Below are 467025 nucleotides of genomic sequence, written 5' to 3' on the forward strand. Positions count from 1 at the left end.
ACGATCCACCCACGAAATTCTTAAAATGCGCCTGTAACACCACATCTCGAATGCCTCTAGTTTTCTCAAAGAAGCCTCGGAAAGTGTCCAGGCCTCTACTCCGTATAATAACGTAGAAAATACATAGCATCTGATGATAGAGATTTTGGTAGCAAGTGGTAAATCGTGGCTTCTGAAAAGAGACTTCATCATTATGAACGCTGATCTCGCTTTTCCTATGCGTTATTTTATTTCACTTAAGTGGTCCCACTGGCTGTTTATGTTGGTACAAGGTATGTGTAGCTGTCGACCCTGTCAATTAGTTGTTGGTTAACCAAAAGCTGTGTATTTAATATTTCGCGCTTACTGACTACCATGTACTTTTTTTTTCGTATTGAGATCAAGTCCGTATTCTCTACTTATATCTGATAAGCGCGACATTATTCTTTACAAACCATCTAGACTGTCTGCAAAAACTACAGCGTCGTCGGCATATCTAATGTTGTTCAGACGCACTCCATTGACTAATACGCCTTCCTGTAGTTTTCCCAGCGCTTGCTCGAAGATACATCCAGAGTATAATATATTGAACAACACCGGGGACAGGATGCATCCTTGCCTCACTCCTCTATCTATGGAGACTGTCTCTGTCAATTGGTCATCCACTTTAATATCGGCAGTTTGGTTGTAATACAAATTATATATGAATATACTTGACGTTGATCTGTGATAATGTTTTTGTTTGCAAAGTTTGAGTACTTCCAATATCAGGTTAGACAGTGTTGGGGAGACAGAGTCACCTTGTTTCACGCATTTGTTTACTTTGATCTCCTTAGACGTTGTTCCGTTGAAACTGATCTTTGCTGTGGTGTTCTTTACGCTTACTGTTAGCATACATCTTAACTTTTCTGCGATTCCAAGATTCTCTTACTCTTCCATCATTTTCGTCCGATTAATTGTGTATTGTTAGTTAACATATTATTAATAAACACTAGTTGATAGATCTTGCGGACACCCGATTATGCATATTATGATATAGCCGAGTTCTCTGACAGAGGTGTAACCAGAATGAGGGGGGGTTACAACTACTTGATGGTCTCTGGGGGGTATGGAATAGTAACGGTGTTAAGCGTATTGAGCTCAAAGTACATCCAAATGGGAGGGGTTGTAACCCCAACCCCCCCCCTGATGGTTAGGCCTAACTCAGTCCAAGTGTTTATGTATGTCATTGGATTGGATATAGTCACAAGTCACAAATCACCGAATACATCCTACACCATAGACAGAATAAGAATGTATTATACTAATACGGTATAAGCCGCTCTGTGAATAGGAAATAGAGGTGTAAGGCTAAATATCAAAGACGTCATTGGCCAATATTCACTTTGAGTGGCTGCCGTCTAGCCATCATTGTCTGTCACATGCCACTTGGTAAAACGAGATAGATGTAGTACCACCAATTGACTGCCCACGCGTTACACTATTTTGCTCATTATGCCTTATCTATTCTTATTTATGTCTATGCCCTACAACCAAGATTCATAGATAATCTTGTCATAATATATCAAATTATTAATACTGTGAAGCTTGTTACAAGCTTAATCTTGCCCTACACCTACACCGTAAAGCTTCTCACGGGGAGCTAAACTATAATATATATTATAATACTATAATATATATTATATAACTATAATATATATTATAGTTTAGCTCCCAGTGCGTGACAAGCTTTAGGTACTGTATACTCAATTATTATTTCTTCTTTTTTGTTACACTGACTATAGATTGGAAGCGCTTGGAAGTGAATAGACAACACATTTTAGATTTAAGCACCGTTTATTTTATTTGCTTACAATTATTTCACAAAAAGAGTGGCATAACAAAACACGAAATATAGACAGCAATAATATTTTTTAATAAATAAAAATAAATGAGTACGTTATTATAAAAGAGTAATAAATATTATTATTCACAGCCGGTGAATTTTTAACTTGTACCTGTATACTTTAGTTTTTAATTATATATAAAGAGACTGAAGGAAACGCTAAAATTGGCAACATTGCGGTATACTATAATCATTGTATTTTAATTTGGTAAAGATGTTCAAAATTTATCTACTCGCTCCGATAGTAACAGTTAGTATTTTATTAAAATCACTTTATCAATTTTCATCTTTTCTCGATTATTAGTTTTTATTGCATAGTATATAAATTATTGTAATCAGTAAATACCTAGTTCTACTAAATTTACAATCAAGATGCAGTGAAAATAAACAAACCAAGACACGTTAAATGCTACTATGAGCACTCCCGAATCATAATTTACAATGTATATACATTGTAAATCCCAAATTGTGATTTCCAAAGTTTATACATTGTAAATTATGATTCGGGAGTGCTCCTAGTAGCATTTAACGGGTCTTGGTTTGTTTAGTTCTACTGCATCTTGATTGTAAATTGAGTATAGAGAAAAAATAATCTTATTTGGTCCGGTTTTTTCTCCTCCGGATAACTATGTAGTTACCGGAATATTTAACCGGTTAATAGTTGCCAAACTCGTCCGATACGTTTAAAAGTGGGAGACAATAAGTAGAAATGTATAGGTTTTTATCGCTAAAGCTCCCACCTCCACTAGTTTCATTTCTTTCATCTCACAAGTTCCCAGGCAACCAACAGACGTCAACAACATCGAGGAAACGTCAGTTTTTGGTTGAATATACACACGTGGTTGAACATTACGTCATACCGACGTCTTTTGTAGGTGATTTTAAATACGTAAAATTAATGACGTTAAAATACGTTTAAAAGACGTTTTCATTTCAGACAGCCGAAGTCTGACGGCTGACGTCACGAAATTGGGAGAAACTTAAAAGTTACAAAACAAAGGTTATAGGTTATGTTTGTATCGTCGTTTCATTTCATATTTTGGATTCATTTGGATTTTGTTGGCTGTTTTTGTGTATTTTTTAAAACTTTAGTTTGTAATTTGTGAATTTTATAAATTTATCACAATGCAAAGTGATTATTTAAGGAAATTATTATTGGAAACTCCAAATGTTGGAGAAAAAGGTAGACCAAACAATTTTTATTTACTGTTCATTTTCCCTGATATTTATCAATAATGATGAATTTTGCAAGCAATAACATGATTTCTTTTATTGTTTTAGATATTCATTGAAGCTGAAAATAATTGGAGATTTAGATCCATATACAATTTAGTCAATCAGAATTGGATTTTACAGTAAAGTGCATATTCCACCAATTACTATTATAATGCTATTATAGATACATATTTATACATATTATCTGGTAGAGTCTCACAGTTACTACATTAAGCAGCAGATGAAAGCATACAAAAGCCTTCAGGCACATAAAAGCCTTCACAACTGGATTTGTTTTGAAAGGAGTAAAAATTGTTAATGATTTCTATATTATTGTTGGACAGGTATGTCTTTATTTTATTTATTCACCATTAAGAAATATATGGATAACAGTATTAGTGTCTTTTGGATAAATTGGTTTTAAATATTAGATTTATTTACGTTTATATATCTGTATGAAACCAGACATATTGTCGTCCTAATTTGTAAACTGTGTAACTCTATATTTCTCGGAAAATGAGGTATTACTGCAATTTATTTGAAAAAATCCCTACTCGTTTAAAAAAGGATGCACATGCATATTTTACCAGAAGAGTAAATAGTGACCTCTTCGTATACACCGTATCTCCCTTGCGACAAATTTAGTTTGAAAAATATGTAAATCCCCAGTTTGTCATACCACACGACTGACCTCACTGTTTAGAAAGTGATATTTTCAAGAAAAAGTTGGTGGTAAATAATATTAAATACTCATTAAACAATATAGATACAAATGTAAGATGATAGGTAAACTATCTATAAAATATTCCATTTTAGCATCCTTTTTTTTTTTAATGGGAGATACATAGTATTCACATTAGTCATATTAAGAGAAATAGTTTTTTGTGTCTCCTGTAAAATTTGGATAAATGGAGTTGCGCAGTTTACAGATTAGGTCGACGACATGTAGTTGCTATGATAGAAAAGAGAATAATAAACATTCATGATTGTTTGTTCTAAAATTATATTATATGTATGTCTGATTTTAAAATATTCTCAATCATTGTAAAGAACGCAAATACTCTAATAAAAATAAATTTTGGTAGTTGAAGCATTCCCACAAAGATAAAATATTTTTTTTAGGTGAAGCGTTCCCAAAAAGCTAATGCTAAACCACCATATGCTTGGGTGATAGCCAGTTCCAATGGCATAGCAAATGCACATTGTATGTGTCTGACCGGTAATAATAAAGTTTGCAGCAATCTTATTTGCAACTGAGTATGCCCACAGCAAGACAGAAGAAAAAGAACCCAATGCATGTACAGATGTTACAGCTATGTACATTCTCTGATGAAAAACTAATGAGTTTTGAAACTGTTCAGTCAGAGTGCTTGTTGCACTCTCTAAACGAACTGATAAGACGGCTTTGGTTTCATGTTGCAGCGATATGAAAATGGTTATTCATTTTTAATTATAATGTACTTCTTTATCATGAGTATTTATGTATTAGTCTTTTAAGTGTGTATTATCAGATATCACATGTAAATTCTTTTTATCATTTTAATTTGGTCATTACAGTCCCTTAATCAAAAAATATATTTTCAGGTGTCTGTTAGGGCCGGTTGTTCGAACGCTAATCAACAATGATCATTATCAAATATTTAATTACTGTCACCAACTGTCAATGTCAACTTTGATTTTGTTGCTGAAATCATAATTATTGATTAAAATTAGGAAATTACTTAATAAATTATGTTAATAATTGTTATGTTAATTGATTAACTAATTTCATAATTATAATCAATTATGTTTTCAACAACCCAATAAAAGTTGACATTGACAGTTGGTGACAGTAATTAAATATTTGATAGTGATCATTGTTGATTAGCGTTCGAACATAATGTGTTTTCCATCCTTTGCGTTATTTGGCGAACTGAAATATAAGACGGCTTTGACTTCGTGTTGCAACGAAATGAAAATGCTTATTCATTTTTATTTCTATTATTATATCTCCTCTCTGAGTATGTAGAGTCCATTTTTCGTTGGAATTTTTCCGCGCTGGACAGATGGGATGTGAATTGCAAGTTATAGAATTCCCTCATCTTCTTTTGCTCAAGCATCCGCTTAGCTTGTATTTTTAGAAGCCACGGAGGTGTAACCAAAAAAATGGTGCCAATAAGGTTTTTAATTTAATGTCATTTTATATTTTATTAAATTGAAAACTGACTTAAATTTGAAAACATTTAAAGGAATTCTATTTCTAGAAGCGCCACAACATACAACTGACTAGATGCTAATGATATATGTATTGTAGATCAATATAAGATAACCAAAACAAGGATGTGCTTTATCAACTGAGTATATTCATCTAGGGGACAGTTATAATATAGTCTTTATGAATGTATAATATATTAGATATTCTTTGGTATTTATTAACTGTGTCAATATAATACTAATTTCTTTAAATACATCACATCTATTAAATTAATAGAATAAACAAGCGTGTTGTATAAATAGTTTGCTTTTCTAATACTGTAAAGTTCAAAAATATTTGATAACTATAATAAAATACAATCGTCTCTATTTTCTATAAATACAAGGGTCATTCATAAAATAAGGTTCCCTATGCCGCTGAGAAAGAGTACGACGTACTAGGTACAAATCTGGCAACACTGTCTTACACATCAACTCTCTCTTTCTCCCTCACCCCACCAATTTCGCCTCGCTGCATTGCTCAGTGTAGGCCTTGCAGCCTTCGAAGATGGAGGTCACGGTCGCTTTTACCGTCGATGTGAAATTCATGCTGTGATACGTTTTTTAAATGCAAAATGGATTTCACCTATTTACATATATCGTCAATTTATGGGTAAAAGTGCATCTATCTATCTATCTAATTAGCCTTCTTCGGTCCATCTTTGGACATATTCATCCCCAATCATTTTCCATTCTTCTCTGTCTGTCGCTACAGTTATCCACCTAGAGCCCACGTGTTTCTTGATATTATCTGCTCATCTCATTTGGGGCCTTTTTCTGCTTCGTTTATAGTCCCACGGTCTCCAGTTTATAAGAATTTTCTTCCATCGGTCTTCTTTTTGTCTTATTTTGTGTCCGGCACATCTCCATTTCAATTTTGCAAGTTTTTGTCTAACATCCCTAACTTTGGTATTCTCTCTTATCCACTCGTTTCTCTTTTTATCCATTAGTTTTATGTGCAACATTTGCCTTTACATTGCTCTTTGCGTTTTTATGATTTTGTCCATGTTTGCTTTTGTAAACGTCCACGTTTGGGAACCATAAGTGAGAACAGGGAGTACGCATTGATTGTATACCTTGGTCTTAAGATGTTGTGGATATCTTTTGTTTTTAAGGATGTAGCTTAGTTTGACAAATACCGCCCATGACAGTCTAACTCGTCTTTTGATCACTGCTGTTTGGTTTTCCTTGTTAAGTTTTATAATTTGGCCCAGATATATTATAATCGTGAACTTGTTCTATTTCATTTTGTCCGATCCTCATTGTGATGTCCTCATCTGTATTTGTTATGATTTTGGTCTTGCTGTAATGCATATTCGTATCATATGCATATGATTCATTCAATTAGTATTCATATGGCGACAATATGAAGCGAAGAGACCAAGGAGAAGACCTCATATGCGCTGGAGCGACGACATCAAAAGAGCCGCAGGACCAATATGGAAACGCCTCACACACAACAGGTATGAATGGCGAGAAATGGAAGAGGCCCTTAATCGACACTTCGAAAAGAAAAAAGGCTATTAAAAAATCATATTAAGGCCTATATCTCCAGCTTCTATGTCCAGTTCTTTCATCATTTTAAACAATTCTTATTTTTTATCGGTTATCAATACGATGTCATCGGCGTACCTTAGATGGTTCAAGCGTTGTCCACAAGTTTTTATACCTTTTTCTTCCCATTATAATCTTTTAAAAATATCGTCCAGAGCCTGATTAAAAAGTTTCGGTGATATTGTGTCACCCTGTCTCACGCCTCTATTTATTTGTATTGACTGTGTTCCTTCGTATACTTTAATTGTTGTTTTGGCTTCCTTATATTGGCTATTACGTCTGTATATCTGTGTTCAATTCTGCTGTTAATCAAAGAACTTTTCACTGCCCAATGTTCGACACTGTCTATAAAGCCTTTTCGAAATCTATGAACGCTATATATAGGGGAATGTGGTATTCAGTTCAAAATTTCGCAGGGACTAAAACAGGGAGGTGGGCTGGCCCCAACATTGTTTAGCCTGGCACTGGAGTATGCGGTTAGGCAAATGCAAACTGGACGAGGAAACCTACTGACCAACCGAACTGTTCAACTGGCCGCTTATGCCAATGATATTAATATTATGAGTAGAACATCAACAGGAGCATAGGAAACATACGCAGAGTTAAAAACACAAACAAAAATGCTAGGTCTGGAAAACAAAAATAATGACTCAGACGAGAAGAAATATAAACACAGAAATATAAACACTACAAAACATAATACATGAAGATGAGATTGAAACGGTTGGAAAGTTTACATACTTGGGATTAAAAATATATGCCGACGGATCAGAAGACGGAGAAATACGGAAGAGAATAACGCAGGCGAACAGAGCTTACTTTGCCCTCTCCCATACATTTCGGTCTAAAAGTGTCCACCGAAATACAAAGATGAGAATCTATAAAACTTTAATTCGACCAATAACATGCTATGGCAGTGAAGCCTGGGTCCTGAAAGAAACATCCAAAAACAAACTAGACACATTCGAAAGGAAAGTACTGAGGAGAATACTAGGACCTGTGAGAGAAAACGGAATCTTCAGAAGTCGATACAACAACGAACTTTATCAACTTTATAAGGAAGCACCCCTGTCAGACTTCATTAGAATACAAAGATTGCAATTGGCCGGACATGTGATAAGAATGGGAGAGGATAGGCTACCAAAAAGAGCACTGAATACTAGAATGCAGTGAAAGAGACCTGTTGAAAATCCAAAAAAGCGCTGGGAAGACACAGTAAACAGCGACACACAAGCCCTTAAGGAGTCCATGTATGGAGAAGAGCAGCCACAGACAAGCAAGGGTGGAGGCAAAAAATATAGGAGGCCAAGGCTCAATTTGAACTGTAGTGCCGTAGTAGAAGAAGAACAACGTATTCAGTTGCTCGTTCTATAAGCATTCTCATACTTAATAAATGGTCACTTGTGCTAAATTCTAATAACAGCTTGTTCTTTAGACTGGTATCCGTCCAATTTTATCGTCAATCTACTGGTTAAAATTTTTGTTAGGAGTTTATACATTACATTGGAGAGTGTTATAGGACAGTAGTTTTTTTATATATGCTTTTTCACCTTTCTTGTGTAAGATAATGGTTACGGCTACCTTCCAGTTGTTTGGAATTCTTTTTTCTTTTAATATTTTGTTAAAAAGGGAATGGAGAGTATTCTTTACCACTTTTCCACCATATTTCAGCATCTCTGCAGTTATTTCGTCTTTTCCAGGCGATTGTTTTTCATTTCTTTTAATGCCTTCTTTATTTCTGATTTGCTTATTTCTGGCTGTAGCTCTGGGTTGACATTTTTTATTTTCGACTTAAGTTGGTTTTTAATTTCTTCTGATGGTCTTTTTTGTTTTATATAAGTCTGAGTAAAAATGGTGGATTATATTTACGATTACGTCTTTAATTTTTGTTTCTACTCCTTTACGTCTTTTATTTTGTTTATCTCAAATCTGCCTAGTTTCGTTCTTAAGCATTTCATATTCTTGGGTAAAAGTGCATATCTGTTCAAAATGTTCGCAAATGGTGTAGAAAATGGAGTGAAGGCCTAACGGAAATTCACGATGGATGACCAGATATGCAGTTTTACCGATATACTTCTATTAACTGATGATGAATGTCAATAGATAAAATCCATTTTGCATTTAAAAACGTATCACAGCATGAATTTCATATTGGAGGTAACAGCGACAGGGATCTCCATCTTCGAAGGCTGCTATAGACCCACACTGAGGAATGTAGCGAGGCGAAAGTGGTTGGATGAGAGAGACGGAGATTTGAGGTGTAAAGCAGTGTTGTCAGATTTCTCCCAGCACGTCACACACTTTCTCAGGGACGTAGGGAACCTTATTTTACGAATTACCCTCATACTTTTTAGGTTTAGTGCGTACGTATTATTTTTATACTTTTTGGCGTTTAAATTTTTAAATCTGCTTGACATTCTGCTAACGTTCTAGCAGATTTCTGGAGGGCCTCGATTTCTTCCTCATTTAAGTTCTGGTTGACAATGCTGACGATACCGGTTTCGCCCAACATAGCTGGAAGAGAGAGGTACACTTCGTCAGCTATACCGTGATGACCCTACAAAAAAAAACTCATTATTTATCGATCATAATTCAAGTAAAAAGAGATAAGTTAAAAATAAATTTTTGTCCAAGTCTACATTGATGTAAGGGACAAAAGTTTTGAAAAAAGACAGCCTGGAGGGTGTCCAGTACCTACAAATTTTTTTAGAGCAGTTTTGGCAACCTTATAGTTTTGAAGAAATGATGACATTTTTAATTGTCCTTAAAAAATAAACTACACTTTTATAATCGTTTCCTAGGCCTAAATACAGAGGTTTTGATTTATTTCGATTTTTCTAAAAATGTGTATCTAATATAGCAGGGGTGGCCAAGATCCTTGATAGTCTGAGCCACTTTTCATAAGTTGAAATTTTTCGCGAGCCGCAATTAAATACATATTCAAAAAGTATGTAAAGAAGGTATTTACAAATTTTTAACAGACATTTTATTTATTGAAAACAGAAATAAATTTACGAAATATTAAAACTTAATTACATATAGTTTTATTTTCGAGCTTGATCTTTGGGGTATTTGGGTCATATATTGGTAATAAAAAATTCACCTTATGAATTACATAAATGTTAATTTCAAACGAATTCAGAAAAAAATGAAGAGACGATTCAAAATATTTTAAGCCTTGAAATCTATTTTGAAGCTCAATCAGTACTCTGTAATCCAAATTACAATTATATCCGTAGCAAGAGTTATACAAATCTGTCTGGACTAGGTTGATTACTGACCTTTATTTCGCGCCACTCTTAATGTTCATTCGTGCAGTTTTTGATGTGTCATATCATTTTAAAAGACATTTTGAAACATATGGAACGATAATAATTTTTTTAAATATAATAACACAAAACTGAAAAGGGACTCGGGTACATTTATCGAGAGCCACAAGTAATCCTCCAAAGAGCCGCATGTGGCTCGCGAGCCGCAGTTTGGCCACCCCTGTAATATAGTTTAGTGATGTAACGAATATTCGTATTCGCATTCGCGAATATTCGCATATTTTTGCGTATTCGCATTCGCATCCGCATTCGCGAAGTTTGTGCGAATGTTTTGCGAATATGAATATCAGAAAAAAAATCATTTGAAGATAATATTAGGTTAATAAAATCAAAATCTATTCATTTCTCAACTTCTTTTTATTAAGAAAAGGTAAATTAACCTCGAATAATCACATTATCAGCTTTCACTTTATTTTATTATTTGGTATTATGTGATAAAGATTAAGATTCAGATTGATTTACACTAAATACCAATTAACTTTTCATTATAAATTTAGCAAACATTACAAAAATACAAACAAATTATTAAAAAACTTGACATTCGCATTCGCATCCGCATTCGCGAATGTCGGTAGCAGATATTCGCATTCGTATTCGCGAATGTTCAAAAAATGACATTCGCTACATCACTAATAATTTTACTTTCATTAAAGTTTTCATCGTGACCGAACGCAACTCGCTATACAAATTTTGCACTACGTGTGGCCTAACTAGTACAACAATACTTGGCAAATTTTTGCAAAATTTTGGAATTTGTTTAATTTGTAGAACAATTTTGTTTTTAATATAGATTTTAGTCCTGTACATATAGTAATCTCATGACTTTTGATATAAAATAATTAGGGAAGCAGGAATTCAAAACAGTTTCGGTTTTCCCATTGAGTTTCCTAAGACCCGTTTGACAATTCACGTCCCGGTATTTAGCAAAATATTGGATCTATTCCTTTTCTATCAAAATAATAATCTCTTTATTTCTTTAAAAAACATTTCTCTCATTCTGAAGCATGAATATTCTTCTTTCAATTTATTTCTGACAATTCACGCACCTCTTCTGCATACCTATACATTTCTTTGATCTACATTGATAACATATCAAGATATATTTCCATACATTTTATTTAAACCGATAACTGTACCTATTGATTTTAATATGTTGCACTCTCTTAGTTTTATGCTGATATCTGTTCTTCTATTAGGTATATCCTCCTAGAGAAGATACCGATTAGACCAGTGCATTTAGCGCTAAAAACACCGTAATAAATCGATTTTTAAATACAGCACCTAGAGATTTGCACATTTTTGCATTGTGTTGAATTGTGGAGTGTCAGGAAAAAATCTACTATACAGAAATGAGTGGAAATGCATATAGTTGCATTTTAAAGTGCATACAATGTAACCAAAAGTGCATAAGCATTTAAAAATAAGTACATTAAGGACCAAATTTTTGTTATTCAGGGGGTTTTTGGGGCCCACGAATACCTAATCAGAATCGACCCTCTAAGCACCTAATGCTCACGGTTATTGCGCTAAGGCACGTCATATGGAGTTTTCGGCACTCAGTTAATGCAAACAGATTACTCGGAGGTTTTTGGGATCGCTGAACACGAATACGTCATCAGAATCGGACCCCGGAGCATCTGGTACCCAGCATCATTGCTAGGGCACGTCATCTTCTGCAGTTTCGAGGGTTTTTGGCAATAAATTAATACAAAGAGAATACTAGGGGATTTTGGTGTTGCTGAACACGAATATGACATTATAACTAACCCTCGGAGCACCTAGTGACCAGGGTGATATCCACGTCCATTCCATCTTTCGGAATTTTGAGTTTTCGATTTTCGAAAGTCGGTTCTGATGGCGTATTCGTAAACAGCAACCCCAAAATCCCACGAGTAATCAATTTGCATCAATTTAGTGTCGGAAAGCCTCGAGATTCCAGAAGATCACGAACATATCAGTCACTCTGGGTACTACGTGCTCCGAGGTTCGGTTCTGATGTCATATTCGTGTTCAGCAACACCCAAAGGCTCCCCGAGTAATCCGTTTGTATCTATTTAGAGCTAAAAACCCTCGAAACTCCAGAAGTTGCCGTGCCTTAGCAGTGATCATGGGCACCAGGTGCTCCGCGGGCCGGTTCTGATAACGTATTCGTGTTCAGCGATCCCAAAAACATCCTAGTAATCTGTTTGCCGAAATAATTGAGTGTATAAAAAGAATAATTGAGTGCCGAAACCCTTTAAACTCCAGATGACGTGCCTTAGCAGTAACCCTGAGCACCAGTTGTTTCGGGAGTCAGTTCCAGTGGCGTACTGAGCATGGTTCCGCGAAACCAGGGCCCGGGCCCCGCAGGGGGGCCCGCTTTAACGCGCTTTTTGCTTCTTTTCTTTCTAATTTGATGGGGGCATTATGAACTACACAAGTACACACATAGGAAATGTATCTGCTTAATAGATTTTAATTTTTGTGTAGGTACTTATATATAAAAACGAAAAATTCCTATTCCTCAAATATTTGAAAACAAAATTTATTGAAATTCAGTGTACAATACTGTTGTAAGGTTCCTTACTAGTTTTACCTTCTTTCAACGTAAGTTTTTCAGCCGAGAAGGGGTGAAACACCCCTAGGGCAGAAGCGCACATGGGCACAATAGGTATCACTTTTTTTTGTTTGACATGTTAGCTATGTGTATGCCAAATATCATCTCAATCCGAACAGTTCTTTAAAATTTACAGCAAAAACCGTGAGTAAATGGACTATAAATTAGCTTGAGTTTTTATGATATATTTCATAATATAATTTATGATATAATGATTTTATTATGATTTATATTTAATGTTTTGGGAGAGGCCCGCATCCTAACTGGAACCAGGGCCCGCTGATCTATCAGTACGCTACTGGTCGGTTCTGATTACGGCTTTTCATTCACAGTCATTTGTTTCGAGCTTCTGTCAAATGTCGTATAATCTGTGTATATTAATATTATACACAGACTATACAACATATGACAGAAGCTCGAAACAAATGACAATCGATGAAAGCCCTGAACGATCACATCAATCACTTATTTTGTATTTGCTGTCTTTTTCTATAACAAACGTTTGTTATTTATAGAAAAAGACAACAAATACAAAATAAGTGATTGATGTGATCGTTCATGGGTATTCTTTCATTTTTCCGACTGTATTCGTGTGCATTGACCCCAAAAACTTAGTGAATAACAAAATATACGTATTTTGCTTATTCACTTTTGGATCCACTTTATGCACTCTAAAGTGCAATTTTGCATTTCCACCCATTTTTTATTTAAAATTTAATATATAAATTTTGAAAAACACACATTTTTGGTTCTCTTCTTGGCAATATCTATAATAATAATTAGAAACGTAGTTCTTCCAACTCTTTCCCTTATGGTAAGTTTTTCTAGTTTACACTTTATACAGGGTGTCCCAAAAGTAGTGGAACGGTCGAATATTTCGCGAACTAAACATCGGATCGAAAAACTGAAAAATACGTGTTCAATCATTTTCAAAAATCTATCCAATGACACCAAACACCAACCCCCACTACACCCCCTGGAGGTGGGGTGGAGGGTAACTTTAAAATCTCAAATGGAAACCCCTAGTTTTTCTTGCAGATTTGGATTAGTTACGTAAAAGTAGGCAACTTTTATTCAAGACATTTTTTCGAACTGTGGATAGATGGCGCTATAATTGAGAAAAACGATTTATCCTGATACCATAGGTAAATTTATAGAAACCTAATGAGAAACAAAAAAAAGGTTTTTAGTACTTTTCGAAAACCTATTGAATAACACTAAACGTGACCCTCCAACCCACCCCCTGGAGGTGGGGTGGGGGGTAACCTTAAAATCTTAAATAGCAACCCCCACTTTTTATTACAGATTCGGATTCGTCATGAAAAATTAAGCAACATTTATTCAAAACATTTTTTAGAATTGTTGATAGATGGCGCTTTAATTGGAAAAATACGATTAATAGGGAACTTGCATAAATTTTTAAATTCGAAAAAAATGTTATAAATCACAACACAACATAATTTAAAACATGTATCAAAGATAAAAAAGTTTTGTTTGTCTTTCGTTTGGCCCCTAAAGACGATTAAAAATTCAAATTAAAACAGGTGGCCAAAACGCTTCGTGACGTCACTTGGTTTTACATTTACATTTTTCCAATAAAGTAAACAGAATTTTAAATTAGACGTTATAAACGTCAGTAGAAAATACATTTATGTGACGTTACAAGTGTTTTTGATCGTTTGAACTATTCATAGAAAAATTCGTACTTTTACAAAATGGTTTTATTTTCAATAGTAAACCTTCGTTCCTTTCCTTCAAAAACAGTATAAAACTACAATTTTAACAAACTGGTATATATTATTACAATGACATACGATAAATGTCATTAGAATATAAATATTTTTGACTTATTCCACGACGATGAGCTTGCCAAATACCCAAGTAGGTGGAGGCCAATAAACTAAATAAGGAGAAGAAGAATATACCTAAATATAAGGTTGTGTCTAGGTATACGTTACCGTGTACGCAAATAAAAAAGTTAGAGTGTCAGTGATTTCTTATTTTTTATTTGTTTAGTGTTTGTTTTTAAATTAACTACGGAGTGTGGACAAATATTTAATTCTTTTAATGAGTTTAAGAACATTTTAAAACAGTACGAAAAAGATAAGAGACTATAAATTATTATATATTTTTTTTTAGTTATAAATGAAACAGTATGTATTACCGTAAAAGATTAAAATAAAAAGAAGACCTAAAGCTTTCACAATAATAATTAACTTGTTCTGAAGCTATTATCTTGTGGCATTTTTGTAATCAACTATTCTAAATGGGAATTAAGCCACAATTTAACCAAAAAATGATTTTATTAACGTTTCTACGTCTAAATCGGAAAAAAATTTTCTAATAATTTATTTAATCTGACTAATTTTTGTATTTTGACAATGACATCCGATTTGGACGTCGAAACGTTAATAAAATCATTTTTTTAGTTAAATTGTGGCTTATTTCCCATTTAGAATAGTTGATTATAATAGTTAACTTACGTATAAAAATTATTTTAACAATATTTTTTACGTGTTATGTCAACTAAATACATATATTTATTTTGCTAACCTAAATATATACTTTAATATATACATTGATTTATTACAATTAAGTTTGAAACATCTGAATAGTTCTGCTTCCCTTCCTTTAACAAATATTGTTCTATCAAACACACGCTAAACATATCAAAATAGCATGTACCAAAATATACAGTCACTGCGCACGCTACATAATAATGTCACTGGCTTGATGAAGTTTAATTCGCGTGTACATACCTAACTTTTTTATTTGCGTACACGTTAGCGTGTACCTAGACACAGCGAAATATAACCATAATAATAACTAATGTAAAACTATGTGACGTCACGGGTCGTTTGAACTATTTTATACCGCTGAAGATTTTAAATACGTATTTCTAAGTTATTACGAGTTTTTGAATCGTGAAATTTTGGAAATCTCATTTTTAAATAAAACTGAACATTATTATGTAATAAAAAAAAATTGTGCAAGTTCCCTATTAGCGCCATCTATCAGCAATTTTAAAAAATGTTTCGAATAAATGTTGCTTAGTTTTTCATGATGAATTCGAATCTGCAATAAAAAGTGGGGGTTGCTATTTAAGATTTTAAATTTACCCCCCCCCCTTTTCCAGGGGGTGGGTTGGAGGGTCCTTTTTGGTGTTAGTCGATAGGTTGTCGAAAAATATTAAAAACCTGTTTTTTTGGTTTCTTATTTGGAAGTGTATTTCTCGAGATATTAGACCGTTTCTATAATTTACCTATGGTATCAGGATAAATCGTTTTTCCCAATTATAGCGCCATCTATCCACAGTTCGAAAAAATATCTTGAATAAAAGTTGCTTACTTTTACGTAACGAATCCAAATCTGCAGGAAAAACTAGGGGTTTCCATTTGAGATTTTAAAGTTACCCCTCACCCCACCTCCAGGGGGTGTAGTGGGGGTTGGTGTTTGGTGTCATTGGATAGATTTTTGAAAATGATTGAACACGTATTTTTCAGTTTTTCGATCCAATGTTTAGTTTGCGAAATATTCGACCGTTCCACTACTTTTGGGACACCCTATATATTAATTACTACTAGATTCAAACATACTTGTAGCATACACTGCTCTACAAAAAAATTTTTCTCCCTGAAAAATGAAAAAAAAAAAGAAAAACTGCTCTACAAAAATGTTTGTTTTGTTTTTACAATAACAAAAAATTACTTCTTCTTTTTGTGTAGACATAACATCGTCTGTTTTTCAATGTGCCTCCAGTAACTTGTCGTTCCATCGTTTTCGTGGCCTTACCACTGATCGTCTTCCTATTGGGGAACCGTCTCTCGCTGTCCTAACTACCCTATTTGTTGTCATTCGGCTTACGTGGTCGTTCCATTCTACTCTTGTTGTTTACCCAGTTATTATTGTTATCCACCTTTCATCTCCGTCGTAATTCTGCACTTCTAACTCTACCACTGATCGTACTTTTCAACGCTTCTCATAATATGTCGTATCCCTAACAACACAAAACATTCCAGGAATGTACTATGAAAGTTCTATTAATGTTTGAATGTCCTGGACATTCAAGGAACATTCGGTGAACATCTGATTAAGTTATTCGTGGAATGTTACCACAAAACATTCTATGAACATCCTACCAATGTCCTATATTTTAAGAGAGGCCATTTACTATTCAATTTGCATTCATTTTCAAATTTGCCGCGCGTGTATATTATGTATTTAGGCAATCCAAACCACGTGACTTCTGGTTGGCATACAACAAAAAGTTACACAATTACAGGTTACAGAGGTTATATGTTTGTAATATCATTTCATTTCATTGTTTATCGTCGTATTTTGTCTATTTTGGATTCATTTGGATTTCGTTTGCTGTATTTTGTGAACTTTATAAACTTTATCACACTGCAAAGTGATTATTTAAGGAAATTATTATTGGAAACTCCAGATGTTTGGAGAAAGGTAGGGGAAACAATTTTTATTTACTGTTCATTTTTCTCTGATATTTATCAATATTGAGGAATTTTGCAAGCAATAACATTATTTCTTTTATTGTTTTAGATATTTATTGAAGCTGAAAATAATTGGGGATTTAGATCCATATACAATTCAGTCAGAACTGGATTTTACCATGAAGTGCATTCCACCAAATTACTATTATAGATATTTATCTGGTGGAGTCTCACAGTTACTACTCTAAACAGCAGATGAAAGCATACAAAAGCCTTCAGGCACATAAATATTTTACAGCTGGATTTGTTTTAAAGTTAGAAGTCACAATCAACAACTTCGTAAGTACCTACAAGAATATTGAGGAAATCCAGCTCCTCGATACTACTGGGCAAACTAGAAGATTGAAGAGGACAAAGACTTTTGAACTAGTTTGAGTGATATGTGATAGTGAAAAGCAGAACATAATGCTTGTGTGCCTGTGTATGTTAGAATAGTGCGGTTAGAAAAGCAGGCATAGTGCTTGTGTGCCTGTTAGATTAGATAAGAGACGCTATGGGGTAAGCTCTTCATCTTCATTTTAAGGAACAGTAGTAATTTAGGTTAAATTAAAATTGCTCATTGGTCAGAGTTATGACCAGATTGTAATTGTAATGTACAATTCAATACAATGAATCGTCATCGTAGTAATGATTATGGAAAAAAATATATGACAAGATTTTATGCAATAAAAATGTTTATATTTATCAAGGATGTATTATTTGGTACGGCCACATATACTTCTGGTATATTGTCGGTGAAGTGACAATACCTCCTATCTGCTTTTTTATGAATTTTGTGGGAGATGAATTGGGCCACCTCCTGTTTTCATATATTTTTTGACTTGTTTTGTAGTAAATTCAACTATCTATTTACTACAAAACAAGTCAAAACACGTATGAAAACAAGAGGTGACCTTAAAAAATGTTTTTCGTCTCCTGCAAAACTCATGAAAAAACATATAGGAGGTATTGTCACATCACTGACGATATATTTCAGAGAATGTCTAAAAAATATACTTTGAATGCCCTAAGAACATTCGTAGACATTCATGGAATGTTTCAAGACATTCATGGAATGTTTCAACAAGACATTCAGTCTAAAAAATATACTGTGAATGTTCAAAGAACATTCGTAGACATTCATGGAATGTTCCAACAAGACATTCAAGGAATGTTTAAAATGCTGACACAGCACTTTCCTGGGACTTTCCAGGGACGTTTGTGTGCTTTTAGGGACATTCCAGGAATGTTTTCAATGTCCTGTGTGTACCTTCTAGGAACATTCCTGGAATGTTTTGTGTTATTAGGGATAATCCGTGATATATATATCAATTAATATAATTCGTATATTAATATACTTACGACATATGCCAGAAGAGAGAAACAAATGAGAAGCGTTGAAAAGTACTTTTGGGGACACGTATTTCGTCGTCTTTACTACTCTGTTGTCATTCGCTTATGTGATCGTTCTATTCTACTCTTCTTTTTGTAACCCAGTGATTGATGTTCTCTACTTTGCATCTCCATATCGTATATTCGTATTCTAGTTCTTTTCCATAGTGTCTTATCATCGATTTTTCTAAGGATTTTCATCCTCATCTGACGTTTCTAGCATTTTTTTGTTCTATTTGTCAGGTCGTGTATTTGCCGCATATGTCATTATTGGTCTGATGACTGTAGTTTATGTCTTTCATTTATTTCCAGATATTTTTATTTCAACATATTGTTTTATTCAGACAACCTGCGTGTCTGTTGCTCTATTCACTAGAAAAAATAATTTGTTAAATTTTCTGGAGGTTATAATAAATTGAGGCAGCATAAGTTGTAAATTACCTTCACTTTGAGAGATTAGTATTGCGTGGTCTGTATAGCAGAAAGTTGTTTTTCTTTCATTTGGTATTTTTTTTCGTTCTTACTTTTTTTATTATTCCTCAGGGATTCCCCCTGCTCTATCCCATTGCCAGCTTCAAGTGGGTGAGTTAGTTCTTCTTCTACTTTTATTTTTATTGTGTGTTCTGGTAGATATTTTCGATCGTTTTAGTTATTCCTATAGGATGTCTTTACGTACAATTACTGTCAAATGCTTTCTTAAGGTCCATGATACATAAATAATATGCCGGTTTGTTGTATTCAATGATTGATGCGGCATTTGTCTCATTATAAATATGTCGGTGTAGGAATTTAGTGGGAGCGGTCATTTTCAAAATTAAAAGTGATAAAAAAGTAGTTACGAATGACAATGAGACAAGAAAGACTTATGAATTTGGCGCTAATTTCTATTGAAAATGAAATGTGTGAGGGCTTAGATACAGAATATGTGGCTAAAGATTTTGCGAACTTAAGGGCCAGAAAAGTTGAATTTTAGTACCTTAATATTCTGTTTTATTTATTGAAATATTTAATACCTATATTCTTTTTTAATTGAGTTTTGTTTCATGTGTGTATGTGTATTTTTGTTATGTAAGTATTACATATTTATAATTTTTTTGTGTTTTATGTATTTACTATTCTAAATGCCACAATACTATAAGCCACAATTTAACTTGAAAAATGATTTTATTGACGTTTAGGCTTCCACTTCGGAGGTCGTTATCTAAATACACAATATTAATAATGATAATGAATAAATACAGTTTTTTTAGTATAATTATTTATTTTGCTTTAAAAAAATACAATAAATATAAGTAAACTGCCGATTATAGTTAAAAGTTAAAATAAAATAGTTTTCCAAAAAGAATCATACAAAAATATAATTTATTACAATAAAAATCAGTCTAAATAATACATGACTTGGTAGATAATATAAATGAAATTACAAAAATAAACTAAAATAAATAAATTATATAGCTAATATAAAAGTTGTTAACCCCGAAACAATTGACAAAATAATAAAAAATACATAAATAAGATTTAAACATTTAAATCAAGGAAAACTTTTGTTTTCACTATTTACACAAAATTGATTATACAGGGTAGCGACAATTCAGGGAATCACGGTAATTTCATACTTTAACTAAGTACAGTCAAATTACTTTTACAAGATGGTCAAAATTGGAAACAGCTAAAATAGTGAGTGAATATTAGATAAAAGATATACAGGGTGATTCATTAAGAATGTCCAATCTCTTAGTTGTATAGATTCTAGACCTCAAAATATTAAGATTTAATCCAAATCACTTGAATAAAATGTGGCTCGTTACTAAGTTACAGGGTGTTTTATTTAAAAATGTGATAATTATTTTTACCCTGTACTTTAAAACTATTTGACATATCCTTTTCATACTTGGCAGAAAGTGTAGGTACTGCACACCCTAAGAAATTCTGATAAATAAACGTTTCTGGCTACTACTATAGGCGTACGACAGGGGGCATTGAATGGTTTACCCTTCCAAAATTCTACGCCACTGGCGGAATTTCTATTTTAGCACAATATTTCGATTCTCCAATACTTTCTATGTAAATAATAGACTTTTCATTCGTAACGATAAAGTCATTAGTTTTCGAGATATTTGAAATTGAAATTGAAACGGCACAGCTATTTGATTAATGTATTGTGCCCTTTCATTTTTAACTTCAAATATCTCGAAAACTAATGATTTTATCGTTACAAATGCCGAGTATATGAATTACATAGAAAGTACTGGAGAATCTAAAAATTATGCAATACATACTGTTATATGAGTCAGGAAAAATTGAATTACAAAATATTACGATATGACGTCACAAGCCTTCGCGTGCTTTTTAGATCGTTTAAAATTATTTAAATACACAGAAGATTTTAAATTTGTACTTCTAAGTTATTATGAGTTTTTGAGGCGTGAAATTTTGGAAATCTTATTTTTAAACGAAACTGAACATTATTATATAATAAAACAAAAATGTGCAAATTCTCTATTGAAATCATATTATACAGGGTGTCGCAATTAAATTAAATAAATTGAGAGTATTTCGTGTGAAACCGGAAGTAGAGTAGTAAAAAATATGTAGCGTCAGCCATACGCGTTAGATATGTTATTGTACTTGCATGCAAAGTTTCAAGATTCGGTCGCTGACCAGCGAATAGAACACACGTGTTTAGCTCGTATCTTAACTCGATTCTCGGGCAGATATAGCAATAAAACAATTGTGTTATACAAAAGTGCAGTGTAACTATAAACCAATATATGTAGGTACATAAATAAACAACCTAATTAGTTAACTAATTATACAGTGAAAAAATCGGAAAAAAGTAATTCCAACGATAAGGAATTAAATTCTTGTGTAAAGTGATAAAAACTTGTGTGATATCGAATATAAACAAAGCAGGTTTTTGCAGTAGGTGGAAACAAAACAATATTGTGAATGGTGTATTTCTACAGGAAAATAAAGCATATTAATAAACAGAATCAGCTGTAAGTAGAAAACTTTATTATAATATAATTAATTTTATTATAAACAGATAACCAGGGCCGGATTTTGATTTTGATTTTTACCTAGGAATAAAAGTGCTGGAAAATTAGTAACGGCTAGCGCGGGTGCAGGTGGGAATTTGAACTGTGAGTAGAGTTCTCCACGAAACTTCACCCGTGACGCATTGACTAATAACTCTAGCACGAAAAATAACTAGGAATTAAGAACAATGAGTTCAGATAGCGAATTAGATGATGAAATGAAAAGGAGAAGGGAAGAGGAGGAACATCCCAGCAAAAAATCAAAAATAACAGCTAGAACATCACAAAAAACAGATGAAGATAACATAAGTGGAATGGAACAAATGATGAAAATGATGAGGGAATTAGCAATGGATATAAAAGACATAAAAAAAGAACAATATAGATCTGGAGACGAAATCACACAACTAAAGAATGAAATTAAAGAACTGAAAGATCAACAAAGCGGCTACAAAGATGAAATAAAAAAGCTGCGAGAAACAAACGAAAAAGCTATAAAACAAATAGGTCAATTAGAAAAAGAAATTAGTATAGCAAATGAAAAAATAGAGAAATTGGAAAGAGAAAGAAAGAGAAAAAATGTAATAATACAAGGAATAAAAATTGATACAAATGATCAGAAAGTTTTACGAGGGGCTATGGAGAATTTTATGGAAAAAGAGCTACAAGTTTCAGTAGATGTAAATGGAGCAAGGAAAATAGGAGAAAATACTGTCATAGTGGAACTCAACAGCGTGAAAAACAAAATAGAAGTAATGAAAAATAAAAGTAAATTAAAAACCAAAAAGGACGAAAGAATCTATATTAATGATGATATGTCAAAAGAAGAAAGAATTATTCAGAAAGAAATTAGAAGCAAGGCTATGGTAGAGAGGCATAATGGAAAAAATGTAAAAATAGGATACCAGAAGCTAATCATTAATGGTGAAATATGGACATGGAATAACAACCAACAACAACTCATAAAAGAGAAAAATATACAACCAAAAAACTAGCAATACAACGAAAGCAGACTGAAATAACGGAGATGACATGGCAAAGTACAGGTACACGAAATAGACAAAATGTACAGATTATTAATGAAAAGCAGCCCATAAAAGAACATATATTAGTAGGAACATGGAATGTAAGAGGAACATACGAAGAAGGAAAACTGAAACACCTAGTAGATGAATGTAAAAAATATAAATTCGAAATAGTAGCACTACAAGAAACGAAACAACTAGGCCAAAACTCAATGGAAATAAATGACTATTTATTTTTCAATAGCGGAGGCGAAAATAGAATGTTAGGCACAGGATTTGTAGTAAACAAAAAGCTGAAAGATCTAATCGTTGACTTTAAACCAATTTCAGAGAGAATATGCATACAAAGAATAAGAGGAAAATACCAAAAAATAACATTTATAAACATACATGCACCGACTGAAGAGAAAAACATAGAGATAAAGGAAGACTTCTACAGTCAAATAGATACAGTATTCGAAAATATTCCCAAATACGATATAAAAATAGTACTAGGTGATGCTAATGCCAAAATAGGAAAAGAAGAAATATACACACCCACCATAGGAAAATATAGTCTGCATGAAACAACGAATGAAAATGGTCACCTCTTAATAGATTTTGCAAAAGAAAAAAACATGATCGTTATGAGCACGTACTTTCAACACAAAAGAATATATCAAGGAACATGGAGATCACCAGATGGAAAAACCATAAATCAAATAGATCATGTGCTCATCGAAAAAGACATGGAAAAATGTATAAAGAACATAAGAACATATAGAGGACCGGATGCAGACACAGATCACTTTATAGTCGGAATACAACTTAAACAGGTTATACCAGTTCTTAGAAATCAACAGAAAAAAAGGTACAAAGTAACTAAACCTATTAGACTACTGTCAGAAGAAGAACAAAGTAAATATGAAAAACTAGTCACTAGAGAACTGGAAAATATTGCAGAAAATGAAAACATCGAACAAAAATGGACGCAAATAAAAGTATGTATGACCAAAGCAGCGCAAGTCAGTAATAGAAATATAAAAGATGGATTCAAAGAATGGTTTGATGAAGAATGTAAAATAGAACTGGATGAAAGAAATAAGTTAAGACTCAAAATGATGCAAGTGAAAACACCAGAGATGGAGATACAATACAACGAACAAAGAAAACGAACTAAAAGAATCATAAGAGTAAAGAAAAGAAAGTACAACGAAGATAAATTGAAATGCATAGAAGAAAACTATAAAAATGGAGAAGTCAGGAACTTATATCAAGGAGTAAAAAATGAGAAAAAGGGGTTCCAAAGAAAACCTGTACACTACAAAAGCAAAAATGGAAGGAATTTAGTAAGCGACGAAGAAATACTGAGCAGATGGAGAGAATACTTCGAAGAGCTTCTAAATGAAATTCCCACAACAGAATATGCAGAAGAAGAAGAAGAAGGACCGAATGAAAATATTGATCAAGAAGAAATGCAGGAAAGACCGCCTAATGAAAAAGAAATAAAAGAAATAATAGAAAAACTAAAGAAAAACAAGAGCCCAGGTAAGGATGAAATAACAGCTGAAATGTTTAAATATGGAGGACCAGTACTAATTAAGCATTTGGAAAAGCTGATAAAAGAAATTTGGGAACAAGAACACATACCAAAAGAATGGACTGAAGCCACACTGTGTCCAATTCACAAAAAAGGCGACAAAAGTTTATGCCATAATTACAGGGGAGTAGCCCTACTAAACGTTGCATATAAAATACTTGCAGTACATATAAAAGACAAGATAACACAAAAGATAGATAATGACATAGGAGAATATCAATGTGGATTCAGAAGAGGACGCAGCACGGTGGATCAAATTTTCCTGCTGCGTGAGATACAAGCGGAAAGCTACGAATACGGAAAATCTACAATGGCCCTATTCATTGACTTTAAACAAGCTTTTGACAGAGTTAAGCGAAAAGAAATATACAAAGCACTATGTGAAATTGGAATTAGTAAAAAATTAATAAAGATGGTAAAAGTTACACTCAGAGAAACAGAGAACAGGGTTAAAATAAATGGAAAGGAAACAGATAAGTTTAGGGTCGGTGAAGGGGTACGACAAGGAGACCCACTGTCATCACTGTTGTTTAGTATCCTTCTTGAAATAGTCATCAGAGAAGCCGAAATTAACAGGACAGGACTTGTATACCAACGAAAACACCAATGCTTGGCATTCGCTGATGACATAGTAATGATAGCCAGAAGCAAACAAGAATTACAAGAAATACTAAAAAGACTAGAGGCGATAGGAAGAAAGAAAGGGATATACATAAACGAAGAAAAGACTAAATATATGGAATGGACAAAACGAGAATACACACAAGGACAATACCTGACAATAAACACAGAGGCAAAAATATATAAATTCGAGGAAGTAGAGAGATTCCAATATCTAGGAGCGACATTCACTAGGAGACCAAATATAAAAGAAGAAATCCAAGCGAGAATTATGGCTGGTAATCGTTGTATCTTTGCTCTAAACAACTTATTGAGAAATAAGAACATATCTAGAGGGGCTAAGATAAGAATATACAAGACAGTGATAAGACCTATAGTCTTGTATGCCAGTGAAACATGGACGATGAACAAATCCGAGCAAGTCATGCTTAAAGTATGGGAAAGAAAAGTCCTAAGAAAAATATTTGGCGGAAAGATATGGAATGGAATGTGGATAAGAAGACCAAATGTGGAATTGGAGAGGATGTATGGTGAACCAAACATAGTAGGGATCGTAAAATCACAAAGACTGAGATGGTTGGGACATATCCAAAGGATGCCAAACACGAGACTTCCCAAAAAAATACTAACGGGAGGAATAGGAGGAAAGAAGAAGAAAGGTAGACCGAAAACCAGATGGAAGAAAGATGTTGAAAAAGACATAGAAGAACTGAAAATCACAAATTGGAAAAATAAAGCAGCAAATAGGAGAGATTGGAAAGGAATAGTAAACCAAGCCATGGGCCTTCTAGGCCTGGAGAGCTAAACTATATATATGCAAAGTTTCATACTTTATCTCAACCCTGTATATAAAACCAATACAGTCAATTATCAATTAAACTAACGGCAATATTCGCAAATGGTAATAAATTATTTAGTCATACTAGATTCTAAAAATACTTTAAAATAAGCTTAAACTAAACAGTCTATCCTCAAATAATACTATACACTCAGTAAATAAATTAAAATTAAGTAGGATTGGAGATATATCACACATAGTGAGAAAGAGAAACCAACATTACAGTTTTAATCCACTTTGCACCTCTTCCATCACTGCCGCAGATTTCTGAAGAGCCTTTGTTTCTTCTTCTGTAAGAGGCTGTTGAATCACATGGCTAACACCGTTTGAATTCAGCATCACAGGTAAAGATAAATATACTTCGGATTTGATGTCATGGAATCCCTGCATAAAGATTTAGTGTTAATATTGGAAATAACCATTAAAAAAAAATAGCAATCAAAAACAAAATATGTATATAAAAAAATAGATTTGTGGTATCGCTAAAGCATATAATATTTCATCACTCTTATAAATCTCACACACTACGAATACTTACTTCCATTTATATGTAGATCGATAGAAGAAAACTTTTACTTTAGATATTATATAAAAATCGAAGAAAAGAAATATTGCAACGCCGTATTTCTTGACATCTCCCAGGCTTTTGATAGAGTAGGGCATCCTGGACTGATCATTAAATTAAAAATGACTCTATCGAGTAACTACTACCTAGATCATATGTTTCCAATAGAAGCTTCTCCGTTAGACATGGTAGCGCTGAATCCACCATTTGTATCGGGGGTCCCACAAGGCAGCGTTTTGGGTCTACTACTTTTACTGATTTTCACAGCGGATTTTCCAGAAACTCACATTACTACAATTGCATCATTTGCAGATGTATTACCTATCAACTAGCAAGAATCCAGTAGATGTCTTTCTCATCTTCAAACCTACCTAAACCTACTCGCAGAATGGTACAGTTAATGAAGAATTCAAATCAATGAAAGGAAGTCAGTACAAGTAATATTTACCACCATTTGTCCTCCGCTCACACTTAACAATACACACATCCACGTCAGCACAGAAGTGAAATACCTTGGATTGCACATCGACCAAAGGCTAACATGGAATGAACACATCCAAATGAAACACAGGCAGTTGGATCTCAAGTTCAGACAAATGTACTGGCTCCTTGCTAGGACATACAAATTGTCATTTAATAACAAATTACTCCTATACAAAACCATATTGAAACCAATTTGGATGTACGGTATCTATCTGTGGGGAAGTGCTAAATTAACTCACATCACAACCATTCACCGATTTCAATCGAAAGTCCTTAGATCAATTAGTGGCCAACCTGGTCTCAGTAATCTCAGTATTCTCACAATTCACAATGATCTGAATATTCCCTTTGTAAGAAATGAAATACAGCTGGCAGCGACCAGCCTTGAAAGTCAAATAAGGCATTTCGGAACATACCCCAATAACCTAAAATGCATACTTTGGGAGCTGTCAAGAAAATGTCATACAGTGGTAGAATACTGTCACGTTGGCAATGAAAAGGGATGCCAATTTTTCGATAAACTACTTATTTTTTGATACTTGCGAAAAACCGTCCAAGAACATGTTTTTTGTTGTTAAAAATGAATATATATTATTTATTCGCAAAGAACTCGAAAAGTATTAACTTAGTGAAAAAACTCTATAGAACGAAAGTTGCTTAAAATTAGTCATTCTATCCAATTCCTGACTTATTTTGAATGTATATTTTTTCACCCCCGAGAAGAGGTAGTCCCCTCCATTTTTGTAAAATGGAGGGGATTGTAGAATTGTAAACTTTTTCTTATACCGGTTGTCCACTTATATTTTCCCCCATTTTAACTGCCTATAACTTCTAAACGGCTTAAGATAGAAATATGCGGTTTTCGATGAAATGTTTTATTTTAGTAAAAGTTTTGTCTGAATGGATTGAATTTTTTATATCGCTTTCAAATACGAAAAGAAAATGGCGGATTTTTGAAAAAATCGTTGTTGACTTTTTTTTAATAGAACACCCAGTATGTTTTTCTGTAAATTGAAAGAAAGGTCATTCACCTATCCAGCGATATAAAGTTTTTCAAAATCGGTTGTCAAATCACTGAGTAATTAATTTTTAAAATTAGCGGTGCAACGTGGATATTACATACCTAAATAACATAACTAGTTAAGCAAAATGATATTATGTTATGTGATTTCCACATTACATCTTTCATTTTAAAAATTATTTGCTCAGTCATTTGACAACCGATTTTACAAAATTTAATATCGCTGGATAGGTAAATGACCGTTTTTTCAAGCTACAAAAAAATATACTGGGTGTTTCAATAAAAAAAGTCAACAACGTTTTTTTTAAATACGCCATTTTTTAATTAAAAGCGACATAAAAAATGGTTATTTACCTAAAAACTTGAAAAAAACGGTCATTTCCCTATCCAACGATATAAATTTTTTAAAAATCGGTAGTCAAATGACTGAGCAATTAATTTTTAAAATGAGAGATGCAATGTGGAAATCACATAACATAATATCAATTTGCTTAGTTATGTTATTTAGGTATTTAATATCCACGTTGCACCTCTCATTTTAAAAATTAATTACTCAGTGATTTGACAACCGATTTTAAAAAACTTTATATCGCTGGATAGGTGAATGACCTTTCTTTCAATTTACAAAAATATATACTGGGTGTTCCATTTAAAAAAAGTCAACAACGTTTCTTTCAAAAATCCGCCATTTTTCTTTTCGTATTTGAAAGCGATATAAAAAATTCAGTCCATTCAGATAAAACTTTTACTAAAATAAAACATTTCAGCGAAAACCGCATATTTCTATCTTGAGCCGTTTAGAAGTTATAGGCAGTTAAAATGGGGGAAAATATAAGTGGACACCCGGTATAATAATAGACAATTTCAACTACCATTCCCAAATTTTCATCCTTTCTTTATTTTTTTGGAGGTTTTCGTAAAGTTTTGTGTTCCTTGATCGGGCTATTAATGAATTTTACAACATCAGGTTCTCCAAAACTTCTATACTTCTTAAAGTTGCAACGCCTGCGCCACAAACCTTTTATCCCTCCATATATTATTTTTAGGATTTTTCGATCGGAACGTTTGAGCAGTTCTTGGTCATTATGTGTAAGCGACCAAGTTTATGGACCATATGTTATAGCACTGGTCCTATTAGTGTTTTATAGACAGTCAATTTAATTTTTCTAGGTAGTTTTGAGGCCGTCTATCTTTGTCTTCTTAAGCCATACTAACACTTATTGGCGAGCACTATTCTTCTTTTAATTTCTTCACTTTACATTAGGATTGGACAGACTTAAGTCTGTTCTAGCTTTTTTATCATGTTGTAGACGATGTCATCTTTGTTTTCTGTTTAGTTTAAATACAAATTTGATTCAAGGTCGGTCTCAATGGTAGGGGAGCCCAAGCGGGGATTATTGCAGTTACTCGAGCGCGTCAGATTATGACATGGGAAGAAACCTTGTACCCTGTAAATGTATCCCTACCATATATTGGATCTTGATAAAGGGGAGTTAGTTAAGGTGGGGCCGAAAAAAAATCTATCCTTAGAAAAACTCACAATCTTCAGACTAAGATAAGGTAAATTACAATAAGTATATGCAGAACAGTGTATATTTCAAAAATCTGACGGTTTGAGCGGGGCGCAAGGAAATGGGTGATTCACAAAGTTTCACAAGAAAAAAGCGAATATTTCGAGAAATAAACGTCAGATCGAAAAACTAAAAAATACGTGTTACAATTATTTTTAAAAATCTATCGAATGATACTAAACACGACCCCCACGGAGAGGGGTGGGGGTAAATTTTAAATTTTAAATAGGAAACCCGCGATATAAGTAACTTTTATTCGAGACATTTTTTCTAATTATGAATAGATGGAGCTATAATCGGAAAAACGATTCTTGGAAATGGAAAATTAAATTAAAAATGGAAAGTCCCCACTTAAATGGAAAACTTTAACTTTAAACTTAAACTTTTTTGGTCTTAGGACCTAATCTTCACGACCCAATAGGTCCCCATAACGCTCGAGTGACTGCACATTTAGCATACTTTCTTCCCCTACTACAAGCATTGACGCCGCCTTGAGACACAACTATTAATACGGACATAAGCGTTTGTTTCAAAACACGCAACTTTTAGTATTAAAAACATTTGAACACTAAATAATATACTTGGTGAAAATATATTTGTACATACAGACATTCACAGTTAAACATAAATTTTCTGAATTTTGATTTCTAAAACTTGATGCCTTTTTGAATTTCCGCCATGTGTGCAGCGGAGAATTTCAAAGAACAACGCTCATTACTTGCCAGTTGTTGTTTCACAACGTATTCAACACCATTGGCACCAAGTACAGTGGGTAGGGATAAAAATACTTCGCAATCCAGATCATGAAAACCCTAGGGGACAAAATACGTTAGTGCAGGTTCTTATATTACTTAAAATGGTAGCCAGAATATCTGAAATGATCCAAAATCTATCTTATTAGGCTAAGGTGAATAATTTTTAAGACAAAAAATAGTAACAGGATGGAACAAATTGTAAAAGGCATAGTATATAAGGTACGCCGGGTTAAGTCGAAAGATGGGAAAGTGGAACCAACGCATATTTTGCTAACTTAATTGTCCCGGACGGGCCCCAAATGGTGGACGGGACAAGTGTAACATATCGCACCCTCAGTGCAAGACTGCAGTAACTCAAAATTTTATGAAAATGAAGTAATCATGGAATTCGATTGTAAACATGCATATCTATCCCCTGTAAAACTTTAGTAACTTTCAAATGGGCTTAATGGGCTAAATATTACAACAACAACAGTTTAACTATTTTGCGTTTTTGAACATAAGTTCCGTGCAAAACTGTTGTAACTCTAATGTAACAGAGTTACAACAGTTTTGCACGGAACATTGCAACGGATTAGATAACAAGCAATGAAAAAAGTAAGATATTTGTTTTACTGTAAGATTTTAATATCTATATATGTGGTGTTTAATTTTAATATACAGCGCGTCTACGTAATCTATTAACGGCTGAGACAATAAACAAAGATTCTCGAGACCAATCTATTCATGTAAATTTTATGTCCTTTGTGTGATATTATATTTATTTGCCATACGATGTGTGCAATGTCGTTTGACCATTTATTTGTTAGACTGGATTAAAACCACATAAATTAAGACTAATTATTTACGACCAAAAAGTATTTTTTCTCATGAAAGGAAAAACTGTTATCTTAAAACAGTATTGACAATACTGAGAGGTCAAAAATATCTATTCTCAGAAAACTTGCCAAAGAACAGCCAAAAATTCAAATGGCCAAAAAAAAGATTTGGTATACTTATGCCATTCGGGTATGATACCAGAAGCCCACCATAGTTTTTATAAAAAATATTTTGGCACAAGATGATGTACGAGAAGAGGACAACAACTACGATAAAACCTGTCAGCAACGGGCACTAAAAATGAAAGAACTATTGGCCGATATAGAAAGGTGGCCGGTATTACCAGTTTTTGTAGTGTAGATATACATAATTGGTTTGGGGAATTTGTAAACTGGCCGTTCGTACAGGCGGCCGATGATGGCAGGTGGCCGGTAACACAGGTTTTACTGTAAAATTAAATGTGTCTACACTTTTTACAATTTTCTCCGTGCAAAACTGTTCTAACTTTGAAATTCTAATACTAAATGTGTAGTGATTAACAATTTTTCCGTGCAAAAGTGTTGTAACTTTGAAATTCCTAATTTTTTTGCATTAATATTATTTTATTTAAATTTCTATTTTTGGTTAATGTAATATAGGCTAAAAAGCATGCAAAATCATAATTAAATGTTAATTTTTCTTAAAACTTGTGTCTTATTTCACCGATATTAGCACGAAAATAAACAAAATCGTCTTTATCTCGAAACTTACCTATTTTGACTTACTGCAGTCTTGCACTGAGGGTGCGATATGTTAGGTTCCACTTGCCTCAGTTTGTAACTGATCATTTATTTTATTTATTTTAGACATGGTGCTTATATACTTAGCAAAAAGCCACTGCCCCAATACTCCAAACATACTCTAAAATCAGCTGTTAAAGGTGTGAAGAATCAAGAAATGACTGTATACAGAGCATCAATCATTTATAAGATTTCTAAAGCAACCTTATTTAAAAATGTTAAAGGTCAAAGATGTATCAAAAGAACAAACTATAGGTAGACCCACTGCTATACCTTACGAAGAAAGGTTTGGCCTCTCCAAGACAGAAGTATTGTTACCTACTTATAGCTCGTTATGTGAGCGATAATAAGATCGAAACTCCATGCATGGATGGTATACTAGCTGATGATTATTTCATGAGATTTAAAAGAACATTTAATCTGTCAGCAAAAGTCACAAATAGTTGGTTGCATTTTAACAAACTGAATAAAGAGCAATCTTGCTGCAATGTTTACCTTGCTCCAAAGTTTTCAAAACATCAGGAAATACCTCCAGTTTGTATACCCACTTAAAACATGGTGTACCTATTAACCAATTAAGCAAAATGAAACGAGAATACGAACAAGAGTGAAGGGTATGCATCGAAAAGCAGTGCAGTGGAAGATAAAACTGAGAATGGAGAGGTATGTAATATCGTAAACTGCTCCTATAATTTACTTATGGTGATTTAGACTAAATATATATTTTAAACTGTTAAAAGAATCTCCACTAGCTAAATATAGAAGTGCTAAATATTACAATGGCCGGCGCCCACTTATACGGAACAGCCCGCTACGGAACGGACCGCGACGATCGACATTTTAATATTTTCATGTATTCAAATGGCTCAGCGCCTCCTTTACGGAATGGTAGCACATCGCGCTGAGCCATTTGAATACACGCAAATGGCTCAAATGGTAGCGGGCTGTTCCGTATAAGTGGCGCCGGCCTTTATTTGCAATTTCAGTTTGGCCGATATAGCTTTAATCATATTAATATTTTTTTTTATTTTGGGACTAACAAGTTGCAATAAAAAATATTAAAAATGGTGTTCCGCCACTTCCTTGTAAACCATAGTTGTTTCTTCCCTTTTCTTGCCTTTGGTGATATCGAGTCTACCATCACTCCTTACATAACCTGACATACTTCTGCCACCAAGATCTACCTATACAGTACGTAAATCGTTCGGCTGGACATAGGGATTATACATTGAGAGAATTGTGGCAACTGCGGTAACCTGTGTTAGTTGAAACTTCTGTTCGAGTACGAGTTTTTGGTGCAATAGAGCTGTTAGAACGAATAGAATGAGTGAATTTTGAAGCAAGGCTGTTCATAAATAAATCGAAAACAAAGTTTATTATTAATGAGTTAATAACTTTACTTTAATTTTTAAAATATTTATTTTTAAAAACTAATTTCAAAACTAAACAATTTTCCCATTCCCTTAGGCCAAAAATATTTAGCTACTACATTGTAATATTTTGACGTTTATTTGTGTCAGAGTTGTCAATTTTGAGGTTAATGCCCCTTAACGCTAACAACCATATTGTCATCGAGAGAGCTTAGTTGCCACAATTGTCTCAATATAATACAATGTATGTATTTATGAATCTAAATATGTACAATGTATGTTCCCTATGTCCAGCTGAACGATTTACGTACTGTATATTCGCCACTGAAGCAAATATTAAATATTTGCCGTTTAAACTACATTCACGATCGAGACATGACCATAGTCGTGAAGTTATTAAGATTCGACTCATCACGAGTGTGGCTCTTGCTCGTAATTTACTAGACATGTCACCGCGGCTTTAGTTTAAGGTGAACTTCTATTCACCAAGGGAAAAATTCAAAACACATACATTTTACAGAGAAAACACACGAGCCATTTTAAAGTACCTGAAAATACCTCTAATTTGAATTTTCTTGGCATTTTGTGAAATCGTTGCATATTGATATTTTTAGATGGGATTAAACCTGGTTTAATAGTAAAATTAAGCTTTAATTGTCGAATGTACGTTTAACACGTAGTGAAAGCGAAATGTGCAATAAGGCGCGATATGTAATTGTACGTAGAGCGCGCGAGGTGTTGTTCGACTGAAGACTATATAAAGAGTGTATAATAGAGCGTTGAGGTAATCGTCCGTCATCGTACCTGAGAACAAATATTACTGCGAAGAACTGGCTATTTATATGGACTTTAGGCAAGGAGAGAACTGAACGATCTTGTACCTTCAAATGTAGTAAAAACGTTGTTTGGAATCGACTATTAAGAAACCTTTTAGTAACAATAGAAGGACAAAAGATGCGGGCGTGTGGTTTATGGCTTAGAGTTTGGTAAGCTTAAAGCTATAAAAATTCTACGATCGGCTATTAAAACCTTTTAGTGAGAATATAACATGCAGGTTTGTACATAAAGGGTCAATTTAAACCAAAAAGGTCTAATGTTTATCTGAAAGAGTCTTGAGGTAATAAATTTGAGAGATTTATTAGATAAAAGACTTGCATTTAGACATTAAAAGAAAATCGGACATTTTCGTGGTGAAGATACATTTACACAGAAATATAGTACTAATACAGATTACAGATGCGTATTTAATTAAGAAATATGTTTGTCGAGAAAGAAACATATAAGTACAGAACTGTATTAAGAAAGGATTATGTTTTATCGATATGGTATTTCAAGCAATTATGATTTAATCCCATCTACAAAAAATCAAGTATGAACAATTGTTTTAATCATTGATTGTAAATAAACTATCATCGACAATACTAAAATCGTGTTTGGCTAATATTTACTCACGCATGCCTTTCTATCACAGTCAAAAATGAAATTTAATAGGGAATTGCTTAGCCATACCTCGTGACAATTTTAATTTGGCGCATGTAAATGTATCTATATGTCTCTTACCTTAACCATGACAGATACTGCATGAACGTGATGAAGATTCTTTAAAATTGTATTGGCCAATGAGGCTGCACTAAGACCGATAGCCCAGTTGGTGTATCCTTTTAGTTTGATGATTTCGTATGCTGAATTGACTACTTGCGCATGGATCTTTTTCCATTCTTCTGGATCGTCATCTGTACCAACCTTGGATTGAACGTCTTTCAGACGCACTCCGGCAACGTTGACTCCAGACCAGACAGGAACTACAAACAAAAGAACTTAAACCAAACAAAAATATGATTTTGTGGTTGTTGTTAAAAGCTGTCTCCTTTAGATATACTGTAGATATTTATATTGTACAGATAGGCCTAGATGCCGGGTACCAAAAAAAAGTTTATTAACAGCAAGCTGAAAATTTGTTAATAGCTTAACGGTGTCTAGTCGGACAAGCTTTGATGTACGGAACAAGGGAAGTTTTAATTGTGGAATATGTTACAAGTTGGGAACGTCAGACTACGAAAACGTCCCATGTATTTTGTCGGACACAAATTCCAATTGATTAAACCCTTTCATTAAACTCTCATGCAAAAATCAGACTGGTTTGTATTTACCACCAATATAATTCAACAAGTTTACGTGTCAGAGTTGATATATGCCGATGACCTGGTAATTGTGGCAAAATCAGAAAAAGACTTACAAGTGAATGTGAATGTTTGGAATGAAGTCTTTAAGAAATTTGGGATGAAAATAAATATTGAAAAAACAGAAGCTTTAGTAATATCGAAAACTCAAGAAAATATAAATGTAAAGCTGAATAATGAGACCATTACACAAGTAGAGGACTTCAAGTATCTAGGATCAACAATGATTGGGCAGAAATAAACCGCAGGGTAATGAGTGCAACAAAATTATACTATGCACTAAATAAAAGTTTTATTAGGAAGAAAGAAGTAAGCCTGAAAACAAAAATGAAAGTATTTCAAACTGTATACGAGCCGGTGCTACTCTACGGTAGTGAAACGTGGACAGTAAACGACAAGATCCGTAGTAAAATTCAAGCATGCGAAATGCAATATTTACGTGCAGTATCCGGGGTGACCAGACGTGATCTAATAAAAATGAAGACATACGCGAAAGGTGCGGTGTTGGAAGGACCTTAGACAGACTTGTAACGAAACAGTTATCGTGGTTCGGACATATGGCGAGAATGAGTGAAGATAGAACTGTAAAGAGGGTATGGAAAGTGGCATCTGACAACAAACGACGAAGAGGCAGGCCAGCAAGAACGTGGAACGCAAATATTGGAAAGGCTTGCGTAAAAAGAAATATTGGGTGGAGAGAAGCAGAGAGACTAGCTCTACTGACCGAAACGCATGGAGACGTCTGATTTCTCCACTTACCTCGACACCGTAAGGCTAAGGCTACGGCTCCACGGGCGAGAAATTGACGCTAGCAGTAGCAGCAAAATGAACTTAAGGTTCCGCGGAACGGAATGGGAATGGCCGAACTGAACCGACTACGCACAAGTCCTGTAGTCGGTTCAGTTCGGCCATTCCCATTCCCTTCCGCGGAACCTTAAGTTCATTTTACTGCTACTGCTAGCGTCAATTTCCCGCCCGTGGAGCCGTAGCCTAAGGCTCCACGGGCGAGAAATTCACGCTAGCAGTAGCCGTAAAACGAACTTAAGGTTCCTCGGAACGGAATAGGAATAGCCGAACTGAACCGACTACGCACAAGTCCTGTAGTCGGTACAGTTCGGCTATTCCTATTCCGTTCTGCGGAACCCTAAGTTCGTTTTGCGGCTACTGCTAGCGTCAATTTCCAGCCCGTGGAGCCGTAGCCTAAGGTACAAGAGGACGGCTTAAGTAAGTAGTAATTCCTTTCATTCGACATGTTCTACGTGTCAGACTTTAGCAAGCTGAAAATTTGTTAATAGCTTAACGGTGTCTAGTCGGACAAGCTTTGATGTACGGGAACACTGGGACAAGGGAAGTTCTAATTGTGAAACATGTTACAAGTTGGGAACGTCAGACTACGAAAACGTCCCATGTATTTTGTCGAACAGAAATTCCAATTGATTAAACCCTTTCATTAAACTCTCACGCAAAATTCAGACTGTCATTCGACATGTTCTACGTGTCAGACTTTTTAAAGTGTCCAACATATTTGTCGGACATACATTTTTTCATATATTATATAAAGTTTGCTATTGAATAAACTTAAAAAACAACCTGGTAGTTTTCACAATCATAAACTGGTCAGGATGACACGTTCCAAAATTAAAACTTACCCTGTTCCAGTGTTCGCATACATCAAAGTTTGTCCGACTAGACACCGTTAAACTATTAACAAATTTTGAACTTCAACAATAATAATTGACTTATGCTCCTTCTCAAATATGCCCGAAACATTAATAAAAAAATTAAAATATTTAAAAATTTCGAAAAACATCGATTTTTTTCTACTTTCTTTGCTCATAACTTTAAATTTAAACATTTTGGAACATAGTCGTAGGAAAATAAAGATAATTGAATTTTCTATGAGAAACGACTGGTTAAAAATGTCTTAAATTATTACCCTTTCTGCAAAATAGCAATAAATACAAAATAAGGGGGCAAAATAAGCCTGTTTTTATTCAACGTTTTTCAACCACTTTGGTTGCACTTAGAACTTTCGTAATTCGCTTAGAAAATTCTTACAACATACTTAAATCGTTCACCAAATTTCATTAAATCAACCTGATAGATTTTGCAGAATAATTTTGCAATCTAAATTTTTTTTTAAAAGTTCAAATTTTTTAAAAATTTTCTAAAGAAAAAGTAGACCATTTAGAAGTTTGCTAATTTTTTTTACATATAAAGAGGTTCTCTACCTATCTAATACACTTTACAGAATTAAAATCGGATTATTTAAGCGGCCTCAGCACTGTTTTAAAGTTATAGACAATTTTTTGGCTTATAAACAAATACAGTGAGGACGTTTGAGTTGGCATAAATTCATTTTCTCGAGAATAGCCGTCTCTGGAGATAAATCCCGAAACAGGTCGATTTTTATTTTTAAATTCTATTTTTTTGGTATATATATCATACTAGTGACGTCATCCATCTGGGCGTGATGACGTAATCGATGATTTTTTTTAAATGAGAATAGGTGCCGTGTGATAGCTCAATCGAAAGGCTATTCAATTTTGTATTCACTAATATAAACATTAACATAATTATTTATACAGGGTTTGAATTAAAAAAAATTTTTAATTAAATTAATTCCAATATTTAGATTACGTCATCACACCCAGATGGATGAAGTCACCAGTATAATATTTATGCCAAAAAATTATAATTTAATAATAAAAATCGACCTGTTTCGGGATTTATCTCCAGAGTCGCCCATTGTCAAGAAAATGAATTTATTTCAACTCAAATGTCCTCACTGTATTTGTTTATAAGCCAAAACATTGCTTATAATTTTAAAACAGTGCTGAAGCCGCTTAAATAATCCGATTTTAATTCTGTTAAGAGAACCTCTTTATATGTAAAAAAATTAGCAAACTTCTAAATAGTCTACTTTTTGTTCAGAAAGTTTTTAAAAAATTTGAACTTTTTTAAAAAAATTTAGATTGCCAAATTATTATGCAAAATCTATTAGGTCGATTTTAATGAAATTTGGTGGACGGTTTAAGTATGTCGTAAGAATTTTCTAAGCGAATTATGAAGCTTCTAAGTGCAACCAAAGTGGTTGAAAAACATTGAATAAAAACAGTCTTTTTTGCCCCCTTATTTTCTATTTATTGCTATTTTGCAGAAAGGGTAATAATTTAAGACATTTTAAACCAATCGTATATTATACAAAATTCAATTATCTTTATTTTCTTTCCCCACGACTTTGTTTCAAAATGAATCGTTTTAAAGTTATAAGCATAAAAATAGAAAAAAAAATCGATAATTTTCGAAATTTTTAAATATTTAAATTTTTTTAATAATGTTCCGGGCATATTTGAGAAGGAGCATAGGCAGGGCCGTAACTACGATGTTGGGGGCCCCGGGGCAAATGTAATCTGGGGGCCCCCTACACCCAGCGCAAGGGGGGTCCGAAAAATATTTGAATTTAACCCCTTGAAAACGCATTTTCCCTCCTGTATGAACACCACGCTCTCTTCTTTCTTTTTTTTTCAGCATGTCCTGCAATAATTATAAAATTAGCAGCACTAATGAATACATCTTCATCTGTGTCTGACATTATGGACGAATCATCAACAAATGCGTTTGTTCGCTACAATGTAAATGGTCTTACTTTGTAGCGAAAGAATGACCAAGCGAGCTACCAAGCAAACGTAAATGCACTTTAAGGTGCCTTAAGCAACTGCAGTGTGACCCAAACACACTAAGTGAAGCTGGTCAGTGTACTGGTGAGACTGATCCTAATGTGCTCATTCTATCTTACCCTTACCCTTCTTTTCAAAATGTGGTACCATGGTTAGAACGCCCTCTAACGGGGAATAAGTGAAATGAATGTCGACTCGATTCAAGTTCACTGTTTAACCCAGATATGACAATATCAAAAGGCACCGCTAGGAAAATATTCCAATATGCGGTTCACAGAACCTGTATGAAACGACGAGTCTTTGTACTCTAATACAGAGTATGGCATTAGTAAAATTAGAAAATCTACGGTTTCGTTTTTATTTAAATCTGTCTCCTGCCATCCCCCGATAGTACTATTTCTAGATCTACCTGTTGTCAAGGAGGCTCTGCAGAAGACAAATTTACACCAAAACGTCCAAAAAAGGTTAGAACAGGAACAAGATTAGAAAGGAGGAGAACATTAATAACTGGGTAAGAAACAGAAGAATAGAATGGAATACGCACATAAGCCGAATGACAACAAATAGAGTAGTAAGGACAGCGAGAGACGGTTCCCCAATAGGATGGCGATCAGTTGGAAGACCACGAAAACCATGGAACGACAACTTACTGGAGGCACATTGAAAAAACAGACAGAGTACTCGAGTACTGTCTATATAAAAAGAAGAAAAAGGAGAAGAATACAATTTGAAATTATCTCAGTAAGGAGAGTAGAATAAGAAATAAACTACCGTTTCCAAAAATTTGGAAAAATAATCTGCACTTACCACTGGTGTCACCGTGTTCTCCAATAATCCATCCGTGAACACTGCTGGAGCTGCAGCCCAACCTTTCGGAAATTAAAAACCTAAATCTAGACGTATCTAGGTTGGTTCCGGAACCAAACACTTTGTGTTGTGGCAGTCCTGACAATTTCCATGCCACGTACGTCAAAATATCACACGGGTTGCTGACGATCATTAAAATCGTATCTGGGGAATACTTCACTAGAGGTGGGATGATATGTTTGAAGATGTCGGTGTTTCTTTGGACTAAATCTAGACGTGATTCACCTTCTTGTTGCCTGGCTCCAGCAGTGACGATGCAAATCTTTGATCCTGCTGAATCTTTGTAATCTAAAAAGAAACAAATATTCTGCAATCATTTTAACACTTAATTTATTTAGTTTTTATTTTAATTTATTTACACTTATTTTTAATTTATTTATATTATTGTTCTGAACCTATTTCCTTGTGGCATTTGTGTAATTTATTATTCTAAATGGGAAATAAGCCACCATTTAACTTAAAAATTATTTTATTTGTCATTTCGATGTCCGAGGTGGATGTGGAAACGTCATATAAAATCATTCTTTAAGTTAAATTGTAGCTTATTTCCCATTTAGAATAATTTTATTTATATTGTTTTAATTAAATTTTTTATTAATAATATAAATTTTATTTATATTATTTACTATTTACACTAAAATATAATTTATACAGGGTGTTTCATTAGGAAACGGAAATAATTTAATGGTGAATAGAGGTCACCAAGCCGGTTCTAGATATACATACTACATTTTTTGCTCTACCGACTTTTATAACCGAGTTACAGGGTGTTTTATCGATTTTACCCATTTCTTTCCTAAGCCATAACTTCAGAACCATTCTGTATATTTTTTTGATATTTGGTACACATATGTCTCATTCAAAACCCGAACGACCGACATACTAACCATAAGGAAAATCCAGGTCCGGATTAACAAAAAATTTTAAAGTAATTGTGACCTTAAAACAACACCCTGTATATTCAAATTTTGAAAATCTGTTTGCATATTTGAAAAGAGCACAAAAAAGTAAGTTTAATGGTTCGCTTCAATTTTTCGGCCAGACAATTTTATGACTTTAATTTTGAAATTATATTGAATTTTTTAAGAACTCGAACATTAAAAAGCAGATATTATTAACTTTTAGTTATAAATTAATAAAGATAATGACTAAATACTCATTTTAAAAATAATCAATACTTATTTACCACATTGGAACGACCCAATTAGTAATCACAAGAAACATCCAGGTCCGGATTAACCAAAAAAATATAAAGTAATTGTGCCCTTGAAACAACACCCTGTATATTGAAATTTTAAAAATTTGTTTGCGTATTTTAAAAGAGAATAAAAACTGCGGTAAAAGGTGCATGTCAAATTTTTGCGCAGATAATTTAATTACGGCAATTTTGAAATCGTATTGATTAATTCTGTCAAGGTGAAAGAAGCTGCCAGAAAAATTAAGAACAATGCCAATGTAATTAGGAAATGGATTCGAAATCTTTTAAAACGAGCAAGGAAATGCTTCGAACAAAATGGCGGACATTTTGAGCAGCTGTTATAGTTCAAATATCTTTAATTTATGTTAAATTGTTGAATTTTTTAAACGAATTTTTTTTTTATTAGATATAGCTGTTTTATTTTAATAATTTATTAAATCTTTAAATTATCCCAATTCCCGCAATTATAATTTTTTTGATGTGCATACAGCTACAAATCCAGAGAATTCATGAAGCCAGCGTAGTAAATAAGTATTAAGTATTTTTAAAATAGGTATTGATTCATTAACATTAAATTATTAAAAATTAATAACACCTGGTTTTTAATCTCAGAATTCTTTAAAAATTTAATATAATTTCAAAATTGATGTAATTAAATCAACGGCGCAAAAAATAAATATTAATCACAGTTTTTTATGCTCTTTTAAAATGCGCACACACATTTTCAAAATTTCAATATACAGGGTGTTTGTTCAAGGTCACAATTACTTTATATTTCTTTGTTAATCCGGACCTGGATTTTTCTTGTCATTAGTAATGAGGGCGTTCCAATGTGGTAAATAAGTATTGATTATTTTTAAAATGAGTATTTATTCACTAACTGTAATAATTTATAACTAAAAGTTAATAATATCTGCTTTTTAATGTCAGAGTTCTTAAAAAATTCAATATAATTTCAAAATTAAAGTCATAAAATTGTCTGGCCGAAAAATTTAAGTGAACTATTAAACTCATTTTTTTGTGCTCTTTTCAAATATGCAAACAGATTTTCAAAATTTGAATATATAGGGTGTTGTTTTTAGGTCACAATTACTTTATAATTTTTGTTAATCCGGACCTGGATTTTTCTTATGGTTAGTATGTCTGTCGTTTGGGTTTTGAATGAGATATATGTGTATCAAATACCATAAAAATATACAGGGTGGTTCTAAAGTTATGGCTTAGGAAAGAAATGGGCAAAATCGATAAAACACCCTGTAACTCGGTTATAAAAGTCGGTGGGCAAAAAATGTAGCATATCTAAAACCGGCTCGGTGACCTCTATTCACCGTTAAAGTATTTCCGTTTCCCAATGAAACACCCTTTATAATAAAAAGTTTATCTCTTGACGCTCTTATCTGACTTCTCGAGACAATTTATAAACTCCTGACTTAAAAGCAGCTTTAAAATCAACAGTGGGCTCAAACAGGGTAATGCGTTATTTCCACTACTGTTTAACCTTGTATTAGAGAAAGCCATGAGGTCTGCTAACATCCCAAGCTATTACTAGCGAGGTCCGGACAAATAACCCCGGACAAAAAAATTCCCACAAATTATCCCTGGACAAAAAATCCCCGGACAAATAATCCCTGGACAGAAAATCCCCACAAAAAATCCCGGACAAATAATCCCCACAAATTTTTTTTGACAAAATATCCCCACAAAAAATCCCGGTTTTCCAAAATCGTGGAAGATATGGGGAATGAGCTTAGGCTCCGTTCTCATGATAGGCGCTTAACACGCGTTTTGATAACGCGCGATTACAACTATGGGCCATTCCACGAACATACGCCTGTTTTGGATTACTTCGACAACGAATATTTTACTGTGCAAAAATAAGAAGAACGAAAGTAAATGGCGCTAATAATTATTCCAACAACAATGTAATTTGCAATTTACTTCCGTTTTTCTTATTTTGCACAGTAAAATATTCGTTGTCGAAGTAATCCAAAACAGGCGTATATTCGTGGTATAGGGTATAGTATACATACATTTTACTGAAGACCGTTCACATGCTAACGTGCGTTTTAGGTCATTAAAACGGACGTTGACATGTGAACGGTCTCAAGTAAAAAGTATGTAGTTGGAATCGCGCGTTATCAAAACGCGTGTTAAGCGCCTGTCATGAGAACAGGGCTTTAGCTCATTCCCCATATCTTTCATGATTTTTGAAAAAACTCTCACTCTTTTGTCATTGTTGTTCTGAAGCTATTTCCTTGTGGCATTTTTATAATCAACTATTTTCAATGGGAAATAAGCCACAATTTTACCAAAAAATTATTTTATTAACGTTTCGAAGCCCAAATCGGGTTTCGTTGTCAAAATACAAAATACTACTTTTGTTATGTAAAATTTGAAGTTTTCAGCATGGAATTGGAATTCGAAATTTGTTAAAATTTCGGAAAAATTTTTAGAAAACTATTCGGCAGAAAAAATATTATTTGGGGATTTTTTGTCCGGGATTTTTTGTGGGGATATTTTGTCCAAAAAAATTTGTGGGGATTATTTGTCCGGAATTTTTTATGGGGATTTTTTGTCCGGGGATTATTTGTCCCGGGATTTTTGTCCGGGAATTTTTTGTCCAGGGATAATTTGTGGGGATTTTTTGTCGGGGATTAGTTGTCCGGGGATTATTTGTCCTAGCTTCATTACTAGCATATGCATGATCTCGTTGGAGACTCCATCCTATCCATAAAAGACATTTTCAACAAGGTAGAAGGGGCAACAAGTGAAGTAGGACTGAAGATTAATGAAGAGAAGACGAAAGATATGTGTATAAATATAACGACGCGAAGAGTCAGGATAGTGTAACGAAGATGGTTATGCTGTTCCAGAATAGATATAAGCTTTGAAGGGTAGTTTAGTTAATTTTTGAAGTTTTATGGAAATAGACTAGCTGAAAATTTGAGAGACTTTATCAGTAGGGCTCAGGGGAGGATTAGGCCAATTTGCGTGCCCTAGTAAGACGGTACCTAATGAAATACTTGGACGTATATTACTCAGAACGTATGAGGGCGCCAGGGAAGGATTGAATGAATTCTTCGCCGAGTGACTTATATTGCTGCACCTAACTTATACTTTTAATAGATACTATAAAATGGTAGGATAATAAAACATATATTTATGTACAACCAAATTTAATCAAATATGCATACCTATACCCCTATATACAAATTTATACACTAGCTAATCAGTACCTGTCGTACTAGAAGAGTACGCTCCTATCGACAATGAGATTTACAGTAAAAAAAATAAAAACAAAAAAATTTAATTAATTATACCAAGACAGTTATTTGGAATCACAAGTTATCTACCTAAACAAAAATATTATATTGATATTGATCTGACCTAAAGTGATAAACCTGAGTACAATACCTGTTAACTGAAATAAATGTTATTAAATAGGAATTATAACCCTAGATATTGTATACAACACCTTAACATAATATAGCTTATAATTCCCGGACTATTTTAAAAGAATGATACGAACAGTAAAAGATAAAATTTGTTGAAAAAATTATTGAATATTATAAAGTTAATTGATTTTAGAAAAATGAATTTATATGATTATTAAGGTTATTTATAAGTTATTGGAAAAAAATATTAAAATTGCAAGAAATTATTTAAAAGAATTGAAAATGTACTGAAAAGAATTGAAAAATTGAAAATGAATGAAGAGAAGACGAGAAAGATATGTGTATAAATATAACGACGCGAAGAGTCAGGATAGGACAAAATGTGACGGTCAACACCTTTAATTTCGAAAGAGTACATTTTAAGTATCTGGGAGCCATAATCACAGCTGACAACGATGTTACTGAAGAAATAAAAGACAGAATTAAATCGGCAAATCGCTGCCTATTCGCACTGGATAAGATTATAAAATCAAAAAATCTTCAAGAAATTCAAAGATTCTTTCAACAAGAAGTTCAAAGATCAAAATCTGTAAATCTATAGTCAAACCAGTACTAATATATGGATGCGAAACGTGGACCATGACCAAAGCAAACGAAGAAAAGCTCAGACGTTTTGAACGAAAAATATTTAGAAAAACTTTCTCACCTCACCACGACATCACCACAAACCAATATAGAATCAGAACCAATATCGAATTAGAAGCATTCCAAAATGACGCCGATATTGTCCAAGAAATTAAATCACAGAGATTAAGATGGAGAGGCCACGTGCACAGACTTCATAACGAGAGACTTATAAACACTGGTATGTGAGGAGATTCCTACAGGCAAAAGACCACTCGAACGTCCCAGAATGCGATGGAGAGATAACATGCAAGCAGATCTCAGGAAAATGAACATTCCGTTTGACCCTAATTTGATGAAAGACCGAACAAATTGAAAAAAAATGTACAGTCAGCCAAGACCCACCCAAGATGGTAGCGCTACGTGATGATGATGATGACTTAAAAGCAAGGACCTTCTAGAACGGCTACCCGTTTGTGGAAGAAATAAAATTTCTAGATACAGGCATGGTGGCGTCTCTAATAAACACCTGCTTCTGGTAGAAATTTTTCGATCCTTTAGGTAGACCAGTGTTGTTTATTTGGAGTCTCATTAATAGACTTATCTAGTGGGTCATTGACAGGTAGCTAATCTAACAACTCTTATTGGCAAGGGAAAGATCGAGCAATTACGAGGTGTGGCAATTAAGTTGTGATAATCTAGTTATAACTGAGGAACTGAGCAACATTGCGTCATTCGTAAATAGATGTCTGCAAAAAAAGAAATTTCTTTTCAAAATTTCAATTTTTAAAGTTCATGGCATATTTGGTTTGTGCTTTATGCGTATCTTTCGAAAGGAAATTTTAGGGCCGTCATGAAAATGATTATCTCGCACTACACTACAAGCAACATGTTGTGACCTAATTTACCAAAATTATATGGACCACTTTTTAACAACAAAAATATTCTTCTCAGGTCAAAAGATTCAAAAAGATTTCAAAAATTAAATGAATTTTGAAATTTTTACCTTTGCTTGCAACAATTTTGGGATTTTTCAAAAACAAAGCTCCGTGTTGCAGATCCATTAATTCTCCTTTTAACTTGTCTTCCATTACATCCATTAGGACAACATCGTGGGTTATACCCTAAAAAAAAACAAAAAGATTAAAATTTGAAAGGTGTTTCATTAAATTCTTTTGGGAACCTTTTATATCAGGCAACCAGGCACATCAGCAATGCATTAACCTTTTGCTTTCTTATTTTGGCATGTTAGTTTAAAGAAAATTCAAAGACCAAAAATTGGGAAATACGATATTAATCAAGTGAAAAATAAAACAGTAAAAGAAAAGGTACAAAAACACCTAAAAGAAGAAACGTGGGTTCATACAGAAATAGATAGCACAGAGTTAGAACTAGAGAAGATACACAAAGTAAGTCAAGAAATATCAGAGAAATACTTGAAAGAAGTACTTAAGACCTAAAAGAACAAAGAAAAAAGAATGGATGTCAGAGGAGATTCTATGTATGATGGAAGACAGAAGAAAGGCCAAATATAATAAGAATGACTAAAACAAATAAATAATAACGAAATTAAAAGGGCTATTAAAATAGCAAAAGAAAATTGGTTAAGCTCGAAATGTACAGAGATAGAGTTATTACAACAAAAACATGATTCGTTTAACCTCCATAAAAAGATCAAAGAAGCTGCAGGCTTATATAAACACAAGAACACTGGATTTCTGACAGATAATCAGGGAAACATAGTATTGGAAATAGAACAAAAAAGCGATATTTGGATTAAATACGTGGAAAAAACTTTTCAAGATATACGAAGTAACACTAGCATCACAACAAACACCAATTGCGAATCTGGACCTCCACTTACAGTTAAAGAAGTAACGTATGCCATCAAAAGTACCAAAGATGGTAAAGCAGTAGGCCCTGATCATTTTCATTCCGAATTCTTAAAACTTATGGACTACGACGGCATAAAATGGTTGACAAATATATTTAACAATATATATGACACAGGCATGGTTCCCCAAAAATGGCTAGAATAAACTTTTATAAATCTTCCCAAAAAACCCAATGCGAGAAAGTGCGAAGACTATAGAATTATAAGCCTTATGAGCCATTTACTTAAAACATTTCTAAAGGTCATTCACAAACGAATATATACAAAGTGCGAGGAACAACAAGAACACAATTCGGATTTCGTGATGCTCTGGCACGTGGGAGGCCCTTTTTGCTGTGCAAGTGCTATTTCACGTATGCTTTATAGATTACCAGAAAGCATTTGACAGAGTAAAACATGACAAATTAATAAATCTAATGCAAGAAATTGGAATTGACAACAAATATCTAAGAATTATCAGAAGCATTTATTACACTCAAACGGCCAAAATTAAAATAGAAGGCCAGTTAACTGATAAAATTGCAATAGAACGAGGAGTACGACAGGGCTGGATTTTATCTCCACTACTATTCAATATTTACTCTGAATGGGTATTTAAGGAAGCTGTAGACGGTTGTGCGAAAAGAGTATTAATAAATGGTGAATGGTTGAATAACATTTAGATATGCAGATGACACCATAGTTTTTTCCGATAATCTGAATGATTTACAGATATTAACAAATCGTATAACAGAAGTTAGCAACAGATACTGACTAGCTCTTAACATAAAAAGACCAAATTTATTACAATTAGTAAAAAACCAATACTAAACGCTCAACTTACAATCAACCAACACAATATCGAAAGAGTTGAGCAATAATATACATATCTGGGTACGAATTTAAATAGCCAATGGGACCACTCAACAGAAATTAAACAGCGAATAATAAAAGCGAAAGCAGCATAGGTTAGAATGAGACCCATTTTCAACAGTGGAGACATATCATTAAAAACAAAATACCGTCTGTTGAAATGCTACATATTCACAGTTCTGCTCTACGGAATGGAAGCGTGGACACTAACTGTTGCATCTATGAATCGGCTCAAAGCTTTCGAAATATGGTGTTATAGGCGCATCTTACGTATATCCTGGGTTGACCTAATTACTAATGTGGAAGTCCTGCGTAGAATGGGGAATATCTAGGACATGTAATGAGAAATCAAGAACGTTACGGCCTTCTCCAACTGATTCTCCAAGGGAAGGTAAATGGTAAAAGAGGACCGGGAAGAAGACGCATTTCCTGGCTTCAAAATTTACGTAAGTGGTATAACACGATTACCACTGATCTGTTCCGCGCTGCGGTAAACAAAGTCAAGATAGCCATGATGATCACCAACATCCGGAACGGCTAGGCACTTTAAGAAGAAGAAGAATAAGAAGATTTTGGCATCAAATTGTTCTCATCCCTAGACTTCCTCCAATATACTCAATCTTAATTATATCCTTTTTTGTCACTCCATTCTTCCATCTAAGCATTCTAGTTTTCGCTATATTATTATAAACAACTAACGCTGTTTCTCCTTATTTTTAACTGCCCAGCGTTCAGTTCCGTACATATTTTATATTATCATAGAATTTTCCCCTTAGCTTCATTGGACTTTTTCTGTCACATAACAGACCTCTCGTCTTCTTCCATTATATCCATTCAACCCTAATTCTACTGTATGTATCTCCATAATTTTTTCTAATACTCTGTAATATCGATCCTAGGTATATACTTAAAACTGCTTTTTTCACAATAATTCCATCGTCTAAACCTAAAGACATCATCAGTTTATTTGTAGTATCTCCATAGGACTGGATCCCGCGTATGAAAAAAAAGTTTATTAATAGCAAGCTGAAAATTTGTTAATAGCTTAAGGGTGTCTAGTCGGCTAAACTTTGATATATGGGAACACTGTAACAGGGGCAGTTTTAATTGTGGAACAGGTTAAAAATTTGGAACGGTCAGCCCACGAAAACGGCACATTTATTTTGTCAGACAGAATAGACTTAACCTCTCCGAACAGGGATTAAACTCTCATGCAAAAATCAGACTGCTATTTATCACCTGTCATAATTCCTGTCATTTGACATATTATACATGTTCCACTCATTAAAACGCCCATTTGGTGATAAATAGCAGTCTGATTTTTGCATGAGAGTTTAATCTCTGTTCGGAGAGTTTAAGTCTGTTCTGTCGGACAAAATACATGTGCCGTTTTCGTGGTCTGACCGTTCCAAATTTTTAACCTGTTCCACAATTAAAACTTCCCCTGTTCCAGTGTTCCCATAATATATCAAAGTTTGTCCTCCGACTAGACACCCTTAAGCTATTAACAAATTTTCAGCTCGCTATTAATCAACTATTTTTTCATATGCGGGATCCAGACCTACCATCTCCATCTTTAAATGAGAATACCAAATACTCAAAAGCTTTTCAAAAGATTCCGGTTCCAGGATATAGACCAGTAAGGATCTGCGAAAAAACGTCTATTTTTGGATGTGAGAGGTGCCATTCGGATTTTTACTGATAAAGTTAGGTGACACCTTCAGTAATAATAATTGACTTATGCTCCTTCTCAAGTATGCCCGGAACATTAATAAAAAAATTAAAATATTTGAAAATTTCGAATAACATCGATTTTCTCTGCTTTCTTTGCTTATAACTTTAAAACGATTCGTTTTGGAACAAAGTCGTAGGGAAATAAAATAAAGATAATTGAATTTTGTATGATATACGACTGGTAAAAAATGTCTTAAGGATTACCTTTTCTGTAATATAGCAATAAATACAAATTAGGGGGGCAAAATAAGGTTTTTGTTATTCAATATTTTTTAACCACTTTGGTGGCACTTAGAACCTTTGTAATTCGCTTAGGAAATTCTTTGTAACATACTTAAATCGTGTACCAAATTTTATTAAAATCGACCTAATAAATTTTACATAATAAATTTGCAATCTAAATGTTTTTAAAAAAGTTCAAATTTTTTAAAATCTTTCTGAACAAAAAGTAGACCATTTAGAAGTTGGCTAATTTTTTTACATATAAAGAGGTACTCTACCTATCTAATACACTTTACAGAATTAAAATCGGATTATTTAAGGGGCCTCAGCAATGTTTTAAATTTATAAACAATTCTTTGGCTTATAAACAAATAGCTTTGTTTAATAATAAAAAAATTAATTTTTAGCAATGCAAATAATTAAAACCAGTATAATTTGACTTAAACTTTCAAATGCTGTCAGCAGAATTGCTATTTTATTTTTTAATCAAACGTTATTCGCGTTCAAAAATTGCAATTTCTCGATTTTTTGAAAGTTCCACCGCGTTTATCTCGAAAACTATGCATCCTACGGAAAAACTTTTAGGAACAATTTTTGCTTAGAATTACCCAAGAAATACAAAAAAATGTTTTATTTTGCGAAAAATCGATGTTATGTAATTCCTCAAGTTCTTTGTTTATAACAATCTTATCGACATCCGGATCAACTGTTACCGAAAAAATTCGTGTTCTACGGGTCAAAATACATAAAAAACTTGGGTAAGTCCATCTAAATAAAGGAGCCCGTAGCACCCGCTCCTGGCCACAGCACTAATTTGTTTATAAGCCAAAAAATTGTTTATAACTTTAAAACATTGCTGAGGCTGCTTAAATACTCCGATTTCAATTCTGTAAAGTGCATTAGATAGGTGGAGTACTTCTTTAAATGTAAAAAAATTTACAAATATTTGTATGTTTTAGTTTTTGTTGTGCAAGATTTTAAAAAAATTTAAATTTTTTAAAAAAAGTTTAGATTGCAAAATTATTATGCAAAATCTAGGAAGTCAATTTTAATGAAATTTGGTGTACGGTTTTAGCACATTACAAAAATTTTCTAAGCGAATTAGGAAGGTTCCAAGTGTAACCTAAGTGATGGAAAATCATTGAATAAAGACAGGCTTGTTTTGCCCCCTTATTTTATATTTATTGCTATTTTGAAGCAAGGGTGATAAATTAAGACATTTTTAACCAATCGCTTCTGATAGAAAATTTAATTATCTTTGTTTTATTCCTTTTCGACTTTGTTCTAAAATGAATAGTTATTAAGTTATAAGCAAAAAAAAGTAGAAAAAAAACGAAATTTTTTGAAATTTTTAAATATTTTATTTTTTTTATTAATGTTCCGGGAATATTTGAGAAGGAGCATAATTCAATTAATATTAACGAAGTTATCACTAAACTTTATCCGCAAAAATCTGAATACCACCTCTCACATCCACCTACAGATCCTTACTGGTCTAATAGGGAACTTTTTGATTATAGCAAAAGTAAGAAGACTTATCATAGTTAGCGCATATATTATAAGATAATTAGTACTCGAAGGGAAGATAGAGGGAGGGAAAGTAGAGGGTCTATGCCTAGGGCGTAAAAGATGTTATGGCTGCGCAATATTCGCAAATGGACAGGAAGCAACAACTATGAAATGCTTTGCAATGCTGCTAAAAACAGAATGATTTAATCCTGACTATCTAACATCCCACCTGACAAGACAATGTACAGGAGAGACCTACGCAGAATTTTATTTTTATAACCTAAGAACCGCTACATGGTCAAAGCATGTCAGAGTCAGAGCATACAAGTATGTAGGTAAAACAGTACATCTTCCAAAAAAAAATAACAAAAATCTATAATTCATTGGATAAAATCTATTGGAGGATTTTGCAACGAAAAAAGAATAGAAGTAAAAAAGGGATAGGACCCAAATACAGCTGAAGACAAATGGAAAAAAGTATGGCGTAGCCTCTATATATAAACCGGTATATAAATATAAATAAATAGTAATATAAAAATGCTTACCTGCATCAGCAAACTAACAACAGTAGCCATTCCTACTGCTCCTGTACCAACAACTGTGACCCTATTGGAAGTCTTCTCAATGGATTCCCCCACGGGGGTAAACAGACCATCTCTGACACTCATTTTGGTGCTGAAAATAAAAAACCACGATGAAAATTATATAGATAATAATTATCGGAAAAATTTGACTTTTAAATAAATAATTTGAAATAGAGTTTGACGTTTCGATGTTTATTCGACAACTCGACAGACGAGACGGTGTGGATGGTAGTACCGCAATATTGTAACTAATTTTATTCAAGTTTTGCTTTAAAAAATGAGGTCGTATAACTTTTACATCGGTACGTGGTTTAGTTAATTGTATTTCATTCGGTACCAAATACACTCACCGGCAAAATCAACCGCCCACCTTGAATGTCTTTCAATTTGCAGAAATTGTCAATATTGGACCACATTTTATGAAAAATACGGAGATACGGTGAAAACTATCTTTGATAAAATTATTGAAAATTAAAAAATAAACTGCGCGTCATAGAAAACGGGCACCCTAAAAAGTGGGTCATTTTTGATGTTGCGTATCTCCTTAACCTGTTGTCCTATTTAAGTGATTTTTTGAATATGTTATAGCCTTATTCTTTGTCAATATCCTTGTAATAATATTTTTGCTAAACAGGTAAATTTTCATTGTATACTGGGTGTACGAATCAAACTGTGTTTTTTTCTCAAAGTTCGCAACACCCTGTGGAATATTCTAGCCTTTATAAAATACTGAAATGAAATCCCGACTATAGCCTCAGGTTTTCTGAACATTCTGTGTTTTATTCATTCTCTTATGTTGGATAATACAAAAGTTACGTACTTTAACAACTAGTCATGTTCTTCATCAGTATAGGTTGTTTGTAAATAAGTGCGACAAACTTTAAAGGGTAATTCTGCATGAAAAATTAATGACCGTTTGCTTTATAAACTATGTCCGCAAATGCTTCGTTTACGAGATACGGGATGTTAATTTTTTTTACAAACTGACGATTTATTTTATTGCCCTAAAACCGGTTGAGATATGCAAATGAAATTTGGTAGGTTTTAAGAGATAATTATTGCGAATTTTTTGACTTGCAATTAAGAATTTTATCAAAAATTAATAACCATTTTCAATTTGGCTTGCAAATTTGGCCATTTTTCAAGTATGGCTTGCAAATTGTAGAAGCCTCGGAGGTGTAACCAGAGAAGGTTCCCATTGTTTTCATTCTGGTGGGATATGTTATATGCCATTAGAGTGAAAACTTAGTCTTAAGAATTTTATATTCACTATTGGCGTGCATATGGGTAATATGACCAATCATATTACCCGTATGCACGCCAATGGTGAATATGAAATTCTTAATTGTATGTCAAAAAATGTGCAATAACTACGTCTTAAACCCACCAAATTTAATTTGCATATCTCAACCGGTTTTAAAGCAATAAATAAATCGTCAGTTTGTAAGAAAAAATTCAACATCCCGTATCTCACAAACGAAGCATTTGCGGACATACGCTTATAAAGCAAACTGTCATAATTTTTTAATGCAGAATTACCCCTTTAAGTTTGTCGCACTTGTTTAAAAACACCCTGTACTGAAAAAGAGCATGGCTAATTGTTAAAGTACCTAACTTTTGTATTATCCAACATACGCGAATGAATCAAAAAACAAAATGTTGAGAAAACCTGACGCTATAGTTGAGTTTTAATTTCAGTATTTTATAAATGCTAGGATATTCCACAGGGTGTTGCGAACTTTGAGAAAAAAACACAGTTTGATTCGTACACCCGGTATAAAATGAAAATTTACCTGTTTAGCAAAAATATTATTACAGAGATATTGACAAAGAACAAAGCTATAACATATTCAAAAAATCACTTAAATTGGACAACAGGTTTAGGAGATACGCAACCTCAAAAATTACCCATTTTTTAGGGTGCCCGTTTTCTATGACGCGCAGTGTATGAAAAAAAAATTAAGAAACGCTTTTTTTTAGTTACGAGTGACTAAAATTAAAAATGCATATTATAAAAAAATCAACTAAAAAGCAAAAAATAAAAAAAATTCAAACTCAAAGGATTATTCGAAAAAAACTGTTAGACTATATATACAAAAATCTCACACATTCGTTAAAAAATTGAAAAAATCTAACACATTCGTTAAAGAAAAGCGTGGGGCGCGTCTTCATCAAATAAACGGTTTGAGGATAGATACTTTTTTACTTTTCGTGTCCCACGCTTTTCTTTAACGAATGTGTTAGATTTTTTCAATTTTTAGTGTTTCAATGTTTTATATCTAAAAAATCAATGTTTTTCGGTATAGGTACTCATTTACAATTCACTCAATTTGTTCCGCAGAAAAAATTTTTTCAAACCAAGTTCTTGGAAATTAGATAATCTACAATTTCACATTGAATTATTTTTTCGTATCTCTGATGCTAATCTTTCTATTCTGAAGAAAATGGCATTTTTTACCAAACTACAAAAATTCGTTATTCGCTTTTAGTTCCCGTTTTTTAAAAACTAATCATTATAAGCCAGTCAAACGTCTAGAATCTATTAATACTACATAAATAAAGAATAATGAATAAGGCCAATGACTAAAAACACCACTAACTTACATTACTATGCTTCAAATTGGATTTCTTTTTTTTTTCAAAAAAATATATTGATTTTTTAAACGTAACTTTTTAATTTTTTATTTTAGAAAGTTTGGTGATAAAGAATTTTATAGGTTTTTATGAGATCTATAAGGCTATTAATATTAAATTAAAATCCTCAGTCTCAAAAAGAGGTGACTTTGAAAGGGTTGGTAAAGGTGGTTTTTGCATGTTATTACAAGTTTTAATTATCAATAGCTCACTCAATTTTTGCCGTAGGAAAAATGTTTGCAAACTATGTTCTTGGGAATTAAATAGACTACATTTTCATATTTAAACATTCTTTCATATCTCTGATGCTAATCTTTCTATTCCGAAGAAAAGGGCATTTTTTACCAAACTACAAAAATTAATTATTCGCTTTTAACTCCATTTTATTAAAAACTAATATTTTAAGCCGGTCAAACTTCTAGAATCTATTATTAATACATAAATAAAGAAGGCCAAATAGGTTCAATGAATAATGTTAATTAGTCTGGTGATAAGGGGGTTGTTTCCGATAAATTTTTTGCTGAAAAAAAATACGGATTGACATTATTTTCATTATAAGTTACTTAATTTTTGAGCTAGAGACTTTTTTATGTCTAGAGATATATATTTTTAAATACTTTAAATTATTTTCAACGAGTTATCCTTGAAAAATGCATAGTTTTCCCGCCGTTTGACTTTGAATCTACAATATTTAGCATTTGACGAAGAAGAGCTAACATATAAAAAAGTATAGCTCGATTACTATTGGTTTTAAACAAAATTAAAAAAACCAGATTTGTTTATTTTTTCAAAAGGTACATTTTTTTAAGCAAAGTTGTTTTGATAAAACAAAAACTTTATGAGTTATTAGCAGAAAACTGATTAAAAATTGATTTTTTCGATATAAAACTAACACTTTCGATAGCGAATAAATGGAAAAGTATTGATTTTATCCAAAAAATGTATAGAAAGTTTTTTGCTTAGAATAAATGTTTTTAGCAACTTTTGCGGTCTAAATATAATAAAAAATTTCCACCCCCGAGATGGGGTTGCAACCACCCCCATGGTAAAAGCGCCTTTCGACATCATATAGACTTTGACCCCTGGACTATCCACTACTTATTCTCAAATTTTCAAGCAAATCGATCCATTCTGTAAAAATTGCGAGGTTTTGTTCTATTGTAAGCTTCATTACTTGGACAAAATAACTAAAAAATTTTGAAAAAATTTATAATAATAACTTATAATAATATTCACATCAGAGCAATATTACAGAGGGTTTTTAAACGAATAATTTTCATTACAAACAAAGCATGTTTTACGTGGTACCTCCAGTAGGTGTAATCCACAGACAACCTCCAGACGAGATAATGAGCATAATTAATATTTAAAAACTCATTTTCTTTGATGGTCTAGGTTTAGGTTCAGGATCTATAATCAGCATCGAATGTGAATGTTTGCGGAATAGCGAGAGTTAGAATTGGGGTCATTGTGGGTAATTTATCTTCTAATTTTTTCTTCGATTAATTTTGATACTTCCGTAATGCTCCTGCAGGTTTCACCAGAACAATTGGGGCACACTGCAGGGCATTTGAGGCCTGCTTTTTGGAGATCGCACATACTTCGACAGTTTCCCTTGCATCTGCAGAAAACTAATTACAAGGGATCCTGGATTGGTATCCAAGTGTTTCCATGATGTTATTAGCACAAATCTTCAGGGTCGCAGTGTTTATATTACAGTATATATCTACCAAATAGAGCGTACTATGGATTAAAGAAACTTTTAATATCAAACATAGTCACAAAAAAGGAACAAAAATATTGGTATACAGAACTCTAATCTAGCCCGTCCTCATTTACGTGTCAGAAACGTAGACGATAACAAAAAGATTGGGCAGTTTTGAACGTAAAATTCTCAGACATATTTATAAAGTTGTACAGGAAAAAGGATTATGGCGTAGACACTATAATTTTGGGCTTTACCGTCTTTATAATGAGCCTAGTATTGGTAGGTCTATCACAATAAACAGAAACATAAACAGAAGATGCAGGCCCAGAGCACTATTTAAGGACCAGGTGGAAGAGGACTTACGAGTATTGAGAGTACGACATTGGAAAACCATGGCAAAGCATAGGAAGGAATGGAAGCTGATTCTAGAACAGACCAAGACCCACCATGAGTTGTAGAGCCGATGATGATAATGATGATGAGGATGACATGGTACCTTTTCTCATACCATCCTCAGCGAATAACGCCAATGGAAAAGGTGCTGATTCGATTCGTATGCCAAATATTGTTTGATATTGCCAACTGTTTCTCCCGAAAGGCACATCAGTATATTTAGAAATTCAACTATATTTTTGGAAACAATGTATTATCCATATAAACCGGGAGATATTAACAGAAGTTCAACCACGATTTTCTAAGTCCTGCCCTTTGCAATACTGGAAGGTTAGAGAAGGTACTTACAATTTGTGAAAAAATCCACGGGTTTCCTGTGACATTTTTCTGTGAAAATTAGATTTTCCATGAATAAAAAAATTGGGAGTTGCGATGAATTTTTAAGTCCTGCCATATCCATAGAATAACAGGATACTATCTATTTTATGAAGAAAATTTTTTGGGCAGGACGGTCGCAAAAGTACTTAGGGAGTATACATATATACAAATATGTAATGAAAATAATGAAATTTTCATGATTTTCTAAGTCCTGCCAACTTAATAAATTAATTATATTTATTTCAAAATGACCAAAAAAAATATTGGCATGACGTCACCTAATGTTTAACTGCACTTGTTTCTTGGAAAATTTTGTATACAATTTTCACTCTGGTTCCGTGATTTTCTAAGTCATAAAATAAATTTTGTTACAAAATAAATAATTTCAGTATACATTATGCAAAATGGCAGGATGTTTAGTTACACCTTTTTTACTATATATAGTTAAAAAATTTGTAAGATAATTCGTGGAAAATTACACGATTTTCTAAGTCATGCCATTTCGCACATATCTCAAGAAGGTTAATATAAATCTATTTTCAAAGAGGCAGGATGGTTGTATAGTTATTTCGTATAAAAAAATTAAATTATCTGTCTGTAAAATTATTTCAGGGTGTTATACAAACATATTCATATCACCACATTTTTCTTGAGTCATACCATGTCGAGTATGCTTAAAAAACACTAATCTAAAACCGTTTACAACTTTACAAATGTCATCAGACCATCTGGTTGGCGGACGACCTCTACTTCGATATGCTTCGTCTAGAAGAAGCATATCGATGTCTTGTAATTAGTTTCTTTAAAATAGCTGCAGAACGCTTTTATTTGGAAAAACGAAAACTGGTACACTTATTTATCTTCCAGAGGTCAATTGTCAAATGTCAATTATCAATTGTCAATTTTTAGTACCGGTCATAGGGGTCCGTTTGGGTACGGAAACGGATATATTATCGAATAACTTATCTGTCTAACTTTTAAGCATCTCTGACACTGGATTATTGAATTCTGGGATAGTTTTGTACTAAAAGGTACTTTTGCTTTAACTCAGAAGAATACGCAATGCAGTGTTCTAGAAAAATCGATGTGAAAAATTTTTCGCTTTTTGGTTTTTTGAGTTTAAAAGAATTTAGAAAAATTCTATTTAGAAAAACGAAAACTGCTACGTTTATTTCTCTTCCAGAGATGAATCGATTTTATCAATTGTGAATTTCTAGTACTGGTCATAGGCCTCCGTCTATTTAAAAGTACGCCCACCAATAAAACGAGTGTGATTCATGTGCCTGAAACTTTTTTATCTTCGAGAGGCCCCACACCAAAGAAACATAAAACATGACACGTTTCATGAAAATAAAACACAGTTAAACAAATTGAAGTCCGCACACACAAGAAGCGAGTGTGATTCATGCACATAAAACATTTTTATCTTGGTGAAATCTGTTTCAGGAAAGAGATCGTGTTGTATTTTTCGGTTTCAGTTTCATTGTTTTGGACAGTTAATTACGTGCATAATATGAATTCCAACCAAGAATTTAATATTGCATTGGTTTCTGTTGTAAAGTAGAATGAAGAGTTGTACAATTATTATAACCTGGAGAGGTACTCGAATAGGTAATGATAAGAAAATATCAGTTTTCTTTAAACCAGGACCCACAATAAAACAATGTAGATGTTTGAATACTCAGTCTATAAAATTATTTAAATTTGGGAAGATGATTACTTAGTTCGTTTGCAACCAAATACGTACTATGATTATGATGTTGGGCAGTAATAAAAAGTTGCCGCAAGAGTAACAACCTCGTCATCATTACTTTCCATTGTTGGCTATACAAATTTTCATTTTGTTTCTTTGATTAGTATATAATATGAAACGGTTTCGTCCTTCACAATTCATTTTGTTTCATGTTTTATGTTTTATGTTTTACTTCACGTTTCTTTGATCTGCGGCCTCCCTTAGAAAGTAATAAAGGTTTGCCATGACAGCAACGACCTCGTCATAACTTTCCATTGTCGACTATACAAATTTTATTTTTGTTTCTTCGATTAGTATATCACATGAAATCAAATGTTTTTTCACAATTTATTTGTTTCTTATTTCAAGTTTCATGTTTCACGTCTCATCTTTCACGTTTTATGTTATTTTAATCTGCCTTAGGAAGCATTTTCAGATTAGTTGAATTGTGTTAAATTGCCGTAAAATTATTAAATTTATTAATTGCCTTTATTGCAATTATTAATTGCCTTAAAATCAATTTGTTGTTATTAATTTATTTTGTTGCATAGCAATTTTATCCCGCCTTCTTACTTGTTCGAACACAAAATACACACGCATGTAACAAGCGCTGAGTGGCCGCACTCAACTCGTTTTCCTAATATTGTAGGATTGTAGATATTATCCTGATATTGTTTCCTATATTTGATAGCAAAATTTACTAACACTAACAACACCAGAATAACGATTTTTAAATGCAGCATCTATCTACTTGCAACTTTTTGCATTGTGTTCAGGATAACATCAGGAAAAGGTGTATAATATAAAAATGGGTAGAAATTGCATTTTAGTGCATAACATGCATCCAAAAGTGCATAAACCTGTCAAAATCGGTGTATGAAGGGCAAAATTTTGTTATTTTTGAGGTTTATGGAGTTACGAATACGCAAGCAGAACCGACCTCTGAATCACCTAGTGCCCAGAGTTGCTGCTAAGGCACGCCATCTGGAGTTTCGTGGGATATCGGCAATAAATTTAAAAAAAACAGAATATTCGATGGTTTTTGGGATGGCCGAACACGAATATGACATTACAACCAACCCTCGGAGCACCTGGTGCAAAGGGTGACTGATCTCGAATTTAAGAGAGTTTTTGGAGGTCGATTCTGATGGCGTATTCATGTTCAGCAACCACAAAACTCTTCGAGAAATCTACTTGCATCACTTTAGTGTCTGAAAGCCTCGAAATTTAAGAATACGGAGTGTATATCAGTCACCCCGGGCACTAGGTAAAGATCTGTTCTAATGTGACATTCTTGTTCAGAAACCCCAAAAACCACCTGAGCAATCTGTCTGTATCAATTTACTGCCGAAATTAATATATAAATATGGTATAGAAAATGCTTAGCAAATAAAAAGGTACCATAAAATATCATTTTATTATAATACTAAAATACAGGGTGTCCCATTTAAGAAAACTCAAAAAATACTCATTCCGAGTTTCAAGTTTCAACCAACCCCGTATACTAAAATTAAACATTTTGGTATACTATTAATAACTGACAATAGTAGACTATATTAAAAATCGTTTAAACATAAATTAATAGAAGTTTGGATATCAAATCACTAACAATATGTATAGGGTGTGAATGTTCCTACAAAAAAAACGTAATTATATTTTAAACTACCTCGTATAATATTTCAAAACACTATATTTTATTAAAGAGAACATCGAGTAGAATCCAAAAATGTAAAAATATACAGGGTATTCCATTTAAAAAAACATAAATTTTTGTCACCCTGTGAAAACGGGTAGCCCTGTATATTAGAAAATACTGTTAAATTATAGTCCTATCTGTGGCACATGTTTTACCTAAATAACTTTTTTCGTATATCTTACGACAAACGAGTAATTGGACTAGCCCACACTAATGCCCCACCCTGTATACAAAATAACCATAAAACCATCCTGCCTCTTTGTATATAGACTTATATTAAGATTCTTGAAACATGTGCAAAATGGCATGACTTAGAAAATCATTGACTTTTTCACGAATTTTCTTACAAATCTAGGACTCCTGCCGTCTTACAAGAACTGTTTAACCTTCCTGCCGAGTACCGAAAAGGTATTGATTGTATTTGAGTATTATAACTTTTTAAAGGCAGGACTTGGAAAATCACGGAATCAGGGTGAGAATTTTCCGCAGAATTTTCCAAGGGACAAGTATACTTAAACATTAGGAGACGTCATGCCAATATTTTTTTGATCATTTTGAAATAAATATGTTTAGTTTATTAAGTTGGCAGGACTTAGAAAATCATGAAAATTTCATTATTTTCATTACATATTTGTATATATGTATACTCCCTAAGTACTTTTGCGACCGTCCTGCCCAAAAAATTTTCTTCATAAAATCGATAGTATCCTGTCTATCTACGGATATGGCAGGACTTAGAAATTCATCGCAAAACCCTATTTTTATTTTTTGGGAAAATCTAATTTTTACAGGAAAATGTCACAGGAAATTTGTGGATGTTTCCACAGATTATAATTACATCGTCTACCCTTCCAGTATTGCAAAAGGCAGGACTTAGAAAATCGTGGCTGAACTTCTGTATAATATCTCCCAGTCTAATATGTCCTATGTATAAAGAGGATGGGTACGTATGTTCGTCTGCAATGCTATTCAAATGGGGATTCATTTTTTTTTTTTCGAATCCTGAGAAAACTAATAAGTATTTTTGAAAAATTTAAACGCAGAATGAAAGATTACGTTATTGGCGAGGGCCAAAAGTCCCTGAGAACTTCTATAATGTTTATTTTAATAAGTTACAGGAGTGAAAAACTAAGACAAAATTTAGTGTGATATTTAATTTAAAATATCTCATTCAAAATAAACTTTTTATTTATTCTAAGGGACTTTCGGCCCTCGGTAATAGTATAGTCTTTCATTCTGCGTTTAAATTTTTCAAAAATATTTATTGGTTTTTTCAGGATTCGAAAAAAAATGAACACAATGTCGTGGTAATATTTTCCAAATCTATCTTTGTCTTACAACGCACTCAGCCGAATAGAATATTGTCAGAATAATATTGCCAGTCAAACAGTGACAATTTTAAATATTTGACATGGCATCGGGAATATTTTGAGTTGTTGATTAATAATATTAAATATATTATATTTATGTATTTGATAAATAATTGATTTAAGACGTGAACTTAATAAAAAGTTATTTATTGTGTATTATTTGTGGAAGATCCAAGCAGAGAAGACATCAGGATAATATATTCTGTGATCCAAGTATTTTGTTGTTAAAGATGTTCAAAATTGTAAGCGTTTCATAGTAACAATATATTATTAAAAAATCACTTTAACACTTTTCTTCTTTTCTCTATTGAGTATTAGTTTTTGTTGTACATATAAATGATTACAATCACTGAATACATAGTGAAAAAATTATCAGTAATAATTGCACAAGAGCTCTAAAATTCTATATTAATTTTAGAGATCGAGTGCAATTTGTTGCGATTATTTCATCAATAAAACTGTTAAAAACCAAAATTTTATTGTAATTTATTTATGTAAGTATAAATTAGTACAATTAAACACACAGTTGTTATAAATATTTTACGGTTGAAAGTCATCACTTTTATAATTTTTAAAACATTAATTGTCATTAATGTCACTGAATGTATTTTTTATAGCAACGAAAGGCATCTGACGTAATATACTTGACGACGGGAAATTATCAAAAATTATCAATTTAATTTAGATTTCTGTAGCTTTCTATTGGTCAGAATCTCCTATGAATGAAATAATGACATGTATTAACTGAATTAATAATTTGCAATTATAAAAATAACAGTTATCCAAGAACATTCAAAAGCCATCTCTTTAAGTTAACGATGACATTTTCAAGTAGAATGACATTCTAGTAATGTTTACATATCCATACCAGTGTGAATTTTACTACACGTAATTTGCCGTGTAAAGACAGAAAAAGTAGGGATACCCGTAAAATATTTGCGAATTATGTACCGATGGCCTTAGAGTATTAGTTTTAGTATAATGTAGATAAAGTTCAATAAAAGTTGTGGATTAAATGATTAGGCATATATTATTGCATATTAACCATAATATGCAATTTTAGTTAATACATAGATAAACATGGATAAACATGCGGATTAGATGATTAGGCAGATATATTGCATGTTAACTATAATATGCAATATCAGTTAAAACATAGATAAACATAGTAAGTACATTACTTATAATTGTACATATCTACAAATGCATTGACATTATCATGAAATATACTTTAATTAACGAGATATATAGACCAATTATATTATATATATATAATCGGTTCATAACGTTCTACGACGTCTTCTGATTCCCAATCGCCATTGTTCTCGATCGTAGCACATGTCTTCGTTCAAGCCTCTTTCTCTGATTTCCCTATGAATTTCTTCTATCCAGCTTTTCCTAGGTCTTCCTCTTTTCCGCCGTCCTTTTGGTGCCCATCGTAGCACTTGCTTGGGTAATCTGTCGTCTTCCATACGTTGTACGTGGCCAAACCATCTTAGTTGCTTTGTTTTTATATCGTCCATTATTGTATGCTTTACATTCATGATCTCCAATATTCTTGTATTTCTGATTTTATGTATTCTTGATATACCAGCAGCTCTTCTCCAGAAGTACATTGCAGTTGTTCTGAGCATATTTTCGGATTTTTCTTTAAGTGGCCAAACTTCGCTGCTATATGTTATAATGCTCTTAACAATGCTGTTATAGATGTTATGTTTATTTTCTTTGGAGATACTTTGGTCCCATAGGATTTTGTTCAATAATACGATAGCTTTCCTTCCTTGTGTGCACCTTTCTTGGATATTCCAATTATATACCAATTATATTATGTACCTAAGACAAACACAAGTGTATTTTCCAATTAGTATAGAGTATCTACTAAGTTGTCATGAAATGTAAATAATTAAATTACTCATTAACTACTTAAAAAAAACAAATATAGCCATTTAAATGAAATAGGTATAAATATAGAATTTTTAAAATATTCTAATTTGAGAACGATTTCCGGAGTGAAAATCGAAACGTCAAGCATTATTTAATTAAAAACGTAATTTTCATCGCACCAATAATTTGTGGCTCAATCCAATAAAAGCGGGAAGAAAATATAAGTTGGTAAGAAAAAAAGTAATTACATATAATGGAAATAACCTCCTCGAAAACATAAAAAAGCTTGGACTAAATGAATATCTTTATAAGACCATGCAGAAAGCTGTACTGACTCGCGACGGCCAGAAGTGTACGAAAATTTTTGGGAGATAAACCTGCATACCAAGTCACCTAGGGCTCGATAACATGGAACGAGTCCCACCAGAGCTCAATCCTTTTGATACCGTAGGTATCTGGGATGAGTCAATTTTCCCCTTAGAGGGAGTGTGAGCCGTACGGCTAAATCTAGATGGAAATAAATATTGAAATATTATTTTCGTTATATTTTTATATTGACTCTCAGTCTACCCTTTTTCATAGTTCATTGAGCAAACAAGTAAGCTATGAAAGTAAACTGTTACGTGGCAACCAGTGTGGCAACAAACTGGCCCCTAATCGTGACAACCCTCAAAAATTTGAACACAATCTATTTACAGAAACCGACCTAAAAGCCCAGTCAAATAAAATTTTAATACATGTAACGAATTTTGTATTACAGTTGTTGTTCCATGATATCTTTGTCCAAACGCCATGATTCATTTTCAAAACAAGTTAAATCAAAACATAAAGTAAAACGTACGTCGATATGTAATATCATTGATATGTACTGTCAATGTAATAATTAGGAAATGGCTATTATCCAGGTGGACGTAGCTTATAAAGATATTTTATTGAAGTGTTTACCTAATCTTTTTTCACTATTGAAGAGATTGATGGACTTAACATTAAACAGCTTGAGCGTCATACCGACTATTACTAGTATAAAGTTAAATATAGAACGGTAATAAATAAACTAGAAAAAAAAACAAAAAGTTAAACAGTAATCTCGAAAATAAATCAGTAAGTTCTTATTCGACAGAACTATAAGCCACACTTACATATCTGCCTGTTCAGCGTGGCAAAATTCCAACGAAACTTGGTCCGGCATACTCAGAAGTAAAACTAATAGAAAATAAGAGACATCTTATAATTCAATTCGTCCAGAAGGCGCCATAAACACCCTGGGGTCCAAGGGACCAATTTTCGTTGGAATTTTTCCACATTTTTCTGTGTAGGCAGGAAGTGAGATGCAAATAATAGATCTCCCCGGGCCTTCTTTGATTTCAGCATTGGGATGGTTTGTAAGTAATAGAAACCACGAAGATGTCACAGAAACTTGGCCTCAATAAAAGTATTATTTTTAATTTTATTAAACTAAAACTTTAAATTGTTAACTTTTAGTATTTGTGTATGTCATTTTAATCTTAATTTTGCTCTGGTTTTTGAATATATTTTTGCCAAAAAAGAAATATTTTTGACTTTCGAAAGTGACTGATTCGATAAGAAATTTAATTCTGAACAACTTTTCTGCAGACGTATAGGTACATAAAGTATAAAATGAGCTCCAAAGCACTGAGGGAAGAAAGATGAAAAAACCTGTAACAATGAAAATTTGCAATGTCAAGACACTTTCTAAACGAAGTAAATCTCAAAACCAATTGTAAATATAAAATATAGGAACATATTTAGACAAGGACAGGAAATCCTATAAGGACAATCCTATAACTCCTATATATATCACGTATAACAAAATGTTACCTGTTTAAAACACTGTTGAAAAGATAAACCACTTTTTGTATTTAGTTTATACCTACTGGTATTAGTTATCTAGAAATTACATTATTAATAATACCTGTCTCACATTTAACAAAATGATAAATAAATAAATAAATAAATGTCTGAAGCGTCACACAATTTTCCGACTATTAAAAAACCTGATAATAGAAACCAGCATAATAAGTAGACATCATAGGCGTCACTTCATTTTCCACTTCGATTGGATTATGTATTAAGATAATTAAAAAACATTTTGCATAGTGTGGTAATCCTACATAGTGTGGTAATTTATATAAAGAACAAAAAATAAATAAAATATACGAAATAGTAAGAAACTTTCCAAAAACTAATTGCAATAAATAACCAATAAATTGTAGAACAAAAAGGGAAATCGTGATATTATTGTAACAAAACCCAACATATTTTCGATACCTCTTGTATCGAACAGCTATTCAATTCAAGGCATTTGGTGAGAAGAAACAATTCCAGAAAAACGGAAAGAAGGAAAGAAGAGAAAAATAATTTTGTCTCCTTTTTATGGATTACCTAGCACAATCCACAATCCAAAAATTTACAGAATCCTTGCAAACATCATGCTAGAAAGAACCAAAAATCGTTAGGGATTATCAATGCGGATTTAGACCGGACCGCTCTACTATTGACCAGATATTCACAATAAAACAGATAATGGAAAAATGGTGGGAGTTTGATCGTGAGCTTCATCCGATGGTCATAGATTTTAAACAGGCGTTTGATAGAGTATGCAGGGTTAGACTGTGGACAGTGATACAGACACTAGTCTTTCCAAAGAAACTAATCAATTTGATACGGATGTGTATGGAACGGTTACGGTGTAAGATGAGAATTGGACAGCAATACTCAAGAGGCATTTGAAATAAACAATGGACTAAAACAGGGAGATGCACTTTCACCACGACTCTTCAACTTAGCTCTAGAATACATAACCAGAAGTGCAAGAGACGAAAAACTGACAACAGTATTTCATCTAGAAGAATTAAGCTTACTGTTGGCATTTGAAGACGTTATCGATCTGACAGGAAACACCAGATTAAGGATGAAGGAGACTTTCGCCAGGTTAGAGAACAAAGCAGAGAAGATGGGGCTCCTAATCAATGAAAACGAAACTAAATATGTGTATATGAGCCGCAATAACCGAAAGAGAGATAGAATCGGACACAACATCACAATCGATGACTTTAACTTTGAGCGCGTCCGAGAATTTAAGGACCTATCTTGGAAAAAAAATAATTGAAGACAATAACGGATCACAAGAAGTAAACAATAGGGTACAAGATGTCTTTATGTCCTCCAAAATCTTATAAAATCGAAATAACTAACAAGACATACAAAGATACAACTATACATATAAAATCATCATACGACACATAGTGATGTATGGAAGAGAAACGTGGACGATAACAAAGGCAAGCGAAGAGGGATTACGTGTTTGGGAAAGAAAAATCCTAATGAAGATATTTGTGCCTGTGCTTGATAAACCACATAAGGATAAGGACTAACAAAGAACTCGAAAAAATATATTGAGACGCTAACATAATAAAAGAAATAAAGTCAAGAAAACTCCAATGGACAAGGACACATCAGAAGGCATTCTGACTAAAAAATAGTAAAACTGGTATGGCAAGAAGACCATGTGGACGACCTCGACTCCGTTGGCGAGATAATATAACAGGAGACCTGAAAGCTATCGGCGTGGAGAACTGGATAGATTGCTCAAAACAGAGAAGAATGGAGGCATGTTATAAAGTTAGCTAAAGCCCACGAAGGGTTGTAACTCCACGGAGTAAATAAGTATGTGATATATGAATTCTTTATAACAACGTCGACAACGTTAGAATCATAAATTTTAAAATTTTTGTAGGTTTTAACAATAAATAACTAAGCGATAAAGCTGTGGCTACGTGGGCACATAAAAAGTAACAGGCATGTAATACTGCTATTTGAATGATGCAGTTAAAATGATAGTTGGAACTAAAGCAGATAAAACACATAATTTACCGGTTAAAGAATATTATAACTAACCACAAACAACGCCTAACCAACTTCTGCTTTGCAAAAATCAATTTGCTTTTGTCCGTGTGGTTACGTATTTTCCACAACAAATTTGGTTTTAGAGGTAAATGCATCACTGCTGATAATAGAACACTGATAACAGAATAAAAATATGCCAATGAAACATTTTGATTGACATAATATGTTGCATACCTAGGTATGTCAATAAAAGTCTCTAAGCAGCCAATCAACAAAGTCAACACATATGACAAAACAGATAGGCGCAAAATAAAAATTATTCATTTAATCTCATATATTTTTTTGTTGGTAGAACTTTGATAATATCGATTTATAGATAATACAACAACTATAATAATAATATCGCTGGTACCTATGATTAGTGTGATTCCTAATACATTTCCAGTGAAAATAATAACTCTTTGATAAGTGTTGGCGATACAATTTTTTTTATATGCGTGTCCGCGAAGATTATAACTCCCAAAATATTTATAACGAAAAGATTTAGTTTATACTAGATGCCGACGAAAAGAATTATTTCCCTTTCTGTTTCTGTTTCTGCCGACGAAAACAATTATTTCTGAGAACTGTTTATAATTATAATTTTCGTGGACCCACAAACAGAAATGATATTTTTTGCTGATACTCCTCAAAAAATAAATTTTTTCGCTAACACTTTATTAGGGATTATAATTTTCAGAATCATATAATAGAAAATAATATTTTTCGCGGCGTTCATTGAAAGTTTTACTCTTAACTGCATTTTTTGGAGTTATACTTTACGTAGGCGGCGGCGATATGTGGTACATATATATTATATACAGGATGGACGGACGAAAAGGAAATAGAACGGTTCTTAGACAGCAAACTTGCAATAAGCACGGTTCTTTGGGTACACGACAATTAGACCGAAAACATTAGACCGAAAGCAGTAGACAGAACTCATTAGACCGAAAAGCACTTTACCGAAACATCACTAGACCGAACAGCATTTAGACCGAAATGGTAAATAAATTTAAAAAGTTTGCAGTAAATTATGCTAAGATTTTGTATATCTGTCTTTTTATTTATTGTATTTTTTTGTATTCTTTTATATATAGACTGTACAGTACAGTCTGATACGAAATAATTTTCATCCGTTAAACAAATTAGTGAAGATAAAAATAAATTAAGGGTAGAGTGACGTTAACACCATTTTAACAGTTTATAATAACCATCCAAATAACATTTAGTTGTAATTACATTAGTATTATCTCTTTTACTGCGACAAGTAAAAATAACTGCTTTTCGGTCTTCTGCTGTTCGGTCTAGTGAGGTTTCGGTAAAGTGCTTTTCGGTCTAATGATTTCGGTCTACTGCTTTCGGTCTAATGATTTCGGTCTCTTTACAGTAAACCGTTCTTAGACATTTACTGAATGTCTAAGAACCGTGGGCAATCAGCCCTGTAATGTATCACCAAAGTTATTTAAAATACCTTTGCCGTTTTGCCGTTAATTTAAAATAACTCTGACAGATAACTGTCTCGATAGCTTTTAACGTTAATTCCGTGTGATGTATCGCTCACCGCTACGAGATGAGTTATTTCCCAGAAGTTAAAAAGGAAGTAAGAATTGTTTTGTCTAACAAAAAGAACCTTATGTAGAAACAGAACCAGTTGGAGCGAGAAAGATAATGATGAGAAGGTATTCCCACCGAACAGCTGTTCGGTGGTATATCATAAAAGGAGATAGAAAGAACAGTAAAGTCCCTGGATGTTTATAAATTTAAAAACCTCTCGATACGTCTTTTTTTATTTTTACTTACTGTTTTAATGTTATTATTACCTACAATTACTATTTATTAGAGTATATTGCTATAAAAAGAGTGGCGAGAAACAGGCTACAAGCGGCCTAGTGGCTACAAGCGGCCTACAAGGGAACACTGCACAGAACTGAAGGAGGCCTGTGTCCAGCACAGAGCCGGATTTAAGGGGGGCAGGCTGGGCAGCTGCCCACATTCCGGGGGGGGCCACACATTTAAAAAAATTGGCACATTATTCACATAGATTAATTTTTGTCAATCAATTAACTGTGATATTTCGTTACATGGAAGGTTTCTCTCCTGGTAAAAATGTATTTTTCCCAAATCACGATCATAAAGCAGAAGATATTTAATTCCCTAATGACATCAGATTAAAGGAGCATTACCCAAAATTTGAAACAGCAACAATTTGAAAATCGTAGTGATGCAAATGGTTTGTATGTATGTATGAATGAAATCTTAGAGAGGGCAAACAGCACAAGTCGTATTCTCTAAGATCCAAATATTGACCTTAATTCAGGAGTGGGGGTACTTAGGTAGATCACTTAAAGAATATACATATATTCGTTTACGGAATATTTCAGAGACTGAAATGATAACATCGGAGAAATGAAATTTAGAACTCAAAATTGTATCGCTATTACAGATCACTTTGTTTCCTCTTTAAGTCAGAGGGTCTCTGCATATGAATCCATTTATTCCAATTTTGTATTTTTACATTATTTGGAAAATTTAACTCCCAATGAAATTGAAGCTCACTCACTGAAGCTTCCCGACATTTTATAGCAAAGATTTAGATGAAACTCTAGGTGTTGAACTGGTACAATTCGTAGAATTTTTTAATTCATTTAAAAAAGAAATCGACTCATCAAATATACCTAAGTAAAGAACTTCAAATGTACCGACTGCTAATAACAGAAAAGAATGTGAATGATGCATTTCCAAACTGACATTTAGTTCTGATGCTAACTAATTGCAGTGGACAGAGACCATTCTCAAAATTTAAGTTAATTAAAATTCGATCTACGATGGGACAAGAGCGTTTGAATCATCTATCTATAATAAGCATTGAACACGATGTCTTAAAGCAACTAGATATGCCCGACACAATCAAAAAATTTTCAATTAAAAAATCTCGAAAAATACCCGGACTTCAACCATACATTTTACTATGTTTATTTTTAGTATTTTACTGTACTACCTTTTTTATTTTTTATTATTTAAAAAATATATATCTATAAAAGTAGATCAACATTTTTTTAATCCTAAAAGGGAAAACCCTGCAGTTGGCTGTATACCATCGTTATAACAACAATTTTTTTTTAATGGTAGGAGATAGGGCCCCACATCAATTCTGTCCAGGGGCCCCCACTGCTTTAAATACGGCTCTGGTCCAGTAGTGGACGCGATTGGCTGATTGATGATCCCGAAAGAAACGTTAAAACACATTAGGGTTATATGGTCGCTTTTTGAATTAATATTTTTTTAATACGTTTTTAGCCGGAAACTGGCGCACATTCTTGTCACAAGTCCAAATGAAACAGTTTTTACGGGACCATGAGCTTTAATTTTTAATTGTGACATATTGGTTTGCTGTTGGCTCCATCTATTAAAATATTTTTAAGGTTGCGATATTACAGTTTTCTGAGGACAAAGATGATGCATAATGCATTTTGTAGGTGAGATAAATGGAAAAACGAAATTTTTTGAGTTAATACACTTTTGAACGGGATGTGAGCTTATATCGTGGGATGTGAGATATTTAAATTATGGCATGCCACAATGAAATTGTTTCAGAACGTATTCTAATCATATATACCCTGTTTTTAAACCAGGAGAAGTAAACTCAAAGGACAGATTTACACCCAAAAATGTCATTAGATAAATCACCAGATTCGTCTTCTTTTTTGGTTGATCATGTCGGCCTTCGACGTTAATCCATTAATGTTATATTATACCGATACGTCGCTAAAGAATTATAAAAACAAATGTTTTTAGAACTAAAAAAATAAAATAAAAATTCCATTTTTATTCAGTTGCAATGCGAAGGCAAAACAATCTTACTTTTCAGTTAGAATACGGAGCGCAGTCCAGCCCTCCGAATCAACGATTTTCGACTCTTGTTGGAGTCTCATCGGAGAGAACGTAGGCCTGCTACTCCATGCTCCAATTGACCAACACCGAAAGTTTATCCCCCACACCGCAACTGACGTGAATGAACTAGGTGACTATAGCGTCATCTGGAAATTGAAAGATGAAGTAGTTTGCAATCCTAATAGCAATATTAATAATATTTAAAAATATTAAAATATTACTAAAAGATTTTTAAAGGGGAGGTACTGAGGTACAAGGAAACATAAAAGAGAAGAGAAAATTATATAAAAAGTGGCAAGAAACCAGATCGGACATAGATCTTCAAAACTATATGGTCGCCAAAAAGAAAGCGAAAGTAGCAGTAGCAAAAGCTAAAGCAGAAGCGTATTCAAACCTATACGATCAACTTGATACCAGGGAAGGCGAAACGAAGATATATAAAATAGCCAAACAGAGAGCAAAGAAAGCAAAAGATTTTAATCAGATTAGATGTATCCGAGATGAAAATAATAAAATACTAGTTCACGAAAGGGATGTCAAAAAGAGATGGAGAAAGTACTTTGACAGCTTATTAAATGAAGAATTTGACAGACAGCCTGTAGAGTCAACGGAGACAGTAGCAGCAATGTTCACCAAAATAACCAACGAGGAAGTGGCTCAAGCGCTTCAAAAAATAAAGAAAGGAAAAGCGGTAGGACCAGATGATATTCCTGGGGAAGTATGGAGAGCATTGGGAGAGACAGGAACAAGGTGGCTAGCAGGTCTATTTAATAGAATTATGGAAGTTGGACAAATGCCAGACGAATGGAGAAGCAGTATACTGGTACCTGTTTACAAAAACAAGGGAGATATACAACAATGTACAAACTACAGGGCTATAAAACTGCTTAGCCACACCATGAAAATATGGGAAAGAGTAATTGATAGACGGATACGTGAAGAAACCGAAATATCCGAGAATCAATTTGGCTTTATGCAGGGTAGATCAACAACAGATGCAATTTTCATTATAAGGCAGTTGATGGAAAAATACAGGAGTAAAGAAACAAACGCTCATATGGTATTCATTGATCTTGAGAAAGCATATGATAGAGTTCCTCGAGAGATTCTGTGGTGGGCACTCAATAAGAAAGGAGTCCCTGGTGAATATGTAAAGATTGTGAGGGATATGTATGAGGGAGTAACGACTAGTGTTAGGACAGGTGTGGGAGAGACTGATAAATTTCATGTGAAAGTAGGATTGCATCAAGGTTCTGTGCTTAGTCCGTATTTATTCTCATTAGTTTTGGACCAGATAACAGCGAAAATACAGGGTAACATTCCATGGTGCTTAATGTATGCTGATGATGTCGTGTTAGTAGGAAATAGTGAAAGAGACTTAGAACAAAAACTGGAACAGTGGAGACAAGCTCTGGAGGAAAAAGGTTTAAAACTTAGTAGGACAAAAACAGAGTATTTGGAATGTTCATTTAAAGATGGAGCTACTACAAATAAAATGGTATCTTTGGATGGTGAAATGATTGTAAAAAGCAATAGTTTTAAGTACCTAGGATCGGTATTACAGAGTAATGGAGAAATAGATGGAGATGCATGCAGTAGAATTAGGGCTGGATGGATGAAGTGGAAAGAAGCGAGTGGTGTGTTGTGTGACAGAAAAATTCCAATGAAGCTGAAGGGAAAATTCTATAAAACAGCCATAAGACCAGCTATGATGTACGGAACTGAATGTTGGGCAGTGAAAAAGAAAGAGGAACAGCGAATGCATGTGGCGGAAATGAGAATGCTTAGATGGATGAGTGGAGTGACAAAGAAGGATAAAATTAGAAATGAGTATATTAGGGGAAGTCTAGGTGTGGCACCAATTGATGCCAAAATGAGAGAGCATAGGTTAAGATGGTTTGGTCATGTTCAACGTCGAGACGTTAACCACCCAATACGAAGAATAGCTGAAGTGCAGATTCCTGGAAGGAGTAGGAGAGGAAGACCAAAGAAGAGCTGGGGGGAGACGATAAGGCAGGACATGTTGGTAAAGGGGATTAACATTGATATGGCCCAAGATAGAATTGTGTGGAGAAATGCAATTAGGGAAGCCGACCCCGCATAGGGATAAGGCAAAGAGAATGATGATGATGACTAAAAGATTTTTAAATTGAAAACTTATTGGTCCATTTTCTTGGTAACACCTCCATGGCTTCTAAAATTTGCAAGCCAGATGGATGCTGAAGCGAAGAAGACAAGAGGGAATTCAAAAACTTACAATTCACGACCCCGTCTGTTCAGCTGGTAAATTCCAACAGAAAATGGACCTAGTTACTCAAAGAAGTAACGACCAATATAAAAATAAAATAAAAATTTCATTTTTATTCAGTTGCAATGCGAAGGCAAAACAATCTTATTTTTCAATTAGAATACGGAGCGCAGTCCAACCCTCCGAATCGACGATTTTCGACTCTTGTAGGAGTCTCATCGGAGAGAACGTAGGCCTGCTACTCCATACTCGAATTGACCAACACCGAAAGTTTATCCCCCACACCGCAACTGACGTGAATGGACTAGGTGACTAGCGTCATCTGGCAATTAAAAGATGAAGTCTTTCTATTAGGATTAAAAACTACTTCAACTTTCAATTGTCAGATGACGCTAGTCATCTAGTCCATTCACGTCAGTTGCGGTGTGGGGGATAAACTCTCGGTGTTGGTCAATTGGAGTATGGAGTAGCAGGCCTACGTTCTCTCCGACGAGACTCCAACAAGAGTCGAAAATCGTCGATTCGGAGGGCTGGACTGCGCTCCGTATTCTAATTGAAAAATAAGATAGTTTTGCCTTCGCATTGCAACTGAATAAAAATGGAATTTTTATTTTATTTTTATATTGGTCGTTACTTCTTTGAGCAACTAGGTCCATTTTCTGTTGGAATTTAGCAGCTGAACAGACGGGGTCGTGAATTGTAAGTTTTTGAATTCCCTCTTGTATTCTTCGCTTCAGCATCCATCTGGCTTGCAAATTTTAGAAGCCATGGAGGTGTTACCAAGAAAATGGACCAATAAGTTTTCAATTTAAAAATCTTTTAGTAATATTTTAATATTTTTAAATATTATTAATATTGCTATTAGGATTGAAAATTACTTCATCTTTGTTTTTAGAACTCTTCATGCAGACTGATAATCATGAGAACACAAAAAATAGCCATTATAACTTAATTAACCTATCAATTTTAAATGCCAATAGTGTCAAAAATTCATAAATGTCAAAATTTCATAATTTAATGGAGTAAACTGCTTGCCTGCGGTTGGACCAATTACAAAAAAGCATTACAGTGCGGTAAATTTGAAGCACTCCTAGTTTAAAAACGAGGTTATAGTGATTATAAAACGATTTTTTTCTCGTTAGTAATGATGACTTTATCATTTTATATTATAATATTTAGTATTTTTTCTTTTTATCTCTGGTAAATTTGTTTGTTAAAAATTTCTATTAAAAAGCAACGTCATTCCGTCATTTCAAAATGATGCATAATCTGATAAACTTATTACACTATTATAGCAAGACTATCAAAGAACGGACGTTCAAACTTTTTTTAATAAACTTTTATATGAAAATCCCTTTACCTTTCAGATAATAAAATAAATACTGACTTAATTTTCTAGATAGACGCGTATTATACAACAGGAAATCAAAAAGGTCATCCATATCTTTATAAAATTAGTTATTTTACATAATTCAGCCTAGATTTAGGCCTCAGGACACAGTTATAAAACTCTGAGAGACAAAAAGCACCCTTAACCAAATTTCTTACTTTACGAAGTTGACACACTACGTAGAAATATCTACCTTGAATTACAGAAAATATGTATATGTACACTGTATTTATACACGTCACTTAACTACTTTGATTTGTGGATGTATCTTGGAACTCTTTACATGCTCAACTGATATTCTTTTGTGTTCACCAAAGAAGCTGTAACGGTATATCAAAAAAGTACACCGGTCTCAAAGCCCCAGGCTACTACAATATAGCGGCCGAATTTCTTAATTGCGGAGGGAAGACTTTACATAGACAATTACATAAACTAATAACACTGATTTAGAATGACCAGAAAATATCAACAAAATGGCACGAAAGTGTAATAATCCTTATTCATAAAAAAGAAGACAAAACCAAGTGCTCCAACGATAGAGGAATCTCCCTGCAAAAGCTTTATTTTTTACTTAAACCAAAGGATGGGAAACCAATAGAACTACATATTCATAACCTCTTCATATGACTTCCAAGAAGCGTACGATTACATTAAAAGGGATTAGTTGTGGAATGGGATAGCATTACTTTTGATTCCCAAAAGACTTATCCAGCAGTGGCGGCTCGTCAGAGGAGGCAAGGGAGGCTCAGCCTCCCCATAAATTTTTTACACACTCTCACTATTATACAACGTGTAAATTCCATATTATATCACTAATTATCCATCCATTAATATTATCACTAATTATCCATACGTACGGAGCATTAGCATTAGATCGCATGATCGCGTCTCAGCTTTATTACATATTATTGTAGGCAGGACCCTGGGTTACCCCGAGATGCATGAACGGAGCCGAGAAGCCCAGCAGTCTCCGTTGCTAATGCTCCGTGCAGCGCAGCAGGCGTTTAAGGAGACCCGGTCTCCTAACAGTGTCATCCACGGTGCCATCACACGCTGCCCGGAGATATACCAAGGGAGGCAGAGTAGCTTCTCGGCTCCGTTGCGTGGTTGCGTGCGTCTCGGGACAACGAATTTTACGGTCCTGACTAAAAATAATGAAAAAATCTAAAAGTGCGAATTTTGTTATGAAATTTGGTATGTGGGGTTATAATAATATTTGGAACAACTTGCTCAAATAACTTTTTCCGATATCTCTAACTCAAAACAAAATATCGGTAATTTATCGTGTTTTTGAATTCGCAGTAGGCCGCGTTTAGAATTAAAAAAATTCAGTTGAGTATCTTAAAAAATTTGAAGCTTCATTATGTATGGACTGCAAAACTTCAAATATGTATTTATTTTGATATGCATAGGTATCTATTTACAAATAGATGGAATTTTTAACAAATAAACGACACAAACTTTGGTATTAAACTTTTACAATTAGACTAACTATTTTTAAAATGATATATCATGAAATTATGAATTAGGATGATATTATGAAATGTAAATAAAAATTGGTCAAAAAATGGGGCCTTAAATTAAATTTTTTGGCGCATTTTTTTGTTAGTGCAAATTTGTCTAGATATTTTACAGTTAGGTATAGCCTCCCCTATTGTAAAAATCACGAGCCGCCACTGTTATCCAGCTGGTTAAAGTATGTGTAAATGGCGACAGATACACAGTACGGATAGATAATCAACTCTCAGTCGCTTGAAATAAACAGTGGCCTAAAACAAGGAAACACACTGTCATCTCTCCTCTTTTATAAAATCCTGGAAAAAGTAGTAATACAATTAGAACATAACTATTGACAGTAAATAGACCAAAATTTCTACTAGCATACGGAGATGACATTGACATTGTGGGAAACACCGCTATCCATTGACCCCAACTATTCTCCTTTTCATGAACATTTTTCAGTGCGTCACAAATTATAGAAAAAAAGGTAAGTCCGTGATAATACACATTTATGACATTTATTCTAACGTGACATTTTCGTTAAATCTGACAGTTGTCAAATTTTATTTTCAATTTGGAATAAAACCAAATTTATTGTGTCTATTGCATTTATAAAATGGTATTTTCTTTCATTTGTATAGTCTTATAAATTGTACAGATTATATTGATAATATTATTATTTTACTGAATAAATAATTATTTTTTGATTATGGCGCCATCTATCGACAACTAGAATAATCACAGAACTAGAATAATTACCAAAGTATTCACAGACGTGCGTTTTTTTCTGTCACATACAATTTAATGCGTTAGAGAGAAATCGAATAACTGTGACGCACTGAAAGATGATCATGAGAAAAAGAATATTATGGACGACGTTTAAGATGGAAGCAAGTTGTGCAGTTAGCGAAGACCCACCCCTGATTGGAATGCTAAGAGAAAAAGATCATGCTAACGACAGTTATCTACTTAGCCTTTTTCGGTCCATCTTTGGATATAGGCCTCCCCAATCCTTTTCCATTCTTGTCTGTCTGTTGCTACAGTCATCCATCTAAAGCCCACGTTCTTTTTGATATAATCTGACATCATCTGTTTATATTCTCACGATCTTTAATTTATAAGAACTTTGTTCCATCGGTCTTCTTTTTGTCTTATATTGTGCCTGGCAAATCTCTATTCCAATCTTGCAACTTGTCTGGCATCTCTCACTTTTGCTTTCTCTCTTATCCACTCGTTTCTCTTTTTATCCATTAGTCTTATGTTTAAAATTTTTGTCTTTTCATTGCTCTTTGTGTTTTGATGATGTTGTCCATGTTTGCTTTTGCAAAAGTTTACATTTGGGAATCAAAGTGAGAACAGGGAGTATGCATTGATTGTATACCTTGGTCTTAAGATATTGTGGATATCTTTTGTTTTTAAGGATGTAGCTTAGTTTTGGAAATGCCGCCCATGCCAGTCTAACTCGTCTTTTGATCTCTGCTGTTTGGTTTTTCTTATTAAGTTAAATAATTTGACCCAGATATATACGAGTATAATCGTGAACTTATTCTATTTCATCAAGAAAAACAAAAATAAGAATTTATAAGACTGTTATCAGACGTACAGTAACATACGCATGCGAAACATGGGTGCTCAAAAAGTCAGAAACAGACCTTTTAGAAAGATGGGAGAGAAAAATGCAAAGAGGTGTGAAAATAGAAGGTCAGTGGAGAAGAAGAACCAATAAAGAATTGGAAGAACTATATCAAGAGCCAACGATCACGACGACGATCAAAGCACAGAGAATACGATACTTGGGGCACATCGAGAGAATGGGAAGTAAACGAATGCCAAAAATGGTACTCTCACGAAGACCAATACAAAAGAGGAGGAAAGGCAGGCCAAGGAAGAGATGGAAGGACAGTGTGTATGAAGACTTGAAGAAAAGTAACATTGAGAGATGGAAAGAACTAGCATTGGACAGAAGGAGATGGAGGGAAGTGGTGAAGGAGTGTATTAAAAGACTGAAGTGTAATTAAATAAAATTTATAAGTTTTATAAGATATGTAAGTTATATTAAGTTATTTATTATATTACTTATGTAATCAGAAATGTAAACATTTCAGCCCTAGGCCTACAAGGCCTGTTTCGCTTAATAAATATAATAAATATTCTATTTCATCTTGTCCGATCCTCATTGTGATGTCCTCATCTGTGTTTGTTATGATTTTGGTCTTATGAAACCTACCTACTAAGATTCAAATAACAAAAATAAAACCTACTCTCACGAACAATCAGTGGCGGATCTAGGGAAAGGAAAAGGGGGAAATTAAGGGGAGACCCTAACAAGGTACGAAATTTAAAAAAAATTGTTGAAACATAAAAACATATTAGCTGACATGAAACTTAAACCACTGACAGACAAATTCAACCCAATAAACACATTCTATCTATCTATCTATCTAATCAGCCCTAAACATCCATCCTTGGATATAGGCCTCCTCTTCCTTCTTCCATGCCTCTCTATCTTGGGCAATTTGCATCCATTTTGACCCAGTGTGTTTCTTCAGGTCATCTGACCATCGCATCTGTGGCCTTTCCCTTTTTCGTTTGTGGTTCCATGGTCTCCAATGTATTACCATCTTAGTCCATCTTTCATCCTTCTGCCGTAGGGTGTGTCCGGCGAACTTCCATTTAAGCTTTGCTACTTGGGTAGAGACGTCTTTCACTTTTGTTTTGTTACGGATCCATTCGTTTCTTTTCCTGTCTGATAATTTAATGTTCAGCATTTGTCTTTCCATGGCTCTTTCTGTCTTTGCTATCTTTTCCATATTCTCTTTTGTAAACGTCCATGTCTGAGAGCCATATATTAAAAGAGGGAGTATACATTGATTGAAGATTTTTGTTTTTGGGTATTGCGGGTATTTTCTGTTCTTTAGAATATAAGACAGTTTTCCGAATGATGCCCAGGCCAACCTTATTCTTCTCTTTATTTCTTCGGTCTGATTTTCTTTATTTAATCTAATGATTTGTCCTAGATATATATATTCTTCTACTTGTTCTATTCTTGTTTGTGCCACTGTAATTACTAGTTCTTCTTGTTGATTGGTCATGGTTTTTGTTTTACTGTAATTCATCTTCAGTCCTATCTTTGTCGATTCTCTATCTAGTTCTTCCATCATTCTTTGTAATTCTTCACTTCTTTCTGCTATTAATACAATATCATCAGCATATCGTAAGTGATTCAGATATTGTCCATTTATGTTTATGCCCAAACCATCCCAGTGCAGTTGTTTGAACACATCTTCTAGCGCTTGGTTGAATAGCTTGGGCGAGATGGTATCTCCTTGTCCTAACACATTAGTTAGGAAAATTAAGGGAACTTAAGGCCATGGGTACATAACTCGCAAATATTTTACGGCTATCCCTACCTTTTCTTTCTTTACATGACAAATTACGTGTAGTAAAATTCACACTGGTATGGATATATAAATATTATTAGAATGTCATTCTACTTGACAATGTCATAACTAACTTAAAGAGATGGCTTTTGAATGTTCTTGGACAACTGTTATTTTTTGTATAATTGCAAATTATTAATTCAGCTAATAAATGTGATAATTTTTGCACTAACTATGTATTCAGTGATTGTAATAATTTATATGTACCTACAACAAAAACTAATACTCGATCGAGAAAAGAGGAAAAGTGTTAAAGTGATTTTTTAATAATATATTGTTACTATAGAACGCTTACAATTTTGAACATATTTAACAACAAAATACTTGGATCACAGAATATATCTTGATGTATTCTCTGCTTCTATCTTCTATAAATAATATACAATAAATAACTTTTTATAAAGTTCACGTCTTAAATCAATTATTTATCAAATACACTATATATCAATATTATTTAATCAACAACTCAAAATACTCCCGATTCATGTCAAATATTTAAAATTCTCACTGATTGTCAGTGTCTGACTGACAATATTCTATTCGACTGAGTGCGTTGTATGACAAAGATAGATTTGGAAAATATTACCACGGACATTGTGTTCATTTTTTTCGAATTCTGAAAAAACCAATAAATATTTTTGAAAAATCTAAACGCAGAATGAAAGACTGAATTATTACCGAGGGTCGAAAGTCCCTTAGAATAAATAGAAAATTTATTACGAATGAGATATTTGAAATTAAAAATAACACTAAATTTTCTCTTAGTTTTTCACCCTTGTAACATATTAAAATAAACATTATAGACGTCCTCAGGGACTTTCGGCCCTCGCTAATAACGTAATCTTTCATTCTGCGTTTAAATTTTTCAAAAATACTTATTAGTTTTCTCAGGATTCGAAAAAAATGAATCCCCATTTGAATAGCATTGCAGCCGAAAATACGTACCGATCCTCTTAATTCATATAAATTATTATTTATGTCTCTAATAATATTATTTATGTAGTTTGGGTGTACATATGTCTTTTGGTTGGTGTTTCATTAGAAGTTCACCCTCTAAGGCAAATTTCCCCTCCCAAAGTAAATGTCTAGATCCGCCACTGCTAACAATGGTATTTGTGTTTTCTCTTTCAAATAACAGGAATTAAAATCGTGCATCTTACATAAAAAATAAAACTTACTTCAAGGTATATATTTAGAAATTTATAGCAGTTTCACTCATGTTTCATGTATCAATTTGAAAAATATAAAAATACATGATTCTAATATTAGAGGTAGAGAGTCTAAAGTGGTGACTTAATAGCTAATTTTTTTTTATTAACTCGTGTATTGAGCTGTGTTACAAAAAACTCCAAATGATTATTATTTAATTGATGGATTCGACCGTTACTTGATGGAAGTTCATTTTATCTCACAATAAAACACTGAAAAACGTTTGTTTTCTATACTTCCACAAAATTTATTACAACTATGTTATTACTACAGCTGTTTCGGCAAAGTGCCTTTCTCAAGTGATATATTTTACAATGTGTTTGCCTTTTTTAAGTCTTTAACTGAAGAGGTTGAGGAGTGGGGAGCTGTTTGTCTCGAGTTGGTCATTCAGAATTATATCTGTATTTTTCAATTTATTAATTTCCATTGATTCTAAAAGTGATAGCTTAAGGCCTTTATTTTGAATATGTAGAATTTGAAACTCTTCGTTGAAAGAATGATTATGATCTAGAAGGTGAAGTGCGTATGTAGAAGTGTCTGTTTTTCTATTGTATTTTTGATTATTATTTTGTAGATATTATTGTATGTAGTATTTCTACATATTATTTATTGTAATCTATTGGACTGTAATATAAATTTCCATCTTACAAGTATATTTTTAATTACAATCAATTACAAACAACAACAAAAATGGATGAAAAAACATAGTTTAAATTTATAATAAAATGTACATATTCTACTTTCTTTATTTCACATCACAATGTGAATCTCATACCAATTAAAAAAAAAACTACATCGGTGACCATTTTATCAGAACTTCTCACCTGCGAGCAAGTGGCGGGACATCAATCTTCGTTTCCTCTGATGTAAACCATCAAGAAGAATTCCATCTAGACACCAGTCTTGAAGCTCTAGCAATATTCGCTTGGTGTCCACATAAAATCCTAATATGCAACTTATACATTTCTCCAAATTACAAACTATCTCCAACTAAAATCACAAATTTAATAAATCAGTTTCAGACTAGATTTATTCTAGTTGGTGACTTTAATTCTCATAGTCCTATGTGGCGTCTAAATACACATCTGCGCGTGGCAAGCTAATTGAAAAGGTGATAAATGATTTAAATGTAAATGTTCTATTTACACTTTTTAGCTACACATATTTTCATATCCAATCTGGTAACACATCCTCTACTGATCTAAGTATTTGTGACCCTGGGTCTGCATCTCTCCTCTCCTGGTATACATTGGACGACTTATAAAATAGCAACCACTACACAATCATTATCTCTAATGATACTTCTGAACCCATTGAAACTAAGACTAAATGGAAAATTTGTAAAGTGAACAGGAATCTTTTTAGCGAAAACCTCTGAAAGCCTGACAAAACTACTGGAACAAAATAAGCTCAAAACTTCTTGATATTCAACCCAGAATCCCTACCTTAAAAATACCAGCACTTTGTAAAAAGAACAAAGTTGTCATAAGAAGACTAAGAATTGGACATTGCCGTCATGCATGGTTACCTGATGAGTCAAAGCAATCCTCCTTGGTTCTGAAATACCCATGTCGCCGTCAAGCACATACTAGTTGAGTGCCAGCTATACACCAAGACTCGAAGACTACACAAAAAAAGAGCAAGTATTTACAAGAAAGTCGCTTGTTGAACGTTTTCATGTCCGATGCGGCATGCCGTAGTTTTTTACAATGTTGAAATGAATGAAAAATTGCTTTTTTGTTTAAATTTTAAATAAAATAAAATTATGAAAATACGAGTGATAGTATTTTGTAAGCAGATTCGTGAAGAAACCAAAAAAACCTAAAATAATGATGATTAAACCAATTGCAAACGATTGATAATTAGTTTATTAACCATTTTAAAATTTAATTCTTCTAATGCATTTTTTAAATATTTTTCCGTCTAATGCTAATGGTATTTCACTATCTAGCAAATATAAAGTATATCGTCAAAGTCTGTAGATTATTTTTTTGTAATCAAGCAATTAAATACAGAAAGTAGAAAAAAAATTACATTTTAATTAGTTGTAGACCAATATACTTATTGTATAGATAGACGGTTTTATAAAAAAATATTTATATTTATATAGCAAGTTAAGTAATAGTTATCTGCATAATATCTCCATTTAAAAGGTATTTAGCATGATCAAATAAAATAAAATCAAAATGTAATTCCGTACAAGTTGCAACAAATTTTATATCAAAATTTATTGGCAAAAAATGGTCCTAGAAAAACTTGTTTTAATTGTGAAAAATTGACAGGAACACGAATATATCGAAACAGCATTTCAAAATTTTTAATCCCCGCGACGTTATTAAAAAAATATAGATAAAAACAAAAAAATGAGAACTTATAAACAACCGCGTTTTTACAATTTAGGGGAGTGCATATAGATTTTCACTTCGGAAAAAATCAAACAAGATAGAACTTTTTGTAATTTCATTTAATAAACAACATATCAAAAAGTTCTACTCGAGAAGTGGGTGTTTCATTTTTTATTAAACAAATGAACTACGAAATTTGATGTTTTTTTAAATAACTCCGAAAATATAAATTTTAGAACAAAACTGACTTGACCATTGAAAAATTCAGAAAATTTTACAAAAAAACCTTATATAAAGAATTTTCTAAAATTAAATCTGCATCTTCTATAATTTTTTATTTATAACGCTAAAGGCATCCTTCTCACAAACATTGGCGCACTGTAAACGAGCGTACGGCGAAGTGCACGGTTGAGTTATTTTAATGTAATTCTTTAACTAATGGATCAAATGAAATTTTACAAATTGAACCTAAAAAAAGAATAATTAAGCTATCTTATGGTTATAATAAAAAGAAATAAAATGTATGGGCATAAGTACGGTGGGGGCGGAAAGTGAGCCTTACATGAATTTTGTTTAAAAATGATTTAAAAATGTGTAACTACTACAATTTTTCTTATAAATCCTCAATTTTGAACAACTTACCTTTCAAGCATCGTACTAAATGATGTTTTGTTCAAAAAAAATCTCAAAAATTTAATTCAAATGATATGACGTCTTAAAAAATATAATTTTTGAAATCTTCGTCGTTTTATAGAATTACCACCACTTTAAGACGGTATTACTCAAGTTTGAACATATCTATTACAGTTTTATAAGTGCTTTTTTAAAGCTAAGGATGCAATCTTTAAAATGCACTGAATTATTTTACTTTAGAAATGAAATAGACTATTTCTTTTTGAGAAAATTAAGAAAGATAACAAAAATGTAATACAAAAACCGAAAATTACCAGCTAAAAAAATGTTTATATAAAGTGATCAAAACTTTTTTCTGTAAAACTTACCTAAAATACATTTAATAATAAATTTCAACAATAATATATGTTCAGCAAAAAAAATTTTTTTTAGCTCTTATACAGTATGTCTGCGTAACTTGGAACCTATTGATAACTTTTTTATTATCAGTTTTACGAAAAAAAGTTATTATTTATAAAATACTCTGCATCGTATATAATCTAAGATGTAATCATCAAATATCAAATATAATAAATTTATGTACGAGGTATGTCAAAAAATATGAATTTCACTCAAGAGTAAAGTATCGATAAATTTCACAATATCGAAAATTGTTATTAAGAAAAGTTGTTTGGAATTAAAAATTTGTTTTAGTGTTCAATTACATCCTTCTAATTAAAATATTGTGAATAATAAAGGCACTTAGCTCTTAAGAAAAATTCATATTTTTTACATACCTCGTATAAAATTAAAAAAGTTTAATATCTGATGGTTGTATCTTAGATTTTAGACCAGAGAGAGCATTTTATGAAGAATAACTTTTTTTCATAAAAGTGATAATAAAATAGTTATCATAATTGTAATAAAATGATGATGAGTATCCGTAATTTGAGAAAAAATAGAAAATTTTTTTTCGATTAGAATAATGCAATTGTATATTTAAACATAGTTTTTAATTTCAAACAACTTTTCATAATAGCATTTTTTGATATTCTGAAATATAAAGGTACTTTACTCTTTAACGAAATTCATATTTTTGACATAACTCGTATAAAATTGATAAAATTTGATATCTGATGGTTGAGTTTTAGATTTGACTATCTAGAGCATTTTATAAAGAATAACTTTTCGTAAAATTGATAATAAAAATGTTTTCCATGTGGTTCCTAGCTACGCAGACATACTGTATAAGAGCTTCTGTATAAGAGTTTTCAAATTGCAATGTCATATTCGGATTCAGCATATTCAAAAACAAGATAGAAACATATTTGATCAAAGTAAAATGATGAATTTAACGATATTTTTAAAATTATTAATACAAAACAATTGTTATTGTTTAAACAATTAATAAACAATTAGTGGCCAATTCCGCGAGTAGAACTTTTTACTTTAACATGTATATAAACTAACAAAAAAAGTTTTAGAAAAATATAAGCTTGTTTGAATTTTTCCAAAACAATGCATGTTTTTGTTCTAATTGTACTCCCCTAATTGAAAAAATAGTAACATTTAACAGATTAAATATCTCATAAAATACTGAATATTTTTTAACCAATATTTTTTGCTTTATACTGGTATTAAGCTTATCCCTTCAACTTTGCAGATAAATACGTAAAATTCTTCAGAAAACATGAATTGCCGCAGGAGTTAAAAAAGTAAATTGTGTGCAAAAATTATCCATTTTCAATATTTAAACAATGATACTTTGTACCATTTCTAGAGAAGTATGGACAGACAAGTACAAATTAGCTAACAAGTTTCTTTTATAGAGTTGAGAACCTCTTTACAAAAATAAAGTTGTTTGATGGTGCACAAATTACATGGCCATAATTTTATGAAAATATGAAGAGTATTTTGTAAGCAGGTAGGTACGTGAAAAAATATCCGAAAAAAATGATAATTAAATCTAAGCTACAATCTAATAATAACATATTTTTTAATTATTTTTCGGTCTGATATACAGGGTGTAACAAAAATAGAGGTCATAAATTGAATCACATATTTTGGGACCCAAAATAGATTGATTGAACTTAACTTACCTTAGTACAAATGTGCCCATAAAAAAGTTACAGCCCTTTGAACTTATAAAATAAAAATCGATTTTTTTTCAATATCGAAAACTATAAAAGATGTTTTATTGAAAATGGACATGGGGCATTCTTATGGCAGGAAAGATATTGAAAATGAAGCCGCATCTCGATTAAAACTGGCTTATCGAAAAAGTACTAAGAGGCAAAAAAGTTTTAAAAACATTAAGTTTTAACCAACGATACCACAAAAAAAATTTAATTGGAACGTACACAAAAGTTTGGGTGTTTTTAAGGGAACAAAACCCCCATAAAAATTTTATGGGGTGCACAAATTTCACTATAATTTTTTTGTACGATGTTCCTGCCATAACATTGCCACATGTGCATTTTCAATAAAAAATCTCTTAGTTTTCGATATATCGGAAAAAATCGATTTTCATTTTGCAACTTCAAAGAGCTATAACTTTTTTTACGTGCACATTTGTACTAAGGTAAGTTAGGTTCAATCGATTTATTTTTCGTCCCAGAATATGTGATTTCATTTATGACCTGTATTTTTGTTACACCCTGTATTTACTGTCTACCAAGTATAGTTTCAAATTAGGTAGATATTTTTTGGTAATCAAGCAATACAGAAAATAGAAAAAATGCATAGGTATCAATTATTTGTAGTCCAGTAAAATTTATAGACCGTTTTGTAAAAAAAATTAACGCACCTGTAACAGTAATAAATGTATAAAGCGATTTAATAATTATCTGCATTATCCCTATTTAAAAGCAATTATTATCTTCAAATTAACTGTCTCGTTAGCAATAATACACGATTAAATTGATCAACCTTCTCTTTATCGCCAAAAAGTAAATATAAACGAAAGCTCAAAAACTTACCGGCGAACTGAAAAAACACGAGCACAACACTGGCAACGTTATCCCGCAAAAGCTTTGAACTTTTACTGGAATCAAGGTGACCTTAACTTCATTTAAAACATCGGTGGAACACCGCACGCATGCGCGCGAGTGCGTGTCTCGTGTCTCCACTTTCGCTTTCCATGAAATGCTGGAACTCCCTAGAGAAGCTGACTCACGCGACGCGCAAGATTGCGTAAAAGGGTTGTAAAAGAAAAGCGCCAAAATATTATGAAGTTGTCAAACACATCTGCTTTCCTAGATAATACGAAGCTTTATTTTCTTTGTCACTTTAACAATACATTTCATCGTAGGAGATTGCACAATATATCTTGCATTTACACGAATGTACCGTTGCATTTTATATGATGTCATGTTTGCTTTCAATGTGAAATAATACAGATACAGAATACGAGTACAAGGCGATGTGATCGTGCGTTTCGGCATGTACACCTTGTCCCCATCCTTCTTCCGTTCATTCACTTTTTAACGAACTTTTACGCATGTGCTCTTTGTAGTATATTATCTACAGGATGTAGTTATAAATGTGTGCATCCAAATATACAATTATTGTACGGTTAGAAAAATTGATTCTAATCATTTGTTATTGGTCGATATGTCTACAAAAAATTAGTTTATCTACTCTATGTTATATATGTATAAGTTTTTAGTTTGTGAAAACTGTCATTATAGATATAGGTCTGGATCCCGCGTATGAAAAAAAGTTGATTAATAGCATGCTGAAAATTTGTTAATAGATTAAGGGTGTCTAGTCGGACAAACTTTAATATATGGGAACACTGGAACAGGGGACGTTTTAACTGTGGAACAGGTTAAAAATTTGGAACGGTTAGACCACGAAATCGGCACATGTATTTTGTCCGACAGAACAGACTTAAACTCTCCGAACAGAGATTAAACTCTCATGCAAAAATCAGACTGCCTGTCATAATTCCTGTCATTTGACATATTCTACGTGTTCCACTCATTATAATTCCCATTTGGTGATAAATAGCAGCCTGATTTTTGCATGAGAGTTTAATGAAAGGGTAACAAATCAATTGGAAGTTCTGTCGGACAAAATACATCTGACGTTTTCGTGGTCTGACCGTTCCAAATTTTTAACCTGTTCCACGATTAAAACTTCCCCTGTTCCAGTGTTCCTATATATCAAAGTTTGTCCGACTAGACACGCTTAAGCTATTAACAAATTTTCAGCTTGCTATTAATCAACTTTTTTTCATACGCGGGATCCAGAAATATATAATAGCAGTGCGTGAAGGTTTTAAAGTGTGCGTGAAGTAACAATGTATTTTAAATGGGATTTACTTTTTCGCACACTTTCATATAATCAAATATCCTTAACTTTCGCGTTGTCATGGTGATGCCAAAATGAGCAATAAATTACAACAAAAGTTTTGACAGTTTTGTGGTTTGAAAGAAGTTAGAATTTTTAAATGTCAAAGTTCTAAAAATTGTAGAATAGAAATGAATTCCAGTGACGAAAAGTTACAGTTTTTAAAATTTTTTTATCGTAGATAAAATATTGTATGAAACTGTGCGTGAAGTACTTTTTGCGAACTTACGCGATGTATAGCACTCGCCCCGCTGTCGCAAAAAGCATACTTTACGAACTGTTTTATAAATAACTATTATGAACTCATAAAAAGACGCAAAAGGTGTTATAGGTTTATTCTGTTCCTGGATTTGCCAGTCTGTTGTAAATAAAACACTTTATTATTGCTTAAACGTTTTGGCTATTTGCCATTTTCAATAAGTACTTTAATTAATAATACCTACATAAACACTACAATATATCTAGGTATCCGCCCTCAATTTAAATCTGCACTTTTTGTGATAGAATGCTAAACCTTTACCTTGATATTTGACTTTTGAAAACATAGGTACTTAAAATATCTGCTAATGGTACATTTATAAAACAAAATCATTGTATTAAATTGTGGTAAATATTGGAGAGATCCTTCATGTCTGTCTTGTCATTTATACAATTTTGATTTTTCTTTATACGAATCATCTCCAATATATCGAACTAACAATATATTATTATACCTATATGAACTACAGGATGTAGTTATAATGACAATGTGTACAATGAAATATTTTACATCCAAATATACAATCATTTTACGATTAGTGAAATTGATTATACATACATAATCGTTTGTATAAAGGGGATATTATTACTGATGTGAAGGAGAGATTGTGTTACGGACCAATTACATCCAACAACTCTTTAATGATGAAAGAGGAGAACTATCATTAGAAATCACAGAGGATACCGGACCACCAATATTAAGAGAAGAAGTCATCTATGCCATTAATAACACGAAAGTGGGTAAAGCTACTGGATCAGATGATGTGCCTATCGAATTATTAAAACTTATTGATGAAGATGGTATTGATGTAATGGTTGAACTCTTTAATCAATCTAATATATCAGACTGTCACAATCCCCAGACAATGGCTGCAATCGACCTTTGTGGCAATTCCCAAAAAGTCAAGTGCAACAACCTGCTCGGATCACAGAACAATATCTTTAAGTCACACACTTAAAACATTTTTGAAAATAATACACAGGAGAATTGTTAAAACTCCCGAATATGAAGTCAGTGACACACAATTTGGCTTTACAAATGGTATGAGCACACGAGATGCTTTGTTCGGCTTGAATGTGCTGGCCCAGAGATGCATGGACATGAATCAGGATATGTACTTATGTTTTGTAGAGTTTGAAAAGGCATTTGATAAAGTTAAACATAAAAAGCTTGTAGATATATTAAAAAACAAAAATATTGACAGTCGTGATATGAAAATTATATCTAATATATATTGGAATCAAACTGCCAAGGTAAGAGTTGACAACCAGGACACCCAAGATATCAAAATACAGAGAAGAGTCCGTCAGGGTTACGTGCTGTCTCCACTACTTTTCAATGTATACAGTGAAGCGGTATTTCAAGAAGAGCTCTTAGATTCAATAGAAGGTATATCTATCAATGGAGAAGTTTTGAACAACTTACGTTTTGCAGACGATACAGTAATAATAACGGATAACAACAATGATTTACAGAACGTAATGCAACGCCTTAATGAACGCTGTCATGAGTACGGACTGAAGACGTATTTAAAGAAAACTACATGCATGATCATGACTAAATCAGCACACGCAAACATCCAACTAACTATTGAAGATACTGTAATTGAGAGTGTGGACAACTGCAAACACTTAGGAACATGGATAACATCAAATATAGACCAAACCAAAGAAATTAAGACACGTATTGAAATAGCACGTGCATCATTCATTAAACTTAAAAGGTTTGTTGTCGGGATATAAGGTTAGAACTAGGCCTAAGGATGCTTCGATGTTACGTGTTCTCTACTCTTCTTTATGGCTTGGAAGCGTGAACATTGAAACAATTCCATTTGAATAAATTTGCCGCCTTTGAATTTTGGTCGATGAGTGTGAGAGACGGAAGCTGATGCGTGATGACGAGCGACTGAGAATCGGGCAAAAGAAGGACATCGGGGAGAAGTCATGCCCTAACGGGCGATTCCACCCTGATGCCCTAGTATGAGAGGGGTGGGGTTTAGCTGGTCCCGGCCACATCGGAGTTACGGAGGGCAGGGAGGTCCGATTTAGGGCCAAACTGGTCGACGTGACACTGATGAGGTTTCAGCTCAGGAACCCAGCACTGTTGGAAATGTTTACCTCCGACGTCTGTTTGCAGATTCCCCACCTAGTGATGAAAAAAACAAAAAAAAAAGTACATCAGCAGTAAATACTGGTGGTAAGTTGAATTTATTTTATTGCTAATTACTTAATTTACGGAACTGTTTTGATAAATTTTGATAAATTTTTTGGCATCCCAAAAATAGTAAATATATAGATATAAGATGAAAATATCTGCGCCTATTTTTTTTTATTTATATTTTATATCCTTTTTGACCATGTCGTAAAACCGCCACAAAAAATTTAGGCAGCTGCCCGGATTCTGGCACTACCTTCCTAAAGTTATACGAGCCGCCACTGAAATCAACCGGAAATAATACTAACTATCAAAAGACGAAAACTTGAGTACTTGGGACATGTGATGAGAGGGCAAAAATATTCATTATTACAACTTATTATGCCAGGTAAAATCCGAGGAAAGCGAAATGTGGGAAGACGACGAACATCCTGGCTAAGAACTTACGGGAATAGTTCGAATGCAGTAGTACAGAGCTATTTAGAGCGGCAGTCAACAGGGTCCGCATTGCCATGATGATTTCCAACCTTCGATAGAAGATGGAACTTAAAGAAGAAGAATCGCTTGTCATTGGTGAATATAATTATGTAATCAAAAAAGACATAACGATATCTCTCTTTAAAATGAGTTATAGGGTGAAAAAATATTACTGGACACTATTTTTCAACTGGAATATTTGGGGGAAAGTCGATAGAAAAGGCGTACTTACCATTTCGTGGGCATCGAAATTTTTACTCGGAATAATCGGAATGGGATTAGACATTAATGCCAAAAGAACCAAATTCGTGATCATCTTCAGAAACAGGATGCATTTGAAATCTTCACCATAACACTGGATACCAAGTCCATTGAAAGAGTGAGCAAATTTAAATACCTAGGAACATGAGTTTTTGAAGACTGGGCATCGGACAGGGAAATCAACGGTTGCATTGAGTAAGCTCGACAAGCTTTCGTAAAATTCAGGAAGGTACTGACCTGTTCAGAGTTCGATCTTTAACTGAGACTAAGGTTTACTAAGTGCTACGTATGGTCGGTGCTGATATAGGGAGTAGAGGGCTGGACACTCAAAACGAGGGACATAAATAAATTAGAAGCCTTCAAAATGTGGCTTTATCGCCGTATCCTAAGGAAACCATGGACGACGAAAGTCACAAATGTAGATGTCCTTAAACCAAGAACGCCAACTTTTCGAAAACATCAAGAAAAGGAAAACGGCGTATCTGGGTCACATCATCCGAAATGATAAATACCAGTTCCTTCAACTTTATCGAGAGTAAAATTGAAGGCAAGAGAGGAATGGAAATGGAACGTAAGAAAATGTCCTGACTCCGAAATATAGGCAATGGACAGATATTAACGACATACAATCTCTGATACATATTGCAAGAAACAAAGAGTTAGGTAATGGAAAGAGCATAGGTTGAGATGGTGTGGTTATGTTCAACATCGAGACGTTAATTATCTAATAGGAAGAATAGCTGAAGTGCAGATTCCTGGAAGGAGTAGGAGAGGAAGACCAAAGAAGACCTGGGGGGAGACGATAAGGCAGGACATGTTGGTAAAGGGGATTAACATTGATGTGACCCAAGATAGAATGGTGTGGAGAAATGCAATTAGGGAAGCCGGCCCCGCATAAGGATAAGGCAAAGAGAATGATGTTGATGAAAAGTTAATGGAAACTGTGATCGTTACATCCACTAGTAGATTTGCATCTGAAGAAGAAGAAGTATTTAATTAGCTCAGCGCAAATCTCATTTGGACATACGCTTTTTAATTTTATTTGCATTTCTAATCGCTTGTTCTAATTCTGTCATTCTCGGTCCTTTGTGCTCTTGTGGTTTTTCTAGTATTTTACCTCTCTATCATCATCAAATAGTCTCGTTATCGTTATCGACAGATTGCAACGGATCTGCTCGTGGCATAAAAGTACCAAGATTAAGATTATCTTATGATTAGCAAACAAAATTTTTCACATGCTATAAATAATATTTCGAGAAAATATTTGCAAAATTGTTTAACAAACATATTTTATTGCAATTTGTGAGTCATAAGGATAAGAGTATCTACTTAAATTCCAGATAAATCTGGTCATCGTGTCTAGATACAGGCAAGATAGTACCGTCCATTTACGTTTTATCTGATGCTTTACCGTTATGTAAGGTCATATTCATTTAACAACCCATGGTTAAATCTTTTAAAGCAATAGAAGGTTCCACATTAGATAATAAATGTATAACTAACATATACTAATAAGTAACATAGAAATCAGCACACCAATTAAAATTGATTATATTTTGAAAATATTTCATACAATTTATTATACAGGGTGACAAAATAATCAGGCGATCACAATTTCAATATGATTAAAACAACTTACAGGGATAGGGATAACTCCATTCAATTTTGATTTTGATTAGATGGTGAATATCCTCTTAGGTTATTTTGTACCATTGAGAAGGACGCTCTAAAGAAGTCACCAATCCAGCATGTCCCACAAGTGTTCAATTGAGGATATATCTGAAGGCCGCGTCCCACCATCAAATAATTTGATCAAACTGGTTTGAGCAAACTGAAAGTGACAGTTAGTGACGTCACATCCTGAGTGTTCATTGTGGATAATAATGAAAAATTTTAATTTTAAATAAAGTACAAACAAGTTAGACAACTCAATACAAAAAATTTGATCAAACTAGACTGATAGTGAGAGCACAGATTTTTAGAATTTCAAAAAAACTGCAATTGTGACGTCACTTTGACGTACTTCCGGAGTTTGCTCAAACTGTTTGATCAAATTATTTGATGGTGAGACGCAGCCTTGAGAATCTCGGGAGCCAGGGCAAAAGAGTCTAAATTGACGTGCGTTATTCTGTTGAAAAATTAGATGTGGGAGCGTCTAAGGGTAAAAACAGAACAAGTGGGTCGCGGTGGAGGTGGTGGTCGCGATCGCGGTCGATGTCTACATCCATTACATTGTAATGTGAGCTCCACACTTTCGCCGAAGTCGATCAAGGTTCAAAAAGTACGAGAGTGTAGACGGCCACCTTGTGCAACTTTGCCTCACTTCGTTCTACTTCCATTCTCTGTCGGTCTGGCGCGTCCGAGTCAAAGGGATCTTTGTCGGTATCGCACCGCTCTTTGTCGGTATCGCACTTCCTCGCGAAGTAAAACGAGTGTGTAGAGAGGTACTTCGGACTTCGGTCAACTTTGACGAAGTAACTTCGCCGAGAGTGTGGAGCCCGCTTAAAACAAACACATTGTAGTGAATGGTAGAGAACAGAGCAGGTAAGTAGCGGTGAAGGTTTAGCACGATTTCGCGATGCCATCCAGGAGGTTTACATCGATGCTTTTGAAATTCAAATGAGTTTGTTTTTACATAGGTGCCTACTGCGATGCTTTCCTGTGATTGGTGCGTTCAAACCCAAGTTGTCATTCCCCTGTCCCCTGCCATTTCGTGCGCTACGGTAGTTACTCGAGTTGCTACCTACAATCTATTTTGCGTAGTCAGTTTATTTTTGAATTTCAAGTGCTAAATATGAAGAAGGATCTGATAGCAATTGTGCAGTTCTCTTTCGTATTGTGGGACAAGACTCTGATGCACTATTGGGTATATTACCCTATCAGTCACCACTTGGTGACAGCTGACATTTCATCACTATCATCACTTACTGATACAACATAGGAAAAGCACAATCTTTTTGTCTTTTAAGTTTCATCAGCTACTTCACTTAATAGTGGTTCTAGTTCGATTGAGCAGCGCAGGTAACCTCCTTGCTATGTGCTGTCGACATCATCGACCGCGACTTAACTAGTAGCATCCATCCCAACCTAAAGGTAGGGTAGGAGGTATGATACTAGTCGACAAAAGTAGGGTATGGTTAGTGATGTAAGTCGAGAATATTTCCAAGCGAATATTCGCGAACATTGGAAAGTTTCCGAGAATATTCACCTATAAAAAATGGAAATATTCTCCTGACCGCGAATATTCCCGGAAACTTTCAATGGAAAATTCTCGAGAATATTTCCGAGAATTTTCAAGAACGTTTCCGAGAACTTTCCATAATATTTCCGAGAACTTTTGAGAATATTTCCAAGAGCCTTTTGGACATAAGAGTCAGTGACATAATTTGAATTTACATTGAAGTAGTGATATTTAATTCACACGGCCGGCGAACCTATACCACTGCCAAGTGGAACATTGATTTGATCATTACTTTCATTATTTTTATACTAAAAATGCCTAAACTATATAAAATCACAATAAAGATGCACTAGAAATAAACAAACTAAGACACGTTGAATGTTAAGAGGAGTACTCCCGAATCATGATTTACAATGTATAAAATTTGCAAACCATGATTTGGGATTTACAATGTACATAAATATTGTAAATCATAATTTCCCAAATCATCAATTTCCCAACAATCTTCCAAATCATCAAAGTCCTCCTCGAACATTCAATGTGTCTTTGTTTGTTTATTTGTAGTGATTTTTTATTGTGATTGTAGTATAGGTATAATGCATGGGAGTATTTCAGAAGAAAAATAATAAATAAAAAGAAAAAATTCAAAACTATAATAAAGTTCTAATATCATTAAAACTTCTTTTAAAAACTAGATGATGTTCAATCCTTAATTGTATAAATAACATTATTGCGTCTAAAAGTGCTTTACCGATACTTACGGTCATAGAGGGAAAAAATTTAAAATTTTCACGGAATTTTAAACAGAACTAACTGTCTGGATGAAGAAATATTTTGGATAAAGTTGCAAAAAGTAGCAGTTGCTCTAACACCAATTGTGAAATGGATTAGGTACTTTATTGGAAGGCAATATGTTTAAAATATCCCACAGGTTGTCGAGGCATTTAAGAATACAGAAAATATTTTTACCGAGAATATTCCACTACTTCCAATCAGCAAGTCTGAGGAGAAGGAATGCTTATCTAAATTAAAAAAGAAATGGCAGTGAAGCCTTTGCACTATGCTGCAAACTTACTTGATTCTTTAACAGGACAAAGCCTCACTGGTGAAGAGCATATTAGCTATGCAGTGTATAGCTGCATTTTAATATTTTTTTAAATAAAATAACTTTTTTATTTTTAAATTATAATGACTAATAACAAATATTCAGAGTATTTTTTAATTAAGTTAAATAAATTTTTAGTAAGTATTTCTGGACATTTAATTTTACCAGATTTTTTCTGTAGTTAGTCGTAATACCACAACAATAAGTAAAGCTAACTACTGATTTGTATAATTTATTATATTAATTTGAATAAAAATGCAATATTTCCATAAGTTTCCGAAAATTTACAATATTCCCGGAAAGTTTCCGGGAACTTTCCGGGGTTTGAATCTTCCCGGAAATTTTACATCACTAGGTATGGTACTAGTCGATGAAAATTGTGGATTTCGTCTTTCAATACGTGGTCTTCTGAATTTGTCTCGGTCATCATGGATTCCTAAACAAAGTCGATATTCGTCACTAATGAGAACCCCATTCCATAGATTAATAGATTATTGTTCGTATCCCAATAATTGGTCTTCCATATTCTGCAAACCATTGATTTGCACTAGACCCGATAGTGTAGAAGCGGTCTCTTAGAGCCATCAACGTTAGGTGACTATTTTCATGGTTCATGGTCTTCAACTAATCCAGAATAGTTGTTTGGCACTGCATATTCTTGTCCAATCGCGAATGTGCTTGAGCCTTCGATTTTACCTTTCATGATAAGCTGAAGAATTCTTTGCCGGTATTCACTAAGAACATGCCCTAGGCCCTAGGTACGCCCAAAATACCGAAAAAATGTAAATAGCCCAGAATAAAGAACGAGCGAGACAAGAGGGGAGACATAAAATTACAACGTATTAAACATTCTAAAAAGATCCCTCGAGACCAGGGCCGCCCAGAGGGATGAGCTACGCCCGATACCTAAAAAGTAAGAGAGATCCCCAACAAAAAGTGAAGAGCAAAAGAAAAGGAGAAACGTTATGTTACAAAGATTGAATTTATTAAAAAAACAAGTTCGGATTTTGAAAATTTTTACAATAGAGGTGGTTTTCACAAAGCAATAAAATAATACCTAAAATTTAATTCCCTGAAATAGTACATTATATACCGCGGGACTGAAGTAGTACATTTAATCCTGAAGGTAAAGTTTATGGCCCGACCGCAGGGAGGGCCATAATTTACCTGAAGGATTAAATGTACTTCAGTCGCAAGGTATATACGATACTTTTCGTACTTCCGGTATGATTTTATTAATTATTTCAATAATTTCAATCAGTTTTTTCTCTCTTCAACTCATTTAATAAACTGTCTTTAAAATAAGTTACCATAGTAACATTGCGTTGTGACAGTTATAATTTAGAAACATTGTCATTACTAGTGTCATTGTAAAGAAACATTGTTATTGATAATTATTGGTATCATGAGTGAAGAAGGTGTATCTGATATTGATAAAAGAGCAGCCGAAGTAGGTGAAGAATTGTTACCACCGAAATCTAGAAAACTATACGAGCAGCAGTACGATGCTTTTAAAAAGTGGTGCCGCTTAAAAAATGTGAGACAACCTACTGAAAATGCGCTGTTAGTCTACTTCGATGATAAATCAAAAGCGGTTTGTGCCTCAACTCTCTGGGCACATTACTCAATGCTGAAATCGGTTATTAACATTAGAGAAGATATTGATATAAGTAAATTTCCAAAATTATTAGCTTTTTTGAAGAGAAGAAATGAGGGATTTAAGCCAAAGAAGTCAAGAATTCTCACGTCTGAGCAGGTAGATCAGTTCTTACGGGAGGCTCCGGATGATAAATATTTAATGCTTAAGGTAAATTTGGAAATTTGTTTATATTCAGAAATTTTAAGAAATCAATTTTTTTGTAGGTTGCACTTATTTTGGGCGTTGCGGGAGCTTGTCGTGGAAAAGAGTTGGTTGATTTAGAAATCGACGATGTGAGAGATTTGGGCGATTCCTTCCTAATTGCGATTAGAAACACCAAAAATAAAATTGACCGAAATTTTGTGATCAAAAATTCAGAAAACAGTGCCATCAGTTTTGTGGCGATATTTCGGAAATATGTGGCATTGCGAAAGACAGGGACAACTCATTCAAAATTTTTTGTTCAATACATCAACAAAGAATGTACTACGCGAGTAGTAGGAAAAAACATGTTTGGTACAATTCCACGGCAAATAGCAGCTTTCTTGAAATTAGAAAATGCGACGTCTTATACGGGACATTGTTTTAGACGCACATCTGCGTCTTTGTTAGCTGATTCGGGAGCAACAATAGACGTGCTGAAGAGACATGGAGGATGGAAATCCTCCAACGTGGCCGAGGGATATATTGAATCGTCTATTAAAAATAAACAAAAAATTTCAGATAAAATATTTGGTCAAGTCGCCGATTCGTCCACTATAGTTATGCCACAGTCCTCATTCTCGCTTCCTGTTTCCGCAGGATCTTCGAAACAAACACCAGTTCAATATGAAAAGGACCTATCTGTTACTCGTCAGTTACCTGCTGCATTAACCCAGGAAAGACTGGTCAATATGACGAACTGTCACAATATTAATTTGAATATTAACGTTAATTACCATTCTAATTAATTATATTTTTCAATAAAATATCCCTTAAATTCGTTTGTTTGTGATTTAATCGTTCCGGGAGTTTCGTCAATATTTAATCCCGGAGGGATTAAATGTGACACTTTAGTACCTGTCACAAGGGAGTGAAGTTGTCACTTTAGGCCCGGAAGTACGAAAACTTCTATAATGTTTATTTTAGTAAGTTACAGGGGTGAAAAATAAGAGAGAATTTAGTGTGATTTTTAATTTTAAATATCTCATTCAAAAGATACTTTTTGGTTATTCTAAGGGACTTTCGGCCCTCGGCAACAATGCAATATTTCTTTCTGCGTTTAAAATTTTCAAAAATAGATACTTAAATAGTTTTCTCAGGAATCGAAAAAAATTAATGCATTTAAATAGCATTGGACCAAGATTTTGCGCCTATTTATATAATTAAATATAATATTTATATAATTAAACACATTATGCATGATGTGGTGTAATGAGAGAGAATATTACACTTAATAATATCCAATATTGAACTGGGTCAAAATTGTGTAATATGGAATAAGAAAGAGTATCATTGTTTTGTAAATATTAAGTGCACTAATTCTTGAGCCACGGGTGCTGAATAAGCAGCCCGTGTGCCCGTGTGCCCGTGTATACTTACAATAACACACTTTGACTGTTCAAAATAATTGAATTAAAGATCAGAATAAACAAAGAAACTAAATTGAAAAAATTAAAAGGTACTACTTGCCTTGGGTTGGGAGACGAAATTTGCCTTAGGGGGGAACTTCCAATGAAATACCAATACCTACAAGAAAGACATAATATATAATAACTTATATACATTTAGTTCCCTTAATTTTCTAACTAGCGTGTTTATTGGATTGATTTTGTCTGTTTGTTGTTTAAGTTTCATGTCATCTAATATATTTTTATGTTTCAACAATTTTTTTCTTTAATTTTGGACCCTGTTAGGGGGGAAATTTTCCCTTTTCCCTCCCCGTAGATCCACCACTGCTACCGCCCTTACCTAAAAAAAGGTCAAAAAAAGAATTTTAAAGTCAAAAGGCAGATATCGAGCACTGAATTTAATTAAATCTTGCCCAAGTATACTTTCGCTCAGAAGAGCATCCTCAGGGGCATTTCGTCAATAAAAAGAAGGTATCCTCGAATGTCATTTAATTATTATAGATCATTTTGGTTGCAAACTTAAATTAACAACTAACTACACACTGAACAAGGGACAAACATATAAATTAAATTGCCAGTAGGTTCTACATTTTAAATATGGAGGCAGAACCTATTTAAAATGTAGAACATACTGTCAACTTAATTTATATGTTTGTCCCTTGTTCAGTGTGTAGTTAGTTGTTAATTTAAGTTTGCCACCAAAATGATCTATAATAATTAAATGACATTCGAGGATACCTTCTTTTTATTGACGAAATGCCCCTGAGGATGCTCTTCTGAGCGAAAGTATACTTGGGCAAGATTTAATTAAATTCAGTGCTCGATATCTGCCTTTTGACTTTAAAATTAATTTATTCGAGCATTCAACCATTTTCTAAAAAAAGAATGTGTGTGTACTTTGTACGCACGTAAGAAGTTATACTTCTATTATATGATTTCAACGAAATTATTATACTTTAAACAGTTTATTTATATTTTATTTAAATATTAAACTAATTTTAATACTTACTACTTTTCAAAAAATTTTATTAAAACAGTACCAAAAATTAAAAAAATAAAAGAATAAAACACACACAAACACATTGAAAAATACCACAAATGATTTCTGAACAATAATTGTCGGAAATTTTTTTAACTAATTACGTATTTTCTGAAAAAAAAATTATATTGCGCAGTTAGTATTGGAATTCATTCATCTTACACTTCAACACTTCTACCCACGGAGACACCTGCATCATGTGGGAAGATCGACGAACTAAACGGTTTAAACTTTTGACAGTTCTGAATTTAACCAAATTATTTTGATTTTTGTAGAATATTGAAATATTAAAATATTAAAGTACAACAAAACATAGAGTAAGAAAACAATATATTAGGTGAATATTGACAGAAATTTTGATGGTAATCAAATTATATAAATCAAAGCATTACATGCTATTTTGATAGGTTCATTTTAAATTTTCCAAATAGGTAGGTACCTATGTAATTTTTATTAGGATACTGAAACATTTACAATTATTACGTACCTGTCGCTTTTAAAAACTATTTAAAAAGTCAATACAATTATAAACTTGCTTTTTTCTCTGCCATCACAACAATAAAAACTAATACACACAACATTTGTTGATCCATAATCTCCAACAATTATTGACAGATGATTTTAACACCCAATACGATCCTGTATGGGAGCTCGCAAACCAAAACAATATCCCTACATCGCATAACATACATTGCGGAAAGATACGCACTGAGTGTCACATATGGTTTTCGGTGAACGAAATTCCACCGAAAGTCACCGAAGATTCACCGAGAACCAGATGTGACACTCAGTGCGTACCTTTTCGCAATGCATGCCACATGCGATGTAGGATATTGCTTCGGTATGCGAGCTCGCTAAAACGTTTGAGCGACTAAATATACTGTCATATATAACGATAATAATTGACTAATATACTGTCGGTGTGCGCATGCGCCAGGGAATGTAAAAATTCACCTTCGTCCCTAAAGAAGTACAACTTCAAAAATTAAAAAAAAAACGGGAAACCTTAGGTTTTTGGTCAATGTCGGGACCCGCTCATCTCATATCCACTGGCTCTACCACCCTCTCGACAGGCCTGCTCAAATTTTTTATAAATTTTATCCTAATAATTAACCTACGTACTAATTACTTCAAAATTTCAGCTAGGAGTTAAATTGTTACACTGGAATGTATAAGCATAATTTTTTTTTCTGAATATACCTACTCTGATTTATTTTTGAGTAACAGGTGGCCGTCTGGTATTTATACCGCAACATAAAACATGTGGCAGGTAGGTACGTGACCTTTGTCATGTGGGAGGTATTTTTATTATACATACATACTTTATAATTTGTACTCGTGATTCCAGTTATGCATTTTCTGGAAACGCTAAATATAAAATTAGTTCACGTATCAGACGTCAATAATTAACATACAAAAATTAGTAAAATTTGAAATTTACTCCAAATAAGTCAAGAAATAAAATTTGAAATTTGAGCTTTTTAAGTTGGAAAAATAAAGCATAATAGAGTGGCGAAATACTCAACAAGGGAAATCTAAAATTGCATTTCACGTCCTGTCATTCACCGTGATAATAATTTTAGCGAATTATTTCCTTTAATATCCGATTTCCTAATAATTTCCGATTACGGAGCAACTATCACGGTGAATGACAGAACGTGAAATGCAATTTTAGATTTCCCTTGTCGAGTATTTCGCCACTCTGTTATGCTTTATTTTTCCAACTTAAAAGCTCAGAGGGTAAATAATTTCGAATTTTATTTCCTGACTTATTTGACTTTCGATTCATAGATGGTACTAGTAGCATCTTTGGTAATTATTTTGATTATTTTATTCATAAGAGATTCTGACCAATAGAAAGCTACAGAAATAAAAATTAAAGTGATAATTGTTGATAATATACCGTCGTCAAGTATATTACGTCAGATGCCCTTCGTGGCTTCGAAAAAATACATTCAGTGAAATTAATGACAATTAATGTTTTAAAAATTATAAAAGTGATGACTTTCAACCGTCAAAGATTTATAACAACTGTGTATTTAATTGTACTAATTTGTACTTACATAAATAAATTACAATACAATTTTGGTTTTGAACAGTTTTATTCATGAAATAATCGAAGCAAATTTCACTCGAACTCTAAAATTATTATCGAATTTTTGCCCTCGTGACACTTTGACATAATTTCACTCCCCTTCGGGTCCTGAAATTCAAACTGTCAAAGTGTCACTCGGGAAAAATTCGATAATTTTAGAGCTCTTGCGCAATGACTACTGATTATTTCATTCATAGGAGATTCTGACCAATAGAAAGCTACAGAAATAAAAACTTAAGTGATTATTTTTTAATGATTTTAACTTCCGATCGTATAGTAAGATATTTGATCACGTATTTAATTCTGTCCAATCAGATTAAAATTATGCTGAGAATTATCTACTGTAGAAAATTACCGATAGAATTTTTTTAAGTAGATTGTTTCTGTTTAATGGCAACCAGTTTCCTAGTTTTGGCAACTGTCACATTTAAGAAAATATCCATAATATACAGTAATATATAGTAAAAATGCTTTATTTTTACTCACATTCGTTGTCATTGGGCAATAGCCACTCGAGCCCTGCGGGCTCTCGTGTCTATTGCCAGACAACAAATTTTCGAAAAACTGTCGCATTATTTTCAATTTATTCTCACTCTCTTGTGATACTATACCCGATAATTTTTGATAATATCCCGTCGTCAAGTAGGTATATTACGTCAGATGCCCTTCGTTGCTACGAAAAAATAAATTCAGTGACATTAATGACAATTAATGTTTTAAAAATTATAAAAGTGATGACTTTCAACCGTCAAATATTTATAACTATTGTGTGTTTAATTGTACTAATTTGTACTGACATAAATAAATTACAATAAAATTTTGGTTTTGAACAGTCTTATTGGATATTAGAATTTTAGAGCTCTTATGCAATTACTACTGATTATTTCATTCATAGGAGATTCTGACCAATAGAAAGCTATAGAAATAAAAATAAAACTGATAATTTTTGATAATTTCCCGTCGTCAAGTATATTACGTCAGATGCCTTTCGTTGCTATGAAAAGATACATTTAGTGACATTAATGACAATTAATGTTTTAAAAATTATAAAAGTGATGACTTTCAACCGTCAAATATTTATAACAACTGTGTGGCAATCTAAGTGGTTGAAAAACATTGAATAAGAAAATTTTAATAGGTACTATGTGGCATAAAGGCCCTTGATTCAAGAGTAATAAATCCAATCATTTTTAGCCAGTCGTATCTTATAGATCATTCAATTATCGCTATTTTATTCCAGTATGACTTTGCACCAAAATAAATCGTTTGAAAGTTATTTATCTTCTTCTTAACGTGCCCTATCAAGTCCCCTTGACGTTGGCGATTAACATGGAGAAACTGTCTCTGTCTCGAGCTATTCTAAATAGTTCTTTTGCTTTCTTTATTCCTGTCCACTCCCGGATATTCTTCAACCAAGAGGCCTGCTTTCTACCAATTCCTCTGCGTCCTTCGATTTTACCCATCATAATAAGTTGAAGAATATTATACCGGTCTCCCCTTACTACGTGTCCAAAATATCTTTCTATATTTGATGTTATCAAGCAGCTCGCGGCCAGTATTTGCTCTCTTAGGAATGCCACATTTGTCAGCACAGCCGTCCATGATATTTTCAGTGTACGTCTGTGCAGCCACATTTCAAAGGCCTCCAAACGATTAATGTTGGATATTTTTAATGTCCATGCTTCGACACCATACAAGAGGACTGACCAAATGTAACATTTAATCATGCGCTTTCGAAGTTGAAGTTGCAAGTTATCATTACAAAAGAATGACCTCATTTTTCAAAATGTCGTGCGGGCTATATCGATTCTACATTTTATCTCTTTATCACTTTATCTGGATCTAGTTGTTCAGTAATATGGCCACCAAGATATTTAAAACTGTCAACCATCAACATATAACCGTGAATCTTAATGGGCCAAATGGCTAAATACCATGTATTTTGTTTTTGAACAGTTTATGTTTAGGCCAAACTCTCTTCCCACTGTGTCAAAGGCATTTAAAAGGTGTTGTAATCCATTCATATCATCACTTAAAATAACTGTATCGTCTGCATATCTGATTGTATTTATCAGAATTCCATTAACTTTCACACTCCATTCCAAATTATGCAGCACTTCCTTAAATATTCTATCTGAATATAAATTGAATAACAGTGGGGACAGTATACAACCCTGTCTGACACCTCTTTGTATTTTGCATATTTCTGTTGATTTTCCATTTATGCAAGCTGTCGCTGTTTGACGCCAGTATAATTTTTCTATGATTCGTACATCTTGACTATCAACTCCTTTATCCTTTAATATTTTAATTAATTTGTGATGTACTCGATCAAAGGCCTTCTCATAGTCAATAAATACATCAAAGACGTCTTTCCTTTGATCTCGGCATTTCTGCAATAATACATTTAGTGTAAAGAGTGTTCCCAGTCCATTTCTGAAGCCAAATTGTGTTCCATCCTGGTCTTCTTCACATTAATCTCTGATTCTACTGTGGATGATACCTAGAAAGATTTTCAAAGTGTGGCTCATAAGGCTTATCATTCTATAACCGCTACAGTTTTTCGTACGTTGTTTTTTTAGTTATTTATAAGCAAGGAAATTTAAAAAAAAAACGAGATTATTTTTAAACATTTTAATTTTTTTATTAATATTCTCGGCCTATTTGAGAGAGGGAAAGTCAATTATTATCTATTACATATTATTGAAGTTGTCATACGACTTTTTCTGAAAAAATCATAATCTCTCATATCCTAATGTAGTTGTTTTTTCATAGATCCGCCCTGTATTTCAATTGTGTTCAATTGTATCTGAACCTGTACTTATCAACCGATTATGATTAGAATAAATATCAGAGTTTGGATAAGCTTTTACTGATTTCATACAGCTTCCTTATCTCTAATTTATCCTATCTGAATAGTCACTATGTGTTACAGGGATTTCCAGGGTTATTTTTGGTTTATTCGAAAAATATAAAGTAGATTGGTATAAAACAAAAAGAAAATATGGTTTACATTTGATTACAGTATACAGCCTCTACTATGTGCTTATACGTATTTCGGAATAACCGTTCCCTCATCGGAGCACCTGGGTAGCACTGGGATGCACTGAACTGCAATCAAATCCTTTCATCCTTTCGGGGTAATTATCAGTATAGAATAGAATAGATAGAATAGAAATATGCTTTATTGTCATGAAAAATTTAACAATTTTATAGACAAAGCTTACAAGAATCATAAATAAAAACAATAACAAATACAATTTACTAAAATTATACAAATCGTCAATATAAATAAAACATAATAAAGTCAAGTAAAAATCAGTAACAATCTATTGCAAAATTTAAAAAAAATTGCAAATTGCGTAATCTACCTTAAGAAATTTAATAAGTGATTTAATAAGTTATGCTGCTGCATATGACACTCAAATATAGATTAAGATTCTACTTATACATAAGAATACTGTAATTTCTTAGTTATTGGTTAAGAAACTCTGCTATTGAATAATATGGTCTTTCAGATAAAAAGGCTTTTGTCATTTTACGGAACTTGGGAAAAGATGTTGCAGATTTAAGTTGTAGAGGGAGATGGTTGTATAGTTTTTTTGCAGAATATAATATAGATTTCTTTACTAACTCACTGGACGGGATCGGTAAATAGATGTCAAAAGTAGAATTTCTGGTGGAATAGTCATGTCTAGGTCTTTCTGGAAAGACATGTAGATGTTTACGAATTAAGCAAACAGTTTCTAAAATATATAAAGAAGGTAATGTTAGAATTCTGTGATCTTTAAAGTAGCTTCTGCAATGTGTTGTTCTTCTGAGGCCAAACAGATATCTGATTGCTCTTTTTTTGCAATTTAAAAATAACATCGGATTGGGCAGCTGTACCAAAACCCCAAAAAGGCAGACCATATCGAAGATGGGACTCGAACAATGAAAAGTATGTTATTTTGGAAGAGGCTAAATCCATTTCCTTCGAGACAGATCTTATTGCAAAGCAAGCTGAGGATAGTTTCTTGCTTAACACATCGATATGAAGGGACCATTTAAGGTTGCTATCTAAAAAAATACCAAGAAACTTTACAGAATCAACGATACTGATCTGGCTGTTATGAAGAGGTAAGGGTTGAAGAGTTCCTTTATAGGGTAATGCGACTGTTTTATCTACGTTAAAAGAGAGTAAATTAGAATCTGACCAGGATTTTATTGTGAGTAGATCAGAAGTTATAGTAGCATGAAGAGTTGCGATATTTGAGTTGCTCCAAGTGATACTGGTATCGTCAGCAAAAAGAAAAACTTTTCCATCGATTTTTAAACTAGTGATGTCATTAATAAAGATAAGGAAAAGTAAAGGACCCAATACTGAACCTTGTGGTACCCCACATACAACATTTCTGAGACTAGAGTCTGTATCATTTGCTCTAACCAGTTGTTTCCTATTTTCCAAGTAAGATTGAAACCAGTTCAAAGAAATACCTCGAATTCCATAGAAATCTAGTTTTTTTATCAAAATGTCGTGATTTACACAATCAAAAGCTTTGGCATAATCACAAAAAACAGTGGAAGTGTGGAGATTATTGTTTAATGCTTGATAAACCTCATGTAGTACAGAAAACATGGCATCGGTGGTACATTTATTATTTAAAAAGCCGAACTGATTTTGTGATAAAATCTTGTTATCAACGAGAAAGGACATAAGTCGGGCTTTTATGAGTCTTTCAATAATTTTGGAGAGTACCGGTAGTAATGCAATAGGTCTATAATTGCAGGCAATAGATTTTTCACCACCCTTATGAAGAGGAATAATAATGGCCGTCTTTAGGCACTCTGGAAATTTACCTTTCTCAAAAGAATCATTTATTAGAGAGATGAGGACTCCCAACACATTGTCTGGGAGATTTGAGAAAATTTTTATGGATAGTCCATCGGTACTACAGGAAGATTTGCTTTTGATACTCTTGATTGTTTGGATCAGTTCAGATTTACCAATCGGTCTTATAAAGAATGAATTCGAAACCTTTCTTGAATTAGGGAGATAGGAAATGGGATCTTGTTGTGACACAATAGTTGATGTTATATTTTTACTCACATTAACAAAGTATTCATTTAGATTTTCTGGGTCTGGAAGGGAAAATGTTTGAGCTGTGTGAGTTTTACTTCGAAGATCGTTAATTATGGACCAAGTTTCTTTTGCAACACTTTTGGAGCTTCTGAGACGATTTTGATAATACAATTTTTTAGCCGATTTTATAAGTTTTAAATAGATTGCCCTGTACTTGGTGATATATTCAATAACAGAGACGTTGGTAGTAAATTTCTTGATATACAGTAGTGAACGCATGTTTTTGGCTGACATGCGGACACCTTTGGTAGTCCAGGGTTTGCGATGTTTTTGCTTAATTGTGATTAAAGGAAATGCTGTATGGAAGATACAGACCAGCTTATTCAAAAAATCACTGAAATTATGATCGACGTCCAAGGAAGGAAAGTGCCACTCAGAGGTTAAGCATAAATTTTGGAATTTACGAAAGTTCCGACCGGAAAAAATCGTGCCTAAACGTCGAGTTTTCGAGGAGGACTTGCTAAAGATGTTAAACTTCGTATAAACCGCTTCATGATCAGATAGTCCCGCATTAACAGTTGTAGCGCAGACATCAAGGGGTGAGAAATCTGAGACAATATAATCAATTATGGTAGATGAAGTCTTTGAAATCCTTGTAGGAGAATCAATGTGCATTGATAGACCATATGATTCAAATATGTTGACCAGGGATATTTGTGTAGCACAAGCAGCAGCATAATTAATGTTGAAGTCCCCGCATAAAATTTTTCTGCTTTTATGTGGCAGGTCATCTAACAAATTAAGCAGGTTCTGAAAAAATAGTTCCACGGAAGAGTCAGGTGATCTATAAATGCAAATAATATAAAGATTAAGGTTCTTACTGTAAACTAAGGAAAACTCAAAGAATGCTTTACTTAATAGAAAGTCATATTTTGTTACTAGAGAAAAATCATTATTTGTAGAAAGAATTAGGGTGCCTCCATGAGCTGAACTTGAACATGGTAACTTGGATGAGTAGTAATTGCACAAGAGCTCTAAAATTCTATATTAATTTTAGAGATGAGTGCAATTTGTTGCGATTATTTCATGAATAAAGCTGTTCAAAACCAAAATTTTATTGTAATTTATTTATGTAAGTACAAATTAGTACAATTAAACACGTGGACTACAGTTAAAGATTTTTTCGTGCCTTTAACTCTGTCTTATCGGGAACTTCGTCGTGAATAATGTTTTCAAGGCTATATGGCCGGTTTCACGTTTCACCAAGGACAAATAGTAGTTTAGGTATTCTATAAATAAAGTTATTCGACCAAAAACCGACATTTCTCCATTTTACTAACGTCAAATAAGACTTATTTTAGTTATTTATCAAATAAATATTCACTCTTCGATCAAACTGGCAAGTTAATCACGCTTTAAATATTGATAAGAAAGTAAATTCGTCAGTTTAACTTTAAATTATCAAAATTACCTATATTGAAACAAAATAAAAATATAAAGGTCTAATAAATTTTATTCGGCGAATAACTAAGTATATTACATTGATTTATTTGTTGTATATCATGTATACCACTGTACCTACTAAATGTACTAAATATATAAATAATCATAAAACTTCAATATTAATTAGGGATTCCAATGAACTGTCAGTGGTGGCCGGTGGATGGCTAAACTGACATGGCCATAGACATAGATAAGGGGGGTGGTCATCGCGTATCTAATGTTTACATTAAATATTGACAAATTTATAAAGAATATCCTGTTTGGTTTTGTTTTTTTGTTAATTGTGTAGCGAAATCTGTGAAATTGTGATAGCAAATTAAATATGAAGTGGTTTAATAATTGGATACGCCTATGGATGACAGTTTTGCCATCCAGCAGCCATATTATATCACGTGATTTGGAATGCCTAATTTGTACTGTTTATTTTGTCGCATACTGTAATTGGCTTTCATTTTATTTTAAGTTTTTTTATCAATTATGGCGTCTACCAGATGGCTGCTGCCATCTAGGAGATGCAATCTAAAATAGATAAGGAGGTAAAAATTACTATCCGATAAATTCATCCGATAAAAGTAGTAAAATTTAACCGTAAATTATTATTTATTATATAGATAACAACTAACAATATGACAATTTAAAATCAGGTTTACCTACAAATATAAATAAGTTTAATCAATTTTTAAAATAAAGAAATTCTCAGAGTGCTGCCATTTAGTTAAACCGCCGCGCCATCTAAATTTAATTATAAACCTAACGATGGTGCCAATTCTCTGTTGATGTTAGATATCACTTCGTTCCACATAATTTTATTGATAGCTGCTCTGAATAAATGTTTATGCTTTAGCTAGCTATCCTTCGTCTTCATCAAATTAATAATCACTTAATAATTATTTTCCACCGATGGACTGTCATGATGCCATCTAGCCAGTGTTATGAGTATTACATTTGTCAAACTGTCCACAGTTTAAGAAATAGAATTCTTCTTTTTAAATTTGATTCTCAACAAGTAGCGCTACTTGTAGATATGTTTGCAACTCAGGAAGGAATGTCCTTTGATCTCTAAAATTTCTGGTTTCCTGATATTTCGGAATCGCTGAAAACCACGAGACTATTTTTGCTGACATTGCTGACATTTTTTCTTCCTTTCTTCCTTTATCTTGATAGACCTATGAATGTATGGATGCTGTATTGATCGAATTTATACAGTTCCAGCAAAAAAATCTTTACAAAGTGAATAAAACGCATAAATCAATATAATTACCTATTATTTTAATTTTCCAAATTAATACTCACCTAGGGATAGGTAAAACGCATAGGTACTTCTTCTTCTTCAAATTCAAATCCACTAATGGATGTTAGCGATCACATTTTCCATTAACTCTCTCTGTTTCTTGCAATATGTATAGAGATTGTATATCGTTTCGTTAATCCTTGTCCATTGCCTTATGTTTCGGAGCAAGGACATTTTCTTGCGTCCTTTTCCTCTCTTGTCTTCAATTTTACACTGGATTATAAGTTAAAGGAACTGGTATTTTTCGTTTCGCATGATGTGACCAAAATACGCCGTTTTTCTTTTCTTGATGTTTTCGAAAAGCTGCTGGCGTTCTTGGTTGATTCTTTGAAGGACATCTACATTTGTGACTTTCGCCGTCCATGGTATCTTTAGGATACCTACGGCGATAAAGCCACATTTCGAAGGCTTCTAATCTGTTTATATCCCTCGTTTTGAGTGTCCAGCCCTCTATGCCATATAGCAGCACCGATCACACGTAGCATTTAGTAAACCTCAGTCTCAGTGTAAGGTCGAACTCTGAGCAGGTCAGTACCTTCCTGAATTTTACGAAAGCTTGTCGAGCTTGCTCAATGCGACATTTTACTTCCCTGTCCGATGCCCAGTCTTCAAAAAACCACGTTTCCAGGTATTTAAATTTGCTCACTCTTTCAATGGACTTAGTATTCAGTGTTATGGTGGAGTTTTCAAATGCATCCAAATTTCTGGAGATGATCATGCATTTGGTCTTTTTGGTATTAATCTCTAATCCCATTCGCTTACTGTATTCTCCGATTATAGTGACAAGTTGTTGAAGATCTGCTATGTTGTCACAAATTAAGACAGCATCATCAGCATATCGTATGTTATTGATCAATACTCCATTCACTTTGATTCCCATCTCTGCATCTTCCAAAGACTCTTAACCCTTTGACTGCGGGCACCTCATCCCGCTCGAGGCACTTTAGGTGGGCGGTTCACGCCCATTCATTACGAAAACATCTGATGACATTATATTTTATATTTTGTTTACGTTATATTTTGTCTATACGCAAATAATCGCTAACCGCAGCGAAGCGGTTAGCCCTGTCGCATATATGCGTTTCCCGCACATCTCGTGCACTACTGAAATTACGCAAATATGCGGTTCCCGCAGTCAAAGGGTTAATATATGGCTTCCGAATAAATGTTAAATAAAAGAGGGGAAAGCACACATCCCTGCCGAACACCCCTTCTTATATGTATGGGTTTGGATATAGAATTGTCTATTTTTAATTGCGCTGCCTGATACCAGTACAAGTTTTCAATGCGTCTTATGTCTTTTTGGTCTATATCAAGCTTCTTGAGGATCTGCATTAACTTTGTGATGTTGGACACGATCAAACGCTTTCTCGTAATCTAAAAAGCACAAGAATACGTCCTTCCTCTGATCGTAATAATTTTAAACCAACACCTGTGTTGCTACTATTGCTTCTCTTATTCCTAAACCTTGCCTAAACCCAAACTATGAGAATCACTTCTTATGTCCCATTCACATTTTTTGTATAATTTTTGATGTAGTATTTTTAAGAATATTTTTAAGGTGTGACTCATCAGGCTAATGACTAATGAGTCTGTGATCCTCACATCTTTTTGCATTGACTTTTTTGGGTAGGGGAATAAATGTAGAGAGCAACCACTGTTGAGGATAGCAACCAGTTTCATAAATAAAATTAAATATTTTATGTAGTACTGAAATTCCCCTTTCATGCAGTAGTTTGAGTATTTCTGAAGGGATTCCATCTGGTCCAGGTGCCTTATTGTTTTTTGAATATAATATTGCCTTTTCTATTTCCTCTTTAGTGATTGAAGGGCCAGTCAGCTGGTCGTCTGTATAAACTTCACTCATGTGTCTTTCGTCATGAAAGAGCTACTGGATATAGTTTTCCCATAAAAGAATTTTCCCTTTTTCACCTAGCACTATCCTGATTACCTATGGTAGTTGATCTTCGTTTTCTGTATATTCCAGCAGTCTCCTTAAGCTTTTTATGTAAATTCCGGTCGTCGTGCTGTCGTTGTAAATGTAGATCGATACATTGTTGCTTAAGCCATTCATTTTTTGCTATTCTTATCTTTGCTTTTATTAGCCTGTTAATGTTTTTATACATATTGCTGCCATCTGGGTCATTCTTGTGTCATCGTCGTTCATCCATTAGTAATAGTATTTCTTCTGTCATCCATTATTGGTTCTTGTTCTTTGGTTTGTACCCAAGTTGTTTTCATGATGTCATCTGTTGTTGAGTTTCAGGCTTGTTTTTGCATGAAAGAGCGATCTTTATGACGGCCACTAATAGTACATGGCCAGAAGGCACATCTGCTCCAGGATATGTGCAAGCTCTTTTGACAGTTGTGCTGAATCTACCATTGATGAGAATGAAGTCTATCTGATTTCTTATTATGTTGTGAGCTCTATCGGCTGGAGATTTCCAAGTATAAAGGAGACAGGAGTGGAGTTGGAACCATGTGTTGCTAACTCTCATGTTTTCTTCCTGACAATTGTATAAGTTGGTCAACCCTTTCGTTCCTTGTTCCATGACCATAAGGTCCAACTACGTCTTCAAAGCTGTCTTTCCCTATTTTGGAATTAAAATCTCCCATAATTATGTTAACATCATGTTTCTTTGTCAATTTAAACAATTCTTTGATTTCATTATAAAAGTTTTCCACATCTTTATCTTCTGCATCTGCAGTTGGTGCATAGACCTGTATGATGTTGAGATTATTTGGCTTCGCTTCAAGTTTTACCAAAGCTGTGCGGTCGGAATATGGTACAAACTCTGTGACAGCTCCCATCAATTTTTTACTTATCATAATCCGAACGCCTTTTCTATGATCGCGGTCAGCATTGCCTGAGTAAACGAATGTTCCGCTTTCTGTAGTGCATTTACCGGATCCAGGCCACCAGGTTTCTGAGATCCCCAGGATATCTAGATCGCATCTGCACATTTCTTGAGTTAGGTTAGCCAGCTTGCCGGCTTCAAATAAGCTGCGTGTATTCCAGGTGCCTATCTTTAATGTCTTTCTTAAGTTTGCTCGTACGTCTCTCCTACTACAGTAGCACAATTATTTACTTATTGTTATGAGTAAATAATAATACATAATGCATTCATCTGTGCCACGTGTACTTTGCTCATTGGATTGCTCCTTAACTTCACATTTAAAGTTATCCAAAAGAGAATCATTCAACTCATTATGCTCTATTTCTATTTTACATGTTTCCTCACTAATAATTTCTTGTTTGACTTCCATTTGATTTGATTTTGATTTCTATCAAACACGTAGTTTGTCTTGCTTTAAAATGCCGCCGCGCCGTCGTAAAACAACAAACAAACAACCAAACAAGAATCAAGTAAAAAGTAAAAGGAGTAAATGGTAAAAGGCAGTGCCGGATTAACCAATAGGCAAAGTAGGCAGTTGCCTAGCCTCGCAGGACCCAAAACAAAAAAATAATAATTAGAATTAAGCAACAAGACTTTGGTCTAAAGCAGTATTTCCCAAAGTGTGGGTCGCGACCCCCTGGGGGGTCGCAATGAGGTACTAGGGGGGTCGCCGGAAATTTCCAAAATAAGACAAAAACACTACTTTGTTAAATCATGTATTTTTATTTTAATAAAGCCGTAAATAAAAATTAACAATTAATTATCAAACGAAACATAAAACTAAATATTAAAAGTCCTTAAAGTAAAAGAAAAAAATAAAGTCAAATATTACAATGTTAATGAGACACATGCGCCTGTTTTTTTTGAAACTAGTCTTTCAAATCTAGGCTGTGTATTTGAGACACACACAATTATATCGTTTTCAAGTACGAGACGATTTCTCACTTTTGTTTTAATGGCAGTCATAGACGAGAAACTTAACTCACATAAATATGATGTTACAAATGGAACCAAACATTTTACAGCTTCATTCGCCAACTGAGGGTATTCCTGCATCTTTTTGGTCCAAAATGCGTTCGGGTTCTGGGAAAAAAATTGGAGCTTCAACATTCCATCACTTGATATTTCAATAAGTTGTTCTTTCATGTTTATTGGTATTTCAGCATGTTGAAAGGAATCGACTAAAAACGGATTCAGTATCCATCTGCAACCGTCGTCACTGTTTTGAATTTCTTCGGGGAAATAATCACAGAGCTGTTGTTTTAAATTAAGCAAAGTAACTTGCATGCCTGCATAAACTTGTTCAAAATTTGTAGCACTGTAACATACATTTTCTATAATTTCCTGAACGCACTGGAATGAATCGAGCTGCTTTTTGCCAAGTGAAGTTGACCATAAATCGATTTTTCTTATAAACCCCTTAATTTTATCTGTGGCTGTAATTATATTAATGTCGCGACCTTGCAAATTACTGTTCAAAATATTTAATTGTTCGAATATATCAGCAAGGAAACCTAGTTTCAAAAGCCAAATAGGATCGGAAAATTGATTTTCATATGGGGACTTCTCATCTTTCAAATACATTAAAAGCTCTGCTCTTAAGTCAAATACTCTTTTTAAGACGTTGCCCCTTGAAAGCCACCTTACTTCGGTGTGATAAAGAAGATTTTGAAATATAGCACCCATGTCTTCGCAGATTTTTCGAAAAATACGGGTCTGTAAAGCTTTTCCTTTAATGGAATTTAAAACTTTAATGATGGATTTCATAACACAGTCCATTTCAGGAGGTAAAGCTTTTGACGCCAGAGCTTCTCGATGTAAAAAAACAATGTCTCCATGTGGCATTAGGCATTATTTCTTGTAATCTGACGACAAGACCAGATTGATGTCCTGTCATAGCTTTAACGCCATCTGTGCATATAGCAATACATTTTCCCCAGTCAATAACATATTGACTTGTGCGTTTCACAAAACTGTCGAATAAACATTTTCCAGTGGTATTGGTCTCCAATGGGGAACAAAATAAAATATCTTCTTGAATGCCATTATTTGTATCATATCTTACAAACGTAATAAATTGGGCACAGTTAGATATATCCGTGGATTCGTCCATTTGAAGAGAGAAGTACGTGCATTTATTAAGATTTTCCACAACTTGCGCTTGAATATCTTCTGCCATATCACTAATTCTTCTTTGGATAGTATTATTTGACAGAGGTATTGTTTTTAACTTTGCAGACTCTTTTTCACCAATCATTATATGTACCATTTCAACAGCTGCTGGCAAAATCAGATTTTCAGCAATTGTGTGCGGATTACTAGTTTTGGCAACGCGATAAGCAACTTTATAACTTGCTAATAATGCTTTTTCGTTAGTAGTGGTTGCCAATTGAAAAGTATCTTGCTGTTTGTGAAGGACGTTCAGCTTTCTTTCAAATAATTCTACGGGTTTGTCTTTTTTATCTGGATGTTTGCTATTTAAATGTCGAAGTAACTTTGATGGCTTCATGCTTTCGTTTGACAATACTTCTCCACAAATAACAAATAATGGTAAAACCATATTTAAGATATTCATCACTGTAAAGTCTGTTTTTCTTTTTATTACTGCCACTTTCAGACGTAGATAGTTCTGCACTTCTTTTTAAAAACTTATCCATAATTTGTAATTTATCGTAGACGTAAATACGTAAACGGGAATACGTAAGTCGCAAAATATTTACTCATTACTTAATACCGCTGCATTCGCCACAACGTGCTGTTTCGAACTGAGGTCTCATTGGACATCGCCGCTTATATAAAGCCAAAACGAGGCTACAAGAACGTTCCAGAGTGCCATCTAGTAGCGAAGTAAGGAGTAGAGCCTTCGCGAATATCATGGAAAAGTATTGCGATGTAGACACAAAGATGTCGCGGTGTACAATGTGCAGTCGACTTTTTATTATTTATTTTTATTGTAAATGCTAGTCTGGCAGAAGTACTACTAGTGTACTAATGGGACAGATCGCAATTATTAAAATAATTGTTGACTTTTTTTAATGTATTTAGTTTGAATTTAAACAGTAAAGTAAAATAAAATTTGAGAAACCATCAGTTGTAAATTAGGCACGCTATTTTTGTCGCTATTTTGGTTTGGGTGATGAGTAGGGGGTCGTGAACAATTTTTTTAACAAAAAGGGGTCGCGCTTTAGATAAGTTTGGGAAACACTGGTCTAAAGGTTACAACGCTTTCAAATCTGCTCTTCATACTTTTGCTGAAGACACTAAGACACTCAGAAAGCTGAAAGCTGAAAGCTGAAATAGTTCATGAGGCTAAGTGTTTGTTGAAAGAAATGTCAAAAAAAAAGAAACACATAATTAATGAGTTTTGGGCAACAATTTTAGAACGTATCAACGCTGTCTGTAAATCATTACAGAGAGAAGAGATTGAACTTTAAACTGCAGTTCAACTTCTAAATTCACTTTTTTGGTTCTTAAAATTCCAAAGACAGAATTTTGCTTACTACGAGCAGAAGACCTGCGATCTACAATACTCTGAATACTCCGACGCGAGTAAACGAAAACGAGCAAGAAAACTACATTTTGATGATGCTAATTCCAATGAAGGTTTTCTACAGGGTGGGACAAAAGTTAAAGGCTGAAAAGTATCAACCAAAGTTCGATAATCTAATTACTGAGCTGAGTCGTCGGTTGACAGTGTAGGGTCAATACTCAGTATTTGGTCTCTTGTGTGTTTTTCCAAAATTGACTTATACTCAAATAAATGAGTGTGCTTCAAAACTACATGAAAACTATCCTGATTATGATAGTGAATTTGAACTTGAAAATGAACTAGAGCAGTTCAAATATTTTCTAGCTCAGCCTCAAGACTTGCAGGGAAAACAATTTATTCCTGCTTCACAGTCATTTTGGGTTATTTCACAACAGGAGAACGGACATAATCAAAAATGAAAATTATTGATTAAAAACGGAGAAAGCATGTGTGGGTTTCTTAAGGGGCCTTATAACTTGGGTTGCCTAGGGGCCTCAAGATTCTTAATCCGGGACTGGTAAAAGGCGCAAAAAGTAAACAAAAACAAGAGATAATAAAAAATGTCAAATGTCTCTAGTAAGCAGTGTTGCCTACCCCAGCAGGCCCAGCACCCACTAGAAATATATTGTGCTGCCATCTGCCATCTAGTTAAGTTAATTATAATGGTGACGGCAATCCTTCGAGTATGTTCGTCATGTTGGCTATCACAAGATCACTTCCTTCGTTCTTCGTTCCACATAACTTATTATCGACAGCTCCCCTGAATAAATGCACGGTCGTAATTCCCGTCTTCCCGAGTTTTTTATATTATAAATATAATTTTGAAAGTTGGGTAATTCCAGTGGTAATTCGAAGCCAATGGACTGCCATCTAGCCGAAGTTAATAATATTATATATTGTGCAAACTGTCGATAGTTTGAAAAATAGAGTTCTTCTTTTTAACTTTCATTCTTAACAAGTAGCGCTATTTGTAGAATTGTCTGTAACTCAGAAAGGAATGTTTGTATCTTTAAAATTTCTGGTTTCTTGATATTTCGGAATCGCTGAAAAGCGCGAGGAGATTTTTGCTGACATTGCTGACATTTTTCTTCCATTTTTCGTTCATGTTGATAAAGAAATTTGACAGATTTTATCAAAATTAATGTTCCTACACACATTTTTTGCTATAATTATTACATTATTTATAGATATTGAATCCATTGCGTTCTTTATGAATAAGAAAAATCAAATATGTATTATTTTTATGTAGGTACTTCCAGGGGCGTAACAGAGGCCCCCGCAGCGTGAAGCTTGCTGGGGGGCCCCAATCGGCCAGGGGCCCCATCTTGTCTTCTGATATTATGTAAAAATCTGTTATAGGTAAAGGTATATGATTTTACTTTGTGTGTTTAAATTTAAAAAGGTACATTTCTAAATAGGCGTATTCGGCAAGTGAATAATCTCATATCTAGAAACTTAATCCTTTCCGGTCTCACGAACTTTTATGGTGACGACAATAAACTATAATGCTTTGTATGTGACTATTGAAAGATTTGAGAATTACAATTGACTGAATTTTAGAACAATATGTCTAAATCTAGAAATGGGTTTTCTCTTTAATCTTTACCTACGTTTAGTATTTCGATACAATTATCCAGAGGCGTAACAGAGGCCCCCACAACATGAAGCTTACGGGTTGCCCCAATATGTCAAGGGCCCCATTCTGTCGTCTAATCGTTTAATTTGTCGTTATATTATTTGCATACATACGTTTTTAAGCAGTGCAGTATTGAAAATGAAGTTTATCCGAATTAATAAAATTGTAGATATATTCGCTGATAGTGCACGAAGAAAATTGGTCATCTCATAGAATAATACTATGTACTAATTTAGTAATTTTTGTTCTATTTTATTCTAGACCAATAAAGATGAAAAATGTAAGTCGTCATAAGCAATGCATGAATACACCAATAGCTCTTTAAATGACAGTATTGGAGTGAAATTATCAGCGTCACGTACTTGCTTGACAATTTGGATTTAGGTTCTAGTTACCCTCCACTTCAAAGTTGGACTTATGCCGTTGGTTGGTTTTACTTCTGGGGGGACACCCCTCGTTGGGGTGAAAAACATACGTTTAAAATAAGTCCGGAAATGTATAAATTGGCTAATTATAAGCAACTTTTGTTCTATAGAGTTTCTTTATCTATGTGAATACTTTTCAAGTCATTTGCGAATGAAAATGTTTATTTTTTAACAAAAAAACAATGTTTTCGGACGGGTTTTTCGCAAATAACTCAAAAATAAGTATTTATCGAACTAAATATTAGATGTCGAAAAAATACATGTAGCAAAAATGTAGCTTATAAGATACAAAAAAATGGTGTACTTATTCATGAAGTCTATCGACACAGTAAATATATGATCTGTAAGTTTGACCGGTTCGAATTTCTTATTTTTGAAAAAATTTGGTTTCATAGTACAAAAATTTTTTTATTTTTTAAAAATGCCTTTTTTTTCAAAATAACTTAAAAGGTAAATATTAGTGATACGAAAAATCTCAAATAGTAAAGAAATGTAGGTCTTGCTTTTATAAATATTTTGGCTTTATTGTGTTTTTCTGTAAGACAAAAATTGGTTAAGATATGGCTGTTTAAAATTTGCATATACTCTTGATTAGTGACTCGTTCAAGCCCTTTCAACTAGAACCCTTTTAAAAATAAGCACTTTGAACCAGTGAAACTCACAGGTCATATAAAAAAGTTAAGTAATTTGTAAGGCGATAATAATTAGTTTCATTTGGGGTGCTAAATAGGGGTAGATTTTCACAATTTTTTTACCAAAAATGGGATTAACTGTATTTTGAGGGTAACTGGCTTAGTTTTAACTCTAGAAAGTTGTGTAAAAAATAAAGCTTCTTTTAAACACTTTAAAAAAGTTCTAATGAGTTTCCCCGAAAAGTCTTTCATTTTTTGGTTATTTCACGTTGAAATATTAGATTTGGAATTTGACGAATAAGAAAAACTTTTTATGAGGTGACGATTAAGAAAAACTTTCCTGTTAGTGGGTCGATAGACTTAATTTTTGTTTCATTTTTTTATAAGCTAGATACATTTTTGCTAACAATATTCTGTTCGATCAAATACTTACTCTTTGAACTATTTGCGAAAAATCGCCTAAAAACGTGGTTTTTTTGTTGAACAATAAACATTTTCACTCATAAATAACTCGAAAAGTTTTGAGTTTTGAGTTGACCACTTCGGCGGTGACACTGAAAATTACACGGTATCGCCATATTTTACGTTCATTTACTGAACTGTAACACATATAGGTATTTATTACGCATTTTGTAATTTTTTAAAGGGGGCCCCATTTCAAATTCTGGGGGGGGGGGCGACGGAGTTTGTTACGCAACTTCACTTCTTTCATTATCTTTAAATTCTATTACAACTACAACCACTCATTGCAACTCTGTAGATTATCAGTTAGGTACTTCTTTACTATTTTTATTTTTGTCATTCACAATTAGGTAGCTACTCCCAAATATTTAATTGTTGAACTCTTTCAAAAGTGTAGTTTTCTATCTTCATTTCTTTCGTCCTGTTATCTTCTCTTCTAGAACAGAGTAGATATTTTGTTTTTCCTTTGTTAATTTCTACACCTCTTTTTCGTGCTTTCTTTGCCAGGATTGATTAGATACTGCCATGTACTGCTTACTGCTTATTTTAATATTTCCATGTCTCTTCCAACTATATCATCTTCATATACCTACAACTATTTGTGTAGGTATATGAAGAGTGGGCTATAATTCCTTTAATTAATTCCACTGGCCTTAATTGCTCCTTCTCCTTCTACTGCTATGTTGAATAGTGTGGTTGACAGGGAATCGCCTTGTCGCACTCATGTTTCTATTGCAATTGATTTTGTGCTACTTTCTTCTGTCGATACTTTAGCTCGAGATCTATCCATAGTCATTTTTGTTAATCTGATTAGCTTTACTGGCATATCTTGATTTTTCATTTCAATTAACACAATTTACTTCTTTCAATACAGTCAAAGGCTTGACTGAAGTCTACGAAGACGGTGTGGAGTTCTGTGTTGTGTTCGTGGCATTTTTTGATGTTTGTGTAATTATGTGGATCGTATCTGTAGTGGATCTGCCTGAATCCTAGCTGGTAGTCCCCAATTTTTTTCTCCGTGAATTGATTCTTCTCGGATGAGGGCTGTTAGCAGGGCCGCAACTACCATTGGGGCAACCGGGGCACTGCCCCGGGGCCCCCGGCCAAGGGGGCCCCAGAGAGGCCTCCTTTTGGTTGGCCGTGCATAGATTTTAACGAGGAAAATAAAAATATGTAATTTAAAAGCCAATATCAACGAAATATTTTGAAATGACACAAGTTTAAACAGACAGCAACTTAAAGTCTTAATTTTTCACTGGAGAAATTAGACTTTTTGACTAAAATGCAATTGGAACAAAGCAGGGGCCCTGAGGCCTGAGCTAAGCTGAGACCCCCGAGACCTTAACATAAAAATTTAAAGTATTAGTTAGGAAATTAGTTATTTCGGCGTAACAAAACCTAAAATGCCATTGGAAGAGGGGACCCAGGCTAAGCTGGGGCCCCCGAGACCTTTCGTAAAGATATAAATTGTTGCTGAGAAAATTAGATATTTTGGCGAAATAAAAATTAAAATGCAACCGGAATAGGGGCCGCAGGTCCCAGCCCAGCTACTTTGTCTTAACCAATTTTCCCAGACAACATCTTGGTTTGTGAAAGGAACCACATGGTACCACATTTTGAAAAGAAGGGTAAGGGTAAGATAGAATGAGCACATTAGGATCAGTCCCACCACTACACTGACCAGCTTCACTGACTGTGTTTGGCTCACATTGCAGTTGCTTAAGGCACCTTAATGTGCATGTAGTTCGCTTGGTTATTCATTCGCTATATAAAGTAATAAAATTAACCCTGCTAATTTTATAATTATTGCAAGACATGCTGAAAAAAAAAGAAAGAAGAGAGTGTGGTGTTCGCACAGGAGGGAAAATGGGTTTTCAAGGGGTTAAATATCAAACATTTTTCCGGACCCCCGTTGCGCTGGGGGGTAGGGGCCCCCAGATTACGTTTGCCCCGGGGCCCCCAACATCCTAGTTACGGCCCTGGCTGTTAGAATTTTATGTTATTCTCAAAACAGTTAAATTAACATCTAAAAAATCCATTTTTTTCCCTGAAAAAAAGTTGTTTTTTGAGTTGCGACACTTCTTCTAGACGGAGAGCTAGAGCCGAAAAATCATCGTCATAAGTAATATGGAGTTTTTCCTGTGAAATGTGTCCATTGTATATTGACAATTATGACCCCATTCAGGCTGACACTTCAGTGGATACAGGAAGTAGCAATAAGGGAATAAAGGGGAAAGTTAGTGCAGTCTTTAAAGGTTTTCACCTCCTATTTTGTTAAACCTCCATCGATTTGCATGAAAATTGGTGATTACTTAAGCATACCCCAAGAAATAAAAATGATTTGGTGCCAACTTGCACTTTAACCCTGGGGGTGGATACCACCCCTTCTCGGGGGTGAAAGCTATTTTATTAAAAATACGATAAGAAATCAATAGAGGGACAAATTATAAGTAAAATTTGTTATATCAAGTTATTAAAATAAGTCAATACTTTTGAGTTATTAAAGATCAAAGATTTGTCTATTTAAGAGCATATGCGTGAAGTTACGGATGATAAAAAGAACATATTAATTAATTGTATGTTAGTAAAATATTATTTTTATATTATTTCGATATTTAATTGAATTTTTTCTATCAATATAAACTGAATATGTCCAGAAACTGGGGGTGTCCAATAATGGGTACATTTGACATATTCGAATACACTTTTGCTAAATTTATAATATCGAAATAATATAAAAATAATATTTTAGTAACCTACAATTAATTAATATGTTCTTTTTATCATCCGTAACTTCACGCATATGCTCTTAAATAGACAAATCTTTGATCTTTAATAACTCAAAAGTATTGACTTATTTTAATAACTTGATATAACAAATTTTACTTATAATTTGTCCCTCTATCGATTTCTTATCGTATTTTTAATAAAATAGCTTTCACCCCCGAGAAGGGGTGGTATCCACCCCCAGGGTTAAAGTGCAAGTTGGCACCAAATCATTTTTATTTCTTGGGGTATGCTCTAAGTAATCACCAATTTTCATGCAAATCGGTGGAGGTTTAACAAAATAGGAGGTAAAAACCCTTAAAGACTACACTAACTTTCCCCGTTCATCTTTTATTGCTACTTCCTACTTCCTGTATCCACTGAGGTGTCAGCCTGAAAGGGGTCATATTTATCAATATACAATAGACACATTTCACATGCCAAACTCCATATTCTAGCTCTTAGACTATTCCGGATGAGCGTTTTTTCATCAGCGACCCCTCATATTATATCTTTTATAGTAGAACCTTCAAATAACTTATAAGATTTTTTCTTGAAATCGACGATTTTTTCACTGATAGACTGTCGTAAAAGACATGTGAATATGTTCTGTATTCATATTATCTAATAGTGTAATGACAAATGACAACTAACTGGGTCAGACTCTGACCGTCAGAGATATTAGAACCAAAATAATACGCACGAGTGAGATAAACGGTAACCTTTTGCACATACACATTTCTAGGAAATAATAAAAATTTATTTTGTTCGTTTAGCGTTTATTATTCTCTCAATATTCATAACTAGATGGAAAATGAAAGCAAATCATGACATATCATTAAGTAGAAACTTCGTTCTGAAAGTGCGTGATGCGTATTCGTTTAAACTACTAAATAATCATTCATAAATATGCTAGTAGTTAGATTGATGTTAATAAATCATATAAATTATGGTTTAAATGCGTTTTCATTAATTTATGACATAAGGAGTAGGAGTGGTCGTCCGGTGCGAGGTCCTTGTTTTAGGCTTCTGTAGCCTCTTCATGTCGGGAACTATTTAAAAAAAAAAGAGAGCGTGGCACTTCAGGAGTACCAACAGAAGTGGATACTTATTGTTACAAGACTTGACTTTTCTATGATCTTTTAGGCACTAATGTTTAATTTTAGTTGACTTTATTTATTTTTAATAACTTACATCTAAACAAATGAAAAACACTGAATTTATATCCTTTATTTTACAAACTACGATATCTAATTTATTTATTACACTAAATCTAATAATTTATCTAATTACAAATATACTGCGCCCGTTACATACCAAACTACACCGACGTTTTCAAATTCACAACTACACTCCTAATTCCAAAAATCCCTATTTATACATTATTATAATGTTCTAGAAATAAATAACATCTCGAATAATATTTACAAGTTTAAAGAATTTACTCCAAAAGTCGAAAAGAAGTAGAACATCATAAATCATAAAAAAAGGTTACTTGGTAAACAAATTCGGGTCTGTTAGGCCAGGAGCTGAAAACAGTCGGTGGGCTAATTATGTCACATTATTCTTAAAGATTCGATTATATTCTATTCGATTAAATCCGTTTCGATCGGTGATATTTTAGTCTAATTTTATTAGACTAAATTCATGATTGTAACAAAGAAGCTATTATACACCAATGTGTAATGACCAGACAAGAGAAATTAAGAGGCGAATAGAGATAGCGAGACAAACATTTGTCAAAATTAAAAAGTTCCTATGCAGCCGTGACATAAAAATAAAATTAAGAACGAGAATGTTAAGGTGCTATGTTTTCTCCGTTCTGCTGTACGGCATGGAAGCTTGGATACTGAAAAAGGTAAACATCAAAAACATTGAGGCATTCGAGATGTGGTGCTACAGGATAATGTGGAAAATACCATGGACAGAGAGAGTAACAAATCAAGATGATTTGCTGAAGATGGGGAAGGAATGCGAAGCCATAAAAACCATACAAACGAAAAAACTGGAATATCTAGGCCACACAATGAGAGGAAAAAGTACTCTTTACTAAGACTTATAATCCAAGGAAAAATCTCGGGAAAGAGAAATGTGGGACGTAGGAGGATTTCCTGGTTGCGAAATTTAAGGGAGTGGTGTGGGTGTAGTTCAATACAGTTGTTCAGAGCTGTAGCCAACAAAGTTAAGATTGCTGTGATGGTAGCCAACCTCCGATAGGAGACGCTACTGCAAGAAGAAGAAGTTATTTAATTTAAGTTAATTAATTTTAGTTAATTTAATTAATTTTATTTAGATTAATTAATTTTATTTAGTTTCATTAATTTTAATTTAATTTAATTTTGTTTAATCAACACCTATAGGGTTGAAACCACCATAAACCCATTGAATAATAGAAAATCCTGAATATGTATAATGTATATACTCTGGGCTAATTCGCAAAATTCATGGAAAAGTTATTTACCAGCAATTTTATTGCTGGAATCGAATTATAAGATCCTATATATTAATAATATAGGTATGCAAAGTCCGCAGATAGTGTGCTACTTTTTTTATAAACAAAATGGCGCCGACCAATCGTATTTTTTTCAATTATTGCTCGATAACTCCGAAGATTTTAACTTTACAACAAAAACACTCAAATAAAAATTCACCCCAATTTAATTGTACATAGAGGCATGTTTTTCCCGATTTGCTCTGACGAAAATTTTCCTCGGAAAATGTGGGTTTTCCCAACAAAATCTCGAGTTTTCAAATAAATTTTTTGGGCCAGTAATTATTTATCAATAATTATATAGTTTGGTGAAATAAAAGCGTTCTTGGTATAGATTATAAATTCAGAAGCCGGTGAAAATGAAACGAATATTTTAGCAACACTTCAATTGTTAATTAACAATTTACAGTCGCAATAACAACCAAAATAATCATGAGACATTGATCAAATTTAGAAAGATTATAAAGGTTTTTCATTTTTTTGCATAATCTTTAAATGTTTAAAAAAAATTGTTATAAACAAATTAACATTTCTCAGAAATTGTTTACTATATTCTAATTTTAAAAAATACTTAAAATGCGTATTTCATAGGTCTTGAAAATGAATGCTTTAAAAAAATTTTCCAACCATTTGCAAAAAAGTTATGAAACAGCAAAGTAAATATACGATTTTCCCGTTGTTTATAATTTGTTTTAATTGTTTCAAAGCTTAAAAGTGAGTCTATGGTACAATCTAATTACTCACAAAGAATGTCAAAAATTAGTGCCATGGTTATATTTTAATCAAAGATTAAAAATACTTTTTTTTGTAATTTTTAGCGCAAAAGTAGGCCTGATACAGAGTCGGAGCTAAAATGTTCACTCGAAGCGACTGACACGCAGCATACATAAAGGAATGAACAGACTGCTGCGATTTAATCGTTGCGTCGACGACAACATCGCAATGCGAAATTTTCGCGAGACGAATGGCCACGGCGGTTAACGAGAACCAACACATAGGTGCGATGATTTCTCGCAGCGACAACGTTAGTACTGCGTTATATTTTGTTATCGCAGTTGGTTGCGTTTTCTGTCATCGTCGTTGCGATTTTACAATGGTTCCAACAGAGAAATTAATAGAATTAGTTAAAAAATATCTAATACTTTATGATTTGTCACACGAGGACTATAAAAATATTAGAAAGAAGGATAAAATATGGGATGAAATTGGTCAAGAGATGAAAGAATGCCGTAAGTATTTTAGTTGTAAGTTTTTATTCACTTTAATAATTATATTAAATAATAATTTTTATACATTCACTTTAATTATTTTAATTTAGAGTTTTTATTCACATTTCAAATATTAAAATAGTTAACAAACTTTTCTCTAGTTGAAAATGCTAAATTGGTTGCACGCCTTGGGTCTCTTTCTATATTGATAAAAGCTCTACCTGAATTTTCTTCAGTTTCTGAAAACTCTCGTCCTTGTTGGTTTACTTTAGTGCGTAAAAAATTATGCAAAATGCAACAAGTTTCAACGATTGAAATTGTCGTTTCAACTTTTGTCTCAATTGGCCTAAAAAATACTCGCCATTTTTGAGCTAAAATGCCAAATGCATTTTCCACCACACGTCTAGCTCGACATAAACGAGTATTATAATTTTCTTTTCGTCTGTCACTTCTAGATTGCTTGTAGGGAAAAGGTCTCATTAAAAAAGATTTCAAAGCAAAGGCCTCATCTCCAATCAAAACATGTGGACAAGGAACATTCATTAAACCTGCTTCAAATCTCTGGCCCATGTTTGAATTTTCAAATATGCCTCCGTCGCTATTTTTTCCGTAGCCTCCTACATCAATGCATATAAATTTGTAATTAGCATCAACGATGGCCATCAGTACAATTGAGAATTTTTTCAAATAACAAAAATGGTTTGACCCGGTTTTTCCAGGGCATTTTATAGTTACATGTTTTCCGTCCAAACTGCCGATGCAGTTAGGAAATTGCCACATGTTTAGAAAATCTTCAGCTGATTTTTGCCATATTTCTGTTGTCGGTTCGGGAAGATAAATAGGCTGTAATCTTTTACGTATAGCTTCACATACTTCATTTATAATTGTAGAGACTGTTGAAAATCCAACACGATAACTGTGCCCTATTGTACTGAAGCTGTCGCCAGTTTCTAAAAACCTAAAACAGTATATTTTTTAGGTGAGGAACTAAAGAGAAGGTGGAGAAGTTTACGTGATTCTTATGTGCGATACTTAAGAGTAATCAAAACAAGAACTGGGCAAGGTGCACAAAATAAAACATGGCAATGGGCTGAAAGTATGAAAATGTTCCAACCTTTCTTGCTTTTTGCTAAAACCTCTTCAAATGTGCCGGAAGTTGTGACTAATGTAGAGTCTGCAACTGAGAAAGATGATGGTGTAGATGTTTCGCGTAATGAAGAGAGTGAAATTGGTGATATATCTGAGGTACCTTTACCTACAAAAAATAAAGAGTCTGCTACTTGCGCTGATGTAACCACCCCGATTGTAGAACCAGAACCAAAAAAACGAAAAGTCAGAAATGTACAAAATACGAAACCAACTTCAGTTGACTCTATTATTAGTTATTTTGAAAGCAGAAAAAAAAACAGAAAAAGACTCCACAAATTTATTGTTTCTATCATATGCAGGCTTGATAAAACAATTTTCTGGAAAACGTCAGGCCGAAACAAAATTACAAATTGCTGAAATAATTGCCAAGCAAGAGTTAATGCATTATGAAGAGCAGCAGCAGCAGTAGATAATTGAACTATACCAGAGTGCTCAACCATCAACTTCCAATAGTTACACCTCTGATTCGAACTTCTGTGAAACTCCACTTATTTCGCCAGACCAAGGAACCATTTCCCATGAAGATAATCCAGGTACCAGCAGTGCAGATTGCGAACAATCATTTCCGACTTCAGCAGGCACCTTTTTACGAGTTTATACTCCTTTGTAATGTTGATATATAAAAAAAATATTAAAATAAAAATACAATGAGTGATGATTTACCTCCAAGTAATGGCTAGTCTTTCTTCCGCTGAAATAGATTCACGAAAATTGATATCAAGCTTAGAAATATCTTCCCTTATTAAGTTTACAATTTCATCAAAATAAGCAATTTTCATTCTGAAGTATTTATAAAAACGTTTTTCGTCATTTCGAAGTTGTGGCACTACTAACGTATGAAATTCTCCTTTTTGATGTCTTTCCAAATTTATCTCATGAGTCCAAATTTTTCTTTTTCTATAAAAAATATAAATAGATATTAAAACTTGCACATTATATGAAAACAGATATTTGGTATAATATTTCCAGTTGCCTAGTGAGTACATAACAAGACAATCTTTAATTTTAATATATATTTAGATATTTTACCTTTGATCCTCCTCGTCTGCTAAAGCTACCAGCAAGATCAAATCTTCCTCCGATTCCGAAGAATCCATTCTAGACTATGTTGTTGTGATCGGTTCAACGTCATCAATGACAAAAAACACGTCGTCGTCACGACGAATAATCGCAGCAATGTGTTCATCACATGAAAAAACGATGTCGCTTATATTGCGAGAAAAATCGTGTCGTCGACGCACCGATTAAATCGCAGCAGTCTGTTCATTGCTTTATTTATTAAAAGTGTACGTCGCGCGGCCGATCGTCGCTCCGAGTGAAAATTTTAGCTACAGTACTGTATTAGTCTACTTTCGCGCGTGTAAATTACAAAAAAATATATTTATAATCTTTAATTAAAATATAGCCATTAAACTGATAATCGATATTTTTTGTAAATAATTAGCTTGTACTTTAAACTCACTTCTACGCTTTGAAAGAATTTAAAAAAATTATAAACACCGTAGTAATCGTATGTTTATTTTGCTGTTTCATAACTTTTTTGCAAATAGTTGCAAAAAAGTTTTAAATTACGTTTCTCCCTGTAGGGAAAGAATGGGTTTTCTATCGTTTCTTAAAGATCTTTGGAGCAGTGGCGTGCTGGAACTTTTCAAGCGGTCCGGTGATTTTATAGAAAAGCGGCCTCCCATCCTCATTTTACATATTATAAGGATGTTTTACTCGTTATTTATAAAATCAAATAAACAAAAATATAAATTATTTTTAAATCAAACAAAAAACTTTGAATTCAATGATTTTTTTTTTAATTTGCTATATTTTTTTATTTAAGAATACGCAATCTTACAAATAGTAAATGACATGTATGACAATATTGTATGTAGTAAGGCAGAAACCATAATTTCCTGAATAAATATAATATGAATTTGATGTAATTAAGACACAAGTAAAATAAAATTTTGAAAATTTTTCAGTTATGTGTTAAGTTGGAGTTTAGTAAATCGATTATACAAGAAAGTACAAATACAAGTACAGTGCAAATACTTTGATTTAACAATATTTAAAATGTTAATACAACACAATAATCTAAACATTATTTTATAATTTCCGCATTAAAGTAAATTTTTGAGCAAATTCGTAGATTATTTCATAATTTTTAAACTCATTCAAAGCTTCTTTTTTATATAGCCCTTAGCATAAATATTTCCAGGTGATCTTGTGTTAAAGTACTTCTTAACCGATTTTTTTATGTATTTCAACGTTGAAAAGCTTCTTTCGCAAGATACTTGTGTCACTGAAAAAGTTAATAAATGCTTATAATATACTATTTAAATTTGGATAAGTACACTGAAGCAAAACAGCGTAACAGTAAGCTATACAATCTTTACACTTTTTAGTGCCACATGGAATTTCACGGTATCAAAAACATTGTCACTTGTTACTTTATGTTCATTATCACTTAGATTAATAATATCATCCTTTATATTTTCTGTAGACTGAACATAGATATTCATCATTTCATCAATAACTCGATCTTCTATAATTTCAGTATTTTGCAAAATCCTATTTTTTAATTCAATCGATTTATCAGCCAAATCTACGAGTTCTTTTATAATTGCAGTGCCAAGTCCCAGATTTGGTAGGATAACAATGTCTGAATTTTTCAGTAAATGATTTAAATGCCGTTAAAGGTATACCATTTTTTATTGTATCAAAATTTCTAGGATGTAGAGTGATTATATCATCATAAAACGATTTGTCTTGATCAAATCGTTTTTTGATACTTCCAATAATTCGGTCAAAATTGTGCAAGACGTTTTTCCATTTTTTATTCTGCAGAGTAGGTACATACATCATACATGTTTGAAGAAAATTGGAAAACCATAATATACTTGTAGGCATGAAAATAAATATTAACTTGTATTTTACAATTAAAAAAATTTTTGATTTTTTTGAAATGTTTTTTAATAGATACTATTAACAAAATTAACATTCGATTAGAAATTAAAAAAATATTTTTTAGTTACATCTAAAATTTTTTGTGAACCTCTTTGACCGGCCTCAAGAGGCCGCGGCCTCTCGGTGATTGCACCGATTAATTTATATGGCCAGCATGCCACTGCTTTGGAGCCTTCATATTTCTGTATGTTGTTCTGAAGCTATTTTCTTGTGGCATTTTTTATAATCAATTACTTTTAATGGGAAATAAGCCACAATTTTACCAAAAAAATGATTTTATTAACCTTTCGACGCCCAAGTCAAGTGTCGTTGTCAAAATACAATACAAAAGTAATTGATTTCTTCATATTTCTTGCATATTTCGCGCCCTTCCTCCATTTCTTTTACGTAGTTTCCCCGCTTATGGCTTCTTTGTTCAATTAGTGCTTGTAAGCCTGTTTGACTTGTCCATTCAATCGATTTGCTCTATTTTTATCTTCCTGATTTCTTATTCTTCTGGCTCTCTTTTTGAATCTGTCCTTTTCTCATTTCATTCATCGTTTCTTGTATGCGTGAAAGGAGAGGAGAGTTCCTAGAAAATATTCGTGCTCTTTAACCAGACATGATACTGATACATTAAACACAATAACCTATGCCTCAATTTTAACATTTAAACAGATAATTAATTATAAAAAGGTTGTTTCACATTAACATAAATTTAGTCTAATTTAAATTCCTCTCAAGTATTCATCAGTAGTTACGTCAATGGGCCACAACGTAATAAATGAACTTGACGCGCTTTTTTAAGAAAAAAAATGATTTAGCGTTGTCAAGATAGTACACGAGAGATCAGAGTACATGTTAGAGACCAAGAACACGTTTTGTAGATAAATGTCACAAGTTATGATTTGTAGTTTGAAAGGGTTTTGCGATCTTGACTTTCACAAAATTGCTAAAACAGTCAACTAAAATTTTATTACTTTATTTCATTTCTACAATTGTTAATATTGCATGACAAAGTATTTATCTTACATGCCAATGGCCTTATTGTCGAGATATTTAAGCTAAGTAAAAAAAGTATTATCTATTATTTTATTTTGATTTTGAGTCCTCAGGCCCCGTATCTATTTCATGGAGATATACAGGGTGTTTCATTATTAATTGAAAATACTTGAACTGTAGATTCCTGGGCTCAAAATATTAAAACTTAAATCACTTCAGTAAAATGTGGTTCCTTATTGAGCTAAATGGTGTTTTATTTAAAAATTTAAAAAATATTTCTACCCAGTACTGTAAAACTATTTGACATATCCTCATCATACTTGGCAGAAAGTGTAGGTACATACTGTACATCCTACTAAATTCTGTTAAATAAACGTCTCTGGCTACTACCAGAGGTGTACGACAAAGGAAAGTGAATGGCAGATGCTTCCAAAATTCTACGCCACTGGCGGAATTGCTATTTTAGCGCAATCTTTAGATTCTTCAATACTGTCTATGTAAATAATATAGGTATTCTTCATTCGTACCAATAAAGTCATTATTTTTCGAGACTTTTGAAGTTAAAAATGAAGCAGCAAGCAGCACAGTTATTTTGATTACTGTATTAATTATGTCGGTGTCTTTGACACCGATGAATGAATAGATGCATTTAACATTTAAATAAAAATTGGGGTTCTAAAAACAATTTTGTTGTAATCTAAATAAAAGAACAATAAAATAAAAATGTATACCATTTTTATTCAGTTGCAATGCGAAGGCAAAACAATCTTACTTTTCAATTAGAATACGGAGCGCAGTCCAGTCCCTTGAATCGCGATTTTCGGCTCTTATTGGAGCCTTCATCGGAAGGAACGTAGGCACTGTTATGTGTCCATTGGAGAACAGTGCCTACGTTCCTTCCGATGAAGGCTCCAATAAGAGCCGAAAATCGCGATTCAAGGGACTGGACTGCACTCCGTATTCTAATTTAAAAGTAAGATTGTTTTGCCTTCGCATTGCAACTGAATAAAAATTTTTATTTTATAGTCGTATTACTCCGTAGAGTAACTAGGTGCATTTTTCCGTTGAAACTTTACCAGCTGCAGACGGGGGATGTGAATTGCATAGTGTAGAATTCCTTCCCTCTCGTCTTCACTGCAGCATCCATTTGACTTGCAAATTGTAGAAGTCTTGGAGGTGTCACCAGGAAAGTGTACCAATAAGTTTTCAATTTAAAAATCTTTTAGTAATATTTTTAATATTTTCAATATTAATAATTTACTATTAGGATTGAAAACTACTTCGTCAGAAGAACAATAATTTTAATAACACGAAGATATTACAAAAACAAATTTTAACTAACATTTAGCTTTTGTAACAAATGCTCAATGTGACGCCCATTTTCCTCAATAAGCTTCTTTCGTTAAACGATCTTCTAATTTTAGAAAATATGTTTGGGTAACTGGCAATAAAATTAGCAGAATTTATTATTTGTTGCCATAGTGTCGGCGATTATTTAATTTTGTGAGTTATTAAAAAAAGGGTGGCAACGTAGGATTGATTAAGAAAATATCGTGTTATTTTGCGGCTATAATCAACTCGAAAAATCGGAAGTTATAACGAAAAATAATTCGTCGAAATAGTGTTATAAGTGATAATAAACAATTGATTTAGTGAAAAGTCAAAAATATATAGAACTACTGCAGAATTAGAATAAATTACAGAAAATATACAGGTTATTGTTGACAACAGTAATTAAGTGATAACGAGGTTTACTGATAAAACACCAAAACAAAAACAGCTGATGGTAAGAACTTGGATTGCTTGAAAATACCGTTGTCAGATCTGTAAGTAAATACTTAAAAATAGTAATAGGTGTTAAGAAGTTGAATTAAATTAATTAGGGGAATTGTTTTAAAATATTGCATCGATAAAGGGCACAGCTTCGACGGGTTGACTGGTCTTAGAATTTACTATTTGTTGCCATAGTGTCGGCGATTATTTAATTCTTGTGAGTTATTACCAGTCATTTCATATGCCCCAGAAATAAAAATCTAAGGGATTACATTTAGTTGTTCTATGCGGCCACGGAACTTCACTACCTCCGCCAATTCAAGGATGAGGAAATTTCTTATCTAGATAGTTCCGTACTATTAAAGGACAATGAGGCAAAGTTCCATCCTGCATTAACCACATACCTCTTCTTTGATTAGTTGGCAATTTTTCTAGATCGTCAAAAAGCGTAGTTTATAGAAACTCTAAATACGACTTACCATTCAAATTTGCTGGTAATTCGCAAGGACCCAATAAATTATCACCAAATATATCGCACTATTCATTAATCTCAAATTCTCCTGAAGCTGTCTCCCTGCCTGATTTCCGTAGGTGTTGGTATGTTGGCCGTAGTGGTGTCGTTTGTTTTAATTTTTGTCGTGTTGTTATTGTTCCATAATGTTTTATGACTTCCATAATGTTGACCGGTATCCTTTTTTCTTCATGTTCTGTAATATATCGCTAATTCTGACTCTGTCAAATGCTTTTGTTAGATCTATAAAGCAAATATATGCGGGTTTGTTATATTCTATTGACTTCTCTAACTTAAATTTAAAATATTAATTTTAGAATTTTTATCCTTCTATACAGGGTGTTTCATTGAGAAACGGAAATACTTTCCTGGTGAACGGAGGTCACCGAGCCGGTTCTAGATATACTGCTTTTTTGCCATACCGACTTTTATAACCGAGTTACAGGGTGTTTTATCGATTTTGCCCATTTCATTTCTAAGTTATAACTTTAGAACCACCCTGTATATTTTTTTGATATTTGGTACACATATGTCTCATTCAAAACCCAAACGACCGACATAATAACCATAAGAAAAATCCAGGTCCGGATTAACAAAAAATTATAAAGTAATTGTGACCTTAAAATAACACCCTGTATATTCAAATTTTGAAAATCCGTTTGCATATTTGAAAAGAGCACAAAAAAATAAGTTTAATGGTTCGCTTCAATTTTTCGGCCAGACAATTTTATAACTTTAATTTTGAAATTATATTGAATTTTTTAAGAACTCTGACATTAAAAAGCAGATATTATTAACCTTTAGTTATAAATTATTAAAGTTAATGAATAAATACTCATTTTAAAAATAATCAATACTTATTTACCACATTGGAACGACCATCACTAATCACAAGAAAAATCCAGGTCTGGATTAACAAAAGAATATAAAGTAATTGTGACCTTGAAACAATACCCTGTATATTGAAATTTTGAAAATTTGTTTGCGTATATTAAAATAGCATAACAAACTGCGTTAAAAGGTGCATGTCAAATATTTGCGCAGATAATTTAATTACGGCAATTTTGAAATCATATTGATTAATTCTGTCAAGGTGACAAGAAGCTGCCAGAAAAATTAAGAACAATCACAATGTAATTAGAAAATCGATTAGAAATCTTTTAAAATGAGCAAGGAAATGGATCGAACAAAATGGCGGACATTTTGAGCAACTGTTATAGTTCAAATATTTTTGATTTATGTTAAATTGTTGAATTGTTTAAACGGATTTTTTTTATTAGATATAGCGTTTTTTTAAAGTATTTACTAAATCATTAAAATATCCCAATTCTCGCAATTCTAATTTTTAATGATGTGCATACAGCTACAAATCTGGAGAATCCATGAAGCCAGCGTAGTAAATAAGTATTAAGTAGTTTTAAAATAAGAGTATTGAATAATTAACATTAAATTATTAAAAGTTAATAATACCTGGTTTTTAATCTCAGACTTTTTTAAAATTTCAATATAATTTCAAAATTGATGTATGTAATTAAATCAACGGCGCAAAAAACTAAAATGAACCTTTAATCACAGTTTTTTATGCTCTTTTAAAATGCGCAGGCAAATTTTCAAAATTTCAATATATAGGGTGTTGGTTCAAAGTCACAATTACTTTATATTTTTTGTTAATCCGGACCTGGATTTTTCTTGTTATTAGTAATTGGGTCGTTTCAATGTGGTAAATAAGTATTGATTATTTTTAAAATGAGTATTCATTCATTAACTTTAATAATTTATAACTAAAACTTAATAATACCTGCTTTTTAATGTCAGAGTTCTTGAAAAATTCAATATAATTTCAAAATTAAAGTCATAAAATTGTCTGGCCGACAAATTGAAGCGAACCATTAAACTTATTTTTTGTGTTATTTTTAAATATGCAAACAGATTTTCCAAATTTGAATATACAGGGTGTTGTTTTAAGGTCACAATTACTTTATAATTTTTTGTTAATCCGGACCTGGATTTTTCTTATGGTTAGTATGTCGGTCGTTTTGGTTTTAAATGAGACATATGTGTACCAAATATCAAAAAAGTATACAGGGTGTGTCATGAGACTGAATAGCTCATAAATGTAAAGTCCTGTGATCATAGATCACTTGAAGTGATTGTTGACAGAGCGATGACACAGGACAAGGACACGAGGCCTCATGGCAGGGGTTAGGCTAGGTAACGATAATAGAGCAATGACTTTTAATTATAAAGTATAATTATTTAATAAAGTACTACAACAATTGATAAGACTTTAAACATTATTACATGGCGCAGTCTAGTGGAAAATAAACCAAAATCATGGAAGCGAGGTTACCAAATACATTGTCATTTGAAGGAAATGTGGCCGAAAATTTTAAAAGATTCAGACAAAGTTTTGAAATATATCTGATGGCCTCTGGAAAAAGTGGTAAAAGTGATGACGTTAAGGTAGCAATTTTACTCAATCTAATTGGAGAAGAAGGCATTGAAATCTATAACACTTTGGAATTAACGGAGGCCCAAAAAGGCAAGCTAGCAGATGTATTGGAAGCATTTGAGTCTTATGTCACGCCTAGAAAAAACGTGGTCTATGAAAGATATGTGTTTTACAACCGCATTCAAGAAGAAAGAGAGCCGTTTGACCACTTTTTAACAGATTTAAAAAACAAAGTAAAAAATTGTGAGTTTGGAGCAGAAGCATCTTCAATGGTAAGAGATAGAATAGTATTAGGCACTAATAGTAAGGATGCACAACAAAACATGTTAAAGACCATTAATTTAGATCTGGCTAAAGCTATTGAAATATGTAAAATGCATGAAATATCCCAAGCTCAAATAAAAGAAGTTCAGAACAGCTTGGAGAAGGTTAAAATTGAATCAATTGGGAGTAAAGCCAAGCCGGGGCAAAATTCAGTCCAAACATTCAGGAGTGCAAATTCTAGAGATGAATATAGCTGCAGAAACTGTGGGAGAGTCCATGGGCCAAGGAGGTGTCCAGCATATGGAAAAAAGTGCAGAAAGTGCGGTAAAAATAACCATTTCGATAAAGTGTGTTATCATAGCAGGTTAGTGAGAGAAGTACAAGTGGAAGAAAGTGAAAATAACGAGGTAGGTGATTTTATGATATCATCAATCACTGTTAATGAAATCAAGAATAAAAATAATAAAGACTGGATCGAAAATTTAAAAATTAGTAATGTTGATATACCTTTTAAAATAGATACAGGGGCACAGGTTAACATTTTGCCTAATGGTTTTGTTCAAAAAGTTTGCAAAATTAATGATTTAAAAGAAACTAAAGTCATACTTGAAACATATGGTGGTTTTAAGGTTGTTCCTATTGGTACAATAAAACTTGTCTGTAAATATAAAAATATTGATTATTTATTAGAATTTGTTGTAGTTAAAGATAGCCTTACACCAATTTTAGGGTTAAAATCATGCTTAGATTTAGATTTGATACGAAGAGTAGATAACATAGATTTAAACATAACAAAAAGTGCCTTTATTAAACAAAATAGTGATGTATTCATTGGATTAGGCAAATGTCCTCAAAAATGTAAACTAAAACTTAAAGATAATTGTGTTCCTGTAGCTAAACCACCACGAAGGGTCCCTTTAGCCATTAAAAAAAGATTAGAAAACACACTTTTAGATTTAGAAAAACGTGGCATCATATCTAAATGTGAGGGTCCTACTGAGTGGTTGAGCAATTTAGTTATCGTTGAAAAGCCTGATAAAACGTTAAGAATCTGTTTGGATCCTAAAGATTTAAACCAAGCGCTTGAAAAGGAATATTGCTTAATACCTACTATTGAAGAGATATGCAATAAGTTAAAAAACAAATGCTATTTTTCTGTTTTAGACTTTAAAGAGGGATTCTATCAAGTTCAGCTAGATGAGGAGTCCAGTAGAGTTTGTGCATTTGGAACTCCCTTTGGAATTTGGAAATTTGATAGACTTCCATTTGGACTAAATATTGCCCCCGAATTTTTTCAAAGAATTAACTTAGAGAATTTTGGTGATATTGAGGGCTGTCTTATATATTTTGATGATCTTTTGATATTTGCTGATAGTCTTAAAGAACATGATAGAATCCTTAATGAAGTATTGGAACGTGCTAGAAATATTGGGGTAAAATTTAATTCTAATAAGATACAATATAGAATGTCTGAAGTAAAATATTTGGGAAATACATTTGATAAAAATGGTATGAGACCTGACTTAGATAAAATAAAAGCTATTATTAATTTAAAAGAACCCAATAATAAAAAAGAGTTACAAAAAATATTGGGCATGATCAATTATCATCGCAGTTTTATACCAAACTTATCGGATGTATCAGCCCCAGAATTGTTAAAAAAGAATACACTTTGGGTGTGGACTAAAAGTCACACAGACGCATTAAATTTAATAAAAAAGTTAATTTGCTCACCACCAGTTCTTGCAAATTTTGATGAAAATAAGTCAATAATAATTCAAACAGATTCAAGTCAAAATGGCGTGGGATGTGTATTACTGCAGAATCATAAACCGGTATCTTTTGCTTCTAGGTCTTTAACTGATTGTGAAACTAGATTTAGCCAGATTGAAAAGGAACTAAATGCAATCCTATTTTCTTGTACTAAATTTCATAATTATATTTATGGTAGAGAAGTTAAGGTATTCACAGATCATAAGCCATTGATTTCGATAATGAAGAAAGGCATAGCTGAAGTAGATTCTCCTAGACTACAACGTATGAAGGTAAAATTATTAAAATATGACTTAACTGTGGAATATATGCCAGGCAAGGAAATGCTAATAGCTGATTTGTTATCTCGTAATTTTGTGAAGGAAAAGGTAGAGGATGATGCTTTTGTAACAGAAATAGTGCATACAATAAATATAACAGATGAAAGGAGAGAGGAATTTATAGCTGAAACTAAACAGGATAAAAAACTTCAATTGATCAAAGATTTTTGTGAAAAAGGGTGGCCGTCATGCTCTTCGAGGGTACCTTATGTAGTAAAAGATTATTTTAGTATTAGGCATGACATCTACATATTGAATGATTTGATATTTTATATGGAGAGAGTTATAGTTCCGGATTCTTTAAGGCCTAGGATGTTAAAGTTTCTTCATGAAACACACTTTGGGGTTACAAAGACACAGCAAAGAGCAAGGCCAGTGTTGTTCTGGCCAAATATGAATAAGGACATAGTGGATTTGGTTAGAAATTGTGTTGATTGTGAGAAATATCACAGAAGTAATGTTAAAGAGCCATTAATACTAAGAGAAATTCCAGAAGTTCCATTTCAAATGCTAGCGGCTGATATTTGTGAGTTCGGAGGAGCATCTTATTTAATTGTAATGGATTATCTCACAAAGTGGATTGAAATTGTTCTGTTGCCGTCCAAAACATCCCAGTCAATAATAAAATCATTTAAGACCATGTTTGCCACTCATGGGATTCCTTTGGAAGTTGTATCTGACAATATGCCTTTTGGCTCTAAGGAATGTAGAGAATTCTCTAGAGAATGGAATTTTAAATTTGTGACATCTAGCCCTAGATATCCTAGATCAAATGGGCAGGCGGAACGAGCTGTTCAGATAGCTAAAAATATTCTCAGAAAGTGTGGTGATCTTCAGTTAGCTTTATTAGAATATAGGAACACACCACTGTTAGGATCAGACAAGTCCCCAGCACAACTCTTGAATAGTCGTAGACTTAGAAGCAAACTTCCAGTCTTACATGAAAAATATTTACCAGAACAAGTAGACCTAACAAGTGAAAAGAATAAATTGGATGACAAAAGAAAATTGTACAAGCACTACTATGATAGAAATACAGCTGCAAGAGAAGAATTAAGTGAAGGCGATAACGTTGTTATAAGGGAAGATGGGCAATGGAAACCTGCTGTGGTCAGGCAATGTTTACAAGAGCCAAGATCATATGTTGTTGAGAAAGAAAATGGAACATTGGTAAGAAGAAATAAATATCACTTGAGACCATCTAGTAATACGCCTAAACATCACATTAAATTAGAAGATGATCTTGATGATAATCAGAGTAACAAACCTTCAACATCAATGGCCTGTGAGAGTGAAGTACCGAATCAGTTTCCTACCAGAGGTAAAAGAGTAATTAAACCCCCAACTCGATATAATGATTTCGAGATGTACTAGTTTTGTAATCACTTAATATTATTGTTAGTCGTAGGTAGTATTAGTATTTTATAATATTTTATTCTGAGTTTATTGTTGTAAGTTCTCTGCTTTATAGGAAGGGAAAGATGTCATGAGACTGAATAGCTCATAAATGTAAAGTCCTGTGATCATAGATCACTTGAAGTGATTGTTGACAGAGCGATGACACAGGACAAGGACACGAGGCCTCATGGCAGGGGTTAGGTTAGGTAACGATAATAGAGCAATGACTTTTAATTATAAAGTATAATTATTTAATAAAGTACTACAACAATTGATAAGACTTTAAACATTATTACAGGGTGGCTCTAAAGTTATGGCTTAGGAAAGAAATGGGCAAAATCGATAAAACACTCTGTAACTCGTTTATAAAAGTCGGTAGGGCAAAACATGTAGTATATCTAGAACCGGCTCGGTGACCTCTATTCATCGTTAAAATATTTCTGTTTCCCAATGAAACACCCTGTATTACTTACTAGAGGTACCTAATGGCTTTTTTAAATGGTTATTCTATTGAAAAGAACGACACCTTGCACCACAACGAGCGTAGTTATAATTTTGTACATATTTGAAATCACAATTAAAAATCTCTGTAATTCTAATTGAAATCGTTTTATCTCTTTCAATCGAAGGCTATCTTACCGGTGTTCTTTAAAGGATAGATCATATTCTTAGGAAATACAAAGCGATATAAATGTTAAATAGCTATCGAACAACTGTTACAGACAAACTGGAATATCCTTGATCATTTTTTCTAATTAAGGATGCAGGAGATTACGTTAGAATGATGCCGATGAGACGAAAGTCACGTTCACCATCCAAGGGATGACATTCAAGTGCACATTAACAAAAGGAAGAATTCTTGAACTTTCAAATGTTTCCTGTATTGAAACTCACAAGATTAATAATTGTGAGATGCAGTTGTATGTTTTCAATTTGTTAAAATGTAGTATCAAGGTAGATATTAATTTATTGCCTTCATATTATAAAGAAATCATCAATATCAAATATCAAAATCAAATCAATAAATCATATAAAATATTGAATGGGTTGCATATGTGAGTCCATATTAAATATAGTAATGAAACACAGACTTACTCACAATCATTTAATTATACTTTGACGACCGGTTTCGATCTCTACAATATACAGATCATCTTCAGGTCGGCGTTACAAGTAGTTAAATGCTACAATAAGAGAAAACTTGTGTTAGACCAGTGTCTGATTGAAGAGATGTTAATAGAAAGCCAAATTTAAAAATTTTTTATAAAATTTTTTGAAATAAAGGTTTGCAACTGTTGACATTTCAGAATATTGGTATATACAAAGTCAAACCTATGAGTAAAAATGCTCATAGGCATGTATGTGCAAATGGGTGCATACAGTTTGAATTTGTTGAGATTAAAATTTTTAACCATTAAAAAACAAAATAAACATAAACTGACTTAAATATGCTTCCAAATTCAAAGTAGTAATAATAAAAGAGATAGTAATATTGTTCTAATCTACTTACATGCCGTTACAAGGATTGCGTTGCAACTTAGTTGTTGTCATATTAGTACGTCCAAATTATGCTAATTGGTTTGTTGGGATAGTGATAGGGTAAACAGACATGTTACGTAGGTTAAAACACAGTAAGATTTCAAATTTGGAATTGATCCTGAAGGAAGATGCGTATGTGAAACGGGTGATGTTTTGTTCGAATGGAGAAAGACAATGCTCCAGGAGTTGCGTATTAATTGTAGCAAAGTATGAAATGTTATTCTAGGATCTTGTACAAATGTGATGGTCTAGGCTCGTAGATGTTATACGATGCGGGCAGAGGTCAAAGTATAGGACATGACAAATAGGAAATTGTTGTCATAAATTAATACAATTTAAGATATGTTGTTCTCAGTAAATTAACTGAGGGATGTCATAAGTATAATAATATCATAATATTATGAAGTAGTAAGTGCCATACACTATGAAACTATGGAGTGTATAGAAATAAAGGGAAACTAGTTAGTTAAATGAAAAAATTATTATCAAAACATCGGTTAAGAAACTGTAAATTGAAAAATTTCAAAAAGGTAAGAAATTGATAAAATTAAAGAATATTTTGTTTGAGCTATTGTATAATGGGATATGTACAAAGAAAAAGAAAGAAACGAAATCTTAATGGAAGGGTGTAGGCACTTACTTGAGAATAGTTATTAACTAAATAAATAAATTAACACATAACACATAGGGTTTAAAAGCACAAAGACATAACAATTATTGGTAAAAGGTTTTTTAAGGGAGGTAGCACTACATTTCCCCAATTACTATTTAACTTAGTTTTTACTTCCTAAATTGAAGTCTAGTTTTTGTGTTTTCAAGAGGGAATATTGACAGTGTAGACAGATGTAGGTTATCTGAAATGTCAAAACACTTCTTCTCAAATGTTGTACAGTAATTGTCTATTTTAATTAAATCTCTTAGTAACATAAAGTATACAGCATTTTCAAATTTTACAAAAAAGATAGTTGTTAATTTATAGCATTAATAACAAAATCTAAACTATATGTGTAACCACTATTGTGAAAAAATGTTGTAACAATAATAAAAGTACATGATTAAAAGATAACAGATGTATTATTCTACATTAGTATTCAAGTAGAGAAGAATTAAAGTAGAGAAGAAGTGTTGAGTTTAAGTGTAAGTAGGCAGTGCATAATCTAACGTACAAGCATATCACCTGTTGCATAATTGTAGATGAGTAAGATAAATTGATTAGCCTAGTCTATTTAAATTTAGTAAATGAAAACAGATATAAAACGTGAAAGTTATAACAAAGAAAAAGAAAAAGAAAAATAAAAGAAAGTTGGTTGGTAGTATTGTTAATATTGCAGTCGTGGCAATGCCACGTCAACGAGGTCAAAGGAAGCGGAATGTTTAATGACAGGTGTGTAGAGGGAGGTAGGGGGGGGTTTTAATTTAAAAGAGAACCTAAAGTTTGTTTAAATCCTATTTGTATTTAAGTATTGGTGCCAACCAACTTCCTCATGCGCCATAAATGGTAAGTTATAAATTTAAAGTATTTAATAGATTAAAAGGTTTTGATAACTTGTACAAAATGATCATGCACTTCCATATCGGAACTTATTAAATTTATAAAGCTATAATATAAAATGTGTAGTCTTAGTGAATTACAAATAATTTAGGGTGACATTTTTATATTGAGAAACACGTGTTTAATGTTTAAGAATATTGCACTGATCAGACTCCGTATTAAATGTTCAAACGGTCAGGCAACTATGAGATATTAACAGAATGAGCTCAAATGCCATACCAGCAAATTTTCTGACATTTTAAAAAAAGTTGTAGGTTACATTTTTATATCACCACGTGGAGAAGTGCAGATGGTAATTGATTGTCCAGTAATGAAGCTAAGATGGGAAAATTGGCTGTGTACTTAGCTACAAAATCATCAAATTCTACAGGAAACGAACAATGGAGAATGGATTTGAATAAAATTAAAATTAGCGGGATTTTGGAAATTAAGAGTGAGTAGTTGTTGTAACTTTTTAAAAAATTTTGTAAGAGTGTGTATAAGATTGTGAGTTGGAACTATGGAGTAGTTTGAATGAAAAGGCGGGTACGATAACTGCTGTTGGTGTATGTATATTGAAAGATAGATTTGAAATAAAATAAAATTTTTTAGATTTTGCAGGTTTGAACTTTTAATTAGATGTCGGGTTGTGTACTGTAGTAAGAGTGGGTTATTTTATAGTAAAACTGAATAAGCTGGTATAAATTCAAGCTCTAATTGGGCATTCAATGTATGTCTAGTAGGGTCCTTTAAAGATTTTAAAATCTCAAAATGTTCCAGGTTATTCAGGACGTGGCCCTTTTTGCAGATGTGAAGAATTTTGAAATCAATGTCAGGATTGAAATTATGGTTGGAGTTACGGATATGTTGGGAAAAATGAGATTGTCCAGATGTTGGGCGCTGTATGTATCTAAGATGTTCCTTCAATCTGGTGTCAAACGATCTAAAGGTTCTTCCGACGTAATATGACGAGCAGGTATGGCATTTAAGCTCATAAACTCCACAACACTCAGATCTATCACGACTGTCCTTGTTATTCAAGAAAACCAAACCTAAATTTGAATTAGTTCTAAAAGAAATATTACAGTAATCTTTAAAAATATGAGCTAATTTGTAAGAGAATTGACCTGTAAATGTTAATGATCTATATGGTTTTGGCTCCTGTTCGACTAGAATAGGCTGTGTATATACTCGATGTTCTAAAATTCTATTTGTTTTTTTGTGTAAAATTTTATTTACTAAGTCCACAGTATAACCATTATTAACTGCTATTTGTTGGATAATTTTTAATTCTTTGTTAAATGAAGTTGTAGTCAATGGGATAGAGACAAGCCTGTTGATGTAACTATAAAAAGCAGCCAGTTTATGTTGTATGGGGTGGTGTGAATCGGCAGGGATAACTGTACCTGTATGGGTTGGTTTTCTATAAATACCAAAGTCAATCGTTCCATTTCTGAGTGTCAATGTAAGATCTAAAAAGTTCAAACTCTTTGAGTCATTCTGAATCTCTAAAGTAAATTTAATAGTGTCATGTAAAGTATTGAGGAAATCTAAGAAATCGTGAAGAATGTCAATTGTGCCATTCCATATTATTAAAGTATCGTCAACATACCTAGCGTAAAATTTAATATAATCTGTAAATGGATTATTTTTCACTATTTTATTAGATTCCAAGTCATTTAGAAAAATATCAGCTAATATCGGTGAAAGAGGAGATCCCATAGCTAGTCCGTCCGGTTGCACATATGTGGTGTTGTTGAAATTAAAGAAATTCTGACTCAGACACAAATTCAAAAGCTCAGTATACTCAATAATTTGATTAGGATGGTAATTATTATTCCACAAGTCTAAAGCAACAATACTGATAACTTCTTGTGTTGGAATGTTAGTAAAGAGATTAGTTATGTCTAAGGAAATCAATAAATCTTCATTACTAAGATTAACTTCTGTAATTTTATTTGTCAAACTTAAGTTGTTAGAGACTACGTAATCGAATTTATTGTTGTAAAAGGTTTTAAGGAATTTGTTTAAGTGAGAAGCTAATGCATGAGTGGGAGAATCAGTAAAGGATACCACTGGTCTGATTGGTATGTTTTCAAAGACATCAGTCTTGTGTATTTTCATGAGACCATAGAGTCTGGGAACGTTTGCTTTAGATGGTAAAAGTTTCTTTTTAGTAGTATTATCAAAAACTTCAGTGATTTTATTGATGGCTGTTCTAACTTTAGTAGTGAAAGTATTAATATTGACAGATTTTGTTAGAAATTGGTTATCTAGTATAAAATTAGTGACTTTTTGATGGTAGTCTTGGGTGTGTAAGACAACTACAGTGCTGCCTTTATCTGCTTTAGTGACTGTAAGGTTATTTTCACTAATTTTCTTATCAATTGATTTAATGGTGTCCTTATATTCATTGAGAGGGTTTCTGTGATAGCCCTTTCTGTTGTTACAAATAGCCTCCTTTTCTTTTTTCAGTAATACTTTCAAACTGCTCCTAATTTCTTCTGTGTTTTCCAGTGGTATTGATTGTAAGATACTTTCACTCTCAACTCCGAGTAGTTCTAGATTTCTAAGTTGTTGTTTTTTAGAAGATTGGGGGGGATTGAATTTGAAACCTTTTTGGAGTAGAGACAGTTCATTATTTGAAAATACTACGTTAGAGTAATTTATGAAAGGGGTATAGAATGTATGTTGCTCAGAGCCATCGAAAATGTTGTCTGGGTCAGAAGATATAGATGTATTAATACTATGAGTTTGATCAGGAAGATCACTAAGACTAGTATTGGTAGTAACGTTTAATAATCGTTCAGAAGTATACAAATCAGAATTTGTAAAATTAGAAGGTGTTACAATATAAGAGCCATTACTGTTACTATCCACCACAAGTTGGTCATTGTTAAGTTGTGAAAACACAGATTGATTTGACAAAATAATATTGTTATTTACTCTATGTGTTATAAATTTAAGTTTCTTGATCTTATCATGAAGTTTCCTATATTGTCTACTCCTATGAAAATTAATAGTCCCATGTAAATCACGCATACATTCATCAAACTCGAGCGCTGTCATTCTTCTATGTAAGCTATTGTAGATTGTCTTCAGTTGCAAGTCAATGGTGTAGATATGTTGGTATAGTTTCCGAATCTCATCCCTAATGATGGATCTACCCAGAATTTTTACTTGTTTAGCCTTCGTTGCATTGAAGTTAAGTTCTCTTAGTCTACCTCTAGCATAACTAGGCAGCAGGTTGACTAAGAGAACTTAACTTCAATGCAACGAAGGCTAAACAAGTAAAAATTCTGGGTAGATCCATCATTAGGGATGAGATTCGGAAACTATACCAACATATCTACACCATTGACTTGCAACTGAAGACAATCTACAATAGCTTACATAGAAGAATGACAGCGCTCGAGTTTGATGAATGTATGCGTGATTTACATGGGACTATTAATTTTCATAGGAGTAGACAATATAGGAAACTTCATGATAAGATCAAGAAACTTAAATTTATAACACATAGAGTAAATAACAATATTATTTTGTCAAATCAATCTGTGTTTTCACAACTTAACAATGACCAACTTGTGGTGGATAGTAACAGTAATGGCTCTTATATTGTAACACCTTCTAATTTTACAAATTCTGATTTGTATACTTCTGAACGATTATTAAACGTTACTACCAATACTAGTCTTAGTGATCTTCCTGATCAAACTCATAGTATTAATACATCTATATCTTCTGACCCAGACAACATTTTCGATGGCTCTGAGCAACATACATTCTATACCCCTTTCATAAATTACTCTAACGTAGTATTTTCAAATAATGAACTGTCTCTACTCCAAAAAGGTTTCAAATTCAATCCCCCCCAATCTTCTAAAAAACAACAACTTAGAAATCTAGAACTACTCGGAGTTGAGAGTGAAAGTATCTTACAATCAATACCACTGGAAAACACAGAAGAAATTAGGAGCAGTTTGAAAGTATTACTGAAAAAAGAAAAGGAGGCTATTTGTAACAACAGAAAGGGCTATCACAGAAACCCTCTCAATGAATATAAGGACACCATTAAATCAATTGATAAGAAAATTAGTGAAAATAACCTTACAGTCACTAAAGCAGATAAAGGCAGCACTGTAGTTGTCTTACACACCCAAGACTACCATCAAAAAGTCACTAATTTTATACTAGATAACCAATTTCTAACAAAATCTGTCAATATTAATACTTTCACTACTAAAGTTAGAACAGCCATCAATAAAATCACTGAAGTTTTTGATAATACTACTAAAAAGAAACTTTTACCATCTAAAGCAAACGTTCCCAGACTCTATGGTCTCATGAAAATACACAAGACTGATGTCTTTGAAAACATACCAATCAGACCAGTGGTATCCTTTACTGATTCTCCCACTCATGCATTAGCTTCTCACTTAAACAAATTCCTTAAAACCTTTTACAACAATAAATTCGATTATGTAGTCTCTAACAACTTAAGTTTGACAAATAAAATTACAGAAGTTAATCTTAGTAATGAAGATTTATTGATTTCCTTAGACATAACTAATCTCTTTACTAACATTCCAACACAAGAAGTTATCAGTATTGTTGCTTTAGACTTGTGGAATAATAATTACCATCCTAATCAAATTATTGAGTATACTGAGCTTTTGAATTTGTGTCTGAGTCAGAATTTCTTTAATTTCAACAACACCACATATGTGCAACCGGACGGACTAGCTATGGGATCTCCTCTTTCACCGATATTAGCTGATATTTTTCTAAATGACTTGGAATCTAATAAAATAGTGAAAAATAATCCATTTACAGATTATATTAAATTTTACGCTAGGTATGTTGACGATACTTTAATAATATGGAATGGCACAATTGACATTCTTCACGATTTCTTAGATTTCCTCAATACTTTACATGACACTATTAAATTTACTTTAGAGATTCAGAATGACTCAAAGAGTTTGAACTTTTTAGATCTTACATTGACACTCAGAAATGGAACGATTGACTTTGGTATTTATAGAAAACCAACCCATACAGGTACAGTTATCCCTGCCGATTCACACCACCCCATACAACATAAACTGGCTGCTTTTTATAGTTACATCAACAGGCTTGTCTCTATCCCATTGACTACAACTTCATTTAACAAAGAATTAAAAATTATCCAACAAATAGCAGTTAATAATGGTTATACTGTGGACTTAGTAAATAAAATTTTACACAAAAAAACAAATAGAATTTTAGAACATCGAGTATATACACAGCCTATTCTAGTCGAACAGGAGCCAAAACCATATAGATCATTAACATTTACAGGTCAATTCTCTTACAAATTAGCTCATATTTTTAAAGATTACTGTAATATTTCTTTTAGAACTAATTCAAATTTAGGTTTGGTTTTCTTGAATAACAAGGACAGTCGTGATAGATCTGAGTGTTGTGGAGTTTATGAGCTTAAATGCCATACCTGCTCGTCATATTACGTCGGAAGAACCTTTAGATCGTTTGACACCAGATTGAAGGAACATCTTAGATACATACAGCGCCCAACATCTGGACAATCTCATTTTTCCCAACATATCCGTAACTCCAACCATAATTTCAATCCTGACATTGATTTCAAAATTCTTCACATCTGCAAAAAGGGCCACGTCCTGAATAACCTGGAACATTTTGAGATTTTAAAATCTTTAAAGGACCCTACTAGACATACATTGAATGCCCAATTAGAGCTTGAATTTATACCAGCTTATTCAGTTTTACTATAAAATAACCCACTCTTACTACAGTACACAACCCGACATCTAATTAAAAGTTCAAACCTGCAAAATCTAAAAAATTTTATTTTATTTCAAATCTATCTTTCAATATACATACACCAACAGCAGTTATCGTACCCGCCTTTTCATTCAAACTACTCCATAGTTCCAACTCACAATCTTATACACACTCTTACAAAATTTTTTAAAAAGTTACAACAACTACTCACTCTTAATTTCCAAAATCCCGCTAATTTTAATTTTATTCAAATCCATTCTCCATTGTTCGTTTCCTGTAGAATTTGATGATTTTGTAGCTAAGTACACAGCCAATTTTCCCATCTTAGCTTCATTACTGGACAATCAATTACCATCTGCACTTCTCCACGTGGTGATATAAAAATGTAACCTACAATTTTTTTAAAATGTCAGAAAATTTGCTGGTATGGCATTTGAGCTCATTCTGTTAATATCTCATAGTTGCCTGACCGTTTGAACATTTAATACGGAGTCTGATCAGTGCAATATTCTTAAACATTAAACACGTGTTTCTCAATATAAAAATGTCACCCTAAATTATTTGTAATTCACTAAGACTACACATTTTATATTATAGCTTTATAAATTTAATAAGTTCCGATATGGAAGTGCATGATCATTTTGTACAAGTTATCAAAACCTTTTAATCTATTAAATACTTTAAATTTATAACTTACCATTTATGGCGCATGAGGAAGTTGGTTGGCACCAATACTTAAATACAAATAGGATTTAAACAAACTTTAGGTTCTCTTTTAAATTAAAACCCCCCCCTACCTCCCTCTACACACCTGTCATTAAACATTCCGCTTCCTTTGACCTCGTTGACGTGGCATTGCCACGACTGCAATATTAACAATACTACCAACCAACTTTCTTTTATTTTTCTTTTTCTTTTTCTTTGTTATAACTTTCACGTTTTATATCTGTTTTCATTTACTAAATTTAAATAGACTAGGCTAATCAATTTATCTTACTCATCTACAATTATGCAACAGGTGATATGCTTGTACGTTAGATTATGCACTGCCTACTTACACTTAAACTCAACACTTCTTCTCTACTTTAATTCTTCTCTACTTGAATACTAATGTAGAATAATACATCTGTTATCTTTTAATCATGTACTTTTATTATTGTTACAACATTTTTTCACAATAGTGGTTACACATATAGTTTAGATTTTGTTATTAATGCTATAAATTAACAACTATCTTTTTTGTAAAATTTGAAAATGCTGTATACTTTATGTTACTAAGAGATTTAATTAAAATAGACAATTACTGTACAACATTTGAGAAGAAGTGTTTTGACATTTCAGATAACCTACATCTGTCTACACTGTCAATATTCCCTCTTGAAAACACAAAAACTAGACTTCAATTTAGGAAGTAAAAACTAAGTTAAATAGTAATTGGGGAAATGTAGTGCTACCTCCCTTAAAAAACCTTTTACCAATAATTGTTATGTCTTTGTGCTTTTAAACCCTATGTGTTATGTGTTAATTTATTTATTTAGTTAATAACTATTCTCAAGTAAGTGCCTACACCCTTCCATTAAGATTTCGTTTCTTTCTTTTTCTTTGTACATATCCCATTATACAATAGCTCAAACAAAATATTCTTTAATTTTATCAATTTCTTACCTTTTTGAAATTTTTCAATTTACAGTTTCTTAACCGATGTTTTGATAATAATTTTTTCATTTAACTAACTAGTTTCCCTTTATTTCTATACACTCCATAGTTTCATAGTGTATGGCACTTACTACTTCATAATATTATGATATTATTATACTTATGACATCCCTCAGTTAATTTACTGAGAACAACATATCTTAAATTGTATTAATTTATGACAACAATTTCCTATTTGTCATGTCCTATACTTTGACCTCTGCCCGCATCGTATAACATCTACGAGCCTAGACCATCACATTTGTACAAGATCCTAGAATAACATTTCATACTTTGCTACAATTAATACGCAACTCCTGGAGCATTGTCTTTCTCCATTCGAACAAAACATCACCCGTTTCACATACGCATCTTCCTTCAGGATCAATTCCAAATTTGAAATCTTACTGTGTTTTAACCTACGTAACATGTCTGTTTACCCTATCACTATCCCAACAAACCAATTAGCATAATTTGGACGTACTAATATGACAACAACTAAGTTGCAACGCAATCCTTGTAACGGCATGTAAGTAGATTAGAACAATATTACTATCTCTTTTATTATTACTACTTTGAATTTGGAAGCATATTTAAGTCAGTTTATGTTTATTTTGTTTTTTAATGGTTAAAAATTTTAATCTCAACAAATTCAAACTGTATGCACCCATTTGCACATACATGCCTATGAGCATTTTTACTCATAGGTTTGACTTTGTATATACCAATATTCTGAAATGTCAACAGTTGCAAACCTTTATTTCAAAAAATTTTATAAAAAATTTTTAAATTTGGCTTTCTATTAACATCTCTTCAATCAGACACTGGTCTAACACAAGTTTTCTCTTATTGTAGCATTTAACTACTTGTAACGCCGACCTGAAGATGATCTGTATATTGTAGAGATCGAAACCGGTCGTCAAAGTATAATTAAATGATTGTGAGTAAGTCTGTGTTTCATTACTATATTTAAATCATATAAAATAACACAAGACTATTTTTAATTTCCACGATTTTTATTTAACGATTATATCTTAGGCCGCACCTACATTGGATCCGTTTTTCTCCGATCAGATCAGATCAGATCCGATCCGATCCGACAGGCGGCACCTACATTGGATCCGTATTTCTCCGATCAGATCAGATCCGATATAGACCGATTTTCCGGCGAGGAAGCCTACATTGGTTCCGTTAACTTCCGACCACCGACCACCGACCACCGACCACCGACAATGAGTTCCAATGAAGATGTGTTAATGTGTTGGCTATTAGTTTGGTATGAAAATAAACATTAAAAAAACCAAAGTGATGTCAATCCGAAAAAACCAAAACGTAAGTAAGTAAGTAAGTAAGTAAGGTATGCTTTATTGTCAAAAAATTTTACCAATTTGTGGACAAAGCTTATACAAAATAAAAAAATACAATAAAAAACAAAAAATAATAAAAAACTACAAACAAAACAAAAACAGAAACAGACACCAAGTAAATGGCGTGAGTTATACTACTTAATATAATTTTATAGTTATTAAGTACACGTTAAAAAATTTAACATTTTGCAAACAATATGTATACAACGTCAGAGCAAGAAGAAGGCGAACGAGGAAAAGGGAAAAGGAAAGTAAATCAAAAGTTCTATGCCGCTGCAAATATGTATAAAAGTACTCGAAAGTAATAATCATGCAAGTCAATTTGCTGAATTCAAATCGTTTATCAAAAAGTCATTCACTGTATAAAAAGCTCTCTCCAGCAAATAAGCTTTCAAAGCCTTGCGAAAAGCGGGAAATGCTGCAATAGATTTGATGTTAGATGGCAGGTGATTGTACATTTTTCTCGAATTGTATAGTATAGAGCACTTAAACAGCTCAGACCGTGGGGTTGGCAGATAAAGATTATGCTCTACGTTTCTAAGGGGATAGTTGTGAGTGGGTCTCTCTGGACCTTCTGATGCATGTTTGCGGATTAAACAAACGGATTCAAAAACAAACAAAGAAGGAAGAGTTAATATTTTAAATTTTTTAAAGAATTCTTGGCAATGAACTCTGCTATTGAGTCTCAGGGAGTAACGAAGAGCTCTCTTTTGTAGTTTAAAAATACGCTCAAATTGAGTCGCACAACACGTACCCCAGAATGGAAGGGCGTACCGAAGATGAGACTCAAAAAGGGCATAATAAACGGTCCTAGATGTTGACAAATTCATTTCCGTAGCAACTGATCTTAGCGCAAAACAAGCAGAACTTAATTTTTTGTGTAAGGCATCAATGTGCAAGTTCCATTTTAGAGACTTATCCACAATAAGCCCTAAGAACTTCACCCATTCAACTACCTCTAGACTGTTGTTATTAAGTACTAAAGGTTGCATCATACTGTTGTAAGGTAGGACTTTGGTTTTTGAAACGTTAAATAACAGGAGATTCGAATCGCACCACGATTTAATGGTGACTAGGTCTGTAGCTATGGTATTGCGAAGATCCATAATATCCGTGTTACTCCAAGTAATACTAGTATCATCTGCAAAGAGACATATTTTACCTTTAATGTTCAGACTAGAGATGTCATTTATGTATATCAGAAACAATATAGGGCCTAGAACTGAACCCTGAGATACCCCACATTCTAATGGCATGCAAGAAGACGTCTTCGTGTCAACCCTTACAAACTGACTTCTTTTATTAAGATATGATTTAAGCCATTTAAGAGCCTTTCCCCTAAATCCATAGTGCTGTAATTTGTCAGTCAAGATGTTATGGTTAAACGTTACCTCCTCAACCTTGCACAATAAATGGGCACATTTTAGAACAAGTCAATAGATTTAAGTACTTGGGATGTTGGATCGATAGCAGCCTAAATTCTGATCTAGAAATAAGATCGAGAATAGAACAGGCCAGAAAATCTTTCGAAAAAATCAAAAACTGCTTTGTGATTCTCGAATAAATCTCGAAATTCGACTACGTTTATCCAAATGCTACGTCTGGTCGACTCTTCTCTATGCAGTTGAGACATGGACCCTTAAAACATCAACCGTAAATAAGTTGGAGGCCTTTGAAATGTGGATCTACCGGAGAATTCTCAAAATTTCGTGGACATCGCATACCTCAAACGAAGAAGTGCTGCATAGAATAGGCAAGGCAAGAGAACCTTTCAACGTAATGATAAGTTAGATAAACATCATACCTGGGCCACATACTGAGAAATAATAAGTACCAATATGCTCAACTTATAGTGAAAGAAAAGATCGAGGGAAGGAGTGGACTAGGAAGGAAAAGACTATCGTGGCTCAGAAATATCCGACAATGGACAGGGCTAAATTTTGAACAGCTAATAAGAATTAATAATACGCCGAAGACAGAGAAGAGTTTGCAATTGTAGTAGCCAACCTCCATTGAGGAGACGGCACTTTAAGAAGAAGAAGTTGGCTATTATTGGAAAACAACGTTTTTAAAAGACGTAGAAAAATACGTAGATGGATGCATAAATTTAATAAAGACAGATCTTCAGGAGAATTTAATATAAACAAAAATCTACGTAACTATCCTGATTTTAAGATCCTATTTTTTCGTCACAAGAATGTAAAATAATTCATGAGAAAAGAAAAAAAAACATTGATTTATTACAAACTAGCCTTGTGTTTTGTGTTGGCACGTATTAAAACATATTCTCGTATTAATAGATATAGTAACACATAATAGGTAGTATAATAATTATACTTCCGGTTTTATCACAAATTGAGCAGTAATAAACTTCGGTTCTCTTTGTAAGGTTTTATCCAAAGATTATTTTGGCAATTTCAAAGACACGTAATAGTACCCGTTAGAATTTTATAACCAAAGTGAAATTGACCATCCCAATAAAACTATTTACCTAGAGGGACAGAAAAGGAAACAATTATTGTGTGCTAGAGGTATTAAATTTTATACCTATAAATAAAGAGATTTGGTAAACCTTATATTCAAGACAAAATTATAAAATATCTATCTTGTAGAGACACATATTACAAAATTAAATATTAAGAGTTGGAAGCTATTTATTGTTGATTTATTTCATGAAATAGTTAAAACAAAAAATTAAATTACTTATAAATATGCAAAAACCGGAATGAAACCAAACACTTCTCGATGAAAATAGGAGAAGCTACTCCCGACGTCGGCCGATATCGGATCTGATCTGATCTGATCGGATCGGAGAAAAACGGATCCAATTTAGGCACCGCCATTTAATACTATGGGTTTATTTTTTAATCCGACGTCGGATCTGATCTGATCTGATCGGAACGGAGAAAAACGGATCCAATGTAGGTGCGGCCTAAGTCTATTTATCATAGAAGATAAATCAAGATGGAACACTAGATGCTGCTATAAAAGACAGAAATATACAGAGTAGAAAAGCCATATCCATGATAAACGGCATTCTGTGGGACCAAACAATATCTAAAGCAAACAAACAGCTCATATATACAATCCATATGTACTTAAAAGTTTAATCACAGATGGCAGTGAAGTTTGCCACTGAAACAAAGAACAGAGAAAATGTTACTATGTAGTAACAACAATAGACTTCTGGAGAACAGCAGCAGGCAAGTCAAGAAGACATCGGATACCAAATGAAAGAATACGAGAAATGATGGGAGTCACACATACAATAATTTGATGACATAAAAACCAAACAGCTAATGTGGTACGGCCATGTACAGAGAATGCCAGATGATAGGATCCCTTAACAGATCTTGGGGTGGACACCACAAGGGAGAAGTAAAAGAGGAAGGCCGAGATGAAGCTGGAGAAAGAGAATTGAAAAAGAATTAGAGGAAAGAGAAATCCGTGCAGGTCTGTGGTTAAACAGAGAAGAATGGCGGTTAGGAGTCGGAAGGCGTCGAAGAACTTTGTAAACCGATAATAGTAGTATTTTATCTTAGTCAACTTGATATGTTTGTTAAACTATCAACTTCTTTATAACAACAGTAATTTCCTACTAACACAACATTATCAGCATAAATTCATCTTTCTATTATTGAAAGCCCTTTTGTGTTGTGCTATACATTTGTTAAAGGTTCTGCCAGTTTGACAGATGTAAATTTTTGGATGGCCACCACGTGTAAGGTTATATACACCGCTCTGTAATTGTTTTTCTTTTGTCTCTTAGTGTTCTTAATATATTTGCTTAAGTTGAGTTGTTGTTTGCTCTGAAAGCTGGTGCTATTCCTTTCTTTTTATGTGTTTGACTATTTTCGTTGATATCTGGCCTGTAATGCCTGTATAATATGTAATGGACCAGAAGGTACTGAGTTTTTTCTCTGGTGGTGGGAAGACTAATTTCCACCAATGGACTTTTCAAACTTTTGCATGAGATCTCCCATTATTATCGTTACTTCATGTTTTTTTCGGGCGCTGCATAAGACTTGTAGATATCTATAGAACCGTGCAATCTCAATATCAGGTTTATCGGTTGTTGTAGCATGGAATTGTATAATATTGTTGCTGATTGAATTTCCTTGCAGTTTTGGAAGTAGCATAGAGTGATATAGTCCAGAAAGCCACTGCGCATCCGCTAGGAAAAATATTCTAATTCGGATTTTTTGCACAATCTTACTCAAAAAGGACTCCTTTTAACAAATTTGCATGTTGCCAGGACCAAAAGGTGGTCAAAAATTTTTTAAACGTTTTTTTTTGTTTTTTTCCTTAAATTATTTTTTTTGCATGGAAAAAAGTTTTTTTAGGTTTTTTGGATCATTCCAAACAGAAAAGGTCTTTAGTGACTTTTCTCTAAAAATGATAATTTTTGACATACAAGCGATTAAAAATTGAAAAATTGCGAAATCGGCCATATTTAACCCTCAAAAACTATGTGAAAAACTGAAAATTTGAATGTTGCCAAGGTAGGTAGATATTCTTTAAACATCGATTGATGAAATCCCGAAGAGTTTTTTGTAATACAATATTCAAAACTCCTTCGTTTTTTAATTGCTAATCAAGCGTGCTCGACACTATTTTCCACCGACAGTATGGTGCAAATGAAAGGAATAAATTCGTTATTTCGTAAACCGGCGACTTTAAGGAAAAATCCCGAAACAGGTCGATTTTTATTTTTAAGTTATGATATTGTGGCATATATGGTATACTAGTGACGTCATCCATCTGGACGTGATGACGTAATCGATGATTTTTTTAAATGAGGACAGGGGTCGTGTGCTAGCTCATTTGAAAGGTTCTTCAATTCTCTATTCAGTAATATAAACATTTACATAATTATTTATACAGGGTGTCCAAAAAATTTTTATTAAATTAAATTATTTGACAAAAAAAGAAGTAGAAGGACACCCTGTATAAATAATTATGTAAATGTTTACATTACTGAATAAAGAATTGAAGAACCTTTCAAATAAGCTACCACAGGACCCCTATTCTCATTTAAAAAAATCATCGATTACGTCATCACGCCCAGACGGATGACGTCACTAGTATACCATATATGCCACAATATCATAACTTAAAATAAAAATCGACCTGTTTCGGGACTTTTCCTTAAAGCCGCCGGTTTACGAAATAACGAATTTATTCCTTTCATTTGCACCATACTGTTCGGTGGAAAATAGTGTCGCACACGCTTGATTAGCAATTAAAAAACAAAGGAGTTTTGAATATTGTATTGCAAAAGACTCTTCGGGATTTCATCAATCGATGTTTAAAGAATATCTACCTACCTTGGCAATATTCAAATTTTCAGTTTTTCACATAGTTTTTGAGGGTTAAAAATGGCCGATTTCGCAATTTTTCAATTTTTAATCGCTTATATGTCAAAAACTATCATTTTTAGAGAAAAGTCACTAAAGACCTTTTCTCTTTGGAATGAACCAATAAACCTAAAAAACTTTTTTCCATGCAAAAAAATAATTTTAGGAAAAAAACAAAAAAAAACGTTTAAAAAATTTTTGATCACCTTTTGGTCCTGGCAACATGCAAATTTGTTAAAAGGAGTCCTTTTTGAGTAAGATTGTGCAAAAAATCCGAATTCGAATATTTTTCCTAGCGGATGCGCAGTGGCTTTCTGGACTAATATTTACAGTAGAGCGTCGATAATCCGAACTAATTGGTACAGGGGTAGTTCGGATTATCAAATTGTTCGGATTATCGAACATATGTTCAAAATACATACAAAACTCATAAACATAGTACATATTATGTACATACGTTTTAGTTACAAGGAATAAAACACCTGCATAATAAACAAATATATTGTATGTATTTCTGCAAAAACAAAACAAAAATCCGCGGTCATATTTTGCCCATATTGTCATATTAAATCTAAAAATTCGGTCCGCGATCATATTTTTTAATTTTATAATTTTTTTGCGTTCGGATTATCGAACGTTCGTATTACCAGGGTTCGGATTATCGACGCTCTACTGTATTTGCTTTTTTCTATAGCTTCACTTTTTATGATTCCGATATCATTCCAGTGCTAATTTTGGTTACTACCTGAGTAATATAATATTATCTGCTTGTCAATGTTCATTTTTCCTGAATCCTTCGCTTATTCTGAAGATATAAATATTTATTGCCAATTTATTGCCAAAGTAATACTTTATTGTACTGAAAGAAGAATTTTACTGTATCTGCCGCGATTATTAATCAAATTAACTGAGATTGAATGTAAGTGGTCGATGACAGTAATCCTTCTGTCATATATGTTGTATAATCTGTGTATAATATTAATATACACGGATTACACGACATATTGACAGAAGCTCAAAACAAATGACTGTGAATGAAAAGCCCTATTGATATCAACTATCGATTAGACATCGAAACCGGCAATCACGTTTTGAATGATTGGCGGTTTCGATTCTGTCATTACTGTCATACGAAATTTTTATTTCGTCTAAAATTTAAAAAATTCTTAAATCTTTTGAGTTATGTATTAATACAAATAAAGTATGAAATGGTGTTTTTGTTAATTCGATTATATATAGGACGGTGATAGATATTTACTGATAAAATTTGTTAGAAAATGTATTTATTTAGATTTTCTACGATTCATCAAGGGAAAAGCAACTGTCGGAGGATACACTTCATAAACAATGACGTAACTATTAACGTTATTTTTAATTATTGGTATTTTATTTTAAGTATTAAAATTAGTTTAATATTTAAATATAAATACAATTAAACTGTTTAAAATATATTTATTTCGTTGAAATCATAATAATAAAAGTATAACTTCTTACGTGCGTACAAAGTACCACACACTCTTTATTCATTAGAAATATGTAATTGGGTAAGTAAGTGTTAATGTTTTTTATTATTGGCGATAACATTTTGTATGCACCACGTCAGTAAAGACTTTTTATCGAACTCGTCTGTTACTTGCCTCGCTCGCTTCTCTCCCTCTGATCGTAAGATCAGACTCGTTCGATAAAGAGTCACTTTACTGACTTAAATAACTATTAACTTAAATGGTATTGTGGATTTTGCCTACCTCGAACATGTTTCTAATACTACGGGTGCCGATCTAAATCATTGGTTTATTTTTCTGTATTTTCACTGTTGGGTGGTACCCCTCTTAACACCCCCTGAGCATCTAAGATCTGTCGTAGACTGGGGGCCAAATGTGTGATTGTACTTTGCATATGTAATCATTGTTATAGGGATTATAGGCGGTTGAATGGATATTTGATTAACGCCTATAAATCTGTGATATCAAACCTGTGAGGATTATTTTCCTCCAGCCTTGAGTCACTAATGACATTGCGGCCCTATTCCATATCATCAATTGGTCCACGGATTGCTTAATAAAGTACTACGACCTACAACCTTTTAATTTAACACGTTCATAATTGCTATTTTACACTGATTTAACAATGATGACTTTTTAAAAATTTACATATTAATTACATGTAAATTAATTATACACGCGATTTTATTAAATCAGCTGAGGTAAGAGAGACAAAAGATGTCTGTATTATTTAATTTTATTAATATTATGTTACGTATAACGCATAATTTAATATAGGGATACATAAATCCAGTTTTAGAAGTATATATATGTTATTACATATAAACATAAAATATAAAGTATTAAACTGTTGTTTAATATTCAAGGATATTTAGTTTATAAATTGAGTTCGATGCAAAAAACTCAAATACAAAAAATGACGGATTTAATTTGGTTGCTTTTAAGCGAATTTTGTTTTCTAATTTGAATAATTCTATGTATACATACTGTTGTAAAATTGTTATTTTGTAAAGAAATTCAGAAAAAATTAAATTTATATCAACGACCATGAAATCATAGTTTTTCATCACCCTGTATATCACCAAAATTGTTTAGAATTTAATTTTGCTATTAAGCAAGTGTTTCGGGAAAAAGTGAAAGGACTAATAAGTGATTCGACGAAATGCACGGGACATGAACAAACACTGCGGTGATTAGAAAGTGGACATCGTGGTCGAAAACAAAGACGGTTTTAAGATCCTTTCCGGGAAGGTTTTTAATGTGGTATACACATTGTATGAGTTTTAGATGTTAAAGTAGAAAGTAGGAAGGAACTAATTATGATATCTTTTGAAATATGACAAATTGGTAAAGTTCTGTGAAAAAATATTTGGTTTCAGAAGAAATGGGTATGAAAGGTTTGGAGAGAGGCGTGTGGGATTGAGTGGGAAAGCTGAGATAGAAGGGAGTCAGAATTTGGCGAGAGATGAGAGGACTGTGTAGTTAACATCGGTGGAAGGCAGTCCAGTTTTTTGTTTTAAAAGTTTAGTAATCAGTGTAGAGTGTGTGTGATCAGTCTTTGCGAGCAGAATGAAGTTGAAACCAAATTGTCGACCGGTTGAAGAGTCAATTTTCCTGGTCCAAGGGAGCTTCCTCTGTTTTGTCTAGAACGAGTAGCTGATTAATATCTTTTTTGCACAAGATATCGAACAACGAAAACTGAGTAACAGAATTCGAGCAAATCCTGTATGATTTTTGGAAGCAGTCTTGACGAGAGGGACCTTTTCGCAACATCCAGAGAGTACGTGTTGGAAGAATCAAGGATGGCGTAATCCAGAGAACGAGAAAGTGAAGAAACAAAAAGGTTAGTCAAATCATTTGTCGGAATGGAGAAAATTTGTTTATATCAAACCCATATTTGTTTATTGAACTTTTTTTTACGCAGTTAGTCATTTAAAATTTGAGAAATCAAGTCAAAAGAATAAAATTAAATTTTATTAAATTTAGTACGAGTAAATAATGACTTAATTAAATAATTTTTTTGTCAAAACAAGGAGATATCAGAGTTAGAGTTTAATTTATTAAGTAAGAGATTGTTGCAACAAAGTTTAAATTTAATATTTTTTGAATCACATGTACACGGCTTATTTGATAAAAACAATAGATTACATTTATATGATATTGAGTGTTTTCAATTTCCCTGTTTCCACCCTGGAAGAAGTAAGCAATCAGAAATATTAGAAGCCACAGATCACAGGTATTGTAGCCAATACAAATTTAGCCCTGAGAATAAAATTGATTGGAGAGTTTAATTTGAATTTAGTTTTGTTTTTACATAGACATTATATAAAATATTTTAATAATTAATTAAAGTAAGAATTTGCTAATCAATCTAATTAAATAGATATAATAGAGCATAACAATACATTACAGTGATGAGCGCGCTAATAACCGACAGAATAATGCAAAAGATGGAAAACATTACACATTGCGAAGTAAAGAGAGATGAAACTATTAGAGGTGGAAATTATCGGTATAAACGTATAAATTAACATTACATTACATAGTTTCCCACCTTTAGACGTCTGTGACAAGAGTATTTTATAAAATTCTCCTGTCACAGTGACAGTTGTCATATTCGTTCGATACGTCTAAAGGTGGTAAACTATGTGATGTAATGTTAAATTATACGTTTATATCGATAGTTTCCAACTCTACTAGTTTCACCTCTCCTTACTTCGAAATGTATTGTTTTCCATTTTTTGGCGTTATTCTGCCGGTTACTAGAGCGCTCATCACCGTATATTGTCTGTTTATAACGTCCTGCCACTTTGTCCCATGCCTAAGCACTAGTTCTCTCGGTTGTTCCAGTCCTCACCTGATAATCCTCTTTCGCTTATAGATCTCCGTATACCACCAATCCAAGATTTTTTCGGTCTTCTTTTTTTTCGTTTTTGTCTTGGTACCCATCTTATTGTCTTTTTAGGGAGTCTTTCTATGTATACATACATTACAGTGATGAGCGCGCTAATAACCGACAGAATAATGCAAAAGATGGAAAACATAACACATTGCGAAGTAAAGAGAGATGAAACTAGTAGAGGTGGAAATTATCGGTATAAACGTATAAATTAACATTACAGTACATAGTTTCCTTTACTCCACAATATTCCATGTAACGATTTAATTATTCTTCTGGATTTATTTCCGGATTAAAACTTGTAAATAAATATTCTGGAAATTTTTTGGCGAAGGTAACTTTTAAATTTTGAATTATCAAAGAGGTCAAAAATTTGCAAATCTTCAAAATTCGAAAAACGAAATCTATTTGCATAATAGCTGGTATAAAAAATTTCAAAATATACTCGTTTTTCGAGATATGTATCATGCCTTTGTCTTTTTTGGGGTGGTTCAAGCGAAAATATCAAGCGAATCCAAAACGTCACTGTGTATATATTGAAAACTTCTATCATTACGAAAATCTCTGAAATTTTGCATAAGCTTTGGGCAAACACTTTCTTAAAAATATTTAAAAGAATATTACAAGAGTAATAATTTAATAAAGTTCTCAAACCGATTGCTTTCCGGATCGAGATATCACCGCTTTCAAAATCGTCGCCTTCTATAATAAAATAAAAAACTTTCAAAAAGCTGTTCATGAAAATCTGCTACAGTGAAAACTAACCGAGATTTAAAATTTCATCGCGTCTGACAAACTGTTTGCACTTTTTCGAAACAAAATAATTGTTTTAAAACAGTAGTCCGTTTAGCCGAGCTAAAATGGCAAGAAAAGACGATATCCTTTAATTTTTTTACACGTATCCTGCAAAAATATATTCATTCTATGCGCATAACAGTGAGTAAATAAAGCTTGCGGTGCAATAGTTTTAACTTTTGCCAGGAGACATCACGGCAGCGCCGTCGTAAATTTGCCTTACCTAGTTATTTTTGATATCCATAAATTTTAATATGTTCTCTGATCTGTCCTTTAAAACACCAGAAATATATTCTGCCTTATTGCTTTTACTGACGTCTGTAAAACCTAAAAACCTCTCATAAATATTACCACGTAACGCCTATAGAACAAAAATTGATAGTTGTGCATGACGTGATAATCAGAAGTTTCATCTACTTCTAGCGAAAAGTAAATGGTTTTCAGAATCTCAAGAACGTTATTCAATAAAGTTATTCAAAATGTAACTAATTGATTATATTAGTTCATTCGTATTAGTTCATTAGTATGTGCCGTACGTGCCGCTTAATGCCTACGGAGAAAAATATACATACGTTTGGTTGCTCTTCGACTCGTATTTCGATGAGTTTTACGTGTAAATCGTCAAGATCGAGATGAGCTGGGGTCGGCTTGCCGAAAACAGTCAGATGAATGGATCGGATCATTTATTTTTTGAAAAGTCTCTTATGCGCAGGGATCACTTAACGCTCGGATTGGCCGAATCCTTTTAAAAACCATTAATTAAAGTCAGTCTATATTTGACAGATTTTTTTTATTTCACAGATACAAATGACATCAACTCTGATTAAATTAGATATTAAAAAAAATCTATATCTATAAACGTGTGGGTCGGCACTGCCGACCCTGACAGGCCGCCACTGACATTATCTGCAACGTGACCAAATCCAGTAGATTATCGAATTGAAGAACACTATTGTTCCCTAGAAAATTACCGACTTATGCATTTAAACTTTCTACGGTAAATCGTGTATAATTAGAAGTATGGTATATTAGATACAGCTAATTATAAACAACTGAACCCTTTTCCTCGAGCCAATATCTAGCTCTCACCTTTCGTGACCGGTAAAGCTTAAACGACTCCAATGCAAATTAGTCTCACCGAGAGGTTACTAGCAACAAAAATCATTTTCAAATCTCTGCAAACTTTCCATTTTTGATTTTTCTTTGCTGGAACATAAATTGTAACTATTTTATTGAGGTCTTTCGCTAATGGTCGTTTATATTGAGTGATAAAGTAGTTATTAACCGCTATTAGGATACAACTAAAGACTGTATTGAAATATGAATAAAAAGCTACAGAAGCGAACAAACAAGTAGCATTTAGGGTTAGGACATTGTCCGGTGATTACTTGTTTTGTCTCAACTTCTATTTTGTCCTACTTCTACTATTATTAGAGGAAAGTCAGTTAAATCTGCGCACCTAAGAAACAATGTTGATACTTTTTAAATATAACATATACAGGGTGGTATTTCAATAATGTACAAAAGAAACAGTAGATTTGAAGAATTTAAAATCATCATAATTTTCTTTACCTTATCCCAATGTGGGGTCGGCTTCCCTAATTTCATTTCTCCATACAATTCTATCTTGGGTCATATCAATATTAATCCCCTTTACCAACATGTCTTGCCTAATCGTCTCCCCCCACTTCTTCTTTGGTCTTGCTCTCCTACTCCTTCCAGGAATCTGCACTTCAGCAATTCTTCGTATTGGGTGATTAGCGTCTCGACGTTGAACATGACCAAACCATCTCGACCTATGCTCTCTCATTTTGGCATCCATTGGTGCCACACCTAGACTTCCCCTAATATACTCATTTTTAATTTTATCCTTTTTTGTCACGCCACTCATCAATCTAAGCATTCTCATTTCCGCCACATGCATTCATTGTTCCTCTTTCTTTTTCACTGCCCAGCATTCAGTTCCCTACATCATAGCTGGTCTTATGGCTGTTTTATAAAATTTTCCCTTCAACTTCATTGGAATTTTCCTGTTACACAGCACACCACTAACTTCCTTCCACTTCATCCATCCAGCCCTAATTCTACTGCATGCATCTCCATATATTTCTCCATTACTCTGTAATACCGATCCCAGGTACTTAAAACTATTGTTTTTTACAATCAGTTCACCATCCAAAGATACCATTTTATTTGTAGTAACTCCATCTTTAAATGAACATTCCAAATACTCTGTTTTTGTCCTACTAAGTTCTAAACTTTTTTCCTCCAGAGCTTGTCTCCACTGTTCCAGTTTTTGTTTTAAGTCTCTTTCACTATTTCCTACTAATACGACATCACCAGCATACATTAAGCACCGTGGAATGTTACCCTGTAGTCTCGCTGTTATCTGGTCCAAAACTAATGAGAATAAATACGGACTAAACACCGAGCTTTGATGCAATCCTACTTTCACACGAAATTTCACGAAATTTATCGGTTTCTCCCACACCTGTCCTAACACTAGTCGTTACTCCCTTATACTTATCCCTCACAATCTTTACATATTCACCAGGGACTCCTTTCTTATTTAGTGCCCACCACAGAATCTTTTGAGGAACTCTGTCATATGCTTTCTCAAGATCAATGAATACCATATGAGCGTTTGTTTCTTTACTCCTGTATTTTTCCATCAACTGTCTTATAATGAAAATTGCATCTGTTGTTGATCTGCCCTGCATAAAGACAAATTGATTCTCGGATATTTCGGTCTCTTCACATATCCGTCTATCAATTACTCTTTCATATATTTTCAGGGTGTGGCTAAGCAGTTTTATAGCCCTGTACTTTGTATATCTCCCTTGTTTTTGTAGACAGGTACTAGTATACTGCTTCTCCATTCGTCTGGCATTTGTCCAACTTCCATAATTCTATTAAATAAACCTGCTAGCCACCTTGTTCCTGTCTGTCCCAATGCTTTCCATACTTCCCCAGGAATATCATCTGGTCCTACCGCTTTTCCTTTCTTTATTTTTTGAAGCGCTTCTCCATCTCTTTTTGACATCCTTTTCGTGAACTAGTATTTTATTATTTTCATCTCGGATACGTCTAATCTGATTAAAATCTTTTGCTTTCTTTGCTCTCTGTTTGGCTATTTTATATATCTTCGTTTCGCGAAGACATATAAAATATATAATATAAGTGTTTGGTATCAAGTTAATCGTGTAGGTTTGAAAACGCTGCTTTGGCTTTTGCTACTGCTACTTTCGCTTCCTTTTTCGCGACTATATAGTTTTGAAGATCTGTGTCGGATCTGGTTTCTTGCCACTTTTTATATAATTTTCCCTTCTCTGTTATTTTCCTTTGTATTTCGTTTGACCACCATCAAGTCTCTTTATCCTCAAACTTTTTTGCTGACGCTTTCCCAAGTATTTCATTAGCAGTCTCTCTAATACTACTGGCTATTTTTCTTCAAATTGTATTAGGGCCTTCTTTCATGTTCCAACATATTTTGTCTACTATTCTTTCCCTGAATTGGCCTTCCTTCTCATCTATTAGCGTCCACCACTTGATTTTTTGTGGCCCTCTCCGGTATTCTGGCTTAGCTTCCCTTTTTACTTAAATGTCCAGAACAAGCAGCTTATGTTGTTGGCTTACTATCTCACTAACTATTACCTTGCTGTCCTTGCATTCACGTATGTCTTCTTTCCTTATCGAATATAGATTGAAGAATTTAAAATATTACAGATAAATACAGGGTGTTAAAGTTAAAATTTAAAATTATAAGACATACATTATTATGGCAAAGTCGGTTAAGCCTGCCCACTAAAGCAAAAATGTTGATAATTCTTAAATATAATATATACCGGGTGGGCTTTAAATAATTTTACAAAAGAAACACTAGAATCAACAATTTGAAGTATTACAGATAAAGACAAGGTGTTAAAAGTGAATTGAGACATACATAGAGTTGAGACTTCTGAGCTTCACCGATGAGGCATAAGGATGCTGAAATAGCTATATGGAGATGGTGGTCCAACTCTGAATCAAATATAAACAAAACCTGCCTTGACCTTTTTTTATCTTTTGAAATTTAAAATTATGTATTTTATTTTTCGCTATACCCAACTTTCATGGACATTTATGATAAAAATTTATAACTGGGTGCATTTAAATAATGAGGAATTATAATTTGATGCATACTTTGATCTATCTGATAAAGAACGCCACATGTGTGTAAAAATGTTAAATAATTTCAACAAAAAAAACATATACCTGTTGTTACTGTTAACTCAAAACTCAACCGTTTTCGAGATAATCGCATTTTACAAATCAGCTGCATCAGCTTCTTAGTTCTGATATTTGTGCATTAAACCAATGAATACTTGTGGATACGCATAATTAATAGTTTATTCTTTTAAAAATGCTTCTGTAACACCACAAAATGCTTTGTTAAGGCTGCTAAATGTTTTATTTGAAGCCAGATTTGAGGTTCCATATAGTATCTAGTCCATAAATAGGGTTGTTTTTTTATATCTGTAACTTGGTTTCTTATATTTTTCCGCATATTTGTTTGTCCCTTTAATACATTCACCGGCACAAAATTTCGAAACCCAAAATTTTTGATTAAATTTGACAATTTATAACTTTATTATTTGTACTCCGATTTTCAAGATTCTTACACCAGTTTGTAGGTACATGTATTGACATCGTTTGGTATCATTCCGGTAACAAAAAAATTTTTCTTGCATGGCACTATACTGGGGTGAATGGAAGCGCTGTATTTTCTCCTAACTTTAAAAAATTCTGTGGAAAAATGGAATAGCTGATTTTGTTTCATAGTCCTGTCATATTATCCCGGAGGCATCACTAAAATTTTGTTTCTTGAATTATACGAATATCTTTTTTCTTGTAAGAGCTGTACCATTTTTTGTAAATAAAAACACTGATTGACTCATAAAATAGAGGTTGGATTGATAAGATTAGAATGGCCCGCATGCAGCCCAGATCTAAATCCTTTTGAGCATTTATGGGATAAATGAAAAAAAAGCTATTCGCCGTCATCCTAGGCCTCCAGAAAATTTGGTACAGTTATCGCTCTGGTAGAGGAATATCGACCCAGGCAAGGATAACACATTTTTATTCGATGCCAAACAGATTGCGAGCAGTCGTTGCTGCAAGAGGTGGACATACCAGCTATTGAATTGTTGTGTTTTGTTGTTAATTTTGTTTTGTTTTGTTAATTTTAGTGCGTTTGATATTTTATTAAATAAACCTTCAAAACAGTGTTTTTATTTACAGCTCTTACAAGAAAAGAGATATTCGGATAATTCAAAAAAAAACCTTAGTAATACCTCCAGGATAATATAAAAGAAGTATGAAACAAAATCAGCCCTCCAATTTTTCCACAGAACTTTTTGTTGTGATGAGAAAAAACAACATTTCCATTCACCCCCGTATAATGCCATCTAAGCAAAAAAAAATTATTACCGGAATAATAACAAACGGCATCAATACACGTACCTGATGCAAGAATCTTGAAAATCGGAGTACAAATAATAAAGTTATATTGTCAAATTTAATCAAAAATTTTGGGTGGCGGAATTTTGTGCCGGTGAGTGTATGTATGTTCAATAATAGTTCTTTATGAAACAGTTCGTGAAGTATGCTTTTTGCGAACGCACGCGATTTTTAGAGCCCCAAGAGCGACAACGGAGCGAGTGCTATACGTAGCGTAAGTTCGCAAAAAGTACTTCACGCACAGTTTCATACAATATTTTATCTACGATAAACAAATAAAAAACTGTAACTCTTCGTCACTGGAATTCATTTCTATTCTACAATTTTTAGAACTTTGACATTTAAAAATTCTAACTTCTTTCAAACCACAAAACTGTCAAACATGTTGTTGTAAGTCATTGCTCATATTGTCATTACCATGACAACGCGAAAGTTAAGGATATTTGATTATATGAAAGTGTGCCAAAGACCCATTGAAAGTGTGTGAAAAAGTAAATCCTATTTAAAATACATTGTTACTTCACGCACACTTTAAACCCTTCACGCACTGCTATCTATAATGACAGTTTTCACAAACTAAACACTTATAAGTACATAATATGACATAGAGTAGATAAACTACTTTTTCGAAGGTAATTTTTAAGTTCTATTATTGCGCACAGTTATCCGACATATGCGCACCATTAGCCGAATAGATCGAGTAATTATGCGTGTTACACTAAGCGTGTTACACTAATTGGAAATTTCGCCTCTCACTGGTCTACTGTTCAACCATCATTGAATGCAGTCCCTACCAATATACCTAGGCCCTTGAAGTATATCTTCAAAAAAGTTGGAAACTGAAATCTTTATGCAATATCCTGAATTAGCCTTAGGTGCGCACCAATAGCCGACTCTCCCCGACTCCTACTCATAAACGATTTGCTGATTTATTACAATGCCACTAACATTAAGATTGTGACGGTTTGGCTGAAATATGGCTAAAAACCAACGCTTTTGTTTTTATGGTATTAATTTGCAACCCATTCTGGTGCTCTCTTTTGTGAGTGTATTCTTAGTGTCTGGAGCTGTTCTTTCTTTATCTTTAATAATACTTTGAACTAACTTGATTTTACTTTTAGCCGAATATTCTGGTCTAGATTTATCAGTTTTTTATTGAGTTTGGTTTTGTTTATTTTCTTTTTAATGCAAGGTTTCATTTCTTTGACTCGCAAGTTAACATTTCGCAGGGGGTTTTCGTTAAACTCTTTAAACAAAATATCTGAATCTCCTGCAATTGTAATCTTCTGAAGATAATCCTTCTTCTTCGTCTTATAAAGTGTCCTCTCCTCAAGGCTACTACAATTATTGCAAACTCTTCTCTTCAGCTGTTTTTAGGCTAAGGCTGCACGGGCGACAAATTGACGCTAGCAGTAGCCGTAAAACGAACTTAAGGTTCCGCGGAACGGAATAGGGATAGCCGAACTGTAACGACTACAGGACTTGTGCGTAGTCGGTTCAGTTCGGCTATTCCTATTCCGTTCCGCGGAACCTTAAGTTCGTTTTACGGCTACTGCTAGCGTACATTTGTCGCCCGTGGAGCCTTGGCCTTATTAGCTGTTCAAAATTTAGCCCAAACCATTGCCAAGTGTTTCTTAGACGGGATAGTATATTCCATATTAGTCCTATATTTTCCTCGATCTTTCCTTTCAATATTAGTTGAGCATATTGATACTTATTATTTCTCAGTAGGCTAGGTATGATGTTTTTCTAACCTTCACTTTATTGAAAAGTTCTCTTTCCTTGTCTATTCTATGCAGCACTTCGTTTGAGGTATGCGATGACCATGAAATTTTGAGGATTCTCAGGTAAATCCACATTTTAAAGGCCTCCAACTTATTTACTGCATAGAGAAGAGTCTCCTCCAACTTACTTACTGCATCAACTGCATAGAGAAGAGTCGACCAGACGTAGCATTTGGATAAACGTAGTCGAATTTTGAGTTTTATTCGAGAATCACAAAGCAGTTTAAATTTGACTCGCAAATCTTTGAGTGTACTTCAGCGTTATTTTGCTCATTCTCTTCATGTATTATTACTAGGATGATCTATTTGAAATATGTAACAGAATATTAAGAGAAATATTTCCAGAAAAACTGAAAAGTCCAGAAAAACTGAAAATATTACAACAGTGATTATACAACAGAATAAGATTTTTCTCGTGACACATCCCCCTCCAGGCCGAAACCAAAATTTTTTGAGTAGTATGGACATCTATAATAATAACCTATATGTTTCCTGCAGCCGATTTTGGTGATATACACAGTTATAAACAAATGAAGATCAAAAAACGGTAAATTTTCGCTATTTTCGTCTATTACCAAAAAGTTAAGAATTTTAAACAAATTTGAGAGTAAGAAACTTAAAAATCGTATAAAAATCTTCAATATGGCGTTCGCTGAATATGTCTATCCTTATTGGTTGCTTAGAAAATTGCAAAATAAATCATAAATTTTGAGTTTTGATAAATATTCATAACTTATGTAAAAATTAACTTAGAACCTTCTTATTAAACTGAATGCTGAAACTTCTGGTGCTTAAATTATACCCTAAATTTCAAAGCAATTGGTCAAATAGTTTAAAAGTTATTTAATTTGTTTTTCCCAAATTAATTTTTTTTGCAACACTATAAGTCAGAAAATTATGAGGTTGAAGTAATACTTCAGACAGTTTATGAAAGAAGAACATTTATACTATTAACTTAATTAAAAAAAATGACAAAAAGTAATTTTAAACAGTGTAAAATTATTTTGCAAAAACATGTCGATTTTTTGCTTACTTATAAACAATAAGAATAACTTTTTAACCGTTAACCGTAGAAAAATTATTTTTTCATATTTAGAAATACTGGATTTTTATACACATTTAGAAAGAAAAACAATTGTCCTAGGATAATTAGGGACGAAGTTAGGCCCCCGTTTTCTAAATTCACATGTTTTTGCAAAATAATTTTGCAATATTTAGAATTATTTTTTTGTAATTTTTTTTAATTAAATTAATAGTGTAAATTTTCTTCTTTCATAAACTATCCAAAGTATTATTGTAACTTCATAATTTTCTGACTTATAGTGTTGCAAAAAAAATTAGTTTGGGAAAAACAAATTAAATAACTTTTAAAATATTTGACCAATTGCTTTGAAATTTAGGGTATAATTTAAGCACCAGAAGTCTCAGCATTACGTGTAATAAGTAGGTTCTATAAGTTAATTTTTACATAAGTTATGAATATTTATAAAAACTCAGAATTTATGATTTATTTTGCAATTTTCTAAGCAACCAATAAGGATAGACATATTCAGCGAACGCCATACTGAAGTTTTTTATACGATTTTTAAGTTTCTTACTCTCAAGTTTGTTTAAAATGCTTAACTTTTTGGTAATAGACGAAAAAAGCGAAAATTTACCGTTTTTTGATCTTCATTTGTTTATAACTATGTATATCATCAAAATCGGCTACAGGAAACATATAGGTTATTATTATAGATGTCCATACAACTCAAAAAATTTGGTTTCGGCCTGGAGGGGGTTGTGTCACCAACAGGATATTTTTTTCCTTATTTCTCTGAACTAAATAGAAATCATGTTTGCTGATTTTAACGGTTGTCAATTTAGGTATTTTTAGGCGAATAATTTATTGAGTTTTATTGCTATTTATCTCTATATTGTTACCACTTCAGAAATATCTACAAGCTACTTTGTAATCAACCAGCGAACCAGCGCATTGTTTTCTTCAAAGAGAGTAATAATTTATATAGGTACCTGAATTTTTGTAACATTTTAAAATTAATTAGTCATCAGTTACCCTCTAAACGTGAAGGTGACATGTCACACTAATGTGGCTTTTTTACAAAGAGAAACATTCATCACTTCCTCTAGCAAAAAGAAGAAGAAATATCAATTCGTTACTCGTTACCTCTATTACCGTTAGGCATAAAGTCAAGGAAAGTGATAGTTTAAACATTAACAATTTTAGTATTTATTACAAAACCAATATCTACTACTAGCAACGAAGAAGTAATTTATTAATTAAACAAAGACAATTAACAATGAAAATGTTCAGCTTTTACAAATTTCTTTTCAAACAGAAGAAAGGAATATCTCTTAAAATTATGCAATGTTTATGCTTCGACGTTCATAAAACTATACATAATGTTTACTTATATAATGGATACAATTCCATCGAACCAAAATATTAGAATGGGCGGACCGGAGAATATTATTATATTATACGAATAATATATGGATTAGATTTACTTTCTTATTAGGCCAGTTTTGGAATTATTTAAAGAACTTTAAAAAATAGCGCTATAAAAAGGCTTGAGGGGGGCTGCCTGCGGCAGACCTATCAATAACATACATAGGATACGCAGATAACACTATGCAGGTGACACTAATATCAGAGAATTTACAAGACACACAAGAATATACTAAATATATGTTACGGACAATGATGTAAATTGGCCATTGACGTTAAAGACCGGGCATTGTCGTGAATGTCCTATTTCCCCTGGTTATTAGCGACAATCCCCGGCCATTAACGACAATAACATTAGCTATTGGCCAATGTTGTAAAAAAATAACTAACCTAAAATTAGAGTTTTCATCAACAACCGGTCAATAACAACAGTGGCCAAAAGCAAATGACTAATGTTGACAAATACATAAAATTAGGTATGATATCCTATTATTTTTTTGTATAAGATAGCTTTTGAAGGCTAATCATTTTTATTTTGACAAGATAGTGGACCATGGCATTTTGTAACACTTTTTACATAAATGTACTACGAGTAATTTCAGCACGAGAACAGAAATGAAGCAAATAATAAACATAACCTATCTTTTAGTCTAAATTTCAACATTGACCGATTAACAACGGGCATTGTTGACATTGACCGGACAATGATGGAAATGTTATCAAGAATTTAAAATTATCATCAATGTCTAGTTTCTATGGACAATAACGTTAACATCCGGCCATTGTCGACAGACTAATAAATCCAACAGGCCATTGTCGATATTGACCGGATATTAACGTTATTGGCCGGATTTACGTTATTGTCCGTAACATATACACTATTTGATCGGGTGGTATATTTTATCGCGAAAGTGGACTAACAATGAATGTTAAAAAGACCAAATTTATGACAATTACAAAAACATATTACCAAGGCACTTTAAATAAAAAAGGAACATATACAGGGTGTCCAGAAACTCTACCGACAAACGGAGACAAGAGATTCCTCAGATAATTTTAAGACAATTTGACCCAATTCACCTAGTCCAAAAATGCTTCCTAGAGCTAGAGCTCTAGGAGCTAGAGCTCTTGGAAGATGGCGTCTCGTAGTTAGTTTTTCTTAAATACCTCCAGAACACTTCTATTTAGAAAAACGCAATTTGGTAAGCTTATTTATCTTCCAGGGATAAATCGATTCCATCCATTGCAAATTTCTAGTACCGGTCATAAGCGTCCGTTTTGGGTAGGGCAACTGTTATTTTATCGCATAATTTTTTGGTCTTTAACGTTTAGGTATTTTTGATCCTGGATTATTAAATTTTGAGGTATTCTAGAACTAAAAAGTACTCTTGCTTTAAGTCGGTAGAACACACCGTTTTCTAGAAAAATCTATTAGAAAATTTTTAGTTTTTTGAATTTGAAATAAAGTTCAAATAAATTTTCAAAAAAACGGTATATTTTACCAACTTAAAGCAAGAGTAACTTTTAGTACCAGAATACCTCATAATTTAATAATCTAGTGTCAAAAATGCTTAAAAATTAAAGACAAAAAGTAACAAAGGTAATCAGTAATCAAAGTAACGAATACTGTGAATGATTACTTTATACAATAGTAACGGTTTGTAACGAATACTCGAAAGTAACTATAATCAACATCACTACTGGTGACATACCTGCAGAACTAGACAAATAAAAAGAGCAATGGAAGAAAGAGATCTCACTGAAGAAGATATATATGACACGAATAAATGGAGATTTGGATGTGATAAACGACAAACAGAAGAAGCTATGTAGAGCCATGGATAAAAAACGAAGCAAGTAAGATCAATATTTAATATAACGAGGAAAGTACTGTACACAACGCAGTTTACAATTAAAAATTTTGGTCTGAGCTTACAAATAAAAAAAATAAGAATATCTCCTATGTGTTTTCCGTGCTGCTATATGGAATGGAAGCCTGGATCTTAAGAGGCAACAGTAGCGATCAACAGGTAGCGAAAACGCGTTCTAAGATTGCGGCTGTAATTTTGAATATGTTTTCGAGATATTTGGCACATGTATTCGTAATATAATAAACAATGGCGGTACAGAGCCCAATTTGAAAAATATATTAATATGTGGAAATTACTCTGTAATTAAATACAATATTAAAAAACGGAGTCTGTACCGCCATTAAGAAGAACAAAAAAACACTTTCTTCAAATAAACTTTTTTATCCGGTGCCTAGATTTTGTGTCATTTTGGAACTACTAATGAAATTAAAAATTTTTAGTAGTTCCAAAATGACACAAAATCTAGGCATCGGATAAAAAAGTTTATTTGAAGAAAGTGTATTTTTTTGTTCTTCTTAATGGCGGTACAGGCTCGTTTTTTTAATATTGTATTTAATTACAGAGTAATTTCCACATATTAATATATTTTTCAAATTGGGCTCTGTACCGCCATTCTTTATTATATTACGAATACATGTGCCAAATATCTCGAAAAAATATTCAAAATTACAGCCGCAATCTTGGAACGCGTTTTTGCTACCTGTTGATCGCTACTGTATCACCTTAAAGAAAGAAAGTGATCGATTAAAAGCATATACTACAGAAGGATATTAAAAATAAGCTGGGTGGATAGATTAACAACTGTTAAAGCACTTAGGAGGATGAAGAAAGAAATAGAAATAATGAATATAGGCAATTAAGATAAGAAAGTAACAATATCTGGGCCATGTGGTGAGATGTGATAACTATTTCTTGTTATAGATGATAATACATGGCAGAGGCGTGCGGTCCATGGAAGCGGGGGAAGCGCCGCTTCCCTATTATATACTTCGGTATAACAAAATACATTATTAACTAATATTTAATTATCAAAAATTTTCCCCAATCCCAGTAATCTACATATTATTACCTAGGCAATAGGCACTGAAAAATATTAAAAATTAATCGCATAGGAAGGAACTCAATATGCACTATGCACACAATTCAACTACTCGGTCCACCCCTGACAGAAGCGCATCTCAAAATCGCCGCTTCTCATGCAGTTGTCCCGTATAAAAATTGGTCAGGGTTCAATGACGGCACCCACTAGTCGCGCGAATTTTGGTACCCTGCAGAAGCGATCGTTCGATCGCCTTCCAAGAGTGGGATGCTCTGACTGTTACTGCTTCTAAGGGGTGCTTAGGTACATACATTCGCTTAAAGAATATTTCTATTTAAATTTTTTGCAGAGATTTTTCCTTTTACTAATCTTTTATTTAACATTTTACAGATGAAGTCAATTGACATTGCATTTTGTATAAGACAAATTGATGACTTTATTAATACGATAATTAAAAAACGAGAGCAGTTTAAAAATATTTGGGATAAAACTGAAAATATGGGGTTTGAACACGGAAGAAAAAGAATGAAGATTGATAATGTCGACAACAGGGAGACCTTTTGATAACTTTTACAAAAAATGAATTTTCGCTTTCAAAATTTTAACGAATTAAAATTTGTAGAATTATATAATATATTCTTATTTAATATTTCTAATTATAATTCATCAAAATTTCCCACAGAGGAATTTATTTCACTACGATTAAATAATGAAAATATTTTGATATGCCAGCTTTGCATTATAAGTTAAGTGTTGTTTATGAAACAACTCACATTAGTGATAAAGATATACTCAGAAATCTGGGTATTTCTTATAACTACTGGTTTAAAAAAGTCCCTGTGTGAAGTGTCCAAGTTGTGTGAATTACTACAAACTATCCCAGTCACAAGTGCATCAGTTGAACGAAGTTTTTCAGTATTAAAATGCATTAAAAGTTTTACAAGAAATTCAACAAGCGAAGACAGACTTTACAAGTACATTGAAAAAGACCGAATTCAACAATTATCAGAAGTTGATAGGAGATTAGAGCTCAAGTATAAATAAGTGTCATATTGTTGAAAGTTGTGTGTTGTGGAAAATGCCTCGGAATTAAAAAAACATTTAAATAGATCTCTTCTTTAGGAAACGAAGCCCGGAGCGAGGACTTAAGGCCCGAGCAAGCAATACAGATCAATGATAGGTCACTATAGTCACTAGAAATAGCGGCAATAGAGTGCCTCACGCATTGATCGGGGTAGGATTTTGTGTGTGACTCCTTGTACCCAGGACGTCTCACATAAGCACTTTGCTGATAGAGAGCCCCTACAGCGCATCAGAGTGTTATCAGGTGGGAAGTGGCTCGACCCTCGACCCTTAAGAAAATATTTTTATATCCTTATTGAATCGCTTCCCCTTTAGAAAAAGTCACCGCACGCCACTGATACATGGTAAAATACAAGGAAAAGGGAATATTGAACAGAGTTGCACCATGAAAATATCCGTGATAATTATAGTATAGTAGTAGGTACCAGATTATCTAAGAGACTCACGAATATTCAGGTTAGTTAGGTGCTATTGTTTGAGGTGTGGAATTACTTAAACAAGGAACCATTTCATAAAACATCCCTTGTTTATGGAATTCCACACCTCAAACAATAGCACCCAGCTGAGCTGAATATTCATGTCTCTTAAGGCACGTATCCACTATGTTGGCGCTCCCGGATCGTGCAACATTGCGCGATCCGCCTCGGCCCTCCAATCGGTGGCGGTTTATATGTAGATGGTAGGGGAGCCCAAGCAGATGGTAATTTTGCAGTTACTGGAGCGCGTCAGATTATTACATGGGGAGAAACCTTGTAACCCTGAAAATGTACCTCTACCATATTATATTGGCTCTTAATGCAGAGAAGTTCGTTAAGGGGGGGCCGAAAAAAAAAATCTATCCTTAGAAAAACTCGAAATGGTCAGATTAAGATAAGGTAAGTTAAATACATGTAAAACAGTGTACAGTAAGGTCTCTTTTTATGCGGATTTTTTTAATGCGATTTTGAAGTTATGCGGTTTGTATTTCATCCAAAAATTTCTATTATTAATAACCAGTATAATAATTAATATTAACTATTCCCATCCAGATGTCATTAATCTGAGGGTTTGCAATTCGGGTATTCCCGTTGTTCCATGATGTAGCATGTAGCTATTACATCAATCTGAGTTTCGCATTGAAAGTTATAACCTGTAATTCTTTTGAAATAAAATTTAAATGTTTAATAAACAGCACATTTTGATTTCTGGATAATTAAGTGTCATAAAGTTTTATGTTTCATTAGAAGAGGTCTTTTCAATTTCAATATCGTTAGTCTGCGTTTTTAATTCCTTCTTTAAGATTTTATTTGGCGTAATGGAGAAAAAAAAACATCAAACACATACAATTTTTAGTGGACAAATGTCCACCATTTTATGTGATTTTAGAAAACTACGGAACGGATCCCTACTTTTTCAATGCAAGTAAAGTCTTTTTTTATGCGATTTTTTTATATGCGCTTTTCTGTAGAACGTATCCACCGCATAAAGCGAGACCTTACTGTATATTTCAATAATCTGACGATTTGAGCTGGGCGTAAGGAAATGGGCGAGTCCTAAAGTTTCACAAGAAAAAAGCGAATATTTCGCGAAATGAATGACAGATCGAAAAACTACAAAATACGTGCTCAATATTTTTCAAAAATCTATCGAATGATACCAAACACGACTTACCACGGAGGGGGGTGGGGGGTTACTTTAAAAACTTAAATGGCGGCCCCCATTTTTTATTGCAGATTTGGATTCCTTACGTAAAAATAAGTAACTTCTATTCGAGACATTTTTTCGAATTATGGATAGATGGCGCTATAATCGGAAAAAACGATTGTTGGAAATGGAAAATTAAATTAAAAATGGAGAGTCCCCACTAAAATGGAAAACTTTTCTTAATTTTTTTTGGTTTTAGGACCTACTCTTCACAACCCAATAGGTCCCCATAATGCTCGAGTGACTGCACATTTAGCATACTTTGCTCCCCTACCAAGAGGAGGGCATGTTGTATTGATTGGAGCAGTTGCAGGGAGCGCGGAGCTCAGTGGATACGTGCCTTTAGATAGCTGCTGGTACTACTATACCTAAAGAAGAATATTTATTTTGGCGTATATGGTATTTGGACAGTTTAAAACCAGAAACAACCGGCCTACAATGGTTAACGACCTCTTAAACTTTCGTTTTCTTTCCGCTATGTGTATCTCACTCGAATTCTGTCGGTGTGACGAGTTACATTCAAAATGCAAATCTATATTATACCTCGACTCGTATGTTAAAATCGACAAAACTTTCATATACTGTTATATAATTCAGTTTGTAAACTTAAAAAAAAATAATTGGTAGGTCTATGTAAGTATTTGGTATAATTGTAGGGATTACATTGTGGCACAGTGAAAGATAGTGAAAGAAATATTAGAAGTAGCTTTAAATAATTATTATACACAGCATTGGTTAATAATTTCTTTCTACCAATATCAACAAAGATATTTACACAACAGATTTATTAGGGGCATGTTTTGAAGTGAATAATTTGAAAAATGTATTAAAAATCAAAATCCACGAGGAAAATAAACTTCCTGTAGCTGGCTGTATACCATAAATCACAAAAATACTAGGTTTCTTGTAAAAGGTATATTTTAAAAATTAAATATATTAAAATATACATACCTTTTACCCCGGACAAATAATCCCGGACAAAAAATCCCCACAAATTATCCCTGAACAAAAAATCCCCGGACAAAAAATCCCCGGACAAATAATCTCCGGACAAAAAATCCCCACAAAAAATCCCGGACAAAAAATCTCCAAGAAATATTTGCTGCCGAATAGTTCTCTAAAAGTTTTCCCGAAATTTTATCAAATTTCGAATTCCAATTCCATGCTGAAAACTTCAAATTTTACATGACAAAAGAGTGTGAAAGAGTGTCAAAAATCGTGGAAGATATGGGGAATGAGCTAAGGTCCCGTTCTCTTGACAGACGCTTGATAACACGCGTTTTGATAAGGCTCGATTACAACAGGGATGTTCACTAATTTTTAAATACAGTTAAATTCAATAGATTACAAGGTATATAAAAACGTAACAATCATAAAACTGTTTAAAAATGTATATTTTTTAAGATAAATGAGTTCATAATGTTGATTTTCTTGGAGGCTAGAAAAACGGTACCCTGCAGCGAGGCTACGGTCTGTGACGTCAGCAGTCGTAACGTCTTTGATCGACGACTAGTTTTGTATACTTATTTATTCAGTGTATTTGAATGTGCGCAGTTTTTTACGTATTTAATTATTAAAAATAAAGCCAAATAAGTGGTGTTTTGTTCCTGGGTGTGTAAATACATCAAAAAACAGTTCTGACAAGATTTTTATTACCGTTCCAGCCAATTTAAAACAGAAAAAGGAATGGTTTGTTGCAGCTAGAACTTAAAATAACTAACTTAAAGAACTAACTTAATAAAATAAACATTATAGAAGTTTTCCAGAGACTTTCGGCCCTTGGTAATAATGTAATTGTTCTTTCTGCATTTACATTTTTCAAAAATACTTATTAGTTTTCTCAGGATTCGAAAAAAATTAATGAATTTAAATAGCATTGGACCAAGATTTTGCACCTACCCCCTTAAAGAGTAAATGAAAAAGTTTCGGGACCTCAAATTTGTATTCCTTAAATTGGGATATTCCTAAAAACGGGATTCTAATAATGCATACAGTAAAAGTAAACCTTGAAATAACTACATGTGGATGTAGGTGTGACTTTATATTATATTAAAATCATTAATAATTTAGTGAAAAGATTGGTTGAAATGAAAATGTATAATACCCAAGTTCAAAAATATTTTTTACCTTGGAACAGTTGTCAACTCGAAATACGAAACAACCGAAATAAGATCTAGAGTTGAAAAGGACATAGCAACATTTAACAACATGCATGAGAAATATTTTCACCCATTGCGACATAATATCTCTCCCACTAAAAATGCGGTTGCTAAAATGTTATTATTTCCGGTCTTGCTATATGGCGCAGAGGCCTGGACAATAATGGAAACATTAATGAAAAAGCTAGAGGCATTCGAGATGTGGGTGTACCCACGTATCCTCAAAATATCCTGGGCGACCCACACCAACGTACAGGTATTGCGTCGAATGGGAAAACAAAAAGAAATCTCTTTTACAATTAAGAAACGAAATCTTAAATATTTCGGTCATATCATGAGGCATGATAAATATCGTATACTCCAACTGATAACGCAAGGTAAAATAGAGAGCAAACGCGGACCCGGAAGAAAAGACACTCATGACTTAAAAACTTACGCCAATGATTTGGACAAAAATCGATCGAGTTATTTAGAAACGCCTCAAATGAAATTAAAATTGCCATGATGATAGCCAACGTCCACAACGGACAAGGCACATAAAGAAGAATAAAAATATTTTTAATGCACCTAACCAAGGTAAAGTAATAACCAGCCAATGTATGTATACAATATGCATGCGTACAATGCATGCACACAACTTTCTCTATTTTTTTGTGGAGTATTAAGCATTTATTTTTTTAGCTTAAAGAAGACATGGAAAATTATATGGAATATACACTCAGTAAAGCTGTGGTAGATGTATTTTTTTACAAGATGCCAATAAATCATACACCATTGTTACATCTACACTACAGTCGGTAGTTTATACGAATCGGCTTTCTGAAAACCTTCTTCCATTTTATTTGTTTATTTTTGTAAAACCCAAAATATGTCCTTACAAACAGTCTATCCACTTTAAACTAAACAAATTCACTATAAAACTCCACTTTAACCCTGATAAAACAAGAAGAGAACAAAATAAAATGACCTGAAACGTCAAACAGGTAAACAGTAACACTATGAGAATGGCGCGCGCTTGGGGTATGTAACTAGTGACGTCAGGCCAATAGAGAAGCGTTCTTGAAATTTAAAATAATGCTAGATTTCTAATAAAGATTTTTTATAGAAAGGCTTTTTCAATTTTGTTGAAATTTTGGACAATTATTCCTAGGGTGTTTCTTAATCGTTTTACATGTTTGAAATGACTTTTTAATTTTTTGTGAACATCCCTACTACATACATTTTACTTAAGGTCGTTCACATGCTAACGTGCGTTTTAGGTCATTAAAACGCTCGTTGGCATGTGAACAGTCTCAAGTAAAATGTATGTAGTTGTAATCGCGCGTTACCAAGCGTCTGTCATGATAAAGGGGCCTTAGCTCATTCCCCCATATCTTCCACGATTTTAAAAAAAAAACTCACGATCCTTTGTCATGTAAAATTTGAAGTTTTCAACATGGAATTGGAATTCGAAATTTGGTAAAATTTCAAATGACAATCAGTGTTTCAAATGATAAATAAATAAAGGATATAAGTACTATTTAAACTATATTTCTGTCAAGAAAAAAAGTTATCGCTTATTTTCTCAGATAGACAAACAATATCAAACCACGCGAAAACATGTAAACGATAACTGCCAAAGTATCTCTCGACGTTCGTTTGTGTCGGATAGATATGGCAGTTCCTACTAGATGGCAGACAATATAGTTTTTGCAATTTTATTAAATAGGAGATTAGAAACATTGATGCGCACAATTACCCGGCGCGCACCATTAGCCGACTCTCCCCTATTCTGGTTCTGATCTTTTGTTATCTCGATATCAGGTACTGCACGCGCTGTGTTTGTTTGTACTTACTCTGTTAGTAGACCCTCGAAATAGTTTTTTCAACCTATTTTTATTGCTGATAATAATTTATTTAACTATTTCTAAAAAGATTAGTGCGTGGTTTGTATCCCTCTCCGAGTTATTTCAGGAACTTACATATATGCTTCTCTAGTATCACCCGGATTGAAAACTTCCTCCATTCTTAGTATTTGGTCGTTTTCGTATCTCCTCTTCTTTCTTCTGCATATTTTGTCTGCCATTCTTCGTTGTTCTTCAAATTTTTTAATTGTTTAAGTTCGATTTGTTAAATGCTTAATAACATGATGCTCTCTAAATTATTGTCTTTGGTCCGTACCTGGGTATTTGATTTCCATGCACTTCTATACAGGTTTCCAAAGTGAGTTAATCGGCTAAAAATTCCAGATAAGAACGAAGAAAGTGCAATATCTATTTGCACTTGCACTGGTAACTTCTTTCACTTCGACCGTAGAGGTCGGAATCTCTACGTACTAGTTTACTATTTCATAAATTATGAACTTTCTTCATATTAGTCCAATTTGTGCCCGCAAGAAAGTACGTTTGAGATAAAACTGTTTACAAAGCCACGAAAATTGCGGGTAATTTTCGCAATTATTCGATAATTTAGTAAATTATATCTAATAGTCCATGTTGTGAGACCGCTCCCGTCTGGAAAAAATTCTGATTCGGTTTCTTTGCGGATTATTGTTCAAAAATGTCCCCTTTAAACAAATCTAAAGGGTGGCTGGCGGAATTTTTGGGCATAAATTGTTTAAACAATTTTTGTAAACAAATACAAAAGATCACGTTTTTTGCTTCAAAACATATATTTTTAAGTTTTGTGGGTCATTCTAAACAAGAAAGGTATCTTGTAAATTTTCTTAAAAATTGATAGTTTTTGAGTTATAGGCGATTTAAAATCTGAAAAATGCGAAAATACGCATTTTCGAGGCCTAAAAACTCATATTTAAATTAGTATTTGATAGGTAGTCCTGTCGCCAGGGGGGGTACAACAGCCTCCTTAATTCAGATGGACTTACCCAAGTTGTTTTTATATATTTTGACCTGTAGAATACGAATTTTTTGGGTAACAGTTGATCCGGATGTCGATAAGATTGTTATAGACAAAGAACTTGAGGAATTATATAACAGCGATTTCTCGCAAAAAAAAACATCTTTTTGTATTTTTTGGGTCATTTTAAGCAAAAAATATTCCTACAAGTTTTTTCGTAAAATGCATAGTTTTCGAGATAACCGCGGTTGAACTTTCAAAAAATCGAAAAATTGCAATTTTTGAACCCGAATAACTTTTGATTAAAAAATAAAGTAGCAATTCCGCTTACCGTATTTGAAAGTTTATGTCAAATTATATCGGTTTTGATTATTTGCATTGCTAAAAATTAATTTTTTTATTGTTAAACTAATCTATAAACACATAGTGTTTCTCGTGCCTAATACATGCGTTTTAACGCATGCTACGTAGAAATTGCCTCGCTTGCACTCGTAGCTACTCTACCTACTCGTTCGATTTTAAATGAGAAATCATTGAAAATATCACTCACATACTAGGTGCTTATAGCTTTGTTTAACAATAAAATAATAAATTTCTAGCAATGCAAATAATCAAAACCGATATAATTTGACTTAAACTTTCAAATACGGTAAGCAGAATTGCTACTTTATTTTTTAATCAAAAGTTATTCGGGTTCAAAAATTGCAATTTTTCGATTTTTTGAAAGTTCAACCGCGTTTATCTCGAAAACTATGCATTCTACGAAAAAACTTGTAGGAATATTTTTTGCTTAAAATGACCCAAAAAATACAAAAAGATGTTTTTTTTGCGAGAAATCGCTGTTATGTAATTCCTCAAGTTCTTTGTCTATAACAATCTTATCGACATCCGGATCAACTGTTACCCAAAAAATTCGTATTCTGCGGGTCAAAATATATAAAAAAAACTTGGGTAAGTCCATCTGAATTAAGGAGGCCGTTGTACCCCCCCTGGCGACAGGACTAAGGTTGCCAGATACTTAAATTGAATTTTAAACATTCAGCTTCAAGATTCTGAAGAGTCATTGCGTCTAACCTTAATATAAACCGTCGTTTTTTAATTGTTAAATATGCATGTTCATTCAATTTTTTGCCGGTGCGGCGCGCTTTATTTCAAAAATCTCCAATTTTCCTCCGAAATATATTTTTCCAGATTCTTTGGGATATTCTAAATAAAATAAGTCTCTTGATATTTTTCTCAAAAGTAAACAGTTTTAAAGTTATAAGTGATTTAAAATCCGAAAATGCGGTTTTTTGGCATTTTTCGGATTTTAAATCGCTTATAACTGTAAAACTATAAACTTTTGAGAAAAATCTTAGGAAACTTATTTTATTTAGAATATCCCAAAGAATCTAGAAAAAATATTGTTCGGAGGAAAATAGGAGATTTTGGAAATAGAGCGCGCCGCACCGGCAAAAAAATCGGATAAACACGCATATTTAACAATTAAAAAACAACGGTATAAATTAAGGCTAGACGCGATCACTCTTCAGACTCTTGAAGCTGAATGTTTATTCTTCAATTTAAGTATCTGGCAACCTCAAAAATACTAATCTAAATATGAGTTTTTAAGCCTAGAAAATGCGTATTTTCGCATTTTTCAGATTTTAAATCGCTTGTAACTCGAAAACCATCAATTTTTGAGAAAAATTACAAGATACCTTTCTGGTTTAGAATGACCCAAAAAACCTAAAAATATATATATTTCAGAGCAAAAAAACGTGATATTTTGTATTTGTTTAAAAAAATTTTGTTTAAAAAAATTGTTTAAACAATTTCTGCCCAAAAATTCCGCCCGGCACCCTTCAGATTTGTTTAAAAGGGACAATTTCGAATAGAAACCACAAAGAAACCGAATCAGAATTTTTTTCAGATGGGAGCGGTCTTACCACATGGACTATAAGCAATCTTGGAATTAAGTATTTTTTAACGAATAGTACACTAGCATGAAACGTTAAAGTACGTGGCTAATGAAAGAGAGTGACAGGGGCGTAACAAAGGCCCCCGCAGCATGAAGCTTGCGGGGAGGGGGGGGGGGCAATATGTCAGGGGCCCCATCTTGTCGTCTAATAAATGTAAAAATGTGTTATTGTTATATTATTGTGCGCATACACAGGCAACGTTTTTTAAGTAATGCAGTATTGAAAATAAAGTTGCCCATCAGATGATACAATGTATCGTATGTATGTAGTGTATGCATGTATTAATAAAATTGTAGATATATTCGCTGATAGTAGTGCACGAAGAAAGTTGTTCATCTCATAGAATAATACTATGTAATAATATAGTGGTTTATTAATTTTCTTTTTATTTTATTCTATACCAATAAAGATGAAAAATGTAAGTTGTCATAAGCAGTGCACGAATACACTAATAGCCCAGTAAATGACTGTTTTGGAGTGTAATTATCAGCGTCACGACGTATTTGCTTGGCAATTTGGATTTAGATTCTACTTATTCTCCACTTCAAAGTTGGAGTTGTCCCGTCGGTTGCTTTTACTTGGGAGGTGAAAGTCACCCCTTATCGAGGGTGAAAAATATACGTTTCGAATAAGTCCGGAAATGGATACATTGACTAATTATAAGCAACTTTTGTTCTATAGAGCTTTTTTATCTAAGTCAATACTTTTCAAGTGACCTACGAGTGAAAATGTTTATTTTTCAACAAAAAAAAACCACGTATTCAGGCGGTTTTTCGCAAATAGCTCAAAAAATAAGTATTTTATCGAATTAAATAAATTATCAAAAAATTATCGAAAAAATATTTTTAGCAAAAATGTAGCTTATGTAGCTAATGTAGCTTAACAAAAAAAAAAGGTTGAACATATTCGTGAAGTCTATCAACACAGTAAAAGGAAAGTTGTGGCTCATGAAAAATTGTTCTTATTTGTTCAATTTCATATCGAATATTTCAACGTGAAATAACGAACAAACAAAGCACTTTTCAGGGAAAAATGACCCTGCATCAACTACTAAGAGTTATTAGCAGGGGGTACAAACACAAATTATAAGTAGTCAATTTCTTACAATGTATATATAACTTAAATATATTCTATTAAATACTGTAAAATTTAATGTCTTTAGCATTTTTTGTTGCTTGCAAAATTGATAATTAAATTTTCATAGCATTTCTAGGTTTCTTAACACATTATTATACTTGAAAAAATACCCAGCCAAATAGAATGATTTTTAGAATCTTGCCAGTTCAGTGGCGGATCCAGTATCGTCAGGAGGGGGGCCGATTGGCTAAATGATAATTTTTATATGTTGAATGGGAATCTTTTTATAATCTTTATATATAACTTGGTTTGAGAGGGAGGGCCGATCGCCCAAATCGCCCTCCCCTGGATCCGGCACTGTGCCAGTTAGGCAAGAAATCCATTATGAACAGCCAGCACGGCACAGCCCGGCACAGCCCGGCACGGCCCGGCACGGCACAGGACAGTCCAAATTCATTTGTATAGTTTTAAATGCAACGTAACCCATTATGAGCAGCCAGCCCGGCCCGGCACAGGCCAGCACGCAAACGGAACGGCCGAAATTCTCCGAGTAGAATAAAATCCGTCGAACGGCCAGTCGGCGCCAGTGTGTCATAATTGTTATAAAATATTATATTGTTGATTTTTTAATTGAAAGCGCGTTGTTTCTTTTGAAATAATATGGACGAACTTTTAATTGAGAGTGTCAGAGAATACCCATTTTTGTATGATGCATCGGACCCAGGTTATCACGATAGCAAGAAAAAGGACAATGCATGGGTACAAATATCCGAACATTTTGATCAATGGACAGGTACGTACATTATCTTTTAACCATGAATTCGTTTTTTTAACATGATGCATATTCATTAAAATTGTGTAGTTTATGTCTTTTAAAACTTTTATTTTACGATAGTTTTTAAAATATATCATAGATGACATGATGCGTTTCTAAAATAAAATTAAAACAATACATAACATTTTTCTCCTATATAGAGATGGGCTAAATTATGGAATAAATTCATTTTCTCTAAAATGGACGGCTTTGGAGAAAAATCCCGAAACACGTCGATTTTTATTTTTAAATTACAATTTTTTGGCATATATTTCATACTAGTGACGTTATCCATCTGAGCGTGATGACGTAATCTATGATTATTTTAAATGGGAATATGGGTCGTGTGGCATCTCATTTGTGGCCAAAAAATACTTTTTTCATTAAATTAATTGACGAAAAAAGAAGAATGTATGCAATTTATTTAACTCAAAATACTTTCTAATGATGTCAGAAAATAGAAAAAAATGTTTATTTGGCAAAAAACATTGCTTTTCGCTTAAATTAAATGTTCAAACTGTCAAGAGGTAGGTGGGAGGCTGTTTGTGATTTAATTTAAGTGAAACGAAATGTTTATTTGTGAAATAAACATTTTTTTCTATTTACTGACAGCAGTACAATGTATTTTGAGTTAAATAAATTACATACATTCTTCTTTTTGCGTCAATTAATGTAATTTAAAAATTATTGTTTTGGCCACCCTGTATAAATAATGATATTATTGTTTATATTACTGAATAGAGGATTGAACACCCTTTCAAATGAGATGCCACACAACCCCTATTCCCATTTAACAAAATCATCGATTACATCATTAAGCTCAGATGAATGACGTCTCTAGTATGAAATACAGTGGAACCTCGATTATCCGTCAGGGCACCGGACCAAGGGTATGACGGATAATCGAGAAGACGGTTAACAGAACATTAAAAAAATAAAAATCATACTGTTATGGTGACACACAGATATTAACTAATAATTTGTGTGATGTACATTTTTATTTTCGGCTTGCGATTCTAAAAATAGAACTCTAAAAGTATGGTATCATTTATCATTACCTATTTAAATTGAAATTTAATCCAGAGCCCTGAATAAGAACAAAAATTATTTACATAAAAAAATGCGTTGATGGTATAACTGCACGTGTACATTTCAATGCATTTCGTTTGGCTTATCGCAATGCTCAAACAAAATGAATTGATGACTCAATTTTTACTTGTGTATACAATATAACTTAATGAACCCTGACGGTTAACAGAGGTGACGGATAATCGAGGTTCCACTGTATATGCCAAAAAATTATAATTTAAAAGTAAAAATCGACCTGTTTTGGTATTTTCTTCCAAAGCCGTCCATTTTAGAGAAAATGAATTTATTCGATAATTTAGCCCCTCTCTGTATATATTTTATTAATAAAAATACATTATCATTTATGGCAAATGATCATTTTTCCGGTGCCGTGCCGCGCTGGCCGTTACAAATGGGTTTTTGGACGGGCCGGCCTGTGCTGTGCCGTGCCGGGCTGTGCCGTGCTGGCCGTTCATAATGGGTTTCTTGCTTTAGAGGGTTAAGTTTAAGTTTTTTTTTAAATAATAAATTTTAATGAGTTAACCGTATGATTATGTTTGCCCTTTGTAAAAATGCCCTAGGTTTTAAAAGCCTATTGTACGCATAAATAAATAAATAAATAACTTCCCCATTCAACGAAAATAGACCTGAAATCTCCCGAGCCCTTTCCCACCTCTCACTCAGTAGAGAATAGAATCACAACAGAGATGGTGCTGTTACATCCCCACCAATTCCGTTCCACCAGCAGCGCGTCGACCGAGTCCGAGTGAGATGTGAGATACCCGCTCCACTACCTCGTTCCAATTTTTGTTTTGCTTTATTCATTCTATTCACACAAAACGAGCAGAGTAACATTCTTCAGTCAGAATACTGTCTCCTCCGGTCAGTTTGTTGTTTAGATAGTATTTTGGTTTGTACAGACACTTTTGTTTTCATTCTCGGTTTATACATCGACGTTCTCAGGTAATCTCGAGATTTCAGTGTTTGGTGTAATTATTGTCGACCTTGCCAAAATCGATACTGGCCGTGTTTGTATTTTATTATTCCAATTATTCCTTGCAGAATTACCATTGCTAAAACCTTCGGTCGAATACAGACACAAAGTGAGTGAGGTTCTTCACTTTATAGTGTAGTTTAGGTGCTGTTTATATTCAATAAGGTAGGTGGATCTGTTTTGTTTGTGTTTACATTTAAGTTTTCAAGTTCAAGCATTTGTAAATCTTGGGAGATTTTGCTTTGGAGGTTATCCTGTCTTAGATTTCCTGTATACCTATTCAATTATTGTTATTATAACATGTTAGATATCTTTTTTACACATTTTATAGCGGATGCTGAGTTTTTATAGAACTATTATGTCATAATCTTAGGATTTTAGGATGTATCTAACGACCAGACAAACGCTGTATATATTATTTAAATATAATATTTCATATAAATAAACTCTAACAGCTATATTATGTACTATAAAAAGATTATGTTATGTAGATTGCGCAATTTGTCTTCTAAAAATGTTTACTATCGAGATGCAGGCTGATGTTTGTAAATAACAGTTATAAGGGTGTAACATTTAGGTTAAGTTATTTAACTTCAGGTGCAGTCCAAAAACCTCGCAAACTGGACGCTTTTTTTTGGTATATCAAAGGTGCTTACTTATTATAAGACTAACTTTTTCCAGGAGGAAAATAAACTTCCTGTAGCTGGCTGTATACCATAAATCACAAAAATACCAAGTTTCTTGTAAAAGGTATATATTAAAATACCCTAAATAAGGGTCACAATACAAAACGTTTTCGGATTAAGGAATCCATCATCAGTGTTTAAAAGCCAAAATTTGCATGCCTGAGCCACCAAAATGTATCGGGTAAAAACCCTTTAAATGTAAATAATAAGGATGTTTTACATATTTATATAAAATTCATTGGATGGTATAGATAAACCTGGATGTTACCCAGGGCAACACAGGACTCTCTCCACGTGGTTGGAACTTTTTTTGGAGAAAACCTCACATATTGGATTTCAATGGCCAAAATGGATTTTGGTGGCTCAGGCATGCAAATTTTGGCTTTTAAACACTGATGATGGATTCCTTAATCCGAAAACGTTTTGTATTGTGACCCTTATTTAGGGTATTTTAATATATACCTTTTACAAGAAACTTGGTATTTTTTTTACTAACTTTTTCTTAAAAAATTTCGCCCCGGAACCTCCATTTTCATCCCTTTAAAGGGGTTAATTTGCAGGGGCGGCTCGTGATAGTAGAAGGTGGTGAGGCACACTTCACCTGATGAATTTTATTATGATGGTTAGCTTCTCTTTAATGGCCGGAATGTCGATTTTGTGACGTCATAACGCTAGGACGAAACTAGGACAAATAATCCCGGACAAAAAATCCCCACAAAATATACCTGGACAAAAAATCCCCGGACAAAAAATCCCCACAAATCCCCGGACAAATAATCTCCGGACAAAAAATCCCCACAAAAAATCCCGGGCAAATAATATCCACAAATTATTTAGACAAAATATCCTCACAAAAAATTCCAGACAAAATATCCTCACAAAAAATTCCAGACAGAAAATCGTTAAGAAAATATTTGCTGCCGATTAGTTCTCTAAAAAATTTCTCGTGAATGCGATCGACTCAAATGCTTTCAGCCTCAGTGTATAGAGTTATTTTGAATTAGAATTCCATATCGAAAACTTCAAATTTTACGTAACAAAAGAGTGTGACTTTTTTCAAAAATCGTGGAAGATATGGGGAATGAGGTAAGGCTGTGAGAATCATGTTAAAATATTATTTGCTTAAATCTTTTGCTCACTCTGATTTGAATAACTATCTTCAAAACATTGCCATTGTCCAAAAAAATATGTTGTAAATAAAGTTTATATTAGGAAAAATAATCTAAAAAGTATATTAATACTCCACTTACCTCCAGAAATAGCATCCACTATGAAATAACAAAATAATATACCTACGTCTATAGTTTTAAACGAAAACCTAACAATGCCTCAATTGTATAACACACTTTAATTTTATTCGGTCCGCTTTCGTTCAATCCCAACTTTACACTAATATAAATATGTGATATGTTTGTATTGTTCTACCCTCAACGGCCGTTTATGATCCTCAGAAACCTACAGAGCAAGATTTATATAAATTTTCTCGGAATATATAAACTTAAATTTTTGCATTTTGGCCAGGTTTTCGGCAAATTTCACCACTGTGCAACGTTACCAATCCAAAAAATGGTTACAATACTGATTGATATACACTGATTAATATTGAATTAATTAATTTGACGAATTAGGTGATAAAGAAAAAAACCGGTTTCTCTTATTTCTCTTTCTTCGACGATAAAGTAAACACAACGCTATAATTTGATTTCGCTCCATATAAAATATACCTTTTATTCTACGAAATTATATTTAGTTTATAGGGTAAACAACTCGGTGAAAACTGGAGTAGGGCTGTGGTCACGTCTTGTGTGAAATTATCTAAAAACAACATTTAAAACGAGGGGAACAACATTTAAAAATGAATGGATGACAGAGGGTCTTTTAAATTCTGTACATGAAAAACATAGATTGTAATGTTGTTCTGAAGCTGTTTCCTTGTGGAATTTTTATAATAAACTAGTCTAAATGGGAAATAAGCCACAATTTAACTAAAAAAATAATTTTATTAACGTCGACGCCCAAATCGGATGTCGAAACGTTAATAAAATCATTTTTTTAGTTCAGTTGTGGCTTATTTCCCATTTAGAATAGTTTATTACATAGATTGTATGAGCTAATTAGATGAGCTAATCCAAGATCTTACAAATAACTTAGTAGAACAACGATTATAAAAACAAATTAAGGCTTTTAATTAAACACATAAGAAATAATAACTGGCAAAATAAAAATTGCAAATGAATTAAATACGCATTACAGTACATGAGGACAAAAGTATGGACAAAAAATACCCATTTGTCGTACATAATGTACCCATACATCGTAATAATACATACCCGACATCGTATCATGTACCTACCTTAGCCACAAAGTGTAAATAAAAATAATATACCAAACAGCACAGCAAAATATCTTCGTGCGACTCAATTCTTATTGTGTGAAAAGGACAAGTGCGACAAAACTACGGCACGAGAAATCCCTCGCACGTTCAAAATTCTTATAATGTGAAACAGCACTAAGTCTTCTGGATTTTGTGTTTGTAGCCAGACTCGATAAGCTTTCTTTTTGGTGTCTACCAACTCTCTTATATTTTGTGACCACGACTATGGATCATGGTTTCGCACATTTTCTTTATACCCTACGGCAGCAATTCGCAACCTTTTTGATATTGCGACCCCAAAATTAAAAAAAGAGTTATGAGCGACTCCAGAAAAAAAAATCACTAAATTAACAAGTGCAAGGGTTGGTTAGGACGAAATTAAGGTAAAACTTCAATTATTATCATCCATGTTGTACTTAGCTGTTTTTATTTCGTAAATTATGTTGAAGAGTTTATTTATTTTGGAAAGTAATATTAGAGCATTTGACATCATATTTATGATGGTATTAAATGAGACAAGCAATTATTTTAACATTTTATGAGTATATTAACAGTATATTAATTATTGGTGATATATTATCAGAAAGAGACACCCTCAAATCAGGTTCTACGTTAAGTCTGGAGCGATATTTTGTTTTTATAGCAGTCAATGTGGAGAAAGCTGTCTCGCACAGATATGTAGAAGCGAATGGCAGCAATTTCAGCAGAGATGTTTTGTATAACAGTGGATATTCCTTTTCCATCATTATCCAGAACTTGGATAGATCCTGGTTTTGAAAATAGATCGAAGGCTTTCATCGGACAATAAATCGATCAGCTGCTCCTTTTCTTGAAAGTTCATCTTCACAGTGTTCAGATCACAAGTGAATGGATTAATTATCCATTGGTCGCCGTGTGACGTATCTGGGAATCGTATTACCAAGTCTTGCTTAAGGCTTGAAAGATGCATGATGATTTTGGTTTTAATTTCTTCTTCGAGCTTTACATTGTTTTCAAAAATGTCTGAAAGATAGCCAACTGTTGCCAGCCAATTTTCATTCAAGAAATATTCCGCTAGCTTTGGTTCCCGTTCAAGTAGAAATATTCTGATTTCATCTTTGAGATCAAATACACGTTGGAGTATTTTTCCTCGCGATAACCACCTGACCTCCGTATATAACAGTAGATTTTCGTATTCTGATCCCAATTCGCGACACATTATTGTGAAAAAGCGACTGTTCAATGCGCGAGCTTTAATAAAATTTATTATTGTTACGACTTGTTCCAACACTTTATTTACATCTGGTTGCAAATGTTTTGCTGCAAGGGCTTCAGGGTGAATCATACAGTGAACAAAGCTTACGTGAGGTGCAATCTCAGTGACGGGCGGGATTGGACAGGACGCACATTCGTAACTATTTTCGATTCTCTCCGTTTTAAGGACATTGTGAAATTGTGTAAGTAAAGAGAGGTTATATTTTAGGCATAAACCTTAATAAAATTCGATAAGTACAGGACCTTGTTGACTTTTTTACTTTTTTGACGACCCCATAAAGATCTTTCGCGACCCCACATGTGGTCGCGACCCCAGGGTTGCGGACCGCTGCCCTACGGCCTCTTGTTCACAACATTTACAACATTCACAACATTCTGTTGTGAATTTTGCGACTGTTCTTTTAATTTAATAATGTTAATGTTTACGTTGATGTCATTCTGAAATTCCACACAGTCGGTATCTTTATCTTATAATATGCAAAAAAAATCAAAGTAATAAAATGAATCTACAGACTGACCCCATTAAAACCGGTCAATAAATATTACTGGTTAATTCTAGTACCCTTAATCTAGGACTGGTTTAGTAAGAATTGTGTTGACTTTGTTAATTTTTTTAATAGTTTTTAACAGTTATAGTATAGGCCTGAATCCCGCGTACCAAAAAAAGTTGATTAACAGCAAGCTGAAAATTTGTTAATATCTTAACGGTGTCTAAGTCGGACAAACTTTGATGTACGGGAACACTGGAACAGGGGAAGTTTTAATAATTGTGGAACAGTTTAAAAAATTGGAACGTCAGATTACGAAAACGTCCCATGTATTATGTCGGACAGAACATCCAATTGATTTGTTACCCTTTCATTAAACTCTCATGCAAAAATCAGACTGCTATTACTAACCAATGATTCCTGTCATTTGACATGTTCTTCGTGCTATTCCCGGAGTTATTAAAATGCCCAGTTGGTGATAAACACCATTCTTATTTTTGCATGAGAAATTAATGAAATGGTAACAAATCAATTGGAAGTTCTGTCCGACAAAATACATGGAACGTTTTCGTCTGACGTTCCAAATTTTTAAACAGAATTAAAACTTCCCCTATTCCAGTGTTCCCGTACATCAAAGTTTGTCCGACTAGACACCGTTAAGCTATTAAAAAATTTCCAGCTTGCTAATAATCAACTTTTTTTTGGTACGCGAGATCCAGGTCTATTAACATTTTGTATGTAACAGTTTTTTAATAAACAAACATATTTTTGCATATTTTAAATTAAGAAGTGAGCACTTGATAAATGCTTACACTCAGACCATTAAGACCTTGATATCAGTGGGAAGGTTGGCCATGTTCACTCACATCAGCAAACAAAATAAGAAAGGCCTTGATCATGGCCAACTTCATCGATAATGAGTAATTACAAGTAAAGGAAAAATACCAATAAATTTCAACAATTGCATCTTTTGATTCCTTATTACATGTAGAAGGTTGAGAAATTTGAGTTGTGAAAAATCTGTTGAGACGGAAGACGGAATACTGTAGATTAGGGTGCATCGAAATAGGCGAAAAAAATTTTTTTTTGCGATGAAAAAGTAATTTCTCACAAAAGTTGCCCAATCAACTGTTAAGTATTTTGGTAAAATTTTTTCGAAATTGGAAAATATCTTCTGCCCCCCCAAGACAATTTAAAATTTTGAAAAAATGTTAACAGACGAAAAAAATTTGTATTTCGAAACGAAAATGTAATAGCTCACAAAAGTTGCCTAACACACTATTTAGTATTTTAGTAAAATTGCGTTGAAATAAAAAAATATTTTCTGCCCCCACGGCAACTAGAAATTAGAAAAAATACATTAATATGCGAATTTCTTTTGTAAGGGAAATGTGATACCTTATAGAACTTAAATAAATAAATTCGGTTTAAATTGGAAAACATTTTCTGGTTTTACAAGGCAATTAAAAATTTTACTTAAGAAAAGTATACTAAAACATTATTTTTATAACAAAAGAGCCTAACTTATCCGTCTCCCTGACGTCACCCAAGTTTTTTAATACTAAAATAAATATAAAGCAAAGTACAAAATTAAGTATATAAATATTACAAAGAAATGTGGTAAAAGCATTCTATTCGAAGATGTCTTCCGATTTAGCATTAAAGTGAGGCATAGTTTTTCTGGAATCAATTCGAGATTTTATAAATCCATCCCTCGAATACGCTCCACAAACTGCTAGAGAAGCTTGTGTCACAAGCTTGACACATCGTTCTACACATTGTTTGTGGCAGTGATATTTCTCAGTCTCAATGTTAAAATTGTCTAAGTTATATTAGGATTCTTAATAAAATCTCGCAGATTGTCACTCGAAAATCTAGAGAATATAGGTGGTTCTGTAAGGTGTTATTCTTGTTAGTTTAATTAACTCAAAGTAGTCGTTTGAATCAAAATTTTTATAGTAGAAAGTTTGAAGACCCTAACGTTTTTTTATTTGGTCACTGGCAAACTTCTTTTGATGTCTAAGGGGTAGATCATTTGAATGTCGCAGACATACAAACCACTGAAGCGGTTTTTTAAGATGTTCATCTTACAGCCGTATTACATCACCCTTAACTCCAGTATTTACGACTGTTTCGTCACATGCAATAGCTGGATTTGATACTTTCTGATATACCAGACAGCGGATACCCATATCCGAAATATTTGCACCCTGGCTCATGCACAAGTGTTCTTCCACGATCGATTGACCATAAAACTTAATACTGTTTTTTACTTGAGCTAAAGTTTTGTCTTTGCGTCAGTAACTTTCTTCTTTTACCGTTGTTCTCTCTGATTATATTTGTTTGTGTTTTCCCTATCAATCGAGCGTATCACCAATTTTTCTGGGACTTCTTTAATTTAATAGAAATTCGCGCTCATCCAGAGGCACTTTTTGAGATTTGCTACAAAGACAATTAATCAGAGTGTCACATTTGCATGCTGCAAGATCGAAACGTGTAGTTTTACTTTTGTTCTTAAAGCATTGAATTTTATTTTAGTAAAATTCACTGTTTTGCCTGTTCTTAAATGGTTTCATAATATTCAAAATGTAGTGGTCGGAATTTTTACTTAGGCGAGAATTGTTGCATGTCGGGATTCTGGCGTATCGGTGTTTTGGCCGTCGGGATTTTGGCTGTGTCGGGATTTTGGGCGCACCGGTTAAGAATATAGCAAAGTAGCGTCATCGGCAGGCAGATGACGAACGAATGATATTCCTGAGCATTGTTGCTATTGATACAGTGGAACCTCGATAACTCGGATTAATCGGGACCGCGGCCGATCCGGGTTATCGAAAATCCGAGATAGCCGGAGAATATGGTAAAAATTAATAAAATACGGTATACTTACAGATAAACTCCGTTAGAATTGAAATAACATGAAATATATTTATAAATATGCACAGTACCTACACATCAAAATTACTGAAAAAAAAACACCAAACACAAACGGAAGCGAACAATACAAGACACACAATACAGTCACAACGATGTAATGTTATTTAAGAACAGTGAAAACTAAAGACCATTGTTTATAAAAGAATTTTTTAAATAGTCTTTCCTAAACAATGCTAAGACAGTTTGAAATAAAAAGAAATAGGTACTACAGACAGGTGCCTGTTGTTTCTGCGGCGTGTGCTATGAGTCATTTTTACTATCGACTATCGTATAGTTCAAATTACACACATACACATCTCTCAAATATTATATTACATACATTTTTATTGTTGAAAGGTTTGTCTGATAATTAACTATTTTGATGGGAAATAAGCCACAATATAAGCCACAAATAAATTGAAAAATAATTTTATTAACGTTTCGACGCCCAAATCGGGTCGTTGTCAAAATACAAAATATTGAAAATCAAAATGTTTATCTGATGAAAATCGGTCCGGGTTAGCCGGACTTCCGGGTTATCGGGGGCCGACTTATCGGGGTTCCACTGTACTACATTTATGCTTACGACCTCACGGCATATAGAGTTTCCGTCGAGTGATTTTTTTATTTGAATCTTTCAAATTTACAATCTACTCTGTACAAAGGAGTATTAAGTAAAACTGATAAATTATGTATTGTTTTGTAGGTATTGCCGGCCAGTGCCGGTTCACCTTATTCACCACTGTATTCACTAACACAAGTGTCACTCACACAAGTCTTCTGGCCACTGTTTCTTGAGTCTCCGAACTGGTCATGGACGATTGGTAAGCGCGGAAATCACCTCGTTGTTGTGATTGATACTTCTTTTTCTATGGTTGGTCGCATACAGTCCTATTACGTCCTTTATGAATGGTATTTTTAAGTCCTCATGTAATGTTTGGTTTGAAATATATCAGGGTGCATTTGCAATGATTCTTAAAGTTTTTGATTGGTATGTCTGCAGAATTTTGGTGTTTGATGGTTTCGTACATCCCCATAGTTCAATCCCGTAGGTCTATATAGGTTTTATTATTATTTTGTTTATTGCCAGTTTGTTTTCGATGGATAATTGTGATCTTCTACCAAAAAGCCAATTCATTTGTCTGGTTTTTAATTTGTTGTTGCGCTTTCCATGTTAGATTCTGATCAAGATGAATACCTAAATATTTGACTTCGGTCTTCATTGGGATAACTTGGTGGTTTATTGTAACATGTGGACAATTTACATGTCTGTTCGTAAATATTATGTGAGCAGATTTTTCGTTGTTTACTTTGATTTTACATTTTTGGAGCCAGTTTTGTAATCGATCTTTGTAGCTGGTTAGAAGCCACTACTGGATCATGGTCAAGCGCAATTATTGCTGTATCATCGGCAAACGTGGCGATAGTTGTTTCGTTCGTAGTTGGTATATCAGCAGTGCATAAGTACAAAAATGGTCCCAAGACACTGCCTTGGGGTACTACTGCCTTTATGATATGAGTTGGTGGCTTCTGTTCTGTAATCTTTTTCCATTTTGACATCCATAATCATAAACATATCAATATTCATTTCAATACTGTTTATTTTTCCGCATACATATCGCAAAAACATATCCATATCGCAAAAACAAACAGGAATGATTTACATGTTGATGTATCTTAATAACACGAACAAATGATCGAATAACCAAAGAAGTCGTAAATGATGCATGACGTGTATCGTAAAATGTGCTCTACGACCAAACAAAAAACATGTTTATAGGTTTGCTAGAGGTTGTTAAATATTTGATGTAATTCCTGATGTGTGAAAATTTTATGGAGTGTTAAAACGATTCACACAAATTTACACCTGAAAATATTGACAATTCACATTTTCGCAAGACGAATCTGTTTTTGCAGCTCTTTATTATGCCAAGATAGGATCATTAACAGCTACGCTAATTACTTTTTATATTTTCGTATTATTTTTCAACTTGCTATTAATACCTTTATTGTGAAAAGTATTGGGAGTAGGTATAATAAACACGTACACCGATCGCTTAAAACTGTGGAGTGCAATGGTGGAGCTAGGGGTATCAAAGAAACGGACCATGGTTGCGCGAATGTGTGTAAACAATTGCTTTGCATAAATAGGAGCCAAAACTTCAAAGGCGTTCGGCGTAAACATCGGAGACCCGCTCTGTTCCCATTACTATTTAATTTAGCATTGGAATATGAATATGCAATGCGATAAATCTATACCAAAGTCAAACCAGACGTAACTGCTAACTGCCAGAGGAGCAAAGATTGTTCTCACATTTGCAGATGACATGGATGCAGTAGCATAGACAACACTGGAAGTTAATGATATAGTTTTGAACCGTTTTGAACTTTGAACTAATGAGACGAAGAAAAACTGAATACATGGTCGTTGGTCGTGTCAAAAAGGAACGACAGCGAATAAGACAAAACATTACCATAACCCCCGGCGCAAATTGAATCTAAGCGAGTCACAACCTGCGCCGGCGGGACGGGTGACCTGTGTATTTATTTTTCTAGCGCACCGCATATTGATCCCAAGCCAACCCGACTGTCGGCTGTCGCCGTAACGAATAGAGACGGGCAAAATCAGTGCGGACGTGTAACGGTTACTTTTGATACCGGTTCTCAGTGGTACTCAGAGTACAAATACTGATGTATCTGATCGTTGTACTGAATTGAGTAGGCAACTAAAAAACGGTAGTTCCGTACTTGTAACTAGTAACGTTTTAAAAATATCTTACACGTCCCTAGTAGTCGTAGCGGTATGACTTTCGAAAACATCGAATTTGATCATAACTGGTATGATCATAAAAGATATCTTACACTGAGTATTTTATTTCTACATACCTTTATAATAACAAGCATAAGTTTAACACTGCATTGATTGTGATTACAAAATCGCAATCAATTTTGGTTCGCATGTTCGCAAAATCAGTGCGGACATGTAACGGTTACTTTTGATACCGGTTCTAAGTGGTATTGATTACAAAATACTGATGAATCTGATCCTTGTATTTACTGAATTGAGTAGGCAACTTAAAATCGGTAGTTCCGTACTTGTAACTAGTAACGTTTTAAAAATATCCTACACGTCCCTAGTAGTCGTAGCGGTATGACTTTCGAAAACATCGAATTTGATCATAAGCAGGTGCATAAAAAGATATCTTACACTGAGTATTTTATTTCTACATACCTTTATAATAACAAGCATAAGTTAAACACTGCATTGATTGTGATTGCAAAAACGGTTCGCATGTTTTAAATAAGATTTTTGCTGATTATGTATTTTGCTAAAATATTAAATAACAAAAAAAACAATTCACAACCATCATTTAATTTTTAACGATAAACAAAAGTCTAATATGATGACAAGTTTGAAATTGATCGACTTTGTCGATAACAGTGTCATTAACAGATATTTTTAAATACTATGAATCATTTTCCAATGATTGTGTGGATTTAAGGAATACATACTAAACAATGTTTTTACCTGTATAAAGGAGATTATAATTATGACACATTATGGTACTCCTTATTTTTCAAATAATATGCTCTTTTAAACGTATAACTTTGATTTATTGGCTAAACCTACATTAGATACGTCACAAGAAATTAAAAATACTTAACATGTAATAAATTCACTGTTTTAATCAGATATATTATATTCCCTACTATTGCAATAAATTATTAAACCGAATAAACGAAAACTTGTAGAGTAGTGCTGATTGATACAACAGAGCAATAAAATGTTATTCATAAAGATAGTGTAAAATATATCGCCGCTTATTCATTTCATATACTTCCATCTCGCAAACAAAAACACGTAAAAATGGTGAGTCACCCGTCCCAAGGCCCAGAAAACTGTACGCTGACGACAGGCCTTCCCAAGCTCGACCTGCGAACGCATGAACTGATAGTAGGATGCGCAGAACGGTCTACGCAGTCCGCCGACGCAGGTTGTGTCTGGCTTAGGTTCAATTTGCGCCGGGGTTAAACCACGGTTCTTAGACATACTACGGTTGCCCAGATCGACGGTAGTGGGGAGACTTCAATTTTTGACTTTACGTCACAAGAATACAGAATCCCATATTTTTAAATGATTTTCGATCATTGAATGCGTGTTATTGTGATTAAAATATATTTACTATATGTGTAGTATTTGTGTTATTATTAAATAATAAGACAAATAATACACATTTTATCTTATACCGGATGGTAGATCGTAAAACGGGCCATAAGAAACTCAATGTAAAATTCTAAACTGTTGAATTCCTGCTTCCTTAATTATTTTACATCAAAAGTCATGAGAGAATATTTGTAGAGAATTGAAATCTGTATTAAAATCAAAAGTTAAGATTGTTCTACGATTTAAACGCATTCCAAAATTTTGAAAAATATACATTTGCCACAATAGGTATGCGTGTAAAAGTTAGGCCACACGTAACTATTTAACTGACAGTGCTCACACCATTGAATGAATAAAAAATCTTTATTATTAATATTTTCTCCGCAGCTGAGGTATCTTATCAACTGTATTGCTTTTAATGATAAAATAAAAATATTGACAGTTCAAAAATGTGAAAATAATATCTTCATTGTGACACATTATTGCACCATGTGTGGCCTAATTTTGGACTGAAAAATGTATTTTACGCATTTTTACAAAATTTTGGAATTCGTAGCACAATTTAACAGTTGTTTTAAGTACAGATTTCAATCCTCTACAAATAGTTTCTAACGTCTTTTGATGTAAAATAATTAGGGAAGCAGGAATTCAACAGTTTAGAATTTTACATTGAGTTTCCTATGACCCGTTTTCCAATTCACCACCCGGTATATCCTAGTTTACTTTATATTTTTGTATTTGTAATTTTCGTGTTGTTTCTCGTAAAAACTTATTTTGAATTATTCATGAAAGTTGTACATCGTACCTATTGTAGGTAGGAGTTTAAATAAGAATATATATATTTATAAGGTAGAAAACGTTGAAATCCCATTATGTATTAACGTAATAATTGGCCATTAACCGTATTAACGTGGCCAAATTTATTAGGTACCTATTATTTAAATTCTTACAATAAATTATACAAGTAATTCTAATTCACATAATCATAGCTGACCTCTAAGGATAGTATGTATTCAATAGTTAATCCAGTATTAATGGAAATTCATCGACAAATTTTTATTGTAGAGTGGAGATTTCAGTCCTAGATTTCCGTAAATATTGAATGGATAAATATCATACCATAATTAGGTATTACAATCCACTAAACATCTTTATTTCTTAACTATCTTGACTATTTTCCATACATCAAAGACATATAAATACCGATTACAGTCCATGTAGTGAGACCGCTTCCGTCTGAAAAACATTTCTAATTCGGTTTCTCTGCTAGCCCAGTCGGGATAGCATTTGACCTTGCATTAGGAGCTGTCCCAAATTTTATTTTTCTAATCTTTAGGGAGGGTCAATATTAGTATAAATTTAAAATCTCGACTGAATTCCACCGTTGCGTTAGCCGCCATCTTGATTTTAAACGAGAACCGTTTTTGCTCAATATCTCCGCCATTTTCAATTTTGACAAAAAGTGTGGAAACTGAAATTGTTGAAAATACGATTTTCTATAATTTCAAATAATTTTTTTCGTGCGGTCGATATTTTCCGAGTTATGAGGGGAAAATAGTGACAGTTGTAGCATAATTATTGAATTATTGAATTATCTCGTTTATTATTAGTTTTACAACAAATATTTACCTATACAAAAATGAAGATAATTAAATTTTGTACAGTTTTGATGCCGTTCATTTTTTTGATAAAATCAATATTTAAGGTAGTACGTATGTGGTAAAGGTGCGAGCGTAAGACCTGATTGATTTTGTAGCAATTGTTTTTGTTCAATATCTCCGCCATTTTCAACTTTTCGATAAAAAGTGTAAGAACTGAATTTGTTGCAATTACGATTTACTACAATTTTTCGAGAGAACCAGTGGCGAGTCTACAAGGGGGGAAAATGGGAAAATATATTAGCTGACATAAAACTTAAAATATCGACAGACAAATTCAACCAATAAAACCCGCTAGTTAATAAAATTAAGTGAACTTAATGTATATAATGTCTTTTTATGTCTTTTATATACTTAGTTTGGTTGATGTTTCATTGGAAGTTTCAAAAATTGTATAAAATATAATTCTCTTTATTTTTTTTATCTACAATTATGTCGTAAAGTTAATAATAAATGAGACAATTCAATAATTATGCTTCCCCTCCGCTTCCATTATTTTCCCCCTTAACTCGGAGAATATTGATCGTATAAAAAAATTGTGCCAAAGAAATTGTAGGAAATTGCATTTCCAACAATTTTCTCTCCCACCATTTATGTCGAAAAGTTGAAAATGGCGGAGATATTAAGCAACAACAGTTCTCATTTAAAATCAATATGGCGGCTAATGCAACCGCGGAATTCAGTCGAGATTTTAAATTTACACTACTATTGAGTTTTCCTAAAGGATATAATTATAAAATTTGGGGCAGCTCGGATACAAAATTCAATTCAATAATTATGCTCCCCCCACCACTTGTTACTATTTTCCCATGTAACTCGGAAAATATCAACCGCATGAAAAAAATTGTTAAAAAGAAATTGTAGGAAATTATATTTTGAACAATTTTAGTTGAAAATGGCGTAGATATTGAACAAAAACAATTGCTATAAAATCAATCCGGTCTTACGCTCGCGCCATTACCGCATACGTACTACCTTAAATATTAATTTTAGCAAAAAAATGAAAGAGATCAAAATTGTGTAGAATTTAATTCTCTTCATTTTTGTACAGGTACAGTCGGAAAAATGAAAGAATACCCATGAACGAACATATAAAACACGCTGTATTTTCCTGTCACCGTGTCACAAAGAAAATTTTCCAGTGCAAGTACATGTAACAATAATTATTACATGTACTTGCGCTGGCCAATTTTTTGTGTGACAGAGTGGCAGGAAAATATAGCGTGTTTTATATGTTCGTTCATGGGTATTCTTTCATTTTTCCTACTGTACATATTTGTTGTAAAACTAATAATAAACGAGATAATTCAATGATTAAATAATTATGCTCCAATTGTCACTATTTCCCCCTCATAACTCGGAAAATATCGACCGCACGAAAAAAATTATAATAAATGAAATTATAGAAAATCGTCTTTTGAACAATTTCAGTTTCTACACTTTTTGTCAAAAAATTGAAAATGGCGGAGATATTGAGCAAAAACGGTTCTCGTTTAAAATCAAGATGGCGGCTAACGCAACGGTGGAATTCAGTCGAGATTTTAAATTTATACTAATATTGACCCTTCCTAAAGATTAGAAAAATAAAATTTGGGGCAGCTCCTAATGCAAGGTTAGGCCTGTTATTCGTCTAATCCGACTGGACTATGCGGATTCATATTCAAAAATGTCCCCTTTAAACAAATCTGAAGGGTACCGGACGGAATTTTTGTGCAGAAATTGTTTAAACAATTTTTTTAAACAAATACATAAGATCACCTTTTATTAACTTACCTTAACTTACCTCACCTTAAATCGCCTATAACTCGAAAACTGTCAATTTTGGAGAAAAATCACAAGATACCTTTCTTGTTTAGAATGACCCAAAAAACCTAAAAATATATTTTTTGGAGCAATACAAAGTGATCTTATGTGTTTGTTTAAAAAAATTGTTTAAACAATTTCTGCCCAAAAATTCCGTCCGGCACCCTTCAGATTTGTTTAAAGGGGACATTTTTGAATATGAATCCGCAAAGAAACCGAATTATAAATGTTTTTCAGACGGGAGCGCTCTCACCACATGGACTAATTAAGGGGAAGGAGCACAATGCAAAATTTTGACAAATTGCAAAAATTCTCAATGTGTTTTAAATGTATTCTTTTTTTTCGAATCCTGAGAAAACTAATAAATATTTTTGAAAAATTTAAACGCAGAATGAAAGACTACATTATTACCGAGGGCCAAAAGTCCCTAAAAACTTCTGTGTTTATTTTAATAAGTTACAGGGCTGAAAATTAAAGAGAAGTGTGATTTTTAATTGGAAATATTTCATTCAAAAGAAACTTTTTATTTACTCTAAGGGACTTTCGGCCCTCGGTAATAACGTAATCTTTCATTCTGCTTTTAATTTTTTCTAAAATACTTATTAGTTTTCTCAGGATTCGAAAAAAATCATATTACGATTCAAATGACAGTATACTCGTGACGTAATCGCACCCTTAATGTTCATTGGTTAGTCGATCTGGGAAACCGTAGTAAAGAACCGTGACCATAAACTATTATAAATTTAAGGTGGTCAAAGAATTCAAATACCTAGAAACAACAATAGTCCAGGACGCATCTGTTTTGAGATGGACGTTGAGAGGTGACTCAAATTTTTTTGCAGAAATTTCTTGAAAATAACTCAAATAATAATATTTGAGTTATCCTCCCACTCAAAATGGTCCGGAACATTGTTTAAATAATCAAAATGTCAAAATATGAAGGAAAAATTCGATTTTTTTATTGGTTGTTTGATTATAACTTTAAAACTATTCATTTCTGAGAAAAGTTGTACTGACATAAAAGTTGCGTAATTAAATTTCCTACAATATAGAATTGGTTAAAAATTTAAAAAGTAGTCACCCTTGTTGCAAAGTAGCAATAATTGCGGAAAAAACCATACAAAAACAAGTATTTGCATTTTACGTTTTTCAACCATTTATGCTACACTTAAAACCTTCATATATTACCCAGAAAAACTTTATGATATAGTAAAACGACACTGTAAATTTCATTAGGATCGGTTTAATAAATTTTGCAAAATAAATTTTGCAATCCGGCTTTCGCAAAAAAAATTCATCTTTTTAAAATGTTGCAGGACTGAAAATAAAGCAGATAGCAAGTTGAATTTTTTTTGCTTATAGAAGTGTACTGTACCTTTCGTTTGCAATTTTTAAAATTAAAATTGATTAATTACCACGGCGTCGGGAATTTTTTTAAATAAACATTAATTTTTGGTGCTACGCGCAGGCCAGCGGTGTTCGATTCACACAAGTTGATTTCCACCAAAATTTCTTCCAATTATCTAATATACTATTTTTTTACTCTATATTTTGTTGTATTTTAATATTTTAATTCTACAAAAATCAAACTAATTTTAATATTGTTTGTGAAATAGTGTTTAAACAATTGCATATGTTCAAAAATAATAAACTTTTATTCTCTAAGTTAAAATATATGAACAAAGAAAGTTTTTGCTAAAAAAAGTATTATTTCAAAAAATAGAGTACAGTGGAACCTCGATTATCCGTCAGGGCACCGGACCAAGGGTATGCCGGATAATCGAAAAGACGGTTAACAGAACATTAAAAAAAAAGTTCATAGTACATATGGCTCTCAAATTGTATTTGTATGTTTTATTTGACAATAAAAGAGGTATTTATGTTAGTACAGTCGAATCAGTTTGATTTAAAATATTCCGAAATCTTTGTTTGTTTTATTGTTACTTCACATTTTGCAACGGCTGAATTTCTTAATCGACGTAAAATCATCAAATCTAATAATTATTGTGCAGTGCGATTTTATTTTCGGCTTGCGATTCTAAAAATAGAACTCTAAAAGCATGGTATCATTTATCATTACCTATTTAAATTGAAATTTAATCCAGAGCCCTGAATAAGAACAAAACTTATTTACATAAAAAATGCGGTGGTAGCATTACTGCACGTGTACATTTCAACGAATTTCGTTTGGCTTATCGCAATGCTCAAACAAAATGAATTGATGACTAAATTTTTACTTATGTAGTCAATATAACAACTTATGTATGGACCCTGACGGTTAACAGAGGTGACGGTTAATAGAGAGACGGATAATCGAGGTTCCACTGTATGTGTTTTTTTATTTTGCAATAAACAAATTTATTTATTTATCTCGAAATGTAATAAAAATTAAAATGTATCAATCATTATCAAAGGTTATTGGAATGCCCATTCAGAGCAAACTATCCGCTGTCTGCGCGTATCACCAATAATTAATGTTTATTTAAAAAAATTCCTGACGCCGTGGTAGTTAATCGATTTTAGTTTTGCAAATTGCAAATAAAAGGTACAGTACATTTCTATACGCAAAAAAAATTTCAACTTGCTATCTGCTTTATTTTCAGTCCTGTAACATTTTGAAAAAATGAATTTTTTCTTGCGAAAGCTGGATTGCAAAATTTACTTTGCAAAATCTATTGAACCGATCTTAATGAAATTTGCAGTATTGTTTAACTGTATCATAAAGTTTTTCTGGATGAAATATGAAGGTCCTAAGTGTAGCATAAATGGTTGAAAAATGTAAAATGCGAATACTTGTTTTTGTTTGTTTTTTTCCGCAATTATTGCTGTTTTGCAACAAGGGTGACTTATTTTTAAATTATTAACCAATTCTATATTGTAGGAAATTTAATTACGCAACTTTTATGTCAGTACAACTTTTCTCGGAAATGAATACTTTTAAAGTTATAATCAAAAAACGAAGAAAAAAATCGAATTTTTCCTTCATTTTTTGACATTTTGATTATTTAAACAATGTTCCGGACCTTTTTGAGAGGGAGGATAAATCAAATATTATTATTTGAGTTATTTTCAAGCAATTTCTGCAGACAAATTTGAGTCACCTCTCAACGTCCAAATGTACTAATATTTTTACAGATGCGGCCTGGCCTGGTCTACAATTACCAGTGACAACACAGGAGAACGGGAGGTTGAAGTACGAATACTGACGGGGAATAAATCTTTCTTTACCGTTCAACATCTAATGAGGTCAAAGCTTCTCTCAAGATGTGCCAGCATCCAAATGTACAAAACCATAATACGACCAGCAGTGACATACGGAAGTGAAAATGGACGTTGAGAAAGAAAGAAATCAATAAAGTTTTAGTATGGGAACGCAAAATCCTGCGAGTTATATCGCTGGTACCTATGATTAATGTGATTCCTAATACATTTCCAGTGAAAATAATAACTCTTTGATAAGTATTGGCGATACAATTCTTTTTTATATGCGTGTCCGCGAAGATTATAACTCCCAAAATATTTATAACGAAAAGATTTAGTTCATAATAGATGCCGACGAAAACAATTATTTCCCTTTCTGTTTCTGTGTCTGTCGACGAAAACAATTATTTCTGAGAACTTTTAGTAATTATAATTTTCGTGGACCCAAAAACAAAATGATGTTTTTTGCTGATACTCCTCAAAAAATAAATTTTTTCGCTAACACTTTATTAGGGATTATAATTTTCACAATCATATAATCAAAAATAATATTTTTCGCGGCGTTCATTGAAAGTTCGGACATCTTGGATATTAAAGCACCTTAATATGTCTGTGTAGATTTTGGCGTTCGATCCGACCATCACTTGTGACATCGTTGCCGTATCCTCTATTTTTTCATATTATCACGTTACAATTTTTGTGATATTATACACGAGCGTGACACCCTCAAAAAAGCGCTTAGTTTTCGAGATACTGACCACAGAGGGATGAATGGCTAATTTTATTCATACTTTATATTTTCGAGGGTGCTGAAAACGAAAATGAAGTTTATTTTGAATTTTATGTGGGGTAACATTGTCAAAATCGCAATTTTAACCTAAAAATAAAAAAAAAGAAATCACGTTTTTTGCGTTTACCTCGCTACAACTCTGTTCCATTTTAATATTTTTTTCTGAAATTTTTACACTATATAGCTGTAACATTTCTGAAGACAAAGGTATCTGCCTCAAGTTTTTATTCTTATCATGATAAAGGTTATGAATTTTTCAAAGAAAAAGGTGCGGATTTGTGCATTGCAAAAAATAATCGCAAAAGTTGTGTGACGAAGTTTTAAATTTAGCTTCTCAATCACGTTTATTTTAAAGTAAAGAGTACAAAGAAGTTTTCTGGTAAGTTTTAGATCAAAATGTTTTATAGAAAAAAAAATAGTGCAACTTTTAATGTCAACATTAGAAATCCCCAATATAACCCTTATTTTTTGAGGGACAGACAATCTAGGTCTAATTTCTCACATTTAATACTATCCTTGGATTATAAGCTTTCATTTGACACCTCATTTGTCATTTTACCTAGTATAATGACGGAGAAGTAAACGTTATTATTCTATTATTCTTGTAGGTACATTTAACATTGATTGAAATTATAAAAGAAATATATAGAAAACAGCATGGCAACACTGTGACGCACAAACATAAAAATTCAGCTACATTCAGCTGTGCGTTACATAGGGTTCTTTAATATCCAAGATGTCCGAAAGTTCTACTCTTAACGGCAGTTTTCTGAGATACTTTTCGTAGGCGGCGGCGATATATGGTCCTTGCAGGGACAGTGTGACAAATGAATGGATGAGCAGATACAACAATGAATTAGACTCTTCGGGCCGGGAAACATCGTGAGATACATAAAAGCCAATAGACGATGAGCATGATGGGCATGCTATGTGGTAGGGAGTGATAACGACAGACTGATTAGCAATGTGTTCTGGAAAAGACCAGACCGTAGAAGACCGGCAGGACGACCTAGAAAAAGGTGGAAAGATGTAGTCAAAGAAAACCTAGAGAAGATGGAAGTGAGACCATGGTAAATAGTAGCACAGGGCCGGAACCAATGGAAGACAATAGTAAACGCGGCAAAGGCTCAAGAAGAGTTATAAAAGCTAAATATGACGATGATAATGTCTAGACTTATGCCTAATTATGGTAAGCGGTAAACCAAGCAATAAACATAGCAGCGGTTTAAGAAACTTTGAAATTTGAACTTTGGAGGACTGTGTTAAGTTCAAGAGTTTTTAATCAATGGTTCAAGAATCGTACGAATTTTTAAGAGATATTCCGAATTTAATTAGGATTTACTTAAGTCAGTCCTGATAAGTTACAAATTTTCAACAATACAATATTTATATATAAGGGGGGATTATTTTTATGATTTTACTATCAGTTTAAGAGGCCATTAGGGTGATGAAGGCACTATAAATTGAGGGGGTTAGAAGTAAAAGGGTTTAAGTGCACTTTTTTAAAATTTTACTCTAAGTACAGATTCGCATACTTATTAAATGGTATTATAACTTGGTGGTAAAACGATTTAAGCATATTTCGAACTACAGTATCCATCTATCGCCATTACATTTAGTTCACTGAAAACAATTGCAGTTTGCTTTGGTAGTAAATAGGTTTAACCTGCGTAAATTCTGTAACAACAAATAGTAATAAACGGGTTTAAGTGCACTTGAATCATTTTACCACAAAACTTTTTTAGTATTCTGTAAAGCGTAAACACATGTTAATATAGGATTAATTTCAAGTAAATAAATATTAGATTTGTGACCAATTTTGAAGACTAATTAAGTATTATGCAACGTGTCAGTTGTAGTTACACTAAGGATAGCAGTTGGGATAAAAATGATTAATAATATCTAGTAAACATCTGCACTTGAACCGTTTTACCAGTAACATTTATCAACACCATGTACTGATTCAAGTACATTTTTTTAATTAACTATTTTTAATGGGAAATTTTTTTAATAATTGAAAAAAAGGAAGGATATAGTAAGAGTAATAATATATTCTTATATTCTTATCATTTTATAGTACATTGTACACTAGATATATTTTAGTTTAATGACTCCTAGAATTTATAAAACTCAAACAACCTTGAAGCTGATTATCTCAGAACTATCAAAACTGCACTTAAAACCCTTTTACGTCTGGTCCCCTCAATTGTGATCCTTCTATACCTACCTACTGCAACTTTACCATTACAAATTGATTCCCGATAAAAATAGTTACGCATTATCTAATTATTTTTCTTGGCCGTTTTTTACCATTTTTAATAGAAAGACTGTCATTAAAAACCGTTCAGCCTAAATAAACCAACTAGTTACTTTAATATCAGTCGCAATTATTATCAATGAATAATTTTGATCGTATTTCTACTGTAATTAATAGTATATTTTAAACGTTCTATAAAAGTTTTAAATACTCTAATCATCGAGTACTTTAATATATTTTTAATTGTTCTCTAATTAAAATGATTACAATTATTTAAGCCTTTGCCTCCGGTAATGAGAATACTTCGTTGTTTTAATAATGCCTTCGTTTTATGTATTTTATTGTTAGTAAACCTGCTATTTTCAAGGTTTCCCATTATGATAAAAAATGTAGATTGATCTATTGACTGGAATGTAGACTGAGTACGACAGGGTTGTGTTTTGTCACTCAGTCTTTTAAATCTATACTCTGAAGAAATCTTTAGGGAGGCTTTAGATGACAGATTAGAGGAAAGACTAGGCGGAGAAGTAATCAACAATATCAGTCTAATGAGGGTAGGTTCGGGCGATAGGAAAAGGTCATACTTACTCGGGCAAGAATGTTTTCAATAATTTTGGAATTGGAATGGATCATATTTCCAAAACGATTGTGGAGAGAACGGTTAAAAGATTTGAACCTACAGGCTATGTGAAAAGCCTATCCTATTTTAAAATCAATTGTGGAAAGAACGGTTAAACAGTTAAAAGATTTGAGGCTACAGGCTCTATGAAAAATCGAGCTAAATTAGAAAGACCAAAGTCATCAATAAACGAAGACGAATCGTTGTATGTTTTATTATCAATTACGGAAAATCCTTACTAATAAATTAGTACCTACTTACATTTTCAGTCCACAATATTTTGAAAAGTAATACATAGATTACATTCTTCCAAATTCCAGTTATTCATGACATAAATGAAGATGATCTCGACCGGCCGTTTAGAATTTTGCGAGGACATGATTATCAATATATTATCAAGATTCAGACTTTTTTTACAACATTGTTTTCTCAGATGAAACAATATTTCAACTGAATGATACTTGCAATATCAACATAATTACAAGTATGGAACAGACGAGAATCCTCATTGGATGCTAGAGAGCCGAACCAAACCCAATATCCATAGAAATTAAACACTTGGTTTGGAATAATAATCATCTTACTGCTCAAAAGTATGAAAACATCGAGGTATCTATAGTGCTACACCTCATTACGGAACGTTCGTAATTATTTACATGAATATTTTCTTGATCGTTGGATTGGACGAAGAGGTCCGATCAAATGGCCTGCCAGGTCGCCAGATTTATCTCCACTCGATTTTTTCTTAAGGGGTTATTTAAAATATAGGGTTTACGATGTTAACGGGTTTTTTCCGATTATAAGGCCATCTATTAACAATTGAAAAAAAATGTTCTTAAAAGTTACTTTTTTTACGAGGAATCCAAATCTGCAATAAAAAATGGGGGTTTCCGTTTAAGATGTCAAAATTTCCCGGCTCCCCTCTCTAGGGGGTGTGGCGGGAGGGCCGTGTTTAGTCTCAGTAGATTGATTTTTGAAAAATAATAAAGACGTGTTTTTCAGTTTTTCGATTCAATGTTTAATTTGCGAAATATTTGACCGTCCTACTTCTATTATCACATTCTGTATATATTTTGATTCTTAAACGTTATTATGATCTTTACAAAGTAAATCTTTCTTTATTCCTATCAACAATATACGTATAATATAGTTCAACAATCAATTGTTACACCACAACAATAAGCAGTGACTCATTAATATTTGAATGAGTAATTCTACCTCCGCATATTGCCGGTACTTGAAAGTGGTTATTTAACAATTAGGCATGCTCGTACAATCATCAATTGCACATAAATGATTATTTTATTTCCTGTAAATGTGTAATTAATTTTAAAAAACAAGGTATTTAATAATTATTTTGCATTATAATTTATGTAAACAAAAAATCCACGGAACAGTTGTTCATTAATGGGAAAAGAAAAAGTATAAGTCCAATGAGTAAGTAATAGAGACATTAATAAACTCAATAATAACTTATCAGATATTATTTAAGGGTGAAGTCGAGTTCGCTCCGCTTCGTTCAGGTATATTTTAGAAGGGTACGAATTGGCTCCCGCATGAATGCGGGTAGGCTCTCATATAATCGCGGAAACATTAGACATTGTTGCCAAATCGTGTAATATTTATACTGCTTAGGAAATTTACATAGTGATATAGACTTTTTATAGGAAAATTATACTTTTAGACAAATACTTTTAGAGTTTGCTTTAGTTCAACATTGGCATATGTGGCAATTTTAACACAAATTATCGGTGTCGGCCGGTATGCGCTCGATCGTTTTGCGCTCTTACCTGAAATCGGCCGATTTGCGCTCTACACTCTAATACCCGAAAGTTAAGTTAGGACCGAAGGGTTAGGTCTTCCTCCTTTCTCATAGATATTTCTAGGAAGGTACCTGTTTCTAACAAAAAGAGAAAATTTGAAAGAAGTGACAACGCTGGATGATATTTTCAACATGTTTAGGTAAAATAAATTTTGTCTATGGGAGCCAATTCGGACTCTACCTTTTTTAGTTCAGGTAAAATTCTTACCATTGGGAGCGAACTCGACCCCGTCCTTATTTAATCTGTATATTTATACTTATCTAGCATTTTTGTTCGAGAATAGTAAGTTGAAGAAAGTCTTCTCTCGTTCCTTCTGGTCCTTTTGGAACGTTTACACGTTCGTCCTACTTTTTCTTCGACTTTAAACTCAGAAGTTAATCGTATTTTCTGATCCTCATTTACTCTCTCATGAAGTCATGAGTTGATCAATATCTCACCTTAACTTAAGTTTTTGGTTCAATCACAGCAGACGTATCCAAAAACCAAACTACATTGCTAGAATTATCTCTCCCTCTCTATATATCTACAGTCTTGGCACTCCGAAGACAGTATAATGATCATCGGGCTGTCGTGTATAGTCCATATTCATAGATTTCTGTCTTCACTCATTTCTATTATTTCAAGTATTGGTTATTTGCTAATTACTGTATTGGCGGTAGAGTTTTTGTAAGTTGCTTAATTAATAAAATGATAAAAATTCCAACACAACGTCGTTAGACCACTCCATAGCAAAATTACCACAGCACTGACCATACCAATTCCTAGCTGAGTCTGACGGGTTGGAGGCGTACGTATCTAGTATGTATCAGCTTCATACTTTCTTTAAACATGTTCATTTACCGACAAACGATGGGACATTTCGCGCCGATCCACGCCAGCCATAAATAGAAGGTTCAGTTCTAGCTCAAGGACAGTAAATCACAAGTTTTGATGGAAATGACGCTAGTTTACGTTGCGTTAATTCCCGTCTTTAGTTTTTATCTCTTTCTATAACATATTTTATATTTCTCTTGGCGTGCTACGCCACGTTCCAGGGGATTCCAGCTTTAGATGGGCGTAATTTTGTTTACATAACATACAACTGCGATTTATTGTTTGTATTTTACCTCAAAATTAAGTTTTTATATTTTTTTTATGATTTTTTTTATGTTTTTTTATATAAGTACAATGTAATTTATAGTTTTCCATTAACATCCACACTAATAATTCAATAATTTTAATAACTATAAATTCCTTACAACTATGTCGTTTTTTTTTTATTTTTCTATAAAATATTTTTATATTTAAATTACGGGCATCGTTTTCGTCTGAGAATATTACGATCTTGTATCTTGTTTACCTTGCGTTGTCAAATATGTCATAAATTAACTAGTAAATTACACCTGATCCAAAAACTATTTTTATTTTTCGATGTACCAACGTAATAAGCAATCCAACAATTGTTGAAGTCAACCGTACATCTATTAAAAAGTAGTAAAAAGGGACAGTACATGTATACAAAATGTAAAATATACTTGACTATAAAAAGGAGAGTGAATATAAAAACATTCGAACTATAGAACAGTGATAATAATTCTCTTTGCCTATAGTGCTATACGGGATTGGCTCTCCTAATTATATTCCTCTAAAGCAGTGATACTCAACCTGCGGCCCGCGGGCCGCATGCGGCCCTCTAGCGTTTTTTATGCGGCCCGAAGGCTAACTAAAGGGCCCTGTGATCAAATTATTTGTCAAATTTCACGTGTTTTTCAAATTATTTGATAATGTGCCGATGTGTTTGAGGCGTGTTTGGGCGCGAGGCAGACAATTTAATGACTAATTTTAAATTATATTGAACTTTTTAAGAACTCTTATTAAAAAGCAGGGTATTATTAACTTTTAATAATAAATTATTAAAGTTAATGAATAAATACTCATTTTAAAAATAATCAATATTTATTTACTACATTGCAACGACCCATTTAGTAATCACAAGAAAAATTCAAGTCCGGATTAACAAAAAAAAAATAATAAAAATAATTGTGACCTTGAAACAACACCCTGTATATTACAATTTTCAAAATTCGTCTGCACATTTGAAAACAGCACCAAAAACTAAGTTTTATTGCTCATTAATTGCTACATTAATTTTGAAATTATATCGAAATTTTTGCTTTAAAAGTTCGAGTTCTTAAAAATTTCGACATAATTTCAAAATTAAAGTCATTGAATTGTCTGCGCAAAAAATGGAAGCTCCATTAAAGCTCTTTTCAAATGTGCAAACAGGTTTTGAAAATTTCAATATACAGGATGATGTTTCAAGGTCACAATGGATTTATAATTTTGTTTAATCCGGATCTGATTTTTTCTCGTGATTAGTAGTTGGGTGGATATAGAGTCGGTGGTATAATAAATTTAGTATGTCTAGAACCGCCTCATTTACCTCTATTCACCATTCAAGTATTTCCCTTTCCCTATGAAACACCCTGTATACTACTTCATCTTGATTGCGGCTCGCAAGCTGTGGCAATAGCTACTATGTGGCCCAGGAAAGAAAAAGGTTGAGTATCGCTGCTCTAAAGATTTTATCTCGGGTCATGCTAATGTCCATCCCCTTTACAGACATGTCTAAGCGTCTCCCATCAGGTCTTCTTTAGTCTTCTTCCTCTACATCTTCCCGGATCAGCAACTCGGCTAGCAAATCAGCAATTCTCCTTATTGGGTGTTTAATGTCTCGATGTCGAACATGCCCAAACCATCTTAACTTATGTTCTCTCGTATTGGCATCAATTGGTACTATCACTAGACTTCTCCTAACATACTCCATACAGTCTTCATTTAATCCTTTTTGTTACTCCTCACATCTCTACAATCATTTTCATTTCACTGATATGATTAATCCAACTTTTCTTCCACCATGATCCATTGGTCCTTCTCGCACACCTGTCCTCACACTCTCTCATGCATGTCTCTTACAAATTTCATTATACACCAGAAACTCCAGGTGGAAACCTCATGGAAACAGGTCGAAAAAGAAGAAAATGATATAGAGAGTTTAGTGGGTGTGATGGTGTGCACAAAATCTGTCAGTAATATGGGGTGCTGTCAGCTAGGGTAGCCCAAGCGGGGATTTTTGCAGTTACTCGAGCGTGTCAGAAAGTCACATGGGGAGAAACCTTGTACCCTGTAAAGGTACTCCTACCCTAATACAGGGGAGTTCGTTAAGTGGGATCCGAAAAAAAGTCTATCCTCGAAAAACTCGAAGTCGTCAGATTAACACAAGGTAAGTTACCACCCACGGAGAGGGTTGGGGGGTAACTTTAAAATTTTAAATAGAAACCCGGCGATATTTCGCTAAATGAACATCACAACAAAAAACTGAAAAATACATGTTCAATATTTTTTAAAATCTATCGAATGACATCAAACACGACCACCCACGGAGGTGGGTGGGGGGTTACTTTAAAATCTTAAATAGGACTTCCCATTTTTTTATTGCAGATTTGGATTCCTTACGTAAAAATAAGTAACTTTTATTCGAGACGTTTTTTCGAATTATGGATAGATTGCGCTGTAACCGGAAAAAACGATTGCTGTAAATGGAAAATTAGATTAAAAAATAAAAAGCCCCCACTAAAATGAAAAACTTGACTTTTTTGGTTTTAGGACCTAATCTTCACAGCACAACAGGTCCCCATAACACTCGAATAACTTGCAAATTTAGCATACTCACCGGACTCACCAGACTCACCTATTATTATCCTTAATATTCAGTTATTTTCGACATGTGTATAACTTTTTCTACTAAGTTACGTCAGCAGTAAAAAATTAAATTGTTTATACGATTGTGACCTGTAATTAAAATATGTGAATGTTGATCTACACCTAATTAATAGTATATTTTGTGGTACGTACCTCCTAATTAGTGATTCGTGAGTGTTGTTGCTTGTTAATGTATTATTAATTTTAGTACTGTAAATAATATTTATTGGCAATAAAAAATTGTTGTCCTTTGCTTTATGGTCATCGTGTTTTTTAATTTAAAGTAAAGCAGAAGGGAAAACCCCAGTGCTAATCGTAAATTTCACTCGCACAAAATTGTTTTTCTTTAAATGTCATGGAAATTAGTCCCTTCATGTAGTATAACAATAAACAAAAACAATAAACGATTAGAAGAGAAGCTACAGGAAAATACATTAAATAAAGTGGATAAACTCAAAGAAAAATGGAAAGATCCATGTTGGGAATAAAACAAGACAGAAAATGAAACAAATGGATAAGAGAGAATACAAAAGTAAAGAATGTACTTACTTTACTTTTTCGTGTCTGGATCCGACTACAGTTTTTCTGCCCAGTATCGGGCTACGTCTATACCCTTTGTATTTGCGAGCCATAAATCATCGAGGGTGCACTGTGATGAGCAAAGTCTGCATACTCTCATCAGGTGCTCCAGGTTCTGTTCATATTTCCCCACATTCGCAAAGTGCGTCGTTATCTGTCTTGATGCCCCATTTAATGAGATTCTGTTTTACAGGGGCAAAACCTGTCCGTCGCGGTTGAGTGTCCGCCAGGTTCTCCAGTCCAGGTTCATTCCATTAGGTCGTTCGGGATGTAGGGGGAACAGTTCGGGTGGTTCGACGCTGACTAACATTTCTCATAAATAGGGAGCGGATTTATATGCGATCAATTTTGATGAAATATGCGCATATATATGCAGTAAAAAATTACGAAATATGCGCAAGATATGCACAAAAATTCAAAAAATGCGCATTTCGAGAAACCACAAATTTTCTATTCTATTCTAGGGGGTTCTTTTACAGGGGGGGCGGCAATCTTATTTATTATCTTTCAAATTAAATCGTTATTTTTTATACAATGCAATTTATTCACATTTTTTACAAAAACTGATACCAATAGTTACCTATTTAAAATAAAACAACAATATCACTATATATATCTTCGATTATAATTCACTACAATGTGTTTTTCCAAATTTTTCACGAGGAAACATTTTCTTTGATCAGATAAAATATTTTTATAACTTGAAAAACTCCTTTCAATATCAACAGAAGTAATTGGGGCGCATTAAAATAACTTGTTAAAGACGAAAATTCTGCACCAAAATCAATTTCAAAATTTCCATTAAAAATTTCGCATAATGTCCTCCAAAGTTTTAAAGCCGTTTAAAGACGGGATCCGATCTAAAGCATGAATATTTCAATTTCCGTTAGAAAATCGTAAATCTATGGTTAAATGTGTAAATTCTCTTAACAATAGGGGATTTAAAGAATCACCAGAATTATAGGTACCTACTACATTGGGATACAAATTGTACTAAATATAATAAAAGTAAATAAAATTCGGATTTCCCGGTAAACCATCCTTCATCATTTTAACATCCTACAATCATTTTATAACGGCGTTCTATAAGCACTATAAGTACTTTGTGTAAAGATCGGGTATTTTCTAAGAAAAAATGAAAAGACAGTGAATGAACCGTCTCTCTTCAGGTAGTTTTCGAATTAATAGATACGACAGACAGCCTGTGCGGGGAAATATTTTGTGTCGAATTAAAAAATAAATTTTTTTTTTGACTTAAATGTTTTTAAATATGCACAAAATATGCATGTTTCTTTAAAAATATGCAAAATTTAGTAAAGTGCTCAAATATGCGAAATATGCATGCAATATGCATTTAGCTCCCTACTCATAAACCTTTTCCTTGATTTTAGTCGGCTGGTTCCTGGCGGTTCGTCAAACCCGTATAATTGGTGCTTTTCATCGAAAGTTTTCCTGAACTTCTCCACATATTGTGAGGCCCATCTACGGTCGTCTGGTGATGCGAATCCAGCTGCCCGGTACAGTAGGGGCAGAGGGGTAGGCTTCATCTTCTTCTTCATGTGCCGTGCTCGATTATCGAGCGTAGGCTATTAAATTGGCTATAGTAATTTTGTTGACGGCAGCTCGGAAAAGGGATGCAGAGGATCTGTTAAAACCATTCTCTCAGGTTTTTAAGCCATGACGTTCTTCTTTGACCTGGCCCTCTTCTTCCGTCTACCTTGCCTTGTATTATTAAACGGAGTATATTATATCTCTCTGGGTGTCGCATAACATGACCAAGATATTCAAGTTATCGATTTTTAACTGTTCTGACGACTTCCGTGACTTTTTCCATCCGGTGCAAAACAACTTCGTTACGAACTCTATCCACCCAACTTATTCGTAGGATTCTCCGGTATACCCAGATTTCAAAGGCTTCCAATTTCTTGAGAAGAGTACCTATTAAAGTCCAACCTTCGACACCGTACAAAAGAGTAGAGAACACATAACATCTCACTAATCTAATTTTAAGATTCAAGGTAATATTGTTTCCACATAAAAGTTTCTTTATCTTAAAGAATGCAGCTCTGGCCTTCTCTATACGTATTCTAATTTCTTTGTTCATGTCCCAGTTCTCATTTAGATTACAACTAAGGTAGTGAGACTGTAAATAGGCTTCATACAACCAGTAATTATTCTACATGTTTCATTTAACGCCGTGGTGACTTGTTAAAAATGTAAAAGAACATCTTCTTCTTCAGGTTCCTTCCCCTATCAGAGGTTGGAAATCATCATCGCTATTTTAATTTTATTGGCCGCACTTCTGAATAATTCTAGTGAGCTGCAACCGAACCACTCCCTCAAATTTCTTAGCCAGGATATTTTACGTCGTCCTGGGTTTCTCTTCCCTTGTATCTTCCCTTGCATAATTAACCTAAGTAATACGTACTTCTCGCCCCTCAGTATATGACCAGATATTGAATCTTTCTAATTTTAACAGTTTTTATGACTTCACATTCTTTCTTCATTCTTTGTAACACCTCTATATTAGTTACTTTTTCAGTCCACGATATTCTGTGGATTCTCCTGTAGCACCACATCTCAAAGGAGTTTAATTTTTTGATTTCAGACTGTTTTATTGTCCACGCTTCCATGCCGTATAGTAAAGTAGAAAAAACGTAACAACGTAGCATTCTTGTGCGGATCTCTAGATTAAGGTTACGGTTGCAAGGTAAGTTCTTAAATTTTATGAACGTGTTTCTTGCCATTTCTATTCTAGATCTGATTTCTTTTGTTTGATCTCCATCTTCGGTTAGCCACGTTCCTAAATATTTATATGTTGTTACTCTTTTGATCGTTGTATTATTGATGATCAGGTTATCTACATTTTGTGGTTTTTTTTTGAGAATATCATTGATTTCGTTTTCTTGAGATTCATTTGCAGTCCGTACCTTTCACATGCATTGTATACATGTTGTATTATGTACTGTAGATCTCCCATGTCACTTGCAAATATGACCGTATCGTCCGCATATCTAATATTATTAATGCTATTTCCGTTGACCAAAATATCTTCCACAATATCCAATAAAGCTTCTTGAAATATCACTTCACTGTAGACGTTGAATAAGAGTGGTGAAAGTATGCACCCTTGTCGAGCTCCTCTAAGTATACTTACTTTCTCTATCAGTTCTCCTTCGACTCTTACTCTTGCTTTCTGATTTTGATACATATTCGATATAATTTGTAGATCTCTACTATCTATGTTTTTGGTCTTAGAATACTTAAAAGCTTTTCATGTTGAACTCTGTCAAAAGATTTTTTTAAATCTATGAAGCAAGCATATATGTCCTGAGTCATATCCAGACATCGTTGTGTCAGAACATTGACTCCGAATAATGCTTCTCTAGTTCCTAGACCCTTTCTAAAACCCATCTGTGAATCACTTATTTCTTGTTCTAATTTCACGTGGATTCTGTTATGTATGATTTTAAGGAAGGTTTTCAATGTGTGGCTCATTAATGCAATTGTCCGATAGTCATTGCAATCTGTAGCATTTGTGATTTTTGGAATCGTTACAAAAGTTGAGAGAAGCCATTCTTTGGGTATGTGTCCCGTCTTGTATATGGAGTTAAAAAGGTCTACCAAGACATCAATATTATCTTCATCAATTATCTTCAATAGTTCAATTGGTATTTCATCGGGTCCTGGAGCTTTTCTACCTTTTGTGTGTTTTACGGCATAAATAACTTTTTCTTTCATTATTTCTGGTCCCGTGCTTTCTCCGTCAACTTCTAATTGTTCTACTTTTTGGTCATAAAATAGGTGTTCAATGTATTCTTTCCATCTTCGTAATTTGTAAAAGAACATATAACAGGATTAAAGTCGAAAATTTGCGGACCACAATGCAAGACAGAAAGATAAAAGATGGAATGCTGAAATAGAAAACTGGAGACCGTGGACAGGAAGAAGAGGAAGACCTCAGATGCGATAGAGGGACGATTTTATAAAAGCTGCAGGAACTCATTGGAAAAGCTCAGACAAGGACAGATATGGAAAGATTTGGAGAAGGCCCATGTTTAAAGTTGAATAGAAATGGGCTAAAGAAGATAGAAGATACTTAGCTGCACTGGAAACCCTAGAACAAGAAGAAAAAAATGGAAAGCTTTATTGCTGGGATGAAGATTTGTAAGATATATATAAGTATAAAAGGTAAAAACAGATGGTTAAAAAAATAGAACCCAAAATACAGTTCAGTACCAAAGCACAGTCGAATGAGTCGAAAGTTTACACGAAGATCGCCCAGAAATAAAGGAACATAGAAAAAACTGCACGAACACATAAACTCAGAGCTGGGCCGGGTACTGATAAATTGTACTCGGGTACGGAGTACCGGGTACTTTTCATATTTGAGGAACCAGTACAGAGTACCGAGTACATTTCTCAAAAAAAGTACTCAGAGTACAATACTCAAAGTACAATTACCCGAATTTCTCAGGTACTTATTTCGAGTACATTTGAATATAGAACCCGAAAAAAGGTAAGAAGGTAATATCTCTGCTTCTCTAAACATATTTATTTATGAGTCATGAAAACATAAACTAACGTACAATTCCAACTTAAATAAAAAAATAAGAATTTTAAAAATTGATAATTGATTAATACAATAAAACCTGTCAGTAACGGTCACTAAAAATTAAGGAACTATTGTCCGATATAGAAAGGTGGCCTGTATTTCCAGTTTTTGTAGTCCACAAATACATAAAAGATAATTGGAACTTTGTTTATTTTGTTAATAAAAGCAAATATAATTCTATACATAAACGGAAACGTCGGAAACTACTAAAACTACTTTAATATCCTAATATAAAACAAAACTATACTACGGAAAAAACATATTGATGTTAAGCTTTTTTAAAGAATTTTTCAACCCACTTTTATGTTTTTATACCCTTTGATAATTTGAGTTTTTACACCATATTTTTCGGCCAACTTTTGTGAATTGTAATCATACTTATAAATAGTGACAAAGGTTTCTCTTTTACAACACTTTTAGACATTTTATTATAGGATTTTAAGAACCTATTGTGACCACCGACCCGATGAAGGTTAATCTCCTGTTAAGGTAGATACAATAGGTCCTAATAAATAGTACTGGGAATTTCCATCAACAAATAGACAAAATGATTTCAACAAAATTATTTTGGCTAACATTCACATTCAATTTCTATGAAATGGGCTTTAAAAATATGTGATTATTTGGCCGTATTACAAAGGTGGCCGTAAATAGCAGGTCATAAATAAGCGAATATACATATAATTGGTTTGCGGAATTTTGAAACAGGCCGTAAGTACAGGTGGCCGATTTTGGCAAGGTGGCCGGTAACACAGGTTTTACCGTAATCATTATAACACCACTCACTGATTAATTTCATTGCCTTTTAAGATAACTAATTTTTCAAAGTTGCATCAGTTCTTCAGAGAATTTCTTGAAGGGCTATTAATTATGACATAAGGCGTTTGCTTGACTTTGCGAATGGACAGATACTGAACACGGCGTTTTTGCGTGTTGCTATTAATGTGCTCTCCCACATGCAGCGACAAGTTTATACTTGCAAAAAGTACTCAGAAAATGTACTCGTATAATAAATAGACCAGGCGCATCTGTAAAAATATTAGTACATTTGGACGTTGAGAGGTGACACAAATTTTTTTGCAGAAATTGCTTGAAAATAAATCAAATAATAATATTTGAGTTATCCTCCCTCTCAAAAAGGTCCGGAACATTGTTTAAATAATCAAAATGTCAAAGAATTAAGGAAAAATTCGATTTTCTTCTTGGATTTTTGATTATAACTTTAAAAGTATTCATTTTCGAGAAAAGTTGTACTGACATAAAAGTTGCGTAATTAAATTTCCTACAATATAGAATTGGTTAAAAATTTAAAAAATAGTCACCCTTGTTGCAAAATAACAATAATTGTGAAAAAAACATATAAAAACAAGTATTCGCATTATACGTTTTTCAACCATTTATGCTACACTTAGGACCTTCATATTTCACCCTGAAAAACTATATGATACAGTAAAGCAATACTGTATATTTCATTAAGATCGGTTCAATAGATTTTGCAAAATAAATTTTGCAATCCAGCTTTCGTAAAAAAAAATCATTTTTTCAAAATGTTACAGGACTGAAAATAAAGCAGATAGCAAGTTGAAAATTTTTTTGCGTATAGAAGTGTACTGTACCTTTCATTTACAATTTTGCAAAATTAAAATCGATTAACACCACGGCGTCAGGAATTTTTTTAAAATAAACATTAATTATTGGTGCTACGCGCAGGACAGCGGATAGTTTGTTTTGATTGGGCATTCCAATGACCTTTGATAATGATTGATACATTTTAATTTTTATTACATTTCGATATAAATAAATAAATTGTTTATTGCAAAATAAAAACACATACGCTATCCTTTGAAATAACACTTTTATTAGCAAAAACTTTCTTTGTTAATATATTTTAACTTAAATAATAAAAGTTTATTATTTTTAAACATATGCAATTGTTTAAACAATATTTCACAAACAATAATAAAATTAGTTTGATTTTTGTGGAATTAAAATATTAAAATACAACAAAATATAGAGTAAGAACATAATATATTAGATAAAGATTGGAAGAAATTTTGGTGGGAATCAACTTGTGTGAATCGAACACCGCTGTCCTGCGCGTAGCACCAAAAATTATTGTTTATTTCAAAAATTTTCTGACGCCGTGGTAATTAATCGATTTTAATTTTGAAAATTGCAAATGAAAGGTACAGTACACTTCTATAAGCAAAAAAAAATCAACTTGCTCTCTGCTTTATTTTCAGTCCTGTAACATTTTGAAAAAATGAATTTTTTTTGCGAAAGCTGGATTGCAAAATTTATTTTGCAAAATCTATTGAACCGATCTTAATGAAATTTACAGTATTGTTTTACTGTATTATAAAGTTTTTCTGGGTGAAATATGAAGGTCCTAAGTGTAGCATAAATGGTTGAAAAACGTAAAATGCGAATACTTGTTTTTGTATGGTTTTTTCGCAATTATTGCTATTTTGCAACTAGGGTGACTATTATTTAAATTTTTAACCAATTCTATATTATAAGAAATTTAATTACGCAACTTTTATGTCAGTACAACTTTTCTCGGAAATGAATACTTTTAAAGTTATAATCAAAAAATGAAGAAAAAAATCGAATTTTTCCTTCAATTTTTGACATTTTGATTATTTAAACAATGTTCCGGACCTTTTTGAGAGGGAGGATAACTCAAATATTATTATTTGATTTATTTTCAAGCAATTTCTGCAAAAAAATTTGAGTCACCTCTCAACGTCCGTCTCAAAACAGATGCGCCCTGGACTAAAACGCGGGTACCGGATATTTTACCCATATGCTACAGGTACGAGTACCGAGTACTTTATTGGAAATGTACTCAAGTACCGGGTACTGAGTAGGTAGTACCCTACCCAAAATGTACTTAGAGTACAAAATTTGGGTACTTAAACCCGGTATTGCCCAGCTCTGCATAAACTTACTTAGAAAGAAAGAAGAAGAAGAAAAATTGCCGAAAGACAAAAACTACCACAAAATATCCAAACGATATAATACCGAAATATATTTTTTATCTATAATTTCACTTAAGAGATGGGAAGATTACTTTAATAACCGATGAGTAGACAGAGTTTAAAGAGCACACAAAACTTAAATATAAGCAGAAGTAAAAAACAGTGTAAATTCGTGAAAAATGGAAGAGTTTCTGGACTAGGAAATATATCTTCTTCTTCTTCTTCTTTTACTTCTTGAAGTCGATCTGTTTAATTCTGAAGCTGCCTCTGGTTAATTTCCTGAGAGGTAGATTGCCGACTATCCCTCCATCTCTTAGGTGGTCTTTCGGAGGGTCTTGAACCGGAGGGGTGTTTTCTAGGGCAGTTTTTGGGAGTCATTCTCATCCATTCGTCTTACATGGATGTACCACATCCTCTTGCGTTGCCTTCTCCATTTTACAATATCTTGAATTTTGCATTGCTCTCTAATGTTTGTATTTTTCACCCTGTCTCTTCTTGTTTTTCCCACTATTGTTCTTAGGGTGTTCATTTCGGTAACTATTAGCATCTGGTTCGTTTTGTTGGTGTCTTTGCGTACTCATATGCCGTATGTCAGGGTCGGTCGTATGCAAGTCTTGTAGATTCTAATTTTACTATCCGTGCGCATATACGGATTTGACCAGACCATGGACGTATAAATAAATAATATATCTTTATTTATACGTCCATGGACCAGACTATCTCCCGCAGACATTCTGACAATGCAGATGCTTTGTTGATCTGACTCCTCAGGTCCTTTACTGGGTCGTGAGTGCTTGATATATCTATGCCCAGATATCTGAATTGCATCACCTGTTCTATGGGGTTGTTCTCAACCTCTAACTTACATCTGAGCCGTATGTCAGGGTCGGTCGTATGCAAGTCTTGTAGATTCTAATTTTACTATCTGTCCGCATATACGGATTTGACCAGACTATCTCCCGCAGACATCCTGACAATGCAGATGCTTTGTTGATCTGACTCCTCAGGTCCTTTACTGGGTCGTGAGTGCTTGATATATCTATGCCCAGATATCTGAATTGCATCACCTGTTCTATGGGGTTGTTCTCAACCACTAACTTACATCTGAGTTTTGTTGGTAGAAAGTTTTATATTTAGTTGGCTGCATCATCTGCGTAACATACCATACCAATTCTTTCGTTGCCCATTCTATATCCGACATTAGTTAATGTTACTTTGTTTATAATTTTGCTTATGAGTAGGTTAAACAAGAAGGGGCTTAAACTGTCTCCTTGTCTAATTCCTCCTGGTGTAATATTTTCAGTAAATTGGTCTTCTGCTCTAACTTTGGTTACGTTGTTGTTATTTAGATTATGGAACATCTTTGTTATGCTGGTCGGTGTTTTATTTTCTATTAATATATTTAGAATGTCTCCCAGGCGAAACCAGTCAAACGCCTTCGTCAGATCAATGAAGCAAATATACGCTGGCATGCCGAACTCTGTAGCTTTTTCTTTTATTTGTTTAGGAAATATATAGGGGGAAATATTAAAACGTGGCCGGGAAATATTAAAAAGTAACAAGTTGTAGGAACAACTGACAGTACTATTCCAATTTCCAATCATGTCTTAACAAGAGAGAAATATCATCTGCATCCGAAGGCAACATAACTCTTATTAGGAAAATATATCCGGTCAAATATATGACAAAATAGGGCTGAAAATTACAAAATTGCGGAAAACAAGCAGAAATCAGTTCAGAGTCGTACATAGCATGCTTCCTTACTAGACATGCGCCAGTCAAAGGACACCTACATGCAATAGGATTGTTCCATGGAGACTTAAGCTGCAGACTCTATAGCAGAGAACCTGAAACAGTCAACCAAGTATTAGAATTAGATCGCAAGCGACAAACGCTTTTTGCGCAATAACCAAATGACTCAAAAAATGTAATTTTTGGACTCCTTCCACTCCGCCACGTCATCGACAGCCACGTCAGTCACGCCAGTCCACGGTATAAATAACCGCCCCAGCGTCAACAACAACGGTAGTGCAGTGAGTAGGGAAGTAGTGAGTAGTGAGTGTAGTGTCTGGAGCCTCAGGAGACTGAGACCCCGGAAGCCCTGAAGATGACGTCAGAGAGGACGTCGAAAGCTCGGCCTAGAAACCAACGACGCGGTTCAATCCGGAAGCCTGGTGAGTTTATTTTTAATATTAATTCTTTTATTGATATTGATTTTAGCTTTAAGTTTCATATATACAGCGTGTCTACTTGAGTTGGAAACATATGGGAAACTTTTTTATTATTAATTTTACGAAAAAAAGTTATTCTTTATAAAAAGTTCTGCTTGCCCCAAAACTTAAGATTCAATTATCAGATATCAAATTTTCTCAATATTATACGAGGTATGTCAAAAAATATGAATTTCGGCTAAGGGTAAAGTACCTTTATTTCTCTCAATATCGAAAATTCTTATGATAAAAAGTTGTTTGGAATTAAAAACTAAGATGAAATATGCAATTACATGCTTCTAACTAACTCAGATTGCGCTAGTCCCATAAGGACTGCATGGCTGTCTTACGGCCTCGGGTATACGGAGGAAATATTCTACATCTTCGTCTGTTCTGAGAGCTTGGCTGATGAGCTGTAGACAGCGAAAACGTTCCCAAGATGGCAGCACAGACGAAGGTAGAATATTTATTTCCCGTATAATATTTTACATATTATTTTCATACTTTTTAAAAAGTAGAAAGTTGCGATTATTTCCTGCTTGTTTGACGCCGTAGGTATTTTTCAATAAATACCAGGTGACATCTCGTGGCCTCAAAGTAGAGGCACAGATCGGTTTCGTACCGAAACGAGCAAGGTAGGTTGCTTCTAACTAACTTATATATATATACAGGGTGTCCCGAAAAGATTGGTCATAAATTATACCACACATTCTGCGGTCAAAAATAGTTCGATTGGACCTAACTTACCTTAGTACAAATGTGCTCATAAAAAAAGTTACAGCCCTTTGAAGTTACAAAATTAAAATTGATTTTTTTCAAAATATCGAAAACTATTAAAGATTTTTTATTGAAAATGGACATGTTTCATTTTTATGCCAGAAACATCTTAAAACAAAATTATAGTGAAATTTGTCCACTCCATAAAAATTTTATGGGGGTTTTGTTCCCTTAAACCCCCCCAAACTTTTGTGTACGTTTCAATTCATTTATTATTGTGGTACCATTAGTTGAATACAACATTTTTAAAACTTTTTTGCCTCTTAGTATTTTTTCGATAAGCTAGTTTTTATCGAGATGCGGCTTCTTTTTTAAAATATTTACATAAAAATTGTAAGGGGGTTTTATTCCTTTAAACCCCCCAAATATTTATGTACGTTCCAATTAAACTATTATTGTGGTACCATTAGTTAAACACAGTGTTTTTAAAACTTTTTTGCCTCTTGGTCTTCTTTTTATAAGTCACCTTTTATCGAGATATGGCTTCTTTTTCAAAATATACCTAAAAATGTAAATTATAAATAAATTTTCAGATTATTAACAGGTCACTATAATCGTACTTAACCATATACAAATATGTGGTGGATTCGATAAATTTTCAAAATATCTCGATAAACACTGACTTATCGAAAAAGTAGTAAGAGGCAAAAAAGTTTTAAAAACATTGTGTTTAAGTAATGGTGCCACAATAATAATTTAATTGGAACGTACACAAAAGTTTGGGGAGGTTTAAGGGAACAAAACCCCCATAAAATTTTTATGGGGTGCACAAATTTCACTTAAATTTTTTTTTAAGATGATACTGCCATAAGAATGCCACATGTCCATTTTCAATAAAAAATCTCTAAGAGTTTTCGATATATGAAAAAAAATCGATTTTCATTTTGTAAATTCAAAGGGCTGTAACTTTTTTTGTGTGCACTATTGTATATAGGTATGTGAGGTTCAATCAACCTATTTTTGACCCCAGAATCTATGGTATAATTTATGACCAATCTTTTCGGGACACCCTGTATATATATATATATGTGCATTTGTATCCTTTTTGCCTCCGCACATACAACAGACGTCCATCGCTCCACCAAAACTAAAGGTAGTATGTGCACATATAATGCATCATTAACCTTATTTTGATGTATAATATAAAGGCAAAGAAAGAGGGGTAAACATTTATTAACCTAATTTTATACAGTTATTTTATTTGTGTAGTTCGTGTTTGCCTCCATACACTGAACGTACTCTATGGCCTCATTTGCATATTTTATATGATGTTGCAAGTGCGGGCCCAACTCTGTAGATGTTGCCAAATTTATCGTTTAATTATCGCGATTGCGACATATGATCCATACTTATACTTAACTTTTTCGTATTTCTAGTTTATAATTTATTTGCACCCCCTCTTTTAGTCTTTCTGCCTTTTTATTAGGTACCTTCGGTTTCTCTTTATAATCTTCGCAACTTTTTGTTGTATTTTACCTTCTCTGTTATTTTTTAATGGTATTGGTATTGATAAAAATTATTAATGCGTAATCGCTTTCGCCCGGTGGTTTCCCGAGTAGTACGACCTTTTTTCGGTGATTAGCAAGCTAATCGAGTGACTAAAATTAAAAATATTATAAAAAAATCAACCAAAAAGCAAAAAATAAACAAAAATTGAAAAAATCTAACACATTCGTTAAAGATAAGCGTGGGGCGAAAACTGTTTATTCGATGAACACGCTCCACGCTTTTCTTTGACGAATGTGTTAGATTTTTCAATTTTTGTTTATTTTTTGCTTTTTAGTTGATTTTTTTATAGGATTTTTAATTTTAGTCACTCGTAACTAAAGAAAAGCGTTTCTTAAAAAATTTTCTTTTCATATTTTTTTATTTTTTAACTTATATATTATTGTTCAACTTATACAGTGGCTCACGGTAAATATGGTCATTCGTTTGAAATATGTTTATTGCAAAAAATATTACATTATTATACAGGGTGAGTCACCACTAACGGAACGGAAGATTACAGCGAAATGGTAAAAGATTTGAGAAAAATTTAAATCGAATAGTTTGTAAGTTGATAAAATCTACATTTTAAAATTATTTTGGAATATGCAGGGTGCACCAATAAATGGCGGCGTATCAAAGTTATATTTTTTCTTATGGAACACCCTGTATTTTATTGCATTTTTTAATTATCCGCAAAAAATAAGGTATAGTTTCATAAGGTTTCCCTATACCTATGTTCAGAGTGTTCTGAGTTATGTTGACTTTTCTTAAAATGTGAAGTTTAAAAAAAAGGCTTATTCTCAAATTATTTAAGAAATTATCAAAACATTACTTTTACATCTAAATAGTTGGATAATGGTTGAATGTATTCCATGATTAATTATTATACATTTGTCTACAGGGTGTTCAAAATTTACAGTTTCATTATTGGAGTATTCAATGTGTCATATGATTCTTATTTTAAATGGAACACCATGTATATTAATAAATAAATATACTAAACAAATTTACCTCTTTCGAATGGTATATGGATGTCCTATACCTAGGTGTCATAGTTTTTGCGTAATTTACAATTATTTAAATTCTTAATCTGTAAATCGATTTTAAAACAAAAAATGTAGTTAATTAATGTCATTGTATGACATTGTCAGTTTATGACAGTCTGGTTTGGTAATTATCAAAACTATAAACATCCGTGTATGAAATTCAATTTTTTTTTTACTTAAAAATGGCTTTGGCCGGGCCAATTACATTCAAATTTAATTGTTCCTAAAAATGAATAATCACGCTATCTATGAAAGAGTAGACATGCTACTTTGCATTGGGGAATATTTTTAAAATTGTCTCTTAGCTTCTAAAGTTTACGCTTAAAAGTATCCTGATAGAAGACACACAAAAAGGACGTTTTTAAGAGATTTCTCGATAGATTCTATGCTAATGGTAATGTTGCATAGATACGAAAAGTTAAATAAAAATAAACCGTTTATTTTTGATGACGTTAACGAACTTGATGTACTGCTTTCTGTTACGGAAAACCCAAATACTAGTACGAGAAAAATTTCGGGTCGATTGGAAATCAGTCAAACGAGTGTATGTACAATATATAAGAAAAACCACTATCATCCGTATAAAACTCAACTACAACAGCATTACACAAAACAGGAACGTTTAACTTTTCGTTTTTAGACTTTAGAATTTGGAGAAGATCCTGATTTTTTTAAGAATTTATTGTGTACAGACGAATCTACCTACTTTTCATGATAATCGTCTAGTTAATACACATAGCTTTCACTTTATTATGATACAGGAAACAAACATTTTACTGTTGATCGCCAACACCGATGAAGTGTTAATGTTTGGGGCAGTATTCTGAGCGAGTACGTTATCGACCCATATTTTGTTGACGAAAATCTGAATGGAGCAACTTTTTTAAATTTCTTAAAATAAGTTTTTTGGATCCTTCTTAAAACCTTCCACTTAGCGTGCGAACAAACATGTGGCTCCAATTGGACGGAGCTGCTGCTTATTTCTGACGTTATGTTAAGAACAACCTTAACATGAAATTTAGAAATAAATGGATAGATAGATTAGGTCCATATATTTGTCCACCTAGGTCACCAGGATTGACCAAGATGAATTTTTTTAAATGGGGTTATATTAAAAATATTGTAAATGCTACACTTCCTACCCTACTACCTCAGATGATATTTTTATGAAATTAAGAATTTCGAACGTTTTTGCTTCTATAGCACCAGCTATGTAAATAATGTAAACAAATCATTTAAAATCGCTTGTTGTATAAACATTTTGAATGTGTACCTATTACATAAGCGATTAATATCCATGGTGTTCTGTAACTGTAAATTTTGAACACCCTGTAAATAAATGTGTAATAATCAATCATGGGATGCATTAATTATAAGATTATTACCAGACCGTATTGTCATAAAATGACAATGTCATACAATGACATTAATTAACTTCATCTTTTGTTTTAAAATCGATTTACAGATAAAGAATTTAAATATTTGTAAATTACGCAAAAACTATGACACTTAGGTATAGGACATCCATATACCATTCGAAAGAGGTAAATTTGTTTAGTATAATTGTTTATTAATATACATGGTGTTCCATTTAAAATAAGCATCATATGACACATTGAATAGTCCAATAATGGAACTGTAAATTTTGAACACCCTGTAGACAAATGTGTAATAATTAATCATGGAATACATTTAACCAATATCAAACTATTTAGATGTAAAAGTAGTATTTTTATAATTTCTTAAATAACTTGAGAATAAGCCTTCTTTTAAAACTTTACATTTTAAGACAAGTCAGCATAACTCAGAACACTCTGTACACAGGTATAGGGAAGCCTTATGGAACTATACCTTATTTTTTGCGGACAATTAAAAAATGCAATAAAATACAGGGTGTTCCATAAGAAAAAATATATCTTTTATACGCCGCCATTTATTGGCGCACCCTGTATATTCCAAAATACTTTTAAAATGTAGCTTTTATCAACTTACAAACTATTAATTTAAAAAAATTTTCAAATCTTTTACCATTTCGCTGTAATCTTCCGTCCCGTTAGTGGTGACTCACCCTGTATACAGTGCGCTGGAATAAGTGTTACCCCCCCTTATTAACTTATTTATTTTTAGCACATAAGCAAAACGCTCGGACAGGTCGATTTTTAAAATAAGCATAGTATACTATAGCATCAGTGTTTCGAACTTTACGCGACTCCTCTTCAGGTGATCGGCATAACTCCGAGTTTTTTAAATGGGCAAGTACATCATGTGACACGTCATTTAAAAGCATTTGAAATACTGATTACAAAAATATATAATACTTTAATCCTATTTGAGAGCGTAGGCGCAAAATTTCGGTCGAATTATTTTCAATTGCATTCATTTTTTTCGAATCCTGAGAAAACTAATAAGTCTTTTTTTAAAATATCGAGGGTTTCCCTAAGAACTTCTGTAATGTTTATTTTAATAATTCACAGGGGTGAAAAGAAGAGAAAATTTTGTCTGATTTTTAATTTCAAATATATTATTCAAAAAAACTGTTTAGTCTAAGGGACTTTCAGCCCTCCGTAATAATTCTGCGTTTGATCTTTTCAAAAATACTTAATAGTTTCCTCAGAATTCGAAAAAAATAAATGAGTTTAAATAGAATTTGATCGAAATTTTGCGCCTACGCTCTCAAACAGGAGTAACGTATACAATTTTGTAATCAGCATTTCAAAAGCTTTTAAATGATGTATCACATGATGTTCTTTCCTATTTAGAAAAGTCAAAGTTATGCCTGTCACTTGAAGAGGGATCGCGTAAAGTTCGAAACATTGATGCTATAATATACTATGACTACTTTAAAAATCGACCTGTTCGAGCGTTTTGCTTATGTGCTAAAAATAAATAAGTTAATAAGGGTGTAACACTTATTCCAGCGCACTGTATATAAAAAATTAAAATTTAAATTAATAAACTCAATGTGGTAATACAACTTTTAACATATGTAAATAATATTAAATAAATTAAACAAAAGTCTTCCAACCACAGCAATTTTTAAAAAATTGTGTATTTGTTAATACTAATGCTCTCAATAAAAATCGTCAATCTCCACTTTATTATAATATTAATACATAATATAATATAATAATATTATATTACCACAATATAACAGTAGTTCCTTTGAGCTACGACAGTTTTAAGCCTGTTTGGATCAATTATTGATTTCACTAATTTGTTTCAATATTTAGGATTAATTTTACTTCATTCTTCTAGAAGAGCATTTTTATATTAATGTCTTATATTTTATATTAATATCTTCTATATATCTTCTATCTTTTATCTTTTATATTAATATATGTATTTTCTATCTTTTATATTAATATTTTATATTAATATCTTCTTTTATTATTATTATTGTGAATATCATGTTAACGGATCTGAACTCAATAAGGAAAACTAAATTAGGAAATAAATTATTAATTGCATTTAAGTCAGATGATTTTGTCGGTGTTTGAATTACCTACGCTAAATTATATAATAGCCATTGTTTAACAATTTGTGCGGAATGCTTTGAATTGTTATCAATGTAGAAGACAAAACTATCTATAATACCTAACTTCTAGACGCTTTTATTTAAATTTGTTTTCAATATAATATTATGGTAAAATTTGCTCTCGTCAAGAAAAAGCACATGTTTCAATTTTTGCATTTTAATTTTTCTGTTATTTTGACTAATGTAAGGTTACTTCCGAGCTTATTATACCTACCATGAAAGTATTCTTTCGTAATATCCGTTGGATGTTTTCAGGATGAACAATCTTGTTTCAGCAAGTTTGTACTTCAATAGTACGCTTTAGTGCATTAATTCTTGTATCATTTTTTATTTTTTATAGAAATCCATCGTTCCTTGCTTATAGTTAACTTTTTCGTATTTCTAGCTTAAAATTTATTTGCCACGCTGGTTTCCTGTTTCTATTTTTTTATTATGTACTGCACTGTTGTTCGGCTTCTATTACTTATAAACATTCACGTTTAATGATGACGTCTACACTATTTGCAGTTATAATAAAGCACTTTTACTTACTAACTACAAAACAAATACATGAAATAGTATCGACTGAGCCTCTTTTGCTTAGGGGAATTCCCCGATATTCCGATTATGACGATGTTTGTTAGTATTAGAATTAACAAATACTTTAATTTTTTAAATTTGGTGTAGTTGAGGTTACTTTTTGTTTAATTCCTTTTCATATTATTTACATTAAAAGCTGTGTTTCAGTATCGAGTTTGATTAACATCAAAATAAAGGAATAAGAATAACGACAGTGTTAATAAAACATAAAACAATTATTGTATGGTACGTTTAGTACAAGAAAAGTATGACTCATAATAATTACATCACTATTAAGTGTTATTACTATTAAAGGACATGTACGCGAAAAGAAAGTTAAATTTTGTCCTTTTAGACTTTCTAATTTAAATCACGGGCCCTATTTTATAAATAGATAAAGATAGATACCTACTTAGGATCTGATAAATTTAAGATTACCCCGAAATTATACGAATTTAGTCAAATGCAAACTTGCATAAAATTTTCTATTAAGGTGAGAAAATACAAATATTAGCGTTGCAGTGTCTTATATCTAGCTATTCATAATTATTGTGTATCAGGTTCCGACTACATTATGCGATTAAATGATTGCGATGTTGCCACTACTAAGAGGCGAAGTGAACCGGTGGACATAGCGTATATATCGGAGGCGCCCACTACCTTCGGCTAACGACAGAGTATACGCGTGTAACAAGCTGCGCCTCTGACGCCAGATACGGCGAACTAAAATGTATATCGATAGACGTTAATGACTCGATTTTACCTCTACTTAAAAAATTGGCAAACGCCTTATACAGACGTGTTAACAAATAAATGCACAAGAAACATGACTGTACGTGTTCGCCTCCGATTTCGGAGGCGAACTCGTAAAATCGGAGGCACACTCGAACTAAGAATGTAGCAATCGGAGGTGTATGGGTAGCAAATGCACATATATATATATATATATATATATATATATATATATATATATATATGCCTGCATGCAGGGCTTCGGCAAAAGCTTTGCCAATGCTAGATTTTACATACCAAATAAATGGTGTAAGATCACATCGTTAAATCCTCCGTATATCAATGGGTACCAATAGAATAGACTAGTTTCGCGATGCCTCGCTCGTCAGTATTCGGCTAGGTACGAATTGATACACCGACGGTTCAATGATGTGTCTTAATATTTCGCACCTGAGGTGCCGAGCTACAAAAGTGCCATCTACTCTGATGACCAAGAAGTAGAAACACGACTCGAAAAGAGAAGTTTTCCACAATCTTTTGAGCTGTATTAAAAGTTGCCTGCATGCAGGGCTTCGGCAAAAGCTTTGCCAATGCTAGATTTTACATACCAAATAAATATATATTCTCTATATATATATATTTATATATATATATATATATATATATATATATATATATATATATATATATATATATATATATATATATATATATATTTATTTACGGTAACAATTGACTTCCCACATGTAAAGTTGTAGGTTCAATTGGCATCCGGTATTCGGATGCCAATTGACCTCTTCAAAATAATATCAGAAACGCATAGTGGATGATATTATAAGGCTCTCTACGCGATATGAACCCGGAATCCAATTGGACCGTTTTTTGATTCGTAAATAAATCGTAGTTCGAGGCAAAAAATAAGCAGCGCCACCATCGATTTGTGTATATTGAGTTGAAGCGATATTCATGTCGTTACAGCTTAGCGGTTCAATTGGCATCTACAGGATGTGATACGATTTTGGAAGCCAGTTAGTCACTTAGATTGTCTTAGATTCCAGGTTTATAAAGGTTCGAGTAACATCTGGTCGATTCGCGTTTGAGTTTAATTCTTAGAATGGATATTTTTTGTTTAGTTTTTGGATTTACAATATATTATTGGTTTTATCTTACTTTCTTGTTATCTGCAGTCTTTTATTCTTTTTGAAAGGTTTTATAACCTTATTTCTCAGCGCCATGTGTATAATTTTTTGAAGCACATTGCTAAAACGTTGTGTATTAAAAAGCATTTAATGTTAGGGGTTGTAAATGCATTAAAAATGTTGTGAATTTTGAAAATGTGGTTTGGCGCTGTGTTAATAAGATTCTTTCGTTAAGATGCTTAGTTTTTATCTATCTCTGGTTATGCTTTGTCTTTTTTTCTGTGAAAATATTAACTAATATTATAAATGTGAGTGTAAGGTGTTTGTCGGCTTGTTTTTTTTCGCATTCCCTGCTTAACTTTTTAACCGATCATATTGATTATTTTTGCAATTTTGACAGGGACACAAATAAGCACAGATGATACATTTTATTAAAAAAAGTTGTATTTTCAAGGGATACTTTTCGGCAGAAGACGCCATCACAATCGAATCGAGGATAAAAGCTAGTATTTTATATGTAAATGAGAATGCAATCCACTCTTAACTGATCAACATTTAATATGTCATCACAGGTGTTCCGTGTGCAATGCTGCCAGGTCACCCATGTACAGCTTGGAACAACAAGAGCCATTTGCTGATCGGTTTAGGTCACCGAAACCCAACCAATTATGATTGGATCAACAGAAACAACTACTCCGTGGGCTAATACCCCTACCGGCATTGAATTATACTATTGATCCAATGGTCGCAGAACAACACAACCCATCAAGTGTGAAACGCCAAACAGCTGTTTCGGTCCGCCAGACCTTATCAGTGACGCTTGGCTTCTCCATTGGAAAGTTGTCCGTTCTGCTTAAGGGGACAAGGTCCTCTGAATCTCAAATGTAAATGAGAATGCAATCCACTCTTAACTGATCAACATTTAATATGTCATCACAGGTGTTCCGTGTGCAATGCTGCCAGGTCACCCATGTACAGCTTGGAACAACAAGAGCCATTTGCTGATCGGTTTAGGCCGCCGAAACCCAATTAATTATGTTTAGATCAACAGAAACAACTACTCCGAGGGCTAATACCCCTACCGGCATTGAATTATACTATTGATCCAATGGTCGCAGCACAACACAACCCATCAAGTGTGAAACGCCAAACAGTTGTTGCGGTCCGCCAGACCTCATCAGTGACGCTTGGCTTCTCCATTGGAAAGTTGTCCGTTCTGCTTAAGGGGACAAGGTCCTCTGCATCTCAAATGTAAATGAGAATGCAATCCATTCTTAACTGATCAACATTTAATATGTCATCACCGGTGTTCCGTGTGCAATGCTGCCAGGTCACCCATGTACAACTTGGAACAACAAGAGCCCTTTGCTGATCGGTTTAGGTCACCGAAACCCAACCAATTATGTTTGGATCAACAAAAACCACTACTCCGAGGGGTAATACACCTACTGGCATTGAATTATACTATTGATCCAATGGTCGCAGATCAACACAACCCATCAAGTGTGAAACGCCAAACAGCAGTTTCGGTCCGCCAGACCTCATCAGTGACGCTTGGCTTCTCCATTGGAAAGTTGTCCGTTCTGCTTAAGGGGACAAGGTCCTCTGAATCTCAAATGTAAATGAGAATGCAATCCACTCTTAACTGATCACATAGGTGACCTAGCAGCATTGCACACGGAACACCTGTGATGACATATTAAATGTTGATCAGTTAAGAGTGGATTGCATTCTCATTTACATTTGAGATTCAGAGGACCTTGTCCCCTTAAGCAGAACGGACAACTTTCCAATGGAGAAGCCAAGCGTCACAGATAAGGTCTGGCGGACCGAAACAGCTGTTTGGCGTTTCACACTTGATGGGTTGTGTTGTTCTGCGACCATTGGATCAATAGTATAATTCAATGCCGGTAGGGGTACTAGCCCTCGGAGTAGTTGTTTCTGTTGATCCAAACATAATTGGTTGGGTTTCAGTGACCTAAACCGATCAGCAAATGGCTCTTGTTGTTCCAAGCTGTACATGGGTGACCTGGCAGCATTGCACACGGAACACCTGTGATGACATATTAAATGTTGATCAGTTAAGAGTGGATTGCATTCTCATTTACATTTGAGATTCAGAGGACCTTGTACCCTTAAGCAGAACGAACAACTTTCCAATGGAGAAGCCAAGCGTCACTGATGAGGTCTGGCGGACCGAAACAGCTGTTTGGCGTTTCACACTTGATGGGTTGTGTTGTTCTGCGACTATAGGATCAATAGTATAATTCAATGCCGGTAGGGGTATTAGCCCTCGGAGTAGTTGTTTCTGTTGATCCAAACATAACTAGTATTTTATATTATAGCAAAGTAATACATTTTCGGGTAGATCAGATATGTAGGATTTAGTGCTCGCTCTTCTACCTATATTTTATTAAAGTGTCTTATGAAATTTCAATTTCTGGATCATTTTTTGTCTTTAACTGGGATATTATTACTCTCCTGCCTTCTACTATTCTTTGCTTTTCTCACCACTCCTGCTGATATCTCTATATTTGTGTTTCGTTTATTTATTCGTTCATAGTTTGTTATTAATTTTGCCTCACACATATTTGCGTCTTAATAATTTTAACAATATAGAAATCTTATTACCTGAATAAAGGAATCATGTTTTGTTCAAATAAATTTAATAAATTAAAACCATTTCTACATACCATTTTGAAGATAATCATAACAACTTAAAAACACTACAACAAATGAAATGGAATAAGCAGTTGTTCCACATCTCTAACGTAAGGATATGAAGAAAAATTGATTCTTAATATCGTGTGTATTTTTCACCAGCGCGAATTAGTGCTTGAAATCTACGTGGCATGCTGCGTATAAGCCTGTCGATATCTTGTTGAGGTACCTATATTTTCCCATTCTTCGATTAGAGTTTCTTTTAGTTGTTGAAGGATTTGAGGTGGAGAGGAGACTAAGTTTTCACTCTAATGGCATATAACATATCCCACCAGAATGAAAACAATGGGAACCTTCTCTGGTTACACCTCCGAGGCTTCTACAATTTGCAAGCCATACGGATGCTGAGACTAAGGAAGATGAGGGAATTCTACAATTTACAATTCACGTCACATCTGCTCAGCGCGGTAAAGTTCCAACGAGACTGGTTCCCTTCATACTCCACACAGAGTAAATGTAAATCTAATTGTAAATGAGAAATTGAAAATGGTTATTCGATTTGAGGTGGATGTGGGCGCCTCGGGACACATCTATCTAACATATCCCAAAGATGTTCAATTAGTATAAGCGAATAAATGCAATACACTCTTAACTGCTCAACACATCAAGGTGTTATAGCAGGTGTTCCGCGTGCAATGCTGCCATGTTCACTATTGGAGTCACTGGAGTAGTTGTTGCTATTGATCCAAAAAGTTAAGCTTTGCTTGGGTTTTCGGTAACCTTAACCGACAGCAAATGACTCTTGTTTTCCACGCTGTACATGTGAACATGGCAGCATTGCACGCGGAACACCTGCTATAACACCTTGATATGTTGAGCAGTTAAGAGTGTATTGCAATTTTTCGCTTATATTTTATAGTCAGAGGACACAGTCCCCAAAGCAGAACGGACAACTTTCCAATGGTGAACCCAAACGTCACTAATGATAGTCTGGGTGGACCGAAACAGCTGTCTAGTGTTTCACACTTGGTGAGTTGTGTTGTTCTGCAACCATTTGGATCAATAGTGTAATTCAACACCGGGAGAGGCATTAGCCATCGGAGTAGTTGTTGCTATTGATCCAAAAAGTTAAGCTATGTTCAATTAGATTTAGATCGAGACTCAGGGGTGGCCAATCCATGGTTTGAATCCCGTGCTGCTGAAGGAAGTTCTTGGGTTTGATTTCCTTTTACGACCCTGTCCAATGCGTCTTTTATATCGACCGGTTTCTACATATCGATTCCAAGCATGATGGATGACGGAAGAACTGACGATAAAATTCCTTGCCACCTGTCGAATACTGGTACCATTTTCATTAGTAACAACAAGAACGATTTCTTGCTTATTTGTATATCATTCTGTCATCTCTCATTTTGAAAAACTAGTGTGAAACTTAACAATTTATGATGAAATGTAAAATTTCTAGAATAAAACAACTGAAAACTTTTGTTTTCTGTACTTCCACAAAATTTATTTAGTAATTGTCACTACAGCTGTTTCGGCAACTTGCCTTTCTTAAGTGATGGTTAACCTACTGTGCGTTCAGGTTATATAGTTTCACTGAACAGGTTGAGGAGGGGGAGTTGTTAGTCTCAAGTTCGTCATTCAGAATTGGTGTCTTTTAATTTTCATAGATTCTAATAAAGATAGCTTAAGGCTTTTATTTTGGACGTGAAGAATTTGAAATTGGTCGTTAAAAGAATGATTATGATCTAGAAGGTGAAGTGCATATGTGGATTCTGTTTTCCTATTATTGAAAGCCCTTTTATGTTCTGTTATACGTTTGTTGAAGGCTCTACCGGTTTGACCGATGTAAGCTTTTGGACAGTCTCCACAGGTGAGTTTATAAACCCCAGTGTGTAAGTGCATGTTTTTCGTTTGGCTCTTGTTGTTCTTAATATATTTAAATGCTGGTGTTATTCTTTTCTTTTGATCTGTCTGGCTATTTTAGTTAATATATTACCTGTATATGACGTGATCGAGCAATATATTGTATTGGGCTTTTTCTCTTGTGGTGGGAAGATTGATTTAAGGGCTTTCTTGAGTAGTTTTTGCTGTAACATTTTGTTTATTATGTGTTCGTTGTATCCAATATTTATTGCTATAAGTTTAATGATATTCAATTCTACTTCGAAGTTATTATTTGACATTGGGATTTCTGTCAATCTGTGGAACATACTATAGTAGGCTGCTAATTTATGTTGTGCAGGATGGGATGAAGTACTGTGTATGGTTGTGTCAGTATGTATAGGTTTATGAAATACAGAGAACTCGTGTTTGTTTTCAATTCTTATAATTTTTAAGTCTAGAAAATTTATTGACTGGTTTTGTTTTATTTCTCTTGTAAATTTAATATTACTATGGATTGAATTAACGTATGATAAGATTTGGCCAAATTCATGAAACATAAAATAATGCAATGTCAAAACCTGTAGCATGTTATTAATTATTCATACTTTATAGTACATTCTTAACTTTTGTTAAAGGTATTTCATACCGAAATTAAGAAGTATTCATGGTTTAGCCTATTTCTCCTTCGTGGCTATGAGTAATTGCATTAAATCAGAGTTGTGCAGCTGATTTGTAAAATGGGATTATTTCGTAAACTGTTAAGTTTTGAAGTTATTAACAATTATACCTTTTTTTGTTAAAATCATGTAACTCTAATATTTTTTTACCCAAATAGTGCTAACTTAAAGAGCAAAAAAGTTAAACGCAAATGTATGCCGCCTATGTGGCGTATGTGGCGTCCTCAATCAGCTACATCAGTCATCAAAGTATGCATCAAATTATAATTCCTCGTACTCAAAAGCCTACAGTCATAAATTTTAATTCGTAAAAATGTCTACAAACATGAAAGTTGTAGCGAAAAATAAAATTTTAAATTTCAACTTTAACACCCTGTATCTTTCTTAATACATATTTACATTTTAAGCAAACTGGCTTAAATGGGAATATTTTGAAGTTTAGAGTCTACTGTTTCTTTTTGTACAATTACTTACGGATCACCCTGTATAAAAATATGAACAAAAATGGAGCAAAAATGATATTTATTTAATACTTAGGTATAATTTATTTCATGAGAAGATAAAAATCGTGATCACCAATTTCGACATGATGTTTTTTAGTTAATAAAAATAGAATTGGATGCAGATTAAGGATTTATTAGATTCTGTAATGAAATATATTTAAAACAGTAAATATTCCAGATGAAAAATAAAGTGATAACGACAGCTTACAAGGTACCTACCTGTAAAAATATAATCCCTTTCTGAATAACATAATACGTCATTTTATAAAAAGGTAACTATGGATATTGTGATTTGTCACGTTTATTTCTTTTGAAAATACACAACAATATTACTGTTTAATCTCCTTGTCTCCCAATAACTTACCTATTTCATTGTTAAGTTATATTATCTTCCTAATTCATTGTTTAGTTTTCGGAAAATATGTAAATGTGCAGAACAGCCAACTCTTTATCTCACTTTTCTTAACATTGCTTTTAGGAAAGATTATTTAAATAAGATTTCAAAAGGTTTTACGACATGAACGTGTATTATTATATTATATTGTATTTTGGTAATCCTAAGATAGGCCCTTAATTTTTGTAAAATCGTAAATCCTCTTTTAGTGGATTTTTCATAACATCATGAAACATCTTTGTCCGATAATTTAGTATAAATACGGTAACTTACTCTTAAAATTTTAAATCAGTTTTAAGTGTAGTACTGAAATATTTCGAGGCCTGTTAATATTTGTGGAAGTGATCTACGTACGATGAATATGAACAAAATTAAACATAAATATAAGTTTCGTTCACGTACAGTGAAATTAGTGAATGAAGCCTTAAGTACAGGTAAGTTACATGTTAGTTATAATAGATCTTAGTCCATATCTTATTGCAAAGCTATCTATTTGGGTATTTTCCATTTTTACTTTTTACTGTGTACCTTTTACTGTCATCCTTATTAACATTACAAATTTCCAATTCATAAAAAATGTGGTCAATGTCTTACACATTTATTCATCTCCTCGTCTTATCATATTTATGTTCTCCTAAATTAAATAAAAATTACAAAAAGTTGTTTGCTTGCTTCTGGAACGTCTGTCATTATTATGTATTACATCTATCACTAATCTTTCTCTTATAAAACCCGTTTGGTAATCCCCTAAAAAATTCTCGGTGTAGTGCCATAGTAATTATTACATTTCGTGCTATATTCTTTTTATAGTATAGGATAAATCACTGACTCTTATAACGGTAAATAAATATTCTTTAAAATTTCACTAAAGTTACTTAATAGAAGTTAAAAACTTAAAAGAAGTTAAAAAAACTATTAAACGGTTTCTACGGGTTTTAATGCTACTGCATCAATTTCAAGGAATAAATCACAAAACAACTTAATTCCAAGGAAAATATTTAAAATTAAGTTAATAGGTTGGTTAAAAAGGTAGTGTATTTAAAAAATCTTAAAAGGAATAACTAAAACGAAAAATACCGTAGTAACTAAACAGACATTTTGATAAAATAACTCCAATAAATTAAACAAAACTCTCAATAAATTTTCTAGATCTAAAACTTTCTCGTGAAAATAATGCACTGCTGGTCAAAAAAATCCGGACACCTGAAAAAATGTGGTTTTATTCCCAAAAAACATTATCTAATTGTTACATCAATCTTTGGAAGATTAACAATTAATGTTTTCCAGCTTTGAATACTATTCATCCTTTTCTTCCCCTTGTTTTATTTTCTATTTCTAGGGTTGCTAAAATATTTTATTTTTCTGTAGTTGTAAATTAAATATAAAAACTTGACTGTTCCTTAATTATCGTCGCATTCCAAGTCCTAATCTTTTAATATGGCATTTCTTGTTTTTTGTTTGCATCTATCCTAATTAACTTACACAAATTATCGCGTGTTTTCTATTCGACTGTTCTTTCACCATTATTCTCCGTTTTTTTTTTGTATTTCAGTCCTTGTAAATGTTCCTTTCTTTTCCAATTCCCATTCTTCCAAATCCACTGTACACTGTTTATAATTTATTTTATATTTTTACATGAATTCCTAACATTATTTATGTATAATATCTTTCCTCAGTTGTCTGTTTTTCTCATTAATTTTTTTACTTTTTTTACAAGTTAAAGCCAGACTTTTTAACGCATAATTTTGTTTCCTTTTCTATGTTTACCACCTCGTTTATATGTATAATGTTATAAAATTGTTCTCTCTTCTTTAATTTTTCACTACTCATTCGTATCAATGTTTGATATTCCAATCAGTATCAATCAGTCCACATATTTAAAGTTTTGTTTGGTTTTTTAAAATTTGTTTTCATCGGCAAATTTGGTTTTTATAGCTTTTTAATTTCTTCTCTATATTCTCTATTTTTGTTTTATTATTTCTCTTAGTTGTTTAGATACCGATTTTCTTAATAATATCTCACTGGAGAACTTGTTGATTTTTGCTATTCTTAAAACCTGAGTTACTATTTTTGTTTTTTAATAGTCACTTATTTTTGTCACTATGTGCAACCATCTTAAACTGGTTTCAGAATAAACCCTTATTAGCCGTCGTTTTCGATATATCTTTCACACAATTTTATTTGCAGCGTTGATTATAATTTTATTTTATACTTAATTTTGCGTTATATTATTATGATTAGGCCATCTGCGTAAGTTATACAATGGCAATATACTTTGAACCTTGTCAGTTTTATTTCGATTTTTCTATACCTACTAATGTTCTCTTTTAGAGTGCCATTCTAAGCCTCTCGATCAATCAAGATCATCAAACGGTAGCGAATATACTCCTACCTGTTTCAGTGGTAATACATATTTATTTTTGATTTCAAACACTTTAACTATAACTGTAATATATTTTAGATGATTTGGATGACTCATATGAAATGCACTCTATTTCTATTGAAACAACAGATGACAGTGTGGCAAATAGTAAGTTTCTTTGAATACAAATTTTGGTCAAATTAATAAGCATATTACGTACTCACGCTTGACAAAAAATAGTTATCTTATCTCCATCTTCCTTATTTTACATGTGTCTATGAACTAATCGGTGGCTTAATTTTTAATAATTATTTTAGAACAACAAACAGATTGTGACTTGATGTATGAAAATGATGCTATTTTAGATGACTCTACCCCTAATCCAATATATCAAGAACTTATAGCATCATCTTCTCTCGGTAATTGAAAAGACCAGCTTTCAGTATTTTATAATAATACTTATTATTATCATTACAGATAATATAGAAAAATCAGCGGATGAAACTAATTCCTCACTTATTGACAGTGTATGTTTGAAGAAAAGAAGGATACGAAGAAAACACAATTGTATTTACTGCGACATCCCTGTTTTAAATTTTGCTAGACACCTTGAAAGAATTCATAGTGATGAACTTGAGGTTCAAAAATACTTATCTCTTGACAAAAAGGATCCGAAACGAAAATATTTCATTGATAAAATACGAAAGGAGGGAGACTTCTGCATTGGCAAATCCGTACCTGTGTTTCGTAGAAATGTTTTAAGTAATAGTGATGAATCTTCGACTAATTCAAACATGCTTCCATGTATACACTGTAAAGGTATTTGTCAAATTTTTAGATAAATTGTTATTTTAAATGTTTATTTTTAGGATATTATGCCAAAAAATCGCTTCGGCGCCACATTAGACGGTGCTATTTTAATGAAAAAAAGGCAACAGGAAAAGTACGACATCAGTCCGAAGCCCAAAACCTAATGGCTACTAATTTTGGATCAACCGATCCACTAAGGACTTCGGGTGTTTTAAATTCACTAGCTGCGGATGACATCTCTTTAGTAGCAAAGAAAGACAAACTTATATGCGATGTAGGAAGGAAATATGTAAAAAGTCATAAAGACAGACATCTGATTCAAGTAGCCAAACGACAAATGCGGCGTTTAGCACGTCTTCTAATACAATCCAGGAAAATTGAAAACAATAGCAATTTAACGTTATTTTTCCTCCTACATCCCTCAAAGTTTAAAACAATTGTGTCCGCAACTCGGTCAATTGCGAATTATAATACCGAGAGCAAATGTTTCCAGTCACCATCACTTGCTCTTCAGATGGGTACATTAATTAAAAAAGCAATCAGTTCTGCTTATTCTATGGAGGTTCAAAGGGATGTCGATTCTGCTAATATTAAGAGCTTAGACGTCATGAAAAAACTTATCGATGATCAATGGGCGTTAGAAATATCGACTGAAGCTGGACAGAATATTCAAATCAATCGATTTAATAAACCGACCCTGATTCCCATGGCTGAGGATATTGCTGTAAGTAGACTATAACAACTGTCATTCTTTCAAAGCCTACCTGTTGTTTTGCTATATCATTATGAATGTTTTACTGAAAAATTCTTTGGTCAGAATACTGTCATTAGCACACTAATTTAAAAATTGATAAATTCATTGTATATTCAAATTATGAATTGGTTGCACTTGTGAGTCCATTTCAAAAGGTACGTAAAATGAAAGAAATGTTTAGACTTACTCACAATCGTTTATTTAACTATGGACGACCGGTTTCGACCAATACACTTTACTGGTCATCATCAGGTCTCCGGTACAGTTAATTAAAATGCTAAAAAATCAACAACAAATCAGGACAACAAAAGCTTTATGAGGTCTAATAAGTAAGATGCCAATCTAACCTAAATATGGTTTGAGGGTTATCTAATATACTTATATGCCGGTACAAGCTATGGAAACTATCGTGTAGTAAAAATTTCATTTGTGTTACTTGGTTCAAACTATTGGGTGATAACTGTATTATAGAACGATCAACTTTAGGGTAAGATCTCGAGGAGTAGATATTTGGGATAGTACATTTCCCAAATATCTACTCCTCATGATCCTACCCTTAAGTTGATCGTTCTATAATACAGTTATATACTCTCCAATATCGGAGACCTGATGATGACCAGTAAATTTTAGTGGTCGAAACCGGTCGTCCATAGTTAAATAAACGATTGTGAGTATGTCTAAATATTTCTTTCGTTTTACATATCTTTTTTTAGTGTATTTGTGACATTTTAGTTCATAGAGATTTCGAAATTAAAATGGTCACAACTCGTTAAATGCTCTGTATAGTAATATAGAACCCTATATTTTAAGAACAGGGATTATAAGAGAAATGTACATATGAGAATATATACAGGGTATCCCATTTAAAAAAATGTATTTTTGCTTTACCACGCAGTTATGAACCACCCTGTAGAATTGGGCATATTTTCAAAGCAAGGAGCATATCATTGCCTACAATTTTTCTTAAAAACTTTTTTTGGATATCTTGTACTCTAACGGAGTTATCGACCAATCTCACACTAAAAACTCACCCTGTAGATAATGCACCTAGAATACTAATAACAGTTTATGTACGAATATAAATTACTAATACTAATATCCATTTCATATTTTTTTCAGAAAATGAAGACTTATCTGGATGAGCTTATAACATCTTCAATAACTCACCTGGATGAAAATGTGAATAACACACAAGCGTACAAATGTCTGCTCGAAGGTACATATTGCAGCTTACTACTTTTTAATAAGAGACGAGTAGGGGAGCTGCAGAGATTACCTTTAGATATTTATTTAAAACATCATGATTCTCAATCTTCTAAAGAGTTTGAGAAAGTCCTAACAGAAACCGAGAAAATTTTAGTTCACTCTTTAAAACGCATAGTAATAAGAGGTAAGAGAGGTAGAGGCGTACCTGTTCTGTTTGACAAATTGACCAAAAGTGGAGTTGACACTTTAATTAAATATAGGAATAATTTTTTTACCTCTTACAACGAATACCTATTTGGCATACCGAATACTATTAACTGCATCAGTGGATATCATGTTCTCAGAAAGCATGCTTCTAAGGTGTTGAATGATGCAAACAAAATCACTACCCTCACGTCAACTCGCCTCAGAAAACACTTAGCAACAATAATACAAATTTTAAAAATGGAAAAGGGTGAACTAGAACAACTAGCAAAATTTATGGGGCATACCTCAAAAACTCATGATGAGTGGTATCGTCTCCCGTCAGACATTTACCAAACCGCAAAAGTTTCCAAAATATTATTGCTCGCTCAAAACACTAATATTGACCAATATAAAAATCGAAATTTAAATGAGATTGAAGTCGATAACGAGATATTGGAAGACGCAGAAGAAGCTGATAGTGACGAAGAAAATACTAATCAACCTATTCTTCAACAAAATGAAGTAAACATCCCGTCACAAAATAGAATAAAGGAGAAAGGTAAACGTATTTTAGTTCCATGGACAAAAGAGGAAAAAGAACTTACGCAAAAATTCTTTGCACGTCATATTAAGAAGAAAATTCCGCCAAAAAAAATGGAAGTTTTAAATTTGGTAGAAAAGTATCCAAATGTTTTTAAAAACAGGAAATGGGACACAATAAAAGTATTTGTACAAAATAAATATAAATCACAATAATTCATTCAAGTGATTACGATTTTCAATAAAATATTCTATTACAATCCTATAGTTTTAATGTATCCTTCATTACTTTCTTATTGAATTAAACCTAATTTTATTAATGTTTTAAAACGTCGTCATATTAATATTTTCTCTTGGATTTTGTAAATCCAATGAAATGTTGTAGATAGAATTTGAGGTTGGACAAACATTCATTTTTTCTTAGCTGTTCTAGTTTTAAAATAAAGTTTCTAACTAGTCTATGTTTCTAATGGTAATAGGGTAAAAGCACCAGTTATTGGCCTCTTAAGGAGAGCACGTCGACATATCTATGAAATGTTTTGTCACTGTGGCCTATTATAACTATTTTTAACATCATGGAATTTTATTATTATTTCTACATATTGCAAAATTTTATTATGTTAATCTTTCATGTCTGAAAATATTTTATATGTGCTCTTTTGTAAACGTGCAAATGAACCAGTTATTGGCCACCCTGATCTAGTTATTGACACCGTATGTGTTAGTGATTGGCCATCATTCTTTAAAGTGATATGTTACCAAATAATTCTTAAGTTAAAATAAGTAGATAGGTAGGTGTTTGGGTAAGCAAGGATTTTGTGATGAGTGTGGACACAAAAAAAAACGATATGTCAAAGTAAACTTTTATTTTTTATTCTGACAAGATTCGCAAACATATACTTGATCTGTGTCGCCATAGAATCTTGTTATGCAAGTTACAAGATATTATGTTCTAAGACACATTTGGCATCTAATGCCTTCCATACACTCTGTAATATTTAGTACACATAGATAACTCACACCTTCAGACTTTTTGATTTTTAAAATGTGATGGAATGTGTGATAACAAGTTTGTATTTTTAAAACGCGGAAGAACGTTTGATACCAAGTTTCGATTTTCGAAGTGTGAAGGAATATTTGATAATAAATTATCAGACAAAATTGTAATTTTTGTTGAGGACTGATTTGTATTATCATCAAATAATTTCCGTTTGGGTACAATTTTTTTCTCAGGGCTTGGAGATTTTGTGTGGGCGAGAAATATTTTCGGAGATAATCTCAAATTCGCTTCTGGTGTAGGTGAATGCTTAAAAATGTCAATAATATCTTGGTTATTTACAGAGCTTGATGATTTTGTGTGAGAATGAAATTCTGGTGTAGGAACTTTGACAAATTCAGGTAGTGGTGGCTCAAAAACCGCAGTATTGTTATTTCTACTTTCCTGGTTTAGAGGAGAAAACACTTTCAATGCTTTTTTCGTATTTTCTGGATATTTTTCAATAGGAAAGTGAACTTTTACACCCTTTTTTTTTATTTTGTTGAGGTCATTTCTATGGGTTGTCTACTTTTCTCTTCAGACTTATTAAAAGTTTTAGCAAATTTTTTGGGTTTTTTATTATTCGAGCTTTTTATTTTCTTTTGATTTTCTTTAATACTTTGTTTTTCCTTTCTTTCATGTTTCCTCTGCTCCTTTTTACGCTCCTCTTCTATTTTTTTCCATTTTTTCTTTTTCTATTTTTCTTCTATCTGATGAAGTTAGAATAAATGGAAGCTTTTGAGTTTGCTATTTTCCTTTTCGTGCTGGAGCATCTGGCCATATTAAGTAAGTCGCAATATATTTATTTGTAGCATTTACAGATATATTTTCAGAAATGTTTAGGGATTTCTCGGGTTTTTTGGTTTTGTGATCTTCTTTAACCGTTTTCGTCACATGTGATTCAGCTTGATTTGTATATTCTTCTATTCCTTGCATGTTGAAAATTTCATTCTCGGGTACTATCAAGGTTCTCCATTTCACGAATGTTTACAATTTCAGTATCATCTATTATTACAGGTATATCATTTATATCGAAAATTACTTCACTTGTGTCTAAAAATCTTACTTCTTCGTCTAAAATTTTTCTTGTTCGTCCTTTGTAGATATTTCTACCGAAGATTTTTCTGTAAATGCTGAAAAGATTTGTTTTAATATTTGGTAATCATCAGATTGAGTTTTACCATTATTTCGACCTAGCTGTTTAATTTTTTCATTGCCAACTATTTCACAAAATTGTTTATAAGAAATTGTTGTATTTGGATCAATAAGTGTTGGTAAATCATTGTGGTCATCCAGATTATCTTCAGTTTCAAATTCTTTCCCAAGACATTTTGAATAGTCAAGAGCAGAAGAATTCCAAGGAAATATACCGCATATCCTAAACCCACTTCTGATAACATCTGGATTTAACCTATCTATAGCAGATTTTAAAACAGAGGCAAACTGTACTTTCGTTAACACTTTTTGGGGGTTGTCTCTCCTAAACTGAAGCACAGCTTTGTTCCAAAAAGTTTTTAGAGGCTTAAATGCAGCCACATCCGCTGGTGGCATTAATCTCGTGGCATTAGGATATAAAGCTACTAAAATAATTTTCAAATCTGTACAAAGTTGACTTGTCTGTACAGTTAAATGGGTTTTATGCCCATCAACAAAAAACATCACCGGACGTGTAATATTATTTCGATCTAAATAAGGGTTAAATATATTTCCAATATATGCATAAAAGTTTTTGTTGTCCATCCAACCATTTTCTGTTAAACCAATACCCCACGAATTCGGCACAGCACTTAATATATCATTTGGCAATCTTTTATGGGGATAAATTATCATAGGAGGTAAAATATTGCCTATTGCAGAAAATGTGAACATAACTGTTAAGTTAACCTTTGGGTTATGTTCAATTTCATAGACGTTTCTGGAACCCTTCATAGCCAAAACCTTTTTATTGTTGGGACATAAATAAAAACATGTCTCGTCACCATTAAAGATTCTTGTTGGGTCTTGAAGAACGTCTGAAATTCCTTTTTTATCTAGATAAGATTTATATGTTGTCAAACCATTTGGTAATATCTCTTTGGTTAATGTTTGAACTTGCTGATGTCACTCCCTCTGAAATCCTTAGCGAAATGTTGTGATTGCGCTTTAGAAATGCTGATAGCCATGTTCTACCTGGTCTATTTTCAACAAATGGATTAACTCTAGGGTAACTCTCTAAAAATGATTTAACGGAGTCCTCCATGTCGTCAACACGAACAGGAAATCCTCTATTTTGACAGTGAAAAATCCAGCGTTTCAGTTGTTCCTCTTCATCCTTCGAAAGAAATGGATCTGGTCCATTCGTTATCTTGTTATGAAATTTTTCACTTTTCCGGTAACTTATGGTGGCTCTGGGAATATTAAAAATTCTTGAGGCTTCTCGCTCACTCATACCATTTTTAATTAACTCTAACGCTTTTTTAACATCGTCTTCGGAATACTTTTTTTTTATAATTATTTTCAGTTTTAGATCGTTTTGGCATATTTTCTAAAACAATTTATAATAATTAGTTATTGGCCACACATAAAACACTAGTTATTAACATATGTCAATCACTAGATTCTTACAAAATCTGATGTTTCAGTTATTGGCCATCTAGGCCAATAACTGATACATTGATATTTTCATGCATTAGTAGTTGGCCACCTTAAAATTTACGTTATTTGAATAAATAACGTTATATTCGTTATGAATTTTGGAGCAGGACATACACTATATTCTCACAAAAACATAAAACATAAAGTAGAAAGTGAATTGCAGTATATAGTACTTACCGACCAACACAAGTTTCTCTAGGTAAATAACAAAATTTCGGTTGTAAACTAGCGGCACAGAACAGTGTCTCGTTCAACATCGAATACTGACTAAAATGTAATGGTTACCTTGAAACTAGATATGTCACACTCTAGGAGACATGTTGCCAAACTTAAAAAAAGTGGTTAGAATTAACAAAATACCAACATTTTCCTAATTATAATTAAAATATATTAGTAGGCCAATAACTAGCACATGGCCAACAACTGGTGCCTTTACCCTAGTGGGTTTTGTACAATTGCTAACGTATAGACTTTACCTATTTTACGTTTTTATCGAGGCTATTTTTTTTTAAATAAACCCGGTGTGGTCAATGTTGATTATTTCCATACGACATGTGAGTCCTAAAGTAACGGATAAATTCAATATTTTTGTAACTAAAAATATTTTGACGAAATCCTCGTACAGGTCGATTTTTGTTTTTTGTTGTGCATTTTTTCAATATAATCTTTTTATACAGGGCGTGTCGTGTAAGAGTGGCCAATACCAACTTTCTTATTTTAAATACAACACCCTGTATATTATTATATCTTTTGATTTCTAAGAATATTCTAGATAAAATTTATATTCAATCTTCTATTCCTATCTTTAACTGTTTTTGAGTAATCGAGGTTGGAAAAGTGACAATTGCTCACAAAATCTAAACAGTTCAATCTAGAGTAAAATGGTTTTTATATTAAGACAAAAGCTTTTTGTATTTACAAAAAGCTTTTGTCTTTATATTGATTCAGGGTATACAACCAACTATTGGATTTGGTCCATTTTAATTAGTTTTTATATTACTATCTTAGTTTTTAATATGCTATCTAGTGGTATTAAATAAAAATAAAATACGAAAATTGTCGTGGTCGGCCCTAAATTTCAAAATTTGTCATTTTGAATATAATCCTATCATCTCTGGGTTTGATACCACTAGATAGCATATTAAAAAGTAAGATAATAATGTAAAAACCATTTTACTCTAGGTCGAACTGTTTAGATTTTGTGAGGAAAAATACACGAAATGTCACTTTTCCAACCTCGATTACTTAAAAACGGTTAAAGATAAGAATAGAAGATTAAATATAAATTTTACCTAATATTCTAAGAAATTCAAAAATATAATAATACACAGGGTGTTGTATCTAAAATAAGAAAGTTGGTATTGGCCACTGTTACACGACACGCCCTGTATAAAAAGATTCTATTGAAAAAAATGCACAACAAAAAATAAAAACCGACCTACATGAGGATTTCGTCAAAAGATTTTTAGTTACAAAAATATTGAATTTATCCGTTACCTTAGGACCTCACTGTATATAAATCACAATGGATCATTTTATGTACCATTATAGGTATGTGCCATGTATAGCCTTGATAAAGACTTAAAATAAAGTAAAAACATTGGCAAATTTTAAACATTAACTAGGTTTTAATTGTCCCTAACCCACTATTACCATTAGAAGCTATTAAGTGGACACTACTCCTAAAACGTTGTTTACGTTGAAAGCTATGTATCGCCATTTTAAAAAGAGAGACCAAGAAATTTTGTAAATTATATGTTTGCAACTGCGTTTCTTACAAAAACCTTTTGTATGTATATAACTTCTTTATTATTCACTTCTAATGAAGTTAAGAGATAAAATACTGATTCTGAATTTTGTTTAAAAGAAGTGTACCTTTAAACATTTGATTTTCAACTTCTTCAAAGTTACAGTAATTTCAACATCTTTTCAATTCTTGAGTACTTCAATTCCCAAGAGATTTCAGTAATTTTATTTTATTTTTTTCTACGTAGGGCAAACACAACCATGAGATATAATCGAGACTCCATATATTTCAAACTAGGTTGATTTTGATAAAATTGGTTTTTGTTAGGTACAGATAATAATTACCTATGTAGTGCCTTCATAACAGGTAATTCTTATTTTTATGTTACAGCCTTAAAATAAAACATACATTATGTCGAATAAATTTTGATATATTATTTATTAACAAACGGTTAAAGAAAAACAAATATGTGTTAAAATACGACTCTTTTTTAATTATTGCTTTTCATAGTATATGGACATAATATTTTATCTCTTTTTAATGTAAAAGAATCTGGTTCGTTTTGATTGTGCATCTATTATTATATAATACCACATCAAACCAGATTCAGTGACGTACGAGAAGTATGGGCAGAGGAAAGAAAAATACACACAGTTGTAAGAAGTCAGATACCAAAAAATAAAGGAGAAAGTTATGTGCACTTTGCGTTCGGCAATAATGTGCCTGTTGTCTTAAACATCTTCACTTGCAAAAATTTTCACAGTGAGTGTTATCAAATGGTCGTATACTCTTATAAGTACTTTTGTTTGCTTTCTAAGTATTTTTCATGGACTTTGAATTTGCTAAAATATTGTTAAGTGTCATCGAAAATGCAAATCGAAGAGAAATACGAACAAGAACGAGAAAATACAGCCCATATAGCCCATAATGCGACGTAACAGCCCAAGACATGAAGTTACAATCATTGTAACATTTAATTTTAACATTTAATCCTACTATACCAGAATTTCTTTAGTAATACCAAATAATTCATTACAACAGAGCTCTTTTACTCAGGGAATAATCAGACTAGAAGTTGTTAAAAGACGATAAAACATTTTTAAATTACCGAGCTTAAAAAATGTAAAATAAAAGTATTTAGCAAATTAAATCAAATTTGAAGCTGTCATAATTTTAAAAGAAAAATATTCAATCTCGAAAAAAGCAATAACTACCTGCCTACAATTTATAGATAAAGCGTAATATACTCTAACAAGTTAAATTTTTAAACATCCGTTTCGACAACAAAATATTACAATGACTGAACAGATGAATTGACTCAGGTAGAATTCCACCGAAACCTTTAGGTATTATTGTCGACTTGAGTCATAAACCAATGGATGCTAAAGGTCCAAAGCCAATCGATGCCAAAGAAACCGCAACAGCGATTGATGCCAATTGGTACCGCAACAGAATTCGCTGTATATTGTGGCCCGTGAATATTCACGGATGCCAAATGGGAATACTTTTCGTCCAGAAGTCAATTGGTACTACAAAGAAATATATATATATATATATATATATATATATATATATATATATATATATATATATATATAGAGCATAATTATTGAATTATCTCGTTTATTGTTAGTTTTACGACAAAAATGTTCCTATACAAAATAGAGAGAATTGAATTCTACACAATTTTAGTTTCCCTCATTTTTTTGCTAAAGTTAATATTTAAGGTAGTATGTATGCGATAATGGCGCGAGCGTAAGACCTGATTGATTTTCCTAGCAATTGTTTTTGTTCAATATCTACGATATATCTTCAATATATGATTTCCTACAATTTCTTTTTAACAATTTTTTTCATGCGGTTGATATTTTCCGAGTTAAGTGGGAAAATAGTAAAAGTGGTGGGGGAAGCATAATTACTGAATTGAAGCTTTTTTCCGAGCTGCCCCAAATTTTATAATTCTATCCTTTAGGGGAGATCAATAGTAGTGTAAATTTAAAATCTCGACTGAATTCCGCGATTGCATTAGCCGCCATATTGATTTTAAAGGAGAACCGTTGTTGCTTAATATCTCCGCCATTTTTAACTTTTCGACAAAAACGGTAGGAACTAAAATTGTTGGAAACGCAATTTCCTACAATTTATTTTCCACAATTTTTTTATGCGATCAATATTCTCCGAGTTAAGGAGGAAAATAGGGGAAGCATAATTATTGAATTGTCTCATTTATTATTAACTTTACGACATAATTGTACATAAACAAAAATAAAGAGAATTATATTTTATACAATTTTTGAGACTTCCAACGAAACACCAATCAAGCTAAGTACATAAAAGACATAAATAATAACTTATATGCATTAAGTTCACTTAATTTTATTAACTAGCGGGTTTTATTGGTTTAATTTGTCTGTCGATAATTAAGTTTCATGTCAGCTAACATATTTTAATATTTCAACAATTTTTTTTAATTTTGGACCCTGTTGGGGGAATTTTCCCATTCCCCCCCTCTTAGACCCGCCATTGGTTCTCTCGAAAAAAATGTAGTAAATCGTAATTGCAACAATTTCAGTGCTTACACTTTTTGTCGAAAAGTTGAAAATGGGGAAGATATTGAACAAAAACAATTGCTTTAAAATCAATCGGGTCTTACGCTCCCGCCTTTACCGCATACGTACTACCTTAATATTGATTTTATCAAAAAAATGAAAGAGATAAAAATTGTACAAAATTTAATTCTCTTCATTTTTCTATAGGTTAAAATTTGTTGTAAAAGTAATAATAAACGAGATAATTCAATAAATCAATAATTATGCTTTAACTGTCACTGTTTTTTCCCCATAACTCGGAAAATATGGACCGCGCGAAAAAAATTATAATAAACGAAATTATAGAAAATTCCATTTTTAACAATTTCATTTTGTATATTTTTTGTCGAAAAGTTGAAAATGGCGGAGATATTGAGCAAAAACGGTTCTCGTTTAAAATCAAGATGGCGGCTAACGCAACGGTCAAATTCAGTCGAGATTTTAAATTTATACTACTATTGACCCCCCCCCCCTAAAGATTAGAAAAATAAAATTTGGGACAGCTCCTAATGCAAGGTCAAATGGTATCCCGACTGGGCTACTATATTTACGAAACGCTCCACTCCCAAAAATGTCTGTATTAGAAAAATTGTCCGACTCGACATGAATAACTGAATAAACGAAGTCTCATGAGAGAGCTAATCATGATTTTTTTAAAGTGTGGGTCCAAGACCTATAAAGTATTTGGTAAACAAATTTTATAAATCAATATTATGTATTTTAAGTAGTGTTTAGTACAATCTCGTACAAATATTTTGATCATTGGTATTGGGTTTACCTTTATTTCAGAGATTATTCAACAACTTTCTCATCTTTAGTGGAATTTTATTGTAACGAGTCTTAATAAACTGATTGACGTCACACATTATTAAAAACAAGAAAATGGCAATTAAAATAAAGAGCTGTACTGCGTGGACATAACTGGCTTAATTAAAACTACATACAACTTGTTTTTAGGAAGGTACATAAAAAGTACATTAAGTGTAGTGTATAATATACTTATTATCAAAGGAGATATTACTGTTGTGCTTACGAAGTTGAAAAAATTCAGTCAAAAAAAGGCAGTTTTAGTCGGCACACACATTATTATGACAGAATATAAGTATTTTAAGAATGGATATTAAAAATAATGTTTTTCTACAACCGTGTTAAAAATGCAATTTTTAGCACTCCATAGGTGCGTTAAAAATGCTACTTTAAAGCACTAGTGCTTTAAAAATTTTAAGGCACTGCAGTTAAAAATGAATTGTCAAATTGTGAAACGTCAAAATATTTATATTTCATTTATTAACATTAATATTAACAGTATTACTTGAGCAATTTGAAAAAGGTGCTTTAAAAGGTTTTTTAAAATTTAATTTATACTGTATTATTGCATTTTTAACACGTTTGTAGAAAAAAAAAAACTATTAAAATTTGTTAGAATATACGACACCGGTTGTTCGAACACTAATCGAAAATAATCAGAATCAAATATTTAATTACTGTCACCAACTGTCAATGTCGACTTTGATTGGGTTGCTGAAAACATAATTATTGATTACAATTATGAAATTAGTTAATCAATTATGTTAATAATTGTTATGTTAATTGATTAACTAATCTCATAATTATAATCAATTACGTTTTCGGCAACCCAATCAAAGTTGGCATTGACAGTTGGTAACAGTAATTAAATATTTGATAGTGATCATTGTTGATTGGCGTTCGAACAACCGGCCCTAAAAGTAATATGTTATTCTATAGTTGTTATGATTTACGTATTGACAGTATAGGCAGTTTTGATGTAATGTCAAGAAAAATATAAAAATGGAATGTCAGTCAAGTTCAAGTAAAAGTTTTTGTAGATATTGTCCTGTAATTGAGAATGAATAAATTATAATTGTTGATATATAAGACGTTTGTAGAAAAAATAAATCTTGGGACCAATTCTCTTCAATATTTATATCAATGGTCTATTCAGACTGAATGTCACAGGTAACCAAAAACTCCATAAGAAAGCCTTGAAATTAGTGTATCCACCACCACAGAAAGAACCCAGTACCTTCTGCTCTCTCACATATACTGGCAAAATAACAAAAAAATTAGCCAGATACATAAAAAAGAAAGGAATAACACCAGCTTTCAGAACTAACAACAACTTAAGCAAACATATTAAAAACAATAAAAGCCGAAAGAGAAAGCAACTACAGAGTGGTGTGTACAAACTAACTTGTGGTGACTGTCCGAAAACTTACATCGGTCAAACTGGCAGAACTTTTGACAAACGGATAGCAGAACACAAAAGGGCTTTCAACAATAGAAAAACAGACACTTCTACATACGCACTTCACCTTCTAGATCATAATCATTCTTTCAATGAAGAGTTTCAAATTCTACATATTCAAAATAAAGGCCTTAAGCTATCACTTTTAGAATCAATGGAAATTAATAAATTGAAAAATACAGATATAATTCTGAATGACCAACTCGAGACAAACAGCTCTTCACTCCTCAACCTCTTCAGTTAAAGACTTAAAAAGGCAAACACATTGTAAAATATATCACTTGAGAAAGGCACGTTGCCGAAACAGCTGTAGTAATAACATAGTTGTAATAAATTTTGTGGAAGTATAGAAAACAAACGTTTTTCAGTGTTTTATTGTGAGACTTCTATTGAGACCAAGTTTCAGGTTACGCCTTTGTGGTATCTATTACAGTAGAGCGTCGATAATCCGAACCCTGGTAATCCGAACGTCGCTAATCCGAACGCAAAAAAAAATTATAAAATTTAAAAATATGATCGCGGACCGAATTTTTGGAATTAATATGACAATATGGGCAAAATATGATAGCGGATTTTTGTTTTATTTATGCAGAAATACGTACAATATATTTGTTTATGCAGATGTTTTATTCCTTGTAACTAAAACGTATGTACATATGTACTATGTTTATGAGCTTTGTATGTATTTTGAACATATGTTCGATAATCCGAACAATTTGATAATCCGAACTAGCCCTGTACCAATAATTAGTTCGGATTATCGACGCTCTACTGTACTTGCAAACCATTACATACGAATATTGAATTAAAGAAGTCTAGAAGAGGTCTATAATTTGCACCTTACTTCCCGTCTATTCAACGTGGCAAAATTCCAACGAAAACATGGTATCTATACTCAGTTAGGAGTAGAACTAATACAAAAGAATTTCGCCGTGAAACGAAAACAAAAGACGTATTATATTTCAGTTTGTTCAGAGGTCAGAGAGCACCATAAACACTTTAACTAGTTTCATTCTTATTATAAATCATCAGAGAGTGTATTCTTTTCTATTATAAATATTTATAATGTATTAAAAAATATAGTACAAAATATTAAGTTGCTCAGAAGCATGATATAATAACTGAAGATATGACATGAACTCGGTGGGCGGGGCCTACGTAGCTACGTCACTCTGTGAGTAGAACAGCATTAAATTCAGTGTGGCCGTGGTCGTATAAATAGTAAACGGTGTTTATTTTTTTTTTAAGGTGAATTTTACTTATAATTTGTTAAACTTTTATTAAAAATGATGTGTGCCGTGTTTGGTTGTAATGTGGACAATCAATCACAAGGTTTCGATACGAATATCAAGTTTTTTAGTTTCCCAAAAGACAAAAAAGTGCGGTGTGTGTGAAAACAATTATGTAAACGTAAACGTGTAGACAATTTTAACGTTAACATCGCTCGTATCTGTTCAACACATTGTAACAGCGACGATTATGAACGCAATCTGAAACACGAGCTGCTTGGATATTCTCATTCTACTGAAAATTTTCAATGCCTAAAAAGTGAAAAAAGAATTTTTTAGGCATTGAAAATTTTCAGTAGAATGAGAATATCCAAGCAGCTCGTGTTTCAGATTGCGTTCATAATCGTCGCTGTTACAATGTGTTGAACAGATACGAGCGATGTTAACGTTAAAATTGTCTACACGTTTACGTTTACATAATTGTTTTCACACACACCGCACTTTTTTGTCTTTTGGGAAACTAAAAAACTTGATATTCGTATCGAAACCTTGTGATTGATTGTCCACATTACAACCAAACACGGCACACATCATTTTTAATAAAAGTTTAACAAATTATAAGTAAAATTCACCTTAAAAAAAATAAACACCGTTTACTATTTATACGACCACGGCCACACTGAATTTAATGCTGTTCTACTCACAGAGTGACGTAGCTACGTAGGCCCCGCCCACCGAGTTCATGTCATATCTTCAGTTATTATATCATGCTTCTGAGCAACTTAATATTTTGTACTATATTTTTTAATACATTATAAATATTTATAATAGAAAAGAATACACTCTCTGATGATTTATAATAAGAATGAAACTAGTTAAAGTGTTTATGGTGCTCTCTGACCTCTGAACAAACTGAAATATAATACGTCTTTTGTTTTCGTTTCACGGCGAAATTCTTTTGTATTAGTTCTACTCCTAACTGAGTATAGATACCATGTTTTCGTTGGAATTTTGCCACGTTGAATAGACGGGAAGTAAGGTGCAAATTATAGACCTCTTCTAGACTTCTTTAATTCAATATTCGTATGTAATGGTTTGCAAGTACAGTAGAGCGTCGATAATCCGAACTAATTATTGGTACAGGGCTAGTTCGGATTATCAAATTGTTCGGATTATCGAACATATGTTCAAAATACATACAAAGCTCATAAACATAGTACATATGTACATACGTTTTAGTTACAAGGAATAAAACACCTGCATAAACAAATATATTGTACGTATTTCTGCATAAATAAAACAAAAATCCGCTATCATATTTTGCCCATATTGTCATATTAATTCCAAAAATTCGGTCCGCGATCATATTTTTAAATTTTATAATTTTTTTTGCGTTCGGATTACCAGGGTTCGGATTATCGACGCTCTACTGTAATAGATACCACAAAGGCGTAACCTGAAACTTGGTCTCAATAGAAGTCTCACAATAAAACACTGAAAAACGTTTGTTTTCTATACTTCCACAAAATTTATTACAACTATGTTATTACTACAGCTGTTTCGGCAACGTGCCTTTCTCAAGTGATATATTTTACAATGTGTTTGCCTTTTTAAGTCTTTAACTGAAGAGGTTGAGGAGTGGGGAGCTGTTTGTCTCGAGTTGGTCATTCAGAATTATATCTGTATTTTTCAATTTATTAATTTCCATTGATTCTAAAAGTGATAGCTTAAGGCCTTTATTTTGAATATGTAGAATTTGAAACTCTTCATTGAAAGAATGATTATGATCTAGAAGGTGAAGTGCGTATGTAGAAGTGTCTGTTTTTCTATTGTTGAAAGCCCTTTTGTGTTCTGCTATCCGTTTGTCAAAAGTTCTGCCAGTTTGACCGATGTAAGTTTTCGGACAGTCACCACAAGTTAGTTTGTACACACCACTCTGTAGTTGCTTTCTCTTTCGGCTTTTATTGTTTTTAATATGTTTGCTTAAGTTGTTGTTAGTTCTGAAAGCTGGTGTTATTCCTTTCTTTTTTATGTATCTGGCTAATTTTTTTGTTATTTTGCCAGTATATGTGAGAGAGCAGAAGGTACTGGGTTCTTTCTGTGGTGGTGGATACACTAATTTCAAGGCTTTCTTATGGAGTTTTTGGTTTAAAATGTTGTTAACTGTTTGTTCGTTATAGCCATTGTTTACTGCTATTTGTCTAATGATATTTAGTTCTGTCTCGAAGTTATTTTTTGTCATAGGAATTTCTGTCAGTCTATGTATCATGCTATGGTAGGCTGCTAATTTGTGTTGTGTAGGATGGGATGATGAATTGTGTATAGTTGTGTCAGTATGGGTAGGTTTATGATATACGGAGAACTCATGTTTGTTGTGTAGTCTGGTAATCGTTACATCTAGAAAGTTTATGGAATTATTCTGTTCTGTTTCTATTGTGAACTCAATATTACTATGAAGTGAATTAATGTATGATAGAAATTGGTCAAGTTGTCTGTACATCAATTACTCAATAGAAGTTTTATTTTCGTCGGAAATATTTTTTGAATTGTTTATAAAAGACTGTTTTACTTGATCTTAACGTATTTATTTTTTATAGAAATAATATTTAACTATTACTAATACACGATTTCTTTTTTTACAGGTAAGTTGTGCCGTTTTGTCTAAGTGCCATCGTAAGTATTTTATAAATATAATTCCAACGTACATAATTTGCTGGATTACATCAATGTTCAAGGGTAAGATAGCACTCAGTGTGACCTAAACCGAGCTTGCACCGACCAGGTCTTATCTCTGTCCCGTGAGCGGCCGTGGAGTAACGGCATATTCGCTGGCCTCATACGCCAGTGCACGTGGGTTCGAGCCCTGCCAAAGACAAACCATTTTCATTTTCCAATAATGACACGAGCCGTCTCACCGTGCCTCGGAGACCACGTAAAGCCGTCGGTCCCCCTGGGCTAGTGTACATCGGCACTAGTTACTTGAAACAGGGTTAAAGATGTAAATGGCGCCGGAACTGTCCGAAAGGATCTCCCCGGCAAAAATTCCATACGATATTATTATTATTATTATTATTATCATCTCAGTCCCTGGTTGGTTGCTCTCCTTCAGTGATGCACCTTCGATATCTCTTCAGCATCAGTTCTCACTTCATCTATCCACCTCTTCCTTGGTTTTCCTACCGGCCGAGTTCCGCTAGTACCAGATCAGTTAGAGATCAGGTAGATAGTAGAGATCAGGGAACGCAAAATTTCACGAAAACCCCCAAAAAAATAAAGGAAGGATGAAAATTTGGCAATAGGTAGTTGAAATTGTATATTATTATATAAGAAAAAGTTTACAATCTACATCCCCTCCATTTTACAAAAATTGGAAGATACGGGGTAAAAATTTTTTTCCCGGGGGTGAAAAAATCTACGTTCAAAATAAGTCCAGAATTGGATAAAATGACTAATTCTAAGTAACTTTTGTTCTATAGAGTTTTTTTACTAAGTCAATACTTTTCAAGTTATGTATATGCGAGTGAATGTGTTCACTTTTAACCAAAAAAAAAGTTTTTGGACGGTTTTTCGGAGATAACTCAAAAAATAAGTATTTTAGCGAAAAAAATATTCTTAGTAAAAATATAGCTTATAAAAAATTGAAAAAAATGGTGTATGCGTGAGGTCTGCAGACCCAGTAGAAGCAGAGTTGCAGCTAATGAAATGTAGGTTCTTCTTCGTCAAATTCGAAATCGAATATTTCAATGTTAAATAACCAAAAAAACGGAGCACTTTTCGGGGAAAATTCATTACAACTTTTTTAAAGTGTTTTAAAAAAGGTTTATTTTTGTTTTTTTTTTTAAAAACTTCTAACATTAAAAGTAAATGAGTTACGCTCAAAATATTGTTGGTCCGTTTTAATGGCGAAAATCACCTCTTAATTAGCTTCTCAAATAAAATTAATCGTTACCGCTTTACAAGTTACTGTTCTTATGTGTTGTTTATATTATCTATAAGTTTCATTGGTTCAAAGTGCTCAGTTTTGAAAAAAACTGGGTTTAAAATAAAACATTTTTTTTAATTTTGAAAAAAATCGTAATTGTTTATGGAATTAACTTAAAAACAATTAGGAATACCAAAAATCTCAAAGAGTAATAAAATGTACGTTTTGCTTTTCTGAATATTTTTGATTTTTTGTTTTCTTGTTAGACAAAAATTGGTTATGCTATGGCTGTTCAAAATTTGCCTAAACTCGTGATTAGTTACTCGTTCAAGCCATTTTAACTACAGCTTTTTCAAAACGAAGCACTTTGAACCGATGAAACTTACAAATCATATAAATAATACATAGCCAAAGTAACTTGTGAAGTCGTAATGTTAAAACGTATATGTGATGCTAATTAGGGGGTGATTTTCGCGATTTTTTTACCAAAAAATAAAAGGGACCAACAATATTTGGAGCGTAATTCACTTACTTTTAATATTACAAGTTTTTTTTTAAACAAAAATAAACCTTTTTTAAACACTTTAAAAAAGTTAAAATGAATTTTCCCCTAAAAGTGCTCCGTTTTTGGGTTATTTCACATTGAAATATTCGATTTGGAATTTGACGAAGAAGAACCTACTTTTTATTAGCTACAACTCTGCTTCTACTGGGTCTACAGACCTCATGTATACACCATTTTTTTCAATTTTTGATGGGCTATATTTTTGCTAAGAATATTTTTTTCGCTAAAATACTTTTTGAGTTATCTCCGAAAAACCGTCCAAAAACATGTTTCATTTTGTTAAACATGAACATATTCACTCGCAAATAACTCGAAAAGTATTGACTTAGTGAAAAAACTCGATAGAAGAAAAGTTGTTTAGAATTAGTCATTTTATCCAATTCCGGTCTTATTTTGAATGTATTTTTTTCATCTTCGAGAGAGGGGTATTCCTCTACATTTTTGTAAAATGGAGGGGATGTAGAATTGTAAACTTTTTCTTATATAATAATAGACAATTTCAACTACCTATTCCCAAATTTTCATCCTTCGGGCTATAGGTGTTCTGTCATTATCCATTCTTATAAGGACCAGATCTTATACAATGAAGTAATTGGTCGATAGTTTTATGGGTGGTCAGCTGGTTTACCCTGTTTTAGTATTGCTATAATAATTATTGTCGAATGTTTAAATTCTGCCGATTTGAATAATCCTTGTGAATACTGTGCTAGCCAGATTTTTATGTATTTTCCGCAAATATTGTTTATTATTTAAACAATGACCCCCTTATATGAAACATATACTTTCTTGAACAAGTCTTCTTGTTTTCACCTAAACTTTGATATTGTTGCCACCTGTACGCCTGTACCGACTTACATTTTGTCTTATTTTATTTGATCAGGCTATATCAGGCTATTTGACAAGCTTCTTTTATTAGTATAAATTATAAATACAATGAAAAGAAAAAGAAGTATTCGTATAATTAAAAATTTCTTGTTGCAGTAGCAAAAGAAGTAGGTATATTCATTCCACTTCGCGTGACCATATTTTTGCATCGATTGTTTTCTAGGCTAACTGCACACGGTGTTGGTTTTTGCAAGTTATTTTACTAGGTCTTAATTATTAATTGATCTGAACTTTCCTTTGATAAACAATGTTTTATAGCTGATTTATTGATTTCTTTTTATTTTGTATCATGTTTCCATCAATAGAAAATTATAAATTTATGATCCATTAAAAGAGGAAATTAAATTTATATACATACAGGGTGATTGATTAGTGGGGTAAAGCTCAATAAATCCGCTATAGTAACATATAGCAATAAAAGTTATTAATAAAAATTGTAGACAACTTTGAGATTCATATTACAAAATTAGTTAGAATGTTACAGGGCGTTCGATAACCTAGTGGCAGACCAAACTTATGTTTTTTTAAATGGAACACCCTGTATTTTATTTTATATTCGAAATCTCCTTAACTGTACCATCACAAAAATATAAAGGTTTGTTATGTTATGTATACAGGGTATGTACAAAGTTTTAACCAATTTTATATAAAAATCGTAACAAGTTCAACATCCCGTATTAATAAAAATAAGCACAACAGAAATGGTTTATTGGTGCCTTTTTTTTATTGATTGTCGAAATTTCCAGAAATGATTAATATTGCTAATTTTCTCTATACCGAATACAGGGTGAGTCAAAACGCAATTACATTATTTTCTCAGTAATTTTAAATGGAACACCCTGTATTTTATATCACTATTGAAAAATGCCATTACTGTACTTTAATTTTTATATAACATTCCCTATGCCTAAATTTATTAGTTTTCAAAATATTTTTATTTTTAGAGCAAATTATTAACAGGTGACTAACTTTTTCCAAATTTTAAGAAAGCCATGACCGAATTTGTCGAAACTGACAGTTTATCATGATAAAACTGTTATTGTGTTATTAAATAGTTGAGATGAATTTTACTATTGAGGAAATGGTTGATCTGGCAGGATATTTGGGGAGTGCAATAAAAATGCGTTATTATCAATAACAATTTATCATGAACATAAACGGTTCCTTGAAAGACGACAACCTACAACAGCAAGCTTTGAAAGATTAAAGGATCAGTTGAACCGCCCTGATTCAGTTACGTATAAAAACACGAACGTACAAAAAGTACTGTAACAGAGGAAAACGAAATTACTGTGTTGCTGGCAGTTACTGAAAATCCACATACAAGTATTCGAAATATTTCCAAAGAAAAAGAACAATCTTACTGCTCTGTACAAAAAATTCTTGCAAAAAACAGAATGCGCCCTTACCGCATTCAAATGCACCAAGAATTAATTCAGGAAGATTTTGAAAAGATAATATTATTTTGTGAATGGGCCTTAGATAAAATCAATCAGCAGACAGATTTCTTGGATAATGTACTATTTGGAGATGAAGCTAAGTTTCATAAAAACGGTTCAGTCATGGCTAACTTAAAATTTGGAAAAATTTAGAAAAATAATTAATAATTTGCTCTGAAAAATGAAAATATCTCGGGTGATCGGTACTCACCAGAGGGACCGCAGACGTTCGGAAACAATTAGCGTCTCTTTGCAAAGACAATGACGTCGACTTTGCAAAGTAACAAGACACTTACTCAACACACACACACTACACATTACTCCCCTGACGTAGTGATAAGTTATACAATTACGTGGCTAAAGGTTCTAGTTCTAAACCAAAGCCAGAATCAGAGAAAAAAAAAAAAAGAAAATATCTCGAAAACTAATACGATGTAAACTTGTTACGATTTTCTTATAAAATTGGCTACAACTTTGTAAATACCCTGTATAAAATAACAAACCTTTATATTTTTGTGGGACAGTTAGGGAGATTTCAAATATAAAATAAAATACAGGGTGTTCCATTTAAAAAAACCTAAGTTTGGTCTGCCAGTGTGTTACCGAACACCCTGTAACATTCTAATTAATTTTGTAACGTGAAGCTCAAAGTTGGCTACAATTTTTGTTATTAACTTTTATTGCTATCTATTACTATAGCGGATCTATTGAGCCCTACTAATCAATCAATCACCCAATCACCCTGTAGATACAGAGAGTGTTTGGTAACGAATTGACCATAGACTAACTTTAGATGAGGTTAGCTTAGGTCGATTTAAGCTGACTTACCTTAGTACGAAAGTTGATATAACCGAAATACAGGGTGTCGAAGTTAAACTTTTATTTTATTTATTTTTGAATATTTCCTGACAGGCACGGGATAACAACACGAAATTTGGCAAGTGGAGGTTTTTTGGGACGAGAAACCTAAATTCCCCACCAAAAATTATGTATTACCCAGAGGGCGCCATATAGGTCTTTCTGTGCTCATTTAATACGTTCAATTTTTTATCCCCTCCCCCTCTACATATTGAGCCAAAACTTTTATTCTGTTAATATTTTTACTTAAAAAAGATATGCTACATTCATCTCGCTAAACTCAACCGTTTTCGAAATAAACGCATTTTAAATCTGCGATGCAAAATTCAATTTTTGCATATCATTTTAGTTATACCCGAAAAATAAACTTGAAACCATAATAATTGTGCAAATTGTCATGTTTATGTCATTGCGATAAATTTTTTCCATATCAGGAAAAGTTGTAAAGAAATACAAAGACTAACATATTCTAAAATTATATTTTAATCAGATTATTACATAAGCTAATAACGAATGAACAATAAAAATCAGTTTCGAAACCCGCTAATCAAATGTTCAAAATATCCTCCATTTACTTGCATACATTTTTGACATTCTTCTTCTTCACGTGCCATATCAGAATTATTCGACGTTGGCGATCACCATTGCGATCTTCCGCAATATGGAATAATTGTCCTGCATTTGATATCTGAGCCCATTCACGAATGTTTTTTAACCAAGAAACTTGATTTCTTCCTGCACCTCTACGGCCCTCTATTTTGCCTTTAAGGATCAGTAAAAGCTCAACAAAGAAAAGGCAGACCAGTAGTTAAAATTGACAATAGATCATGGGAAACACACTTCACAGAACTATATAGATGCAAAGAAAGCCCGGAAGAGGAGGTAGGCGCAATGGAAGACATTAGAGATAATGAAATAGGGATGCCAACACATGATGAATATTTAGCCATCATTCAAAAAATGAAACAGAAAAGAACACCAGGCCCAGATGAAATTCCCAATGAACTAATTAAAAACGGAGGGGAAAAGTTATTAACAAGCATCTATAATCTATAACCTAATAGTTAGAATATGGGAAGCAGAAGAAATGCCCGAGGATTGGAAAGAAGGCAGAATTATACCAATATTTAAGAAAGGAGAAGTAACAAACTGTAACAATTATAGAGCAATATCTCTACTGAGTACAACATATAAAATTCTAACAGCCCTCATTAAACAAAAACTTAATCAATTCACAGAGAAAAAAATTGGGGACTACCAGCAAGGATTCAGAGAAGGCAGATCCACTACAGATGCGATCCACATAGTTATAGGTCTGGATCCCGCGTATGAAAAAAAAGTTGATTAATAGCAAGCTGAAAATTTGTTAATAGTTTAAGGGTGTCTAGTCGGATAAACTTTGATATATGGGAACACTGGAACAGGGGTAGTTTTAATTGTGGAACAGATTAAAAATTTGGAACGGTCAGACCACGAAAACGGCACATTTATTTTGTCCGACAGAGTAGACTTAAACTCTCCGAACAGAGATTAACCTCGCATGCAAAAATCAGACTGCTATTTATCACCTGTCATAATCCCTGTCATTTGACATATTCTACATGTTCCACTCATTAAAACGCCCATTTGGTGATAAATAGCAGTCTGATTTTTGCATGAGAGTTTAATCTCTGTTCGGAGAGTTTAAGTCTATTCTGTCGGACAAAATAAATGTGCCGTTTTCGTGGTCTGACCGTTCCAAATTTTTAACCTGTTCCACAATTAAAACTACCCCTCGTCCAGTGTTCCCATATATCAAAGTTTGTCCAACTAGACACCCTTAAGCTATTAACAAATTTTCAGCTTGCTATTAATCAACTTTTTTTTCATACGCGGGATCCAGACCTATTACACAAACAATCGAAAAATGCCACGAACACAACATAGAACTCCACATCCTCTTCGTAGACTTCAGACAAGCCTTTGACTGTATTGGAAGAAATAAATTATTTATTGAAATGAAAGATCAAGATATACCAGCAAAATTAATCAGATTAACAAAAATGACCATGGATCAGTGGCGGCTCGTGATTTTTACAATAGGGGAGGCTATACCTAACTGTAAAATATCTAGACAAATTTGCACTAGCAAAAAAATGCGCCAAAAAATGTAATTTAATTCATAATATCATCCTAATTCATAATTTCATGATATCATTTTAAAAATAGTTAGTCTAATAGTAAAAGTTTAATACCAAAGTTTGTGTCGTTTATTTGTTAACAATTCCATCTATTTGTAAATAGATACCTATGCATATCAAAATAAATACAGATTTGAAGTTTTGCAGTCCATACATAATGAAGCTTCAAATTTTTTAAGATACCTACTCAACTGAATTTTTTTAATTCTAAACGCGGCCTACTGCGAATTCAAAAACACGATAAATTACCGATATTTTGCTTAGAGTTAGAGATATCGGAAAAAGTTATTTGAGCAAGTTGTTCCAAATATTATTATAACCCCACATACCAAATTTCATAACAAAATTCGCACTTTTAGATTTTTCATTATTTTTAGCCAGGACCCTAAAATTCGTTGTCCCGAGACGCACCCAACCACCCAACGGAGCTGAGAATCTACTCTGCCTCCCTTGGTATATCTCCGGGCAGCGTGTGATGGCGCCGTAGATGCCACTGTTAGGAGACCGGGCCTCCTTACACGCCTGCTGCGCTGCACGGAGCATTAGCAAGGGAGAATGCTGAGCTTCTCGGCTCCGTTCGTGCATCTCGGGATAACCCAGGGTCCTGCCTACAATAATATTATGTAATAAAACTGAGACGCGATCATGCGTTCTAATGCTAATGCGTAATGCTCCGTACGTATGGATAAATTAGTGATAATATGGAATTTACACGTTGTATAATAGTGAGAGTAATTGTTGTTTTCGCGATTCATGATAAACAAAACATTATAGAGTGTGTAAAAAATTTATGGGGAGGCTGAGCCTCCCTTGCCTCCTCTGACGAGCCGCCACTGCCATGGATGGAGCTCGAGCCAAAGTAACAACAGAAGAAGGTAGCACAAAATCAATTGCAATAGAAACAGGAGTGCGACAAGGCGACTCCCTGTCAACCACATTATTCAACATAGCACTAGAAGGAACAGTCAAGGCCAGCAAAATTAAAGGAACTATAACCCACTCCTCAACACAAATAGTTGCATATGCAGATGATTTAGTTCTTATGGGAAGAGACAAGGAAAGATTAAAAGAAGCAGTAACAATCCTGGCAAAAGAAGCACGGAAAAGAGGTCTAGAAATTAACGAAGGAAAAACAAAATATCTACTCTGCTCTAGAAGAGAAGATAACAGGATGAGAGAAATCAAAATAGAAAACTACACTTTTGAAAGAGTCCAACAATTTAAATATTTGGGAGTAATAGTGAATGGCCAAAACAAGAGAAGTGAAGAAGTAACGCAACGAATACTAACAGGCAACAAAACATACTGGAGATATCATAGCCTTATGAAGGACAAGAACTTATCCAGAAATACAAAACTGAAAATATACAGAGTTGCAATCAGACCAGTAGTTACGTACGCAGCTGAGACAATGTGCCTCACGGAAAAAGATGAAGAAAAATTGAGAATATTCGAAAGGAAAATCCTCAGACGCATTATGGGCCCGATAAGAATGGACAACGGAGAAATGAGAAGAAGAATGAACCATGAACTAAGAGACATAATGAAGGGAGAAGATATAGTTAGATTTATTAAATCACAGAGGCTGAGATGGCTGGGACACATAAAAAGAAGGAAAAACGACCGACTGATTAAGAAGATCACCAAATGGAAACCGGCAACTGAAAGACCAAGAGGAAGACCCAGAGAGAGATGGGAGGACCAGGTCATGAGAGATATCAAAATTCTGGAAGTGAGAAACTGGAGGGAACTATGCACATATCGAAATGAGTGGAAGAAAATAGTACCGAAAGCCAAGTCATATAACAAACTTTGACAACATACAAGTGGAATGCGGAGTGATTCACCGCAATAAGCGAATCTGAGAGCTCTTAGTAAGAGCGGCAAACATTCCACCTGGAATGAAAAGCCCTGATGATGATAAGGATCAGTTGTAATATTTTATATCGACTTCCCCTCACTATATATCCCAGATAAGATATTTTTCGATGTTTAACAGTCTATAGCAATTCTTTATCTTTGTTGACCCTCCTTAGTATTTCTTCATTAGTTTTTCTTGCTGTCCAGAGTATCTTCAGCATCTGTCTATGAATCCACAGTTCCAATGCTTCAATTCTGTTCATGATCGATACTTTTAGCGTCCACACTTCTGCACTATACAAACATCTGCACTATACAACTTCTGCACCAAACATAGCACTTAACCATTCTTTGTCTTAGTTCTAAACTGAGTAGACAAGGCGGAAACGGCGGGTTCGTTGGGAAAAATATTCCCATGAGATATTTTTGCATAATCACATTCGTGAGACATCCCAGAATAAGGTTCAAGAAGTCACCCACGTGAAAAGTGGGCCAATTTTTTTTAACACAATTTTTTTTAATCAAATTGCAAAAATCAATATTTTTGGCCCGCACTAATTTTTTTTAGATTTTTTGGACCATTCTGGACAAAAAAGGTCTCTTATAATTTTTCTCTTAAGTTGATTTTTTTCGAGTTATAAGCAATTTAAAATTTGAAAAACGCGAAAATGGCCATTTTTAAGACTTAATAACTCGGTTAAAAATTATTATTATGAAAGTCAGAAAGTGACTAAATCAAAGTTTAAAGTCGCCGCTACATGATCCTGCAGAAATCTGTGTCATTAATTTACTACTAAGTTATTATTTTTAATGAATAACAATGAGCGGTTAGATCGTATTGACTCGGCTGTAAATGTGAGTGCGAGTAAGATGCACAATTGGACTGCTGGAATGGCTTCTCTCTCGCACTCAGCATTTACAGTTGCCGCACACGTGCATGGCGCTTATTATTATTACTTAAAAATAACAGCTTAGTAATAAAATAATGACAAAAATTTCTTCAGGATCTTGTAGGGGGGGCTTTAAACTTTGATTTAGTCATATATTGACTTTCATAATAATAACTTTTAACCGAGTTATTAAGCCCTGAAAATCGCCATTTTTCGTTTTTTTCAATTTTAAATTGCTTATAAGTCGAAAACGATCAACTTTAGAGAAAAATTATAAGAGACCTTTTTTGTCCAGAATGGTCCAAAAAATTAAAGAAAAAATTCTTCGGGCCAAAAAAATTGATTCTTGCAATTTGATTAAAAAAAATTGTTAAAAAAAAAATTGGCCCACTTTTCACGTAGGCGACTTCTTGAACCTGATTCTGGGCTGTCTCACGAATGTGATTATGCAAAAAAATCTCATGGGAATATTTTTCCCTTCGAACCCGCCGTTTTCGCCTTGTCTAGAGATGATTATTGCAAAGAAATGACTTCATTTTCATAAAAGTAGTTTTAGTCATTGCTATTCTATGTTTTTTATTTCTATGTCTGGATCTAGTTGGTCCGTTATCACAGTTCCCAAATATGTCATTTTGTGACATATCTTTATAAAATTTCTTCTTACGAGAAAAAATCCGATTCAATCTTCTAATCTCGTTAGCAGCATCCACTATCCTTTGCCAAAGCTCATCTCGTGTATTGATCTCTGGTCTACAAAAGAAAAAGTCTACAGACTCGGCCAATCCATCGATGGGGAAAGTCAGAATTTAAATAATTTTGCACTTCACGGGGATAATGAGGTGGAGCAACGTCATGTAAAAATCACATACTAATCTGATGTTTAAAGGAACATCTACAAGTTGATGCAAACCGTTTCGAAGAAAATTTAAATAGTCTTGTGCGTTAACTCTCTCTAGAAGTTCAAAAGGGCCAACGAAATTATCACGAACTATACTAAACCAGACATTGATTTTAAACTTGTGTTGAAAGTGCCGAGACAACGTTCCATTTGGATTTTCATTGGCCCTAATATGGCAATTTTTTCGATTTATTACACCCCTGTCCACTTCTGATGAATATTGTCTCATCCGTAAAAATAATTTTTGAAATAAAATCTGAATCCTGCCCTTCGTTATTTATAATAGTTTCGCAAAAATTTATTCTGGGCAAAAAATCACGTGTTAGGAGATTTGCATAGTAGATAGGCTATGTACGTCCTGGACCAACCCCTAAATCGCAACCCTTAAATAGCAACCCCCGGTCGTAAATGCCAAACGGCTTAACGTAGGATGACGTGTGACGTATCGTTGGAAAGGGGATGAAAAATGGGGTTGAACGCAGTATGTGGCGTGCGCATCAGATTATGCCAAAAGGGCATTACGTCATATCTTCGTTTCTGTTGGTCCAATCGTGGCGTAAGATGGCTCGTTGGAAAGGGGGAAGGGGTAAAGAATACGTTGAGACAAAAAACAAAGATGGCGACATTGCCAAAACGGCATTACAGCATATTTTCGTTGTCATTGGTCAGATTTTGACGTATGAGGTGTCAAATGAAAGCGGTGGTGACACAGAAGCCAACTGTCAATTCTTCCCCTGTCAACATATAATAGTAACTGTCAATTCTTCTTCTTTTTTTCGTCCGTTAAATCTTATGTCAACGACTGCGTGGAAAAGCCAACTGAAAAGAAGAAGAATTGACAGTTAATATTGAACGTTGACAGAAGAAGAATTGAAAGTTGGCTTCTGTGTCGCCACCGCTTTGATTTGACACCCCATACGTCAAAATCGGACCAATGACAACGAAGATATGCTGTAATGCCGTTTTGGCATTGCCGCCATCTTTGTTTTTTGTCTCAACGTATTCGTTCCCTCCTCCCCGTTCCAACGACCCCTCTTACGCCACGATCGGACCAATAGAAACGAAGATATGACGTAATGCCCTTGTGGCATACTTTGATGCGCACGCCACATACTGAGTTCAACCCCCTTTTTCATCCCTTTTCCAACGATACGTCACACGTCATCCTACGTTAAGCCGTTTGGCATTTATTAATATTTAAGGGTTGCGATTTAGGGGTTGGTCCAGGACGTACATAGCCTATCTACTTTGCATCGTAGATTTAAAATGCGTTTATCTCCAAAACGGTTGAGCTTATATTGAAATTGAAATAGAAAACATAAAGAATCACCAAAATTGGTCCTTCGCCTTAAAGTTTGATTTTCGTCCTCGGTATAACGTAATTTCAGGGGTTGCTGCCGTTCGCCTATTAGTGAGATAAATGTAGTATACCTTTTTTTAAGTAAAAATAATAGTGGAATAATAATAATAAGTTTTGATCTCAAAATTATGTAGAGTGGGGGATAAAAACCTCCAGTTCCCTATTTAAAAATAAATAAAATAAAATTTTGAATTTTACCCTGTGTTTCGGTTATTGTCAGCTTTCGTATTTACTAAAGTATAAGTGATAGGGCCGATAGGGAATCAATTGATCATTATCAAATATTTAATTACAATCAACTTTGATTAGGTTGCTGAATCGTCACTAATTGATTAGTTATTTTTTGATTAAATTGTATTATATTATATTATATTATATTAGTTATTGATGGATTATTTGTTGCATAAACGTCAATTTGATTGACGTTTATGCAACGCATCACAATGAATGATCAGTGTTTTACGTGTATTTGATATCTCGATTTGATTCCCATCAAGAAAATTTATTACAATCAACTGATTGGCGTACGAACAACGGATATTTTTATTTGATGGTTGTTAAGGGGACTTGATTATAATCAACTTCTTGATTAGCGTTCGAACAACCGGCCCTAAGTTAGCTTAAATCGAGCTATTTCAACCTCAAGAGTCTAAGGTTAAGTTATGGATCATAATATGTTTGCATCGATTGATTTCTAGGCTAACTGCACACTTGATGGTTTTTGCAAGTACTTTTTTAGTAGGTTTTAATTATTAATTGATTCGAACTTTCCTTTGATAAACAATGTTTTATAGATGATTCATTGATTTCTTTTTATTTTTTATCATGTTATTATCTTTAATTGAAAATCGATGGAACAATTTTTTTTCGATCAATAGAAAATTATAAATTTATGAACCATTAAAAGAGGAAATTGGATATAATGTACGTATTATTTCAATTAATTTAATTTTTACGATTATTAGTTCTTTTAATAGACAAGATAATAATATTATTGAGTGGTCGAAATCAACAATATAGTCTCTACATAAAGTTTCGTTTATGGTCCATTAAAAGAGTAAATTGAATAAATGTATTAATTAATTTTGGTATTTACATTATTTGTTGTTTCCACGAAAACGATGGAACGACAACTAACTGGAGTCACGTTGAAAAACAGACAAATGTCCCCCCAAATTCTGCAAAGCTTCATAGTCCAAGGGCCGGGTTGTTTCGTAGCCGATCAAAGTTCATGAAGTTTCAGCAAATACATTAGACTGTCTAGTCTAATGTATTTGGTCATAGTCTAATGTATTTGGTTTCATAGTGTATTCATGTGTATTTTGACCCGGTGAATTCGACTTTCAAATTTGTTTGTGCGTCAGATGTGACCAGAATTTGCTATTAACAATTTAATTGTTTAAATAATTATAGTTCGTAAACTGACAAATCTAAATCATTTTCACACAAAGCAATTTCTTGCTTAAAAAAACCTACAAAATAATGTTTGGATTGCAAACCTTGATCCAATAAGAAGAAGCGGATATGTTGCAAAATTAGTGCATTTTGAGTAAAGTAACTTTATAATAGCTTCACTTAATGGAAAAACTGCCAGATTTAACATTAAATCGTAATGATTATAATCGGAATTTTATTTATAACAAAGTTATAATGACTATTTCACTCATCTTAAAATTTTCACATAATCTGACCAATCACAAACCAAAGACAGCTTGTGTTATCGCGAAAACACCAACTGTCTTTCAATTCTGATTGGTCTATCAGCTTCGTGTTTTCAACGACGTAACCATGGATACCGATCGCAAAGCAAAGTTTGACGTTTGCCAAAAAAATTATTGTAGCTGTATACGTCAAAATGAGTCGTTTCGGTGGTACTTCAAACGAAGTTATAAACCAAAACATTGAAGAAAATATACCGAGTAACACAAGAAAATCTAAATCTTATATATGGAGACAATTTATGATGTTCTGTGTGGATCGCAACTACAAATTAGATGCAGAAAATAACAACGAAAGACTAGCATTCATTCTAAAAGACTGGGCCTTCAACTATTTATTGTTATAGGTAAAAAATAATTATAACAAATTATTTATAGTTATAATGATTATGACTAATTGTGAATTATTCAAAAAATGGGTAGATTTGGGTTACCTAGATCAAATGTATTATTATTAAATTCCTTCCTCTCATTCTACTGAATTTTTGACCTATCACTTTGTTCGTGAAATAGTCTAATAAAATACCACTCGTGATTTAATTTATCTTATAAGTCTGTCTTTTATTTCTAAACTCAACTGCAACTCAGTTTCGTTTAGAAGTAAATCGACAGACTTATCGCGAAAATTGAATCACTAGTGGTATTACTATTGATAATTATAAACCGATATTTTTTTATTAGAAAAGTAGGCCAGGAACCGAAGCTTTTCACCTCGCAATTTTTACAGAATGGATCGATTTGCTTAAAAATTGGAGAATAAGTAGTGAATAGTCCAGGGATCAAAATCTATATATGATGCCGAAATGCGCTTTTACCATGGGGGTGGTTGCCATCCCATCTCGGTGGTGGAAATTTTTTATTATATTTTGACCGAAAAAGTTGATAAAAACATTCATTCTAAGCAAAAAATGTTCTATATATTTTTTTGATAAAATTAATAGTTTTCGATTTATGAGCTATCGAAAGTGTTAGTTTTGTATAGAAAAAAGCAATGTTTTTTGATATACTCATTTACGATTCACTCAATTTGTGCCGTAGAAAAAATTTTTTCAAACCAAGTTCTTGGGAATTAAATAACCTACAATTTTAATTGAAACATTTTTTTGTATCTCTGATGCTAATCTTTATATTCTAAAGAAAATGGCATTTTTTACCAAACTACAAAAATTCGTTATTCGCTTTTAACTCCAATTTTTTTAAAACTAATCATTCTAAGCCAGTCAAACTTCTGAATCTATTATAATATATAAATAAAGAAGACTGAATAAGGCCAATGACTTAAAACACCGCTAACTTACATTATTATGCTTCCAATTAAATTTCACCATTTAAAAAAAAAATTATTGGTTTTTTAACCGTAACTTTTTTATTTTTTATCTTAGAAAGTTTGGTAAATAATAATTTTGTAGGGTTTTATAAGATCTATAATAAGCCTATTAATATTAAATCTTTTTAAAATCCTCAGTCGCAAAAAGAGGTGACTTTGAAAGGGTTGGTAAAGGTGGTTTTTGCATGTTATTATAAGTTTTAATTGTCAATAGCTCACTCAATTTTTACCGTAGAAAAAATTTTTGCAAACCAGGTTCTTTGGGAATTAAATAAGCTACAATTTCATATTTAAACATTTTTTCGCATTTCTGGTGCTAATCTTGCTATTCTGAAGAAAATGCCATTTTTTCCAAACTACAATTCGTTATTCACTATTAACTCCATTTTTTTTTAAAACTAATCATTCTAAGCCCCTCAAACTTCGAGAACCTATTAATAATACATAAATAAAAAAAGACCAAATATGGTAAATGACTAATTTTAATTAGGGTGGTTATTAGGGGGTTGCTTGCGATCACTTTTTCGCTGAAAAAAATAGGGACTGACATTCTTTTCATTATAACTAAGTCACTTAATTTTTGAGCTAGAGACTTTTTTTTATTTCTGGAGATACATATTTTTAAGTACTTTAAATTAGTTTGAACAAGTTGTCCTCGAAAAATGCATAGTTTTCCCGTCTTTTGACTTTAAAACTACAATATTTAGCATTTGACGAAGAAGAGGCAACATAATAAAGTATAGCTCGATAACTATTGGTCTTAAAGAAAATTAAAAAAAAACGGTTGTATTTATTTTTTCAAAAGGTACATTTTTGTTAAGTAAAGTTGTTTTGATAAATCGAAAACTTTTGGAGTTATTAGCAGAAAATTTATTAAAAACATTGATTTTGTCGATATAAAACTAATACTTTCGATAGCGAATAAATCGAAAACTATCAATTTTATCAAAAAAATGTATATAACGTTTTTTGCTTAGAATGAACGTTTTTACCAACTTTTGCGATTATAATATAAGAAAAAGTTTCCACCCCCGAGATGGGGTGGCAACCACCCCCATGGTAAAAGCGCCTTTCGGCCTCATATAGATTTTGATCCTTGGACTATCCACTACTTATTCTTAAATTTTCAAGAAAATCAATCCATTCTGTAAAAATTGCGAGGTTTTGTCCTATTTTAAGCCTCATTAATTGGACCATAGGCAAAGGTTTTTTATATAATGTGGTTACTAAACTTTTAGATTATAACAAAGCAAGTTTGCAATTTGATTTTTCACTAAAATTAATGTATTAATTTTATTCAACTTAATTTATTTCTCATGTATTTTCTTATTATTTCCTATCTTTGATTGTTTTAAAAAAATCTTTGTTATAATAAAAAGTTGCTTTGTATAATTACTGTTAGTTTTATCACAAAAATAAACAATTAGAATAACTTTTAGTTACGTTTATAGATAAAATATTTTTACATATTCGAAGAAGAGCTGATAATAATTATTACACAAATTTGAAAAAAATGGAAAGTTTATTCTAGGACGACTAGATAAAAAGTAGGAATTATCTTTTTTTTTAACTCGTAGCTAATTTGTTTATAACAATTTAAAAACCATTCTAAAAATAGGTATAAAGTTTTATTATATAATAGAAATTCAATTAGAATGTAATTTTATAAAACTTCGATTTTGGGAAAAATATATATTTTTTATCTGTTTAAATAAATTACATTGTCTGGTTATTAATAGTCTTAAAACATTGCATATTTTTAGTTTACGTACGAAAATTCCATAGTGGCCGGTCAATTAAACTAATGAATTTTAAATAGAGAAAAGAGCGAAAAAATTTCCCCTTATGAGAGGAACATTTTTAGAACACACGATTTTGAAGATTTTTATATTTATATTTCTTAACAGAAGATTTTTATATTTTTATATTTCTTAACAGATAAAGTAGGTATATTTATATTTAAGTATATAGCTTTGTAATGGGAAGAGAAAATTCGAAAAAATCGCTGAGAGTGCAAACGACTATAATATTTATCTTCAGTATTATGCATAATATCTTATATTTTAATATTTAAACGGATGCATTTTGTTGTCTTTTTAATCACTGTAGCAGCAGCAGGAACAATTAAGGTCAGCGAAATTAAAGGAACTATAGCCCACTCTACAACACAAATAGTTGCATATGCAGATGATATAGTTCTTATGGGAAGAGACAAGGCAATATTAAAAGAAGCAGGAACGATCCTGGCAAAAGAATAATGGAAAAGAGATCTAGAAATTATCGAAGGAAAAACAAAATACCTACTCTGCTCTAGAAGAGAAGAAAACAGGACGAGAGAAATCAAGATAGAAAACTACACCTTTGAAAGAGTTCAACAATTTAAATATTTGGGATTAATTTTGAATGGTAAACATAAGAGAAATGAAGAAGTAACGGAGCGAATACTAGTAGGCAACAAAACATATTGGACATAATCATAGGCCAATGAAGGACAAGAACTTATGCCGAAATACAAAACTGAAAATATACAGAGCTGCAATCAGACCACTAGTTACATACGCAGCTGAGACAATGTGTCTCACAGAAAAGATTAAGTAAATTAAGGGGGGGTATGGTTTGAAATCAACGTATCAAACACATTTTTGTGAATTTCTTTCGAAGCTATGGTACAATTATTTTATTTTTAAATTAAATAAACATATTAAGTACAATTCAGAGAATATTTAGAAAAAAAATCAGTCCAAAATATTGAAAAATAAGCCATTGGTGACAAATGTTGACAGGTAGCTCACAAAAAAATGGATTTTGCGGTGGACATCAGAACTCGTCAATAGATCATTCGAAACAAAAAATTCAAAAAGATTTAATTAGCTTATGAGTTTCACGAGGTCACAACGTCGAGTTTTTTTATTTTTAATGATTTTTGAATTTTTGGTATCACTCAGAATTCAAAAAAATTAAATTTTTGGTAAAAATTTTGTGAAAATCAACAGATTTATTATTGTTGAACAAAAAATAAGCAAAAAAAGAAAAATATCTCGACGTTGTTACCTCATGAAATGTCTACAAGAAAATCTGTGCAAAATATCAGATAGATCGGCCGAGTAGTTTTTCAGTTACAATGTCCACCGCATTTGAAAAAGCAGTTTTGAGAAAAATGCGTTTAAAGTTTTGACAACTGTATCTTCCTCTTCTTATTTGTCTACCAAATCGTAAAGTGATGCACATTGGAATATGTTTTTTGAATCGAGGAGTAATCTACAAAAGAGAAGGCGAACAGTTGTTTAACGTTTCTCACTACGCTCAAGCGTGCTGGCGCGAAGTCGCGGCAAAGCGAGTCGAACGTAGGAATATTCTATTCAACACGCTGTATCTCTGGTAATGTTACTCCGATTATTTTGAAATTTTCAGGGAGTATTCTTGAAAGTATGCACTTTTATTTGAAATAATAAAAAAATTAAATATTTCAAACCATACCCCCCCAAGGATATTAAAGAGGAAAATCCTCGGACGGATTATAAGCCCGATAAGAATGGAAAACGGAGAAATGAAAAGAAGAATAAATCGTGAACTAAGTGACATTATGAAGGGGAGAAGATATAGAAAGCGCAGAGACAATGTAATGGCTGGGACACATATAGAGAAGGAAAAGCAACCTACTGATTAAGAAGATCACCAAATGAAAACCAGAAACTGAAGGACCAAGAGGAAAACCCAGAGAGAGAGAGAGAGAGAGATGGTAGGACCAGGTCATGAGAGATATCTAAATTCTGAAAGTGAGAAACTAGAGGGAACTATGCACAGATCGAAATGAGTGGAAGAAAATTGTAACGAAAGCTAAGTCATACAACACACTTTGACAATACACAAGAGGAATGTGGAGTAATCCACTGCAATAAGCGAATCAAGAGAGCTCTGCTCTAAGTAAAAGAGGCAAACATTCCGCCCGAAACGAAAAGCCTTGATGATTAGTCCAGGGTAATAAGGTTTTTTCCATGACACTTGAACAGCCAGGGTACTGAAGCGTTTTTTCGAGAGGTAATACCTATAAGAGCAAATTGTAACTATTTCCTGCGTAGGATCTGGCGGCCATTTTTATTCAATGGAAAAAAAAATCAATGGAAAAAAGGGAAATTTATGGTTTTTTTAGTACAAATATCTTCGAGATTATGGAAAAAGCTTTAAAATGACGTATTACAAGGTTTGATATACTCATTTATTGTTAATATAATTGCGAAAAAAGGTCGGAATTGCAAAAAAAATTACTATCGCAATAACTGTTGTAAAAATTAGTGTACAGCTTTGAAATTTTTGTCAAATGAGGGTTCTTTGGTGCTTAATATGTGATAAAATTTCAAAGCGATTCATTCAATTGTTTAAATTTTATTCAAATTATTTATCCCAGAGAGCATTTTTTTGCAATAACATAAGTCACAAACAAATGACGTTAGAACCATTCCACAGGTGTCAAATAAAAGAGCATGAGCTATATGTATTTTCAACTTGGTTTAAAAAAAGTGAATAAAAAATGCATTTATTAATAATAAATAATTATGCAAAAGTATCGTAAATCTTTCCTTATAAACTTTTTATTTTGTTATATAATAAATTTATATATATTATTAAATTATATATATATTTATTACAATTTTTTATCAATTATGATATAAATAACATTACTTGGTAGTTGTACACTTAAAACAGGGTAAAAAAGTTAATTTTTTGGAAAAAGTTATTTAAAAAGTTTATAAAGAAAAATTGACGATACTTTTGCATAATTATCTATTACTAATAAATGCATTTTTTATTCACTTTTTAAACCATGTTCAAAATGTAGCTCATGCTCTTTCATTTGACACCTGTGGAATTGTTGTAAGGCCATTTTTTTTCTGACTTATGTTATTGCAAAAAAAATGCTCTCAGGGATAAACAATTTGAATAAAATTTAAACAATTGAATGAATCGCTTTGAAATTTTTATCACATATTAAGCACCAAAGAACCCTCATTTGACAAAAATTTCAAAGCTGTACACTTGTACACTAATTTTTACAACACTTACTGCGAAAATAATTTTTTTGCAATTCCGATCTTTTTCTGCAATTACATTAAGGGGATGGGTACGTATTTTCGGCTGCAATGGTATTTAAATGGGGATTAATTTTTTTCGAATCCTGAGAAAACTAATAACTATTTTTGAAAAATTTAAACGCAGAATGAAAGATTAGGTTCTTACCGAGGGCCGAAAGTCCCTGAAAACTTCTATAATGTTTATTTTAATAAGTTACAGGGGTGAAAAACTAAGAGAAAATGTAGTGTGATTTTTAATTTCAAATATCTCATTCAAAAGAAACTTTTTATTCATTCTAAGGGACTTTCGGCCCTCGGTAATAAAGTAATCTTTCATTCTGCGTTTAAATTTTTCAAAAATATTTATTAGTTTTCTCAGGATTCGAAAAAAATGATTATATTTAAATTACATTGAAAACTTTGACAGGTGTCAAAATGTTCCTTTCCTCTTAACAATAAATGAGTATATCAAACTTTGTAATACGTCAATTTAAAGCTTTTTCCATAATCTCGAAGATATTTGTATTAAAAAAATCATAAGTTTCACTGTTTTCCGTTGATTTGGAAAAAGGGAAAATGCCATTTTTTGACAATTTAATTGTTTATAAATAAAAATGGCTGCCAGATCCTACGCAGGAAATAGTTATAATTTGTTCCTATAGGTATTACCTGTCGAAAAAACGCTTTAGTACCCTGGCTGCTGAAGTGTCACGAACAGGGTACCTATATTTTTGTCTTATTACCCTGGCCTAGATTGTGCGTATGTGATATTTTAATATTTGGATGGATAAATTTTGTTTTGTCTTTTTAATCACGATAAATTTAGCTTTTCCCATAAACATTTAAGACGTAAAGACGTAAAATATCAAAAAACCAAAAAAATGGTAAGTTGCCCATTGCAGTGTTTTATTGACCGACTGATCGGACTGATAAACCCCGAAATTTTACATACAGTATTGAGAATTCACGGTCAGGAAATACCAAGTACCAAGCACAGTATGTTTATAATACTGTCACGAGAATGATTAGACAACGAAGTTTTCCACTTGACGAAGGTAAAAAACAGTAAACGATGTATGTGACCTTCCACAATATCGAATTATATCATCAGAAGTCACCGATCAAGGTGCTGCCTTTTATCAAAATATATAACGAATACTGGTAGGGGAGCAAAGTATGCTAAATGTGCAGTCACTCGAGCGCTTTGGAGACCTATTGTGTTGTGATTATTAGGTCCTAAAACCAAAAAAAGTTAAGTAAAATTTTCCATTTTAGCGGGCGCTTGCCATTTTTTAATTTAATTTTCCATTTCCATTAATCGTTTTTTTTTAATATAGCGCCATCTATCCATAATTCGAAAAAATAGTTCGAATAAAAGTTGCTTATTTTTATGCAGAGAATTCAAATCTGCAATAAAAAATGGGGGCTCCCATTTAAGATTTTAAAGTAACCCCCACCCCACCTCCGTGGGGGTCGCGTTTGGTACCATTCGATATATTTTTCAAAAATATTAAATAAGTGTATTTTGCAGTTTTTCGATCTGATGTTTATTTTGCTAAATATCGCGGGATTTGTATTTAAAATTTAAAATTTACCCCCCACCCCTCTCTGCGAGGGGTCGTGTTTGGTATCTATCGATAGATTTTTGAAAAATATTGAACGTGTAGTTTTTAGTTTTTCGATCTGACGTTTATTTCGCGAAATATTCGCCTTTTTCTTGTGAAACTTTGTGACTCACCAATCCCTTACGCCCTGCTCAAATCGTCAGATTTTTTAAATATATACTGTTTTGCATGTACTTAACTTACCTTATCTTAATCTGACAATTTCGAGTATTTTTAAGGATTGATTTTTTTTTTTCGGGCCCCCTAAACGAACTCCCCTGTGTTAAGAGCCAATATATGGCAGATGTACATCTGCAGGGTACCACGTTTCTCCCCATATGATAATCTGACGCGCTCGAGTAACTGCAAAAATCCCCGCTTGGGCTCCCCTACCATACGAAACGTGAACAAATTTTACAAAAGATCTTTAATTTTATCCACAAATATTATGATTATTTTCGGAAATAATCTCATTTAAGATTTACATACATTAGGGGAGTGCATATAGATTTTCACTTCGGAAAAAATCAAACAAGATAGAACTTTTTGTATTTCATTAAGAAATGTTTAATAAACAACATATCAAAAAGTTCTACTCGAGAAGTGGGTGCTTCATTTTTTATTAAACAAATGAACTGCGAAATTAGATGTTTTTTAAATAACTCCGAAAATATAAATTGTAGAAAAAAACTGACTTGACCGTTGAAAAATTCAGAAAATGTTACAAAAAAAACCTTGAATAAAGATTTTTCTAAAATTGAATCTGTAGCTTCTATAATTTTTTATTTATAACTCTAAAGTCACCCTTCTCACAAACATTGGCGCACTGTAAACTAGCGTACGGCGAAGTGCACGGTTGAGTTATTTTAATGTAATTCTTTAACTAATGGATCAATTGAAATTTTATAAATTGATCATGAAAGAAGAATAATTTAGCTATCTTATGGTTGTAATAAAAAGAAATAAAATGTATGGGCATAAGTATGGTGTGGGCGGAAAATGAGACTTACATGAATTTGGTTTAAAAATGATTTAAGAATGTGTAACTAATACAATTTTTCTTATAAAACTCTTAATTTTGCACAGCTTACCTTTCAGACATCTTACTAAACGATGTTTCTCTCAAAAAAAATCTCAAAAATTTAATTCAAATGATACGTCTCAAAAAATGTAATTTTTGAAAACTTCGTAGTTTTACAGAATTACCACCACTTTAAGACGGTATTACTCAAGTTTGAACAGATTTATTACAGTTCTATAGGTGCTTTTTTAAAGCTTAGGATGTAAGCTTTAAAATGCACTAAATTATTTTACTTTAAAAATGAAATAAACTATTTCTTTTTGAGAAAATTAAGAAAGATAAGAAAAATGTAATACAAAAACCGAAAATTACCAGTTAAAAAAAAGTTTATACAAAGTGATCAAAACTTTTTTCTATAAAACTTACCCAAAATACATTTAATAATAAGCTTTAACAATAATAAATGTTCAACAAAAAAAAATTTTTTTTAGCTCTTATACAGTATGTCTGCGTAACTTGAAACCTATTGATAACTTTTTTATTATCAGTTTTACAAAAAAAGTTATTTTTTTAAAATACTCTGCATCGTATATAATCTGAGATGCAACCATCAAATGTCAAATTTTATTAATTTTATACGAGGTATGTCAAAAAATATGAATTTCACTCAAGAGTAAAATACATTTATACACACACCGGCAAAATTAGCCGAACACGTTAAAAATGGGACATGTTTGATGTCTCGTATTTCATAAACCAGTAGTCCGATTTGAGTGATTTTTTTAGTATGTTATAGCCTTATTATTTAAGAATATCGTTGTAATAATATTGTTGCTAGACAGGTAAATACCATTTTATACCGGGTGTACCAATCATACTGTGTTTTTTCTTAAAGTTTGGAACACCCTGTGGAATATTCTAGCATATGAAAAGTATTAGAATTAATGCTAGATTGTAGACTTAGGCTTGCTTAACATTTTCCTTTTCGATTCATTTACTTATGTGAGATAATAAAAAAGTTATGTGCGTTAACATCTATCCATGTTTTTCATCAATAAATCCTCATAGTAGGGGAGGAAAGTATACTAAATTTGCAGTTACTCGAGCGCTATGAAGAGTATGTGCTAAAATCCGAAAGAGGTTAAGTTAAGTTTTCCATAAAGTGGGGGACTTTTCATTTTTTAATTTAATTTTCCATTTGAAACAATCATTTTTCTCCGATTATAGCGCTATCTATCCATAATTCGAATAAAAGTCGAATAAAAGTTGCTTATTTTTACGTAAAGAATCCAAATCTGCAATAAAAATTGGGGGCTCCTATTTAAGATTTTAAATTAAATCCCCCACCCCACCTACGTGGGGGCTCATGACACCACACGGAGAGGGGTGTGGGTAAATTAAAAATTATAAATACGAACCCTGCGATAATTTGCGAAATGAACATCAGATCGTAAAACTGCAAAATACACCTATTCAATATTTTTCAAAAATCTACCGAATGGCACCAAACACGACCCCGCACGGAGGTGGAGTGGGGGGTTACATTAAAATATTAAATAGGAGCCCCCAATTTTCATTGCAGATTTGGATCCTTGACGTAAAAATAAGCAACTTTTATTCGCAATATTTTTTCCTATTATGGATAAATGGCGCTAAAATCGGAAAAAACGATTGGTGGAAATGGAAAATTAAATTGAAGAATGGAGAGTCCCACACTTTATAAAAAACTTAACTTTTTTTGGTTGTAGCACCCACTCTTCACAATCCACTGCAGGTCTCAAGAACGCTCGGGTAATTGCAAAAGAATACTTTTCTCCACTACTATGAGGATTTATTGATAAAAAACATGGTTAGTTCTTAAAGCACATAACTTTTTTATTTTCCAACATATGCAAATGAATCAAAAAAGAAAATGTTAAGAAAGCATAATTCTACAATCGAGTTTTAATTTTAATATTTTATATGTGCTGGTATATTCCACAGGGTGTTCCGAACTTTAAGAAAAAAACACAGTATGCTTGTTACACCCGGTATAAAATGACATTTACCTGTCTAGCAACAATATTATTACACCGGTATTCTTAAATAATAAGGCTATAACATACTAAAAGAATCACTCAAATCGGACCACTGGTTTATGAAATACGAGACATCAAACATGTCCCATTTTTAACGTGTGCGGCTAATTTTGCCGGTGTGTGTAGTTCACAATATCGAAAATTGTTATTAAGAAAAGTTGTGTGAACATTAACTAAAGCTCACTTTAACGTTGACATTTACCCATATGAATTGCATTGATGAAGGTACCAACTTAAAATGTAAAGTCCACTTTAACTGATTATGAAACCGAGCGTTAAACTCTTAAATACTTTTTTTTAATGTTGTAATATTTACAATCTGTCCTTAACTAAGAACAATAGGTAACTTTGACAAAAATTGAAAATTTGACCTGTAGAGGGAGATCCAGTGATCACCCTCTTTACATATTAAATACTTAAACATTTACATTTAATTTCAAAAGAATTACAAGTTATACCTTTCAATGCGAAACTCAGATTGATGTAATATCTACATGCTACATCATGGAACAAGAGAAATACCCGAATTGCAAACCCTCAGATTAATGACATCTGGATGGGAATAGTTAATATTAATTATACTAGTTATTAACAATAGAAATTTTTGGATGAAATACAAACCGCATATTTCAAAATCGCATAAAAAAAATCCGCATAAAAAGAGACCTTAGGCCGATGCCACATTATGCGTTTTGACCGGATGCGTTTCCGCCGCATCCGGTGAAAACGCATAGTGTGACAGATCGGTCCGGTTGCGTTGGAAACGGATGCGTTTTGAGTCATCGGTACGCTCTTACAAACTGCACCAGACTAAACGCATAGTGTGACAGGTCGGTCCGGTTGCGTTGGAAACGGATGCGTTTTCACCGCATCCGGTCAAAACGCATAATGTGGCATCGGCCTTACTGTTCTCATGAATGATAGAAGAGGCAAGAATACTCAAAATAACAAGAGAAACATTTTCAAGCGCCAGAAGTGTCGGCTGGCCATGCAAAACAATGGAGTGTAGTGTTAGTAACCATATTATAATTACACTCATTGTGACTATGACCTATTGGCTTTACAATAATCCTTAAATCTACTATAATTTTCATACATCATATTTTTACGATAGATGAATTAACTTCTAATAAAATAATTCAATCCCAAATATTTTTTATTTAGGTTATATGCCTCGACAACTAAAGCCATTGGCATTTTTTTTCATACAGTTCATTTCGCAATCAGGTTATAGTGTAATGTGCGTAATATAGTGTAGTGTGTGTTGAGTAAATGTATTGTTGCTTAGATTGCTGTAGAATTACTTGTCTTTACAAAGAGACGCTAATTGTAATGAAATAGCGACGTCGCTGAAATTGTGGAATTCAACACTTCACGGTATCAGATTTCGTTTGTAATAATGATCCATCCTCTTCAAGATATTGTTGGAATATACTCAGCATTCCCGGTAAAATTAAAGTATAGTTTTACTTTATATTATAAACCTCGATTGTGATGATATGATGTGAACTATATTATATATTATGTACTTGATATTATGTGTTTATATAACTTGTGCACCGCAGCACCGGTGTGTATATAAAACTTAGTAGGACAAAAACAAAGTATTTGGAATGTTCATTTAAAGATGGAGTTACTACAAATAAAATGGTATCTTTGGATGGTGTTTTGTTGTTTGTTTGGGTTTATATGACTGCGGACACTAAATCCATTCGCCAACCTTTGGATGGTGAAATGATTGTGAAAAGCAATAGTTTTAAGAGGCTAAAGTAGCGATCAACAGGTAGCAACAAACGTGTTCCAAGATTGCGACTCTAATTTTGAATATTTTGTCGAGATATTTGGCACACATATTCGTAATATAATAAAGAATGGCGGTATAGAGCCCAATTTCAGAAATATGTTAGTACATACGTGGAAATTACTCTATAACTAAATAAAATATTGAAAAAAGGAGCCTGTACCGCCATTAAGAAGAAAAAAAAAATAAACTTTCTTCAAATAAACTTTTTTATCCCATGCCTAGATTTTGTGTAATCTTGGAACTACTAAAATTTTTTATTTCTAACAAGAAATCGAACATATTATAACTAAATAACTAATTAGGCAACATAGAGAAATTATCACTGTCATTTTGACAAACCTGCGTCAGATTTTCTCTAATCTGTTCTGTCACCTTTATCGATATCTGTTCAGTGCAGTAGTTACCCCAGTTAATAGGTAAAAAAACATGAAAAAATGTTAAGCAGGGTTTTGAAGGTGCTAAACGGTAGAGGAGTGATAACTGATGATAATTCCGTGAAGACGTACAGCTAATTTTTCTTCTTCTTTTTTTTTAAACAGTTACAAAGAATGAAAAACTCAGTTTTTTGACGATAAAACGTTTTTGTTCATTTTAGAGAAAAATATTTCAAAGAAATATTGTAGACCTTAAAAAGTTCTTTAATTTGGTGGGACACATATTGAAATATATAAACAATTGACCGAGATAATTGCAAAAAACCCTCATTTTTGCACTAATTTATAAATATTGATAACTTTACTTTTTGCATAATGATATATAATTTAACTACTTTAAATTATGCTATTTAATGGGCTATTTAAGTGTGCCAAATTTCAACCAGATCGACCAAATAGTGTATAAGTTATTCAATTTGTTTATCCAAGAGAGCAATTGTTTATACAACTGTTCTTGCCCTAACAGTGACTCTAGAGATATTTAGCAAATCGCAATCAGTTATTCGAGACTCTATTTTTAAGATATATTAAAGAAATTTAACATTTTATTAAACTTGTTATTAAAAAAACCGTTTGAAAAAGGCCCTACTTTTTAGGTTATAAACAATTAGAATAACTTTGACAGTTTTTATGTCACACATTTGCATGTAGGCTTACTGAAAAGCTGATGAAAAAATACATATTAAAATAGAAAAAATAATTGTATATGACTAATATGAATCAAGTTATTATTTTTTTAATAAATCAATTTTGCCTTGTTTATAAACATTAAGAGCTGAAAATTGATGTATTTATGGGAATCTATATTTTATGATCCAGTGTATAGGTTGCATAGGCAGTGAAATAATAAAAAAACTTATTATTATAACGGTATCGTTAACTGACGGTACTCGTGAAACACCACCAACGAAAGTGAAGGTGGGAACTGTTCGAGCTTCGCTTCCTTTTTTGGAAAAAAAACTGCAATAAATTATCACCTTCCATAGCTCGCGCAACCTTCTTTTTTTAACTAGGTTAGCTCAAAAAAATAATAAAAACTGTGCAAATTTCAACTTCCGGGAAAATGGGAAAATCCCGTGAAAATCAATTGATTCAATTATACTATAAAAGTTATTAAATTTTACAAGTATTTCGTAAAAATTCTTTAAATTTTATTAAACAAAGTATATTTTTTATATAAGTATAAAATAATTATAAATTAGTACAATACAATATTTATTTATTTTAATTGCAATAATTAAAAGTATATAAAAGTCCTTAATAGTTTTTAAAAAATTAATTTTTGTTTTATTATGATTTAATTGAAAGAAGCTATTAATATTTGTCTAGGTAGGCATCTAATAAGTATAAAAATAAAAAATAAAACATTGTTTATGAATTTTAATTTGATTATTCTAGTGAACATCTACAACTTCTAAACTTCTCGGCAAGTTACAGTTAGTTCATCGTCTACAAAGTCTGACTCGACATCGTCAAGAACCACTGCAGCGAGATTGCAACATTTTTTCTCCTGTTCTTCCACTGCACACTCTGCACAGTGTGTACAAAGATCCGTACAGTTTATACCATATTTTTTACAGCCACATCTTGTACTTTTGCAACCCGTTAAACATTTACATGCTATTTGTTTTAATATCACTTAAGGAGTCAAACAATATAAGGTGTAAATGGGTTCAAAATCCATATCAGTCTTTTTCTATCCATATTGGGTATGGGTAGCATCCAGTTTTTTACCTAACCAGTGTTGTAATTGATGATAAACGCAAATTTTTTTTCCCTGTATTTCTTATGAATTGTAAAAATCGTAACTCATTTAATGCCAATATGTTATTGTGTTTTTTTATATGTAACATCAATTGCAGCAGAATACAAAGCAACAATGATATATCCGTTTTTCATGATGTCCTCCTTGTTAGCATTCTCGTCATAAAAAATATTTATCAGATCTAAAAAGTTGTATCACACCCAGTAAAACGATATAAGAAGAACCCAACGTATTTTCTTATATGAGATTGTTTAAACTTTAAACCTATTACAACTATAATAGATAGATAGATTGTCCTTTTTCGCTTTTTTTTTTCTTTCAAAATATATGTAATTGTCCGGAACAGAGAGCTGCGTCAATATTATGATTATATCGGTATCATTACAAATTATTACAACGATCTTGTCAGGTTCATATGTATGTTCGTAAAGAGATGTCTGCACTATTAATACGTCTGCATCTTCATCTGCTACTTTAGTTCGGTACCCAGATTTGTTGAGCTCTGCACATAAAAGTTGAATTAATTGTAAATTGTTTTAAATTGGGATTCCATTCTAAAAAATAAAACGAAGCTATTCTCACCTTCACATTCGTTGGCGGTGTTTCACGAATACCATCAGTTTAACGGGTCATGAGTATGAGTAGTCATGACTTTTTATTTTTTCACCGCATATGCAATATATGAAGTGGATCATAAAATATAGATTTTCTTAAACAACTCATTCAATTTTCAGCTCTTAATGTTTATAAACAATGGAAATATGATTTATTGAAAAAAAATTCTAACTTGATTTATATTGGTCACATAAAATTCTTTTACAATTTTAAAGTATATTTTTTCATCAGCTTTTCAGTGAACCTACATACAAGCGTGTATCATAAAAACTGTCAAAGTTATTCCAATTGTTTATAACCTAAAAAGTAGGGTCTTTTTCAGACGGTTTTTTTAATAACTATTTTAATAAAATCTTAAAACATTTTCAATACATCTTAAAATTAAAGTCTCAAATAATCGATTGGGATTTGTAAAATATCTCTAGAGTCACTGTTAGGGCAAGAACAGTTGTTTAAACAATTGCTCTCTGGGATAAACAAATTGAATAACTCATAAACTATTTGGTCAATCTAGTTGAAATTTAGCACACTGAAATAACCCTTTAATTGGCATAATCTAAAGTAGTTAAATTAAATATCGTTGTGCAAAAAATACAGTTATTAACATTTATAAATTAGTGCAAAAATGAGAGTTTTTTACAATTATCTCGGTCAATTCTTTATATATTTTAATACTTGTCCCACCAAGTTAAAGAACTTTTTAAGATCTACAATATTTATTTGAAATATTTTTCTCTAAAATGTACAAGAAACGATTTATAGTCAAAAAACTGAGTTTTTCATTCTTTGTAACTGTTTAGAAAAAAGAAGAAGAAATATTAGCTGTACGTCTTCACGGAATTATCATCATTTATCCCTCATCTATCGTTTAAAACCTTCAAAACCCTGCTTAACATTTTTACGTGAAATCGATGAATTTTTTCCCTATTAACTGGTGTAAGTGTGTTAATTTAAGAATTCGTTTTTGTTAGTGTTTATTGATAGTTAATTTATTATATATTTGTTGTTGTATAGGTTGTTCGCCTTTTTGAAAGAATAGATTGTTGTTAATTGTGTTTTAGTTATATGTAGGTAGGTAAGTATATTTTACGTAAAAATATTTCGAATTCTAATGCGAGTATATTAAGTTTTAGGAGGAGTTTTTATTCTAAAAATGTTATCAATAGTTTAACAAAATGGAAAAAGTAAATCAGACGAAAAATAAAGTGAAACCTTCCAAGAAAAAGTCCATTAAAACCGTGCCAAAACTATGCGAAAATCTAAATTTGTTTCGCTTCACAACAAAAAATGATTATTTATTATTGTTTTATTATTAGATATTTCATGCAAATACCTTTCTAAATACCTATTCTTTCTAATATCTATTTATTAATAATAAAATCGTTTTCTGTTATTTCCATTTAGCGCGACTATGATATTGTCATAATATTAATCTTAGATAATGTCAAAGATTACCACTGTTGCCAAAGTTTATGATACTATCTCCCGAAGTTATATTTTGTTGCTACCTGTTGATCGCTACTGTTTACTCTTAAGTACCTAGGATCGGTATTACAGAGTAATGGAGAAATAGATGGATATGCATGCAGTAGAATTAGGGCTGGATGGATGAAGTGGAATGAGGCGGGTGGTGTGTTGTGTGACAGAAAAATTCCAATGAAGCTAAAGGGAAAATTCTATAAAACAGCCGTAAGACCGGCTATGATGTGCGGAACTGAATGTTGGGCAGTTAAAAAGAAAGAGGAACAACGAATGCATGTGGCGGAAATGAGAATGCTTAGATGGATGAGTGGAGTGACAAAGAAGGATAAAATTAGAAATGAGTATATTAGGGGAAGTCTAGGTGTGGCACCAATTGATGCCAAAATGAGAGCATAGGTTAAGATGGTTTGGTCATGTTCAACGTCGAGACGTTAATCACCCAATACGAAGAATAGCTGAAGTGCAGATTCCTGGAAGGAGTAGGAGAGGAAGACCAAAGAAGACCTGGGGGGAGACGATAAGGCAGGGCATGTTGGTAAAGGGGATTAACATTGATATGACCCAAGATAGAATTGTGTGGAGAAATGCAATTAGGGAAGCCGACCCCGCATAGGGATAAGGCAAAGAGAATGATGATGATTACTTGTGCACCGGTAATAACTCAAATACATTAGAATGTGAAGTTATATCTATGGAAAATACGTATATTAAGATTCAACTAAAGAAATCAGTTAGTATCCATTATTTAATACGGTAAAATCGATTTTGACGATTATTTTTTTATTGTCTCATCCCTGACTCTACTTTTAGCCAGAAAGAAGAAGCACACTGTTAATATGTATTTTGATTCTTGGAATGTTGTTTGCAAACATTCCACTTCATTAATTTTAGGTGATAATAAAAATTCAAGTTTTCGGGTTTTTTATCCAAGCGTTATATTTCTCAAAAGTTTCGTTACATCAGGTATTTCAGAAAACAGGACAGTTTTGAATACTAATCACCATACATAATAAACTATATTAAAATTATTATCCATTTATACACAAATGTTAGATAATCATTAGAAATTAATTTAATATTCAGGCTACAATTCTTAAAAGTAAACCATTAAGTCTTTAAACAACAATTTTTATTATGTAAAATCAATTATTTGATAGTTGTTTATATCACCATGGAAGATTCCATATCAACAATATTTTATTACCATAATTTTAGATATCTTGTAACAAACAAAGAATTCTAATAGCTTCTTGTAAAAACAATAAATAAATCTACAAAAAGTGTGACACCGATATTATACATAAACAGAAAACAATTCCCCATAAAAAAGTTTCAAGCTTATTTGATATTTGCTTGATTATAGGGGAGACCTTCGTAAACAACTAGACCGCGTCAAAAACAAATCGAAGGGCCTTCAGGGGCGACCATATTATGTATAAGACATACAGGGTGTTCATTCTGAACATTTTGTTTATTTTTAAAACTATGTATAAAATTAAAACCGGTCAACAAAAAAATACAGTGCTTTCTCCCAAAAGATTTATTGGTTGATTCTTCTAGTATTTTTTCCACTGAATCCAAAAATGATAATAGTTTTTTTCTATCACGCATGGTTGTCTTGTGGCAAATACAAATAACATATTTTTTACCCATATGGATATGAGTTAACTACATTAAAAAGTGGTTGGGAGATATTTTCTTGAGTATTTTGCTTCTGGCATATCTCTTTTAGGTGTCCAGCAGTACTATTTAGTTTTCACAGGTCTTCGTAAATCCGTTTCAAATTTATAATTCCGAGGTATGAAGTTCTCTCATTTCTGTTTTTATCACCAAAAGTCAATAGAGCCATATATTACCATAACTATTTTCGGAAGTAAACAACCAGTTTATTGTACAACGCAGGTAAAACATTTTACCTGTCGCAAACATATTCATTAGATGTTTACCGCGTCAAAGATCCAACGATAATGGTCGGTTTCGCAATATAAGGTTATTTGTGATTAGGAAATGTCACATGGTTACCCATAAATAAACGTTTCACATAATAAGATCAACAGCCGGTTCGGTGGTACACATGAGCGCTTAATGCCGTGGTTTAACCTGTTAAACGCGCGCTTGTATGTGTACGGTACCATTTGTTCCTTGGTAGCTTAAAACGCGACGTGTCATGTGTATGGGATCAGATGTTGGCCCTCCAATAATAGCCAACTGAAGTAAACGACATCTTCCGTTAATTCTCATCATCATTTACCTCTGTTGCTGCTAGCTTGTATTCGGGGTCTCTATTTCAAAATTATTTTTGTCCAGTGGCGGCCGGTCAGGGTCGGCAGTGCCGACCCACACATTTATAGATATAGATTTTTTAAATATTTGTATCTGTGAAATAAAAAAAAATCTTATCAGATAATACAGACTAAATTTTATTCATGGTTTTTAAAAGAATTTGATCAATCCGAGCGTTAAGTGATCCCTGCGCATAACAAAAAATGAATGATCCGAGCCATTTATCTGACTTTTCGGCTAGCCGTCCCTAACTCATATCCGTAGCTTGACAATTTACACGTAAAACTCAACGGAATAACAAGTCGATGAGCAAGCGAACATTACTTCTCTCCGTGGGCAATAGCAGATACGGCAAGGCAGGTTAAGCGGCAAGTACGGCACATTTCGGTCTGCCGGTCGGTGTTTCATTTGGAAGCATGCATCGGTAGAAATTGTCAAAAATAATCACGCCGTTTTACGTCGTTTAATTGATATTGTAATTTTTTTAAGTTGCCAGGAATTATCATTTAGTGGACATGATGGATCGAAGCATTTGTTAAAAATCAAAGTAATTATAGAGAATTATTAAAATTGTTTTAGAAATACCTATTTACTTTCTGATTTGAAGTGTATTCGTAATACAGAATGAACTAATACATATAATCAAATAGTTACATTTTGAATAACGTTGTTGAATCTGAGATTTAGAAAACCATTTGCTTTTCACTGAAAGTAGATGAAACTTCTGATTATCATGTCATTCACAATTATCAATTATTTTGTTCGATACGCGTTACGTGGTAATATTTATGAGAGGTTTTTAGGTTTTAGAGATGTGAGTAAAAGCAATAAGGCAGAATATATTTTTGGTGTTTTAAAGAACAGATTCAAATTTTTTGATACCAAAAATAAATTGGTAAGGCAAACTGGGGCAATCTTATGACGGCGTTGCTGTGATGAGTGGTGAATTGAATAGTCTCCAGGCAAAAGTTAAAACTATTGCATCACAAGCTTTATTTACTCACTATTATGCGCATATAATGAATTTAGTTTTACATGATACGTGTAAAAAAATAAAGAATATCGTCTTTTCTTGCCATTTTATCTCACCTAAACGGATTACTGCTTTAGAACAAATTTGTTTCGAAAAAAAAGCGAACAGTTTGTCAGACGCGATGAAATTTTAAATCTCGGTTAGTTTTATCTAAGCAGATTATCTTTTATAGTTTTAGTATCTGTAGCAGATTTTCGTGAACAGCTTTTGGAAGTTTTTGATTTTATTATCGAAGGCGATGATTTTGAAAGTGGCGATACCTCGATCCGTGAAGCAATCGGTTTGAGAACTTTATTAAATACTAATGACTCTTTCAATATTTTTTTAAATATTTTTAAGACAGAGTTTGCCCAAGATATTCCTTGTTGTTCAAAATCAGTCAACTGACATTATTTATTCTAAAAATAGAATACGAAAGCTGGTGCAAAATCTCAGAGATTTTCGTAATGATAGTAGTTTCCAATATATACCCAGTGACGTTTTGGATTCGCTTGATATTTCCGAACCACCCCAAAAAAGACAACGACATGATACATATCTCGAAAAACGAGTAAGTATATCTTGAAATTTTGGATACCTACTATTATATGCAAATAGATACTCGTTTTTCGAATTTTGAAGATTTGCAAATTTTTGACCTCTTTGACGATTTAAAATTTAAAAGTTACCTTCGCCAAAGAATTTCCAATATATTTATTATTACAAGTTAGGTACTTAAAAATTATGCTGGTCCAAATATTTTCAGAAAGTGGGATAAGTTGCACAATATGTATGTATAATTCTATGTAGTAAGTACTGCAATTCATTACAACAAACTGTTTATCAATTTTCTTATTACCACCCATTTCTGATTAAAAAAAACGGGATTTACCTTGTCTTAAAAGAATCAACACGTATTGTCGAAACACCATGAAACAAGAGAGAATGGTGTACGAACGTACATCAAATAAAAAAAAGCAAAAAACAACAAAATCTCCTATGATGAATTAAGCCTTTTAGTTTGATGGTATACCTATATGAGGAGACAAAAAAAACCTTGCCGACCCTGTCTCCAAGGCCACGATCCGCCACTGTTTTTGTCCACCGATCATCAACTGCTCTTGCTGCATGACCAACTCAGTTCCATTTTAGTGTTGTTATTATTTCAGTAACGTCTACTAGTCCCGATCTTTTGCGTATACTAGAAACACCGTATACAATACTGTATGCAACACTGTGCAACGTAACAGAAATCCACGATCTGCAGGAAATTTTGGACATGATAAAGTTGTCTGCGCGACGAGTGGACGAGTGCCGCGTTTGCTCACTCTGGGCAATAAGCGCAACAATGAGATCACTTTAGAGCAGTGCGAACGGTAATGGTCATTGTCTTCTGGAATTCACAAGGTGTGCTCTACATAGATTACCTGGAGAAGAGCAAAACGGTTACAGGGCTCTACTATGCCGAATTATTGGGGGTATTTGACGCTAAATTGCAGAAAAACGAACTTATTTGGCGAAGAAAAAGTGATCTCTCACTATAACAACACACCGGCTCACACATCCGCCGTCACAATGGACAAATTGGTCGAATTGGACTACAAAATGCTGCCCCGTCCACTGTATTCTCCAGACTTGACCCTGTGCGATTTTCTTTCGTTTCAAAACTTGAAACTTGGTAGAAACTTGGATCTAATGAGGACGTCATCGCAGCCCCGGAATCCTGCTTTGCAGACAACGAGCAAATATATTTTTCAGACTGGAAAGAAGTAGAGAAATAAGTCACCAATTTTCCAAAACTATCCTTTTTATTTTGTAATTTAAGTACTTTCTGGACACGTAAACTGACATTATTTGGATATTTCTATTTATTGTTGCACAGACTTGTACGAATTTATTACATTCGTTAAGTGTGTTCTGTTGTACTATTAAACAGTGATTAATTAGGTTTGGTTATCATATTCTCTGAAACCTATAAAAAAATATATTGTCAATGTTAGTGATAATTTAAAAACAAATTAATTTTTTATCAACGATAATATTAAAATACATTATTCATTAATTCGCCAAAGGTCAAACCAGGAAATTGCAGTGTTATTGTCATTTTGCTAATTAATTTTTGGTATTTAATAGTAGATTATACCACGAGTCAATAATGATGGCTATTATTCCCGAGGAATATTTACGAACCGAGCCGCGTTAGCGGCGAGGGAGTAACATTCCGAGGGAATGAGAGCCATTATTGCGAGTAGTATACTCTACTTTATCTACGACAAATTAATTAATTTAAGATTTTTAATGAACAACTTTATTTGTTAAAAACATTAAAATTAGTAATAGTACAATTAATAAACTGAATTGGTTGAGAATCATCATTAACTTTAGTAGAGTTTTTAATACAAATATTTGGGATCTCATTCGTTGAAGGTTGCGTACGTTTTATTATAAATGGATTTCGATGTTTCAGGTATTAAGGTAGATGCTGTTGCTGTAGCTAGTTCTACAATCTCTGGTGGTGTACAATTAAAAGATTCTTCATTTTCGTCCATCTCAACACAAACTGTCAAATATACTATTCGTTTGACAGTGACACTTTTTGAGGTTGATTATTTTGTTTCCGTGGTGAATTTTGTGATTGTTGTGCCAGAGGGATTAATAGCTATTAATCCCGCATTATTAATCCCTAAGGGATTATTATATGGCATTATATTGCAAACACCACAAGTATAATACATATATTATGTATCAGTCGTAGATAAAATTCATTTATAAAATGTATAGAGATAGCAACTACCTAAGGCCAGTATAGAGACTACCCATCAGGTCCAGCAATCCCAGTGGAGAGTTTTACGTTGTCATGAAGTGAATCTACTTAAAATTTTAATATGCTGTAAAATTATCAGCAACCATGTATTAGTCTAGTCGCAACATAGGGGGTCCCGTGGACACTTTTAGTTCGCCGCGATTTGATGATGCTATTATAGGTTGTTTGGGTCGCTGAATCCAATGGAAGTGGTCTAGAAGATCAAATGTGGTACGCTTAATTGTTATTAACAAATTATGGTAAAATTAGGTGTTTTTCAGGAATTATTAGAAGCCCTGTAAATAAATTGATAGTGTTAAGGTCTTCTCTGGTGTACTTTTGGTCGCTGAATCGAATGCGACTAGTCTCGATTACTCAGAATGTGTTCTTATTTTGTTAATAACAAAATAATTGTTTATTCGCTGAAAAGCTCGAAATGCGTTATCTACAGCAAGTTTTGTAGTCTTTTTCATAGTATTTTTATACCCTAAATCGATTGTCACTAGTCGTGATAGCTTAAACCACGTTCCGACTTTGTTATTAATAAATTATTGCAAAAATAACGGTTTATAGTACGTTCACTCACGGTTTTTGCTCTAAATTTAAAAAAACCACTTGGATTGACATGAAATTTGGCATACACGTAGCTAACATGTCAAACAAAACAAATGATATTGTACCGTTGTGTGCTTTGTCCGGAATTGGATAAACTGATTAATTCTAAGCAACGTTTGTTCTATACAGTTTTTTCACTAAGTCAATATTTTTCGAGCAGTGGCGACGCGTGACTTTTTCTAAAGTGTTACCAAAACCAGATATTAAATATATACCAGATATATTATATATTATCTATATATATATATATATATATATATATATATATATATATATATATATATATATAATGTATTTTATAAATATTTTTATATATACAGTGTTCCCATACATCAAAGTTTGTTCGACTAGACACAGTGAATTTTCAGCTTGCTATTAATCAACTTTTTTTTGTTACGCGCGATCCAGGTCTATTATAAAAATAGATGAAATAAAATTAAAAAATTAAAAATTTAAGAAATTATATAAAGTATCTACAAACTAAAAACATATTTGTTGTTTTTAGGTAAAATATGTATTATATCACCTTTATACTTTATTAAAAAATCCAAATTGTATAATTAGTATACTAATCAGTACATTCATTTGTCATTTTTAGCCTAAAATATTAAATAATTTTTATTTTATTGATTATACACTACAATGTACTGTATAATCAATATTATTATATGTCATATTATAATAATGTTGTTGTTAATTAATATATTTCGACAAGTAATTAAAATCGATTAATATGATTTATATAGGATAAAAAGGTATAGATATATTATCTGTATAATAAGCAAGTACAGTTACAAGTTATAAACTAATAATTAATAATGCATATTATGCAATAATCGAATCCAAAGGGCCGGTACGGTTAACTAACCGGAGTTTAATCGAGAAAATACCGGCCCTAAGAATAACAGACTTCATAAATGGAATTATAATTATTACCTATAATTATTATAATAATTAAAATTGCATTTATTAAGTCTGATATTCTTACGGTCGGTATTTTCTGTCCCGATAGACACCGGCCCTACCTAGCGTCACCAAATTAAAATTTGGTAACACCAATACGCGGTTTCAGAGCCATCGTCCCCGCAAAATTTTCAGAGACGATCCAGTCAAAGATCCTACTATCGTTGCCACACAGTATAATAAATATAGAACCTCTTTATACTGTGGTAAGGGCGTATTATAATAACGTGCAACCGATTTTACATAAACTCGCTGATATTTTCGTGCGTCTAGTTGGCTATTTTACTGAATTAGGTAGATACTATTAACAAATATTTCTATTTTTAAAAAATATAAATGGAATTATTTCATAGTAGTCATAAAATATTTATTTACAAATTTTAACTGTTACCAATGGTAACAATGGTTACATGGACGCTTCGCCAGTGTTTTCGAGTTATTTGCGAGTGAATATGTTCATTTTTCAACAACAAAAACCAAATAACTCGAAAAGTATTGACTTATTGAAAATACTGTATAGAACAAAAGTTGCTTGGAATTAATGAGTTTATCCACTTCCGGACTTATTTTAAAGGTTTCTTTTTTCAACCCCCAGAAAGGGATGAAACTCACCCCCAGGGTAAAAGCAGACATCGGCACAATATCACTTGTTTTGTTTGACATGTTAGCTACGTGTATGTCAAATTTCATGTCAATCCAAGTGGTTTTTTTTAAATTTAGAGCAAAAACCGTGAGTGAACGTACTATAAACCGTTATATTTGCAATAATTTATTAATAACAAAGTCAGAACGTGGTTTAGGCTATCACGACTAGTGGCAATCGATTTAGCGTATAAAAATACTATGAAAAAGACTACAAACTTGCCGTAGAAAGCGCATTTCGAGCTTTTCGGCGAATAAACAATTATTTTGTTATTAACAAAATAAGAACATATTTTGAGTAATCGCGACTAGTCGCATTCGATTCAGCCACCAAAAATACACCAGAGAAGATCTTAACGCTATCAATTTATTTACAGGGCTTCTAATAATTCCTGAAAAACACCCAATTTTACTATAATTTGTTAATAACAATTAAAAGCACCACATTTGGGCTTCCAGACCACTTCCATTTAATTCAGCGACCCAAAAAACCTATAATACCACCATCAAATCTAGGCGACCTAAAATTGCCCACGGGACCCCCTATGTTGCGACTAGACTAAGATGGGACGTGAATTGTAAATTGTAAAATTCCCTCATTTTCTTTAGTCTCAGCATTCGTTATGGCTTGCAACTTTTAGAAGCGTCGGAGGTGTAACCAGAGAAAGTTCCCATTGTTTTTCAGTCTGGTGGGATGTAGAGTAATATTTTTTTAATTGATATTTTTATGTGCTCTTAGATTGAAAACTTGTCTTCTTTAAATATTGTTGAAAATCGAAATAAATGCAACATTATTATTTATTTGCTTATTCGGAAATGGCAAACATCAAATGAATACTTATTGCTGATTAACTAGTATGAACATGAACTGTGCAAAGAGTTGTGCACTGATGCTTATAAATATTTTTATCACACAGAATGTATTGACATTGACCTATGGCACATGTTCTGACTTTTGATTATCTTGTTCGCTAGGAATACGTTAACAATATATCGATGATTGATTTTTTCATTATTTTGAATATACAGTTGACATATAATAAATTGTTACAGTATCTTGGAAAAAATAAAAACATCCTTAAAGATGCTTTGACTAATGATCCATTGTGGTTGTAGTATAATAAGGTGCAGTCAAAGTACATTATAAAATGTACATTCTAGATATTGATATACCGACACATCCAAAGTTCATTTATTAAAATAATATATCATTCAAGCGACAGTGATAGTTTCCTGATAGAGTTCGCGTTAGTTTTTTAATTATTAACAATTTAGTGCAAAAATCGCGATTTTTTCGATTTTTTGCACTCCATTCAAAAACTAAATAGTTTACATAAAATTACAAAATTCAGTTTTTTAGAACATTGAAAAACCTTCAAAATGCCGATTTTTGAAAGTTAAAAGGTTAATTTGTTGCTGCGCAAACTGCAAAATAAGTGACAATCGTTATTTGTTAATAACTTTTACTAAAACTATCTTAGAACTTTAGTGTTTCACCCAAAGTTGGGTATTGGGGTACTTAACAAACCTTCAAAATTTGAGACCGATCCATAAATTAGTTTAAGAGTTATTCTATTTGTTTATCCCAGAGACCTTTATTTTGCAATAAGATAAGACAGAAAATAATGAAGATAGATCAATTCTGAGTATGCCAAATGAAAGTAGAAGAGTGATAGTATCAAAAAGAAAAAAAATAATTAGTATAGTCAAAAATCCTAATGCCAAATTTTTAAAATTTTGTAGTTTATAAACATTTAGAATAAATGTTGTCCGTAGAAACAATCTTTTTATATATTATATTCGAAACGATAGTATTTTAACACGAATTTTTAAATAAAAAAATTTATCATGGGCTCATTTGGGACAAAGTTAGCCATATGTTTTTTTTTTAATTCACAGCTAATTTGTTTATAATAATTAAGGAATCTCATGAATGCCATTGTAAAGAATGGGATTTGTATTTTTCCTAAAAAAATTGCACAATCATTGTACGTTCCCAGCACCCTCTACGATTTTTCAAAAATGTAGTGCAAACGATTACTAGGGGGAACCTACAAATCCAGCGAGTTAAAATAACGAAAAAGCAATTTCAAACGGAATTTTCTGCATCTCCGGATCAACTCAGTGGATTGGATTTTGATCTTTCTTTTTTTAATTTGTATGTAATTTCTACGTACATTACAAATATGCAATTTGTTTATAAATTTATTAATTAATAAACAGTCTAATTTGTTTAAACAATTCTTGAAAAAATATATTTTTTTTAAAATCTATTTTTTTAATCATAGTATCATTAATGATCATAGAAAAAGTTAAAGTACACTTTAATAAATAAATGATTTTTATTAGATAATTATTTATTGAAGATAATTTATTTATTAAAGTATACCTTAACTTTTTCTATGATTAATAGGGATAGTATGATTAAAATCATGGATTTTTGGGAAAATATTATTTTTTCAAAAATTGTTTAAACAAATCAGACTGTTTATTAATTAATAAATGTCTAGACAAATTGCATAGTTGTAATCTACAGAAAAATTACATGCAAATTAAAAAAAGAACGATCAAAATATATTCAGTAGATCCCGAGATATAGAAAATGATAGTAGTTTTAAGTTGCATTTTTTAGTTTTTGAACTCATGCATTTGTCGGCTTCCAGCTCCCCCTTCACTTACCACGACTAGTCACCAATTGAATTACATTTTTTAAAATTCGTGTAAAATACCAGCTTTTCTAATATGTAAAATGACTTTTTCTACGGACAATATTTTTAAAGTTATTGTAAATGTTTATAAACTACAAAATTTCACAAATTTGGAATTAGGATTTTTGACTATACAGTAAAACCTCCGTTAACCGAAACCTTTTTAACCGAAACATCATTTAACTGAAACGTATGACAATTTCAATAATTTCGTCCGTTCAAAAAAAAGTAAATTTTTATCGCAAAACTGAAACAGTTAGATATTAATTTTCTTTAATAATGTTAACGCTTATAAAAGAAAACATTACGAAATCACCTCATAGTAATTTTTAATACCAACTTTGACCAAGAATACTGTGTAATTTGATACAAGAATACAAAAAAACAATGTTATTTTTAACCGAAATGGGATGCAAAAAATCGAAGAAATCGCGATTTTTGCACTAAATTGTTAATAGTTAAAACGGACGCGATAGGTCTCTTCCTATAGGTCTACAATAACTAAAAAATTAGTCAGCTACCTGGATCTTTAAGTGTCCCGAACATGGTTTATTTATAGCTTATTACCCTGGAGTATTCGTGGTTGATGAAATTTTAACCCAAGGTGAGAGTGTTATAACGATCGGAAGGTAGAAAAGTTAAAAAAACGGCTAAAAAGAGAAGATTAGGACGATAAAATTATCCTTACTTGGATTAAAGGTGACTTACGACGGTAACAATCCGAGCATATGCAAAAAAGATGCTAAGGCCTCGTTGCTCAGAGTTTGCAGCTCCATTAGTGGGTGTGTGAATATGATTAATAGAAATATAATAGATAAATAAATGACAACTAGATAACAATTATTTAACAGTTTGACACTAAGAAAACACCCAACGAAATACTGAATTGTAGAAACTGCAGAAACTGCAATTATAGAGCGATAATAGGTCTTGACCTGAGACTTATAAAGGACTCTAATGCCTGATTGCACCAACAAATCTTAAGCTCCAGCTTAGCTCAGCTTATAGATAAGGCCGCTTTAAGTCTCACTTACGTTGCACTATAATTTTCGATTCTTATCTAAGCATCTCCTAACTGAGACGAAGTTTAAGATGCAATCTACGTGGTGTATTTGATTTGCAATCTCCACAATTTGATTAGAGTGTAGTGATTTCCACAATTTAGTCACAGGAACGCTGTCTTATGCTTTACGGAGGTCAACAAACATGAGATGGGTCTCTTGATTGGTTGCTGAGTTTTTTTCAATTAATTGTTTTAGGCAGAACACATTATCTGTGCATTGTATAGTACCTAATAATTATTATTTCATCAGTTTTCTAAAAATATTATTCAAATGCTCTTTATGTGTGTAGCTCGTCGTGTAGAGTAGATATTAGTGTCATATATCTCTTTAGTAAAAAAATATTGTCTGAATAGGCAGTCATTAAAAGTCAATTGTTAATATATTTGTTTAATTCTTTTGTTTTTGCTAAGAGCATTGAACCTATTTAATATAAACTAAAGTATATGTAATATAATAATTTCCTTATATATTACTGTGCATGCACAGAATGCATTTCCTTATATTGTGCATGCTTACGATTATACTATAGACCAGGGATGGGCAAACTTTTTCTAGAAAGGGCCACAAAATGTTTTTCGTCTATTACCGAGGGCCGCAATATTTGTTACCTTAATATGTTCGAATTTTGAACTTTTTACTAATTTTATTCAAGGGTGGTATGGCTTGAAATCAATATTTCATGTACCATTTTTTTCAACGAAAACATTTCGTTTATAAATTCGCAAAAGTGTGTGTGTTATTGCGTTGCCGCTCCTGCAATACTCAGATCAGATTTATCGATGGATTCTCATGTAGTTTTTTCTTCTGAATCCAAATCTGAAAACGGCATTTCGATATTTCTAACCGTCTTCGAGATAATCGACCCCAAAGTGTAAAATATGACGTCACAATCGGGTTATTTTCTTCCGACACACTACACGTCCAGCTGAAATCGTTGCTATTAAGTAGGCTAGTTTTTTAATCTCGATTTGTTAAGCAAAGCATAATAGGTAATTTACATTTGAGTTTTACACTTCGTGAATGTCAAACTAAATTTTAAATTAAGTATTAATAAAACATTATTGACATTTGATAGTGAATTTAATTATTATATAAAATAAATAAGATGTTCAAAAATACAATTTGAGTATATTTTAAAAGCAATAATTTATTAACAGCTTCATAAGGTTTATACGAGTATGCGGCCTCCCCTTTACGATAAATGGACTGTTCCATTTGCTATGAAATTAAAATATAGTCGGTTCGCTAAACTCGACACAACTGGCTAGTGATTTTAGTAGGTAATTTTTTTGTTTTTGCGAATTTTGCCAAAATTGACAAAATTACTAATTATTTAGTAATTATTAACTAATTAGTAATTATTTTTTTGCCAAATTGGCAAAATTATTGACTAAAATCACTAACCAGTTGTGTCTGAGTTTAGCGAACCGACAGTATATGAAAGAATATTGTTTGGTATAAACAATTATGGTCTGATATGTGCAATTACATCTTTCTAATGGAAAAAAAATATTTGAAGATTTTTCTCAAATTATGGATACCAGCAACATTTTCATTTATAACTCTTTTATTTTTAATTTGACGAAGAAAAGTTTATTCTTCATAAAAAGCTCTTCATGTTCTAAGATTTATGATGCAACCATCATATGTAAAATTTTATTAATTTTATACGAGGTATATAAAAAATATGAATTTCGATCAAGAGTGAACTGCCTTTATAGTTCATAACATTTAAATTAGAATGATATAATTGCACATTAAAACATAATTATTAATTCTAAACTACTTTTCATAATAGCAATTTTCCATATTATGAATTAAAATACGTAAATAAATAAAATTTTCGTTATGATAATGCTCGCATTTTCAGCTTGTTTAAATTTTGTTTTTAAATTAAATAAACTTTTATTTAGTACAATTCAAAGAATATTCAAAAAAAATTCAAGACTAAATATTGAAAAATAACTTAACGACAAATTTTTACAGACACCTCAAAAGAAAAAGATTTTGCAGTAAACATCAAAAATTCAAAAATATTTTATTAGCATGAGTTTTTTCTTGAGGTAACGCTCCCGAGTTCTTTAGTTTTAACGATTTTTGAGCTATTTATATCACCCAGAAGTCAAAATAACGAATTTTTTTGTAAAAGGGGTGAAAATCAACGTATTTATTATCGTTAAACAAAAAATAAGCCTAAAACAAAAAATATCTTAGCAGAGTTACCTTACGAAATGTCTAAAGAAAATCTATGAAAAATTTCAGGTGGATCTGTCAAGTAGCTTGTGAGTTACAATGTCCACCGCCTTTGAAAAAAGCAGTTTTGAGAAAAACGCGTTTAAAGTTTTGACAACTTTCATTTTCAGTTTCATTTTTGTGTGTCAAATCGTAAAGTGATGCACATCGGAATATGTTTTTGAATTGCAGAGTAATTTACAAAAGAAAATAAGAACAGCTGTTGAACCTTTCTCACTACGCTCAAGCTGCTGCAAATCGAGTCAAAGGTAGGGATAGTAAACATGCTGTTTTTGCGGTAATTTTAATTCGGTATTATATTGTTTATTGTTTTCCTTCATATGTAAAATTAATACTTATTTTTATTTCTTTCTTCTTTATATACATTGTGTTTATTTCCTAGCAATTTCGAAATAAAAATGGTAAAAATGTTAGGGTAAACATGTTTTAATTTTAATACAGTTTTCCAGCCCTTTAATTGAGCAACAGTCTTTATTATCAAAATAATCAGTTGAAACAATATAACCTTTTTTCAGATCAGGTCAACAATGTTCGTTATTTTTACGGATTTTAATTTTCCAGTTATAGCACATTTAAAATATTTAAATTCATTAGTAAGTTGATTTTTTTCATCGATATTTTGTACCTACTATTTCATTAGAAAACAACATTCTTGACATAAAAATCGAACTTTTCCTAATACAATGTAGTATGTAAAATGCAGCAGAATACCACTCGATGTCAGACATGTCACTTTGGCAATGTGAAGAGAGCTAGACGAACAATGGACAGAAAAAAATAACCGACTTAAAACTGTCGTTTTTTTTTTCGTTTATTATCACATCCTTTACTATACGCCCAAGTAGCACCGAACGGGTTTATTAAGTCTTTTAAAGCTGCTTTAAAACTGTAGAATAAAACTAACATTAAAACCATTTGGTTTTTAAGTAAACCTTAAGGTTGCAATAAAACCGCTTTCAGCATAAAAGGGCCCACTCTGAAAGAGGTAAATAAGACCAAAAATAAAAACCTTCTTAAAACTTTGTTTTCTTAAGCAACTGGTTTTAAAGCTGCTGTGAAGGTGCTTTTAAAACCATGTTAAAAGACACTTTAAGTGTAGGCAGTTTTATAGCAAACTAAAAAGGTTTCTTAAATGAAGCCTTTTAAAGACAATTTATCATATTAAATGATTCTTTAAATCCATATACTCCATATAGGCCAACAAATTTTTACATGTGTTATGATAGGTAGATACGTATTTGTAACCATCAAATTAAAAAGTACTTGGTTATTTCGGACTGGCAAGGTAGAAAATCACTTGCGCGCCCAACTTTATTGATAATGTTAACAAAAATAGGTCTAAATAACTCACGCGCCCTAAAATTTCGATTAAAATCGACTTTTGGCGATTAAAAAAATAATAAAAAAATTTAAGTCCGAAAAATATTAATTTGAAAGAAAAATAATTTTATATAAAATTTTATTGTTTTAATGTTAAAATAAATCAAATTTTTGTCTTTTATTTATAATTTTTATGTAAACCTTATATTGTAATCTATCATGGCTTTCAGCATTTCCAGGAAGCAATATGGCCGAAATCTAAATAAAACTATTTGGTCTATCGACAAAGAATTGTTAAGATCAAATGGTTTTATTTTATACCTTTTCAAGAGCATATATCCTACATAAAAGCAAGGTTGCCTTGGAATTAAAACCGTTTAGTTTTAATGCTACTGTCAATAATGCCACTCGGTTTTAATGTGAATCTAACCTAAAATCGAGGCGTCGTAGTTCTGTGTGTGTGTGTGTGTTGTATTTTTCTTTTAAAATGACCAGTTCGTTTATATTTTAAGTACTTGCGACTTATTTCTTCCATACTTAATGTACTTCCACTTTTTACAACACACTACACCACTGTTTCGCTCTAAAACAAATGGCCGACCACATTGGACATGCAAGAAAAGGGGATGAGTTTAGTTTTATTGTGTCTAACAAGAAGCATAGTTTAGTCTTTCCGATAACCAAATTGATTCAATTCAGAACGTTTGGTTTTAATATAGGTAGCTTACTAATTGCTTTTAAGAAAGCAACTGTAAAGAAAACTAAAAGAAATAGTGTTAAGGCATATGTGTTACTGTCATAATAGTCTTGAGATCAAGTAGTTTTAATAATAAGTCATATTAGGAGAATCTTTAAAACTGCAATAAAACTAAAAGGTAACAAACTAGAATCTAATAAAACCCAACAGTCCGGAAGTTCTTCATAAATCTGATTAGTTTTAAAGTGAACTGAGAATAAACCATTTTAAAACTACAATAAGACAAATTATCTATTAAGATTAATTAGCCTTATTTGATACTATTATTAGATACTTTAAAACTAGTGACAAATGCTTAACAGTTCTGGCAGTATAAATATCTACAAGGTAACTTTAAAACCATTATCTTCTTAGTTACCACAATAAAACCTTTATAAACTTTAAATAAAACTAAAATGTTTTTATTGTGCTACTTGGGCGGTACAGTTGGCTACAATGATTTCGTGGATATAATACTATAAATACTCAATACTCGAATAATAATCAACTACTTCAAAATCATTTAGGTAACTGTTGTTGTAAATGAATCACCTGAAATCCAAATGAAACCAAAAAGGAAGTGATTTCATAATGACCATGGCCACTATTTGTCGAATAATCACTAGATTGACTCGAAGGTTGTTAATAATAAAATAGAGAGTTTTTTATTTCCGCTCATACGTTAAGATCTGGTCGTTGCATCACAGAGCACGTTTACTAAATTTTTAAGAAGTTGAATAACCATCTCAACCGTGAAAGTGAATCTGAACCAGCGCCAGTGGTCTACTAACGTAATAATATGAAATTCAGATGTTGCACATTACACGATGATTTACAACCGGTTTACACAATTTAATTGTCATTGAAATTATGAATTGGTCATAATATACTGGCAAGCAAAACGTTGAGTGCATTCACGAAAACAGTAAATTTTAGAAAAATTGATGATACCAAAACAACATTTTTTGCAAAAATTATTCTTCATTGTCCAATATAATCTTTTTTCGATTTTTCGAAAATTTTCGATTTTTTAATTCTGACTGAACTGAAAATTGGGCCAAATCCCACCTTAAAGTTCAGGAAAATACTTACCCATCCATATGTCAACCATTCATTTTGGTCCAAGGGTGTGGATTTTACGGCCCTTCCTATTTAGGGTCTGTTTTCCGTTCTCGTCCCCAAAATTTCTAAAATTTAATCCGACCTTTGCGGCTTGTGATAATACGCATGTCTAATTTTGAAAATCGGTTATACCATTCAAAAGTTACCGAGCTCAGAAATATGACTCAATTTCTATTTAAAAAAGGGAAAATGTTTGTAGATATGTACTGTTGTATAATTTTTTTTTGGAAAAATTTAGAAAATAAATTTATATCAGAGACCACGAAATTATAGATTTTCATGGCCCTGTATATGACCGAAATCGTTAAAAAGGTGGTTTTCTTAATGGGGTTTTTTAACGGATTTAAACAATGGTGCGGTCAGATTAGACAATACCGTTTATTTCGCTTTGCAATGGACAATAAGACAATTTATAAAAAATTCGAAGAAGGTTAAGCAAACAAATTTATTGAGTTTAGAATGTAAGGCCTTTTGTTTAGCAACGAAAGTAATTTGATGTCTCCGAGAATTTAACAAAATGGAAGGTTGTATACAAATTAAATTGGTTCTTAAGAAATGATACTATGGGTGTAGGTGGTAGAAAGGATGTTTTGTGATTGGTGGAAAATAATGGATGGAAGGGATGAGAGTGTTGAGTCTGATTTTGACGAGAGAAAAAATAGGCACGGTGTAAAAAATGTTTGGAGACAGCAGTCCAGTTTTTGAAAAGTGAGAAGTCACTGTAAAGTGGTGAAATTGGCCTTGGATGAAATCAAGTTGAAACGAAATCGTTGACCGGTTTGAGAAGTTAAGTTTCCTGTGTCCGAGGAAGATTCCTGTTTCTGTCTAGAACGAGTAGCCGATTGGTATCTATTTGCACAAGGTATCGAGCAAAGAGAAAACTGATTCGAGAATTCGAGCGAGTCCTGTTTGTTTGTTTGTGAAGCAGTTTGGACGAGAGGGACCTTTCGCAACATCGTGTACGTGTGTGAGAATCGAGGACGACGCAATCCAGGAAAAGATGTAGAGAAGAAACAAAAAGGTTAGTCAAATCATTTGTGAAACGGAGAGAGTTTGTTTATATCCACACCATATTTGCTTAATTTCTGTACTGAACAGTTCTATAACATAATTAGTCAGTCCAAATTTTAAAGAAGAAATAAGTAATCAATTCAAAAAGAGAAAAGTAAATTTTATTAAATTTTGAAAGAATAAATAACGAAATATTTAAATAATTTTTTTTTGTTAAAACAGAGGAGATATCAGAATTAAAGCTTAATTTAGTAGATGAGAAGTAGTTGCAACAAATTTAGATTTTAGCATATTTTTTAAATCCTATGTTTATGGTATATTGGATAAATAAATAATATTTTTTAACATTTATATGACATTGAGTGTGTTTTATTTCCTTGTTGTGTTCCTGGATGGAGTAAGCAACTAGAGATACCAAAAGCCACAAACCAAAGGTAAAGCATCAAAAATAAAATAAGTAAAGAGAGAATAAATTTTATTACAAAATTTAATTTAAATTTGGTTTTGTTTTACATAAGCAGTAATTAAAATAGTTGAGTAATTAATTAAATTAAGAATTTGCTCATCAATCTCATAAAAGAGAGAAATACCGAGCATAACAGTATGTATGTATTTATGTATGCATGTATGTATGTATGTGGAAAAGTTAAACCGATCTGTATTTTTTTTGTGTTTGAAGAGGGGGTCAGGGCCGATTCAGAACCGGTGTAGTTTGTGACTTTTGACCACCCATAAGCCAGCTATAGGACTTGGTAGGTACAAAACGGCATATTTTTTGGGGGTATATATATCTTCGGTTCAGACAGGAGAACCGCAAATACACCAAATCAATAGTGTAGAGTTAAGCTTTCAAATGGTATCTAAGCCGTCAGAATCAGACATACACACCGCTCAGTATATCCAAAAAACTGAAAAACTAAACTTTTTTTTCTAAACTGGTTTTTCGACAAATACTCAAAATTTCAACCTACGAATTGCGCCAATAACTAAGCGTTTGTAGAAGGGATCTAGGCGCATCTAACGGTGTATACCTCATATCCCAGAAAATTCGAATTTTTAAGTTATAGGTTTCATAAGTAAGATCAAATCTATTTCCTATGGGAAAAAGCAGTTTTTTAAGCTCAATTATTCCTGTAATACCTTCAGTTATCATACTTGACCTTAGATGCATCAGATACTACTTGTCAATATGTTTCAAACTCATGTTTAGTGATCAAAATCGGTTAAGCCGTTTAGAATTTATTTATTTATTTATTAAGCTACAAAAGTATAATCCAATTAACCATTATCCCCGAAATGGTTTATGTAGTTGTAGTGGTTACGACGCTAAATTTGATCGGGTAACGGGCAATCCGAGTTCATTTACCGGCCATCCTCATATTTTTTTCTTCAATCTATTTCGAATAGAGAAAATTCTAGTGTACATTCGATGTACACTAGATCATTTTTGGGAGATAGTGCGACAAAGGCGACCATTTATAAAGCTTAACGTGTAATCGAGAAACATTACATTCAACTTCATACATTTAATTTATAAATAACTTTGAAAACTCCTGATACAAGAATAAAAAACCGCTAAACGCCGTAAAAATGAGTGGCGCATACAATGTTCCAGCTACAAAAGATCTGATATGAATATTACATGGCGCGAAAATGTATTTTAATTTTGATGCAAAATAAAATTCTAGTTTTATTTTAAAAGATTTTTTCATAATATTTGCTAAATTTGAACTAAACGCGCCACAAAATCTTTTAAAATAAAACTAGAATTTTATTTTGCATCAAAATAAAAATACATTTTCGCACCACGCAATATTCATATCAGATCTTTTGTAGCTGGAACATTGTATGGGCCACTCATTTTTACGGTGTTTAGCGGTTCTTTATTCTTGTACCATTTATACATAAGAAGTTTTTTACTTCATAATAAGTTTGTTTAAACTGTAGTCACGGGCGCCCATATAAAAATTTTCAGGGGGGAGGCAGACCTGAAGATGTGGCACATTATATTTTGTACACTTTAAATAACCATATATAGTTTACAGCACCCGAAAAGCTAGAAGGGGGCCACGGCCCCACTTCGCCCATGACTGTAGTATACAGCCAACCACTTGGATTTTCCCTTTTAATTTTATAGATATGTATGTATATTGTTTTGAAAATACTTCCAAAAATACAAAAACATTCATTTTGATTATTATTCTAATTCAATACTTCACAATTTTACTTTCGTGCAGTAAATTCCAATGTGTAATAGACTCTTGCGACAGATGTTTTATAAAATTGTACATACAGTTTAAGTTTAAAGTGTGTCTCAATGTTGTGTTAGCCAGTGTATCATTAAAGAGATGAATGAGCTAGTTTTATTTTATTTCTAACAATGTTGTAATGCATTTATGTAATAATAATGAGCTATTATTCCATAAATTTGCTTTGTCATGAAGAATAAGCAGGTATGTATCCTATAATTTTGTTTAATGATAAATAAAGGTGTAGATACAGGATTTGGTGTTGAAAGTGTCACGATTTTCAGATTTTAGCTGGGATTTCGTTCTCTCGTGCTAATTTGTGGTTTGTTTATACTTCTAATGCGAGGAGACAGGGGTGTGTTATGTCGCTGTTGCTATCATTTTCTGTTCTTTTGAGCGGTATGAAATTTGTAAGAGTTCAGGACTTTAGCAAAGCAAAAGCCTTTCTATCGGTTAGATGCAATTAAAAGCCCAATATATGACGCAAGAATACCTACAATTCGTGAAACCTTTTGTGTATGAATCGGTATCAAAAGAATCTTGTTCTGAAGCTATTTCCTTGTGGCATTTTTATAATAATTAACTATTTAGATGGGAAATAAGCCACAATTAAATTGAAAAAATAATTATATTAATGTTTCGAAGCCCAAATTGGGTTTCGTTGTCAAAATACAAAATACTACTAAAATAAACAAAAATTTTGTTGCTAAGTAAAAAAAATTCTTCTCACAGGCCTACAGAAAAAAAAATTTGTTTAGGTGCCGTGAATTTTTAAGCTGATTTTTACTATATTAGGGGCGATAAATCGAAATATGGATTTCGTATTTTTGTATCAGCTCTAGTTTTATGGATATGACAAAATCAGAAATTAGAGTTTTATTATTTGAGATAATGAAGAATATGCTATTCAGAGGAATGTACATTGTTAATTAAACTTATTCCTCAGTATATATTTGTTGTTCTCACTGTATTATGCCTTATTTGTGCAAGAAATAATACTTTAATGTCGTTACATTACTATTTATAAGGAAATAAAACAGCTTGGAGAGTATTTTTAAACTTTTAAAATGATACATTTACCACTTGTAAACCCATTCTGCCTCCACCTAATAATGGCCCATAGCCCATGGACTATGCTTTGCCTACATAGGAAGGAAGCTTCCCCAGATAAGTATGAAAAAACTTAAAGCTGGAATCTTTGATGGACCACAGATCGGACTTCTTACAAAGGATCCGGCTTTTGTGGGGTTAATGAATGAGGAAGAGAAAAAAGCTCGGCTTTCATTTGTGGATATTATGAAAAATTTTCTTGGAAATCACAAAAGTGAAAACTATGCTGAGCTGGTAAACCGTTTGCTGAATAACTTCCAATTACTTGGATAGAATATGAGCATCAAAGTCAACTATCTTCACAGCCACCTGGACCGTTTCCCTGAAAACTTAGGTGACACAAGTGAGGTCTCAAGGTGAGAGACTTCACCAAGAGATAAAGACCATTGACGATCACTACCAAGGAAGATGAGACACCTATATGATGGCAGATTTTTGCTGGGGTTTGAAGAGAGACTATTCAAATGTTCATTCCAGGATATCACGCAAGCGAAGCTTTCGATACGTCAAGTAAATTTTTTTTTCTATTTTGTTAGTTTTTTTCTCAAAACTAATTGTATATCTGTTTCATTGTACAAAGGCTTATTGTAGTTAAATGGCTTAATTCGCAGACGACTTAGTTTTGTTCTCTGACAACCTCAAGGAGATATTATGTGCAATGCTACATGAACTTCAGTTACTGTGTGCCAGTGTAGGTCTTAAAAGAAACATCTCCAAAACAAAATTCATAACAAACCTATTACCTAGCGGAAATATCAATATTGGAGATAACGAAATAGAGCTAGTGGAAAAATATATAAACCTTGGACACGAAATAAAGAGCACAAGAGACAACCCAACATGCGAACTACGAACAAGAATAAACCTAGCATGGGCAGCCTATGGAAAACTCAAAGACATCTTTAAAAGCGATATATCAATTTCTTTAAAGCGTAAAACATGTGACCAATGTGTGATAGCTACAACTTCTAAAACGCTGCAAATAGCTCAGAGGAAAATGGAAAGGTCAATGCTGAGTACATCTCTTCGTGACCGAGTTGGAAATTAAGAATTAGACTAAGAACATGAGTTACCGATGTAATATCCCGAATTGCCACCCTGAAATGGAACTGGGCCGGACACGTCGCCCGAATCAGTGATGGGAGGTGGACGAAGAGATTACTTGAGTGGAGGCTGAGATTAGACAAAATAAGTAGAGGAAGACCCCCCACTCGTTGGACTGACGTTCTCAAGAAAATGTCAAGAAATTAGATGCAAAGTGCTCAAAATAGAGCACAATGGACAAAAATGAGGGAGGCCTATGTCCAGCAGTGGACGCAAAGGGCTGGATGATGATGATCCAATGGCTTAAAATATACGTATTTTTTAATCGTGTGGTTTTTATTTCAATTTAGTATATCCATATCAGCATATTCATATTTTAATGCATAAAAGCTGGCATGACCTAAGTTATCTTGAAAACTAGAGCTGATAGCGCAAAACTAAAGCCATATTCGGAATCAGCACCCCAAATATACCTAAAATCAGCTCTAAACACTTTGGCACCAAAAACACTGTAGGCCTGTGATAATTTATTTTATCGACAACCTTCACTAAAGTCATTCATTATTGTACTCATTTGCCCTCATTTGCGGCAGTAAAGTAACACTTTATTGTACTGAAAGAAGAATTCTACTTTACCTGCAGTGATTAATCGAGATTGAATGTAAGTGGTCGATGGCAGTAATCGATTATTTATTTGAGTGAACTTAAAATTTATTTACTTTAAGTATTAAACATATTGTACAAACTTTACGTTATTATTAATTAAATTTATGTCAAAAAGTGAAATTCTGTAGTATCTTGCAATTTTTATATTCATAAAACATAAATAAAAACTTTACAGATTTAATAATTAGGTATTCAATAGATATTGATAACAACTACCGATTAAACATTGAAACCGTCATCATTCAAACTGTCATTACTGTCATACGAAATTTTTAGTTCGTCTAAAATTTTAAAAATTCCTAAATCTTTGTTATGTATTAATGCAAATAAAGTATGAAATTATGTTTTTGTTAATTCGATTATATATGGGACGGTGATAAATATTTACTGATAATTTGATAGTAAATATATTTATTTAGATTTTTTACTATGCATCAAGGGAAAGCAACTGCGGGAGGCTACACTTCATAAACAATGACGTAACTATTAAACTTTATATTTAATTTTTGGTAAGTATTAAAACTAGTCTAATTTTTAAACCAAAAGACAATTAAACTGTTTAAAATATATTTATTTCGGTGAAATCATAATAACAGAAGTATAACTTCTTACGTGCGTACAAAGTACACACACTCTTTTTTTATTAGTGTTAATGTTTTTTATGATTGGCGATAAAATTTTGTATGCACCACGTCAGTAAAGACTCTTTATCGAACTCGTCTGTTACTCGCCTCGCTCGCTTCGTAATATCAGACTCGTTCGATAAAGAGTCACTTTACTGACTTGGTACATAAATAACTATAATCTGACTCATTTATATTGGCAATTCAGACGTATATTATACATTTTAAAGTAGAAGGCTTTAAAATGATATCGCCAATATTTATGAGTTGCGTTCCTGGGACGACTTTACTAAAAGATAGTTCATTCGATTACATGAAATCAATCCCAACTCAAGAATATCCGTCACAAAAAAATCATAGCATGTGATCTGTCTTTAAAAAGACAACCAAATGCAACGATGACAGTAAAATTCTCGCGTTAGAGATTCCATAGTAAATCACGAGGGAAAACCAGGAAAAAAACCTCGTGATACTATTCCGACATCGTAAGTATTTGGTCTTACATTTAATTTACTTTCAAAAAACTAATACCAAATTCTGACTTTAATATGTTTAAATTATAAATAATATTAATAATACATATATGTACAATAAGTAATACTAAAATATAAAATTTGTACTAACTCGATATCAAGGGCGGATCCAGAGAGGGGGCAAAGGGGGCCATGGCCCCCTCCGAGAATTTAAAAAAATATAAATTTTAATATTTGCAGTTCAAATATTTTTAGTTTCAAACACATATTATGTAGTTACAAAACAAGGGATAAATATGTCTTCTGAACTAAAATTGAACAAAAGGAGTAACGAAAGCTTCAAGAATAACAAAGGATGTTTTGTAAAATAAAATGTTGATAATTTTACAAAGTTCCAATTGTTAGAACGACCTTGGCAGCCATCAAAATGATATCAATTTCCACATTTTATACACACAAAAAGTAAAAACGAAGAAGAATGAAAAATGTGGTCAAAATAAAAGGATGGCTGCCCAAAGCCTTGTCACGAAACCTTAAACATCTTTCGCCAAACTCATGGGCACAGATGGAGCCATACAAACCCATGAAAAAACATCATACCTACCACAAGGAGTGCGTTCAGGTTGGTCTGGATTTTCGACAAAGTTATCGCAACCCGCAAAAGTCAGTCATTAACCAGATAGACTCAGAGGACTCCTAGGTCTAAACAGATACAAGAAAATAGAGAAACACTACGACCAATATTAGAACCTATAGTGTTCTTAGATAGACAAAATATTCCTCTGAGGCCATCGTGATGATGGCCTTCTGCTCCTGCTCCTGGACGAAGGTGCTGGACCTATCAATGAGAGAAATTTCAGGGAAAAAATCGCATCAAAAGATGGGGCTTTTAAACAACACCTATCCACAACATCTTCCTGAGCAACATACACATACTGTGGTGAAGAAATAATTGAACAAATAATGAATTAGGTTCAAAGTTCAAATTATTACTCTGTCATATTTGACGAAACGACCGACGCACGTATCGCACGTGGAACAGCTTTCTCTAAATTTGAGATACATACACAATAACAACATTCGTGAAGTCTTTGTCAAGTTCATTGACGCTTAGTGAAAATCAAGAAACAGGGGAAGAACAACGCCAACAAGAGAAGCCTTAGGAAAAATAGTATTAAACTTGTTGAAAGAACTGCACTTTGATCAGAAGAAATGTGTAGGATTCGGTAGGTACTGACTTTAATAATAGTTACTTTAATTACGATAAGCTTTGAATGTCTTTATGGCACTCAAAAGTGTGTTAAAAGTGCCTTAAAACTTACCATTTTAGCCCTAATTTAAGTTTAAGTTTATTTTAATTAATGGATCCCAGTCCCCCGGTACCCCCTCCCAAAAACCCATGGTCCCCACCGAAAATCGTTCCTGGATCCGCCCTTGCTCGATATGTTATTGACTTACTAATCGTGGTATTTTCTTTCTATTGACTTCCTCTTTCAGTATGGGTAACCACATCCTACTGCATTCTACCGAGTAATTTGCGACACAATGGGTTTCATTTAGCATAATTAAAGCCGCTTCCTTGATTTTTCTCTTTTTACTATCTGTTTCTTTCAGGACTATACTTGAATCTCTCCACTGAACTCTATGTTCATTGTGTATTATTAATATTATTTATAATTTAAACAAATTAAAGTTAGAATTTGTTATTAGTTTTTTGAAAGTAAATTAAATGTAAGGTAAATACTTACGATGTCGGGATAGTATCACGAGGTTTTTTTCCTGGTTTTCCCTCGTGATTTAGGTACTATGGAATCTCTAACGCGAGAATTTTACTGTCATCGTTGCATTTGGTTGTCATTTTTTTTTTAAGACAGATCACATGCTATAATTTTTTGTGACGGATATTCTTGAGTTGGGATTAATTTCATGTAATCGAATGAACTATCTTTTAGTAAAGTCGTCCCAGGAACGCAACTCATAAATATTGGCGATATAATTTTAAAGCCTTCTACTTTAAAATGTATATATAATACACGTCTGAATTGCCAATATAAATGAGTCAGATTAAATAAATTATCAGAAGAATTTTTTTTACTTAGCAACAACATTTTTGTTTATTTTAGTAGTATTTTGTATTTTGACAACGAACCCCGATTTGGGCTTCGAAACGTTAATAAAATTATTTTTTCAATTTAATTGTGGCTTATTTCCCATCTAAATAGTTAATATACAAAAGAATCTTATAACATTATTTCAGCATATCTATGCATCGTCAGAGACTCGGCCTGATACAAATTCACATACAGACGGCCGAATAATGTCTCCTAGTTATTTCCCACTTCAAGTGGTTAGCTACAAAAGTGTCGTCTACTTTGATGGCTATAAACGAGCACGATTTAATAAAATCGTTTTCTTTTCTTTTGAGCTGTACGAAATTTGGGGCGATGCAGGGATATGCTGAAATATCGTTATAGGAAAGTAAATGATGGTTTTGCTTGTTTTTGATTCAGAGGGATGCACAATCGCCGGACAGCTGTTTCCACCGTTTCAGGCTTTTTCAACAGCGCTAGCGTGCACTGTTCTGAATCGAAAAACAGCTCAACCATCAATTTAAGGGGAATTTGAAAGATCATTCAAATTCCCATTGGGACGCAATCCAGCGACATCTCTTAACAAATTGAAGAGTCTCAGATGCAGAATCCACCATTAAAAATGGTAAATAGTAATTTAAATCTGAGACTTTTCATGTTGAAAGTTCTTTCTGGTACATCCTTAATCTGCGACTTTTACAATTTATAAGACCGCAGACGACGAATATAGAAAACAAAAAGGATTCCTTGCAATCACAAGTCCGAAGTGCCTCTCTACACACTCGTTCTATTTCGCGAGGAACACATTCAAGCAGTGCGATACCGACAAAGATCCCTTTGACTCGGACGCGCTAGACCGACGGATTTCGGAAGTAGAACGAAGTTAGGCAAGGTGACCTTCTACACTCTCGTACTTGTTGAAACTCGATTGACTTCGGCGAGAGTGTGGACGGCGTTTGGACAGAAATCAGTCTCAAAAAACAATAAACTCTTTTGATATTTAGCCGAAGACAAACAAATGCTCTACTTATTAAAGAATTATGACCAAAATCCTTTTGACGACATTAGATAAAATAAACCGGAAACGGGCTAAACACTCTCGGCGAAGTTACTTCGCCAAAGTTGACCGAAGTCCGAAGTGCCTCTGTACACACTCGTTCTACTTCGCGAGGAACACATTCAAGCGGTGCGATACCGACAAAGATCACTTTGACTCGGACGCGCCAGACCTACAGATTTCGGAAGTAGAACGAAGTTAGGCAAAGTTACACAAAGTGGCCGTCTACACTCTCGTACTTGTTGAACCTCGATCGACTTCGGCGAGAGTGTGGACGGCGTTTAACAAGGTCCCTCAGATGAAAATAGATATGATATTCACGCTAAAATCCTGAGAACGTAAAATCGACAAAATACACAATATTTAACATCGTGAGGAACGAAAGAGAATCAGATGATCCAATTCCACACACTCACAGTACAATTTACGAAACGGATTCCGTATACAGGGTGGAACAAAAATAATACTATGGGCGTACTTACGGTCTTAACACAAAAAATTAAGGAGTGATATATCCAGGCGTCCAGACAGGACGCCTTTCGGAGTAGAGGACGACCACCAACAAGATGGACAGATGACCTGAAGCGGATATGCCAACATTGGATGCAAGCGGCTCAGGACAGGGATTTGCGGGGCGAATTACGGGAGGCCTACGTCCAGGAGTGGACAAGTATAGGCTGAATGATGATGAGGAAGTCCTCAGAAATACCTATTTTCTAATCGTAATATTTCTTTGTTTTGGTTCTCATAATAGGGATAATAAATTCCATCGTCTCCTCCATATTATTCATGAAGTGCTATAAACCGCAATATTTTGATTAAATACCGACATTCATTGCAATTTCTTGACGTATGTATTCATTAACTAGTAACTAGTAGTAAGTAATTTTAATATAGTAGTCACTTAATTTGTATTTGGTAAGATAATTTTATCGCTTTAGCATTATAAAAGTTGACCTAATTGCGCAACGAAGGTTTCTTAATGGATCTAAGATCACACCATTAGAAACAGTAGATTAAGAGGAAGGATATACGACTAACTGTCGTAAAATAATATATATGAATATGATTGAAAATTTGTAATACAATAACTAATAAATTTATTTATTACATTGAAACGTTACATTAGGCTTGAATTTTTCAGATGACGCAATTTTTTTATGTGTTTAGTATGAGCTTCAGTTCAAGTTTGTGGATTCGTTATCCTTGTCCCCTGGCCGCCATCTTGAAAAAAGGAGTGCAAAGGGTTTTCTCCCTGTATCTCGTAAATATCAACCCTACTAAAAAATTTATAAATCATTATTTATAGCAAATTAAATTGTCTACAACTTCATTCCTATTATTTTCAACGAAAACATTTCGTTTATAAATTCGCAAAAGTCTGTGTGTTATTGCGTTGCCGCTCCTGCAATCATCATCCAGCCTCAAAAGTCCACTGCTGAACATAGGCCTCCTCCCCTCGTTTCCAACCCCATCTATCCTGCGCCGCCCTCATCCAGTTTTTATTTACCTTTCTTAAGTCGTCAGTCCATCTTGTAGGCGGTCGACCGACGCTTCTCTTGTCTTCTCTTGGCCTCCATTTCAATAACCTCTTCGTCCATCGCCCATCTGTCATTCTGGCTACGTGTCCTGCCCATCTCCACTTCAACCTGGCTATCCTCTCGATGACGTCAGTCACCTTTGTTCTTCTCCTGATTTCTTCGTTTCTGATTTTGTCTCGCAGAGTTATTCCTAACATTGACCGCTCCATTCTTCTCTGCGTGACTCTTAGTTTGGTAGCCGAGGCTTTAGTTAAGGTAAGTGTTTCTGATCCGTACGTCAAGACTGGGAGGACGCACTGATCGAATACCTTTCTCTTTAGACATGTGGGTAACTCACTTTTAAAAGTTTCTCTCAGTTTTCCAAATGCTGCCCACCCAAGACCGATTCTTCTCTTCAGCTCATGAGTCTGGTTATCCCTGCCAATCGTAATTTCATGTCCCAGGTATTTATATCTATCTACGAGTTCTATTTCCTTCCCACCAATACTGATGTTCTGGTTGGGTACCAAATTTGTCATTATTTTTGTTTTTGAGATGTTTATATTTAAACCAACATTTTCTGTAGCTACAACGAGTTCTTGTACCATCTCTCTTGCCATACCTAGATCCTCAGCTACTATGACTATATCATCGGCGAAACGTAAGTTGTTTAGGTATTCTCCATCTATTTTTATTCCCTTTGTCATCCAATCCAAACTCTTGAAAGCATGTTCTAAGACCGTATTAAAAAGTTTAGGTGACATTGGGTCTCCTTGTCTAACCCCCCGTTCTATTTTTATGCGATTACTGTTAGTATGTAATTTGACAGTGGTTGTTGCCTGTAAGTATATTTTGTGTAATAATTTTGTATACCTATAATCTAGCCTGCATTCTTTAAGCGCCTGTAATATTTTGCTAAGTTCAACTGTATCAAAGGCTTTATGAAAATCGATAAAAACTAGCTCCTGCAATACTCAGATCAGATTTATCGATGGATTCTTATGTAGTTTTTTCTTCTGAATCCAAATCTGAAAACGGCATTTCGATATTTCTAACCGTCTTCGAGATAATCGACCTCAAAGTTTAAAATGTGACGTCACAATTGTTTTATTTTTCTGCCGACACACTACACGTCCAGCTGAAATCGTTGCTATTAAGTAGGCAATTTTTTTAATCTCGATTTGTTAAGCAAAGCATAGGTTATTTACATTTGAGTTTGACACCTCGTGAATGTCAAACTAAATTTTAAATTAAGTATTAATAAAACACCAATGACCTTTGGTAGTTAATTTAATTATTATATAAAATAAATAAGATGTTCAAAATACAATTTGAGTATATTTTAAAAGCAATAATTTATTAACAGCTTTAAAAAGGTTTATTCGAGTATACGGCCTCCCCTTTATGATAAATGGACTGTTCCATTTGCTATGAAATTAAAATATAGTCGGTTCGCTAAACTCGACACAACTGGCTAGTGATTTTAGTAGGTAATTTTTTGTTTTTGCGAATTTTGCCAAAATTGACAAAATTACTAATTATTTAGTAATTATTAACTAATTAGTAATTATTTTTTTGCCAAATTGGCAAAATTATTGACTAAAATCACTAACCAGTTGTGTCTGAGTTTAGCGAACCGACAGTATATTATGAAATAATATTGTTTGCTATAAAAAATTATGGTCTGATATGTGCAATTATGTCCTTCTAATGGAAAAAAATATTTGAAGATTTTTCTCAAATTATGGATACCAACATTTTCATTTATAACTCTTTTATTTTTAATTTGACGAAGAAAAGTTATTCTTTATAAAAAGCTCTTCATGTTCTAAGATTTATGATGCAACCATCATTATGTAAAATTTTATTAATTTTATACGAGGTATATAAAAAATATGAATTTCGATCAAGAGTAAACTACCTTTATAGTTCATAACATTTAAATTAGAATGATATAATTGCACATTAAAATATAATTATTAATTCTAAACTACTTTTCATAACAGTAATTTTCCATATTGTAAATTAAAATACGTAAATAAACAAAGTTTTCGTTATGATAATGCTCGCATTTTCAGCTTGTTTATCGTAAAATGACAGAGTTCAAAAATGACTAAAAATTTTTTGAACAAATTTGTTTGACGTTATAACTTCTTTTCTCTTTCTGGTCGTTTTACAATAAATGACATTTGAGTAATTTTGTAGAGGGTTTGTTTTACGAATAATATCTACTAAAAATTTGTTTATTTATTAATTTATATGGGTTGTGGAGCGCTCCGAAGCTGACAGAGTTCTTGAATACTCGTAACAAGAATAAAAAACCGCTAAACGCCGTAAAAATGAGTGGCGCATACAATATTCCAGCTACAAAAGATCTGATGAATATTACGTGGCGCGAAAATGTATTTTCATTTTGATGCAAAACAAAATTCTAGTTTTATTTTAAGAGATTTTTCCATAATATTTGCTCAATTGGAATTAAAATGCGCCACAAAAGAGTAACTTTGATACAGTTTGAATTTTGAAACTCTTTTGTGGCGCGTTTACTTCAAATTTAGCAAATATTATGAAAAAATCTTTTAAAATAAAACTAGAATTTTGTTTGGCATCAAAATGAAAATACATTTTCGCGCCACGTAATATTCATATCAGATCTTTTGTAGCTGGAATATTGTATGCGCCACTCATTTTTACGGCGTTTAGCGGTTTTTTATTCTTGTATCAGGAGTTTTTCAAAGTTATTTATAAATTAAATGTATGAAGTTGAATGCAATGTTTTTAGATTACACGTTAAGCTTTATAAATCGTCGCCTTTGTCGCATTATCTCCCAAATGATCTAGTGTCCATTGAATGTACACTAGATTTTTATCTATTCGAAATAGATTGAAAAAAATATTGGGATGGCCGGTAAATATACTCGGATTGCCCGTTGCCAGATCAAATTTAGCGTCGTAGCCACTACAACTACATAAACCATTTCGGAAATAATCGTTAATTGGATTATACTTTTGTAGCTTAATAACTTCTAAACGGCTTAACCGATTTTGATCACTAAACATGAGTTTGAAACGTATTGACAAGTAGTATCTGATGCATCTAAGGTCAAGTATGATATGATAACTAAAGCTATTACAAGAATTATTGAGCTTGAAAAACCGTTCCTTCCCATAGGAAATAGATTTGATCATACTTATGAAGCCTATAACTAAAAAATTCGAATTTTCCCGGATATGTGGTATACACCGTTAGATTCGTCTAGATTCCTTCTACAAACTGGCTAGTGATTTTAGTCAGTAATTTTACCAATTTGACAAAAAAATAATTACTAAATAGTTAATAATTACTAATTAGTAATATTTCCAAAAAAAATTACCTACTAAAATGACAAGCCACATGTGTCTGAGTTGAGCGGACCGACTATAATAACAATTTTCATTTCATAACAAATGGAACAGTCCATTTATCATTAGGTACTCCCATTAAAGGGGAGGATGTATAAACTCGTATAAACCTTTTTAAAATAATTGTTAATAAATTATTGTTTTAAAATATACTCAAATTGTATTTTTGAACATCGTATTTATTTTATATAATAATTAAATTCACTATCAAATGTCATTGATATTTTATTAATACTTTATTTAAAATTTAGTTTGACATTCACGAAGTGTCAAACTCAAATAATGTAAATAACCTATGCTTTGCTTAATAAATTCAGATTAAAAAAAACTAGCATACTTACTAGCAACGATTTCAGCTGACGTTTAGTGTGTCGGCAGAAAATAAAAGGATTGTGACGTCACCTTTTAGACTTTGAGGTCAATTATCTCGAAGACGGTTAGAGACATCGAAATGCCGTTTTCAGATTTGGATTCAGAAGACAAAACTACATAGGAATGCATCGATAAATCTGCTCTAACTGTTGCAGGAGCAGCAACGCAATAACACACAGACTTTGCGAATTTATAAACGAAAAGTTTTCGTTGAAAATTCAGATCGGTTTAACGTTTCCACACACATAAAATCTTCAAAAATTTAAGTCCGACCTTTGCGGCTTCTAATAGTACTGATCATTACCTTTCCAACGCATGTCAAATTTTTAAAATCGATTAAGTTAAACCATTCAAAAGTTACCGAGCTCAGAAATATGACTAAATTTCTATTTAAAAAAGGGAAAATGTTTGTGGATATGTATGTACATATTATGTAGATTTGTAGATTCTACATACATGTACATATTATGTACATACATATCCACAAACATTTTCCCTTTTTTAAATAGAAATTGAGTCATATTTCTGAGCTCGGTAACTTTTGAATGCTTCAACCGATTTTCAAAATTTGACATGCGTTGGAAAGGTAATGATCAGTACTATTAGAAGCCGCAAAGGTCGGACTTAAATTTTTGAAGGTTTTGGGAGTTTTGGGGACGAGAAGGAAAAACAGACTCTAAATAAGAAGGGCAGTAAAATCCACACCCTTGGACCAAAATGAATGGTTGACATATGGATGGGTGAGTCTTCTCCTGAACTTTAAGATGGGAGTTGGCCCAATTTCCAATTCAGTCAGATTTAGAAAATCGAAAATTTCGTGTATATTATAGTGTAGGGGGTGTGATTGTGCGCCACTGGCGAGAACTGCCGTTCTCTGGTAATAATGCGATAAAAATTAAACATTGGGCTTAGTTTTCTATTATACATTTTTTTATTTATATTTATATCATTTTAAATCAATTTATCATTTTCTTAATTCCTGTGTTATTATTAACTTATTTTCGACCCTTTCACCCACCACAAAACCTATCTCACCTCGTGCGCTTGCGTTGCACGAAAGAGCACTAATTGGCAGAGATCAAGTTTAATAAGAGCACTATACTAACATTCTAAACATTCATACTAAATTCGAAGTGTCAAGAGTTTAAATATCTGAAATTAAACATATTTGTAGTAAAAATTATTTTTTGAAAAACCCTCTATACTCTATAACATTGCTCTGGTGTCATTTTATTATAAAATGACCAGAGAAAAGTTATAAGGCCCATTGTTTATAACTTTTTTTTCACTTTACGATAAAAACTAGTATCCGCTCTGAGCTCGTAGGTAGAGATGATTAAAAATTCGCGAGCGCCAGTAGTGACAAGTCAGTAAACATTTACTGGAAATTTGACGTTCTGCATTAAGAGTTTATTATTATTGATAAAGTTATATCCATTAAGTCTAAAATGATGACCGGATGTGAGCCATATTTCTGATAGAACTATTATATCTGTATGGTAGTTGTTAATATGATGCATAAGACTGCCTTTGTTACTATAAATGGATCTACAATTCCATTGTAATATGGTTAGTTTTTCTGTAATATTTTTAGTAGCCATTTTCACTATTTGTGAGAATGAATTCAAAATTATCTTTATTATTATGGAATATTGTAATGATATTGTCCCTGATCTTATTTAATTCAAATTTTCCTTGATTATTAATTATATTTGTAATTAATGAATATATCTGTGAGATAAGTTTATCTCGACAAAACATGAAATTATTCTGTTGTGGAGCGGGTGTATATGGAGGAAGAGAAATTTGTCTTTTTTGATGCGAATTTTCTAAATCTGAATTACTAGTGCTTGGAGTCTGAGAAGAAGTCTCAGTTCTTCGCCTTTTAATTGTTTTTTATTCTAATGCAGTTGAATTTGATATTGGTTTATTTAAAGGAGCATAATAAATTGTTTTCTTTGCTGGTGCTAAATCGGGAAAGTTTTCAAGATTATTTAATATATCAAACCTATTGTTGGTATTAATTTTGGCATAAGCTGGATTGTTAATCGATAATTCGGCATCCTTAAAACTTTTATTTTCGAAAGCCATTATTTTTTTTAAGTCTTGTTGTTTTTTGTACATTGGGCAGTCTCTTGAAATTGAAGGATGATCAGAAGATTTACAGTGAACGCACATTTGCAACTCGGAATTACATTCAGCGGAAGAATGCTCATTTGCACATCGAGAACAACGAGATTTGCCTTTACATTGAACGATATTGTGACCGTAACGTAAACATTTTACACATTGGACAACTGGATGGATGTATGGTTCTACAGGGAAATTAACCATATTTATATTAATAAAGGACTTTTTAAAATTTATTACTACCAATTGTCTATTGACAAACTCTTCTTTTTTGGTTTCAGGGTTTATAATTTTTCGTTTCATTCTTCGCACTTCCGCCACTGGAACTATGGAATTAATTGCTTTTTTCAAGTATTCTTCAGTAAAAAAGGTATCAACGCCGCGTATTATGCCTCGTTTATGCGTGAAAAATTTTGGAATATAAGCAATCAACTTATTTTTTGTTAGTATTTCGTGATTAATTAATAAATTAGCGATTTTGTATGTTCTAAAAATTACCTTAACACGTTTTAAACCTACAGAATGAATATCAATAACATCATTTCTAAATTCAATCACTTGTTGTAAATAAAAGCCAATTCTGATAGGAAAAAGACGACCAAGATTCTTATCGGTATGTTCCAAAAATACCTGATACGGACCTGCATCCGTTGGTTGATATTTATTATCAAAGTCATATTTTTCAAAATTTGAGGATACTGTATCCATTGAAGAAACATTAATTTGATTATCATTATTATTTATTTGATTATTAGTATTTAAATTAACCGAGGGCGGGCCAGGACCGCACCCGTTACCTGACATTTTCTGTACAACAAAGCTGTCTTCAAAACTCTAGTTTTCCACAAAGTACCACAAAACAGAAACTATTGATAAAACTCTGCACGTGGAAACAAGGCCGGAATGTACCAAAAAACTGCCAAAATTAATAATTCTTTGGGACGAACTCCAAAAAACGAACACGACTTTGACAGTTATTTTGACGTATATGTAATTTAATAGTTAAGAAGTATTATATTAAATTGTTATACTTTTTTGCGGAATAAATTTTTTCTAATATTATCTGTCAACATAAACTTCAAAACGATCAGCAAAATCTTAAAAATAATCATAATGAATAATAAATTCTGTACTTACTGATATTAATTATTATCGATTACAATTCAGTTACTTCTTTACGTTGTAAATATTACACGATAAGAATTAAATAATAAGTGTGAAACAATTATTATTTGCTTTTCTCTGCTTTTCTCTGCTAAATAAAATACTTATATCAACGCTTAAAAAGTATTCGACATAAGTTTCAATATGGTTTTTTAACGATAACTTCTGTAATTTTCAAGATATTTCATTGTTCCAAAGCTTATTTTGTGGGGAATTGTAAGTGCTAAATGTTTTCAAAAGTTGGACTTTCTGGAGGTCTTTGATTTTTAAAGCATGCGATTCAAAGAGCTTAGAAAACTGCTTCTCACACTTACGTGCAAACTTAAAACATAAATATCTCACTCAGTTTTTACCATAGAGACATTGAAAAAACTGAATAGGTTTTAGTATGAAAAATACTATATTTTAGTATTGATATATATTTTTCAGATTTCTTTTAGTTTTCAAGTAATTTTGAAAAATGGAAAACATTTATAAAATATCAAAAAATAATTTAATACTAAATTGAAATTTTTTTCAAACCTAAGCACTTTAAACCGGTTAAAAATTTCAGAACGCGTAGTCAGGCTATAAATAAACCTAATTGTATATGGAATAATGTTAATTTTTATTTTTGTGGAAAAATCACCAATTTAAGTAATTATTCTTTTGATTTTTCAACGACATAATCGTTTTGTTTTTGTAATAACTCGGTCATTTTTTATCCAAATCACTTTTATCGTAGCACCTTTTACAGGTATCAGTAAAATATTTAGAAGATGTCTCTATAATTTTTTTCTAAAAATCTCTATTTCTTGCGTGATTTAATGATAAAATGTTTGATTCAAGGTTAATTCGAAAAAACTCCGATTTTAAGTAGGCTGTAACTTAGGTTGTGTTATTGCTATAATAATTTAAAGAACACTACTCCATTCACTAATTTAAAAGGTTTCTTTTTGATTATAATGAATTTTTCGTAAAAATGCATAATTTTAGAGATATTTTTGAAACTCCACTCAAAAACATGCATTTTTCATGTAGGAAATCATCAATTTCGATCGTGAGTAACTTGCTAAATATGAATTTACCGAAAAAGTCGTATATAAGATTTTTTACTCAGAATTGAAATATCTATTAATTCCCGAGGTTATTTTGAGGTTCAATATTTCCACCTCCGAGAAGGGGTGGTACCCACCCCCAGAGCAAAAGCACACATCGGCACCATAACACTTTTTTGCTTTGACATATTATGTATATGTATGCCAAATTTCAAGTCAACCCAAGTGGTTCTTTAAAATTTACCGCAAAAACCGTCAAAGAATGTACTATTTACGAGATAGAGCGCGAATATCCTTTGCATCCTTCTTTCAGTGATGACGGCCGGGAGAAAAGGGTGGCGACCCCACAAACCTAAACTTATACTTACCCTCCCAACACATCAAAAAAATATAATTGCCTCCTCTAAAAACTAAACACTGAGGCCTAAAAAATGTAATATTTCAATGGACTCTAACTGACGCAAGTAAAATAATATTAATGGTTGATGATTGATACAATAACTAATAAATTTAATATTCAAATACAAAATTATTACTAACAAAAATACTCTTCAAATATAAATTAAACAATATAATTCATTCGTTTAAAACACCTTCAGTGTTACCTCGTTTCAAGTAGTCTAAAGAAGGCTTACACTTGAATTCATAATCATGGACACTATGTCAACAAGTTACACTATTGGTACACATTTTACACTCTAATATGGTTTATTTTTATGGAAAACGTATGTTCTGCCAGTGTCATAGTAATTCTTCTTCTTTAGGTGCCTTATCCGTCATCTTGTTCACAATTTCCCGAAACCCATCTCTATCGACTACTTCGCGAAATAATAATCTCTCCACCATTGTCTAATATTACACAGCCATGAAAGTGTCTTTCGACCAATCCATCTCTTTCCCTACACTTTTTCTTGTATTATAAGGTGAAGCAGATGGTACTTATAGAGTTGCACAAGTTTGACTTGAATGTTTGAACTTGACTTGAGTTTGACTTAATTTCAAGTCAAACTCAAGTCAATCCTTCTGACAAATAATTCAAGTCAAGTCAAACTGGTCAATCGTACAGGTTTGAAAATTCAAACGGTTTGTCAAACTAGTTTGAAAAATAATTTATTTAGTAGATATACTTTTTTGTCGAGATTGGCATGTTAGTTGCCAATTAAGATAAGATAATTAATAATACAATGAGTGCCACAAAAAAGTATCTTGATACAGGAAGCCATTAAAATCAAAATAGGGTAAATTTTTAGAAAATGATTCCTGTATGCTTAGAATTGCTTGCTGGCAAGTTTCGTTTTATCGATATAACTCTTTTGTATTTGAGTGTTACTAGATTAAAACAAAGAATTCGTTGGATAGTTTTTTTATCATACCAAGTGTAATTTAATCTACTTTGGAAGCTTTCAAGTATTACGTAACGCAAGTTGGGGGGAGGGGGCCATGTAAAACGTTACGGCGCATTATACGGGGGGGGGGGGAGTGTTCGAACAGCGCGTTACGTAACATTGTTTTTTACCTAAATAAAAAAAAACTACGGAATCACAATCCCCAACTTTTCAACTTTCGTTTATATTTTACATAGAACCCTTGGATTGTATTATATTGCCCCCTCGCTCCGCTCATGTTACAATAGGACAATAGTATTCAAGTAAAAATATCTTAAAATTTGTATTAACCAGATCAAGCACAGTAACACGTGTTTGCAATAAATAGCTGGACCTTTCTTCATAACAAAAGATGAAAAGATACAGATGGGATAGAGGTTGTAAGAGCTTCAAAAATTGCGTTTCGTAATACTTGGACGGCCTCTTTAACAAAAATTTAAGAAGGAATAACACAATATTATATTTTTGATAGAGTAGGTTTAATTAATTTTTTGCGACTTTGCAATGTCGTCTTAAATAATTAGTTCACTATTTGTCATTTTATAACGATGTTCTTTATTTTTACATAATACAAGTATGCAGATTTTTTTCTCTTAATTTTTGCACTGGGAATACCTTCAAAATCGGACTCAATTCGATTTGGCACTTATTCTGAGCCGAAAAATATTCAGGTTCAGATATTATTTCACAAAGCACAACACTTCAAACCGAACGTAATAAACAAGCCAAGCATATACTTCTTAATATGAACTACAAACTAATTTGCGGAGTAGCAGATTCAGACCTATCCAAATAAGTCAAAACAAAAGTCGGTACGCTCTCAATTAGAATTGGAAATAAACACGTTGCGCAATATGATATTCAAACTTCAAACTGTTTGAAGAAGTTTGATTTCAAGTCAAACCTAAAGGTATTGAAATCAAGTCAAGTCAAACTTTTTTACAAAAAAAGTGTGGTTTTCAAGTCAAGTTTGTTGAATAAAATCAAACTAGTTTTACTTGATGCATCTCTAGGTCTAGGTACTTAGGTCCTCTAATTATATGATCCAAGTAATTAATTGATTAAATTTTAACATATATTTTAACATATTATATTAACATATTATGTTTGATATCGGTTTTATTGTTGATACGGATTGGTCCTTTTTACGTATCATCTCAACGCACAACAGCTTACATTAGGTGCCTCAGATCTGTTGTCTTCTTCTTGGTGCCTTCTCTATTACTGAAGGTTCTCTATTTTAAATAGTTGAAAGACTGATAAGTTTGTACACACTTGAATGAATAAGGGAAAATGAAAATGTAGTATGTCAAAGTGTGTAAATAATTTTATTTCCTTAGCTGAGCGCTTTCGACATAAACGTCATCATCGGAGCTAATGCTAAAATAAAAAAAGAGATCTTGTAAGAACAAGAAGTACAAAACTCTTTTTTTACTTACGTCAAATACTAAAAAAGTACCGCTACATAGAGGTGTAAAAAAGTGCATCTTAGGAATGTACATTTGATTTTTAAATTTTGAATGCTAACTTAGTCCTCCGTACAACAGCAAACAGCAAAAAAACAGAAAGAAACGGCCACATACACGTTGCACAAAAAAACATATAAACTTTTTTCATGGTCCGGGTGTCGACATCACCCGTCCATCCTTGGCCTAGTAACAACAGCTGACTGACAAGGTCGGATATTCAAATCTGCTTTTATCTGTTCTGCGTTGACGTTGACAGCTGACGTTGAAACATGAATATTTTAAACATATTGAAAGGAAAATTGAAAATTTTTTACAATGAAATTGATAAGGAAATGTACCTTAGATGTTTGTACTAATCAACTATTAAATTAATTGATGACATGCTTGATTTTGAGACTAATTGGCCCAACTTACATACACTGTGTTAAGTTCAAAAATTAAATTAAAAAACAAAAAAATTATTAAACAGAAAGTAATGAGAGAGATCAATTTTGATTGTGAATTCTCAAATTCAATATTCAGAAGATGTTAGCTTGTTGAAGTTAAAGATTGAGATAATCTCAATCTTTAACTTCAACAAGCTAACATCTTCTGAATATTGCTAAATTGAGATAATCTCAATCTTTAACTTCAACAAGCTAACATCTTCTGAATATTGAATTTGAGAATTCACAATCAAAATTGATCTCTCTCATTACTTTCTGTTTAATAATTTTTTTGTTTTTTAATTTAATTTTTGAACTTAACACAGTGTATGTAAGTTGGGCCAATTAGTCTCAAAATCAAGCATGTCATCAATTAATTTAATAGTTGATTAGTACAAACATCTAAGGTACATTTCCTTATCAATTTCATTGTAAAAAATTTTCAATTTTCCTTTCAATATGTTTAAAATATTCATGTTTCAACGTCAGCTGTCAACGTCAACGCAGAACAGATAAAAGCAGATTTGAATATCCGACCTTGTCAGTCAGCTGTTGTTACTAGGCCAAGGATGGACGGGTGATATCGACACCCGGACCATGAAAAAAGTTTATATGTTTTTTTGTGCAACGTGTATGTGGCCGTTTCTTTCTGTTTTTTTGCTGTTTGCTGTTGTACGGAGGACTAAGTTAGCATTCAAAATTTAAAAATCAAATGTACATTCCTAAGATGCACTTTTTTACACCTCTATGTAGCGGTACTTTTTTAGTATTTGACGTAAGTAAAAAAAGAGTTTTGTACTTCTTGTTCTTACAAGATCTCTTTTTTTATTTTAGCATTAGCTCCGATGATGACGTTTATGTCGAAAGCGCTCAGCTAAGGAAATAAAATTATTTACACACTTTGACATACTACATTTTCATTTTCCCTTATTCTCTATTTTAGCTTATACCACTCTTCTTCTTCTGGGGTATCCCCCAAACCGACGCGAAACTTTTGCGACGCGAATTTTCCGTTGCGGAACATTCGCAGGCGAAACGGTAGCGGACAAGGCTTTCCCACATTGGCGCGGAACCTGACGCGACTGTTCGCCATAAAAATATGAACAAATTATAATTTTAGGGCCTGTCTTTTCACCTCCGGATAACTAATTAACGAGAAGTTTATCTGACAGATATTTAATAAAACTGTCAGATAAATTTCCCGATAACTACATAGTTACCTGGAGCACAATGAAAATAACGGCAACCGCATTGCTGATAGTCTAAGAGCTAGTGAACCCTCCGACTAACGGTCGTCTTGTAAGGCTAGAAATTTTTGTAGTGATAATTCATAGCACACCAAGGCTAAAACCCATGACCTGGCAGGCCTCAGCGGTGCACGTGTATCTACCAGGTGAATCGAAAAGTGCAAATTTAGGGGGTAAAATATTATACTTTCTCCTGTAAGGTTTAAATTTAAGTATGTGTTTGAGTAAGTCATTTAGAAAAAAAGTGTACAATGACAGGCGATTCTGAAGAGCATAAGACCTTGTCAGGCGAGGGGAAAGATTGGGGGTTTTTCCTAAAATTATTCTTTTTGCATCGAACAAATTTTTTTTAGGTTTTTTGAATCATTCCAAACAGAAAACGTCTTTAGTAATTTTTCTCTTAAGTTAATAGTTTTTGTTATATAAGCGATTGAAAATTTTGAAAATTGCGAAATCGGCTATTTTTAACCCTAAATCGGACATTTATCTAAAAATTTCAATGTGGCCAAGATACGTAGATATTCTTTAAACATTTATTGATGAAATCCCGAAGAGTTTTTTGCAATAAAATATCGAAAACCTCTTTGTTTTTTAATTGTTAATCAAGCAGGCGCGACACTGTAGTATAAATGTGGACGTTTGAGTTTGCATAAATTCATTATCTCGAGAATGGGAAAATTTCAAGAGAAATCCTCAGATAGGTCGATTTTTATTTTTGAATTAGGACTTTTTGGCATATATATAATACTAGTGACGTCATCCATCTGGGCGTGATGACGTAATCGATGATTTTTTTAAATAAGAGTAGGGGATGTGTGATAGCTCATTTGAAAGGTTATTTAATTCTCTATTCAGTAATATAAACATTAACATAATTATTTATACAGGGTGTATAAAAAATTTTTTTCTTCTATTTGTGAAATTTAATCAAAGTTAATTTAATAAAAAAAATTTTTTTGTACACCCTGTATAAACAATTATGTTAATGTTTATATTACTGAATAGAGAATTAAATAACCTTTCAAATGAGCTATTACGCAACCCCTACTCTTATTTACTCTCATTACGCCCAGATGGATGACGTCACTAGTATTATATATATGCCAAAAAGTCCTAATTCAAAAATAAAAATCGACCTGTCTGAGGATTTCTCTTGAAATTTGCACATTCTTGAGATAATGAATTTATGCAAACTCAAACGTCCTCATTTATACTACAGTCTCGCGCCCTCTTGATTAGCAATTAAAAAAACAAAGGGGTTTTTGATATTTTATTGCAAAAAACTCTTCGGGATTTCATCAATCAATGTTTAAAGAATATCTACGTATCTTGGCCTCATTTAAATTTTTAGATAAATGTCCGATTTAGGGTTAAAAATGGCCGATTTCGCAATTTTCAAAATTTTCAATCGCTTATATAACAAAAACTATTAAGTTAAGAGAAAAATCACTAAAGACGTTTTCTGTTTGGAATGATTCAAAAAACCTAAAAAAAATTTGTTCGATGCAAAAAGAATAATTTTAGGAAAAACCCCTAATCTTTCCCCTCGCCTGGCAAGGTCTTATCCTCTTCAGAATCGCCTGTCATTGTACACATTTCTTCTAAATGGCTTACTCAAACACATACTTAAATTTAAACCTTACAGGAGAAAGTTTATTTTACCCCCTAAATTTGCACTTTTCGATTCACCTGGTAGATACACGTGCACCGCTGAGGCCTGCCAGGTCATGGTTTTTAGCCTTGGTGTGCTATGAATTATCACTAGAAAAATTTCTAGCCTTACAGGACGACCGTTAGTCGGAGGGTTCACTAGCTCTTAGACTATGACCAGATATACAGGAAGGCAGTAGGCCTAAGAGTTTTAGGCCGCTGATCTTTTTGGCGGGTCAATTACAACAATTGCGGAAATTGCCAAAATGTCACTCCCGCACGCAAACCGTGAAAAGATGGGAACAAGGGCCTGGATGTAGACTTGTAAGGGAACACTAAAGAACCTTGGGAGGTCAGCATCAGAAAAGTACTTGAGAATGACCAGGAAAAACCTACGCAGGTACCTACCTGACAGTTGGTTTTTTAACTGATGTTGTCTTTATTGGTGATATTATCTTTATTTCATAATCATTAATCAAATATTATTTCTGAGAATGGATGACTAGTTTATGAAAATTCATGTATTTTTACTTATTTAAAATATTCATTTTAATTAAATCATTTTCTCCTAATTGTAACCCTATACTATCTTAGATTTTATCCTTTTGTCTTATATTTTTCTAATCTTCACTTAAATTATATATTTTAGGATATTGTTTCACAATTTTAATGAGTTTTTCTGTAACAGCCATTTTAATTCGCGCGAAACTACAACGGCAGCGGAAAAAACCGTGCATGCAGCGTTTCATGAAAACAACGCTGATCTACCGCGACCATTGCGGATACCGCCCCAACTAGTGTGAACACACTCATAAGCCGCCGTGCCTATCGATTCGCCGCGATTCCGCGTAGGTTGCGGCTGCGAAAGTTTCGCGTTGGTTTGGGGGATCCTTTAAATTTGGGGGGTAAATTTTCTCAACGCAAAAGCTTTAAAACACTAATATCCTCTTTGTATCTTTTAATAACCTAAACAACATTTAATTTGTTTGTTCGGCATCAAAAAATATACAGTAAAAAAATTCCCGTTAATCCACCTATTGTGCATCAAACTACTGAATTGTTTGTAAAACCTTAATTAACTATTAAATATTGAAAAAGTATGTAATAAATTTTATGATTGTATATCGATTTATAAGGAGTGTCAATGACCCGATATTGTTTTATACCTACTAATAAAATGGTAAATTATAGCTATGCCCACATCACACTAATAACTGCAATTATTAAAGTTTTTTATACACTTACAATAAGTTGAGACGTTGGTTTATAACATATTATACAAAAGTGTATTGACAGTACATTCACAGAGGTGTCAGACAGGTGATACACAAAGCTTTTTATAACTACCCTGGAACGTATTTTTAAAACCTTCATTGGGATCATAAAGGGATAAGTGTCGGCGGGGAAAGATTGCACCACCGATATTGAGTTATGCTGATGACATAGTTTTGAAAGAAGATAATGTAGGCGAAATCAACACCATGTTAGAACTGGATAGAGCCTGCAGAGAAATCGATTTAAAATAAATACAGTAAGGTCTCTTTTTATGCGGATTATTCTTATGCGATTTTGAAGTTATGCGGTTGGTATTTCATTCAAAAATGTCTATTATTAACAATTAGTATAATTAATATTAACTATTCCCATCCAGTAGTCTGAGAGTTTGCAATTCAGGCATTCCCCTTGTTACATGATGTACCATGCAGCTATTATATCAATCTGAATTTCGCATTGAAAGGTATTACCTGTAATAATTGTTTTGAAATTAAATTTAAATGTTGCTGATTTCAAGTTGCAGTATAATAAACAGCACATTTTGATTTCTGGATTGAAACATTTAATTAAGTGTCATAAAGTTTTGTATTCCATTAGAAGAGGTTTTTGCACTCTCAATATCGTTAGTCTGCGCTTTTAATTTCTTCTTTAAGATTTTTGTTGGAAATTCCATACAATTGATTTGTTGTGTAAATAGTTCGAAATCATGTCCCTTTTTTTACCCTTGTCGACGCACATGGTTCCTCGCTTGCATATTTTCGAATGCACATCTGGGCCGCGGGCAAAAGGACTAATCACGTGAAAACCAGGAATTCTGTTCTCTCTTCGACATCGAAGAGAAACATTTAGACGGCCCACGAGAAAAGACGTAAAAATAGTGACTTGGTCGACGCGTCCTGAGTAACGATTGTAAGTACCTTAGGCCGCTATTATATTAGGCAACTGGTGACGCCACCAAGTTGCTCCACCAGTGACTCATGACGTAACGGGGCATTTAAGTAAATGAGACCTATTAGACTACGGCAACTGGTTGCGCCACCAGAAATTGTTGTCGATCTGGTGGCCGAACCAGTCCACCAGCCGGGTAACCGGGTCTGGTGGCGCCACCAAGCCGGGGCATTATGTTATATGGACCCTATTAGGGCTCTATTAGTCTAGGTAACTGGTGGCGCAACTAGTGGCGCAACTAGTGGGCCCACCAAATTGTGAGCACGGGCAACTGGTGGCCGAGAATAGCCACCAGCAAAAATAATAAAATGAATTGGAATTGGAAAAATAATCAAATGCAATTGGAAACTTGTTTGTTATCAATTTTACGAAAAAAGTTATTCTTCATAAAATGCTTTTAATAGTATAAAATATAAGATGCATCCATCAGAAGCAAATTTTGTGAATTTTATACGAGGTATATCAAAAAAGATGAATTTCGAGCAAGAGTAAAGTATCCTTATATTAAACAATATCGAAAAATCTTTCATAAAAAGTTGTTCGGAATTAAAAGTTATGTTTGAATATGCAATTACATTCTTCTAATTGAAATATTGTGAACTGTAAAGGTACTTTACTCTTGGACGAAATTCATATTTTTTAACATACCTCGTATAGAATTGATAAAAGTTTATATATTATGATTGCATCTTAGATTTTAGACCATATAAAGCTTTTTGTAAAAAATAACTTTTTTCGTAAAATTAATAATAAAATACTTATAGATATTTGTAATAAAATGATGTTAGGTATAAGTAATTTAAAAAAATTGCTTTTTTTTTCAATTAGAATGATGTAATAAAATTAATGAGTCCCAAAACATAGTTTTTTTAATTCTTAACAACTTTTCATAATAACAATTTTCGATGTTGTGAAATCTAAAGGTACTTTACATACAATTTTTTTGACATACCTCGTATAACATAGACTATGCAGAGCATTTTATAAAGAATATATTTTTTTTCGTAAAATTGATAAGAAAAAAGTTTCCCATATGGTTCCAAGTTACGCAGACATACTGTACCTATATATAAAAGCTCAATTTTTTTAAATTTTCCAATTAACGTCACATTCGGATTCAGCATAATTAAAAACAAAATAGAAACATTTTTGATCAAGGTAAAGTGATGAATTCACCGATATTTCTAAAATATAAAAAGAGCTTTTATTGTTTAAACAATGAATAAACAATTAACGGCTAAATCTGCGAGAAGAACTTTTTAATATAGCATATTTATAAATCAACAAAAAAGGTTTTAGAAAAATATACGCTTGTTAATAGAAAATATAGAAGTTAATAGAAAAGAAATACGAAGCACTCGATTACAATACAAATGAACTAGTGGTGGCCGACACCAGTTGCTCAGTCTAATAGGGTCCATATAACATAATGCCCCGGCTTGGTGGCGCCACCAGACCCGGTTACCCGGCTCGTGGACTGGTTCGGCCACCAGATCGACAACAATTTCTGGTGGCGCAACCAGTTGCCGTAGTCTAATAGGTCTCATTTACTTAAATGCCCCCTGACGTCATGAGTCACTGGTGGAGCAACTTGGTGGCGTCACCAGTTGCCTAATATAATAGCGGCCTTAGACTGAGCAACTGGTGTCGGCCACCACTAGTTCATTTGTATTGTAATCGAGGGCTTCGTATTTCTTTTCTATTAACTTTTATATTTTCTATTAACAAGCGTATATTTTTCTAAAACCTTTTTTGTTGATTTATAAATATGCTATATTAAAAAGTTCTTCTCGCAGATTTAGCCGTTAATTGTTTATTCATTGTTTAAACAATAAAAGCTCTTTTTATATTTTAGAAATATCGGTGAATTCATCACTTTACCTTGATCAAAAATGTTTCTATTTTGTTTTTGATTATGCTGAATTCGAATGTGACGTTAATTGGAAAATTTAAAAAAAATTGAGCTTTTATATATAGGTACAGTATGTCTGCGTAACTTGGAACCATATGGGAAACTTTTTTCTTATCAATTTTACGAAAAAAGAATATTCTTTATAAAATGCTCTGCATAGTATAGTCTATATTATACGAGGTATGTCAAAAAAATTGTATGTAAAGTACCTTTAGATTTCACAACATCGAAAATTGTTATTATGAACAGTTGTTAAGAATTAAAAAAACTATGTTTTGGGACGCATTAATTTTATTACATCATTCTAATTGAAAAAAAATGCAATTTTTTTTAAATTAGTGATTCCCAACATCATTTTATTACAAATATCTAGAAGTATTTTATTATTAATTTTACGAAAAGCTTTATATGGTCTAAAATCTAAGATGCAATCATAATATATAAACTTTTATCAATTCTATACGAGGTATGTTAAAAAATATGAATTTCGTCCAAGAGTAAAGTTCCTTTACAGTTCACAATATTTCAATTAGAAGAATGTAATTGCATATTCAAACATAGCTTTTAATTCCGAACAAGTTTTTATAAAACATTTTTCGATATTGTTTAATATAACGATACTTTACTCTTGAGCGAAATTCATCTTTTTTGACATACCTCGTATAAAATTCACAAAATTTGAATCTGATGGTGGCATCTTATATTTTATACTATTAAGAGCATTTTATGAAGAATAACTTTTTTTCGTAAAATTGATAACAAAGAAGTTTCCAATTGCATTTGATTATTTTTCCAATTCCAATTCATTTTATAATTTTTGCTGGTGGCTATTCTCGGCCACCAGTTGCCCGTGCTCACAATTTGGTGGGCCCACTAGTTGCGCCACTAGTTGCGCCACCAGTTACCTAGACTAATAGAGCCCTTATTTTTTACCTTGTTTTGTTGTCACCTATATTATTTATCCATTGTTCCTTTGTTATCGTTTTTTGAGCTATTTGACCACCAACAATTGATTTAAATGTGTGTATTAATAAGTTTATATGCGCCTATGAGAATTTCCATTAATCTCTACCAATAGTAGCTATCGGAAGAAAATAGCAGGTGTTGTAATTTGTATTGTTTATTGTTTGTTTCGATTTTATTACTCGTTTCGTTCAATACCTGCTAATAACCTACAATTTTATTTGGCCCAATGAAGAAAAAAAAAACATCAAAGACACAATTTTTGGTGGACAAACGTCCACCATTTTATGTGATTTTAGAAAATCACGGAACATATCCCTACTTTTTCAATGCAAGTAAAGTCTTTTTTATGCGATTTTTTTATATGCGGTTTTCTGAAGAACGTATCCACCGCATAAAACGAGACCTTACTGTATTCTCAAAACAAAATATATAACGACCCTCGCGCCCAGGGCCTCAATTTTTGACCCTTCGCTTCGTTATAGAACGTATTCGCTTCGTATACTAAACAGATACGAAGCGAATACGTTCGATAACGAAGCGAAGGGTCAAAAATCGAGGCCCAGTAACAAAGTAGAACAGAAATAGGCTAGGAGCCGGTATAGGTGAAATTTGCTTATCATTTTAGGCACAATAAGACCCTATAACCTAAAAGAAAGCGTATGAACACTGTGCCGTCACTTTTTAGTGGCACACGCGTTGACAGTGGCGCATAAAACTTTCCACTTATAAATAAATTAAAAGGTGCCCTCCCTCACTCCCAGAATTCAATTTTTTTCATTTTTTTAAGTTCTATGCGATTAGAAAATAAGATTCAGCGTTATTTTTACCCACCACACCCTTCCCCCACCATCAAAAACTTCATTTTTCGTGTTTATTTATTTTAGTTGGGATGAAATCAATTTTAAAATTTCAAAAATTCATAGGAATAGTTGAGGCTTTTACAAAACATGTCTATTTTTTATAGATCCATGGGTTGAGTGCAGGTACATAACCTCAAAAAAAGTTTAATTTATTTTTTGGAAAAAAGCGTAGTTATAACTTTTTTTTGAGATGATTGGAGATCTAATTTTTTTTTCTATTTTATATACTTTATTAAACACTATGTTTTTAATTTTTTTCACATTTTTCCGTAATGTTCGCCTCCTTCAAAAATCCAAAAAAAAACTGTTTTTAATGGGGGTTTTGGGGGTTTGAACGTGTTTCTTCCATTTTTAAATGTTATAAAGAGTTATTTAAATTACTTCAGTTACTTCAATTTAAATTACTTCAGTTACTTCAATTTAAATATAACCTATAAAAACATTTCAATGCAAGTAAAGTCTTTTTTTATGCGATTTTTTATATGCGGTTTTCTGAAGAACGTATCCACCGCATAAAACGAGACCTTACTGTATTCTAAAAACAAAATATATAACGACCCTCACGCCCAGGGCCTCAATTTTTGACCCTTCGCTTCGTTATCGAACGTATTCGCTTCGTATACCAAACAGATACGAAGCGAAGGGTCAAAAATCGAGGCCCAGTAACAAAGTAGAACAGAAATAGGCTAGGAGCCGGTATAGGTGAAATTTGCTTATCATTTTAGGCACAATAAGACCCTATAACCTAAAAGAAAGCGTATGAACACTGTGCCGTCACTTTTTAGTGGCACATGCGTTGACAGTGGCGCATAAAACTTTCCACTTATAAATAAATTAAAAGGTGCCCTCCCTCACTCCCAGAATTCAATTTTTTTCATTTTTTTAAGTTTATGCGATTAGAAAATAAGACTCAGCGTAATTTTTACCCACCACCCCCTTCCCCCACCATCAAAAACTTCATTTTTCGTTTTTATTTATTTTAGTTGGGATGAAATCAATTTTAACATTTCAAAAATTCATAGGAATAGTTGAGGCTTTTACAAAACATGTCTTTTTTTACATGTCTTTTGACAAGACATGTCATGTCAAAACATTTTTTATAGATCCATAGGTTGAGTGCAGGTACATAACCTCAAAAAAAAAGTTTAATTTATTTTTTGGAAAAAAGCGTAGTTATAACTTTTTTTTGAGATGGTTGAAGATCTAATTTTTTTTTCTATTTTATATACTTTATTAAACACTATGTTTTTAATTTTTTTCACATTTTTCCGTAATGTTCGCCTCCTTCAAAAATCCAAAAAAAAAACTGTTTTTTAATGGCGGTTTTGGGGGTTTGAACGTGTTTCTTCCATTTTTAAATGTTATAAAGAGTTATTTAAATTACTTCAGTTACTTCAATTTAAATATAACCTATAAAAACATTGATTTGATCTATTTTAAATGCTATAAACTAGAGAAAATACCCAAAAACTCCCAAAAGAACAGTTTTTTTTGGATTTTTGAAGGTGGCGAAAAAATTAAAAACATAGTTTTTGATATAATACACAAAATAGAAAAAAAATTAGACATCCAGCCATCTTCAAAAAAAAGTTATACGCTTTTTTCCAAAAAAAAATTTTTGATGGTATGTACACTCAACCTACGGATCTATAAAAAATAGACGTGTTTTTTAAAAGCTTCAACTATGCCTATGAATTTTTTAAAATTTTAAAATTGATTGCATCCTACCTAAAAAAATAAAATGAAGTTTTTGATGGTGGGGAAAGGGGGGAAATTTTGAGGGGGTGGTGGGTTAAAATTACGGTGAGTCTTATTTTCTAATCACATATAACTGAAAAAAATGAAAAAAATTGAATTCTAGGAGGTGAGAGAGCGTACCTTTAATTTATTTATCCCGTCCATAAGTGAAAAGTTTGTTTCCAATTTTTTAAAAACTAATCATTCTAATCCAGTCAAACTTCTGGAATCTATTAATAATAGATAAATAAAGAAGTATGAATAAGGCCAATGACTAAAAACACCGCTAACTTACATTATTAGGCTTCCAATTAGATTTCTCCTTTTTTTTTTCAAAAAAATATATTGATTTTTTAACCGTTACTTTTTTATTTTTTATCCTAGAAAGTTTGGTAAAAAAGAATTTTGTAGGTTTTTACAAGATCTATAAGGCTATTAATATTAAATCCTTTTAAAATCCTCAGTCGCAAAAAGAGCTGACTTTGAAAGGGTTGGTAAAGGTGGTTTTTGCATGTTATTATAAGTTTTAATTGTCAATAGCTCACTCAATTTTTGCTGTAGAAAAAATTTGTGCAAACCAAGTTCTTGGAAATTAATATATTTAAATATTTTAACTTAATATTTTTACTTAAATATTTTTTCGTATCTCTAATGCTAATCTTTCTATTCTGATGAAAAGGGCATTTTTTACCAAACTACAAAAATTCGTTATTCGCTTTTAACTCCATTTTTTTTAAATTAATCATTATATGACGGTCAAACCTCTAGAACCTATTAATAATACATAAATATAGAAGACCAAAGAAGGTCAATGACTAATTTTAATTAGGGTGGTAAGTAGGGGGAAGATTCCAATCACTTTTTCGCTGAAAAAAATAGAGACTGACATTCTTTTTATTATAAGTCACTTAATTTTTGAGCTAGAGACTATTTTTTTGCTGCCATACTTGACTTGCTGCCATACTTTCACCATGTGAACAAGTCAAACCACAGCTCAGATGTTACCTGGGGCATATTAGTAAAATACTTTAAACATCCATGCTTCAGTTAGCATTTTCAACCGATGTTTCCTTGACGGATTACTTGTAACAGGGCTTTGACCCACATATTTTTATAAAATTATATCTTGGTGGTTAGCATGTAAATTTCACGTAAGCACTGATGATGATTGCTAAACCAATCGAAAACTAGTTATGTGATTGTGATGTAGCCCTTTTTAGGGATTTTAAATATATACCTTTTATAAAGGATTTTACTGTTTTTTGTATTACATGGTATACAGCCAACTACAGGAAAACTTTTTCCTTGTGGATTTTTACTATTTTTTTATTTTTGGAGATAGATATTTTTAAATAATTTAAATTAGTTTGAACAAGTTATCCTCGAAAAATGCATAGTTTTCCCGTCTTTTGACTTTGAAACTACAATATTTAGCATTTGACGAAGAAGAGCTAACATAATAAAGTATAGCTCGATTACTATTGGTCTTAAAGAAAAATAAAAAAACGGTTTTATTTGTTTTTTCAAAAGGTACATTTTTGCTAAGCAAAGTTCTTTTGATAAAACGAAAACTTTTTGAGTTATTAGCAGAAAACTGATTAAAAACATTGATTTTTTCGATATAAAACTAACACTTTCGATAGCGAATAAATTGAAAACTGTTAATTTTATCAAAAAAATGTATAGAAAGTTTTTTGCATAGAATGCAACGTTTGCGGTCAAAATAAAATAAAAATTTCCACCCCGAGATGGGCTGGCAACCACCCCCATGGTAAAAGCCCCTTTCGGCATCAGATAGATTTTGATTCGTGGACTATCCACTACTTATTGTCAAATTTTTAAGCAAATCGATCCATTCTGTAAAAATTGCGAAGTTTTGTCCTAGACTAAGAGCCGCTATAGGTGAAATTTCTTAATCATTTTAGGCACGACGGGACCCTATAACTTAAATAGTAGAACCTAAAAGAAAAGGTTTGAACACTGTGCCGTCACTTTTCAGTGGCACATGCGTCGACAGTGGCGCATCAAAATTTCCACTTATGGACGGGATTCATAAATTAAAAAGTACCTTCCCTCACTACCAGGATTCAATTTTTTTCATTTATTTAAGTTCTATGTGATTGAGACATAAGACTCATCGTAATTTTAACCCACCACCCCCTTCCCCCTGCCCCCACCATCAAAAACTTTATTTTTCGATTTTATTTTTTTTGGTGGGATGCAATCAATTTTAAAATTTCAAAAAATTCACACGCATAGTTAAGGCTTTTATAAAACACGTCTATTTTTTATAGACCTGTAGGTTATGTTTACATAACCTCAAAAAATTTTTAATTTTTTTTTGGAAAAAAATATATAACTTTTTTTTGGGGATAGCTAGAGATCTAATTTTTCCTTAGTCTTGTGTATTCTATCAAACACTATATTTTTAAATTTTTTCAGATTTTTCTGTATCGCTGGTCACCTTCAAACATCCAAAAAACTGTTTTTTAAGGGGGTTTTGGGGGGTTTGAACGTGTTTCTCCCATTTTTAAATATTCTAAAAGACTCACTTACTTCAAGTTACATATATCCTATAAAATCGAAATTGATTTGATATATTATGAAGTCTATAAAATAGGGAAAATCCCCCAAAACCCCCCAAAAAGCAGTTTTTCGGATTCTTGAAGGTGGCGAGCATTACGGAAAAATCTAAAAAAAATCAGAAATATAGTGTTTGATAAAACACACAAGATTAAGAAAAAATTAGACCTGCAGCTATTCCCCAAAAAGAGTTATACGCTTTTTTCAAAAAAAAATTTTTTAAAAATTTTTTGAGGTTATGTACACTCTACCTACGGGTCTGTAAAAAATAGATATATTTTATAAAAGCCTCAACTATGCGTGTGAATTTTTTGAAATCTTAAAATTGATTGCATCCCAGCAAAAAAAAATAAAAACCAAAAATGAAGTTTTTGATGGTGGGGGCAGGGGGAAGGGAGTGGTGGGTTAAAATTGCGCTGAATCTTATGTGTTAATCACATAGAACTTAAAAAAATAAAAAAAATTGAATTCTGTTATTAAGGGAGGGTACCTTTAAATTTATTTATCCCGTCCATAAGTGGAAAGTTTGATGCGCCACTGTCGACGCATGTGCCACTGAAAAGTGACGGCACAGTGTTCAAACGTTTTCTTTTAGGTTCTACTATTTAAGTTATAGGGTCCCATCGTGCCTAAAATGATTAAGAAATTTCACCTATAGCGGCTCTTAGTCTGTCCTATTTTAAGCTTCATTACTTGGACTATATATCAAATAAAAATTGTCACCACACTTATTTCGACGAGGAAACGATGATAGGACGTTTTTTTAATTATTTATTCTTTGTTTCAGGTGGGTACTTACTACTTATCTCAAGTGCCAATATGTGTACAGGTTGGTAAACTTGTTTCTGTAGTACTCAAAATATATTATGTAAGAAACTAAGTTTAATTTGTTGGTACGTTGTTGCTATTTAAGAATCTCAAATGTATTCATATATTCATATTTAACATATATTTTTAGTTTACTTAATTACCAAATCATATACCTGGGTTTGTCGATCTATTGCTTAAACGTTTCGGCAATTAGCCATCTTCAATAAGTACTTTAATTATATAAAAATTATATAATAGACTTTACATTTTTCTCTGCACTTTTTGCTAGTCTGCGATAGAATGCAATGCCCCCAAAAGCCACATAGACCAGGGCGCATCTGTAAAAATATTAGTACATTTGGACGTTGAGAGGTGACTCAAATTTTTTTGCAGAAATTGCTTGAAAATAAATCAAATAATAATATTTGCGTTATCCTCCCTCTCAAAAAGGTCCGGAACATTGTTTAAATAATCAAAATGTCAAAAAATGAAGGAAAAATTCGATTTTTTTCTTGGTTTTTTGATTATAACTTTAAAAGTATAGAAAGTTGTACTGACATAAAAGTTGCGTAATTAAATTTTCTACAATATAGAATTAATTAAAAATTTAAAAAATAGTCACCCTTGTTGCAAAATAGCAATAATTGTGAAAAAAACATACAAAAACAAGTATTCGCATTTTACGTTTTTCAACCATTTATGCTACAATTAGGACCTTCATGTTTCACCCAGAAAAATTTTATGATATAGTAAAACAATGCTGTAAATTTCATTAAGATCAGTTTAATAGATTTTGCAAAATAAATTTTGCAATCCAGCTTTCGTAAAAAAAAATCATTTTTTCAAAATGTTACAGGATTGAAAATAAAGGAGATAGCCAGTTGAAATTTTTTTTGCTTATAGAAGTGTACTGTACCTTTCGTTTGCAATTTTGCAAAATTAAAATCGATTAACGTCTCGGCGTCAGGAATTTTTTTAAATAAACATTAATTATTGGTGCTACGCGCAGGACAGCGGATAGTTTGCTCTTATTGGGCATTCCAGTGACCTTTGATAATGATTGATACATTTTAATTTTTATTACATTTCGATATAAATAAATAAATTTGTTTATTGCAAAATAAAAACACATACTCTATCCTTTGAAATAACACTTTTATTAGCAAAAACTTTCTTTGTTCATATATTTTAACTTAAATAATAAAAGTTTATTATTTTTAAACATATGCAATTGTTTAAACAATATTTCACAAACAATAATAAAATTAGTTTGATTTTTGTGGAATTAAAGTATTAAAATACAACAAAATATAGAGTAAGAAAATAATATATTAGATAAAGTTTGGAAGAAATTTTGGTGGAAATCAACTTGTGTGAATCGAACACCGTTGTCCTGCGCGTAGCACCAAAAATTATTGTTTATTTCAAAAATTTTCTGACGCCGTGGTAATTAATCGATTTTAATTTTGAAAATTGCAAATGAAAGGTACAGTACACTTCTATAAGCAAAAAAAAATTCGACTTGATATCTGCTTTATTTTCAGTCCTGTAACATTTTTAAGAAATGAATTTTTTTTGCGAAAGCTGGATTGCAAAATTTATTTTGCAAAATCTATTGAACCGATCTTAATCAAATTTACAGTATTGTTTTACTGTATCATAAAGTTTTTCTGAGTGAAATATGAAGGTCCTAAGTGTAGCATAAATGGTTGAAAAACTTAAAATGCGAATACTTGTTTTTGTATGGTTTTTTCGCAACTAGTGCTATTTTGCAACTAAGGTGACTGTTTTTTAAGTTTTTAACCAATTGTATATTGTAGGAAATTTAATTACGCAACTTTTATGTCAGTACAACTTTTCTCGGAAATGAATACTTTTAAAGTTATAATAAAAAAACCAAGAAAAAAATCGAATTTTTCCTTAAATGTTTGACATTTTGATTATTTAAACAATGTTCCGGACCTTTTTGAGAGGGAGGATAACTCAAATATTATTATTAGATTTATTTTCAAGCAATTTCTGCAAAAAAATTTGAGTCACCTCTCAACGTCCATCTCAAAACAGATGCGCCCTGGACTAACACGGCTGGCACTTTAAACGACGAAGACGAACAATTGGACGGCGTTATGCATAACTCGACCAAGCGCCATTTCTTTAAAATCGATATAACAGCGGATTCTGGTGACACATAACTAAAACTATATTGGAAAAAATCCCTGTTATTGTCACATTAACGGTTACTAAGAAAAACAAAATTAAACCAAGCGACATTCTGTCTATTAAGGGTTTTTAGTTTTGCATAACAAGACTATATCCATAACGGCCATTCTTAGTTTCGCAATAGTAGACTAAGCGCCGACTAAGCGTCTTTAGTCTGGTTATGCTAAACTAAGCGTTTGACCAGAATAACATTTTTGTACCCCTTAATGTACACATTAATTTTGAAGTTTCGGTCAAAAAATGATCGAATTTTTTTAAAGTGAAAATGTTGTGCTTATGTATAATTAAATTGAAAAGTACAAATGGACGGCGTTATGCATAACTCGACCAAGCGCCAAAACATAGTTTTGAGATAAATGGCTTCAAAGTTTTTCGCTTCTTAAAAATGCATTTAACATATTTCCACAAAATTTTAACAGAAGAATGATCACCTATAACTAGGGTTACCATAATTTATTAAGGCCAAATCCGGACAGGGGTAGTCCAAGGAGTTGTAGAAAATATTGTACATATTATAAATATTATTATATTAACTACCATTTTTGTCATTTGGTCTATTAATGCAAAACAAAATATTGCCATATGCCTCTTGCAATCACTAAATAAATAAACTAGTATTTTTTTAAATTTATATATTAAACGTGTATTGCTACAACATAATCAATTCAATTATCATTAAATATATTTTTTGCTCTAAATTTATTTTACCATTCAATAGCGTTGATAGGCCTTGGGCCCGCATATACAATTATTATTTATGACCACACCGTTGAAACTTTTTGTACTTGTTATTTGGGTGGAGTCGGACAAATTTTGAGCTTGGCGCATTATGGTAGTGGGGCGTTTGTCTGTCAAGCGGTGACGAAGTTGTCAATTTTATGCAAGAAAAAAATTTATTACCACATTGGTCATTCTATTTTAATCAATGGATTTTATCATATAAACAACGAAAACAATTTTGTCGGACAAAAATATTGGGGCATATGACGCGTCGGACACGCTAAATATGTCAAATTTATGAAAATAATAAATTTATTACCACATCGGTAATTTTAACGGTATCTATCATAAAACCTTTTTACAATAATGTGGTAACCTTGTCGGACAATTTTCACGGGGCATATGCGCAGTCGGACGCACCTGTTCTTTTACATGTGTAATGCATATTGGATCACTTGTCGGACAAAAATAATGGGGCGTTTTGGTACAATTAAAAGAAGAAGTAATTTTTATGCATACAGGGTGTTTGGTAAAGAATGGGCCATAGCTTAACCTCAGGTTCCTGAGGTTAAAATAGGCCGATTTAAGCTAACTTACCTTAGTACAAAGTTTATAATAGCCGAGATACAGGGTGTCAAAGTTAAACTTTTTTTTTATTTATTATTTAATATTTCCTGATAGGTATGAGATAACAACCTGAAATTTTATATTTGGGGGTTTCTTGGGTCGAGAAATCTAAATTCCTTACCAAAAATTATGCATTGCCCAGAGGGCGCCACATATGCCTTTCAGCACTCATTTATTACGTTCAATTTTTTTTATCCCTCACTCTGTATAATTTTGACATTAAAATTTTTATTTTCCTATTAGTTTTACTTAATAAAGGTATACTTCTTTTATCTTCCTAAACTCAACCGTTTTCGAGATAAACGCATTTTAAATATGCGATACACCATCATTTTTAGCATAATATCATTGAAGTTACACCCGAAAAATAACTTAAAATTTATGAAAATAATAAATTTATTACCACATGGATAATTTTAACGGTATCTACCATAAAACCTTTTTACAATAATGTGGTAACCTTGTCGGACAATTTTCACGGGGCATATGCGCAGTCGGACCCGCCGAAAATGTCAATCTCCTGAAATTTTTTTATTTATTACCACAGATGTTATTTTTATTTTGTACTGTTTTTTTACATGTGTAATGCATATTGGATCACTTGTCGGACAAAAATAATGGGGCGTTTTGGTACAATTTAAAAAAAATTAATTTTTATACATTTTTTACTTCATATTAAATTACGTATTTTTCGGCTCATATTACCCGTATGCGCGCCAATGGTGAATATTAAATTCTTAACTGTAGTTAAAAATGTGCAATAACTACCTCTTAAAACCCACCAAATTTCATTTGCATATCTCAACTGGTTTTAAAGCAATAAATAAATCGTCAGTTTGTCAGAAAAACTTCAACACCCCCTATCTCGGAAACGATGCATTTGTGGACATACGTTTTTCTCGTAAAGCAAACTGACTTTATTTTGTCATGCACAATTACTCCTTAAAGTTTGCCATTTAAAAACACACTTTGTCTATGAAAAACATGGCTAGTTATTAAAGTCCTTAACTTTTTTATTATCCAACATAAACGAATGAATGAAAAAACTGAATGTTGAGAAGGAATGAGGCTATAGTTAGGTTTTAACTTTAGTATTTTATAGATGCTAGAATATTCCACGGGGTGATGCGAACTTTGAGAAAAAACATTTTTCCCTTTTTAAATAGAAATTGAATAAAATTTCTGAGATCGGTAACTTTTGAATGGTATATACAATTTTCAAAATTACAATGGGATAAGACAGGGAGATTCCCTGAGTCCTCTGTTGTTCAACCTGATCATGGACGAAATAATAAAAAAAGTAAGAACAAAAAAAGAATACCAAATGGGAGAAAAACCACTTAAAATAATCTGCTATGCAGACGACGCAATACTAATCTCTCAAAGTGAAGATGATTTACAACGTATGCTGCACGAATTTAATATAACCGCTAGAAAATTTAACATGTAAATTTCCCTAAAAAAGACTAAATGCATGGTTATAACAGCAGATCTAATAAGGTGTAAATTAGAGCTGGAGGGTCAAATAATAGAACAAGTCATGGAGTTTAAATATCTAGGCATCACACTATGCAGCTACGGAAAGCTCGAAACAAAAGTGGAAGATCAGGTGAATAAAGCAAACAGAGCCGCAGGTTGCCTGAATGAAACAATATAGAGAAATAAAAACATCAGAAAAGAAGTGAAAGGCAGAATTTACAAAAGAGTCATCAGACCAATAATGACATACGCGGCAGAAACACAACCTGATACAGAAAGGACAAAAAGAATGCTATAGAAACAGCAGAGATGAAAACATTGCGAAAAATCGATGGTAAGACGCTGTGGGATAGAGCTAGAAGTGCAGATATATGAAGGAGATGCAAGGTGGACAACATTAATAACTGGGTGAAACAGAGGTGTAACCAGGATGATCCTAAGGGGGAGTTACGTCTACTTGAAGGTCTCTGGGGGTATGGAATAATAATTGTGTTAAGCGTATAGAGCTCAAAGTACATCCAAAAGGGGGGTTATAACCCCCAAAACCACCCCCTGGTTACGCCTATGGGGTGAAAAGCAGAAGAGTAGAATGGAACGACCATATAAGCCGAATGACAACAAATAGAGTAGTAAGGACGGTCAGAGAAGGTTCCCCAATAGGAAGACGATCAGTGGGAAGACCACGAAAAAGGTGGAATGACAACTTACTGGAGGCACATTGAAAAACAGACAGAGTAATGTCTATATAAAAGGAAGAAGAAGAAGAAGAAGAAGAAGAAGAGAAGAATTTTCAAAATTAAACATGCTTTGGAAAGGTAATGTTCAGTACTAAAGGAAGCTGTAAAGCCGGACTTAAATTTTCTAAATTTTTGGGAGTTTTGGGAACGAGAACGAAAAACAGACTCTAAATGGGACGTAAAATCCACACCCTTGGACCAAAATGGATGGTTGACATATATCTCTTTTCCTATATTTTAAGATTGGATTTGGCCCAATTTTTTCAATTCAGTCACATTTAGAAAATCGAAAATTTCTTGTATAATATAGTGTCGCATGTACGGGAACAGCCGCTCTTTGGGATATAAAAAAATAATAAGCATCAAGGAGACCAAAGCGAACTATAAACAATTTTTCTCGGTTAGATCTACATAGATCAAACTGAAAATTTGTAGAAATACACCTTATAATATTTATAAGGACGTAACGTAGAGAACATTCCTTCTTCTTCTTCTTTCTCATAATCCTTAGTGCCCTTCAGGGCGTCGGATGTCGGGTTCCACCTTGTAGAGAACATTCTAAAATTTAAAAAAAAATTTCCGAAATTTTCCCTCTTGTCGGAAAATCTTTTTGGAAAATTTTGTGTACAATTCTTTGTCATGCCCTTTTAAGTGTAGTACTTAGCGTGTGTACCAATTTTTAGCTAAATCGATTCAAAAGTAACCGAGAAACACTGTTTTAAATTTTTTTTTGATAATACCTCTTCGTCGATAGCCTAAAAGAATTAAGATTTCTGTTAGTTTGCCCCAACATTTTTGTCAAACAATTATATTTTTTGTTTAAGAATATAATTAGTTGTAACCTACTACTTTTGTCGGAAAAATGGTTGTAAAGATAAGGGATGCACGAACCCAGCATAATTTGAAAGTATACTTTACTAATAAAAATAAATTTTTTGTCCGACTGTCGAGTTGCCCCAATATTTTTGTCCGACACTTTGATTTTTTGATTAAGAATATAATTACTTATGACCTACTAATGTTGTCGGAAAAATGGTTTTAAAGGTAAGGGTTGCACGAACCCAGTAAGGTTTAAAAGACAGTTTATTAATAAAAATTAAATTTTTTGTCCGACTTTGGATTTGACCCAATATTTTTGTCGGACACTTAGATTTTTTGATATAGAATATAACTACTTATAACCTGATACTTGTGTCAGAAATTTTTTTTAATTGGAAAAAAAAACTACAAAACGATGTTTGTCGTTGTTCAAGGAGTATGTAAGCAAATATCAGATCACAATTTTTCAAAAATTTTCCCTCTTGTCGGAAAATTTTTTAAGAAAATTTTGGGTACAGCTCTACGTCATACCCTTTTAAATGTTTTACTTAGTGTGTGCCAATTTTGAGCTAAATCGATTCAAAAATAACCGAGAAAACTCTTTTAAAATTTTTTAATATTACTTTCTCGTCGATAGCCTAAATGAATTAAGTTTTCTGTTCGTTTGCCCCAAGATTTTTGTCAAAAAATTACATTTTTTGTTTAAGAATATAATTACTTGTAACTTACTACCTTTGTCGGAAAAATGCTTGTAAAGATAAGGGATACACGAACCCAGCATATTTTAAAAGTATAGTTTATCAATAAAAATTAAATTTTTTGTCTGACTTTGGATTTGCCCCAATATTTTTGTCGGACACTTAGATTTTTTGATTTGGAATATAACTACTTATAACCTGATACTTGTGTCGGAAATTTTTTTTATTTCGAGCAAAAAAAACTACAGAACGATGTTTGTCGTTGTTCAAGGAGTATGTACGCAAATATCAGATCACAATTTTTCTAAAATTTTCCCTCTTGTCCGAAATTTTTTTGGGAAAATTTTGGGTACAGCGCTACGTCATACCCTTTTAAATGTTTTACTTAGTGTGTGTACCAATTTTCAGCTAAATCGATTCAAAAATAACCGAAAAAATCTGTTTTAAAATATTTTTGGATAATACCTCCTCGTCCATAGCCTAAAAGAATTAAGTTTCCTGTTCGTTTGCCCCAACATTTTTGTCAGACAATTACATTTTTTGTTTAAGAGTATAATTACTTGTATCCTACTACTTTTGTCGGAAAAATGGTTGTAAAGATAAGGGATGCACGAACCCAGAATAGTTTAAAAGTATAGTTTATTAATAAAAATTAAATTTTTTGTCCGACTTTGGATGTGCCCCACTATTTATGTCGGGCACTTAGATTTTTTGATTTGAAATATAACTACTTATAACCTGATACATGTGCTGAAAATTTTTTTTTAATTCGAGAAAAAAAATACAGAACGATGTTTGTCGTTGTTCAAGGAGTATGTACACAAATTATCAGATCACAATTTTTCTAAAATTTTCCCTCTTGTCGGAAAATTTTTTAAGAAAATTTTGGGTTCCGATCTACGTCATACCCTTTTAAATGCTTTACTTAGTGTGTGTACCAATTTTCAGCTAAATCGATTCAAAAGTAACCGAGAAACACTGTTTTAAAATTTTTTTTTTGATAATACCTCCTCGTCGATAGCCTAAAAGAATTAAGTTTTCTGTTCGTTTGCCCCAACATTTTTGTCAGACAATTATATTTTTTGTTTTAAGAATATAATTACTTGTAACCTACTACTTTTGTCGGAAAAATGGTTGTAAAGATAAGAGATGCACGAACCCAGCATAATTTGAAAGTATACTTTACTAATAAAAATAAATTTTTTGTCCGACTGTCGAATTGCCCCAATATTTTTGTCCGACACTTTGATTTTTTGATTAAGAATATAATTACTTATAACCTACTAATGTTGTCGGAAAAATGGTTTTAAAGGTAAGGGTTGCACGAACCGAGAAAAATTTAAAAGACAGTTTATTAATAAAAATTAAATCTTTTGTCCGACTTTGGATTTGACCCAATATTTTTGTCGGACACTTAGATTTTTTGATTTGGAATATAACTACTTATAACCCGATACTTGTATCGGAAATTTTTTTTTATTTCGAGAAAAAAAACTACAGAACAATGTTTGTCGTTGTTCAAGGAGTATGTACACAAATTATCAGATCACAATTTTTCTAAAATTTTCCCTCTTGTCGGAAAATTTTTTAAGAAAATTTTTGGTTCCGATCTACGTCATACCCTTTTAAATGCTTTACTAAGTGTGTGTACCAATTTTCAGCTAAATCGATTCAAAAGTAACCGAGAAACACTGTTTTAAAAATTTTTTTTGATAATACCTCCTCGTCGATAGCCTAAAAGAATTAAGATTTCTGTTCGTTTGCCCCAACATTTTTGTCAGACAATTATATTTTTTGTTTAAGAATATAATTACTTGTAACCTACTACTTTTGTCGGAAAAATGGTTGTAAAGATAAGTGATGCACGAACCCAGCATAATTTGAAAGTATACTTTACTAATAAAAATAAATTTATTGTCCGACTGTCGAGTTGCCCCAATATTTTTGTCCGACACTTTGATTTTTTGATTAAGAATATAATTACTTATAACCTACTAATGTTGTCGGAAAAATGGTTTTAAAGGTAAGGGTTGCACGAACCCAGTAAGGTTCAAAAGACAGTTTATTAATAAAAATTAAATTTTTTGTCCTACTTTGGATTTGACCCAATATTTTTGTCGGACACTTAGATTTTTTGATTTGGAATATAACTACTTATAACCTGATACTTGTGTCGGAAATTCTTTTTTATTTCGAGAAAAAAAACTACAGAACGATGTTTGTCGTTGTTCAAGGAGTATGTACACAAATTATCAGATCACAATTTTTCTAAAATTTTCCCTCTTGTCGGAAAATTTTTTAAGAAAATGTTGGGTTCCGATCTACGTCATACCCTTTTAAATGCTTTACTAAGTGTGTGTACCAATTTTCAGCTAAATCGATTCAAAATTAACCGAGAAACACTGTTTTAAAATTTTTTTTTGATAATACCTCCTCGTCGATAGTCTAAAAGAATTAAGTTTTCTGTTCGTTTGCCCCAACATTTTTGTCAGACAATTATATTTTTTGTTTAAGAATATAATTACTTGTAACCTACTACTTTTGTCGGAAAAATGCTGGTAAAGATAAGGGATGCACGAACCCAGCATAATTTGAAAGTATACTTTAATAATAAAAATAAATTTTTTGTCCGACTGTCGAGTTGCCCCAATATTTTTGTCCGACACTTTGATTTTTTGATTAAGAATATAATTACTTATAACCTACTAATGTTGTCGGAAAAATGGTTTTAAAGGTAAGGGTTGCACGAACCCAGAAAGGTTTAAAAGACAGTTTATTAATAAAAATTAAATTTTTTGTCCGACTTTGGATTTGACCCAATATTTTTGTCGGACACTTAGATTTTTTGATTTGGAATATAACTACTTATAACCTGATACTTGTATCGGAAATTTTTTTTTATTTCGAGAAAAAAAACTACAGAACGATGTTTGTCGTTGTTCAAGGAGTATGTACACAAATTATCAGATCACAATTTTTCTAAAATTTTCCCTCTTGTCGGAAAATTTTTTAAGAAAATTTTGGGTTCCGATCTACGTCATACCCTTTTAAATGCTTTACTTAGTGTGTGTACCAATTTTCAGCTAAATCGATTCAAAAGTAACCGAGAAACACTGTTTTAAATTTTTTTTTTGATAATACCTCCTCGTCGATAGCCTAAAAGAATTAAGTTTTCTGTTCGTTTGCCCCAACATTTTTGCCAGACAATTATATTTTTTGTTTAAGAATATAATTACTTGTAACCCACTACTTTTGTCGGAAAAATGGTTGTAAAGATAAGGGATGCACGAACCCAGCATAATTTGAAAGTATACTTTACTAATAAAAATAAATTTTTTTCCGACTGTCGAATTGCCCCAATATTTTTGTCCGACACTTTGATTTTTTGATTAAGAATATAATTACTTATAACCTACTAATGTTGTCGGAAAAATGGTTTTAAAGGTAAGGGTTGCACGAACCGAGAAAAGTTTAAAAGACAGTTTATTAATAAAAATTAAATCTTTTGTCCGACTTTGGATTTGACCCAATATTTTTGTCGGACACTTAGATTTTTTGATTTGGATTATAACTACTTATAACCTGATACTTGTGTCGGAAATTTTTTTTTATTTCGAGAAAAAAAACTACAGAACGATGTTTGTCGTTGTTCAAGGAATATGTACGCAAATATCAGATCACAATTTTTCTAAAATTTTCCCTCTTGTCCGAAATTTTTTTGGGAAAATTTTGGGTAAAGCTCTACGTCATACCCTTTTAAATGTTTTACTTAGTGTGTGTACCAATTTTCAGCTAAATCGATTCAAAAATAACCGAAAAAATCTGTGTTAAAATATTTTTGGATAATACCTCCTCGTCCATAGCCTAAAAGAATTAAGTTTCCTGTTCGTTTGCCCCAACATTTTTGTCAGAAAATTACATTTTTTGTTTAAGAGTATAATTACTTTTGTCCTACTGCTCTTGTCGGAAAAATGGTTGTAAAGATAAGGGATGCACGAACCCAGAATAGTTTAAAAGTATAGTTTATTAATAAAAATTAAATTTTTTGTCCGACTTTGGATGTGCCCCACTATTTATGTCAGGCACTTAGATTTTTTGATTTGGAATATAACTACTTATAACCTGATACTTGTGTCGGAAATTCTTGTTTATTTCGAGAAAAAAAACTACAGAACGATGTTTGTCGTTGTTCAAGGAGTATGTACACAAATTATCAGATCACAATTTTTCTAAAATTTTCCCTCTTGTCGGAAAATTTTTTAAGAAAATTTTGGGTTCCGATCTACGTCATACCCTTTTAAATGCTTTACTTAGTGTGTGTACCAATTTTCAGCTAAATCGATTCAAAAGTATTCGAGAAACACTGTTTTAAAAATTTTTTTTGATAATACCTCCTCGTCGATAGCCTAAAAGAATTAAGTTTTCTGTTCGTTTGCCCCAACATTTTTGTCAGACAATTATATTTTTTGTTTAAGAATATAATTACTTGTAACCTACTACTTTTGTCGGAAAAATGGTTGTAAAGATAAGGGATGCACGAACCCAGCATAATTTGAAAGTATACTTTACTAATAAAAATAAATTTATTGTCCGACTGTCGAGTTGCTCCAATATTTTTGTCCGACACTTTGATTTTTTGATTAAGAATATAATTACTTATAACCTACTAATATTGTCGGAAAAATGGTTTTAAAGGTAAGGGTTGCACGAACCCAGTAAAGTTCAAAAGACAGTTTATTAATAAAAATTAAATTTTTTGTCCTACTTTGGATTTGACCCAATATTTTTGTCGGACACTTAGATTTTTTGATTTGGAATATAACTACTTATAACCTGATACTTGTGTCGAAAATTCTTTTTTATTTCGAGAAAAAAAACTACAGAACGATGTTTGTCGTTGTTCAAGGAGTATGTACACAAATTATCAGATCACAATTTTTCTAAAATTTTCCCTCTTGTCGGAAAGTTTTTTAAGACAATTTTGGGTTCCGATCTACGTCATACCCTTTTAAATGCTTTACTAAGTGTGTGTACCAATTTTCAGCTAAATCGATTCAAAAGTAACCGAGAAACACTGTTTTAATTTTTTTTTTTGATAATACCTCCTCGTCGATAGCCTAAAAGAATTAAGTTTTCTGTTCGTTTGCCCCAACATTTTTGTCAGACAATTATATTTTTTGTTTAAGAATATAATTACTTGTAACCTACTACTTTTGTCGGAAAAATGGTTGTAAAGATAAGGGATGCACGAACCCAGCATAATTTGAAAGTATACTTTACTAATAAAAATAAATTTTTTATCCGACTGTCGAGTTGCCCCAATATTTTTGTCCGACACTTTGATTTTTTGATTAAGAATATAATTACTTATAACCTACTAATGTTGTCGGGAAAATGGTTTTAAAGGTAAGGGTTGCACGAACCCAGAAAAGTTTAAAAGACAGTTTAAAATTTTTTGTCCGACTTTGGATTTGACCCAATATTTTTGTCGGACACTTAGATTTTTTGATTTGGAATATAACTACTTATAACCTGATACTTGTATCGGAAATTTTTTTTATTTCGAGAAAAAAAACTACAGAACGATGTTTGTCGTTGTTCAAGGAGTATGTACACAAATTATCAGATCACAATTTTTCTAAAATTTTCCCTCTTGTCGGAAAATTTTTTAAGAAAATTTTGGGTTCCGATCTACGTCATACCCTTTTAAATGCTTTACTTAGTGTGTGTACCAATTTTCAGCTAAATCGATTCAAAAGTAACCGAGAAACACTGTTTTAAAATTTTTTTTTGATAATACCTCCTCGTCGATAGCCTAAAAGAATTAAGTTTTCTGTTCGTTTGCCCCAACATTTTTGTCAGACAATTATATTTTTTGTTTAAGAATATAATTACTTGTAACCTACTACTTTTGTCGGAAAAATGGTTGTAAAGATAAGGGATGCACGAACCCAGCATAATTTGAAAGTATACTTTACTAATAAAAATAAATTTTTTGTCCGACTGTCGAATTGCCCCAATATTTTTGTCCGACACTTTGATTTTTTGATTAAGAATATAATTACTTATAACCTACTAATGTTGTCGGAAAAATGGTTTTAAAGGTAAGGGTTGCACGAACCGAGAAAGGTTTAAAAGACAGTTTATTAATAAAAATTAAATTTTTTGTCCGACTTTGGATTTGACCCAATATTTTTGTCGGACACTTAGATTTTTTGATATAGAATATAACTACTTATAACCTGATACTTGTGTCAGAAATTTTTTTTAATTGGAAAGAAAAAACTACAGAACGATGTTTGTCGTTGTTCAAGGAGTATGTAAGCAAATATCAGATCACAATTTTTCAAAAATTTTCCCTCTTGTCGGAAAATTTTTTAAGAAAATTTTGGGTACAGCTCTACGTCATACCCTTTTAAATGTTTTACTTAGTGTGTGCCAATTTTGAGCTAAATCGATTCAAAAATAACCGAGAAAACTCTTTTAAAATTTTTTAATATTACTTTCTCGTCGATAGCCTAAATGAATTAAGTTTTCTGTTCGTTTGCCCCAAGATTTTTGTCAAAAAATTACATTTTTTGTTTAAGAATATAATTACTTGTAACTTACTACCTTTGTCGGAAAAATGGTTGTAAAGATAAGGGATACACGAACCCAGCATATTTTAAAAGTATAGTTTATCAATAAAAATTAAATTTTTTGTCTGACTTTGGATTTGCCCCAATATTTTTGTCGGACACTTAGATTTTTTGATTTGGAATATAACTACTTATAACCTAATACTTGTGTCGGAAATTTTTTTTATTTCGAGAAAAAAAACTACAGAACGATGTTTGTCGTTGTTCAAGGAGTATGTACGCAAATATCAGATCACAATTTTTCTAAAATTTTCCCTCTTGTCCGAAATTTTTTTGGGAAAATTTTGGGTACAGCGCTACGTCATACCCTTTTAAATGTTTTACTTAGTGTGTGTACCAATTTTCAGCTAAATCGATTCAAAAATAACCGAAAAAATATGTTTTAAAATATTTTTGGATAATACCTCCTCGTCCATAGCCTAAAAGAATTAAGTTTCCTGTTCGTTTGCCCCAACATTTTTGTCAGACAATTACATTTTTTGTTTAAGAGTATAATTACTTGTATCCTACTACTTTTGTCGGAAAAATGGTTGTAAAGATAAGGGATGCACGAACCCAGAATAGTTTAAAAGTATAGTTTATTAATAAAAATTAAATTTTTTGTCCGACTTTGGATGTGCCCCACTATTTATGTCGGGCACTTAGATTTTTTGATTTGAAATATAACTACTTATAACCTGATACATGTGCTGAAAATTTTTTTTAATTCGAGAAAAAAAAATACAGAACGATGTTTGTCGTTGTTCAAGGAGTATGTACACAAATTATCAGATCACAATTTTTCTAAAATTTTCCCTCTTGTCGGAAAATTTTTTAAGAAAATTTTGGGTTCCGATCTGCGTCATACCCTTTTAAATGCTTTACTTAGTGTGTGTACCAATTTTCAGCTAAATCGATTCAAAAGTAACCGAGAAACACTGTTTTAAATTTTTTTTTTGATAATACCTCCTCGTCGATAGCCTAAAAGAATTAAGTTTTCTGTTCGTTTGCCCCAACATTTTTGTCAGACAATTACATTTTTTGTTTAAGAATATAATTACTTGTAACCTACTACTTTTGTCGGAAAAATGGTTGTAAAGATAAGGGATGCACGAACCCAGCATAATTTGAAAGTATACTTTACTAATAAAAATTAAATTTTTTGTCCGACTGTCGAGTTGCCCCAATATTTTTGTCCGACGCTTTGATTTTTTGATTAAGAATATAATTACTTATAACCTACTAATGCTGTCGGAAAAATGGTTGTAAATAAAAAAATTTCAGGAAATTGACATCTTCGGCGCGTCCGACTGCCCATATGCCCCGTGAAAATTGTCCGACAAGGTTACCACATTATTGTAAAAAGGTTTTATGATAGATACCGTTAAAATTATCGATGTGGTAATAAATTTATTATTTTCATAAATTTGACATATTTAGCGTGTCCGACGCGTCATATGCCCCAATATTTTTGTCCGACAAAATTGTTTTCGTTGTTTATATGATAAAATCCATTGATTAAAATAGAATGACCAATGTGGTAATAAATTTTTTTCTTGCATAAAATTGACAACTTCGTCACCGCTTGACAGACAAACGCCCCACTACCATAATGCGCCAAGCTCAAAATTTGTCCGACTCCATCCAAATAACAAGTACAAAAAGTTTCAACGGTGTGGTCATAAATAATAATTGTATATGCGGGCCCAAGGCCTATGATTCCAATACAGTTTTAAAATTATATCAATAAAAAATTGGAGTATACAGAGTTTTTAAACAGGGGAAAATTAAAAAAAAAAACAAGAAGTTGCTATTTGTATAAAAGCGTATAAATATCTAAATACATAGCAATAAAATTTTTTCTACATTTTTTCTTCTTCTAATTTTACATCTATACCTTTTTTATTGCCAAGACTGTGTTGTCGTTGTAAAATTATATTTATTTATCTATTAACTTGCAGTAGGGACCATTGACAATTCATAAATTGAATTTTGTTGAATTGTTAAAAAGCTGTTGTTATCCGAAGCGTTAGTGTACTAAATAGCGGTACATAAATACCTTTTTTTATGGCTTGGCCAATGTTAAGACATTGTAAAATGAGATTTATTTTTTAATAACTTGCAGTCCAACCATTGACAATCGATATGAATTGAATTTTTTAGAATTTTCAGTATTTTGTTTTTATACAAAGCGTTAGGGTATTTGAAGCAGTCTGAAGTGAATCGTGTTTTTTTATTCTTAGAACTTTTATGCCTTATAATAGACCAAATGACATAAAAATGGTCTAGTAATGTATAACAGCTAAACTTCTTAAAATATATTTAAAGCATAAGTAGACCTAGCGACATTTTATTTTTTTTTTCTAGAATATGGTAGGTGCGATTATATTGAAACGTTTCAACCAAAAAGAGTTATAGGTGATCATTCTTCTGTTAAAATTTTGTGGAAATATGTTAATAAATGCATTTTTAAGAAACGAAAAACTTTGAAGCCATTTATCTCAAAACTATGTTTTGGCGCTTGGTCGAATTATGCATAACGCCGTCCAATTCAGGGTCGTATTTAAAATATCTGCCAATGTTGCATTTACAAAACAAAGTCAATTATTTATAAGTTCTGATCAATACATATATTATATGTTACGGACAATGATGTAAATTGGCCATTGACGTTAAAGACCGGCCATTGTCATGAATGTCCATTTCCCCTGGTTATTAGCGATAATGCCCGGCCATTAACGACAATTCTTCTTCTTTTAGTGCCTATTCGTTTCGAATACTGGCGATCATTCTGGCTATAATTATTTTATTAACTGATGCTTTAAATAGATTAGTTGTTGTTGTGGAGAACCATTTTCTCAGGTTCTTTAACCATAATATTCTTCTTCTCCCAACTCCCCGCTTTCCGAATACTTTACCTTGAAGGATTACCTTCAGTAATCTGTATTTAGTGCAGTTTCTCATTATGTGTCCGAGATATTCTAACTTTCTCCTTTTAATGGTATACATCACCTCTCTTTCTTTCCCCATTCTTCGGAATACGGTCTCGTTGGTTATCTGGTCCGTCCATGATATCCTTAGGATTCGCCTGTATAGCCACATCTCGAAGGCTTCCAATTTCTCCATTACTTCAGTGAGTGTCCAGGATTCAACTCCGTAGTATAATATTGAGAAGATGTAACATCGTAGGAGCCTTACTTTTATCTCCAGATTAAGGTTGTGGCTTTTAAAGAGTTTGGCCATGTTATTGAATGCACTCCTAGCTATCTCTATTCTACATTTTATTTCTTGTGAGTGATCCCATTGTTCGTTTACTATTGTTCCAAGATAGGTATACTGTTTTACTCGATCCACTGGTGTATTATTGATAAGTAGTTGGGCGTCTCTAATTTTATTTTTGCTGATGATCATAAATTTAGTTTTTGATATATTTACTTGACGTCCAAATCTTTCACTTACTTCATTTACTTTGTTTATTAGTTGCTGTAAACTGTTCAAACTGTCTGCAAAAATAACGGTGTCGTCAGCATAGCGGATGTTGTTTAGGCGTTCTCCATTTAGAAGTATTCCATGTTCGCAATTTTCCAAGGCTTCACTAAATATTTCCTCTGAATATAGAATATACAAATAACGACAATAACATCAGCTATTGGCCAATGTAAAAAAAATAATCTAAAATTAGAGTTTTCATCAATAACCGGTCAATAACGACAGTGGCCAAAAGCAAATGGTCAATGTTGATAAATAAATAAAATCAGGGATGATGTCCTATTATTTTTTTATATAAGATAGCTTTTGAAGGCTAATCATTTTTATTTTGACAAGATAGTGAACCATGCCATTGTAACACTTTTTACATAAATTTACTACGAGTAATTTCAGCACGAACACAGAAATGAAGCAAATAATAAACATAACCTATCTTTTAGTCTAAATTTCAACATTGACCGATTAACAACGGGCATTGTTGACATTTACCGGACAATGATGGAAAAGTTATCAAGAATTTAAAATTATCATCAATGTTCAGTTTCTATGGACAATAACGTTAATATCCGGCCATTGTCGACAATGACCAATTCAACAGGCCATTGTCGATATTGACCGGTTATTAACGTTATTGGCCGGATTTACTTTATTGTTCGTAACATATACATATATTGGAGAGATCTTTGATATCGGTGTTGTTATTGATACAATTTTGATCTTCCTTCAAGTGAATAATCTCTAATATAAATATACACATATTGTTGTAGTTCTGTCCTTTTTCTAAAATCTTTACATTTTCAAAGTAAAAAGCAAGTTTATTTTCTATAAAGCGCTTGGCTGAGGCTGTAATGTTTAATTTATCGCCAACCGTTACTAAAGTCATTCATTATTGTACTCATTTGCCGCCATTTGCGGCAGTAAAGTAACACTTTATTGTACTGAAAGAAGAATTTTACTTTACCTGCCGCGATTAATCAAATTAACTGAGATTGAATGTAAGTGGTCGATGGCAGTAATCGATTATTTATTTGAGTGACCTTAAAATTTATTTACTTTAATTATTAAAAATATTGTACAAAATTTACGTTATTATTAATTAAATTTATATCAGAAAATGAAATTCTGTAGTATTTTGCAATTATATTTAAAAAAACGTAAATCAAAACTTTACAGATTTAGTAATTAGGTATTCAATATTGATACCTAACAACTATCGATTAAACATCGAAATCAGCCATCATGCAAGAGCCTTCTGTCATTACTGTCACTGTCATACGTAATGTTTATTTCGTGTAAAAGTAAAAGAATTCTTAAAATCTTTTAAGTTTCGTATTAATGCAAATATATAGTATGAAATGGTGTTTTTGTTAATTCGATTATATAATATAATGGTGATAAATAATGTAGGTACTGATAATTTGTTAGCAAATATATTTATCTAGATTTTCTACTATTCATCACGGGAAAAGCAACTTCGCTGCGGGAAGCTACATTTCATAAACATTGACGTAACTATTAACGGTATTTTTAATTTTTGGTATTTTACTTTAAGTATTAAAATTAGTATATTATTTAAATATAAATACGATAAAACTGTTTAAAATATATTTATTTCGTTGAAATCATGATAATAGAAATATAACTTCTTTCATGCGTACAAAGTACACACACTCTTTTTTGAGTAAAAGGTTGTAATTAAGTAAGCGTTAATGTTTTTTATGATTGGCGATAAAATTTTGTATGCACCACGTCAGTAAAGACTCTTTATCTAACTCGTCTGTTATTCGCCTTGCTCGCTACGCTCGCTCGGCTCATAATATCAGACTCGTTCAATAAAGAGTCACTTTACTGACTTGGTACATAAATAACTATAATTGGTTTGTACACTATGTTTGTGTGCAATCACCCTTCTATGTAGATATTGGTGTGTTTGTCCAATATATGTTGAATTGTATTTTTCTATTATCACTATTTCATAACCTTTCACTATAAGTTCGACTTCTATTACGCATTCATTGACAACATCCCGGTTTTCAAGAGATCTGGTTATCTTCTTTTTAATGAGTACCTATAAAAACGTCCACATTTGCTTTCTGATCTTTAGTTTATACTTTTTTGTATTTTTTAAAACTACAAACGCTGTGATCGATGACCATCTGGTCTGGTATTTGATAATTTGTTGATTTTTCCTAAATAAATGTTTTTTCCTAAACAAACTAACCGTTTCCTTTAAATAAAGCTAGTTAATTACAATGTGTAATTTGAAATCATTGGTTCGAGGAATAGTCCATTCATTAACGGTAAAATATTGCAAAACCTTTAAATTTTAAAGAACCGCTTGGATTGACATGAAATTTGGCATACACACAGCTAACAAGTCAAAGAAAAAAAGTGATATTGTGCCGATATGTGCTTTTGCCCTGGGGGTGGTTTTCACCCCCTCTTGGGGGTTAAAAAATATTCGTCCAAACAAAGTCAGGAAATGGGTAAACTGGCTAATTTAAAGTAACTTTTGTTCTATAGAGTTTTTTCACTAAGTCAATACTTTTCGAGTTATTTGGCAGTGAATATGTTCATTTTTCAACAAAATAACCACGCTTTTAGACAGGTTTTCGCAAATAACTCAAATTGTAAGTATTTTGTCGAAAAAGCATTCTTAGCAAAAATATAGCCTATAAAAATTTTTAAAAAATAGTGAATATATCACGTTTTTTTATTTAGTAGAAGCAGAGTTATAGCTAATGAAATATAGGTTCATATTCGTCAAAATCCAAGTGGAATACTTTAACGTGAAATAACCAAAAATGAAGCTCATTTCGGGGAAAACTCATTTAAACTTATTTAAAGTGTTTAAAAAAAGCTTCATTTTTGTTTTATAAAAAAATTTCTAGCATCAAAATTAAACAAGTTACGCTCAAAATAAAGTTAGTCCCTTTTGGTTTTGGTAAAAAAATCGAGAAAATCACCCCCTAATTAGTATCTTGATAATGAACTTAATCGTGACGACTTCACAAGTTTCTTGACTCGTGTATATATTGTTTATATGATCTGTAAGTTTCATCGGTTCAAAGTCCTTATTATTGAAACGGCTGTAGTTAAAAGGGGTTGAACGAGTCACTGATCACGAATGTATGCAAATTTAGAAACACCAAATCTTGATCAATTTTTGTCTAACAGAAAAACAAAAAAATACATGATATTCAGAAAAGCAAATCTGACTTTTTTTGTATTTCGAGACTTTTGGTATCTCTAACAATTTTTAAGTTATTTTGAAAAAAAGCATATTTTTCAAAATTTAAGTTTTTAAAAATTTTACTTTGAAACCAAATTTTTTCAAAAATAAACACTTTGAATCGATGAAACTTACAGATCATATAAACACAATATAAGTAAAATAATTTATGGAGCGGCAACGATTAATTTCATTTAAGTTGCTAATTAGGGGGTGGTCTTCCCGATTTTTTTTTTTTTGCAAAAACAAAAGGGACCAACTTTATTTTGAGCGTAACTTGCTTAAATTTAATGCTAGAAACTTTTCGTAAAAACAGAAATAAAGCTTTTTTTAAACACTTTAAAAAAGTTAAAATGGGTTTTCCCCAAAAAGTGCTTAATTTTTTGGATATTTCACGTCGAAATATTCTATTTGAAATTTGGTGAATATGAATCTATATTTCATTGACTATAACTCTGGTTCTACGAGATCCAGAGACCTAATGCGTACACCATTTTTTTTTACTTTTTTATAGGCTATATTTTTGCTAAGAACGGTTTTTTCGACAAAATACTTACTTTTTGAGTTATTTGCGAAAAACCGTCTAAAAATGTGGTTATTTTGTTGAAAAATGAACATATTCACTCGCAAATAACTCGAAAAGTGTTGACTTGGCGAACAAGCTCTATAGAACAAAAGTTACTTAAAATTAGTCAGTTTACCAATTTCCGGAGTTGTTTTGGACATATATTTTTTCACCCCCAAGAGGGGGTGAAAGTCACCCCCAGGGCAAAAGCACACGTCGGCACAATATCACTTTTTTTCTTTGACATGTAAGCTATGCGTATGCCAAATTTCATGTCAATCCAAGCGGTTCTTTAAAATTTAGAGCATAAACCGTGAAAGAATGGACTAGAAGCTAATATTAAATTTAGCGAACCATGTTAGTGTGGTAAACAAAGTGAAAATTAGAAATAGTATTTGTTTTACGTTTTTGTTTTACGGTTACCTTGTTGACATGAATTTTCAATAAGTAAAAGCCGATTCTCTCGATCTTTTAAAAGGTTTCGTTTGTTCTATTTGATATCATGATTATCACAATTATCATCATCATTATTTCGATTTGTTAAGTTTTTTCTATCAATAATTTCATACAGGGTGAAAGGCACTTATGGAATAAAATTATTTCTGTCCTTGTTTCAAAGAATTATAAAACATGCTGAAACCTGTCGATTTTTAAATAAAAATGTGCACTTTTTAAACATCAATTTAAATGTACAGGGTGATCCTTGCAAGTCTAGCATAGTCCATAAGATTTATTTTTAATGGAACACCCTGTATATTTTTATATTTTTAAAAGCTGCTTATCAACCTGATTTCAACGAACTATATCATGCATGATGTATTATCAATAATACAGGGTGAAATTTTGAAAGTCAAAAGTATGGAAACCACTTATGGAATAAAATTATTTGTGTCCTTATTTTAAAAAATTATAAAAAATACTGGGACATGTCAACTTTTAAATTTAAATGGGCGTTTTACAAACATACATTAAAATATACAAGGTGATTCACGCAAGTACGGCATAGTTAATGATCTTTAGTTTTAATGGATCACCCTGTATATTTTTATTTTTTTAGAATCTGCTAAACAACCTCATATCAAAAAAGTATACACCTATTATGTAGGATCTATTATGAATAATACAAGGTGAAATTTTAAAATTAATATAATTTTCGTCAAGATATTAAATTGTACCCACATAAAATTTTGAAATTAATAATTTATCATGCTTTAAATTAACAGTATTATTTTTTAAATTAGCTAAATAAAGGCATACATTTTCTAAACTAAGTATTAAATCTGTTGGGTTTTGTATTTAATGTCCTGACAAAATTTATAAATAATTTCAAAATTTCACCTTGTATTATTCATAATAGACCCTACATAATATACTTTTTTGAGATGAGGTTGTTTAGCAGATTCTAAAAATATAAAAATATACAGGGTTATCCATTAAAACTAAAGATCATGGACTATACTGTACTTGCGTGAATCACCCTGTATATTTAAATGTATGTTTGTAAAGCGCCCATTTGAATTTAAAAGTTGACGTATGCCAGTATTTTTTATAATTTTTTAAAATAAGGACACAAACATTTTCTTCCATAAGTGGTTTCCATACTTTAATTTCAAAATTTCACCCTGTATTGTTCATAATACACCCTACATGATATAGTTAATTGAAATCAGGTTATTAAGCAGCTTTTAAAAATATAAAAATATATGGGGTGTTCCATTAAAAATAAAGCATATGGGCTCTGCTAGACTTGCAAGGATCACCCTGTATATTTAAATTTATGTTTAAAAAGTGCACATTTTTATTTAAAAATCGACGGGTCTCAACGTTTTTTATAATTTTTTGAAACAGAGACAGAAATAATTTTATTCCATAAGTGCCTTCCACACTGTATGTGTGCCCAATATTGTTTTAATTTTAAATTTCCGGCAAACATAGAAGTGTAAAAATTGATTTATGTCCGGTTGCACCAACAGATCTTAAGCTTAAGTCCAGAATATCATAAGAATTAATTTAATATAATTATAATATATTACAATAAGAATACCATAATATAATAATAGATATAATTGATAATAAGGTAAGAATCTAAAATTATGGTGCAACGTAAATGATACTCAAGGAGGCCCTATCTATAAGTAGAGCTTAGCTAAGCTGGAGCTTAAGATCTGTTGGTGCAACCAGGCGTTTAACTTACATAAAAAATATCTTCAGAAGAAAGATCGTAATTTCGGGTCCTAAAACCGCTGGTGCTGCGAGGAACAGAGATTTCATTTGCCAAAGAAAAAAAATACCTAGGGGTATATTTTCATCATAAGCTTACATGAAATACTCACTGAAAACCACACAGAGAACTACTGTGTCATTGGGCAGATGTGTAGAAGAATGTGCCGTAAGAATTGGAGGCTCTTCACTTCTATCTGCGTCACTACTAACTGGATTATGATCGGAACCAATGTCAGCACTATTGAAAGTTTTTACGCTTTTGAAATAGTTTCGGTACATTTCTTGACAAGAATAAAGTCAATTTGTTGGTTGCGTACAATGTTATAGGTCTGGATCCCGCGTATGAAAATAAAGTTGATTAATAACAAGCTAAATATTTGTTAATAGTTTAAGGGTGTCTAGTCGGACAAACTTTGATATATGGGAACACTGGAACCGTTTTAATTGTGGAACAGGTTAAAAATTTGGAAAGGTCAGACCACGAAAACGTCACATGTATTTTGTCCGACAGAACAGACTTAAACTCTCCGAACAGAGATTAAACTCTCATGCAAAAATCAGAGAGTTTAAGTCTATTCTGTCGGACAAAATAAATGTGCCGTTTTCGTGGTCTGGCCGTTCCAAATTTTTAACCTGTTCCACAATTAAAACTGCCCCCGTTCCAGTGTTCCCATATATCAAAGTTTATCCGACTAGACACCCTTAAGCTATTAACAAATTTTCAGCTTGCTATTAATCAACTTTTTTTTCATACGCGGGATCCAGACCTATTATGTTTTCTGCTGTTAAAAGCGTTTAAATTGCTGAGATAACTGAAACTAGATTGCTCTATATTAGATCATAAAACCATTTTTCCTCTAAAATTATAAATATGATGAACTAATAAAATTTTTTATTGATTATTGATTATTTTATTGATCAATTATGAATACGATTAAGATAAGAAAGTTACAGTATCTCGGCCACGTTATGAGAGCGGATAAATATGTGTTGCTACAGACTATAATACAGGGAAAACGAAGTATTGGAAGAAGACGTATCTCATGGCTCAACAATCTGAGAAAGTGGTATACTTGCAGTTCCATTAACTTGTTCCGAGCTGTAATCTCAAAAGTGAAAATAGCTGTGATGATTATCAACCCCCTTAGAGGAGACTAGAGATGCATCAAGTCAAACTAGTTTGATTTTACTCAACAAACTTGACTTGAAAATCAAACTTTTTGTATAAAAAAAGTTTGACTTGACTTGATTTCGATATCTGTAGGTTTGACTTGAATTCAAACATCTTCAAACAGTTTGAAAAGTTTGAATATTACGCAACGTGTTTATTTTCAATTTTAAATGAGACCGCCTACGCCTTTATTTGTTCAGTAGTGGATCAACGGGGAGAGGGGAGGGGGAGGGGTAGGGGGTAATCCCCCCTCTCCCAACAAGTTAAAAAAAAAGAATGTGTGTGTACTTTGTACGCACGTAAGAAGTTATACTTCTATTATATGATTTAAACGAAATTAATATACTTTTTATTTATATTTTGTTTAAATATTAAACTAATTTATACTTACTACTTCTCAAACATTTTTATTAGAACAGTGCCAAAAATTAAAATAATAAAAGAATAAAACACACACAAACACATTAAACAAGCCACAAATGATGTCTGAACATTAATTGTCGAAAAATTTTTTAACTAAATACGTATTTTCTGAAAATACAATTATATAATAAATATACTTACAATCATAAAATGTATTAAAAAAAAACAAAAAAGAAAGTTTCTATTGGGACTCGAACCAGCGCTGATAAGAGCGGTTGGTATTGGAATTCATTCGCCTTCTCCGCTTAGCCACGGACACTAGGTGTCATTATTTACGAAGATCGACTAACTAAACGGATTAAACTTGTGATATTTTGATATTTTGAAAATTGATCAAATTATTTTAATTTTGAATTGAAATGATTTAGAATTGAAAAAATACAACAAAACATAGAGTAAAAAAACAATATATTAGGTGAATATTGATATAAATTTTGATGGTAATCAAATTATATAAATAAAAGTATTACATACTATGTATTTATGATACATGGTACATTAACAATTATTACGTACCTGTTGCTTTTAAAAACTATTTAAAAGTCACTACAATATTATAAACTTTTTTGTTTCTGTCCTCACAACAATAAAACTAATATATTATACATTTGTTTACCTTTACCTTTACCTCCAAACCACAGCTGCCATATCGGATAATTTTTGACATGTCATTTGAACATCCAATCAGAACAAAGTTATAATGCGCATGCGCCGGGCTGATAGGTTTTAACATATAAAAAATCACCCTCTATCGCCGGTAAAGAAGTATAACTTCAAAAAAATTTTGACAAATTTCAATAAACAGAAATGTATTGGCTGATACGATATTTAAACCGCAGGCAGACAAATAAAATCCAATAAACGCGCCAGTTAGGATAATTATTAAGAAAGCTTAACCAGAGAACAACGACCACGTTGTGGTCGTTGTTCTCTGGCTTAACACTAGAAAGTCGGAGGGGCCAATTTGGCCCCTGTTGCGAATTGAAGTTATTGTAGCTTTTTTATTTGAGGCAATAATAATTTCATATTTTATGACTTTTAATATTTTGGTACAAAGCCTTATTTAACACAAAAAAATATTGTTTACTAAATTTATTAATTGGTTTTTCCAACAAATCTACCATAGAAGTCTGAAGGGGCCAAATTGGCCCTGTGTAAGTTATTATCGTTTTCTAGGAAATTCGACAAGTCTTTCTTTAAAATTCCTGTCGGATAGATTATTATATTTATGTATGTTTGTTGTTTGTTTATTGTAAATGGTAAATCTACGCAATAAAGATAAAATTAATGGTGAACACGTTGTTTTGCGCATAATGGAATATCAACTGGGAAAATTCAAAAATGTTACGACAGATAACTACTTCACTTCGCTGAAATTGACCAAGGCATTGCAACAGAAATCAACAAGTCTTGTGGGTACTTTGAATCGCAACACAAAGCAAAATTTTCTAAGCGTAAAGTGTGAAAATAGAGAATTTTACCTATGTTACCCTCATATTCCAGAGCGACGAAAAATAACACTTACTGAATACCAAGGAAAGAGTGACAAAAATGTGATTTTGTCGAGTTCGTTACACCAATCAGTGGATGTTGCTGTCTATGGAAAAAAACTTCCTGAAATTCCTAGTGAATTTTTATGGGGGTTATTTGAAACAAACCAAATATGGGATTGGTAAAGACAACCAAATGGCTCGTATTTATACTACAAAAGCTGCTTCAAGAGGATTGCCTTTTGACGTGTTTTATAATACTCTTGACTTAGGAGCAATAAATGGCATGCATTATTTATTATGAAGTAGCTGAAAGTAGACTCAGTCTTCGTCGAAAGTTTATTTGTCGGCTGTGTCGGGAAGAATTCTGGGCTCCATACCTTGCCTCCCGAAATCTGGTACTATACCCAGCAACACCGATTCTACCGACAACCAGTACCTACTGTTACTATCCAAAAACGAAAAAAAAAGTCAGTTCAAAATCTTTTATAAAGGAAATCATACTTCCAATCAGTGCCAGGGCTATAACAAGGCAATGCGTGGCAAATGTCAAAAACTGCAAACTGTATGGTGCTCCAAAAGTTTTTGATAGGCAACGAATGTGTTAAACAATAAAACTAAAAAATAAAATCAGATTATATCGTCTAAAGTTAATATAATTTCTTTAAACTGAGTTTTTATTAATTTAAGAATTTAGGGCCAAAATGATCCCCTCTGACTTTCTAGGTAGGTATGCTAATCCAGACTTGCTAGTGTTAATGCATATTTATACATTAATTTTTTTTAAATATAAACCCAACATTTGTAGCCTGTATCCGAAAAAAATTTAAATTGTAGATGTAAAACCATATAGACTTGGATCACGCGTACCAAAAAAAAAGTTGATTAATAGCAAGCTGAAAATTTGTTAATAGCTTAACGGTGTCTAGTCAGACAAACTTTGATGTATGGGAACATGGAACAGAAGAAGTTTTAATTGTGGAAAAGGTTAAAAATTTGAAACGTCAGAATACATAAACGTTCCATGTATTTTGTCGGACAGAACTTCCAATTAATTTGTTACCATTTCATTAAACTCTCATGTAAAAATCAGACTGGTGTTTATCACCAACTGGGCATTTTAATGAGTGGAACACGAAGAACATGTCAAATGACAGGAATCATGTTGGTTAGTAATAGCAGTCTGATTTTTGCATGAGAGTTTAATGAAAGGGTAACAAATCAATTGGATGTTCTGACCGACAAAATACATGGGACGTATTCGTAATCTGACGTTCCAAATTTTTAAACTGTTCCACAATTAAAACTTCCCCTGTTCCAGTGTTCCCGTACATCAAAGTTTGTCCGACTAGACACCGTTAAGCTATTATCAAATTTTCAGCTTGCTATTAATCAACTCTTTTGGTACGCGGGATCCAGGTCTAATAACCCTATGGTTAGTTTTGAATTTTAAAGAAATACCAACGAATATACAGCAATACTAACTTTTGTATTGTGGTACATATTTTCGAGTGAACTAGCAGCTTGGTACCACATGTTTTTTCAACTGGCCCTAAGATAAATAAATGCCTTTTTTAATAAAAGAAAGTCATAAAAATTCCAAATCATTTTATTTTGAGCTGTCCATTGAAAAACCAAATAGTCTTATTTTATTGTAACGCTTAAGAGCATAGGCGTAACATGTCGCTTATCAAAATGTTCAATGTGTTTTAAATGTATTATTCTTTTTCAAATCCTGAGAAAGCTAATAAGAATTAAAAAAAATTAAACGCAGCTTGAAAGATTACATTATTTCTGAGGGACGAACATCCCTGAAAACTTCTATAATGTTTATTTTAATAAGTTACAGGGGTGAACATAAAAAGGAAAATTTAGTGTTATTATTATTTGCAAATATTTCATTCAAAAGAAACTTTTTATTTATTCTAAGAGACTTTCGGCCCTCGGTAATAACGCAATCTTTCATTCTGCGTTTAAATTTTTCAAAAATACTTAATAGTTTTCTCAGGATTCGAAAAAAATAAATATCTACATTTAAAAGTTTTAAATAAAACACATTGAAAATTTTGACTTTTATGTGGCACTCATTGTATTATTAACTTTCTTATCTTAATTGGCAACTAACATGTGTATCTCGACAAAAAAGTATATCTACTAAATAAATTATTTTTCAAACTCTTTCAAACTAGTTTGACAAACAGTTTGAATTTTCAAACCTGTACGATTGACCAATTTGACTTGACTAGAAATATTTGTCAGAAGGATTGACTTGAGTTTGACTTGAAATCAAACTCAAGTCAAGTTCAAACATTCAAGTCAAACTTGTGCAACTCTAGAGGAGACGGTACCTAAAGAAAAAGAATAAAAAATTTTCGCCAATAGGGAACTTGCATAAAATTTTAAATTCGAAAAAAATGTTATAAATCACAACAGAACATAATTTAAAACATGTATCAAACATAAAAAAGTTTTGTTTGTTTTTCGTTTGGTCCCTAAAGACTAGTGATGTTGATTATAGTTACTTTCGAATATTCCTTACAAATCGTTACTTTTGTATAAAGTAATCATTTACAGTATTCGTAACTTTGATTACTATGATTACTTTTGTATTTGAGTACCGGTAATCATATCGAAAATCGTATTTCTCAGTAGGTAGGTATTTTGTCTAGGTATTCCGATATAACATTATCACAGATATAACAACTGTAGAAACACTATCATTTCCACATTTTTCCGGTCAGTCTAGAAACTAGAAAGTAATCAAGTGTACTGGTTGTAGATACAATAGTCGTTACTCGCTCTGATACGATTGGTACGAAGTAATCAGAGTAATCAAAGTAGATACAATAGTCGTTACTCGCTCTGATACGATTGGTACGAAGTAATCAGAGTAATCAAAGTAGATACAATAGTCGTTACTCGCACTAATACGATTGGTCCGAAGTAATCAGAGTAATCAAAGTAGATACAATAGTCGTTTCTTGCTCTGATACGATTTGTACGAAGTAACGAAGTAATCAGAGTAATCAAAGTAACGATTTGCCTCTCTGTATAGTAATCGTTACTTTCGGCATTCGTAAGTAACGAGTACTTTGTAATGAATAGTTACTTTTTCAACATCACTACTAAAGACGATTAAAAATTCAAATTATACCAGCCAGCTCAAAACGCGTCGTGGCGTCATCGGGTTATATGTTTACATTCTGTACCAACAAAGTAAACAAAATTGTATATAATTTTAAATTAGACATTATAAGCGTCAGTAGAAAATACAGTTATGTGACGTTACAAGTGTTTTTGATCGTTTAAACTATTCATAGAAAACTTGTACTTTTACAAAATGGTTTTATTTTCCATAGTAAATCTTCTTTCCTTTTCTTCAATAACTATATCAAACTCCAATCTCAACAAACTGGTATATATTATTACAATGACATTAGAATATAAATATTTTTCCTTTATTCCGCGCCGACAAGCTGGCCAAATACCCAAGTAGGTGGAGGCCAATAAACTAAAGAAGAAGAATATACCTAAATATAACCATAAACGGAACCATATAGTTAAACTATGTGACGTCACGGGTCGTTTGGACTATTTTAAAATACAAAAGACTTTAAATTTGTAATTCTAAGTTATTGTGAGTTTTTGAAGCGTGAAATTTTGGAAATCTCATTTTCATACAAAACTGAACATTATTATGTAATAAAAAAAATGTGCAAGTTCCCTATTGTAATCCGGAACATCGGATTTTACTATAAAAATATTTAAACGATTCAAAACAATATATTCTGCAATACTCAACCTGTCGCATGCCTAACGTTGTAAAAAGTGTGCCAATATTTTGTTAGGTATTACATAATGCCAATCGCATTAAACGACTCATAAATAAATATAACTGACCATTCTCAAGTGAGGTAATATTAGTTTTAATTTGTTCTTTAAGAATGATTTGTCGACACTTTCTAATGGTTCCATGGAATCGCCTAGACCTGATAGTTTACTACTTTCTTTTGAGATAAATAAATTATTAAGCAATTTCGTAATGTTTTACTACTGCATCATTATTATAAAATTTAGGAGCTGCCAAGAGCTATTAGAAATGCACGAAGGTAAAATATCATCGTAAATATTATGTTGAATAATTATGTAATGAAGAATAGTATTTCTAGAAAGTAGGTAAATGGAATTTTTTTCTTTATTTTAATATTTTAAGCTGCTAAAAAAATGCGTTTTTCAAAATAACTTAAAAATTGTTAGAGATACCAAAAATCTTAAACAATACAAAAGTCGGCTTTACTTTTCTGAATATTTTGTATTCTTTTGTTTTTCTGTATGACAAAAATTGGTTAAGATTCGGTGTTTCTAAATTTGCATACACCCGTGATAAGTGAGTCGTTCAAGCCCTTTTAACTACAGCTCTTTCAAAAATATGCACTTTGAACCGATGAAACTTACAGATCATATGATCAATACATACGCGAGTAAAAAACTTGTGAAGTGGTAACAATAAGTTCATTTGAAATGCTAATTAGGGGGTGATTTTCCCGATTTCTTACCAAAAAAAGGGTCCAACTTTATTTTGAGCGTAACTTGTTTACTTTTGATGCTAAATTTTTTTTTAAACAAATATAAGCATTTTTTAAACACTTTAAAAAAGTTAAAATGAGTTTTCCCCAAATAAGTGCTTCGTTTTTTGGTAATGGCACGTTAAAGTATTCGATTTGGAATTTGACGAATATGACCTAACCTATTTTTCATTAGCTATAACTCTGCTTCTACTAGGTATAGTGACCTAATATATACACCATGTTTTTCACTTTTTTGCGTGCTATATTTTTGATAAGAACTTTTTTTTCGACCAAATACTTTTTGAGTTATTTGCGAAAAACCGTCTGAAAACGTGGTTATTTTGTAGAAAAATTAACATATTCACTCGCAAATAACTCGAAAAGTATTAACTTGATGAAAAAAATTATACAACAAAAGTTGCTTAGAATTAGTCATTTTATCTATTTCCGGACCTATTTCGAACATTATTTTTTACCCCCAAAAGGGGGTGAAACTCACCCCTATGGCAAAAGCACACACTGGCACAATATCACTTTTTTTCTTTGACTTGTTAGCTATGTGTATGCCAAATTTCATGTCAATCCAATCGGTTCTTTAAAGTTTAGAGGTTTTGCAATATTTTACCTATAAAGAACGTACTAGTTGCACACCTTCATGTTTATTTATGTTTATATAAATATATAATACATATATATACGAACCTAAATTTCTACATTATTCCTTTTCAAGATTTCCTGTATTCGTTAATTATGGAATTATATAAACAGTATATAATTACGGCTGATTTTCCGTTATAGCTGAACAACTTCTACACGACTCGAAGCGAGGTATCTAAACTGTTAACTGTTACATGTGTTTCACCTTTGTACAATATGTGCGGACATGTAAATTTACTTAAACTTCAGAAAACCGTATACTTAATGCAATGGTTATACAACAACTTTACTTATCATAGAAACTTCTAGAAGAGAAAGCGACATTTTCAATATTGTGAATGCGGTGAGTTTGAATTTACCAACAAGTAGTATAAACTTTTTAACCCTAATAAAATAGAAATTGATATTTGCATTCCCTTCACTCATACGACATTTACAAGAACAGCAAAAACCATAATTGACTTTGCGCGATAGTTTAATGACATAAATTAATAATAATACCGACGGTATGACAAAAACTTGATAAATTTCTCCAGTAATGTTAGTAATTTTGAAGTAGAAGTATTGCTTTGGAGTTAAGCTCGGCTGTATTACTCGGCAAATTAATACAATTGTTTATAAAATGTATACAACCAATCAGAATAAATGATATCCAGGTTCCATATTATGAGAATACTGCAAAATATCTGGGTATCATTCTTGATTTATTTTTTTTTATTTAGCGTGTGGCCTACATCACAGAATAGCTAATTATTTAGATTTATGCATTATACAATGCATCACAAACAGAAGTCCAGTTTTTTTATATCTTCGATTGACCCTTCGGTTGCCTTTACAAAGTCTATAGCAGAAGTGGCCAAGCTTCTTAATAGTCCGAGCCACTTTTCACAAGTTGAAGTTTTTCGCGAGCCGCAATAAAATACTTATTCAAAAAGTATCTATGTATAGAAGGTATTTACAATTTTTTTAACAGAACTTTTACTTACTGAAAACCGAAATACAATTACGAAATATTTAAACTTAATTACATTTTTGTTTTCCTTCTTTTGATAATTCTTTAGAATTTGGTGATTAATATGTGACTTCTCAGTAATTCTTTTAGATGCTGGTTAGGTAATATTGATCGGTGTTAGGATTTCACGAATTATAAAATGGAATAAAATGGTCCACACAAGTACGTTGTTCCTAATATGGAAATAATTCGACAAGCATTCTTTTTTAGGGTACCTTCTTGGATTCTGGTACAAATTTCCAAAATTCGGTATTCGGCGTCGACTTATAGTTTTATTTTCGAGCTTGATCTTCTTGCATCTCTATTAATTTTAATTCTCCAGATGTTGTTTGGGTCATATATTGATAATAATAAAAAATTCACCTTATGAACTATGTTCATTTCAAATGAATTCGGAAAAAAATGAAGAGACGATTTAACATATTTTAAGTCTTCAAATCTATTTTGGAGTTCGGTCAATATTCCTTCCGGCTTTTTTATATACCTACTCGTTAAGTTTTTCTAGTATAATATGGTAACAAATTTTTTTTATGACGAGTAAAATGACTTAAATGCAAAATGTGTACCTAATACAAATTACAAATTACATCTGTAGCAAGAGTTATACAAAAATCGGTCTGGATTCGGTTGATTACTGACTTTTACATTGCGCCACTCTTATGTAATGTTCGTTAGCGCAGTTTTCGATGTGTCATATCATTCTTATCTTGGATGTAAATGGAATTTGTTACAAAGTGTTTCATGTTTGTTGTCAGTAAATTAAAAGACATTTTGAAACACATATTATGGAACGATAATAATTTTTTTAAATCAGATCTAATACAAAATTGAAAAATAACTCGGGTACAATCGAGAGCCACAAGTAATCCTTCAAAGAGCCGCATGTGGCTCGCGAGCCGCAGTTTGGCCACCCCTGGTCTATAGGGTCGCCTGTGTATGCTCTTCTGTTTTCGTCAGGTGTTCTCTGAATGTGAGCGTTCTGTCTAGAGGAGCCCCAAGGTATTTCGGGTATTTATTGGGTGTCAGCAGTTTGTTATTAAAATACACACACAATTCTGTTTGTCAAAAAACAGAGATGGAAAGCTGATACTTCAATTTTTGTAGTACTTGGTTGTAGTCTTAATTTCTTAAGGTATTCGCTGAAGATGGATAGGTCATTCGTGAGAGTGATTTCTGTAGTTTCTAAAGATTGGTAGCTTGTTGCAAGGGTCCAGTCGTCAGCATATTCAAACTTCTGAGATTCGATTTCAGGCATGTCAGCAATATAGAGGCTGAAAAGTTAAGGGGCAAGGACAGAACCCTGTGGAAGGCCATTGTTAAGTTTCATCAAACTACTCATTCCCTTTCCCATGATTACCTGGAAGGTTCTGTTTGTCAGCATGTTGTCAATGAGGTTAATTATCTTTCTGCATGAGATAATACGGGCAAGTTTATATATTAATCCCTGTCTCCAAACAGTATCATATGCTGCTGTTAGATCCATGAATACTGTTGCTGTCTTTTGTTTCTTTTGAAAACTAGCTTCTATAAAATTGTTAATGACAGCACTTGGTCCGTACAGCTTCGATGTGGGCGAAAGCCAGCTTGTTCAGTGGGGACGTTTTCTAGTATGCTGTGACTAATTCTGTTGAGAAGCTTTTCTAATAGTTTATATACCATGCTGAGTAGAGCTATAATGGGGCGGTAGTTTTCTGGCTTATCGTTTGATTTGCCCAGTTTCGGAATTGCAATTATCTTTGTTCGCTTAAGTGAGAAAGGAATGTTGCCTGACTGAAGTATATCATTAAAGACCATTGCAAGCCACTGTTTCGTGTATGCACCACTGTATATCCAGAACTCAGGATGGACACCATCAAACCCAAGTGCTTTACCTGATTTCATTTCTTTCAGCGCATGTGTGATTTCACAAATAAGAATTCTTGCTGAATATTCGAAGTCCGTTCTGTTCGTTTGTTTTAATACCCTTAAGTCTCTTTTCACGTTGATAGTATGTGTTCGATCTCGTGGAGCTCTGGATACCTAGACTACCTAGATGGGAGGAAACCTTGTTAGGAGACATTTTAGACTCTCTGGATTCCAGCTGTTGAGCTCCTTCAATTTTCCGCAACAGGGACCATGCCTGCCGGCTTGATTTTTTGAAGTCAAGGTTTTCGGCAGTCTTTATCCATTTTTGGCGTCTAGCTGTATCGATGTTGTGTAAAAAACAGATGATACCAGCAGAACTAAACGCAACGTCCAGTGGATACCTGGAGTGCATAGGAGAAGAATGGGTGACCTTCAAGAAGATTGCTGGACGACGTTAAAGAAAAATTAAGAAGACAATGGCACCGGAAACAAAAGACAAATTAAAATGGAAACGCCAAGTGGAGGTTTACGTTCAGGAGTTGACAGTAATAGGTATTGAAAGAAGAAGAAGATTCGCTTTTTGATCTTCAAATACTCGAAATAATTTTTCTCATGCTCCGAAGTACAGTATCGGCCAAAATAAACGGTACCGAATATAAAAAAATTATTTATGAATTAGTTTTTATAATACATATACATATGTTAAAAATGTGCACCATGGCATTGCAAAACAAGCTTCATAACGTTTCTGAAGATCATTAAACATATTATTTAAGGAAAGTGGTTGCTACAAATGTTGAAAATAAGTTATTATTCTGTGCCGTAGTTCTCCAACAGTTTCTGGCGGATTTTCCGAGAGTAATATCGAATTCTTCATCATACCTCAGATGTAGGCATCAGGTGGTGTTAAATCCGGTGAATGAGGTGGATACTCGAAATCTGTGCGACGAGAAATTATTCCAACGTTGATATCTTTCTGACACTTATTTTAAACATGGGCCATTATTCCGTCCAACTCCGTATGAGCGGAAATTTATGTTCTACTAAAAAATCTTTTTCTTCGGTAGAAAGAACCATATTATAATGACAAAGATTTTATTCATAACGTAATGTCAAGTTGACAGCTAATGACAAGTATGCCAAATATGATAAATGCAACTTGCGTGCGCAATTTCCCAACCCTCTTCATTTCGGTACTGTCACAGATTAACATAACATATGTTATGTTAATCTGTGGTACTGTTTATTTTGGCGGATACCGTACTTCATTCGTTGGTTATTTTTTGTACTCATGGAATTCTCAGGATCTGTCTGTATATAAACATCTCAAAGGCATCTATTCTTTTTTCTGTTTCGGAGTCCATTGTCCAACTTTCATAGGCATATAAAAACCGTAACATATTTTTCCATTTTTCTGAGCTTTTACTGCATGAATAACTTTTTCTTTGGTTATTTCTGGACCTTTTTCATTTATTCGATCATCTGTGGATAGTGGAGAACAAGGTCTAACTTACCCAAAAAGTTTCTGAATTTATTGTTTTCATTCCTCCAGTTTGTCGTCTTTACAATACCTAGAATTATAATGATGAGGGAGGCCAAGCGGGGATTTTTGCAGTTACTCGAGCGCGTCAGATTATCATATGGGGAGAAACCTGGTACCCTGCAGATGTACCTCTACCATATATTGGCTCTTAACACAGGGAAGTTCATTAAGGGGGGCCAGAAAAAAAATCTATCCTTAAAAACACTCGAAATTGTCAGATTAAGATAAGGTAAGTTAAGTACATGTAAGAGTAGTCCTGTCGCCAGTGGGGGTACAACGGCCTCCTTAATTCAGATGGACTTACCCAAGTTTTTTTTATGTATTTTGACCCGTAGAACACGAATTTTTTGGGTAACAGTCGATCCGGATGTCGATAAGATTGTTATAAACAAAGAACTTGAGGAATCACATAACAGCGATTTTTCGCAAAACAAAACATTGTTTTGTATTTTTTGGGTCATTCTAAGCAAAAAATGTTTTTACAAGTTTTTTCGTAGGATGCATAGTTTTCGACATAAACGCGGTTGAACTTTCAAAAAATCGAAAAATTGCAATTTTTGAACTCGAATAACTTTTGATTGAAAAATAAAATAGCAATTCTGCTTACCGCATTTGAAAGTTCATGTCAAATTCTATCGGTTTTGGTTACTATCATTGCTAAAAATTATTTTTTTATTGTTAAACAAAGCTATAAACACATAGTGATTGAATGATGTTTTCAATGCATTTCCCATTTGAAATCGAACGAGTAGGCGTGCATACACACTTTCTACGTAGATTTAATGTACATAAACCCAAATAAACAACAACAATACGTACATTAAAACGCATGCATTGGGCACGGGAAACACTATGTGTTTATGGCTTTGTTTAACAAATAAAACCTTAATTCCTAGCAATGCAAATAATCAAAACCGATAGAATTTGATTTGAACTTTCAAATGCAGTAAGCAGAATTGCTATTTTATTTTTGAATCAAAAGTTATTCGGGTTCAAAAATTGCACTTTTTCGATTTTTTGAAAGTTCAACCGCGTTTATCTCTAAAACTATGCATCCTACGAAAAAACTTGTAAGACCATTTTTTGCTGAGAATCACCCAAAAAACACAAAAAAATGTTTTGTTTTGCGAAAAATCGCTGTTATATAATTCCTCAAGTTCTTTGTTTATAACAAACTTATCGACATCCGGATCAACTGTTACCCAAAAAATTCGTGTTCTACGGGTCAAAAAATACATAAAAAAACTTGGGTAAGTCCATCTGAATTAAGGAGGCCGTTGTACCCCTCCTGGCGACAGGACTAGAGTGTATATTTCAAAAATCTGACGATTTGAGCGGGACGTAAGGAAATGGGTGAGTCAAAAAGTTTCACAGAAAAAAAGCGAATATTTTGCGAAATGAACGTCAGATCGAAAAACTAAAAAATACGTCTTCAATATTTTTCAAAAATATATCGAATAGTACTAAACATGGCCCCCACGGAGAGGTGTGGGGGTAAATTTAAAATTTTAAATACAAACCCCGCGATATTTCGCAAAATGAACATCAGATCGAAAAACTGCAAAATACACTTTCAAAATGGTTTTAAAAAGTCTGTCGAATGGTACCAAACACGACCCCCCACGGAGGTGGGGTGGGCGCTTACTTTAAAATCTTAAATGGGACCCCCAAATTTTTATTGCAGATTTGGATTCTTTACGTAAAAATAAGCAAATTTTATTCGAGACATTTTTTCGAATTATGGATAGATGGCGCTATAATCGGAAAAAACGATTGTTGGAAATGGAAAATTAAATTAAAAAATGGAAAGTTCCCACTAAAATGGAAAATTTTAACTTTTTTTGGTTTTAGGACCTAATAATCACAACCAAATAGGTCCCCATAACGCTCGAGTGACTGCAAATTTAGCATACTTTGCTCCCCTACCATAAAGATATACACACACCCAACCTTATATGGAATCATCTGATATTTCTTACTATTTCGTGCGAATTTAAAAAAGGGAACACACGAAGTCAAACAATATTTATTTTAAAGCAATTTAATAACCAATACATAACAATTAAATAAAACAATAAAGTATTTAACAAACAAATTGAAAGTATGTAGTTTTTTTAAAGTCGATAGCATACAAAATTTAAATGAAAAACGAATAATGTTTAAATTGTATTAATTTATTTTTTTTTTGTATTTTGTGGTAGTCAGTGTTATCACCTCTAGGCCTTATGCAAGCTTCAGTTTGCGTGGGCACGCTCCTAATCAAATTATCAACATTTTGTTGTGATAGTGCTCCATCCTTTAAGAGCAGCTTGTACTAGCCTTGCGGTGTTTTGTGGATTATCCCGGCGAGCTCTAATTTTTCTTTTAAGCATATCACACAAATACTCCATAGGATTAAGCTCGGGTGAGCAAGCAGGCAACTTCAAACAAAGGATACCTTCTGCTTCAGTGATGTCTGTAGTCACTCTAATGGTATGTAGAGGTCCATTATCAAGCAATAAAATTAAATTTTCTCCTGTTGCACCTCTCCAGAGCCTGACTATAGGTTATCAACATACCTGTGAGCAGTTAAAGTTGATTGGATGAAAATTAAAGGTGTTTTTTTACGGATCACATTTCCTCTCCAGAACATTAGACTTCCCCTTGTATATTTGTGAACAGATCTGACAGTTTTCGTTCTTGCTTGTCTTCCTCGACCTCTAAGTACACGATTTCGTGGGTCATATGATTTTACACAAATCCTGACTTATTTTGAAACTAGCACATATTGTCAATTCCCAATGTTCCAGTTTTGGAGGTGAAGACACCAATTTAGGCGATCAATCTTGTGCTGCCTGGATAACTCGGGAACCCATAACTGTCTCCCGCTGTATACTTCTTGGTACGAACTCTTCTTGTTATCGTTTCAACTGAAACAATTACACCTGTAGCTTCCAAAAGCTGCCTTTGGAGCTACAGGTGAGAAATGGTTGGGTCTCTTTCAGCTGATTAGACAATTAAACGATCGTGGAGAGCCGTTATTACTTTTAGCGACTTTCCCTTGCTTTATTTTTGAGCTTTCCTAGTTCCTGTTACCTAGCATAGGTTTTGGACAGAAGGCCCTCTATTACGCCTAGCTCTACAGCTATGTCTCTCTGAGAACATTACTTTCTCCACAAGACTAATAATCTTTCCTCGTTGTAAGTTTTATAACCCCACATGATGCATATTTTCGTTTTTGGACGCAAAAGTTAGTTTATTTATTTTCGTTCAATTTGCAACTCAAACAAATAACCTATACCGTACCGAGCTGTACTCAGTGGCGTGCTGGCCATATAAATGAATCGGTGCAATCACCGAGAGGCCGCGGCCTCTTGAGGCCGGTCAAATAGGTTTTCACAAAAATTTTTAGATGTAACAAAAAAATATTTTTTAAATTTCTAATCGGATGTTAATTTTGCTAATAATATTATTAAAAACATGTAAAAAAATTTAAATTTTTTTTTAATTGTGAAATACAGTTTAAGTAAATGAATAAGACTCTATAGTTTATATTATACATAAATAGATTGCTACGAATAATATTATTTATTTTCATACATATGTATATTTATGGTTTTCCAATTTCCTTCAAATATATATGTACTCTGCAAAATAAAAAATGGAAAAACGTCTTGCACATTTTTGACCGAATTATTGGAAGTATCGAAAAACGATTTGATAAAGACAAATCAAATTGTTTTATGATGATATAAGCACTCGACGTCCTAGAAATTTTGATATAATAAAAAATGGTATACCTTTGACGGCATTTAAATCATTTACTGAAAAATTAAGAAATTTTTATTCTACCATATCTGCAACTGCAATTAGAGAAGAACTCGTTTAATACTCGATTGTATTAAAAATAGGATTTTGCAAAATACTGAGATTATAGAAGATCGAGTTAATGATGAATATGTAACAAATGACAATGTTAATGTTGATATCGTGAAAACTTCACCTCCGTGTGGTACTAAAAAGTGTAAAGATTGTATAGCTTGCTGTTAGCTTGCAAATGATGAAATAATCGAAGAATTTGCTCAAAAATATACTTTAATGCGGAAATTATTGATCGAGAGTTAAGTAATTATCTTATAAAATAATTGTAAAAGAATATTTAGAATTTAGACTATTGCGTTGTATTAACATTTTAAATATTGTTAAAGTATTTGCACTGTACTTGTATTTGTACTCTCTTGTATAATTGATTTACTAAAATTCAACTTAATACATAATTGAAAAATTCTCAAAATTTTATTTTATTTTTATCTTAATTAATCAAATTCATATTAGATATATTTATTCAGGAAATTATGGTTTCTGTATTACTGCATACAATATTGTCATACATGTCATTTATTATTTGTAAGATTATTATTCTTAAATGAAGAAATACCTATAGTAAATTAAAAAAAAATCATTGAATTCAAAGTTTTATTACGAGGAAAACGAAAAGCCCTAGATACAAAGTTTACTACTTTTTAAACAATTAGAATAATTGAAATAAAAATATAATAAACAATAATTTAAATCCAAGACTTTTCGTTAATAAACTGCTTTCTGGCTGCATCCCATATCTCCGGATTTTACAATATATAATCACATAGAGACGACGAAATAGGAGAAAGCAAATAGAGGACACTTAGGCCACGCATTTACCTTCTCTTCGTCTAGGAAAAGGACCGAAAGACAGTTTCTAAATACTCACAAATTGAGTAAAAATGAAAAAGATAAAAAAGGGTTCAAGGCAGGTTTTGTTTATATTCGATTCAGAGTTGGACTACCATCTCCATATAGTAACTATTTCAGCATCCTTATGCATCATCAGTGAAGATTATGCAGTTATGTTGTATTCCCTTCAGAGTTGTGACTGCATAATCTTCACTGATGATGCATAAGGATGCTGAAATAGTTACTATATGGAGATGGTAGTCCAACTCTGAATCGAATATAAACAAAACCTGCCTTGAACCCTTTTTTATTTTTTTCATTTTTACTCAATTTGTGAGTATTTAGAAACTGTCTTTCGGTCCTTTTCCTAGACGAAGAGAAGGTAAATGCGTGGCCTAAGTGTCCTCTATTTGCTTTCTCCTATTTCGTCGTCTCTATGTGATTATATATTGTAAAATCCGGAGATATGGGATGCAGCCAGAAAGCAGTTTATTAACGAAAAGTCTTGGATTTAAATTATTGTTTATTATATTTTTATTTCAATTATTCTAATTGTTTAAAAAGTAGTAAACTTTGTATCTAGGGCTTTTCGTTTTCCTCGTAATACGAGAGATGTCGCTGTTTTGCGTCTCAAAAGGCGGGTTCATCGCATCGCGATGGTTTGCTTTAAAAGAGGCAGAATGTTTGTATTCCCTTCAGAGTTGTGACTGCATAATCTTCACTGATGATACATAAGGATGCTGAAATAGTTACTATATGGAGATGGTAGTCCAACTCTGAATCGAATATAAACAAAACCTGCCTTGAACCCTTTTTTATCAAAGTTTTATGTTTGATTCAAAAATAATTTATATTTTTGTTTTTTTTTGTTTTTTTTTTGTTTTTTTAAATAGAAGGTAAAATGAGGATGGGAAGCCGCTTTTCTATAAAATCACCGGGCCGCTTGAAAAGTTCCAGCACGCCACTGGCTGTACTATCCGATTGTCTTATCTATCTGTTTAATTTTAATAAAAACCTTTATTCTTCGCAAAAATAACAAGTTTTTTCAAAAGAAATAAATATTACTTTGAAATGCATGGTGATTCCATATAATATAAGTTTGGGTGTGTGTATATTTAAATATTGGTTAAGACGAGGATAAAACAACATCGATTTTAAATCGTCAGCCGATAGCAGCCGAAGAAGAAAGGACAGCAAAACACAAATTTGAATAAAAATCCACCTGTCCAGATGTTTTGATAGTTTGACACATGCCTAATTACATAGTCTTACTTTTAAAAATAACAACATTGTTGTTATACTTTAAATTGGGTACAAATTTCAATAAATACTTAATTCATTGATCATTACATATTCATTTGGTATTAAAACGACCTTGTTTTGTGGATACGTTTATCAAGCCCTTGAACTTTTTACCGCAGCAACATTTTTAAATAAATCTGTATCTAAAGCACCTCTTAACTTTTATTGTTAATATTTTTTTATTGTTAATAATATGAATCTCATGCGTAATGAAATAATCTGACAGAGATTTAAATTTTAAATATCTCATTTTAAAAATATCGATGAATATTGTTCGTGCAATAGAGCACACAACATCTGAAGATATATAAATCCGACGAGGTGTGCGATAGGGTTGCGTTTTAACACCGTTACTATTTAATCTGTATTCGGAGTCTATAGTATTCAGAGGTGATCCAAGGTGGAATCAACGAACGAGAAGTACAAAATAAAATAAATGCGGTAGTTTTTCATAACGAAATGTTTGGTTTACACCTAAACGTTTCCAAAAGTAAAATTTTAGTCAAAAATGAATAACCATTTTCAGTTTCGATGCAACATGAAACTTGAAGCGTTTTACATGTCTGCTCATATGGGGACAAGGAAAGACTATCTACTAAGATACTGGGGGGTCGAAATGGGGCTAGTAGAAGGAACAGACACGCAAACCTTCATGCGAACGACAGCTCATTTTTTTTTGCGGTGGCGGGTCGTAGATTCGTTGGGAGGGGTAGGAGGGTTTAAAGAAGACTAACTACATAACCAAATAAGCAAAGGATACTTACACAGACTTTAGGACTTTCCTACTATTTAAACAAATTGGGACGCCGTTTGAAAAATCCTCAAATTCTCATATCGAGTACTTACTGGAAATCAACTGGGGGACATTCATCGTAGATTCCTCGTTGGGGTTAAACTGGGCTACAAATTATCATCATATGGCTTCTATGCCATATCATTTTCTTCTGTTCTAAAACTTAATTCGCTTGTATTAGATATCTGTTAATAATTTTCTTAAAGAAAGAGGTTACAAAAACAAAAATGAGTACATTTTATAATGTTTATTTAAACATTTATACCTTTTATTATGAGAATAAACATATTCTCAAACAAGAAATGAATAATAAAAACAAATACATGGTTTTACAATTCTTAACCTTATTTATTTTTAGCAGTGTACCAAAACAAAAATTTGACTTATGGCTGTCAAAAGTCACTGCCATTAAATTTACTTTACATAAAACTTTCCAAGAATCCATGTTGAAAACAAATTATTTAAATATATAAAACCTTTACCAAATTAATATCCACTTGTGAATTATTTACAATAAACATTATCCATACCTTAAAACAAAAATCCATGTCACACGTCAAAAACTTATCCAAAATTTTCCATTCTAAGCGGGGATGGGAGGGAAGACATTCAATTTTGAACCAAACAGGACACAGGATAAAATTGATACCAAATCAAATATAATCGGGGTACTTCAATACAGGATAATCGGGGTACTTCAATACAGGAATGTTACCATAACATCATAAAAACAGGAAACCACGCACTTTCTCTTTTTACCGCCGGCAAACCAAACTGCATAACAATAATAGTGTTTCACAAGAATATATCCATGTAAAATGTTGTGAAACTATTGTAATAGTATTCCTTGACAAGTTATAAATCCATCAGTTCTTCTACCACAAGAAGAAAACCATTTCAAAAGCCGGCAAAGTGCGTTTCTTTGCGAGTCTGTTGAGTTCTAACAAAAAAAGATATGTTCTACTCGAACATACTTTCAGAACTACAGTACTTTTAGAACTGCTTTGCATCGTCACGTCTCTCTCGCGTCCAACGGATGCATTTCTTCTCGATCTTTCGACCAAAACTATTGACCAATCGTCAACTACAACTCAAGGATCTTTCAAAATTCAGACCAATAATATCATAGGGTTTTTAGCGCTCAAAACTTAAGGGAAATATACTGGGATTTTTCAACGGATCCTTCCAGAACAATAAATGTTTATACAAGTAAACAGGAAATTTCCTATGATTTTACTATGTTGCGAAACAAACAGTATTACTCATAAGCAGGGACGGCTTAGAATTTTTAATGATATAATAACTCACAAAATATATTAGAAAAATAAATATTTTTCTTGGGATTGGATTAAAATTAATGGATATTTTTTATAAAACATTGTAGTAGAAATTCATCTGCTACAAACTACAGTCGCATCATTTTTCCAGTTCAATCAGAGAGTGCAGCAAGCACCTCTAAGCCTCGGAGGTGTAACCAGAGAAGGTTCCCATTGTTTTCAATCTGGTAGGATGTAGAGTAACATTTTTTGATGTTGTTTTATGTGCTATTAGATTGAAAACTTAGTTTTTTGTTAGCAGTTACCGCTAGGGTATCCCTGCCATTTCGTTCGTTGCAATTCGTGACTGCACGTCGGGGTTTGTCCTAGTTGGATCAGAGAGAGCAGCATATGTGCCTCCTGATGAGAGACTAATAAGTTTCGAAACCGGTAGATGTGCTTGCTGCGCTCTCTGATTGAACTGGAATAATGGTGCGGCTGTAGTTTCGTGTTGCAACGAAATTGAAAATGGTTATTCATTTTTGACTTATTTATTAATATATACTTCAAAACTTACTTAAAAAAAGAATGTGTGTGTACTTTGTACGCACGTAAGAAGTTATACTTCTATTATATGATTTCAACGAAATTAATATACTGTAAACAGTTTATTTATATTTTATTTAAATATTAAACTAATTTTAATACTTACTACATCTCAAAAAAATTTTTTAAAACAGTGCCAAAAATTAAAATAATAAAACGATAAAACACACACAAACAAACACATTGAAAAATGCCACAAATGATTTCTGAACAATGTAGGAAAAAATTTTAACTAAATACGTATTTTCTGAAAAAAAAATTATATAATAAATAAACTTACAATCATAAAATGTATAAAAAAAATAAAAAAATAAAAGTTTCCATTGGGGTTCGAACCCGCTTATCAGCGCAGTTAGTATTGAAATTCATTCACCTTAAACTTGGACCCACGGAGACATGTGTCATCATGTGCGAAGATCAACTAACTAAACGGATTAAACTTTTGACGGTTCTGAATTTAACCAAATTATTTTGATTTTGAATTGAAATTATTTAGAATTCAAAGAAATATTAAAATACAACAAAACATAGAGTAAGAAAACAATATATTAGGTGAATATTGATAGAAATTTTGATGGTAATCAAATTATGTAAATCAAAGCATTACATACTATTTTGGTAGGTTCTTTTTAAATTTTCCGAATAGGTAGGTACCTATGAAATTTTTTATTAGGATACTGAAACATTTACAATTATTACGTACCTGTCGCTTTTAAAAACTATTTAAAAAGTCACTACAATATTATAAACTTGCTTTTTTCTCTGCCATCACAACAATAAAAACTAATATACACAACATTAATTTGTTTATAGAAAATCTCCATATTGAACAATTATTGACAGATGATTTTAACACCCAATCAGATCCCGTATAACGCTTATACCATACTGTCGGTGTGCGCATGCGCTCAGTAAAATAAAAATTTATCCTCGTGTCTAAAGAAGTATAACTTCAACAAGATAACTAAAATAGTTAGTCAAAGTTTTGTTAAAAATCTTTAGAATTTTAATTAGGGATATTTTTTTCGTTCCAGCTAATAAAAGCTTTCTTATTCAATATAAACATGTAAAAACTAGAACAAACAATTTTTATACCCGCTTTACACCAACAATAAATTCATGAAATTCTTCAAGGTCAAATTTGACATGTATAAAGCATAATTTGACATCCAATTTTGCCGTTGAATAAAAAGAAAATGAAGAAATTTGTAGAAATAAAACATGTCGTATAATTGGACATGTTCTATTTCGTCAAATTTCTTCATTTTCTTTTTATTCACTGTAAATTTGGATGTCAAAGTGTGCTTTCTACACGTCAAATTTGACCTTGAAGAACTCGTGAATTTCTTCATGAATTTATTGTTGGTATCTTGTGTATTTGCAATATTACATAATAGGCCAGGGTAATAAGACAAAAATATACCCTGTTCGTGACACTTCAGCAGCCAGGGTACTGAAGCGTTTTTTCGACAGGTAATACCTATAAGAGCAAATTGTAACTATTTCCTGCGTAGGATCTGGCGGCCATTTTTATTTATAAACAATTAACTGTCAAAAAATGGCATTTTCCCCTTTTTTTCAAATCAACGGAAAGTTTGATATACTCATTTATTGTTAATATAATTGCGAAAAAAGGTCGGAATTGGAAAAAAAATATATTTTCTTAATAACTATTGTAAAAATTAGTGTACAGCTTTGAAATTTTTGTCAAATGAGGGTTCTTTGGTGCTTAATATGTGATAAAAATTTCAAAGCGATTCATTCAATTGTTTAAATTTTATTCAAATTGTTTATCCCAGAGAGCACATTTTTTGCAATAACATAAGTCAGAAAAAAATGACCTTAGAACCATTCCACAGGTGTCAAATGAAAGAGCATGAGCTACATTTTCAACATGGTTTAAAAAAGTGAATAAAAATTGCATTTCTTAGTAATAAATAATTATGCAAAAGTATCGTCAATTTTTCTTTATAAACTTTTTGAATAACTTTTTCCAAAAAAAATTAACTTTTTTACCCTGTTTTAAGTGCACAACTACCAATAAATGTTGTCTATATCATAATTGATAAAAAATTGTAATAAATATGTATAATTTCTTATATAACAAAATAAAAAGTTTATAAGGAAAGATTTACGATACTTTTGCATAATTATTTATTACTAATACAGTAGAACCCCGTAAATCCGAACCCCGCGAATCCGAACTTTCGGTAAATCCGAACCAACGGAAAGTGAAAAAAATTTAAAAATTCAAGACAAAAACTTAAAAACATGTTTATTATACAGAGTAAAGCCAGAAAATTGGACAATGTAGGATTACTAGGACTTTGACATTTAAAATTTCTTAAAAATAAATATTATACTTTAATATTATATAGGTTTATAAAGTGTTTATAAAGGTTAAACACAAACTTACTTTGATTCTCTCGTAGTCAACTTGAGTCCAAAAATATTGTCCACACTCTTGCGAGAACGTTTGGCTACTCAAAATCACAATGAAAGCTTTGAACTACTAGTTAAGGCTAACTTTCGGATAATCCGAACTTTTCGGAATCCGAACAGGCTTCCCCCCAATTAGTTCGGATTTGCGGGGTTCTACTGTAAATGCATTTTTTATTTACTTTTTTTAAACCAAGTTGAAATAATAGCTCATGCTCTTTCATTTGACAACTGTGGAATGGTTCTAACCGTTGACTGATAAATATAGTAACGTCATTTTCTTCTGACTTATGTTATTGCAAAAAAATGCTCTCTGGGATAAACAATTTGAATAAAATTTAAACAATTGAATGAATCGCTTTGAAATTTTTATCACATATTAAGCACCAAAGAACCCTTATTTGACAAAAATTTCAAAGCTGTACACTAATTTTTACAACAATTATTGCAAAAATAATCTTTTTTTGCAATTCCGACCTTTTTTCGCAATTATATTAACAATAAATGAGTATATCAAACTTTGTAATACGTAATTTTAAAGCTTTTTCCATAATCTCGAAGATAATTGTACTAAAAAAACCATAAGTTTCTCTGTTTTCCATTGATTTGAAAAAAAAAGTGAAACATGCCATTTTTTGACAGTTAATTGTTTATAAATAAAAATGGCCGCCAGATCCTACGCAGGAAATAGTTACAATTTGCTATTATAGGTATTACCTGTCGAAAAAACGCTTCAGTACCCTTGCTGTTCAAGTGTCATGGAAAAAACCTTATTACCCTGGACTATAAAGGGTATCCGCTCCCATCTTGTTCCTTTCGTCCGTCTATTGAATATTCATAAGGGAAAAAATTCTTTCAGCATTAAAATTATGGACAGGAATCGCAAACACATACTGGCATGTCATTAATTCATAGTGCTGTTATGGCCTGGTATGCGTTTAAAAAAAAACATTTTTCGTGATTCAGAGGTGGTTTGTATCTTCATCTTTAATTTTGTCACCTATAAGGAGCACGCTAAAAATATATGCCAAAAAAATGTGTAATTTGTGATGAAGTTATCCTTATTTATGTTAAGCTTTCATTCTAGATGTGGGCCTCTAAAGTTCAAGCAGGTTTGTACAGGATATGGTTAAACAAATTTGGATTGAAAAAGAGGTTGTTGAGATATTAAATAAAGGAGCGATAATTACAAATAATATTTGTTTTGAGCTCATTGTGCCATATTTGATTGTATTCTATTTTTTTTGTTGATGTGTAATATTAATCAATGACTATAAGAAGTTTATTAAAAATATTGACATTAATAGAAGACAATAATTTATAAAATATTTTAAAAATGAAAGATAAGATGATCCCAATTAAATGAATCAGTTCATTATTTTGTAATATGTAAGATTAGGAAAAATCTTAAATATGTACTCTTAAGATAAACATAATTAAGATATTTCAAAAGTATTTTTTAAAACTTATTTCTGTATTATGTTTATATGGGATTGAGCCACACTTATTGGTGTAATCAAAATTACGTTTCCAAAAAAGATTACGTAAAAATAAAAATCGTTCCCAAAAAAGATTATCCTTAAAACTCTGGGAAAACCAGGTTCTTTTAACCTGTTTTTTTTTAGATTATGCGACCTAACCAAAAAAACAGTATAACATACCTATTCGCAAAATTAAATTCCAACAGAGGGCGCTCAAAATTTCAAAGATGGACGACAACTCTAGGAAAACAATTCATTTTGTCATTTGAATTCACAGTTCTAAAACGTTAAATTAAAATCATTTACAGGAGTGTTTTGCCAAAGTAACCACTAAGTTTTGCAACTAAGACATCTTATAAGTTAAAGACGACTCAAAATTATGTTTAATCTGTTTGCATTCATTAAAATTTGATGCTAACTACGGATTTGTTTTTACCTTTTTTTCATAAAAAAATCTGGCCCCCCGATAATCACACAGCATTCTAAAAATTATTAATCTATCTTAGGATTTCTAATTTTGTTTTTAATTTAATTAATAGGTGCACTACAGTTTATTTTACACCAACAGATAACAATTTTTAATTAAATAAAAACTGGAAACTTGGAAACTAAGTAGGTGAATTTATTTTATAATAATTGTGTTCTGGAAATTACGAAGTGGTCGGGATATTTTGCATAACAATGTACATTCTATGTACAGAATATATACTACATTTTATTTATTTATTTAATTTTGCAGTCGCTTAAACATTAAAAAATACTACGTTTAATGCAAACGTTAAATTAACAAAATGTGTGATTTGGCATTGGTTAATTTAGGTCATTAAGTAGAGTATAATAGGAATGAATACTGAGGAACACTGCAATAGTTTTTTTAAGTCGAAATTATTGTTAATTACAACATAAACTGACCGCAAATATGTACACAAATTAATGGCAAAGTCAATGTTTTCCTTGAGTTGATGCTTTTCAAATTCGCCACCAGGCGTCGCCCACTTTGCGGTTCCTCGCCAATAAAACATACCTATAAATGACAATTGGAATATAAGCAAAGAGATAAGGGTACGCATTTTAAAGCCAGAGTAGTGGTCTTCCGAATAAAATAAGTATTATCTGGACAGATAATAATAGTTACATCTTCTCGACATAATTGTATGCAGTTGAAAGATGGACGATCACCAAATCTCTAATAAACTCGAAGCTTTAGAAATGTGGGTGTATCGAAAGGTGCTACGCATAAGCTGGGTCGACAGAGTGACAAATGAAGAGATATTACAACTTCAACGTTTAAAAAACAACCCGAAGTAATGAAAATTATTGTAAAAATACGAAAATTTGAGTACTTCACCCATTACGTATTATCGTACTACACGTAGAAGTCCTTTATCTTATTATTCAGGGTAAAATATGTGGAAAGAGGGGTCCCAGTAGAAGAATAACATTCGTAGCTTCTAACCTAGGTAAGTGGTTTAATCAGTCTTCGTCTTCATCAAAAGTTTGCATTTTCCTTATACTGTACAACAAGTGTGAATTATGTTATAAATATGTACATTATTTATTGTACATGTTAGCCCGACCGCACATCAAAGAAACATGAAACGTAAATTACGTTTCATGGAAATAAACCACTGCTAAACAAATATACGTCCGGCCATTTATGAAACTTTCCGAAAATAAAAATGTGTCATGAGCATGAATCACACTCGTTTCGTTGGTAGGCGGACTTTGAGATTTGTTTAGCAGTGTTTTAGTTTCATGAAACATGTTTTTCGTTTCATGTTTCATGTTTTTCGTTTCATGTTTCTTTGGTGTGCGGCTTGGCTAACAGTTCAAGTTGGTTATCCAATTGGAGTTGACTATTCCTAGTTCGAGTCAACTCAAACGCCTGGTTTTAGTATAAGTTGAGTATAAATATAAAATGAAGATTTTATTCAACATTTACTAGTAAAAGTAGACTTTACCTATAAAAAGTAATAGGCTCTTCCCAATACCATTTAGTAAGAGCTGATTCACACAAACAACCTCTTCTTCTTCTTTCTTCTTCTTTTTGAATAGACATGACTCTGTCTATTTTTTCAATGTGCCTCTAATAAGTTGTCGTTCCATCGTTTTCGTGGTCTTCCCTTTGATCGGCTTCCTCTCGCTGTCCTCACTATCCTATTTGTTGTCATTCGGCTTATGTGGTCATTCCATTCTATTCTTCTGTTTCTTACCCAGTTATTAATGTTATACACCACCTTGTATATCTGTACTTCTAGCTCTGTCCCATAGAGTCTTACCATCGATTTTTCGAAGGGTTTTCATCTCCGCTGTTTCGAGCAATCTTTTTGTCCTCTCTGTGTTGGGTCGTGTTTCTGCCGCGTATGTCATTATTGGTCTGATGACTGTTTTGTAAATTCTGCCTTTCATTTCTTTTCCGATATTTTTATTTCTCCCTATTGTGGCATTCAGGCAACCTGCGGCTCTGTTTGTTCTATTCACTTGATCTTCCACTTCTGTTTCGAGCCTTCCGTGGTGTGATGCCTAGGTATTTAAGCTCCATCACTTATTGTTCTATTATCTGACCTTCCAGCTCCAATTTACATATTATTGGATCTGCTGTTATAACCATGCATTTTGTCTTTTTTGAGGAAATTAACATGTTAAATTTTCTGGGGATTATGTTGAATTGGTGTAGCATACGTTGTAAATCATCTTCACTTTGAGAGATTATTATTGCATCGTCCGCATAGCAGATTATTTTAAGTTGTTGTTCTCCATTTGGTACCCTTTTTTAGTTCTTACTACACAAACAACCGATTCTAGAAATTAAATGTTACTCGATATGTTTAAATCGTGATAAGTAGTTGGAACGGTCAAAACAAAGAGACGCACACTCATCAAAAAAGCACGTGAGATTATACTCGTATAATCTACATTTACTGAATCGATCCAGGAATAGTCAACTCAAACTAGTAAGAGTTGATTCTATTTTTCCCGCGATCTACTTTTATTAACAAGGGTTTAGCGGGCTCCACACTCTCGGCGAAGTTACTTCGCCAAAGTTGACCGAAGTCCGAAGTACCTCTCTACACACTCGTTCTACTTCGCGAAGAAGTGTGATACCGACAAAGGAGCGGTGCGATACCGACAAAGATCCCTTTGACTCGGACGCGCCAGACCGACAGAGAATGGAAGTAGAACGAAGTGAGGCAAAGTTGCACAAGGTGGCCGTCTACATTCTCGTACTTGTTAAACCTCGATCGACTTCGGCGAGAGTGTGGAGCTCACATTAGGAAGAGTCTACTTCAACTAGTAACAGTTGAATTAAATTTTTCAAATCAACTTTTACTGCTCGTTTCAGTTGGAGTTGACTCGAACTAGGAATAGTCAACTCTAACTGAGAATCAACTTGAACTGTAACATACATACCTATATTAAAAGCACAGTCATTGTACGCAACCTAAAAAATATTTTTCATTTCTCAGATCTCGTAACATATCTTTAATTATTGCTTAACATTAACATTAAGCAATGTCCGGTGTAACAAATAGATAATAATTATTCAACTATGTACATTCACGGTGCACATGAACGTAGATGTTGTTCCAAGTTCAATCAATGCAACCTTGAAAACATATGAGAAAAGACTGAAATACAAGTATCGAAGTATCTGCTTCGCTCTATTTTTAAAACTCTGGATCATTTTTTTATTTCATTGGCTTATGAATTTTATTTTAGGATTTTATATATAGTTATACAAAAATAACTGCCCGAGGATTACAATTAAATAAAATAATGTAAAACAACTAAAGTGTAAACAGAAATTTGCGAATGTTTTGGATTATGGCTAGACCCTCGATAGACAATGGTCCACTCTACTGTACAGCATAAGAAATACGAAAGTAAATCGTTTATAAATGAAAATATGAAACAAGTAATTTCTAAATTTATTTTAAAAAATCCTTTTTTATAACCTTTTTACAGTATGTATTAATAAGAAGTTATTTACAGTAAATGTATTTTATGTTTTTTTTATGAAGCTTATGTTTTTGTAGAGCTAGTGTCGTTCACAAAAAAATCGAGTTTTTAAAAAACTATAAAGGCACGTATCCACAATGTTAGCGCTCCTCTTGCGCTCCTGCAACTGCTCCATTGAGTGTTCCAATCGGTGGTGGTTTATATGTACGGGAGCCGTATCGATTGGGGCAATTGCAGGGAGTGTGGAGCGCAAGATCGCAAACATAGTGGATACGTGCCTTAATAATTAAAAAAAAAGAATGTGTATGTACTTTGTACGCACGTAAGAAGTTATACTTCTATTATATAATTTCAACGAAATAAATATACTTAACAGTTACAATACAAAAAATTAACAATAATTACCAAAAATTAACCAAAACTTAACAATGCCAAATATTAAAAAAAGAAAAAAGTATGAATCGTCCGGGATTTGATCTCGCGATTTCTCGATCTCTGGTCCAATGCTCTACCAACCAGGCCATCAAGGCGCATGTTACTGACGTTTCAGATATACATAATTACACATCACGGTGACAAGTGGAATATAAAAATAGATGTTTTATTATTTTACGCCCAAGGAAGACAAATCCAAGGACACAAAATTATAATAAATAATACATTTACTAAAAAACACTAATATATTATTTTAATGGCTTATTTGCGCTGATGCATAATTTGAAAGATTAGCAACTAAACGTCATACTGTCTGTGTGCGCATGCGCGCAGATTTATGAAAAATTTTACTCTCAATCGCGCCTAAAGAAGTATAACTTCAAAAAAGAACACGCTTTATTTGTTCATTTTGAGACATGGATTTTTGCTAAAGGTGGAAAATGGATTTGGCAGGAGAGTGTAAAATCCATAAAACATGCCGATACTAAGGGAAAGAGACATATTATAATGCATGCGGTTGGAAACCATAGTTTTATTGATGTAGGGGATCGTGTGTTTTCGTCAAAATCAAAATCGGCTTATTAATTATCATGATAACATGAATACGGAGATGTTTGTGAAATGGTAGAAAGAAAAACGAAAAACTGCTTCCGAATTTACGTGAACCATCTGTTAGTTCCATAGTTGAACTAACTAGTTTTGTATAATGTCCCATAGACCAGTAAGGATCTGTTTTTAGGTGGATGTGAGAGATGGCATTCAGATTTTTGCGGATAAAGTTAGGTTATAACTTCGTTAATAATAATTGATTTATGCTCCTTCTCAAATATGCCCGGAACATTAATAAAAAAAAATAAAATATTTAAAAATTTCAAAAAATTTCGTTTTTTTTTCTACTTTTTTTGCTTATAACTTTAAAACGATTCATTTTGGAACAAAGTCGTATAGGAATAAAACAAAGATAATTAAATTCTCTATCAGATGCGATTGGTTAAAAATGTCTTAATTTATCAACCTTGCTGCAAAATAGCAATAAATATAAAATAAGGGGGCAAAACAAGCCTGTCCTTATTCAATGATTTTCCATCACTTAGGTTACACTTGGAACCTTCCTAATTCACTTAGAAAATTTTTGTAATGTGCTAAAACCATCCACCAGATTTCATTAAAATTGACTTACTAGATTTTGCATAATAATTTTGCAATTTAACTTTTTTAAAAAAATTAAAATTTTTTAAAATCTTGCAGAACAAAAACTAGAACATACAAAGATTTGTCAATTTTTTTACATATAAAGAGGCACTCCACCTCTATCTAATGCACTTTACAGAATTGAAATCGGATTGTTTAAGCAGCCTCAGCAATGTTTTAAAGTTATAAACAATTTTTTGGCTTATAAACAAATTAGTCCTGTGGCCAGGAGGGGGTGCTACGGTTCCTTTATTTAGATGGACTTACCCAAAATTTTTATGTATTTTTTTACCCGTAGAACACGATTTTTTTTATTGTTATAAACGAAGAACTTGAGGAATTACATAACATCGATTTTTCGCAAAATAAAACATTTTTTTGTATTTCTTGGGTAATTCTAAGCAAAAAATGTTCTTACAAGTTTTTTCGTAGGATGCATAGTTTTCGGGATAAACGCAGTGAAACTTTCAAAAATTCGAAAAATTGCAATTTTTGAACGCGAATAACTTTTGATTAAAAATTAAAATAGCAATTCTGCTGACAGCATTTGAAAGTTTAAGTCAAATTATACCCGTTTTAATTATTTGCATTGCTAAAAATTAATTTTTTTATTATTAAACAAAGCTATTTGTTTATAAGCCAAAAAATTGTTTATAAGTTTAAAACATTGCTGAGGCCCCTTAAATAATCCCATTTTAATTCTGTAAAGTGTATTAGATAGATGTAAATGTATGTAAGATGTAAATTTTGCTATTGTGAAAAGAAACTTATCTGAATTTCTACACAAAACAATGGTATATATTTATATAGTAAAAAAATACACCATCATTCATTCCGTTGATAATTATTACCAATTAATTTTTTGGTTTTTTACATTTCCTTAGATTGTTTAACCTCTCATTAAAAACCTTTCCCAACGGAAGTACTCCGAATAAATCGCATCCGGGCGACACTGTACTGTAGAGGTGGGAGAGACAATAATTTTTGTAACGGTTACAACTGTAATGATTGTTTCGGTATAAATAGTAGTAATGGAGTTCAAGACATTTAGGACCGGTACTTTATGTCCCGATTAAATCCCGGTTAGTTAACCGGGATTCAATCGGGACAGAAAATACCTGCCCTAAGAATAACAGACTTAATAAATGCAATACTGGCTCACATTGTACTTCATAAAGATAATGTATTGGTAGTCAGCAATTTCGAAAGTCCCTTATAATATAAAATTTTAAACAAATATGCGTTAAAAATAAAATTTTCTAATTTCTTTCGGCCATAATAATGTTAGATTTGTAATCAGCGACCTTAAGCTACCAAATTTGATAAAAAAATTTGCTTTTTGATTGATATGATTTAATCAGGACAGAAAATACTGGCCCTAAGAATAGCAATAGACTTAATAAATGCAATTATAATTTTTATTATAATTATAGGTAATAATTATTATAATTGCATTTATGAAGTCTGTTATTCTTAGAGCCGGTATTTTCTGTCCCTAATCTGGACATAAAGTACCGGCTCTTAGTTTGATTGATGACAAACACATCTGAAAACAATAAATCAAAAGCCTAGAAACGTCTAATCGTCTCAATAATTTTGTTAGTTCAGACTATGTACAATGTACATACAACTCAATTTGAAAATAATAATTAACACTACCTAATCAAGTGTTCAAATTGTCCTCCGTTGTTAATTGGACAGTAACCTAAACGAGGGTATAATGCTTTTATTACATTTCTCCATGTTTCTCCAGAAATTAATATGGATTCGTCAATAACTCTGTGTCTTAGCTCTGTAACACTTGCTGATTTAGTTTTAAGTATCCCCAATAAAAATAATCTTTAGGGTTCAAATCGGGTGAACGAGGAGGGTATTCAATACTACATATCTAATATATTAATGCAATTTCCCGTAAATGTCTGATCTAAATAACGTCGAATATTTACACCAAATGAGCTGGAGCCGGGTCTTGCTGAAACAATGTCTCATTAAAATTTTAATCCGAGCTTGTTTTTCATGGTAGGATCTTCTTCTTTAAGTGTCATCTCCGCGACGAAGGTTGGCAATCATCATGGCTATTTTGACCTTCGAGGCAGCTGCTCTGAATAGTTGCCTTGATCCGCAATCAAACCATTCTCTCAGATTCTTCATCCAGGAAACGCGTCTCCTTCCTACGCTTCTCCTACCCTCTATTGTCTCTCCTACCATCCTACAATGTCCGAGACATTGTAATTTCCTTTCTTTTATTGTGTTTTCAATTTCCCTCTCTCTGCCTATTCTCCTTTAACACTTCTACATTCGTGACTCTATCTATCCATGATTCTGCTAGTAAAGCACACTGTGTACATAACATTTAATTAGTCTTAGTCTGAGGGCCAATGTATGTCTTTGCTGCATAAAATCTTTTTCATCCACGAAGTTGCCACGTGCTCTTTCAGTTCTCACTCTTATTTCTTCAGTATAGTAGGATAGTTATCTTCATTTAATAAAAACTAAGTGGTAATTTAATTACTGTAACGCTAGTATATCACTTATTACTGTAACTTAATTTAACTGAGTGAATGTGAAAAAAAAAGTATTTTTGAAGTGTGTAAAGTAAAGTGTGTGAAAACTGCAGTGTGTACAACTTCAAAAATATTTTTGTGGGAGTGTTTTTGAAGAGGAACAGAGAGTAACAAACAAACAAAGGAAAAGAAAGAAAAGTATACTTACTATTGATGTAGTTGTTTGTCGAAAATATCTTTGTGACGTTGTATTATTGAAAAATATTTTTATTTATTGTAGACGTATATTTTAAAAATATATTGTTTAAATAACGCATATAATAAAATTTACTTTAAATTAAATCATAATTAATTCATTGTTTACTAGTGTATTTACTACTTTTTACTTACATATTAATGTTGGGTATTTATAGGGCACACTTTTTAATCAGTCCTTCATTTTTTCTTATCTACTCGCTAAAAACAAGTCGTGTTGATTTAAAATATGAAAATAATAGTAGTTTATTTTAGTATGTTTTGGGGTTTTACAGATTAGAAAATGTAAGTAGCTACGCATCATTTCTTAATAGTTATTTATGATATAAGTGTTAAAAGTACACGTTTAAGGCACGCATGTGAAAGTTTGCAGAATGAGCGATAGCGAGTTCTGCAATTCACATGCGTGCCTTAAAAATGTACTTTTTAACACGCATATCATACAATATTTTTTCTACAAACGTAATTACAGGACAATATCTACAAAAACTTTTACTTGAACTTGACTGACATTCCATTTTTATATTTTTTTGACATTACATAAAAATTGTCTATACGGTCAATATGAACTGCAGTGCCTTAAAAATATTTTAAAGCACTAGTGCCTTCAAGTAGCATTTTTAACGCTCGTATGGAGTGCTAAAAATTGTATTTTTAACATGGTTGTAGAAAAAAATAGTTTTGCAATTTGGCTGATAAATCGTAATTTTACTAATAAGAACATAGTTTCCTAAGGTGGTACTTTATAGCCTAGAAATATTATTTACACTCAGTTATATTTTGTTCTGTGATCCAGTTTTTTTTTCGGTTCTTTTTTTTTCGTGTTCGTTTTGTCATTGGGTTTGTCTTGAACTGTTAGCTTTTATTCTGGGATATCTCTTCTCTTTTTGAAGATAACCGCTCTCTTTTGAAGATAATCCGGGTCTCTTCTGAGTTTATTGCTATTTTCCATTGGATATTCTATTCTTCTATCCTTCGAGTGCCGTCTGTAGATTTCGTACAGCTATATCCAGGTTACTGTGTTTTTCCACGATTGCAGTGTCATCTGCATAAAGGCTGTTTAGTGTTTCGGATGATAAGACTGGGAATTCCGTGTTCAGGTTAAACTGGTCCTATCTGGACCCGGAACCTCAGGTCGCTTAGAAGTAGGGGCTGAGTATCGTAGTGGCCCCGCTGTATTCATAATCTCAGTCCTCCATGCCACACTCTGTCGAAGGCTTTGCTTACATCCAGAAAGGCTGCTCCCATATATTGCTTGTCGTTGAATCCAACTGCTATGTATTCTGTAAGTCTGAGTACTTGTAGTTCGCTGAAATGTTGAGATCTGAATCCCAATAATTGTGCTTCTGGGATTAATCCTAGCCTGTTTGTTTCTGATTGGAGTCAGGTTTTGATGACTCACTCTACTATTTTACTTACTGCTGGACGTAAGCTAATCGACCTGTACTTTTGCGGAAATGTCCTATTGATTTCTTTATGAACGACTTTACTGCTTTTTCCACACAATTACATTTATATTTAACTTAATGTTCTAATTTCAAGACTGATTTGTCAATTACTGTTATTGTCTTTCTTCTAAGATAAGTTGTATTTGTCAATTGCAAAATGTTTTAGATACATATTTAGATTTTTTACTTTATATTATAGGACTAGCTCTCAATTGTTAAACGAGAGCAAGTCATTTTTTTATTGTTTATTATCTATGTACCAATTTTGTACCTACTAGATCCTATTTTGAATTGTTTTTCTAATTTGTGTGACATTTCACTTGTATCATGTACTAATGGACTTCGGTCCGTCAATAAAGAATAAATAAACAAATATGTGGTTCTTTCCCGGCTTTGGTATCATAATTACATGGGCTTCCTTATTATTGCATTTGTTATGTTTGTCAGATATATGTACCGGCTGTCCCAATAAGGATGGCTCTCGGCCATATCTCAGGAACCGTTTATAGTACAGCTTTGCACTGTAAGGGCAAGGGCACTGGAAATCCAATCATCGCATTCTTCATAAAATTCTGCGCATATTTGATTTCACAAGTTTAAGTCGACCTTTGCAAATAAGAGGTGGGGTGAGTGGGAACCTTCTTATGAAAAAATGGCTGTAAGTCCGGTTCTGCTAAATCGAATTTTGCATAATTGGTCTTGTTGAAAACAGCTCTTTTTCGTTAATGTAAGTGTCTTATTTTCGAAATAGCCTAATAAGTAGTATGCAAACTAGGAAGCGTTATTTAATTATTTTCAGAAATCTAGTTTTCTTTGGAAAATATTAAATACAAGTATGCATTTTTAATCCTGTATTACAAAATTAGATCAAATTAGCAACATAATACCGAAAATCGGATGCCGATACCTTTTTTCTATCTCGAGATATCTTAAGAAATGTGTACATTTTAAACATAACTGTTACTGTCACCGGTAAACGAGGTTAAGGAAAAGTAGTGTGCTATGGAAAAAACAAATAAACATTTTCGAGATGTAAACGTATATAATTAACTAAAACAACAATAAGACAAACATCACTATAAAATATAACAAGGAAATAAAAGCAACTACATACTTACTTAGTCTTAGTGACTGCCTAAATGTTCAAATTGTTGCCCATCATTTTCGATGCAAGCATTTACTCTTTCAATAGTAGATTGAATAGCAACAGATTTAACTGTTTTAAACTTTTATTTATGGGGACGGATTAAAGACCTTGTTTTTGCCTCTAGGCCCACTACTCGAGAAAACATGATCTAGAATCTAGAGAATACGAAACGCCATTCAAAGCATTGCGAAAGCAGAAATTGAGACTGCTGTTCAATCTACTCTTGAAAGAGTAAAAATAATGGGCAACAATTTGAATATTTAGGTCGTCACTAAATAAGTAGTTGTTTTTATTTCTTTGTTATATTTTATAGTGTTGTTTGTCTTATTGTTGTTTTAATTAATTATATACGTTTACATCTGGAAAATGTGTATTTGTTTTTTCCATAGCTCACTACTTTTCCTTAACTTCGTTTACCGATGACATTAGCAGTTATGTTTAAAATTTACACATTTCTTAAGATATCTCGAGATAGAAAAAAGGTATCTATCGACATGCGGTTTTCGGTATTATGTTGCTAATTTGGTCTAATATTGTAATACACGATTAAAAATGCATACTTATATTTAATATTTTCCAAAGAAAACTAGATTTCTAAAAATAATGAAATAACGCCTCCTAGCTTGCATATTACTTATTAGAATATTTCGTAAATAAGACACTTACATTGACGAAAAAGAGCTGTTTTCAACAAGACCAAGTATGCAAAATTCGATTTAGCAGAACCGGACTTAGAGCCATTTTTTCATAAGAAGGTTCCCACTCACCCCCACCTCTTATTTGCAAAGGTAGACTTAAACTTGTAAAATCAAATATGCGCAGAATTTTATGAAGAATACGATGATTGGATTTCCAGTGCCCTTTCATTAGATAAATTTTGTAAATTTTGGTTTTTAATTTTTGATATTCCATTACGCCCTCTAGCGGTGGATCCACAATTTTAAAAATAATTTCCAGGCTTTTCCCGAGGCAACTTTTGTTATAAATATGTTTTTCTCAAAGCTGTACTATAAACGGTTGCTGAGATATGGCCGAGAGCCATTCTTATTGGGACACCCAGTACAATATACGAAATAATTCGAAGGAACTGATATACCTAACTAACAATTACATTTTTAATATTTTTTGGTCGTAGGTCGTAACGGTGACAAACAAATAATGCCTACCCACCTCTAATCAATTATTTGTCCGTCTTATCTGTATAATGCGTGGTATAATGCAATCCGACGTTCCAAGATTAGATCACACTGTATGAATGAGCATTGAGGGGTAATCAATCGGTATCGGCTACACTCTGCTGGTTTGGAACGTCACGTCGTGACTCAGTGTTGTGAACTAATTCTGGAGTCAAGTTGTGGTTTTCAAGTAAAATAAAAGAATAATTCGTGGTTGTGGTTGTTCATTGTTTTATCAACTTGTAGTGGCCATGTCTGTTGTTTTAAGGTGAGTCATCTTCACATCATGAAATTAGTGACTATTTTGATTAGGGAATAGTGACTAATTTAGACCATAAAATGAATTAACGAAAACATATTCCTAATGAAACAGACAAAACGACTATTGGACTCATACAGTAACACAACGGTAATACTATCAGGATAAAATTGTTTAATTCTGGAGTTCAAATCTTTAGTTCTTATCCTTCCCCAATGTACAATGTACAAGTACTTTCCATGATTTTTGAGTTCTTTTATACAGGGTGTCCCCGAAATTATCCTTCCCCAATGTACAATGTACAAGTACTTTCCATGATTTTTGAGTTCTTTTATACAGGGTGTCCCCGAAAATACTGCGTTCCTTTAAGGTATGAATATAATACACAATTTAGAACAAAAAGTCCTGTAACATTTTTTTCTAGAGTTAACCGTTTCCAAAAAAATTACATTGTTCTCCATATAAGTGAATTTGAATTTTCATCAATTTAAATGACCTGGCAACGTGTCGAAGAACTTATTTATGACTGTGAAAATTTAACCTAATGGAACCCCTTGTTTATTTACTATTTGAGGTGTGATTTTTGGGGTTGTTGACATCGGTAGGTATCTACCTGCAAAATAGTTATTTCTTGCTTTAATAATGTGACATTTTTGCTATTATCTGAATTAATTAAGGATTTATAATTAAGGGCCGAAATTTTTCATAAATTATAACTTTTACTAAGTAACTATGGTTTACTTAATTACTAAAATGTAAATGCATCTATTAGGAAAAATTGTTTGTACCTTATGTTTTTCTGAAACCTATTGAAATATGGAATTGTTTTAAAAGAATTGATATAATATCAATTATTTACAATAAGAAACACTTTATCTTTTTACTGAACTAGTATTATGTATTTATTAAGCTTTAAAGGTGTTGAATACAAGGGGTTTTAACTGAATTACATAGTTTACAGTAGAAATTAAATACAACAGACAACGTTTAATAATTCTAATTTAGTTTTTTACATTATGCTCGGACTATCAGTAATTTGTTTACTTGTGATCTAAAAATTAAGTTAGATGTTTTTACTTAACCCGGCACCTGCCACGTGGCTTTGCAAGGCGCCAACTGCCACGTGGGGTGCTCACAGCACCCCTTAAAATTTTTCTGTGATCTACTTGTTTAAAAAACAAAATAATGTGTTGAGTAACACAAGAATATAAATAAACATGTTTTATTAACTTATTAGCCACTAATATGTTATAAAAGTTCAAAAATAAAATGAAAAAGGTGTTATAAGCAAATTAGCAAGTACCAAGCCATAATAAATGAAGTCAAGTAAAATATCTAAAAAAATTAAGATTTAGTGAGTATAGAGTCTATATTAATAATTTAAATCAGTTATTTCAATAAAAAATGTAAATTTGACCTGTTTATCAAAAATACAGAAAAAATTTAAAACTTAAAGTGCCAGATGATGACACCCCAATTCCACTTTAGAGCTATAAGTTCAGAATGACACTAAATAACCACTTCAAACACTAACAAATATATGTTGTATAATATTATAGAAAGCTATTATGACGCACAGCTCGGTTACCAAACTTGAAATACCAAATATTTGATAAAAATGTGTTATGGGGTGCTGGTAGCACCCCACGTGGCAGGTGCCGGGTTAATGTTCAAAGCGAGCTCCACCTGTGCGAACATATGCATCGATACGACGAATCCAGTTGTTAGTAATGCCATAGTTAACTAAATTATGTCGGATAGTTTCTGCAGCATCAAAATGCGTTCTTGTAATTCAGCTTATATTTGGATTTCATGTCGGTTATCATACACTAACGATTCCAGATGTCCCCAAAAATAAAAATCCAATACATTGAATTCGGGACTTCGAGGTGGCCACAGTATGAGTCCATTCCTAGCAATTCAATGATGAGTATAAGTGGTATCCAAAAGATTTTTCACAGCTCTGGTAAAATGTCGTGAAGAAACCACATTTCCCGTCGTGTTTTCAAAGTCACTTTAAGAAGTACCGGCAAAATATTTTGCAATAAATTTATAGGCCTCTCCATTTAGTGTTCTGTGTAATTAATAAAATATTGCACCCTTTACCCTTTTTGTATCCTTTACAAAGTAACGGATATAATATTTGTTTAATACCCAAAATACTAGGTTGTTAAGAAATAAGAAATACCCATTCTTTCGGTACAGAAACTAACCAATTATGCCAAATATCCAATGTCAATAACATCAAACAAACCAAATTCTTGGTTTGTTTGATGTGAGGGGACGACCACGGACAGGTGAAAAAATGCAAACACTAGACCCCTGCAGAAATTGATATGGGTTTGGTTGATATTTACATTATTTTACCTACCAGATACAACTGACCCACAAACCTACTATTTTTGTGACTGTTTAAGATTTTTGTATTGGACGTTGTTGCCAGACTTCAATTTGCATACCAAAATGTATTTTCGTTTTTTTAGCCAAACGGCTCAATTAAGAAAAAAATGTTTTAAGACTGTTTTGCTCTACATTGTGCCTTCTATCCATACCTTTAAGGAACGCACATTTTTGGGGACACCCTGTATAATGTCCGACTTATAGTGCCCTGCGTTTTCCGGTTCCGAGTCTTTTTGTGGACTCCATCAAGCTGTTGTAATTAGCGGTAATTACTTGTTAATTTCGTTATAAAAATATGTATATTTTGGTAAAAAAGTATGGTAATCTCTAAAGATCCAATAAGGTGCAAGCTGGACGTATATAGCAAAATAATCCAGCAAGAAAGAAGTATCACCTACCTGGGAGTGCACAGTTATAGAGACACAGAAGCGGAAGTTGCCCAACAAGTAAACAAAGCCAACAGAATAGCGGGATGTCTTAAATACACTATCTGGCGCAACACGCATCTACGGACAGAAACAAAGGCCAAGATCTATAGGACAGTAGTTGGGTCAATTATGACTTACCGCTTGTTCATATGCAGGCGGTTTGCCAACGTCGACGCCGCGATTTACCTGTTTTGCCCCTGTTTTACTTGATCTCACCCTAATGTCGCCTTTGAAGTCACCAAGATAAACAGGGGGAAAACAGGTAAACCGCGGCGTCGACATTGGCAAACCGCCCTATATGAACAAGGCCTTACACCGCGGAAACAAGACCTGACACCACAAGGACAAAAAGACTGATGGAACGTGGACGTGGGAAATGAAAATTGTCAGAGATGTCAAAGGAAAATCATTATAACAACGTAGCACAGACCTCAGGCAAAGCTGTAATATAGAGAATATAAATGACTGGACACTGAAGAGAAGAAAGGAATGGTATAGCCATATAAGCAAAATGGGAGAAGGAATACTAGTAAAGATAGCACGAGGTAGATCACCAAACGGCCGAAGGAGTACAGGAAGGCCAAAGAAGAGATGTAGTGACAACCTGGATATCTGATGAGGAGGCATCCGAAGATGGAACAGGCGCGAGCCTATTAAGGAAGCAGGAAGAAGAAGAAGAAAACTATATTTATAAATGGTATAGCCATATAAGCAAAATGGGAGAAGGAATACTAGTAAAGATAGCACGAGGTAGATCACCAAACGGCCGAAGGAGTACAGGAAGGCCAAAGAAGAGATGTAGTGACAACCTGGATATCTGATGAGGAGGCATCCGAAGATGGAACAGGCGCGAGCCTATTAAGGAAGCAGGAAGAAGAAGAAGAAAACTATATTTATAATCTACATTCGGACTTTCGTAAATCTCGGGTCGATGTGACGATACTTGTGTGTGTATTCACAAGGAGGGGATGGCATTAGATAAACTTTTTGCCACAGATATTATGTGACGATACTTAATACATGAATAAATGATACTAAACGACGATCGAGTGGATTAGGAATTGCATTTATTTCTTAACAAGAAATGAATATATAAGTAGAGGAAATCTCGCTCAACTCGCGAGAGGGTAAGTCTTGTAAGGATCTACGCTCAACTCGCGTAACTTGGGATGGGGTTGTGATTCGTCGAATTTGCTCAGCTCGCCAATACGACGGAGTTCGGAAGGTTTCGGAATATGGTCGGAATACTTTTAACTCACCTATTGTACCTGGATTGGTATTCCCCGTTCCGCATATAGAAAATAATCAAATGGATTTCCATTCCGTCTTTTATACTGTCAGAGACGGTATAAAAAGACGTTTTGCTTAATACATTGGCGTATTCTAGACGATAAATAGTTATTACAACGTAGAATGAAGTAAACACTTCTGTTGTATGTAGGTATATAATTTATTAAAAAATTCTTAAAATTTATCCACAAGGGAGTGGAAGTACAACAAAACGTTTTCGGTCAAACTGACCATCCTCAGTGTAAACGTCCAGTGTACAAGTAATTGAAACTAGCCACTTGAATAGGTGTAAAACCTCAAAATAACATTATTGCTACATTATGAGCTGTGTAGTAATCGACAATAAGTCGATGTCTTAAGATTAAAAATATATCACATGTGGATGTATGTCATTCTTGCTCGGAATTTACACAAAGTTGTGATCAGGTTAACAACCAACGAGTTGGTTGTTAACCTCTCACCTGATCACAACCTTGTGTAAATTCCGAGCAAGGATGACATACATCCACATGTGATATATTTTTAATCTTAAGACATCGACTTATTGTCGATTACTACACAGCTCATAATGTAGCAATAATGTTATTTTGACGTTTTACACCTATTCAAGTGGCTAGTTTCAATTACTTGTACACTGGACGTTTACACTGAGGATGATCAGTTTGACCGAAAACGTTTTGTTGTACTTCCACTCCCTTGTGGATAAATTTTAAGAATTTTTTAATAAATTATATACCTACATACAACAGAAGTGTTTACTTCATTCTACGTTGTCTTAACAAAGGTATACAGCCAACTACAGGGTTTACCCTTTTAAAGTTTTAAATAGTTATTAAAATACCAAGGGTATTATAAGGCTTTAAAAGGGTAAACCCTGTAGTTGGCTGTATACCTTTGTTAAGACAACGTAGAATGAAGTAAACACTTCTGTTGTATGTAGGTATATAATTTAAATTATATACCTACATACAACAGAAGTGTTTACTTCATTCTACGTTGGTATTATAAGGATAATAACGCTTGAGGTCAATGGTGTATATACCGAGGGCCTTTGGCCCGAGGGGATATAAGTTGACCGAAAGCGTTATTATCTATAATACCCGTGGTGCCTTCAACGTTTAATGTCCGACTAAATTATTCTTTATATGCAAAAATTTTGAATGAATTTTGAATTAATTAGTTTTCAAATAATTTACCAGCAATAGTCGTAACGTAATTGTGATAACCATAGTTTTACTTAGGTTGTTATTTACATTTTATGTTTATTTAAATTTAATACCCTAGGGCGTTATTTTTCAAATATCAGGGCATTATATCATACTTAATTGACTTCCAAATCATGTCATTATTTGTCAAATAATATTATAGTCAGACATTAATTATATTATCGTCACACGGTGCCTAAAATGATTAGCACATTTTATAGACTAAGAGCCGCTATAGGTGAAATTTCTTAATCATTTTAGGCACGATGGGACCCTATAACTTAAATAGTAGAACCTAAAAGAAAACGTTTGAAAACTGTGCCGTCACTTTTCAGTGGCACATGCGTCGACAGTGGCGCATCAAACTTTCCACTTATGGACGGGATAAATAAATTAAAAGTTACCCTCACTTACTAACAGAATTAAATTTTTTTATTTTTTTAAATTCTATGTGATTAACACATAGGACTCAGCGTAATTTTAACCCACCACCCCCTTCCCCCTGCCCCCACTATCAAAAACTTCATTTTTCGTTTTTATTTTTTTTTTGGTGGGATGCAATCAATTTTAAAATTTCAAAAAATTCACACGCATAGCTGAGGCTTTTATAAAACATGCCTATTTTTTATAGACCCATAGGTAGAGTGTACATAATCTCAAAAAATTAAAAAAAAAAATTTTCAAAAAAGCGTATAAATTTTTTTGAGGAATAGCTGCAGCTCTAATTTTTTCTTAATCCTATGTGTTTTATCAAACACTATATTTTTAATTTTTTTCAGATTTTTCCATAAGGCTCCTCACCTTAAAAAATCCGAAAAACTGTTTTTTGGGGGGTTTTGGGGGATTTTCCCTATTTTACAGACTTCATAATATATCAAATCAATTTTGTTTTTATAGGTTATATATAACTTGAAGTAACTGACTCCTTTAGAATATTTAAAAATCAGAAAAGCACGTTCAAACCCCCCAAAACCCCCTTAAAAAACAGTTTTTTGGATTTTTGAAGGTGACTAGCGTTACAGAAAAATCTGAAAAAAATTAGAAATATAGTGTTTGACAAAAAACATAAGATTAAGAAAAAACTAGATCTGTAGCTATCCTAAAAAAAAAGTTATATACTTTTTTCAAAAAAAAAAAATTTAATTTTTTTGAGGTTATGTACACTCAACCTACAGGTCTACAAAAAATAGACGTGTTTTATAAAAGCCTTAACTATGCTTGTGAATTTTTTGAAATTGTAAAATTGATTGCATCCCACAAAAAAAAATAAAATCGAAAAATAAAGTTTTTGATGATGGGGGCAGGGAGAAGGGGGTGGTTGGTTAAAGTTACGATGAATCTTATGTCTTAATCACATAGAATTTAAAAAAATGAAAAAAATTAAATTCTGGTAATGAGGGAGGGTATTTTTTAATTTATGTATCCCGTCCATAAGTGGAAAGTTTGATGCGCCACTGTAGACGCATGTGCCACTGAAAAGTGACGGCACAGTGCTCAAACGTTTTCTTTTAGGTTCTACTATTTAAGCTATAGGGTCCCGTCGTGCCTAAAATGATTAAGAAATTTCACCTATAGCGGCTCTTAGTCTATTACCTATCCCGGTTCTTATAGTCTATTTTTAAACCAAGAGGAGTAATTAAAATTTCCCGCGCCGTAAAGCTTGTTTGCAATTGGTCTAAACTCAGGCAAGTTTACTCCAGTGGTATCACATTTTGACACTAATGACATTTATAAAATTTTGACACTATTGGGATCGTGTAAGTTCGGAAAAGCGACACCTGGTTTCATAGCTCAGCAACATTTTTCGCACTTTTAATTATATTGGCCAGTTATATTACTCCTGGTTACTGGATAATTGTCAAGGCCATAGTCCAAAAAAATAATAAGAAGAAAAAGTAAGATTCAGGTTATGTGATTAAAACGTAAACAATTGTATGTAGTAAATAAAATTAGTTATTAAAATGCAGTACTGCAAGCAAAATACAATTATTAAATTTACTTTTATATAATAATTACAATGCAGTTTTATAATAATTAAAATGCAGTACTTCAAGCAAAATACAATTAATTAAATTTACCTTTATATAATAATTGCATATCATATCAATACTGTGGAGCAATATATAATTTTTCTTCTTCAATAACAGTAGGTATGAAATATACATCAATTTGACAATTTCAATTGACTATGAATTATTTAAGAAAGTTGCAATATTTCTCCGCTATTCGCGCACGATCGTTTCACACCGCGTTGCACATCGCGAATTGGCATTTCATAGGTTAAATTAAGTTATATCAGCGATTTTTTATTTTTTGTGCGTTATTCCTTTAATTTTTATATTTTTAGTCTGTTTTTATACATATAAAAAACAGTTGTTTTTAGAACTCTTTACGGACGTATTATTAGTATAATATAATATTTGTGGATTACCGTCAAAGGCCGATATGATCAATCAAAAAAGAAGATGTATTAGGTAATATTTCTAGTGACTTTCTTGGGTGTGAATCTCTCTTTTTAGTTTACTCCTCTTGGTTTAAAAACAAAGGTTAGTCTATAACACTTTAATATGAAGTGTTTAATTGTTGACACAGAAAAACCACTACACTGGAATTATTCAATAAGCCTGATAAGAAAACATATGTATCAATAAAGTACAAAGGCCGCTCAAAGGACAATACGGAATGCGAATATCTGTTATCATATCTTTCTTTAACATGCGTCAACGCGTGTACTTTATAGACAATTTTATATTGAAGTTGGTAGATAACGAATAACAATATTGACAATGATTATTGAGTGACGTATACAAATATATGTCACTCAAGGAAAATATGTTTTGGGCTAAGAATACGAAACACAAACCAACCATACTCTGGGCAAATTAGAAAAAAACAAGGAAAAGGTATTTACCGGCAATTTTATTGCTAGAAACGAAACTTGTGATTAATTATCCAGATTTAGCCATACGGCTCACACTCCCTCTAAGGGGAAAATTGACTCATCCCAGATACCTACGGTATCAAAAGGATTGAGCTCTGGTGGGACTCTTTCCATGTTATCGAGCCCTAGGTGACTTGGTATGCTGGAGTATCTCCCAGAAATTTTCGTACACATCTGGCCGTCGCGAGTAGTACAGCTTTCTGCATGGTCTTATAAAGGTGTTCATTTAGACCCAGCTTTTTTATGTTTTCGAGGAGGTTCTTCGGAATGACTCCAGTAGTAGACATAATAATAGGTATCGTCTGGGTACTTTGCATTCTCCATTGTCTTCGTATTTGAATTTCCAGATCTCTGTACTTGGCGATCTTTTCAGTAAATTTACTACGTAGATTATTGTTGTTAGGTATCGCCACATCAATCAGTGTTGTTTGTCTTGTTATTTTATTAACTAGTACGAGATCTGGTCTATTATGTGCCACTGTTTGGTCTGTGAGCACAGTACGGTCCCAGTATAGCTTGTAGTTGCCATCCTCAAGCATACTCTCAGGGACGTATTGATAATATGGGAGATGGTCCGTTTGGAGAAGTCCCAGCTTGATAGCTATCTCTTGATGAAGGATTTTTCCCACTGCGTCATGCCGTTCCTTGTATTCAGTTGCAGCAAATGCCTGGCAGCCCCCTGTAAGATGTTGGATGGTTTCTTGGGTTCGGCATCCATATCGGCATTTGTCGTTCTGGATCTGAGGGTCTTTGACGATATGTTTCAGGTAATTTTTAGTTGGTATAACCTGATCCTGAATGGCTAGTATTGAACCTTCTGTTTCAGGGAACATCTTACCCGATGTCAACCAATAGTTCGACGCTGTATTGTCGACATAGTCTTGGCTGACCTCATTGGGATGTCGCCCGTACAGAGGTTTGCCCATCCAGGTGCGCAGTTTTTCGTCCTTTATGCACATTTCTGGTTCCCTCAGTTTAATCGGTGTTGTGTCATCTACTGCGCAAATAGCGCGGTGTAGAGTAGATGTCTCAGCCTGCATCTGAAAATAAGTTCTTAAATTAGCAATCTGTTTATCTAATTGCTCACCTATATCCATAAGTCCTCGTCCTCCTAAATACCGGGGTAATGTCGTTCGTTCTACTGCACTTTTAGGGTGGTGTTTTTGTGCCTTTGTGAGGTGTGTTCGTACTTTTTGCTGAAGATGTTCTATATCCGTTTTTGTCCACTTAACAATACCAAATGAATAGCTAAGCGCGGAACAAGCGTAGGTGTTTAGTGCCTTAAACAAATGTTTACTGTTAAGCTGTGAACGAAGCAACTGTTTTACCCTTCGTATAAACTCAGTAGTTATCTCAGTTTTCATTTGCTTATGGTCAATTTTCCGCGCCTGCTTTTCCCCAAGATATTTGTACATATCGTTTTCGCCAATGGCCTCGATGTTCTGGCCATTTTGCATATGGAATCCACCGACTACCGACGGCTGTACCTTTCCTCTGACTATATTCAAAACACGGCACTTGTCTAGTCCGAAGTGCATGCTAATATCATTAGAGAATGTTTCTACAGTTTTTAGCATCTGCTCTAGGTGTTCTCGAGTGGAAGCCATTAATTTCAAATCATCCATATACAACAGATGATTGAGCTTCGCTACCACAGTATTATTGTTTCTAATGCTAAAACCTGAGTCAGTGGAGTTTAATAGCTGGGAAAGGGGGTTCAAAGCTAAGCAGAACCACAATGGACTCAACGAGTCTCCTTGAAACAGGCCCCGGTTGATTGCGATATTTTCGGTTTCGATATTGTTTTCACCGGGTATTTGGAGGTGAATTTTAGTCTTCCAATCTCTCATTATATGCCTTAAAAAGGTCACTATGTTATCATCGACTTTGTATATTCTTAATATATCTATAAGCCATTTATGCGGTACTGAATCAAAGGCCTTCTTATAGTCACATGATTAATTATTATTAATAACTTATTATTAATAATATAGTTATGCAAAGTCCGCGGATAGTGTGCTGTTTTTCTTATAGGTAAACAAATTAGTGCCCCGAAATTGTACTTTTTTCAATTATTGCTCTGCAGAAGATTTTAATTCTGCACAGAGATATTTTTTCCTGATTTGCCTTGACGAAAATTTTCCTCGGAAAATCGAGGTTTTCCCGACAAAATAGTTTATTTTCAACTCAAATTTTAGATAAGTAATTACCTATCAATATTAGGGAACTTACACATTTTTTTTATTACCTACATAATAATGTTCAGTTTTGTTTAAAAATTAGATTTCCAAAATTTCACGCTTCAAAAACTCATATAGTCGGAAAAATGAAAGAATACCCATGAACGAACATATAAAACACGCTGTATTTTCCTGTCACCGTGTCACACAAAAATTGGCCAGCGCAAGTACATGTAATAATTATTGTTTCATGTACTTGCACTGGACAATAATTTTCTTTGTGACACGGTGACAGGAAATACAGCGTGTTTTATATGTTCGTTCATGGGTATTCTTTCATTTTTCCGACTATAAGAACTTAGAAGTACAAATTTAAAATCTTTTGTGTATTTAAACCATTTCAAACCACCCGAAAAGCGCGCGAACACTTGTGACATCACATCATTATATTGTATAATGACATTTTATCGTATGTCGATAATACGATATAAGGTAGCGAAAGTAGCAGTAGCAAAAGCTAAAGCAGAAGCGTATTCAAACCTATACGATCAACTTGATACCAGGGAAGGCGAAGCAAAGATATATAAAATAGCCAAACAGAGAGCAAAGAAAGCAAGAGATTTTAATCAGATTAGATGTATCCGAGATGAAAATAATAAAATACTAATTCACGAAAAGGATGTCAAAAAGAGATGGAGAAAGTACTTTGACAGCTTAGTAAATGAAGAATTTGACAGACAGCCTGTGGAGTCAACGGAGACAGTAGCAGCAATGCAATGGTCACCAAAATAGCAAACGAGGAAGTGGCTCAAGCGCTTCAAAAAATAAAGAAAGGAAAAGGGGTAGGACCAGATGATATTCCTGGGGAAGTATGGAAAGCATTGGGAGAGACAGGAACAAGGTGGCTAGCAGGTTTATTTAATAGAATTATGGAAGTTTAACAAATGCCAGACGAATGGAGAAGCAGTATACTAGTACCTGTCTACAAAAACAAGGGAGATATACAGCAGTGTACAAACTACAGGGCTATAAAACTGCTTAGCCACACCATGAAAATATGGGAGAGAGTAATTCATAGACGGATACGTGAAGAGACCGACATATCCGAGAATCAATGTGGCTTTATGCATTGCAGATCAACAACAGACGCAATTTTCATTATAAGGCAGTTGATGGAAAAATACAGGAGTAAAGAAACAAACGCACATATGGTATTCATTGATCTTGAGAAAGCATATGATAGAGTTCCTCGAGAGATTCTGTGGTGGGCACTCAATAAGAAAGGAGTCCCTGGTGCATATGTAAAGATTGTGAGGGATATGTATGAGAGAGTAACGACTAGTGTTAGGACAGGTGTGGGAGAGACTGATAAATTTCATGTGAAAGTAGGATTGCACCAAGGCTCGGTGCTTAGTCCGTATTTATTCTCATTAGTTTTGGACCAGGGCCTAGATTCCGTGCACTGTAGATATCTAAATATCGCTTTCTATCGATATTTGAATATCAAAATATATGAATTTTTAGCTTTAATTGAATTACTTTCTAGTTTTGCTCTAGTTTATCAATTAGAGTATAACCTAGCAAAACTAGAAAATAATTCAATTAAAGCTAAAAATTCAAATATTTTGATATTCAAATATCGATAGAAAGCGACATGTAGATATCTACAGTGCACGGAATCTAGGCCCAGATAACAGCGAAACTACAGGGTAACATTCCATGGTGCTTAATGTATGCTGATGATGTCGTGTTAGTAGGAAATAGTGAAAGAGACTTAGAACAAAAACTGGAACAGTGGACACGATTTCTGAAGGAAAAAGGTTTAAAACTTAGTAGGACAAAGACAGAGTATTTGGAATGTTCATTTAAAGATTGAGTTACTACAAATAAAATGGTATCTTTGGATGGAGAACTGATTGTAAAAAGCAATAGTTTTAAGTACCTGGGATCGGTATTACAGAGTAATGGAGAAATAGATGGAGATGCATGCAGTAGAATTAGGGCTGGATGGATGAAGTGGAAGGATGCGAGTGGTGTGTTGTGTGACAGAAAAGTTCCAATGAAGCTGAAAGGAAAATTCTATAAAACAGCCATAAGATCGGCTATGATGTACGGAACTGAATGTTGGGCAGTGAAAAAGAAAGAGGAACAACGAATGCATGTGGCGGAGATAAGAATGCTTAGATGGATGAGTGGAGTGACAAGAAAGGATAAAATTAAAAATGAGTATATTAGGCGAAGTCTAGGTGTGGCACCAATTGATGCCAAAATGAGAGAGCATAGGTTAAGATGGTTTGGTCATGTTCAACGTCGAGACGTTAATCACCCAATACGAAGAATAGCTGAAGTGCAGATTCCTGGAAGGAGTAGGAGAGGAAGACCAAAGAAGACGTGGGGGGAGACGATTAGGCAGGACATGTTGGTAAAGGGGATTAATTTTGATATGACCCAGGATAGAATTGTGTGGAGAAATGCAATTAGGGAAGCCGACCCCGCATAGGGATAAGGCAAAGAGAATGATGATGACATTTTATCGTATGTCATTGCAATAATATATATATATATATATATATATATATATATATATATATATATATATATATATGTATATATATATATATATATATATATATATATATATATATATATACCTCGTCCAATTTACTTACCGTTGCACGTCATCCGCGCCATAGCCTGTGACACGATACCAACACGAAATATTTAGGCGGTGGCTGTGTTCTTTTTTAGAATCAAAATGATTCTAAAGGAGAACACACCTACCGCCTAGATATTTCGTGTTGGTATCGTGTCACAGGCTATGGCGCGGATGACGTGCAACGGTCAGTAAATTGGACGAGGTATAGTCCATTCTTTAACGGTAAAATATTGCAAAACCTCTAAATTTTAAAGAATCGCTTGGATTGACATGAAATTTGGCATACACACAGCTAATAAGTCAAAGAAAAAAAGTGATACTGTGCCAATATGTGCTTTTGCCCTGGGGGTGGTTTTCACCCCCTCTTGGGGGTTAAAAAATATTCGTCCAAAGAAAGTCGGGAAATGGGTAAACTGGCTAATTTTAAGTAACTTTTGTTCTATAGAGTTTTTTCACTAAGTCAATACTTTTCGAGTTATTTGGCAGTGAATATGTTTTTTATTTTTTTTATTTTTTCAACAAAATAACCACGCTTTTAGACGGTTTTTCGCAAATAACTCAAATAGTAAGTATTTTGTCGAAAAAGCATTCTTAGCAAAAATATAGCCTATAAAAAGTTTAAAAAAATGGTATATATATCACGTTTTTTTATTTAGTAGAAGCAGAGTTATAGCTAATGAAAAATAGGTTCATATTCGTCAAATTCCAAATGGAATACTTTAACGTGAAATAACCAAAAATGAAGCACATTTCGGGGAAAACTCATTACCAACTTATTTAAAGTGTTTAAAAAAAGCTTCATTTTTGTTTTATAAAAAAAATTTCTAGCATCAAAATTAAACAAGTTACGCTCAAAATAAAGTTAGTCCCTTTTGGTTTTGGTAAAAAAATCGAGAAAATCACCCCCTAATTAGTATCTTAAATGAACTTAATCGTAACGACTTCACAAGTTTCTTGACTCGTGTATATATTGTTTATATGATCTGTAAGTTTCATCGGTTCAAAGTCCTTATTATTGAAAGGGCTGTAGTTAAAAGGGATTGAACGAGTCACTGATCACGAATGTATGCAAATTTAGAAACACAAATCTTGATCAATTTTTGTCTAACAGAAAAACAAAAAAATACATGATATTCAGAAAAGCAAATCTGACTTTTTTGTTCTTCGAGATTTTTGGTATCTCTAACAATTTTTAAGTTATTTTGAAAAAAAACATATTTTTCAAAATTTAAATTTTTAAAAATTTAACTTTGAAACCAAATTTTTTCAAAAATAAGCACTTTAAATCGATGAAACTTACAGATCATATAAACACAATATAAGTAAAATAATTTGTGGATCAGCAACGAATTATTTCATTTAAGTTGCTAATTAGGGGGTGGTCTTTCCGATTTTTTTTGCAAAAACAAAAGGCACCAACTTTATTTTGAGCGTAACTTGCTTAAATTTAATGCTAGAAACTTTTTGTAAAAACAGAAATAAAGCTTTTTTTAAACACTTTATAAAAGTTATAATGGGTTTTCCCCAAAAAGTGCTTAATTTTTTGGATATTTCACGTCGAAATATTCTATTTGAAATTTGGTGAATATGAATCTATTTTTCATTGGCTATAACTCTGGTTCTACGAGATCCAGAGACCTAACGCGTACACCATTTTTTTTACTTTTTTATAGGCTATATTTTTGCTAAGAACGTTTTTTTTCGACAAAATACTTACTTTTTGAGTTATTTGCGAAAAACCGTCTAAAAATGTGGTTATTTTGTTGAAAAATGAACATATTCACTCGCAAATAACTCGAAAAGTGTTGACTTGGCGGAAAAGCTCTACAGAACAAAAGTTACTTAAAATTAGTCAATTTATATTCTGTTGTGATTTATAGCATTTTTTTTTTCGAATTTAAAATTTTATGCAAGTTTCCTATAAATACACTCCTTGCAAAATTAACCGGACACCTTAAAAATGGGTAATTTTTGATGTCTCGCAATTACTAAACCTGTTGTCCGATTTAAGTAAGTTTTTAATATGTTATAGCCTTATTCTTTAACAATACCGTTTTAATAATATTGTTGATAAACAGGTAAATTTTCATTGTATACGAGGTGTACCAATGAAACTGTGTTTTTTTCTTAAACTTCGCATCACCCTGTGGAATATTCTAGCATTTACAAAATACTGAAATTGAAATCTAACTATAGCCTTATGTTTTCTAAACATTTTATTTTTTGATTCATTCGCGTACATTGGACCATAAAAAAGTTAGGTAATTTAACAACTAGCCATGTTTTTCGTCAATACGGGGTCTTTTCAAATAAGTATGGCAACCTTTAAAGGGTAATTCTGCATGAAAAAATAATGACAGTTTGCTTTATAAACGGTATGTTCGCAATTGCTTCGTTTCTGAGATAGGGGGTGTTGAAATTTTTCTTACAAACTGATGATTTATTTATTGCTTTAAAACCGGTTGAGATATGCAAATGAAATTTGGTGGGTTTTAAGACGTAGTTATTGTACATTTTTTGACATACAACTAAGAATTTAATATTCACCATTGGCGCGCATACGGGTAATATGACAGCTCATATTACCCGTATGCGCGCCAATGGTGAATATTAAATTCTAACTTGTATGTCAAAAGTTGTATAATAACTACGTCTTAAAACCCACCAAATTTCATTTGCATATCTCAACCGGTTTTAAAGCAATAAATAAATCGTCAGTTTATAAGAAAAATTTCAACACCCTCTTTCTTAGAAATTAAGCATTTGCGGACATAGGTTTATAAAGCAAACCGTCATTCTTTTTTCATGTAGAATAACTCCATAAAGTTTGTCATGCTTATTTAAAAACATACTGTTTTGATAAAAAACATGGCTAACTGTTAAAGTACCTAACTTTTTAACGGTCCAACATAAGCGAATGACTCAAAAAACAGAATGTTGAGAAAACATGAGGCTATAGTTGGGTTTAAATTTGAGTATTTTGTAAATGTTAGAATACTCCACAGGGCGATGCGAAGTTTGAGAAAAAAACACAGTTTCATTGGTACACCCGGTATACAATGAAAATTTACCTGTTTAGCAACAATATTATTAAAACGGTATTGTTAAAGAATAAGGCTATAACATATTAAAAAATCACTTAAATCGGACAACAGGTTTAGGAATTGCGAGACATCAAATATTACCAATTTTTAAGGTGTCCGGTTAATTTTGCACCTGAGTGTAACTTTTCTATATCAAAAAAGATTTTATGTCACCATGTTATAATTGATAAATAATTAGTTGCCTAAAATTTTAGTTGAAAATAAAATATTTTATTGGGAAACCCCGATTTTCCGAAGAAAATTTTCGTCGAAGCAAATCGTGTTTTTAGTGTTTTTGGTGTAAAGTTAAAATTTTTGGAGTTATATAGCAATAAAAGAGCGCTAATTTGTTTATAACAAAAATAGCACACTATCTGCGTGCTTACTACTGGGACTAGGAGTATGTCAATTAAAACTGTCACTGTCACAGTGGTGGTTGTCAAACTTGTCCGATACGTCTAAAGGTGGGAAACAATCAATATAATGTACATTTATAGGTTTCTATCGCTAAATTTCCCACCTTTACTAGTTTCATCTCTTTTTATCTCACAACTTAATATGGTTTCCGTCTTTTACGTTATTTTGCCTGTAATTAGCGCACTCGTCACCGTATGATAATATATTTTATAATTTTCAAAATCAATAATACTTCTCTCTTTTTGTTACAGATCTGAAACCATGGAACAAGGAACCTAAGGCTTAAACAAACCACCAACGCAATTTGACCAAATAGCTTTAGTAATTTAAAATACTCACCAAGATCAAACCAGACCAAACAACATGCCAACAGTAATCTCCAAGTTCCTGGAACAGGGTGAAAGCACCTTCAAGCAGAACAAATCCGTCTTCTCCGGAGCATTCATCGCAGCCGTTCTTTGCACCTACGCCTACAAAGTCGGCTATCCCTTCGTGGACTCCTTGATACACAAACCAAAGGACAATCTCAACAACAACCACATAGTTCAAAAAGACTTGCAACGTAAGAATGGCCTAGTGAAGAACAAGAAACTCAAAGGAAGGCTTAAAAATAGTATACCGAACTTCAATTTAGCCTTTATCTTACAATTTATTAAGTTAGTTAGGATAATGATACCCAGTTTCATTTGTACTGAAACGGTTTTACTCAGCGGGCATACGACGTTTTTGTTTTTGAGGACGTTTTTGAGCATTTATGTCGCTAATTTAGAAGGTGCTATAGTTAAGTATATTGTGATGAAAGACCCCCAGAACTTCGTTAAGCAGCTAGGAAAATGGTTTGCCGTAGCGATTCCAGCTACGTTTATTAACAGCATGATAAGGTAAGTTTGTTTAATGAATCTATGATTGCTCACTTTATATATTATAGTGCATACATATACAGTATGTCCCTGTAAGTTGTATCCATAAGGAAAACTTTTTTATTATTAATTTTACGAAAAAAAGTTTTCTTTATAAAAAGCTCTGCGTGGTCCAAAACCTAAGATTTAACCATCAAATATAAACTTTTTTGAATATTATACGAGGTATGTCAAAAAGTTTGAATTTCACTCAAGAGTAAAGTAGCTTTATTTTTCATAATATTTGAAATTGCTATTATGAAAAGTTGTTTGGAATTAAAAACTATATTCTAATATGCAATTACATCCTTCTAATTGAAAAATTTTTTTTTGAGAAATTATGGATAACTATCATTATTTTTTTAGTTATTTTAATTCTGATAACTCTTTTATTATTAATTTTACGAAAAAAAGTGATTCTTAATAAAAAGTTCTGGATGGTCTAAAACTTAAAATACAACCATCTTATACAAAATTTTATCAATTTTATACGAGGATGTCAAAAAAGATAAATTTAGATCAAAAGTAAAGTACCTTTATAGTTCAGAATATTTCAATTAGAAGGATGTAATTACATACTGAAACATAGTTTTTAATTCTGAATAACTTTTCATAATAACAATTTTCGATATTGTGAAAAATAAACGTATTTTACTCTTGAGCGAAATTCATATTTTTTGACATACCTCGTATAAAATTGATAAAATTTGACAAAAGATAGTTGTATTTTAGATTTTAGACCATGCAGAACTTTTTATTAAGAATCACTTTTTTTCGTAAAATTAACAATAAAAAAGTTATCTGAATTAAAATAACTGAAAATAATGTTAGTTATCCATAATTTTTCAAAAAAAAAAAATTTCAATTAGAAGGATGTAATTGCATACTAGAATACAGTTTTTAATTTCAAACAACTTTTCATAATAGCAATTTTCAATATTGTGAAAAATAAAGCTACTTTACTCTTGAGTGAAATTCAAACTTTTTGACATACCTCGTATAATATTCAAAAAATTTGATATTTCATGGTTAAATCTTAGGTTTTGGACCATGCAGAGCTTTTTATAAAAAATAACTTTTTTTCGTAAAATGAATAATAAAAAAGTTTTCCATATGGATACAACTTACAGGGACATACTGTATATTTTGTCGGCTTACTGCCAAAAGCAGCCAACTCCACTTATTGTCGATTTATTCGATGTCCTAAAAATTCTCAAAGAATATGGGCCCCACACAAAATGGCACCCCACGTTGGGCGCCATTTTTTAACGTCAAAGTCGTAGCAAGACCAGGACGTTAAGCAACACCACACTGCTGGGAGAAACGAGGGGAGAAAGGATATTCAAGAGAAAAGCGCCCACCGTTCCATTCATCAGAATGGTGCTCTGCCCGACTGCTCAGCCCTGGGTTCATTCTCTCCTTACACTAATCCCAGAAAGGTACAGGGTATAAAAAATTTACAGAATCATGCTAGATATATATGTTTATTCAATAAAAATTAACAAAAGTCGTATTATTATGAATAAGAAAACAAAAATAAATTTCCAAAACTGTGACTCGAAGGTTTTACTGGTTACCGGTATAAAATAATTAAATAGTCCAGGGCGCATCTGTTTTGAGATGGACGTTGAGAGGTGACTCAAATTTTTTTGCAGAAATTGCTTGAAAATAACTCAAATAATAATATTTGAGTTATCCTCCCATTCAAAATGGTCCGGAACATTGTTTAAATAATCAACATGTCAAAATATGAAGGAAAAATTCGATTTTTTTATTGGTTTTTTGATTATAACTTTAAAACTATTCATTTCTGAGAAAAGTTGTACTCACATAAAAGTTGTGTACTTAAATTTCCTACAACATAGAATTGGTTAAAAATTTAAAAAGTAGTCACCATTGTTGCAAAATGGCAATAATTGCGAATAAAACCATACAAAGACAAGTATTGGCATTTCACGTTTTTCAACCATTTATGGTACACTTAGGACCTTCATATTTTACCCAGAAAAACTTTATGATATAGTTAAACAACACTGTAAATTTCATTAAGATCGGTTTAATAGATTTTGTCAAATAAATTTTGCAATCCAGCTTTCGCAAAAAAGATTCATTTTTTTTAATGTGGCAGGACTGAAAATAAAGCTGATAGCAAGTTGAAATTTTTTTTTCTTATAGAAATGTAGTCTACCTTTCATTTGCAATTTGCAAAATTAAAATCAATTAATTACCACGGCGTCAGGAAATTTTTTAAATAAACATTAATTTTTGGTGCTACGCGCAGGACAGCGGTGTTCGATTCACACAAGTTGATTTCCACGAAAATTTCTTCCAATTTTTATCTAATATATTATTTTCTTACTCTATATTTTGTTGTATTTTAATATTTTAATTCCACAAAAATTAAACTAATTTTATTATTGTTTGTGAAATATTGTTTAAACAATTGCATATGTTTAAAAATAATAAACTTTTATTCTCTAAGTTAAAATATATGAACAAAGAAAGTTTTTGCTAAAAAAAGTGTTATTTCAAAAGATAGAGTATGTGTTTTTATTTTGCAATAAACAAATTTATTTATTTATATCGAAATTTAATAAAAATTAAAATGTATCAATCATTATCAAAGGTCATTGGAATGCCCAATCAGAGCAAACTATCCGCTGTCCTGCGCGTAGCACCAATAATTAATGTTTATTTAAAAAAATTCCTGACGCCGTGGTAGTTAATCGATTTTAGTTTTGCAAATAGCAAATGAAAGGTACAGTACACTTCTATAAGAAAAAAAATTTCAACTTCCTATTTGCTTGACTTTCAGTCCTGTAACATTTTGAAAAAATGAATTTTTTTTGCGAAAGCTAGATTGCAAATTTTTTTTTTTGCAAAATCTATTAAACCGATCTTAATAAAATTTACAGTATTGTTTTACTGTATCATAAAGTTTTTGTGGGTGAAATATGAAGGTCCTAGGTTTAGAATAAATGGTTGAAAAACGTAAAATGCGAATACTTGTTTTTGTATGTTTTTTTCGCAATTATTTCTATTTTGCAACAAGGGTGACTATTTTTTAAATTTATAACCAATTCTATATTATAGGAAATTTAATTACGCAACTTTTATGTCAGCACAAATTTTTTTGGAAATGAATACTTTTAAAGTTATAATCAAAAAACGAAGAAAAAAATCGAATTTTTCCTTAATTTTTTGACATTTTCATTATTTAAACAATGTTCTGGACCTTTTTGAGAGGGAGGATAACTTCAATATTATTATTTGAGTTATTTTCAAGCAATTTCTGCAAAACAATTTGAGTCACCTCTCAACGTCCAAATGTACTAATATTTTTACAGATCCGCTCTGGTCTAAAAGTATAAAAGTACTCAGCTTTAATTCGTTTCTGAAGGAGTCACTAAGTTCTCCAGGAAGGGTTCCAATAGTTGTAGAAACTAGCCGCTGCCGGTAGTCGTTGAGTGGCTTGAGGGCTATCTCGTAGTAATCATTTTATCCACAGGTCGGTGGCTGTCTTCCACATTATATCCTGATGCATCAGTAATCGTGGATTTAAGGTAAAATGGGTGGTTGCAAATTATTTCTGCGAGGTAGTGTGGATGCCTTCTGGTTCCTTCATCCAAGGTATTGTGCGTGGCTGATATTTGCTCCCCAAGGTGAAAATTTGCTAGAAAATTCATACAAAGGTCTGCGCAGCATACATAGTAATTTGCGCACGATCTTTCCAGTTGCTCCTTCCTTATCATCTTTATTGAGCATCCTGACAATACTTGGGCATAATATTTTAATGTTTTTTTCAAAATTTATCCCTCATTCTATATTCTTGCTTTGATTTCTTGACACCTTTTATTTGTTCTCTAGAAACAACCCGCAAAACAATTTTAATTGAATCTTTTTTAGATGACAGGTTTTTTACTAGAAATATTACTATGCATGATACACAATGCTATTAGTTAATTATATGTTAAACACGCCGAATTATCAAGGATGTTATTCCTTATTCATTACATCCTTGTTACATTACAGATACCTGAAGTAAAACATGATTAGCAATAGTGATGAACTCAGACACAAATTTCAAATAGTTTTGCTACCGCGATCGCTATTTTTTGGTTAATTATACATACACTACGATATAAGACTGTTAAAATACTTATATTACAATCAAGTAGTATCTATCCAAGTTGGAGATAGTCGTACTGAAAAACTACCCATCAAACGTGGTGTGCGACAGGGTTGTGTTTTGTCATCTAGTCTCTTTAATCTGTACTCTGAAGAAATCTTTAGGGAGGCTTTGGACGACAGACAAGAGGGAGTAAGACTGGGCGGAGAAGTAATCAACAATATCATATATGCTGACGACACAGCCATTCTTGCAGAAAATTTAGAAGATCTCCAGACATTAGTAAATCTAGTCAGTGAAGAAAGTTATCGGAGAGGTCTAAAAATCAATATTTCAAAGACAAAGTGGATGGCAGTTGGTAGATCAAGGCGTGCTTTCTCTTGATGGAGAGGAGATAGAACGAGTAAACCATTTTAAATACCTTGGCAGTTGGTTAAATGTAAATTGCGATTGTGATAAAGAGATACTAATAACCAGGATTGAAATATCACGTAAGGCTTTTATGGCCTGGAAACCAGTTTTATGTAACCGAAGCCTGTCGATGAAGATTCGCAAGAAGGTCCTAAAATGTTACGTGTGGTCTATATTATTGTATGGTTGTGAGACATGGACGTTAAAAACCACAATGCTAAATAAATTAGAAGCATTCGAATTGTGGTGCTATCGACGAATCCTAAAGATTTCGTGGGTTTCGCACACTTCCAATGAAAATGTTCTCCAAATGATGAATTCAGAACGTCTGCTCATAAACATCATAAAGAGGAGAAAAACAGAATACGTCGGCCATATAATTAGAAGGCCTAAATACCATCTACTTCGCCTTATAATACAAGGAAAAGTGGAGGGAAAGAGATGGATTGGTCGAAAGAAAGTTTCATGGTTACGTAATATTAGACAGTGGTGTGGTTCCACGGTAGAAGAATTATTTCGCGCAGCAGCCGATAGAGAGAGGTTTCTGGAACTTGTAAACATGATGACAGCCAACGTCTGAATACGGACACCGCACCTGAAGAAGAAGAAGACATAACCAATATGATTATAGACATAATATAATGACAAATGAGAAGTCCCAGATCTAAACAATAAATCTGAAAATTGTCATGGAATAGGCGACGCATAAAGGAGACGAACGGGACCCTACAATATGCAGTCACATTCCATCTATTCTTCTATAAAAAATTCCAACGAAAGTTGATTCCGCGTACTTAAAATATGACTAAAATGAGAAATTAAAAACAGCTTGTGTTTCATTACGGTTCAGAGAGGATCCACCATCTCCATACGCCCGTTTCAGTCTCTCCGCACCTCTTCAGTGGGGCCACATGAAGGAATCAACTTTCTTTGGAATTTTTCCCAGACGAATAGACGGAATGTGACTGTATATTGTAGAGCAGGGGTGGGCAAACTTTTTTTAGTAAGGGCCACAACATATTTTTGGTCTATTACCGAGGGCCGCAATATTTGTTACCTTAACATGTTCGAATTTTTAACTTTTTACTAATTTTGTTTAAGGGGGGGGTGGCATGGTTTGAAATCAACATTTCAAGCACCTTTTCTTGAATTTTGTTTGAAATTATGGTAGAATTATTTTAATTTTAAATTAAATAAACATATTCAGTACAATTAAAAGAGTATTCAAAAAAATTCAAGACCAAATATTGAAAAATAAGCCAACGGTGGCAAATTTTTACAGGCAGCTCAAAAAAAATAGATTTTGCAGTAGAACTCATCAATGAATCATATGAAACAAAAAGTTCAAAAATATTTTATTAGCTTATGAGTTTCTCGAGGTAACGCTGTTTTTAGTTGTAACGATTTTTGAGTTTTTGATATCACTCACAAACTCAAAATGCAAGTCAAAATAACGAAATTTTAGTAAAAAAGTGTGAAAATCAACATATTTATTATTGTTAACGGAAACATATCTCGACAGAGTTCATCATCATCACACAGCCAAATTTGTCCACTGTTGGACATAGGCCTCCTCAAGATGTCTCCACCCTTCTCTGTCCTGGGCAGCTGCAATCCAGTTTGTCGCTATTCTCTTAATATCGTCGGTCCATCTGGTAGGTGGTCTTCCACGACTTCGTTTGTCCGCCCTTGGCCGCCACTTTAAGATCTTCCTTGTCCATCTGTTGTCTCTCTGTCTTGCGACGTGTCCTGACCATTTCCACTTCAACTTCGTAATGCGGTTTATGATGTCTTCCACTCCAGTTCTTCGCCGTAACTCATCATTTCGTATTCTGTCTCTCAAAGTTAGGCTAAGCATGGGTCTTTCCATTTTTCGTTGTGCTACTTGTAATTTTCTTATTGATGTTTTAGTCAGTGTCAGTGTTTCAGCTCCATAAGTAAGCACCGGAAGTACGCACTGGTTAAATGCTTTTCTTTTTAGCTTTACTGGAATGTTTTCCTTGAACACGTCTCTTAGTTTGCCATACGCTGCCCATCCTAAAGCTACTCTTCGACAGAGTTACCTCATGAAATATCTAAAGAAAGTCTATGAAAAATTTCAGGTGGATCTGTCAAGTAGGTAGTTTATGAGTTACAATGTCCACCGCCTTTGAAAAAAGCAGTTTTGAGAAAAACGCGTTTGGTTTGACAACTTTTATATCTGTTTTTGTCTGTCAAATCGTAAAGTGATGCACGCCGAAATATGTTTTGAATCGCGGAATTATTTACAAAAGAGAAGAGGAACAGCTGTTGAACGTTTCTCACTACGCTCAAGCTACTGCAAAGGTGCAAAACGAGTCGAATGTAGGGATATTAAACATGCTCTACTTCTGGTAATTTTACTCCGGTCAAGCTAAAAATTTTACAGAGTATTCTTAGTTTATTTATTTATTTATTTATGTACATTCATTTAAAATAATAAAAAAATCAAAAATTTCAAATTTTCCAAACCATACCCCTCCCCCCTAAACCGCATTCGCACTTAATTAAGGATGGTATTTCCCTCAAATATATGTGTATCTATATATTTATTTATTTTTTCTATTATATATCTATTTCTTTTTTCCCTTATATTGTTCTGAAGCTATTTCCTTGTGACATCTTATGCAATTTACTATTTTATTTGGAAATAAGCCACAGTTTAAGTTTGAAAATAAATTTATTTTACGATTTCCAAATCGTTATTCGATTTCCAAATCGTTATCAAAATACAAAACATTAATAAACTAAGCATTTATTTAATTAGTTTAATTATTAATGTTTTGTATTTTGATAACGATTTCCGAAGTGGAAATGGAAACGTCAAATAAATTTAATTTCATACTTAAATTGTGGCTTATTCCCAAATAAAATAGTAAATTCTATTTTCATACATACTTGCACTTTCACATTGCTATTAGTTACTTAAATATTTGAAGGGAAATTCCGTGCTTAAATAGATGCAAACACGCATCATACGTATTAATATGAAACACGCGTCATTTAAATCAAAATAAAAAAAAGTTATAAATTTGAAAAATCTTAGATTCCCTTCATTGTTTTTGTTTTCTTTGAAAGAATTGAATAGTATAAAAATATGCACATTTAATCCTATTGAACGAATAATTAACAATATTAGTTATAATTGAAATGACGTTGGCGTTGACTACTTGCAAAATATTTGCACAGTACCTGCTCATGGATTAAGAAGCAGTAAAAAATAATAACTGATATTCTGAAAATTGTTCATGGACGTAATATTTAAGTTTTCTCAACATTAAAATATTTGCTGCTCTTAAATTTGGTGCTCCGTCAGTTGTTGCACTTACTAGGTGGTTACAGCGTTAATTTAAAATTTTAAAAACAGTTCCAGACTACTTCAAAAATATCGTTTCCATTTGTTGAAATTTCGTGGATTTCATTCAGGGAGCCGACAAAACTCTGCCGGAAACCCAAATAATTGCCCGCGTTATGTTGAAAATTTGCGGAAAAATCACCCGCTGCGAAAGTTTTAATTAATAGCTGCATTATCTATATTTATTAATATTAGCAATAATTTAAAAACATCTTTAAATGAAAATAATTCACTTTTTCCGCGGGCCGCAAAAAATGTATAAAGGGCCGCATGCGGCCCGAGGGCCGCACTTTGCCCACCCCTGTTGTAGAGTCCCTTTCGTCTACTTTATTCGTCATCTCCTTGCCTTCATCATCATGGCATCCACATTCCTAGCGGAGTGATTGCCGCCCTCTTTGGGCTCTTACGATTCGTTTGTCGCGGTGAATCAATCCGCATTAACATTTTGGTTTTACAATTGTTTTGTATGACATGACATCTTCTACAGTTTTTCTCCATTCGTTCCTGTTTTTGCTTCTGGTTGCCCATTCTCTGACTCCCATCTTCTTAAGGTCCTCTACTATCTGGTTCTCCCATGTAGTTTTGGGTCTTCCTCGTGGTCTGCCTGATACAGGTCTCCATTTGGAAATTTTCTTGATGACGGCTTCTGGATTTGTCGTTTCTATATGTCCCATCCATCTGAGTCTCTGTGCCTTGATAAATCTGACGATGTCTTCTCCTTTCCATTATTACCTAAGTTTAGTGGTCCTGCTATCCTCCGAATTGTTTTGCTCCCTAGGATCCTCAATCTTTCTTCCTCTTTCTGGGTCAGACACATTACTTCAGCACCATATGTGATTACTGATCTAATTGCTGCTTTGTAAATTTTCAGTTTAGTATTCTGAGTAAGCCTCTAATCTTTGAAGAAGTTATTGTATTTCCAGTAGACTCTGTTTCCTGCCTGGACTCTTTCACTGATTACGATGCTTCTATCATTAGTTCCATTAACTGAGACTCCAAGATATTTCTACCAAGATATTCCAAGTGTTCTACCTTTTCAAACTCATATTCACCAATATTTAAACTTGTCACATTAACTGGATTTTTTCTTGAGCATATTAGGTGTTTTGTTTTGGTTTATTTCTAAACCCCTTTTGGATGCTTCCTTGCATAACTTCGTAAATTCTTCCTTTGAACTGTTCAGGTTTCTGCTAATTAATGCTATGTCGTCAGCATACGCCACAAGTTGCGACGTCGATGTTATAATAATTGTACCTTTTATTTCTGTAGCTCTTATTGTTCCTTCTATTGCGACATATTGTATAGGACGATTGTATAGGACAATGTGAAAAAAACATAAGCGTGATATGCTAATTTGTTGAGCCGCCCTATATATTCAACTACAACATAGTGGCTCAACCTGTATATCACGCGGTTCCATGTCCTATTTATTTGTTTTGGTCTACTTTTTGGCAGTCAATCTTAACAAACAAAAATACCTGCCGTTTTTTTATTTTTTGATTTAATTTTACCTATGTATCGTTAATTAGTGTATGCTGTTTAAAACCGTTATCACTTATTTGTGTTAATGGTCTACAGAATACTAACAAATAATAGTCTGGACGTAATATATTAAAATGTATTCCTTGCCACAACTTCCTTGACAAACAAATAATACTAATTACTTTTGCGTAGTTTGTGTACATTAACCAAATCAGGTAAAACCGTAAAAAGATAAATAGTTAAAGCACAGGTTAAAGTAGAAAGAAATTTCTGAATTACATACTTGGTTGCACCAATAAAAGCCGGTGTACCACAAGGAAGTGTTTTGGGACCAATATTGTACTTGCTCTACACTGCTAACCTACCAACAAGCAACAAAACAACGTGTGCAACTTTTGCTGATTTATTTATTTAGCGTATGGCACCTGACACATTTACATATATTTTGTATAAGACAATACATAGGTTCACAAACGCACATCTAACTTATTTACATAGTCTATCGACTCTGGAGTCGCCATCAGGAAATCCTCTGACCTGCCATGATATAATCTTGTGGGACACTGTTCTGTGATGTCATAGATGGTTTGTGGCTGTCCACAGTCACAGAGTGGGGATAGTCGTTTACCCCATTTGTGCATCATGTAACCACATCTGCCGTGTTGGGTTCTGATTCGGTTCAGCATAGACCATGTGTTGCGTGGTAAGTCAAAGCCTGGTGGTTTTTGTGTGATGCAGGGTAAGTTGCTATTTTGTTGTTCCATCCATTCTCGAGTCCATGTTGTCGTTAAATTGAACTCACCCTCCACAGCAACCTTTGCTGTTTTTATTGCCTGAGCTCTTGATGCTTGACTGCCTCAGATCCCTGAGGCAGTCCATTTTTCAGTTTCCTTGGGGTGCTGATGTCAGATCCCATGACTACTTGAATCGTTCTGTCGGCTAGCATGCTGTTGATTATTCGAGCGGTGGATTTACAGGGGATTGTACAGAGGAGCTTGTATATCATGCCTTCTCCCCAGACTGTATCGTAGGCCACTGTTAGGTCTATGAATGCGGCTGCAGTTTTAAGTTTTCGCTGGAACCCTGCCTCGATAAATGTAGTAAGTGAAAGAACCTGATCTGCGCAGCTTCTTTTGGGTCGGAAGCCTGCCTGATCAACCGGTATTGTTTCAAGCAGCTTTGTGCTAATTCTATTGTAGATAAAGCGCTCTAGAAGCTTAAACGTAACCGATAGTAGGGCTATTGGTCTGTGATTCTTAGAGTTGTTATCATTTGGTTTCCCTGGTTTTAATATGGCAATGACCTTCGAGCGTTTGAGTTCCTGTGGTATGATACCGGTCTTCATAATGTCCGTGAAAAAGTGGGCTATCCATTCTCTCGCATATTTGCTGCAGTTAATTAAGAATTCGGGATGAATATTGTCAAAACCTGGGACTTTACCTGGCTTTACATCCTTGAGAGCAATAGTGACTTCTTCGGAAGTGAAAGGGCGGGAGTATTCGGTGTCTGTAGATTGGAATTTTAAAGTTTTGAGCTCTCGTTTTACCTTGGTTGTATGTGGCTTGTCTTTCGGTGCTCTAGATGTTGATACCAGATGTGAGGCAATAGTGTTTGGGTTAATTGTTCTTTTATAGGAGTGTTATAGGAGTTCCGCTTCCTAATTTTCTTAATAGTGTCCATGCTTGCCTGCTTGATGTTTGAAAATTAAGACTTTCTACAGTTTCGGTCCATTTTTGTTGTCTCGCTGCATCTAGGCTATGGAGCAGTTCATCTGCTATTTCTTGATCGCCACTTTCAAGGTAATTTTGGTACAGTTCTTCACTATTATGTGACCAACCGGGAATGTATTCTTTTCGATAGCCTCTTGGTATATGCTTTTTGGCCGTGCTTATTACAGCTCCAGCGAATCTTTTGTAATTTCTGCCGGTAGGGGGTATCCATCCTAGAGTCTTGTCCAATTCTGTAGAAAACCTACTCCACTTAGCTTTCTTCAGATTCCACCGTTCGCGAGGGATGGATGTGATTATAGGAATTTGGGTTCCTGCCTCTATGATTACTGGGCGGTGTTGACTGTGTGGAAAGTCGTCCATTACTTTTCGTGAGACTGATAGAGGTTGACCGCTCCTATTAGTAGAGACAAAACATAGATCAGTACCCCTTCTTCCATGCTGCTGACATAAATGTAGGTCGGTCTTTAGCATCAAACTTAAGTAAGAGATGTTCGTCCTCCGCCCATTTTACTAGTGCGTTCCCATTGTTGTTGCATTGTTTATATTTCCACTGTTCATGGTGACTGTTGTAGTCCCCCACGTATATTGACGGGTGAGGATGTGTGTGAATGACTTGAGCTGGCCAGGATATAGCTGGTGGTTTGTAGGTGAATGAGAAATGCATTCCCAACAAAACCGTAGATCACCGGTGAACCTGGTTCAACTGAACCATAGATTACCGCAGTTATGAGAAATCGACCCTAAGCTGGATAAATATGTGGTCAATTTTAATAGAAATGGGCGCACCAATGCACCTGGTGACACTTATTAAAAATCTGTACCAGTCTAATATAGCGACATTACGACTAGATCAGAAGTTCTCAAACCAATTCAAGACCGAGAGAGGTGTTCGACAAGGATGCGTGTTGTCACCTGACTTATTTAACATTTAGGGTGAACATGTCATGAGGATGGTTTTAGAAGGATGGGCCGGTGGAGTAACAGTAGCTGGTAGGAAAATCTCCAATTTAAGATTTGCTGATGACACTACACTTATAGCAGGAAATGAGCAAGAAATGGTTGATCTTCTGCGAAGAGTTGAGTACGAAAACAATAAAGTTAGTCTGAAAATCAATAAAGCTAAGACAAAAATAATGGTGGTCGACAGATTTGACACTATTCAACTGACTAACATGTTACAGGAATACCAGATAGTAAACACCTTTGTCTATCTTGGGTCTAGTATAACTAACGATGGTAACTGTGAATCAGAAGTTCTGAGACGTATTAGTATGGCAAAAAATGCGATGAGTCGCCTAACTAAAGTTTGGAAAGACAGATCTATCTCTCAAAATATCAAGATGAGACTCATGAATGCCCTTGTATTCTCAATATTGCTATACGGAGCAGAGACTTTGACTCTTCGCGCATGCGAGCGCCAAAAAATTGATGCCTTTGAGATGTGGTGCTGAAGAAGAATGCTACGCATACCTTGGATAGCTCATAGGACAAACGTTTCCATTCTAAACCATCTCAATATTAAAAAAGGCTGTCCACAATTTGTCTGCAACGAATTCTGCAATTCTTTGGTCACGTGGTTCGCAGAGGTGACGACAGTTTGGAGAGATTAATTGTTTCTGGAAACGTTCCGGGGAGAAGATCAAGAGGACGATCACCAACTAGATGGTCTGACCAAATAAAGCATTCAGCTGGAAGCTCATTCTGCGAAGCTCTTAGAGCAGCTGAAGATAGAGACCAATGGAGAAACATTGTTAGGAATATTGGAAGAAATCACGATCCTCAGTAATGGGGAAACGACAAGAGAGAGAGATTAGTTTCGATGTAATCGATTTGGTTTCTAGACCTATCTTCAGTATTTTTCTAAATATAGTCTTCGTATGTGGTGCTGAAATCGAATTTTCATGATCGAGTAGTTGTTGGTAATAGCGAATTCAATTAATCGGTCTCGGATGTGAAACTTGTGTAGACCAGCAGCTGAATTTCCACAAGATGCCCGGTCATTAACACTCGCGTGTAGCTGGTAGGTAGCGTCGGTCGTCACCGGACTGCGTGACAACATCTGAAGCTCACTCTTAGATGACATTGAACTAAAAGAGCTCCGCTTGTACTAGTTCAATGATAAGCCGCTCCAGGATCATTTCCTATGCGCCTTAACTTCGTACTGGTAGCTGCTGTTTAGAATATGGGATGGGTGGGAATAAAGAGGGATATGATGGGTTAAAGGAGTTGGATTCGTTTGTTCCTAGGAAGTGGAGTGTAGGAGACAAACAGTAGCCAGCGCAAGGAATGGTTACCAAGTCCTGAAATAGTCGGTCCTCCACTGAGTCTGTAAAAGAGTACTAAAAGCTACCCGCATTTTATTTGTGCGCAAATCATCTACCAAATTTCACTTTTCATACTCAAACTGTATTAAAAAGCTTTTGTAATTCACTATTGTTCACTTTTATTTATTTAAAATTGTATTTATTCTTTCAGATATCTTGAAAGTCGGATAGCCTTGAGTTTCCGCACAAGACTGGTAGACCACTCGTACAAACTATACTTCAAGAACCAGAGTTACTACAGGGTGACTGTGCTAGACGGCAGATTAGACAATTGCGCGCAGCGGCTGACAGATGACATAGAAACTGTCGCCAACACCGTGTCGCACCTTTACGGACAGATAACGAAGCCATGTTTCGATATACTTCTCATGGTTATAGCTTTAGCCAATTTGGTGAAGAGTCGCCATTCGAATCTTGTGATAGGACCTGTGATTATTTGCGGAGTGGTGATGTTCTCAGCTTTACTTTTAAGGTTTGTATTAATTTAGGCTTTATTCAATATGAATTATTATTCCTTTGAACCACATCTATACAGTACAGTCCACACGACTGAAATTATTTTAATAATTTCGCATATGTACACGCTTTAATTGTACAATGATGATACGGCAAGGTTTTCTACAGTTACAGTATAATAAGAAGTAAATACATATTTTGATTTTCATATTTGCCCATGTCAGTGTCGTCTGTAGTCTGTAGAAAAACTGATAATCCATCCTCTAGTAGGGGTATCAAGATATCTCTTGAAATAAAAAATACAAACTATAATGAAATAAATTGAAAATTGAAGAGTCTCAGATGCATAATCCACCAATTTAATAAAATTAAAATGGTAAATAGTCATTTAAACCTGAGACTTTTCGCGTTGAAAGTTCTTACTGGTACATCCTTTTTCTGCGACTTTTTCAATTAATAAGACAGCAGACGACGAATATAGAAAACGAAAGGGAAACGATCACATTCCGCCTTCATTCGTCTAGGAAAAAGACAGCAGAGGAACTTTCAGTACTCAAACCGAGTAAAGGAAATAAAATAATAAATGATGGTTTTGCTTGTCTTCGATTCAGAGGGTTGCACACCCGCTAGACAGGCTGTTTCTACCATTTCAGGCGTCATCAGTAGCTTTTTTTTTAAGCGTGCACACCTCTGAATCGAAAAATAGCTCCACCATCATTTTAAAGGGAATCTGAAAAATAATTCAAATTTCCCATTAGATGCGATACAACGACATCTCATAACAAATTGAAGAGTCTCAGATGCAGAATCCACCAATTTAATAAAAATTAAAATGGTAAATAGGCATTTAAACCTGAGACTTTTCGCGTTGAAAAAGAATGATGGCGGAATGTGATCGTTTCCCTTTCGTTTTATATATTCGTCGTCTGCTGTCTTATTAATTGAAAAAGTCGCAGATTAAGGATGTACCAGTAAGAACTTTTAACGCGAAAAGTCTCAGGTTTAAGTGACTATTTACCATTTTAATTTTATTAAATTGGTGGATTCTGCATCTGAGACTCTTCAATTTGTTATGAGATGTCGCTGTATCGCGTCTAATGGGAAATTTGAATTATTTTTCAGATTCCCTTTAAAATGATGGTGGAGCTATTTTTCGATTCAGAGGTGTGCACGCTTACAAAAGCTACTGATGACGCCTGAAATGGTAGAAACAGCCTGTCTAGCGGGTGTGCAACCCTCTGAATCGAAAACAAGCAAAACCATAATTTATTATTATAACGAAATATTTCATTTTCTTCTAGGTTTGTGTCTCCAAGGTTCGGCCACTTGGTAGCCCAAGAAGCGGAGAAGAAAGGATATCTACGACACGTCCACGGAAGAATCGTCAGCAATGCCGAAGAAATCGCTTTCTACGGAGGCCATCAGGTCGAAGAAAGTCAACTTAGACAAGCTTTTAGAGTTTTATCTAAACACTTGGAACACATGTTCGGTGTGAAATTATGGTTCATCATGTTGGAGCAATTCTTGATGAAATATGTGTGGTCTGGAGCAGGTAAGTTATTCAACACTAAATAGATTTTACTAGATCTAGTATTCTCCAAATCCTCCGAATCTGTGGCTGAGCTTCTGCTCAATCTATGCATCAATTGTTATCAGATCAGGTGAGTGAGCTGGATACTCGAGGGCTAGGAAGCATATAGCTGTGTAGTTCGTTGCGTCATCCTGTTGAAACTATTGCCTATGCATCTGCAAATTTCGTGCGCGGCAAAATTTTCGTAGATCTCTAACAAAAGGTGTAGTATTTTTGTAGATGATTATTTCTAATACTTTTCCTAGTTAATTGATGGATTCGATCGTTACTTGATGGAAGTTCATTTTATCTAACAATAAAACACTGAAAACGTTTGTTTTCTATACTTCCACAAAATTTATTATAACGATGTGACTACAGCTGTTTCGGCAGAGTGCCTTTCTGAAGTGATTTAGTTTACAATGGTTTGCCTATTTAAAGTCTTTAACTGAAGAGGTTGAGGAGTGGGGAGCTGTTTGTCTCGAGTTGGTCATTCAGAATTATATCTGTATTTTTCAATTTATTAATTTCCATAGATTCTAATAAAGATAGCTTAAGGCCTTTATTTTGAATATGCAGAATTCTAGATCATAATCATTCTTTTAATGAACAGTTTCAAATTCTCAATTGTCAAAGTGTGGACACGAATTTTTATTCTCCGCATTTTAATAGTTTGATTTTAACGATACAAACGAGCAGTTCTCGGTGTATTGTGTGTTATTGTGTTAATTAGTGTTCCTTTTGTTAATTTTCTTTATTGTTTATAATAGGTAGGTTAGGTAAGTAATTAAAAAATATATAATGGATGAGACCTCGGGTGGCACTTCGCCACCCGAAAATAAGGATGCAGAGGAGGATAGGTATGTAAATAATTTTATAGATTTAAATAATAGATATAGAACTGAGGATAAAGGTCCATATTTTGTATATATCGAGAGTACTGATAAGCATTTGGGAAGAATTTTCCCAATCCGGATTGGTCACGTTTTGTTGACTGACAATTATATAAAATCCGATGTCCTTGATATCAAATCGGTTGGTCTTAATCGCGTTAAAGTTATTTTTAAGTCGTATGAAAAAGCTAATTATCTAGTTGATAATAAAATTATGTCAAATAATAACTTAGTAGCGTATATACCCAAATTTTTTACACACAAGAAGGGTGTGTTGAGGAATATTGACACATACTTTTCTGAGGAATATTTAAAAAATGCCATAATATCTAATAAAGAGGTGGTTCAAGTTCAACGCATGAAACGAAAGGTAACAGATAAAGACGGTAATATTTCATATGTAAACAGACAAATGGTTATTGTGCAATTTGTAGGAAATGAACTTCCTCAAAATATACAAATTAATTTATGCAATTTCTCTGTAGAACCATATATATTCCCCGTTGTTCAATGTTTTAATTGCTTGCGATATGGACATTCTGCCAAGCAATGTAAAACCAAATCTTCTCACTGTCGAAACTGTTCTAGCCTAAATCATACGTCAGACTCTTCTTGCGAAAAATTCTGCATTTATTGCCAAAATAATGAACACTGCTCTACATCCAGAGATTGTCCAGTATATAAGAAACAAAAAAATATCAAACAACTCATGGCCAGGGAAAATATTACATTTAAAGAAGCTGAAAGAGTGCATGATAATCCATCTTATGCCAAGATTTCTACAAATAATAGATTTTCAGTTCTTAATAATTCCACTAATTTTCCCTCTCTGCCACTCCCTAGTACGTCCCAAACTCCAAATTCTAGCTTTTTGCTACGTAAACCCAATGTTCGAAATACTTCACCCAAAAGACAAGTGAAAAAACGTAAACCATCTGCTCCGGAGTCTCCACCTATTTCTCAGTCTCTGCCTACTTCTTCCCATTTTCAAACAAAAAAAACCAAATCTTCACATAATCCCATCATACCAAATCCTCACAGAGATGACTTTATCCAATATAAGGAAAAACTAACAAGTCAGATAATAACCGTAGTTAAACAAGTAGTTAATTCAGATTCATCCGCAACAAATTACAATTTAGAAGAAAATATTAGAAATATGATGTCCTCTATATTAAGTTCTTCAAATCTAATTCCAGAAATGGATATTGAATCTTGTTCTGATGATTCAATCCACTAATAAGATAAGTACACTCAATAGTAAAAACATTAAAGTTATCCAATGGAATATTCGTTCTTTCTCTAAAAACCATCCAAGTTTATTAAATTTTTTACACAATAATCCTGTAGATATTATAGCTTTATCAGAAACCTTTAAAAAACCAAACCATTCTTTTAAACTAAAAGGGTATAAGATTATCCGACAGGATCGTGCAAATGGCTTTGGCGGTGTTGCCATTGCAGTTCGCCAAGACATTAAATTTATCAATTTTCCTATTACTTTTGCATATAAAAAAGATTTAGAACTTTGCGCAGTTAAATTTCCGTCCTTAAATATCATACTAGTATCGGTGTATAAACCACCTAAATTAAATGTTTCTAAATCAGATTGGTCAAATATCTTTCGGCAATTTAATTCTCCTGTTATTTTCTGTGGCGATTTTAACAGCCATCATACACTTTGGGGGTCTCATATTAATAAAGCTTGTGGTAATCAATTAGTAGAAGCCTTAGATGATAATAACTATGTTGTTCTCAATAATGGTAAACCAACTAGAATTTCTCGTCCAGAAGAGCTACCTTCGGCGGTAGACATTACATTTTGCTCTGCTAGTTTGGCTAGTGATTGTTGTATATGGGATGTCGTACCAGATGCGTTAGGTTCAGATCATTGTTTAATCAAATTTGAAATTATTAGGGATAGAGTTATAATAAATAAAAATCCAGCATCTAAATGGAATGATAAATTAGCTGATTGGTCTGCATACTCCACTATACTGGAAAATTCGTTAATTAGTACAAACCAAAATCTAAACTCCAATCTACTAAGCTTCTCTATTTTTATGGAAAAGGTCTCAGAAGCAGCATCCGCAACTATTCCCCTAAAAAGAGCAAGACAACAAGTAACTCAACGTCCAATATGGTGGGATACCGAATGCTATGATATGTTTCGTCGCAGAAAAGAAGCCCTGAACCAGTATAAACGTGTCTCAAACTATACAAACTATTGTCAATACCAAAATGTAGCTAGTCAAACTAAATTACTATTTTCTAAAAAAGCTCGAGACAGCTGGATATCTTTCATAAGCAGTATTAATAAAAACACGCACCCTACTAAAATTTGGCAATTTATAAAAAAAATATCAAACAAAGACTCAACGGGATCGGGCAGTATATCAGCTGATATGGTGGACGATTTTTTTGAGTTTTTTATTCCCAAATTTGCATCAAATAAAATCGACTTCAGTAAATTCAATAGTAATGTAGCATGCAATGAATCATTTTATATGCCTATCAGTTTGGAGGAATTACGATTAGCAATCAAACAATCTAAAAGTACAGCACCGGGTTTTGATAGCATTACATATAAAATGATTGAATACTTGCCTGCAATTGCTAAAGACATTCTTTTAAATATTTTTAATAGTTGGTGGTTGCAAGGTTTATATGACCAAAGTTTAAAAAAAACTGTAATTTGCTTACTTGCTAAACCCAACAAAAATTTAAGTCTACCTAACTCTTACAGACCCATTTCATTAATATCATGCATTACAAAAACATTTGAGAGAATTATCAAATTAAGAATGGAATTGCATTTTGAAAGTAATTGTTTATTACCTATTAATCAGTTTGGATATCGCAGAGGCAAAGGCACCTCTGAAGCATTAGCTCACTTAGTTTCCGACATTCAGAATGCACTTTCCGTTAATCTTATAACGGCATGCTTGTTTTTAGATATTAAAGGGGCTTATGATACTCTGGATATTGATATTCTAACTGTACAGCTCATAAAATACGGTCTAAATTATAAATTCGCACAAAGAATCACAGATTTGTATAGGGACAGAGAAGTTTTCATTCGAGATTCAGAAAATCACATTTACGGCCCTCGATTATTATCAGTCGGAATTCCGCAAGGTTCAGTCCTAAGTCCAGTACTTTTTAATATCTATACTGCAGAATTGCATGACATGTTAAATGAAACAAATAATACAATTAAAATCATTCAGTATGCAGACGATTTCTGTATATACAGCAGCCGTAAATCATATAATGAGTGTTTATGCGATTTGGAACTGATAATGCAATGTGTAAAAAGATGGTCTATGGCTTTTAATTTCACGTTATCCCCTGAGAAATCTAGCATCACCTTTTTCACTAGACATAGGTTAAGTTCCCCTACCAGTATAAATTTAAGTAATGTTGATATTAATGTATCCTCTCACCATAAGTATCTGGGCGTGGTTTTGGACAAAAAACTAACCTGGACACTCCATGTGAATCACATTATCAACAAATGCGAAAAAGGTTTAAACATGCTTCGTTGCATATGTAAAGCTAGATGAGGTGCCGACCCAAAGATAGCATTAATGTTCTATAAATCGTATATTCGGTCAATCATTGATTATGGATGCTTTTTATATGGTTCATCGTCAAAATCTAATTTATCAAAAATCGATCATATTCAGTATAAGGCAATACGTATATGTATTAGTGCGTTTAAGTCAACGCCATGTGCTGCAATTCTAGCAGAAGCGCAGGAACCTCCTCTAAACCTTAGAAGAGAATTCTTGTCTAATAAGTTTCTATTAAAGACCAGGACTTTAGACTCACATAAATTATTAAGTAAAATTAACAGTCTCACTGAATATAACTTAACAAATTCTTATTGGAGAATTAAAACTTCTCCCCCTCTTACAGATGCTTATCTAGAAACTAACAACTTTAGCATTAACACTAAACAAATATTACCCATATATAACCTTTCTATTGAGGAAATCGCAATCTTTCCAAAGATCATAAAACCTACATACAGAAACTTACCATGCCAAAACAATAAAATTGTAAAATTAATCTTATCTGAATTTTCTAATTATAAATACATCTATACAGATGGTTCAAAAACATGTAATAGTGTAGGTAGCGCTTATTATGTTTCTAATATAAAAAGTGGTAATTCTTTTAGACTACCTAAATGTACATCTATCTTCACTGCCGAACTTTATGCTATTGAAAGAGCCCTAACTTACGCGGTTGAACAGAACTTTGGAGACACGGTTATACTATCAGATTCTTTATCTGCTCTTGAGGCAATATCGCAACCAATAACCAAAAAACACAACAATGAGTTGTTATGCCATATTAGAAAGACAATCGCTCGATTTAAAAATAATAGCAGTGACTTGGTCTTTATCTGGGTAAAAGGACATGCCGGAATCAAAGAAAATGAGATAGTGGATGAAATGGCAAAGAATTCAGCAACTTTAAATGAAATAGTAGATTTAACAATCTCCAGCGATTACATTCCCGAATTGCATAAAAAATTAAGAAAAAAATGGGAAACTATTTGGCTTAAGTTTGTACAAACTTCGAGGAATCCATACACTAACATACACCCACAACTTCCGCAAAATATCCCACATATATTTGATTATCACGTTACTCGATTTTATTCCACATCCCTAAGTCGCTTAAGATTAAACCATGGCAATTTTCCTGCACATTTAGCTAAAATAGGAATGCGTATCAACTCTCTCTGTTCATGTGATAACTACTCTACTGCAGATTTAAATCATATAATCTTTAATTGTGAACTTAATAAAAACCATACGAAAGCACTAATTGCTAGACTTCAGGAGCGGAATGTAAGTTTACCGCTGAATATTTCACATCTACTAAGCTTCAATACCAAAACTATTAATGATATTATCATACAATTTCTTAAAGATTCTAAAATAAAAATTTAATATGACATCTTCAATCTTCAACTTTCAAATATCTGTGGCAAAAAGTTTATCTAATGCCATCCCCTCTTTGTGAACACACACATAGTTTCAAATTCTGCATATTCAAAATAAAGGCCTTAATCTATCTTTAATAGAATCTATGGAAATTAATAAATTGAAAAATACAGATATAATTCTGAATGACCAACTCGAGACAAACAGCTCCCCACTCCTCAACCTCTTCAGTTAAAGACTTTAAATAGGCAAACCATCGTAAACTAAATCACTTCAGAAAGGCACTCTGCCGAAACAGCTGTAGTCATCACATCGTTATAATAAATTTTGTGGAAGTATAGAAAACAAACTTTTCCTAGTTATTCCAGTGGTGATATTGGTCTATAGCTTTCTGGACTTCTTCCATTCTTCTTTGGTTTTAATAGAGGAATAATTTTCATGTATTGTTCGTAAAATATACATGTTTTACTCAGAATATGTAATTGTAGACTAGTTGCTTCATAATTTTGTTCGGGAGTTCCTTCAGTGTATTTCCTTTTAGTTTTCTTATTATTTTTGCCACTCCTTCTGGTCGCAGGTAGTCTTCTAGTCTTCTACCTCTACTATAAATTAGTATCTTTCTTTCATTCTCTCATAGTGGTTATTTATCATTTTTATGGTTTGTCCATCTGACATTCTTTATATCCGTGTGTTTCTTCCATTTTTCTTGTTATTGCATCCATTTTCCTGAGTGTCGAAATGTGTTCTTTCATTGTTAACTATTTTTTTTTCACTCTCGTTTTGGTTCCAGTATTTTCCATACATTCCTCTGGCTTTCTTTCAATTTTTTTATGTAGTTGTGCCATTTGTTTCTCGTGAGACATCTAAATCTTGTTCCCATTTCTTTTAGTTCATCGCTGTATATTTTGAATTCAATCCTTCTTGTTTTTTGGTATGCTTTCCTGGTTATGTTCCTTTCCTTTATTTTATGGTGTTATTCCAACAGCTTGTTGGGTTTTTCTCGTGAATTCTTCTATTTTTCTTTCCAATTCTTATTTGGATTCGATTTTCCCTCTCCATTTCGTTTAACTGTCTTCTGCCGTTTGCTTCTTTCCATTTCCACCTTTTGACTGATTCTATTCTGTGTAGGTCAATTCTAATTGTCATAATTCCTCTCACTGGTTTCGAAATGTAGTCTCACGTCTGCCATAACTATTTCTTTTGTGATGAATAAGACGAATGTTAAGTAGTTGGGTGGTCTAATTCTTGTTGATTCATCTGGTGTGAAGATCATCTTGGCTCTATCTTCGCAGTATCTTAGAAGCATTTCTCCAGCACGATTTGTCTACACACCCACAACCCATATACTGCATGTTGTGAATTGAAATCTCGTGCTGTGACTAGGGTTTCTGCGAAACCTATCATCTCGTAGATTTCTTCTAGAGCTAGATTATTGTTTCTCTCGAAGAGCCCTTCAATCACTACAACTACAACGTCTCATGGATTTCCAAGGTTAATTTAGATTCTTTAGTAAAAACTAAGAAGTAATCTTTTCTAATGATTATAGTAAAAATAATTGTTGTTTTTCTTTTATTATTTTCTAGGTATAATAGTCGTATCTCTGCCTATTCTCCTAGCAGCCGGCAATCGACGCAAAATCTCCAACAAAAGTCTTCTTTCCATACCAGATTTTTCATCCAAATCAGAATCTCTCATCGCTGAAGACACAGCCGACGACCAAATAGAAGATAGCGTATCAGAACGAACGCACTACTTCACTACCTCCAAGAACCTGTTGATAACTGGCTCAGATGCTGTAGAACGGCTCATGAGCAGCTACAAGAACATCGTCGAGTTAGCTGGTCATACGGCCAGGGTGGCCAACATGTTCGAGGTTTTAGAGGAAGCTAGTAACGGAATTTACCACAAGACTCTCGTCGCTAAGAAAGAGAAGTCTGCTGATTTCGAGATTGAGTTCCGTGGTGATCAACCTTTAGCCAAAGGTAAGAGATAGTTCATACATATTCAATCAATTAAATAAATACAGTAGTTTAAGATTTAGTTTCGACACTGAGAAGCACACCATTCGCTTATGCACATTTCATCCTTTCGAACTCACAAATTCTGGTCACAGCTTAAATCCAAGCTTTCCATACTTTGCAACGCAAATGGAATGGGGAATCTCTAATATGCATTCCACAACACGTCAATCAATCTAAGCAAAACTCAAACGAATTTGATTCCTAGTACTCAATTTTGTGAGTAGACGAAAAGAAAGACAAAAATTGGAAAAATTCTTTGTAAAAGGTATAAAATTTTATTAAAATCCCTTTAAAGGGCTACATCACAACAAAACGTTTTCGATTTTATAAAAAAATCATCATCAGTGTTAGATAGATTGGATGCTAGCTGAGTCACCAAAGAAAAATATTCGGGTAAAATCCCTTTCAATATAACATGGATGCATTAAAGGTGCATACTTAAATAAAATGCCTTATGATGGATACATGGCAAATAGGATAATGCCCTTAGGTAATGTATTGAATTTCCCAACACGTGGGATGCAAATTGAGTTGTTTACATTCCAATGACTTAATGGCAACTCTAAAGGAATTTTAATAAAATTTTATACCTTTTACAAAGAATTTTTCCAATTTTTGTGATTGATGGTATACAGCCAACTACAAGAAAAAAAATTTCTTTTCCTTGTGGATTTTCAAAAGAAAGACAGTTTAAGATTAGTTTGGATACAGAGACCACCAGCACTCGCTTATGGAGATTTCATCCTTTTGATCTCATTAGAGCGACTCGTGGTGTGCTCTCTGAATCGAAATCCAATCATTTCTGTCATGTTAGCAAATTATTAAAAATAATGTGCAGCAGACGCAACAGCGACATCTTTCATACACAAACGAAATCCAAAGAGCCTGAGATCTAAAGATTTCTGACGTTTGAAAACAAATTGTGGTGACAGCCTAAATTCGAGCTTTCTATTGGTGATGTTAAGTCACAATGACGACCTCTTGTGGATTTCGGCGGAACTAAAATGAGGGTCTTTTTCGTTTTATTGGCCTGCTATAATGGGGATTTTTAATGACAAATCGTTGTCAAAATAGTTGTCAGTATTTTGTAAAATCAATATAATGGCCAAGTACCTAAGAGGTGGAGGCCATGAAACTACAAGAAGAAGAGGTAAAATCAATATAATTAATAAATTTTAATACAAAAATTTAGTTAAAAGTTTACAAACCTTTTTTCAAAAGTGTTTTATGTGTAAGTTGTGTTGCAGAATATTTGGAGTAAATCTAGGACGAACACGTTCTTTAAAAGACACGTTTGTAAGGTTTTGATTAAATATTTTGTATTAAAATTTATTACATAATTATATTGATTTTAGAAAGACCACGACAGGATATGAAACAATACATGGGGGATTAGGCTTTGGAACTAGAAATGAAGCTGGAGATGACATGCTTGAATTAGCAACAGCATTGGATATGGCGATCGTTAACACATTCTTTAAAAAGAGAGAAACTCAACTTATTACCTACAAAAGTGGACAACATCAATCCCAAATAGACTACTTCATGATAAGGAAAGAAGACATACGTGAATGCAAGGACTGCAAGGTAATAGTTAGTGAGACAGTAAGCCAACAACATAAGCTGCTTGTTCTGAACATTGAAGTAAAAAGCGAAACTAAACAAAAATATCGGAGATGACCACAAAAAATCAAGTGGTGGCTGCTGAAAGATGAGAAAGAAGGTCTATTCAGGAGAAGAATAGTAGAAAAAACATGTTGGAACATGAAAGGAAGCCCTAATACAATTTGGAGAAAAATGGCCAGTAGTATTAGAGAGACTGCTATTGAAATACTTGGCAAAAAGTCAGGAAAAAAGTTTGAGGATAAAGAGACTTGGTGGTGGTCAAACGAAGTACAAGGAAAAATAAAAGAGAAGAGAAAATTATATAAAAAGTGGCAAGAAACCAGACCCGGCACAGATCTTCAAAACTATATGATGGCAAAAAAGGAAGCTAAAGTACCAGTAGCAAAAGCCAAAGCAGAAGCATATTCAAACCTATACGATCAACTTGATACCAGGGAAGGCGAAACGAAGATATATAAAATAGCCAAACAGAGAGCAAAGAAAGCAAAATATTAGATGTATCCGAGATGAAAATCATAAAATACTAGTTCACGAAAGGGATGTCAAAAAGATATGGAGAAAGTACTTTGACAGCTTATTAAATGAAGAATTTGACAGACAGCCTGTAGAGTCAACGGAGACAGTAGCAGCAATGGTCACCAAAATAACCAACGAGGAAGTCGCTCAAGCGCTTCAAAAAATAAAGAAAGGAAAATCGGTAGGACCAGATGATATTCCTGGGGAAGTATGGAGAGCATTGGGAGAGACAGGAACAAGGGGGCTAGCAGGTCTATTTAATAGAATTATGGTAGTTGGACAAATGCCAGACGAATGGAGAAGCAGTATACTGGTACTCGTTTACAAAAACAAGGGAGGTATACAACAATGTACAAACTACAGGGCCATAAAACTGCTTAGCCACACCATGAAAATATGGGAAAGAGTAATTGGTAGACGGATACGTGAATAGACCGAAATATCCGAGAATCAATTTGGCTTTATGCAGGGTAGATCAACAACATGCAATTTTCATTATAAGACAGTGGATGGAAAAATACAGGAGTAAAGAAACAAACGCTCATATGGTATTCATTGATCTTGAGAAAGCATATGATAGAGTTTCTCGAGAGATTCTGTGGTGGGTACTCAATAAGAAAGGAGTCCCTGGTGAATATGTAAAGATTGTGAGGGATCTGTATGAGGGAGTAACGACTAGTGTTAGGACAGGTGTTGGAGAGACTGATAAATTTCATGTGAAAGTAGGATTGCATCAAGGTTCTGTGCTTAGCCCGTATTTATTCTCATTAGTTTTGGACCAGATAACAGCGAAACTACAGGGTAACATTCCATGGTGCTTAATGTATGCTGATGATGTCGTGTTAGTAGGAAATAGTGAAAGAGACTTAGAACAAAAACTGGAACAGTGGAGACAAGCTCTGGAGGAAAAAGGTTTAAAACTTAGTAGGACAAAAACAGAGTATTTGGAATGTTCATTTAAAGATGGAGCTACTACAAAATGGTATCTTTGGATGGTGAAATGATTGTGAAAAGCAATAGTTTTAAGTACCTAGGATCGGTATTACAGAGTAATGGAGAAATAGATGGAGATGCATGCAGTAGAATTAGGGCTGGATGGATGAAGTGGAAGCAAGCGAGTGGTGTGTTGTGTGACAGAGAAATCCCAATGAAGCTGAAGGGAAAATTCTATAAAACAGCCATAATACCAGCTATGATGTACGGAACTGAATGTTGGGCAGTGAAAAAGAAAGAGGAACAACGAATGCATGTGGCGGAAATGAGAATGCTTAGATGCATGAGTGGAGTGACAAAGAAGGATAAAATTAGAAATGAAAATCAAAAAACGGTAAATTTTCGCTTTTTCGTCTATTACTAAAAAGTGAAGCATTCTAAACAAATTTGTGAATAAGAATCTCATAAACCATATAAAAAACTTCAATATGGCATTCGCTGAATATGTCTATTCTTATTTGTTGCTTAGAAAATTGCAAAATAAGTCATAAATTTTGAGATTTTATAATTGTTCAAAACTTACGTAAAAATTAAGTTAGAACCTTCGTATTACACGGAATGCTGAAACTTCTTGTGCTTAAATTATATTTTAAATTTCAAAGCAATTAGTCAAATAGTTTAAAAGTTATTTAATTTGCTTATCCCAAATTCATTTTTTTTGCAACACTAAAGTCAGAAAATTATGAGGTTACAGTAATACTTCGGACAGTTTATGAAAGAAGAACATTTATACTATTAACTTAATTAAAAAACATGAAGAGAAGTATCCATTCTCAAATGTGGTCTCGAGGTAAGGAAGTACAAAACTCAAAGAAGTACCACAAAATGTACATTTTGTGGTACTTCTTTGAGTTTTGTACTTGCTTAATAAAAAAAAATGACAGAAACTAATTTTAAACAGTGTAAAATTATTTTGCAAAAACATGTCGATTTTTTGCTTACTTATAAACAATTAGAATAACTTTTTAACCGTTACCCGTAGAAAAATTATTTCTTCATATTTAGAAAGACTGAATTTTTATACGCATTTAGGAAAAGCAATTGTCTAGGACAATTAGGGACGAAGTTAGCCTCCCTCCTTTTTTTAATTCACATGTTCTTGCAAAATAATTTTGCAATATTTAGAATTATTTTTTGTCATTTTTTTTAATTAAATTAATAGTGTAAACCTTCTTCTTTCATAAACTATCCAAAGTATTACTGTAACTTCATCATTTTCTGACTTAGTGTTGCAAAAAAATTAATTTGGGATAAACAAACTAAATAACTTTTAAACTATTTGACCAATTGCTTTGAAATTTAGGTTATGATTTAAGCACCAGATGTCTCAGCATTCCGTGTAATAAGAAGGTTCTAAGTTAATTTTTACATAAGTTATGAATATTTACATAAACTAAAAATTTACGATTTATTTTGAAATTTTCTAAGCAACCAATAAGGATAGACATATTCAGCGAACGCCATATTGAAGTTTTTTATACGATTTATGAGTTTCTTCTCTCACATTTGTTTAAAATGTTTAACTTTTTGGTAATAGACGAAAAAAGCGAAAATTTACCGTTTTTCGATCTTCATTTGTTTATAACTATGTATATCATCAAAATCGGCTGCAGAAAACATACAGGTTATTAATATAGATGTCCATACTACTCAAAAAATTTGGTTTCGGCCTGGAGGGGGTTGTGTCACCAACAGGATATTTTTTTCCTTATTTTTCTGAACTATGAATCCAAATTTTATATTTATTTTTAACATACGTATACTTTTCAGGTAAAATCATCTACTCAACCAATAACGAGATCATCCTAAAGAATGTTCCTATAGTAACTCCAAATTGCGATATAGTGTGTCCGTCTCTAAGTCTTGAATTGACTCCGGGACAACACTTGCTAATTACGGGTCCAAATGGCTGTGGAAAGTCCAGTTTGTTCAGAATATTGAGTGGATTATGGCCTATTTACGGTGGAGAGCTTCATACTCCTAAAAATTCAATGTTTTATATTCCTCAGAGGCCTTATATGGTAATAGGTAAGTTTTTTTCTACGACCATTTACCCGTGAGTATTAGTTCATTACTCACGGGTCATTACTCACGGGTCACTACTCATGGGTTTAATTAAACAAGTGATTTATGCCTAGTGACATATATATGACAGATATTAAGGGTCGAAACAGACTGTCATAACTCACATGAACTTGCGTGCTATTATCTTGTTGATTTCAATTTGCCACCTTGTCGAATTCCTACTTAGATATTGACAGTTTCTGTATTTCCTTCGTATGTTATAGTTTCTGCTACAAAGTTATCCTTTGTAATTTTCGCTAATTTAATCAGTTTTGTCGATAGGTATTTATTTCGTATTTAGAGTAAGAATTGACAGAGTCAAATGCTTGCTGGAAGTCTATAAATAGTAGATATAAATGTATGTCATGTTCGTAGCACTTTTCAATCATTTGTTTTAATGGGTGAATGGCGTCTATGGTCAATTTTTGTTTTCTGAAGCGTTGTTGATATTGTCATAGTGTATTTTCGGTGAATTTATCTATTCACTAGCATGATTCCTTTATAGTTACTGGGATTTCTGAGGTTTCCTTCTTTATACAGTGCTAGTCAAAAGTCCGTACCCCCTCGTATCTTTTGAACGGTTATACCTATATGTAATAGTGAAATTAAAAGGGAGAAAATAAACGGACATAAGCTTCTTAACTAGTCATGACAGGTGACGTAATTATGACAGATGACTTTAGATCGCCACTGTGACAGATAATTTTAAATGGGACCTTATGGCAAGTGATACCTCGTTTGAAAGGTATTGAAAATACCTATTCAGTCATACTAATTTTGTTTGAGTTTAACCTAATTTTGATGAATAAATGAAATAAATATAAAATTGTAGTTTCGCATTTAACTAATAAAAATTCAAAATTCCGCAGATAATTACTCGTCAAAAAGGTTGACGTCGACGTAAAAACTACTAGAGAATTGAAAAAAACCATAGGCGGACATTTGAATTTTTATTAATTAAATGCGAAACTACAATGTTATATTCATTTAATTTATTCACCAAAATCAAAATCAACTAAAACCCAAAAAAATTAGTATGACTGAATAGGTATTTTGAATACCTTTCAAACGAGGTATTTATCATTTGCCATAAGATCCCATTAAAATTATCGGTCACAGTGGCTCTGTAGCGTCATCTGTCACTATTACGTCACCTGTCATGACTAGTTAAGAAGCTTACGTCCGTTTATTTCATCCCTCCAAGTATCACTATTAAAGGTATAACCGTTCAAAAGATACGAGGGGGGGTACGGACTTTTGACTAGCACTGTATACATTTATTATGTGACATTTTTTCTACTTCATGGGTATATTTTCCTCTAGTTTCCTATATTTTTTATTAATTCATTGTTGCTTTTCCTGATTTCAACCTTTTTACTGTATTCCTTTAATTTTGCTCATCTTAAGTAGCGTTTAGACGCCGCGATAAATGCGAGCCATTTATTGTGACGATAAATTGCTACGATATATTGATTTTTTTAAAGCTTGTTTAGACGCTGCGATATATTGTCGCGATTGATTATAAACTGAAACAACTCGATAGATACAATGAATTGAATTGATACAATCCGATACCAACTCCAATCCAACTCCAATTTCCATATATCGCTGCGATGTACCGCTTACACACAACGATAAATTGAAACAACTCGATCGATATCGATAAATTGCTCGGATTTATCACAGTGTCTAAACTACATACTATACTATATAAAAGTTGATTTTAATGTAAAATTTATGGTTTTTTTTCTAGGTAATTTAAGAGACCAAGTAATATACCCCGACACTTACACGGATATGGTAAAGAAAGGTATTACCGAAGAAAATTTACTGAAAATAATGACTATGGTACATCTAGATCATATCGTCGAGAGGGACGGATTCTATGAAATGAAAGATTGGACTGACATCTTATCCGGTGGTGAAAAACAAAGGATGGCTATTGCGCGATTGTTTTATCACAAGTAAGTTCTACTACTCTATATTTCTTTAAGTACCTTATGTAACAAGAACTGTCGCCAAAAAAGTAAATACTTACCCCTGGCAAAAAATCCTGTAGGTTGTATTTGAAGACTAAAATAGAACATATAATTTAAATGTCTTTAAAATCTAATTTAAATCTTTATATTGGTCACGGTCAGTTACAGGTAGCGCAGTCATGTCGACGTCTCCATGTGCTTCTCTTTCCTTGGATCTTTCCCTGTATATTCAGTTGTGTCTACCTCCACGTGTAATATGTCCGAGACACTCTAATGTTCTTGTTTTATTTATATTCAAGATTTCCATTTCTTTATTCGTCCCTTTGTTCTGTCCACAATATTTTCAGAATTCTTTTATACACCCTGATACGGTCTTATTTTATACTGTAACGGTCTGATACGTTACGGAATCACTTTTGAATTCATTAAATATTTTTATAATTATTTTCTCTTGATCTCTTAATTAATTTCTCTAATTTTCGCGTAATTAACTATTTCTAATTATTATTTTCTATATTTAAAATTTCTTGCGACGATGCCACACCTATTATGTTGTGGTATCACTGTTTGATTTATAATATACGCCATACCTTAACACGCTTAAAACTACCTGTTAGTTTAGTGGGTTGGTATTGGTGAATATTCTTTCTTGAATACGTTGTACGTAGCAGGCGTACTGTAACCATTTGGTAAAGAAGTCTCATGTGAGTTGTAACGTATGTATAAGTAAGAGGTATATAATTTTGTACATACATATAACAGGACTGTTGTTATATTGTATATCATGTTTAACGATAACTTTTGTCATGTTAGAGTCACATTATATGCATTGTTTAACTCAGAGATTGTCAAAAATCTAGTAGTTATCTTTAATAAATGTTTATTTATTTTCCATATCATTTCTTCTTATTCCTTTATATTTACATTTACTTATATATTCAATATATTTAATATTTGACAGCAGTGTAAGATATCTGGGAGAGTGATCGAAGATCATTTTCTTGGCGCCCATGATCTGTTTGGTTTTGTTAATTTGTTCTTCTTTAGCAATTATTCACCTTTATTCATTTTCAATACATTATTCTTATCTTAGTACTTTCCTTTCTTAGTCATCATCCCTATCTACTTAGAGCTTCCGTCTTCGACAGGCATGCAAAGGCCGTATCCATCCTTGAGTGTCAAGTTGTCGTTTTCTTGCGTCTCTAGCTAGCCTAACTCCCTTTAGTTTGCCTCTGTCTATCCATACTTCTAAAATCAGTCCATCTATTTCTACCTCTTATTTTTTTCCCCTACATAACACTACTGCAAAAGTAGTATTTTTATTACTTCAGCTTTTCTTAATATTTTTATTACTTCAGCTTCTCCAATGAGAAGCTCTTTTCTACTATTGTCATTTTTGTTCCAATTAAGTTATTTTCTTTTCCTTACTTCTGTTGGAGTATATCATTCTCTTTACTTCCACACCAACAGAAGTTCTTCGTTTTCTTGTTTCACCACAACTCGAATGATTCCGTTTTTTTCATTGATGTCGCATTCAATGTAGCACCTCGCCAACCTAACTCTTAACTCCAACTTTAAATCTCTTGTGCAGAGCACTCTTCTTATTTTGTTCTCGTTATTTCTTTGAGCTTTCAATATTCTCATAAATTTTGTCTTCTTGACGTTCTTTTCCAAAATTCTCTAATCTGCGCACCAGTCTCTGAAGATCTTAAATATTTTTAACTAAGATGACAGTGTCATCCGCATATCTAATGTTGTTAATGGAAACTCCATTTACCTTTATTCCAGCTGTTTCACCCTCAAGAGATTTTTCAGGATCTCTTTCGAGTAGGCATTAATAGGAATTAACCCTATTGGACCTCCCAAACCTATTAAGCTATATATAAATTTTAAAACATAATTGCTTTGGTTTTCATTTCTATATTATACAATTTACTAGTATTTTATGATTTTTAAACTTTTTTTTGGTAATTGTAGACCGAAATACGCTCTCTTGGACGAATGCACTTCTGCAGTCTCCATTGATGTTGAAAGCTTCATATACCAAAGTGCTATAGACATGGGAATTACTCTACTCACCATCACACATAGACCTACACTATGGTAAGTATATTATTAACTACAGCTTAAAGAGGAACTTAAGACAGTTGCCTATATCTTGAGGAAAACGGGAAACGAAACGTAAGGTTTACAAAGAAAGAAAGTAAATATTAAAAGTATAATCGAACTCAAAACTCTAATCATTCACCGGAAATGATAATATCTGAGTCCTTCACTGCTGAAGAGATCACACTCCCAGAAACTCATCAATATCCGGAGACATTAGTAATTACGCATAAGGCAAGACATCTACATATCAGGCACTGCTTATCTCAAATACCATACAAAGTATGTTTATCTCACAAGCTCCGTTTCATCAGCCCCTCATGACCAGACTACCATTTTTTTCAATACTTGTCACACCATCAACATCGGAGCCTTCACGACCAAAATTCGAAACACTATTGGGAATAGAAAAGTCTTCATCGGTAACTATGGTGATTGCGGTAACATCGGTGACTGTGATCAGTGATACGTGATTTTTCAATAAGGGTGACCGTGATCACCGATTTTTTTATGTACTGTAACGGAGCTGGATGGTTTGACTTATAATAATAAATTTAGGTACAATATTAACAATAAAGTAATTCATATAGAAATCACTATAAAACATTCTTGGCAACGCTCCCCCTTTAAATGAAACTAAAATTAACTCTATAATTTCATGTATTTTTTTTATAGATTGTTAATATTTTTTGAAAAATATATTTAATACGATTACTAACATTATTTTAAATCTATTATTTTAAAAAGAGAAATTTCAGTAGATCATAACGACAAATATGTTTTATTTGACAGTTACTAAAATTCACTGTTATAAATCCCCAGATGTTAGTCACCGTTCCCTAAATCGCTTTCACCGAGAATATCGTAATATTTATTATATAGGGTCTCCCAAAAGTAGTGGAACGGTCGAATATTTCGCGAACTAATCATCGGATCGAAAAATTGAAAAATACGATTTTAATAATTTTTAAAAATCTATCAAATGACATCAAATACGATCCCCACTCCATTCACTAGAGGTGGGGTGGGGGGTAATTTTGAAATCTTAAATGAAACCCCGAGTTTTTATTTCAGATTTGGATTTCTTATGTAAAAGTTAGCAACTTTTATTCGAGACATTTTTTCGAATTACGGATAGATGGCGCTATAATCTGAAAAACAATTTATCGTGATACCATACGTAAATTATAGAAACGGTCTAATATCTCGAGAAATACACTTCCAAATGAAAAACCGAAAAATACGTATTTAATATTTTTAAAAAACCTATCGAATTTAGCTAAACATGACCCTCCACCTCACCCCCTAGAGGTGGAGTGGGGGTTAACTTTAAAATCTTAAATAGCAACCTCCATTTTTTATTGCAGATTCGGATTCGACATGAAAAACTAAGCAACATTTATTCGAAACATTTTTTAAAATGGTTGATAGATGGCGCTAATAAATTGTCTTTTTCCAATTATAGCGCCATCTATGAACAATTCTAAAAAATGTTTCGAATAAATGTTATTTAATTTTTCATGACGAATCTAAATCTGTAATAAAAAATGGAGGTTGCTATTTAAAATTTTAAAGTTACCCCCCACCCCACCTCTAGTGAGTGAGATGGAGGGTCATGTTTAGTGTGATTCGATAGGTTTTTGAAAAATATTAAACACGTATTTTTGAAGTTATACTTCTTTAGGCGCGATTAAGAGTAAAATTTTCATAAATCTGCGCGCATACGCACACAGACAGTATGACGTTTAGTTGCTAATCTTTCAAATTATGTATCAGCGCAAATAAGCCATTAAAATAATATATTAGTATTTTTTAGTAAATGTATTATTTATTATAATTTTGTGTCTTTGGATTTGTCTTCCTTGGGCGTAAAATAAAAAAAACATCTATTTTTATATTTCACTTGTCACCGTGATGTGTAATTATGTGTATCTGAAACGTCAGTAACATGCGCCTTGATGGCCTGGTTGGTAGAGCATTGGACCAGAGATCGACAAATCGCGAGATTGCGGGTTCAAATCCCGGACGATTCATACTTTTTTCTTTTTTTTTTTAATATTTGGCATTGTTAAGTTTTGGTTAATTTTTGGTAATTATTGTTAATTTTTTGTGTTGTAACTGTTAAGTATATTTATTTCGTTGAAATTATATAATAGAAGTATAACTTCTTACTTCTTACGTGCGTACAAAGTACACACACCTTCTTTTTTGGTTTTTCATTTGGAAGTGTATTTCTCGAGATGTTAGACCGTCTCTATAATTTACGTATGGTATCACAATAAATGGTTTTTTCCGATTATAGCGCCATCTATCCATAATTCGAAAAAATGTCTGGAATAAATGTTGCTTACTTTTACATAAAAAATTCAAATCTGCAATTTTCTAGGTTTCTATTTAAGATTTCAAAGTTGACCCCCCCCCCAATCGTATTTGATGTCATTGGATAGATTTTTAAAAATTATTGAAAACGTATTTTTCAGTTTTTCGATCCGATGTGTAGTTCGCGAAATATTCGACCATTCCGCTACTTTTGGGACACCTTGTATAAAACACGTTTAGTGAGCGTGTAATTGATATCTGATATATCTGGTCGCTGATCACAATTATTAAAGTTAGCCAGTAATGGTAGTTATTGGTAATTTATAAATCACGGTGACTGACTGAATCACCATGTCATCAACCGCTATCTATTGTTATTTTGATTGCACTAATCCCCCAAATAAAAAGTATTTTAGGTAATATGTATGATTTTTTAGTATAATCAAGTAAATTTTTTGTTTTTAGGAAATTCCATACGCACATCCTTCAATTCGACGGTACAGGATCATGGGAATTTAGTCAGTTGAACCACACCAGCAGACTTACCTTGAAGAAAGAAAAGGAGGACCTTCTAAAAGCAGAAAACAACGAAGAACGATCGAAAAGACTGGACGAACTAAACAAATTACTTGGAGAGGATTCATAACTACTTAGAGATTAGCTAACTGACAAGCATTTACTGTAGATTTCAAATATTCAGGAGAAGAGTTCATAGTATTCATCTACGTCCTATCGAATCATTTAAAACTACAAATCTTGCCTTTACTCTTTCAGTTTCATCCTGGTGATAGTGCTGTGATAATTCCAAACAATTTTTCGGACTATACAATACCGGTAAATGAAGGACTCTGAGCATTTTAAAAAAAGTTTTATTTTCATTTTTTTTTTCTATTTTTAATGTCAACTTTAAAATTCTTACGTGTTCAGTCAAGGATTTGGCAACATCTATACGGCAATCTAGTGAATTTTGGTAATTATTATGTATTTGTTCAAGAACTTGGCAACACCGTACGTCACTCTAGTCAACGTGGTTCGGCAGGTTTGCCGAGTTTAAAAAGACATATTGCAATGAGTTTAAGAGCAATTTGAACAAAAAACACATCACAATTGTCTAAAGAACACAAAGTGTTTTTGTAATATATATATATATACATCAATTTTGATTGGATTTTTAAAAAGTGGCATACCGTTATAATGCCTGATTAGTCAGCAATGAATTCATCTTAATATCAGTGTAATATGATTTCTCTATAATGAAATAATCAAACAAAAGTTAACAAGTACACTAATTTAATGAACATTTTTAACATAAAAATGTAACAACAAATGTGTTTAAGAATAATCTGTGTTTCCTCCAGAAGTATACGTAAAATACAGCTTGACGCTGCCTTGGCATTCTTAAAATTAAATTACCAATATCGTTTTGGGGCAATAGGGATCCATTCTTGTGTAAGAAGATCTTGAAGACCGTATGCGCTATCACTTTTGCCTTATTAAGTGCGTTCGCGGGTGCCTGTTGGCGACTAGTCGGCGACAAAGTAGCAGCAAAACGCATGCGCACTTTAAAATGATATAAATAATATCAATATCGTTAATAGATAAATAAACAAGGTATATTTACCTAGCATAATTTAATAATTATTTATTAATATTAATTAAAAGTAAATATACCGTGTATATTTATCTATTAACGGTATTATTTATATTAAGTGAGGATAGAAATTGTCAGCGACAATGGATAGCCTAAGTCTGACGTCACAAATGTCACAAAATTGGGAGGAGATTATATTGACTCCAAACAATTTTGTTTGTAAAAAAAATTGTCATAAGGAATTTTTCATTTATGTGCTTTGTGTGGCAAAATAATACTTCATTTAGGTGTTTCGTTAAAGAAACGTGTTAATTAAGAGATTTTTATTCGTTTTTGCTCAGGTGGTTTTTATTCCTTGGTGGTTGAAAATAAACATAACCTCAAAACTGTTTACGTTCTTATCATTGCATTAAATTAACTCACCTGGGCAAAAACGAATAAAAATTTCTTAACTGACACGTTTCTTTAACTAAATACCTAAATGAAAAGTCTTATTTTGTCACAAAAACCACGCAAACAATAAATGAAAAATTCCTTATGAGTGTTTAACCTTATAAACAAAATTGTTTGGACTCAAATATAAGCTCCTCCCAATTTTGTGACGTCAAGATTTAGGATGTCCATTTGTCCACTGTACCCGCGAACGCAACTACTACTACTTGTAACTGACAGAATAATTTTCATGGCATACCTTGATTTGTAGAGAACAAGTTTTCAAATCCAATGGTATGCATAGACATAATAAGGATAGACAAGGCATACTGAGCAAAATAGCGTAACTCTCGGGCAGTCGATCGGTGGTCCATCTATCTCTTTTTACAAAGCGATCTCGCGCATGTGACACAAAATGTGGCTAGATGGTTACACCTCGATGTACAGAGCACCCATACCTTGCCTGGTCTACCCTTTATTATCTCTATGATGGTATGTATTAATAAGCAAATGTTTCAAATTTTGAAACATTTTTGAATAATAATGGAGTTCCTTAGCCATTTTTGATGTGTGTATTTACCTTGAGTTTCTGCGTTGACAAATTTATTTGAATTTTCTTGTGGACATTTAATAGGCTTGAGATTCTTGATTAAAAGGCAGCATAACGCAGCTACAATGTCCTTCAGGTATTGGTACAATAACATGGAACATACGTTTGGTAGTAGTAAACCAGTAAATCTCGAATTTTGTAATACAAAATCATTCGATCGTCATTTGTCAACCCAGTGTTCACATGCAAAGTGTATGTTAACGATTATTTGAACAAGTGTATAAGTAATTAGTGTTAACGAATGTTTATGTAACCATGGAATAATTTGTATTCATTTAATAAATGTGTATTCAAATTTACTGGATCATCTAATAAAAATTCGAGAACAATGGTGTTTGTTTATTATGTGAAAGTACCATTTTTTCTGTAGTTATAAACTAAAAAAATAAGAATATAAAATAATTTCCTTTTATCCTTCTAATCTCATTCCTCTTCCAACCAACCATCTTCCTTCTATCTCTAGTATATTTTTTTATATGCTATATCCTGCTTATTTTTCGAACTTCATTGAAAGGCACAACAACAACAGACAGAAATATATTGAACAAACAAATAGTCAACACAATGTAACAGGCTCAAACTAAATATGGTCCAACACACAAAAAGGATGAAAAGCTAAGTCAACTTGCGAAATATCTTATAAAACTAAAGGAGATAACAGTATAAGTAAAAAAGCACTAAATGAAGTAAATGAGACGATCACAAAGGCAATAAGAAAAGTATTTGATCAATGCGTCCTCCCAGTGTTGTCACACAGAGAAAAATCGAGCGAAGGTGACTGACGTCATCGAAACGATGGCCAGACTAAAATGTAACTGGGTAGAACACATAGCTACATAGAAGAACCGATGGGTGATGAACAAAGAGGTTATTGTGTGAAGTTGGGGTTGCTAGACGAAGACACTACCCCGAAGAAACAAACTTAAACTTTTTACAGAAACTTTATTCTTATATAAATTAAATGTTCAATTACATTACGTTGACCTTGAGATAGGTCGGGGATAACCCTTTCTCGGTAACTATATCCCCTGACTACGCGCTAGAGAGTGCAACGACAACAACGATGTCTCAGGTACTCGACCTTCCTATTTATATCTGTCATAATTAAAAACAGTGCCAATATGTATGACCATATATGGTGAGGTAGGTACTATACGTATATTAAGAATGACGTGTGCTTTCTTTGCAGTCTTTCAAATGAGTTCAATACTTTGGACTTAATATAATATTATGACCTTATTTTTATAACAAATAAATTAGGAAAATTCCGTGAGGGTTGTCGTGTACCATCACAATTGGAATGGAGATCAGGAGAAGCGTTGGACATATACACGATGGACTGCCGGTTAAAGAAAACTAAATAAAATCTGTTTCGATGCATAATCCTATTTCTAAAATTTTACTAGAAATAATGAATCAGAGGATAACTTTAGCAGATGAACAACAGGGTTTTCGTACTGGAAGATCGTTTACAGATGAAGTATACTAGGGTATAATATAGACCAGCATATATATGTCTGATTGACTTGAAGAAAGCAGTTGACAGATTAAGACTCAAAGATGTAATCCATCTTCTTTATAATAGAAGTAGATATAAAAACTTTTGAAAACATGTACCAAAACAACAAAATGAAAGTCAGAAGAGATGGACAACTTACAGGACCTGTAGGTATAGGCAGGGGGACTCATTGAGCCTTATTCTCTTCAATTTAATCATGGACGAAATCATCAAAAGCGTCAACAAAGGAAGAGGGATACAGAATGGGAAACAAAGAAGTAAAAATACTCTTACGCAGACAATGCAATATTGATAGTCCAAGATGGAGATAGTTTGCAAAGATTAGTCCACAGATTTAACATAAAATCAAATTAACTCAATATGACAATCTCGTCTCAGAAAACTGAAACAATAGTAATCGGCAAAGAACCAATCAAGTGTAAAATAGATATTATTGAAATCCGTATTGAACAAGTAATGTAAATAAAATATGTACCTTGGAATTACACTGTCCAGCTACGGAAACCTGACAAAGAAATGAGAAATCAATTACAAAAACTAATAGACTTGAATGGCGAAAACGACACGTTAACACTGGGATGAAGTCAAAAATTTATAAAGCGAATATAAGACTACGCATCAGAAACAAGAACCGATACAGCCACAAAACAAAGAGTAGGTAAGTACTGGAAACGGCAGAGATGAGAATACTGGGAAGAATTACAGAAAATAGACTGAGAGATCGAAAGTATAGGGAAGACAATAGAAGAAAATGTAATGTAAAGTGCTGCCAAAACACTTATCAAAGTACTTTAGAATATCTAACAAATGAGCTCCAGAAGAAGTTAATAGCATCAAAATTAAGCAAGTTAAGATGAAACTAAGAGAACCCTTTCCAATTTTTTAGGAAAAAGTGAAAAATAAAACATACGGCATTTCAACAAAAATTAAAATTTATAGTAATCCTTACAAAAATTTCTTTGTAATAGCATAAGTAATGATTTTAACAATTTTCACCGGTTTAGAATACGTATTTTTGAAAAATAGATATAATTTAAAAAAATCAGAATTTTTAAAATATTCGTCTTTTTTATTTTCTTTTGATAACTATAAAAATATTCAATATACGTAAAAAATGGTAAATAACCAAATTTTAGTTTTTTCTAAATCAAATATTTTACCTACCTTTTTTACCATTTCTGTAGGGTGAAAAATTAGCGAGATACAAACGTTTAAAGTTTAAATTTTGCTTCGAGAACCATGTAATC

The 467025-nt window shown here is 32.8% G+C and overlaps 6 protein-coding genes across 12 annotated transcripts; 3 read left to right on the plus strand and 3 right to left on the minus strand.

Annotated features, from left to right (window-relative positions):
• Nucleotides 1-1796: 1796 nt before the first annotated feature.
• LOC114329819 (L-lactate dehydrogenase) lies at nucleotides 1797-87624 on the minus strand. Of its 6 annotated transcripts, XM_050646377.1 has the most exons (7): nucleotides 87193-87624; nucleotides 82082-82247; nucleotides 51837-51966; nucleotides 46087-46204; nucleotides 39804-40151; nucleotides 34697-34938; nucleotides 1797-9422 (listed from the first exon to the last, which is right to left on the minus strand). In XM_050646377.1, exons 3-7 carry the CDS (start codon nucleotides 51957-51959, stop codon nucleotides 9258-9260), a joined length of 996 nt encoding a protein of 331 aa, XP_050502334.1. In that variant the 5' UTR covers nucleotides 51960-51966; nucleotides 82082-82247; nucleotides 87193-87624; the 3' UTR covers nucleotides 1797-9257. The 6 variants fall into 6 exon arrangements, with proteins under 6 accessions (XP_050502334.1, XP_050502332.1, XP_050502331.1 ...); XM_050646375.1 differs by lacking the exon at nucleotides 82082-82247; XM_050646374.1 differs by lacking the exons at nucleotides 82082-82247; nucleotides 87193-87624 and adding an exon at nucleotides 67589-67761.
• A 38550-nt stretch (nucleotides 87625-126174) lies between these two features.
• LOC126881747 (transcription factor Adf-1-like) lies at nucleotides 126175-127847 on the plus strand. Its single transcript, XM_050646218.1, has 3 exons — nucleotides 126175-126310; nucleotides 127269-127670; nucleotides 127738-127847. The coding sequence occupies exons 1-3, from the start codon at nucleotides 126175-126177 to the stop codon at nucleotides 127845-127847; spliced, it is 648 nt and encodes a 215-aa protein (XP_050502175.1).
• Nucleotides 127848-128097: 250 nt separating this feature from the next.
• Nucleotides 128098-128737, minus strand: LOC126881748 (uncharacterized). The gene is made up of 2 exons (XM_050646219.1): nucleotides 128468-128737; nucleotides 128098-128335 (listed from the first exon to the last, which is right to left on the minus strand). The coding sequence occupies exons 1-2, from the start codon at nucleotides 128533-128535 to the stop codon at nucleotides 128098-128100; spliced, it is 306 nt and encodes a 101-aa protein (XP_050502176.1). The 5' UTR covers nucleotides 128536-128737.
• A 59729-nt stretch (nucleotides 128738-188466) lies between these two features.
• On the plus strand, nucleotides 188467-464588 carry LOC114349521 (ATP-binding cassette sub-family D member). Of its 2 annotated transcripts, none has more exons than XM_050646369.1 (9): nucleotides 188467-188836; nucleotides 426026-426655; nucleotides 440274-440594; nucleotides 441880-442130; nucleotides 449586-449984; nucleotides 454929-455186; nucleotides 456976-457186; nucleotides 459179-459304; nucleotides 462092-464588. In XM_050646369.1, the coding sequence occupies exons 2-9, from the start codon at nucleotides 426138-426140 to the stop codon at nucleotides 462270-462272; spliced, it is 2265 nt and encodes a 754-aa protein (XP_050502326.1). In that variant the 5' UTR covers nucleotides 188467-188836; nucleotides 426026-426137; the 3' UTR covers nucleotides 462273-464588. The 2 variants fall into 2 exon arrangements, with proteins under 2 accessions (XP_050502326.1, XP_028155727.2); XM_028299926.2 differs by lacking the exon at nucleotides 188467-188836 and adding an exon at nucleotides 408977-409183.
• On the plus strand, nucleotides 238839-248346 carry LOC126881801 (uncharacterized). Its single transcript, XM_050646368.1, has 8 exons — nucleotides 238839-239047; nucleotides 239329-242662; nucleotides 244560-244631; nucleotides 244690-244758; nucleotides 244908-245009; nucleotides 245068-245409; nucleotides 245460-246124; nucleotides 247274-248346. Exons 2-8 carry the CDS (start codon nucleotides 242584-242586, stop codon nucleotides 248300-248302), a joined length of 2358 nt encoding a protein of 785 aa, XP_050502325.1. The 5' UTR covers nucleotides 238839-239047; nucleotides 239329-242583; the 3' UTR covers nucleotides 248303-248346.
• On the minus strand, nucleotides 248894-252023 carry LOC126881802 (uncharacterized). The gene is made up of 2 exons (XM_050646379.1): nucleotides 251934-252023; nucleotides 248894-251646 (listed from the first exon to the last, which is right to left on the minus strand). Exon 2 carries the CDS (start codon nucleotides 251049-251051, stop codon nucleotides 250197-250199), a length of 855 nt encoding a protein of 284 aa, XP_050502336.1. The 5' UTR covers nucleotides 251052-251646; nucleotides 251934-252023; the 3' UTR covers nucleotides 248894-250196.
• Nucleotides 464589-467025: the final 2437 nt, after the last annotated feature.

This window comes from Diabrotica virgifera, chromosome 3 (genome assembly GCF_917563875.1).
Source record: "Diabrotica virgifera virgifera chromosome 3, PGI_DIABVI_V3a".
Taxonomy (NCBI): domain Eukaryota; kingdom Metazoa; phylum Arthropoda; class Insecta; order Coleoptera; family Chrysomelidae; genus Diabrotica; species Diabrotica virgifera.

Excerpts from the sequence above, each read along its gene's own strand:
- LOC126881801 (XM_050646368.1), top strand. The coding sequence starts at position 242,584 with ATGAATATGAACAAAATTAAACATAAATATAAGTTTCGTTCACGTACA. Across the intron at positions 242,663-244,559 it reads GAATGAAGCCTTAAGTACAG|AGTGCCATTCTAAGCCTCTC; the intron begins GTAAGTTACATG and ends GTTCTCTTTTAG. Across the intron at positions 246,125-247,273 it reads CCATGGCTGAGGATATTGCT|AAAATGAAGACTTATCTGGA; the intron begins GTAAGTAGACTA and ends TATTTTTTTCAG.
- LOC114349521 (XM_050646369.1), top strand. The coding sequence starts at position 426,138 with ATGCCAACAGTAATCTCCAAGTTCCTGGAACAGGGTGAAAGCACCTTC. Across the intron at positions 426,656-440,273 it reads TTTATTAACAGCATGATAAG|ATATCTTGAAAGTCGGATAG; the intron begins GTAAGTTTGTTT and ends TTATTCTTTCAG. Across the intron at positions 459,305-462,091 it reads ACACATAGACCTACACTATG|GAAATTCCATACGCACATCC; the intron begins GTAAGTATATTA and ends TTTTGTTTTTAG.
- LOC126881802 (XM_050646379.1), bottom strand. The coding sequence starts at position 251,051 with ATGAAGGGTTCCAGAAACGTCTATGAAATTGAACATAACCCAAAGGTT.
- LOC126881747 (XM_050646218.1), top strand. The coding sequence starts at position 126,175 with ATGGTTCCAACAGAGAAATTAATAGAATTAGTTAAAAAATATCTAATA. Across the intron at positions 126,311-127,268 it reads TCAAGAGATGAAAGAATGCC|GTGAGGAACTAAAGAGAAGG; the intron begins GTAAGTATTTTA and ends TATATTTTTTAG. Across the intron at positions 127,671-127,737 it reads TTCAGTTGACTCTATTATTA|GCTTGATAAAACAATTTTCT; the intron begins GTTATTTTGAAA and ends TATCATATGCAG.
- LOC114329819 (XM_050646374.1), bottom strand. The coding sequence starts at position 67,692 with ATGCATTTACCTCTAAAACCAAATTTGTTGTGGAAAATACGTAACCAC. Across the intron at positions 46,205-51,836 it reads TTGTTAGTTTGCTGATGCAG|GGTATAACCCACGATGTTGT; the intron begins GTAAGCATTTTT and ends GTTTTTTTTTAG. Across the intron at positions 40,152-46,086 it reads CAAAATTGTTGCAAGCAAAG|ATTACAAAGATTCAGCAGGA; the intron begins GTAAAAATTTCA and ends GTTTCTTTTTAG.
- LOC126881748 (XM_050646219.1), bottom strand. The coding sequence starts at position 128,535 with ATGGATTCTTCGGAATCGGAGGAAGATTTGATCTTGCTGGTAGCTTTA. Across the intron at positions 128,336-128,467 it reads GCAGACGAGGAGGATCAAAG|AAAAAGAAAAATTTGGACTC; the intron begins GTAAAATATCTA and ends TATTTTTTATAG.